This window comes from Lepisosteus platostomus, chromosome 6, assembly GCF_059453375.1.
Source record: "Lepisosteus platostomus isolate fLepPlt1 chromosome 6, fLepPlt1.hap1, whole genome shotgun sequence".
Lineage (NCBI taxonomy): Eukaryota > Metazoa > Chordata > Actinopteri > Semionotiformes > Lepisosteidae > Lepisosteus > Lepisosteus platostomus.
The window spans coordinates 33,163,157-33,650,743 of record NC_142616.1 but is presented as its reverse complement, the minus strand read 5'-3'; the positions used below and the strand labels follow the sequence as shown (position 1 = coordinate 33,650,743).

At 36.9% G+C, this 487,587-nt stretch overlaps 20 protein-coding genes, 6 long non-coding RNA genes and 3 other non-coding genes across 53 annotated transcripts; 19 read left to right on the top strand and 10 right to left on the bottom strand.

Moving 5' to 3' along the window:
* The first annotated feature begins 719 nt into the window (after positions 1–719).
* On the top strand, positions 720–39,631 carry tm9sf3 (transmembrane 9 superfamily member 3). Its single transcript, XM_088635511.1, has 15 exons — positions 720–990; positions 7,405–7,600; positions 9,837–9,959; positions 10,818–10,978; positions 11,135–11,212; positions 11,494–11,625; positions 13,053–13,219; positions 16,993–17,087; positions 22,501–22,631; positions 27,828–27,967; positions 28,686–28,754; positions 28,909–29,055; positions 32,409–32,492; positions 34,065–34,141; positions 37,662–39,631. The coding sequence occupies exons 1-15, from the start codon at positions 898–900 to the stop codon at positions 37,727–37,729; spliced, it is 1,761 nt and encodes a 586-aa protein (XP_088491637.1). The 5' UTR covers positions 720–897; the 3' UTR covers positions 37,730–39,631.
* Positions 39,632–44,503: 4,872 nt separating this feature from the next.
* On the top strand, positions 44,504–124,543 carry LOC148661587 (tolloid-like protein 2). The gene is made up of 21 exons (XM_088635510.1): positions 44,504–44,883; positions 84,085–84,195; positions 86,868–86,948; positions 92,932–93,102; positions 95,118–95,235; positions 95,799–95,977; positions 98,064–98,169; positions 100,526–100,650; positions 107,853–107,968; positions 108,291–108,393; positions 111,447–111,563; positions 113,154–113,299; positions 114,105–114,300; positions 114,485–114,610; positions 115,849–116,009; positions 116,258–116,438; positions 118,885–119,010; positions 119,466–119,593; positions 120,162–120,375; positions 120,709–120,959; positions 122,712–124,543. Exons 1-21 carry the CDS (start codon positions 44,694–44,696, stop codon positions 122,838–122,840), a joined length of 3,075 nt encoding a protein of 1,024 aa, XP_088491636.1. The 5' UTR covers positions 44,504–44,693; the 3' UTR covers positions 122,841–124,543.
* Positions 124,544–127,708: 3,165 nt separating this feature from the next.
* On the top strand, positions 127,709–139,246 carry LOC148661586 (uncharacterized). Of its 2 annotated transcripts, none has more exons than XM_088635509.1 (8): positions 127,709–127,844; positions 129,921–129,950; positions 131,954–131,995; positions 133,108–133,155; positions 134,337–134,450; positions 135,801–135,821; positions 136,957–137,016; positions 137,838–139,246. In XM_088635509.1, the coding sequence occupies exons 1-8, from the start codon at positions 127,788–127,790 to the stop codon at positions 137,997–137,999; spliced, it is 534 nt and encodes a 177-aa protein (XP_088491635.1). In that variant the 5' UTR covers positions 127,709–127,787; the 3' UTR covers positions 138,000–139,246. The 2 variants fall into 2 exon arrangements, with proteins under 2 accessions (XP_088491635.1, XP_088491633.1); XM_088635507.1 differs by having other exon boundaries at positions 135,801–135,848.
* Positions 139,247–140,638: 1,392 nt separating this feature from the next.
* On the bottom strand, positions 140,639–167,657 carry LOC148661584 (carboxypeptidase E-like). Its single transcript, XM_088635506.1, has 9 exons — positions 167,056–167,657; positions 146,449–146,645; positions 145,808–145,975; positions 144,847–144,964; positions 144,241–144,420; positions 143,764–143,903; positions 143,147–143,246; positions 142,360–142,478; positions 140,639–141,383 (listed from the first exon to the last, which is right to left on the bottom strand). The coding sequence occupies exons 1-9, from the start codon at positions 167,285–167,287 to the stop codon at positions 141,285–141,287; spliced, it is 1,353 nt and encodes a 450-aa protein (XP_088491632.1). The 5' UTR covers positions 167,288–167,657; the 3' UTR covers positions 140,639–141,284.
* On the top strand, positions 152,748–164,957 carry LOC148661585 (uncharacterized). 10 transcript variants are annotated; one of them, XR_015939573.1, is made up of 4 exons: positions 152,748–152,965; positions 161,908–162,004; positions 163,824–163,883; positions 163,973–164,957. XR_015939573.1 is itself a non-coding variant. In XM_088635502.1 (4 exons), exons 1-4 carry the CDS (start codon positions 161,093–161,095, stop codon positions 164,143–164,145), a joined length of 441 nt encoding a protein of 146 aa, XP_088491628.1. In that variant the 5' UTR covers positions 158,048–161,092; the 3' UTR covers positions 164,146–164,957. The 10 variants fall into 10 exon arrangements, 4 of the variants coding, with proteins under 4 accessions (XP_088491631.1, XP_088491628.1, XP_088491630.1 ...); XR_015939572.1 differs by having other exon boundaries at positions 152,749–152,965; positions 161,908–161,977; XR_015939568.1 differs by lacking the exon at positions 152,748–152,965 and adding an exon at positions 152,972–161,203 and having other exon boundaries at positions 161,908–161,977.
* A 701-nt stretch (positions 167,658–168,358) lies between the features above and the next one.
* On the bottom strand, positions 168,359–172,325 carry LOC148661583 (serine/threonine-protein kinase pim-1-like). 2 transcript variants are annotated; one of them, XM_088635500.1, is made up of 8 exons: positions 172,183–172,324; positions 171,050–171,358; positions 170,627–170,721; positions 170,461–170,508; positions 169,683–170,067; positions 169,313–169,489; positions 169,107–169,218; positions 168,359–168,638 (listed from the first exon to the last, which is right to left on the bottom strand). In XM_088635500.1, exons 1-7 carry the CDS (start codon positions 172,220–172,222, stop codon positions 169,127–169,129), a joined length of 1,146 nt encoding a protein of 381 aa, XP_088491626.1. In that variant the 5' UTR covers positions 172,223–172,324; the 3' UTR covers positions 168,359–168,638; positions 169,107–169,126. The 2 variants fall into 2 exon arrangements, with proteins under 2 accessions (XP_088491626.1, XP_088491627.1); XM_088635501.1 differs by lacking the exon at positions 170,461–170,508 and having other exon boundaries at positions 172,183–172,325.
* Positions 172,326–172,423: 98 nt separating this feature from the next.
* On the top strand, positions 172,424–173,279 carry LOC148661582 (uncharacterized). Its single transcript, XR_015939567.1, has 2 exons — positions 172,424–172,699; positions 172,858–173,279. It is a non-coding gene; the product is annotated as an uncharacterized LOC148661582 (long non-coding RNA).
* A 927-nt stretch (positions 173,280–174,206) lies between these two features.
* On the bottom strand, positions 174,207–178,173 carry LOC148661581 (serine/threonine-protein kinase pim-1-like). 2 transcript variants are annotated; one of them, XM_088635497.1, is made up of 8 exons: positions 178,031–178,172; positions 176,898–177,206; positions 176,475–176,569; positions 176,309–176,356; positions 175,531–175,915; positions 175,161–175,337; positions 174,955–175,066; positions 174,207–174,486 (listed from the first exon to the last, which is right to left on the bottom strand). In XM_088635497.1, exons 1-7 carry the CDS (start codon positions 178,068–178,070, stop codon positions 174,975–174,977), a joined length of 1,146 nt encoding a protein of 381 aa, XP_088491623.1. In that variant the 5' UTR covers positions 178,071–178,172; the 3' UTR covers positions 174,207–174,486; positions 174,955–174,974. The 2 variants fall into 2 exon arrangements, with proteins under 2 accessions (XP_088491623.1, XP_088491624.1); XM_088635498.1 differs by lacking the exon at positions 176,309–176,356 and having other exon boundaries at positions 178,031–178,173.
* A 98-nt stretch (positions 178,174–178,271) lies between these two features.
* On the top strand, positions 178,272–179,127 carry LOC148661580 (uncharacterized). The gene is made up of 2 exons (XR_015939566.1): positions 178,272–178,547; positions 178,706–179,127. It is a non-coding gene; the product is annotated as an uncharacterized LOC148661580 (long non-coding RNA).
* A 924-nt stretch (positions 179,128–180,051) lies between these two features.
* On the bottom strand, positions 180,052–183,915 carry LOC148661579 (serine/threonine-protein kinase pim-1-like). 2 transcript variants are annotated; one of them, XM_088635495.1, is made up of 8 exons: positions 183,876–183,915; positions 182,743–183,051; positions 182,320–182,414; positions 182,154–182,201; positions 181,376–181,760; positions 181,006–181,182; positions 180,800–180,911; positions 180,052–180,331 (listed from the first exon to the last, which is right to left on the bottom strand). In XM_088635495.1, exons 1-7 carry the CDS (start codon positions 183,913–183,915, stop codon positions 180,820–180,822), a joined length of 1,146 nt encoding a protein of 381 aa, XP_088491621.1. In that variant the 3' UTR covers positions 180,052–180,331; positions 180,800–180,819. The 2 variants fall into 2 exon arrangements, with proteins under 2 accessions (XP_088491621.1, XP_088491622.1); XM_088635496.1 differs by lacking the exons at positions 182,154–182,201; positions 183,876–183,915 and having other exon boundaries at positions 182,743–183,024.
* Positions 183,916–185,889: 1,974 nt separating this feature from the next.
* On the bottom strand, positions 185,890–189,753 carry LOC148661578 (serine/threonine-protein kinase pim-1-like). 2 transcript variants are annotated; one of them, XM_088635492.1, is made up of 8 exons: positions 189,714–189,753; positions 188,581–188,889; positions 188,158–188,252; positions 187,992–188,039; positions 187,214–187,598; positions 186,844–187,020; positions 186,638–186,749; positions 185,890–186,169 (listed from the first exon to the last, which is right to left on the bottom strand). In XM_088635492.1, exons 1-7 carry the CDS (start codon positions 189,751–189,753, stop codon positions 186,658–186,660), a joined length of 1,146 nt encoding a protein of 381 aa, XP_088491618.1. In that variant the 3' UTR covers positions 185,890–186,169; positions 186,638–186,657. The 2 variants fall into 2 exon arrangements, with proteins under 2 accessions (XP_088491618.1, XP_088491619.1); XM_088635493.1 differs by lacking the exons at positions 187,992–188,039; positions 189,714–189,753 and having other exon boundaries at positions 188,581–188,862.
* A 38-nt stretch (positions 189,754–189,791) lies between these two features.
* Positions 189,792–190,810, top strand: LOC148661577 (uncharacterized). The gene is made up of 2 exons (XR_015939822.1): positions 189,792–190,230; positions 190,389–190,810. It is a non-coding gene; the product is annotated as an uncharacterized LOC148661577 (long non-coding RNA).
* A 909-nt stretch (positions 190,811–191,719) lies between these two features.
* LOC148661576 (serine/threonine-protein kinase pim-1-like) lies at positions 191,720–195,583 on the bottom strand. Of its 2 annotated transcripts, XM_088635490.1 has the most exons (8): positions 195,544–195,583; positions 194,411–194,719; positions 193,988–194,082; positions 193,822–193,869; positions 193,044–193,428; positions 192,674–192,850; positions 192,468–192,579; positions 191,720–191,999 (listed from the first exon to the last, which is right to left on the bottom strand). In XM_088635490.1, the coding sequence occupies exons 1-7, from the start codon at positions 195,581–195,583 to the stop codon at positions 192,488–192,490; spliced, it is 1,146 nt and encodes a 381-aa protein (XP_088491616.1). In that variant the 3' UTR covers positions 191,720–191,999; positions 192,468–192,487. The 2 variants fall into 2 exon arrangements, with proteins under 2 accessions (XP_088491616.1, XP_088491617.1); XM_088635491.1 differs by lacking the exons at positions 193,822–193,869; positions 195,544–195,583 and having other exon boundaries at positions 194,411–194,692.
* Positions 195,584–195,621: 38 nt separating this feature from the next.
* Positions 195,622–196,640, top strand: LOC148661575 (uncharacterized). Its single transcript, XR_015939821.1, has 2 exons — positions 195,622–196,060; positions 196,219–196,640. It is a non-coding gene; the product is annotated as an uncharacterized LOC148661575 (long non-coding RNA).
* A 924-nt stretch (positions 196,641–197,564) lies between these two features.
* Positions 197,565–201,428, bottom strand: LOC148661574 (serine/threonine-protein kinase pim-1-like). Of its 2 annotated transcripts, XM_088635488.1 has the most exons (8): positions 201,389–201,428; positions 200,256–200,564; positions 199,833–199,927; positions 199,667–199,714; positions 198,889–199,273; positions 198,519–198,695; positions 198,313–198,424; positions 197,565–197,844 (listed from the first exon to the last, which is right to left on the bottom strand). In XM_088635488.1, the coding sequence occupies exons 1-7, from the start codon at positions 201,426–201,428 to the stop codon at positions 198,333–198,335; spliced, it is 1,146 nt and encodes a 381-aa protein (XP_088491614.1). In that variant the 3' UTR covers positions 197,565–197,844; positions 198,313–198,332. The 2 variants fall into 2 exon arrangements, with proteins under 2 accessions (XP_088491614.1, XP_088491615.1); XM_088635489.1 differs by lacking the exons at positions 199,667–199,714; positions 201,389–201,428 and having other exon boundaries at positions 200,256–200,537.
* Positions 201,429–201,466: 38 nt separating this feature from the next.
* LOC148661573 (uncharacterized) lies at positions 201,467–202,485 on the top strand. The gene is made up of 2 exons (XR_015939820.1): positions 201,467–201,905; positions 202,064–202,485. It is a non-coding gene; the product is annotated as an uncharacterized LOC148661573 (long non-coding RNA).
* Positions 202,486–203,400: 915 nt separating this feature from the next.
* On the bottom strand, positions 203,401–213,142 carry LOC148661572 (uncharacterized). Its single transcript, XM_088633778.1, has 16 exons — positions 213,045–213,142; positions 211,913–212,221; positions 211,508–211,602; positions 211,342–211,389; positions 210,554–210,938; positions 210,184–210,360; positions 210,002–210,089; positions 208,065–208,210; positions 207,235–207,303; positions 206,102–206,410; positions 205,679–205,773; positions 205,438–205,560; positions 204,725–205,109; positions 204,355–204,531; positions 204,149–204,260; positions 203,401–203,680 (listed from the first exon to the last, which is right to left on the bottom strand). The coding sequence occupies exons 1-15, from the start codon at positions 213,082–213,084 to the stop codon at positions 204,169–204,171; spliced, it is 2,538 nt and encodes an 845-aa protein (XP_088489904.1). The 5' UTR covers positions 213,085–213,142; the 3' UTR covers positions 203,401–203,680; positions 204,149–204,168.
* A 1,188-nt stretch (positions 213,143–214,330) lies between these two features.
* On the top strand, positions 214,331–220,023 carry prdx3 (peroxiredoxin 3). Its single transcript, XM_088635486.1, has 7 exons — positions 214,331–214,584; positions 215,036–215,156; positions 215,790–215,931; positions 217,011–217,146; positions 218,199–218,302; positions 219,062–219,227; positions 219,650–220,023. Exons 1-7 carry the CDS (start codon positions 214,549–214,551, stop codon positions 219,701–219,703), a joined length of 759 nt encoding a protein of 252 aa, XP_088491612.1. The 5' UTR covers positions 214,331–214,548; the 3' UTR covers positions 219,704–220,023.
* A 1,307-nt stretch (positions 220,024–221,330) lies between these two features.
* sfxn4 (sideroflexin 4) lies at positions 221,331–236,287 on the top strand. 2 transcript variants are annotated; one of them, XM_088635484.1, is made up of 15 exons: positions 221,331–221,609; positions 222,191–222,256; positions 222,622–222,684; positions 222,784–222,810; positions 224,203–224,257; positions 225,059–225,084; positions 225,644–225,697; positions 226,514–226,576; positions 227,429–227,497; positions 228,052–228,142; positions 229,045–229,160; positions 229,561–229,646; positions 229,937–230,054; positions 230,734–230,847; positions 234,660–236,287. In XM_088635484.1, the coding sequence occupies exons 1-14, from the start codon at positions 221,568–221,570 to the stop codon at positions 230,809–230,811; spliced, it is 954 nt and encodes a 317-aa protein (XP_088491610.1). In that variant the 5' UTR covers positions 221,331–221,567; the 3' UTR covers positions 230,812–230,847; positions 234,660–236,287. The 2 variants fall into 2 exon arrangements, with proteins under 2 accessions (XP_088491610.1, XP_088491609.1); XM_088635483.1 differs by lacking the exon at positions 234,660–236,287 and having other exon boundaries at positions 221,333–221,609; positions 230,734–231,654.
* On the bottom strand, positions 234,084–243,059 carry dennd10 (DENN domain containing 10). Its single transcript, XM_088635487.1, has 9 exons — positions 242,817–243,059; positions 240,375–240,571; positions 239,779–239,858; positions 239,055–239,203; positions 238,474–238,585; positions 237,319–237,419; positions 236,806–236,913; positions 235,398–235,492; positions 234,084–235,079 (listed from the first exon to the last, which is right to left on the bottom strand). The coding sequence occupies exons 1-9, from the start codon at positions 242,860–242,862 to the stop codon at positions 234,912–234,914; spliced, it is 1,056 nt and encodes a 351-aa protein (XP_088491613.1). The 5' UTR covers positions 242,863–243,059; the 3' UTR covers positions 234,084–234,911.
* Positions 243,060–243,960: 901 nt separating this feature from the next.
* eif3a (eukaryotic translation initiation factor 3 subunit A) lies at positions 243,961–265,542 on the top strand. Of its 3 annotated transcripts, none has more exons than XM_088635481.1 (23): positions 243,961–244,146; positions 246,096–246,286; positions 247,484–247,620; positions 248,581–248,744; positions 249,192–249,391; positions 250,275–250,483; positions 251,557–251,728; positions 253,324–253,428; positions 253,746–253,844; positions 254,646–254,762; positions 255,308–255,493; positions 257,358–257,705; positions 258,485–258,589; positions 259,156–259,269; positions 259,548–259,670; positions 259,807–259,960; positions 260,217–260,398; positions 260,579–260,673; positions 260,983–262,043; positions 263,362–263,415; positions 263,577–263,721; positions 263,935–264,113; positions 264,712–265,542. In XM_088635481.1, exons 1-23 carry the CDS (start codon positions 244,098–244,100, stop codon positions 264,912–264,914), a joined length of 4,392 nt encoding a protein of 1,463 aa, XP_088491607.1. In that variant the 5' UTR covers positions 243,961–244,097; the 3' UTR covers positions 264,915–265,542. The 3 variants fall into 3 exon arrangements, with proteins under 3 accessions (XP_088491607.1, XP_088491606.1, XP_088491608.1); XM_088635480.1 differs by having other exon boundaries at positions 260,980–262,043; XM_088635482.1 differs by lacking the exon at positions 263,362–263,415 and having other exon boundaries at positions 243,962–244,146; positions 260,980–262,043.
* LOC148661568 (small nucleolar RNA SNORA19) lies at positions 254,036–254,165 on the top strand. Its single transcript, XR_015939924.1, has one exon. It is a non-coding gene; the product is annotated as a small nucleolar RNA SNORA19 (small nucleolar RNA).
* LOC148661567 (small nucleolar RNA SNORA19) lies at positions 258,091–258,222 on the top strand. The gene has a single exon (XR_015939925.1). It is a non-coding gene; the product is annotated as a small nucleolar RNA SNORA19 (small nucleolar RNA).
* LOC148661566 (small nucleolar RNA SNORA19) lies at positions 258,842–258,968 on the top strand. Its single transcript, XR_015939926.1, has one exon. It is a non-coding gene; the product is annotated as a small nucleolar RNA SNORA19 (small nucleolar RNA).
* A 2,575-nt stretch (positions 265,543–268,117) lies between the features above and the next one.
* LOC148661564 (nanos homolog 1-like) lies at positions 268,118–268,621 on the bottom strand. The gene has a single exon (XM_088633777.1). It carries the CDS (start codon positions 268,619–268,621, stop codon positions 268,118–268,120), a length of 504 nt encoding a protein of 167 aa, XP_088489903.1.
* A 112-nt stretch (positions 268,622–268,733) lies between these two features.
* On the top strand, positions 268,734–284,707 carry LOC148661563 (uncharacterized). Of its 2 annotated transcripts, none has more exons than XR_015939565.1 (2): positions 268,734–269,013; positions 283,885–284,707. It is a non-coding gene; the product is annotated as an uncharacterized LOC148661563 (long non-coding RNA). The 2 variants fall into 2 exon arrangements; XR_015939564.1 differs by lacking the exon at positions 268,734–269,013 and adding an exon at positions 269,035–269,198.
* A 44,988-nt stretch (positions 284,708–329,695) lies between these two features.
* cacul1 (CDK2 associated cullin domain 1) lies at positions 329,696–394,812 on the top strand. Of its 5 annotated transcripts, XR_015939563.1 has the most exons (10): positions 329,696–330,159; positions 333,805–333,931; positions 335,366–335,468; positions 351,942–352,037; positions 360,972–361,074; positions 374,283–374,384; positions 384,156–384,294; positions 385,972–386,015; positions 386,946–391,408; positions 391,931–394,812. XR_015939563.1 is itself a non-coding variant. In XM_088635476.1 (9 exons), exons 1-9 carry the CDS (start codon positions 329,871–329,873, stop codon positions 386,987–386,989), a joined length of 1,035 nt encoding a protein of 344 aa, XP_088491602.1. In that variant the 5' UTR covers positions 329,696–329,870; the 3' UTR covers positions 386,990–394,812. The 5 variants fall into 5 exon arrangements, 4 of the variants coding, with proteins under 4 accessions (XP_088491602.1, XP_088491601.1, XP_088491604.1 ...); XM_088635476.1 differs by having other exon boundaries at positions 374,295–374,384; positions 386,946–394,812; XM_088635475.1 differs by having other exon boundaries at positions 386,946–394,812.
* Positions 394,813–447,911: 53,099 nt separating this feature from the next.
* LOC148661561 (prolactin-releasing peptide receptor-like) lies at positions 447,912–449,877 on the top strand. The gene is made up of 2 exons (XM_088638151.1): positions 447,912–448,256; positions 448,572–449,877. Exon 2 carries the CDS (start codon positions 448,580–448,582, stop codon positions 449,639–449,641), a length of 1,062 nt encoding a protein of 353 aa, XP_088494277.1. The 5' UTR covers positions 447,912–448,256; positions 448,572–448,579; the 3' UTR covers positions 449,642–449,877.
* Positions 449,878–453,006: 3,129 nt separating this feature from the next.
* LOC148661560 (prolactin-releasing peptide receptor-like) lies at positions 453,007–456,289 on the top strand. Its single transcript, XM_088635474.1, has 2 exons — positions 453,007–453,141; positions 453,310–456,289. The coding sequence occupies exon 2, from the start codon at positions 453,395–453,397 to the stop codon at positions 454,427–454,429; it is 1,035 nt and encodes a 344-aa protein (XP_088491600.1). The 5' UTR covers positions 453,007–453,141; positions 453,310–453,394; the 3' UTR covers positions 454,430–456,289.
* The last annotated feature ends 31,298 nt before the right edge of the window (positions 456,290–487,587 follow it).

Sequence of the window (487,587 nt, the reverse complement as noted above, 5' to 3'; positions counted from 1 at the left end):
TGCTCATCTTAAACCAGAGTCCTGAAGGTTGCTTAGCAAAATTTTGTCTTCTCAAATACTTCTCAAAGTGGGGGTATTTTTTCCTGTTTAATGTCAGGGTGTTAGTAATTTTTTTATTACAGCATGTGTGTATCCACACTATAGAATTAAAGTCTTTGGACTTAAATTCATACCGCATAGCTAATTAGTTTGGGGGGGGGGGGGGGGGGGGGGATTATCCAATCGTGATTAACATCACAAGGGCAAAGATCAATCTAACACTTAACCCGTGCAATACACGAAGAAGGACGTAGACTGCTGTAGGACTACCTACAGTAAATACAACCGATTGACTTTGGAAACGTGGGAAAAAGCGTAGAACCAAGACTTAAACTTTATTTTTGGCATTTAATATATTTATATATGTACTGAATATCGCACTGTCGTCTTTCACAAACTGGGTGGCTACGAGCCTTATCAGGAACTAGCAACTTTCTGAGAATGAATGGAGTTACAGTCAGTGCATTAAACCCGTAATATGAACCCCCACAACGGTGCTGCACCATTGACGAAAAAAAGTTTTTTTAAAAAGTCGATTAATTCCGTCTCTCCCGACACGTGTTGAGGCAGCGTACTGAACCCAAAGCCCGGTCTGCCCAGTATCCACTACCTCAGGAAGCTACCTGTGTAGCTGTGTGGCAGTTCCTGCATGCCGACTGCAGAAGGTGAGGCACTTCCGCTGAGTGACTTCGCAGCCGGATGACGTGGCTGAACACAGCAAAGGCAACGGCGACGGAGAGGGAGATTGAGCGCCTCCAAATCCGGCACTGACTCACAGCCAGGGAGAAGAGGTTGTGGGGGGAGAGCTTCGACCGGGCAGTACCCAAATTTCGTTCGCAAGGCTGTCCTCGACATAACATGGGTTCGCTTGGGTGGAAGATCGTGGTGGTGGTGTTCCTGTCCGCCGTGGAGATGTTGCTGCCGGCCCGGGCGGATGAACACGAACACACGGTAGGAGTTGGGGCCGATTAGGCATAGGAAGCCTAGTGTGTCGGGGGAGATCCAGGGATGGCAGTGAGCTATTTTTTTTTTCTTTGGGCAAATGCAGATCATAGGTCCAAACAAGAATGCGATGCACGAATAACTCGTGAAGGGATACGTAACGTACAAAGAATGGGAGTGTGACCAAGAAATGACAAAAATAAAAAAGAAAACAGTACTGCTATCAGCTGGAGCTATTCCCCGTCACCTATTCGATGTGAAGCATTTTATTATGCAAGGAAAAATCAGCAGGCCATTGATGAAACGTTTTTAAGGAACGTGTCTCGTGTTTCAATGCCAAGCCCTGTCAATTTTATTTTCAAACATTTCGAAGGTGGATAAATCTATTAGGGTTGCCCCTTGTGCTGCTGGTTTGACGGTACATCCGGTTGTACAGGCCTGGCTGGTGTAGGACACAGAACATGTCAAAAGCTTTCCTTGTTTTCATCGTGTCCAGGCGAGGGACGACATGAATCCAGACCGGAGAGGTGGTGGTGGTGGGGGGGAAGCAGAGCTGAACACTTCTTCTGTGTGCTTCTTATTTAAAGATGCCGTGCGGGAAGTGATTTTTGCAAACTGCAAATTGGAGCGAGTAAGTCATTAACGTAGCCATGAGAATCGGGTGAGCGGAGCAGCGGACCGGAGGGACGAGTTAGATGTTGTACTGGGCCTCTGGAGCAGAGAGACAACCGGAAAGGGCTGTGGAGTGTGAGCGAGGCTGGGGCGTTATATAGTTCGGAGTTGGCCTGGAAGTGTTCCTGGTAATAAAGTTTTCATGAGTACATCCGAGTTGTTGCATCTGAAAATACACATCTGCAGAAACAGGAGTTGCACTGGCTTTGGTCAAAGCGTAATTTCCTCCCCGAACAATTGATATATAATCATCGCACTTCATGATATTTTTTGTTACTTGACTTTTACCTTTATCCGTCTGACTTCTGAGATATTAGAAACTCTTGTCACCATTTCAGTTTTTGTTTCATTTTGAAACACTTACTGTAGTTTATTAGTCGGCAGTCCTCTTCTTAAAAGAGAAGAACAATTGCCAGTTTGCTACATTCTTAAAATGCACAACACTTATGTATTTCGTCCAAAGAACCATCATAAAGCTTAGCTTGAAATTGAGTCCAGTCTGTAACAGTGTTTACTGAACGTTTGTGAGAACTATTCACCAAGTTCAAATTCCTTTAACCTATCTTCTCTGTTTTTCATTGGTTGCATCTCTCATTTAGATGCTTTTATTTTTCAGTCAGTTACTGATATTTTTAAAATGTCCTGGTGTAAGTGAGCCTCTTTGTTCATTCTTTAATTCCTCTGAATATGAAAAATTCATCCTTTTATTTTACTAAGTGAACTTGAGGTGTAATGTTTCTGCAACTTGTGCCTTTGTGAGTATCACAAACTTTAGGCCTACTACTGTACTTTGACAGGAGACATTCTTTATTAATGTTTACATATTATTTCCCTTCTATGTTTTACCTTTGTTTAAAAATCTATACATGATATGCATACATTTACAAGTATCCTTGAAAACGTTTTCTGGCCTCCTGGGGACTGGAGACAGTGATTGAAAGGATGTTTTGTGTTCCCACATAAGAGATTTCAAAGTAGAGAAGGCCATTGGGCCCATCTAGCCCATTTGGTAATTAATTGATCCAAGAATCTCACCCAGCCGTTTCTGGAAACTGCAGCTGCAAAGTTTCCACTATTTTCTATACACGCAAGGGGTCACAAAATGTTTTGAGATTTGTGGTCCTTTGTAGGGGTAGCTCCAGATTGAAAAAAATAATAGGCTAATCAGCTCCAAACTTTATAGTTACCAACATGTTAAGTATATGTGCAATGAGGTTTCCTGTTAATACCACGATAGCCACAGGAGCACCCTATTATTGTTAAAACTCAGATTGCTTTCCTTTTTTTAGAACTACTATCTCAATTGAAATGGAGTTTGTAACAGTAATTCTGGAGGGACGACAACAGCCAAGTTTCAGCTGTCAGTACTTTGTAATCATTCCTGACATCATTTCCCCACATAAAAAAAAATAAAAATACTACAGGTACTTATAGTCTTCTCTTCCTCTGATGTATCTTTTGCATCCCTCCTCCACCCCATCTCCACCTCTGCAGCTGCCCCTGGGTCACTCTTTACCCATGAGGGTCCTAGTCTCCTTGTCTAGTGGCCAGGAGGTTAGCTTTCAGCCAAGTCGCATAAGCCAGATAAACTGACTAAAGTACTCAATAAACCATTCAATGCTCTTAATTCGTGGTTGTTGTTATTCTTGATGAATGACAGTTTGGCACATTTCATGAAAAACAAAATTGCTTCTAATCTGTGCCTCTCAAGTTCCTGTGACAACCTGGTGAACAAGAAAACTATCAGCCACAGACACAACATAACCTCTCAGACCAGCTGCCCATGTTTTAAAATCTGGTTAACCAGTTTGCTCTAGACCTGCCAGGTACCATTTTAGTGAAAATAGTTAACATATGGGATGTAGGGAGTTGTGTATAATCCACAATGTGCGACTGACTATTGTGTTTATGAAATTCAAATTACTATTGTATTACCTGCTAGGCTGATTGACCCCAAACTATGCAGGTTTCATCATGCCTAGACTTGTTTGAAAACAGAACCTCTGCAGGTTGAAATTATACTTTATATGCTCACAGCAGTTCAAAATGTGCTTGGTGATATGTGTCATGTAATGCTAGCTCCTCTTCAAGACCTGTTTTGTCAACTGACTCCATACTTGGTAGGTATTACAATGTAAAAGTGTTGCAAAAATGGGTTCGTGCATAAATCAGAATGATCATGCGATTGCAGTTGTACTTTTTTTGATGCATATCCCATGCCACAAAGTGTTCCTCGGCAAGAAAATTACTTTTCGAGCAATTCCAAACAGTGTAATTAACAATCAAAATCCCTCCTTAAATTACAGTGACTTTCTGGCCATTTTGTTCTCCACAACCTCAAACAGCAGCTGACCGATTGACCTGAAGCCTAACAGGTTTCATCACTCGAAAACCTGCTTTAGAAGTAAACCTCGCAGGCTGCAATTGCAGTTTCTATACCCTCAGTGAATCCTCACCTTCCTGGTGAAATTCTGCCCTCAGGGGGACCAGCCAGAAGGGGACTTTCTTCTCGAATCCTCTGTGGGGTGTTTAACTGGCACTGAGGTGCACTGGCTCTCTCCTTGTCTTTTCATGTCCAGGTTTCTCTTTTCCCTCTCATCCTCTTCTCCTGGCTCAGTGCATTTCAAGTTGTATTATTGGCATGACCATCAAAGGAGTTGTCAAAACTTATACTCTGAGAAATTTCTTCATCTCTCCCTTTCCTCTGCATTTTCTCCTTTCTCTCTCCCCCCTCCATCATTCTCTCTTCCTCTACCCTTTATTGCTTTTCCTTGGACTGTCTGTCTCTCTCTCTTGATGGACTGAAGACCCACCACTCCCCTTACTTCTTTAGCTAGGGGGATTGGCTGGTGGAATCTGGGCAGGAAAAGACTTTGTACAGGACCTGTGTGAAGGCCCATCTTCACTCTGTGCCTCTCGCACCCTGGGGAGAAGGGAGGCATAGGGCTAGCCAGGGGTCTGTGATGCTGTCCTTGACCCTTCACAACCTGCTAAATAACTGCCTCAAAACAGAGAAGGAAAAGTCTTATATTTATCTTTACCTGTTTTTAAACTACAGCAGAAACCTTTGGCTGAAGTTAAAATCTCTGCCAAGTTTCAGTTCAGCTTGTGCAGCAGTTTCTTAGAAGATGATGGTGACAGGGGTTTTGAATATGTGTGTCAGCCCATGATCTTGGCTGAAGAAGAAACCCAGTTTATGGTCTGAAAGTTTTGCTTAGGCTTACCTATCTGTTACAGCAGTCCTTCTTAGTATTGAGTCTGCTGTTCAAACATTGTTACTGCCACATCACTTCAGTATTTAATGACAATGGGACTTCCTAGTATGCTTTCAAAACTGTATGCATTTGGATTGTTGTTCTTATTTCTTTATATACTGTAATGCAAAACATTTTCTGCTCTTGATCTTGTTGCTGAAACAACATTTTGGTTTTTATCATCCATTGTAGAATATATATTTTCTAAAAAACACTGTAAATATTAACATTAGGTGTGGCCTGCTGTGTTGAACTTGTCACTGGTGTGATATGGTTTTTGCATTTTGATTAGCTCTTGAGTTGTGTGTTGGCAATCATAACTGTAGCATGGGGTGTTTTCCTTTTGTTTTTCCAGTGTTTTGGTGTTAGGCCTGTTCTTGCATAAGTGACGTGGCAGTTTGTAAATATTTAAGTCTTCCAATACAATGCAGCTTCTGTTTGTTCCTTTACAGGTTTCTTCCTTTAGCTCTGATTTACCACCATGTTCCCTGTGTTTTTCATACATCTTGTTTAAGCTGGTTATGTTATGCATGTTAACTGTGCATATTTCTAATTGTTGTCTCTAACCATTTATCTTAAGGTTGCATTTTTATTGTCATGACTTTCATTTATCAAATGAGCACGTTGTAGGTTTAGCTCTAGTCTTTCACCTGTTTCCCAGAGGTGTGGCACTGCAAGGTAGTGTGCTCCTTGGAGTAGATCAGACATCCTGAAAACAGTGGATAATACAATGCACAAAGTCTAATACCTTAGTCTTATCATTCAAACCTCAGACACTAACAATATTACTTTATTAATAAACTTAGAATTAGTTCAGGTGAATTCATGGTTTTCTTCTAAATAAGTCCTGAATGGTTTGGTTTATTTAATGTGATCTCTTTGAAAAGAAATTGAAATATTGTGAACATACAATGGAATGCCAGTAATAGTACAAATGTGGAAATCTGGCCAATTCATTTTTTAAGGATTTATCCAGGTTTTAAACCATTGATTCTAGTTAGGGCTGGGCGATATGGCCAAAAACATGATCACGATAAAAAATTTCATATCGGTTGATATCGATAATTATCACGATAAATGTCGAATCATTATTTCTTTCAAGTTTAAAGGCAGATTTTTTCTCCTGAGTGAAAGTTGAAGAAACCAGACAGTTAATTGGTAAATTAAACAACTCTTTATTTTAAGAACACAACAAACACTTGCCAAACAACAGAAACATTAAACAAATCTGAGGTAGAGAGTATTCTTTTTTTATGTCAAAATATGCATGAGTAAAATTTACAAAATAAATATCTTAATAGAAAAATTAAATACTGCAGTGTGATAAAACACACATAGAAGATGGCTCAGACAGACTGCAAAGTTTAAAGTGCTCTGTTTTATGTCTGATCGTAAAAAGCCAAAATATCTCCAAATTACCGAAGTTGAATGACTTTTCTGTCAATGATGTCATCGTCCTTCGAGCTGGTCGTTGGCAGCACTACATTTGCTTCAGTGTCGCTCATTTCTCCACTCTAACTACAGTCCTGTCAGCCACTACCGTGTGGGTAAACAACACCAAGTTAGCTGCCCGGTCTGCAACACGCACGTGCACTCGCGCAGTGTTTTGTGCGCATGTGCATATCATGCGCAAAGCATAAACATGTATATCGAACATTTATCGAACTTTTGTTAAAATTATATTGAGGAAAATTATATCGCGATAATTATCATTATCGAATTATCGCCCAGCACTTATTCTAGTGTGTATAAACTGGGTTCTGGCTCATGATGAATTCGGCTATTGTTCTTTTTTTTAGCTAGTCTCTGGGATTGTTATTAATTTTTAGTTCTCAAAACATTGTCCTTAGGTAACCTTAATGAGCTTTGATAAATTTAGAAGAACATACTGTTGCACACTAAAAATTAAATCTTAAAATGCAAGATTTAAATGTTTCATAACTGGTTGTGTTTTGAACACGCACAATTTGTTGAAATGTTAAAATCCATTTAGGATTATCACAGTGGTTAAAATTTTAACTCAAGCTCAGAAATTAGTTTTAAGAAGAGCATTAGTCATGTTTCCCTTCAGATATCTGCAGCCCATTTAAAAGGTTTGGGATTTTATACAAATTTAAAGGTGCTGGATTTCATTTTTTGCCAGTGTGGCCAAATTCATGGAAGACCTATACCTACAATTTGAAGATTATTAAATTTGATGGGCTTTGAAAATCCATTTGTCGTACAATAGTTTTGCTTACCTTGTACAGGACTCCAGGTTTAGCCTAAGAGTAAATAGGCATTCTGAATAAAGGCTCCTTGTTTTGCTTTTATATGGCATATCAACATAGAAATTGTAAGACTTTTTGCAATTTTTACAAGAGCAGTGATAATGGTTTTAAATAATCCATATTCCTGATTTCTGCATGTTCCTGAACAGTCTAATGTAACAACAATGTTGAATTTAGTGTTAAAATATCCATCTATGTAACCACCTTTACTTTTTTTTCTTTTATAGTATACAGATAAGGAGGAGGTTGTCTTGTGGATGAACACAGTGGGACCATACCACAACAGACAAGAAACATACAAGTACTTCTCCCTCCCCTTTTGTGCAGGATCGAAAAAGACCATTAGCCATTATCACGAGACTCTAGGAGAAGCTCTTCAAGGAGTGGAATTAGAGTTCAGTGGGTTGGACATAAAATTTAAAGGTAAGCACAGTGCAAGCTAAAATTTGCACAGCAGAAAATTCAGCTCAGGAAATCTACGCAAATACAGACTCATGTTAAACTTTTTTTAGGTTGTTAGGTTGAGTGTTGCCCTTAATTAAACCATTGCACATCTCGGCATTAGCAGCAAGAAACCATTACATTATAATAATAATAATATAATATCATAATATATGATCATAATAATAATAATAATAATAATAATAATAATAATAATAATTGCTTACATTTATATAGCATATAGCATATAAATATATTCTGAACACTCCACTCAAAGCGCTTTACAGGTAATGTGCAGCATCCACCTGGATGATGCGGCGGCAGCCGTAGTGCGCCAGAACGCTCAACACACATCGGCTATCAGTGGGGAGGAGAGCAGTTTAATGAAGCCAGTTCATAGAGGGGGATTATTAGGAGGCCATGATTGGTAAGGGCTAATGGGAATTTGGCCAGGATGCCGGGGTTACACCCCTACTCTTTTCGAGAAACACCCTGGGATTTTTAATGACCACAGAGAGTCAGGACCTCGGTTTTACGTCACATCCGAAGGACGGCGCCTGTTTACAGTATAGTGTCCCTGTCACTATACTGGGGCATTTGGACCCACATGGACCGCAGGGTGAGCGGCCCACTAACACCTCTTCCAGCAGCAACCTTAGTTTTTCCCAGGAGGTCTCCCATCCAGGTACTGACCAGGCTCACACCTGCTTAGCTTCAGTGGGTTGCCAGTTGTGAGTTGCCGAGTGATATGGCTGCTGGCTGATTATCTGGCTTTACATTACATAACATTCTAGCTTTACATTCTAGCTGCACTCATAATGCTAAGAGAAATCAATTTTATGTTTGCCCAAGAAGAATGGGCTTCTTCAGGTGTTTGTGCCATTGTGGAAAGTAATAAGGTGGCTAGAGCGCTTCTGTCAGCTCCATGTAGCAGGTGGGGGATAACCTGTACCATCAGCCTTGCACATCTCAGGTGGCCCTTTGGCAGATGTTCCAAGCAAATCAGTATGGCTTGGTGAAGTAGCATATCTAGCATATCCATGTCATCTTTATTAAATATGCTTTTTTGTAAAATGATATTTCTGGGGAACACATTAAGTTTGTGTACTTAGACACAATGTCTGAATATTTTTTGTGTGCTCCTTTTTTGAATGGATGAAATTAAATGAAAAAATGCCAGATGCAAGATTCTTATTTCTGTACATGGACGGTTAGTCACTCACTAGAATGAAATCGTATCTTACTTGTCACAGGTGGGTAGGTTGAGAAAAATGTGATTCTTTTTAGTCAGCGATGGACTTTATACAGAAGGAACTTCATTTAAAAATGTAAAAAAATATATTTTATGTTAATAAAAACACAGCAGTAGATAAAAGAAGTCAGCCCTTGAAAAACGCCAGGATAGTTGTATGGATTAGCCATTTGTCTGATCTAATCTGCGTAATGAGATATTATAAAAGACCAAGAGGATGAAAAATATTGAGTCTGAGTCAAGTGAGGTAACACTAAACCCTCATAATACTCTCCTACGTCTCTACTTAGCAAACAGTTTTATTTTCTTTACAACAGGACTAAATGGACATTGCTCATCTGGAAATAGTTTGATTTTGAGATATTGAGAGCTTTCCCATACAAATATGTGTTAAGAAAGTGCCCCAATGAAGCTAAATAGGTTTATTCAAAATCCTGTAAAACTTCCATGTTCTTTTTAACCTAACATTTTAACTAATATTGACATACTGGAGAGTACTCATAAATACAGAAGGGCATTCAACAGAGCAATTTGAGTAAAGTATCTTGTTTAAGGTACTCAGACATAGTATCAAGTCATGACCCAGTAGTCTGCAATCTAGATCCCTTAATACACAGCAGTCCAGGCGGAGGAAATTGCACATATCTGACAAATTCAAATTGAGTACATAAACGACAAAAAAAAGGAAACTAGTAGACACTTGTGAGCAGCAGAAGGCATTACTTTACACAAAGTCTTCATGGAGTATATATTTAGTTATTCCATTTTCCTGTCAGATAATGGTAATCTTCACTGGGATCGGTCTAGAGACTAGTGAGTGTTTTGGATTTATATGTGTTTATAAAGTTCCCCATAGTGGATAAGATGAGCTACTGCATGAGGTCTCCAAGTCTTGTATTCTTAGTATCCACTGTTATTTCCAAGTGCTAGGTTAGAATAATAAATTCTGTTTTCATATCCTTACAGAGGAGGTCATGCAGACAACATACTGTGAAATTGAGTTGGACAAAACAAAACGAGATGCCTTTGTTTATGCCATAAAGAACCACTACTGGTACCAGATGTATATTGATGACTTGCCAATATGGGGTAAGTGATCTCTGAAGTTCTATAGGTACAAATGTGATCTTGTTTACACTTATGGCCACTTATCCTGTTACTATTACCTCACTACATTTTGTACTTTCTGAACTGCCCTTTTTGCAGGAGACAAAATATAGATAAGCTTAGTGTCAGCTTAAGTAAAAAAAACACTTAAGGTTCCCGTTTCTCTTCCTTGCGACTCCAGCATCTGCTGTTAGGTGCTGAGCTCGTATATAACAAAGTCCTGAACCGAGCAGTTAATATAACATTTAAACATTTTAAGACGTTTCCTTTTGCAACTAACATTACAATCTGAAGTATTTCAAGGATGCGTACGTTTGGAAAAGAATGAGAACGTAGAATTTGCTCCCGAAAGGAGGCTATTTGGCCCTATTCATTAATTTCAATTAAGCAACTTATTTCTCTTGATGGTTCATCTAAGGAGCTGGGTTAGGCTGTAAACTTTTAAATGCAGTCTAAGCTTTTTTTGTCTTGTTTGTTGAAGTATTACTAAGAACTTGTATGCACTACTATCTCACGTAAAGTACATCACCACCTGCTTGGAGAATTGAACTGGTTTGATTTGCAGGTGCCTTTGGTACTTTATTGGTAAGCTGATGTTAATGTAGTGTAACAGTGGAGCAGTCAAGCTGTGCAACCCAGTGGTTTAAGTGAAGCATGAGCAGTAAGTATCATTCTTAATTGCATCCATTCATTTTCAGTAGCCATGTTGAAAAGACCAGTGAGTCTGTACAGGGAATCTCTATTTTTTATACTTGCATTTTATTAGCACCTGCTGGTGATGTCTCCAGGGCAGGATGTTACATCTTATCGCAGCTGTTAACACTTGTCTTTCCTTTTCAGGCATAGTTGGAGAAGCAGATGAGAATGGAGAAGATCACTACCTCTGGACATACAAGAAGTTGGAGATAGGCTACAATGGCAATAGAATTGTTGATGTGAATCTGACTAGTGAGGGGAAAGTCAAGCTCGTGCCGAATACAAGAATTGCAATGTCTTATTCTGTAAGTTTATTCATAAAGCTTAAAGTCACAAACATACTAGGATGCCTGTGGCATTTAAAAATATATACTGGGGAAAATTCTGACATTTTTCCATGGGGAGTGATCATTATGAAATTATGGAATGGTTTTTCACAGTTGAGAAATACTTTCTTTCAGGTCAAGTGGAAAAAGTCTGATGTGAAGTTTGAAGATCGATTTGATAAGTATCTAGATCCATCCTTCTTTCAGCACAGAGTAAGAAGACTTTTCAATAGTTTTAACTTATCTTACTATATTTTCTTTGTGTCCACTACCAAAACTAGTTCCTTCAACACAGCAGGCTTATTGGTGAAAATGTCTAGTGCACCTTCTACTATTAATGATATTTTTTTCAGTAAAGAATGAATTAATAAAAATTTCTTAAAGATTACAATTTAACAGTGGAGGTGCATTTATTACAAAATTAATTCATGGAGCCTCGTTCATGAGTCTATAATCCCTACTTGTACAGTTTATATTAATCTTGTCTTTTTTAGATTCACTGGTTTTCAATCTTTAATTCCTTCATGATGGTGATTTTCCTGGTGGGGCTGGTTTCGATGATTCTGATGAGGACATTGCGAAAAGACTATGCCAGATACAGCAAAGAGGAAGAGATGGATGACATGGTCAGTGTTCTGTGTATATTGTACAGGTTAAAGGATATTAGTCAGGGAAGTGAGTGCTTCCGTAGCATGTGAGCTCAAAATGGGTACAGACTGCGCTTAGCCAGCAGCCATATCACTCGGCAGCTTACAACTGGCAACCCACTGAAGCTCAGCAGGTGTGAGCCTGGTCAGTACCTGGATGGGAGACCTCCTGGGAAAAACTAAGGTTGCTGCTGGAAGAGGTGTCAGTGGGGCGCTCACTCTGCGGTCCCTGTGGGTCCTAATGCCCCAGTATAGTGACGGGGACACTATACTGTAAAGAGGCGCCGTCCTTCGGATGAGACGTAAAACCGAGGTCCTGACTCTCTGTGGTCATTAAAAAATCCCAGGGCGCTTCTCGAAAAGAGTAGGGGTGTAACCCCGGCGTCCTGGCCAGATTTCCCATTGGCCCTTACCATCTATGAATTGGCTTCATTACTCTGCTCTCCTCCCCACTGATAGCTGGTGTGTGGTGAGCGTTCTGGCGCACTATGGCTGCCATCGCATCATCCAGGTGGATGCTGCACATTGGTGGTGGTGGAGGGGAGTCCCCATTACTTGTAAAGCGCTTTGAGTGGAGTGTCCAGAAAAGCACTATATAAGTGTAAGCAATTATTATTATGGCATTTGTTTTCTTGGAATTTGTAATACCGTTTGAATTTTCTTTTTATAGTGTATTGCATGTTTTGTAAGTCATCCTGGATAAGGTATGTTCTTTGAAAATGAAAAATCATCAGCAGTGGTTATTGTAAGAACTATATAATAGTACAGAATGTCTATGTCTAATGTCTAATGTCAAGGAATACTTGGATCAGGTTCCTTCATAGTCTTCATTGCTCAAGACTAAAAAGGTTCAGTTCTTTTAGTGTAATGTTAGACATTCCTTTATGGCTGTTATGGTCCTTTATGAAAGTATATGGCTGTTCTTCTCTGGACTGATTTCAGAGAAGCAATACCTTTTTTATAATGTGAATTAATTGTCCACAGTTTTTTTTTGCATTGTTCAATTTTAGTATAATATTGTGCAGTTCTAGTTCTATATTCTTACATTGTTTCTTTTTGCCCAAAAATAAGTTTCTTGTGTTTGCCCAAGTTCTACAGTATTTTGTAAGTTTTGGTATTGTCTGCAGACTTGGGTAGTTTGCTAACTATTGTAGAACTTAAATCAATTTGCTACTGAGATTTGGTAGCTAGTTGTAGAGACCTCTTGAGAACAATCGTGAGACATCCACAAAGATGACAGTATGTAAAATATGGTTTTTAAAGCGGGGGGAAAAGAATAAATAATGTTAATTTAGCACATAGAACTGTCAGAGATTACAATTTACCTGACACTGTAGTCAAGCTTAGAAAAGTGCTTTTGGAAGATCCACATCCCTAACCTACTGTATCTGCATTGTCTGATGCAGGATCGAGATCTTGGTGATGAATATGGATGGAAGCAGGTTCATGGAGATGTGTTCAGGCCTTCCAGCCACCCCCTGATATTCTCATCACTGATTGGTTCTGGCTGCCAAATCTTCTCAGTCTCCCTCATTGTTATTATTGTAGCAATGATAGAAGATCTGTATACAGAGTAAGTACGAATGAAGCTTATCACTGTCTTCAAATTATGGTGTTTGTTTCGACAGCCACACATTCTTAACTTCAGTCCTAATGTCTCATCCATGCTATGAAATGTTTTTTTTCAGAGATATAAAAAAAAATCCCTTGCAAGGATTGTCTAAAATGATTTTGCTTTTTAACACATTGATGCATCTGTTATACACTCCTATAGATGTGTCCGATTCTTTTGAACCTGTGGCGTGGTCTGTTGGTTCTTTTAGTCTCTTTGTTGTGAGAATCAGTTTGTAGGGGGAGTGTCATTCTGTTATATTATTATACACATAGCCGTGATCTCCAGTGATATTAGCTTCCTCTTAGGACTGCCTATAAGAAACGATACATTTAAAACAAAAACTGCATTCTTTCCATGAAACGCTGCCCTTAAAATTTCGTCCTCATACTCCTGATAGCATTGTCTCTGACTGCTTTGTCGTACTGCTGTGTGAAATTAGTTTATTTAGTTTTTTAGCCCATTGAAAAGTCCCTCGTCATATCTGTGAAGCCATAGTTTAAAGATGGAAATTCGTTTTGCATCTACAGCTGACCAGTAGATGGCAGGATCTACTTACACACTGATCTATGTCCTGAGTGTTTCAAGGAAACTCATTTTCATTTTCAAGCTCAGTGTGTGTCAGCACTCCAAATGCAGGGGTTTCACGATTTTTTACAACTCTTGTAAAATCTTTTAATGGGTCTTGTTTTGGAATAGCAATACTTTCTTAATTTCTTAACTTTCTTAAGAGAGCTTCAGTCTAAATTGAAAAACCTTGGGGTGATATTCGATTCTGGCTTAACATTCGATCCACATGTGCAGCATATTGTCAGAACATCTTTTTTTCACCTCAGAAATATCGCTAGACTACGCCCTATGCTATTAATAACTGTGGCCGAAAAGCTGATCAGCACATTTGTGTTCTCTCGAATTGACTACTGTAATGCTCTACTCACTGGGATATCTAAATCTACTTTGAACAAACTGCAGTATGTCCAAAATTAAGCAGCCAGAATCCTGACCAGGTGTAGTGCAAGTGATCACATTACTCCTATCCTGGAGTCCTTGCACTGGCTTCCTGTCAAATTCAGTGTAGACTTTAAAATCCTCATGCTCACCTATAAGGCTCTGCATGGCTTGGCACCTCAGTACCTGTCTGAACTATTATCGCCCTACTCCCCACCTCACAACCTTTGCTCTTCTAATTCTGGTCTCCTAACTGTCCACCAAGCCCATCTAGATTCTATGGGTGACAGGGCCCTCTCCTGTTATGCCCCCAAGCTCTGGAACTCTCTCCCCAAGGATATCAGAGAGTCACCTTCTCTAAACTCCTTCAAATCCAGACTCAAAACCTTCTTTAGAAAAGCCTTTACTTAACTGGTTCCATTCTTCACCCCTCTGCTTTTCTTAGTAGCACCATCCATGGTCTCCTCTGTATATTGTAATTGTGTTTTATCTTGTGTATTCTTTTAATTTATTGTTGTTGTCATTCTGTAAAGTGCTTTGAGAAGCCAACTTTAAAGGTGATATATGAATTAAAGTTTATTATTTTTATTATTAATTATCTTTCTAAAGAGACCTTGATCCTGCTGCTAAACTCGTGCATTCTGACTGGAATGTTTTCTTCATACAAAAATAGCAAATATAGGAACCAGCTAACCAAAGACTTCATCTAATAGATACAGCAGATATCATTCTGAAGCCTGTGGTATTAAAACAAGCTTGTTTTCTGAATATATGGCATTATGTAATGACATTTTAAATTTTGGCTCAAATGCTTTCATTCAAAGGCCATACTGAACAGTTGAAGAAATAGCCCAACAAGCTTGATGTGTTTGTATCTTTTAACAGAATGCCTACATACTGTAACAAAATGTGCAAGAAATTATATATGCAAATCTCATTATGCAATAAAAAATAAACTTTTACATTCCTTCAATATAAAGGAGTGCTAATAGGTCAGCTCTTATTTGTTTCTGTGACAATATTAATACAAAATGTTCATGTTTACTGTATCTTATTTTTTAGTCCTGTATGTTTTTTTTTACTAAAATGTATTAAACAGGTCTCAAACAAATGTAAAAACATGTTCTCCTACTACTGACAGTGTAAATATTTTTTTAAAAGCTATCTTTAAGATGTGGACATATCCATTCATATGGATACTTAATGGGATGGACAAAAAATGTCATAGTTCTAATGTTAATTTAATGCTTTAGTTCTGGAAGAGGCTGCAGAAAATCTAGACGGTGTTAATTGTGTAGTAGGTGGCAATGTAACTGTTTTATTAATACTGGCTACTTTTAAGTGCTTCCCCCTTTAAACACTACTCCCTTTGAAAACAGCATGTTTCTCTGTGAATTGCACATGGAAAAATAAACTTTAACTTCAAGGTATATTTTATAGAAAGCACCACATTTCTTGTTGCTTTTTTTGTTCATTTAATAGAATTCAAGATCCAAGTTCATTTCTTGAAGAAAAAAAAGTGCTGATTTACTTTTAGTTTTTAGTCTTTCATGTTGAAAGCAAAGTGCAAGTTCTTCATAAAGAAAACAGGTGACTCATCACTTCAGGTGTTTGTACATAAACTGCAAAGTTCATGTTGGTGATACTTCACATATTGGACTAATTTATGTAACCCATCGGTGGGAAAGTTAGAATATAATTAGACCGAATAAGGTCAATTTAAGTGTTTGGATAGTGTGGCGTTATTGCCATAGTAGTTTCATGTGGAGAATTCTGAAAGTATAAAAAAAGTTGAGCATGCTTACCTTCGACACCTAGTGAAATCTGAAGCAACTGTGTTTGATGAACAAATGGCTTGATTGTAGTAAAACGTGCCTGTGAGGTTTTTGCAGGTGTTTTGCAGATGTTTGTTAATGGCAAGGGGGCCAGTGTGGGGAGTGGATTTGCTCGTGCAATTATTCTTTACTTTGTCATTTTCGACTTTCTTATTCCTGCACCATTTTCTGCCTATTCTGGAACATGACAGATGACATGCTTGGGAATCTGAAACTAATCTCAGTCCTTCCAAAGGAACGTGGTAACAAGGCCAAATGCTTCTATACTTAAACAGGATGCAAGAATTACTACCACTGTTCTGTATTTACCATCCGGTATTGAAATATTTAGTTTTTGAAGAAAGTGACTGTCACCATATTCCTTGACATCTGTCTGTGGAGTGATTATGGAAGACCACTATGGTTTTCAGGTGTACATGGAGATCTGGAGCCTGTGAGGTGATAAGTGCAGAATGACAGAAATCGGCTTCCAAATTCTCAACAGCCTGGCTACTCCTCAGTGGCTCAGTATTGAGGCCACAGTGGAGCTTCAGAGAGTTAAAGTGGATTTCATTTTGTGACCTGGTGAATTCCTTGTCCTGTTTTTCTGATGGGTTTTATGTAGGGTTCAGTTCTCATTTTAAATTTAGGTTGCTTATGTTGTTGTTGATCCTACTGTCATATAAGTCTCCAATAATTAGAAAGTTATTGGTGTCTTCACCAATATTGCTTAATAGTGAATATTTAGAATGTGTCTAGTCTTACTGAACAATGTGTAGGGTATTTAAATCTGAAAACGTCTGCTGAAAATTAAATACATTCCAAAAGCCCTTTTAAGGGAGAAGAAACATTTAGTGTTCAAAAGTGAAACCAGATTGAAAATGTATACTCTGTGAAAGTTGCTGGTCCGTTTTCAGAAAGAAAAAAACTTGGCTTAAGAATATTGACCACACATTTATTGCCTCTTCACAGGAGGGGATCCATGCTCAGTACTGCAATATTTGTCTATGCTGCGACATCACCAGTGAATGGCTATTTTGGTGGAAGCTTATATGCCAAACAAGGAGGTAAGTTTTTTTTTTTTACAAATTGAAGAAAATAACCACTATCGTAGGTTTTTTCTGTGTACTATTTAATAGTCCAGGTATAATGTGTTTTTTTGATAGTTGGGCAAGATCAAGTTTGCAGAAGGTATACAGTAACTCATGCCATCCACAAGTGTTTTTTTAGGTTTTTTTTTGTTTCGTTTTTTGGGGAAACTTTCACTAAACAGTCAACCTTACATATGATCCTTTTTTGGTTTCCTGTGCAGTAATGTGTTGTTTTAATAACATCAGCAATATCACTTTCGCAAGTTTTAATAAGCTCCAAAATATTTAAAAAATATATATTTTGTATTTTGTACATGCAATTTTTATTATTCTTGAGTGCCTCTGACAGGAAAATAACAGAACTTCAAATATTAGTTTCTATGTGGTAGAAACATGTCATTACAGCATAGTTGCTGTGTTTTGCAAAACAAGACTAATAAATTCAAAGGAATGCCAAACATCTGCTATTTTATTGCACACTTCCTAAACCTTATATTTTTAAAGCACTAGGAGATTGAAGATAAATCTTCAGGAATTATGGGGAGAAGAAAGCAGTATTTAAAAATATTCATTCTTAAGGATTCTTTAATTGTTTTGATATTCACTGATGAAACACGCTTTTTTATTTTGCAAGTATTTTTATACTAATATTGTTGTCCTTACGTACATGCATAATGTAAAAAAAGTTTATATTTACAGCGCTGTTCATTTAATTATTTACCCTTTTCACACCTAAATACAGTTCCAGTTAATACAAAATATAATTGAACCATATATCCTGTTTCATGAAAAAGAAAATTCAGCTTTGCTAATGTAATTCTGGAGGTTAGGAAGACATTCCACATCTGATCTCAAGCAGTGCAGTTGCTTTTTGTTGCAAGATGCAATTTGAATTAGTTGAGGAAATGAAGAAAACATTATCGTGCAAAGTTATCTTTCAAGTTAAGCTTGATTTTTAGCTTTTTTAAACTAGATAAGTTGGAAACAGAATATAAACAGTGGCATCTATAGCCCAGTTCTCCTTCTGGAGAAAATGAAAATAAGGTGTCATTGTGTTAACCGTAATCTTTTGAAATATTAAAGTGAGTAATTCTGGAGCTTAGGGAGAATTTCCACGTCTGATCTCAAGCAGTGCGTTGTCATTAAGAAATGCAGCAGGGTTTAAGGTATGTAGCTTCAGGCAGGCTCGGATCCTGCAGGTGTGATAATTACTGAACTGAGGCACCATGGTGGATCTGGACTTGCATAACCTGTTCAAATAGTTCATGGGGTGCAGTCATAAGCCTGTGAGGTGGCCAGGCTAGCACAGAGTATAAATGCTATCTGGAGGTTTAACTTCTGTTCTACTCTGTGTAATGGGTCACAGTCTCCTGACAGATTTTGAGTTACAATATGAATAGCAGTGGAGTACAATTTCCCTTTTAAGCAGCCAAGTTCATCATATAAGCTCTAGTACATCTAAGCAAGTACAAGAAATTGGAAAAATTTCTGTCTCCGTACTTTTCTAGTCAAATAATGTCCGACTATTATTAAATGGCTTTTGTAAGCTGTACGTTATATTATTCGGGAATACTTTTTTCTTTTCTTGTCTGTGAGTTCTGTGTGAAGGTGCTGGTTCTCGGGGAAGGAGAGAACTTCACATAGAGGATATAAGACAAAGGTGATATAGTTGCACAGGGATTTTCCCTCTATATTATCACTGTACATTTTCTATTAGAGAAGGGATTGCAGTAGATGATGAATGTCACTGTCGCAGCTTCTAGAGAAACCATCAGTTTTTCCACCAGTACCGTTGTAAAACAATGGTCTACAAAAGCTTTATTGATGTATTTTTGTTGGTGGAATTCGAATATTGACGGTAGGACTATCTTTGAATGAAACATAAGCAATAACGATAAACTGAATATATTATTTGTAAGGTCAGTCTCACAGGAACCTTTCAAAGCTATACAAAGAAGTTGACAGTTTGCACTGGTCTGTGCTGCAGTAGTGCGTGGCGTTACTGGAAGAAATGTGCAACAAAGTGTTTACACAACTGTTAATGAATCAACCAAGTCTTTGGTTTAAATCTGTCAAGTGATAGGATTAACTGCTGTTCTGAAAGAAGAGAAACTTGTAAGTTTCGGTCTCTTTTCCCCTTTTCTATTTACTCCTAGTTCACTCAAACTCTTAACATAAAGGCGTAATCTCCTAGCAACAGTTATCTTTCAGGCTTTCATCTGTTTGGGTACATTAGATTAATCAATAAGGACTTGTTTAATCTGTCAGAAAATCTATCATTTTTAATTGATTAAAAATGCTCATAGAAATAGAGGAATGTTTTATATAGCAATTGCTATTTATTTCTATGAATGTGCTCACTAATTTGGTTTGTAGTCAATAGTGGATGGAATTGGCTCCGGTTTCTCTGTTCTGCACAAAATAACAGTATATGACGGTAATATACACAGGCAAAATAAACAAAACATTACCTGTGTCAGGAGTACTTTTTGTGCTGACCTGTAGGACAGCGACGCAACACCACCATGCTACAGTGAATTTATAAATACCACCTTGTTTCAGTTTTCCTTCAGTTTTATTCTTACCACACACTGAGGCAAGTGGTGACAATAGAACCTTACGAATGATGCATATTACAATTTAAGAAGGTACGTGGTGATGTCATTACGCTTGTTCATATTGTGTATTGTCAGCAATTATTCCAGCATGGAGCCATGTGGTCTTTGCTCTATAGGGCAGTGGGTAACAGATTCCTGAATGTGGGCAACATGCAAAGCACAATATCTTAAGTGGTATAAGTGAACAAGGCCCTTTGTCTCCTGTTTTGCACAAGTTTGTCATGCAGGAGTACACATTTACTTCTGCTGTACATGGTCAAGCAAATATGAAACTAGAAGGTGTGATCTAAGGGGATCTAAGGCATTTATTGCCTACTTGATACCTTGGAACACATTAATATTCAAGAAAGTTTTCATTATGATTCATCATTATAGCTGTGTCATGAGGCAAATTATAAACAGAGATTGATTCGGAGCAGTGGCTTCCTACTCCGTTGGGCCCCTGAGCAAGGCCCTTAACCCCAACTGCTCCAGGGTTGCTGTATAAATGTCTGACCCTGCGCGCTGACCCCAAGCTTCTCTCCCTGTCTGTGTGTCTGTGTCTCATGGAGAGCAAGCTGGGGTATGCGAAAAGACGAATTCCTAATGCAAGAAATTGTATAGGGCTAATAAAGTGATGTTATTCAATGCATAATTTGAACATTGCTCTCATTAAGATTTACGTAGAATAAGCAGTCACGATAACACTAACTTCTGTCGCATGCTAGCGGCACAACCGTTACCAGTCAGCAAATGCACGCAGTATTTTGTGTGGACTCCTGATTTGTATGACATTTTATTTTCTTTGTTTTAAAATTTTTAATGTAATGTGTATTGGCCAAAAAGTTAGAAAATGTTATGTAATATGTTGCGTTTCCTTGAAAGGAGAATGAAGGGTTTATCAGTTAATTGTTTTTGTTGCAAGAATCAATTTGAATTAGTTCAAATGAAGAAAACATTATCCTGCAAAGTTATTTTTCAAGTTATGCTTAATTTTTAGCTTTTTAAAAAAACCTGTAGATAAGCTGAAAACGGAATATAAACAGTGGCATTTATACTCAAGTTCTCTTTCTGGAGAATATGAAAATAAGATGTGTTGTTATGCTAACCGTGATCTTTTGAAGTATTAAAGTGAGTAAAAATAGTCGCCCAGGAAACACCATGATGGAACACTGAATTATCACATTCCTTTAGAGCCCCTTGAACATGGGCGCAAGTATAGCTGATGAACATTGAGACTATCACTTTTCCTCCATTTTAATTGTCCTTAAACAACTGTGACATCAACAGATGTCTATAGTTTGCAGGACAGTTACCTCTAGCTCAATCTTTTCCTCATCCATTCAGTATCTAAATCCTTCTGTTTATATGACTTTGACAATGCACTTGATTAATAAAATATTAGCCTCAAACAATTAAAAGCCAGCTTGAAATTACTGTACGTTTATCTTCTGTGATAGTGTTCCTGCTATAAAATTTTCATTTATTGGAAATGTGTTGGAGATGGTTTTCTGAATGTACGTGTTTTCATGTTCATAGTTTGTCACAGAACCTCATATTGGGATTCTGAAATTAGAAATGTGTTCACAAGCTTGACTTTTGCAAGTAATGAAATGCAATCCTTGTATCTATTTAAAATATAGTATAAAGTTGTAGATTAGTTTGGGCATGCCTGTATAATTGCAATTAAACCATGTTATTTCTGTTCGTGGTGTTTTAGTTCAGTTATACAGTGTCTTTATTTGCCTTCTCATCCTTTTCATATTCGAATAATTTGATTATATGTGTCTGATTCCCTGCCAATCTGGAAAATTGCTGCTTGACAGCCACAATTATAATTACATCAGATCTGTTTGCATTAGTGTGTTGCCTATATCTTGCCTATATCTTGCTTCACTATAATTATTCTGTTGCAATTGGATTTTATCATTTGGGATTTATGATCATGATTTTAATTCAAGATGACACTCTAAACATGGTTATTCATGACATTAGATTATACTGATGCTTAATATAAATAAGGACACTGCACAAGAACAGTTTTAGACTGAAGCAGCTGCTGTCCATCATTTTGATGAGTGCAAAGGACCAAGTCAAGGTTAATTCAGTGCCGAAAAATAAAACGCTTCAGCTATTGAGCCTTCTTTGGGCGTCCTCATCAAATTCAGGTGTCATTTTTGATGAATGCTCGATTTGTCAGTTTTCCCACGGAAACATTTTTAACATTTATTTTAATTATGTCTTAAAACTGTGGACAATATCTAACTTTCTATAAATCTTTTGGTGAAATTCAATTGCATTTTTAATATTCCATCTATAAAACCTAACTCTTCATTACGTCTTCTAGAGCATATATTGAAGGCTAACCTTCATTTTATCACTGTCATTCTTCTCAAACACGGATGTCTGTTGTGCTTATTTGGTTAACAACTTCCAGAAAACATCAGATTTTGCCAGATTTGCTTGGTTATTGTGAGTTCAGTGTGACTGAGAAAACCTAAATTATGACGATCATCTCATGCTAATAATAAATTACCCTAAAAGTAATCCTATTGTTCTAACATTTTAATTTTGTTCCTTCCCTTCCTAACTAGTCTGGCAGTTATATGTATTCTTGGATGTTTTGCAATTGTTTAATCCTCCTATCCTGTGTTGTACAGTAGTGTTACATAGTGTTATTATGCAAGTGCAATCTGTATGTTTCTTTAAATAATACCCATTTTGAGAGCCTCTCAGCACGTGGAGAAAAGCACGAGAAATTAAAAGTGTTGCTGAAAACTTGTTTCACACAGGAAGAAGGTGGATCAAGCAGATGTTCATTGGAGCCTTCCTGATTCCCGCCATGGTGTGTGGAACTGCATTCTTCATAAACTTCATCGCCATCTATTACCACGCCTCAAGAGCCATACCTTTTGGCACAATGGTGAGTGAGGAAACGAACATCAAAGTACCTTCTAGTCAACATACTTTTATGCCACGTTTTGAGCTTTCTTTTAATACGATCTGGTCTTCAGGTTCCCTAATGTCTTAGTGTTGTTCATAAAAACAAGTTCTTGACAGATTGGTGTCGTAAGTGTTGATTCCTTTGACTAACTCGATCTTTTGAAAGAATGTTTGTAAAAAGTTATTGGGATTATATTTATCAGGGGATGAGTGCGTTGTATATTTTGATGAGATGTTAAATGTGGTACAGGTTAAATCTGCCAAAGAGAGAAGGAATCACTCCAACATCTATATATTAATACAGGCTGACTGGACCTCACTAATTTATAGCTGGACATACCAGTTCTTCAGATATTTTTCTCCTTTCAGTGTATTTCTAATTGCAGTGCTCCTAGAGAGTGTAGAACAAGATGCATTAAAGCCGTAAATATTTATAGTTTCATACTCTGTGCATGTACAGCCCTTTCACTGAAGGAAGGCAAAGTGCGGGAAATTCAATTGGAATTTACCGCAAATCACACCTATATTGAATTCAGATTTCTAAGTTCCTTAAAGCCCCAGCACAATGTAAACTAGATTGTAATTCTAACTGTTCTTTTTATAAGTACTTCTCGTAAGTGATGTTCTTTAGCTTTAGTAATCCTGGGATGATAGTAAGGTCAGATCTTACACATTTTGTGAAGTAAAGAAAATCCTCAAAAACAATCTTTGGCTTGATTTCCGTCATCGAGCTTTTAACCTTTTGTTGTGAATTCAGATTTTTTAATTTAGTCTACACAGCATAGCACTGCTGCTTCGTTAGGAAGTTTTTAAACTGAGGACGTAAAATTTGGTGATCTCTTCCTCTGAACGTCCTCTGAGGTGCTATAGTGCCAGCTGGTATTTTGGTCTTGTTTTGATTGAGGGATTTACTGTGGTTACAGAACAAGAGATTTTATTGGTTGACCAAGGTAATATGTGAAGTAGCACACATGACAGAGATGATATCTGGTGACCTAGTAGTACCCAAGTGTTAAGATGATGCTCTTATGATTTTTTGTAAAAACATTTAAGCAATAAACCTGGTTGATTTAATGTTACTTGTTGCTATAGCCCAAATATTTAGTAATTCATTCGCTGATAAGGAAACTAAACAGAAGTTAATTCCACACTAAAAAGTAAAAATGTTTCAGCTACGAGTCCCTTTTCAGGTGTCTTTTTACTTTTCAGCATGGAATTAACCTTTTTGCGCTGTTAAGCATATTTCACAGTGGGAGCATGTGTAACAATTTGATATTGCATTTGGACAAGATGTGCAAGTCCTTTTTCTGAGCTTTTTCTTACCATTTCTGAAAGCTTTTTGGACTCATCTGCTCTTAAATATGTGAGTGCATTTATTATACAGGTTGAAAATCCTTGCTCCGAAATTCCAAAATCCGAAAGTTTTTTTTAATGCTGACATGACACGCCACAGATGGAAAATTCCACAAAGTGCGGGATGGTTCCACCACGTACAGCTGTTGTGCACTGCTAGGAGTTTTCATTTTATTTACCTGTAATCATATTCAATGCTTTGTTTTTATACCTTACATAAAACTTAATACCTGTATAGTCAAAAATAAAATACAAATGGCGTACGTGTACTGTAACCTTTTAATCAAAACATGACATCATAGGTGGAGACTGATATCTTACCTTTCTGATGGTATTATGTTAAAAAATTATTAAAAATTTATATACAACTACATTCAGGGTATATGTATAAGCTATATTATGAAATGTAAATGGATAGAGTGTTTAGACTTGGGTTCCATCCCCAAGCTGTCCCATTTTATAGATGCAATCAATATAAAAATATTCCAAAATCCGAAACAATCCGAAATCCACATCACTTTCGGTCCCAGGTATTTCAGATAAGGGATTCTCAACCTGTAATGACATTTATCTGTAGCATTTATCTGCTACTTGGAAATTTAGTTTGTCCTGCTAGTACTGTTTGTATGTTGTTGATTTTTGTCATGCTGTCTTAAGCTGCTGATAGTTTAGTTATAAAACCTGTTCTTAATGCATTAAAATAACTTTTGTTTTATGTAAGTAGAAGTAAATATTCAAAACCAGTGAGTTTTCTTTCCTTTCCTGCAGTGTTAGGGCTAAGTCAAATGAAGCAGGAAGGTTAAGCATTGCTACCTTGTAGTGCTGGGGCCCTGTGTTCAGTTCCAGACCTGGGTTGCTATTTGTGTGGAGTTTGTACGTTCTTGCCACGTTTGTTTGGTTTTTTTACCGGATGGTGTCTGTGTGCGACCTGTCTGTGATGGACTGGCGTCTCATCCAGGTTGTATCCTGCCTTGTGTCTGTTGCTTTCCAGGATAGCCTCTGGCTACTCCTCATTATCCTGTATTGGATAAAGTGGATAGAAAATGGATCGATTTTTTAATATATGAGACACTGTCTTAGTGTAGCTGCAAGCTTTTTTTAACAGTCTGGTGTTTCCCATAAAAAAATGGTGTTGATAAAGGTGATGAAATCCACAACCCATCCCTGCTTCGAGCCCACTATTGTGAAATAATTAGGATTTTGTTTTAAAACAGTACATAATACAGAAGGTACCCATTTAGAATTAGAACGGAGAGGAATAAAAATTCTTTAAGTGCTAAAGTTAAAGCAATATTATATCTTTCTGAAATATTTATGCTTGTGCATTAATCCTGTTTAAGTACATGGGAATCTCCAAATTGTATAGTTAATTTTATAAACTATCAGAGTTATCTGGTGAAATGGAAGTATTTTCTTTACAGTTGTTCTCTTTACAGATGAGATTAGATTTTGTGTCTAGATCATCAATACTTTTTTTGGCTCTTTTTTTATGGCTAAAGTGGCAAAGCAGTCAGTTGCATAGGTTAGGACAATTTGAACTTTATAGTTAAATCCTAACAGAGGTGATAACCCCCCAGTTATACTTACTTAACAGGATTGTCAAACTTTGTACATAACACAAAATTATTGTTTCTTAATAACCCTTCTTCTGTCATAGATTGTTTGCAGCTTTTTACACGCTACTTGTTGAGATCTGACAGATCAAAGTTTAATGCTTTCACAAATCCAAATCTCTATACAAAGCCCTTTCATGAACCCTGGATTAAATTAAAACCCAATATGGACTATGGTGCTGGAACCTTTATATTAAAATTGCATTATAAGATATTTCACATTTGAGCTTGAAAGTTAAATGTGGAGTACACGGCCATAATTCTAAAGACAGCTTCGTTTCTAGTTTCTGATCATCTCACTTTGATACCTGATCCATTTTTGTTTTGTTTTGGTTGACATTTCATAGTTAATTCACAATCTTTTTTCACTGTATCACTGTATTATGACAAACTTTGAAACAAACTGATTTTGTTGCCAGATAAACCTCTAGTTGACTCAGCCCAGGGATAATTGCAATAATTTGTAACTCTGGTAAAGTAGTAAATTTTTATTTTGTCTCATTAAACATAAAAAAAAGCATGTTGATCAGTGAATGTGCAGAGATCCTCGTTGGCCTAATGTTACTTTACAACTCATCAGTGAAGAAATCTTTAAATAAATATCTGCAAAACCTTTTTAATTCAGTGACATATCAGCATTTATTGACCATTGTGTTTCATGCAATGAATTGATCCACCCTGTGTTAATGGAATACATGCATCTGCTGAGCAAGCATGTACGATATCACATTTCTGTGGGCTAATCTGATTTTCTGCAAACGAATGCTGATGCAAAGCAGTTCTTTGTATTTAGAGACCGACCATGCTTTTTGCATTTATGTGAGATTAAACCTCCACCTAAAAGAAAATATTGCCTTTTCAGAAAACCCTACCTTTTTGATCTTTATATGCATATTCTGTGGTGGTTTTAAATGTTTTTATTTTTTTATATTTTAATGTTCTGCCATTATTATGTTAATTACAATTGAAAACAGAAGGAATAGTGTGGTTTTAAAATGATAGTTATGCTTTATCTGATTGTCAGCTGTTACAATCAGTAGGGTTTTGCTAATGGACGCATTTCATGATTAATAAAAAGGAGACTCAGGAGGTTGAGACATGTCGCTAAGATGGCTCGGATCTTGTGAAAACCAGTTTCAGTCCTCACTTTTCCATCTTGTCTCCAGTAACCTGAGTCACCCAGCTTCCTGTGCTATTCAGAGCTAACAGTCATGTCTGTCAATGCATTTCATGCATTTGTATTAGCCTCTTTTGTCATTACTGTCACTGTGATCCAGAATTTCAACTTTAACGCCCAACACCCATCTGCTACCACTGTGAGGGGTATATCAACCATATCTTTATCTTTCAAGCTAAAGAACTCCATCTTAACATCCTGCGAAGCGATTGTCTGAAGCGAGAATGACCACACTTTTAATTTTCATACAAGAGCTCAAGATTCCTCGACTTGGAATCTTCCTTGACCCCCAGGAATGCATCTCATTTAAAACTGTAGTCCTCGGAGCTGATGGAACACCTCAGCTGAAGGAAGTCTTGTTAAACATTTATTTTTTCTTCTGCTGTATTGTCTTAGAAATCCGTTATGAGTTGGCCAAGCATTAAACCATATCTTCTGAGTTTTTGTATTTGGGGGAGTTTCTGAAGCTCAGGTTTTTGTGGAACTCGTACTGGGTGGAATACACATGCTTGTTTGTTACTTGTGGTATGTGTAAATGTATATTTGATGTTCACTGTCATTATTCTGAAGCTGCTTTATATCTGTTCACCCATCCTAGTCATGCAATAACATATATAATTATATGGGTTACTCATTTTCTTCAGATATACAGCAGTAAACATTACTTTTGGTTTTATTTAGTTTAGGTTTGCTCTTCAACCCACGTCATAGCGGTGCTAAAGATTTCATTAAAGATTGTCTTGTGTATTCACTTTATTTAAGAATTTCAACAGTTTTGTTATACTTATAACTTATAAATGGTAAAACATATTTTTAAATTAAATTTATTTTTAAAATAACATTTATTTAACTCTGCTCTATGTAGCCCCTTCTCACACCACCTGCCTTTTTACCTTAATCTTCATTATTTGTCCTTTTCCCTTAGGTGATATGTTTCAATATTATGAGGAGAAATGCCAAAACCAAGCAATCATTGTATTGTTAAAAGATTGTGGTTTAAAACTGCTCAGTGAATTTATTGCCTATTTTTTAGGTTGCCGTTTGCTGCATATGTTTCTTTGTTATTCTTCCCTTGAACCTGGTTGGCACAATTTTGGGCAGAAATTTGTCTGGGCAGCCCAATTTCCCTTGCCGTGTAAATGCTGTGCCACGTCCTATCCCAGAAAAGAAATGGTAAATATGAATTTACTGATTTTATATACATACTACTAGGAATATAAATATTCAATTTGAGAATATTCATACCGATAATATGGATATCTATTTTTCCTGATTTAAGTTTTCCTTTATCTGATTTAAGGTTTTTTTTTTACTTAAAGGATTGCTTCACATTATTCAAATTATTTTACAATTGCCATGATCTACTTGGAAATACGTAGATATTTTTTAAAGAACAGTTGTTCCTGTGTTCTGCATAGTAGATCTTTACAAACTGATGTGTATGGTTTAAAATCATTTATCAAAATAAGTTTAGTAAAGAACAAATGAATGATTTAATCCTGGAGAATATTAAGTCATGCAGTGCTTTGTTCATGTTTCATACAGAACTGTTGAAAGTCCTTTATAACTAATGTCTGAGCCTGCTTTACAATGTCTATATGCCTTTATTTTTGGAACTCGGCTAAATCAAAGATATGGTAGAGACTTCATTTAAAATCTGGGGGAAAAAGATCTCAAAACAATGATTCAGTTGTTTGTAGGTTTTTACCCAAGAGTACAGTTTAATACAATTTCTCATTCCCCATCGTTTGTATAGTATTTCACTTTGAGACATCTAAAAATAACATCATGCTCTTCTTGAGTTGTTGTCACTGAAGTGTTATGAGAAGTAGCCTTTTTATGAGGGGGCTGCATAGACTTCCTAAGCGTCTGAGTGTTCTTTTCATTTCAGGTTTATGGAACCGGCTGTTATCGTCTGTCTTGGTGGAATTCTGCCATTTGGCTCCATTTTTATTGAGATGTAAGTGTTTTTTTTATAAGTAACTCTGCAATTTCCATTGTTCAAAACTATGCATTCTTTCAAGCCAAATACTAAGTTAAAGATATTGGGAGGGTCGTGGGGACCACATGTGACTATAAGAACTAATTTCTTTTCAATGCCATTCTTTTTGCAGGTATTTCATCTTCACTTCCTTTTGGGCTTACAAGATCTATTACGTCTATGGTTTCATGATGTTGGTTCTAGTTATTCTGTGCATCGTGACAGTCTGTGTGACCATTGTGTGCACCTATTTCCTTCTTAATGCAGAAGACTATAGGTGGTGAGTACATAGAGAACAGGCCTCTCTGCCCATCTTTCATCAAGTATATTTTTGTCTTGAGTCTATTATGCATACTTTGTTGAAGAGATTTAGTACGGCTATATATAAACACATAGATCAGATCAAGATTCCACAAACATTCGCCGTTTCTGATGTTTTAGCCATTTCTGTACCTGCCAGGATTTGTGAATGATGTAGATTTCAGCATTAGTAGCACACTTTCTAAAATGGCTTAGGTCAAGTAGAATAACCTTTAAAAGCATTGAGTTTGTCAAATATATTCCATTGCTTCATAAATGTAAAGCTTAATGTAATACAGTGAAGTCTTCCTTTACCTTTAAAAAAAGATTCTTTTTTTGCTAATCAGTGTAATAGCACTGTACAAGGGCAGGGGGGAAGGGCACCAAAAATAATTCGATGTGATATTTTTGTTCATTCCTTTAGAATCAGCCTAACAGCAGGTGATTGTGCATAATATCTATGAACACTAATCAAAAGTTCTAATTTAAATATATCACGCTATGTTCCGTATAACAACAGAAGCTACTTTAATTCCAGCATAGTACCAGCATAGCAGTGACACATGAAGTGATCTGTGACTGATCAAGAAAGAACTACATTGGCTTTCTTAACTTGTTGGTTAAACTGAATTTTTTGCTCACTGTCAGAAATTAGAAAAAATGCTTCCTTGTTACATTTCATGTTCCTTGTGATTATCAAAATCACAGACTACTTTCAAAAGGATTCTGCTGTCAAACTGCACACTGAGGTGAAATGCTGGCTGTTGATTTTGATGAACTAAAATCATGTTGGAAAGACAGTTCCTGTGGATGAGTCTTGCAACATTGGTAATATTGCTCTGATTTCGATACTTGTTTGTGTTTTCAATTATATGACACTGGAATCTCTTGGTATAAAATCAAGAAATCAGCCTTGTGGTGAAGATTTGTTCAGCTAAGAAAGAAGAAGAAACAAGTAAAAGATTTATTCATTGCTGAAAAGAGAAGAAAGGAAACAACGTTTTTGCTGTCTTCGTGTTACTCTGGGTGGTGTCACAGTTTAAGGGAAAAGTAGCCCAGGGAGGAAGAGAAGGAATGATGAAGAGATCTGGAAAAAGATTTAGAGGAAGGCATAGTGGGTCGAAGCAGAAGTAGGCTTGAAGTAGTTCAAGTAGGTAGCTGCGTCAGCGTGTGTAGGCTGCAAGGGAACAAGATAAAGGTTTATTCCAAGCTGAAAAGAGAAGAAAGGAAACACAACGTTTATTCTTCTCTTTTCAGCATGGAATAAACCTTTTACTTGTTCCTTTGCAGCCTACGCATGCTAACTCAGCTACCTACTTGAACTAAGAAAGAAGCTGAGAATACCAATGAACGTTGATGGATTTCACCGTCTACTAATTTGGATTCTGCAGTGGTTGGTAAAGAAAACTTTGTACAGGAAGGAAAAGATGTTAGTCCAACACATAACCACCAATGCTGTCTCTACCGGGCAGTCCTCTCCTTTTTCCTCGGTGACGACTGAAACTGACCAAACCAACTTGACAACATTCAACTCTCCATGCAAAAGGCAATTCAAAGCTTTTCTGCAAGACATTGCAATGAATTCTATGTTCACCAGCTTCAGAACTGTGCAAGGGCACAGTGCTGCAATTAAGCAGTGTTTTGAAGGATTTGATTCTTTTATGATCATTTGTCTTTGTATTCAGAACAATTTTGGAATATTAGGAGAGATAAGCAGCCAATGAAAATGTTTTCCCTGTGGATATTTGTAGACTTTTGAGCACACTGAATTAAGCACTGCAAGGCAAAGAAAGAGTCAAACTCAATGTTTGTGTCAAGTAATTCAAGGAGAAGCTGGCTGTGTTTCCAGTCCGAAGAACTCTTTCATTTTGTGACTTTGAAGGAGGTTTTGGCACCATCTGCTGGAAGCAAACATGACAACCATTTTTCTCACATTTTTGAATAAGCTAGCCACGGAATTCAGCCAGTTGTTCTACTCAGAACAACTTTTCTTTTTGTCAAAACCCTGTTTCCTATTGTACCACGAGGACTGTGGACTGATGGGTAGGTGTAGGTTGTCTTCAAATGGAGCTGTACAATCTGTGTGCCAGAGGTAACAGAAAAGATTTGTTTTGGATTGAGTGCATTGATCTTGAGAAATCTTACAAATGGGAGAGACCTGACACTGACCATACGTGCATATGGGAATCTGTGAGGCATGCTTTTCAGAAGCAAACATAAAGTAGACACCCGAGTAGAATAACCAGTGAGCACCATGTGCAGGCTCAGTTTTGCTATATACTACATTTACTTCACAGTGTTTGGCTACAGATAAGAATTTTGCACTAATTTTTTTTTTTGAAAATCAAAAGGCAAATGACGTAAAAACATTTTTTATTCTTTTTTTGTGTGTGACTTTTTAACATTTGTTAACAGTTAAGATTGAAAGTATCTGTTTTGCTGTAACAGACTGGTTCCTGTCGAATGTGATTGGCAGTGTTTTTGATTTGTTACTGCACTTTAGAGGGAAGAGTCTGTTAAATGGACCTTTGCTGAATAATGTTAGAAACCCCCGGTCTATACTGAGTAGTTAGGCTTCCATCCAAATATACCTTGTGTTCTTCCTTATGAAGTCCAGGATTTTTCTTACCATTGAGATTACACTAGGTCTGTAGTATCCTCGGTCATAGAGATCATACTGGCACTATGTATCCATTTAGCTAAAAGCTTAGCAATTTACAACAATTACAATTATAATAATTCACATTTAATCCCTGATAAAGCTGACCTCATTTTTAACAAAATATCCACTGTTAATGTTACCTCTGAGTCACTCTATAAAATCAACCAGAGTGAACTGCAAGTCTGGGTTGAGGAAGAAGTTAGTTATGCTAGCCTTTGGAGCAATTCCACACTGACCGCTGTACCAGATAATGTTTCAGCACCAGCTAGATGCATACTACAGCAGCACAACAGTATTCGGACAATTGCCACACCTTTTCAGGCCCTCTACGTCCCATTGTCTGAGTAGTCCTAGATGTTGTCCTCTGTCCTTAATTCTAACTTAGCCAAAGTTTCTGCTGCTTTTCCAGCTAAAGAAGTACACGTCTGATGAAGGTTAAGTACCTAAAGATGTATTCATGGGCATCTTATTACAATTGGCCATATTGAAAGTTGGAGGAAATTAGACTTTTACAACATGAATCTAGTAAAGACTTCTGCTGCAACTGTGTTTTGTTTAGGTCTGGCCGTTAGAAATTACAAATAGAAATACAACTGTGGAATTATATCATTGAGACCTTAATCAGAACCTAACATTGTCATTTTAATTATTATTGTTCTGTTGTTTTTCAGGCAGTGGACAAGCTTTCTTTCTGCAGCATCTACTGCAGTTTATGTTTACATGTACTCCTTCTACTACTATTTCTTTAAAACTAAGTAAGTATCCTAAATCCCTTTCCAGGTCTCATACCTGTTTCAGTTGCTGAATATTAAGTTATAAGTAAAAACTGGGTTGCAAAAAAGTAATGATAGTAACTTAGTCTTGCAGTTGTAAGTGGTGCATTGTACACATGTTATGGCTGTCATGGTGCAATACTGCCTTAATTTAGTGTACAGCCAAAGCTATATCAGTCTTTCATTTTCAGAATATTTTTTTCTCTATACTAAATAGAAAGCAGGACATGCTTAAAACACCTGTTTTTTCACAAGTGATCAATTAGCTCCATCAGTGCCAAAACTTTCAAAGAACTGAATCCGCAACTAAGTGTCATTTTCCATTTTTATAGATGCCAACTTTTATATACAGCAATTCCCTTGTTTTACCAAACCTTTTGTTTAACGAGTCTGCTTCAGCTGCATTGAATAAAACATTAATGCATTGGCCAATGTGTAAATCTGTAGTTGGCTGCTCACTCCAGTTTGATGTGGCATTAAGAGCTAATTAGCTTGCAGGCATACTGTAAGATATCTCTGCTTCAGGTTTTTATAAGCTGCTGTATGCTGAAGTAGGTAAGATCATTATATTTAGGCACTAAATTGAAACCAAATGGAAAATAAATAGTTACACGTATAATAGGCCTATATATAATTACTTGCATTTCATATTCAGGGATTTTTATGCTGCCAGTTGTCTGTGCCCAATATTGGTGTTCACTGGACAATGCAATTTTCCTTTGGACTGTGGGCAGACAGCTTCTGTCCACGAATGCCATTTTCCTCATTTTTTCCTCCATTTACGGCATCTGCCTAAAACCTGGAAAACACAACTGATTTGACTTCTTATACCGCATAATTCAAAGCCATTAAGGTGCAAGATGGATTATAAACCAGAAAAAGACACAGCACTCCAGGACCAGGGTTGGCAATCACTGCTGGATAAAGATGCAAGCGGGATCAGGCATTATAGCGATACGTTTTTGAGAATCATCATACTCTTGCAGAAGTCTTGACGATTTTTGTTCCAAAATCATGAAATTGAGAAACAGCTTGCAGATTATAAACATTTCTGTAGCCTTTCCAATCGTAAATATTAACACTCAACTAGGAGAATCAGTGTGTGGTACTGAAAATAATTACTTGCAAAGCAATAACCTGTATTTAATGCAAGAAGAATAAGAAAAGCACTAGTAACGGAAAAAAAAAATTGGACAAACCTAAAGGTGTATCCCGTTGCATGATTACAGTATGTATCATGTCAAAAATGCTGTTAGCCCCATTTTGCCCTTTTCCCTAAAAAACATATCCTTTAAGAAAAACATATTTTGAGTTTGTCATTTATTTGAACAGTGATCTTTCAGGCCGATCATGCTACAGCCTGAAGAGTCTGAAAGTGTTGATTACATTCTGAAGCCTTTTTTTTGTACGAAACGTGACAACTCATAAAACAACTTTAAAATTAAAACAGTGCTGCAGATGCAAACATCACAGGCTGAATCTCTGAGTGTAATTTAATCTACAAATTAGTTTTTTTTTTTAAAAAAGTCTAATTGTCAATCATTTCCTGTCTAGGATGTATGGCTTGTTTCAAACATCATTTTACTTTGGATACATGGCCGTGTTCAGCACTGCTTTGGGTATAATGTGTGGTAAGTAGTCAACGCCTCCCCCACCACCCCCTTCCACAACTCCCTGCCTCCATCTGCACTTCAGAAGCTAATTACACTTCATGAGCTGGAGTCATGTGGAGAAAAAAGCTTTATACACCTTTAGGAAAGGATCATCAGGAAAAATACAAACAAAAGTGCTGATTTTAACAATCTGTAAAAGTGTTTTCAGTAATGTTTGGTTGCGAGAAAGTAAATCTTTGAAAAGTTGTATGTTTTCACCAGAAAATCTGTGCATATGGGAGTCGTGCAGGTCTACTGAAAACAATTTTTCTCAAAAACAGTTCTGTATTTTCTTATTTATTGAGTTATAGGTTACATCCAGCTAAAGGAAATTGGAAAACGTAGTGTGTCTTGGAGAGGTGACCTGCGGATAGCCTGGCTGTCCTTTTCTTTAACTCTCTTGACTAAAAATTGGAAGCTCACTTACAGCAGTGTTGTACCAGCAAAATTTGGCTTTGATTAGGCTGTTTAATATTACATGGTTTTGTGGACACCAGAAACAAACTCCTCTGCCAAGGTGTTTTGTGCTTGAATTGAATTATTTACTTCTAAATCAAAAACCTGTTAACCAGTTCTTATATTTGTTTATACCTCAACAAGTGAATTAGGTTGAAATAAGACAGGAATACTTGTTTCAGGAGTGTGAATAGTCTCTTAAGTTAATAGCATTTTTTTTAATCAGTCCTTTAAGACATAGCTTTATTTAGATGTTATTGCATCACATTCACTGATACCTGGTGACCATCAGTGATCACTGGATCCTGGAAAAATCACTCATTATCCTTTATTTTCACAACACAGCTAATAAAATTGAACACTTACTGCTTAAAATGGAGAATGCGATAGAAATTGTTAGGTTAAGTAGTATAAATGTCCTTGGAGCCATGTACTTTCTTAGGAATAAAGAATTATGAAAAAATAGAACAATGTTTTGAAAGGAGAAAGCACCAGTATGTAATAATAGAAGATGTGAATCACTGGAACAGGTTCTTAAACCCAGCTCCCATTTAAAGGGGAACAGCAGTCCTAATTTCTCAGACCAGTTATTAAATCTCAATAACAAAATAAATAATTGGCAGGATCACAAACTTTTACATGTTCCAAATTAAGCACTAATTATAAACTTTGGGAGAGAGTAAGAGTTTGTATGAATAGCAGCATGATGCAGCCCTTCCTGCTCACTAGTAACTATAATGACTAATGTAATATGATGTACAAGCTTGAAATGCTCACATTAATGGCAATTCTTTATAAACCCAAAATATAAAAAATAATGTTGTCATTCTCCTGTAACTGTAACTTCAAGCTGATGGAACAAGTCCAATAAAATGAGAACAACATAACTCCCCACACCATCGTAAGAAGTGCTTGTAACTATTTTATCAGATTGTTCTGCATTATCGGATTAGTCCGTTTATGGTTGCCAGGAGAATTCTGCACCATTATGAAATTGTATGTGGGGTGGATTTTAACTAAAAGACACGATGAAAGAAAGGTTGAATGAAAAATGGTATTCTGTTGAGATTAACATTCCCAGAAAATGGGTCTAATGTTAAATATGGCCTTTATTGGGCTGTATGGGTGTGTAGGTGTTTTCATTAGTCTTCTTCAGGCTACTCTTCTCAAGACTAGATTGCTCAGATCTACACCGTGGGAGTCTTTATTGACTTGTTAATTGAACAGATATTAATTCTGAAAGAATGAGAAAAGATGCAATGAGAGAGACAAAACTATCACGGATAGTTGATGCATTTACTCAGCACCAGGTTGTGAGCATCTGTTTTAAATGCCCATGTGGAAAATGGTGAGGTGCAGTTCTGGTCCCTGTAATTATGTACATTTAATATAAAAGAAATCCTAGTGTGTTCCCTAGGTGTCTAATGAAAGCTTTTGATCACTCAATAGGCCTGTGATGCTGCCACATCAGCAGTAGCAGGACCTGGTGTTAATTTAAGCGCCACTGGGCAGATGAAGTATTGCTTTACATTTTATGGGCAGGAAAATGTGCTTTAATCATACTGGCATTTAATTTTTGAACCGTTTAACATAAAAGGAAGCCAAATGCAGATGCAACCAGCTTAACAGGAGGTTTCTTTATAGAAGGTCTACAAAGGTATAACCATAGCTGGCCACAGTTTCAGGTCACAATCTACTGCTGTGCCAGGTAACAGAGGCGTACTTTATGATGTTTCAGTGGTACAAACTAGTAACAACAAATTCCTCATTTGCAGAAATTTTGAAAAAATGTTTAGACAGATTTTTTTACAATAGTCAGTGATGCTGTGTAAAAACAGGAATAGAAGATTTTATTCACAATTTGCATGTGGATTTCAGAATTAAATTCCGTTAAGATTTTATATACTGTTATAGATTACTAAACTGATTGTGAAGGCCGGGTTTTCCCATTGCAGTGCTATTGAAATTTCTGACAAAAAAAAACGGCAACAAATTTTTAAAATGACTTAAAAAACAGCTGTTTAACCCACTTAAAATGCACTATGCTTTATGAATAAAGCATGTTAAAAACAAATTAGCCATGCCATTTATAAATTAACCATATTCATAAAATAAATTAACCATGTAGCTTATAAATTAATCATGCCATCTATAAATTAACAACATAAAATAAATCAAGCATACTGTTTTTAAATTACCCATAGGGAAATGAATGAATCAGAAGGTTTATAAATAAATTAGCACTGTATATGATGAATGACATCTGGTGTTCCTAATTTTAAGGTTGTTATAGAAGACTTTAAATGCTTTAAGCTACTGTATTTTTTCTTGCTGTACGCAGCTCAACTCCAAAAATTGGAAACACAGAAAGGTGATAGAAATTAATTCAAAGACTTTTAATTTGCATTTCAAGTATCTGGGAGAAAGTTCCATACAGTACCTAATTTAATTTGAAGTCCAGTTTTTTGTTATAGGAAAATGTACAGATTTATAATTAGATGTTTTAGAAAGCATAACTGTATCATTGAAACTGAATCTGTACAATTAACAATTATGTATTGTGCTCTAGCATATCAAAAGAAATATGCACCAGTGTTTTTTCAGGCTGATTCATCTAGATGTTTTGTCAAAAAGGAAGCCATTATCAAAACTGATTGATGTGGCCAGTTTTAGCTTTCTTAGAATTCCCATTTTGTACAGTTAAGTCGAATAGACTGACACTACTATATAAGTATTATATAAATTTAGGAGAAACAACATCTCTACTAATAAAGTACTTAACCTTGGCATATTTTGTCTTATCATACAATATGTAAATTCTCTTATAGAAAGTAAAGTTTAACAGCATTTAATGTTTTATTGCTGCACACACCTGTAGGAAATGTACAACAGGTTTCACAATTATTAGTTTAAAATGTTAAGCTGTTTTGCTTGAAAGGTTTTAAAAAAAAACACATTTCAAAAATGTGAAAAATTTCAGTTTTACAGCAGTGCTCTTTTATGAACTAGAACCACTGATTTGTCCCATTTTTTTATTTTTCAGGAGCTGTTGGTTACATGGGAACAAGTGCCTTTGTTAGAAAGATCTACACAAATGTGAAAATTGACTAGACAAAATGACAGCACCGGGATCTGTGAAGAAGCTTTGGCTCATCTTACAGAAGCTTGCACAAGTCATTTTTGCAAGAAGTGATTGGGTTTATTACTTGGTACAATGTGGTTTTCCGTTTTCTGAGTGACTTACAAGAAACAAAAGAGGAAAAAAAAATACAAAAAAAAGGCAAAGGATAACGAAACATTTCCATTGATCCTAAGTTTTTATTGACTGCTATCACCAACTTTTCATGAGCAAACGCTTGGAGTATATGCAGTAGAACAACATTGTCCCCCCACCCCCATTACCCACCACGCAAAAAACGAGAAAGTAGCTCATTATTGATGAATAGTCTAGCTCTCTTCAGTGAAGAGGACAAACAGTTTATTGAAAGCAATTGTTCTATTATATAAGAAAGAGGGGAAGTTGGCTGCTTAAACCCATTGACCTGGGGTCTTTCTGGGCTTTTTTTGGTTTTCCATTTCACCCAGACTGCCATCATTATTCTAGTTTCTGTTTTTACTGTTTTCTTATTTATGCTCATTTGATTTTGCAGAAACATTGCATACACACCCAAGGCTGTAAAAATGAAAATGTGCATGTAATATATCGGCTTTAGTAACAGCTGGACCAATGCCATTTCCACTACTTATTTGTCATATTATTAATTCTCATATTACGCCTGAATTGGTTATTTAAGTCCATCCATCCAAAGAAAAGTAAAGCTTAGGTCAGAGGGTATTTTGTTCTGCACTTCTGTTTACTGTACAGTTAACAAACGGATGTATCGTAGAACTGGTGATCAGTTTTTATTAGACATTTTGAGGTCTAAGTGACAAATTGTTTTAATTGGATGTTTGATGTGGTCCTCTTTTTTTCTAGTTTAGTCTTACCATTTTTTATTGTTTTTTATGTTTGGGTGTGAATGAAGGCTTTACTTTAAGATAGACTATGGAGATGGGAAATTACATGTATATAACCTTAAAATAATGTAACTTTAGATGTAGAACCCAAATGTATTTGGATGTACAGATTTATTACAGAGTACTTTTTCTTAATGAAACATTCAGTATAAAAGTTTGATTTTGTTTGTTTGGGTTTTGGGAGCTGTAGCTTGGCTACATCTTGCTGCCATTGTATGACATTTTCATCTTTGTGTATGTACATCTCACTTAATTTTCTTTCTGCAGCTACCTTTTGTAAGATTTTTTTTGTTCTTCCCTGGACGGTCTGTGCATTTTGTAAGAGCACATTTCTTCAGAGTGCTAATTAAATGAATAAACTTATTTCTTGCTTATGAATTTCCGAATGTTTATAGGTTGCAAGTAGATTTTTATTCATTATTCACTGGCTTTCCATTTTGTGTTCAGTCATTTTCTGTTTTATTCTGCAACCAGAAAAAAATATGCCGAGTTTCTGCAAACATACTGTAAAAAAATAATCACACTAACTGGATGTTTTCATTGTAATGTTGCAGGTACCTTCAAAAACTCTTCCTCCGTGTGTTTTGAAAGATTTGTAAATACAGTGCATATGTCTAAGTAAACAATCTTAAAAGGGGTTTGCAGAAGCCTTTCCTAACAATTTAACACCCATGTTAATTTATGGTTATTCACATATATGATTTTGTCTGAAAATCGAGACATTTTAAAGAAAATGAAATTGCTGTAAAGACGAGGCAATGAGAAATAAACTATAAATATTTATCTACACCATTTACCTTGCCACATTTTATATATGAAGGTATGTAACACTCGAGCCCTATTTTGTTTGTCACATCGTGGAACAGGTTACCTGTCTTTTTGAAACTGTCATGTAAATATGAAGACTGACCTCAGTTTTCAATGTTCTTGCACTAGCTTGTTGGAGAACTTCCTGCACATTTTGGAGAAATAAACAAATCTGTTAAAAGACCATAACTGAAGATCTGTGGTGAAGCCCAATTAGTAACATCAAGCTTCTGGGTTGGAGGCATGCTATAATCTTTTTCTTCTTATTTCTTGACTAAATTGTTCCCCCTTTTTCCTACAAACTTCAGATTTTTAGCCGCTGCCTAGAAATGCCATTTCTGACAAATTGAAACTTTTTTTCTCCCAAACATTATATTAGGCATTATTATTCATTTATTTTCTGGATAATTATTTCTTTTTAATTCTTGGATAGCAGAATTATTCACACATAATGAAAATTAAATTCCTATATTGTTGGGTTATAACCTGTTTTTTGTGTTTTTCACACTGAAATTCAGTTATAATCTCATTAGCAATATGATTAATAAGATTAGCGTTTTTTAGTTTGAAATGGATTCTCCACCATAATGCTTGATAAATTGATCATTTGCAAAAAGAACTGTATATGTGTCTGAAGATGATTCTCATTCTAATAAACTTGTCCATAAAACCTGAATTTTGATAGATTTGTGTATTTAGATTGAGTTATTAAATACTGATGGCTACAGGTTACTGCTTTATTGTCCCTGGGTTTTCCAGGTTTTAAGCTTCAGTATTGAAAAGAATACTTTGAGTTACTCAGAATGATGAGTAAGAGATGTTTTTTTAAAATGCATAAAGATTTTGTCTATATAATTGTTCATATACAGATGTACTGTATCACAGTCCCATCTGATATAACTTGTGCACAAGCACTTGGCTTGTGTTCCTTTGTCAGTTTGTTGCACTCAAGTGCAGTACTGGTAGTATTATATACTTCCATTATAATAAATGTTTCTTGTTAAAAAATGATTAAGGCACTCTGTGCCTTTGGGAAGCAGACAACTTAGTTTATTGTCCAAAGTAAATAATGAGTTGGAAAAGATTTGGGAACTACCCACATATTCCAATAATTTTAAACTCAAAGCAGCATCCACATTTTGCATCCTACAGTAACTTTTTCATGGAACCACTTTTTCTCTTCATATTGGATTTGTACGTTCATGGGGCTTGACAAAAAACATGCAAGTGTTTTCTGTATTGCATTTTCCAACTCCCTTGAAAGATTTTACCTTAAGGAAGAGGTGGAGAATCCTAACACTAAAATATCTCATTATGGCTGTGAACATTGGTTCATTTTAGCACGCTTTATTTTAACCCTAGCCCCCAATCTGTTTTAATGGTAGTTATTTTTTTTTCTTTGTCACTTAACAAAAGCAGCTAAATTTTGGATCATGACATTACTTATTACCTGTCAATCGCTTTATGAAGAGCAGGTTACCTACATTTCTGCATGACCTTATTTTTCAGGGAAAATGGCTTTCAATTATCTCCCACAAAGGATTTTCTTAATTGTTTTAAACTCTTAAAAACTAACCTGAATTGACTAAATTAAATACTGTATTTACTGTATGCAATAAACTTGTGTAAAAACTACCTCTAATCCAATGTATGCTGTGTTAATTAAGTTTTATACAACTTGACATTCTTCATTTGCACTGTTGACTTGGTATGTGGATTAAACTATGTACCATATTATAGTTTTAGAAATATTTCAAATCCAAGGCAATGACATATCATACTATTTATGGTTGTATTTACTAATTGTCCTATTTAATGTTTCAGTAGGGCTTCACACTGTGAAAACTCACATTTGGGTAAATGGGATGGGTTGTGGATACTATATGAAATTGCAATCCAGGGGTGCATATACGCTGTTGACAAGACCTTAAGCTGTATATTCATTACAGCTGTTCTTGTAGTAGTCAGTTATTGGCAAAAGCCTGTAGAAATCGTCTTAATTTGCATTAAATATTTCTTGAAGTATCAGAATAGAAAGTGAGCTAATGTACTAAATGGCATCCTTTCTTCTTTTAACCTTTGTTTTATGCTTTTATTGTTTTAGTGGATCTATACATATACTGCCTAAACCTCTAAAGTATTTCTTATAATTTTCCTATATTTCTATAGCTTGGTTTCCTAAATGTCTTTGCGCATGTTAAAGTTTTTTAATGGTTTTGAACATTGAAACAGTTTTATTTTCTGTCTTATGTTGCAACTAAGTAACCGTTGTTCAACAATAGGTGCTTCAAGGAAATTACATTACATTCATTTACAAAAAATTACAAAACATAAAAAGGACATGATACAGTTTTACCACCAAGTAGTTTTTCCTGAAGCAACCAATTCTATCACAGCCACTCATTGCTGTATTTACAATCCTTTCATTATAATCATGATTTAGCTGATGTGGCTGCTATCTAACCCTTCCTTATACAACATTTACTACAATACTTTAATTATATGCCTGGTGTTTTTTTTTCTCCAGAATTACTGACCCTTTCCTTTAATATGCATTTTCTTGCTGCATCTGCAAACAAATACATCAATGCGTCTCCATATTAAACATAATTATATGTAAGAGTACATAGACCTATCCTCCCTAGATAATCTGGTAATGATCTCTGTAGGGCTTGGGTCATGTTCTTTATGAAATGGGCTATTCTGTTTCCTAATGAGGGTTCATGGTGTCAAAGTTCTGCTGTCACAGCAAAAAGAATTTTGTTACCATTCAAAATTCCCAGTAGAGTTTTTTCCAAAGTTCAAATATAATACGATCATTCTTATGGTTTGTTTTCATAATTATAAGTATACCCTATTTTTATATTATCTCGACAGCACTGGCAATATATGAACCCTTGTGACTAGAAAATATACTTCTGTAATTTGCAAGCTTATGCTGGGAGATGTACACTGCCCCAACAAAGATAGTCCCGTCATCTGTTGGACTATGTGTTGAAACTATTACCGATGCAAATGACAGTCAGTGAAGAGACATTCATTTTGAAAATGATGATGGATCCCCCCCCCCCCCCCCCCCCATAAGTATTCATATGCTTCCCTAAAATACTTATTTGCCTTTATTAATTTGGTCCTTCCAAAAAGGTGAGTTCTGGGGGGCTTTGTCCCAGACTGAACACAGTCCTGTCTGGAAGAGTACTTGGTAATCTGGGGGATTGCCTAGAAAAAAGGTGTCTGCCAGTGTATTGTCTGCTGCTCAAACGAGAAAAACCAATGATCATGTGGAATGCTGTACTTTTCACCAAATGGGAAATGCAGAAAAAATATTGTTGTGCTTTTAATAATTTTTGAAGAGCATTTCTTTTGGTTTCACAAAAAGCAATAATATAGGAATGTGTAAAGATTGTGAAACAAATCTAGAGAACTGAATACCAAATTAAATCTCGAAATACATCTCTCTCTGTGCATGTATGTTATTAGATAACATACATGGAATTGGATGTTGATTAAATGTTTTCGGTGTTATTTGGATTTAGTAATTGCCGTTCGTGACTGACTGCGATACACTTGAGTGACTCTGACTATTGCAGAAAACATCTGTGCAGCAGTTTATTTGAGAAAGTTGATTGACCATGAATAATAAGATGATTTAACTTGTTGAATGTCAAGCCTGTTGTAAATTTAGAATGAAAAACACAGGAATCAATATTCTCCGCTTATCAAGAGAACAAAGCCTGTCGTCAATATATTGGAGGCAGGAGTAGGTCCCTGCACTTTCACTGGCTGACTAGGGTGTTCACCCCCAACAACTTCTAGCCCGGTGACAGTCTGGCAATGATAGGCCAGGATCTGGGAGGCTGAATGACTACACCTCACCAAGATGGCCGAAAAGTTCCAAGTGTGATGATCTGGTGCGACTTCGATGAAAGCCTGCTCTTTTAGCTCTGTGTCCCCATTCCAGAAGGACACCACACATCCTCCTACTGTCTGTGTAGCACTGACATTCTTGCAAGATGAGAATGGAACTATGATACCTTGGATGCCTTCTCACTGTACTTGAGTCCCCATTGCACGTCTGTGGGATGAACTTGGAGAAGATGTGGCATCTAGGGCTCAGAGACCAGTGAACAAGCATATAATTATCCAGACGTTGCTAGAGTCATAGAGTTGCATCCCATTAGGAAGAATCTGTAAACTTGTGCAAAATACTCTTTGCAGATTTACAGCTTGTATTGCCGACCACGGTGGCCACACATGCTATTAACTTGCGATTTCACAGGGGACCCCTGTAGATGACAAATGTTTTTTAGTAATAGTGAAAATACCTGTCACGTCTGTTCAATATAAAAGGCCAGTGAACCTAGTGAAAAAATGGATATGGCCATTTTCATTACAACTTTGGAATTTGTTGGAGTTATAAATGGTGTACTTTGATGCTCGGTAAATGTAATTTCCTCTTGTGAAATGATCATTTGGATCAGAGAGTTTTCACAACAGAAAAATAACTGATTTAAATTTTTAATGTTGGCAAAGGTTGCCACTTCCAGTCTACCTTTTCTTTCCTGCTGCTTTTTATTGCAGTTCAAAGAGCTACATAAGAATGTGCACTTTAATTTGCTTTACCTTGGCTGTCACTGAGGTGAAATTGATTTAATCGTCTGGTTTAAGGTTTTTCTTTTGTACAGAAAGCATAATGATTATTCACGCGATTCTACTTCATCCATTTGTTGGCCAACGGGAACCTTATTGATGCTGTTGCCTTCCCTGTTGTTGTGGTGTTGTAGAAATCGGAACCTTCCAGCAAATTATTGACTAACGTCAAGGACCTCAAATCTCACGTTCGACATTACCTGCACTGTTATTACGTTCTATAACCCTATTTTCCGTGGAGACGCCGACTTCCAAGATACCTGTGCTCATCTTTGTTTTGAACGACATTATATTAGGTGCAATTGGGCCCGTGTGATAGGCCGGAGCTCTTGGCTGATTGACAGGGCACAGCAACGCCTCCGAGAATGAGAGAGCGAGTGAGAAAGAGGGTGCCTGTGCCGCAGATATAGCGTGCTCATTAATCACAGCAGCCGGGGGCACAACACAGGAGAACATCTCTCCCACACATCAAGCAGAACTCCTTTCACGTAGCAGGAGCTGCATGCTGTAGCTTATCAAAATTACCCTGAGTTCCAATTTATTTACTTTCCCTTTTTGTTTCCAAACAAGCTAAAGGGGTTGCGCTGCTTCTGTCCCAGCAATGTGCTGTTGTGGACCTTCTGTGAAGACTTTATGGACACTGACATTTGTAGAGATTGTGCTAGTTGTGATAGCTCGCTGGAGTGTTGCCTTGGATTACGATTACACCACTGCTCCTGCAAGTACTTTTGATTACTTGATGGATTCAGAAAACCCCGATGATATCAGCTACAAGGATCCTTGCAAAGCCGGTAAGTACTTAGAAAACCCCCCAGAAATGTTCATCAGTGACTAGCAGAGTTTTCAGTGCTTTTCTCTTTGCATTCAGTTACAAGCGCACTGGTCAACAATCAGTCACATCGCCCTGCGCGATATTTGTATTCAAATGCAAATGATCTACAAACGCATTGTGTTTTTCCCCTTACTGTTTAGTACTCTTTTTTTCTGAACCGATTTAAATAAACAGCAACTTGCATGCGTTTTGAGTGTGGTGCCCAAACTTTAGCAAATGTGAATTTTATCATACCAGTTTGAGTATTTCCCAGCTGTTACAAACGCGTTACAGTCTTGGTTGTTGTTATAGTCACGGGTTTGATATTACATTAATTTACAATAATAGAAAATATGCCTGATGCCCTACACATAGAAGGCGTTTTGCTTGTAGAGTGCGAACATTGGTTTTTAGCTGTGTTGATAGGATAAGGATTGACGAAGTAGACACGCAGTGCTTAAGAGGACTCCACATTTAAACAAATAGGAGCACTTGTTGCCTGTCACGCTCCAAATGTTTTTTCTTTGGGACTTCAAGAGGCACAGTGTTCCAGTAACCTCCTTTGCTTTATCCTGTAAGACAGTATGGAGCGCATAATCAATCGTACGTTACTCTCAAAAGATGTCTTGAATAAATGACATGCATGTTACTACTCAACAGCTGGTCAGTAGTGATTTCACATAAAGCACTTTTCCAGCGACGGTAAGGTTCCCATGAAGATGTAATAAAAGTTAATCTCCACCACAAACAGAAGTTTGGGGGACCGATTATATCTTGAAAACGTATGTCCAGGGAAGTGAAACACAAGGCTTCTGTTTTGGAGGACAAAAACAATGATAATTTAAATTAAATATTTTGTGCTGGCTGTGTCAGGACGCTGCCTCAAGGAAGTTTCTGAAATATTCACTATGATGGAATTCTAACTAGTCCACAAATCAGATCTCTGACTTTGGTCCTAGAAGGCGTCAGATAATGGACTCCAGGTCTCCATTTTCTAAATACTTGAAATAATTTTTATAGGCATTATTAAGCAGATGATCAGGTACTATATTTTTAATTGAACCTAAAGATCAGTATAGAGCAAAATCTTTGTACCCATCTGCCTTTAGTAGCCAAAGTTATCCTTGTGCAAAAGATTGTGTGCCTAGTTCAACAACAGCTTGTAGCTTTTCTCAGTCTGTAAAATCTGATCAACTCCAAGATTAATTGTTAATTGTATTGGTGCCCGTTGGACCAGGGTTGGAGATCCCTAGAATTGATGTTTAATTTTTCTAATCATTTAAGCACTAATTAGTCCAGACTGTGCTGGTTTCCTAAGAATTATGGAAAGGTGTTTGGTGATTTAGAAGTAAAGAGTTCAAACTTAATTGCTTAGGAATGTCTGGAGTGGAGACTGGCTTTTGGAAGTAGCATCACATGATGTTGATGTTAATAAAAAGTCCCTGTATTTATATAATGATTTTCATCCAGTAGGTTCCAAGACCACTACGCTTACAGGATACTGGGTTTAACTCCAGTACTCTTCTGAACCATGCCAAAGGATCTTTAATAACCAGTCAGGTCATCAGTTTGACATGTCATCCTTAGGACAGCACCACCTCCATCAACACCACTTAGATTTGCTAAGAACATAAAAAAGTTCCGAATGAGATGAGGCCATTTAGCCCCTCCAGCTTGTTTGATTGCTAGTAGCTAACTGAGTATCTTATCCAGTTGGATAGCTTGTTCCAAGGTCCTGCAGCCCTTTGTGTAAAAAACTGTCTGCTCTTCTTTGTTTAAAATATACTTCCTTTGAGTGTCCACTTGTGTCCTGCGGTTTCCATATTTCCCTGCAGATTCCGAAGAAGCAGGGCTGACCTTATCAGTGCAGTGACCTTCATGCAACTCAGTGTAGGACACTCCTTTAAGCCCAGAAACTTATTTGATTTTATGTTGAAGTTCAGCTATTAGTCCAAAGTCTTTTTAGTAATTTGCACTGACTTGTACACAGTATTCTATTCAAAACAGGTGAGTGTGGCGAGCTGTGGAGAATTGTCCTTTTGAAACCATGCCCTGTTCCCCACAGCAAAGATACCTGTGCTGGCTCCAGGAAGGAGGTCTCCCAAGGCACCAGGTGGCATTGAGCCATGTGGACATTAAATGAAAGAAGTCATTCATTGTCCTACACTTAAAGTACAAAGCAGGGCAAAGTTCACTTTTGCCCTTTACCAGATCTGTGGTCCACTAACATTTGCAGAAGACAGGTCACTTAGACTCTTTTGCTTTACCCCAGTTCTGTCTGCCATTGCACTGGGCTACCATTCACCACTTCTCTTCTGGACCACATTTTCCTTAAACAGTTGTAATGTCTGTCAGGAGGCTTGTAAAACTACAGTAGGATGTAGGTACAGGAATCTGGATCTTGCAGAGGGACACTGGATTTGTTACTGAACTTATGAACTTTGAGAATTCGCAACCTTTTGGTCATCACACTAGTGGTAACATCTATTTTATTCATTGACTTACTTCGTGAGACAGCCAACTGTGAAGTTTCTCTCAGAATGTGATAGCTCATGCATTTTAGGCGCATGCACTAAGTACTGAATAGTCGCTGTCAGCGGCACAGTACATCTGCCTTTATCAGCATAAAACATGCTGGGAAGCAAGCTTATGTATGATGGGGAATGAAAGAAAAAAAATGTCAGGAATATAGCTTTTGTGAGTCTCACAACGGCTATTGGAAACCATTATTTAATTGCTAATTCTTCCAATCTTTTTCATGCAGAATGTGCATATGGAAAAATAACACTTCTAAGTATTGGTGTTTCTTAAAAGTTACAAAATCCATACCTTCAGTAAATCTTTGCAACAGATTTGCCTCAGTGAGCTAATTTCTTAATTTAGAAACAAAGTACAATTGGAAAAATGTGTAAAGTAACTGATTTTCTCATATATTTGTTTTTCTGCTCCCTCCATATATTTTTTAAAGCTTTACTTCGCTTTGGAGAGAGAGAGTCTTTATTATCCCCAGGGGGCAATATGTTTTACAGCAGCAGATAAGAAACAAACATGTCCATAGGTATAAATAAGAACTTGAACCTGTTTGTTTTGAAATTGGGAGATCTGTATCTGCTGTTCTGAGGGGAGTAATTGGAATTCATTAAACAAAGGGTGTGAAGGGTCCTCTAGGATGGTATATGCTTTACACAACTGTACGTTGTTGGGTCAGATTCATTATTTGCCCTCTTTCATCTAATAACCGTAGTGTTTGGGAACTCTTAAAATTTGTGCTGTGATAGGAAAATAAATCTCTTCTGAGGAGTGAGAGTCTATCATTTTTGTTCCTTTTCAGTATCTTACTGTTTTTACTGTGCGAGGGGTTTCTTCACCAGCCCTTGTAATTTGTTGTACTGTATCAAAACTGCAGTCCCGCCTGACTGCTGGAGAGGATGTCAGAAGCAAAGGGATTGTCTGAACTGGTGGTGGTCGATCTCTTAGCCGTTTAATGTCAGACATTCTGTAAGTTTTCTAATAAGAACTTTATCAGTAACAGGGCTGTCTGCTGCCTGGGCTGGTTTCCACTAACAAAGGGGATGTGTCAGTGTCTGGCCCCGGCCCACTTCTCTATGGCACTCTTGAGACTCTTGCTTCCAGACGGAAAGATACTGACCCACTCTCGGATGCTGCTGTGACCTAGGCTTCAAGAAATGAGAGCAATGGATGTTTACAAATGCTCCTTCAAGGAATAGTTTATGTAAAAGCCTGGGCTTCTCAGGGAAAAGTTTTTTTAATTTTATGACCTTTCTGAATTCATGGGTGGTCATCTATGTGAAGTATATTGAGATTTTTTTCACAGAAAAAAAATATTCTGGGTGATGTTTTCTCAAGCTCAATATTCAAAGTATTAAATCTGAATAAAAAAAAACAGAAAGAAGTTCATTTTACATATTTATGAGATCAATGAAAAAGACACTCATGCATAGAGTTTGAGCTTAAAGAGTGTTTTTCCTAATGTAGCTGAAGTAAGTTAAGTAACTGTACCTCCTCTGGGCTGTTTATTGCAGGAATTGAATTTTTTTCTTTCTTTCTACATACTCTGGACTCCAGAATCCAATGTTTATGTGTGTGACCACATTTCTAGTTAAAAAAACAAACCAAGATGTTGAGAAGGAAGGACCATAACGCACCCCTCAAAGGTGGTGTTCTGCACCCCTTGCAGTTCAGGAACTTCACTGTATTGTCCCTTGTCTTAATGATTTCTTCCATGGAGCCTGGAGTTTCTTTTGTTTTTCAGGAATATGCCTTCTTCTCATTACTGTGCAGAGGGAGGGTGTGGGAGTCTGCACAGCAATTGTAAACACTGTTTTTAATCTCTTAGACAGCCTCTGTTTAATTTAGTGTCTTGTTTCCCTCCTCTGGTCGTAAATTACTCTGATAAGAGACATGGGGAGGTAGGTTAGAGCTTTAAAGGGGTCTTCACCAGAACCAAAAATTGGTTTTTATTCATGTTTTCATAAGATTTTGATTTTTTAAGAAAATGAAGATATTTTGAAGAAACTGGTAACGAATCACCATCGTAGGATGTACCCTTCGTCAAATTTACTGTTTTAACAGCATTTGCTCTAAGATATTCTTATGTGTGGAGTGATGTTCTGAGCACCACAGGTAGTGACCACTGGCATTATTGTTCATAATGCATTATTAATAGGTTTATTAACAATCCCTCACTGTTTTTTTAATCCTTTAGTGCAGTACACTACATAAGAGAACCCATAATGTTTCTAAAGTTGCAAATGAGGTTGTCACATTAGAAGGAAATGTATGCTGATTTGTTGTGACTGATTTACCTCTTAATGGACAGGAAAAAATAAACAATTGCTTTTGAGGTAGGCTATACACACAAATATTATAGAATAAAATCCACCATTTGCTGGCTGTTGGTTTTGAAAAAGAATCTGGCCATCTGTATTCCTTTGTCTTACATATTTCTGGCTTTGAAGTACATTTATAGTATTGTTGTGTATACGTTTTTACATTATGTGGGTTTTCGTAGGCTGATGTGGTATTTGATATTGAGAAAGACAGTTTCCATTGTAATTACCATTCCAAGTAATTAAGAGGATTTTTTACCAACTTAGTTCAACTTTGGGAACTGTCTTCCCAAAGTTGCATGTTGTATTTCACAATACAAGTAGAGTTAAGCTTACTGAAAGATTTGGGGAAATAACGATAATAACGATTATAATAACCATGGCAATATCATCATATTACCAAAAACATTTCAGCAATGAGTAGAACAATAGTGAGAGTTGGTATAAAGGTAAAAGCAATCCTATAATAAACTCTGCAGCAGAAGGAAAGTCCTTGCATTTGTATTGACTTCATCATTCTAGAAGACTGGAAAACTCTTTATTCACAGCAGACTCACGGGATCCACAACTAAAATGAAGCACCTACTATATTAGCAGTTCAGATGGGAAAAATGAAAAATTACTTCAGCAAATGAATTAAAAGGGAATTTTAGGTAGGCCAGGTTTTGTAATCCTATAGAGGAACTTTTACCAGTACATTGAGATTAACACCCCTACTCATAAATAGTGTCATGGGATTTTTGAGGACCATGTAGTCAGGACAATTTAATGTCTCCTCCAAAGGAAGGAACTTTATACAGCACAGTGCCCCAGTCTGCCACATGGAGTACTGCAAAACAGTTTGGATCCAGACCGGTAAAAATAATTGATAATTGAAAACACATAAAAGGCATATACCCCAGATTTCCTAGTAGTGATTCCAGGAATCGGATATTTTTTTCCAATCAGATCTTTTTCTTTTTAAGCATAGTGTTTTTTTATCTACCTGCAAGTGTTGTTGAAGCTTATGTATGATATAATACAATAAATACAGAGCCCAGAACCTAGGGACCTATTTTATAATTGTGCATCTCATCTAAATACAAGTTGGAAGGGAGAGAAATGTTGAAATGTGTCATTTGGCTTGTGAAGATAGGCATGTTCTGGTCTGGCCTCTAGATGCATAATTTCTGGCCACTGCTTTGAAACAGTACAGAGCAGCAAAGAAGCACTTCTGTTTTCGTCCACCAGAGCAGATCAGCACCTGACCACTGCACCCACAGAGAGAAGAGGGTCATGTGGCCTGTATGTTGGACAGAAAGGAAAAAAAGGTTTTCTTTCAGCTCCCTAATTGTGAGACTCCCCTGTGGTCTTAGTTTATATCAGCTTGATTTTCTTATTTCATTGTGTACTTGTTGCATTTCTTAATCTCATCCTGTGTGTGATTTTCCTGTTGTTGTTCTGTTCTCCTAGGATGTGTAGTTTTGTATGCTTGTGAAAAGACCTGTCAAAGCTAACTGCCAGAATTTCCCGAAGAGGGGTAAGATTAGAGTCGCAGAGCAGTGTGAATCCTGCAAGAGAATGATTGTGCACCGAAGCCTGTTGCCTAACCCTTTAGGATTCTATTCATAAGCCTTTTCTAGTAGGCTTTCCAACTAGAATGGATAATTTTAAGCAGGAGCAGCTCCAGAAAATAAGACACATAAATAAAAAGTAAGATTACCTTCTTTGAACAAGAAAGAGTATAATTGAAGTTCTATTTCAGTTCTCCATTTCTTAAAATATAAATTCTTTATTTCATTTCAGTTGGTTTGTTTTTGTAATTTAAAGTAAGATAATTATTTTGACCTGTATTACATCCTGTATTCCTGCTTAAAAGATCGTTGTAGGACTGAATTTATAATTCACGGTAATTCTTAAAATGAGAAGTATGTGTGATTTTCAACTAAATTCCCAGCTAGAACTTCAGTTTTTTTTTCTGTCTCTGTCTTCCAAAAGTGGTAACAGCACTACCCTGCTTCTCTCACTGTCATGAGCAGTAGGGTGTGTATATGTAGCCATTGTGTACACCCAAACTATAGGCCTGCATGATGGGTTTGGCTAGAATGTCACTGCTTGAAATAGAAAACATTGCATTGTAGGTGTAAATTAAGTTTTAAGTGGGAATATCCTGATTTGTGAAACCACTTACAGTGGCATCCATAGACTAGAAGTTTCCAAACATTGGGTATTTAATGTTGTGCACCTATACAGTTATTTAATTGCAGTGAATTAATTTTGGTGACAAAAATCCAGTGATTGCTTTAAGTTTAAAGAAAGCATAGAAACAACTCCACTTCACGAGTGGTTGTCACATCAAGATGATCAGAGCCTTGCAGTCCATCTAGCCACCGACAACTCAGACACATTCGCCGGCATCAATGTACTACTTATTCTCCCTGGACAGCCCATGCTGTGGTCCAACTGACAGAACCTTAACCTTATTCCATCTCGGAAATCACCTGGAGGTCCACAGGCAGCTGTTGTCCTGGCTGCTTAGGTCAGGACTGCTTAGGACTGTTCAGTGGCCTCTCTTTGGAAGTGAGTGCAGGCACTGTTTGGGCCTGAGCCTCTGCCACTCCTCAGTGAAGGTGCTTTTATTGGGACTGGTCGGAGGATGAGCACCTAGAAAGGAGGGTGGGGGGGCTGTGTCTGTTATCTCTGCTACGTCCCAGCCATGTCCCCTCACAGATGACCTCTTTGATGTATTGGAGTCCCTGTTGTTACAGACATTTGTACATTCTAAGCCAAGCGTTGAAGCTTTGCACACTGAGTTTGTGGGCAAGGTTTGTAAATTCTGGCAAACTCTAGCACTGGCTCCCATCTCAAGTGTTGTGGTTGAATCCCTGTCAGTGACTCCTCATACTAAGGTTCATGGCTTCATTTGCCACCTTCTGCAGAAGTCATCCTGGGCTTCATCTCAGATGCACTGCCTCACCAACACTCAAGCAAGGCAGTGCACTGTACCCGATTTAAGTCGTCATGCTGCATTGGTTTGCATGATTCACCCTTACCTAGGGCAAACTAGTAGACATTGCACCAGAGCCCAGTCTGCATCCTGGACTTTCTTTTTGGTGCATCTCACAGTGACATAAGCTTTACCCTCTACATTCAGTGGGTTTTACTGCCAGAGTATGATCTGCACGTCTGGAGCCAAGGTTCTTCAAGCTGTTTGTACACATAGACCTTCTAAGTGTTGCCTGATGTGCAGTCCTATTCTCCTGTCTTAAGGGCTTTAATATTTGTTTTCCTGTTGCAGGAATAAATGCTTTCACAACCCTGGTTCCCTGGGTTTGACCGATGAGGAAAAAGAAATGCGACATTTTCTGGAATGAGAATACTGTAGTTATAGCTTATGTACTTTAAGTGTGCAAAAGTTGTCAATTTGTTTTAAGCCCTCTGACCAGCAAAACATCTTGTGCAGTGAGGCATTGCAACTTGCCCATCACACAAAAGCTTGTTAGGTGCACTTTTACCCAACTAGATCCAGATGGAACAATGCCCGATCAGGTCACCTTTAAAAAGGCCTTCATTCAAAGCTCAGGTCACTGCAAGAAAAAGGCCACACTTAGTCAGTTTTCTGTGCATTCCATAATGCCGCCATTGCCACCAGAAGCAAGGGAGAGGGCCATTGGAATGCTGTAGGCAGGCATGTCATGTGCCAGCATTGCCAGACACTACGAAGCTGCTCCACTGTATCCAGACTGCAGAGAAGGTTTCAGCAGACTGGGAGGACAGGTGACCGTCCAATATCTGGTCGCCTTCGAGTGACCACACCAGAGCAAGACCGACATATCAGACTGGTCCATCTGAGAGATCGTTTCAGGTCTGCCACCCATACTGCTGCTGAATCTGCCAGCAGACACAATGCCCGCATCATTGACAGGACAGTGAGGCTCCATGCTGTTGGCCCTAGAGCAAGGTGACCTGTCAGAGGTCCTCTGCTCACACCTCCTAGACGTCAGACCCGACTGGCTTGGGCCAGACAGAGGCTGCGATGGACTCATCAGCAGTGCTATCAGGTCCTCTTCACGGATGAGTCACTCTTCAGCCTGTTCCACGCAGACAGGAGGGCCAGAGTGTGGAGGAAGAGGTGCTGAGTTTCTTTTTTCCATCAGTATATATTATTAGCTATAGGTATAATTGTACTTTGTTCGGAAGCAGTTCTCACCAGTTTATGAGTTGAAACAGCAATTAATCTCTGATTTTCCCAGTGTACAGTATGCACACTGAATATGTTATTGTTTATTGTGGACAGTATTCACACGCTAGTTTTTTCTATTTGTAAATTACCTTGTGCAGAGATGTAGCTTCAAGGACCTGTACTACTGGTTTTCAAATTGGATAATATAAAATAAAGAGTGCTTTAGGGCAGCATTGAGTTTTTGTTATTTTAAGACTTTTCAAATATGACACCTTTTGCTCTAGAAGAAGATGAAACTGCTATCCAAACTGTATATCAACAAGAATCTGATTATAGTGCAATTGCTAATTACTGCAGTTTGATCAAAAATTGTTCAGGGACTTATTTTACTTAATTAAAATAATTCCACAGTATTTCCTTAAATTATTTCCATAAAATGTGTACAAATGCTCTTAAAGTCAAGGTGAAAGGTCAGACAGCAAAATAAATATTTTTAACAAAAACCCAAGTTCTATACAAAAAAGATGAGCTAATCAATGTTGCAGATTTGTTTCATAGCATGAATTAACTTTAATATACAATTTCATATACACAAAATAATGTGTAAATACTACAGTAAAAGTAATAGTAATAATGTAATTAGCTGAACTTGGCAAAAAATGTAATTGCTGCAGGCTTTTAAAAATTAATATTTATCTGTGAGATAATTAGGCATAATACATAAATGAACAGTAATTTCTGTTTATGGATTTTGTTACATACCACATCAAATGCAATTCAATATAGGACTTCAGAAACTGCTTTCACATCATTACAAGAATGCCTTTTTCAAACAATCAGGCCAGGAAAAGTACTGCCTCTACTATCATCTTGATTGACAAGAAAACTAAAACTTGACAAAAGCACATTTCATGGTCTATATTTTTAACCATGTTCTTGGTTGAGTGAGTACATCCTGCAAGTCGCGGTGCTACCGAGTTAACCCTGTCAAAAGTGGAGACTGTTACTTTCAGGGAACTTGGACTCATTACAGTTTTACCTCATTTGCATTCTTCATAGAGTTCTGCACCTGATTGGCAATCTTTCCAAACACCCGCCAGAACACATAGCCTCTAAGAAAATGTTAGTGTTCAGTAAGTTCAAGTCTCTTACCTCCTTCCTCATACACCAGGTCTTGTTTGAAATGTGGCCATTTGTACCCCTGGCTGGGGATTAACAACTGATAGAGGTCACATCACTGCTGTCATTCTCACTACTGTTTAAACTTAGTAGTGTTGCTGAGAAGGGTGAGAAAACCCTAATTTTTTTAAAAAATCCAGAATATATTTTACAAGGATTTTGCTCAGCAGCCCAAATAGAAAATATTCCCATGACAGCCTTTATATCAAGGGCAAACCATTAATGCTTTCAGATATGTGTCATATCATTACATACTGAAGCTGAAATTTTCCAAAACTGTCATCCAGTGATTTAGTATTCAAAACATCTAAAAACCCTACTTTTTTAACTGAATGTTCTACTGTATGTATAAAAATGACTGCACTGTAAACACTTGGGGTCTAGACTGCAGGAAGTTCCGTTGTTCCTTATGCACCCTCTGCAATACTGGACATGTATAAACCTGTTGCTACCTGTCTCTGCTCAATCTCACCCTACAATTGGGACTAATTGCTTCCATCTTCATATTGGTGCATTCCAGCTTTGAACTAGGATCTTGGGTCCAGTTGATGAGAATAGATGGTCACATATTTAACACACTTGTCTTTCACCTGATCTTTGATGCTGGTTTAACCTAGAGGTGATGATCTCTACCTGTCTAACTTGACGTCTGGGTTCTGTCTGCAGCCGCAAGAATTCTATAGGAAGTGGCATTTAATGTATAGTTTCACTCTCTTACTCCCAGAGACCTTCTTCCCCAATCCCTAATTTTTTTTACTGGGAAGCTTATTACCAGTTGTGTACCGATGAAGAGGTCGCCAGTAGTTTTACACGTGCATCCTTATGTTTTGCCATTGTGGGACATGTTTAATAAATTCCATGCCCAATCCACTTCAGAACGTGAATGTTTCTGGAAGGGTTTACTAGTGTAGCAGAATAAAATAATACATTAAACAATGCCCCACTTAAGTGAAAAATTAAGAGAAAATTGTGCAAATCCTCCCTCAGTTGTCAATATCATAGCAGCCTGTCCTGTATCGTTCATTTCTCTGGGTGTCCATCAGTTCATTTGAGCATTTTCTGTTATTTTCTGACAGATAAAAATACTATTGAAGCCCGTCATCAATGTGACCACTTTTCAGGCTTGTATAAACCAATAACATTTTGTTTTTGCTTTCATTCCATTCTATTTCAGGTAAAGACGTACAAGTGACATTTATGTTTTCTAAGCGAGATCAAGGTTCTTTTGCAACTGCACAGATCTTTTTTTGTCTCGGAGCTGGTCTGCTTAGTGCCTCATTCAATTAATCTGTGATGAGAGGTTCTTGCCGGGCAGAGCTCAAGGTTAGATCTTAGGCAAAAGTGCTGACAGTTTGATCTAGTGACTCTGCAAAGAGTGTCGTTTTACGTGAGGCTGAGTGCCGGCTAGCCTTGTCTGCATGTTGGTTTGCTGATAAAAAAATACATGCCTTTTGTACTTGTGATGGAGAAGGCATTGATGACATTCTAATCAGCATTGAGGTCTGTCCATGTTTTAAACCATGAGGGCTCTGCATTAACCATTACTTTTTGATATTGTCCATATTTTGCATCCAGTCTATCCAAACTATTTCTTATACTATCTCTAATGTACAGTATCTTGCTCAATTACATAGATGATCCTCTCGGGACTTGGTGTACGGGATAAAGAGATCATTTGCTACCATGCTTGACAATCCCTTATAATTGTTGCCATCACATTTATAAACCCAAGATGAAATTAAAAAAAAAAATTACTAGTCCTTTCATTCATAAAAATGCTGAGATCTGCTCAACCCCCTCTCAGCTGGGATGTTTATTCCCAGCCATGTGCAATTGAATTTTATCTACAGCTGTACTCATCACCACATTTCCAGCTTTCTGTGGTTTGAAGTCTGAATACATCTGCTGTTGGCCAGTATGATCTGCTGCAGTGAATCCTCTTATGAGGTGGCAAGTAGTTTAATACTGTACCTGAATGGCTTCTCCATAGCTCTGGGCTGTGTGGTCTCTCCAATTTATCCTTTTTGAATTCATATCCTTGAGAAAAGCATTGTGCTCATTCTTGGCTCCATGTAGATTTCAGCTTGCTGTTGACCTAACCTGGTGCCTGACCTCACCAGAATTAATAAGTTAATCATGGCTGGGCACAGTTACTGCTTAAGACGTAAGACTTCAAGCAGAACCCAGATGTGGATGGAATTTGTTTTTGTTGAACCTGTATGTGTAACTTCGTTATACAATAATAGAAATAGGAAACAATGATATTTAAGAATCAAAGCTTCTCTTTAAGCACCTACATTTGGTTTAATGTATACTGCTCTTGACTGGTATTTTCTAAAAATATAAAGCAATAATCAAAATTCTGGTTTTAATATTTTATATTTGAAGCAGATCCATGTGTGGATATCCTTAATTTCTCAATTGTACTGTTCTGTAACATTTTCAGAAATTACAAGAGTCATCGGTCTTATGCTGATTCTACTGTATAGCACACAAAATGTTTCAATAGAGTAACATTTCAACCATAAATATAATAAATAAGATTATATTTGCATCTCACCAAGAATTAATGATAGTTTGTCCGTCTTAATGAAAGGTATATTACAAGGGTGATAAACACTGCCACAGATTATGCCAGATGGATAATGGTAGCTTATAGTTAAAGAAAAATGACTCAGACTGTCATTAAATTACTGATACCTATTATTACCAAACATAATTTAGTGCTGCTGTTTTTTCACTTGTGTTTCACGTGCAGAAAGAATCAGATTGTGCATATTTTGTCCCAGACTAATGTGCTTATTATCCCTGGTTACTAAATAAAAGAGCAGTTCAAAGCGATCTGAGTGATTACTCTTAATTCTAACACAGTAAACCACTTCCATCGAATGAGGGAAATATACAGTTGTAGAACCTTAAAAACTTGGATTAATTACATTTCTCAGTACCTAAATCAGTTCTTTGTTTATTTACTTGAGAATTAGCAAGAAAAAAACAAAACCAATAACCAAACAAAACACTAACCATCCTGTTCTGTTGTTTGACTGTGAATCAGATGTGGAACAGTTGAGCAGTTTGCTTTAATCATAGATATTTTAATGTGGTCTGCGCTGATTTTTGCTTCCTTATTTAATTTTTCATGATCACAGTGAAAACGCAGAACTTGATGGCTGCCAAAGGCAGATCCCTGTGGAATGTTTTAATGTAAATATCTTAAATACATAAACCAGTGTGTGAGGTTAGCAGAGTGTGCTCTCCTTTTTAATTTATTTATATTTTCTTGTGATTGAAAGGCAGTTGTTGATGAGTGTTTAGGGAGCACAGATCTGAGGATTTTGTTTTCTTCTGGCAGAGAGGTACTCAACAAGCTTTGTTTTCACAACATATATCACATAAAAATAGTTAAGTCTTTTTAACTATTTGATAGTTTAATTTTTTATTATGAAAAATTGAAAAACAGCAAGATTTTTTATTTTGTTTCACAGTACATAAATGTTTAGCTGTCTTAAAAGCCCTCAATATAGTTTTTCACTTATGCAATGTCAGTAATGTTACTTTCAGGATTATGAAATATAAACACAAAAAGTAAGTGTATATAAAATGGTTTATCTCAGGATAAAATGAAATTGTGTTTCCCTATCCAGTAGTGAATAGGTGTGCTATTTACAGTATGTGAATTTCTATTGTATTCTACATGGATTTAGTACTTTTAACAATGAATAGTGTCATATTAGAAACAACTTGATCTGCACATTAGGTGGGAAAGGAAAATATTCTGACAAAGGTAAGAAACATGTCTGTAATGACTAAATATTTTAATTTTATTTTATTTTGAGCAGAGAGCCTATTCAGTATCAAGTACTGTATGTATTTGATTTTCAGGTTTTCAGTGAAAGTTACTGTACCTACTGTGTATTCAATTATACTTTGCTGTTTACCTGCTGTTTAATTATTTTTCTCTGTATTTGTTAAATCATTTGTTAAAAACACACTTTTATATTAATGTAAATATAGTGAATTGTCTGTCACTTAAGTAATTTATGCAGATAATTTCGTAAAACATATTTCACGCATACATGCATGTCAGATTATTACCAAAGAGGTAATCTGACATGCATATATTTTACACATTGTAGGATAATTTTCAATTTTTTTAATGCATTACTTTTAAGCAATCGGACAATTTAAGATGTTAAACTGAATTGTTCATTTTGAAAGATTCCCAATTAAAATGAAAGCATTCTGTTGTTTAAAAAATACTTTTTTCCTCTGTTTTGTCAGTCTGGGGAAAGAAACTAAATACAATACTTGCCTGTATATTAATTCCAAACAAGAGAAGCCAATTTGTCAGAAAGTGAAGATCGGAAGTGCATGAGCGATTAAGTGTAGCCACGCATTGACTGGAGCAGCTGTCCCTAGGTCAACACATCATGAGCAGTAGAACATGTCTCCTGTTAGTTCAATTTCATAGCAGTCAAGGGAGATTAGATTGGGGTTATGTTTATTTGTAGCATCATTGTACTGGGGAAAAGGGAGCATGTGAATGCCAAATTGATATGTATTATTCAGAAAATCGTTGCAGTGGCTTAGAATCCAAATTAAAAACCAAATATTAGGATATACAGTATGTGTTGAGTTTATTTTAAACTGCTTTGATTTTGTAGTTAACCTAAGACCTGTTGTGCCAATATGTGTTTCAAGGATTAAATAGTATTTGCTGATAAGTTATGTGAAGGAGCTACACTGTGAGTTGAAATCACCAACTAAGGAGTACTTCTAAAGTTAGGTGGCCTATTCAAACAAAGGTATTGTGAAAACTAGCTACAGTACTCTGGAGCAATGAAACATGGTGCATAACAAATAGGACCATTCAGTATCAACTCACAGAATGACTTCCCGCAGATGAGTACCATGTTCTTCTTTAGACGTTAGCCATTGTGGACACAAATGGTGATTGTAATGAGCCAGTGTCGCCCCCTCCAGTATGAACTGTCCTTGTCAAACGGAATGTATTCCCATGGTTGCATTTGCATATGTACAAATGTCATTGCTCTGGAGTGCATTTCTTTCATTTTACAGTTGCATTAAAATAACCACCTAACCTCATGGACCCCCGTGTAGTTCAATTTATTGTGCAGTCAGAGCGAACCACAACATTTAGCAAAATATTCCACTATTCCTTAGACTAGACTAGTCAGTCGCTGAGGTCAGTCCCTATAAATTAAACTTATGATGCCTGTGCTAAAACAAACCCAAGTGACTTGCAGAGAGTTTGAAAAATACCAGAATTTCCATTCAGTTTACTACTTAGCCATTTCATCTTTTGACTCAATGAACGTCATAGATATTATAAGCTTTTACTTTCTATTACAGTAAAAAGCCTTAGACTTTTAGTGTTTTTTAACAAGTGAAAACACTTGGGGGATCTTACTGCTGATGTCATATCAAAGACCTTAAAGCTATTGATTTGGAACAAATCATATTCAGGTGCATCACCTCAGACTGTGATCTACTTTTTCATTGTGTGTAAATGTGAATGTTTTGGTTGAGTGCCTCGTTCAGCAATGCAAGCTTATGAAGTAAATTCCCCATTGGAGAGTTGCATAAATGATAATTGTAGCCATACAAGAGTTCTCGGATTTTGTGCTCAACAAACGTAATAGTCCTACTTGTAGTGCTTATTATATTCAAAAGAAATCTTGCTTACTAAACTGTAATTATTGCAATAGTAGAACTGAATAAATGTAATTTTAAGAATCTACAAACCAATACCAAAGTTTTAAAATGGATTTAAAATGCACATAAATTAAAAGTCAGTGGCCTTAGGAGGTGTCTATGTCTATATCATCTTTATTTTGTAAGCTGAGTCTCTCTTAAAAGAAGGGTGTATGTCCTGTCCTCTCTTAAATAAATCTGGTACTGTACCTGTTTCGTTTAGTTCAATTAATTTTACTGCTTTATTGTCATTAATGTCATCCACAATCAATTTTCCATCAGAGATAGGAAATGGACAATTTGGAATGTAATTATAGAAGACCTTTCCTTTCCTTCTAATGAGTGTAATGTGAGTATTTGGTGTCTGCTTCATATTAATCATGCCACTAGTCATGATCTGTTGAGGCTAAAGGAATTGTTAGTGGAAAAACTTTGGGAAGCAGAAAAAAACAGTCTCAGGATTTAAAATGTGAGCAGGTTTACAAAATACTTGTAACCAAAACGAACCTATCATACATTCCCAGAAAAAAAGATGCAATTTAGTGAGTTAAGAACATATGGGTGGCCTCCTCTCATCTTGCATCTTGGCCCTTCTTGCTCAAGCCATGGTGTTGGTTGTCCCGTACACCCAGAACCCATTGTATAAAAACATGCCCTCTGTTCACTGGTTTGTGTTTTGTTGCTAATTCTTAAGATGACCATTGGGTTTGTTTTTTTCCAATGCCTTTGAGGATCCTGAAAAAGTCCCCTCACCAATGAAAACTGCACTTGTGTTCATTAAATGATATCTGCCTGGTGTTTGTCTATGTTCACTGTTTGTTAACTCTACTGGAACCTAGATAATTGATATAAAATATGAATGCCTGTGTTGTTCTGATTATTAAATTACCTCAGTTTATGCATTGACTCTTACCTGCATTCTCTGATTTCTGTTTTCATTACAAAAACATTCTTTACCTTGAAAGCCTGCAACCTGTTATTTAAGAAGGTAACTTTAAAGGAAATTTATCAAATACTCCTGAAATTGTAAATATTCTACATACTATACTCTGTGTCTTTTCCTGCAGTTTTTTTGTTAAAACGGTTCAGCTTAGGAAGGCCAAATATTTCTAAATACATGTTAAGTATTTCTTGAGTATGTATTTTGTACAGTCTTAGTGCCATGATCCTCGGTTTTATTTGTACTTACTGTTTCCATATCCTTACAGTACATATAGTAGAAGTAAGTCTAATTGTTCTATACATGATTCAGGTTTTTTATGGCCTTTTCATGGGTGGGTCCTACATTAATAATTTTCCAGTCATTGGGTTTTATGCCTGTATAAAGTGACTTATAATGAAAAAAGGTTATCGTCTATGAATAGCATCACTCATTTCCTTAAGCACAATTACTTGAGTACCATCAAGCCCTAGAGATTAATTAATCTTAAGTGCCTGTAATACCTGTAACACTTATGCCTCTTCTGTGCTAATGCGGATTAATTCAGAACCTTGTCTTTACTCTGCCTGCCTGAGTTATGTTGTCTGTTTCTTCTTTGGTGGAGAACTGGGTGAAATATTAACTAGCCACTTCCCTGTTATTTATATTTATATGATCTCGGAGACACTTCATCATTTACTGTTCTTTTGTTGTCATACTGACAAAAACCTGTTTTAGCCTCCATTGTATATTTGTTTCTATCTCTGTCTTGCTCTAATATCATTTTTACTTGTGCTTTATTATTCATTTGTACTCTTATGTTTTGCTTTAATTCTTAAAACATTTAGGCCTTAAAACATTAAAACATTTAAACATTTACTTCAGCAATGAATCATTGAAACAGAATGTCTTCAAGCTGCCATTCATTCTCTACAGATTCTGTATCAATGCTGTCCCATTCTACTTCTCCCAGTCCTGCTCTTATTTCTTCATAGTCTGCTGTCCTGAAATTGTAAACCTTTGTTTTAGACTTTTAAAAAACAGATTAAGACATACTTCAAAACATACCGTATTACATATTCATGGTTCCCTCACATGAAACAGGACAGTGGGCAGTTTATATCAAATGCTGTTTGTCCTGACATTAACAGCGACAGCAACGATGCCTGTACCTACCTTCTGTTTTTTTGGACTCTGGGTCCTTGATTCACATCTCTCTTACAGTGTTTTTCAGAACAGGTTCGTAAGGTGGGTCTCTACAACATCCTCCACCACCTTTTTCCTTGTGTTCTGGTTAGTCCTAATGCAGAATCAAAGCTGTAAGTGGTGTCTAAACTTCAGTATCTGAATGGTGGCTTCCTGTCTTGTGAGCTTTCAGGAAATAATCAGGAAAAGTGGAGCAATCTCTTTAAATCAGTTTGACGATTTGATATTAAATGGTATAACTGCTGTGTTTTCCTTCTGATCAGCTCCACTTTGTTAGTGTCTCTGTTTATTTATAATGGTGGTTTGGGGTGCACCCAAATACCAGATTTGCCATTACTGATGACAAGATAATAATCTTTATCACATTTAATTCCTTTCATTGCACAACATCTCCAAGTGGATTAAAAAAAAGGCAAAAGCAAACATATGAGAAGTTCAGAAAGAATTAAAAACTGTTGTGTATAGTACATTTTAAGACGGGATTTATAAGTGCTGACTGATGTATCATCATACTTCTGTTTTTGGAGACGAGACACGTCACAGCTGTTCATATTCAATCGATTCGCATACCTACTTTTTACACTTAATTAGCTGAAGCTTTTAATATATCATCTCCAATTCTAAGTTGCATCTACTTCCAAATTTACCACTTTGACCTTTCAATCCTGTTTGCTTTAGATCATCATGCTTTTATCAGATTGGTCTGAGACACGAGTCAGGACCCCGGACTCACAGTAGTTGTGTTGGAATGGTCCAGGGCTACATGACAGGGTTTGTTCAAGTGAGGAATGGAGTGACCAGTGGTATGAAGACCTCTCAGTGCTCATATTTGCAGATTTATGCTTTTAGCCACTGCTTCTCTCCTCTCGCTTGTACCAATCAGTTAAATTAACGTGAATCTTTTTTGGGGGGGACCGCTCTTTCATGATTCATAATGACAATAAACACATGGTCAATGTGTCTTTAAACAGGTATTTATGTGAGCTGCAGAAGACTTTGAATGCTAGACTTCATTTTGAGAAGACCCACAGGCAACAGCATGAAGCATTTGAATCTTGAGGTTTGAATGCCTGTCATTGCTGTCTGGGGAGAAGCAATAAGAGCGCAGTTGTGTTCCTCTGTAATCTGGTTAAATTGTGGCATTGAGGTGCTAAGTGCTCTACAGAGACATTCACACACTTTTCCTTTCTAACTAATATAAGCTGTAGCTCATAGACCTCCTGTTAATTTTAGAGTGCCAGTACTTTTTTCTGATGAAGCTAAGAATGGTGAAGCCAGAGGATTGGGAATGATTTTAATCTATTATTAATTGTGATAGAATTACTCAAGTTATCCACTGGGGTATTATCTTCCTAGTACTGATATGAGTATTGATGCTGAGACAGTTCTCTAGTATTGTTAAAATCTTGATGGATCCAGTTTGGTTCTTTTAAATCATACTGTAGGATCCCTACCCCAAAAAATGTGAAATCATTTTTATTTACATGATTGTATTTTGTAACTTCACAAAATGCTTTTTGCACCTCCTGAGGGGCTGTGATCATCTCCAATAGCTTGAATTGGAATCTAATAAAATTCACTGTGGCCCCAGTTTGGTAGTGTGAATGCAGACTTATTCCTTTAATCCTACAGTACTCCTCCCTCTCCATGCCAAATGTGTTCCCTACCCATGACGGATTAACGGTGCTCTGAACGCAGCCATCAGGGATTTGACTCCCTGTGTGGTCAAGGCTACGACACTGGAAAAGTCAACATTTTTCTCCCTTTGTCAAATATCATTGCAACAGTGCTGTTCTAGAATGATATCGGGTTTGTTTCAGATTCTTTCCCATTGCCTCTAAAGACTATATGATATTAATCTTTCAAAAGGAGGTGCTGCTAAGGCATGACACATTACAAACCTGTATTGCTTCTTTTCCCAGAATATGGTATTTAGTCAGAAAAAGTCATTTGAAAGAGTCGTCTGATATTCCAGAGTTGCGCATCAGTTGGTTAAGTTAGGTACACACAACACCATTTAGGAACAAGTGAAAGGTTTATTCCATGCTGAAAAGAGAAGAAAGGAAACGCAATGTTTCGGCTGTCGAGCTTTCTCACATCCGAAGAAGGCTCTACAAAAAACCTTTAACTTGTTTCTTTGCAGCCTATGCATGCTGACGCAGCTAAATACTTGAACTACAATACCATTTAGCTGTAAAATGGTAAGCATACAGTATCCCTGCTTGGCAGAACAGAATAGCCTTCACTCTATGTACTGGAGGTGATTGCAGTGGTGTGCTGAATAGAATGTTCCAGGTTTGTAAATGGGGAAATGATGAAAAGAAGAAAAAATGATTTTTATGTGATTGGCATAAAAATGTTTAAATCATGATGCAATGATTAGTTTTTCAAACAACAAAGCTCTTATAGATTAAAAATTTCCACATTTAAATCCTGTATGTGACATATTTGTATCTTATAAATATGTCAGATGACTAACCCTTTATTTTGGTGGTGATTTTGTTTTGACACACTTTAGATTCTGGAATATTTCATGGAATTTGATGTATGTTTGGTTGTATGGTTAACCACAGTACATGAACTATGGATTTCCTAAGGAAAGATGTGATTCTTCCACACAGTTGATTATTGAAAGACCTGGACCTTACTTGGATATTGACTACTTTGCATAAAGTTGAAGTCTGTGAATTTTCTCCTACTCTTAGGCTTTATCTTTTACTGTATAGGGCCTTACTGTGCTATCAGTCCATTTTTTCTGCTCTTAATGTGACAGAGTATGAACAGTTATGTGCGAGCACAGCTGATTATATTATGCTATAAAAAATCTTATTATGAAAAGCTGATTATGAAGTTCTGCAAAGTGCTAATTTTTCAGTTATACAAGGCTATAAAAGAGGAGGTTGTTCAGTCCATTGAGCTCATTTTTGGGAGTGGTGATTATAAAGAAAATTCCAAAGAAAAATAACAAGTAGAGAAGTATGCATTTTTGCTTATAATTATTAGTTTTGACTGTGCCAGCTGGAAAATTGTTATCCTTTCATTTATGCTGGAATTCTCTAAACACAGGCTTAGACACAGGTTTTATGTCATGTGCTGGACATTACATCTCAAAACCTGATATTTTGCGCTTTTGGTTGGTCTTTTCTTTTGCACCAGTTACACTTGTAAACATAGCCGTCATTAATGACCAATTAACCCTTGACCTTTTTGTTATGAAATCTGTAAACTTGTTTTTTTTTTGTTCATTAAGAATGATGAATGTTGGCATTTGTTTGTTAGCTGCATATCTGTAGATTATAGTCAATGAACCCTTGACCTGCTGAATTTTTATGAGTTTCCCAGATGTTTACCAGGTGCTTATGAGATGATTTGTGCACTTACTGTACAGTGATCGTTAATGCGATTTTTATCACAGCCTGTCTGTGGCATAACCAAGTGTCTTCTACTCTCAAAAAGTGAGGAAGGTAAAATACTTGTGTGTGTGTGGTTTATATGCAGTATGTATGGATTTCCTAAAGAAAATTAAATACTGTAGGTCACTCTGTTTGGGCGGTATCTTTATTTTGTATTTATTACACAACTCTAAGACCACTTTCTAAGGCCACTTTTTTTCAAAGGTTGCTTAAAATAATAGTGTGCCAAGTTATAATAGGAGTCATTTTTCACATTTTGGAAACCTGAAAATGTTCTACACTTGTTTCAAAGTTGGAAGTGCATGGTGCCTGAATATGTTGTTGCCTCCACTTGATGGGTTATACCACATACAGTAGCTCTAGTAAAGTGCAGCGTTCTGTACACCCAACACCTAGTTGGTATTAACTTGAAAATGGTGAACATGTCTGGGCAAAGGATTTACAGGTAACCAGAGAAGGTGGTTGTAAAGAACAGATTATAAAAAGTCCATTCCTTCAAGGACATGCAAACTCTTGCTAGAATGGCAAGCCATTGCAACTATTAGATTGTCCTGAAAAGAGGCTTTGTGTTACAATGTGATTAGCAGTGTTTTTCATTGTTTCCAAAAAACTAACAATCAAATAGCTATTTAACTTCAACCATTATTATCTGACAACAGCAAAGAAATATTGATAAAACCCATTCATCTATCTATATCATAATATTTTATATGTGAATGATAGGTTTATTTCCTTATAGAATTCATGTCCTTTGCTGTTGGCATTATTGCCTTCTGGTGCACATTTTTTGATGATTAGGAAGTTAAAATGTTCTTTGCCTCAGGAAAGATACAGGTTTCAGGTTTACCCTTATCAGATTGCTGAGTTTCCTGAGTGATGCCACTCATAGCATACCATTGTAACCGCTAGTTATGTCCCTACCCCAAAACAGCTCAATTTTGAGGATCTTGGGGATCTTCAAATATATATGTGGATGCCCTAACGTGTACAAATACAAGAGTGTCCAAGGTAAAGGGAAGAAATAAACAATAATGACACAATGAAGAGTTTTTTATTTATATGGCAGCAAATTGTTGTTACAACAAATATTGAATCATATTCACCAAACCTAAAGATTTAACTCTCAAAATACACAAAGTGTCCAATGCTTTAAGAAGAGATTTCCTTATGATTCCTAAAAGGCAATAGATTTACAGTATGCTTTATGCTGATGTTTAAAGATTTATGCTGGAAAAGACTGGATGTGTAATCACACTTTGCTTTTATAGTAGTAAAGTATCAACATTACTGGACACGCAGCCAGGTTCATATTTGTACACCCTGGCTATTAAAACATTTATATGTGGCCTGTTCTTTTGAACTTTGTTTTTTATGAGTAGTTCAAAGGGCTTGTGAATCTGAGTCAGCTGAAGTGAGCTAAGGATTACTGCGAAGGAACAAGTAATAGGTTTATTCCATGCTGAAAAAAAGAAGAAAGAAAACACAACGTTTCGGCCGTGGGGCCTTCTTTGGCCCCACGGCCGAAACGTTGTGTTTTCTTTCTTCTTTTTTTCAGCATGGAATAAACCTACAGCATTACTTGTTCCTTTGCAGCCTACGCATGCTGACGCAGCTACCCACCATAAGGATTACTGTATGTGTTAATGCAAATGTTACCATAAAAAGGGTACATAAGTTAAGTTATTTTATAGCCAGCGTTTCAAAGTGTTGTGAATTTCATCTAGAAGATTTTCAGTTACATAAGAATTATGAAAGCAGATCCTACTCATAAAAGTCCTTCTATGTTAATCACAAGGTGGGAGGCTGATAGCAGAGAAAAAGCAATAAATGAATATGGCTAAGATTAGTGTTGAATGTAAAGATTTAGTAGAAAAAAATACTTGTATACACATATAGAGATGAAAAATGTCTAACTCAAGCTGCAGTTTAATTCTGAAATAGTCTGATGAATTACCTCTTGATTAGGCATTTCAGCTTGATTTACCAGAGTCGAGTTGTTTGCTGAGAGGAGTCTAACAGAACAGGATCTACCGAAAGACCTTCTGTGTCAGTGTTTCATCACAGTTCACTCTCTGTTGTGTTACTATTCTGTTTTGCAGAATGAAGACAATTACTCCTAGAATGACATCTTATTTTTCATACATCTGTTTGCACCTTACTGTATTTTTTTTCTCTCATTAGGTGGTGCCTTTCAATTTAACAGCCCCTTATGTGTCTTATCATCTTAGGTTATTCTAGTGCCTCCCCTTTCCGGATAACATTAAAGCCTCATTGTTAACTGAAACCTTTTCAGTGCAGCTTAGATGTGAAATTAAGCTTGATCTCAATACTACCCTATGCAAGAAGCCTTATCTGCAAACAGTTTAGGTTAATGAAACTCGACTCTTTCACTTTAAATATTTCCGGAGTTTCTGCACTCTTTTGTAAGAGCTCTTTCAGAAGAGGACATATAATAGCTAATAGAGATTTCAGTGTTGGCTAACTAGACCTGTGGAAGGTTTAATCCAGCAAAAAAAAACATATCCCCACCTACTTTGTAAGAATTACAAGTAAATTGTATGTACTGTACAGCCAGTCAATTTAATTAAAATGTTAATACCCTAGTACAGGTTTTAGAATTGTTGAGAACTGGATGATGAAACCAGAAGAGGCATGTTAATATGTGCATGCATTAGCACTCTTGGTAGTTTTTGCTAAAAGTGCAGGGCCAAAGTAGGAAATCCAGCCTTGAAAAGTTGAAGAGAAAATAATTGTGTCTTGGAAAAGGAAAGGATTAAATGCTGTGTCGCTACAACCTCTTAATAATGTCATAATGTTCACTCATGATGGAATTCCCCTTCAGAAACCTTTTCTTTCTGGTACTGGGATGGATTTCTGCACTCAGACAATGAAATTCAAATTATAAACCTAAAGACAAATGGTCTGAATGTTATATGAAAAACAGGTTTTATTGCCTTATGATAAAGTCATCATTGGAATCTTTTTTCTTCTTCCTTTCTCACTGGATGTTTATGCCAGCTGACAGAAATAATAGTCCAAGATCCACTGCAAGCATTGTGTTTGCTGGCTCCCCTTCCTTTGTTCAGTCGGCATAGTGCTGTAGTGTTTCCTCTGCTTCGGCACTATATAAACCACGCTGGCCTCCTTTTGGGCTGTTTAAGAAACTGCTCAAAGTCAAACTTCAGCAGTAATATCTTAAATTCTATGGCAGGTATTCTAGAAATAGTACTGGAGGCATAGAGGACGTACCAAAAAATAAGCTGGTAATTACGTACAGTACTTCAGTAAGGCTATAATAGCTGTTTGTGCCAAGTGGGCTCATTGCTGTTTTTTCCATAAGGGAAAGTACTGACACCATAGGTGCTCTGATATGTGACCTCGTCACGTGATACTGGATTAAATTTTGAATCCTGTAAACTAGAATTGCCCTTGAGTAGTGCCCAAATTATTCAGGTAGGACTTAATGCTTTATGCTTCTTACTCATTGAAATATTTCATAACACATAGCAAGGTATCCAAGAAAGAGCTCAAACATTCCAGATAACTTAGTCAGCTTTATGCTCTTGCAGTAGATTTTATGCATCTTTTTCATTTAACTTTAAGCTGGTTTCCTTTTACACAAAAATCCTTCAGACTGTTTATTTAAGAAAAATGTCTATTTTGCTTAGGATCCAATGTGTAGGGAGATTGCAAAGGACCCCAATACACAATGAAGACCATAATATTATGGTTTAAAGGTTCACGGTATTGCCAAAGAAACAAAACTTTATTGTTCCAACATGGTGCCACATGTCTTATCCAAAAAGATTCATGAATATTTATAATGCTAATTTACAACTTTGAAAACCAAGCCCAGATGCACAGTCTCGGATTTGAGGTTGTTATTCAAAAGCTAAAGTTTTTTTTTAAGTCACACGCTTCACATAATGTTCTCACAAATATACAAATAAATTGAATTAATTTTTGCTGAAAGTTGGCATTTTGGCTGCTATTTTGTTCTGTCATGTTTGCTGTTGACCATGTAGATAAAATGACTATCATAAGAAAGAACAATATTAAGTAATATATATTAATCAACATTTAAAAAGTGTTTTAGACTGTTAATACTATACTTTTTATGCCATTATTTTCTTATTACCATTATTGTATCTTCTCATCAGGAAAGCATTAAGCAAGAGTTTTTGCTAATCGATTAGGGGATTTTTCAGATTTGTAATCTGAAATCTCAGGTTTGCCTCCCTCGTAAGTTTGATAATGCTGTCTACAGCGTAAAATTCTCAGAGGAATTTTGTTTCCTTGCATATTCATTCATCAAAAATAGGAATAGCATTTGTTTTTGCCGGGAGCATAGTTAAACCCCCAAAACTGTAGAATGGGTTGTCTTCATTCCCTTCACCTGCGTGTGCCATTCAAGCATGTGAGAACATGATGCTGTAAAATAGGGAGCCTGACCAAATTGGAGTCAAGAGTATAAAATTAAATGTCTGGAATTCTTTTTTAACCACATTCCTGCTAGACAGTAAAGGAAATGACCAGGTTTGAGCCTTTGACATGCCACAGAATTAAAAACAGCTGGATTGCCCAAAAACCTCCAGGTGTAAAGGAATCTGAAGAAGTTGGCGCAATAATGAAATGATCTTAAGAAACTGATAAAAATACAGACTACGGCCGTCCTTTCCAGATTCTTCCTCCAAATTTGTTGTTGACCTAATCTGTCATTGTCAGTGCACTTTTTCAGTGAGCCTTACTGTGGATATACTTAGTTCTGTTTAGGTAACAATGATGTACTGAGATAAATTGTCCAAACTGTTTTCTCTACATGACTTCTATGTTCACTGAACAGCCAATGCAAATTCCAGTTATACGTATGGTGGTATTGTCCCACAGATGTGATCTTCTTTTTTTAATTTTTGTCTTTAAGGGACGTTACTTGGTGATCTAGAGGTATTAGCAAAACAAAACATATTTAACTTATTTTTGCATGCACACAGCTTACGTTACCTCTTCTTAGACCAGGTAATTTGTCCCATCACTATAATTAATAAATTCATAACTGTGATGGACAGCAAGGACCATGAAGGACTGAGCTTTACGTACTTGCTTTATATTATTTTTTAAGGCTTCTCCAGGGGTGAGACTCAGAAAGTCCGAGCTAGGGAAAGTTCAGCGAGCCATGTAATTGGAAGCTGTGTGCTCTGAATCCTGAACATGCCATGCTGCCTCACATCACTAGAGACTCGTGAGCGTTGTTGCACTGGTCATGGTAACCAAAGGGGGCCGGATGCCTTCTGAGCTCCGCCATGACATGTTTGGAGAAGATCTCAAATACTGAGATAAGCCAAACTGCCTTTTCAATACATTTTTACATTTTTAAAATGATGGTTAAACACAAGAAAGGGTAATGCCATACAGGAGTTATCTTGGCTGATGTACTGAATATAAGAAAAGGGCTGTTGCAGATTAAACATATCCATTGTGAAGCAGTCTGAGGGGCTTATTAAAGTCTTCGAAACCCCCCAGTTATGGGAGACAACTGGTCTTGATTAAAAGTGCCCTGTGACATGACAGGTACATTCTAGAATACTTAACATTGTATTTTGCAGTACATTTGAAAGCATTCTGTTTTCAAGTTGCATTTGTCAATAAAATGGAAATGATAGGCACCTGACATAGTGAAAACTGAAGCAATTCGAGTGAAATGAGTTGAGCACATGCTTTTCTGAAGTCTGAATCAGTTTTGCCTGCTGTTCTTGCCAGCTGGTGCTGGCTGTGAAAAAAGCTGGGGCATGTCATGCCAAAACAGACAAGTTATTTATAGGTGCTAACAGCTCATCAGCGTGAGCAATGTAGACAAGTAGGCTATCTTTGTGGGACAGTGCTTGACAATACATTTCAACCTCTTTTTGTATCCTAAGCTCTAGTCTTAAAAAAAAACTTTTCAAAATCATTGTAGTGGCATATGAACTGCAGGAGGAAACCAAGTGGAAGATCGCCCAACTTTTAATTTCAGCAGTGTTATTTCAGCTGTTCTAAAATAACAGGCATCTTTTCCATCTAGAGATGTCGATGAAGAGTTTGTGTTCTTCTTGTCATCTTGTTCACAACGGCAGTATGCAAGCATTTTCTAATAGATATTAAATTTGACATCTGTCTCCTCCAACTCAACAGGCTGACCAAAAGAGCAGCTAATTGGAATCAGAACTTAACTAAAGTGGGTCTGAAAACTAAGTGATGATGGTGCCTGTTTAATTTGGACTGTTGCATGATTTTCTTTGTACTTGTTCCATGTGTAGAGTTCTGTTTTGAAATAAAAACTATGTGAAATTGAATTATTAGTGAATTGCAATGTTTTTGAAAATAGCCAACATGTTTTGTTTTTTTTTGTATTGTACTGTGCACTCTGAGAAATTTATTTTACATACTGGGATGTCTGAAGTAAGGTAATTTGGTTTGCTGTGAAGTTCTGGTTGCACAAAGCTATTCATCTTAACATTTGATCTACTGGACAACAGTGGATCCATTAGACTGAATATAATTTGCAGTCCTCAAAATGATTCTGTGTTCAAAATGATTTGACGAAAAAACTGTTATGATAAGCTACCAGTCCCAAATAAAGTAAATTGCAAACTAAGCATGTCTGTGAAGTGCTTTTACTTGGACTTTGAAAGCATGCTCACACATAAAGTGGTTACAAATGGTTAATTTGTTATATGCAGTATCATAAAAATACAGACTATAGGTCTACACTCAAAACACTTAGGTGCTTTAGTTTCAATTGGTTTCTATGGAACTTTAAGCACCTACATACAGTATGTGAAATATAGGACCCTACCTTTTCTCCAAGCTTAATCAAAATACAGTATCTCTTGTGTCTACAAATACATTGATTCAAAGAAACTAACACTAGTTTAAAAACAATTTAACATTTTGATCAAATGCCAAACATGACTTCAAATCATTATGGAAAAACAGTTTTAGAAAAGCCAAAATGTTGTATGTTTTGTCATGGGGCTCTCTTCTCACTGCATTGACAAAACCAGCTTGAAACCAGTCTTAGTTCTCCTTCCCTCACTTGATTAGTCTTGATCTCCTTATTGTTTTGGGAACATATCACCTTATATGAACTTGTTAAGGGGTCTTAAAACAAGCTGAGGGTAAACTGAACTTACACACTATTTCTACTTGGCTGGCCTCATCATATATCGAACCTTTTTCAATGTCTTTATTTTGCCCTTAAGTCAGAGCAGGCTGTCATCTAATGGACGGGCTCTAAGGCAGTGTGATATACAACAGAAATCGTTGTTAGAATCTTCCTCTCCAGAAATGTTATAATTTTTAGGACTGATAGTTTGTTGAATGTAAGACTTGGCTAATTTGTATATATGTGAGCACTTATGGTAACCTCTTTTTTTTATTAGTTATGATGTGGTGTGCATATGATCATAAACCACGGGAATTAAAAATACTGGCAAAAAGCCTAAAGCAGTCAAATTGTTAAATTACACTGATATCTGAAATACAGTATGTGACACACAGTTAATATAAATTTGGAAGAGAAGAAGGGAGATGTGAGTCGCTCAGTTTCATTGTATTCAGTGCAGAGGTGATTTCCTTGTAACTGGTCCTTCTGGATGTCACTGGAGGCTGCGATAGTAACTCCTTTCTCAAAAGCCTGCCTGAGACTGGCATTTCAGGGAATTTTAGAAGAGATGCACCTCTGCCACACAAATTCAAGCTGCCCTTGAAACTGAAATTGAGAGGGATGATTTTATGCATTTAAAAGTTTGTCAGTATTTGAACAGTGAAATAGTAAAGGCACACTAATTAAACAATAGTTTCATACATGGTGATGTTCAATACTGTATTTTAAATCTTACTTGGTGCGATGACATTTTTTTATGGAGCTGTACTGTTTGACTTGAGCGAAATAATTTAAGAATTGAATATAATCATACATGACTGATTTGGTTTCATTATTGTTGTTGTCTAGGCAACAGGAAAAGAAAATGTGGACCCAAATTTGTAGGAAGGGTCAAGCAGAGATCACAGTATAATCTGAGCAGCTCGGAAGAGCAAATGGAGCTGGAACATTTTTTTCCACTTAATATGGACAATTAATCTTGAAAAGGAAACAATAATATTTCATTTTAAGCTGACGTGCGGCCTCTGTTGCAGAGTTCTCACCCCTCCCATCACAGTTTAGACATCAAAATCTTTGAAGCTTTACAATGTTTATTTAAGTGTTTTCAAATTTTCAGTCTCAGAAACACAACTAGAGACTTATGACAGTGCCGATAGGTTACTTTGCCCTCATTCGACTATGACTGAAAGTCTCGATCCACAATTTTTAAAGCCTGGTAGGACATGCTTGGGTCTGTGAGTATGACTGATGTGCATGAAACAGTGACTCCTGTGATGGGCCAGAGCTTGCAGCACTTTCAGTTGAAAGTTGCATTTATCATATATTTTAGATTTGTATAGTGTAGAACTCAATGTTAATGAAATATAAAGGACTAGCATGTGTTATCACAAGCACGTCTTACAGTGCCTGAACTGCACAAACTAAACAATCGTGAAAAAACAAAAGATCTGTCTTGGGATTTAAACACTTTCAAGAGCCCACAGAAGTGACGTTGGCATAAGTGGCTCATTCTGAAATTTGTAAAGGACACAGAACTCAGAAGAGTCTTTTTAAATATGCCAAACATTATATGAAAGTGGTCAGAAATAAGTAAAATAAAATAAACATCTGTACTGTTCTCAGTGTATAATTCCTTTTTTATTCTTAACCATGTTCCCACCATTGCCATTTTGACTTATTTTAATGCTCACTAACTTTAATTCTTAAAGTACTTGAGTAAATCCTTTTATTTCTAATACATAACTGTGGCAGCCAAAAGACCAAGATCTTTCCACCTCTCCATTCCAAGCTCTCCCAGCCCAGATATTGTATAGCCTTCTGTTTGGTTTGGGGTTACAGCTACATTTTTCTAATGGCAAACCTGTTGTTCCCATCAAAGTCTAGTTGAACTAAAAAAACCTCTATAAACAAATCTAAAAGATCAAGCTAGTGAACCTTTTTTTTGTTAATCTCCTGAATGTACCAGGATAAGATATAATGCCTGCCATCTCATACCATTTCATTCATGGTAAATGCTTAAAATTTACAACCCATATTTAGCAAGTGACAAATGGCTTTTGAGACCCACTTTAAATATCTGTCAGAAACTACCTGTTTCCTGAAACCTGACATTGGCACATATTAGCCAGATGCCTTCCAATTGACCTTGGACTCCTGAGTGGTTAACCTTTAGTCCTCCTCTATTGTAGCTATTAAGAAGCTCAAAAGGGGTCACTCAGTGACTAGCTGTGATTTTCCGAAAGATGCGCCTGAAAGATACCTCTGGCTATTTACATTATTAACCCTGCCTTTCGTTTGAGCTCCCTGCAACAGCACTTTCCTTAGCAGAAAGGTGGGAAAGGAAAAACAATAAAGCAAATCGTATCTAGGATACAGGAGGTGTGCAGTCAGCTTAAGCACTTGATGTTTAAACATGACTATATAGTGTATTTAAAAAGCTGAAATTGTTCATGTATCCCGTACTTTTCTGTTGTAGTTCCTTTTGGATTCTTGCTTTTAAAATGACATCAGAGGGCAAGTAGAGGATAAAGTCTGCAACACATTTTTCATGTTCAGAAGTCTCACCATGAGAGTGTCCAGACTTGTCAGCACCAGTGAACTTTGAGTCCACTTCACACCTGGAAGTGGGATGGAAGACTGGAAGAACCCTGACAGACGAGAGAATGGAACGTTTTTACTGTGTGACCTGAATATGACTGCAGTTCATACAGCGATAGTGATGGTGTTTACTTACTTCGGAGATCAAAGTTATTCAGCAATAATATTCAGAGTCTTAAGAGGATATCTCATTTCATTTAAAATGTAAATTAAAATAAAAGAGTACTTTTCTGAAGTGTAAGAAATAATTTCTCTACCAAAACATAATTAACTGAAAGCCGCCTGAGTGAATGTGTCTTAAACTTTCCTTGCCCCAAGAGTCATGGTGTGAATTGAAAATCTAACTCAGTTTCCACGTATACCGAGGTTAAACAGATGGGACTGTGTAAGAGCTGGCATATCTCTGTATGAGGTATTTGGCAAAGCTGTTACCTGCTTATGCTGGATGATTCAAGCATTGTTTTCCATGTTTGAGGTGTGACTGAATGCTAATTGATAGAGCTACTGTCTCTGTGTTTGATGAGCCCACTGTTACTGCACACGACTGTGTTTTGCTTGTCTATAGTTTTGCTTGGCTATATTTAAAACATTGTAAACCATATTTGCCTGCCCATCCTTGTTGTTTTCCAAAAGGTTTCCAAAATTTCTGGGTTATATTCAGTGGACTCTCCTTATGATGAATCTTTGCCTGTTAAATATGTGAGTGTGAACAGGTTACAGGCTCAGGCACCTAACATGGCTAAATATGGGGTACAAAATGATTTAGCAGTGAGCAATTATTTTTTCATTAGTACATTTATATAGTGATTCTGAAAAGGGCTTTAAACAATAGTGGACAAGTGATTTGAATAAAAAATCAAATGAAAAATACATGAAATGAATCAAGAACATACAGGACAAACTGTAAGACAGTCAGAATACTGTAGGCCCAAGTAAAAAGGTGAGTTTTACGTTTAGATTTTAAAAAAAGTCAAACAGTTTGTCTCTGGAAGAGTTGGAGGAAAGGGCTTTCCATAACAATGGAGCAGCACAGCCACCAAAAGTCTGAGATTTCATCCTAGATCCAGTGAGCAGAGGACCATCCTCAACTGACTGGAGACTGTGGGAGGCGGTGTAAACATGAAGGAGCTCAGAGGTAGTAATAAGATCTTATATTGAATATATTGAATAAATTTAAAGGCAGTGAATATATAGATTTAAGCCTAGGAGTGATATACTGGCATATGCTGTCTTGTGTGAGTTATACAGTAAGTCTAGCTGCACAGTTCTGGACATATTGCAACTTATTGAGGAGAATGTTAGGGAGCCCCAAAAGCATAGATTGCTGTTGCATACTATAAATATTCCATGCATGAATACAAAGAGATTAATCCTATAAATGATTTGTTTTTACCATAGTAATAACGTCTGTGCTTTTCTGCAATTTATAAATAGGGTTAAGTGGCATGATAGTTGTGATACCTTTTCAAGAAGCAATTCCTTTTGAAAACACTCGTTGTAATGAAATTAACAATCCTAGCAGGAAAATACTGTGTCGGTGTCTCACATGATAATTAATCTTAATTTGATGTATAAATGTGTTCCTACGCGAGCAAAGCTGTAGTGAAATCATGACACAGTTTTTATTTCTGGATAGGAGGTACAGATAATGTTGGCAGAGTTATGTCTGTTTTCAGAGGAAATTATTGTATCAAATCATTCAACTCAATTTTATACGTTTTTATTAACAAAACGTTTGTTTCTCCGTTTCTGATCATGTAAGATCAGAACACTCTGCAGAAAGAGTTAAACAACTTTAAATGTTTGTCAGCTGGACAGAGAAACAAAGATCAAAGCCTTGCGGAACTGTGCAGGTCCTGTGCTTGCAAAATTGCCCTACATTTCCTTGCTGTTGGATCATTACGGTAATGTGTGGGATTACATTCTGGGTTAAGCCTGCTCTCAGTGTTTATATAAGACTTAACATTTCCATTGCTTTCAATCGCTAGAATTTGCCACCATGGTCCATGGTTTTATATTTGCCTCTTCTCCACATTATTGATCAAATTCCTAAAATTCCCTATGAATTGAATTTGAGAATACCATCTTTGATTGTCTTTCATAGTGAATCTGAAATGTTTTTTTAATGCACATTTCTTCTTCTTTTTAGAATCTGTTACCTGTTTTCTTGCTGGTTCTAATATACTGTAGCTTCCATTTAGGTTACAGAGGGGTCTCTATACCCAATACCCCTAGTACATGTTATTTCATTTCAGGTTAGGTATACGTTCAGCTTTTATGTCTAACTCTCTGTTCATTTTTCTCTTAGTTTCTTTTTTCTGTTTCTCTTCTGAGAGATATTTGGTAATTTTCACAAATGTTATGGGTGTTATGGAAACAAACTACTCAGCTGAGGTTGTTGTTGATGAATTGGCTACTAGAAACCAGACAAGCTAGATGGGTTTGTTGTTTGTAGTCTCTCATTTGTAACCTATTTGTCTTCTTATTTAAATAATCAATATTAGGAGACAAATGATCATGTTTTTTTCACACGGCAGAAATTTCTGTCAGCGGTTATAATACATGCCAATCCTATTTACAGTAGTTAAGTTAGATCCTAATGAATGTGATAGAGGGACAGATATGTTAGAGGTTGTCTGGAGTAACTCTCCTAGCTGAGAGAACAGCACTCTCACTGTGAGGATGAGGCTGGCTGAACCCCCCTCACTTTCATGAGGAATGAGCCAGGGAGCTGCTTCGAGGGACCAGAGGGAGTGGCAGGAGGCAAAAGGAAGCACATAAGGCCAGATGTGTATATGTATAGGAGAGTGGAAGTAGGTGAGATTAGGGTCTAACCTTTCTCCCGGATTTCTGTTATAAACTTTATTTGCCAGGACACTGAAACAGTAGTTTAAATTAAGAGCATGTCTACTTCTATATTACCAAGAGATCATGATCAGGACAGACTGCTACACTACACTTGTTCTCACTCTTTTTATTACCATGTATGACCTAAAATGTGAAGATCATCACTAATTATAAGTTCCTACATTGAACTTGTTATATGGAGCCTTGATATCTATACCTGTTTCAATCACATTTTTCAAAGTGTGAAAATGCTCAGTTGTGACCATTTAAGTATTAATTTTGTCAAAACCATTTTATCTCTCTTATAGGCACTTTAAATAATTCAAACATTTTTAACAAAGTGCTCCGTTCGAGTAATAAGTTATTGAATGGAGAATTTCACTTTACTTTCTGTTAAGTGTTCTATGCATTTTCCTACTGTATGGCTCTTTGCATTTTTTTCTAGCATTTATATATAAATGGTTTTATTCACTTTTGCTGTCGTCATACTTGGACACTCATTAGCATGCAGACTTCTATTTGCCTCCTGTCACTTGACAGTAATTTTACATCATTTTAAAGTCCCTGTAGAATGCAACTGCCATGTTATTTCATCTCATAATGGTTTTATGAATGAGATAAAGAACACACCACAGTGTTGTAACAAGGGGTTATGGACATATTATCTACTTTTATGGATGCATTTATGAATTAATTTTATTTTATGAATAGTCCCCATATACTGTATTCATGAGTATGCTTAGTTTATAACACCTCATATATTCAAGCCAAAGCAGTTCCAAAGCATTTGCAATTGAGAATAAGTTTTTTTTTGTTCCTGTTGTTATCCATTTCCAAAAAATGCTTATGGATTTAACAGTGTTGGCGCTCCAAGAGAACATTATCCCAAGTGGGTTAAATTGTAGTTCAAGGAGCAAATTAAACTGTAGAGTATAATAAAATAAACACCAGACCTGCAGACAGGAAATTTCCAGCTTCCCGCCTAAAGTGGAATTGCTTTGCCAGACCTGGATTCCCATAAGAAAATTGCCAGAGGAAAGTTTAAAATCAGGCTGTGAATATTGCTCCCTAAGCTTGGAAAGGATGGACTGCTCTGTGGCTCAAAGACATAGAATTCATTGCATAGTCAACACAAAGTAATGAGCACCCAGTTAAGGAACAGGGATTGTATAAGAACTCAATAGGTTTGAAAAGCCAGGGCTCAGTCTTTCTTTGAGCTTAGCAGCAGCTTGTCCTATTTTGTCTTATGTCATAGTTTGAATATAAGGACAAACGGGAGAATGTGTCCTAAGTGTATACGAGTCTAGCTGACTTGAGTATTATTGGACTATCACAATTTAAAGTGCTAGGAAGGTGGGATGGTAAGGTGTTTCCTTGTCGGGCACCCACACTGTTATGCTCCCACTCGGAGGAGGAGAGATTACGGTGGCCTCTGCTGGAAAGACATGATGCTGCATCTTGATGAAGCAGCAGGATGAAGGCTCAAAATATTTGCTTCACATGAAGTTCTGGCCCTTTTGTGAAACAATGACTTGTTTTCCTGCATTGCTGGAGGCTGGCATTCCAATGATGATATGGCTGGTTCCTTGTGCCCTGAAAAACATGGACTTCTATTTCAATATCATTAGCGATTTAGCAAGAAAGTTGCCAAAATTAGCAGTTTATCTTCTTTTTGAAGCCTATTATTCTGCATGTGTGCTACATTAGACTTTGATGTCATTTCCTGTGATATTTTTTTCCAAGTAAAGTAAGTAAAATAAATTCCAAGGCATCTTTTCTGTGACTTTGAGCGAGGCGTCTATTTCCGATGTATGAGCCCTTCATTAAAGCATTTTGACTTGAGATTTGTGCTGTGCACCAGTCCACATTATTTCTTAACGTTTAGTTTGGAAAATTATTTTCACATTTTTTTTTTTTTGCCAGGTCAGTCTAGTTTACATTGCCAATAACAATCCAAGCAGAAAGAACAGCATTCCTGTAATAGGAAATGAGAGACAGGCATCAACACCTCCATTCCTGATTCATCATTATCTCTACATTTAGATATGGTTGTATAAAATGCTGGAATGTAGATTTGGGGAAAAAACTCCAAGTGGTCAGTTGATATACTGATTTTGATTCAAGAGTTTTTGCAAATATTTTCTGTAACTGCTTAGCTGCATTGAAAACCTGTATTTTCACAGGTTTGTTTTCTTTATGGAATGCATAATCTTGTACAGTCATTTTTGAAAGCCTTAATGAATTCCACAGGGTCCTGGGATAAAGTCCAGGCCAAATACATAGGTGCCATGAGAACACAAGACAGACCTGAGAGAGGGCAAACACAATTGTAGAGTATATCAATCTGATACTGTACATTCAGCAACTTAATTGTTACAGCAATTTCATTTTTAAAACCTGCTGTCCTCAATTTCTGTCCATCAGTCACATGATTTACAGAATTCAATAACATACAGTGAACATATTTTTCTTTGAAGTTTATCCTGTTCTGTCTTGTGTTTCACTAAAAAGAAGTGTTTAGATTTTGTCTTGTATATGAAGCTTCATAGCTTAGAATTTTGGATATTGTCTTTTTAATACCGACAGTAGCAGACCTAGTAATCTCTATACCTGCCACCCCTAGATTAAATCTATGGATTTTATACTCCTTGTGTGACATACTATAAATAATTATTGACATGTTGGTTCCTAAATTACCCATTTTTGTACATCCTTTTGTAAATGGCAGAGGTATTTTAATGAATGTAGTAAGACTAAGGGCCCAAGCATGTCCCGCAGTATTAATGCTTTTTAAGAACGAGTGCCCTGCAGTAATTATATTGAACCAATGGCCCATTAATGCTTCCTGGAGGATGGACAGGTCTCCCATCTGATCCTGGTCAGTAAAGGACTGCTGATGTGTAGAAAAATAAGCTCTCAACAAACCAATTGTAGCCATTTCAGTCTTGGTCCAAACTACATCTGAACTAACTATTACACGGACATAAGTTTTAACTTGTAACAAATGCTGTTGTCTCTTGTGCCTTGTGTCTTTGTTATCTTTGTGGAATATTGTAGTAAAGCAGATGGCTGATAATCACTCTACAGTATGTGAATGGACACCCTAGAAAGATTGAAACTCCCTTGGAGGGCCACTGGGGAAATTGTTATGGGCAATTTCAGAGAAGAGCTTTGAACCCAAACTTTCCTAATAACATTCACATTGGCAGAAAACAAAGTATTTCTGTAGACAGACTGAAATAAACTATAAATACTTGAACAATAGTTTTTTTATTTCAAATGTCTGTCTTCCATGCGTGTGAGCTCCTCTCTATCGTGTGTCTTCTGGGTCTGCCCTCATTCTGTTAAGTCCAGAGTCATACAATTCTGTCTGTTCTTCCCATGGTCTTAAATAGGGCAAGACCTCCCTCCCTGCATTAATATAGAACTAAACATGTCCTCCTGAAAAAGACCTCTTATTTCTGCATCGTTCCCAAGCTAGCAGCTTTTCTAAACTTTTCAGTATGAACGCACGAAACCACTGTTCACAAGTGCCTGAACAAAAGAATTGTCTGTTCTCTGTGCATTCAGTGCCCTCCTGAGTTCCTCCTTCACTTGTTTCTGACCCCTGAACTGAACTGTTAGAAGTCCACACAAGAAATCTAGGATACGACCAAGCACTTGTTCTACTTTTGAAATAACAATATGGATTTCATGTTTATAAAATGCATTTTTTTATAAGATTCCTGCCATACTGCCATTTGCTAATCTCATCTTCTAGTCACTGCAGACAGAAAATCAATTAATTTATTATTCAGTCAGTACCTCATTTCAGAGTTGTTTTTGTGCTGTTAGCATTGCGTCCTTCAGCAGTACAAAGCTCACAGCTTGGCTTGGTCAAAAAGTCCACTTGTAAAATATTATACTGTAGGTTAGACCTTGTCAGAGCTTTTAATGGAAATGTACCATTTCAGAAGGATAAGCCTCTGACTTGGCTGTGTTCGTTTTTCATATCATTAAGATATGTAGTAGTGACTTCATTTTTACTCCTTTTTACTTAATGTTCGGATCAAATAGATTAAAAAACATATCTCGGCTTAGTGATTTTTTAGGGGGTAGGTTATTTTGATGTTGAAAATGTCCTTAAAAATCTCCTGTTCAATTAAAATAAAATGATAGCCTCTGCCCTTGGGATAAATCATCTCCTGGAGTCTTGCCAAAATGTGCCCCTTACAGTGTTTGCTGCTGACTGCTTTACTTTTCAGAAGTAAATAATCCCTGGATAATATAAAAATAAAATATTTGGAAATGCCCTTGATCCGAAACAAAAGATCAGATATCCTGTTTGTGGCCCTGTTTATGTAACAGACTTTTACAGCAAAAGTTACCAGGGCACAGTAATGAGAATGAGCCGGAAGGTAGTGGTTTTCTGGTCTACCTTTGTCATCTTCTAATAAACATTGCATTTTGTATTATTAGTAGCTTACAAGAAGCCATTATCCAGAGCAATGAGAACATTTGCAAAATAATCTAAAAATCAACTTCTGAATTAAATGTCTAAGAGTCTTGGATTGACAGTGTGAATGTAGAAGTAATATTTAATTGGAGTTAATGAGATTCCCAATTACGCACGAGGGCAGTTGATTAAATTGATTTGCTGAGCATTGAGTCAGATAGGTAAAATACAGGCCAGGCAGTGAGCTCCAAACTTTGACAAAGCTATCCTCTTTCAAGTTTTTTTTTTTATTAGGAGGTTTCTATGTTAATATGCTTATATTATCTTGTGTTAATATTCTGGAAATGTGTCATGTCTTTTTTTTCTTGATGTCTTCTTAACATCCTTCATTTTGTTAATTCTACCATCATATTTAATTCTTTGTACATGCATGTGGCAGATTCTCCTTTGTAGCGTATGTATCTTTATCTTCTTTGTTCTTACACTAGTAAAACATGACATGGATGGAATGATATTGCACCTTGCCTCTGTGATAGGAATTTCACATCTGAGTGTGAGATTGTGTCATGACAATACAGCTGTGTATCAGACGTCCAACACAGGAATTCCTGTGTCACAGAAGTGGATTAACAGATGTAGTATGACCAAAGATTCACTACAGCTTGTAATTAATGATTGAGGCCCACTGTAATGGGAATTATGCTTTTTTTTAACAGTTGCCTTTTGGGGAGATATAGCTTTAGATGAAGAGGACATGAAGCTCTTTCGTGTTGACGAGGCCAGTCTCTCAGCTAAGCTCTCGGCCGGAACTAGAGGACACACTTCAGGTGAGCTGCAACAGTAAGTGAAGTGCGGAGGGAAGCTTGAATCCTAGCTATAAAAATAACTGACCATGACAGGGGTATCCCAAAGAGTAACACAAGGTTATCTGAGATCTGCCAATTCTGGGTGGTCACAGCACCTTCCCCTGCAGTATGCCATACAGTACATCTGTTAGTCAATAGTCTCTTTTTTACTGTAATAGAGACTGATTAAAAGCCGGCTATTCTAAATTAATGAGGAGAAGAAAAAGTTAAAGCAATTGATGACTGCAGATTTAAATAATGTATTACAGAAGAAAAGCAACTCAAGTGCTGTTAGACTATAGAGTATAGAGCAACACACCAAGAAACGTAGTGAAAGCTATTGAAAGTAAACTTATGAGTCATGTTTATGATATAAAGAAAGTGAATCAGTACTGCTGTTAAAATATACTGTATCCCCTGGACAGAGGTAGATAGTTGCTTCCTATACTGTAGATGGAGGTGTATAAAAAACAGGAAGAATTCTCTTCTCCCCTGAAACACAAAGATAGAAAAAAAACTGATAGTCATTTTATAACATAATGTAGCCATAGTGTAGCTTTCCATCACTGTCACTGAGGAGTGTATGCAGCTGCCAGAATCCTTATACTTCACCATATTGAGGAGAGCTATAAACCTGGGCTCACTTGCAGCACTTCTCACCAATAATCAATTGCCAAATCCCAACTTACCAGGAATACTGTAGCTTCAAACTTGTGGTGTTGTTTCCCTGTAAAACTCTTAGCACTTGTGCATTTTATTATAGTGTTTTAGTGGTGCCCTAAATTAATTTAGACACAAGAAAAAGAGGTTAGAAGAGGTTAGTTAGGTTGGGGGGAAAAACAGTTGGGGGATATTAATTTGTTGTCAGTGCATTAAGAATATCATTGTGTTTTTTAAGGTTAGACTCTTTTGGAGTTAAAAGAGCTGGAAAGATTTGTTAGAATGGACTGCCAAAGCCAATTTGCTGATAGGGACTGGAGGGAGGCATTACCATGAATTATATACTGGTAGAAACCATAAACACACACAGCTTGTTGCCAAATGTTTGGACCACTGAAAGAATGATCGTATATATAATAAATAATGAAGTGGCTACTTTAAGTAGAAGAGTGGAGTGACTTGTTTTTGAACCACTAAAAGACTCTTATCTGAAATCAAGTTTTTTAAACACAGAACATCTGAGTTTGCGTATTTGCACATTTTACAGTGTAATTTGTTACAATGTCATAAATTGTATATTTCTGAACATGATTCTATCCTTGTGTATTTTTCTCTACATTTTATATAAAAGTGTTATTCTATTTTCATTTTGCATAGCATCGCCTAAGAATTTGTCATGAGCAGATTTACCCCATTTTTATTTTTCATCAGAAGCTGGCGCTTCAGATAGACTTGGGATAGAATTACAAATGTAATCTCCACTCTGAGCAATGCGTCCCGAGATCCTGGGCACATTTCTGACTGAAACATGGCAGAGGTCAGCGTTTGAGTTGGGGACTCAAACCTGAATAACCCTCATTTTCATTCACACTTCACTCCCAGAGCCCAACTTGTTAGCTGCTCTTTCAAAAGCTGTTTGAACATCTTTCTCTTTGTTAAGCTTCTTGTTATTACAATTAACCTCCATGGAAAAGTGTTTGTGAGGCTGCTTGGCTCGGAGCTTATTGGAGCTGCTTTTCCTAAGAGTGTGAAGTCAAGACCGTGAGGTTTTCCATCACAACAAAGATAGATGTAGCAGACCTGTATCCCTCTGCACTTCATTTAACACTGTAGGCCAGACTTGCTAAGCTTTTAACCAAAAACAACTTTACAGAATATGCTGCATGTGGAAATATTTAAAACCTTATTGACTGCTTTCTGTATTTTGTTTTTGCAAAAAGCTTTTACAGTTTTTTTTTTATTCATTCTTAGCTTGTGAAACTTGGTATGGAGACATTCTGACTAAAGTCACATGTTGAGCACATATTCTATTGCATATGATAAAACATTGCAATTATTCTGCACAATTCAGCCAGACTAAAATATACTGTTTTTCTAATACTGTAGTTCACTTGTGCTCTTTTCAAGGTCATAGATGTTTTATATCAACAATATAAACCAATCTCCAAGCTTGTCACTGCTGTTATTGTTGTTATTGTCAGTAGCAGTGATGCTATCTATTTCTTCTTCATTTCCTTGGATGAAGTTCTTACGAATGCTGGTTTTGGGCTGCAAGATTAACTTCTGGTCCCTCAAGGCACTTGCTTACTAGCAAGATTCCATATTTAATGTGTCTTTTCAGTCCCTTCAAATCTTCAGGTATTGAAACACCCCCCCTAGACTATTTGCTCAGTAAGCTTTTGGGATTTGTGGATTTGAAGATTTTTGGAAATACAAAATGTCCAAATTATTTGAGAGGAATAATGCAAATATTACGCAATACTGTTTCAGAATTTGGAAATAAAGAAAGTGCAAAGGCGTGGATGGCCTGAGCATGATAAGCACTGTACCTGATCAATAGACGCATGCTTATGATCTGTATATTATTGGTGCTTTACCTGTAAATGTATGTGTTTTCATTTTCAGGAGTTGCTCTTGTCCGTGCTGAGGAATCTCTCACATTGTGTTTTTTTTTTTGTTTGTTTCTTTCTTGTTATCTTGATTTTTTCTTTCAGGTGGAGTTGGGGAGCAAAGCAGTCTTTCTAGCCAGAATTCCACTACACCTGCAAACCATAAAAGCAGAAAAGTTAAAAAGGGTAATGTGGTACCCCACCCAGAGCTTTGGGTATCTTTGATATTTTATTATTAAATGTTACCTGATGTTTGGCTGTTGCCGTGGTGTGTGTATGTGATCTGTGTTATTTACAGTGTCTAAACTACATCTATTAGGTGGTATCAGCAGTGGCCACAGGTAATAGTAAGTATTGATATTTTAGTATTAAGTATATTTTTAATACTTTTTATATTTTAAATAGTTTCCAGAGTAGAATACTAGTTGCATTATTACAACCTACTAGCCTGATCTTGTTAGGTCTCAGTATCTGAACAAGGCTAGGACTAATCAGTTGTGGGATGGAAGACCTTCAGGGCTACCTGTGTTGCTGTTGTGGGTCTTGCAAATCTATGCCTTCAGCATGGAGTCTGAGGATGCTATACTGTGTAGGAAGTGCCCACCTTTGGATGAAATGTTGAACCGAGGCCCTGTGTCACTAAGCAGAAGCATATACGTCTTAACTGTGGTATCCCTGTGAAACTTCACTGTAGGCTTTCACACTCAGGCTTTCCTAAAGTTACCCTCTCAATCCGATAGTTGAAGCTGTTTTCACTCCTCTTCTCATCTGCTGTGACATGGGGCTGTTGGCACGTTAACGGCAGCAGCGCGTCCCCCAGCTGTGAATGTAAAACTCTTCGGGTCCTCGGGATGAAGAGAGATATACTGTATACTGTACATGCAAGGAGCTGTAGTGACTGCAGTTAATAGTTTTGTTTTTGTTTGTTTTTAACTGAAGTGGAGATGTCAAAAGGTGATTCAATTATTTCTTAAACCGTTTTGTTTACACTGTAATAACTTTTTTAAAGGGATAGTGTGCCTTAAATCAGTGGTGTTCAAGCACAATCCAAAAAGACCTCTGTGATTGCTGTTTTTCATTCCAGCTGGGCACTTAGTCACCTGTACTTATTGATGCATGTAATTGATCTGCTTGCTTACACTTTGTTTGTGCTCCCAGTGCTTGGTTTCAAAACTGCACTGGAGAACATGTAACTATTTCAGCATACAGAATTTTATGCAGTCTGTCCTCATCTTGGTACTTAAAAGTAAAACAAATAGATAAAAGGGGGAAATAATACAGGCTAAATGGGTGATCAGTTTATGCCGAAATGACACAGCTGAAAATAACAGTGTATCAGACAATCGACGATGAGGTTTTTTTTCTTTCACTTTTGTCTGATTAGATACATTTCAGCTCACACCTGAATGATAGAAGTTTTAAAACTCAGAAATTGGCACACATTTGACCAGATCTCCCTACATAACAGTTTTGCAGAACTGCTTAACCCTTGTAAAATTCATTAGAGCCCAAACCAACAAAACTACTGCACAATGAGAAGTGACCTGTCAAACACAGAAATCAGTTATTTTTATCACCATAATCACGTCACAACTTAAAAATGGACATATGTCTGAACTGTTTGATGATTAGCATGCTTTTTGAACAGACCCTTCTTAATTAATTGTATAGATCTCATACATCAGAAAGACCACCGAAACTAAAAATTATTCTTCAGCTAGGATCACACATTCTACCTTCTCTTAACGACAGACTACTGTTCTTTTAAATGTTCTGGAAGTTTCATTTCACACCTCTCTGCACCCATTCTGACTTCACACCTCTTGATTGGCCTCTCTTTCAGTCCCCTGCTCCCACCTCTCACGCCTCCTCCCTCCCAACCTTTGTTCTCCCGCTACTTTACCTTTGCCTACTGCCCTGTCTCTCTCACACCTGAAGAAGGCTCCATGGCCGAAACGTTGTGTTCTCTTTCTTCTTTTTTTCAGCATGGAATAAACCTATTACTTGTTCCTTTGCAGCCTACGCATGCTGACGCAGCTACCCACCTGAATTGTATAGATAGGTCTGACATAATTGAAGAGCTTGTTGTGTCAAGAAGGAACTGTTGCTGCAGACAACAGTAGACTCATGTAGTTAAGTAGGGTTCTAAATTGATATTTTTTCTCTTCCTGTGTAACAGATGTGCAAAAAGAGGCCAGCTACACTTGTATCTTGAAATAATGTAGTATATATTTGACATCAGTCGTCACCAACTTTATATGATCCAAACCCTTTTCAAAATGTCTATAAAGAACTTATTTCATTAGCCCTGTAGTTTGAAGGCTTCAAACTAGCTGTTTTCTTTCCTAACACAGGCACACCTCTCTTCGTAAACATCTATGGAAACAAACTTCAGTGAACAATGTCTGTGCTTTCTGATATGCAAAAAAAACAGCGTTGTTTGTTAAGAAAGCAGGAGACATTAATCTACTGTTAACTTTGTTTTACTGAGTCTTCCTAACATTAAAAAGGTTGCCAGTCATTATTCACATTTACAGGTTTTTCCAAGAAGTTCTCAGCTAATGAGGCTGAATCGATCAGTGTTAACAAGTCAAGGGCAGCTTATTTGTTTGTATCTCCAATACATTGCTGTTATGTGGTCTGGAAGGAGGTAAAATCAATGTGATTAAGTACCAGTTGTTTTGCATTTAAAAGATTGATGGCACCTCTAACACTAACACTTTTTAATGCAGCAGCTAGGCTGTTCTTTCTGAGGGGGTTATATACTGAACCTTTAGCGGGTATCTAGGGGCTTTTATTTTTGGAGACCTGGTTGCAAACAATTAGAAGCACTACATCATCCTCTTAGGCCATCCATCATTGCTCCCACACAGTGATTAGACTTACACAGACTAAAATTGCAAGCAAGAAAGTATTTGTGAGGTCAGGTTCTTCCCATTTTCCAGATGAGTCCTGGGAGGAGAAACATGGGAACCAGTAAATAACCAACTGGTATCTTTGTGAAAGCAAAGCCACAAGGCAGAGAAGTTTAAATTTCCTTGACTGAAAAGAAACTGAGCTACAACAGGAAAGAATAAAGGATGCCAGGGGATCATATTCCATTCTTGTCGTTAAAGTACATTTAGTGTTTAAGTAAACATAACAGGGAAATTTTTGGACACCCTGATTTTAGTGATTGATGGGAATGGACAAGGGGTCTTACATGACTTCAGCAACACAAGGAGGATTTAAAAGAAATGAAAATGCCTCGTGTTGTAGCATGAATGACTATACCATTCTAAAACTGCCAATAAGAGATAGAAGTACAAGAGTTTTTCTATATGTGCTTTTTACGTTGCTCAGTGGCTTCATGGTTCTCACAAGCTGTGCGCATATATATTTTTCACTCTATTAGTGGATTAAAATGTTATGATCCCAAGGGACACGAGAATATTTGTAGGAAATGTTTTTTTGCAAAAGGGCTTATATTGGTTTGATTAAAGCTGAGCTACTGTAGATCTTCTGTTCAGTTCAGTTAAGCCTTCTCCACAGCTAAAATACTGTTCATGATTTAAAGACAGATAACTCATGATGACGTTCCTGTCATGTGCGTTTTATGGAAAACTGGAAAAAAAAATCCAGATGGTCATTTGGAATTGTTCTTCAAGGTTGGGCACAGTCTATAAATTATTAAAATCTTAAAGTTATAATTTTATACGTATAGTACATTGCGGTGTTTTTTCTTTTCATTATTTGTTATTATTTTCATTGTGTAGTGTTTTAAAAGAAGAGCACCCTGGGGGTGGGTGGGCAGTGTAGAGTAGAGTTTATAGCCCTGAAGTCATGAAGTGGGTTGTGGGTTTAAGTCCCCTTCGCAGATAATGCTGTGTGTGCCCCTGATCAAGGTGCTCTGGCCCCACTTGTTGCAGTCCACCAAGCTGTACGAGTAACATCATTGCTGCGTTCCAGCATTACTGGATATAAATTGGATATAAAGCTCTGCACCACATCACCACAAGCCCCTTTTGTACAAGGGGGCACCTGCTCTCTGTTCACTGCACGCCATTGGAACTGATAACCTGCAAGGATGTACACACCTGTCTTGCCCTATAGATTCTGGATAAAGACTGTGTGCCCTCTGGAGTGGGGCAAATCTTCGTAGGCAAATTGTGCTAATTGGGAAAGAGGAACCCCTGTGGATAGAAGCGTTTAGTCTCTGATGCACTGATAGCACAGACCTTTCCGGTACTATGCTTCTGTTAAATTCTGACAGGAAGGATTTGCTTGCTCATGTTTCAGCTGTGGAGATCAATGAAAAGAGCTCTGTCAGCAGCGGCTTGTAATCATCTCTGTCAGAGACCCCCTCGCGTGCAAAATGAAAGCCCAGAGTGCTTGGGCTCAAATCGCTTTAATGAATCCCAGGGCATCGTTTTCAGGCTTGCTCCTGGCACATAATGGTACCGTCCTTTTCTGTTCTTACACAAAACTAATTGGCTTCGAAAGCTATTTTTTTTTACCTTGTAAAGTAACTGGTTCAAGTTTACACGTACAATTGTGCAATTTTATCTTTCAGAGATTAAGTATTATAAGTGATAATGTGGTTTTCAATTAAGCACTAAAGCATGTACAGTTGGGTCTTACCTGTGTCATTGATAAACTGCTTTTAAAAAACAGAATACATACAGTATGATGGTAAAACATTTTGACACACACTCTTTAGACACAGTAGTTGTTGTTTTTTTTTGCAAATCTGAGAATTATTTGTAGTTGCAGATTCATTAATAAATTAGAAATCCGTTAAATTGTTTTGTGTTTTCTGGTCTCCATTAAAAGAAATCGTACAGGTTAACATACTGTATGGTTGTGTTTAGCAGTTTTCTTGAAATGAAGCATTTTCAGTGATTGTTGAAGAGGATTGCAGTGAATCTAAATTCCACATGTACAAATATTTGTGTTAGAAGACATTTCAGCATATATACAGAAGTGTTGTCTATGGTTTCTGGAAATGCTGGAAAATATTTAGGACCACATGTGACTTGGAAGGAAGTGGGATGTCCAGGATATGGAATACATGTCCAGGACAATTTAAAAATTTAACCCGAACTGTCAGAAGAACGTCCCTGGACATTGCTGGATTATTCCCAGTGCTATTTATCTGCAGTAAGGATGTAGTTCATTAACTAAATGTAGTTGAACTACATTCTTCAAGGTCAAATTTGAACTCCTATTGGGTCAATGATGCAATATGGTCATTGGTGCAATGATCAATGCACCTGGTATTCAAACTGACATCTTCACTTGACCTTGTCCAGGTGTTCAGAGAAGGATTTTATTTCTAAATGAAATATGAATGTGATTGTTATGGAAATGATTGCGATGTGGTTTTTGTTGAAAATAATTGTGGTGATCTGGCAGACCTTACGCAGCTGATACCACCAATTCTTTCACTAAAAAACAGATTTAATAATAATAATAATAATAATAATAATAATAATAATAATAATAATAATGGACATTTGGTGTAGCTTAGAACTTCAGAGTCCAAGTTGGAGCTTCACATTTTTCCACTGCCTACACAAGCTGAAGTGTTTAACTGCCCATATTAAGACAATGTGATTTTTAAGGAAATTGTGTTTCTCTGATCTGTAAATTAAGTTTTCTCAGACTGAAATAATGTTAAATCACTTTCATATTGCACTGCTCTCCCCAATACAATCTTTTATATTCCAAACAAAAAGTGAGCATTTTAAAATGAAGAATTGACTTTCTGTAAGAATTACACATTTTGGTAATGATGTACTTAATGTCTGATGCATTATTGTACATGTTTGGATTGCTGGATTGAAATATTTTCTTTTGGTAACAAAGAAGATGCTGTTATAAGCATAATACTGAACACTGAAGTCTATCAGTTGGCTCTATCCTCGAGACCCTTGAGTTTACATGGAGCTTTAAATGGAATTGCAGATTTCATCTCATTTGACAGCCTGTTTCCAGTGCATGACCTTTGCCATCTTTTTTTCCAAAGAAATCTACAGTGTAGTTTAATTGTATTGTGTGTGAATGCACTGTGATGTAAGTAGCAAAATATCCTCAGGATTCATGATTATTTGGTATTACTGTAAACAGTGTTTGGGAGGGACTGAAAATTCCATTGTGATTTAAACAGTATTTGTTTTTCATTTACTAGACCCAAAGCGGAGATACATTCAAGGCAGCAGACAAAAGAAGAGAAATCCAAAAAGCAGAGCTTCAGGAGCTGATGAGGCAGTGAGCAGGGTGCGCAGGGCAGCTACATCTCGCCAGGAGAGGATATGGCCTGGTGGTGTGATTCCCTATGTGATAGGAGGAAACTTCACCGGTTAGTAACACAAGGAAAATACTTCATCGTCCAATTTGCTCATAATTCACAAGTTTACATTTGTCTGTTTTTGTAATTCTCCAGCTGTTCACAGGATCACTGAAAATAATAAAAAAAAAACAATTCCCATGATTCAAAGATGTATGACAAAGGAACAGTTTAAAAACACTGTTAATCTTTAGTCTAGGAGAAGAAGAATGCATAAAGAGATTTAATTAAGATTTTCCTGATCCTATAAAGGTCAGACCAAGTCAATCACAGCTATTTTCCATCTTAGCACAGTACCAGAGTACACAGATGGGAATACAGTATCTGCTGCATCATTAGAGACACTTTTTTTTTTCACTTTACTGTAAGTAATCTATCAAACCACAAAACCATGCTGAGGAGGCTAATTCTGAACAATCCTTTGTGAAACGGTTCAACAGAGCTCTTTGATCAATATCCTGCTTTCACACAGAGTAAGACAGGTTTAATGTTATCTTCCTTAAATTGTTATATAAAATAAGAGATGCATTTTTAGGAACATTCAGTAGTATTATTTCTTACTATTTATTTATTAGCAGATACCCTTTTCCAGAGAAATTTACAATTCATACGTTATATGAAAGTTACTTTAGATAACAATTAGGCTAAAAACGTAAAACCATGTTCTATGTGGTCTGGTTCTTTAACCCAGTAAAGGGATGAAAAAATAATGGTTAAAAATATTTTGTAATTTTTAAGTCTGACAGATCTTGACTGTTAGTTTTTCATTGTTCCATTTTTCTGTTGGCAAGTGAAAACAACTCTTAAGCAATATTAAGAATATGCCATATCAAAGCATATTAAGGAGTGTACTATATTAATATGGGAAATATTAAGAAAACCTTTAACATTGCTTATCTTTTATATTAAAATTGAAGAGGTGAGTATCTTCAGTGATTTGTCTGAGCTGCATGCCTTGAGGTGTAATTTATCAATTTGTTCTTGCTTGATGTTCTGTTGTGGTTCCCCGTGTGTTTGCTTGTGGAGGCAATTTGAAGAGCTGGAGATCGTAGAGATAAGAGACCTTGAAGGTTGACTCGGAATTAAAGGGGGACAAGGTAACGAGAGGCTTTGTGTTGCGCACAAAACTACTTTTGTGGGTGGGCTGGGTTCATTGTTAGGCTCTGAAAAGAATGGGGTGGGGTATGAAAGTAGAATCTTAGAGCTGTCAAGATGGTATCACAGGGGATCATGTGCATTAGAGAGGATAAAAGCTGCTGGAGATCTGAGACTTTGTGTGCTCCAATGGGGGTGGTAAGGGAAGGTAATGGGATGGACACAGACCGGAGTGTGATGTTGCTTATCTTGATGGATGACAAAGTAATGAGATAGCGGATGAAGCACTGTGGAGAGAAGCTATGCTTGCTGTTTTGCAAAAAGTAAATATCTTACTTTAACCTTTAATCTTAAATGAAGGAATTAGACATGCAAGTTCTACGCCTTCAAAAGATTTTGCCACTGGGTAGGAGGAAATAGTCCTGCAAAAAGGTTCCTCTTCAGTCTTACACTATAAGACTAGTCATTGAGGTCCTTGTAAAGGAAGATGACAGTTCCTAGGTTAGACACCCAGTTTGTCTTTTTTTTTACCGCCCACAGAAGCCAACCAGAGCTTAAGTGTCATTCAGAACTTTGAAATCAGTGTTTCCATGCTTTGTGTAACAGATTGGTTTTTCATTTATGTGAGCTTGTGGTTTTTCCAATGACTGCATCACTCTGGTATTCTTTTATCTTTGCTTGTCTTCTGTTTTAGTGTTATTCTGCCAGCGTCACAGGGGTACATTATTGTTTGCTGAAATGTTAACCCTCTGTTTTTTTAATAGCTACATTGTGGAATGAAGCCACCCAAGGCTCTCGCCACAGAAAACATAGTTCTTATCTTACCTAAAAATTCTTTAAGAGATTTTATCTTTAAGTGTTTTCAAACATCACACCACACATTGAAAAACTTTACAGAACACTACATTTTCTTCATCTTCATGTTTCCTCAGGTTCTCAAAGAGCTATTTTTAAGCAGGCCATGAGACACTGGGAGAAATTCACCTGTGTCACCTTTATTGAAAGGACAGATGAAGAGAGTTTTATCGTCTTCACCTATAGGCCTTGTGGGTAAGTCAGCTACTGGCGACCTTGAGTAGTAGAGCCAGTAGTAGTAGAGTAGAGCGTCCATAAAGCTCATGTTTCTCAAGCAACAAAATAAAATATAAGAAAAGCATTAAATAGGAATGTTGTATATTCTCCAGAGCATTGTCTACAGTTCATTAAAAAAAAAATCCACCTGGTTTTCCTTGCACCATACAAACTGTGATCACCCGCAAATTTTATTGTTTAAAATAATTTGTTGTGTAGTACATGGGTACCTAAAACTGCCCTTTTAAAAGTGTGGAAAAGTAATAAGCAGAATGTTTTTCATGAAGAAAAAACATTCTTGAGTTTGCATTGAATTTAAAAATGCTATGCATTCGTTTTTTAGTTTGTTTGTTTGTTTGTTTGTTTGTTTGTTTGTTTGTTTGTTTGTTTGTTTGTTTGTTTGTTTCCTAAAGGGTTTGTTATTGTAAAGCAGACTTAGAAAGGTGTGGATATAGTTTTTAGTAAAGAACTCCTCAGGCAGTCTTTGGTGGTAGCAGGGTAGATGAGAAATCTAACCCTGCTAACTTGTCTGCTTCGTGTAGGTGCTGTTCCTATGTGGGCAGGCGTGGTGGAGGACCCCAAGCCATTTCCATTGGCAAGAACTGTGATAAGTTTGGCATTGTTGTCCATGAACTTGGTCATGTTGTGGGCTTCTGGCATGAACACACACGTCCGGACAGGGACCACCACGTCTCTATTATCAGGGAAAACATCCAGCCAGGTAAAACAGTGCTCTACTTCTGCATGGATACTATAGCATGGGACAAAATCCAGTTTTCCCAAATATTTTCTAACCGCTTCATCCAATTCAGGGTCATGGGGGAACCAGAACCTATCACAACAGGCAATGCACTCAAGGCGAGGTGCACCCGGGACAAGACACCAGTCCATCACATGTCACAAACACATACATGGAAACACACAGACATGCAGAACACACCAGGGCCAGTTTTCCCGGAAGCCAACTTCCCCCTAAGTCTTTGGACTGTGGGAGGAAACCAGAGGACCCAGAGGAAACCCACGTAAACATGGGGAGAGCATATATACTCAACGCAGGAAGCACCTTGGGTCCAGAATTGCGCCCAGGGCTCCAGAGCTGCGAGACAGCTATACTTACCACTGCACCACCGTGCCACTTTAAAACTTTAAAAATATGGATGAGCTACACAGCTTTGCCATATTAAAGATATCAAAATATGGAAACTAGTAGCAAATAATGCAGGAAACTGTTACATGTGTTAATGAACACAGCTATTTACTGTATACTGGAGGTGTAGAATTGCTTTTGAAAAAGTAGTCACTTCCTGGGTCTTTTGAGGTGGTTATTATAGCCTGGCAGAGTTTTTTTTTATTTGATTTAACTTTTATCTTGTTGTCTCAAGGCCTATAAATGAGCTTTACTGCCACTTTCCTTTGCTACCTTTGCAAAAATTATGTTTTGTTTCAGAACGTCACTGTGAAGTAACTGTTAGGAGTTGGGAATAGGAAGCAGTTCCTTTACAAGGAACAGTCTGGAATGTGCTGTTAACATTTAAAATCTTTTTGTGGTCTGTTTTTTTCAGCTTGATTCTCCAAGTCATATTTTGATTCCCAGTTCTAAATTTTTGACTAAAATATTCACAGTCTAGTTTAACTTCATACTAAAAACACTATTAAAAATAAATATACCATAAGAGTTGTTGGATTTCCATGCCTCTCAGTACATTAGTTAATCATTTAAAACAAGCAGCTGAGTACATAATTCTATATTATTTATTAATTTCTGTCCCTCAAGTGAAAAGAAAACATTTTATTCTCAATAAAATCTCAAATCTATCTGTGAGGAATTAAATGACCCAAATGTTTAAAACATAAAAAATAAACTTTCTAGAACAGAAGTATTCAAAAGGCTTGATAGTTTAGCACAAGTTTGTGAAGTTTTTGAGTAAAGTTTTTACCTGTAACAGTAATAATCAGAATGTGTTCCATGAGTGGAAAAAATCCCTCGAAATGAAAAAGGATTGAGTTTGCAGTGATTTAAAAAAGCAACAGTAAGAGTTTTATTAATGTGTTAACATTTATAGCCAAAGCTTTTTCTTGGTTGTGTTGGCTGAAATTGCAGAACTGGATGAATATATTCGGAAGACAGGTTTGTAATGGGCTTTGTGGAAAGTCAGTGCTTCAGCAGTGATGGCTTCTTGGCATAGAATGACCCCCTTGTACCCCTTGAGCAGAGAAAATCCTCTGCTCACAGTTTGACGGATATTGATTTTGCTTCGTTTCAAGGGCTAAATTTGATTACGCTTTCCCAAAATAAAACCAGCTCAATAATTCAAATTGGCGAGGAGAAGGAAAGTATATGTGGCGAGGTGGAATCTCGCCTGTAGCTTTGTGTCCTCCAGCAATTAGGCATGAGGCCAGGAGCTGCATTATTGCTTTTTTTCTTGATTCCTCGCCAAGCCCTCTGAAGGTCAAATTTCCCCATTTCTCATTTACCTCACTGGGGTGGCCATTCTGTGTTTAGTTTTTCCACTGGAACACAATGTTTCATAGTCTGTTTGCATTCTATGATTTTACTGATTAATCACAAGTACTGTATTCTAGGACAGAACTAATGCTATTCTCAAAGTAAAGTGCCTTTAAGCCTAGCTATAATTTTAAAGGTTTTTAAATTTACCTTTTGTTTTGGTGCATCCATCATAGCTAAGATTATATTATGTACAATCTTGTGCCATGCGCATTTGTAGCACAAGAAATAAAACTGACCAGCAAATGAATGTATACTTCTAACCTTTGAAGCTCTCCATTAACTAAGAATCACGTCACAGGACAGGAGTACAATTTCCTGAAGATGGAACCTGGCGAAGTGAATTCTCTGGGAGAGACCTATGACTATGACAGTATAATGCACTATGCCCGGAACACCTTCTCAAGGTTGGAGTCTAAGGTTATGTCTCTTTGTTTCTTTACAATGTCTTTAAATAGTAGCCATTCCCTCCTGTATTTCTCCTGTAATTGGTTGTATTATTAGACTGAAACAGATTTTAAAAATTGCTGAAAAACATTTCAAGTATTTATACTGATAAACAGCATAAGAATAACCTTGTAATAGTTTAGCTTCATATACATGTAGATAGGATGCACTTGCATGATGTTTATAGAGAAGGATACATATGCTTCTATTTTCCCTTTCCAGTAGGTATTGAAAATGTCACTGTTTTTTTTTTCAAACCTGAAAGGATATTGAGTCATGTTTTTTTCCACATAACTCATTAAAACAGATCAAGTTTTTTTTTAGCTCTGCCTAAGAGATATATGGGGTACTAAACTGATATTCTTAGACAGGAGCCTTAAAGCAATGGTTTGTATGATTATTGTGTTTTGAAATTAGAGTCTGTAAACTTATACTCAAACAAAGTTCTTCCTAAGCCTCTGTCAACTATATATATATAAAGAAATTGCACATTAAATATTCCAGTAAATATGTATTTAAAGTTAAAAAGCCTGAGATCCTCAGAAATATTTTTAAAAGCAGAGTGGGTAAATTGAAGTTAGTAGCAGACTTTAGTAGCTCCACCAAACATTTTTCATCTACCCAAAATAATTAATTTCAGTAGATGTACTGGAGAAACAAGTATGTGCTGCATCATACTGTCCTGCCCATTAGTAAAGCATTGCAGATTTGACCATTTCTGGAGCAAAACACTGATACACTCTGTAATGCTATTTCCTCACATATCTTTACATAAATTGGTTTTGAGAATCTGCATCTTAATTGGGACATTTCTGCCTAAGGTCATGTTCATTACAAATCCAAAATGAATGGAGCTGAAAATCACACACAACACACTTTAGGATATTCAGAACTTAGGAAAGCCCAAAACAGGAAATTACTTAAAATGGAAACCAGTTCTTAGCCTTTTTGCAATTTTACCACTCCAATAAAAATAAAGCACACAGTCTAACAACACATTCGGTCTCTTTGGCTGTATTCTTCTGATCTTATCATCTCTCTGCAACGTATACTTCTCTTTGCTTGTTCCTCAGTGACAACTGTTTTGCATTCACCTCACCCTTAAAACTCTGCCTGACCAGACAATTATTGCTCCTTGCCATCCAACAGAACGTCCATACAAAGTTAAACATACAGTAAACTGTTTTCGATCCTTACATCTCCGTTATTATGATTTTAAATACTAAATTTGACAAAATGAGGGAAAGATGTCTGATGTTCTTTTTTCAGTACAATGATGCAGTCATACTTTCATTTTTAGGCACTTGAAACTTCAAACATTTTACATTTGGCAGTTTTAACAGTGACATAACCATTGGCACTGCTTCATAAAGTGTTTTATAACACTGTAAAATTGATAGAGAGTGCCCAATGCATTCTTTTGCCAACCCTGGTTTTGAAGTTGAAATGTGAGCACATGGCTTGTAAGGGTTTTTTCCTAGCCATATTTTTCTTATTTCCCCTGTTTCTTTTTTTTTAATTTTAGAATCGCCAATTCCTTTTTTAATTCGATACCTACACATTTTACAACTGTCTCAGTTTATAGCTGCAGCTTTTTTATTGCATGGGGACACAGCCATTCATATGATTCAAGCTCTTCACATCGGTGTACAGGACGTTTAGTGCAAAGCAGTGTACAGCATCTGACAGCTCACTCATGTCACTGCAAGCTTGCAGGTGCTTGACAAGTCTGTTTCTCTGAAAGCCCAAACACCTGGCCCACTAACACCCATTCTAACCCAGCAGTGCCCTGCCAGTTGTCCACTGCCAGTCCGCTGTCAGCTAGTGACATTACCCAGGTGTGAACCAGCAACAACTGCGCCATTGTACTTTGTTTTCCATTTTTAGAGTTTCATGGTTTATGCTGACCTGCTGTTGATTCATATAGAAATGGATGCCACTGGTGGTATCATCTTTATTCAGGTCTCCATTACACATTGACTGACCTGTTTAGAATTAAAATATTAATTTTACAGTACCTCTTGCTAAAAACTCCTGCTTATAATTTTTTCTGCATTGCAGTTATCAATGATAAAACTTTACTTATCAAGGTATTTATGTGTTTTGCAACAACAGCAGCTGGTACAACATCAGTTGCAGTTACTTTGCCATCTGAAGGTGCTCATGCCTTGATGGCCTGTGTTTCAAATTCCTCAGTAATTTTACTGAGGCTAAAAAAGTTTCTTTTTGATGATTCTTCTGTGTTGCTCCAGGATTAGCCAGGATCTATGTTTGTATTGCCATGTTGATTGGTTACTGCTGCTGTCTGTTTTATAGGGGTGTGTTCCTGGATACCATCCTCCCACGCAGAGATGATAATGGTGTGAGACCTCCTATTGGGCAGAGGGTTCGCCTCAGCAAGGGCGACATTGCACAGGCACGCAAACTCTACAAGTGCCCAGGTAAGCAGGATGCTACAGGAATGCTTATTTTGTATACCCGCTGGATAAATGATTATGAACCCCTGTTCAACACTGTTCCTGTGGATGATATTTCATTTGCATTGGTTCATTGGTTAGGATCACACCGACGCTACAGTATCAACAGATCGTTAAAGTGTGCATGCACAACATTTGTTAGTCTCTGTCTTTCTGTAGTTTGTTCCACTCAACATTCATCATTATTTGCAGATGTTTTCTTAACTTGAAGAAATGCTGTACACACCTAAGAGACCAGGTGCTCCTTTCCTTCCATGGTCTTTGCTACTGATACCCCCACTAGTCAAGTCCCAACAATAATAACTGTCTTGAAGCCACTCTCTTATCCTGAAACTGTTCGGTCCCAGTTTTCTTTGTTCTCTGAATTCCTGACAAAATTGTCTGATTCAACATGATTACTGTGCCTTCAGAGAAGGTTAGGAAAATCTATTCTACTTGATGAGGAGGAGGATTCCTGACATTTTGACTAGTTATTGTAGGTTATTGTAGTTATTGTAGGTAGGTATTGTAGATCAGAGTTGTGCCGAGAACCTCCTTGGTATGGAAGTCGGTATGTCTTCCTGCTTTCATTAATCAGTCATCACCTTTTTAAGCAGCACTGTGATGGCATTTTCAAGGTTGTGTGTGTTGTGTGTCTACAAAAATGGCCTTAAGAGCTTCATTTTGCCTTATCCTTCCATTACATCAGTAAGTCTGCTTGATTTGCTCTGCTTTCTTATGAAAATAATGAAAAACTCAACAATAACATTAATTGTTCAAATGTTTAGGACTGGCAATGTCAATAATTAAATCATGCAGTTCTTCAAATACCAGGAAAAGTTCTTCCTCATTAAATAGTAACTTCCTTATTTTGATACATTGTTTGGTTGTTAAAAATCTAAATATGCTTTAATTACTTTGGAATCTTGTTTAATGTCATTGATGCAACGGGTTTTTATTTTTTGTAAGTCCTGTGATTTTCTTATTTGGATCCTCTTTGTGCAAAAGTGCGGCACAACTATCACTTTTTGTATAAAAGAAAAGTATATTTTAACATGGAGAAAGCAGAAGTGTTTTTCAGTACGATGTAATGCAATGCTGTGATTGATAAAAGAAACGTTATATCCATTTACATATACAGTATGGACCTGGTTTGGAAGCAGAAGCCTAAAAGCAGTGTGCAGGTGCTCTGTTGGATGATTCAATACACTGCTGGGATCCAGTTACTTATCTTGTTTGTCAGAAGTAGACAAGCATGCATTTAGTTTTTCAAATTAATTTAAAAGTAAGTAAGATTAAATAATGATACACAAAGAATTATGCTGTGCAATATGTTCAGGTTTGGCTCATTTCACAAGGTTATGGTCTTCTACAAACAAGCATTTTTGTTGGCAAAGGACCACAATTAAAACTACGCCAGCTTAAAATCTACGGAGCTTTTAAGACAGATCATATTGTTTGTAATTCTTAATATGTTATATTGGTATAAAATGTTCCTGGTAGAAGAAGCTTTACTTAACTTTACCAATAGGACATTTTGGTGTATTTTTTTCCCACAGTTCTCTGGTTAGACACAGTGGAGCCTGGTTTATCACAGACCATTATTTTTGGTTCAGAAGAGGCCTGTTGAATGTCCTCTATCTAGTGTTAGGCCACATTGATAGGGGGATGCTGTTTGTGTTACCATGCATTTGAACTCTTCACCCTGACTTGAACTCTAATGCGTCTCTCTCACAGCTGGTGATGTGCCACCAGAATGTGAATCATTGCACTGTCAAATGATTCAGGATTAGTATTTCTTTAGACCTCCCAAGATTTATTGTTTGAGATTACATATCCAAACAGAGCCTTCACATAAAACACTTTCCTAGAAGCAGCACATTATCTGTATGTTAAGAAAAAGTGTAAAAAATACAGCAGGTGTATCAAAGTAAAATCAAATATGTTGATAGATTTTTATTTCTTGCTTGACATCTTTTGTGATGTGAGCTTTTTATGTTAATAACTATCTTTATATAAAAGGAACTCACTTGACTGTTATCGAGAGTATTAAATATACTGTTTTGCTTTTACGTCTTACTTTTACTGACTTTCCTAGCTTGCGATCAGATGCTCTGGGTGCTGTGCCATTTCTCATTTTCAAACCCATCTCCACATTATTGAAATAATAATTTACTAAGGAACAAGCTAAGTGATCCAAAGCCGGTGTCATGTAATTAAACATTTGTAAAATTAGTATTTCTCCAAAATGCCTGTTGTATGATGCATAGGTTTGCTTTATAAAAATGCGTAACGTAGCTGGTAAGGATTCCAAAGCAAAAACAATCATGCAGAAGAGGGTGTAAGGCAGTTTTTTAAAAGTGTAAAACTCTAAACTGCTTTTCCACAGAGCACTGTTTTAAAGCCATTCCTCCCCTCCCCATGACACTGGGCATGATGTCACCAGCTATGCCAGGCAGTTTTTGAGCTACCCAGCACTCAGTTGACTTCCGAAAACCCCAGCTGACCATTCAAAAAGGAAACCAGTAGCTTTTTAAAGAATCTGCTCCAAGCAAGTGCCCTGAATTCTGGGGAAGAACACTGGGATTTGCATGACAAAAGAAGCCAGATGTTTGATTTAGTAAACCTTTTGAATGAGCTGTTGTGGAGGCAGATTCTGAGAAGGTTTCAAAGTGTCACCATGGAGACAATCTTTCAAATATTGGTTTGTGTACCTTCAGGGTTTTATAATGTTTTATGAAACCATAAAACTACATACACTATGTATTTCTAATTCAATACATGGATGACATACCTGAAATTCCAGCTTTTCCTTTTTAAATGCAGAACTGTACTTGAAAGGAAGCAGAGTGCATAGCTTCTACTGGGTACAAAGTTTAATTTCTCAGCCCAGCCAAATTTCCAGTTTCTCTACTTGATCCTTTGTGTAGTGATATACTCTGGGAGGTGCAGAATGGCTGTCACACTACCTACATTATATGATTGCTGCACTTCAGGGGATGAAATGGATCACTTTCTATATGTAAAACAATTTGGGATCTCTTTTTTATAAAACACTCCTTGCATTATAAATTGAGCTGTTATTATAGAAGCTAGATCATTTTAAAAAGTTAAATATAGTTCCAAGTTCAAGTTTATATGTACATTATAGGAAGACTTTATATGAACATAATTTATAAACATCATGTACAAAGAGGTTGGAAGAGAGAACAATATTGTGCTTTATTCTTCGTAGTAATCCCTCAATTCAGATAGGCTGCTGTGCAAAACTCTGAGACACATTCTGAAGTAACGGTACATGCTTGTTGTATGCATACAGAACAGTAGTATTTTGTACTATTTTTACAACTTTGGCATTGATACAGCTTAGTTAGGACTATTAATATAAGTTATTTACCTGTGGGTCTTTAATCTGGTTTTGATCAAGATTTTGTTTTAAAAGAGATGCTCTATGAATAAATTATCATCATGTGTAAAACAATTGATCATAAGTTGAAAAGTGCAGCTTTTTTGTCTTGAAGTTTTTCAAATCAAACAGCAACTAATACAATGTACCTAACACATTGTTGTGTGCATTAATAATAATAATAATAATAATAATAATAATAATAATAATAATAATAATAATAATAGAAAGCTACCAATGCTAAGCAACATTATTAAGTACCTTTTCACAAACTCGGTTCCATAGACTTCTGATGTGGCAGCTTAGGAATTTGATTTCCAGTTCAGCGCACTGACAGTAAATTGATTTATACATGTACAGTGCCTTGCGAAAGTATTCGGCCCCCTTGAACTTTTCAACCTTTTGCCACATTTCAGGCTTCAAACATAAAGATATAAATTTTTTATTTTATGTGAAGAATCACCAACAAGTGGGACACAATTGTGAAGTGGAACGAAATCTATTGGATTTTTGAAACTTTTTTAACTAATAAAAAAATGAAAAGTGGGGCGTGCAAAATTATTCGGCCCCTTTACTTTCAGTGCAGCAAACTCACTCCAGAAGTTCAGCGAGGATCTCTGAATGATCCAATGTTGTCCTAAATGACTGATGGTGATAAATAGAATCCACCTGTGTGTAATCAAGTCTCTGTATAAATGCACCTGCTCTGTGATAGTCTCAAGGTTCTGTTGAAAGCGCAGAGAGCATCATGAAGACCAAGGAACACACCAGGCAGGTCCGTAATACTGTTGTGGAGAAGTTTAAAGCCGGATTTGGATACAAAAAGATTTCCCAAGCTTCAAACATCCCAAGGAGCACTGTGCAAGCGATCATCTTGAAATGGAAGGAGTATCAGACCACTGCAAATCTACCAAGACCTGGCCGTCCCTCTAAACTTTCAGCTCAGACAAGGAGAAGACTGATCAGAGATGCAGCCAAGAGGCCCATGATCACTCTGGATGAACTGCAGAGAACTACAGCTGAGGTGGGAGAGTCTGTCCATAGGCCAACAATCAGTCTTACACTGCACAAATCTGGCCTTTATGGAAGAGTGGCAAGAAGAAAGCCATTTCTCAAAGATATCCATAAAAAGTCTCGTCTAAAGTTTGCCACAAGCCACCTGGGAGACACCCCAAACATGTGGAAGAAGGTGCTCTGGTCAGATGAAACCAAAATCGAACTTTTTGGCCATAATGCAAAACGATATGTTTGGCGTAAAAGCAACACAGCTCATCACCCTCAACACACCATCCCCACTGTCAAACATGGTGGTGGCAGCATCATGGTTTGGGCCTGCTTTTCTTCAGCAGGGACAGGGAAGATGGTTAAAATTGAGGGGAAGATGGATGCAGCCAAATACAGGACCATTCTGGATGAAAACCTGTTGGAGTCTGCAAAAGACCTGAAACTGGGACGGAGATTTATCTTCCAACAAGACAATGATCCCAAACATACAGCAAAATCTACAAAGGAATGGTTCACAAATAAACGTATCCAGGTGTTTGAATGGCCAAGTCAAAGTCCAGACCTGAATCCAATCGAGAATCTGTGGAAAGAGCTGAAAACTGCTGTTCACAAACGCTCTCCATCCAACCTCACTGAGCTCGAGCTGTTTTGCAAGGAAGAATGGGCAAGAATTTCAGTCTCTCGATGTGCAAAACTGATAGAGACATACCCCAAGCGACTTGCAGCTGTAATCGCAGCAAAAGGTGGCTCTACAAAGTATTAACGCAAGGGGGCCGAATAATTTTGCACGCCCCACTTTTCATTTTTTTATTAGTTAAAAAAGTTTCAAAAATCCAATAGATTTCGTTCCACCTCACAATTGTGTCCCACTTGTTGGTGATTCTTCACATAAAATAAAAAATTTATATCTTTATGTTTGAAGCCTGAAATGTGGCAAAAGGTTGAAAAGTTCAAGGGGGCCGAATACTTTCGCAAGGCACTGTACAGTACGTCATCACCTTCATCTTCAACCTCTGTACTGTAGTTTTAATTATTTGCTGCTCGTTGACCAGCGGTGTGTGTAAGCCTTCATCCAACTTGTGCTTGCAAACGAGTTCATCTCTCCACCTGACAGAAAGTCTGTTTGTGTTTGGCCTTTAGCCTTATGATCCACTGCACTATTTGTTTGTGAGGTGACTCATTCTATTTTGCCATATGTGTGACTCTTTAAAATGTGTCACACACTCTTGTATGATGTCATTACTCTTGCTTCTTTTCTGTGTCTTCTTGTTATTCAGGGCATACATTTTATCATGTTTCCTTGGGTCACATGTAGTTTCTTTATTATTTTTAGGTTAAAGATCCATAAAGACTTTTTTTAAAGGCGAGATTCTACAATGGAAACTTTCTACTCTTCCAAAAGTCATGCAGCCTGAGATTTTTGTGTTATTTTTATTATATTTTGACATCTGTTTTTCAGCTGACGTCATGAATTTACTCAAATACATAAAAATAGTTTGCTGGTAGATAGAATCCATTTACTTGCATTTTCTTAGGATATGCTCACTTTAGTGGACGTTCGTTTTTAGCTAGCTACTTATAAAATATACATTTATCTATAAATACATTTTAATACATTTTACTGTAGTATAGAGAAGCGAAAATGTTTATTTGGTAGCCTTTTATTTCTTATTAGGAATGGACTGCTGAAACATAAAAGCAAAATAAGTAAAGAGCAATGCAGAAGCTTTTTTTTCCTTTTTCCTGTGTACATTTTTTAGCATTATTGAACAAGTGAGCTGTAATTGTATTGGACTTATTTTTCTACAAGGCCAAGGTTGCACAGCGGAATCTTGGGTGGATAATGAAATCTTCTCCCAGTTATTAATATTTTGAAAGGTTTTGGTCATTTGTCACACTGTGTGAAAGAAGCAGTTCAAGTCCACAGCTTCCCTTTCAAAAAAGTCTAAGTTTAAAATCACAAGAATTTATTTGGAAGAAATATATAAAATAATATATCATAAATAGCTCAAGTAATCTGTTTCATTTGAAAGCAGAAAAACCTGTCAGAAATGGAATAACAATTGTTTATTAAATGTTCCCCTACACTTGTACAGCCTTCTGTGTTCTCACTAGGCTAGAATTTCTTTGAGGGACTTTAGGCCTCTAATTGCATTCAGATTGAGCTTACTCTCAGTCACGTAAGTTCTATTTCTAGAATATATACAGTATTTGTAAATGTATAGTAATGCCTGATGATTTTTTAAACATACCTGGTTACTTCCTGATAACTAACATAACATCAGATCAGCTGTGACCTGACCTCCCAGAATAAAACGCTTTAAACACTGAAAATCTCTGATTCTGCTAGATGTTTGAAATTAATGTTAAAATTCTGTTGTATTTAGCTTTGTGCAACCTGACTTTAGGAGAATCGGAGAAAGTATCTAGTGTAATCATCCTTTCCTCCCATCATCTGACAACATTTTGAATGTGCTTCATATTGGAATCTGAGATGAATAAACTTTAGCTTTTTTTCTCAATCATCAGCATTATACCTCGCAAAATCAAAAATACAGTACATGCAAACCAGGATCAAACTTTGTGATTAGGAAGTATCAGCTCGCATTTAGATTCTTCTTACAATTCTTCCTAGTGAGTGCATTGATTCTGGTATAGTGAAGTTTGTCTGAGCAAGATGTTCCACACCGTGGAGTGGTGGTGAGATGAAAGAGCCTGTTAAAGTGAAAGACTGTTCTATAAGCAAATCTGTAATAAATCCTTGCTTGATTCTCAGCTTGTGGAGAAACTCTGCAAGATTCATCAGGGAATTTCTCAGCACCGGGATTTCCAAATGGCTACCCCTCATATTCCCATTGTGTTTGGAGGGTGTCAGTGACTCCTGGGGAAAAGGTAAGGTCTGAGTTTATTGAAAGTTACGTGAATGAGTTCACAGGTAATTTAGTTCACAGTAATTAAGGTTGCATTTCAATGGCATTGAAAGACCCCAAACAGTTAGCAAAAGAAACAGCCCATAGTATCATCCAATTTATCTGCACATCAATGCTATAGTAGTGGAAGAACAAAACTTTTTATAAATTATATTTTCTAACAGAGATAATAATAATTTCCTTATGATCATTAAAATGAATACAGTACTATGTGAATATTATTAATGATGTCTTAGTGTGTGCCTAAATATCATGGAGATTGATATTCCCACCTTGTTTTTCAGATTATTCTCAATTTCACAACCATAGATCTGTTCAAGAGCCGTCTGTGCTGGTACGATTACGTGGAAGTGCGTGATGGCTACTGGAGAAAGGCTCCTTCTTTGGGTAAGAGTGCCTGTCAGCAACTTCGTCACACAGATAAGAAAGGACAGGACCTACCGTGTGGATACTGTAGCTGACGTCTGTCCTTGATTTATTTAAATTTCAAGGTTTTTGTTGAGACATACTGTACAGTATTCTTATGTTTGAGAAAGCTCTAAGCCAAATATTGCACAACATAAAGCATTTCTAACTTTTGTTGAAAACATACAATTATTAATCTAATAAAAAGTACATGCAGACCTAGGTGTGGTTTGCTATGTTAACTGAAATCTGAAATTTGAGCATTTTTACGTATTTCTCAGTAAATGGAGCAATTTGAGACCTCTGGCAATAAAGTCAAGAAACAGATCGTTATTTTTTTAAAGCAGGAGTAGCATTTCAGTGTTTCAAGTGTAAGTTGAAGGCACTTCTGAGTTCCAAAATCATTAATACTGGAGCTGACCCCTTTTGTTTGCTTTACATCTTAAAAATGTGTTTCCAAAATTGAGATGGAAGACATTTTTCGAAACTTTTTATCTAAGTGTTACTGTATTAAGCAGGGAACATGTAGGTTAAAAAAAACGGATAGAGGTTGTGTATGCCATTGGATTTAGCTTCCCATTAAGTTTTGAGTTAGATCATACACTTAAAAAAACACACTTATCAGTAGAAAAGGACAGTATAAAAAAATAGATGTGTAATTTTCATTCATTTTCAATCATTAGCAGTCTCAAAGGGTTTTATGTAATAGCCAGAGACAAGCAGGTGAAGGATTACTGGAACAGCTACATATACTGCTGTCACAAAAATGAAGATAAAAGAATTTGAATGTTGGCAAAGCTTCTGTGGGGTTACATTGGCTCTACTTTCTCAGAATTACAACATTCTGTTAAGAAACTTTCCCTGACCTGACAATGGACTACACCTACCTCCAGGGAGCACAAAAACTCATTCAGCTGACATTAGTGAATACAGGGGTTATAAATTGCTCTGAGCCATGGTTTGTTTTCCAAAATGTCTGGACATGCTGTGCTTCCTGAGACTGAGGATGTTACAGATAAATCAATTTGTCCCATTCACACTGTTCAGCTTCAAGAGTAATATTTCTGAAGGGCTGAACTTTTGATATTTCCATAATATTGACAAAAAGACACAGATTGCCACCTTCAATATCTATGCATTTACTAATAATTTCACTTACCTTTATAAGTGGTGGTGACAATTTTAAAAAAATTAAGTTACATAATATGCTTTTTTTTTCCTCCGATTTCTGTAGTACTGAAATAAGTCTCTCTCTCACCTATGGGTTGAGCAGGGAGTTGTAGATGAGTCTGTTGGTTGGTGGTTGAGAGCAAGTGTTTCCTCTGATGCTGGCTAGTGCTCTTGTCCTTGGCAGAGATGGAAGTCCTGCAGGTGTTTTGGTTGATGTGCACCAGACCTGAACATACGATGCCCTTTCACCACATCCGATGTTGCATAATGAACACTTCAGTACTGCCAGTGTTGACATCATTGAGTACATTGGCATTTGAGCGATAATCCTCCCACATTGTACCATGGGTTTTCTGGAGGTGACAGAAGTGGTTGTGCTCCAGTATTTTCAGATGGCTTTTTTAGATCAACCAGGCATAATAGTTATGTACAAGAGCGGTAATTGCCATACCCCAATATACTGTACGAGGAGCCTTTTTTGAGTACTGATTCAGTCTTGTAAAAACAGAGGTGGAACTGACAGACCATCTGGTATAGTACAGTCCAAATTCAGTTCGGAAGGAATAAGGATTCACACCCTGTGTCTTAAATGTGTTAATCATTTTGTAATATTGCCTACTCTATTTTAAGTAAATTATAAAGAGAGAGAAGTTTTTTCTATTTATCTTGATACTGTTGCACAATTACAAAACTACCTTCAACCTGATCTGCACCGTCTATTGCAGTCTTTGTAAAACCTTAAAATTGATTATTAGAAACTGATTTCTTACAAAAGATGAGCCGATATTCCTTTTTGGATTTATGATTTATTCCATAATAGTTACCCTCACATTAAGGACTAACAAGATATCTTATTACTTGGTATATGGTGCGTTTTTTTGCTATAAAGCACAATTCAATTCTGTGATTGTCATTGCAATATAGACATTAAGTGAAGACATACTGTACATTACTTTTCTCTTAAAAAATAAGACGTTTGACAATCAGGAGGGGTTTGTCCTATGTATTTTGGTTACAAGTAAGTAATTTGTTCACAAGAGTATCTTGAACATCACGTATTGACAAATTGATCCAAGTATATCATCCACACTTTTCTTCAAACAAGCTTGTTTCAGACCACTACCACTGTTTGTACTGTATATAGAGGTGCCATTGACTCTTAGTTTTAAGTGCACTTCAACATCATTTCAATTTATGTCCTCTGGTTCGCATTTCAATGTTGATTCTGAAGTCCTTTCTGAGCTTTCTGGTTCTGAACTTTGTCAACCAATGGTTTTGATTACCTTAATTAGGTCCCCTCATAGTCATTCTCTTCTCTGTTCAAGCCTAAAAACAGTTTCTTTTATCTGTCAGTATAAGACATTTCTTTAAGCACAGCCATGCATCTTCCCTGCAGCAATATCTTTAATTCAACTAGGTGACCAAACTTTTTCACAATACTCTAAATGAAGTCTTACTAGTACATTGTACAATTTTAACTTAATGTGTCTTACTTTCACAATTATGCTTTTTAATTATAATTCCCAATGTGTTTTTATTGCACACTGCCTAACAGGTGTAAGTGATGTGTAAACATAACCTTTTTCATGGATAGTTCCCTCATGCTCTGTTTCCCCTTTATGTATGTCAAGTTATTCTGTTACTTGCATGTAATACTCTCATGTTATCTACATGGAATGTTTCCCGGTCTTGATGAAAAATACCAAATTGGTAAGTTCACAACTGTTTCAATATCATTTATACTTTCATGTAAAATAGGCCTGTGTTTTATAAATTACTTTGTACTTTCAGTATAGGGCAAACAGCAACACAGAGGTCAATTGCATATACTTAAGAGATGATTTACAGTGTTCCTGTCTTTCTAGGCAGGTTCTGTGGAGACAAAGTTCCTGAACCAATCATTTCTACTGACAGCAAGCTCTGGATTGAGTTTCGCAGTGGCAGCAACATCCTTGGTAAAGGATTCTTTGCTGTATATGAAGGTAGGCTTATGAGCAGTACGGCTGTGCTCAGCCACAGTTCCAAATGCTTATATCATCAAACTTTCTTTTTAAATATTAATCAACAAAATTAATTCCAACAGTGGTAGACTGAATTGAGATCATGGTAATTACTTATCAGTATGGGAGTCTGTATCAGTGACAAAGTTGAACTCTAGAGGGCAGCTCATCAGAAAAATGTGCTACAAAGACAATTGACTATTTTATGAATATCTAACAATTGTGGAATTTTCTGGGTCTGTGTTGGGTTTTTTTTTTGTGGTGTTCCTGGTAATGTTTCTTTTCCAATTGTGACACCAAAGCCTAGGAGACTATGCACAAAAATAATAACATCCTGTATGAATCTGATTCTACTCACACATGATGGAATTGCACATGTGGATGTAGGAGGAAAGCATATAATTCATAACAGACATAAGCAATATTAACATACAGTACTGTATACATATTCTTACCCAGACAAATCCCCACCTAATGTTACGTCTTGTCACTATGGTAAAATTCTGATCAGGAATATGTGATTCTTGTGTTGCCAACATTATACACCTCTATTTCCATCAGGGTCAGATGAGCAAAACTTTGATTGTTTGTAGCACAACAAGTGGGAGGAACGTTGTGTTTAAATGTGTCTGCATCCTGTGTTGGGGGTAGTAGGAATAGATGAGGGAAAGAAGAGGTGTTCTTGGAGGGAGTGGAAGTTATCAGAATTGTTTTAGAGACAGTTGGGGAGTTGTAGAATGGTTTTTGTGCAGAATCACTGTTGTCTGTTTTGACATCCTGCCACATCATAAAATACGCTAGTTCATTTTCACAGTGTGTCAAACTTTGTGATGGAGCAATCTAAAAAAACACAATGCCACACCAGATTTCATATACTTAAAGATTCTAATTAATAATGGTATATTTCAAGGTGTAATAACTTAATAAATTATAGGAATGAGCATTAGGTTCTTGATCCAATACATTTCACTCCAGTAATCCAACAACATCTGATTCTTTATGGAGTATTGGCCTAATTTAACGGTCTGGCTCCAAGTATAGTTTACTTGTATCTGCTAACATTTCTTTGTTGCTTTCTTTTTGTTTTTTTATCCTAATGTGATACTTCATAATTGACCATTTTATATCTGATTAGTTCTTTTTTTGGTATTAATGTTAATAATGTTCCTTTTTTAAATTATTTTTTTAATTCACTGTGATACACTCATACTCATTACCTTAAAATAGAAATTTAAAGCTAATTGTGCTTAATAATAAAGACCCTACGCACCTCATTATCAATTCACAACACACATTTCCGATCTTTTTATTGCATGGAGAAATGAAATCATTCAGCTCGTATTATTGGCTCATTATTTTCATTACTGTATATCTTACCATTTTAGCTCGTGCATGTTTAAAGCATGAATATGTTACAAAGTCATGAGAAGTAACTTCCCGTGAAAGCTGTGTTTGTACAGAGATTCATGTCATCTTATTTATAGGTACTCTTTAAGGTGGCTTATTCAGGCGAGCTTCTGGTAAGCAAATACCTATCAGAGCCATTTTGCGACTTGCGTTTTTTTTTCTCAGCTATCTGCGGAGGGGAAATTAACAAGGATGCGGGACAAATTCAGTCGCCGAACTACCCAGACGACTACCGCCCCTCAAAAGAGTGCGTCTGGAAAGTCACAGTGACCGAGGGCTATCACGTGGGGCTTGCCTTTCAAGCCTTTGAGGTATTGCTCTTCATGGACCTGCATACATCCATCATGCTGCCAGACTTGTAAGATTATCTTTAAGGACTTACAAGATTTCATATCCTTATTTTTAGACAGTATTGTTTTTTGTTAAGTGGAATGTATAGTTTTCTGTGTATTCTTTATATTATTTTTTTCTTGTTGACTGAAATTTTCTGAAATTTTGCAAATATCTATTGTAGTACTTGTTAAATCTTTTCTGTAAAACACTAACACATTGATATGATATCTCACTTTCTATGAATGCTTGTAGTGTACTGTAGATATGAAGTAATACTAAATATACAGTAGAGTAAGAAGTCTTTCTTGCTTTTGTATTGCTCTCTGTTCCATAACACAGTAGAAGAATTATTTGTGAGCAGTGTCTTACTTGTATTCCAGGCTAATCTGTACTTCATTAAAAATTAAAAATGTATGTTCACAAAAATGTAAAGTATGTTCACTCAAATTATTTTAATTTGTTTTTCAAATTAAGAGCATACAATTGCAGGATATTTTTAGATTTTTACCACAACTTGCTTTGACCTTGCAGATATTGGGAAAAGTGGGCTTTGGAAAAAAGTGAAGTAGAATCCCGGTCTTCTGATTCTAGATAGAAAATGTGAATTCTTCCTACAAACTGTGTTCTGTAGCAATGATTACAGAAAATGTTATGACTGAAAATGTATTAAATTTTATGTATACATTTGTTTTTGTTGTGTATGTTAATTGGAAATAATTGAACACTTTGCTTGTTACTTTACCTGTGTCCTGAGAGCATTGTGTTGTTCATCTTATTTTTTAGATTGAAAGGCATGACAGTTGTGCTTACGACTACCTGGAAGTCCGCGATGGAGCTTCTGAAGACAGTCCTTTGATTGGGCACTACTGTGGCCATGAAAAACCAGACGATATAAAATCCACGTCTAACAGGCTGTGGATAAAGTTTGTTTCAGACAGCTCCATCAACAAAGCAGGATTTGCTGCCAACTTTTTCAAAGGTACTATCTTAATGTTTTTGTATAAATATTCTCACTTTTAAGAGCCCTGTGATCTGCCACAGTTCACAGCTGTTGAAGTTGTCAGGACTGTGAATACTTTTCCGTGTTACAAAGCAGTATCTTGTGCAAGCGTAGAATGAACTCTTCACCAGGTGCGAGTCAGGTGATGGTTTCTGTGTTGCAGAGGTTGACGAATGCTCCAGGCCTGATAACGGGGGCTGTGAGCAGCGCTGTGTGAACACACTCGGTAGCTACAAGTGTGCTTGTGACCCCGGGTACGAATTGGCACCAGACAAGAGGAGTTGTGAGGGTATGATGCTCTTTTTCTTTTTATTGTTTTGTTTATTATTTATGTCTGTGGATTGTTTGCTAAATAAAAGCATGCTTGCAAGTATGCAAGCATACCCCAGCAGTATAATGGAGGAAACAAAGATAAGATAAGATCACTTTATTAGCCATATACAATTTCTTGCATGAGTAATTTGTCTTTCCGCATACCCCAGCTTGCTCTCCATGAGACACACAGGCACACAGATGGGGAGAGAGAAGCTTGGGGTCAGAGCACAGGGTCAGTAATTTATACGGCACCCCTGGAACAGTTGGGGTTAAGGGCCTTGCTCAGGGGCCCAACAGAGTAGGATTTCTAATGATATTATTAGTAATAATATTACATTATAATTATAATTATATATAATATATTCTAATTATATTATTAGTAATATGAGTTCAGCCACTTTTACCAAATTAAGTTTATCCTCCATGTGTCGGCGAGGAAATTATGGTGATTTATGTTTTAATTCCTAACATAAGAAAAACTGAGGGGTTTGTGAGTCTCTTCAATTCTGCATTTCTTAACATGGCTTGATTTTTGTATAAAATACTCTGAACTCAAGAAGGACAGTGAATGATCTTGTTCAACTAGATTTAGTGCTAGTTTCCAACTTCCTAGATGGAAAAGATAGCTTAGCCAAACCTCCCCTAAAATTACATTGTGCAGTAAAAATAAATATACACAGGTGGCCCACTGTGAAATGTAGTACAGAACATTATTTTTAGAATTCTTTCTAATCAATGTGTTTATTTCAAGGCTTTAAGTGATATATTTATGTTAAAATGATATTAGGATTTGCATTGCATACCATTTTATTTAAATGTCATAACACAATCAACACAATCAAACACAATCAACATTTGAAGTCCATGAAGGTTATATTTACAAAGCTACTTCTACAATATGCTCCATGTAGTTTATTCTTCCCAGAAGTGTTCAACATCTGTATGTACCTATGCATAAATAAGTTATCACAGTTTCCTGTGGTTTTGTAGTGGAAGACTTTATATATTTTTACATGCTTTGTATTAGTGACAAATGCATCTATCTCACGGAGAGAAAAAACTCAAATAAAAAAATCTTGTCAAAAAACACCAAGATTATTTTCATGTTTTGTGGTATTGTAGAGGAACAGTTGGCCTTTTTACTAAATTCAAGTACAAATATAGTGACAAATGACTACAGTTCCGTAGGTGAAATTGTTCTTGTGTTTGCAGCTGCATGTGGTGGCTTTCTTACCAAGTTGAATGGCACCATCACCAGTCCTGGCTGGCCGAAGGAATACCCCACCAATAAGAACTGTGTGTGGCAAGTGGTGGCTCCTTCCCAGTACAGGATCTCTCTACAGTTTGAGGTTTTTGAACTAGAGGGCAATGACGTGAGTATTTTTTTATGGCTTCTCCTCCGATGTTCTTGCCAAATGTGATTGGTATTTTACCTTTCCCTTACCTACAGTCGCACCCTACATATTTAAAACAAAGAATTGTTCACAAGATGCCCACAACTGCCATGGTTTTCATTGGGAATGGCCCCAAAAAACATCAACACATTAACATTCTGATGTAAACTCTATTGTGTCTCTATAAGAAAAGCATGTCTGACCATCTTTCATTTCTTGTTTTCTAGGTTTGTAAATATGATTACGTAGAAGTGCGCAGTGGACTTTCCTCCGATTCCAGGCTGCATGGAAAATACTGTGGTTTGGAAAAGCCTGAAGTCATTACATCTCAGTATAACAACATGAGAGTGGAGTTCAAGTCAGATAATACTGTCTCCAAGAAAGGGTTCAAGGCCCATTTTTTCTCTGGTATGTAAATGTGGATTGAATAACTTTGGCATTTTCCCTACAACTTCTGCCTTTCTGTGCTGATTTATCCAAGAGGACTAATTAGAATGGACAAATTCTGTGATTGTTTCCAGGGACTCCAGTGCAATATTAAACTGATGAGGTGTGATTATTTCAGTATGTTGGCCACTTTCCTCCAAGAGATTTAGTAACATCTCAGATTGTGCAGGTGTTTCAAGCTACAATCTTTTGAAAGTGTGTATGTGAGATTTACAGATCGTGATGATGGACAGGTTTCTTGAGGTTATCCCTCTAACATTTTTCAGCCAGATTACTTTTCCAGAGCAGTAAAAATGAGAGGAATTCTATGTGTCTGTGACTGATGTTGTTTGCTCTTCCCTGTTTTAACTCCCACCCAATAAAATGTCCTGCATAAAACCCAGACTGCAGATCTGTGACATTGAATGTGAGCACTTTGACTGAGATGGTATCACCAGGCACTCCATTAACACCCTTCCTCTTGGACCAGTTCCTCAAACCAGAGCATTTAGCACATCATTCTGTCCTCTTGCATGTTTTTTTGAGTATCTTGGCTTCCAGGATTTTCATTTTTAAAATAAGTGAGACTTTTATTAAACTATCTTTGTCAGAGATGGTTTTAACCTTCATGAACCTTCGTAAAAAATAAATGAATGAATGGTTGATTTGAGATTAAACAAAATGGTATTTGTTATGATTAAGCATATTTAAAATAATTTCCTTCACATCATTTTTCAAAGGTAGTAGCATCGCCTAAATATGTTTTTTATTATTGCAAATTGGATACGTTTACTTTAAGTAATATCTAAACTTATGATTGCTCTTAGAAGAAAAGTCGTTTACCTGTCCTTTTGTATAATGTAGCAGCAGTTAAAAAGTGCTTTCTATGTGGTTTTATTAAAAGTCTATTTTAGCTACCCTCGTCTCTTTGAGTTTACTACAACTTCAGAAGTAAATATTTATTGTACCTTTGACCTTAATTATGCAATTGAATAATATTTTGAAGGAAGTCATGTCTTTTGTTTCTAGGATATTATTTGGTTGCCGACTGAAAAACTGTAAGACCTGCAGGATTGCTGCTCTTTCTAAAGAGAGTTGCCAGAAACTGCTTGTAACACATGTCATTATCATGCATATCAATTAGAATAAGCTTTTCACACATCATGATTTGTAAAGATAAATGTGGAATCATTAATCTTTTAGGAACCCCTGCATAAACATGGTAAATAGAACCCCATATACCCTTCACAGATTTGAGGGACTGATTGTGTTCCATAATGTCATATCCACATGTTCCCACTCTTTGGGATCACAGCAGTCATCTATATGACAGTTGACGTTATTGAATAAAGGAACGTTTGAAATGAAAAATCAAGGTTGTTTGTAACTGTAAGCACTGCATCCTGAAATGAAGCAGTACCATGTGGACATACTGCATTTGACCTCACAAATGTTGGGCTGTGCAAAGGAGGGCTTCTACGGAGGGCTTCCTTTCAATGTGAGCTGTGACAGGAGAAGAATCCACATCACAAAACCAAAGTGAATCAGGTGGGCGAGAGTAGATGTCAGTGGCTGCACTCTGGGTGTGGCTGGCAGTGGCTGCTGTGCTGCTTGGGGAAAGGAGGCGGGAGCCCAAGGGTTTTGCTTTATTATGAAACACACTTTATGAACAGTTCTGTAGAACCGGAGAAGCTCAGGCGAGCTCAGAAGCTGGGAACGGGTGCAGTGCTTCTATTTAAAGGAATGAGCTGCTTTTTGGGCTTGTATCAATAGTGTAGTTTTTGCATTTTGTTTTATTACAAACCTCTAGGCCTTGCTGTGGTGAATACAGATCTTGCTATACGCTGACACTCTGTTATCATTCTGTGGACTGTTTTTATGCAAGCATCTCTTAAGGTTATACTTAATCTGTCCTGAAAAACCTGCTTTTCTGCATCCCAATTAATGTCTACTTGAATCCATCAAGGATGTACATTATTTAGCCTGTTGTGACCTTCTTGTTTTTAAATGACAGGGAACTCTGTAGTACAGATTCCTTGTTCCCATCCTCAGCTGTGACTGAACTATACATTCAAAGTGCCCTTCATTACTTTGTTCAGTGTGCCATTGGTCCCATTTACAGTATGGATTTCATTTTCATTCAGCATACAAATGTTAGTATTAATTTTAATTGCACAGTAAAAATAGCATCGAATTTGAACATAGCCTGTTGATTACAGACATTGTGACATTGTGCTTTTCCTTGCCCACCGTACATAACCCTATGTCTCAGAATTATTTCCTCCTCAGTGCAGTGAGATATCCAGGTCACTTTCGGATGGATATGAACAATGTGAAATGAAACAGTGTTTGTACTATGTAAGCAGGTGGAAAGCGCAGGTAAAAGGGTCATGCCAGAATTGTTATTAATGATTCTCCTGCTCTGCAGATAAGGACGAATGCTCCAAGGACAATGGTGGCTGTCAGCAGAACTGTACCAACACATTTGGGAGCTACCAGTGTCAGTGTCGAGATGGGTTTGTTCTACATGAAAATGGTCACGACTGCAAAGAAGGTAACTAATCCCATTCACTGGTGAACTTTTATTTGCTGCAGAACTAGTCAGGGGCACATTTGCCGAGTGTCTGAAACTAAATATCGTGGGAACCACAGGTGCTACATTATATCTCAGTCCTGCCAGTGAGAAGAAAGAAATAATTTGAAGTTCTGTTCCTTGTTGTTCTTTATTAACTGCCCTCATTCCTTCAGCTATTCCCATTCAATTCTTAATCTGACAGGGCAAACCAGTGCTTTAATTCGTACCATGGTTTTCTCCTGCAAAATGAGTCTGGAGGCCTTGGAGGCTTAACTGTGGGTCACCTTGGGTCACGGCTGTTTTTGGCTTCAAAATATCCAGATCCAAACTTAAAATCATATCTTGTATTGATGTTTGTTCTGCTTGGGCTTAGTGGGGAAACGACACCTAGAGCTAGGCAAGTAAATTCAATGTCTTTTGTGTCTTTTAAACAGCGGGCTGTGAGTACAAGATAACCAGTGTGGAAGGAGTGATCCGCAGCCCCAACTGGCCTGAAAAGTACCCTAGCCGCAAAGAGTGCAAGTGGGAGATTTCCTCTACAGCTGGTCACCGTGTTAAGATTGTAAGGATCTTCCTTGTATATCCAGAAAGTCACATATATGAACATACAGTATTATTACCCTGTTTCATTCTACAGAAATGGGGCATTTTCTAGTGTGCATTTCATGTGTACCCTATAGGGATGGAGTTGAACATGAAGTTGGGCGCTAATTTACAATTCAATTTGTACTATACATGTACTATTTAATTAAAACTGTCTCCTGTGTCTTGTTCCACGTGCTGGCTGTACACTTGGACTTGACAACTTTTTGAAGCCCCCCTCAATCCTAAGAATATTAATGTAAATATTGTTTTTTTTCATGAAGCCAGGAAGTTTAAGACAGGTTTAAGACAACCACAGGAAACATACCTCTCTCCTTAATTCCTAGACCTGTATAAAAATGTCAAAACATCACACTGGTTATTTCTTGAGTTTTACCAGTGTCTCTGTACTGATGATTTACCAGACATGTCTTCTTTATTTACTGGGCCTTTTCTCTCTTACAAAATGTTTCTAGGAAGAAATGGAAATCTTGGTGGAAGTGCTGATCCCTTCACTGTATTCCTTTTTCTTTGCTTGTTTGGACCAGGTGTTCAATGAATTTGAAATAGAACAGCATCAGGAATGTGCCTACGACCACCTCGAGCTGTATGATGGCCCCAACAGCAAGTCGCCAATACTTGGCCGCTTCTGTGGCAGCAAAAAGCCAGAGCCAGTCATTTCCACCTCTAACAAGATGTTCCTGCGCTTTTACTCTGATGCCTCTGTTCAAAGGAAAGGATTTAATGCAAAGCACAGCACAGGTATGGGGTAGTCTTGCTCAACGGGTGAACATTATTTTAAATGTTGGCATATGTAGAATCTGGATTTGTATGTGCCTTATACACCGCCCCACTGTATGTTGATCCTCAGTGTAAAGTTATGCACTTATGCACTATGGAAACAAGGGCATCTAAAATTGTTCTTGTAAAGTTCACTGTCCTTGTCAGAATAAGCACTTTCTTTGCAGTTCGGCTCCTTTTTTCTGAGCTCGTTCAGTTAGAAATATAATGGTGAACATACTGTATAATATGCTATCCACATCTGTTGGAGAATTTAAAACTGATTTCGCTAGTGTATTGTATTTATGTTTCTAGAATGTGGAGGCCGCTTGAAAGCAGAGATCCGAACAAATGATCTCTACTCTCATGCCCAGTTTGGGGACAACAATTATCCAAGCCAAGCTGACTGTGATTGGGTGATCATGGCTGAAGATGGGTATGGAGTAGAGCTGATCTTCCAGACATTTGAGATTGAGGAAGAGTCAGACTGTGGCTATGATTATATGGAGATCTACGATGGTTATGACAGTACAGCACCAAGGCTCGGCAGATTCTGTGGCTCAGGTGTAAGTCTTTATTCCAAATTCTTTAGTTTACATTCCTCGTTTTACATGTCACAATGTCAATGTTGTGTGTATCTAAAATCGTAGAAACCTTAGAAATCAATATTTCTGCAAGAAGTGTCTAAGTGTGCTTTAAAACTGTCCTTGTGCACTTTTTACCTTTTAGGTCACTTTGGGATTGTTTGTACATATGAAACTACGTATGAACTGCTCTGAGTGAGAGGTGCAATCTGTGTTGCATTATCAGCTAATTTGCTGCACCAACAAGCCTTCTGTCTCTTTTAGAGCTTACCATGTTGAATGCTTACGCTTTTCGGTAATTTTACTGATTTCCATGAGGGGGCACACTCTCCCTTCTCAGTCATAAATCTATTTAATTTGTGATTGTTTCTCTCACTTCTGCCAGACCTAATTAGTCAATAAACTAGGATTTGATTTGAGAAGTAACAGGAGGTCTGATTTCACCAAGACCAAGTTCTGAAGATGCACTGTGAGCTAAAAGAATTGTGGGCTGTGTAAGCCATGTGATAGTGCCTCCACTCCCAGCAAACTCGGCAAAACAGACCATGACCGTAAACTGAGTAGATCCCCCAACAGTCCAGAAATGTAGGACTATGACAGAACCTTCAGAGCCCCAGCTCCTCAGAGCAAGAATTAATCATTCACGTTCACAAAGTACAGATGCGCCCTTAGACCTAGGGTTAAAAAAACCTCCTTTGATGATGTAAACGTTCACTACAGTATATTCATGTCCAGGATCCAAGGAGTACTTGTTTTACTGCTTAAGTTTCCAAACTAGTTTTACTAGTATTTATGTATGAGAGGCATACATATAAACTGCATTGTTTCATTTTCTCTGCAAGCTGAGGGTAGAAATGCACTAGGTATTACCTACTGGCTTGGCAATGTCATTTTGTCTGCAATGCTCATGACTGGGAGATCAGAGTTCCAGATTAGATCTCATCTCTGACAAGCTGCATGAAATCCTAACTGCAGAAAAAACCTTTTATTTTTGTGACACTGTTCAACCAGATGTGTAATTGAATGTGCTTCTGGGACTTTAAAATCTCTTTTCGTGCCTCAACACATCTGGCAGGGTGTTGCTGCGTAGGCCTGAGAAAGTTTCTGATCTCTTCCTTGCATGTTATGTGCTGCATAACATTGTGATATTTCTGGGAATAGAATATGATTTACCCATAACAGAATTTTTTTAAACATATATGCTCCAAAATAACAGTTGTGTTTATTCTGAAATGAGTCATTTCTTGTTCTTTGAGTACATGGAGTTGTTACTTAGTTGTTCCAAGTCACTGCTTGTTTGAATTTAATAATTTTTTAATAAAATTCAAACTCACTGCAACATTAAGTAACAATGTTGTATAACCTTGTACTTTGCGAATACTGATTTAATAGTCCATGTGAAATAAAACCAAAATGTCTTTTATATTATTTTGCTGGTTCCTCAAGAATGACTAGGAACTTGAATGAGTAGGAGAATGACTATTTAAAAACTCTGTTTTTGGCTCACAGCTAGAAAAAGAGAGAAATGAGAGAGAAAAGTGCTTTGGTATTATGTGTATTTTGTGAATGCCTTGAATGTGGGAATAATTAATAGAACTATTCCAGGTAAACTTATTTTATATGCATCTCCCAAAGTTCTGGGAAGTATATTTTTACACTAACCTTTGAAAGATTCCCTTGAAGTTGGTGTAAATGAAAGAGAAGATGTAACGTCCTGTCTTTTTTCTTTTCCAGCCTCCAGAAGAAATCTACTCAGCAGGAGATTCCATAATGATTCGCTTTCATTCGGATGACACCATTAACAAAAAAGGATTCCATGCTCGATACACCAGCACCAAATTTCAGGATGCACTGCACATGTGAAAAGCATGCCCTAGGACTTCTTCAACCTTTACAATAACAGATATACTAGGTTACTGTAAAAACATCAAAAAGATTATTTTACAGTAAAAATCAAGTCAAATTCAGGAGTCTCACTTAAGGGTATTTTTCTGTAAGATAATTATATTGAAATAGTGTATAAGATACCCTAAAAACATCTATATATATATATGTATATGCATATATACAGTATATAGGTTTTCAAGCATGCCAATTACCTGCTGATCAGGACCAAAAAATAGTTGTTTACCAAGCCATAGAGAAAAAAAAAATATGGTAATATATAAGGTTATAAGGTATGCTAAAGAAGAAAATGAAAGAAACTGCATATATCATCCTGTGTGAATTTTGGAGTTTTAAAATTCCATTTTCAGTATTTAGGCAGCATTCATGACTGCCCACATTTCAACAGTTACTGTATTTCTTATAGTCCAGTACAGCTGCCTGAAAGGCACCCTTTGGTTTACTAGATTTCTGTCTTTTTACACTATGACAATTAAGAATTGCATTCTTTGGTACATGTGACATATCTAATGGTTTGATTATCTGTGATTGTTTAAAATTGAGGTGTTGTTCAAAAACAGTAATTTATTTTGGTCAGAGATGGAAGGATTTCAGAAATTAGAAACTAGACTAGATTAATTCCTTTGCCCTGCATTTAGAAGGTAGTTTATCCTGAATTAAGGCATCTATTTGAAAGTGTATTTCTGTAGGGAATGACAAAGTCAGCCCTGTTACTGATTTTCAGAGGCAGTTTTGGGGATTAGGTGGGTGTAACCTCAGGACAGAAGACCAGAAGTATGTTTTTCGTACTTCACGTACCATTCTGATGAAGTCAAGGAGTTTTAATAAGGAATGATAAGAGCTTTTTTATTTGCTCCTGTTTCGACTTGGTTTGGAAAAGGACTGCACTTCTGCAAAGCAGCAGCAGTGTTCTCAGTAGGATTAAGAACTGATAGTGTTTTGTAGGACTTTTTCATACTGTGATTAAGTAGTCATATGTTTGTGTGAAACATCTGTGACAAAGACTGTTGATCAGAAGGATTTTCATGCTGAAAGACCTTCTCTCTAATACCACCATAACTAAACAGTAATATAGATAATACAGAAAAGTGTGGCCTGCTCCAATATTCCAGCTAGCCTCATGCTCAGGTAAAACTGCATTCCCAGCTCCCATGACCCTCCAGGCTGTTTTCAGTAGTTCTCATGGTGCAGCAGCCAGGCTGTGGCCCACAGCTCTAGCCACTGATGCTGCGGTGTTCCTCTGATGTACATGGAATCCTGAAAGGATAGAGCAAGATGTCTCCGAAATACAAGATACAGACAGGTTTAAAACTTACTTAATCCCTGTTTTTTGTTTCTTTAGAAAAATTGATTTACTGTAAGGTTTGTGTTAATGCGTACACAGCATCCTAGGCTATTTCACTACTCCAAACATTTGTTGAAAGCTCTTTAAGCACATTCTTTAAATTCATATTTAGCACTGAAATAATTGTCCGCTCAGTCTTTTTAGCGGTGAAGAATAAATGTGGTTTAAGCCTCGGCTCAAACGTTTCAAGGTGCGGGGTTCTCTATCACATTCCTTAGACTTGCAGTAATTACAATACAGGTATGTGATAAATTGCCAAATACTTATTGATTTGAATTTGGTGCCATCTTAGGTAAACACACCACAAAAAATACAGTTGTGAACCCAGGGACCACAAACATGAGGCAGTTCGAGGAAGACGAGGCAGATTCCACTGACCCACCCAGCTTTCAGTCACTCGTACTTTAACACATCATGGGCTCTGCCCAAAGATCAGCACCAATTGGAGAAGAGTCACTCCCTCACCAACAGCACTGCATGCCAACAACTCTACCAGGAGTCCTCTAGGCCCATTGAGAGCTGAGAGAATCCTGGCCGAAACAATCACACCCTACCCCTGGCAGTGCTCAGCCAGTAGTGCTCTGCCATTCAGGGAATCCAGTCACAGGCCCCTAGTTACTTAACTAGCATCAGACAAGAAGCCCAAACAGCACTTTTACTCATGGAGCCACTTATTTTTAATCTAAAATTAAGATACAGCCAACATGAGAAGACCAGCGTTTCTGTCACCAATTCACTCTCAGGGTGTTTACTTCATAGGTGTAAGAAAACTTATTGAAGGATCAGTTTAGCTTGGTGTGATAAATGTACAATTCATGTCCTCAACAACAGGTACTCGAGCTATAATTAGTCATTTGCCATAGTCCAAAATCTGAAACATTGTCAGATATGATATGCTGTTTAATAAGGATGCAATTAGTATCAAAGACACAGGATATAGATTTATATAATCAATAGCACAGAGATTGCTCTACTAGTTTCTGAGCGGTTTATTTCCAAAAATTAAGATATGTACAAAAAAGTACAATACTAAATACTGTATGAACAGCTGGTACCATGCCATTTGTATAAATACAGTAACATAAAAAACAATTTAATGCAGTTAGAACACATGACAAGAATGAGAACATCATTTTGAACTATTTTTTTATTATTCTCCATTGAGTCTGCAAATATATTTGTAACCCCTGCACACTGGAATGATTTTTTAGTATTTCTGATTTGAATTTCAACGATTTGATTTTTTTTTCTCTAGGTACTTTTTTACTATGCAAATTCACATCTTGAATTTGTAATTGTTTTAGGGTTGTCCTTGAACCACTTTTCAGTTATTTTCAAGAACCTTCCCATATTTCATTGTTGTGCTTAAAGTGCTCAAACATAAAATCTCATGAGTAAAGAAAATAAACCATGAAGATGTACATTCTTTCCCATACTTAATTGGAGCCTTCTTGAGAACTTAAAACCAGATCTACGGTTAGTCATTGTACTTTTTTATTCAGAAAATAAGTCAGCTCAATGTTCCATTAAACATTGTGTCATGAGCTAACCTGGTCTTCAAAATAGTCCTAAAATCTGCACAAATTCATAGGCTCATCTGTATTTTTAAATTAACTTCAAATATCTTTATAGCTATAAAAGATTCCCTGTATGTTTAACCACTTGTAAATCTAAAAATATGTCAAGGAAATGTACTGTATTCCCATCATAATAGTCTGCCTTAATTCAGATTCACACAACAGAAGTTATTATATTATCTTATATCCTCAAAAGTAAATACATTTACATTTTTTAAATGAATGACACATACTGAACTGTATGTCTATGACCTGTATGCAATACTGAGGAATTCCAATAAAGAGTTATTTTGAGAAGAGGGTGAATAGTAAAGGTTGCTCATACGCATGAACGTAAGCTGTTGCTGGCATTCTCCATACACATGACATTCAAACTGGAAAAAAACAAAGATGTCACCAGCTTTTATGATTTTAAAACAATAAGGTCCTTGACAACATTTGCTGTGAACCTTTGCTATTATTCTCGGATCAGTCCTCCACTGAGTCTTACTTGAACCTGCTTTCCATTGGGTAATTCATTTCATAAAAGGTGCTGCTGTTGTATGTTGTTTATTGTACTGTATATCAACCACTGTTTATTCATGGGAATGTGAAAACACAGACTACAACTAGGGCCCATAAAATGTTCATTAATACTAATGTGCAGTCCCGGAACAAAAGTGTTTTTTTTAAATCCAAACTATGGATCACAGATCACAAAGTGACAATTCCCAAACAATGAAGATAAAAAATCATAGAATCGTACATGCATGTCAGTATATACCTTTTTGTTCCTTTTAAAAAAAATCATACAGTATATATGCATGAAAAATCACAGGTGTATCAATTGTTAAAATTTAGAACAAGGACAATAGTTTTAAAAAATATTGATGAGAACATCAGAATTACAGTTTATGATATTCACCACCAGGGCTTTTATTAATTTTATTTGTTAATCTTTTTATGCTTATAACCAAGTTTCAGGTTGTTTGTTTTGTGTATTATTGTGTAGTGACTGCAAAAACTCAGACCTCATTCTTATCTTATACAGTACCACTCATTATGGACTGAGTAGATATTGTATTGTAAACTAAGAGAATTGGCTATTATATCCTTTTTGTCATTGCAATGCCTTGCAATGTGTTCTAGATAAAATATGCTACATAAGTTAGCATTAATATAGTTTTTTTCATTGTTACATATAAAACTATATATAGCACTAAATGTCTGCGTTGATTTAATGTATGTGTGTAGATGTCTGTTTTTGGTTTATTATGTATTGACTGGGATTATATTTAATGATCCTAAGTGCCTGAAAGGTACACACTTGGTATTAAAACAGGATTTTAAAATACCTGAAAGATTGTCCTTGTGTTATTTTTTATTCAAAGTTAAAAGAAACCGAAATCTTCTGTGTCGAGCCCTAGCAATCTGATGTTTTGTTTGTTAATCTCAGTAAGCAGACAACATTCACCTTGCTTAAAACCCAACACAAAAGTAATGATTAAATAATAGTGTCTCAGTAAATCAGTAAATCAATTCCTTATTACTCCAATACGGTTAATTACTATCTTAATGCACAATACAAAACACAACCCTCACACCCGAAGAAGGCTCCACGGCCGAAACGTTGTTTCCTTTCTTCTCTTTTCAGCATGGAATAAACCTATTACTTGTTCCTTCGCAGCCTACGCATGCTGATGCAGCTCCCTACTTGAAATACAAAAAACAATATCCAATAATTTAATTTTTACTATTTTGTTTAAAACTTTTTTACTGTAAAAGCCCACAACACACCTGGTTCATGAAGACTAACCCAGAGCACCTCTGCCTCTCCCAGAGTTAGTTGACACAATGTTAACTCCCCATTTCTTTAAAGAGATTATTCTCTTTTCAGTCCATGATAACTGCTATGTAGCCGAGGGGTCAGACTTTGATCACTAGACAGCAGTTTTGCTTCCTCTTCTTTTAAACTTTCGTAGCAGGCAGTACCAGTGACACCAGATGTGTGGCAGATCAAATCTCTTGTTTATCCCGTTAAGCTTCTACAACTTTAAAATGGTAAGGTCCATTAAATTGATATGTTTTTTGGTATTTGATTAAACAGTAAGTGTTCACACAAACAGAACTGAAAAAGAATGTAAAACATGACTACAGATTGAATAGGTGCTTACTGTATGTGTTTGTATAGCTACTCTGTGTGGAGTAATGTTTTTTTTTAAGTGAGAAAATGTCAGTTCAAGAACATGAAATTTAAAAGAACATGACTGTTCAAGTGCCTGTGAAACATAAATTCTAGACTTTTTTGTATGTGTACTGAAGGAGCTGTGGCAATAATTCTTGAAGTATTTGGAATTACATTTGTAAATTGCATTGAAACTTTGAAATTTGTTCAGTGCCATTTCCTTGATTGCGAAATATAATTTTAATTACGAGATATTTTAATTGCATTATCATGGATCAGGAAATGAGCCATATTAATTACACAAAAAATAAATCTGGGTCTCAAGCAAAGTGTCTGAATCAATAAGAAATTCTCATCCAGAATAATTTCTATAGTGTGGAATAGGTCACTTGCAGTTTGTTTCCCAACTGGTAGCACTCAACTGGTCAGCCACCTCTGGGTTTGGGTGTCTTAGATATACCACACAGTAACATTTCCGGTAGCATATACTGTGACAGGGACCGATGAGCTGTTAGTTTCATCTCCTACATCTCCATTCCAGTCACTCGTACCTCTGCTGTGGGACTGGGACTTGCAGTAGAACCCCCTGCAACTGGTACCATGCATACTGGTACAGAACAATCGATAATGACTGGTTAAAAGTAGGCAATTATGTGGTTTTAAAAAGCAAAATAATATGTTCAAAATTTGAAAAATTCTGCCACATCAGGTTGCATTTGTTTGCTTGCTTATCTATTTTCTGTGTTCTATTTCTGATTTATATTTGCATGTGCTGGGTAATATACAGTAACCTACTGTTTTCTAGGCCACCTTAATTGAGATTGAAAAAAAAACAAGTCTGATAAATTAAGGCTCTAGAAAGGCTTTTTTCAACAAGCATATGACAAATTCTGTAATACAATAAAGGATGAATAATGAAAGTGAAGAATGTTTTTCATACAGTGCCTATAAAATCCCCAAGATAAGATAAAAAATTGCAGAACTTACAGGTCAACGTTCAAAATTGTCATAATCTGGTTATTATGAAGTCGTGTTTTATCCATGTTTACAAGGAAAGGTTTTACCCCAGTAATGAAACAAATGACTTGCTTAGCTAGAAAAAAAAGCCTTAAATTACATTTAAGGTATAATTTGCAAACATCCAGTACATGATCTACAGTATAACTGCAGGAGTGGGTTCTCAGTAAAACATTAAGATGGTCGGTCTTATTGAACTGTTGTTGTATATGCATCAATTTACAGGAAATAAGTTATTTCTGTATTAACAGACATGCAATCCACAGGTATGATAAAACATAATCCAACTTTCGGCAGTTAATTAATAACAAAAAGTATGGATTAAAAGCCTTTAATTCCAAGTCTAATTCTAGTATAAGCAGTTTAAGGGGTCAACACATTCACCTCCATGTGACCTGCCCACACTCTTGAGGATAAAACTTCAGTAGTTTTTTGGGGGGTCTAACTAACAACTGAAGGTTTAAAAGAGAGCAAATGTGTGTTTCTATATTACGTAAAGCTGAAGGCAGCTTACCTTTAAAATCTGTTTTTCATCAAGAAATATGAAACACATGAATTTGGTCTGGGTCAACTACATTAAATATAGCAAAATGTTTTAGTCTCAAGTACATACACCCAGATGGTGGTGATGTTACTAAAAGAAGATAAGCTCTACTCAAAAACGGAACAGCTAATAAATATTTTTCTGTAAAATGCTCACACATAAGTTAATGATAGAAAGCTGATGATGTGATGAGAACTTTATTGTTAGCCAATCATTAATATTTTCACACTCAAATAATTAGTAAATTGCAGTTCTATGTAAAAATGGAATAGGACTATGGAAGATTGAATCACTGAATAATAATGTTATTCGGTTACAGAATTAAAATGTCAGATTTTTTAGGTCTAGATGGCAAACAGCATCTCTTAAAAAATATTTTTCCTTTTCACAGACCACACAAGATACTGTTGTGTTTTTATTGGTAAGTACTGCATATTTGTTGTCTTTTTAAATTTATATTCAATGTTTAATATGCTTTGTTATTGCTACGTCTTTCCTGTTTCCAATTCACTGATTTCTCACAAAAAGAATGAAATATGATAGTGTAGATATTTAATATATACCACTGTAAATAAAGGTGTGCATGCGTGGTTATTCCAGTAAATCCCAGGGTAGTTTCCTTATTGGCTGCAATAAGGCTGTTTACATGGTCAATCAGCGCAATAGCTCAGATTTCAGAAAAGCAATGTTTCCTATTGCACATGATCCAGTTCTGAAATAGGAGAGTTTAAAGAATAAACAACTGAAAACTGCTGCCTCTGTTATTTTAGTAAAAACACAATTGACCGGATTATAATTCATATAACTAAATTTTGCATTGGATTGAGCAATTTGAGGTGTCGCCAAACCATTCCCTGGCATATCAGTATTTTAAAAGCAAGCAACTGGAAACTATACTTAAGCTATACAGTACCCCTTGCTGGAAAAAGCTTACAATTGAGCACAATGCAGTGTTTTACAGGGTACTATATTGCTCAATATACTGAGAGGAATTAAAAGCACAAGAAAATCTATTGCTTTCCGCTCAATGGTTGAATTGTTAATATTTCTCAGTGTATGTTGCTACAGCATGTGTTGAGTACATCTTGAATGTCTGTATTGATTACTTTATTGTTTCTCAGCTGTCTGGGCATCAGTTTAATCAGAATTCCGACATAAAGGGGAATGAAAATATTGGTTTTTGCACAGCTCAGGTTTTTTCTGATACAATAAGCTAATTGATCAAACAGGGACCACCAGATGTTTGACAGCTTTCGAGGCAGGGACTTTCCGAAACTGTCCAGCCAGGTCATGTGACAAATGGTATACTCAAAATGTTGACTTAGGTGTCAGGGCAGGAGACAGATGGGATAGCAAGGACAGGAGTTCCCCCCACTTGGATCCTTCCTTGATGAATCAAATACATTCAGGTATTGGGTGCTGAAGGGATTCATTAAATTGAGGTGCAGAAACTGTATTTTTCACACTTATTTCCCTTTCTTTATATTTACAAGAATATACAAGGCAAAGATTGTCTCTCTTGCTAGTATTTAAATGCATTTTTGTAGAGGGGCCAGAGAATTATTTTAGTATCAATCTATAGTGCATTTTTATTTTTGGAGTATTATTTCCTTAATGAACAGTGGTCTATTTTTAAAAAATGAACATGTTTATATCTCTAAATGTAGGCATGGACGTCCCAGTGTGTAAGGGTTTGATGTGGTGTTTTGAGCTTTGGAACATATATTACATTAATAGTGCTTCGTAAATACTGATTTTGTGACTTGTGTGTTAGTTTAGGCAAAGAAATATTTGTCCCTTATGCTATTGCCACCAAAATCATGGACATAAAAGAAGCTATGTGCCTTTACTCTATATTCCATGACTAGCAGGGACATTTTATTATTTAACTTTCGGCATGTACTTATCCTCAATCTAGGGTAATTAATTAGCTTCTATGAACACCCCCCTTTTACATTATTTACAACTATTTGTATGTTTTTACTAAGTTTGATTACAAACTTGTTGAAACAAAGGAAAATACCCACTCCCATTTTGAACTTCAAGTTTGTTAAAATAAAAATATTTCTAGATAAACCCAAATATCAGAGCTATTAAACAGTATTGCAGTTTCAAGAAAATAATCAATTCTATAAAACACAGAAGCTACAAAGATTTGGAAGTGGGACTTGTTCTTGAGCCATGCAAGGTAATGCTGTAGGATCTTTCCAATCTGAGGGATTTCGATATGTTTTCCTTCAGTAGGCAATTTCTATTTTGATGAGTTAATGTCTTTCCTGTCTAGACTGAAAATTAAATAATTTGATTACATGAAAAGAGGGCAATAAGTTGTCATTCTGGTGCTGTTATAAAATTATATTAAATATGTACATTTGTTTATTCAGATTATGTCTGACTGCAGGATTTTCTTTTGTCCTTTTTTAGACAGGGAACACCACCTCTTCACCTAATGTAACATCAGAACTGGTGAGATTCAGTACTGTTCCTCTTAAAGAGATGTCTGTTCCTTGAATCAAAAAAGGAAATCCAAAAGCACACAGTGAGATTTCAAAACAATGGAGTTGCTCTAGTCCAGAATGTTTTTTTTCTTTTTGTAGCCCACATTCTGATTTAAACACTTTAGCCCAGATCATGTTGTTTTCAAAATTTCAGCTCTTCCTGTTTGAACCCAATTACTGTACATCTGTTACCACTAGCGACAGGTGCTTCCAATTCACTAAGGTCTCCTGCCATGTCAGCCAGGCAGCAGCCTTTGCAATAAAAGGCCTACACTAAATGGAGGTTAAGGTAATGAAGGTGAGGGAGGTTAACATACTGCACACTTGTAAGCTTTAAACCTGTATATGCTGACACAGTAACAGTACAATCAGCCCATGGTCATGTGAAGTGCTACTTCTCTATTATGTTTTCAAATTTGGCAGGAGAAACCTGTTTACTATTATTAATTGCAAAACCTAACAGAAAAATAGATAAAAGATATTCTAATATAATACACAATGTATTCAGTACTACAAAATACATTTGTATGTTTTTTTTTTAATGAAAACAATAAGACAGTCTTAAACTGAACAATTATGAACAAATTCTAGAGATGTCAGCTTTAGAAATGCAAATACGTACAAATATGACTCTGGTGCCATCTATTGGGAAACTCATTTTGCATCCTTCATAAAACAAAGACTATTGGAATCTGGATAAGTGTTTTATTCACTACTGGATAAGCCCTACTAATGTTTTAAATACACAGTTTAGCAATACAAAGTTAATGTTATGGGATCTTATATAATGTAATAAGACTATGTCATTTATAATATTATATACATGGATGTACCCTCAAAACTGTAGCACAGTCGATGAAAACCAACAACCACGTTCAGATAGTATTTATATGAGTCCTATACAACGAAGTCAAGATTAGATGTGTAAAGGATGAAATGGTCATCACTGGGGATTTACATTTTCTCACAGTGGTAGAGAAATCACTGAAACTGAAATGACAGACATGACTTTCTTTTTTAATTAATCATTCTAAAAGCAGCCCTGAGCCTTTGAATAACAATGTTTAATTGTATCCTTAGCCTTCAACTTCACCTACACCAACCATAGTCCTACTTCCACCAGAAAAGGTGAGACTCTTACAGCATACAACATGCCGTAAGGCAGGAGCAGCGTGTTTTATTATTTGTGAAAATCACTGAAAACTGAATTTTCCAATTTTTAATGACCATATACTGCAGGCCATTGCAAGTATTTATAGTACGTGTTATTCTGTTGTTCGTTCCTTCACTGGCATTGATCCTAAGTGTTATTAAGGATTTTGGTTTTTAATGTAAAACAAACATCTATATCTTGTATGAATGCCAGTAGGGGCCAAAGTGGTATAAAAGTATGTGGTACTTCCTGAAATTGAACAAGCTCATGTTGATGCAGTAGCACCCGGGAACCAAACAATGTTCAATATGAGGAAATGTACAGTATCACTTTTAAGATGTAGAAATCTGCTGATCACTTCACAAATTCGTAGTTGCCTACACTGCAACATGATGTGCCATAAATCAGACAATGTGGGGAAGCAATAAAAGAATAAAATTAAGCAAATAAAAAGTAAACAGAAACATACTGTAGGATTCGTCATAAAAAGTGAAGAATTGAAGGCAAAAATGTGTACAATGTACTTGTATGTTATCTCTTTTGTAATATTTCATACAATGTTGGTCAGTACATGCTAAAAAACGATAGTGCTGGTGAGTGATGCAGTGGTTAGCATTGCGTGGCTGAGGCCCTGCGTTCAATTCCAGACATGGGGTGCGGTCTGCATGGAGTCTGTATGGTCTCCTGCATTGAAGTGGTGCTCTGGTTTTCTCCCACTGTCCAAAAACAGATTTGTTGATCAATTTGCATCTGGAAAATATTGGCCCTGGTGTGTGGTTGCGTGTGTCGGTGTGTTTCTGTGTATGTGTCCTCGTGAGACTTATGATGGACCAGCGTCTTGTCCTGGGGTCTGCCCAGCTTTTCGCCCTCTGCTTGTTGTGATATACTCCAGCTCCCCCAACAACCCTGAATTGGAATATTGGAATGTTAGAAAATGGATCAACGGATATTGCTTCTCTGGAATCAGTCCAGAGACAAGCAACCAAAAATATTCCAAGACACCCAATAGATCGATGGACTTCCAAGCATGCTGCTCAACTCCTAACTTAAATATATGAAATAACAGAACTGGGAGCCAAATTTTTATTATATAAGTAATATAAATAAATGTGTGGCTTTACAGCATAGAAAAAAGACTAACATGCTTCTTTTCAAGGAAAACTGTAATTTGGCAATTGGTCTGGCTGCTGGATTCCCAAGCTTTGTGGCTCTCTGCCTCCTGGTGGCTTTGATTGCATTACTGGTCTTAAAGAAAAAAAGAAATGCACAGGTAAATGTACACTTCACACATTTTTTCTAAGTCTGGTAATTTAAAACAATTACAAAATTGTGCATGCAAAACCAAAACCAAAAGCTATCAAAAATCTTGTAAGGCTTGCTGGAATTTATTTAATCACGGGACAAAACGAAATAAAGTTTTGCTACATGTATCCACATATCATAGTTAGAAACGTAAAAAAAATCATAAATAAATCTAGTCAAAATAATATACCTTTTAAAAAGTCTGTCTTTATCTTTCTCAATATCAGTTTGTGTAGTTTCCTTTTAATTGTTTAAGAATATGTTGTGATAAAAGCAAAAGAACACAAAACAGAATACATACTGTAGAAAACGAATAAAGTCAGCACAAAGCACTCTTTTTATCACGAGAAGGAGAGTGTGTTAAGAAGGTTAGATGTTATCTTATAACAAAATCTTTTTTCCAGTCAGTGATAAAGTAACAGGAAGTACAATGAAGGTGTAGGTCTGGAGCTTAGGCAAGATTTCACAAAGAATAAGTGGTCTAATTTAATTTCCAGTGGTCATATATTACTCTGCTGGTCCTGGAACTCAGTGCTTTATCACTATGGTATATACATTCCGGTAACAAGCAGATCAAAGTGCAAGCTTTTCTTTGAGGAACAGTCTATTTTAGTCAACTGAAAGTACTTTATATAAATTGAATGAAGTTAACATAAAAGTATTACTTATGTTACTTGTGACTTGTGTTTTGTTTCATGAGATATATATTTTATCCATTTTTTTAACATTAATATATATTAGGGAATATATTTTACGCAAATAGTGAACCTTAAAATATTTTGAATAGATCAATCACACTAATAATCCCCAAAGTAGAACCAAAATAGATTTAGAGTACTGAACTCCTGTATATGTTTCCACAAAACATATTTCACCTAGGGCATAATAAAGCTTGAAATGAAGAATTTCTGTTCAAAATGTATAAATTACATACAGCTGTACTGATATTTAACTTAGTTAAATATTGCTTCTATGAAAAATAATGCTTAAACTACACTAGGATTCCATAAGATATCTATTACACAATTGCATTTGGAATCATATTTTAATCAAGTAGTGAGTTTATACCTTTACTGTTTGTATAAGTGTAAGCATGCATACACAGACCATTTGCTTATGCCACTAGTGAATTCAATTTAAATTCTTAATTTTATTTATGAAGGACCTTATCATTCCAAAATAACAAATGGCTTGATATGACGTTTGTTTTGTCTAACCTTCAACTACAGTGATTTTGGTTACTTCAGAATAAGTACTTTTTATAATGATGTGCTTAAACATTTTGTTTTGATCTGTGTTTGTTTTCCATTTCATGTAGGTACCTCAGCAGACATGTGTGGTAAGCCAGAAGTCATTTGAAGATCATGTATCTTTCTGTGTCTTTCTGCTTATATACTCAGCCACAGTCTGTTGATTTCATTTGTCTCATGAGTCTGGCTTTCCTGTACTAAATACTACAAAATAATCTACAGTACTGCCTTTCATCATTCCTACACATGCATACTTACACCCATCCATCCAGTTTCTAACCACTTCTTCTAATTCCGGGTCATGGCAGAACTGGAGTCTATCCCAGCAAGCAACGGATGCAAAGCAGGGTACATCCTGGGCGAAATGCCAATCCATCACAGGGCACACACAGACACAAACACACTCCCATGTGGGACAGTTTTTACGAAAAGCCAATTAACCTACCAGTATATTTATGAAGAGTGGGAGGCATCACTCAGAGGAAACCCACACAAATCTGGGGAGAACATACAAACTCCACACAGATAGCACCCCAGGTCTGAAATTGAACACATGGTCCCAGCAGTGCGAGGCGGCAATGCTAACCACTAGACCACTGTGCTGGCCCACAAACATACATGATTTATCTTATTTCCTTTCTAAAGAGGAAATGTGTTAGCATTGTAAGTATGATTAGGATTATTATCTATAAAGTGTCTTTTGTTCACATTTTCAAAAGGAACTCAAGGTGTTTCCGTGTTAACGTAAATAGTATGGTGCTGTGTTACCTGTGGTTGATACCAGGCTTTTCTAAGTGTTTAGTCTTACTGGCAAGCTCTTGAAAAGGGCTTTAAATGAGATAACCAGATTTTCTGAATTTATTGCTTTTTTCAAACAAGTCCTTATAAGCTAGAGAATAATACAAGCGATATAATTCAAGTGTTAAAAAAACACAGCCCAATATTCTATTTCCAAAAGTAATTTGAGAAATATTTTGTCCATTGTTATTTTTCACTCATGCATAAAGCTGTTTAATCAATGAGACATGTAGAAGCATTATTAATAAATAAGAAAGTTTTAGTGTGACAAAAAGGTTGTATATATTGATATATAAATGTAAATACTGTACAGTATGTTGCTAAAAACAATAAACCTGTTATTTCATTGGAAATTATTTGTTAAATAAAACAAATGTATTCGTTATTTTAATATTCACCATTACTCCTCTGAATTATTTCTATTAGGAGTCTACCAGAGAGGACAACCGTTATGAAACCTTACAGTTTGGTAAAAACCAGGACGAGGTAAAACAAGGCTAATGGTCAATATATATAGTTTAAAGATACGTATATAGATATAAAGGAAGACTTCAAATGATTTATATGCTGTAGCTTGGTAAGGAGGATCAGTTCGATCAAATCATTGTAGGTAGGTCATAAAACTGCAAAATTCAGGCTCTGGAGAAGTGCCAATCTTTGGAAATTTATCAGATTACCTAGAAGAATAATTCAAACAAATACTACTGAGACTTTGAATACACCTAAAGCATTTTATTTATTGATGTAAAATTGTAGACTGTCTTTTCAGACTTTGACGTTAAAAAGCTCTGAAAAAGATCGTTAAAGGAGGGTGTGGCGGGCTGGTCAAAGGAAAGACTGCAAGTGCAGGTGATCTGCCACTAGAGGCCGCCAAAGGGCCCTTATGTATTGTAAATAAACACACAAGGTGATAATTTTATAATTGATTAGATAATCTGTGAAAGGTTTTTGATGAACATACACATAATTCAGATTGTAATCAGATCGTGTTTGATATATAAAGGGTGGCCAAGGCACCAGTGGTGGTTGGGGATTTTGAGTACTTTGTTGGAAGTTCTAAAAAACACCTTGCTATAAAGCCTCCAACTCTGACTATGATGACTTTAAGGACAATACTTAGGCTTTTTCATATACATATAATACATATTATGCTATGTCCAATTAATATATACATTTAGATTGTATCTAAAAAATGATCAATTTCTAAACAGCAATTTAAAAATTAAAAACAGTTCAGTTTTTGTGTCTGGAGTCTAATGAATGTACACAGTGAATAACCTTGGTGCTGTTCTTTCTCATTTTCTCAGGTATACTACAATTTGACATGTACAAGTACGAACCGTTCCAGTTCAACCATACCACCCGCCCAGCGCCCCCTGCCGCGGCCCCCTGGCCAATCAGAAGGCTCCTATTCCATGCATTTACCTGGCACTTATTCCAATCACGCAGCAATTAAAAATTATAGATGACCTGGAAAAAAAGGAAAGGGCTGCCCAAATTTAAAAGTAACATCTTCCTACAGAGAAATTCTAAGGGACATATGACTGTAATTCCCGCAATCCCAGTAAATTCCTATACTCATTTTTGGATTATGTGATCTTCTAAATGTTACCTACAGTCTTTCATAGTAGAGCATAGGATTGGTGGACAAAATCTGTTGTGCATGAAGTTAAAATAATTAAAAGCAAAACTAAAAATGATTTTCTTTGGAAAAACATGCAGTGTCAGATTGCATACAGTTTAAAGATTTAGACAAGGGGAACATTTATTTATTCATTCATTTTTCATGAATATCCTTAATATTTCAGTGACAGTAACATCCACGTTTTTAAATTCAGTCATGACAGGTTTGTGTTAAAATTAGGTTATTGTATTTGACTCGATATAAGAATACAGTGCTGCTGTCTAAGGATGACAAAATGGATGATTAAAGCACCTTCTATAATGGTTTCTAGATCAGTTTTCAGAGGCATTTAGGAAAGAAATTATGCAGTTTGTAAAGTGTTACAGTGAGATTCAGCAAATATTTCAGAATCCTGTAGGTGAGGAAAAATACACCATTCTTCAAGATGAAATGAATAGCTTCATTTATTTGCTCCACAGACATTTGGCACAGGTAGAAACTACTACAACGATATCAGCTTCTATTTAAAAAAATAATTTTCTACATAGTTATGTAAACATTCTCTCTTATTTTGTGCAACCTGACTTCCACTATAACACTTGGAGTAATATAGATTCTCTTAAAGTCTGGAAAATATACATGAAATAAATAAACTTTGAGTTGGTATATAAATATTCACAAAAAATGGTTTTATCCAGAGTAGCCAATCAAATGTTTATAACCTGTAGAGCCCTGAAGCACATTACAAAGATTATCTGTCTCACTTGATAATATCAGAGAGATATCTTGTCTCACTGGACATGTGATTTACTCTAGTCAGTCTACGGGATCACTGAGGTTAGTGAGGTGATCGTTGCAGATGAAAAATTAAGCTTGGCTATAGTGTCACCAGCCAGTATCTGTCTGGTTGCTAGATACGTGCCACATGGGGCTTTGATAAAGTAAACCTAGACCAGGGTAAACTTGTACAGAAATTTAGGAAGGAGGTTGGAATAAATTTCAACACTTGCAATTAAATTACCTGCTTTGTGAACTCTAGTGAGTTTAATGGAGCTTGTAGACTTTATTAAAAAATCATTGGTATAATTATCATACTGCGTTGCTTATTTACTCACATTATCATTCAGTACTGCCATACATTAAATGTACAAAATTTTTAACATACTAGTTAATAGATTATTAGGTGTACATTATAAGGCATATTTTAGTTCTTGGTTACTGAAAAACAGCTTATTGCTAGTTTGTTAGGTATAAATGTCTAAATATGCCTTACCTTCTGATACTAATGAAGTGTATAACAGGTATTATTACTGTCAAAGGGCAATTATATGGTAAACCTTTGTACATTTACTATCCCTGGTATGATAATTGCTAGTATGTTGATAATAAAGTACCAATGATTGCCTTATACTATATACAAGAAATAAAGCATTATGGATTTATAATTATTCTTATGTTTAAAGTAATTTTAAAGTTACCATTATTATTTTCTAAATCCCTCCTACTGTACATACAGTATATAATGTGGTTATGTAAACACAAAAGTCGAATCATAATTTTCAGCCATTAAAAAAGGTTAAATGCAAGGGCGTTTCCAATTTAAACATGACAAATCTTTCACTGATGGATGTAACCTCCTTCCCACTGAAATTACCTATTGTATCTTTTTGTAACAGAATGATCCATTCTTATCATCTGAGCTTTGATTATTTTAGGCATATGGATTTGTTAGAATCCTGTTTTTATCACGGTTTGTAGCTCATAGTGGCAAACATAGCTTTGCCATTTTGACTCAGATGTTACCAGCACCAGTATATGTTGTACAATATGAGATACAATTAAAGCGCTTAAGGGAAATAATCAAAAAGTCTCTCAAAAAACTGACTTTATATTATTTTTTTGCTTAGAAGTACAAAGCATTATTTAATTCAAGAGGACTTAAGATGCTGAAAAACAATTTCTTAGTACAATAGATACCAGTGTTCTGCTTGTATTTATAAAATATATGTATATACAGTATACTCATGGAAAAAAGAAACTCAACACCTCCTCCTCCTCCCTCTGGTCCTCCCATCTGTGTGGAAGAGGCTGAAGAGTGACTCATCCGTGAAGAGGACCTGATGCCACTGATGAGTCCATCACAGCCTCTGTCTGGCCCAGGCCAGTCGGGTGTGACGTCTAGGAGGTGTGAGCAGAGGGCCTCTGACAGGTCGCCCTGCTCTAAGGCCAGCAGCATGGAGCCTCACTGTCCTGTCACTGATCCGGGCATTGTATCTGCCGGCAATTTCAGCAGCAGTATGGGTGGCAGACCTGAAACGATCTCTCAGATGAACCAGTCTGATATGTCGGTCCTGCTCTGCTGTGGTCACTTGAGGGCGACCGGATCTTGGATGGTCATCTGTCCTGCCGATCTGCTGAAACCTTCTCTGCAGTCGGGACACAGTGGAGCAGCCTACTCTGTAGTGTCTGGCAATGCTGGCATGCCAATAGTCCTCTCCCTTGCTTCTGGTGACATTCGAGGAATTATGGAATGCACAGAAAACTAAGTGTGGCCTTTTTTTGCAGTGACCTAGAGCTTTGAATTAAGGCCTTTTTAAAGGTGACCTGGTCGGGCATTGTTCCACCTGGACCTCGTTGGGTAAAAGTGCACCTAATGAGCTTTCATGTGATCGGCAACTTGCAATGCCTCACTGCACAATCTTTATTGCTGGTCAGAGGGCTTAAAACAAATCGACAACTTTTTGTGAAAGTACACCACCTATAACTATAGTATTCTCATTCCAGAAAATGTTGCGTTTCTTTTTTTTCATCAGTATACTTTTAACATCTTACAGCAAACATGAACAGCTGAATCTGTTTTCAGATTTTGTTTTTCAGTTTTACTTCCTGAAAACTATAAAAGAGAAACACTGTGTATTATAAGAATGGATAATTTGGGGAAACCAAACTTGAACATTTTTGCTTGGGTTTGTTTCATGGAGTCCGTGCATACCAAAGAAGAGAGAATCAGACTGAAATGTTTCATGAGAAAAAGCCAATGATTTACAAGAACAAAGATTCACCAGTACCCCCTTACTTGTCTGAAAAGAAGAAAGCAACAGATTAAAATGGCTGAAATAACCATGACTGTTCAGAAGTTCAATGTTTCTGACATCATTTTCCACCATCTCTCCAGTTCCTGCTGTTCTTCATTGTTCTTCTGCTGCAGTGCCTTCAATCTGAAGTCCACCTATTAAAAATCACAAACATACTTACAAATTACAGCTAATAGAAACAAGCTGACATTAAGAGAAGCGAGCAAAGGAATAGGTAAAGCCTTATTCCACACTGAAAAGAAAAGAAATGAAACACAATATTTCAGCTGTGTTGTGTTTGTTTTGAAATTGTGTAAATTCTTTTCTATTTATGGTTTTCAATATAACCTAATTTATAAATTGAATGAATGAATGATTGGGAAATGTGCTTGGCAGCAAATGTTTTCTTAAAATTATGTTAAAATGTTTAAATGCAACTGTGAGTAAGACAGGGACATGTTAATTTGTAAATAATTTTCTTTTTCTGATATATCATAGTTGAACACAATCTTTTAGCTTTTTTACTTGTTTTTTAGTTAGATGTGGGGAAAAATATCTATTAACTCAATATATTTTATTTAATTATTAAAACCATGTACAACACCTTGCAAAAGTATTCATCCCCATCCAATTTGTTAATTACAAATGATGTATACACTTTCTAGAAGTTAATATTTTTAATGAAACACTACTGCTGAAACTGGACACTTGTGAGTGAAAGTATGACAAACCTACATTAGTCGAGGTGGCCAAAATTTGGAGTCACAGAGTTATCGAATGGCCTCTGTGTGAAATAGTAGTGATTCACATGGTTATAGAAAAATTACAATTTTCTCTGCAAAGAATCAACTATGAAGCCCAAGGAGCTTTCAGAGCAAGTGAGGGATAAAGTTGTATAAAGGTACAGTATGTGTCAGGAGAAATGTATTAAAAATAGTGTCTCTTCAAACTTTGCTGCTGGACAAGGAGGAAACTGGTAAGAGATGCTACTGTGAAGTGTTTTGGGCAAAAATATTTGCAATATAAAATAATATTATTCAATCCCAGAATAGAAAGAAGAGAACTATGATTTTGTGTTGTTTTATAAACATTTAAAGCAAACATAAAAAGCATCCCTTGAATCCCTATTACCTTCTGTGCAGGATTATGTGGGACGATCACTTTCCTGGTGACACTTTCATAAGATGGAGAAGAAGCTGTGACTTGATACTCCCCTGGTACCAGAAGCCTCCAGTAGTCTCCATCCTCAGCTGGTGAAGAGTTGAAAAGGGTACGAGTTCATCTCAGTTCTTAGACACTCAGATATTGTACCAAGGCCATAAAGTCTACCATTTACTTTTGTTCCAGACAGGGAATTGAAATCAGTCTGTATCAAGAATCCATCTAGACATATCATAGGATACACAGGTGGATGCTGCACATTGGTGGTGGTGGAGGGGAGTCCCCATTACCTGTAAAGTGCTTTGAGTGGAGTGTCCAGAAATATATAAGTGTAAGCAATTATTATAATTATTATTACTCTGAGGTGATCATTCACACTATGCCCTGATGTTCTAATGGGAACAGATTAGAAATATTGGGACCAGATTTGGTTACATTATAAAAATAAATTGCAGTCCCCTAAGAACACTGCATTAGAACAGCAGGACTATGAAGGTAAGGACTCCAGACCTATTTAGGGAAGTGTACATCTCTACATTTTTGTAATTTCTTATTTTTGCATTTCTGTACGATTCCCTTTTCTTAGTTCTGAAGAGTCAAAGATTGGATAGTTGATTTACTGTAAGCTAGCTTTGTGAAATTTAGGACAACTTTTCTTCTTGGAGAAAAAAATTCTGCCAACTGCACTTCGGAGTGAAAAGTGCGAAGACACAGAACCGTTTCCAATTATTTTGTGGTTGAAAAGAAAGTGGCAAACCTGTAGTGATGTCGTGGTTGATGCCTTTGACTGAAATTGTTGCATTTGCTATTGGATTTCCCTCACTGTCAGTAACAAATCCTTTGATCCCTCGGTGAACCTGAAACATTAAACTCAAAGTAAACTCTCACACGGAAATATTATCACTTCTGACAGATTTCCAAGGAAAATGAAAAATAATTTTCCTTTTTATTTTTTTTTTCAGTAAGATTCATTCTGCTAGTTGACATGATGATTTTTTGAGGTTGTGAAGGCTTTAAGTATTGATACTCCACAGCCCTAAGTAAATATCACAAAATGTATGCAGCATTGGAGTCACGCTTGACCAGATAAGGATGAATGACCCACATTGTGCTACATAAACTGTAGCAAATTAAGCCTTTCAGGTTGCAAAAGGCTACCATACCATTACCAGGGTTTCGTGCATAGATATACCACCTACTGTTTGGTTAAATGGACCTATATCTCAAAGGATATCTCTGAATATCTAGAGGAATCAATGCAGCAATGTGTTGTAACTGTAATCACTTCTGGAGGTGAACCAGCATGGTATTAGAACAGTTCTCCGAATTCCTGTGTCAAACAATATGTATGACAAATGAGAATTTATTCATTACCTGCTGAATGTAGTTAATGAGTGAGGCCTTGTTATCAAGCCAGTACTTCCTTAAATGTGACGCAGGGGGGAACTTTTCACAGCTCAGCTCAACCGTTATCTCAAAGCAGTTAGTGCTGAGGTAGTTAAAATCCTGCATACCTGTGAGAGAACAAAATTGTGGAGAAGCTGCACATTTTGACTTTAAGGCTGATTTGTTGATGTCCATATCAAGATTTTGTGAGTTACGCACATTAGTTACGCAGTAATATTAAAATGAATCTTTGTCCCATGTAACCGCAACCTCAGGAAATTTCTGAAATACAGAAAATCCCCAAAATGATTGTAGATTTTAACAGTAATACAACTCAGCCCTGTAAAGATAAGCAAAGGGAGTTACTTTGAAAAGAGTAAATTGCCACCAGTTATATGCCACAGAAAGCTAGAGGAAGTCACTTCCTTTCATTTCAGCTAGTCTGCTGGCTTTCAGCAGCCATACCTCCAGGGACACTATACCAGGCTGCCCCGTTGGTCGTTCCGTTTATAAACCCATCATCTCCCTCCATGTCACAAGGGCGTCTGTGGGGGTTTGACATGACGGGGTTGTGTGAAGCATAGGCATGAGCCAGGCTTTTGAACATGGCATCGTCAGGACACGGGGTGTACTGCTTATCCACGCCTGCGTGTTTTGACAGAAAACAAGGTGTATCACAACCACAGAATGAATAAAAACAACTTATTTTGATGTTGAATCTCAGTCTACCTTGAAGGGCATGGTCCTTGAAAATTGAACTCACTCCACAATCGATTAGTTAATTCACATATTTTTTACATTTTCTTAAATGTGACATTTTTAAAATTCTGAGGCACACTTGTTAAGGCATGAAGGCATTGCACTGCAGCCCATCAGTTGGGAAACTCTTACCTTAAGCATGGTATAATCCATCGACAAAAAAATCAAGCCTTTAGAATATTGCTCATTAAGAAATATACTACACACGTTGTGCGTTTAAACTTTTATCAATACCTCTACATTTGGGCAAAACAGCTCTTCTGTCTTACAAAATCGTTGTATTGCATATATTTTAGCAACATTTACTGTTACCTGTTCTTGTCTCATCATAGGGATAGTTAGCAACAATGTCTCCACCATGGAGATTAGCTGACATAACAAATGGAATTTGCATTATCCACTTGATGACAGCCTTAGTCTCTGGGGCCAGCTGCAAATTGAGATGTAGACAGATTAATATTAACAAAGTATTTAGAGTTTAACACCTGCAGGATACAGTATTTGTATGCTTGCTTTCACTCCCTGTGTGCTGAAATACTGGAATGTCTCTCACAGTCATCTTCACAGTAGTCTGGCATAAATTGGCTTTACTGTTTGCATATGCTTCTGGGTAATCTCGATGGAATATTTTGGTTTTGTACTAACACACCACACACCATAAGGGGAATACAAAGCTGTAGTGAAAGCTGCCAGTTGTTAAAACACTTACAAGCCAGTGCTTGACTCATGTAAAGCATACTGCAGGAGTGGGTGGAGACTTTGATACTTCCCACTCAGCTCAAGCGTTGAAGAAGAGAGAGCAGAGATAGATGTAATTATACTGAAGAAAAAAAGCATGAAAAGCAAAAACATCAACATAAACATTGATGAGCTTTTCATTTTGTAATTGAGGTTCTTAAGTTTAAAAGTCTCCTATCAATAACATTTGCAAATTTCTTTCCTGTTGATGTCTGTGTTTGTGCCAGGAAGAGAAATACAAGTAAGCATTAGAAATTACCATCTTAAGTAAAGGCAGAACTGCTCAACCTGAGCAAAGAATGCAAACCAGTCTGGAAAGTTTACTGAACCGGGCCTAGTGGATCGCTTGTTTACTGATACAGTTAAGTCACATGGTTAGTCACAATTCCATTCAGATAAGTGTGAATTTAAGATGGAAAAAAATGCAGCAGAAAACTGCAATTGTTTTTTTTTTCCATAGAGAAAAATTAATTCAATTTGTATTACTAATTTGATGTACTATGCCAGTGACATGAAACAGCAAAATAGGAAGTACCTTGCTGTTCTCTTTCACACGGTTCTTGATGTCCTGGAGAAGATGGTGATTAGGGCCTCCTGAGCGCTCGTTCAGATAGGCTATCTTGTCCAGGTCAGGGAAATTACGGTTGAGGTCGATGCCCTGGCCATTGGCTCTTCCTAGAAGCCAGTCCTTCACACTGCCTCTCTATATACATGAAGGCATGAATTATTTGTTTACTTAAGCTGCAGTCTTAAAGTGTATAGCTGTGTTGCAAGGCTTTCTTTAAATTGAAATGTCTGTAACATAAAATCTGTCAAAGTTTCAATAGCTGTCAATTTCAGAGCTTTAACATTCATTTGACATGATTATGGTGGTTTTCCCTTGGATGCACTAGAGATTAACAAAAGGGGAAAAATCCAAAAAGCTTTTGTAGGCTAGCAGAGTTAAAAGACCTTGGTGCACAGGGAAAACAAGTATTTGAAGTGCAGAAGCCTTCAAGCATTATAACATAAAAAAATGAGAATTACATTATTGCTTTGCCATTAGATTTAGGTTTGGTTTTAAATGTAAAAAAATGTAGTCTGTATCACTTGTACCACAGATTTTGCTAACTAGTCAAAATGCATGTTTGGAAGATATGGAATGAACTACCTTAGTCAGAAGATCACAAGACTGACCTGAGAGGCTGCCAGCTCAAAGCCATCAGGGTTCATGGAAGGGAGAATGTGAATGCGTGTGCTCTGAATTAAGTTGAGGATGGTGTTGTTCCCTCGTTGGTACTCATCGCACAGGTATTGCGATAAATACACAAGCAGCTCCCGACCAACAGCTTCATTGCCGTGCATGTTGCCCACAAGTTTCATCTCTGGCTCTCCTAAAAAAAATGAGAGTAAAGAATTTGAGTGGTCATGCCTGGTTGGGGAAAGCTAGCAAATGAAATAAAATAATCAAGATTAGACTTAGGATAGAAAATAATACTATATCAGCCACCTAATATGGCATTAGCTTACCTTTGTGTGCTATCACCACAGATGGTTCAAGAGTAAAGAGGTGCATTGTTTCCAGACTTAGGTATTTCTGTGCTTACTGTAAATCAAGTGTGTATGTGGAATGGTATAGTTGAAATCATTCATACAGCAGCATTCAAATGGGCATTGATTTTCAGGCATTTGTGAACAATAACTCTTTCTGTACTCATGTTTTTAGTATAGTGAAGAAGTCTTATTTTCCTACAGAATTATTAAAGAAACACTTTAGTGTTCGGCTCTAAAACAAGCGAATTCTAAACACAAATATCCCAGGTATTAATAGCATTTATTTCCCCTCTCTCAACATCTTAGCCATGGACTTAATAAATGTGAGCAACAGTGTAGATAATACTGCGTTTGCATTCAATGCATTTATTAGGACTCTACTTAAACCTAATGACCCAGAAAATGGCCCATGTGTTATTTAAGATGCATATCCCAGAAATCAGCTCTTTATTTGAGCAGTGCAGAGAATCAATTATCTTCCATTTAAACAGAAAGCAAACATAAACACATACAACGGAGAAAACTCATGTTATTCATGACAAGAATAATAATCACCCAAAAATCTGGCATATGAAAAAAAAACAAGATAAAAAAACTACATATGAAAAGAGCAATCAATATAACATGTTTTTCTACTACAAGTTATCTTTTTTTGGCTCACGAGTTACAGTTTTTGGATGACACGCATGTTAATTATGTTAATTAAGCAGGAAAGCTGCTTAAATTAGGTTTCAAGGTTGAGAGTTGTGCAGCAGCAGTACCTAGAGCCACAGGTGCACATGTGTGCATTGAATCCATTAGGTCAGCAGTGATATTCTCTCCTGTGAGATCTCATTCTGCTTTAACACACCTTTTAGAGGCTACATTTAAATACCTTGTAAGGGCAAAGAGACATTCAGAATGTGATTATGATCTGCAGCACACAAGGAAGACAAAAAATGATAAATGTGAGTAATACAAGGTAGGTTAAAGATCTACTTTTAAAGCTTCAACAAAGTGGGATGAGTACAGAAAAAATACTGGCATCAAATTTGTTTCACCTGTTTACCATGTTTTATTTTTATTTGCCTTTCACATCATTCCTGTTTTGTCTTAATTGGAACAATTGATCCTATTTCCTTTTCCAAAGATGCATTCTCCTCCCCTGGAGAAGAAGCTAGAAAAACAGATTTTGACTGGAGGGACGTCATGAATCTTTATTACTATGGTAACAGCACTGATCTCATGGGCACAAAGGAGGACTCCCACTGTCAACACACTCCACAGTCCTTTCACAGGCTAAAAATAGACTTTGGATGCAGCAGGAGAAGAAAACCACTCTGCTCTTTCCATAGGTTACATGGATGATTGCTTTTACAGCTCAGGCAAACAAAAGAATCAGATCTTCTCCTGACAATGACTTCTTGTAAAGGGTACTGGATGAAACACATACTGTAAATGCAAAGATTTTGTCACACAAACAGGTAAAAAATGTGATATGATAACAGTAATCCACCCACCAATATAGTTACCTGTAACTCCATCCACCCACACTTCTTCCTACTTGTTCATATTCAGAAATCTGAATACTACAATTCCACTAAAACTTTACCAATTCCACTAAAACTAATTTACCAAATTCCAGCTTCATTTACCAAACAGCTGGATGGGAAGCAATATCAAATGAAGAACAAAACATATATTCCCCTATAGATTGTTACAGATGTACAGATGTAAAAATTAATTAACCATGAAGTATGAGTAGATCCTGTATACCAATAATATAATACAGTATTCTGTGACAATTTAAGTTTAGACAAGATTTAAATATTATTTATTTATTTATTTATTTATTTATTTATTTATTTATTATGTTTTCTAGAAATCCATCAGTTTAATATAACACAGTATTGCTAGATATGAAGAGCTTTGTGAGGAGCTGAATCAGTGTGTAAGCTACAAAGGAATTAATACAGGGTCATTTTTTACAGAAAAGTAAAAAAACAAAAAACCAGATTCTGGCTGCAAAGCCATCTCTTCATACACACCTGAGAGAGGTTTCATAACTGAATTTTGTTTAGCATGCAATTAACATCTGCTTGTTGTATATAGCTTGATGCTTTTGAAAAATTCTACAAGTTACAGTCAAATTTCTATGAATAAGGTTGAATTTTCAACATTATGGTATTCAAGGATCTGTACTAGAAAATTCATGAACTGAGTCCCTGAACCATCAATGATCAAACTAAGACATTTGCTGAATAAGGAGAGCCAACTAGCATATAGAAAACACTTGCTGTGTGATAATGTTGATAAGGTACATTGACTACTTGATCAATGTGAAGCTTTGTATGAACATAATATTTCATTAAAATATAAATGAAAACTTGCTATATGTATAGTGCAACAACTTTCCCCAATGGTAACATACTGTATAATGTCTAAAAAATAGAAACAAGAATGGAGCCCTATTGTACATGAGATCAACGTTGTTAAGCAGGCACAACACACGATTTGAACAAATTCTTTTCTTTGAGTTAGTTAAGATTAAAATCATGACAAACAGTGTCATAAATACCAAAAACCCTGTCTAATCTATTTATTTGGATGGATTGATGAACTGTATCACTAGAGGCACTTGAGCTTGACAGGAATGGAAACAAAACAGCAGTTAGCAGCCATTAGCAGTTTATTATTTATTTAGTATTTAATTTTATGAGTAATTGTAACAAGCTTTCTAGTACTATAATCTTGCCAAGTACTATGCATTGATCTGCAAACTGGATAATAAACTGGATAATAAAGCTCATTTACAGAAAAATGAGCTGCTAACTAAACAGTAACAGTCCATTTTAGAACTTTTGTCAAAGGTAAGTTGAATATTGATAAACACTGAGCAGTTAAGAGTCTATGTTCTGCTTTTTTTAAAGAGAGATAATACCTATAATTCTTAGGGATGAAGAAACGTAATTATTCATTGGTGATGTGCATGATAATGGGACAGACAATATACTCAATAGAAATTCAAATACTTTAAATGCACAATACTGGGAACAGTGATCTTTTCAGATAATTGCGGAGGACAGATTTGCCTTAAGCATGGGATAAAACATGAAGGAAAATGGCACTGTGCACTTGTAAGATCACATCATCATCACCACTTTTAATAACTGTTTACCAAATTCGAGGTCACGGTGGCTAAGAGCCTGGGTAGCCTGGGTGCAAGGCAGGATACACCCTGGAAGGGGCACCAGTACATCACAGGGCACACACTCACACAAGGGCCAGTTTTTACATAAGCCAATTGACCTACCAGCATGTCTTTAGAAGGAGCACCTGGAGAAAACCCGCATGAACAGGGAGAGAACATGCAAATTCCACACAGATAGAACCCCACCAATTCACCTCAGGGCCCCTGTGCTGGGAGGCAGCAATGCTGAGCACTGCACCTCCATGCCATCCCCACTTATAAGATATCATTTTAAATCTTGTATACTGTACGTTGGTCACCACATTAGAGAAAAGTGCTGCTCTGGAATCAGTCCAGAAAAGAGTGACCAGAAACACAGCTGGAATTATTAAAGGAATGTCCTACTTTGAATGTCCTACTTCTACTTAGCAGAAACGAAGTGCATTTAAACTATAGAACAGGAAGAGTCTGCTCAAAGGCCTGTGAGAGTCTGATAAAGAGATCCAGCCAAGTTGTTGAAGCCAGTACCCTGGTGTCTTTCAACAAAAGATTTAATTCGCTATTAGGAACCGAAACAGCTACAGTAGATCAGCTGAGAGGTTTACTCTTGCTTGTAAACTTTCTTGTGTTCTACTTGAAACAGATTAACATTTTTTTAAATAATTATATTCCTACGGATTTCTAAGACATTCTTCACAAATAGAAGCAAGCAGCTTGTACTTCAATGATGAACATTTAAATGGAAAGTCTTTTAAGCTTTATACTGTAGCTGTATAATTTTTACAACATTCAAAGGTAAGGCGGGAGGGAGGAAAACGTTCTTCAGAAGTTACAGTTTTTCTGTATGATCTGTTGCCTGTCATGATGACAGTGTGGGAGATAAGGGGAGGGGGAGTTGTCAAATACACTGAGCATCAAATGAAAGTTATCCCTCTTATAATGCACGTATACATAGAAAAATACAGTAGCACATACAGATTTATATGTTGATAAAATGTTTGTTTTTTTCATTGTCTTGATTATCTGGTCATTCGTGTGACCCTCAGTGTCAAGCATGGAAAAACATAAGGGAAATAAACACACAGAAAGTAACATAAATGACCGGGTTGTCTAAAGAAGTCTTCATGCCATGTACATCATGCATTGCTATTGTAACGCATACGGCCACCATTGCAGGTTGTGCGAGCTGGCTTACCAGCGCGGTGACGTCACCGCCCTTCCCTGTGAATAGCAGGGACCGCAGCTGTCGGGCTGAAGGGAGATTTCCCTTTATCTCAAATGGCTGCGTCCCTGTCGAGTGACGCCAGAGGCCTGGGTTCGAGTCCCCGATGGTGGGGGGCTGACCTGAGGCGGCAGCGGTTAGGGCGCATACCCACGTGAACCCGAGAGCGCTACATTGGTGTCAGAAGCGGGGTGGGATAGCCCTTCGCCGAGGACGGTGAATTAAGTGAGAGAGTGTAATGCTCTTTGGAGATGACTTCAGAGTTTGTGTAGACCACCCTATAGGTGTCAGTGAGCCAAATGACACACTAAGCGATGTTTATAACAGACCAATGAATAGGGAAGTTCTATGTGACGGTCTGGTCAGGATTAAAGAATTTCACTTGTGAGGGGGTGATTCATGACAGCCTGCCCTGCAATGATTAATCCCGGGACCCCACCTGGTCCTCTTCCTGTGGGCATATCCTGAAGTGATAACTGGACAATGGACAATGTCCAGCTAGATAATGAACAGTATGTTCTCATACTGCTCTTGTAACAATGGTTTTCTTGCCAGATGAAAATGTGACATTTATGCCTTGATTGCCATACCCGACAGACTGGGACTTGATAGGTTTTTGTGCAGGTTTTCTGACATGAGACTGAATCCCACAAGGCAGCATTTACAATCTGTATCACAGCTTGTCTAAGTGTAGCCACACATTCTCTCAGTTTCTGACTTTGACAGTAGCCCCCCTGTTGATCAGACATGTTGAAAACAAATGCTAAGAAACATAAGTAAATTAATCAGTCATATTTTCAAATTAGCGATAATGCACCTGCTGCAAAAAGTCATGTCCAAGTAACTTTGTGAATCTATTGCAAATGTAAGTAATCGGTTTCTTTTATGTCCAGTATACAGATTAAGAAAGAGCCCTGTGCTTGCGCTTGCAAAAAATTCGATTCAGGTGAAAATATTAAAATACAAAAAATATTAAAAATACCACAGAAAAACTAATTTGATTCATTTATACGAAAACAACTGGTGTTTTTCTCATAGACTAATATGTACATGTAAGACTCGTACTATTTTAATTTCTTGTTAAAGGATTTTATTTAATCGAAATCATCGTGATTCTCTAATTTTATTTTTATGAACAGAACAGTCGATTTTCTATGTGAATATGTAAACTGGAGTAAATATCGATCATCTGTCCTCAGTCCCCTTAGTGTTCCGCACATTTTTAAATACATTAAATATGAGTGGTTAATCACAGACACAAAGATTTTCCTTCCAGTAATAACTGTGGCATGCAACTGTAAAAGCTGAAGATAATATCTTAAATGCTAACAGCTAAACAATCCTCAATAAGCAATAGGTATTGCTTATTAAGCTTTTTTTTTTTCAGGCTCAAAGCGTGGCTCTGTTGTGCCTCATGATTTTCTCCGCAGTAGCAATTATGAACTATTCAGACCTTATCAAGACGAAATGTACAACAAAACCTCCAATCAGGAATGAGGAAAGCAGTCAAATGCTGGTGTTGATTGGTCTTGCTCACAGTAAAATCCTCGTTCTTTGCCTTTCCTGGCCATTCACGGTTCAGGGGAGATTGCGTGATGATGCTAGAGCTAGAGTCTTGTTTGTAAAGAAAAAATACACTTATAGCCTCTCCCGATTGCATTTGAAGGAGAAAGAAGACTGCACAGCCGTCGAAAGAGCAAAACACACAAAAAACAAGAGACTGCATCCCCCAAAAGACTAGGAAGGAGTAGGGGCCGAGGGAAAATCAGGTAAACAAACAACCATACCTGATAGTAAAAAAAGATCATTTTTATTAAGCAGTGGAGTGAACAGTTGTTATAAGTAGGCTTAACGGAGTACTATTGGGAAACAGATTGCCCATTAAAATGAAGTTGCATTTTGCTACAGGAAAATACGGTTTGCTTATTAGAATTGTCTGTTTGCTTTCATGAAGTATAGTATTTTTTACTCAAAATCTTAATGTAATTTACGGATTTTTCATTAACATGACATTTTGTAACGCACATTACCTTCTTGTCTAGTCGTAGCGATAGACAATGTGTAGTCTTTTGGATATTTTACTAAATGCGTAGTGAGAGTTCAGCGCTTTGAAAATAGGTGACAGTAAAGGAAGAATTAAATGGCATCTGTATAACAGTAGTTATTAAAGAGTTTTAAGAGATAACGTCAAGCAGACATGGAATACTTGCGAGGCACGTCATGATGTGTATTTTTGCATTATTTGCTTTGAAAGAATCTGCTTGTAAATGAAATGTCCAGAAAACTAACAGCTGTAGTTAAAACTTTTAAATTGCCATGTTCGGTTGTAATTTTAACATATTAGCTGTAAAATCACATCTTAACTATTTCGCACATGTAATGGTAAAGTAATGCATTAGAATGCTTTCACGTAGTATTCATTGTGAAAGACCTTCATGGATGCTTAGTGGTCATACTTTAAAATTGCCAATTGAAAAAAATATATATAGAGAGAGACAGGTCTGAAACTAGAAGCAAAAAGGGTTTAAGTAATTGTCAGCTTTCTCCCTGCTGTAAAACGTTTGAACTGTGACTGGAAGTTGGACAATTCCTGTATAGCATCCGAACAGATGGATCAAGGGAACAAATTTGTCCTCGAAAAAATGTCCATCTCAACTCCTGGGCCATATCAAAAGTGCAGCCCTACTCCTAATCACCAACAAAACCAGAGCTTGTGTTTTCTCCCAGTCCAAAAGATCATACCTTGCTCTTTCCCAGTAAAAATATACAATGCTGGTCCTGTCCAAGGACAGAACTATGGCTTGCTTCCTGTCCAAGGACAAATATACAGCTTGCAAACTGTGCAAGGACAGACATACAGCGTACAAAATGCTCAAAGTAAGACTGTTTTTGCTGTCCAGCAGCAAATGTATAGCATGCTTGCTGTGCAAGGACAGCAGCATGGAACACTGTCTGCCCAAGGTCAAAAGGGCTCCTGTCCTCCTGTTGTAAATATAAACAGTGTGTGTAAATCTCCAAGAGATATGGAGAGCGTACACCCCATCCCAAAAGAAGTGAAGAATCCAGATTTTTTACAGCAAAATAAAAGCATGTCTCCTGCCTGTGAAAAACAAAAAGATTCATACATTCTCTGTAAAAAAATAGGAGTAGAACTCAACATAAAATCAGGTGCAGCAGAAAGGCCAAAAGTGGACAAGCAGTTGCTCACCAATGGTGTTATGCTCGAAATTCATGAATTTGTCAGGAAATCAGGCATGCCAAAGAATATGTCTCTCTTTAATATTTTAGACTATAACTTTGATCTTGGCTTGGAAAGTGAGCAACAGAAAAACTATTTTTCATGTAGTGTTGCGAGCTGCGTTCAAACAATGATTATGAAGAAACACAACGTTTCTGCTTCAGAGAGACTGGAATTTATGGAGCAGGTCTTTTCTCTGCCTCTCCCACAAAAACCGCAGCTCGCGTCACCTGTGGAATCGATTGTCGTAGAAATTGAAAGCTGCAGTAGTGATGAAATGGAAGAAGAGCCAAGCAAGAGGGGGACTGAAGCCCTGAAGGCAGACATTGTAAAAAAACGGAAGATTATTGAGAAGCTGAAGGAAAAATGTGAGGCTTTAAAAGATCAAAAAGCCCAGTTGCTTGAACAAAGAAAAGAAAGACAGCTACTGCTGCACAAGGCCAAAATGGAACTCCAGGCGGTAACAAAGAAGTTTGCTAAAGCAAAGGCGAAGCTAACCAGGCTGTGTGTCCGAAATATTAACAAAAGGATAAAGCGACGCGATAACAAGATACAGGTGCTTGAAAAGAAATTAGAGAGGCTGACACAAGAATTTGAAGCTGAGAGAGATCAATTGGAGGAGGAAAGAAAAAGGCTGGAGCTCCAAAACGCCATTCTAGAAAAGAACGTGAAAAAGTACAGATATGAAAAGAAAAAAGAGACTATGCGAGCAAATTACAATAAGAAGGTGGCACAGGAGGTGAACAAGAGCCATCTGCGTTCCGCGACTGGAAAGAGAATCCAAAAGCTCAACGACGAGGTGTATTTTTGGCAGGCCAGATACACTGAAGTCAAGGATGAGTTGGAGGATTTAGTACAGAAAAAGATACCCACTTATGAAAAAGCGAAGTACAATGACACGGTGAGGGAAGTCTACATGGATTTAGTGGCAAACATGGGTGTCAGCTGCAGCAAAGTGTCTCAGGTTGTTAGGACAGTGTTGGAAAAACTAGCTGGCATGAAAGTAGATAGACTGCCTAAGGGAAGTATTTGTAAAACAATGGTATTAGAAGCAAGACATGTAGCATTGCAACATGTAAAAGAAACAATTTCTAAAGAAACTGATGTCACGCTTTGTACTGATAGCACAACAAAATTTGGACACAAGTACAGCACTGCAGGCATCTTTCTGAAAGACAGAACTCGTCTAAATATAGGCCTTAGAGAACAGGCTTCAGGTTCTGCAATGGACCTGTTCAACGTGGTCAAAGAAATGGTCCAAGACATTGTGAGAAGCCCAGGAGTAGATATTGATAAAACTGACCATTTAGAAAAGGAAGTGTTTGTCAAAATATCAAATCTTTTTGGAGATAGAGCAAACACAGAGAAGAAGTTCAATACAATTCTCTCCGACTACAGATCAAAAATTCTCCCCAACATAGTTGAAAGGTTTGTCAATTACAGTGAATCCGAAAAGGCAAAACTTTCTCTTGTGAATGAGCTTTTCTGTGGTTTGCATTTAATTGATGGGTTGGCGCATCAGGCAAATGTGACACTTGCACTGTGGGAGAAAATGATGTTTGGAGATGCTAATGTAGGTTCTCGCTGCTTGCCAGAAGTTAGCAAAAGCGACACTTCTGAATGTGGAACAGTCAGATTAATACGTACTGTGTGTAAAGCCGTCCAAGAAAAAGGCAGTGAAAAATATGGAAAGCCTGTTATTTTTAAAACATTTTTAGCCAGCAAAAATAAACAGGATTATGTGCCACTGTCTCCCTTCAGAGGTAATAGAATTAATATTGTGTTTCACAATGCAGCAGGGGTATACTTTTTATATCCTGATTTGGTGGGGTTCACTGCTGAATTTCAGCATGACAACAGCCTAGTGGCTGAAGTCCATGCAGATCTCAATGTTCCTCAATATGTGGCTGGGTGCAGGGCTCTAGGGCTTGTTGCCAAAATCATTACAGAACCCCTTTGGAGAGTCATGTCTAAGAAAGAACATGTTTTGGCAATGAATGACAGATACCAAACCTTAGTTTCAAAGCTTAAGGACTGGCAGAAGGATGGCACAAGACTTGTCAAAGGGCAGGTATGTTTATATGACGACATAGAAATACACAGGGGGGCTGTGTTTGATAGCCTTTGTGAGTGTTCAGACCCAGAGTTTGATGAGCTGACTGTTCAAGCTGTTGAACTAATTCTTGCTAGTTTTGTGAAGGTATGCTGTAAGATGCTAGCTGATCATTTGGAGCACGGCAGATATGATGAGGTGTCACCAGATGTGGCTGAGAAAATGCAGTCAGTTCCTAAAACTAACGAGAGCTGTGAGAGAGATTTTGGAGTGCTTGACACATTAATCAGGATCAAGACAAATGCCACAGGCATTGCTCTTGAAGGAATGATCATGTACAAAGAGAATCGCACCTGGGAGTGGCTCTCTAAGCTGGATTCCAGAAAGAAAGAGGAAGTGCTGGAAATTGCTAGACGTTCTGTCAAGGAACAAAGAGCTACATTCGGTAAGAGAATACAGAAGATTAAAGAAGTTAGGGTGAAGGCCTTATCAGAGAGGAAAAAAGTAAAAGTGAAAGATTCGAGTGAAGAAAATGAGATGACTCTCAAACAACAGCTGACAGCTGAGTTGGGCAGATATGGAGGCCTGTGGGAAACCGAAGAACAGATTGATGAACAAATACAACTTTTAGATGAATCTTCTAGGTATGCAGCAGTAATTTCTCAGCTCAAGTTTAGAAGATTTGTCCTGGGCATGAAAAACGAGCAAGGGATTTTTAACATTTCCAGAGCTGGGAGAAAACTTGGCTTTAATCATCTAGTGCGCAATTTGAAAAGTGCTGTAGTAAAGGTAGAGCAGGGTTTTCCAAAAAGGACCTGTAGTTCATCGGCAAAATCTAGATTAACGATCTCTCCAAGCAATGGGAGCAGTCCAGCAGTGAAGAAAATTAAGTTTACTCCCAATAAAGGCTTGGGTCTAGCAGGAGAGGCTCAGGCAGAAGTCACTCTAACAGAGATGATCCCAGCAAAGGTTAAGGTAAACCTTGAAGGTGAATACACCCCAGCAGTAGCTGAGCGTATAGCCCAAGAAAAGAAACGGTTTTTGGAAGAGGCTGTTTATCTGCAGGCCAAAGTCAGAGACAGTGGAAGAAAGAAGATGGGGTTGGGGGGGTTAAGAACCCCAAAGGTTAGCTGCCCTGAGCAGCTTCTAGGAAAGAGGGTTAGACATGCCACTGTGGAAAATGGAGAAAGAACCTGGTTCAAAGGTACTGTTATAGCAGTGAGGGAAGAACAGGGGGCGCAGACCTTTCAGATCGTTTATGATGAATGCCAGATGGTCTGGTGGTTTGACCTATGGAAGGACTTTCAAGAGAACAACCTGGAGCTGTTACCAGTAAGGACTGAAGACCTGCTAGGAAAGCAGGTAGAGCACCTGTTTATAAGTAGTGAAGATGGTGCCGAGACCTGGTGGCCAGGGAGGGTTTTGCATTGTAAAGGGGATGGAAACTCTTTTGTTATTGAATATGAGGATGAAGAAAGTGACTGTGAAAGAGTGTTTGAATATCCTCTGTTGGATGACTACGTAGCAAATGAATTGAGAATTTTATCATAGGACCAGTGAAAATAATCTGCTTTTGCAGACCTACATAAGTCATTTCTCGTTTCTTTTTATTGGTCAGAGGGCGGTCAGAGGTTAGTGGTGGATAGAGGACTGTGCTTTTTTGCTCTTGAAGCAAATAATGAAGGAAGAAAATTTAAAAAATATATTTTGGTTTATGATAAAATAATTGAGAAACTTAATGTCAGATTGAGCCGCCTAATTGATTAGTTGTACTAATTGTATCACATACATTTGATTTAGTTGTTGTTTGTAGTTTTATATGTAATTTTATAAGGCTAAAATAGGAAATCAAACACTATTTGATGGTCAGTGTTGTTCAAAATGGTCTTCAGTTTATTTCTTAATTTGTCAGAAGACAGTTGTTCTAGTAGTTATCAGAGTCTCTTTTAAAATCAATAGTTGAAGTACTTTAAAAACAAAACCTTATGGTGCTCCTCTGATCCAGATGTTTTCTGATCACCGAAATATCAAATTGGAACTGTTTTTCAGCAAAGTGGTTTTTGCTGTACAAAACCCAGCCTTAAGCTACGATATCTAGAATACTCTAGTGCATTAAATTACTTTAGTATTGAAATAATTGTATATAGGCATGTCCAAAGGCATGTTTGTTTGTGTAACACATTCTTTGCATAGAAGCTATCAGGTTGGAAAACCTTTCCTCTAAACCTTTGTTTAGTTGAATAAAAATACCTCAGTATGACATTCAATGCATTTCTTTATACAGTACATTTTTTGTGTTTTTTTTTTTAATTTAGGAGAATTTAAAAATCTTCTGAGATACTGTACACATGGCAATTTAAAAGTGTTACTTTGGAATATTTTTTTAAGCAAATTACTTTGTACTCTTGTTTGAGCAAGAAGTAGATCTGCCATTTTAGAGTGGGAAAAGTCCAAAATGGGTTGGGCACATCAATGTAGGAAGCAGAATTATTAACCAAATAATGTAAGTTAGATTTCACTTTGAAGTAGATTAGTAACTAAAGGAATTATCTTACAACTCCTCAGAAGACCACATGTAAATCCCTCGGTCCCCTTTTAAAAGTCCATAGAAATGTTTTTTTTTTAGAAAAAGTCTAAATAATAAAGACAAGCAAGTAAGATTACAAAGCTGGAAGCAACCTGAGAAAATAATTTTAACGCACAAATGAGAAGTGCTGTGCTTGATGACGCTGCAGAAGTGTTTATGTTGACACATTTGCATCTTCTACACAATATGGGGAAGCAACAAAGGGACAAAACATTAGGATTTATAGTCAACGTATATTATGTTAAAACACAACATAAATCATCACCTGTTATAAAAATCATTTAGAATATTTTGTACCATTTTGGTCACCACGTTACAGAAATGATAGTGTTGCTCTGGATTCAGTCCAGAAAAGACCAAGCATCCGTTTTTCAAATCTTTAAGGACGCAAGGCCAACGCAATGGGTTTGAGAATCAACAGTGAAACATGAACTGGAAGACACAAGCGGAAGCAATGTGGAAGTGCATTTAAAAGCCCTTACTGGAGGCACCTTAGAGAAAAGGCTGTGGGAGTCTGGAAGAAGCTATCCAGCCCGGTTGTTGAAGCTGATACCCTGGCTTCTTTCAAGAAATGGATGGATGAGATCTTTGGATCAATTAACTGCAAACTACCAAAAATGGCCTCCTGTTGTTTGTAATCTTTCTAATGTTCTGAAGACTGTCAATCAAAGCTGTTTTTAACTAACTGCTAAGTGTCTGAGTTTGTTTTGGAAGACTTGAGGAAGCAGCCCTCCGGTATTGTGTACAGCTTAATTGCATCTGTGGATGTGAGAAGAAGTGTTATCCTATTATAATAATATTTTTAACGATGTGATACATGGACTGCAACACTTTATGGTTATGCAGTGTTGGTGCTGGTCTTTCAAAAGACATTAATTTTTTCCAAAATGGAAAATGGGACTAATCCCTTACAGACTCTGAAGCTAATTTAAAAGAACTTCACGGGAAAACAGCACTGCCAGTTGCTTCATTTACAAATTTTAGGTTTTTTTTTTATTCCTGCTGCTATTTCATATACTGTATGTTATTCATGTACTGAATGAGCTGTGTTAGAACTGCTTTTTATCTTGTAACTTGCAATGGCTTACATTACATCTTGTGAGTCAGTATTATCATAGACCTATGTGAACTGTGCCACTTTAGCTAAGGTGATCCATAAGCAATTGTCAGCTGATATTTTGATAAATGAATTTCCAGGGTGTAGGTTTCATCAATGCAATCATGACAAAATTTAGCCTTTACATTTCTTGTTATTTAATGTCCACTGCAAGCGAAATGTCCACTCCATAGTAAATGAATTACAGTTGGTTGGCATTTTGCTTATCTGCAACATTAGATGTAACTTACATCCAGTTATCCACCACTATTATGCACATTTTCATTATCAATATAATCTACTCCATGCTCAGGACTGCACCGAAACTCAACTTTTTTATTTTGCAAAGATTATAACGTAGTGTTTATCATTTGGTTTAAGAAAATGCCATTTCTGTGACTGTATTATGTGTTGTATGTGTTGGTATGGTATGGGCAAAACAATAAGGTAATATCTTGTGTAACTGTAACTTTTAGCATGAAATCTTTTTAAAACACAATCTTGTTCTGTATGTATTCTGCCATATTATAAAGAAGGGTTGTCCAAGCCACTTATAACCATGTACCCACAATATTTACTTTCTGTTCAGAGCATAAAATGGATTAGACTAATTACGTTATTGGCAAAGTAGTCGTGGGTGGGGGGAATTATCTGGAATATGGCCTACAATAGAGTCGTGCAGATGTACTTCTAGAGTTTTACTGAATTATTGTAAAGAAGAACCAAACTGCTCCAGATGGGTCTTTTTTGAGCCAGAAAGATATTGATTTTGGTCGTCGACTATTTTGAAGCAAGACTTACGGCTGATACTATGAATACCTTCTGGATGAAGACTACCTCTCTCTTGGTGCTAAAACGGTGAAAGGAATATAAATCACAGACTGTCTAGCAGGGGTGGGAGGAATGGCTGGTGTTGAAGACCATGAAAGAAGATCCGTGTTCCAGTCTGATGAGAAGTTCATCTGCCGACTTGTCAAAGACCCTGTCCTCTGTGGCCAATTCTTTGCCAGAGAAACAAAAAAGAACCTTAACTGTAAGTCTGCAAAACGTTTAGAGATCTTGCTAACTTGTTTCTGATGCTTAGAAATGATTTCTTCTATCACTGACTTTGGGTAAAACTGCTCTGCCTCATAATACTTAACAGGCCTAGATACTTGAAAAGAGCTACCCATAAAGAAAAGCATGTGACTAAATTCAGTTTTCACTTGCCAGTAATTCCTTGCGGATCATTCGAAATGTGTTGTGAATGTCATGAGTGGCTGTGTGACAGAAAAGACCATTTAATTACTGTAGCCCATATGTAAAGTGTTCTTCAAAATGGCAGAAAAGCATATGGACAATTATAGTCCTTTTAATTAAAATACATGGCACAGTTCTCAGCATTGAATACTACAATTCAATGCTTCTAATTGCTTTTGTATGTCTACTTATTCGTTCATGATTCAGTATTATCCAAGGTTCCTCACCACGTTCTCTACAGTAATTCAAGCCTTCAGAGAAAGAAATGGGCAAACTATGAATTGAAGAAAGCCAACTTGCATTCCTTTTGCTGGCTGTTTCATACACGTGCAGGACTTCACAGTCAACTACAGGAATAGACGTGCTGTAGGATTACGAGTGATTCATATGGTTTTTGAATCCAATTCCTTTGGTAACTGAAACGGGTGAAGGATCTTCATATTCCGTACCATTTAGTTGCCGTTTTCCATATTCAGCAACCTGTTTGGTTTTTTTCAGAAATTTCCCATGGACTTTCCACAGCAGCAGCTGATGGGAGAAGACTTAGGTCCATACAGTTCTTCAAGGGGTAATTATATTCTGAAAAAAGCAACAGGTAGATTGTGTACAGCTGCACAATTAATATTAAGTATTTATTGTGCTTGTTTAGAATCTTCCAATTATATTATTTTTTATGGATCAAATTGTATGCATATTTTAGGTGCAGTAAAAGGTATAAATGTTTCTGCCTTTACAAGCCAGTAGTTCAAAATCTCTTGGTTTCTAAATAAATAAAGGAATTTAAGCTCAGTTTTGGATAATTTTATCAATTAGAGAATAATTTCAGTTGGGCTGAATTAGATGTTACTGTATGTTTCTGCTGAGCCAAAAAGGCATTTAGATGTTAGTCACTGCTCATTATTATACAAACTAGTTTCTTTCTGACACATAATTAATTATATGATTCCCCCTAGTGTGGTTTATTTTTATATTGGATTCACTTCACACTGTTTAATTTATGGAAATTTACTTTTGCACATAGCTCTTCTCTAACAGTGGCTTTAGAACACTGACCTAAACATGCCATCTGTTCTGTGATCTCATAGAGACAAACCAGGAAAAGGGGGATAATTTTCAAATAAACTGTTTTTATTTGTTGTATTATTTAATATTTTATATTAACTGCCATTATTCCCAAAGAGAGGCAAGCAGCAATTTTAGACACATACAATTTCAGTGAACCAGGAATTTAGTCTAACCTGTTTTTGACTGTTGAATTGCACCCAAAACCAGATTTCCCTTCTACCTTTACTTGTACTTACTTACACCTTTACTTGTTGGAGATACTGATATGATATTTTTGCGGCACAGATACTGTAGCAAGCAAAGGTGTGTGGTCGTAGTTCATCTACTAACACATCAATGACACAAAGTTCTCTTAATAAGCATATTGGGCATTCTTCTTTATTGATTTACACCAGGCATCACATTCAGCAGGTCACATTACCATGCCCTGTCTCTCACCAGTGAGGTAATTTAGTGCCTGTGCAACATTCAGAATCCATCTTGTATCGCCTTTAGTTATGAATGGTCAATTCATCAAAATTATCCCAAAACATGTAATGAATTTCCAGATGCTGTAGGAGTTAATTTTCTTCTGACATGCATTAATAGAGTGCTAAGATTCTTTTGATGCTCAGTATGACATTTTATCAAGAGTGCAGGTTCTGTTTGGGCTTTTGGGAGCTTCAATAAACTATCCCAATGCCGGAAATCTTTAATTATTTCATACAAAGTGATATTTCTTAGCATCTTATATACAAAATGCTGGGTTTGTTCATTTTTATATTTCTTTATTAAAGCAACATTGATTTCACTTTAGATTCAGATGGCTAATTTGTATAATTAAAAACAGTAAAACTATTTTTAGCATTGTTAGCATATGTTTTAGAACTCTGGAAGACATGTACATTTTCTTGAATGTAAATCACCTCAGATGAAGGAGCCAGCGTTCTAAATAATTAAAGTAACATTTTGGGTGCAGTGGCCTGAGAGCTTAATCTATATTAAAACTTAAGGTTTGTATTGTGCATCAGTGAAATTGAAACTCTCATCAGTTTTGCCCAGTTTTAATTCCTCATTCAACATTTTGAAGAAACCTTTGGAGCAAATGGCATTTAATTGCTCCACACAGTTGAGTCAGATGCTTTCAAGAGCCAATAAACGCATACAGTGCATGAGTAATATTGTTACGTTGGTACAGTTCAATGAGATTTCAGCTACTGAAAGAGGAGAAAGTCAAGTGCTACTACAGACTCTTGCCATTTAGAAAATGAGGGATGAGAATAATTTCTGCATCCCTCATTTTCTACATCTTATTGCTTTGCTTGTTATTGAAGTGTGTAAAAGCTTTTTAATTCTCCATTCCTTTCTAGTTTTTCCAGACCAAACGAAAACCGTTTTACCTCTTCCCTCCCGAAAGGACAATCAACAAGGTGCCTGTCCTGTTTACTCAGTGATTAGTCTGTGCTGATGACTACCACACTGACATTTACAAATGTGCTTTTGCCATTTTGTCTTGCAGGTGCTGCCCTTTTTGACTTCTCACAAGATGGGAACTCTCAGATGCAGAAGGCTACACTGGAACTGCACAAGGAAGTGTTGGCGCTTCAGAAAGAAAAGCTCATCCTAGAGAATGAGAAACTCCAACTGCAAATTGAAAAGATAAAACTCAGGAAAGCGAAAATATGCAGCTAATCCTCCGCCATTAAATCTGTGGGATACTGATGAAAACGGAGTGTACAAAATTTGACAATGTTATGTTTCAGTGTAGTCAAACCCCAATATATTTTAGCAGTTATGCAAAAGACAAATATAAATATTTAAACCACAGCATATTACTGTTATTAGTTGCCAGAAAATATCATTTTAGATCAGTCTTTTGGTGTCCTTTACTGGAACTTTTTTGTATATGAGGGTGCAATCAAAAGGATTCATAGTGCATTATTAACATAGTCATTCCTCTGTCTTTTTCACCAGGAGGGATAGAATTGCATCTCTTTCTGAATGTTTACAGTAAAACGGTACTGACGGCACTTCTGAAAGCCTGTCAGTATAGTGTCACGTTATCATTTAGAACATTTCTGCAAATGTTGTTAAAAAAGCTGCTCATGGCTGTTAAGGTTGGAGGCAAAGACTTGTGCCGTCTCAGCCAACATAAGAGGACGAGAAAGGATATCAAAATGCTCGTCGCTAGCAGTTGTATTCTCGTTTTTCAGCAGTTTGGTGATGGACTGCTTGATACAACATGAATATTTAGTTAGGGCTTGGTAATGAACTGGAAAACTGACATTTTTTCTGCTCAAATTGCGTGTCTAGCAGAAAATGGACATAAACTTTTATTGTGTTCTGCTACATTTACTACTTCATAGATCATAGGCCTAGATTCTTATTTCCCATTCTTCCAGGATAGGTTTGTGTTTTAGCCGTGTTCGACTCTTATGTACTTTCCAATGTTGTAAAACTTGAAGGAAAGGGATCAATAAATATACTTGATGTCGCTGAGAAAATCATTTTATTACTGTGGTCATTTTTGAACCCAAGAATTTCAAATTAGTCTTTCACTTAAGTGTGTTTTATTTGTTATGTGTGCATCTTAAAAAAAAATGTGGTTCCAAAATACAGAGGTCATGTTTTCTTATTTAAAGGATGACAAAATGTTGCCCAAGTCTGTAACCAAAACGTTGTTTAACGTTTACATTTAGGTGATATACTGTACAAATTCTAACTGCTACGAATTTACTGTAATTGAAAAAGGGAGATAATAATAATAATAATAATAATAATAATAATACACTTTATTTTATATAGCGCCTTTAAAGGTGGCTTCTCAAAGCGCTTTACAGGATGACAATAACAATAAATAAGAAGACTACAACAATAAATAAGAAAATTTCACAAGACCGAACACAATTTTAATTACAACAATACAACAATAACAATAGAGGAGACCGTGGAAGATGGTATTAAGAAGAGCAGAGGGGTGAAGAATGGAACCAGTTAAGTAAAGGCTTTTCTGAAGAAGAAGGTTTTGAGTCTGGATTTGAAGGAGTTTAGAGAAGTTGACTAATATCCTTGGGCAAAGAGTTCCAGAGCTTGGGGGCATAGCAGGAGAAGGCCCTGTCGCCCATACAATGTAGACGGGCTTGGGGGACAGTAAGGAGGGCAGAATTTGAAGAGCGGAGGTTGCGAGGTGGGGAGTAGGGCGATAAAAGTTCAGACAGGTATTGAGGTGCCAAGCCATGTAAAGCCTTGTAGGTGAGCATGAGGATTTTAAAGTCTACGCGGAATTTGACCGGAAGCCAGTGCAAGGACTCCAGGATAGGAGTAATGTGAACACTTGTACTAGACCTGGTCAGGATTCTGGCTGCTGAATTTTGGACATACTGCAGCTTGTTCAGAGTAGATTTAGATACACCAGGGAGCAGAGCATTGCAGTAGTCAATTCGAGAGAATACAAATATGTTGATCAGCTTTTCAGCCACAGTTAATGATAGCATAGGGCGTAGTCTTGCGATATTTCTAAGGTGAAAAAAAGATGTTTTGACAGTATGCTGTACATGTGGGTCGAATGTTAAGCCAGAATCGAATATAACCCCAAGGTTTTTCAATTTTGATTGAAGCTCAAGTACAGAGCCATCTACAGACAGGGTTACAGGACTGGCTTTACGAAGTTGATGGGGGGTACCAATAAGCATGACTTCAGTCTTGTCACAGTTAATATGAAGGAAGTTTTGAGTCATCCAAATTTTTATGTCAGAGATGCAATTAGATAGAATAGAGACAGCCACGTCAGTGTCGGGTTTGGTATGGATGTATATTTGAGTATCGTCAGCGTAAAAATGAAAGCTGAGGCCATGTGATCTTAAAAGCTGACCAAGTGGGAACATGTAAATGCTGAAGAGCAACGGGCCCAGTATTGAGCCCTGGGGGACACCAGACTTGACAAGACCGATTTCAGACCTGTACCCATTGAGAGAGACAAAGTGACAGCGATCAGTGAGGTAAGACTTAAACCATTTGAGGGCAGTGTCAGAGACTCCAAACACAGTCTCGAGACGAGAAAGCAAGATGTTATGGTCAACAGTGTCAAAGGCAGCACTGAGATCAAGAAGGATGAGTATGGAAAGAGAACCTGCATGAAAAAGAGATGCTGCATGAAATTGTACACCTAAATAGGTGAGCACCTTAGGGATTAGGCGAAGCAAATTAAATGTCAAGCGTTTGCTTAATTGTTTTTTCTTATGTGTTTAGATATATAGTATTAACTTTTCCAGTTCAGTGAATGTTTGAATGTGAGTCGCCTTGAATAAAGCTCCAGCTAAAATTATACGACAATAATACAAATATGTCTAACGAGTAGGTAAAAGGTTTTTGTGAATCTGCAAAGTAGAAATACAACGTACTGTAATACTGATTTAATACAAAATGTCACGGACATTACAGTAATAACTGATGCATGCTTAACCTTCCGCAAAGTTAAACTCGCTTAACAACAGTCAATTTGGGAAATGCCGAAATATTCGAAACTTACTTTACCTTTGCTCAAGCAGCATTCAAAATTAAAACATTTTCCGTTATCTTAATTATTCATAGATGTTTTCTTACCTGGTTCGTGTACTCCGGGCCGGTCGCTGATTTCGATGACTAGCAGCTGTTTGCCTTGGGAGCTCTTGCCAATGCTATAGAGCCGAGTGATCTGGGGGCACTGTAGCCAGACCCCAACGAGTGCTTGCCGCAGTTGCGGGTAGCGATGGTAGGTGAAAGAAAGAGCCTCTTTAGCCTCCAGAGACTCAAAACAAGGTATCAGAAGAATAAGACCGATAAAAGCCGCCTTCATTTTAGGTGTAGCGATTGGGAACACCTTCAGAGAAATAAAAGCGGTAATTGTGACTACCAAAACGCTAGATATACTGAGATAAAAGTGCCTTTACTAGGGATTCCTCTGCGTCTTCTCTTTGTTCTAAAATGATGAATGAAAGGCGCTTCCCTATTTTACTACTTCTTTGGTTTCCATGGCAGCACATCTGTATTGCCGGTATTGGTTTTTCAACACGTGATCGCATACGAACGCCAGCATGGTAGCTGATCCTTTTAAACAAGTGGGCGGTGATACTGCATCATAGCCAGAACAGATGTCACGCAGACACCGCAGGATGCATTAGGCGTCTGGATTGCAAGACATGGTTTAATACTCTCTGCATGTAGTACATACCTAGAAACTAAACAATTGGAGGGGCAGAGACGGTGAATATTAGACTTTAAACCGAAACGTTTCCCATTTGCCTGTAAAGGGCTGCTATTAAGATACGGAAATTATATTTAAAATGAGAAAAATACTCCACTTAATAATAATAATAATTACATATTTTGACTAATCTTAATCAGACTGCATCCTTAGGGAGTCTGAGAAAGCAGTGACTCTCAAGACTTGTCCATCTGTATCACAGAGCCTCTTGTATCTATTGCAGCACCCTGGAGTCTGTTCTGGAAGTATAGGGCTCAGGAAGGACTACACTAGTCCATCAAAGAGCTCACACACACTTGGACAATTTAGAGATCAATTAACCCAGCTAGTATGCCTAGAGGAGATCGTGCAAACACCACACAGAAAGTGCTTCAGTGTAGAAACAAACTCAGGACTCAACAGTTGTAAGGATGCTGCACAAACTGCTATTGTATTGTGCTGCTTACAGAGTCTAATTCAATTTTAGAATTACACAGGTCTGTATAGGTATATAGGGGATATTATACCAATTACATGTTTTATTTTGATATTGATATTAAAGGCCCATACTTCATGAAATAGATATTAAATGTCTGATTTCTGACTCATAGGTAAATAAATGTTACTTAGACAAGTACCTTAGTGTTTTTATATTAATGAAATCAAGAGTTGCCACACTGTCCATTACAGAGAAAAAATATTTATTGAAAATATTTTATTTTATGAAACGAGAAAAATATAAATGTATCAATTACTACATCTACTGTAACAATTTCAATCCAAGACATTTAGCAATCTGTACTCAATCCAAAGTTGTCGCACGTGAGTATTGGCAAGGCTTAATATCATCTTTCATTTTCACCTTCTTGTAAATACAAATCCTGTCCTCATTAATCCAAAGTCTCAGCAAAGAGAGGGTTACTCTGGAAGATACTCATCCATATATTATGGCTCTCAGACCAACCTAAAAATGAAATGGAACAAAAGAGAAAGAATAGCTAGGTCATGCACTAAAGAGCTATAGAAACCAGCCCCTGAAAGATGGTGTAGTAGTGGCAAAAGAATGAAAATTTGTTTCCTATTGAGTGGTTTAACCTGAAGTAAAACATTATGAAACACGAATTCATTATGACTTGCTTTCACACCACATAAAAGTTTCTTATTGAAAACCTAACAAATATGAATTTCTGGGCATGTACAATAGAGCTTTAATTTCCACAGCACAGATTTATCATTTTAAAGGATCTAATACTGTCAAGACAGTATTAAACATCATATGTTACTTACAATCTAAAATCTGAATCTGTCTGGCTTGTAAAACGTAAAGAAAGTGGATTATCACTGTATTTTTGTACCATTGAAAACAGCAATATTTGTAATAGTGCTGTCTATTACAAACGTCACTCGGAACCCACAATATAGTACAACATACCCTCTTCCAATCCGGTGAATTCACGCCATCCAGGGGTGGAGGAGAATCTGCTCGAGGGATGGGCGATTCTCAGGCCGCCTGGCCAGGCAGCAACGAATGAGATTCCGACATTCTGTGGGGTAAAAAATAAGGAGACAGTTGGTTTGGAATGTCCTTTGATTGGTTCCGAATCACATTGGTTGATCAAATTGTCTTTTCAAGCTCACCTTTAGAGATACCCCTTGGGAAGTGCAGCACTCCCTTTAGAATTTCCCCGTCTGTCTTAAAAGGCAGGTCTCCGCAGATCATGTCATAAAGTACAATTCCTAGGGACCAGACAGTCATTGGGACACCGTGGTACTTTCCATAACGAAGCCACTCAGGAGGTGTGTATTCAGCTGTTCCTGTAGATGCAAGAGACCAATTAACACTAACTGCAAAAATTACTCTCTTATTTGTATCTTCACTTTCAAATATCGCCTTTCACTTTGAAACTCATTTCTGAAAACAATCCTAATATCTACTATTTTCCCCAGTTTTCTTAACAGGAGGGTGTGTTTGGTTATGGTCAAATCTATTCAGCTCGCCTCCACTCACCTCGGAAATGTGTTTTGGCAGAGTCATTCAGAATACAGCCACAGCCAAAGTCCAGCAATTTCAGCCTCTTGGTGTCTATCTGAACAAGGATATTCTCTGCCTTGATGTCTCTGTGCAGGACTCCACGCTGGTGGCAGTGCTGCAGGGTGTTGACCAGCTGCTGCAGGAAGTTCTGGGCTTCGGCCTCCTCCAAGAAGCCACCCCGCTCCTCAGTGAAGGCGAAAAGGTCCTGGCAGGGCTCGGGCCGCTCCTGAACCAGCAAATACTCATCAGGTAGCTCAAACCAGTCCAGCAGTTTGATCACTCCAGGGTACACTGGGTCATCGCCAACTATCAACAGCAGGACCAGCTCCAGGGGGAAATGTGACACCTTATCCTCAAGTTTCTGTGTGGAAAAGTTCATATACAATTGCACCATATTAGGATCTGACCAAAAGGACCTGCACATTGGCACAAAAGATTAATTTACACAAACTATTTTGAACTGGTCATGAATGAGAAATGCTGCAATGAAACAGACCATATTATTCAAGGAAGCAGCAATTATGTATTTGTTATTGACTTTCAATCTCTTCCAATAAACCAAAAAGTGGTCCATACTTTTTCTTGAGTTTACAATGGAAATGTTTGTTCTGTTAGGCTGGGAAGCAGTTTTAAAAGCTTTGGTATTGTGATTTGCAATTGCAACATAAGGAACAATGAGGCCAGTTTCATGAGGGACAGTGAAAGCAAATTTCATTTTTTAAGAGATCTAGGGAAAAAAAAATACTATACTTACAACCTGAGTCCATTTCACTTTATTCATTGGAACGTGTTTTACTGCCACCTGCATAAAAATGAAAACAAAAAATATGATCTCTTCCAATTCTAAACCTCATGAGCACTATTGAAAACCTTGAGTTAAATGGACATCATGACCATTTTTAAGAAGTAAGGCTAATTACCGGAAGTCCATCTTCTTTTCTGAATCCAGCATAGACTGAGCCATATCCACCAGCTCCTAGCAAGTATGTTTCCATATAAAGTCGGTCAAAAGTTTCTGAAAATGAAATTGGACAAAGTGAAGGCTGATGCACTTTGCACAAAATAAACCAGCTGTCCCCTTAAAAAATCCTTCTGCAATATATTACCTAAAGCTTTAAAGGTTAAAGTTGGAGTTCAAAATATAATTATTAAATTAATGCAAGCTCTAGTTAAAAGTCCCATTATAACAATTAATAGTGTAAGAGAACTGTGAGACAATCACAGAGTGGCAGACTATTATTAATTAGTTTCAAAGTATTACAAAGTTTCAAAGTTTACAGAAGGCAAAATGCAGTTGTAATAGCCAATAATACTAAATACGACTATAAAGAGTCCTCACTAACCTCTACATTGTGGGTCTGGTGTTCTCTTAGGAGTGTCCTGGGCAGGAGGAGGTTCACTACCTGCCTCATGACTTTCGCTGACTAGACTCTGTGAGCCAGAAAGCGATATTGTCTCACATGCTGAAATGTGTCCTCCATGTGAATCCTTCTTCCTTTTACAACTGATATCTTGCTCCATGCTTTCACCCATCTTTCTTTTTGACCTGCCACACTTTTTTTCTGAGCTCCTGCTGCTCTTGGTTCTTCTTCCCTCCCTGCTCTCCTGTCTGCCATTCTCTCTCGGTATGGAAGAAGCTCCTGCCAAGGATCCTTGGACCCAAAAAGAAAACACAGTTGAACTACCTGTATGTCCTGTATGTATCCAGTCCTGTCTTTTGAAGGGTATCAACTCAGTCACGTACAAATGATTACTAAATTATTTCTGTATGGTCATAAGCAATCTGTTTCATTTAAATGCAGCTGTTGTTGTACAAACTAGCCTTGAATTTCTTTATTTAGGATTTCTTAATACACAAAATATAATAATAGACTGTTGAGGAGACTGAGACAATTTAAGGTTTTCTTCACATAAACAATACACAAGGGAATTGTAGTAAAAGTAAAAGAGTGAAGAGCACTTATTCACATTATACATAATGTAACGTATTTTAAACAATAATTAGGTTTCTTTAGAATACTTCATCTTTATTTGATCAAAGTTGTGTAGAATAGACATTAAGTATGGGATGAGTTACATGTTTCTACATCACAATTTAACACCTGCTACCTAGCCATAAACATTGTAGATAGTGAAAAAGAATAACAGTAAAATGAAATTAATAGAGAAACTATATTACTGAAAATAATGAGGTTTCTTGAAGAAAAATACTTCCTTCTTGTTTTCAGAAATCCCCTAATTACTAATCTCTAGAAAGAGTGACAGTACCCTGGAGTTTAAAGAAGCTTTGGGTACAAGGCAGGACTATACCCTGGATGGGACACCTATCTTTCACAAGGCAAAACATTATACTTAGATATTATATCACATGAAAATCAGCTACAGAAAAAAGATCAAAGTAATTTCTGATATATAATATAATCTCTCAATACTTGAAACCAGTTTGATACTAGAAAAAATGGTATTTATTTCTTACCGTCAGATGAATCTAATCTAAATAAAGAATTAGAATTCATTTTTAATGAGGTTCCCTTTCTGAATCCAGCTTAAAGTTTTGTAAGGTCAAAGTGTGATGAAAACACCTTATTTGCTTTATTTTTGTTGTTCTTTCTTAAATTCTTGATGCCATGACAACAGCATTGATGTCACAATAATGAAATGGCTTGTAGTGGTCCAGGATTATGATGTCATCAGACAGAAGTATACTGGTTCCCCATATGCTATAGTTTCCTCTCACAAAAGAGCAAGTTGCATCTTATGGTTGTTTAGCCATGTTTTAGAAAGTTTTGTTTATAAAGGAAGGATACTATTGTGGAAGTGTGAAACTCTTACAGTATATGTAGCTGAAGTGCTTATATGTTACACTCTTATATGAAACTCCAGATGTGTTGCTGAAGTTCATACATTTGTATCATTCAAGAAACTGCTAGATGAGAAGTTTGTCTTGGTTATGGCGACTAGCAACCACAGAAGCCAGATCTTATATATGTCATGTGATTGTCTAAATTCATTTTCTAAAACCATTTATCATGACAATATGTATAGCTGAAATGTTCTTTGCTGTAAAGAAAATGAACGGTATATTAAAAGCTATTATAAGTTCCAAAGTGATATTTATTAAGGTATCTTCTAATGCTATTTCTCACTGCAGCTAAACAGGTGTGAGCCTGGTCAGTACATGGATAGGAGACCTCCTGGGGAAAACCAAGCTTGCTGCTGGAAGAGGTGTTGGTGGGACCAGCAGGGGGCACTTACCCTGCGGTCTGTGTGGGTCCTAATGCCCCAGTATAATGATGGGGACACTACTGTCGCAACGCTCCATGGAAAGTGAAGGGCATGGCAAGGCTGCAATGCAAACAAGGAAGTCTCCAGTCGTGACGACTCCTCGTACCACTGGACTCAGGCTTCTGGGGTCGAGAGAGTGGGATTGCCCCAGTGCAATGGCTTTCCCACTTCAAAAAGGGGAAACTTCCAAACAGATGAGCTACACAAAGTACAACCATCATCGTTGGACACGACAGACCACAACCAACAATGCTATTTCCAGCATATGATAAATAAAAAAAAAAACAACTGAAAATGGGTTCTCGTGTCATCGATTTCTCTTTATATAGCATTGTGAAAAAGCGCTATACTGAGAGTAGTCCAACCTCTAAGTCTGAGACATTTAATTACTGCTGACTATGTGATTGTTTTTGGAATAACAGGCAGAGTCACTCCACAGTATTTTTAACATTGGAAACAACCTGGCGCAGACCTTTCCTCATATCTTGGCTGGATACCGCTGAGACATGATTTCCAAATGTTGTTAATTTTTTGTACATGCTGTACAAGACAGACAATATGTATATTGTCTTGTCATACTGTAGGCAGCAGGTTTATTATACCCCACTTAATAATAATAATAATAATAATAATAATAATAATAATAATAATAATAATAATAATAATTACACATTTAGACTAATCTTAATCAGACTGCATCCTTAGGGAGTCTGAGAAAGCAGTGAATCTCAAGACTTGTCCATCTGTATCACAGAGCCTCTTGTATCATTTGCAGCACCCTGGAGTCTGTTCTGGAAGTATAGGGCTCAGGAAGGACTACACTAGTCCATCAAAGAGCTCACACACACTTGGACAATTTAGAGATCAATTAACCCAGCTAGTATGCCTAGAGGAGATCGTGCAAACACCACACAGAAAGTGCTTCAGTGTAGAAACAAACTCAGGACTCAACAGTTGTAAGGATGCTGCACAAACTGCTATTGTATTGTGCTGCTTACAGAGTCTAATTCAATTTTAGAATTACACAGGTCTGTATAGGTATATAGGGGATATTATACCAATTACATGTTTTATTTTGATATTGATATTAAAGGCCCATACTTCATGAAATAGATATTAAATGTCTGATTTCTGACTCATAGGTAAATAAATGTTACTTAGACAAGTACCTTAGTGTTTTTATATTAATGAAATCAAGAGTTGCCACACTGTCCATTACAGAGAAAAAATATTTATTGAAAATATTTTATTTTATGAAACGAGAAAAATATAAATGTATCAATTACTACATCTACTGTAACAATTTCAATCCAAGACATTTAGCAATCTGTACTCAATCCAAAGTTGTCGCACGTGAGTATTGGCAAGGCTTAATATCATCTTTCATTTTCACCTTCTTGTAAATACAAATCCTGTCCTCATTAATCCAAAGTCTCAGCAAAGAGAGGGTTACTCTGGAAGATACTCATCCATATATTATGGCTCTCAGACCAACCTAAAAATGAAATGGAACAAAAGAGAAAGAATAGCTAGGTCATGCACTAAAGAGCTATAGAAACCAGCCCCTGAAAGATGGTGTAGTAGTGGCAAAAGAATGAAAATTTGTTTCCTATTGAGTGGTTTAACCTGAAGTAAAACATTATGAAACACGAATTCATTATGACTTGCTTTCACACCACATAAAAGTTTCTTATTGAAAACCTAACAAATATGAATTTCTGGGCATGTACAATAGAGCTTTAATTTCCACAGCACAGATTTATCATTTTAAAGGATCTAATACTGTCAAGACAGTATTAAACATCATATGTTACTTACAATCTAAAATCTGAATCTGTCTGGCTTGTAAAACGTAAAGAAAGTGGATTATCACTGTATTTTTGTACCATTGAAAACAGCAATATTTGTAATAGTGCTGTCTATTACAAACGTCACTCGGAACCCACAATATAGTACAACATACCCTCTTCCAATCCGGTGAATTCACGCCATCCAGGGGTGGAGGAGAATCTGCTCGAGGGATGGGCGATTCTCAGGCCGCCTGGCCAGGCAGCAACGAATGAGATTCCGACATTCTGTGGGGTAAAAAATAAGGAGACAGTTGGTTTGGAATGTCCTTTGATTGGTTCCGAATCACATTGGTTGATCAAATTGTCTTTTCAAGCTCACCTTTAGAGATACCCCTTGGGAAGTGCAGCACTCCCTTTAGAATTTCCCCGTCTGTCTTAAAAGGCAGGTCTCCGCAGATCATGTCATAAAGTACAATTCCTAGGGACCAGACAGTCATTGGGACACCGTGGTACTTTCCATAACGAAGCCACTCAGGAGGTGTGTATTCAGCTGTTCCTGTAGATGCAAGAGACCAATTAACACTAACTGCAAAAATTACTCTCTTATTTGTATCTTCACTTTCAAATATCGCCTTTCACTTTGAAACTCATTTCTGAAAACAATCCTAATATCTACTATTTTCCCCAGTTTTCTTAACAGGAGGGTGTGTTTGGTTATGGTCAAATCTATTCAGCTCGCCTCCACTCACCTCGGAAATGTGTTTTGGCAGAGTCATTCAGAATACAGCCACAGCCAAAGTCCAGCAATTTCAGCCTCTTGGTGTCTATCTGAACAAGGATATTCTCTGCCTTGATGTCTCTGTGCAGGACTCCACGCTGGTGGCAGTGCTGCAGGGTGTTGACCAGCTGCTGCAGGAAGTTCTGGGCTTCGGCCTCCTCCAAGAAGCCACCCCGCTCCTCAGTGAAGGCGAAAAGGTCCTGGCAGGGCTCGGGCCGCTCCTGAACCAGCAAATACTCATCAGGTAGCTCAAACCAGTCCAGCAGTTTGATCACTCCAGGGTACACTGGGTCATCGCCAACTATCAACAGCAGGACCAGCTCCAGGGGGAAATGTGACACCTTATCCTCAAGTTTCTGTGTGGAAAAGTTCATATACAATTGCACCATATTAGGATCTGACCAAAAGGACCTGCACATTGGCACAAAAGATTAATTTACACAAACTATTTTGAACTGGTCATGAATGAGAAATGCTGCAATGAAACAGACCATATTATTCAAGGAAGCAGCAATTATGTATTTGTTATTGACTTTCAATCTCTTCCAATAAACCAAAAAGTGGTCCATACTTTTTCTTGAGTTTACAATGGAAATGTTTGTTCTGTTAGGCTGGGAAGCAGTTTTAAAAGCTTTGGTATTGTGATTTGCAATTGCAACATAAGGAACAATGAGGCCAGTTTCATGAGGGACAGTGAAAGCAAATTTCATTTTTTAAGAGATCTAGGGAAAAAAAAATACTATACTTACAACCTGAGTCCATTTCACTTTATTCATTGGAACGTGTTTTACTGCCACCTGCATAAAAATGAAAACAAAAAATATGATCTCTTCCAATTCTAAACCTCATGAGCACTATTGAAAACCTTGAGTTAAATGGACATCATGACCATTTTTAAGAAGTAAGGCTAATTACCGGAAGTCCATCTTCTTTTCTGAATCCAGCATAGACTGAGCCATATCCACCAGCTCCTAGCAAGTATGTTTCCATATAAAGTCGGTCAAAAGTTTCTGAAAATGAAATTGGACAAAGTGAAGGCTGATGCACTTTGCACAAAATAAACCAGCTGTCCCCTTAAAAAATCCTTCTGCAATATATTACCTAAAGCTTTAAAGGTTAAAGTTGGAGTTCAAAATATAATTATTAAATTAATGCAAGCTCTAGTTAAAAGTCCCATTATAACAATTAATAGTGTAAGAGAACTGTGAGACAATCACAGAGTGGCAGACTATTATTAATTAGTTTCAAAGTATTACAAAGTTTCAAAGTTTACAGAAGGCAAAATGCAGTTGTAATAGCCAATAATACTAAATACGACTATAAAGAGTCCTCACTAACCTCTACATTGTGGGTCTGGTGTTCTCTTAGGAGTGTCCTGGGCAGGAGGAGGTTCACTACCTGCCTCATGACTTTCGCTGACTAGACTCTGTGAGCCAGAAAGCGATATTGTCTCACATGCTGAAATGTGTCCTCCATGTGAATCCTTCTTCCTTTTACAACTGATATCTTGCTCCATGCTTTCACCCATCTTTCTTTTTGACCTGCCACACTTTTTTTCTGAGCTCCTGCTGCTCTTGGTTCTTCTTCCCTCCCTGCTCTCCTGTCTGCCATTCTCTCTCGGTATGGAAGAAGCTCCTGCCAAGGATCCTTGGACCCAAAAAGAAAACACAGTTGAACTACCTGTATGTCCTGTATGTATCCAGTCCTGTCTTTTGAAGGGTATCAACTCAGTCACGTACAAATGATTACTAAATTATTTCTGTATGGTCATAAGCAATCTGTTTCATTTAAATGCAGCTGTTGTTGTACAAACTAGCCTTGAATTTCTTTATTTAGGATTTCTTAATACACAAAATATAATAATAGACTGTTGAGGAGACTGAGACAATTTAAGGTTTTCTTCACATAAACAATACACAAGGGAATTGTAGTAAAAGTAAAAGAGTGAAGAGCACTTATTCACATTATACATAATGTAACGTATTTTAAACAATAATTAGGTTTCTTTAGAATACTTCATCTTTATTTGATCAAAGTTGTGTAGAATAGACATTAAGTATGGGATGAGTTACATGTTTCTACATCACAATTTAACACCTGCTACCTAGCCATAAACATTGTAGATAGTGAAAAAGAATAACAGTAAAATGAAATTAATAGAGAAACTATATTACTGAAAATAATGAGGTTTCTTGAAGAAAAATACTTCCTTCTTGTTTTCAGAAATCCCCTAATTACTAATCTCTAGAAAGAGTGACAGTACCCTGGAGTTTAAAGAAGCTTTGGGTACAAGGCAGGACTATACCCTGGATGGGACACCTATCTTTCACAAGGCAAAACATTATACTTAGATATTATATCACATGAAAATCAGCTACAGAAAAAAGATCAAAGTAATTTCTGATATATAATATAATCTCTCAATACTTGAAACCAGTTTGATACTAGAAAAAATGGTATTTATTTCTTACCGTCAGATGAATCTAATCTAAATAAAGAATTAGAATTCATTTTTAATGAGGTTCCCTTTCTGAATCCAGCTTAAAGTTTTGTAAGGTCAAAGTGTGATGAAAACACCTTATTTGCTTTATTTTTGTTGTTCTTTCTTAAATTCTTGATGCCATGACAACAGCATTGATGTCACAATAATGAAATGGCTTGTAGTGGTCCAGGATTATGATGTCATCAGACAGAAGTATACTGGTTCCCCATATGCTATAGTTTCCTCTCACAAAAGAGCAAGTTGCATCTTATGGTTGTTTAGCCATGTTTTAGAAAGTTTTGTTTATAAAGGAAGGATACTATTGTGGAAGTGTGAAACTCTTACAGTATATGTAGCTGAAGTGCTTATATGTTACACTCTTATATGAAACTCCAGATGTGTTGCTGAAGTTCATACATTTGTATCATTCAAGAAACTGCTAGATGAGAAGTTTGTCTTGGTTATGGCGACTAGCAACCACAGAAGCCAGATCTTATATATGTCATGTGATTGTCTAAATTCATTTTCTAAAACCATTTATCATGACAATATGTATAGCTGAAATGTTCTTTGCTGTAAAGAAAATGAACGGTATATTAAAAGCTATTATAAGTTCCAAAGTGATATTTATTAAGGTATCTTCTAATGCTATTTCTCACTGCAGCTAAACAGGTGTGAGCCTGGTCAGTACATGGATAGGAGACCTCCTGGGGAAAACCAAGCTTGCTGCTGGAAGAGGTGTTGGTGGGACCAGCAGGGGGCACTTACCCTGCGGTCTGTGTGGGTCCTAATGCCCCAGTATAATGATGGGGACACTACTGTCGCAACGCTCCATGGAAAGTGAAGGGCATGGCAAGGCTGCAATGCAAACAAGGAAGTCTCCAGTCGTGACGACTCCTCGTACCACTGGACTCAGGCTTCTGGGGTCGAGAGAGTGGGATTGCCCCAGTGCAATGGCTTTCCCACTTCAAAAAGGGGAAACTTCCAAACAGATGAGCTACACAAAGTACAACCATCATCGTTGGACACGACAGACCACAACCAACAATGCTATTTCCAGCATATGATAAATAAAAAAAAAAACAACTGAAAATGGGTTCTCGTGTCATCGATTTCTCTTTATATAGCATTGTGAAAAAGCGCTATACTGAGAGTAGTCCAACCTCTAAGTCTGAGACATTTAATTACTGCTGACTATGTGATTGTTTTTGGAATAACAGGCAGAGTCACTCCACAGTATTTTTAACATTGGAAACAACCTGGCGCAGACCTTTCCTCATATCTTGGCTGGATACCGCTGAGACATGATTTCCAAATGTTGTTAATTTTTTGTACATGCTGTACAAGACAGACAATATGTATATTGTCTTGTCATACTGTAGGCAGCAGGTTTATTATACCCCACTTAATAATAATAATAATAATAATAATAATAATAATAATAATAATAATAATAATAATTACACATTTAGACTAATCTTAATCAGACTGCATCCTTAGGGAGTCTGAGAAAGCAGTGAATCTCAAGACTTGTCCATCTGTATCACAGAGCCTCTTGTATCATTTGCAGCACCCTGGAGTCTGTTCTGGAAGTATAGGGCTCAGGAAGGACTACACTAGTCCATCAAAGAGCTCACACACACTTGGACAATTTAGAGATCAATTAACCCAGCTAGTATGCCTAGAGGAGATCGTGCAAACACCACACAGAAAGTGCTTCAGTGTAGAAACAAACTCAGGACTCAACAGTTGTAAGGATGCTGCACAAACTGCTATTGTATTGTGCTGCTTACAGAGTCTAATTCAATTTTAGAATTACACAGGTCTGTATGGGTATATAGGGGATATTATACCAATTACATGTTTTATTTTGATATTGATATTAAAGGCCCATACTTCATGAAATAGATATTAAATGTCTGATTTCTGACTCATAGGTAAATAAATGTTACTTAGACAAGTACCTTAGTGTTTTTATATTAATGAAATCAAGAGTTGCCACACTGTCCATTACAGAGAAAAAATATTTATTGAAAATATTTTATTTTATGAAACGAGAAAAATATAAATGTATCAATTACTACATCTACTGTAACAATTTCAATCCAAGACATTTAGCAATCTGTACTCAATCCAAAGTTGTCGCACGTGAGTATTGGCAAGGCTTAATATCATCTTTCATTTTCACCTTCTTGTAAATACAAATCCTGTCCTCATTAATCCAAAGTCTCAGCAAAGAGAGGGTTACTCTGGAAGATACTCATCCATATATTATGGCTCTCAGACCAACCTAAAAATGAAATGGAACAAAAGAGAAAGAATAGCTAGGTCATGCACTAAAGAGCTATAGAAACCAGCCCCTGAAAGATGGTGTAGTAGTGGCAAAAGAATGAAAATTTGTTTCCTATTGAGTGGTTTAACCTGAAGTAAAACATTATGAAACACGAATTCATTATGACTTGCTTTCACACCACATAAAAGTTTCTTATTGAAAACCTAACAAATATGAATTTCTGGGCATGTACAATAGAGCTTTAATTTCCACAGCACAGATTTATCATTTTAAAGGATCTAATACTGTCAAGACAGTATTAAACATCATATGTTACTTACAATCTAAAATCTGAATCTGTCTGGCTTGTAAAACGTAAAGAAACTGGATTATCACTGTATTTTTGTACCATTGAAAACAGCAATATTTGTAATAGTGCTGTCTATTACAAACGTCACTCGGAACCCACAATATAGTACAACATACCCTCTTCCAATCCGGTGAATTCACGCCATCCAGGGGTGGAGCAGAATCTGCTCGAGGGATGGGCGATTCTCAGGCCGCCTGGCCAGGCAGCAACGAATGAGATTCCGACATTCTGTGGGGTAAAAAATAAGGAGACAGTTGGTTTGGAATGTCCTTTGATTGGTTCCGAATCACATTGGTTGATCAAATTGTCTTTTCAAGCTCACCTTTAGAGATACCCCTTGGGAAGTGCAGCACTCCCTTTAGAATTTCCCCGTCTGTCTTAAAAGGCAGGTCTCCGCAGATCATGTCATAAAGTACAATTCCTAGGGACCAGACAGTCATTGGGACACCGTGGTACTTTCCATAACGAAGCCACTCAGGAGGTGTGTATTCAGCTGTTCCTGTAGATGCAAGAGACCAATTAACACTAACTGCAAAAATTACTCTCTTATTTGTATCTTCACTTTCAAATATCGCCTTTCACTTTGAAACTCATTTCTGAAAACAATCCTAATATCTACTATTTTCCCCAGTTTTCTTAACAGGAGGGTGTGTTTGGTTATGGTCAAATCTATTCAGCTCTCCTCCACTCACCTCGGAAATGTGTTTTGGCAGAGTCATTCAGAATACAGCCACAGCCAAAGTCCAGCAATTTCAGCCTCTTGGTGTCTATCTGAACAAGGATATTCTCTGCCTTGATGTCTCTGTGCAGGACTCCACGCTGGTGGCAGTGCTGCAGGGTGTTGACCAGCTGCTGCAGGAAGTTCTGGGCTTCGGCCTCCTCCAAGAAGCCACCCCGCTCCTCAGTGAAGGCGAAAAGGTCCTGGCAGGGCTCGGGCCGCTCCTGAACCAGCAAATACTCATCAGGTAGCTCAAACCAGTCCAGCAGTTTGATCACTCCAGGGTACACTGGGTCATCGCCAACTATCAACAGCAGGACCAGCTCCAGGGGGAAATGTGACACCTTATCCTCAAGTTTCTGTGTGGAAAAGTTCATATACAATTGCACCATATTAGGATCTGACCAAAAGGACCTGCACATTGGCACAAAAGATTAATTTACACAAACTATTTTGAACTGGTCATGAATGAGAAATGCTGCAATGAAACAGACCATATTATTCAAGGAAGCAGCAATTATGTATTTGTTATTGACTTTCAATCTCTTCCAATAAACCAAAAAGTGGTCCATACTTTTTCTTGAGTTTACAATGGAAATGTTTGTTCTGTTAGGCTGGGAAGCAGTTTTAAAAGCTTTGGTATTGTGATTTGCAATTGCAACATAAGGAACAATGAGGCCAGTTTCATGAGGGACAGTGAAAGCAAATTTCATTTTTTAAGAGATCTAGGGAAAAAAAAATACTATACTTACAACCTGAGTCCATTTCACTTTATTCATTGGAACGTGTTTTACTGCCACCTGCATAAAAATGAAAACAAAAAATATGATCTCTTCCAATTCTAAACCTCATGAGCACTATTGAAAACCTTGAGTTAAATGGACATCATGACCATTTTTAAGAAGTAAGGCTAATTACCGGAAGTCCATCTTCTTTTCTGAATCCAGCATAGACTGAGCCATATCCACCAGCTCCTAGCAAGTATGTTTCCATATAAAGTCGGTCAAAAGTTTCTGAAAATGAAATTGGACAAAGTGAAGGCTGATGCACTTTGCACAAAATAAACCAGCTGTCCCCTTAAAAAATCCTTCTGCAATATATTACCTAAAGCTTTAAAGGTTAAAGTTGGAGTTCAAAATATAATTATTAAATTAATGCAAGCTCTAGTTAAAAGTCCCATTATAACAATTAATAGTGTAAGAGAACTGTGAGACAATCACAGAGTGGCAGACTATTATTAATTAGTTTCAAAGTATTACAAAGTTTCAAAGTTTACAGAAGGCAAAATGCAGTTGTAATAGCCAATAATACTAAATACGACTATAAAGAGTCCTCACTAACCTCTACATTGTGGGTCTGGTGTTCTCTTAGGAGTGTCCTGGGCAGAAGGAGGTTCACTACCTGCCTCATGACTTTCGCTGACTAGACTCTGTGAGCCAGAAAGCGATATTGTCTCACATGCTGAAATGTGTCCTCCATGTGAATCCTTCTTCCTTTTACAACTGATATCTTGCTCCATGCTTTCACCCATCTTTCTTTTTGACCTGCCACACTTTTTTTCTGAGCTCCTGCTGCTCTTGGTTCTTCTTCCCTCCCTGCTCTCCTGTCTGCCATTCTCTCTCGGTATGGAAGAAGCTCCTGCCAAGGATCCTTGGACCCAAAAAGAAAACACAGTTGAACTACCTGTATGTCCTGTATGTATCCAGTCCTGTCTTTTGAAGGGTATCAACTCAGTCACGTACAAATGATTGCTAAATTATTTCTGTATGGTCATAAGCAATCTGTTTCATTTAAATGCAGCTGTTGTTGTACAAACTAGCCTTGAATTTCTTTATTTAGGATTTCTTAATACACAAAATATAATAATAGACTGTTGAGGAGACTGAGACAATTTAAGGTTTTCTTCACATAAACAATACACAAGGGAATTGTAGTAAAAGTAAAAGAGTGAAGAGCACTTATTCACATTATACATAATGTAACGTATTTTAAACAATAATTAGGTTTCTTTAGAATACTTCATCTTTATTTGATCAAAGTTGTGTAGAATAGACATTAAGTATGGGATGAGTTACATGTTTCTACATCACAATTTAACACCTGCTACCTAGCCATAAACATTGTAGATAGTGAAAAAGAATAACAGTAAAATGAAATTAATAGAGAAACTATATTACTGAAAATAATGAGGTTTCTTGAAGAAAAATACTTCCTTCTTGTTTTCAGAAATCCCCTAATTACTAATCTCTAGAAAGAGTGACAGTACCCTGGAGTTTAAAGAAGCTTTGGGTACAAGGCAGGACTATACCCTGGATGGGACACCTATCTTTCACAAGGCAAAACATTATACTTAGATATTATATCACATGAAAATCAGCTACAGAAAAAAGATCAAAGTAATTTCTGATATATAATATAATCTCTCAATACTTGAAACCAGTTTGATACTAGAAAAAATGGTATTTATTTCTTACCGTCAGATGAATCTAATCTAAATAAAGACTTAGAATTCATTTTTAATGAGGTTCCCTTTCTGAATCCAGCTTAAAGTTTTGTAAGGTCAAAGTGTGATGAAAACACCTTATTTGCTTTATTTTTGTTGTTCTTTCTTAAATTCTTGATGCCATGACAACAGCATTGATGTCACAATAATGAAATGGCTTGTAGTGGTCCAGGATTATGATGTCATCAGACAGAAGTATACTGGTTCCCCATATGCTATAGTTTCCTCTCACAAAAGAGCAAGTTGCATCTTATGGTTGTTTAGCCATGTTTTAGAAAGTTTTGTTTATAAAGGAAGGATACTATTGTGGAAGTGTGAAACTCTTACAGTATATGTAGCTGAAGTGCTTATATGTTACACTCTTATATGAAACTCCAGATGTGTTGCTGAAGTTCATACATTTGTATCATTCAAGAAACTGCTAGATGAGAAGTTTGTCTTGGTTATGGCGACTAGCAACCACAGAAGCCAGATCTTATATATGTCATGTGATTGTCTAAATTCATTTTCTAAAACCATTTATCATGACAATATGTATAGCTGAAATGTTCTTTGCTGTAAAGAAAATGAACGGTATATTAAAAGCTATTATGAGTTCCAAAGTGATATTTATTAAGGTATCTTCTAATGCTATTTCTCACTGCAGCTAAACAGGTGTGAGCCTGGTCAGTACATGGATAGGAGACCTCCTGGGGAAAACCAAGCTTGCTGCTGGAAGAGGTGTTGGTGGGACCAGCAGGGGGCACTTACCCTGCGGTCTGTGTGGGTCCTAATGCCCCAGTATAATGATGGGGACACTACTGTCGCAACGCTCCATGGAAAGTGAAGGGCATGGCAAGGCTGCAATGCAAACAAGGAAGTCTCCAGTCGTGACGACTCCTCGTACCACTGGACTCAGGCTTCTGGGGTCGAGAGAGTGGGATTGCCCCAGTGCAATGGCTTTCCCACTTCAAAAAGGGGAAACTTCCAAACAGATGAGCTACACAAAGTACAACCATCATCGTTGGACACGACAGACCACAACCAACAATGCTATTTCCAGCATATGATAAATAAAAAAAAAACAACTGAAAATGGGTTCTCGTGTCATCGATTTCTCTTTATATAGCATTGTGAAAAAGCGCTATACTGAGAGTAGTCCAACCTCTAAGTCTGAGACATTTAATTACTGCTGACTATGTGATTGTTTTTGGAATAACAGGCAGAGTCACTCCACAGTATTTTTAACATTGGAAACAACCTGGCGCAGACCTTTCCTCATATCTTGGCTGGATACCGCTGAGACATGATTTCCAAATGTTGTTAATTTTTTGTACATGCTGTACAAGACAGACAATATGTATATTGTCTTGTCATACTGTAGGCAGCAGGTTTATTATACCCCACTTAATAATAATAATAATAATAATAATAATAATAATAATAATAATAATAATTACACATTTAGACTAATCTTAATCAGACTGCATCCTTAGGGAGTCTGAGAAAGCAGTGAATCTCAAGACTTGTCCATCTGTATCACAGAGCCTCTTGTATCATTTGCAGCACCCTGGAGTCTGTTCTGGAAGTATAGGGCTCAGGAAGGACTACACTAGTCCATCAAAGAGCTCACACACACTTGGACAATTTAGAGATCAATTAACCCAGCTAGTATGCCTAGAGGAGATCGTGCAAACACCACACAGAAAGTGCTTCAGTGTAGAAACAAACTCAGGACTCAACAGTTGTAAGGATGCTGCACAAACTGCTATTGTATTGTGCTGCTTACAGAGTCTAATTCAATTTTAGAATTACACAGGTCTGTATAGGTATATAGGGGATATTATACCAATTACATGTTTTATTTTGATATTGATATTAAAGGCCCATACTTCATGAAATAGATATTAAATGTCTGATTTCTGACTCATAGGTAAATAAATGTTACTTAGACAAGTACCTTAGTGTTTTTATATTAATGAAATCAAGAGTTGCCACACTGTCCATTACAGAGAAAAAATATTTATTGAAAATATTTTATTTTATGAAACGAGAAAAATATAAATGTATCAATTACTACATCTACTGTAACAATTTCAATCCAAGACATTTAGCAATCTGTACTCAATCCAAAGTTGTCGCACGTGAGTATTGGCAAGGCTTAATATCATCTTTCATTTTCACCTTCTTGTAAATACAAATCCTGTCCTCATTAATCCAAAGTCTCAGCAAAGAGAGGGTTACTCTGGAAGATACTCATCCATATATTATGGCTCTCAGACCAACCTAAAAATGAAATGGAACAAAAGAGAAAGAATAGCTAGGTCATGCACTAAAGAGCTATAGAAACCAGCCCCTGAAAGATGGTGTAGTAGTGGCAAAAGAATGAAAATTTGTTTCCTATTGAGTGGTTTAACCTGAAGTAAAACATTATGAAACACGAATTCATTATGACTTGCTTTCACACCACATAAAAGTTTCTTATTGAAAACCTAACAAATATGAATTTCTGGGCATGTACAATAGAGCTTTAATTTCCACAGCACAGATTTATCATTTTAAAGGATCTAATACTGTCAAGACAGTATTAAACATCATATGTTACTTACAATCTAAAATCTGAATCTGTCTGGCTTGTAAAACGTAAAGAAACTGGATTATCACTGTATTTTTGTACCATTGAAAACAGCAATATTTGTAATAGTGCTGTCTATTACAAACGTCACTCGGAACCCACAATATAGTACAACATACCCTCTTCCAATCCGGTGAATTCACGCCATCCAGGGGTGGAGCAGAATCTGCTCGAGGGATGGGCGATTCTCAGGCCGCCTGGCCAGGCAGCAACGAATGAGATTCCGACATTCTGTGGGGTAAAAAATAAGGAGACAGTTGGTTTGGAATGTCCTTTGATTGGTTCCGAATCACATTGGTTGATCAAATTGTCTTTTCAAGCTCACCTTTAGAGATACCCCTTGGGAAGTGCAGCACTCCCTTTAGAATTTCCCCGTCTGTCTTAAAAGGCAGGTCTCCGCAGATCATGTCATAAAGTACAATTCCTAGGGACCAGACAGTCATTGGGACACCGTGGTACTTTCCATAACGAAGCCACTCAGGAGGTGTGTATTCAGCTGTTCCTGTAGATGCAAGAGACCAATTAACACTAACTGCAAAAATTACTCTCTTATTTGTATCTTCACTTTCAAATATCGCCTTTCACTTTGAAACTCATTTCTGAAAACAATCCTAATATCTACTATTTTCCCCAGTTTTCTTAACAGGAGGGTGTGTTTGGTTATGGTCAAATCTATTCAGCTCGCCTCCACTCACCTCGGAAATGTGTTTTGGCAGAGTCATTCAGAATACAGCCACAGCCAAAGTCCAGCAATTTCAGCCTCTTGGTGTCTATCTGAACAAGGATATTCTCTGCCTTGATGTCTCTGTGCAGGACTCCACGCTGGTGGCAGTGCTGCAGGGTGTTGACCAGCTGCTGCAGGAAGTTCTGGGCTTCGGCCTCCTCCAAGAAGCCACCCCGCTCCTCAGTGAAGGCGAAAAGGTCCTGGCAGGGCTCGGGCCGCTCCTGAACCAGCAAATACTCATCAGGTAGCTCAAACCAGTCCAGCAGTTTGATCACTCCAGGGTACACTGGGTCATCGCCAACTATCAACAGCAGGACCAGCTCCAGGGGGAAATGTGACACCTTATCCTCAAGTTTCTGTGTGGAAAAGTTCATATACAATTGCACCATATTAGGATCTGACCAAAAGGACCTGCACATTGGCACAAAAGATTAATTTACACAAACTATTTTGAACTGGTCATGAATGAGAAATGCTGCAATGAAACAGACCATATTATTCAAGGAAGCAGCAATTATGTATTTGTTATTGACTTTCAATCTCTTCCAATAAACCAAAAAGTGGTCCATACTTTTTCTTGAGTTTACAATGGAAATGTTTGTTCTGTTAGGCTGGGAAGCAGTTTTAAAAGCTTTGGTATTGTGATTTGCAATTGCAACATAAGGAACAATGAGGCCAGTTTCATGAGGGACAGTGAAAGCAAATTTCATTTTTTAAGAGATCTAGGGAAAAAAAAATACTATACTTACAACCTGAGTCCATTTCACTTTATTCATTGGAACGTGTTTTACTGCCACCTGCATAAAAATGAAAACAAAAAATATGATCTCTTCCAATTCTAAACCTCATGAGCACTATTGAAAACCTTGAGTTAAATGGACATCATGACCATTTTTAAGAAGTAAGGCTAATTACCGGAAGTCCATCTTCTTTTCTGAATCCAGCATAGACTGAGCCATATCCACCAGCTCCTAGCAAGTATGTTTCCATATAAAGTCGGTCAAAAGTTTCTGAAAATGAAATTGGACAAAGTGAAGGCTGATGCACTTTGCACAAAATAAACCAGCTGTCCCCTTAAAAAATCCTTCTGCAATATATTACCTAAAGCTTTAAAGGTTAAAGTTGGAGTTCAAAATATAATTATTAAATTAATGCAAGCTCTAGTTAAAAGTCCCATTATAACAATTAATAGTGTAAGAGAACTGTGAGACAATCACAGAGTGGCAGACTATTATTAATTAGTTTCAAAGTATTACAAAGTTTCAAAGTTTACTGAAGGCAAAATGCAGTTGTAATAGCCAATAATACTAAATACGACTATAAAGAGTCCTCACTAACCTCTACATTGTGGGTCTGGTGTTCTCTTAGGAGTGTCCTGGGCAGGAGGAGGTTCACTACCTGCCTCATGACTTTCGCTGACTAGACTCTGTGAGCCAGAAAGCGATATTGTCTCACATGCTGAAATGTGTCCTCCATGTGAATCCTTCTTCCTTTTACAACTGATATCTTGCTCCATGCTTTCACCCATCTTTCTTTTTGACCTGCCACACTTTTTTTCTGAGCTCCTGCTGCTCTTGGTTCTTCTTCCCTCCCTGCTCTCCTGTCTGCCATTCTCTCTCGGTATGGAAGAAGCTCCTGCCAAGGATCCTTGGACCCAAAAAGAAAACACAGTTGAACTACCTGTATGTCCTGTATGTATCCAGTCCTGTCTTTTGAAGGGTATCAACTCAGTCACGTACAAATGATTACTAAATTATTTCTGTATGGTCATAAGCAATCTGTTTCATTTAAATGCAGCTGTTGTTGTACAAACTAGCCTTGAATTTCTTTATTTAGGATTTCTTAATACACAAAATATAATAATAGACTGTTGAGGAGACTGAGACAATTTAAGGTTTTCTTCACATAAACAATACACAAGGGAATTGTAGTAAAAGTAAAAGAGTGAAGAGCACTTATTCACATTATACATAATGTAACGTATTTTAAACAATAATTAGGTTTCTTTAGAATACTTCATCTTTATTTGATCAAAGTTGTGTAGAATAGACATTAAGTATGGGATGAGTTACATGTTTCTACATCACAATTTAACACCTGCTACCTAGCCATAAACATTGTAGATAGTGAAAAAGAATAACAGTAAAATGAAATTAATAGAGAAACTATATTACTGAAAATAATGAGGTTTCTTGAAGAAAAATACTTCCTTCTTGTTTTCAGAAATCCCCTAATTACTAATCTCTAGAAAGAGTGACAGTACCCTGGAGTTTAAAGAAGCTTTGGGTACAAGGCAGGACTATACCCTGGATGGGACACCTATCTTTCACAAGGCAAAACATTATACTTAGATATTATATCACATGAAAATCAGCTACAGAAAAAAGATCAAAGTAATTTCTGATATATAATATAATCTCTCAATACTTGAAACCAGTTTGATACTAGAAAAAATGGTATTTATTTCTTACCGTCAGATGAATCTAATCTAAATAAAGACTTAGAATTCATTTTTAATGAGGTTCCCTTTCTGAATCCAGCTTAAAGTTTTGTAAGGTCAAAGTGTGATGAAAACACCTTATTTGCTTTATTTTTGTTGTTCTTTCTTAAATTCTTGATGCCATGACAACAGCATTGATGTCACAATAATGAAATGGCTTGTAGTGGTCCAGGATTATGATGTCATCAGACAGAAGTATACTGGTTCCCCATATGCTATAGTTTCCTCTCACAAAAGAGCAAGTTGCATCTTATGGTTGTTTAGCCATGTTTTAGAAAGTTTTGTTTATAAAGGAAGGATACTATTGTGGAAGTGTGAAACTCTTACAGTATATGTAGCTGAAGTGCTTATATGTTACACTCTTATATGAAACTCCAGATGTGTTGCTGAAGTTCATACATTTGTATCATTCAAGAAACTGCTAGATGAGAAGTTTGTCTTGGTTATGGCGACTAGCAACCACAGAAGCCAGATCTTATATATGTCATGTGATTGTCTAAATTCATTTTCTAAAACCATTTATCATGACAATATGTATAGCTGAAATGTTCTTTGCTGTAAAGAAAATGAACGGTATATTAAAAGCTATTATAAGTTCCAAAGTGATATTTATTAAGGTATCTTCTAATGCTATTTCTCACTGCAGCTAAACAGGTGTGAGCCTGGTCAGTACATGGATAGGAGACCTCCTGGGGAAAACCAAGCTTGCTGCTGGAAGAGGTGTTGGTGGGACCAGCAGGGGGCACTTACCCTGCGGTCTGTGTGGGTCCTAATGCCCCAGTATAATGATGGGGACACTACTGTCGCAACGCTCCATGGAAAGTGAAGGGCATGGCAAGGCTGCAATGCAAACAAGGAAGTCTCCAGTCGTGACGACTCCTCGTACCACTGGACTCAGGCTTCTGGGGTCGAGAGAGTGGGATTGCCCCAGTGCAATGGCTTTCCCACTTCAAAAAGGGGAAACTTCCAAACAGATGAGCTACACAAAGTACAACCATCATCGTTGGACACGACAGACCACAACCAACAATGCTATTTCCAGCATATGATAAATAAAAAAAAAAACAACTGAAAATGGGTTCTCGTGTCATCGATTTCTCTTTATATAGCATTGTGAAAAAGCGCTATACTGAGAGTAGTCCAACCTCTAAGTCTGAGACATTTAATTACTGCTGACTATGTGATTGTTTTTGGAATAACAGGCAGAGTCACTCCACAGTATTTTTAACATTGGAAACAACCTGGCGCAGACCTTTCCTCATATCTTGGCTGGATACCGCTGAGACATGATTTCCAAATGTTGTTAATTTTTTGTACATGCTGTACAAGACAGACAATATGTATATTGTCTTGTCATACTGTAGGCAGCAGGTTTATTATACCCCACTTAATAATAATAATAATAATAATAATAATAATAATAATAATTACACATTTAGACTAATCTTAATCAGACTGCATCCTTAGGGAGTCTGAGAAAGCAGTGAATCTCAAGACTTGTCCATCTGTATCACAGAGCCTCTTGTATCATTTGCAGCACCCTGGAGTCTGTTCTGGAAGTATAGGGCTCAGGAAGGACTACACTAGTCCATCAAAGAGCTCACACACACTTGGACAATTTAGAGATCAATTAACCCAGCTAGTATGCCTAGAGGAGATCGTGCAAACACCACACAGAAAGTGCTTCAGTGTAGAAACAAACTCAGGACTCAACAGTTGTAAGGATGCTGCACAAACTGCTATTGTATTGTGCTGCTTACAGAGTCTAATTCAATTTTAGAATTACACAGGTCTGTATAGGTATATAGGGGATATTATACCAATTACATGTTTTATTTTGATATTGATATTAAAGGCCCATACTTCATGAAATAGATATTAAATGTCTGATTTCTGACTCATAGGTAAATAAATGTTACTTAGACAAGTACCTTAGTGTTTTTATATTAATGAAATCAAGAGTTGCCACACTGTCCATTACAGAGAAAAAATATTTATTGAAAATATTTTATTTTATGAAACGAGAAAAATATAAATGTATCAATTACTACATCTACTGTAACAATTTCAATCCAAGACATTTAGCAATCTGTACTCAATCCAAAGTTGTCGCACGTGAGTATTGGCAAGGCTTAATATCATCTTTCATTTTCACCTTCTTGTAAATACAAATCCTGTCCTCATTAATCCAAAGTCTCAGCAAAGAGAGGGTTACTCTGGAAGATACTCATCCATATATTATGGCTCTCAGACCAACCTAAAAATGAAATGGAACAAAAGAGAAAGAATAGCTAGGTCATGCACTAAAGAGCTATAGAAACCAGCCCCTGAAAGATGGTGTAGTAGTGGCAAAAGAATGAAAATTTGTTTCCTATTGAGTGGTTTAACCTGAAGTAAAACATTATGAAACACGAATTCATTATGACTTGCTTTCACACCACATAAAAGTTTCTTATTGAAAACCTAACAAATATGAATTTCTGGGCATGTACAATAGAGCTTTAATTTCCACAGCACAGATTTATCATTTTAAAGGATCTAATACTGTCAAGACAGTATTAAACATCATATGTTACTTACAATCTAAAATCTGAATCTGTCTGGCTTGTAAAACGTAAAGAAACTGGATTATCACTGTATTTTTGTACCATTGAAAACAGCAATATTTGTAATAGTGCTGTCTATTACAAACGTCACTCGGAACCCACAATATAGTACAACATACCCTCTTCCAATCCGGTGAATTCACGCCATCCAGGGGTGGAGCAGAATCTGCTCGAGGGATGGGCGATTCTCAGGCCGCCTGGCCAGGCAGCAACGAATGAGATTCCGACATTCTGTGGGGTAAAAAATAAGGAGACAGTTGGTTTGGAATGTCCTTTGATTGGTTCCGAATCACATTGGTTGATCAAATTGTCTTTTCAAGCTCACCTTTAGAGATACCCCTTGGGAAGTGCAGCACTCCCTTTAGAATTTCCCCGTCTGTCTTAAAAGGCAGGTCTCCGCAGATCATGTCATAAAGTACAATTCCTAGGGACCAGACAGTCATTGGGACACCGTGGTACTTTCCATAACGAAGCCACTCAGGAGGTGTGTATTCAGCTGTTCCTGTAGATGCAAGAGACCAATTAACACTAACTGCAAAAATTACTCTCTTATTTGTATCTTCACTTTCAAATATCGCCTTTCACTTTGAAACTCATTTCTGAAAACAATCCTAATATCTACTATTTTCCCCAGTTTTCTTAACAGGAGGGTGTGTTTGGTTATGGTCAAATCTATTCAGCTCGCCTCCACTCACCTCGGAAATGTGTTTTGGCAGAGTCATTCAGAATACAGCCACAGCCAAAGTCCAGCAATTTCAGCCTCTTGGTGTCTATCTGAACAAGGATATTCTCTGCCTTGATGTCTCTGTGCAGGACTCCACGCTGGTGGCAGTGCTGCAGGGTGTTGACCAGCTGCTGCAGGAAGTTCTGGGCTTCGGCCTCCTCCAAGAAGCCACCCCGCTCCTCAGTGAAGGCGAAAAGGTCCTGGCAGGGCTCGGGCCGCTCCTGAACCAGCAAATACTCATCAGGTAGCTCAAACCAGTCCAGCAGTTTGATCACTCCAGGGTACACTGGGTCATCGCCAACTATCAACAGCAGGACCAGCTCCAGGGGGAAATGTGACACCTTATCCTCAAGTTTCTGTGTGGAAAAGTTCATATAATATTGCACCATATTAGGATCTGACCAAAAGGACCTGCACATTGGCACAAAAGATTAATTTACACAAACTATTTTGAACTGGTCATGAATGAGAAATGCTGCAATGAAACAGACCATATTATTCAAGGAAGCAGCAATTATGTATTTGTTATTGACTTTCAATCTCTTCCAATAAACCAAAAAGTGGTCCATACTTTTTCTTGAGTTTACAATGGAAATGTTTGTTCTGTTAGGCTGGGAAGCAGTTTTAAAAGCTTTGGTATTGTGATTTGCAATTGCAACATAAGGAACAATGAGGCCAGTTTCATGAGGGACAGTGAAAGCAAATTTCATTTTTTAAGAGATCTAGGGAAAAAAAAATACTATACTTACAACCTGAGTCCATTTCACTTTATTCATTGGAACGTGTTTTACTGCCACCTGCATAAAAATGAAAACAAAAAATATGATCTCTTCCAATTCTAAACCTCATGAGCACTATTGAAAACCTTGAGTTAAATGGACATCATGACCATTTTTAAGAAGTAAGGCTAATTACCGGAAGTCCATCTTCTTTTCTGAATCCAGCATAGACTGAGCCATATCCACCAGCTCCTAGCAAGTATGTTTCCATATAAAGTCGGTCAAAAGTTTCTGAAAATGAAATTGGACAAAGTGAAGGCTGATGCACTTTGCACAAAATAAACCAGCTGTCCCCTTAAAAAATCCTTCTGCAATATATTACCTAAAGCTTTAAAGGTTAAAGTTGGAGTTCAAAATATAATTATTAAATTAATGCAAGCTCTAGTTAAAAGTCCCATTATAACAATTAATAGTGTAAGAGAACTGTGAGACAATCACAGAGTGGCAGACTATTATTAATTAGTTTCAAAGTATTACAAAGTTTCAAAGTTTACTGAAGGCAAAATGCAGTTGTAATAGCCAATAATACTAAATACGACTATAAAGAGTCCTCACTAACCTCTACATTGTGGGTCTGGTGTTCTCTTAGGAGTGTCCTGGGCAGGAGGAGGTTCACTACCTGCCTCATGACTTTCGCTGACTAGACTCTGTGAGCCAGAAAGCGATATTGTCTCACATGCTGAAATGTGTCCTCCATGTGAATCCTTCTTCCTTTTACAACTGATATCTTGCTCCATGCTTTCACCCATCTTTCTTTTTGACCTGCCACACTTTTTTTCTGAGCTCCTGCTGCTCTTGGTTCTTCTTCCCTCCCTGCTCTCCTGTCTGCCATTCTCTCTCGGTATGGAAGAAGCTCCTGCCAAGGATCCTTGGACCCAAAAAGAAAACACAGTTGAACTACCTGTATGTCCTGTATGTATCCAGTCCTGTCTTTTGAAGGGTATCAACTCAGTCACGTACAAATGATTACTAAATTATTTCTGTATGGTCATAAGCAATCTGTTTCATTTAAATGCAGCTGTTGTTGTACAAACTAGCCTTGAATTTCTTTATTTAGGATTTCTTAATACACAAAATATAATAATAGACTGTTGAGGAGACTGAGACAATTTAAGGTTTTCTTCACATAAACAATACACAAGGGAATTGTAGTAAAAGTAAAAGAGTGAAGAGCACTTATTCACATTATACATAATGTAACGTATTTTAAACAATAATTAGGTTTCTTTAGAATACTTCATCTTTATTTGATCAAAGTTGTGTAGAATAGACATTAAGTATGGGATGAGTTACATGTTTCTACATCACAATTTAACACCTGCTACCTAGCCATAAACATTGTAGATAGTGAAAAAGAATAACAGTAAAATGAAATTAATAGAGAAACTATATTACTGAAAATAATGAGGTTTCTTGAAGAAAAATACTTCCTTCTTGTTTTCAGAAATCCCCTAATTACTAATCTCTAGAAAGAGTGACAGTACCCTGGAGTTTAAAGAAGCTTTGGGTACAAGGCAGGACTATACCCTGGATGGGACACCTATCTTTCACAAGGCAAAACATTATACTTAGATATTATATCACATGAAAATCAGCTACAGAAAAAAGATCAAAGTAATTTCTGATATATAATATAATCTCTCAATACTTGAAACCAGTTTGATACTAGAAAAAATGGTATTTATTTCTTACCGTCAGATGAATCTAATCTAAATAAAGACTTAGAATTCATTTTTAATGAGGTTCCCTTTCTGAATCCAGCTTAAAGTTTTGTAAGGTCAAAGTGTGATGAAAACACCTTATTTGCTTTATTTTTGTTGTTCTTTCTTAAATTCTTGATGCCATGACAACAGCATTGATGTCACAATAATGAAATGGCTTGTAGTGGTCCAGGATTATGATGTCATCAGACAGAAGTATACTGGTTCCCCATATGCTATAGTTTCCTCTCACAAAAGAGCAAGTTGCATCTTATGGTTGTTTAGCCATGTTTTAGAAAGTTTTGTTTATAAAGGAAGGATACTATTGTGGAAGTGTGAAACTCTTACAGTATATGTAGCTGAAGTGCTTATATGTTACACTCTTATATGAAACTCCAGATGTGTTGCTGAAGTTCATACATTTGTATCATTCAAGAAACTGCTAGATGAGAAGTTTGTCTTGGTTATGGCGACTAGCAACCACAGAAGCCAGATCTTATATATGTCATGTGATTGTCTAAATTCATTTTCTAAAACCATTTATCATGACAATATGTATAGCTGAAATGTTCTTTGCTGTAAAGAAAATGAACGGTATATTAAAAGCTATTATAAGTTCCAAAGTGATATTTATTAAGGTATCTTCTAATGCTATTTCTCACTGCAGCTAAACAGGTGTGAGCCTGGTCAGTACATGGATAGGAGACCTCCTGGGGAAAACCAAGCTTGCTGCTGGAAGAGGTGTTGGTGGGACCAGCAGGGGGCACTTACCCTGCGGTCTGTGTGGGTCCTAATGCCCCAGTATAATGATGGGGACACTACTGTCGCAACGCTCCATGGAAAGTGAAGGGCATGGCAAGGCTGCAATGCAAACAAGGAAGTCTCCAGTCGTGACGACTCCTCGTACCACTGGACTCAGGCTTCTGGGGTCGAGAGAGTGGGATTGCCCCAGTGCAATGGCTTTCCCACTTCAAAAAGGGGAAACTTCCAAACAGATGAGCTACACAAAGTACAACCATCATCGTTGGACACGACAGACCACAACCAACAATGCTATTTCCAGCATATGATAAATAAAAAAAAAAACAACTGAAAATGGGTTCTCGTGTCATCGATTTCTCTTTATATAGCATTGTGAAAAAGCGCTATACTGAGAGTAGTCCAACCTCTAAGTCTGAGACATTTAATTACTGCTGACTATGTGATTGTTTTTGGAATAACAGGCAGAGTCACTCCACAGTATTTTTAACATTGGAAACAACCTGGCGCAGACCTTTCCTCATATCTTGGCTGGATACCGCTGAGACATGATTTCCAAATGTTGTTAATTTTTTGTACATGCTGTACAAGACAGACAATATGTATATTGTCTTGTCATACTGTAGGCAGCAGGTTTATTATACCCCACTTAATAATAATAATAATAATAATAATAATAATAATAATAATAATAATAATAATAATTACACATTTAGACTAATCTTAATCAGACTGCATCCTTAGGGAGTCTGAGAAAGCAGTGAATCTCAAGACTTGTCCATCTGTATCACAGAGCCTCTTGTATCATTTGCAGCACCCTGGAGTCTGTTCTGGAAGTATAGGGCTCAGGAAGGACTACACTAGTCCATCAAAGAGCTCACACACACTTGGACAATTTAGAGATCAATTAACCCAGCTAGTATGCCTAGAGGAGATCGTGCAAACACCACACAGAAAGTGCTTCAGTGTAGAAACAAACTCAGGACTCAACAGTTGTAAGGATGCTGCACAAACTGCTATTGTATTGTGCTGCTTACAGAGTCTAATTCAATTTTAGAATTACACAGGTCTGTATGGGTATATAGGGGATATTATACCAATTACATGTTTTATTTTGATATTGATATTAAAGGCCCATACTTCATGAAATAGATATTAAATGTCTGATTTCTGACTCATAGGTAAATAAATGTTACTTAGACAAGTACCTTAGTGTTTTTATATTAATGAAATCAAGAGTTGCCACACTGTCCATTACAGAGAAAAAATATTTATTGAAAATATTTTATTTTATGAAACGAGAAAAATATAAATGTATCAATTACTACATCTACTGTAACAATTTCAATCCAAGACATTTAGCAATCTGTACTCAATCCAAAGTTGTCGCACGTGAGTATTGGCAAGGCTTAATATCATCTTTCATTTTCACCTTCTTGTAAATACAAATCCTGTCCTCATTAATCCAAAGTCTCAGCAAAGAGAGGGTTACTCTGGAAGATACTCATCCATATATTATGGCTCTCAGACCAACCTAAAAATGAAATGGAACAAAAGAGAAAGAATAGCTAGGTCATGCACTAAAGAGCTATAGAAACCAGCCCCTGAAAGATGGTGTAGTAGTGGCAAAAGAATGAAAATTTGTTTCCTATTGAGTGGTTTAACCTGAAGTAAAACATTATGAAACACGAATTCATTATGACTTGCTTTCACACCACATAAAAGTTTCTTATTGAAAACCTAACAAATATGAATTTCTGGGCATGTACAATAGAGCTTTAATTTCCACAGCACAGATTTATCATTTTAAAGGATCTAATACTGTCAAGACAGTATTAAACATCATATGCTACTTACAATCTAAAATCTGAATCTGTCTGGCTTGTAAAACGTAAAGAAACTGGATTATCACTGTATTTTTGTACCATTGAAAACAGCAATATTTGTAATAGTGCTGTCTATTACAAACGTCACTCGGAACCCACAATATAGTACAACATACCCTCTTCCAATCCGGTGAATTCACGCCATCCAGGGGTGGAGCAGAATCTGCTCGAGGGATGGGCGATTCTCAGGCCGCCTGGCCAGGCAGCAACGAATGAGATTCCGACATTCTGTGGGGTAAAAAATAAGGAGACAGTTGGTTTGGAATGTCCTTTGATTGGTTCCGAATCACATTGGTTGATCAAATTGTCTTTTCAAGCTCACCTTTAGAGATACCCCTTGGGAAGTGCAGCACTCCCTTTAGAATTTCCCCGTCTGTCTTAAAAGGCAGGTCTCCGCAGATCATGTCATAAAGTACAATTCCTAGGGACCAGACAGTCATTGGGACACCGTGGTACTTTCCATAACGAAGCCACTCAGGAGGTGTGTATTCAGCTGTTCCTGTAGATGCAAGAGACCAATTAACACTAACTGCAAAAATTACTCTCTTATTTGTATCTTCACTTTCAAATATCGCCTTTCACTTTGAAACTCATTTCTGAAAACAATCCTAATATCTACTATTTTCCCCAGTTTTCTTAACAGGAGGGTGTGTTTGGTTATGGTCAAATCTATTCAGCTCGCCTCCACTCACCTCGGAAATGTGTTTTGGCAGAGTCATTCAGAATACAGCCACAGCCAAAGTCCAGCAATTTCAGCCTCTTGGTGTCTATCTGAACAAGGATATTCTCTGCCTTGATGTCTCTGTGCAGGACTCCACGCTGGTGGCAGTGCTGCAGGGTGTTGACCAGCTGCTGCAGGAAGTTCTGGGCTTCGGCCTCCTCCAAGAAGCCACCCCGCTCCTCAGTGAAGGCGAAAAGGTCCTGGCAGGGCTCGGGCCGCTCCTGAACCAGCAAATACTCATCAGGTAGCTCAAACCAGTCCAGCAGTTTGATCACTCCAGGGTACACTGGGTCATCGCCAACTATCAACAGCAGGACCAGCTCCAGGGGGAAATGTGACACCTTATCCTCAAGTTTCTGTGTGGAAAAGTTCATATACAATTGCACCATATTAGGATCTGACCAAAAGGACCTGCACATTGGCACAAAAGATTAATTTACACAAACTATTTTGAACTGGTCATGAATGAGAAATGCTGCAATGAAACAGACCATATTATTCAAGGAAGCAGCAATTATGTATTTGTTATTGACTTTCAATCTCTTCCAATAAACCAAAAAGTGGTCCATACTTTTTCTTGAGTTTACAATGGAAATGTTTGTTCTGTTAGGCTGGGAAGCAGTTTTAAAAGCTTTGGTATTGTGATTTGCAATTGCAACATAAGGAACAATGAGGCCAGTTTCATGAGGGACAGTGAAAGCAAATTTCATTTTTTAAGAGATCTAGGGAAAAAAAAATACTATACTTACAACCTGAGTCCATTTCACTTTATTCATTGGAACGTGTTTTACTGCCACCTGCATAAAAATGAAAACAAAAAATATGATCTCTTCCAATTCTAAACCTCATGAGCACTATTGAAAACCTTGAGTTAAATGGACATCATGACCATTTTTAAGAAGTAAGGCTAATTACCGGAAGTCCATCTTCTTTTCTGAATCCAGCATAGACTGAGCCATATCCACCAGCTCCTAGCAAGTATGTTTCCATATAAAGTCGGTCAAAAGTTTCTGAAAATGAAATTGGACAAAGTGAAGGCTGATGCACTTTGCACAAAATAAACCAGCTGTCCCCTTAAAAAATCCTTCTGCAATATATTACCTAAAGCTTTAAAGGTTAAAGTTGGAGTTCAAAATATAATTATTAAATTAATGCAAGCTCTAGTTAAAAATCCCATTATAACAATTAATAGTGTAAGAGAACTGTGAGACAATCACAGAGTGGCAGACTATTATTAATTAGTTTCAAAGTATTACAAAGTTTCAAAGTTTACTGAAGGCAAAATGCAGTTGTAATAGCCAATAATACTAAATACGACTATAAAGAGTCCTCACTAACCTCTACATTGTGGGTCTGGTGTTCTCTTAGGAGTGTCCTGGGCAGGAGGAGGTTCACTACCTGCCTCATGACTTTCGCTGACTAGACTCTGTGAGCCAGAAAGCGATATTGTCTCACATGCTGAAATGTGTCCTCCATGTGAATCCTTCTTCCTTTTACAACTGATATCTTGCTCCATGCTTTCACCCATCTTTCTTTTTGACCTGCCACACTTTTTTTCTGAGCTCCTGCTGCTCTTGGTTCTTCTTCCCTCCCTGCTCTCCTGTCTGCCATTCTCTCTCGGTATGGAAGAAGCTCCTGCCAAGGATCCTTGGACCCAAAAAGAAAACACAGTTGAACTACCTGTATGTCCTGTATGTATCCAGTCCTGTCTTTTGAAGGGTATCAACTCAGTCACGTACAAATGATTACTAAATTATTTCTGTATGGTCATAAGCAATCTGTTTCATTTAAATGCAGCTGTTGTTGTACAAACTAGCCTTGAATTTCTTTATTTAGGATTTCTTAATACACAAAATATAATAATAGACTGTTGAGGAGACTGAGACAATTTAAGGTTTTCTTCACATAAACAATACACAAGGGAATTGTAGTAAAAGTAAAAGAGTGAAGAGCACTTATTCACATTATACATAATGTAACGTATTTTAAACAATAATTAGGTTTCTTTAGAATACTTCATCTTTATTTGATCAAAGTTGTGTAGAATAGACATTAAGTATGGGATGAGTTACATGTTTCTACATCACAATTTAACACCTGCTACCTAGCCATAAACATTGTAGATAGTGAAAAAGAATAACAGTAAAATGAAATTAATAGAGAAACTATATTACTGAAAATAATGAGGTTTCTTGAAGAAAAATACTTCCTTCTTGTTTTCAGAAATCCCCTAATTACTAATCTCTAGAAAGAGTGACAGTACCCTGGAGTTTAAAGAAGCTTTGGGTACAAGGCAGGACTATACCCTGGATGGGACACCTATCTTTCACAAGGCAAAACATTATACTTAGATATTATATCACATGAAAATCAGCTACAGAAAAAAGATCAAAGTAATTTCTGATATATAATATAATCTCTCAATACTTGAAACCAGTTTGATACTAGAAAAAATGGTATTTATTTCTTACCGTCAGATGAATCTAATCTAAATAAAGACTTAGAATTCATTTTTAATGAGGTTCCCTTTCTGAATCCAGCTTAAAGTTTTGTAAGGTCAAAGTGTGATGAAAACACCTTATTTGCTTTATTTTTGTTGTTCTTTCTTAAATTCTTGATGCCATGACAACAGCATTGATGTCACAATAATGAAATGGCTTGTAGTGGTCCAGGATTATGATGTCATCAGACAGAAGTATACTGGTTCCCCATATGCTATAGTTTCCTCTCACAAAAGAGCAAGTTGCATCTTATGGTTGTTTAGCCATGTTTTAGAAAGTTTTGTTTATAAAGGAAGGATACTATTGTGGAAGTGTGAAACTCTTACAGTATATGTAGCTGAAGTGCTTATATGTTACACTCTTATATGAAACTCCAGATGTGTTGCTGAAGTTCATACATTTGTATCATTCAAGAAACTGCTAGATGAGAAGTTTGTCTTGGTTATGGCGACTAGCAACCACAGAAGCCAGATCTTATATATGTCATGTGATTGTCTAAATTCATTTTCTAAAACCATTTATCATGACAATATGTATAGCTGAAATGTTCTTTGCTGTAAAGAAAATGAACGGTATATTAAAAGCTATTATAAGTTCCAAAGTGATATTTATTAAGGTATCTTCTAATGCTATTTCTCACTGCAGCTAAACAGGTGTGAGCCTGGTCAGTACATGGATAGGAGACCTCCTGGGGAAAACCAAGCTTGCTGCTGGAAGAGGTGTTGGTGGGACCAGCAGGGGGCACTTACCCTGCGGTCTGTGTGGGTCCTAATGCCCCAGTATAATGATGGGGACACTACTGTCGCAACGCTCCATGGAAAGTGAAGGGCATGGCAAGGCTGCAATGCAAACAAGGAAGTCTCCAGTCGTGACGACTCCTCGTACCACTGGACTCAGGCTTCTGGGGTCGAGAGAGTGGGATTGCCCCAGTGCAATGGCTTTCCCACTTCAAAAAGGGGAAACTTCCAAACAGATGAGCTACACAAAGTACAACCATCATCGTTGGACACGACAGACCACAACCAACAATGCTATTTCCAGCATATGATAAATAAAAAAAAAAACAACTGAAAATGGGTTCTCGTGTCATCGATTTCTCTTTATATAGAAATGTGAAAAAGCGCTATACTGAGAGTAGTCCAACCTCTAAGTCTGAGACATTTAATTACTGCTGACTATGTGATTGTTTTTGGAATAACAGGCAGAGTCACTCCACAGTATTTTTAACATTGGAAACAACCTGGCGCAGACCTTTCCTCATATCTTGGCTGGATACCGCTGAGACATGATTTCCAAATGTTGTTAATTTTTTGTACATGCTGTACAAGACAGACAATATGTATATTGTCTTGTCATACTGTAGGCAGCAGGTTTATTATACCCCACTTAATAATAATAATAATAATAATAATAATAATAATAATAATAATAATTACACATTTAGACTAATCTTAATCAGACTGCATCCTTAGGGAGTCTGAGAAAGCAGTGAATCTCAAGACTTGTCCATCTGTATCACAGAGCCTCTTGTATCATTTGCAGCACCCTGGAGTCTGTTCTGGAAGTATAGGGCTCAGGAAGGACTACACTAGTCCATCAAAGAGCTCACACACACTTGGACAATTTAGAGATCAATTAACCCAGCTAGTATGCCTAGAGGAGATCGTGCAAACACCACACAGAAAGTGCTTCAGTGTAGAAACAAACTCAGGACTCAACAGTTGTAAGGATGCTGCACAAACTGCTATTGTATTGTGCTGCTTACAGAGTCTAATTCAATTTTAGAATTACACAGGTCTGTATGGGTATATAGGGGATATTATACCAATTACATGTTTTATTTTTATATTGATATTAAAGGCCCATACTTCATGAAATAGATATTAAATGTCTGATTTCTGACTCATAGGTAAATAAATGTTACTTAGACAAGTACCTTAGTGTTTTTATATTAATGAAATCAAGAGTTGCCACACTGTCCATTACAGAGAAAAAATATTTATTGAAAATATTTTATTTTATGAAACGAGAAAAATATAAATGTATCAATTACTACATCTACTGTAACAATTTCAATCCAAGACATTTAGCAATCTGTACTCAATCCAAAGTTGTCGCACGTGAGTATTGGCAAGGCTTAATATCATCTTTCATTTTCACCTTCTTGTAAATACAAATCCTGTCCTCATTAATCCAAAGTCTCAGCAAAGAGAGGGTTACTCTGGAAGATACTCATCCATATATTATGGCTCTCAGACCAACCTAAAAATGAAATGGAACAAAAGAGAAAGAATAGCTAGGTCATGCACTAAAGAGCTATAGAAACCAGCCCCTGAAAGATGGTGTAGTAGTGGCAAAAGAATGAAAATTTGTTTCCTATTGAGTGGTTTAACCTGAAGTAAAACATTATGAAACACGAATTCATTATGACTTGCTTTCACACCACATAAAAGTTTCTTATTGAAAACCTAACAAATATGAATTTCTGGGCATGTACAATAGAGCTTTAATTTCCACAGCACAGATTTATCATTTTAAAGGATCTAATACTGTCAAGACAGTATTAAACATCATATGTTACTTACAATCTAAAATCTGAATCTGTCTGGCTTGTAAAACGTAAAGAAACTTTATTATCACTGTATTTTTGTACCATTGAAAACAGCAATATTTGTAATAGTGCTGTCTATTACAAACGTCACTCGGAACCCACAATATAGTACAACATACCCTCTTCCAATCCGGTGAATTCACGCCATCCAGGGGTGGAGCAGAATCTGCTCGAGGGATGGGCGATTCTCAGGCCGCCTGGCCAGGCAGCAACGAATGAGATTCCGACATTCTGTGGGGTAAAAAATAAGGAGACAGTTGGTTTGGAATGTCCTTTGATTGGTTCCGAATCACATTGGTTGATCAAATTGTCTTTTCAAGCTCACCTTTAGAGATACCCCTTGGGAAGTGCAGCACTCCCTTTAGAATTTCCCTGTCTGTCTTAAAAGGCAGGTCTCTGCAGATCATGTCATAAAGTACAATTCCTAGGGACCAGACAGTCACTGGGACACCGTGGCACTTTCCATAACGAAGCCACTCAGGAGGTGTGTATTCAGCTGTTCCTGTAGATGCAAGAGACCAATTAACACTAACTGCAAAAATTACTCTCTTATTTGTATCTTCACTTTCAAATATCGCCTTTCACTTTGAAACTCATTTCTGAAAACAATCCTAATATCTACTATTTTCCCCAGTTTTCTCAACAGGAGGGTGTGTTTGGTTATGGTCAAACCTTTTCAGCTCGCCTCCACTCACCTCGGAAATGTGTTTTGGCAGAGTCATTCAGAATACAGCCACAGCCAAAGTCCAGCAATTTCAGCCTCTTGGTGTCTATCTGAACAAGGATATTCTCTGCCTTGATGTCTCTGTGCAGGACTCCACGCTGGTGGCAGTGCTGCAGGGTGTTGACCAGCTGCTGCAGGAAGTTCTGGGCTTCGGCCTCCTCCAAGAAGCCACCCCGCTCCTCAGTGAAGGCGAAAAGGTCCTGGCAGGGCTCGGGCCGCTCCTGAACCAGCAAATACTCATCAGGTAGCTCAAACCAGTCCAGCAGTTTGATCACTCCAGGGTACACTGGGTCATCGCCAACTATCAACAGCAGGACCAGCTCCAGGGGGAAATGTGCCACCTTATCCTTGAGTTTCTGTGTGGAAAAGTTCATATACAATTGCACCATATTAGAATGTGACCAAAAGGACCTGCACATTGGCACAAAAGATTAATCTACACAAATTATTTTGAACTGGTCATGAATGAGAAATGCTGCAATGAAACAGACCATATTATTCAAGGAAGCAGAAATTATGAATTTGTTATTCACTTTCAATCTCTTCCAATAAACCAAAAAGTGGTCCATACTTTTTCTTGAGTTTACAATGGAAATGTTTGTTCTGTTAGGCTGGGAAGGAGTTTTAAAGGCTTTGGTATTGTGATTTGCAATTGCAACATAAGGAACAATGAGGCTAGTTTCTTGAGGGACAGTGAAAGCAAATTTCATTTTTAAAGAGATCTAAGGAAAAAAAAACATCACAATATACTATACTTACAACCTGAGTCCATTTCACTTTATTCATTGGAACGTGTTTTACTGCCACCTGCATGAAAATGAAAACAAAAAATATGATCTCTTCCACTTCTAAACCTCATGAGCACTATTGAAAACCTTGAGTTAAATGGACATCATGACCATTTTTAAGAAGTAAGGCTAATTACCGGAAGTCCATCTTCTTTTCTGAATCCAGCATAGACTGAGCCATATCCACCAGCTCCTAGCAAGTATGTTTCCATATAAAGTCGGTCAAAAGTTTCTGAAAATGAAATTGGACAAAGTGAAGGCTGATGCACTTGGCACAAAATAAACCAGCTGTCCCCTTAAAAAATCCTTCTGTAATATATTACCTAAAGCTTTAAAGGTTAAAGTTGGAGTTCAAAATATAATTATAAAATTAATGCAAGCTCTAGTTAAAAGTCCCATTATAACAATTAATAGTGTAAGAGAACTGTGAGACAATCACAGAGTGGCAGACTATTATTAATTAGTTTCAAAGTATTACAAAGTTTCAAAGTTTACAGAAGGCAAAATGCAGTTGTAATAGCAAATAATACTAAATACGACTATAAAGAGTCCTCACTAACCTCTACATTGTGGGTCTGGTGTTCTCTTAGGAGTGTCCTGGGCAGGAGGAGGTTCACTACCTGCCTCATGACTTTCGCTGACTAGACTCTGTGAGCCAGAAAGCGATATTGTCTCACATGCTGAAATGTGTCCTCCATGTGAATCCTTCTTCCTTTTACAACTGATATCTTGCTCCATGCTTTCACCCATCTTTCTTTTTGACCTGCCACACTTTTTTTCTGAGCTCCTGCTGCTCTTGGTTCTTCTTCCCTCCCTGCTCTCCTGTCTGCCATTCTCTCTCGGTATGGAAGAAGCTCCTGCCAAGGATCCTTGGACCCAAAAAGAAAACACAGTTGAACTACCTGTATGTCCTGTATGTATCCAGTCCTGTCTTTTGAAGGGTATCAACTCAGTCACGTACAAATGATTGCTAAATTATTTCTGTATGGTCATAAGCAATCTGTTTCATTTAAATGCAGCTGTTGTTGTACAAACTAGCCTTGAATTTCTTTATTTAGGATTTCTTAATACACAAAATATAATAATAGACTGTTGAGGAGACTGAGACAATTTAAGGTTTTCTTCACATAAACAATACACAAGGGAATTGTAGTAAAAGTAAAAGAGTGAAGAGCACTTATTCACATTATACATAATGTAACGTATTTTAAACAATAATTAGGTTTCTTTAGAATACTTCATCTTTATTTGATCAAAGTTGTGTAGAATAGACATTAAGTATGGGATGAGTTACATGTTTCTACATCACAATTTAACACCTGCTACCTAGCCATAAACATTGTAGATAGTGAAAAAGAATAACAGTAAAATGAAATTAATAGAGAAACTATATTACTGAAAATAATGAGGTTTCTTGAAGAAAAATACTTCCTTCTTGTTTTCAGAAATCCCCTAATTACTAATCTCTAGAAAGAGTGACAGTACCCTGGAGTTTAAAGAAGCTTTGGGTACAAGGCAGGACTATACCCTGGATGGGACACCTATCTTTCACAAGGCAAAACATTATACTTAGATATTATATCACATGAAAATCAGCTACAGAAAAAAGATCAAAGTAATTTCTGATATATAATATAATCTCTCAATACTTGAAACCAGTTTGATACTAGAAAAAATGGTATTTATTTCTTACCGTCAGATGAATCTAATCTAAATAAAGAATTAGAATTCATTTTTAATGAGGTTCCCTTTCTGAATCCAGCTTAAAGTTTTGTAAGGTCAAAGTGTGATGAAAACACCTTATTTGCTTTATTTTTGTTGTTCTTTCTTAAATTCTTGATGCCATGACAACAGCATTGATGTCACAATAATGAAATGGCTTGTAGTGGTCCAGGATTATGATGTCATCAGACAGAAGTATACTGGTTCCCCATATGCTATAGTTTCCTCTCACAAAAGAGCAAGTTGCATCTTATGGTTGTTTAGCCATGTTTTAGAAAGTTTTGTTTATAAAGGAAGTATACTATTGTGGAAGTGTGAAACTCTTACAGTATATGTAGCTGAAGTGCTTATATGTTACACTCTTATATGAAACTCCAGATGTGTTGCTGAAGTTCATACATTTGTATCATTCAAGAAACTGCTAGATGAGAAGTTTGTCTTGGTTATGGCGACTAGCAACCACAGAAGCCAGATCTTATATATGTCATGTGATTGTCTAAATTCATTTTCTAAAACCATTTATCATGACAATATGTATAGCTGAAATGTTCTTTGCTGTAAAGAAAATGAACGGTATATTAAAAGCTATTATAAGTTCCAAAGTGATATTTATTAAGGTATCTTCTAATGCTATTTCTCACTGCAGCTAAACAGGTGTGAGCCTGGTCAGTACATGGATAGGAGACCTCCTGGGGAAAACCAAGCTTGCTGCTGGAAGAGGTGTTGGTGGGACCAGCAGGGGGCACTTACCCTGCGGTCTGTGTGGGTCCTAATGCCCCAGTATAATGATGGGGACACTACTGTCGCAACGCTCCATGGAAAGTGAAGGGCATGGCAAGGCTGCAATGCAAACAAGGAAGTCTCCAGTCGTGACGACTCCTCGTACCACTGGACTCAGGCTTCTGGGGTCGAGAGAGTGGGATTGCCCCAGTGCAATGGCTTTCCCACTTCAAAAAGGGGAAACTTCCAAACAGATGAGCTACACAAAGTACAACCATCATCGTCGGACACGACAGACCACAACCAACAATGCTATTTCCAGCATATGACAAATAAAAAAAAAACAACTGAAAATGGGTTCTCGTGTCATCGATTTCTCTTTATATAGCATTGTGAAAAAGCGCTATACTGAGAGTAGTCCAACCTCTAAGTCTGAGACATTTAATTACTGCTGACTATGTGATTGTTTTTGGAATAACAGGCAGAGTCACTCCACAGTATTTTTAACATTGGAAACAACCTGGCGCAGACCTTTCCTCATATCTTGGCTGGATACCGCTGAGACATGATTTCCAAATGTTAATTTTTTGTACATGCTGTACAAGACAGACAATATGTATATTGTCTTGTCATACTGTAGGCAGCAGGTTTATTATACTCCACTTAATAATAATAATAATAATAATAATAATAATAATAATTACACATTTAGACTAATCTTAATCAGACTGCATCCTTAGGGAGTCTGAGAAAGCAGTGAATCTCAAGACTTGTCCATCTGTATCACAGAGCCTTTTGTATCTATTGCAGCACCCTGGAGTCTGTTCTGGAAGTATAGGGCTCAGGAAGGACTACACTAGTCCATCAAAGAGCTCACACACACTTGGACAATTTAGAGATCAATTAACCCAGCTAGTATGCCTAGAGGAGATCGTGCAAACACCACACAGAAAGTGCTTCAGTGTAGAAACAAACTCAGGACTCAACAGTTGTAAGGATGCTGCACAAACTGCTATTGTATTGTGCTGCTTACAGAGTCTAATTCAATTTTAGAATTACACAGGTCTGTTTAGGTATATAAGGGATATTATACCAATTACATGTTTTATTTTTATATTGATATTAAAGGCCCATACTTCATGAAATAGATATTAAATGTCTGATTTCTGACTCATAGGTAAATAAATGTTACTTAGACAAGTACCTTAGTGTTTTTATATTAATGAAATCAAGAGTTGCCACACTGTCCATTTCAGAGAAAAAATATTTATTGAAAATATTTTATTTTATGAAACGAGAAAAATATAAATGTATCAATTACTACATCTACTGTAACAATTTCAATCCAAGACATTTAGCAATCTGTACTCAATCCAAAGTTGTCGCACGTGAGTATTGGCAAGGCTTAATATCATCTTTCATTTTCACCTTCTTGTAAATACAAATCCTGTCCTCATTAATCCAATGTCTCAGCAAAGAGAGGTTACTCTGGAAGATACTCATCCATATATTATGGCTCTCAGACCAACCTAAAAATGAAATGGAACAAAAGAGAAAGAATAGCTAGGTCATGCACTAAAGAGCTATAGAAACCAGCCCCTGAAAGATGGTGTAGTAGTGGCAAAAGAATGAAAATTTGTTTCCTATTGAGTGGTTTAACCTGAAGTAAAACATTATGAAACACGAATTCATTATGACTTGCTTTCACACCACATAAAAGTTTCTTATTGAAAACCTAACAAATATGAATTTCTGGGCATGTACAATAGAGCTTTAATTTCCACAGCACAGATTTATCATTTTAAAGGATCTAATACTGTCAAGACAGTATTAAACATCATATGTTACTAAACTAAAATCTGAATCTGTCTGGCTTGTAAAACGTAAAGAAACTTTATTATCACTGTATTTTTGTACCATTGAAAACAGCAATATTTGTAATAGTGCTGTCTATTACAAATGTCATTCGGAATCCACAATATAGTACAACATACCCTCTTCCAATCCGGTGAATTCACGCCATCCAGGGGTGGAGCAGAATCTGCTCGAGGGATGGGCGATTCTCAGGCCGCCTGGCCAGGCAGCATCGAATGAGATTCCGACATTCTGTGGTGTAAAACATAAGGAGACAGTTGGTTTGGAATGTCCTTTGATTGGTTCCGAATCACATTGTTTGATCAAATTGTCTTTTCAAGCTCACCTTTAGAGATACCCCTTGGGAAGTGCAGCACTCCCTTTAGAATTTCCCTGTCTGTCTTAAAAGGCAGGTCTCTGCAGATCATGTCATAAAGTACAATTCCTAGGGACCAGACAGTCACTGGGACACCGTGGCACTTTCCATAACGAAGCCACTCAGGAGGTGTGTATTCAGCTGTTCCTGTAGATGCAAGAGACCAATTAACACTAACTGCAAAAATTACTCTCTTATTTGTATCTTCACTTTCAAATATCGCCTTTCACTTTGAAACTCATTTCTGAAAACAATCCTAATATCTACTATTTTCCCCAGTTTTCTCAACAGGAGGGTGTGTTTGGTTATGGTCAAACCTTTTCAGCTCGCCTCCACTCACCTCGGAAATGTGTTTTGGCAGAGTCATTCAGAATACAGCCACAGCCAAAGTCCAGCAATTTCAGCCTCTTGGTGTCTATCTGAACAAGGATATTCTCTGCCTTGATGTCTCTGTGCAGGACTCCACGCTGGTGGCAGTGCTGCAGGGTGTTGACCAGCTGCTGCAGGAAGTTCTGGGCTTCGGCCTCCTCCAAGAAGCCACCCCGCTCCTCAGTGAAGGCGAAAAGGTCCTGGCAGGGCTCGGGCCGCTCCTGAACCAGCAAATACTCATCAGGTAGCTCAAACCAGTCCAGCAGTTTGATCACTCCAGGGTACACTGGGTCATCGCCAACTATCAACAGCAGGACCAGCTCCAGGGGGAAATGTGCCACCTTATCCTCGAGTTTCTGTGTGGAAAAGTTCATATACAATTGCACCATATTAGAATGTGACCAAAAGGACCTGCACATTGGCACAAAAGATTAATCTACACAAACTATTTTGAACTGGTCATGAATGAGAAATGCTGCAATGAAACAGACCATATTATTCAAGGAAGCAGAAATTATGAATTTGTTATTCACTTTCAATCTCTTCCAATAAACCAAAAAGTGGTCCATACTTTTTCTTGAGTTTACAATGGAAATGTTTGTTCTGTTAGGCTGGGAAGGAGTTTTAAAGGCTTTGGTATTGTGATTTGCAATTGCAACATAAGGAACAATGAGGCTAGTTTCTTGAGGGACAGTGAAAGCAAATTTCATTTTTAAAGAGATCTAAGGAAAAAAAAACATCACAATATACTATACTTACAACCTGAGTCCATTTCACTTTATTCATTGGAACGTGTTTTACTGCCACCTGCATGAAAATGAAAACAAAAAATATGATCTCTTCCACTTCTAAACCTCATGAGCACTATTGAAAACCTTGAGTTAAATGGACATCATGACCATTTTTAAGAAGTTAGGCTAATTACCGGAAGTCCATCTTCTTTTCTGAATCCAGCATAGACTGAGCCATATCCACCAGCTCCTAGCAAGTATGTTTCCATATAAAGTCGGTCAAAAGTTTCTGAAAATGAAATTGGACAAAGTGAAGGCTGATGCACTTGGCACAAAATAAACCAGCTGTCCCCTTAAAAAATCCTTCTGTAATATATTACCTAAAGCTTTAAAGGTTAAAGTTGGAGTTCAAAATATAATTATAAAATTAATGCAAGCTCTAGTTAAAAGTCCCATTATAACAAATAATAGTGTAAGAGAACTGTGAGACAATCACAGAGTGGCAGACTATTATTAATTCGTTTCAAAGTTTACAGAAGACAAAATGCAGTTGTAATAGCCAATAATACTAAATACGAATATAAAGAGTCCTCACTAACCTCTACATTGTGGGTCTGGTGTTCTCTTAGGAGTGTCCTGGGCAGGAGGAGGTTCACTACCTGCCTCATTACTTTCGCTGACTAGACTCTGTGAGGCAGAAAGCGATATTGTCTCACATGCTGAAATGTGTCCTCCATGTGAATCCTTCTTCCTTTTACAACTGATATCTTGCTCCATGCTTTCACACATCTTTCTTTTTGACCTGCCACACTTTTTTTCTGAGCTCCTGCTGCTCTTGGTTCTTCTTCCCTCCCTGCTCTCCTGTCTGCCATTCTCTCTCGGTATGGAAGAAGCTCCTGCCAAGGATCCTTGGACCCAAAAAGAAAACACAGTTGAACTACCTGTATGTCCTGTATGTATCCAGTCCTGTCTTTTGAAGGGTATCAACTCAGTCACGTACAAATGATTACTAAATTATTTCTGTATGGTCATAAGCAATCTGTTTCATTTAAATGCAGCTGTTGTTGTACAAACTAGCCTTGAATTTCTTTATTTAGGATTTCTTAATACACAAAATATAATAATAGACTGTTGAGGAGACTGAGACAATTTAAGGTTTTCTTCACATAAACAATACACAAGGGAATTGTAGTAAAAGTAAAAGAGTGAAGAGCACTTATTCACATTATACATAATGTAACATATTTTAAACAATAATTAGGTTTCTTTAGAATACTTCATCTTTATTTGATCAAAGTTGTGTAGAATAGACATTAAGTATGGGATGAGTTACATGTTTCTACATCACAATTTAACACCTGCTACCTAGCCATAAACATTGTAGATAGTGAAAAAGAATAACAGTAAAATGAAATTAATAGAGAAACTATATTACTGAAAATAACGAGGTTTCTTGAAGAAAAATACTTCCTTCTTGTTTTCAGAAATCCCCTAATTACTAATCTCTAGAAAGAGTGACAGTACCCTGGAGTTTAAAGAAGCTTTGGGTACAAGGCAGGACTATACCCTGGATGGGACACCTATCTTTCACAAGGCAAAACATTATACTTAGATATTATATCACATGAAAATCAGCTTCAGAAAAAGATCAAAGTAATTTCTGATATATAATATAATCTCTCAATACTTGAAACCAGTTTGATACTAGAAAAAATGGTATTTATTTCTTACCGTCAGATGAATCTAATCTAAATAAAGAATTAGAATTCATTTTTAATGAGGTTCCCTTTCTGAATCCAGCTTAAAGTTTTGTAAGGTCAAAGTGTGATGAAAACACCTTGGGAAACCAAGCTTGCTGCTGGAAGAGGTGTTGGTGGGACCAGCAGGGGGCGCTTACCCTGCGGTCTGTGTGGGTCCTAATGCCCCAGTATAATGATGGGGACACTACTGTCGCAACGCTCCATGGAAAGTGAAGGGCATGGCAAGGCTGCAATGCAACCAAGGAAGTCTCCAGTCGTGACGACTCCTCGTACCACTGGACTCAGGCTTCTGTGGTCGAGAGAGTGGGATTGCCCCAGTGCAATGGCTTTCCCACTTCAAAAAGGGGAAACTTCCAAACAGATGAGCTGCACAAAGTACAACCGTCATTGTCATACACAACAGACCACAACCAACAATGCTATTTCCAGCATATGATAAATAATAATAATATAACTGAAAATGGGTTCTCGTGTCATCGATTTCTCTTTATATATCATTGTGAAAAGGCGCTATACTGTGAGTAGTCCAACCTCTAAGTCTGAGACATTTAATTACTGCTGACTATGTGATTGTTTTTGGAATAACAGGTAGAGTCACTCCACAGTATTTTTAACATTGGAAACAACCTGGCGCAGACCTTTCCTCATATCTTGGCTGGATACCGCTGAGAGATGATTTCCAAATGTTGTTAATTTTTTGTACATGCTGTACAAGACAGACAATACGTATATTGTCTTGTCATACTGTAGGCAGCAGGTTTATTATACACTAGAAGGTAGCGGGGGTAGGAGCTTACAGTGGTTCACAACTGTTTGTATACACTATTTAATACACATAATTATCAGCTCATGTGATTATGCCGCTGAACAACAACACAATTATTCTTTTTAGTAATAGGCATTTTTGTTCTGAAAGGGACTTACAACTCTTTAGGGATAAACTGAAAAGAGAAACTGACAAATTGTAAAAGAACAAGTAAAGGTTTATTTCATTGCCTAAAAGAGAAGAAAAGAACACAGCGTCTCGGTTGTGGGGCCTTCTTCAGGCGTGTGGTTTCTATTTCTTTACTTATTTTATTATTACGCACGTGATTATTCCTCAATAATATAATTACGTCAGTATTTCATAGATCTATTCGACATAGCACGAAATCCACACGCACATTAATAGCATCATTGGCAGGTGGCGTTTCAGAGTCCTTGTCTAGATGGCGCTATAAAGCCGAATGAGAATTACATCAAGAGTCTAGCATTTTTCTTTTATCAGTCTCCGTGCCTCTGTTGTTTTGAAGTGGTGCTGCTCTTGCGCAGGACCCGCTGAGGACCTGCGCGGCTGGGCACACTCTTCAGATCGTGGATGCGTGACCTTGTACAGTTTTTCTCCAGCTGAGTTCACGCAGACGCAGAATCTGCACAGAATCCGCGCAGAGTTCGGCAACTCTACGGCCAAGAACGCAGCGTGTCAGAATTTCAAAATGGCAGCCACCTTAGGAAGAGTATTTAGAACTTCTGTAAGTATTTCAAGGAAATAATATTAAGAATTAATATTAAACTCTGCTTTTTCTGTTGCATAGTTCCGTCATCTGTTTGATTGGGTTATTTGATATTTTGCAATTGTTATTACAAAGATGTGACGGAATGGGATGTTTTCTAAGTATAACCTTTGGCATTCAGTTTATGTAACGACTTTACAGCTCCAGTGGACGGTCACATGCACATTGCTTTAGGATTTAATCCAAGGTAATAACAAATGGACACGCAGAAGTTTAAATACAGACGCCAAAGATCTAAACCATTTCCGATTTCATTCTTGCTTATCTTTACATGAAAAAAAACATTTGCATGCCATAATTACGCTACCATTATAGTATATCAGACAGGATAATCGGGTTTAGACTGTAAAGATGTTTCCATGTACAGTATTCGCTAACATGGCCCGCTGAACATATTTTTCTATATAAGATCTCTAGAGTTTCCTCCGTTGGGCTGAAGTCTGCTTCGTCCCCAGTTGGATCATTGCTATATAACTCTTCCAGAAGGATCCTCGCCTGCTCAGCCAACCAAAAACTTGCCTTCAGTACAGGTAAATTGCCGTTTTGCATCCGTGACCGTGGTGTGAGACGTTCTCTAATGCTGTAAAGAGAAAAGGTTATTTTGTTAAGGAGCTTGTTCTTTATTCACCCATGATTTTGTGATATGTAGTTTACTTTTTTTATGGATTTGTTGTATTATGCAACAGAGGTAAAGTTTAAAGCATTACAAAGTCTTTTTGTTTGACATGAGCAGACGTTTAGTAATGAGGTGGATTATTGTGTCAAAAAGTAGTTATGGAAGAAGTCAGTTTTCTCAGCCTAAGGCACTGATGTTAGGTCCGAAGACAAGGTTTATTATTCTAGTCTTGTGTTAGATTTGTATTGATTTTGTGCTTAGAGTGCTAATCCAGAAATTCCAAAAATGACCTAATAACCCTAATAGTTCAGGTGGGTAGCTGCGTCAGCATTCGTAGGCTGCAAAGGAACAAGTAATAGGTTTATTCCATGCTGAAAAAAAGAAGAAAGAGAACACAACGTTTCGGCCGTGGAGCCTTCTTCAGGTGTGGAGAAGACACCTGAAGAAGGCTCCACGGCCGAAACGTTGTGTTCTCTTTCTTCTTTTTTTCAGCATGGAATAAACCTGTTACTTGTTCCTTAATAACCCTAATATTCTCCTGTTCCAGGCTGTGTGAGGTTGGCTCCTGTTGTCACCCAGCATGCTCCATACTTCAAAGGCACTGCTGTTCACAATGGGGAGTTCAAGGAGATCAGCCTTGATGACTTCAAGGGCAAATATCTAGTTCTTTTCTTTTATCCTCTAGATTTGTAAGTGTACCTTGTCTTTGAGTGTCAGAGCTTTTCTTTCCCCAAACACTGTATTACAATCTTTTGTGTGGATAAATATTTTTAAATTGCATCCTTGTTATGGGGTACATTTTGTCTGCCTATGATGCTGTGATCTTTGAACAAGTAAAATGATTTTCTAGAAGGTTAACAAAAATGAGTTTTAACCTCCTGTCTTTTTACTTTAAAAGCCTTCACTTTGTGAGAATGGAAGTCTGTTTGTCACAGATAAAATACGTGACTGGGTAATAGTCTAGCACTTGGGTTAATAATCTGGAACTGCTTCACAGTTTCTTTGGAGACAAAAACCTTTATCTGAGCTAACGTAAATGTGTGTTGTTCTTTTATCAAACCTGCACAGTCAGACACTGTTCTCAAGGGTGGAGCAATTGCTGTAACAGCAAAGCCTGCTAATATAAGTGTTTAACTGTAGATAACTAGACACTAACTAAACAAAAGTAAAAAAAAAAATTCTGAAATTGTTGTAGTCAAATTTAACTGCTCACATTTACTCCTGTATAACACTTGTAAAAAGCGTCTTGCTTGAGTAGCATGGGAGTACAGGCCTTTTTGATGTTGGGAAGTGCAGACACTTCTTTACTCAAAGGGTTGTGGGAATAAGGAACATGCTGTGAAAGCCGATTCTTTCTTTCGTTTTAAGTAACGACTGGCTGAGATACTTGATTCAAATAATTGCGACCTACCAGTTGGTCTAGATGGGCTGAATGGGCTCCTCTGGTTTGTAATTTTTATGTTATGTTTATGTTAGGTGTAAGCCTTACGTTAATAAGGCATTATTGCAAGATAACTAAAACGGGAAGTAGCAAACTTTTATTTGATCTTTGTGTTGTCAAAGCCTCCCTTAAATTGCCTCCAAATTTAAATGCAGCCATTTCTACATGCCATTAATAGATGGAGATCATTCATTGCAGAGTGAAGCACCTGTTCCAAATTAAGATTTGAAATTCAGTCAGATTTAACATTGTCCAAACTACAGGTCCCTGTCCTACTTGTAATTTTGTTTTGCAAGCTAGCATGATTTTTTTTTTTCCTTTCTGCAGCACTTTCGTCTGTCCTACAGAGATCATTGCCTTCAGTGACAAAGCCAGTGAGTTCCATGATGTCAACTGCGAGGTTGTCGGGGTCTCTGTGGACTCTCACTTTACCCACCTGGCCTGGACCAACACTGCTCGAAAGGTGGGTTTATAGAAATGTGTCCTAGAATGTTTTCCCATGAAGTAATATTGTTCCTTGGTCACCCGTATTGAGTATTGATACCACTGTACAACCAAAAGTATATCTATGCAGTAATAAAAGCAGAAAATGTTACAACCTGAGCCCCTTTTGTGCTTCTTTTTGATGACAGACTTTGGGAGCACATCCAGTAAGAAATATGTGGACATCCATAATAAGAAATATAAGTATTGTAGATTTTAAACACATTTAGCAATAATGTTTCTGAAGTGACGGATGGAGGCTTCTTAAAATGTTTCTGGCAAGACCGTTGCAATGCTTGTCACTGGGTTAATTCAGGGTCAGTCCCTTCAGCTTCTCTAGACTTCCAGTAGTTTTAGTTGCTGACCGGTAATATCCATGATCCGTCCAGAAGCAGTCATTACTTGTCCTAATGACCTAACAGTTTGATTGTCAGATATGTCCATCAACATGAATGACAGCTCCATTTGTAATGGCAAAAGCAGATGTTTCCTGATGAGTCTGATTTTGTGCATCTTGTGGTGATGGCAAAGCCTGTGTTTTCAGGGGAAACCACTCAAGCTTTTCTGATGTCTTGCCTCCTATTGCCATCTTTAGGGCTTGGCCTATTGTCTCACAATGGTGAGCAAGTTTTAAAATGTTTAACATTGTTTTGTCTCCTCCTAAATCTCTTAATCTTGCTACATGATGCTTACCTCTAAGACAATCTGAGGTTGAACTATTGAAGAACACACCATGCTTTAGTTACATAGGAGAACCTATGTAGGAGAGCCTGATTATAATGCACCAAGTCACTTGTACCACACATTAGCGTTGAACTGCCACAAATGTCTTTTCAGATGTTGGTCTTCAATGAGGGGTTGTTTTAAACCATTTTCTGTATAGTATGAACTAATTAAGGAAATGCAGAAAAAAATACATGAGCAAGCCATTAAGGAAAAAAGGGAAACATGTGAGAGAAATGGTTCTGATCATTACAGAATGCTGATTTTTCCACATGGCTGTTCCATGCTCTTCCTGTCTGTTTTTTTCAGAGTGGCGGCCTGGGTCACGTAAACATCCCCCTGCTGTCTGATCTCAACAAGCAGGTGTCCAGGGATTATGGAGTGCTGCTGGAGGGGCCTGGCATTGCATTGAGGTAGCAGCCCCAAACTGCACTTGTCTACTCATAGAGATTATGGTCTTGAGACACGGGTTGAAAGTAATTTATTAAGAAGCATTTTGATATCTTCCTTCATCAGTACTAATGGTCTGTATTGGAATCAGGATGTATAAAATAGCAGTTATGTTTATACTTTTCAGTTCGTAGTTTTGAAACTGTCAGTTAAAATTGAGACTCTTAGCTATAGCTCTGTATTTCCTTGACTCTTGCAACGTCCACATTATAGGGTCCATCCTGCACTCTGAACAGTGTGTTTTACTAGAAGAGCCACAGAGGAAATGCTTGTTTAAAAGATACCTTTTTGGTGCCAAGTCTGGCTCTATTTGTAAGGGACTGGAGAATGATTGCTGCAGTGCTGCTAGTTTTGAAAATTGAGAAACACATTTTTAAAGTCCTCATGAAATGTGCTTTTTTTGTGAAATCCCGTCTGTTTTTGAAACTGTAATTTATTCTAAATGTACAGAAACATCTCCTGAGCTTATTGTCTGGAACTATGGAGGACCATACCATATTTATTTCTCTCCGTGGATCCCAAATGAAATGAATGTATCTCCCATCCATCTAAACATCATGTAAAAGTTTTCCATAATGTTGACCACAGTTGCAATCCAAGAATCATTATTCATGAGGCTAAGAAGGGAAGACAAAAGAACTGACCTTGTATCCAAACAGCACCCGAGCACCTTGTTTTTATTGTCTAAGACTCAAATGAGCCTGATGGCCTTTCTTCTGCAGAGGCCTGTTCCTGATTGACCCCAGTGGTGTTGTGAAACACATGAGCATCAACGACCTGCCGGTGGGTCGCTGTGTGGAGGAGACCCTGCGGCTGGTCAAGGCCTTCCAGTTTGTGGAGACCCATGGAGAGGTCTGCCCTGCCAGCTGGACCCCCGATACTCCCACGGTATGTTCTGGCACACACCAAGACAGCGGTACTAGAAGTCCTTTTTTAAAACACGTTTGTTCTAGCTGTAGCTTTTAGAGAAAACGTTGACTACTGCAAAACTAGTCCATTCCTCCATTTTCTATCTGCTTTATCCAATTTGTGGTCGTGGGGGAGCCAAAGTCTGTCTTGGCTAGGGGCAGGGTACACCCTGGACAGGATGCCAGGACATCACAGGGCACACACTGACACAGACACACTGCAAAACTAGTCACCCTGTTTAAAATTGGCCAGTTCCTTCTCCGCGGAAGTTAAATGGGAGATTGATATGGGAGCAGCCCGTACTGTGATTTTCAAAATATTTTGCTATTGTTTTTCTGATTCTTTTGCTCATGGCACTCTATGCTTCTGAATACAAATGCTTTTAAATTTTTGTTTTCCAGATCAAGCCAACCCCTGAAGGTTCGAAAGAATATTTTGAGAAGGTGAATGAGTAGGAGATCAGTAAGAGATAGAGAGTTACTGCAACCTGAGCACTACATTTATAAGCTCTTAGAAGTTAAAAGTGGGTGCAGTCCGAGTTAGCATGTTTGAAAAGCCAACTGCAACTGACACTTAAAAGTGACTGAAGATGGGGAAATTAAGAAACAAACTTTTCAAGAATAAAATGAGACTTAAAAATGAATGTACTTTGTATTATTCTGCTTTGTGCCAATGATAGCTACAATAGTACTTTGTTTAGTTGCCGGATTGTAAATATCCCACTTTAAAACTCTTGAAGATTTGTATGATTAAATATGTTTATGATTCAGCCACATTCAGGGTTTCTCAGCCAAATGAGTGTATTTTTTGTCATTCCAAGCACACATTTTGCTTCTTTAGTTTTGCCTCTAGTTTATCATTCAGCATCCAGGTTTTATATTTGTTACTAAAGGAAGCAATAACTTAATAAAGGCAGAACATACAGTATGGGATAAAGACCTTTCTTTTAAATTATAATGGCATTTTCTCTTTTTGGTCAGTATAAATCTTCAAGTGGGCAAGCATAGGAACACACCTGAAGAGTGCTACGCAGCCGAAACATTGTGTCTTTTCTTTTCCTTTTCAGCACGGAATAAAACATTACCTGTTCTTCTGCAAGCATAGGGACAGCCTCATGTTTCCACCATTTTTAAAGATTCCAAGCCAGAGCAGTAGTTGGTCCTGAAAAGGTTGTTTTGCTTTTCTTTCACCACCAACAACATTCTTTTTTTAAGCTTCAAACATTAGGATGGTTGTAGCTCTTATTCTCTAACTTCACAAATATGTTGATGGCAGCATGCTACTTAACACGGGGTGGTGGGGAATGATACAAGGCTGCCATTTTGAGTTATGTTTTTTTTTTCCCTTAAAATACATTTCCTCTGCCACGACTGAAGCTAAATTTTAGGTTTATTTTTTAACATGAGCACATTCAGGTAGCCCAAGAGTAACAGCTGGCAATTACTGCAGCCAACTAGCTGTTGCAAAGACACCAGGACCCTTCTCCTTGCTGGAGCAATTACCCCCGGATAAGCAGGTTTTCTTTTATTGTACTTGGTTTTTTATTACAGGCAGGTAAAAAGAAAAGTAGATATCCTGTGGTGTTTGCTTTTATTTAGCATTGTTGGAAGAATTATTTGCAGGTATACACGCTTAAAAAGCAATAAACAGGAAAAGGTTAGATTACATTTCACCATGAGATTGGGTTTCATTTAATTAGTCCGAATTTACTGTTGGTAACGGATAGCAGTTAACGTTTGGTAACGTTTAAAATGAGACATACACTGGTGGTGCTGAACCTGGGAATGGTTTTGGGATAGCAATGTACGGGTTTAATGTAGATTAGTAACCTATATAAAAGTAATACTAGGCATCACAACACGTAAGGGATAAACTGACTCTTAAACAGTGTAAATTCATTTACAATACATTTTATAAAGTTACTAATCTACATTAAACCCGTGCATTGCCAAAAGCACATTTGATTAAGTCTTTTTAACTTAAGTTGTCAGTATTTCCTGTATGTCCGTAGTAGGGAACTCGCGCACATTTATAGCGTCATTCATAGGCGTTTCAGACATCCTGACTAGGGGGCGCTAGCAGGTGGACATGAAGATTTCATTCGGTTTCCTGAATACTTTGTCAATCAGCGCTCCTCTGTTTTAAATTCACGCTGCTAAAACGCGGCTGGGCGCACTTTGTAGATCTTTTGGGAATGACCTTGTACTGTACCTACTGTCCGCATACCGAGTCCAAGCCGACGCCGACGCCAAACTTGTGCAGATGTGCTGCAGAATCTACTGTCGAGAACTCTGCTAGTGTGCCGGTGACACCGGTTAAATGGATCATCATAACTTACAGTACTGGAGAAAAGAAGGACAGGTAGAAGCTTAATATCTACATAACGTCTTCACAAATCACCTGTGGTAACAATATAGATTATGTGCTGAATCCACCTCTGTAAAATATGATTTTGGTACTAATTATAAAGTGCAAGTGTTTTATTTGCAGTTGTAACCTGTGCTTTGCAGTACCACGAGCAATCCGTGCATGTCGTGTTTTTCCAACGTATTTTGCATTCTTTACTTTATTAGGTTAGTTAAATATCTATATTAAACTAGCTATGCTAACAGTATATCTATAAATGGCATGCAGCACATTACACATTAATACGAATACTAAATATATTTCTTGTTATGACAAAAAGCAGTAGGACAGAAGTTACAAATCTTAAAAGTGTAATGTGTCGCATAATAGTTACACGCTTTGTTTTTCTTGTAGACATGCTTTACAGATGCGGTACTTCCGATGTAAAAATGTTTACACTTTGCTACTGATGGGTGATATTTAATTCATGAATTATCAGTAGAAGTGCATGTGGTGCATTTTAAAAATGTAGTATGCATCCTATCAGAGTGCTGCATTTATTTCGTTTTATGTTTCTCGCTTTTTTGTTTGGGAAGACCTTCATCGGGAGGATTTTGAATTGGGTTGATATTTTAGACCCAGTTTCTCTTCTTGCATCAGATGTAAGTATATTTCTTGCAATCCAGACACTGTGTGTTAAATACATTTATTATGAAAATTCATAAAAGTGGATTGGCTATCTGGTTAAATCTAAATAAGATACATAGAATAACGTATTTGTAAAAAAAATATCAAGGTCAATATCCATCTAGATGCTGTCAACTGAGGTTCTTTATTACTCATAATTTAATTCAAAAAGTTTATGCGAGATATGCCAGATTTGTTTAGAAGGTAAATCTTCATATCAAGGTATGATAACATTGTGAGAACCAAATTTGTGCATACTGCAGTAAAAGGTTGAGAACCACTGTGTTAAGCTATGAATAACAAACACATTTCATTTGTTCTGCAATTCCAATTTTTTCAGGGCGAAATTAAAAAAGCCTGCACTCTGTTGGAAAGCACAAAAGAGAGGTCTCTGGACAAAAAGGTAGCGTGAGTCCTAGTCTCTTCAGGCATTACGGTCTATCAACACTGTTCCTCTTACCCTGTCACTGAATCATAGTGTACTTCATTTTCCTGATTTCAGGATAGAGATGCCTGGAAGCTGAGTCTAGTAAGTAGTCCCTTCCTTTTGGTATGTTAATTGGTCTGAAGAAAGCATATTTAAATATTTACACAACACAGCGCCCCTTTTATTTTAATTGCAATGATAGGAATTAACACAGATTAATTTAATTTGAAACTTTGTTTCTGGCACACAGCATCAATACTCCAGGGTCAGGCAGTCTTGATAATTCCAGTTCCTCTCATTGTAGGAGACAGTGCTTCAATCAATTAACAGTTATTAATTTAACTGACATTGCTGGTGACTACAAACAGCTAAGGATTACCATGAACAATGGAGTGCATTAGACGTTATCGGATTGCCAACCTTGAACTTGAACTTGAACTTGAACTTTATTGCCATATGTAACCGGTACTGGTACAATGGAATTCTTACTTACAGAAAGTCTCTCGATTGTAAAACAAGTGTAAAAAACAAGACAAAGTGCAAACTGCATCGAGACAATGTACAAACAAACAATAGACAATGTGCAAGTAAACATGTAGACAGTTTGAATGTAAACAATACAGATGTGTAAACAATGACTGGAGATGTGCAATAGATAAGAAATCATAAAGAGGTAGATGGTGATGGTGTAGGTGTGGTCCGAGGGGGATGGCTAAATGTGTTCGCCAGTCTCACTGCTTGTGGATAGAAGCTATTGAAGATCCAGCTCTGTCCTCATAGAGCTGTTTAATCTCGGTGAGACCGCAGCCGATGATCTTCTGGGCCATATTGACCATTCTCTGCAGTGCCTTTCTTTCTCGCGAAGAGGTGTTGCCATACCACACGGTGATCCCGTTGGTGAGGACGCTCTCGATGGTGCAGCGGTAGAAGTTCACCAACACATGTATTGGCATCCCCCATCGCTTGAGGCACCTCAAGAAATAAAGGCGCTGCTGAGCCTTCTTCATGATAGAGTCAGTGTTCACAGTCCAGGTTAGATCTTTAGAGATGTGAATTCCCAGAAACCTAAAGCTGGTGACTGTTTCCACTTCCGTTCCATCAATACTGAGTGGGCTGTGAGTGTATGGCCTGTGTCTCCGAAAGTCCACTATTATCTCTTTCGTTTTCCTTATGTTCAAGTCCAGGTTATTGCTATGACACCACCTAAGCAGCTGTACAACTTCATCCATGTAAAGTTGCATTTCATGAACCTTTTATTGCATTTCATGAACATAGACATGTAGTTCCAATGTTTAGAATGGAAACAGCAGATAAAGGCTCTATGTCCTTGTCCCCAAAAAAGTCACGGGAATATTTTTTATTTATAAGCTATAATTGTTGCTGTAATTTTTCTGATTTTGTTTTAGTCTTTTTGTTTTGTTGAATTGGCATGGAGTCCTAAAAATGCAGGAATCGTTATGTAAAATAAAGTTTCATTTTTGGTTTTATTTATAGGCTTCTGTTCATTCCGACACTGGTAACGTGATTCCACTTGTATTCCGGCCTCCAGGTAAGAAAAGATTTAAAGATTTCGGGCAGCAGCAGCTTTGCCAAAGTATTCACCCCCTTCTAAACAAGTCCGTTTATACGGCTGGGCGTTCTACAGGGACAAGCTGGTTGAAGTACAGTGCAAGAGTAAGACAGCAATGGGAAACCCCAAACCTTCCAGCCCTAATCCAGAGCCCGACCCACTACTCCACACACACTACTCCTTACAATTAATTTCTTCCGTTTGAGCAAGAAAAGCCTTGAATTTATTTACAATGGCTTACAAAAGTATTCACCCCCTTATTTTGACGTTGAGTTACAAAGTATATATACACATTTTTTAAACAAATCACTTTGATTATAACTCGAATTAACTTGAACTTGAACTGGTACATGTACTGGTACAATGGAATTCTTACTTACAGAAAGTCTCTCAGTTGTTAAAACAAAGAGCACACAAGGGCTCGTCCGGGATTTGAACCCGGGACCTCTCCCACCCTAAGCGAGAATCATACCCCTGCTCAGACTTGACACTTTCATGGGTAAAAAGCGTTAAATATATGTAACTACTGCAAGGAAAAAAAAAATAAAAAAAAAACGTCTGTATAGCAAAAAACTGCACAATATTTTCATTGTTAAATATTTAAGGCTGAACATTTCATTTATATCTGACAAACAGTTGTCAGCTATGTACTTAAAACTATTGTAGAATCATGAAGGGAAATAATCAAAAGCTCAAGCCATATTCCATATGTCAATAATAAAAACTGCTGATGGCATATTTGATTATTTGGTAACACTGATCTTGTTTATTTCATTTCAGCTTTCCTACCAATTGCTGCACCTTTGGTGAGTAAGGTGCTTCTATGTTACAAAAGGTAAAAGTAAAAAAATATTAGATGTGTAGACCAGCGTGTATTTAAAGCCATTATCTTGTGTATTTTTCATTGTTCATTTTTAATTGTTGTAGTTTGTAGTTGTTGTTGTCATTCTGTAAAGTGCTTTGAGAAAGCACCTTTAAAGGTGCTATATAAAATAAAGTTTATATTATTATTATTATTATTATTATTATTATTATTATTAATAATAATATAGATTCTTTAGGAATTAATTGCAATATTTCACATACTTCTTTTTAATTAATGGAGCTACGATTTGATCTCATACATTAAACATTTTGAGAATAGTTTAGTTGGTGTTGGGATAGTTTTAGCAGAATTAATTTAAGGTCAGTGGAAAAAATACTGATGGATATCTATTTAAAATATATATACATATGTCACAGTCTCCATAAGTACAGTATTATATTACCTTCAACTGTTTAGGTATTGATATCTATTAAACCTGTTTTATCTTCCAATAGTAAAGTTGTATTTTTAATTACAGTATTTTTCTAACTTGCTCTCAGGTTATAGCCACCCTCATTCCTCACAGAGGAATGAAACCAGCTCTATTTTGGCAGGTAAATGTGCTGTAACAGAATGATGTCTTGACAATTCACCTGTCAAATTGATTTGTTGATTTATAGCCCTAATGCCCCTTATTTGCTGAAGATCAAGGGTTCCAAGTAAACTAAATGAAAAACTTGTTTACAGCAAGTATGTAGTCAAAATTCCATAAAGAATCAATCACACTCTTTTCAAATGTAATGTGTGGGTTCAGTTTTCATTTAAATTTGTTTCTCAAATGAATATTTCCTTGCATTGATTGGATTGCAACAATTTTGTAATCATCTGCAGCTGATTTGCAAATCACCCTTCACTTTTGCAAAACCAGGGGATAATCCTAATGAATAGATAAAAATAGTGAAACTTGAAGTGAAGTATTTTATTTCTCATTTCACATGTAATTTAGCTCAGTTGTCACTTACGACCTACTGCCTACAACCATATTAGGCCTACTTAGATAGCTGTTTCACTATTATGTTCTTAATTTATTTGACAGACATCAGAGACGATCCACAATTAAGACTGCAAAGGGACAAGTAATAGGTTTATTCCATTCGAAACGTTGTGTTTTCTTTCTTCTTTTTTTCAGCATGGAATAAACCGATTACTTGTTCCTTTGCAGCCAATGCATGCTGACGCAGCTACCCACCTGAACCACAATTAAGACTGTTGAATGGCATTAAATTCTCCTTATTGTAGTGAAATAAAAATTAAATTTCTTGCTCGACAGCTGTGAATGTTATGTAAATACATACCATTCAGTAAATAGAATGTGGTAATGATTTACTGTATGTTATGTACAGTAGCTGTGATAATATTCTTCTTTTCAGTTTTTATTTCACAGTTACAGTGCTGGTTTTAACTATGCCAACAGAAATACCACAGTCAGTCAGGTAAGATGGTTGCTCTGGCTTTCTTAATTTGTTTTATATGTCATTTATATATATATATTTATATAATAAATATATATGTTATATATGTCATGTTACTTAAACCATCATGCCACTGACTGCTTCAGTGGCGTGATGGTTTAAGTAACTGACTTATAAGCCAGAGGTCGGGTGTTCGAATCCAGCTATCGCCACAAGTTTCTGCAATTTTCCTCACGGGATCAATAAAGTATCTATCTATCTATTTCAGGTAATTAATTTGGACTAGGGAAAGTAGTTAATTATCCATTTACTTGTCTTTAAAGGGTGTGTTGAATTGCCAGCATATTGCAGTTCAGTCAGTCCCAAATCATTACTGTTGAATGATGTTCGCCAGGGGTGGACCTCTGTAGTCTTGGAGAATCATGTTGCCAACTCGTCTTGTAGGTCTCCCTTAATGATTAAAATGATCAGGACTTGGAATACATGAGTTTTGATTAGTATTTTATTAAAATAATCATGTTTAAATCAGGAGCAGCTAAAAGTCGTGCTTGTGATCTACAAAATGGCATTCTAGACGGGTTGCACAGTGGCTTTCAGGTTAGCACTGGTTGCACCCTGCTCTTGGTGGCTGGGTTTGATTTGGTCTGGGGCACCTTCTGTGTGGAGTTTGCATGGCCACATGGCTTTGGGTTGGTGCTGAAAAATAATTTCAGCTGATTTATGATTTGAGGATTGGCCACCTCTGGTGTATACTATACTTCTTTAATATTATGCAAAAAAGGACAAAAATATGTTTGGTGTGTCAGGCAGATCTATTGAACAAAATTAAGTGTAAAAATGATTGGAATTTTGTCTTTCTCTTGTTCCTGACAGGAAAACAAGATGTCATTAAAGCAAGTTCTTTTGATTGCTGGATCTGTTTCATTTGCGACATGTGCCGGGGTAGGTGTCTAGAGATTGCCCAGGTTTTGATATTTTGTACTCTGTGTGATGGTGTCTTTTTAGGCTTCTTCTTAGGTGCACAGTTACATGTATGTTTGAGGGATGATTTCTTTAAATAGGTGATGCAAGAGGAGTGTGTTTCAGTAGGAAGTAAATAAGAGAGGAATTATAAACTGAAGCGAAGATGCGGAAAAGTACAATTTTAATTTGATTCATATATCTGAGTGGCCAATATGCTCAAAGTGCAACAAACATACCTAAATGTAAAGAAATGTTTGGAATAATACAAGATATAGGACATGTCAGAACAACTTGGACTAGGTTTCTGTTATTTTTATGTTGCAAGTACACTCATCGGGAAAGCTCCCGGAGTGGAAAACGAGGGATCACTTAGCCACACAGCTAGAAAACATGCTAAGTGTGGGAATTGCAGGTCATTTTAAATTCAGATCTGTTGATTAGGGATTATGATTTGCTCAGAGATAGTGTGTTTCTTCTCTCCAGATTGTTGGTTGAGCAATCTACGAATTCAGTTTTCTGTTTTCCATCCATAGGCCATTCCTCAGTATATGATGAAGCACTATGGAATGAAAAGCCCAACAGTCCAGTTATTCTTCAGATCAGTCCTACCTGTTCCTCTTTTTGGTAGGTTCCAAAAGTTGTATTAAATAGGATGTTAACTGAGTCCTTTTCTGTCACAAGTGCCTTTAGATTTGACTTGGTTTGTACAAATTATTTCCACTTAAAACAAATATTGCCCTCTGACATTGTGCGTGCTGGTTGACCTCTTGGTTGTCTTTATCCCAAGAAGTCCTGCCAGTCAGCAGAGGAGGACTTTCTTGATCTGCTCCTGTGGACGCAGCACACCTGGAGTCAGCACAAAATGAATTCAGGATTATAACCAAAGTCTATAACGACACACGTCTACAATTTCTTGGATGAGTTACAGCTGATAATGTAGCCAGAATATTCTACTGTGGCTTATTCACAAAGTGCTCATTGTGGTACTTGTGTATCCTGCATTGTATTAAATGTTATTCTTTACGGGGAAGGTTTTTCTTTCATGCATTCAAGTAGGAGAATCAGCTGGGAATGTGACGAGTATTCCCTGTATACATGTATTGTTTCCTTCAACTGCTCTGTTTGTGTTTTGGTAATTTCATGCTGACTGAACTGATGGTAATGCACTTTATTGTTTTTTCAGACAGATTTTTTTTTCAAAATTTGCCAGCTTTCTGGTAGCAGTTTTGTAGGTACTTAGCTTTACTGAGTCACTGTTGGTCTGTAGCAAATGATTTTTGATTAAATGGCATTCTGAAAAAATGGCCCACTGCAAAGGCAGATCCGGCATCATATAAAAATTACTTTTGAAGTTTGCAGGTAAGTGGATCTTTTAAGGAATATGTTGTGTCTGTGATTAGGGCAAACCTCTCATCAGGTCAATCATCTCCAACTTATTACTTTGTATGACATGTATTGGTTGTTTCTTTTTTTACTTATTCTTAAAGTGGTTGTGTGATGTGAATGGTGTCTTTTATTTCTTTTAGCTCTTTTGAGCGCCTTCAGTTTGTTTGTTGTGAGATCTGAGGAGTTTGAAAATGGGATCCAGGTCTTCGATTCCAATGGGAATGCAGTGGGAATGTCACAGAAGGCTGGGCTGAAGGTAAAGGAAAAAGCCATTCACCTTCTTTAGGCATGTTCAATTGATTATCTAAAGAATATATCATCATTTTTAAGAGTTTTGAAAAGAACTATGTTTGATGCTTTCATTTAAGTTAAGCTCAAAACTATTTGGTATTTGGTGCACCTCATTTCAGACAGAATTTAAACAGGATTAACTCTCATTTCTCAAGATATAGCATCATATCCTTGTACTAAAAAAATGTAGCGTTTCGGTGCTGGTAACTTTTACAAAGGAAAACAATACCTGAAATGATGTAATGTAGATCTTCATTTCTTTGTCAGTCCTATATGGCTCCGTTTTCTGAAAAGTCCATTTGAATGAATGGAAGACGTCTTTTTTTAGCAACTCTTTAGATGACTGCTTTCTCCCTCTTTCTCAGGCGGTGACTGAAACTGCAGCATCCAGAGCTGTACTGATTGGTACAACGACAGTAGGGCCCAACCTGCTCATCAGTTTCCTGCGCAGGTGAAAGATTTGTTCCTGTAAATGATTTTCTGTGGTGTTAAAGCACTTTTCTTACCCCATTTCCAAGAACATGCTAATTTCATGGTTATTATTCCCACTGGAGTTACTTTGATTTCAGTGTACTGGCAAAGAGTTTTTGCCAAGTTTACATGGGACAGGTAAGGTTTTTCTTCTTCCTGGAAGAGGTATTCCTGGATAAAGGCTTTTTTCTCCAGGTTGAATGTAAGCATAGTTGTTATGGAAGGATAGAATGCGGTACATATTACTTATACGTTTTTTTTCTGTGTTAGAACTAAATTCATTCAGGGAAGACCTTTGCTTCTGGCACCACTTAGACACATAACTGCAGCTCTGGTGTTTGGATTAATGATCCCTGTGTCCTTCAGCTTGTTCCCACATGCTGCAAAGGTAAGACTCTGTGTGACTAAAATAGTATGAATACCGTGTTAAAAGTGCAAGAAAGTTTCCCTTTGGTATAAATAAGTTTTTCTAATAGTCTGTTTTGGTAATTAAGTTAGAAGAACTTTTAAGGTCCTTTTTGAGAGAGTTTACATACAGTGTATCCCTTGGTTGTTTTTATACTGCAGGTATTTATGCACCGTAAAGATTATTATTCAGTTTAGCTTCTTACAGAATGAAAATGCACTAAAAAACAAAATTGCAAAAGCAATGTAAGCTGCTCTAAAGGAGGGCTAAAGGCATACATTTTATTCATTAGAAATGGGAATTTATGTTATGATGTTTATGCCTAAACAATATGAGGCATGTAGCCAACAGAGAAACAAAGGCCACTCATTCATGTTAATGGGCCTGGAATTCTAAAGCAAGTACTGCAGCCTGCTTGGTAGTCAATGTGGTGAAGGTAAAGATCTATGAAGTCAGTCTACTGTGGCTGCAGTAGCTCAATTTCTTGTTTTCATTAGCAAGTCATGAGCCCCCTCTTTGTAAAACTCTCCTAAAATCCTGAAATGTTCCAAATATTTATTTCCTATGTTTCACTTATTCATTACCAAATATTGATCAATGGTTATATTTGTCAGCCAACCATTTACTGTATGTTCTTTCTATATTGTTTTTTTTTTTATAGGTGCAAAACAAGAACTTAGAAAAGGAGATCCAAGCACTGACAGCAGACACACATCTGTACTACCACAGGGGCCTCTGACTTTTCAGCGATGTTTTTCAGATACTGTAGAAGAGGGTAAGGAACTACTGAGAAACTTAACTGGAAAGATGGTACAGTAGTGTTAGTATAGAGCCGGAAGAGGCTGAGACTTCAAACAAAACCTTAATGGTCTACCTCCAGTATCTGGCTGGAAATTCAGAGCTCCTACATACTTTTCAGTTTAACATATTACTACAAGGTAACTGTTTCCATAGTACTGTTTGATTGTAATAGAAGGGTTTTCTATGGGTTTTGCCATCTACATCCCATATGGTTTAAAAATGATACTTTGATAAATAATATTGGATTTTGGTAGCATTCAGATATGAACAGATTCCACTCCAGAGCAGAAGATTAGTTGATCTGAGTGAAGCCCACCAGGTTCAGTAGTTCAGTACCTTCCTTTGCTAATATTCACACTCTGAAAACACTATCTGGCCAGGTGAAGATATCACAGACTATTTCTGATTAAACCACAGTGTGTTAAACTTGGAAAACAAAGACATGGTAAGACTGTGAATTTATTTGGCACGGTTATTGTATTGACTTGAATCTAAATGAACAGCAATACATTTATCCTTCAGATATATACAATCTATTAAGCCTAGGAACCACTTGTATTTTTAATATTTTTGTGAATCAGCTGCCATTGTCTTACATGCTTTACATAACATCAGCGTTATTTATTTCAATTCATTGTTTTAAAAATGCACATTTGTGAGCTACACATGTATATTGACAGAGAACATTCTAAACATGGTGGTGACATGACAAAAGATTTTGTTATTTTATTTTTTTGTTGAGGCTTCAGTATTACAATTCAAAATAAAATCCCTGTCACACTTCAACTTGTGATGATTAATTCTTGATGCAACAAAAATAAATCAGTTCTTGTTTATTATGTCTGATCATCTGGGACAGTTTTTAATTGAACTTGGGAACTTGGTTCACCATACTGCTGACTTTAACATAGTGGTACATAGACAATTACTCTGTATTCTTAAACTCACAGCTCGTCATCTAAAACAAAATAAAAAAATGTTTATTTACACTTTCTTGATCACACATCCAATTTTGCTGTGTTTTCTAACCCCTACACAGTTTCTTGATGAAGGGAGCTGCAAACTGTACAATATACTGTACATATTGTATATAACATAATACTAATATTAGTGACATAAGTATACAACATTAATGATGGATACACAGAAACATCATGTAGCATTCGTATTAGGCATATGTATTTAAATGAGCCTTTGGGTTACTGAAAAATATTGCAGTGTATTGGCACTGTGATTTAAATACCTCATCACTTCTAACTAATCAATTCAGAACAGTCATTTAGCATCATACTCATATTAACAAATCCTGTGCACAAAATCACTATCTCTGTCAGCTGTAGAAAGGGGAACAGTTTAGTTCAAAATTAGTGAAGCATGGTTTAAAAGTAAAGCTGTAAGTCTTCTTTTATAAATTAAATTAAACAATTTTAGATTGAGTATTTTTTAGCCCCCTGGTGAATTGTGACTTGCAAACCTAAAATACTACATTTGGCTTGTGAAGTTAGCCTATTTTTCTGTTCAAGACTGTTATTCTTGTTCTCATTAGCAGTTCAGTTACAAACCTGTAAATATATATGATCAGTGGAAAAGCTTAATTTCCCCTTATTAGTTCCATTGTCAAATGAATAATTGTTAACAATAATCCACATTAAATTGCCAAACTGAAATGTTATTTTTTAAATGATGATTTAGAGTGCAACAGGAGTTTGTTTGGTTTCATAAACCTTCTTTAAGGAAGGGTACTCCTCAAAACAATTTCAGATAGCAGTGCATTATAGATGTCATGTTAAACAAGACAAACTATTCATAGTACTGCATAGCATGCTGCAGTACTGGAAACTGGATGGGAAGAACCTGCAAAGTTTTGGAACTAAATAGAATAAGTGCTGAAAATTTTTTCAGAGAAACCATAGTACTTTATGAAAATGTACTTACTTATCAAGAAATGCATATACTTTCCCAAGATGTGTATGGCTTTTGTCAAAAAACGGGATATACTATTATACTTGCAGGATTAGTTTCTTATTTATTTCACTGGAATTTGTCAAGTGGAATCATGTTTCCGGTGAAAAGGAATTCAGATGCCTAAGAATAGTTCTTCAGTACATTTGTTCACTCAACATTTTTGGAATTACTGTACAGATCTCTTTTTGTATTCATTTTTATTTTCCTCTTGTTAATTTTCTTTGTGGCTTGTTTGTGCTGCTGCACATAGTTCATATCAGTATGCCTTTTTTAACCCCACTTTAAGTAACAAACATCTCATTCTTGTGTTTTAACACAGGAAAGAAATGTATTACATTTTGTATTTTTATTATAAGGCTAGTATTGACATCATTCATTAGGAAACATTCTTAAATTTGGCAGGTCAGAAACACTTCTAGTGGCATGAATTGCCATGAGTTTTGTTAAGATGTTTGACAAACTCATTTTAAAATTATCATAATGGTAATGATGATTATTAATATTCTTACAATTTATAGTGCTTTTTTATCCAAAAGGATCCCAAAGCACTTATCATATAAAAAAATAATGATTTTACAAAAACAAGATAGGTCCATCTAAATGTAACAAGGTACCGATTATATAAAAAATACAAAATCCTTTCTTCATAAATTAGTCTCTTATTTAAACACATAGCTAGCATTTAATAACTACCAATGTAGCCGAAGACTTTCACACTGACTACAATTGCCATGTAGTAATCTGTTTTATGCTAAAATAAACTGTACTTTGTGGGGGGGAAAAAAAAGTTGGCACTCAAGCTTTTTTGAACAACTTTAAATGAGATTTTGTTAATTGCAATTTCATCTGTAAATAACTATTACATTAATTGAAATCGCATTAGAAACTAGAATCCAGTTTTAAAGAAGAAAGGTAGTTTAATTTTCATTTTTGATACTTGTCAGATTAAATTGCTTCAAATGGCAGTCTAATTTCTAAATCAAGAATGGATGGTGGAGCTAAGGAAGACAGTATTTGTATTGAAACACGATATGTCTGAATTTGTATTGTCAACCGATGTTATTTTAATCAGGCACTAATAGGGGTTGAATACAAGGCATCAGTCCTATGGGGTTAATAGTTGACTTTGAGTAGTCAATGAGAAGGACTTGCAAAGCATGCTTACGATTACTTGTAATAAGAAGACAGAGTTCACTTAATTCAAAGTGTGGGACAAAAGGCAGAAGGCACACCTATCCAGGCATGTTTATCACTGGGATAAATGGTCTTTATTAGGAGCGTAAGTTGAGACACACTGACTGCAAAAAGCACTGTTTGCCACCTAGATACTTTCAAAATTGCCGATCTCCAAAGCTCTTCCTCATTTCCCCAACCCCAATCAAATAATTTTGTTTGTACTGTCGTTTTCGGTACAACAATTAAGTGTCAGATACTCAGACTATCAAACAATTGAAATAGTGTGTAGTTCATTTCTGTAAAAATCACTTCTGCTGTGAGTCACCCCAGAATTGTTCTTATGTAGACTTATGCACACACTTAAAGAGATCAATTGAAAAAAATCAGCTTATTATTTCATAATAATAATAAAAATCCCTTCGGCTTCAGGCTGCATTTTACTTCTTTGCTGCAAGGGGAGAAAAAGCTCTCATTTCTTTGTATTACAGCAAGTTAAAAAGAAGAGATTTAACTCCTAACAGTTCTTTTATTTTTGTGTCAGGAGAACGTGTCTCACGAAAATTAACGGCAGTCCAAGATTGAACAGGTCTTACTTGTCACTGGATCAATTCTGCTAAGCAAAGTATTTTCCGTTTTGTAAAACAGAAAAACAAGAGATGATGGAAATCGAAAGGAAGCCCCCCATCTGTCAATGGAGCAGAGAGGAATGCTCTGTAAAATGGAAATGCATCCATTAACAAACATTTAAACATTGGTGTTTAATGCTGAAGCTTTTGTTTCTTGAACCTTGCTTTCTAACTGAGGCTACATCATATAAAACGGTTTCAACTGCTTGACTGAATGGACCTGGGTCCCCTGGCGCCTGCCATATGCCTGTGGAAAAGCGAGATGAAAGTGTCAGATCTGCAGAAGCTGCTCGGCTGCTGCTAGGTGATACAGGAAATTCTCTGTTGCCGGGGGGAAGCGCCGCTGCCTCAAGGTCTCCAAGGTGATCTTGGAATTCTCGCTTTCTTCTGCCAGAGATGCCAAGTTGGTAAGAATCTCTCTGGTTTTGACTGCAATGTCCTGGAACAAAGAAGTGTGAAGTCAAATGCATCATTCGGCCGATTAGGCATAGAAATGATCAAAGCTGTTAAAAGAATTCTACATACTACTTATTATATTCTGTTTTGTTCTGTTAATTTTGCAGCTCTTGCAGTCACCTGCTGTTTACTTTCACCTCCCACATTTTCCGAAAGCATGAATTATTTTATTTTTTTAATGTCAAAACTGTTTAACATTTAACTCAAGCTAAATACTTGGATTACTAGTAAATACTAGTATTTATTTGTGCAGAAAAAAAAGGGTGGAAATCCTGGCAATCCTGGTTTAGCTCTGCCTCACCTTAATAACCTGACTGTCGGTTCTGTCAGCGTCCTCTGCAGCCTGAACGATGAGCTGCCCAATGTCTTTGTGGAGTTTTCCCATTGTCATCGCCTCTGAAACGGGAAGCAAAGCTGTGAGAGGAATAGGGTTCTGAAAGTGTTTCTCATGTAGGCCATAGCCATTCTTAACTTCAATATTCCAACTGTAGTCAAATCAATGGAGTTGATTAAAGTTTCATGTCATCAGAGGCTTATGAAAGTAAACCAATTTGCAAGTACATTAAAAAAGTTGGTATTGATGGTATGGATCTATTTTGATGTACTAAACTACATCATACTGAATATCCGATTAATACGCTAAATGTTCCTAATGCAGACTTTGGATTGTAGGCATATGATTCTGTTGTTCATATTGGTTCACCTGGCTTTACACTGTTGCAGCTGAAATGGACCAAATGAGAATAAGATACACAGGATTATACCAGAAGTTTCTCTGCTAGTATGTGTAAACTGCAAGAGGCCCCAGTAATGGTTGGAAAATAAGGCAAGAAATAATATCCTTAGTAATGAAGCATGTAATCTGCTAAAACATACACTTTGGTTTATTAAACATCTGTCTTAAGTATTTCTTACAGTGTTAGTGTTTTCAAAGAACAAAGCCTACAAAATAAGTCCTTCACAGAATTATTAGCTATTGTAAATGTTGAACTAATGTCATTAAGTACTTTACAGTCTTTTTACAGCTAACAGTCAGCATTCCTAGTGAAAATGGTCATTTTTAATTGTTGTGAATGTATTTAAAGACTTAAACAAACAATACTTTCTTTGGTTTCTTAATTGTAGTACGCTTTACAATGAGAGCTGTACATTATAATCAGAATAATAATCCCGCAGAAATTATGGCAAAAAGTGAATTCTGATCTGCGTTAGTCAGAGGATTTTGTTACATGAACAAACATTCCTGTTAATTAAGCATCTCCTAGCATTGTAACAGAAACACTGTAGCCTGAACAGTGAAACAAAGTCCAGTAAGGAAAACACAAGTAGTAATTGAAACTTAAGAGTAAATTGTGATATTCAGAAATTTGCTGTTTAATTTAACAGATACTCATGCAATTAACAAATTCTTGTATTCATGTTTTTAATTCAGTGACCAAGAACCAATATACTGTATGCAGCAATGTGTACTTTGTTTTTTTTCAGCTAAAAAATAACTAAACCTAATGCTATTTGACTCATTTCAATAAACTTGGTCCTCGGAACCTCAAATTATATATCTTTTTGACCAAGAGGGAGTTAGAACAATCCTTTGTGTATTAACTGACAATCTCCGAAACCCCATGGTAGAAAAACCGTAGAAAATGGTAGAAAAACAAGACAACAACAGTGTGACAGCTAACATTGACTAATGAATTCAAAGCACTAACCTTTTGCTTGCGGTGAAATTCTGATTTCACTATCAGGCAGATTAACATAAACATCATACAGGTCAGATCTATTGCTTACTTCTGGATCAATGAATCCTGCTACATAACCTGCAAGGACAGCAAACAAAACCAGCACTGCTTACATTAGCGTTACAATGCATTTTATCACTGTGGGAAGGACATCTGACATCTATAATGTTTTTTTTCTTAAAAAACATAACTTTAGGTAAAAGGCTCTCATGACCTTATGTTGGATATGTTAAAATTTGGCCATTTTAAATGTTGTCAGTTACATAAACAGAATTTGTATAAGTCTTTAGTCATGAAAACATTTATTGAAGACAGATCTGGGTTTATCCCATGACAGGCAGAGCCTACACACGTCTTAAACTGTTCTAAAAGAGATGTTCCACTTTCGAGTTGAATTTCAGAGCCCTTAAAGGTGGTTGTGAAAATGGTATACCAAATTGCAGACAATTCAGTTTAGAATGAAAGTAGTTTATTTGTTCATACCTGTGCACATTTGTAAGGCTTCCAGTTCATAATTGTTAAGGTCTACGTAAGGATGAAGGATGGACCAGTCCTTTCGATGCCATGTCAGTGCTGGGAGGGCCCTGAAATGCACACCAACATTTTTAATAAATCAGATCTGCATCTGACAAAAGGTGACAACCAGTAACGATGGCATGGCCTCTTTTTTTTTAGCCTCACAGGTTTAAAGAGGAACTGCAGTCCCAATTTCTCAGATCAGTTATAAAATTTTGGTAACAAAATAAATTCATTGATGTTATAGAAAAAAATCTACAAATTTCGAATCAAGCACAAAATCGTGAACTTTGTGGAAGTACTGTAAGTCGCCATATTATGGCAAAGTAGTTCAGGTGGGTAGCTGCGTCAGCATGCGTAGTCTGCAAAGGAACAAGTAATAGGTTTATTCTATGCTGAAAAGAGAAGAGCGAAAACAAAGTTTCGTCTGTGAAGGCTTCATGGAATAAACCTATTAATTGTTGCTTTGCATATTATGGCAAAGTCGCATTCGAATTCCCATGAATTGTGACATGATGCGGCCCTTCCTGCTCACTAGTCACTGTAATGACTAATGTAATTCAATGTGCGAGCAATTCATAACAGGCTGTGCAGCAGACATTTCACCCAATGTAATCTGCATGCAAAGTTAACAAGTAGTATTTGTCGGCAAAACTCTCTCAAAGTCAAGAGCAATATTTCTACTAGATTAAAAGAGATGTGTTCACAAGTCTGCTTCTTTACAATGTCATAGGGCCGCACACGTCATTGTAAGTTTTGTTGCCTTATTCTGAACTGCAGAACAGTGTACTGGAAATTTAATCTATTTTGTGATGTAAATTAGTTTTACAGGTTACTGTGTACATTTGACTTTTCTTGATGTTTGAAATGCACTCATCCATGCTGATTCTTTCTAACCCCAAAATATGAAAATATTTTCTAATATCTACCATTATGGGGGGAAAAAATCTCAAATATACAGTAGCTATAAAACAAGTAGAACACGTGAACTTGTTTGGCACAATATAATGGTATAGAATTCTACACAATTTAACATAACATACTACAGCAAAATCTTAAACTTCACACCAAAGTGAATTTGGAAAGGTATACAATTTTAGATACCCCCACCCCCCATATCACCTTGTGAACTCCTGGAGTGCTTCAATTCGAGGATGGTGGACCACAATCCTCTTTTTCAACATCAGAGCAGTGTAAAGGATAACGGTTTCCATTCCAAACTGAAATACCACATCTGAAAAGGGAAACCTTGTCAGTGCAGAACAGACAGTACAAAAAATCCTATACACTGCCCATGATTTTTATACCATCTAGTGCTGTTATATACTGTTACATGATTAATAATTGAATGGACCTGCATTACAAAAAACAATGGACAGGTAAGAGGCAAGTTAGGCTCTTCCTGTTCTGGCAGCACAATCTGGAAGCCCAGAAGCAATGGCAAGTTTGGAAATATTCTCTTAGATCTTAGTTCTACTAATTATATTAGTGTATAACTTAAAACATTCCTTTTTATCCCTCCACCTCTAAATAATCCTTAGTATATTTGGGTTTTGTGTATTATTCAATTCTGTTTTGCACATGACTGGCTGGTATTCTAAGGTATTCATGTTTTTATTAGAACACCTCATTACTTTTTTTCCTGGTAGATTTAGCTGTGAATTTTGGGCAACGTGGCTACAAAGAAAGTAAGACATTTTTACCTTTTATAGAACCTGCTAGGTAAGCCTTTCTGACATCATAGTCCTTAATGAGAAAAGAGCCATTCTCATCACTCTGACAGATGCCTTTGGTGAGTACAGCAATGTAGCCTTCCATCATCTTGACAGGACTGCTATATTTAATGTATATCCTAAAAACAGGAAAAGAAAAATCCATGCTTGTTACAATTTTGTTAATTTAATCTCTTCCTGCTTCATGATCTACCTTTGTATAGATTTTTCTGACTCTGACTGTGATACTTCTACTTCTCTACAGTTTAACGGAATTCAACAGTTGCATCATCCATTCCCCTGCAGATGACGCATGGTCTAGATCTGCACTAATGGGCATCGTCATATTCTGGAAAAGCCCCAGTACTCTACACTACTACTACACTACATAACTTGTTAAGTTTAGTGATCAAGTAGTCAAATGCTATGTACTCAAATGTATGTGACATTTGGTGCGTCTACAAATAGTACCATGTGGGAACGTGTTGTACAAGAGAACACATTTAATAAGCTGATGATTATTCCTGTCACATACTGTACTATCACCAAGGTGCTGCTTCAGTAGGTTCAATATGTTACAAAAGCTTGTGTGGACAGTTAAAGGAACTATTCATTAAAATGCCTGAATTCTCTTCATTATTTCATTGGTTAAACCCTTACTGTATTTTAACTGTTACTATCAAAACTCATTGTGTTAAGGATTAATAGCACGTACCTGCAGAGCACTCTGCTAAAGGCAGCATACTTCTCAGGGTTGAAGTCTTTTGCTGTAAGCACTATTGAAAAATGGGTGACCTAAATACAAAAGGGGATAAAGCTTTCTTTGAAACAGTACAAATTGCTTTTAAAAAGCGACTGTTTTTAAAACTGCTATTCAAAATTTGATCGTTGGACTTTATTGATTAATCAAAATTCAGATATTATCAGAATTTCTCAAGTCATGCGCCATACCTTAGCTAAACAGTTCCATAGCTAAATTCCTCTTTTGTGTGGATCGCATTTAATAGGAGTTGCAATTTTTCCTTTTTGGAATTTCAGTGGTCTTACGTTTTTTCCCCTGGAAATCAGCATCAGTGGTGATGCAAAAATAATGCTTTACAAATGCTTTACAAAAAAAAAAACGTACAATCAACTCGATAGATCTAGAAAGAAACCCTCGAAAGCCTGCTGTCTGATTCACGATGATTCAATTGCTTCCTCGTAAAGATGCATTTGTTTTTTTATTAATGGCAAAAAGAAATAAAAGAAAAGAAAGAACTTTGCTCTGTGGACATTTCGGCACGGACTGCGGGAAGCCGGCAGCACACTCGCCTTCTGCAGGCCCGTGGGCTCCTGCACCTCCGCGGTGGTGATGTAGTACCACGTCCTGCGGAACTGGCCGAAGACAAAGGTGTGGAGGGCGAGGCTCTCCCTGGTCAGGCAGCACTTCCCGAGCAGGAGCTCCCGCAGCTCGGGGCCGACCGAGGGGTAGCACCACACCCACAGGGCATCGCCGTTGGTGTCTCTCTCTGAGGCGGGAGAAGATACGCACCGTCAGAACGCACAGGAGCAGCATGGATGTGAAATGGCTTGAAGGCGTGCTTCTGGGCAGAAGCTTCTGTCTCTCTTGCCAGGGCACCGGTGACCGCGAGTGAGAATTATGTGAGGGAGAAGCCTTGGCCAGTTACAGAGAGCTCGTTTTATGAGATGGTCATTCTTAACACCGTTAAATACATGTGGAAACAGGGTGCTTACATGGGTTACCTGCGTGACCAATTCAAAACGGCTGCAGTATGAAATCTGTAGACCATGGGGTAGTGACATTTGGTGTGTCCACAAATAGTACCGTGTGGGAACATATTTCCAGCAGAGGGCGCCACATCAGCTCAATGTTAGAACCAGTTAAACCCATGAAGGCTTCCTGTGTGGAAGGACATGATACGAAGCTGATAACTTGAAGCTTGATAACTCGACTAGGTCAAATCACTTATAAGCACACTTGAGCTTTCTCAAATACTGTATCCATTTTTTTACTGCTGTTTTTTTTTTATCAGTGATACTCTCCACATCCCAGCTACAAGTCAGACCTCCTCATTATCCCTCATCAGAGGAGGACCGTAAGCTATTCTCGCTTGATACTGGTCCTCAGTGGGTGCTGGTTCAGTAGGGGTTGCAGTAGATGAGGAGAGCCAACATGAACTCCCTCAACCCACAGGAATGTAGTACTGAACATACATCTGTTCATGTAGACTCTGTCGCTATGGTGCCTCTAACCTGCAATAAATATCTTGTGTTACACCATGTAGTCTTGAGTCTTGTCTCACATCTTTCTACCTCATTGGGGTAAACAGTCTATTGTTATCCAAATCTCTCAGGAGCTCTAGTCTTTCTGCTTCTGTCCAGCCTGAGCCCTCAGTTGCAAGTTGCCTTGCCAAGCTTCTCCCTGCTCACATTTTTTTGCTAATCAAATTTAAACTTTGTTTTCAAACATTGAGGTTTTTAAATAATGCTTTCCACAGTAACCAAAAAAACTTTTGCTAATATCAAAATATAAATAGAGAAAGAAAATACAATAATACTGTGGAAGGTGTTGCTATTAGAAATAACAAAATAGCCAGAATGATTCAAAATTACAGTAGAGCCGGTTATTCAAATGAGACCAATACTGACTCAAATTTGATAAAGTTCATGAAAAACTCGGGTTTTTAAATTAACAGAACTAAAAAGAGTTTTATATGGCAACTCCTTCTGCACTACAATGTTCACGTACGTTTCTGTAGTAACAACTGCTATGTTGTGTAAAAAGCACTGACCCAAGCGATTCAGTACCCCTGTAAATTGCAGAAAGGCCTGTCTGAGTCTCAATAGCACGATTGGTGACGTCACGCTTGAACACGGAACGACCACTCAAAATGCGAGAATTACTGCGAGCTGTCTGCTAATATGACCTGTTTTCACACAATTAGCATTGTTTGTAAGTTATACTGCTACACGTCAAGTTACCTAACTCGTGGTAGGTCTAAAGTAAGGTCAGCTCTCACTTTTGAGACGAGTTCGTGGCAATTCAGTAGTTGGGAGGGTACGCAAAATACACCGAAACAATGTGTATGGCACAATCTGAGAGGTTAGGATGTGCAGACATAATAAAAATGAGCAACGGAGTCATTTTGAAAAATGAAAACATTCTGAAACAGACCTTTGAAAGCTTACATGCCGGTGTCTGTTTCTACACAAAAAACGACTTTGTTTATTTTGCATATTCATCGATAAGGAAACATCATTCATACGTGTCAACAGTCATAAAATAAATGCAATAAAACCAAGACCTTGCTTTACATTATCTTCTAATTTTAAATGAAAAAGCATAATACGAAATGACAACTTTACTATGAGCGATAGTGAAAACGAAATCATGTGACTTCTGAGGTGGGACGATGAAAATCGTATTAACATTACCAGGGCTGCATATTTAAATCTGAACATTTATCAAGGACTGGTGATCTAGACAAGTGGCATTTTAGTGAGTCATGGCAGAAACGATATTCGTTTTTTTAATATACTTTTCAACCACTGGATCACTGGCAATCGTCCTGTGCAACAATATTTCCCTATTTCCGCTAACACACTGCAGTTCTCTCTCTCTAAAAAAAAAACTCTCAGATGACACAGAAGCGGTATCGTCACCCCATCGTTAATGAACTTGCTGCCACGGACAAAAACTGTGAAATGTTTAATGAAAATTCCGTTTAAAATGAGAACTACCCCAATCCTTACCAATCAGTCCAACGCTTAACATCAGCTGAGTTTCAGCTGCAGCCATCTTTCGCCACCTCCCTCTGCGCTGGAAGATTTATAACAACTAAAACAATGAAAAAATACCGTAGTACGACATCTTTACGCAAAACTGCATGTCATCAATTAATATATACTTTTAAAATGTACATTCATTCCAGTAAATACGATTTCAACCGCGTATCGAGGAAAACATTTTCTTTGCATTTTTATCCATCGTTAAAGACATCATGTTGGACATCATTTTCAAAACTTGAAAATGTTGCTGGTCTCTACTATGTCCTTAGCAAGTCAAGCACAGCGTTTGCTCCGTATGAGGTGTTAGTAGCTAATCAATTTATATGATCGTATAAAGAGGTGACAACATTAATAGCAGGAACCAGTCATTAAAATAATTTCAACCTCTTTGTAAAGAGGTTCATACATGTGACAGTTATAGTGCTAAATCCACATTTCACCCTAATTATCTTTAGAGGCTCATATAATCATATACAATTGCTTAAACTTTTTTTTGCTGTGACACAATTTAGTCACATAATTTCTTCTCTTTGCATTAGACATTATAGGGATTTTTTCTGGAACAGCAAGTTTTTAGTTAATTGTGTTAAAATACAATAATACAGTTCTGAGAAATTATTGTAGCCTACTTCAAGGGTCATGTTTTGCAGAGTCGGCCGAAGTAATTTTGCTTTAAAGTCATGTTGTAGTGTCTTATTGTGAAAGAAAATATAGTTGCTTTCACCTTAACGCAATACAGGGTTTTGTCTTTTCCCTACAGACATGGCTAGCCGTTTCATATTCTTAAACAATGAGAGGTGTCTGTGCGGTATTTTTGCATGAAACCCGGTTATTTAAGGGGTGTCTCTTAATACCATTATAATTTCAGATATGTTACATTGTATTTACAATGCAAGGCGATCAATTACTGAATTATTTTTTTCTGGAGCATTATAGTCTTTTAGTCAAATGTGTTAGAAAAACGAACAGCTGAATGAATAGACGCACCCTACCAGTGTTGCATTGGTAAAGCAAAGCGCAACCTTTCTCGTCTATCGCCCCCTATTGGCCGTCAGAATACTGCACATACGGGAGCCGAGAGCGTCGTGGCTTGTGGGTGGGCCACGTGATCCCAGCAGTCCTTTCTGAGGAGCCTGACTGAGCGGGTCTGTAGCCGGACGGCGCGTATGGACGGGTTTAGAAGGGTTTTTATAAATGTTATACCCTTTTCGTCGTAAAATTCATTCCGTAACCAACTGAACAAACATGCCGGCGTATTTTCAGCGCCCCGAAAATGCCCTTAAGAGGGCGAATGGTGAGTTCGGGGAAGGGTCCAAGCCTGCAGGGTGGTGTGGGTAGCGGCGTGGGGGAAGCCATGTTGAAGATGAACTGCTCATTTAAAACAGGCCATCTGGGGTAACTGTAGGCCCATCGCAGTTTTAAGTTAAAAAGAGCAAACGTGAAGCATCTGCGTAACTTTTTTTAAATTAATTTCTTGAATGGTCCCACGAATAATCCTTGTTGTGGATTACCGATTATTATTAAACGTGGCATAAAATCGCTGCGGCAGAATATTTGGTTAACGGGCCGAGAGTCTTTAATTGTTGCGTGGTTAAGGAAATCCGGGCTTCGTTAGGTTTTTGATCGGCCGATTGCAAAATTATGATACACAGTGGGTCAGCATATGTTCAGCCAGCATATTACATCCTTGGCCCACGCCGACAAATGGAATAATTAATCTTTTAAAGTGAAACCGTTTAACAGGGGGCCTCCTCTTACTGTAGATGAGACGTTATTTATATTTTATAATCTAGCTTGCAGCCTGACTGCTGCGGTTTGTAAAGCCCCTTTCTAACGTGCCAAACAATAGAAAATGGAAGTAAGCAACGTGCTGGTGTTCAGTCGCAATCATGACACCACAGTTCACTCCTCGTTTCGCGTGTGTGTGTGACGTGAGTAGGCATATTCCGCCATCTGCTGATCATGGAGGCGGCTCTTCTCGCATGTTCGTGCAACATCATTTTAGTTGTGCAATCTTTTAGCCAGTTGCAACCCATAAGTCCACCATTGACAATTGAGTACTGCTCAATTGCCTGATATTGGCATTAGTTTTAACATAACATCACTTTATTAACCCTTTAAAATTCCTTGCATTAGGAATTATCTTTTCGCATACCCCAGCTTGCTCTCCATGAGACACACAGATACACAGATAGGGTCAGAGCGCAGGGTCAGCCATTGCACGGTGCCCCTGGAGCAGTTGGGGTTAAGGGCCTTGCTTAGGAGCCCAATGGAGTAGGATTCCTCTGCCGGCTGCGGGATTTGAACCGGCAACCTTCTAGCCACAGGCCCAGATCCTTGGCCACAGAGCCACCGCTCCGCCCCCCCCCCCCCCCCCCCCCAAAAAAAGCTTTTCTCCGTGGGTTTGAACCCAGGTCTGCACTGACTGCACATCAGTCTGGGGATTTGAACCCGGACATTCCCCGCCCGCAGCCCAGCACACTACACGACGAGCCACAAATTATTAACATGTGATTCTGTTATCCCCTGTTGGTCTTTTTATATCTGGTCCAAGTTGTCAGCTGCCACGCAATGCTTACTTCCAGTCGCTGTTTAATGCGCCTGTTTGTTGCCGTGATGAATTAAAAACATCACGCTGTAGTAAAGCAGACGTACATGGGTGCTCATTGTTTCTGATCCTATCAATTTATCTTCCGTGTAGTAGTAAAACAGGTGTAAAGTTTAACAAGCACTTTTTGCATGTGTTAGTTCTTGTACTTCCACGCCTACCTGATACTGCTAAACCAAACCTGTATTGTGGGTTTGCAGATCTGGGTCTTGTACGAATCAGGTTACTAAATTGCTCCTGAACATTTGGCTCATACATTTAGAGAAAATAGGCTTTAAATAGCCCCGTGTTGTCGGCTACATTTTATTTCTGTCAGCGAAATATGCGACCTGTTTCAGTAAAATATATCAGATGTATTTCCAGGGTTGATTTTGTAATAAAGAAATTAGATGTTTTCTTTTATTATTGTATCATTCTTTTATCTACAGTGTAGTTTGTGTGATAGAAAATAGGGATTATATTGTATAAATGTCGCTCTAAAATTTTGTTAGTGTAGTTCTTGCATTTAACAAACATGTTTATTTCCTCACTGCTGAATCATTTAGAAAAAGGTAGTTTTCATGGATTTACCTTCTAAGCTGAAGTAGTTCAAGTAGGTCGCTGTGTTTAATTTTTTAAAAATGTTTAATTTTTAGAGTTTCTTGAAGTGGGGAAGAAGCAGCCTGCTCTGGATGTTCTTTATGACGTGATCAAGAGCAAGAAACATCGAACATGGCAGAAGATCCACGAGCCCATCATGCTCAAGTACCTGGAGCTCTGTGTGGACCTCCGCAAGAGCCACCTGGCTAAAGAGGGCCTGTACCAGTACAAGAACATCTGCCAGCAGGTGCGCGTTTAGAGAGCGATTGTGTTGGATGTCAAATGTAGGACACACACACACACACATGTATATATATGTATGTATGTTTCTTCTACGTTTTATATAAATGTATTGTAAAATAGCATTTTATGCCAGTAGCTATATCACCCTGCAACTCACAACTGGCAGCCCATTGAAGCTCAGCAGGTGTGAGGCTGGTCAGTACCTGGATGGGTGACCTCCTGGGAAAGCTAAGGTTGCTGCTGGAAGAGGTGTTAGTGGGGCCAGTAGGGGGTGCTCACCCCCTTTGTGGGTCCTAATGCCTCAATATAGTGATGGGGACACTATACTGTAAAAAAAAGCCATCCTTTGGGTGAGATGTAAAAAACCAAGGCTCTCTTTGGTCATTTAAAAATCCCAGGGTGTTTCTCAAAAATAGTAGGGTTGTTACCCTGGTGTCTTGGCCAAATCTCCCCCTGGCTTTTACCAGTCATGGCCTCCTAATAATCTCCATCTATGAACTGGTTTCATCACTCTGTTCTCCTCCCCACTGACAGCTGATGTGTGTCATGGCTGCCGTGGCATCATCCAGATGGTGCTAAACATTGGTGGTGGAGGGGAGTCCCTATTACCTGTTAAGCACTTTAAGTGGAGTGTCCAGAAAATAGATGTATATTTGTAAGGATTCATATGTTTCTCTTTTATGATAACTGGTGTCATGTCAGTTGTCCAAATAAAAAAAAAGAGCATTTCTATTTTCCTGTTGTAGAAATGTGTAATGTGACATAGGAGTGGTAGGCTAGTGCAGTGTTTACCATTGCTGCCTCGCAGTGCTGGGGCCCTGGCTTCAGTTCCTGGGCTTCTGTCTGTGTGGAGCTTGCATGTTCTCCCCGTGGCTTTCTTCAAAGTGCTCCACTGTCCAAAGACATAAACAGATGTTAATTAAAATTGATTTACAAATTAGGGCTGGAATGTGTGTGTACACATTGTGTGCCCTGCGATCGACTGGTATCCCGTCTAGGGTGTATCCCTGCTTGCACACAGTGCTTGCCAGGATGGCCTGCCAGCTACTGTGACCCTGAACTGAATATGAGGTTATTTTGATGATGTGATGTACTGTGGTGTTAAGATTTTCAGACATGAAATACTGAGTTGTGAGCTTAGTCCTGGATATTTGTTGGTGACTGGGTTATGCTTTATGCTTATCTGGGGGCTTTGTTACAGGTGAACATCAAGTCCCTGGAGGATGTGGTCAGGGCTTACCTCAAGCTGGCTGAAGAGAAAACCGAAACTGCCAAGGAGGAGTCCCAGCAGATGGTGCTTGACATTGAGGACCTTGATAACATCCAGACTCCTGAGAGGTAAACTGCTCTGACCGTCCATGCAGAGACGGTAGCTCAGTATTCATAGCTTGGGTAGAAAAGTGAGAAGCAAAATCTAGATGTTTTTGGAATACATTTGGAATGTATGAGGGCAAGGGAGGTGAAGGATCAAATAAGAGAATAAATGCCTTTTGATTTTTGAGCATATTCAATATACTGTATGTGTTTGTCATGGTTTTTACGTACTATGATTTGAAGTTGTGTGTGTACATTAGATTGAGTATATCTTTCTGCAATTCTAATAATAATAATTGTTTACACTTATATAGCGCTTTTCTAGACACTCCACTCAAAGCGCTTTACAGGTAATGGGGACTACCCTCCCCTCCCCTGGCCATAGTGCACCAGAACGCTCACCACACATCAGCTATCAGTGGGGAGGAGAGCAGAGTAATGTAGCCAATTCATAGATGGGGCTTATTAGGAGGCCATGATTGGTAAGGGCCAGTGGGAAATTTGGCCAGGACGCCGGGGTTACACCCCTACTCTTTTTCGAGAAACGCCCTGGGATTTTTAATGACCATAGAGAGTCAGGACCTCGGTTTTATGTCTCATCTGAGGGACGGCGCCTGTTTACAGTATAGTGTCCCTGTCACTATACTGGGGCATTAGGACCCGCATGGACTGCAGGGTGAGCGCCCCCTGCTGGCCCCACTAACACCTCTTCCAGCAGCAACCTTAGTTTTTCCCAGGAGGTCTCTCATCCAGGTACTGACCAGGCTCACACCTGCTTAGCTTCAGTGGGTTGCCAGTTGTGAGTGGATTTTCTAGCACTGCCCTTCATTACAGAAACTCAGGTGTGTGGTTAAAACAATGAGATTTTAAAATTGCTTCAATTGCTGGAAAGTTTTTGGTATATAGTGTGTAGCTCTGAAAATTAAGTGTAAAACCTGCAATTTAACTGGTCCAGATCTAACTGGAGTGTGTTTCTTGTTGCAGTGTGCTGCTGAGTGCTGTCAGTGGAGAGGATACACAGGATCGTACAGACCGCCTATTGCTGACTCCCTGGGTGAAATTCCTCTGGGAGTCTTACAGGCAGTGTCTGGATCTTCTGCGCAACAATTCCAAGGTGGAGCGCTTGTACCATGACATTGCTCAACAAGGTGAAAAGCACTGTTTTTATTCACTCTACTCAACAGTCAAGAACAGACTTTTTTCTCCCCTCATTTCACTTTGATTTAATAAAATGACTGCTTGTTTTAGGATTTAGCATTGTCAGGTAGTTTCCTTTTTATGCCTTGATTGGGATAGGCAAGTTTAGCTCCATCTGATTGAAATGCCGCACTATCCTGTGACCTGTGGGCCACCTACATGTGTGCTCAGACTTGTGGGCCACCTTAACAAAACAACAAACTGTGGAATGTATTATCACATATTGTTTTTTCCCCTCTTTAAAAGAAAAATGAAAGCAAGTGTTAAGTGTTCACAAGTGCTTGATTTAATATGCTAAGATTGGACTTGTTTTAAATTAAGAGAAATTTAACTGCTGTGAAGATCTGCAAAACCTGATTATGGTATTTTTATGCATTTCTATATTGTGTTTTAAACAGCCTTCAAGTTCTGCTTGCAATACACCCGCAAAGCTGAGTTCCGGAAACTGTGTGACAACCTGCGAATGCATCTGGGACAGATCCAGCGTCACCACAACCAGAGCACAGCCATCAACCTCAACAATCCTGAGAGCCAGTCCATGCACCTGGAGACGAGGCTGGTGCAGCTGGACAGCGCCATTAGCATGGAGCTCTGGCAGGTCGGCCCAGTAAAGTACTAGTATTGCCAGGCGCCCTGTAGTCCTTTTGGTAACTCGTTCTAAGAATGATTTAGATATCTGAGTATCTTTTTTTGATTGAGGTTGTTTTGATTATTTTTTAGTTTTGCTTAATCACTAATAAAGTGCTGTAGATTTCCTAAATCCTCTGTAAATAAACATCAGGCAATTGTCAAAATTTGACATTTTCTCAATATGACTGAGAAAAACTGATAGTGAAATAGTATATTGCACCCTTTCTCTTTTTCAGTGGCATTTTCATTAAAGCACTACTTGCTGCTGATAAGCTGAACTGCATGGAAGATTTCATAAGCTTTGTATTTTTGGTTAGCTTCCACAGCTAATCGGATTTTTGGCTCGTTTTTAGCACATATATATGTTAACAAATATTCCCTATAAGTTTGCTAAGAATATAGTGAAATTATACTTATAGAATACGATAGTGCAGATTTATTTTCTTTCAAAATACTTTATTCTGTGGGCACTTAATCATACTTTTGATGATACTGCTAAAGGGTACTTAATTCTGTTTTTGTGCATCTTTGCTAACAATGCTTATAAAACATAAGTTTACATTTCGGTCTTCATTGTAGCTACTTTAAAACAGCTAACTTTTTTGATTATGCTGTATAGCTGAGTGTTTATACTAACAATTAGGACAGCAGTGCTAATGTAGGTCAAATTAATATTCATTTGTATAGTCAGTTACTTTAGTAAACGACTAGTACAATTCCTGATGCTTTTTTACTGCTTTCAGACTGAGCTGAGTATACATAAATTTAAACAAAGAAACTAGAGATTATTTTATGTAATGTGTTGGTTTAGTGTTTTTGAGGCCAAAGCTCATTTTATTTAATTTTTCTAGGAAGCATTCAAGGCAGTTGAAGACATTCATGGCCTGTTTGCACTGTCTAAGAAACCGCCCAAACCCCAGCTGATGGCCAACTATTATAATAAAGTTTCGACTGTGTTTTGGAAGTCTGGTAATGCCCTGTTCCATGCCTGTACACTGCACCGGCTGTACCATCTCTCCAGGGAAATGAGGAAGAACCTTACCCAGGAGGAAATGCAGAGGTCAGCACACAGAAATGTTTCTGCCTATGCTAAATATGATCCTGAAGGGAAGGTGGCACTAGTTCACGGTTATTTCTTGTTTGCCTTTTGTATTGAAAGCTTTGGTGAATGTTGCATTATATTGGGCATGAAAGTATCCTTAGCATCAAAAGAAAGTTCTCAGCTATAATCGCAACATATTCAGTTATCAGGAAAATCACAGTTCTTTGGTAGCAGGTGCACCAAATTTTATTGAACAGGCAAAAATTCATTAGTGATTAACACTTTTCAGCATTGTGATGTGAAAGTCACAGAAGCAGTACTAGCTGTGCCTTCTTTGCACTAGAATGCAGGTGCTTCTGTACAGTTCTGTGCCATGCCCTTCTTCTGTATGTTGGTTCACTGGTCTCTGTGGCTTGATGCCATATGTTGGTCCAATTTATTCCCTAAAAGTTCAATGGCGCTCAGGTATGACAAGTAGTTAATCGACTGAATAACCCACATTTACGTCTTACAAGAAAGCTGTTGAACAAATAGCAGGGAAAATGAAATCCAATTATTTATTCAGTATACCGCTGTGTAGTGAGATTTCATTCCATCACTGCAAGTGGGGTTCTGTAGCAATCAGACACTCCTTTGGAGACCACCATTTTAGATGAGATTTTGAGACTTGATCTCCAATCTCCTTGCTTATATTTGGCAGACTGGCTGTATTTTTGTTTTTCAAGTTGAAAATTGTTGTGCAGTAGTGCACAGTCCTAATCCAGCCTTCACCATACTGGACAACATGAAATTATGTATTGTTTTAGAAGCACAAAGCACTTCCTGGGATGGTAATTTGTTTTACTGTTGTATCAAAATATTAGGTTCAATATATATTGACATTAAAACACTATGAAGTAAATGTAGGGTTGTTGAGTTCTGAATAAACCTGTTTTTAAATGAGTGTGCTCGGACTGTATTAGACTGCTTATAAATAGAATAGTACATGATTATAATGTCATACTTTGGTAACAGTTTTGGATCTGATCAGCTTTTACGTTGTCAGAAAACTACAGCACATCTTTAACTTATTGTGTCTCATTGTTTAACAGGATGTCCACCCGGGTGCTTCTTGCAACTCTGTCTATTCCCATCACCCCAGAACGTACTGATATTGCTCGTCTTTTGGACATGGATGGCATTATTGTGGACAAACACAGGCGTCTGGCTACTCTTCTAGGCCTGCAGGCTCCACCTACTCGTCAAGGCCTCATCAATGACATGGTGAGTCCGAGGTCTCTTTCTAAGATACTACTTTATCATTCAAACTCGGTTTGTAAAAGCTTTGAATTAGTTAATGATTGACAATGAAGATAAAACACTAATTTATAGTAGAATTTACAGTGTTTTCATCCGTTTTGCTTTAAGTACAAAAGGAAGATAATAACCAGGAGAAAGTTAGGACCCAACACTAGTGCTTCAAACCTTTTTTTCCCCAAAAGGCTTGATTTGAGTTCATAGAATTACATTGACTGGTAAATTGCTGTAATTTCAAAGTTAGGAATAACAATGTTATTCCAAAGTACAGTACTTCAAAAATTGTATTACTTTAGCAGCCTTGGTGCTTTTAAAACATCTTAAAAATGTTCTTGTAGCATTATTTTTTCAGTTTAAGTAGTAGTCCTGTGTAGATGCAAGCAGTCCTACCCAAGGTGAAGGAGGAATAAAATGTCAATGTTATTTTTAAGATTTTAGGCATTTTGTTTCAAGATAATCTGATATCTGTATTTTGTGGTGCAAGGTAATCTTTCAGCTGTATGTGTGTGTAGGAACAAATGATGGTAAGGACAATACTGGACACAGGGTTGGATTGGTAAATGTGAAGGATAAGCTACTTTATATATAATACTATCTTCTTGAACCTTGAGTTTCTGAAGTTTCTTGTTCACATGAATTACGATTCACCCAAACTGTGTTCATAAAACTAATATAAATATTGAAAACACTAATGGAGGCTTTTGAGAAAACATTTTGTAGCTCTTGGTGAACAATAGATTTTTTGGACAATATAGACCGCTTTTGATATCTAATTTACTAAACATAGATCCTGTTGAGGAGGGACTGATAATTTTATCAGCGCTTCAAAGGGAATACAAATGTTAATGAATAATTGATAGGAATACATCTCTCATGACCTCAAATGTGGTCTCTTTCAATTACATCTAGAATGCACATGCTGAGCTGTCCTGCTCCCAGTGCCTTTGGGATCCGTGGTGTTCCTGATTGGCCAGATAAATAGCTCAGCTTGATTAGCACTGTTGCACTTGAGATCCATTGCTTGGAGTCACCTTCAAGCAGTTGTCTAATGGGGGTGACTTCTGTTTTTTTGGGAGCTATGTTCTTCCTTGCTTACATTCAATAATTTAACATTGAAAACATTATTGTATGTTTCTTTTCTCCCAAAAATAATTTTAAAAACCTTTCAGTACCATACTGTAAAGTATTTCTTGTATGTTTTGGGACAATTTCAAAGAGACTTTCAGGTTTTTAGGCAGAATGTTGTTTATTTATTCTTTTACAGTGTTGTGCATGTTGAATTCTTGTTTTTTGAGCTGTTAAATTCTGGTAATTATTTTCAAATTATTATGGTAAACAGTTTTATTGTTTTCATTTTTAAAAATGTAAAAAATGCTATGGATAGTCCATCTTTTAGGTATAGGGACCTTTTGAACTCCCATGTCTGAATTTAAATTTGACTTAAAGTGAATGTGACCCAAAACTATCGATGTGTGTACTTCATGCTATTCTTTTCCTTTGGTAGCTTCAGTGCCAGTTGAGTCGGTAGTATTTTGCATTACTTGTGCTAACTTTAATTTCAGGTGAGATTCAACCTGCTGCAGTATGTTGTACCAGATGTTAAGGAACTATATAATTGGCTGGAGGTGGATTTTCACCCTCTGAAACTCTGTGGCAGAGTAACCAAGGTAATTTTGAAATGGGTTGCATAATTTGCAACTTAAATCACTTCTCATTGTAATTAGTTGATTTTATGTAACTTCTAACTAAATACATCCCAAATCTACATCTCCAAGGGGTGACATCTTATAGACATAAGTATTGCCACCAAAATAGATGTTACAACAATGAAAGAGAAAGTTATTTGATGACTTTTATAAAGGATTAATATCTGGAATTGTCTCCAGTGGCAATATATTCATTTTTAATATAATGACAGTGTTCTGACTAATTGCTGTAGGCAAGTTACCTAAAATCCTTGTACCTTTTGTGTTTTGTTGGGCAGCTTTTGAACTGGGTGAGAGACCAAGCTGAGAAAGAGCCTGACCTCCAGCATTACGTTCCTCATTTGCAGAACAACACCATTCTCAGGCTGCTTCAGCAGGTCTCTTTTCTTTTTGGCTTTGATCTTTTCGAAGGCACTTCAGCAAATCAATGCAAGCAAGGACTAATTAAACATTAAGCATCTGTATATGTTTCTGTACCCTTTTGTAAATAAGTCTTTGCAACATAATTACATGCTTTAAATGCAGTCAGTCATTTCAAAGGACATTCAGGATCAGATTTTTTTTTCCATTGCACATTTCATTGTCCATCTTTTTTTTCTTTGAGAGGTGGGATATTTCTGATGTGCTATAGAAATTGTGGAGGCAAATTAGCAGTGTGGCTGCACAGTGCCAATGCTGCCAGTCTCCTTCAGACAGCTCCTCATTGGAAGGCGGGGTTGGTGTATAGTACAGGTGTAGTTAGCTTATGTGTTCTATAAAGATATGCTACCTGTGGTATTCTCTTTAAAAAACACATTATAAACGCTTAAAATGTGGACTACTTGGCATGTGTACTAGAGTTTCCAGTCTACTTCTTGACAGTGCTTTTTACCTTGAATCTTAATTAGCAGATTTATGCAAAGCCTGATTATTGTAGAATTCCCTAAAAGTGCTTTGGAAAGCTGCAGGTTGGGTTGACCTTTCTGTGAGGAATAATTTCATATATAAGTTTGATTTTTTGTATTTGTCATTCATTTTAATTTTACTTTTGTGATATCAAAGTTACCATTTCCTATATATACACTGTTTATACAGTCTTTTTACGAATCTTACTGTCCTGATAATAAGGAGGGCTACTTTCTTATGGAAATTTAGAATTTAAATATGCTTTCATATAACATAGCCTATTTTTTTTGTAGGTGGCCCAGATCTACCAGAGCATTGAGTTCAGCCGGCTGGCTTCACTTGTTCCCTTTGTGGATGCCTTTCAGTTGGAGCGCTCCATTGTTGATGCCGCCAGACATTGTGACCTGCAGGCAAGTAAACATCGTCAGAAATTCCTCAACTCCATGTACATGTGCAGAAAACTGCTTTACTGTCTAAATTTACCTAGGATTAAAACATTTTAAAAAGCTTAAGTCCTAGTTTGCTGTGTACTGCATTGAGACTGTGAATGCTGATTACTGAAACAGCTTTGACAAATGAAAATTACACAAAAAGATGGTAATAGTTCTGGGGGTGATGATGATTCTGAAAATTGAGTTTAGTCATGTTCCATTGACTCATACGACTAGTGTAACAGTCTTTTTTTTTAATTGGTGGCTTTCATGGTCTGCGTTTTGGATGTTCAGAAATTGGGAACTTCACCCCCAACAAAACTTAGAACGTCAAGTAGTTAAGTATTTTGATATGAAGCTGATTATTAACAAAATAGGTACTTAAAGGCAAGTATGTAAATTATAGGTTTGGGTGTAGAGAGACTGAGTATCTTTTCTTTTTTTGTCAGAACCATTGTTTTACTTCCTGAATATTAAGCAAAAGTTTAAGTTTCTGAAGTGTTGTGCTTTTTTTTTTTAAATAGGTGCGGATCGATCACACATCTCGTACCCTCAGCTTTGGGTCTGACTTGAACTACTCCACCAAGGAGGACTCTCCTGTGGGTCCTTTCTTGCAGAACATGCCCTCCGAGCAAATCAGAAACCAGCTTACAGCCATGTCCTCTGCCCTGGCCAAGGCCATTGATATCGTCAAGCCTCCATCCATTCTGGTAAATATAGGAGCTTGGATGTCATCAAATCAGTTTAGCATAGTTACTTTTTGTGTTGTAGTACCTGTGGTGCTCTGGTGAGAGACTTTCATTTCAAGCACTAATGCACAACATTACCTGACTGAACTGTTAAATGTGTTAATGATGCACATGGGCTAAAAAAACAAAGCTTAGACCATCTCTGTGAAATAGATATCTATTTGTCCTGATCACTAATGTGCCAGAAAATGCAGGCAGATAAATGAGGGTATGAAGTGTGCTGTGCACATCTGTTTGCAGTGTAGAAGGTTTGTGCAATTGGAATTACGTATTGTAAAGCCTGTTTATGAAAGCTACTTTTCTGACAAAAAAAGCAGAACTGAAATTGTGCCGTCTTGGAATCCAGCAGCTCTATGAATACAATTTAAAATTTGTATTGGAAGTGAAGTCAGGCATTCTAAAAGAACTCAGTGTGTGTATCTAAGGTCTCTTATTAACCTGTAAGAATCTGTCATTTCTTTAAAAGGTTTAAACCTTACTTATTTGTATCATGCCTTATGCAATGGAACTAGCATAATGCATTGGGGCAATTGACAAAAATAGGAAATGCCAAGGTAAAATCACTTAATAGGGCTTTAGGCCATCACATGTGGCCAGTATGGCTTTTATGCATAATGTACTAGTCATAGATTCTGCCAACATCTGCAGTTCTGCCGTAGGAATGTGGCACCATTTTTTTACGACAAAGTCAATCAATTCTCACTCAGTTGATGGGTGTAGGAAACAATCTCAGGCATTCATCAGACATTGTCATCCTGGGAGACACTGGCAGAAAAGAAATGGTGCAACATGGGTAGAAGATACCACTCAGTACCATTCGTTAGAGATTAACACTGACCTTGCATTCTCAGGGTATATGTTCACCCAAACCATGCCAGGAACAAGTGCCCACAACGTTATGGAACCACCAGATCCCTTCATTGTTGGGACCATGCTCTCGGGGAGATCTTTAGAGTTCTTTAGGTTGGTTCCACACATGTACCCTTCTGTTTGTCAATATGGTGAAGCAACATTCATCTTACCATAGAACATTACTCCACAACTTGGTAGATCCAGCACTTTGCATGGGCCCCAAGATAACATTTGCAGTCAGTTGGTGAAACTTGCCTATTTTGCTTTTTTGCCCTGCAGTTTGATTTAATGTATGGGTATGACAATCCGGGAGTATGTTGCTTTTGTCCACTGTTGCCCTTTGCTTGCTGCTGTTTTCTTTGGAGTTCGATATTGAGAACACCTTAGACCCCGTTATTCAAGAAACATCAATAAGTTGAGCTGTCTTAGTAACTGAAACCCCTGCTAAATGCACCCCAACAATTATCCCCCTTCTAAATTCACTGAAGTCTATACTTGAATTGATAATTATAGGCAGCCCGGTCTGTCCAGCATGCTGGGATGTTATTTGCTTAATTAACTTGTGAGCCACACCTGTGTAGAAGACTTTGCTTTCAGTAAGCATGGTATCCCTCAATTACCTTGGTGTTTCTATTTTTTGTCAGCTACGTGTATGCATGTCGTGAGGCCTATTGAAAGCTGAGGTATTTTTGTGAACATAGGACGGACTTCTTTAAATGTTAAGAGTATCAGATCCTTTTACCACCATCTTGTAGGATTTTAACCCAAAATTATGCGGTACAGGTTGTAGATGAAGATTTTCAGTGTAACATGAGAAGGATTATTTTGAGCTTTAGTTTCACAGTCACCTAAATCACAGTGGATCTCTTCTCATGACGTGTAGGTTGATCATTTAACATTTTCTCGTCTATGATGCTTTGGGGCGAGTGGTTTTTCGACCTCCCTTGTGCTGATTTGTTCTTCCCCACTGCAGCAAGAGCGGGAGGAGCAGAACCAGCAGGCGATCGCAGCTTACCTGAAGAACGCCCGCAAGGAGCACCAGCGCATTTTGGCCCGTCGGCAAACAATTGAGGAGCGCAAAGAGCGCCTCGAGAGCCTGAACATCCAGCGGGAGAAGGAGGAGCTGGAGCAGCGCGAGGCGGAGCTGCAGAAGGTGCGCAAGGCCGAGGAGGAGCGCCTTCGCCAAGAGGCCAAAGAGCGAGAGAAGGAACGGATCATGCAGGAGCACCAGGAAATCAAGATCAAGACTTTGAGGGAGCGCCTGGAGCAGATCAAGAAGACTGAGCTGGGGGCCAAAGCCTTTAAAGACATTGACATTGAGGTAAATGACAGAAGGGATGCAAGAAAAATCTAAGCTATGTTTTGTAATCAGAACTCAGATTTGCGAATGGCCGTATAAATATTGGTTGTGTGCTCTGTGGTAAATACATCTGTGACGAAAGATCACAGTTCAAGAATTTTTCTAAGAAAGCAGTTTTTTTAATTCCTGAGATTTTCCTAATTTTAAGCTATATTTGAATGTTTTATTTGATGTCAGCGATTTCAGACTCTAAATTTGAGTTTCCATCACGCTCCAGCACTTTTCTGCTACAGGATGAGTGATGGCATAAAATCATTTTACTTTGTACACTGTCTCTTTCAGAACATAATTAAAAACTAAGGCCTCAGTACATGTATGATGAGAGATGTCTGTTTTTCTTTGTGACAAGCACATTTCATTGTCCTGCTCTCTGACCTTGTGAGAGATGAGATATTTCTGATGTGCTAGATAAATCCTGGTGGTAAATTAGCAGGCTGGCTATGCTGTGCCAGAGCCTGCCAGTCCCCTTCAGACAGTTCACATTGCAGTCAAAAACAGACTTAAGGTGGTGATGATGTTCATAAATCTTAATTTAACTTATTTTAGGAGTTGTTTCAAGCTGTGTTCCTTTATATTCTCACACATGTGATATTTGTGTCATGACTGACATTTTCTAAATGTTATGCGGTAGCAAAATTCACTACCTAGTTTTCAGTAAGTAATTTTTTGGATCCGTCTCTAGATAAAGCAGTTAATTCCTGGAAGCATGGTTAGGTTAAAATGTCTTCCTTTGTGATCAGGACCTTGAGGAGCTGGACACAGACTTCATCATGGCCAAGCAAGTGGAGCAGCTGGAGAAGGAGAAGAAAGAGCTCCACGAGCGCCTGAAGAACCAGGAGAAGAAGGTGAAACCAGAACCACTTTTTTCTTATAGGTTATGACCTAAAGGAGTTGTCTGGATTCTTTTCTGAAAGTAAAGACTGATTTGTATGATGTTTAGTGCTTGGGTACTACGCTTGGGTAATACAGTTAAGTGTCTAAGGATTTTACAAAGAGTGTTCAAATGTATGGATCAATTTATTATCTGTAATAATGATACAAATGTTGATAAAATGTTGAAGATTAAATGTGAATTTAGCATTTATTGCAGTGGTATTAAGCACATTTCACTATCTTGCTCTTCATTTGAGAGTTGAGATATGTCTGATGTGCAAGATTAAGTCTGAAGGTAAATTAACAGCATGTCTGTCGAGTGTCACTGCTGTCAGTCCCCTTCAGACAATTTGTTTGTTTGCTGTTAATTGCTTAATTTCTTTTATCTTGGATTTTGTTATGAGGACCACAGATGAGTGAGACCTGTGTCGAATCTGTTTGACAGATTATGGATTGCATTCATTTAGAAAGTGCCTTTCAGGAACTGATATTTCAATACTTCAAAGTTGTGTAATTCTTACGTTTTTTTTTTAACTAGATTGACTACTTTGAAAGAGCCAAACGTCTGGAAGAAATTCCCCTGATTAAAAAGGCTTATGAAGAGCAGCGAATTAAAGACATGGAGCTGTGGGAACTACAGGAGGAAGAAAGAGTAAGAAAATATTCTTTAAAGTAGTTGATTACAAATGTTTTTCCTAAAGCTTCCAATTTTATGTAGTGTAAACAATAATAAATGTAGTAAGGAAGCTAGAAAATTTAGTTGAAGTCTTAGTCTGAAGCTGTATTCTTTGAGCATTTGTCATTAAGATTTACGTGCATTTGAATTTCCAGAATTTGAGTTTTGTTTTAGTATTCTGAGTTTTTAAAAGTTTCTCCCGTTTTTAGTATTTGTCTTCAAAAACAGAGCTAACTAAGGCCTGTTATTTGTAGATTAACAACATGAAAGTGGAGAGAGAAAAGGCATTAGAACACAAGCAGAGAATGTCCCGAATGATGGAAGACCAGGAGTACTTTGTCTCCAAGATCACTGCTGCGCGCCGTTCAGTGTATGAGGTATGCACGAAACTACACCTTGGCTAACCTTGAGAAGATTTTGGAGTAGCCGTTGAATTAAAATGTGTTTAGTGGTGCTTGGGTTTGAAAAACAACTGATGAGCATAAATGTAACAAATTCTAATCTTCATTTCAGGAAAAACTGAAACAGTTTCAGGAGCGACTGGTGGAAGAGAGGAAGAAGCGCCTGGAGGAGCGCAAAAAGCAACGTAAAGAGGACAGACGAAATACCTACTACCGGGAGAAGGAAGAGGAGGCCCAGCGCATCCATGAGGAGCAACTTAAAAAGGGTGAGACTTGGAGACGGAGAAAGTGCAAAGAAAGGGTAGGATGCGACGGACACGCCATTTTTGAGTAATGGATCTGAAGTGCAGATTTTCGCAGAGCAGTAGAACCCTATTTAACTTTGCGGTATGAAAGCGGTGAAGTTACGCAGCGAAAGGCCTGCATGGATGTGTTGTTGCATTCACTTTAAAGGCTGCTTGAGCAGCATAACTCAACATAGTGCAGCGGAGAACTGTCGGTGATCCTGCTGTTCCTGGGCAGAGCGTGAGGAACAAGAGCGGATCGAGAGGGAGCAACGAGAGGAGGAAGAGAGGGAGTACCAGGAGCGTCTGCGGAAACTGGAGGAGCAGGAGAGGAAGCAGCGCGCCAGGCAGCAGGAGATTGAGGAGCGCGAACGGCGTAAAGAGGAGGAGAGGAGAATGCCTGAGGAAAAAGGCATGAAGGTACTGACCGGGCACATTTAGGTCATTTGGGAATGAGAGCTTGCTTCATCAAATTTTTTGAAAAAAGCACACAGCAACATGCTAGCAAGAGTGGAAAGATTGAAACTTGCTAAAAGAAAAGAATTGTTAGGGTTACACAGATTTTCCCCCTAAATGTTGAGGTTGAATTTGTTCTATCAGGATTCTTCCCAGCGCTGGGCTGATAAAGAAGAAGGAGGATGGAGGAAACGCATTGAGGGTGGTGAATCCGATTGGCGACGCCCTGTTCCAGACCGGTGTGTAAAAACCTTAAATCATATCCGATAATGTGAGATGAAGTGTAGCATGTGCCTTTTCATTAGTTCAGTTTTAATTCAGGTTAACGTAATTGCAGTCCAGCCATCTTGAGATGTATCTCAGAAAGATTAAATTGGTCCTGATGGGTTGGTAATGAAGTCTCCATTCACTCAGACATCGTGTCCTTCCAGAACTGAAATTACAAAACATGTATTTATATGTGGTAATGTACTAGACTCTTTGGCAAGCATTTTATGGAAATGGTTCGTGTTCTAATGGTAATAAATAAGTGCTGTTTTCTACAGCAGTGATGATGATAAGCCTGCATTCCGTCGTGAGGAAGAGCGGGAACCACCTTTCAGAAGGGGAGGAGATGACAGAGGCCCACGCAGGGGTATATCTGACGACCGAGTGCCAAGGAGGGGCTTTGATGACGACTGGGCCCCGAAAAGAGGGGTGGATGACGACCGGGCCCCGAAAAGAGGGGTGGATGACGACTGGGGGCCAAAAAGAGGGGTGGATGAGGACCGGGTCCCGAAAAGAGGGGTGGATGAGGACCGGGTCCCGAAAAGAGGGGTGGATGACGACTGGGGGCCAAAGAGAGGGGTGGATGAGGACCGGGTCCCGAAAAGAGGGGTGGATGAGGACCGGGTCCCGAAAAGAGGGGTGGATGAGGACCGGGTCCCGAAAAGAGGGATGGATGAGGACCGGGTCCCGAAAAGAGGGATGGATGAGGACCGGGTCCCGAAAAGAGGGGTGGATGACGACTGGGGGCCAAAGAGAGGCGTGGATGAGGACCGGGTCCCGAAAAGAGGGGTGGATGAGGACCGGGTCCCGAAAAGAGGGGTGGATGAGGACCGGGTCCCAAAAAGAGAGGTGGATGAGGACCGGGTCCCGAAAAGAGGGGTGGATGACGACTGGGGCCCAAAGAGGGGGGTGGATGAGGACCGGGGCCCAAAGAGGGGGGTGGATGAGGACCGGGGCCCAAAGAGGGGGGTGGATGAGGACCGGGGCCCGAAAAGAGGGGTGGATGACGACTGGGGGCCAAAGAGAGGCGTGGATGAGGACCGGGGTCCGAAAAAAGGGTTGGATGAGGACCGGGGCCCGAAAAGAGGGGTGGATGATGACTGGGGCCCGAAAAGAGGCGTGGATGAGGACAGAGGGCCCCGAAGAGGGATGGATGATGACAGGGGACCCCGAAGAGGATTTGACGAAGACCGAGGCCCTAGACGGGGGTTGGATGAAGACAGGGGTCCCAGGAGAGGTGCTGATGAGGACTGGGCTCCCCGGCGAGGTGGTGACGATGAAAGAGGGCCCAGAAGAGGAATGGATGATGACCCTAAACCTTGGAAACCTCTGGGTAGACCAGGTATGGAAAGCATTTCTCTTACCTTCAGGATTACCTGGGGTGTAGAAAGCAGAAAAAAAGGCTTAATCAAAAATAGTTTAGCTTTTTACTTCCATGTGTAAATTCTATTTTGACTTTTCTCATTGCAGCTACAAGTTATTTTATGTACTAAAAACTGAAATGTCTGTGAACGTTTTGAGAGATGGGTTCGGTTTATATAATACCAAGATAGGCAGTTTTTTTCTCCCCCACAAGAAGTTCAGAATGATTTTGGTTAACTAGATGCACTCATACCCCGGTATAAGAACATTCGGTATTCAAATTGTTGCTAATTCTAACATGAAGAATTTGTACCTTGTAATTTGTTATAAGAATGAAATTTCACTTATCTGAATTTTGAAGTTCAAAAGTGACCAATTTTGGCTGCGAACCTTCTGTGAACATTTGAATTTAGCGCCACCACACCGCTTTGTTTCTGCGCGAGTGTAAGACATGGGGGTAAAGGACGCTATGTGGCTGCAGTCTTTTCTTTACGATCACACCGAAAGCTTGTGCTCTCATTTTCCGTGTTTTTTTGTGTTCTTAGAGTTGTAGTCAACAGTAGGCACATTGTTCTAGCTGATCGCTTGGATAGAAATCTATTAAGAAAGAATGAAAAATGTAGATATGATATTATTTCACTGCTATAGTTGGCTTATTTGAGTAGAACTGCGTTGTTCACTAAACTTGCTATAATCTGTCTGTATGGTATTGTATGTTTAGGGTGGAATTTTCCCCACAAGAAATAATGGAATCTTTATTTTTGATTTACAATCTTCCGCCTTCTAACAGAATTTCAGAAATACATTTTTCGGTTACGGTGGTATGAGTGTATATTGTCAAAACAATTTTTTTATATGTGGCGAAGTTTGAGGATCTACAGAGAAATTAATTTTGTTTCGAAAATTAGAACTAGTTTTATTTCAAAGACTTAAATGTATAGTAAAAAGCTTGAATATAGAGCACCTTCAGAAGTAAATACAAACCCAAGTGAATCTGACATTAAAGCTGGTAATTATATTGTACTTACACCTTTCAACTATATCAGATACCAAACGCTGTTAAATTTGTTTTCATTTTTTGTTGCAGTCGTATCTATTGACCCCAATATTTTTATAAAAATGAATGTTTGATAGATCCTTAACTAAAACTAGATTTTTCCATATTTGAATAGATTTATTAATAGATATAATAGCTATATTATTCATTTTTCAATCATTAAATTGACGATGGATACCTTAATCCTTATTTTCTATCAGACCTAATTTTTAATAGTGTATTTTGTATCATTTCTATGAAGATGCGCGAGAGAAGCAAGATCTGTGTCTTGCTGTTGGCGATGGACCGGCAGTGGGTAAATCCCCTTTTCTGTTCATCCGGTTCACTGCATATTAGAAATGTCCTGTTCTAGAGGTCTGAGTGAGTGGTTAAGGTTTGGTTTCATTTATATAGACTCCTCATTATTCAGTCAAATTCCAAAAGCTCGTTACATGATAAACTTTTGGTTTCACGCAGGTGGATGGAGGGAAAGAGAGAAGGCCCGGGAGGAAAGCTGGGGTCCCCCACGTGACATGGCGGGTTGTGACGATGGTGAAGAGCGCGACAGAGATGACAGGGATGATGCAGACAGCGAGCGCTTTAGAGATCGTCGTCCTCCAAGGTCTGCTGTAATGTACACGATTCTGTTGCATTTTCATTCCAGTTTAGAAATGAAAACAATGTGAGGAATGTTGGTAATGCTTATAATGCCCGTGGTCTGGCTGTTTTACACAGCTGGTGCTCCGCCACATGTTTGAAAGCCTGTCCTGAGACCTGTGATGGTGTAAAGCGTGATGCGTGGTTTCTCAAGCGAAGAACTGGGGCTGTGTTGCAGGGAGGAGAGCGGCTGGAGGCGGGGAGGTGGGGAGGAGCAGAGCTGGAGGGACTCAACTCGTCGGGACGACTGGGACCGCGGGGAGCGCGACAGACGCGATGATCGTGACCGCCGGGACTTGAGAGAGCGGAGGGATGACCGAGACCGTCGCGGCCCACCCAGAGGAGAGCGTGAAGAAGGCAAGGCTGTACCACTTTTTAACATAAGCCAAGCTCTGGGAGCACATGGAGGTGCTTAGAATTTAATCAGCCCGATTTATGATGCGTCACAAGCTTTAGCAGCAACATCGGAAGGGTTCCTGTTTATAATTCAAATAAAAAAACTTAAAATAAAATGAGGCAAAAAACTGAAATGAAAAAATGGGCAAGGTTTCATAATGAGAAGTCTGTTCTTGTACATTTAGATTCTGAAACATGAGGGGTGCAGCACTTTTTCCTGTGGGCCAGTTCCAGGCAAAATAACCAGACAAAGGGCCACAAATTGGTGAACAACCAGATTCCCTGACCTTTGCAGTCCCACATACAATCTGCAAAGGCTACAGCAATATAGGCATATATCAAAATGAGTGTTTTGTTACATGAATGCGTCTGTTGACTGCAAGGGGGAAAAAAAGTAAAAATAAAACATGTATTGTAACCAGCTGCTGGGTATTGGGCTCCAATGAGGTGGTGACACCTGACTTCTGCGTGCATTTTAACATCAGCCAGTACTCTTCTCAGGGTAACTTGTTCACCTACTTGTTGGGCACAAGTCTGAAGTCTGCGTTTTGCCCCACAGGGGGCAGCTGGCGTCGTGCCGGGGAAGAGAAGAGAGATGAGCGCCGTGAAGAGAGGGACGTTCCTCGCAGGGCCCCACCTAGGGAGAGAGAGCGGGACCGTGATGGGGACAGAGGCACCTGGCGCTCAGAAAAAGACAAGGAGGTCCCACGCCGCACCAAGAACGAGATCGATGATGATGGCTGGACCACTGTCCGCCGCTGATCGCTTTTCCTCAGCTTTAGTGTGTCAGTGGGGTCTGAATCTGTCCTGCTTAATATATAATCATACACAGTTGTTTCAGGTGGTGTGCTGTCATAATCTTTTTAAACACAGTAAGTGACCTCTCATGATTCATGAAGCTAGTGATGTGAAGAGAAATACCGATGCAGAATATAACTTAGATTATGCTTACCTTCACAGAGTATCAATTTTGCGTATCTTTCCAAAACTTTGTATCTTGAAAAGCAACTTCTTTAAAACAATTGATGAAAATTAAAGGACTTCCTGTGCTTATTTGAGTGTCCAAGGTAAGATTTCTTCATATGTTCCACTGGGAAGTGTGAGGTTGTTCTAGGTAGTTTTAACCATCCATTCTATTCTATGCCTGTTAGGCAAAGTGATGTTACAGAAAAAATTATGTGCATTTCAAATCTGGATTACTGATGAAATATCTTGTTCTGTTACTGCTACTAAATTTATTAAGTGGCTGTAACATCAGTAAATGTGCACATGGAAAATTAAAATTCACTGGGTTTGGCTTGTTGGCCTTTTTGAAATGTCACACCTGTCATTGTATACATCTTAAAAAGCCTTACTTGATGAGTCAAATATTAAAGAGTTGATAAACATTTTCCTATGTCAGTGTGGTGGTTTGGACTTCAAGTGTAGCATAGCTGCTCTGAAAAAAAATTGGTTGCATGCTTTTGATCAAATCTGCCATTTCCTATAAATAAAGGTGATCAAAATTTCACTACAGTCTTCTGTTTCCTCTAAATTGAGGTAATCTTGTTAATTTTTTCAGAGGAATTTTCTGTACAGTAAGTGCATCCAAATGAGCTGTTTGAACTAAATTCTCTTTCCTTATTTGTAATCTTTATGATCTTACCCATTAGGTATACAGTTTTGTATTTGAATATACAGTTCATTTAAATCACAAAATTAAGATTATGCTATCCTGTTCTTCAGATTTTACAGCTGTGTGTATGAAACGTCTGGATTTCATGCCACCGTTGCCTCCACAAGCTTAAGTGCTGATGTTTAAGAAAAAATAAATTTACATGTTTACAGTTCTAGTGCATCTAAGTAACCACCACTGGATTAAGTGAGAAAGAAAACATTGGTTAAACTCTTCTTAAACTTTTAACTTTTAAAGTTCATTATTGCCAACAGGAAGTACAAATTCTGATGTTTGAATGAAGCCTTAGAAGTTAACTTGCACCAAGACCATGGCTGGATATGATTCCCATCCATTTAGCTACCTGCAGTCAACCCCAGGCAAATAGCCTCCTTCCAACATGTTCATGTTAAAATGTGTTTCAATTTGTAAAACACCATGTCCGATGAAAAGGATTTCTGTGACGCAGAGGAAAGGTAAAAACCGTAAATTGATCCACGATGGTCTTGCAAAACTATGTACTGTCTCATTTTATTGTTAGCCTGGGCCTCGCATATATATGAAAATGACCTTTTTAGGTTTGTTTGCCTTCAGGTTGTGTTTGTAACCTAAAAGCAGTTACAGAAATTTGCCAGCCTGGGAAAGCTCCTTTAAACAGGTCACCAACAGAAATGGAAAAGGTGCCTAATGAACCATTATATAAAAGTCACTAACTTACAGAAAAAAAAAAACAAGACAACCTGCATTATATAGAATTAGCAGTGAAGTCAATGATGAAGGTAAATCAGAATAGCTTTAATGGAATCAAAACCAAAGAGCGCTTGAACAATAAGCTGAGCATACCCCCAAAACTGCCAGTTGTATCCCGTAGCCTGTGAACTATATAGGAAGGGTATTTATGACTTGACTATGAATAACCGCACTATGCTTAGTGATTAATTCCAATGCCATACAGAAGAAAGCTGTAGAAACTGCCGCATGAATTGGTCCTTAGACAAAGATAAGTTTGATTTCCTTACGTGGAATAATGGAACGTTTTAGTTTGATCATATTTACCTTTCATAACCCAATAGCTTGAATCTATAATGTATCTACAACAGTAATACATTTATATACAAACAGTACAAAGCCCGATTTTGGCAGATTTCTGATTGACCTGCAATAGTTGTATATTTGGCCAATTAAGAACACAAAAAAGGCTTGCTAGGTAAGACATTCGTATAATTACGTTCGTTATTTAATGAATGTCCCACATAGAGATGTACACTTCTACCTTTTGCGACGTCCGTGCCTCAACTGCGGTATTTATAACTCGCATATGCTAAGGCTGTCAACAATCGCACGAAATGGAAGGTTACAGGTCTGCCGGCAATAAATGAAGATGGTATGGTCATTTTTAAGGTTGCCTTTAACGGGGGTTACATCTGTTCAAAAACTCAATTTTCAGAGACCAATATTATATTTCAGTAACGTGCTCGAGATAGCAATGTAAACTAATTTGTCCTGAATGTCGTTAGTTCGAAATACCGCCATCACATGAAGAAAACCGAGAAGGTACGCCTATTAGTGTCGTTATACAAAGCTAATTTGACCATTGCCACTTTAATCAGGAAGGTGGCGGTAGTGAGCTAGGTTAATCACAAAAACTCAATAAGGAACTTTTTAATCAATAAAGAAATTTATTTCACACAGTACATTTAGTTTAAATCAGAAATCCAATGCTGATATATTAGCATCTAATAAGCAGATTTATTCTACACATTAATAGCAAATAACAGATTAATAAGTCAACAGTACACTTAAAAAGTTAAACCTATGGAAAGCCGGCATAAAAGGTAATGGTTTTTGACTAAGGATTAAAACCAACAGCTGAGGTAGATATTTGCACTTATCTAAGCCCATTCACTCCAAATACAATACATTCGTTATGTTGGCAAACCTTGGCAATTTGAAGTAGAAATGCAAAATGTCTACTTAAATACGTACTTTTAGTTCATTAGACCGTCCTGAATCGAGATGTTAGGAACTTGGGGAACTCGAACTTGCACAGTTTGAGAAAAAGAAGCTCATTTCAGAACTGTGAATAAATCAAATGCATGTTAATGGTTATTTGAGATACAATGATCCAAGGCGTCGATTAGTTGTACTAATAGTGCTTCATTCGGTTAATACTGAGTTCAGAGTTAAACTGACAACTTTAATCCTACTCATTGTAGAAAAAAATATACATTAGTATCTGTGCCAGTCTTGGTTTTCAAACGCAACATCAAATGTAGCTGCTACAAAACACAGTTAATAACTAAAGGGGGATTTAGCGAATCTTCTTTGCTGCCAGGCATCTTGGTTTCAGTTGTTTCGCGGAACTGGCTTGGAGTTTGGAGAGAGGGCAGTATTTTATGGTATGCGCATTATCTCCATTGGCACCGCACAGGGGACAAGTGTACCTCCGTAAAACGGGGCAAAGGACTCTCCCGTCGGGCCCTTTTAAAATGTGCGTGCTGTAGCGGGAAATGCTTTCTTTATTATTCCTGCAAAAGACGCAGACTTGCATGTCCATTTTAGCCCTTTGTTTCGGAACTGCTTGTGGGTTCTGATGCCTGTTATCCACGATGCCCCACTGAAGAGCCCTCTCACGGTCGACGTACTCCGGGGAACTGTTGAAGAGGGCTGGACTTGACCTACCAGAGAAAGGTCTGAACTCCGCATACCTGTCCGCCAGAACAAGATCCTCGTGTGAGCAAAACCCAAAGTCATTCAAATCCATGGATTTTTCGAAGTAAGACCCTTTTGAAGTGAAGTCCACCTCTGCGCTCATCCTCAAGTCGTTTTTAGTATTGCTGGTCACCGCTTTGGTGCAGGTTATAAGAGTGGTCAGTCCCAGATAGTCATTCCACGAGTTAAAGGCATTCTCGTACGCGTTGCTTACATACCTGGCGCCCTGCAAAAACTCCACCTGGGAATTTTCCAGCTTGTTTTCTACGGCTTGAAAAGTTTCCATCATGTTGTATACTGGGACTGAGATAATACGGATATTTTCCTGTGATTGTATTATAACGTAATTGTTATCCTATTAAATGCAACGTAAACCAAGTGGGCTTGAAAGGCAGAAATCTTCTATTAAAACATCAGCTTGCAAGCGATCCGCCTCCTCAGTAAAATGATTGGTGGACACCTGCTAACTTGATGTTGGAACGGAGCGTCATAGGGGTAAGAGTTGAGCTCTGTATACTTCTTTTGTTCGAGATTTAGATTTGCTGCAGCTTTCAGGTTATATTCATACTAATCAGTTGTGTTTTAGGTTAGAAATCTTGTTTAACAAGTGCATTTTCGCTATCTAAAGCAGTTGTCTGGGTAGTTATTTTTATTCATGGTTTTTCTGGTGAATTCTAAAGGTGAGCCAAACAACTAACTATATTGCAGGGTTTGTAAGACTGAACAAATTAGCAAATGGGATAAACTTACAAAATCCTGTACTTAACTAAATTAAAATAACAATTTATTGAACTATTTTAATTACACACGCTTGTAATTAAAATTAGTAAACTTATTTGTAACAAAGCATTATTTCATTATCGCCGAAGGAAAACATTTCAACTGGAAAATCGTAACATAACGGAAGGAGTGCATCCAGGTCGGCCGGTGTTTTTTTTCTAACATTTCATACACCGAATTTCAGAATGCTGCTATGCATTAGAAATACTACTGAAAGTACAATGCGTTCGTACACTTCTCAGTTGTACAGCTTCTGGTGGGGGAAAAAAAGAGAATTTGTTAATGTATGGTAATATCAACTTAATGACGTCTTACCTACATCGGACCTAATAGCTAGCTATTAAGGGAAAGGTAGATATTTTGAATGTTTATTAACTTGCTTGTTGATTGACTGTACGTTGTTGTTAATTTGGGCATATTAATTTTGAATTGTGCTATTTTAGCCTTGCGTTTAAATGACGGTATTTACGCTGAAAAACTGTCACTATGTATCACTTATAACCTGCTAATTTTAGTACAGTGTCATTTCAGCATGAAAAAAAGAAAAATAGGATTGAACTGGGGACTGCACAGTGGAGCAGTGTGGTTAGCATTGTTGCCCCTCAGTGCTGGGGCCCTAGGTTCAATGACTGGGGTGCTATCTGCATGGTGGTTGTATGTTCTCCCCATGTTCACATGTGTTTCCTCTGGGTGCTCCAGTTTCCACACACAGTCCAAAAACATAGTGGTAAGTTACTTGGCTTCTGGGGAAATTGGCCCTGGTGTGAGTGTGTCTCTGTGCTTGTGTCTGTGTCTGCCTGCAAGGGACTGGTGTCCTGTCCAGGGTGTATCCTGCCTGGCCAAGTCCCCCGTGTTCCTGTTGTGGATAAAAGCAGTTCGAAAATGGATGGATGAATGATTGAATTTGTCATTATTCCTGACGTCATTTCCTCACATTTAAACTATAATACAGGTAATCCCATTCTCTCCCTCTCATTTCTCTTTCATGTCCCCCCTGCACCCCATCTGCACCTTTGCAGCCTTGGTCACTCCTCACTCCACTCCTTGTCGTGTGGCCAGGAGGTCTGCACTCAGCCACGCAGATTGAGCCAAATTAACTGTGACTACCACACTCAATAAACCTTTCAATGTGCTTAATTCTAGGGTGTTCTTCATAGTGAAATGACGTTGGTAACAGACATGTAAGTTCTGTTTGTGGGGAAGTGTGTGTTAATGAAATGACTAAATGATACAGGCATGACCTACTGTGCCACTCCCATTTTGGTTCAGACTTCTCATTGCACACGGGTCCAGTTTCAACATTATACGGTCCGCAAGCATTTAGTGGTTGTCACTTAAAGCCATCTGGAATGTCAAGAGCCTCATTGAACAGTCACAAAAGTGTCACAACCTTCACAACGTCCCAATATGTACATCATTGAGTCCATATAGGGTTACATGGGTTACTCAAACAACTTGAATAAATTGTAGACTATTGGACATTTGGAAAATCATTCCTATTCACTGATCTATTGTGGAAGCATGAGAACAAGATGTTGGTCAACTTGGATGTTGACTGCAGCTGTTTCTGCTGATACAAATCTTTGATAACTAGAGGCTATCTTTATTCAGCAGTGGAGTATGATATCCCCAGATATTTTATTCTGATGATTGTTTGAAGTAATTTATGGACCTTTTTGCTGTCCTCATGTGCTGCTACCTTTTAACACCGGTCACTATTGATTGCAATTTGTCATTAATTTTGTAAACAGGCTTTTGTTAATTACATGTAATTATAGTCATTTGCAACACATTAGTGCAGATTCACTACCCTCAAAACCTGTGTATAGTTGTTGCCCTAAAATACATGTTCTTGTACTGTTTCTCAAAGACATGCTGCTTTGACAAGTGCAATATTTAGTGAGAATTGTATATAGTGAGAAATATACTTGTTCTTGAAAAATGATGTGCACCACCAAATTGGAGCTAGTACTGTATATTGGTACCACTTGTCCTGTTAAAAACATCAGAGAGGTTTTAATCCACACTGTGCATTCAGTGCTAAAAAGAGGCGAATTAATTTGGCATCAAATACTGTTCTTTGATAGATATCCCAAGAGGAATAGCTGACTTGACATTTGGTATGGACATGACAAATGTTTCCCCCTTTGTTCTGGTCTGTAATGTATGTAGGTAATTCCTCCTACAAATTGTGCTAGCTGTTTAGATTTGCTACAATGGGAGAAAATAGGTACTGCCAAGATTCAAGATTCTTATTCTTAAATCTACAAATATCTTCTTTCAGATAAGTATTACTATGCGACACCGTTATGTTCTACAGAAAACAAAACACGGGTTTATTTAATTGTATTATGAAAAAAAATGGTTCTATATTGGGGTCATGTGGTGATGACCTAGGGAGGTCTGCATGTTTGAAAATTCATATTTTAAGCCAACATAAAAAGTTTTTGCTTCATCTTATGCCCTTATGATGTTTTAAATTCAATTTAGTCATCTGTTGGATAGATCCCTGAAGGAATTTGCTGGGTATGATGTGATTCTGGGTGTGGATATGAAAGCTGACATGAATCATGTACTTGACAGGTCAAAGGAAACAAAAGCCTTCTCTCTGCATCTTCAGGATTGTGAAACTGGGTGTGGTAGTTGTATGATGTATGTTTAACCCCCCAGCCATTTCACACGAGTTGACTTTTTTTAGGCTGAGCATAAATTAGTTAAATTTATTATTTTTCTGCCTCTTAAGCTCCCTCTTTGCTATCAGTTCACTTCGCACATTTCTGCTCATCTGGTGTAAATGATAAGTGTTTATATTACCCCTATAGGTATGTTATTTCCATGCTGTGACAACAATTGGACAGTTTTAAGGTAAATGTGAGGAGTTTCTTCAACCATAATAGGTTGGTTGACGAACCTTTGCATTCTACTGAACTGGAAATCAATACATGATCACTATCTGTTGCTGTTGGATTGGAAAGCAACCTTGTTTGAAAATAAATTCAAGCTGTGGTAGAAATACAGTAGATTTGCAAAACCTTAAATTGTATTTCTACTCCTTTGAGATCGCTGTTTGGTTTATAATAATAATTGCTTACACTTATACAGTATAGCGCTTTTCTGGACACTCCACTCAAAGCGCTTTACAGGCAATGGGGACTCCCCTCCACCACCACCAATGTGCAGCATCCACCTGGATGATGCGACGGCAGCCATAGTGCGCCACAACGCTCACCACACATCAACTATTAAGCCAATTTATAGATGGGGATGACCACAGAGAGTCAGGACCTCAGTTTTACATCTCATCCGAAGGACGGATCTTGAAGGATTTAATCCTGACTTTCCTGTGTCTTAGTATCCACCTGATGGTTGGGTTTCTCCATACAGACTTTAATCATTTATACTGGTTTTCTCCTTAGACACATTGCTTTCTGGCCTCATAACTACTACCTAATTACATTCTGGCTTTTATTGGAAAGATGAACAAAATCCGAGAAGACATAGCATTCCCACACTTCTATTTTCCATAATGAGAAACGCCTTGCAGGCAATTCCCCTTTTTCTTCCCCACATATGAGAAACAAAAGAATTCACATTCTAGCAAAAAAATTAGAAATGAGGATGGTCTTGGCTCATTCCAGCACTTGTAATCTCAGTAAATGCTACCTGGCTTTTCTTTTTTCTTCTTCTTTCGTCTCCATTATGCATCATGTGTATGGCATTCCCTGGGGGTGATGGTTGTCTACACACCTGATGTACAATCTGCTAGATTTTCAGTACAAAAAGATTGGCTTCCTCTATTTATGTTTTTCTGCTAGGTGTTTCATATAAACTTTAAGCAGCTGTAACTCTTTGGGAAAACTGGTTTGGAGAGTACAATTGACGTACAATATTTTGGACAATAAAAAAATCAGCTTTCAAGTATATTGATTCACTTAAAGGTTCTTTATGAAGTGCACTTGATCCCTCGTCGATGCATGATCATATCATTCCCGACCATTGTGTACGTTCTGTCCATGGTGAAATATTGAGACCTTTTGTATGCATTCTTGGAGCGTCCGGATGTTGAGTTTTTGTCTTCCATTCAGCTATTTATTATATTGTCCATCTACCAACTGAGAGTGTTTTCATTTCTGGAGTTGTTTGGTGGGAAATTTGGAGAGAATCCCCACTGGGAGGGTGTAGAGGACTGGCAGGGGCATTTAATGAGATGGGAAAATGATGTTTCATTGTACTGTAATAAAATTGTTCACAACAAGAAGAGGTCTTGATTTAAAAAGATTATGAAATTACACAAGACTTAACTCTCACTAGGAGAAAGGTAAGATTGGTAGCTTTTCCAACAGCAATCTTAAAATTACCTTTTAAACTAACATTTAAGTTAGCTTGAAATGTAATTTTATTGCAAAGTCTAAATCTCAGATCACCATCTACGTTTTGCTGTCCTCCTTTGTTAATGTATGCAAAATAACTCACCGTGTTACCAGATTGTCCTAGTTTATGCTGGCAGACAAAATAGACTCTTCCAAATATAGTAGATAGCTACTATATTTACTGTGTTTATTCTGAAAGATTCTCAAAAGGGAGATGTATTTCTTACACTAAATAGGATTGGACCTTTGTTGTTTTTTACATCAAAACGTTTTTAAATGTATTAATTTCATTTCATTTTTTAATTTTTATTTTAACATCTTTTATAATGATGTCTTTGCAAAGTGTTAATTTCCTTTCCTTTTTTTATTATGGTATGCATTTCGGTGGGCTCCATTCCAATCAGCAGTTCTAAAAGGAATATTAGTTTAGGTTGTGAACTTGAGAACATGTTGTATTGTTCTATATGGCCTTATTCCTGACAAAAAGTGAGATCCTGTATGTCTTTTGTCTTGGATCTCAGCTTCAATGTACTGTTAAAGCCTGTCTTTGTTTTATAGAAATGTTCAAACTTGCTAGAGTAAGCAAGTTTGATTTTCTGTTTAATGATGCAAGAGAGCTTGTACTGGTTATCTAGAGTTTTGATGAGAGATGTGGCAGGAGGTCCTCACCTTCAACCAGTGTTAATTCCCTCAGAATTTGGTGATGTTTCTGTTTCATGGCCTATTTGTAGTATTTCTCATTGCTGAAGTGACAGACAGGTGGGGTCTGTTGCTGTGTTTGCACATCTCAGTAATATCTGCACCTGGAACCCCAGACTGAGTGGAGCAACTTCAGAAAGTGGAACTGACCAGACAAGGTCATATGCCCAATTCTCTACTTTGCGGTAGACTGTAAAGTTGCAAGGACATGAGTAGTCTGATATTGAAGTGAGAGGTTTCAGTCTTCACCACTTGGATCCTTCCTTGATGTACCAAACCCAAATCAGGTATTTGGAATTTAATGGAATAATTTTAAGTTAAGGAAAAGGAATTGTCATCTCAGATTTCAGGAAATACTTAAATACTTTTTCTCCTTAAATCCTGCAAAGTACTTGCTCTTGCTTGCATTTAGATACATTCTAGTATAGGGACCAATGATTGTCTCCTTTTAGTGCCAATTTAGAGTTTGAGACTGTGGAGAATACATGTTTTCATAAAATACATTTTCTTGGGTAAGGATATTAAGTGTATTAAGGTTCAGTGTTATTAATTGAGTGTTTCATGAAGATTGGATGCACTTTTTGGGGACATAGCATTCAGTTTTGCTATACATTGTAGTATGCAAATATTAGCTACTGTGTATTGACTCTTATTTGTTAGTTTAATAAATTCTTTCTAAATTCTAAATTCTAAATTTTTCTGTTGCCTATTAGCGATTCCGCTCATATTCCTCAGCCTAGTAAGGGTATTTTATTAAGTTTTCAGAATTTATGCATAATACTTTCATTACTATTATAGTCTGTTATATTCTTTATTATCTATCAGTGCCCCCTTTATATATGATTATATATATATATGTGTGTGTGTGTGTGTATGTGAACAAGTAGAGGCTAATTCCATACAGAAAAGTAGAAAGAAGTCATAAAATGTTTTGGCTTAGGAGCCTTATTTAGGTGTCGCATCTCGCTGCTCTTATATAAATTGCGTATAAAACGTGTAGTATTCTAGGTCAGTCAAGAAAAACTATAAAATAATCCTACATAATGAACCCTTGTTTGTCCCTGCAGACACTTTTGTGAGACGTCTTGGCATACTTTTGATATGGTGTGTTTCACCCCAAATAGGCAAACTTCTTGGAGATATTAATAATGCAATTCCACTTATGTCTTTGAAAATCCTCCCGGTACCCATTGTCTCCACTAGGGGCTAAAAATATTAACAGCTTATGGGAACTCTGTGCTGTTGGGAGTGCTGCACAAAGCAGCTGTAAATGATGGCTTTGATTCTGTGCCATAGTGCCATAGACTCTAACTACAGCTTTCCTTTCAGCTCTCATACCCTGGTGTTTGTACACTAATTGAATCTTCCTCAGGCTGAATTGAGGTGTTGACAAAAAGGATGTGTGTGTCAGGTCTTTTTAAAAAAAAAAAGCCACCTTGTAGCATCTTGGCTCATTAGCATACGCTCCAATTAAATCCCATTCTGTTCAGTGTCCACAGATAACTCCCTCCTCATTTCTACTCCAGCTAATGTTCAGATGTCAGTAATGGCTAAGGGGTTGAAGCAGCAGGACTGTTGTCTCTTGTGTCCAAATGCTAGCTGGGCCGGTCCCTCATGAAAAGTGTCCTTTCATAGATTGACTGGCCAACCGTGAGTATGAAGACCAACCACTGAGTGGCAGAGAGCCAGAGGCAAGACTGTTTTAAGTGCAGGAATATCACAGGCCCCCAAACAGCTGGGATGTGCCTGTGTGTTTTCATGATGGAAGCTGCATTTCTGCTGAAGGGCAGTCCTCCATCTGCTGATACCTTTGTAGATGCTGGCTGTGCATGCAAATTTCGCACTGGTAATACTTGGGCAGTGCTTCCTTGTGGTTGCTGAGGTATTAGGTAACGCAGAGAGTACAATGCTACCCTGAAGAAAAGGGAAGAAAAAAACTCGAAGAAATGGAATTTTTGAATTAAATACTTTTTCACATGGCCACCTTACTGGTCTTAAATTTGCGCCTAAATAGTTTTCTTGACACTCTATAGTGCACTGCAAATAGTTAGTGCAGGAAAAAGACAAGTGTAATGCGTTTACCCTCAAGTCACAATATATCATCCTGGCTTCGTGGCTGTGCTCTGCCAGGTGCGCAAAGTCATTTTTAAAACATATTGTAGCAGCATTGAAACATTAATTGCTTCTGAGGTCATGTGTAAATGTTTTTATGAGAATGGGTTAAGAAAATGGTAAATGCTTTACTTGAGGCAAAAAGACATCATCATAACTCCTTCATAAATACTACACAATATGTATAATACAGCACAACCATATGTGGAAACCATTAGGTAACGGCTCATACGGAGACATAGCTTCAGCCTAAAGCCTAAAGCAGAACTCCAGGTAGAGAAAAATCAGGCGAAAATGATGGAAGACCCCATTAAGTACTCGAGAGCCAACATTTACTTTCTGCAGATACAATGTTTATGTGAAAATGTATTTTTTCTATATGGATTTATGAGTGTTGGTTTATTGTGTTGTGTAGCTCGCTGTTGTTTTATAGTTTGTTTGTTCTACTTTTTGCAGCATGAAGAAACAGAGCAGTTATATACTGTTATGTATTTGTCTAGTAAAGTAGAGTGTATATTGAATTATTGAGTGGGGAGCTGTGTCAACGTGCATTGACAGAGGAACATTTAAAGGTTAATTCCATGCTGAAGAGAAGAATGAAGAAACCCAAGAAGCCTGTTGAGTTTCTTAAGATGTGATGTATTAATATAATCAATATACTGTATATTGAATTATTTTAAATCTTTGTATTATCACAAGATAATGCTGTTAAGTCTCTTAAAGAGTATGCTATGAATCCTGTTGTAGTAGAAGACTGTTAAAATAGTAAATATTACTGGTGCATAAATATGCAGTCAAGAAAACAACAATTCACAATTGCTAACAGAATATGCATAAATGACTACATCCAGAATGCAAGTTTCAACAGGTGGAAACGGAAAAGACCAACTCTGTATTCCAAATGGAGAAATACTGTGATCTGTTAGGCTAGGGTCTATATTCAGTTAGCCTTGTATCTTCAAGAGTACCCTTGTAGTGTGCGCAACATAACTGAACATAACAAGAATGGTTCATGGTGCTCATGAAAGGATTTTAACATCTTTACAGCTTTGCCACGACACTTAGAAGGGAAACTAGTCTTGGGTCTCTTGTACAGATAGAACATATTGTTGAATAAGCACATAATAACAAGTGATGTAAACCAAAATCCATTCAATAGTTTTTGAATGTCCAATTTTCCATATTAAACACAAAACATTCCACTTTCTCTTTCCCATGTTAAATAGCACCATAAAAAGCATCCTCCTCAAGATAATCGGAAAACAAGAATGATTGGTAATACAATAGAAACACATTTCTAAAAAGTATAAATGAATACAGCTAAGGCAGACAACATGTAGGGTTGCAAAGTTGACACTTAACAGAGTGGGTTCTCTCTAGCTCCCAGTGTAATTCCCGTTAGGACTGGAGTTCAGCTTCAGGAAATACCAGCATCTGTGTGTTGCTGTTCCAGCCAACTCTGTCTGGAAAAGTGCTTTAAAACACCTTTGGACATATATACTAGCCACTTTAATAATGAAAATCAGCCCCATTCTTTTCAGTTCTACTGAAGTCTCACAGTGCAAGTTTTATCTACCTGGATTTTGATCTTGGACTCGTGCTCCAAAATACTCCCTTTAAGCAACTCTCTGTGTCACTCTCTATTTCTCCTGCTCTCCTGCTGCATTCACACAAGGGAATCCACACACAATTATTTGCAGGATGCTCATTAAAACTGAAGGCGGAGGTATGCATATCTTTCCGTTTGCCACAAAATGTTTTGTTGTTGCTATGCACACAGTAACCATCTTCCATATATTGTCCTCTTTTGGTGATAAATTCTTTAAAAGTTGATGCTGATTAAGGAAGGTTGTGCAGTGTTTTAGCCTATATCTGTGTATACCTTGCTTTCACATTCAAAAGTGAACGCTTTTGTTCAGTACATCTGTGCCTCAATGAGGACGTCTGCCCCAGAATGTGAAATAAAAAAGCAAATAGTCCACTGATTATTGGTACAGAAAAGAATGGTTTCGTTCAACACGATAAAGATTCTGTTTTAAAGAATACAATTATATTATATTCTCTAAGGTCTGGAATTAAGTGGTTAAGTCAATAAATAAAATAAATATTCATAGCCCCTAACTTGTAAGTGGTTTCTAGCAATATACCCAAGCGGCTGGTATAATTAGAGGCGCGTGAATTCTTTCTCTGGGACAGCTTTGTTGAGAGGAGTAATAATCCAGGCACACGTGGTTAAACAAATATTTATTACAATGACAAAACACGAACTACACTACACACAACAAAACATCCAACACACACGATACTCTATGTACAGTATTTACAAAAAAGGGGTTTCAGGGGCCTTAAATTCTGATCACCCAGAAAACCCCAGACTGCTACCAAGCATTACTCTGTCAAGTGTCACAGACCTTATATAAAATCTTCTCAGAAAGCTGCAACAATAATATATAACATGACACCTCAGATCTTATGTTTTGCTCAAATTTGAATATTTTTCTATCAAGAAATATGCTTTTTTCAAGAGCTGTTGTTGAAGTATTAACATTCCAGTTTTATTGTTTATTGCCATTTTACCTTAATTTACATTAAATAAAACATAAACAACATAACCTTGGCTATAGAATGAAGGTAATTTCTGACTTTTATTTGTCGTATCATTTCATCACCCATAAAGTTCCTGACAAGTACATTTGAAACTCGTAATTTGTATCATTGAGTATAATCAAGACAGAAATTCCAGCATCCATACCAGTTTAGTCCACCTTTGTCTTTAGAGTGTGCAAACAGTATATAGATTGTTAAAAGCACTGCACACATTTTCCACATAATCTGTAATGCAGTTACCTGATCATTGATGATGACAATAATAATAATGGACACTCCACTCAAAGCATTTTACAGGTAATGGAGACTCTCCTCAACCACCACCACCACCACCACCAAGGTGCAGCACCACCTAGATGATGCAAATGCACTTGATGGGTGCCACTGCACTCAAAACACATCTGCTATCAGTGGGGAGGAGAACAGACTTGATGAAGCCAGTTCAGAGATTGGGATTATTAGGAGGCCATGATTGGTAAAGACCAGACGGAACTTTGGCTGGGATGCGAGGGTAACGCCCCCACTCTCTTTGATAGATGTCCTACAATTTTTATTGATGAAGGAGGGCCAGGACCTCTGTTTAAATTCTCATCCAAAGGACAGCACCTTTTTTATAGTATAGTGTCCCCATAACTATACCAGGGCATGAGGACCCACAAAGACTGCAGGGTGAGCACCCCCTGGCCCCACTTACATCTCTTCCAGCAGCAACCTTAGCTTTCCCAGGAGGTCTCCCATCCAGGTACTGACCTGGCTCAAACCTGCTGAGCTTCAGTGGGTTGACAGTTGTGAGTTGCAGGGTCATATTGATTTAGACAAAAGTCTTTCAGACATTGCTGATGCTGGAGTTGTATGAATTTGTAGCCTTTTGCAAAATTCAGGCATCTTTTTCCTTTCCCATGTACTCTTTCTCCTTTCTGTATTATTTTGAATGCCAAACAAGCAAAAGAACTTTCCAGAATGCATTTCTGGTTTAACTCACCAATGAAAACAATGAAGCGGTTTTACATCTGGATCATCTTATCAGTATTTGAACTATTTACCTCAACAACCATAAGAAAGAGCCAGTGTTTACTTTTATCTGTTGTTCTGCCTTCTCAAATGATCCTGCTTTTATGTAAATCTGTGAACAAGCAGATGGCTACATTCCTGTTTACCTCTGGAAACATTTTGGTCACTCCGAAATAAAGGAAATCGTCTGCTTCCTTTTGCCTCCTAGCAAAGGACAACATCAAAACCAGGGGAAGAATGTATTAATTTGATGACATGGTTCAGATTAAAACCATAAATATCTAAAAGTTGCAACATAAAACTGGATAGGTTCAGTATTATGATTGAATCCATGGCCTAGTGGTTAAACACAGTCCTTATGAATAGTCGGTGAACACTAACACAATTGTTTGTGATTAAAAACTGCTCACTTCAGCACATAGTTTACAATTGCCAACTTCTTTGAGTTTATCGGACACAGATCAACAAGTGTCGCTATAATGAAATTAAAGTTGAATGTGCAGCAGACATTAAAAATTAAGGGAAGTGCGCATTACTGTGCACTCACTGGAGCCCCTGGGGTTAAAATGCGAGTTAAAAGCCTTGGGCCACTTTCCAACTTGAGAAAGTCCAGTTAAGCCTTGTGCTGGATGAATAGTCCCTTACAGGTCCCAAGCCCTGAAATGAGAAAGCAAGGTCACTTGAAAATACACTACTAATTGAAAAACCAGAAAGCTCTTTTCACTGTAAGCTAAGCTTTTTTTTTCAACTTTAGCCATTTAGCTGTTTGCTAAATTCCTTACTACCAGTAATAGTGTTCATTTATAAAAACCATAGGTGAGTGGTCTTGTATTTTGAGATATTAAAAAAACTCTATGATGTTGAAAACATTCTGGTATTTTTGGCTACATTTAAAAAAATAATTTTGAAATGCCAGCCACCACACCATTTGGCACTGCTGACGCCCAGTTCTTGGTGCAAAAAAATGGAACAAGCCCAGGACCTATTTTCTTGGATTTTGCAAATTCTTCCTGTTTTTGAACATGTTTTTTTTTCCAGATGCTGTGGCTTCTTCCTATTATTTCTTCCTTGGTGTCATTCTACCTTGTGCCCTAGGCTCCAGAAAAAAGTAAATTTCTGATGGTGGATGGATCATGAGTAGATTGTCGACAATCAGTAATCATCACAAAGCAAAATTAGTGTCAAAAGAAGCAGGCCCTACTTTTATTTTTTTCAGTATATGCCTGTGATTATCAACAACAGGAAAATTTGATTCTGTATCTGACAGACATTTGAATGAACATTTGACAGGCTTTGATTTTTTTTAAATTGAAAAACAGATCTATGATCTGTAGATGTAGAGAGCGAATTTCTCCTTCACCCCCGTGTCCCCATCTCCGTTTTGTCACATCTTTTCTACGTGAGGCATGATAAAGCGTACAGCATTTGAAAAGTATACAGGAATGCTGGTGACTGGCTCATCTCCTGTTTTATCAGCACACGTGTGATGAGTTTATCACCGAGTCATTTGCTGTTGCTTTTAGAAGGAGCGCCGTGCGGTTCACGCTCTGGAGCACATGCTTGGCTGGTATTCTCTCGCTCCTTGAGAGCTTTCTCTCAGCATGAGAGCTGGGGAAAGGATTGGCTGACCTGCCCCTGTATGTAGCTCCTGCTGAGAGGCAGACACCTAATAGAGGAGCTACTTCATGCAGCTCCATCAACACCTACCATCCATTGTCAATGAGTCATTCGAGTGACTTGTTGTTCTAGCGGTGAGATTAACCTGAGTGAATTTAACTGTTACTGTATGAGCATAAACAGCTGGGTTAGGTTACGAGTTATGTGCTGCTAGTTACCTAGATTAACCAAAACTGTATAAAAGTTTTGTAATTTACAGGTAGAGTGGAATTTGATGTAAATTTTTAAAACCTTAACAACACTTGAAGCAGTTTAGAACACAAATGCACTGCTAAAGTGGTATAAATGTTATAGTTTCTCAGTGAAGGCCCTTGGAATCTAATTTTGAAGGAAATATACAAAACCATATTTCCTGTGAAAAATAAAGTCAATTTGAATAGCATAAAACCAACAAGAGATAAATGTGTTCTCTAGAAACAGTGGTTAATATCTTATCTACATTTTATGATGTTTTCAAACATTCAGAAGTATACATTTGTTTTCTTAAAGAAACTGCTGCTACAGATGGGGTGCTTTTCTGTGTTTCTTCCTTGGTGTAGTGGAAAATAGAATTATCATCTTTAACATCGAGGGTGGTTGTGAAATGGACTAATTTTAGAATTAAGCATGGAAAGAATGAAGTTCACTACTGCCTTTAATACACTGTAATACATTTAATACTGATTTAATACAGAGTAGAAGTTGATTTTACAAAAGGAGGTGCATTCAATAAAAGGCTGTGGGAATGATCTTTTCTATGTTATCAGAGCTAAAGATGGATCAATGAAATGTTGATTGTGGGGTGTGAATAAAACAACCACAATTTAGTAAATTCAGATTTAGATAAGATTTTGCAATACATGCTACTGATAGACTTACAATTCTTCAGGGTTTCATTTTATTATGCAACAGATACTGAAGGTACATTTGCATTTTGTTTTAACAAGCCTAACTTTCAGATACATTATATCTAGAGTTTGAATGCCTTTGGAGCTAACTACATATACTTCTGGAATCATTCCTCAAATTGGTGCAAATGCCAAATTAAAAATATTTCAAAAACAAGTCAAAAGAACACAATTTTAAAATTGATCGTCATCCTGAGATCTTAATCTTGAAAATGAACTAAAATTAAAATAAGTTAGCCTTCAGCTAAGACAATTTAAATTGTCTAGTATTTTTGGTGAAGATGTATTTTCTAGATGCAATTAAGGGAATTTAAAACCTTGGCATTCCTGTCAGTCACTAGTTATAGTTTTATATATTACTAGATTGTTATACATCTTTAATTTTATTTTACACTGTAACATTTCTGGCATCTCCAAAATGTCTCCTGTGTGAGTAAATGCAGGTATGTGCCCACTGACAGGTTGACTCCAGCTCACAGTGACCCTGTGTGTGAATAAGCAGTTATTGATGATGGGTTGATGTAGCATTTTCCTTAGTAAAAATAAAGAATCTGTTTAATTTTTTATGTCATTTCATTTTCTGTTTCAGCAAACCTTTTAAAATGAAGACCTTGTTTTTTTTTATAGTTTAAAAAAACTGCATTTTCTTTGGGACGTGAATCATGTACAGTATGGCCGTAAGTTAGCTGGACAATATCAACTTAAGATTGCTATTTGACACCACCAGACTGTGGTTTTTTTATCTTATTGTGAGCTAATTATGATGATGGACCTAAAAATGGCTTCTTCTGAAGTGCTTTTGTCATTGCTGTTTTAAACTACGTCTGCTGTTACACTGCAGGGCAGGGGGGTGGAGCAGGACAGACCACCACAGCTACTTAAGAAGTTAAAATGAGCTCATTTTATTATTGCACATCAATATGCATATTTTAAAGCCATAATATTATTTAATCAGATGCATTGCAAATATTGACAACAATCTAGATTAACCTCACTTCCTCATTACCATGTATTTATGTATGGATGCTCTCTATCAATTTATAGACTCATCTCTCTTAAACAGTCTAAAGAGTGACCCAGATAGTCTTTTGAAAAAAAAGCTCAGTTAAAATAACAGGTAACAGTGTCAAAATGAAATATACAGACCAAGACAATTGGGGGGGATGTGGAGGTAGACACTACAGGCCTCTAAATTAATTAACATTTGTTTGTCCTATTTTCAGGAAAACAAATGTGTTTCAAGAACATGGTTCCAACCAAGACCTCAGAGTCACACAGCTGTTGCCGTTTCTGTTTACTTCCTCCAGAGTGCTGCGGCGTGACTCAGATTTTCTCTCGGAATAAGGCCTCGGCAACCTTAAGAAAAACAGGACTACCACTTGGGTAGTCAAGCGGCCAGGCTGCTTGTGCTCAGGTGAGATTATAGCTGAATACCTGAACTCGGACAACCATAATTCACCTCGCCTCAGGGAGAAGATGACAGCCTCAAACTGCCACAATGCAAAACAAGCCAAAACCAATGTACTGGAAAGAATGTGAAACTGAATCCCCACTGCAGCTGAAGTGTACAGTATATATGGACATTTCAAGGGAAGTGGCACTTAGCATCTCTCCACTCATTGCACTGCAGGAAGCATTGAAGTTGTTAGCAATATGTTTCACATTTCAGGGAAAAAGCAGAGATGAGTTCAACTACCAGCTGGAAGATTCTGTTGGATCACACAACTGCTTTTGTCACCTCATTTCACACTATGCCACAACCAAAAGGGTCTGTGGACTCCAAACACAAACCATTGTACCACTGTGCTAGGCATGTGTAAATTAATTGTAAAATCAGAAAGGTTTTACTCCATATTTTTGTTATACACTTTGGTGAGTTGAATCTTGAGTTCATAGTTTGCCTTAACAGATTCTGAGTAGTTTTCATTTTTTTGAGTGTGTGTGTTTGGTTATTTCCTAAATAATTCTTGAAATGATTTGTATCTATATGTATGTTAAATTACTGAAACCTGTTTAAAGTAATAAAAGTAGCTGTGTCTTAACTCAGATCTGATATGGTTTTGTGGGTAGTTTGAGCCAGTCTTCCATTTCTAAACATAGTAACATCTCTAAATATTATAATAACCGTGAAGAGACTATATACAGTACAGATATCCTCCTTGTCTCAATGACTGTGAACTTCAGATTTCTTCTTTTTCTACTATGTTGTTCTGCATGCAGGTGTGAATATGATTTGATTCTCCCTTGATGGATGGATACAAGGACAGCATGTACTGTAGGTCTTTGTATCCAAACCATCATGCATTGATGCATATGGTCAATATTGTAATATTTACATTTTGTAGTGTAGCTATTTGCTTCTCCACAAAAGAAAATGTATTGATTCTGGTACTTGTAGATTGGTTACTTTTATATTAGGTTAGCAGGAACAATAAGACACAAAGCAGTATTTTAAAAAAGCTAACTTTCAACTAAGGAACACAAATAATTTTCTCCCTCTTTGTACCATAAGAATCATCTGTCTCCCTGTCTGTTATTTTTAAGTATAATGGTATTTCTGCCACAGGATCCAATTAAAAGAAGCCCTAAGCAACATTTGGCCTACTGATTCATTTAAATGTTAAATTTTGTTGATACTGTATGATCTTAGTGCTAACTGTGGCTTGGTTAAATCAGATACAATTATTTTGAGGACTCTGACTTAAAAAACAGCAATTTTATGTAGAAATAAAATGTATACAATTAATTACAACTGGCTATTGACTTTACACAGAAACACAGATTTTAACTCCATCCAAAGTGTTTGAATCGCGAGCATGCTGTCGATGCTCCTTGGTCGTCTCTATGTTCCGAAACATAACCTTGATCTAAAATTATGGCTGTAAAATGGTTATAAGTGTTAGCACAGTCTTGTGTTTGCCTTATGGGTATGTGTAACCCTGTGATTGACCTGTGGGTCAGAATTGATTTTTTTCCCCTGAGAAATAGTTTGTCTTTGCATACTTTGCTAGCTCATGAGTAAGAAATCTAGCTCAGAGCTGACTTAAAACTAATGTGAATTTAAATTTCTGACCAAGCCATTTCCATGAGTTTGTCATTAATAACCTCAATAACCTTGGGTTATATATGGATCCTTCTCTTTCCATCGTATTTTCAGATCAAAACCTACAATGAAGGCTGGCTGCCTCATCCTCTATGGAATATTCCCTAAGCACTATGTGATCTGCACAGAAAGGAGCGTAACTGGGTGATCGATCAGCACAAAATTGCTTGGAAATGTCCATGGGAACAGGATGATCAATCAGTCAATTTGCTTCCTAGAACAAACACCACGTTCCAAAGTCTTCCAGAAGATGACACTGAAATTCACTGAAGTCTTTGAGAGCACTAACACATCTTGTGTAATCCATGTTCCAATTAACAAACACGCCAAGTTTTAAATGTGGCCAGTTAATATACTGTATGTGTTCCTTTTTTAATTAGTGAAATCAGCATTTAACGAGTTTGATTCCTATGGTGTTTATAAATTCTAAAGTAGATTTCCTTATTGGTGCATAACAGTGATATTGGTGGTTTCAGGATTATTTGTAATTATTTTTTAAAAGGCAACTCTTGTCTTTTAAATGAAAAGTTGTGGTAAAATGCAGTCACCCCAGGTCTCAAGTTTCAACATTGTCAAACCAAAGCAACAAGTACAACATCTTATTTTAACTAATTTGTTTCAGTATTTTAATGCTCTGCTAGTTTTATTTTTGGAACTGGCCACAAATGCTTATTAGAATAAACCAACGACATAACTATAAAAATGACAGATTTAAATTGGAAGTTAGAGACTTCAAAATATCCTGTAATGGCCACAAATATGAAAAGAGTGCATTTTATTATTGCTTTACATAACACAAAAAAACTTGGCATTACACTGTTGTTAAACAAAATGCAAACAGTTCTGTTTCATTAAACTTGACAGAAGTAAAAAATATAAAATTGAAGAAAGTCTTTCACAAGTTGCACCCTTTAGTGAATAAAGAAGTTCCATGTACCCAAGTACACACATTCCACAAGTTCCTGCCTGTACTGTATTTTACAATATTACATACACAACTGTTTACGTACACACACTTCTGTTGATAAGAGCAACATGTGTGACTGACTGTGTGTCTGTTTGTGCATTCAAATTGAAAATACCAGCCAGGCCATTTTTCAAAAGGTCAAGAGCATGCTGTTTGTTGAGCTGCTACTTTTCACGTGTCATCAAAGATAATCTAGTCTATGGTATCATTTGTGTTACCATAGAAACTGAGCCCAAGGTCGCTGTCTTTGTTGTCTTTTCAGCATAATTATTCTTGCATTTATTTCACAGGAAAGAATTTAAGAACTAAAGTGGATTCGGAATAGAAATCGTACATAGCCTGGGGATAGCAGTTTAGCCAATGTTGTCAATGCACACAGTGTAATTAAGAGTATGAAGTTTATGATCCAGTTTCATTGCCAGAACATCCTAAATGTGACTATGGGGATGGAGAATATGAATATGTATGATCTTAATGAAGGAGTTTTTGACTTATGCCCAGCTGTGAACATCAGAGGACAGACATCCAATTACGTCAACAAGGCAGAACCAGTGAGCTACAGGCTGGCAGTCATAAAACATCTGAATTCATAGACCCACCCGTCTGCTTTTTTCTATTATGTTTTGCCTACCAACAGTTTAGCTTATTTCTGTATAGGAGACAGGAAAGATGAAGATCAATCAGTGGTTGATGAGTTTGTAATTTTCATGTCCTCTTTCCACTCAACACCGTGGATTGCTTTGGGAATCTCTGCTTGGCTAAAGTGGTTCTTTAAAGGAGACTATGTCATGGGAAGACAGTACAGAACGAGTTGATTTAATTATTTTACCCCCATTTTGTATACTGAGAGTATTGGAACAATATCATTTGTTGAATGACTCTCAGTCTTCTCAGATACAAATTTGTCTCTCGTCATGGCAAAACTTACAAATCACATAGTTTCCTCATATCGTGAGGGTGTATTGTTAAACCATAGAATGGAGACTTTATACTGAAATTGGTTTAACCATTTTCCGGTACAGAATGAGGACATACTTTCTCTTACTTTAAGTTTGCAAAATCTATCAGCATTTACAGGAATACATGGCTTCTCTGCAGTCTGTGACTTTTTCTTTGAAAATCATAAGACACTGTATAAACATATAAGCAGTAGTTTTATTAACTGCTTCTCTAATGTATTTTCCAAGTCATTTTAGTTATTTTAATTATATTTGTAGATTATATACAGAAATGTTTTTTGTTAGGCTGCATAAATTCTAGGGAGGCCTTAGAAATAAGGTAAGAATTTGTAAGTACATTAGTCAAAGCTTTATATTTTTAAGCATTTTCCTTTTCAGGTAATCTGTGAGTAATATTAAGAAACATCTAATTTCTGAACATGCCAGCCATCAAATACAATACTGCTGGAAATTACACCAGTCACCTTCGTCTATTGGATATTTATGTTCCACGTTACCAGGACAAATCGGAGTAGTTCGTCATTGAAACCACTGATAAATGTTCTTCTGTCAAACCTCATTAATGAATTGCCATTTTCCCCAGAGGAAACTTTGTCTGAGGCATTACCAAGGGATGCAATCAAAACTTTCAAAATGCATTTTAGTTTTCCTCCTGTAGAAGGTATTCATTATTGAATCAATCAACAGGATAAAGTAAAAATAAGGAGGGAAAGTTTCCCTCCACTAGATTTATGGAACTTTTAAAATTTTAATAATAATGGACATGGTCTACCGTTAAATATTTATTTTTGTTTACTTTAGATTGATCACTTTTGAAACATTGTATTAATGAATGTACACAGTATTGTGTGTGGTTTAGGCAGATGTTTACCATACAGAACATACATAGTCATGGAGGGGGCTTGAACTGTAGGATCCAGTCATAAAAAATAAGAATAAAAGTGCCTTGATTGACAAGTGCACATTCTCTGGAAAATTGAGGTCAAGAAAAGCACAGCCACTAACAGCAATGACAGAGATGAAGCTCTTCCAGCTGTAATTATCTTGCTGGTTATTAAAGCCTGTGGTTTTTATTGTGACCTTTCACAGACAGGATAGACAGGACAAGAATCCAGGCTGCTGTCTGTGTGCTGAGGAGGAGTTAAGGGAGGGAGGGGGGAACTTTTGTTATTACTGTTGCTTTTTTTCCAGATTTAGTCATTTACAACTCCAAATACCTTGGCACTGGCATCCATGCTGATAATGGAGTGGCCTCCTGCTGGAGTACTGGGAGTAAACAGAGCCCTTCCCCTAAGGTGAATCCTAACCAAACAAGACTCGGTCACTGGTTTCCTCTCTAAGCAATATAGTAAAACTCATCTCCATGACCTCCCCATTCCTAATGCACTTTGTGTGAGGAAATTACATTTTATTTTCTTTCATGCGTGTAAAAGGGGTTGAAGGGCTTGTTTAGTAAAGACCTCTGACCAAAATGTTGAAATCATATTTCTGAAAAATATTATTACACAGTAGGTTATTGGAAATAGTCCTAAATATACACAGCAGCTTGTTGTAAATATTTGTAAAACTATAATGTAAATCCTGAAAGCTTTCCATTGTGAAGGATAGCATGTTTATGGCATAATATAAAAATTCCTGCAGGCTCACACTTTGGGTATGGATTTCCACTTAGAAAGTTTGTTTGCTGTATGTAGCATTAGTGTATAGGGTCAGTTCTATGTTATTAAATCTGGTGGTAAGAAAAAAAGAAAAAAAAGTGAGATCTATCAGAATGTGGAATTCTGAGGTTCCAGAATATCAGTTAAATGTAGAAAGACAGACTTTGTACTTGTGAATTATAACCTTTATCATTTTGTGGTTTTATCCCTGGTATAGCCAAAGAAAAGATTAAAGACATAAGTTCTCACATCTCACATATGAGTAAAACATAATTGATCTGGAGTAGATTGATAGTCACCTAAGGCTAAACAGGGCTTGCATTTAAAAAAGGTCACAGTCTTTCTAAAATTAAGTGAAGCTGTACACACAGATATTGGATTGAATGACAATATTTCATTACTCTTTTCTGCCGAGCTTGACAAATAACAATACTGTTCAAGTGACAGGCATCGGTGTAGTAGAAAGTAGTTTCCAGGATTATTTTTCCTTACAAAAAACATGAAGGTGGGACTCATTCACCTAGTAAATTGGTCTTGAACAAAGGGCAGGCTGAAAAAGGTAACTCACTTCTCACATTCTATTTAATTTAATGAGATACCTGGACTCTGAAGTATAACCCTGAGTGCTGATTTTTTTAACCTCATCTTGATGTCCCACGTTGCTATTCTGTGAAGGGATACTGTAGTGCTGACAGTGAATTGGACATATAAATAAGGTTGGGTCAGGTTTAGGCCTGAAGTTAGTCTTAGATTTAGGTTTAAGGTTAAAGCTAGCATTAGGATTAGATTAAGACACACAGGCTGATGATTTTATTTCACATTGTAGTTCAGAGATATTCAGTCCTGGTTCTGGAGGGCTGGTATGTCCACATGGTTTTCTAGGGTTCAAAGCAAGTGTACCCAGCTGAATAGCTGGGAGAAGTTGCTAAACTGGTCTGATCAAGCCAATGATAAGTTGATATAGATCATTAAATAAGAGCTGAGCTGGACTGGAATGCCCTCTCTGCTGTAGCTGAACACACAAAATACAGTACAGCATTACTCAGGAAAAACTATTAAGAAGTTAAACAACAAAAGACTCTGATTCTTTGCAAAATTTGATTCTCAGAAACTTTCATTGAAATTGCATATGGAATTACTGTTGATCTGTAGTTCTGCACAACTCCAGTCCTGGAGGGCCTCAGTCTCTGTTCCATCTCTGCTCTTAAAGGTCTAATTGACCTCATCATTAAACTAACTGGATCACCTTAACTTTTCAAAGATCTTCAGCTGTTTGGGATTTCAAAAGACCCAGAAAGCCTGCTAGATTCTGGCTCTTGATTGGGAACCTATAATTTCCATCTCAAGTTTATTTATTCTATGTATTATAAAAAGGGGCCACAGAAATGTCTTTACTTTTATTTAACATGCATTTTATATATATAGTAAAAACTGCAACAAACCGTTTAACACATTCACTTGACATTATTATTGTTAAAGCAGAAATATGTTTTTCTTTTTTCTTTCTCTATGAAATACACATACTTTGAAATGGAAGCAGTTTTTTTTTAATTAATAACTTATAATTTAACCTATTTGCATAATGTAAAAAAAGCAGAAGACATAATATTTTGAAGTGGTGTTGTAAGTTATATACTCATTTAAAATTCAAAGTAAGAAAATGTACTTTGTTGCACTTCTGAAGACTTGTTAATCACCATGTCTATTCAATATTAGGTTATTCACTTAAAGTAGACTTTGTGAAGTGAAAAAGTCAATCCTGATCCATAGATCAATCAGCTTAATATCTGCAGGACTGATATTGCAGTTTCAGCATTCATGGTGTCAGTACCTGACATGCAAGGGAAACCAGTCATTATTTAAGAAAGCATTTAATGTACAATATGCAGTTACACCACTCATGAAGAAGATTCCTGAGAGGTTTAAAAAGTATCAGTACACTTGGGGACTTCTAAACCTAACAACTAAAATTCTCAATTTATTAGAATACTTACTATGTGTTTCAAATTATGTTTTTTTTTAATATATTTTTTACTTGTTGCAGTGGTTAGCACTGGATCCACAGTGTTGGGTGCCTGGGTTCAATTCCAGACCTGGACTGTTATCTGCGTGGAGCTTTTAAGTTTGCTTTCAAGTTTGCATGGGTTTCCCCCAGCTTCTCCGGTTCCCACAGTCCAAAGACATACTGGAAGGTTAATTGTCTTCTGGGAAAATTGTCCCTGGTTTGAGTGTGTGCCTGTGTGCATGTCTGTGTTTGTGTGTCTGTTGCCCTGTGATAGACTGGTGTACTGTCTTGTGCCAGTTGCTTCCCGGGAGAGGCTCCCCTGTACCCCTGAAATGGATGAAGCAGTTAGAAAGTGAAAGGATGGATGGACATATTTATTTACTTTATAATGTTTTTTTATAATGTAAAAATAATGTAAATTTTGTTTCACCATCATTCTTGAGCTCCGTCCCAGAAAACCTGCACTGTGGACACATTGAAAACCATTCTGTTCCCTTGGAAAGTCCCGTGCAGGAAAGGGTTATACTTCCAATTATTCCTCCTTAGTTTTGACAACATATACTAAATTGGGAAATACTCTACAAAAGCAACATCTTGGCAAAGAACATCTTTATATAAATTACAATATTTGTCCTCATACATTTATGTTGTGGACAAGAGGCTTTTAACTAAAAGTTATAGATGAACAGAACTTAAACAACTTAACAGAAATAATCCTACAGAACTTCTCATCAAGAATTAAAAAATACATTTTTAGCACAAAAGCACAGTATGGAATGACAATGAAGTTCAGGTTTTCTGAATCTTCTCTACATACTGTATTGATCTTGGACTGCCTACACGCAAATGGTCTCTTGAGTCAACCTCCTGTATTTGCTTACGGTAAAAATGAGCGCATGGAGTTCAAGAAGAAGGCCCAGTCCCTTGTGTGCATTGCGTTACATCACAAAAACAGGCATAATTCAGAAGGTCAGACAGTATGTGCAGCAGCTCTGCTTTATTGAATAAGCAATAAACCAGAATTACCCTCTAGCTCTGCTTAGGCCAGGGTTAAGTCACATTAGTAGAGCTGTGCTAAAAATCCACATATTTTAAATGCAAATATTGAACTTGCTGTCTGAACAGATAAAGGCTTTTATTTTTCTCTAGCTGCCAATCAATCCTCACCTAACTTATACAAGTAATTGAAAATGCTCCACACATAAAATTTGTCATGGTGTCAGTTTTCAGAATTCCATAGTACAGCTGACTCTACTAATTGGAAGTAAGTGAGGGCCACTGGATTATAAAAAGGTGCAGGGTTATATTTTATAAAGGTTCACATTTATGATATGTCTTGAAAACCGAATAATATATCCCTTTTTGTATTCATGGGGCATACTCTATCATGCTGCCCTCTTTTTTATTGTAAAGGTTTATCTCGCTAAGAGTGTACATGTTGGCAATTTTGAAGTACTGCTCACAGAACTCAATTATTTTTATTCTTGTTTTGAAGCTCCACGACAGGATCAACATAATAAGTATTATAACTTTCTCGAGCTCTAATGCTCTAATTTTATCTGCAGTGTTAACTCCCCATGTTCCACATGGGATTTCATAAGCTCTGTGTTAATGGTTTTCTTGAAACAATGTCCATTAGGATGCATGGTATTAAAATGAGCATCCTAGGAAATTAATACATAGAAGGAAAGGGAGGAACTGATTAGAAAACTGTTTGAACATCTTACATTGTTCCTCTGATTATGAGAGTATCGTGATAGCACAAGCGCTCTATATTCTAATGACAATCTCTGAGGACTGCGACAATGGGAAAATTACTAATCATTGCAACAAAGGATGTAACAAATATTTAAAAGTACAGCATTAAAGAATCCTTGGAGTGGTCCTGGTAAATATAATGTGAAAGGTTTTCAAAGACATCACCAGCTAAGGAATCTGAATGAAAACAAACCCCATCAGTGAACCGAAGTTTGCATTTCAGTGAATCTGAACATTGCCTCCATTTATTAACTACGTACTGTATGAACCTGCAGGAAATACAACTTAATCATGTAATCTGGACAGAAACTGGATGAAGAGATTTTATAATGGAATTAAGTTTTGTGTGATTTTCTCAAACATACTGTAGCTTGATGCACATTGGTTTGATAATACTCGTTGTCTCTGTCTTAGTTCACTCTTTATTGTGATCAGCTCCTAACTGCACTTTCCTCATGAGGAAAAAAAAAGGGCGATGAGGCTTCAGCTCCACTGTGAAAATTAATTTTACACAAGATTGCAGTTCAGTCTTGCAGAGGCATATGACCCAGTTTATCTGTATCCTTGTTCTGACCCGTTCCAAGCTTTCGAGAAGGAAAAACAACCATATACAGTATATTTGATATGAATATTTTGATATATATTTGATATGAATAACTAAAGGTAAAATTAATCTTTTTTATTTTATATATTTATAGTTTGTATAAAACTTCCTGCATGTATTTATTTTAGCTGTGAAAATGATCTCATGACAGCTATTCAGGGAATTTATGTTTTAAAGCTCACTTAGGTCTGACCTTGACAGCATGAGGGTCACTTGAAAACATCTCCCATAAGAATTATTTATAAAAATAAAGAACTTTACTGTTTAATGTCTAGCCTTCATTATTTAGTCCAGATCAGGGGTCAGCAACCTTTCAGAAGGGACGTGCCCAGAGAGCTCATGCACTGCTTTTTACAGATTTGTGTGTCATTGATACTTTTTTAATGTCAATAATGTCCTACCTACATTTTGTTAATAAAAATTTAATCATAAAATGTTATAATATATAAAACTGGTACATTAATATGCATGTCTTACCATTTAGTATCATCCTTGCTTTTTCTTTCCCTTGCTGAAACCTCTAATCTTAGGCTTGTAGCTCGTAGAGTTTGAAGCTGCCTGTGCGTCAAGGCAGATCGAGGCAGATAATGTAGTCATTACAGTATTAAGCTCAAAATTTTAAATCTTGGCACAAAGATTTGACTGATGAATAATATAATACAAATTTACTGTGGGGTGGCCAATGTGATCTGTAATGATCTTTTACGAATCCTTTCCGTTTTCCAGCCATAGCAGGGGCACCCTTTGCAGAAAATATTTTTTTCTGGTGTAATTTCCTCTTTCCTCAGAATGATTAATAAAAGTCTTAGCTACTGTATATCTTCCCCTGTGGTTGCACCATCCATGGGTTTTAGGCAACACAGCTCTTCTCAAATTCCATCTGGCATGTTTATATCCATGCAATTGGAGAACAAACAGCATGGTCTGTATCTGAAACAAATCCATATTCATCTCTCCAAAGGGCTGAAGTGAACGAACATCTGACTTTGCTTTTATAGGCAACCGCCCTTTTATCCAAAATGTTGGACTTTACACTTCAGTGTGAAAAATATTATCAGCAGCACAGATTACTAGCTTTCCTGTTGAAAACTATAAGCTAGGCCTGCTAAAAATAATGCAGTAAATAAACCAAGTAAATCGTTTATTTCTACACCAGTCATGCATAGTTTTTTATAATCTTTTTAACTTTAATTTCTTCGTGGCTTCTTAGACTTTTATTGCACGTCACTTTGTTTGTGAATGCCGTTAAACTACGGCTTTGACTGCCAATAATGGCACACGTGCCATAGGTTGCCAAGCCCCGGTCTAGACTTTACCCTTACTTTTATTGTTGGAGGTCCATCTGCTCAAATGTAGAAACCAGCATGTTTAGAGTAAGAATCTATACCATTGCTTTGCATCATGGCAGCCATCACAACAGTCCTCTGCCAGGCCTGACTGCTTACAAAAAGCAGTAGGATGTCAGATGTGCCTTGGCTGCCCCTTCACCTTTTCGGCCTACCCTTGAAGTTGCAGCTGGTGACCCTGACATAAACCGGAGGAGAGCTAATTAACTCTCAGGATTGAGGTCTGAACAACACACAGCTGCCCCTCCTCCCCTCTCCCAGGTGGGTTAACTGCCCTCTCTTTGAAGTGACAGGCTGTCCTTAGCTTCCGAATAATGCAGCTCCTTGGAAAAAAATAGTCAGGTTTTGTGATGTGCAGAAGGAATCCCTCCTTGCCTTCCTGACAGCAAAGACACTGGAAAATGAGCTGGAGATCGGGAAGAGATAATCAATGCCACAAGGGAGCCATTATTTCAGTTTAACCATCTTCTTACAGTGGATGTCGCTGCAATTTAACCATTGTCCAGAAGGATCAGGTATTATCTTAGATTGTTTCAAGGTGCCCAAAATGGTTGCTGATTTATGGATAATTAGAAAAGCCATCGTTCCCTAATATTTCATAGTTGGGCTTTTACAACTACATTCAACAATTTTCTCCTTTTATACTTCTGAAATATTAAATGAGGAAATAAGGTTTTGATAAGGCATTTAAGAAGAAAGAACACCAAGAACTCTAAGACCATTTTTAAAAAAATGTTTAATTTAACATCTGTGGGCTATTTCTTCAAATACCAAAATGAAAAATATATATGTATTTTTGGATTCTAATGCAATTTAGAAAGTACACATTCTAGCAGCAACTAGGTTTAAACTAGTTTCTGGGGATTATGCGGTGTCCTGTGTGGTGTTCGTAAAAAGTAAATGCTGATTCTCTTTCTGATGAAGAAGGTAGCGATCACTGTTCTGCCTTATCTTCTACATCCCTTAATAAGCTCAATATTTTACTTCGTTGACAACTAGGCTGCAAGCAGAAGACCATTATTACTTGGCTTGACAATTATCGATAGGCTCTCTGTTATATTGGACAACAAATAAATGTGAAAAATGTGCCCTAGAAATAAAAAGGAATAATAAAAACTACATCTGTCATTTGGTTTCTGGTACATTTCTTTATGCAGGCTGTTATACATCTTTTGAATTTCTTGGCATTGATTGAATAGATAAACTTCAGGTGCTTCTTTTGCTGAACATAAAAAAAACATTAAACTTTTCTTATTCTAATTCTAATTTGAGGAAGATATGGAGGGAAAGTGGATAGAACTTCTGCCTTGTACTGTAGCTTCTGGGTTCAAATCCACCTTGAGGTGCCTGCCTGTTTGGAGTTTGCCCTCTCACAAAGAAGTGAAAGTTGCATTGGCTACTCAAAACTGTCTCATTTGGAGGAATAAATAATGGGGGATTGTTCCTGTTACCAGTATTGGCTATGGGACTATAGAGAATTAGAACAAAATCAACTTGAAGAGCTGAATGACCTCCTCTAATTTGTGGTCTTTCTGATGTTATGAACCTATTTCCATCTGAGGTGAACAGTTTTTCACTGTCTTTATTGCTCTGTGTATTTTTAAAATCCATCTTCATCAGTAAACGTTTGAGAAAGAAAAATTCAGAGTTGGACCCCAATAACACGATTTCCTGAGATTCTTTAGTTTCTTTTACGAAACTATACTGATGGAAAAAAGAAACTCAACACTTCTTCCTCCACACTCTAGCCCTCTCGTCTGCGTGGAACAGGCTGAAGAGTGACTCATCCGTGAAGTGGACCTGATGTCACTGCTGACGAGTCCGTCACCTCTGTCTAGCCCCAAGCCAGTCAGGTGTGACGACTAGGAGGTGTGAGCAGAGGGCCTCTGACAGGTTGTCTTGCTCTAAGGCCAGCAGCATGGAGCCTCACTGTCCTGTCACTGATGTGGGCATTGTGTCTGCCGGCAATTTCAGCAGCAGTACGGGTGACAGACCTGAAACGATCTCTCAGATGGACCTGTCTGATATGTCGGTCTTGCTCTGGTGTGGTCACTTGAGGGCGAATGGATCTTGGACGGTCATCTGTCCTGCTGGTCTGCTGGTCTTCTCTGCAGTCAGGACACTTTACTTTGCCACTTGCACTCTGCTGCAAAGATAGTAAAAGACATCTATTCAAATTTAGTGAGATTTAACACAAATGAGTGCTCATTATTGGGAAAAGGATAATGAGGATGAAGGAGATCTCACTCCACAAAAAAAGCAAAGTGGGTCTTGATTTAGTGCCTTAGTGCCTTCCAGTCAGTGGTTTCAACAATAGATGTTTTCTCTGTTACATTGGAGGAGCTGCAGGTGCTGGAATGATGGAAAATGAATTTGTGGTTAATAAATATTGCTAGGAGAGAGATTGGTAAGGTTGCAATGAAGACCAGATGCTTGCAGAGGATGATAGTCATATGTCATTGTCTTAAAATGATCAAAAGATACCACCCATCCATGGTCATGAAGCTGCTTATGTCTATTGAAGGTCAAGGCAACCTGTGTCCTATCTCAGGAGCATATGGGGCAAAGCAGGACTATATTAACTATTCCTCATAGGGCACACACAGGGACATGTTTGAGAAAACCAACTAACCTAGCTAAAATGTCTTGGGGAGATGGATGGAAACCCAAGCATGCAGAGAAAATCTATATGAGCCCCTGAAAAACCATATAGACTCCAGAAGGATTCTAGCTGTGAGACAGCATTGCCACGCCAACATCTTACTCTTTCTCCAGACTGCATCTTCAATTATGTAAATTGTATTTGTTACAATAGTGAAAATAGCTCATTTTTAAGGTATGTGACGACGAAGAGGTCAGGATCCAATTCTCTTTAGCTCGAAAATTATCCTGTGAAATAGAAAGGTGACGTTTATTTGACCCATTTTTCTGCTTTCACTTCTCTACTTGCACTAGGTTCCGAAGAGTGCTTTTGAAAACGCATCTCTAAGGCGGAGAGCCAGAAATTTGATTTCTCTACGTTTTGTTACGCAAAGACAAAAACAATTATGATAAAGAATTACAATCTTCTACCACATATAAAACTAAATTATTTTCAAACCTCCTAAGTTTATTGCTTTCACATTTAATGGGTGTTTCTTGAATTCTGCTTTTTCTTCAGTTTTGTTCAAGGCTGATTTGATTTGCTGCTCAGTAAGTCATATGGCTAATCAATTCTTTTGCAATTGGTGTGTTCAGCACCATTAGTTTGTCTTTAACAACAGAAAAGCAAGGGTTTTCTCTTTAACTGGAATTAAAGTAAGACCATAAATACGTGGTGACCTGTGATCTCCTATATCAAACTCTGACAGCATTTGATTGTATTACAGTATTAAAAGTGCATTAGAGCTTGTAAAATTCAGACTGATTTAATACCAAAAGCTTTCCAAACCATAGAGGCTTCTGGTTGAATTAGCTGTGTTTTATTGGTCCATTAATCAGATCGCTATCCACCTTCTTTATGTGACAAATTGTTGTGGATGTGTCTTGGGCTAGAATGTCTCTTTCATTTTTAACTAAAATCTGTAAGACATCATCAACATCTTTGTGAACTGCTTACTACAAGTTGAGGCACGGGGCAATAACTGCTTTGACCATTATTTCTTAGACCTTTGAGTTAATCAGTCCTAAGGTAAAGATGAAAACACCTTAGTGTTACTCACTAACAATATTGTGCTTCTACAAATGTACAGATTTTATGGATAATGTTTCTGAACACACATGTGCTATGATGTGTGTGCATGATCATGTCATTCCAAAGCTCAACAATCAAGATCATAATAGTGTAATTCTACAGAGTGAAGCTGTGCAGTTAGCTGATGCATGACAGTTCATTGTTGTTCTGAGTATTCCCAAAGTCATTAGGACATTGCAGGATAAACAAAAAGGATGTTTCACACCATTCACACAACTGGCAAACCCCATTACTGATGCATATAATGTACTTAGATTACAGATAATGAATCAAGTTCTGTATTTTCTGCTTATTACGGTGGCATAATGAGTAATAAAATTGTAACTGTGACTACTAGTTTAATACCAGTCTGATGGTACCTTATTTTACCAGAACTGTGTTTAATTACACATTTTTGCTTTTAAAGACAAATTATTCCTAATTAATAGTTCCACTGAGTTGTGTTTGGTGACCACAAAGGCATATTAAATTTTATGAGAATTGCACAAGTGTGAATAAAATGCCAGTTCATTTAAGGGATAGTTACTGATGTCTGAAAAGGTGTCAGTTGTGTAAAGATAAAAATATTTTTTTCTTTTGTTTAGTGATATGACAAGAGTGATTAACTGAGCAACAGTGAGATTCAAGCAGGCGGGATATTGTTCTGTGTCGGTGTAATTGATTTATTAGCAAATCAATGAGTATGTATATGGCTCGGGATGTTGCAGCTGGAGCAGCACTGAAGTAATATATTACAGCTTATGAAACCTGGGGCTTGAGGGTACAAATTGGTGCCTGCATCTCTCCTTTTTTGCCCTCTCCCCAACAGAGACCCAGCCTTGTTAAACTGGCCCCTGCTAGGCTGGTTAGGCAAAACAGCACCTGCCCTTTCTTTCAATCACACCACGTTTCTTTTTATACACCGGCCCATGGTGGCAGATGGGATTGGCACATTTCACAGTGTCTAATGTGACTGAATGCTGCCATCTGTGAGTTTCCTTAGCTGTTTGTAACTGATAATCTTTTTTTTTTCCCGTATTAGATTTGCGTGAAGACTAACACTAACGGGACTCTGTGAATTGACTTTTCTCAGTTGTTTAGTACCTTCCTTTTTTAAATTGACTTTCACTTCAGAACCTACTGGCAACCCACTGTTAGTGCTCTAGAGAATACTAGGGAGTGCTGTTAATGAATGTGTATGTTTTTTTATAATCAACCTACTGTACCTACCCCATCTACCCTATCTACCCCATCCCAGTTTTCCACACATCAGTGTATGAATGCTAGTGCTTCTTTCTTGTCCATTTTGTGATGAAATAAACTATAATATTAAGAGTTTAAACTAACTTATTTTTCCCTTAAGGGATTTTTTTATTTTCTTTCACTTCCTCTCCTTTTACACCATGAAGGAATATTGATTTTATGACATATAACTGCAATGTTAATTGCACTGATTTACAGACCTAGATTTATGTTTTAGCACGGCAGGTGAAAGGCAACTGATGACTAAATGTACTGGCATGTTAATATGTACAATTAGAAGCAGAGAGACTGCAGATTTCCTATCACATAGTCCAAATGCTTTTTATCTGTTAACTTCCTAACATGCTTGCAAGGAATAAGTAGCACATATGTGAATCCCATTCCATAATACAAAACATGTGATACATATCTGTGTGGTATGCAGATGAAAAACAAGAAAATGTCTATATTTGGATATAGTGCCTTCTTAGTACTCTGTAGAGCTACTTGTGTGTAAAAAAACAAAGAACACATAATGTCAAACACACAGGAAGAGCCCCCCAAAGAAAAGTAGCTTTAATTATGAATGCTTAGTAGGATTGCTTTGTACTTTCCTAACATGGATGACAGGATTAGAATAATGTAAAATTTCTAAATCTGTCACTTCAGTATTATATTGTCTTACAGTTTTTTTAAACTCTAGTAAGTTTGATTTATCATAGACATATTTACTCTTTCACACTTTCAAATGTTGTAATGTTTGTTAGTATTGTTGCATGTCTTAAAAAGTGTCTCTATTGATTAGTACCCCTTAGGGAGCCCCCATATGTTTGGACCCCTTTTCTCACCTTGTCCTCTTTATTCACCCCTTTGCCTCATTCCCCCCACTCACCTAAATAAAGCCCCACAGTTAAAACATAGTTTTTTCTTCTTTCTTTCTAATTTTCTGAGTGGAATTAGCCTGTGCCTCTTCCTAAGTGTTTATTAAAAAGCTGACTCTTATTAAATGGAAACAACATCTAGAGTTTCCCCCAGTCTACCCAAAAATTGCCTTCTTTTGACTCGAACATCAGGTTAGAACCAGATTCACTTGTAGGGAACTATTTATTTTATAAGCACTGTCTTACTTTTCCTTGTAAAGATTAATGTTCTTTGATAATGAGTGTGTTACGGATCTGGTGAAGAAGGTTGAATAAGCTCATAAGGACATGAGAATGATTACAAATAAAGGGAGGCTAGTTAGCTCATCTTTCTCATTTAGTCGCTAGTAGCTAATTCAGCCAAGGACTCATACAGGTGTTTCTTGATAGAACCAAGGGAATCTGTTTCAACAAGAATATTGAATAGCTTATTTAACACTCCCACAATACTTTGTGTAAAAATGTGCTTCCAGTTCTCTGTTTTAAATGTAATTTCCCATAGAAACATAATATGCTGAGCTCTAGAACTCATTCCAATTGAAAGCATAATTTTGTAAATATTTGTTTTGCATCTTGTTTATAATTTAAGAAATACTTATTTTTAAAGCTTTTGGCATTTTCTTTCTCATCCACAACATTCTCAGAAAAAAAACCAAAGAAATCATGGGAAAAAAATGAATGGTTGGATTTGACAAACATTTAACTGCTATGAATTAACACCCACCTTTAATGTTACAATATGAAAATTTAATGGCCAAATATGTGATCTAAAAACTCATTGTGTAGAAAATAAGAAACCATCTAACAGTTTTAATTAGTAATGATAATGTAAGGTTGGGGACTGTTTACACTTAATTATTTCGTCATATAAAAATATTTACCTATGTCACTCATCCTGTTCCTAGCATTTTCCTGGTGCTTCCTGAAGTATCCTAGAGAATATACTGTACATCCAAAATGTAGTTTTGGCTAAATGAAGAGGTTTTATAGAGTATAAGATAAAGTAGAATTAAGTTTGATGGGTCTTCTCTTGTCCTGGGTTGTGTTTTCAGTTTGAAATAATGGTTTATGTTTCTCCCTTTTCAAAACACTTTTTGGCAAGGAGTTTGTTTGAAATGGTTTAGTTGCCAGTAAGTGGACCATATTATGATTGAGAAACTACAAATCAAATTCCTGGCTGAGCCATTCTGCATACTGTACATCCTTTTGAGAGTTAGCTCTTCATTAATGTACACATTACAAGATGTTCTGTTTACCACCAAGCTAAAGCGGAGGCCAAGCCATTCCATTATGACCATGGTGTCGCAATGTGTGTCAGGAATGTACAGTATAGTATATCATCCACCTTCTGGCCGTCATAACCTTATGTTATTAACATTCCAGAAATGTGTTTGACCTGCTGACGAGTTGTTTAAAAAATGTTGTGCTATCTAACATTAACATTGTTTATGATTAGTACTGTACATGAATTTGTGATGTTCTGATTTGTATGATCAAAGACACAGTTTCCTTTTTGCCTATAACCGATTTGTTTTTTTTTTTGTACAAGACAGTTTTAATTCTACCTGTGAATGTGCTTGCATATCCATTTCCAGAAAAGAAATATACACGTACAATTATGATTTTGTGAGCAACATAATAAATGAGTTCATGTAAATATTATATTAATAGTTCACATATTTAAAGCTTTTCAGTACCATTTTCACCTGACAGTGAGTTATAGTGACCTTTTGTGCTGTTGCGATGATGAAGAAATGAAAGGAGTCAAAATGTCATGGATTTCACAAGAGATACATACAAATGACCCAAGGTAATGAGAGTCAAACACGAGATATTTTTAGAAATCCAGCCAAGCCTGTAGCTGTTTAGATTTCTGTTCATTTTCAACTTTTCTTTTGGTTAAGATTAGAAGAAGATGATAATAATACCAAAAACAGTTTGAGGATATACTTTCTATCCATTCCAGATGTTAAACATTCCTTCCATGATCCGCAGCAAAACTTAAGTGGAAAAAAAATATTTTTACAGCAGCAATAAATAGAAAATTGTAAATCACTCCCTCATATTTTAAGCCCAAGGCAAAGCTACTTCTGCCACTCAGTATGAGGTTTGGCATGAGGATCCTTTTCATATTTTATTTATTATTTTGATGTCTTTTCTTTATGTCAAATATCTGTTGAAAAAAGTCCTCTTTCTACAACTACAATATATTTTATGATGAAAACAGAAGGATAGAAGAAAAATAGAATATATTTTGATGTTCTGTCAGTTCTTAAGATAATCATATTGCCAAACACAAAATATAATGTATAAAGCACTGGCAAAAACCAACAGCAATGATTAAAACATACCTTGAACATGCATATCTATTAAAAGGTCAACTACTGATAAAATTCGTTATGTAACCAACATATGTTTTCATTTTACCATTTAATTGTTTATTTTGGGAATTGTTTGCAAAACATTTAACATATGCAATGTATTATAGGATTATGAAACATTTGTCAGATCCATGTTAATCTAGAATAGCTGGTGTCCTATTATTCCTATAGAGTTTTAGATATCTCTGCAAATTATGCAGACAATCAGAAAAATAAAATACTAATATGAGTGAAATCTATTAATTATTGATGGCAATTGCAGAGCCCAAATTCTTAGACAGACAGCCTTCTTGAAAACTGAATGGTTAGCAAAGATTAAACCTCCATAGGTCCATACTTTTACTGGACATCTATATTCATACAGTATATTGTAACATGTAACATGTTTTGTTTTTCATTTTAATATTCTCATTGCAGATTTAGCTAATTGTCTTCTGGAGGTGGAGAATGTAATTATTAAATAAAATATTTATTTCTAACTTATTGCTTACATGATTAAATATAGCCCCAGGTTCACAATCTCCAAATCGCACTTAAATCTGAGGTATTAATTTAAAACATTTATGGATGATACTTTATTTTATACTTCATTTTAACAACATTCATCTTCCGCAATCGACCTTAAAATGGAGCTGGTATAGCAGAGCACTGTTGGCTTCAGCTCATTATTGATACAATACTTAAACTGCAACATACTCTATCAGAGTGGAGTGCAATCATAAGCAAAACTTATGGCATTAATAACCCAATGTTTCTAAACATTGCAGTACCTGAAATAACAGATTTAAATATGGTTAACATAACACTGAAATAGTTCACAGTAAAATCATAGGGTAGGAAATCAACAACATTATTTATTTAAATGCTTGAACTGTATAAATCTTTTTCATTCTTATTGATGGATTTATCAGTATACAAGAACAGCTGTGAAGCAACGTTTTCAGATAAAAGTAGCTTGTAATGTCTCATTACAAGTAGTGGCTCACATTACGACTGGCTTTTGACTTTGACTAAGTCATCATTGTGAAGGGTAGCAGTGGTAGAGGGAGGATGTTGGGAAGAGTAGCAGTGGCAAGCACACCCCTTGATCACTCTGCCTGGAAACAGCAGGGGATTGCTTGGCACAAGCCAGTTGATTGAGAATTGCAACAGGCTTGTTAAATAGATACACTGAAAAACAAAGATGAGCACTACAGTATATAACAAACTGTTGGTTGTCTGGGGTTGGTACCAGGTTGGCCTTTCCTGGATCCTTACTAGGAAAAAAAGCTTTCTGATAAAGGATGGATGGAAAAACAAGAGACTTCTAAGGGGCTGCTGTAAAAGTGCACAGTATTAAGCAATTTAAATTGTAACTGTCAGTAGACCGGTTGGGGCATGTTGTGAATATGCTAAGTCAATACAATGCTGAAGTGTTCGGTTATTGTTCACAGTGATGGAGCATACAGAATCGTTAACCTTGAAGCAATGGCAGAAGGAAAGTTTTCAAGAGCAAATGACATGGAGCACAGAGGAACGCTGAAGGGTTCCTCTTGGCAGCCAGCGTTTGCTTGTCTAGGGGCCGTGAATCCAGCATTTTGTATACACAATGGTAAAACACTCTAATTAATCATGTTAACGCAGAAAAGCCTACATTAGATCCCAATTAGCTATTGATACGTAATTATGCTCCCGATGTTAAGCCTCCTTTTCTCCTCCTCCACCTGCCTAACTGAGATAACCTTCTGAGGTTCCCCTGAGGTCTGTGGTTTCCTAATCCAGTACAACACAGTGAGACTTGAGGCGATGTGCTTTCTGTGGAAACGCTTCAGTCAGCCGCAGAATGACTTCCCTCTTGAGAATAGAACCCTTGTTTAACTGCATTAAAGACCATTTCCATATTTAAAAAAGGCACAACTAAGCTGCATTATTTCACTATGCTTTTCATTTGACAACAATATGTACAGTATTATGATAATCTACCTCATTACCTTAAGAAATGAGGTTTAACAACCCAGGCATCCTACCTGCCCAGTTTTGACCCTAATTCATTAAAATATCAGCTTTGGAAAAGCTGGGTTTTCACTTAGGCGTACAGGAAGGGGAGACAATGATGACATTCTGCTTCATGTTTCATCTTTTGCTGCTTATTAATGTTTATGTATAACGTCACCCATTCATCTTCCCTACTACGTTTCACAGCCTATATCACTGTTGAATTCCACACCTTTTGGTAAATGTCTGTTAATACTATAGTATACGTGTCCTGGGGAGTTTGAAAATCCCTCTTTTTACACAGTTTTCTTGTCGAGTTTCCTTTTCATCAAATTGTGTACTGCCTTGATATCATTAGACTGACATTTCCTGGTGTCTTATGGCTGATCTCCTGAAATTTCGTCTTCCCTCATTGAGAGAAAGTAAAATGCTGTTTTACTTCATTTGTTGTTTTTTTTGTTCTTTACAGCTTTTGAAGATGTATTACAGTATGTAATTTACATGTCTTTGGAGCTGACGATGCTTGCCTAGTCTCTACAGACATTCCAAAGGTATCTGTATGGTGCTGATTAAAACCACACTTTGTCCAGGTGTTTAGTTCAGCCTCTTTCCTCACCATTCAAGAGATATTGTGAGGCAGATGAATCTTACCAGCTTTGCATTTAAACAAAGCAATTTACATAATAATTGATAAATTGATACATTAGTTTGTTATATTCATATGGTAAAATCTCATCTGATTATGTCTGTTTGTCTGCCAGCTTATCTTCCTATTTGTTTTTACAGCAAGTCAGTTTAGACCTCAGATAATTAGATCTTTCAGTACTGTCAGTTGTGATGATATAAAGTTGCATCATTTTAAAGCACTGTATTAGTCTGGGACAGTAGTGTACAGGAGAATGGCACAATACATTAAAACAAGCATTTCCTAGTTTTGTCTTGTGATCAGTACTTAGATGCAGTACCAGACCAGCAGTTGCTTGGAACAGATTCCCAGAGGTCTATCCAAGATTGTGAAGTTAACATGGTTTATACATAATGACATTTACATTTTAATTGTGGCTAACATTTAACTTCAGTTGTCTCACATGAATTGAAAGAGTAAAAAATAGTGCTGCTATTTTTATCTGATGTAATCGGGAAGACAAGTTTGGTGTCAATGAGAGACGCTTACCCTGTAATCTTGTGTAGGACATTGATAGCCTGCTGTTTCATGATTTAAATCCTAAATTTCTTTTTAGCAAGTAGCACTTCCATAAAATAATCAATAGTTTTAAGTAGCCATTTATATAAACTTTTACTGACACAATTAAGTCTACTTTACTTACTGAGTCTGTGTTTGCTGTTGTGAAAGTTGCCTGACTGATGTGAAGTTTATACATGGCATACATGATATGCTGTAGGAACAAGTAAAGGTTTATTCCATGCTGAAAACAGAAGAAAAGAAACACAACATTTTGGCTGTGGAGCCTTCTTCGGGTGTGTGAATGGTGTGTACATGATATAGGTCATATGAGATGTACTGTATGTGCTTCTTGACTTTCACAATATTGATTATCACTGTACATGAAAATTGTAAATGCAATTTCTTTTTAATTTACACACAGGTTCTGCCCTCTCACCATGTTGAATCTGTAAATGTAATTCTATGTGTCCCATATTTATTGATATATTATGTTACATAAGGTAGGTGCAATAATTCAGAATTTAATTGTATACTGTAGCTTTTCAATGCTCAATAAAACAAACACACTGAAATCAGTATTCCAGTCCAATATCCTTGCCTGGAAAAGACAATCTTTTTTCATTTATGAGTATCAATCTTGCTTATTATGCCAGACTTGATGTGAGCTTTATTTAAATTGCAAATCTTCAACCAAGTGGAAATTAACTCCTGAGAAGGCTTTTCACAAGATGCGATTTTGAGAGGTTTTGTCTCATTAGCTGGATTTGCTCATATTCAGCATAACCCACATGATTTGACTTGCTCTGTGTAACTTACTGAACATCAAGGATTATGGGTGTGATTCTCCTCTATACTCATTGTAAACAGACTAAGTGCACCATTACTATGCAAGATTGCTCAGCCCACAAAGGGAATAATGGAAAATGCTAGAAGACTTTATTACTCCGTGACACTGTTGCAGAACCAGTGAATGAAATTTCCTGTATAATTTGGCGATACTATTTTACTGACCACTTCTGGGGGGGAGGGGGTTATCAAGCATGTTCTACGTGTTGAGAAGGCTGGTTGAGCTCCTCAGACCAATTAGCCACTAGCAGCCAAACGAGCTGGATGGAACGAATGGCCTGTGCTCATGTTGTAACATTCCTCATGCTCTGTGCGGGAAAAATGTGTGAGAACCTGGAACGAAATTATTTATAATAGCTAAATCATTAAACACTGCAGAGCTGAATTTGAAAGGCAGAGATCAAACATGATGACATACAATACCTAAATATTAACTTTCAAAGCAAAAATGTAGGTTTGGAATTTGCATAGGATGCTGAAACATAATAAAATAGTTAACAGCTCGGATAGCAAAGAAGCTTAATTGACTCTTTTGTTATTTTGATTGGATATTAATTTTGCCCTGATAAGATAATTCAGCTTCAGTCCTTTTGTATTGCTAACTGTAGTGCATACTTGTTATCTAGGTGTATTGTTTGAAAGAAAAGCCTCCTGCTATTCCATTAACGCACTCCCTAGTGTCTCTTTCACTTGACTGCACCTGCTGTCAGTTATGGTTCATTTTCACAGTTGCGATTGAATATGTAATACAAAAGCTGAGGTCTTCTTGCTTAATTACCCATAACTGAAAATAAAAAGCAAAGTAGCCATTTTAAATTAGATGTGTAAACATCAAATAAGGTTCTTACAAATCACCATTTGTTTTTTAATATTTGTTATAGTAACTACTTTTAGTTTTGTATATTACATATGTAGATGCTAATATTGTAGTACAGCAAAATACATTTTGTATCTGTGTATTTTCAACTGAATCACAATATTTCCCATCAGGAATGGGATGTAATTTGCTGACTGACCTGATCTGACCTGGATAGAGTAATCCTGAAATCTTGCTGTCAGACAGGTGTGCACATTTCTGAGTAAATTCCTAAAAATGGGATAAGAAGATTAATAATTTCATTATTGCTGATTTATTTAAATTTTTATTCAGTGATTTGGTAGTTGTATGTTGATATATTAGACAATATTTTTCTTTTTTTTAAGTTCTGTCTGTGGATGAGAATTTTTGCTTTTATAACAAGGAAACACAGAAGCATCATATGAAAACAAACTTGTTGGCTTTATTTTAATATGTATGACCATTTGTTCATGGTTTTAACCTTCCTGCCTTCAACAAATATGAATTTCTGCAGCTTTCTAAGTACAATGTTAGTGAAAGACACAAGCCAATTTAATAGGTTTACCTGGGAAGTCCTAACACGTTTTTTAAAGTTCCATCCATCCATTTTCACTCCGCTTTTCCTGGTGAGGGTCGTGGTTGCAGCAAGCCAAATAGATCAGCACAGACTTCCCTGTCCCCAGCAACAGATTCCAGCTCCTCCTGGGGGATCCCCAGGTGCTCGCAAGCCAGCTGAGAGATATAATCCCTCCAGCGTGTCCTGGGTCTGCCACGGGGTCTCCGCTCAGTGGGACGTGCCTGGAACAGCTCCAGTGGAAGCCGAATGAGCGGCATCCTTATAAGATGCCCAGACCACCTCAACCGGCTCCTCTCGATCTGGAGGAGCAGCGACTCTGCTCTGAGGCTCTCCCAGATTGCCGAGCTCCTCACCCTGTCATGGAGAGTCAGCCCAACAGCCCTGCGGAGAAACCTCACTGCTGCTGCTGGTTTCCGCGATCTTGTTCTTTCGGTCATTGCCCACAGCTCATGTCCACAGGTGAGGACAGGGACATACATCGACCGGTAAACTGAGAGCTTTGTCTTCAAACTCAGCTCCCGCATCACCACCACAGACCGGAACAGTGACTGCAGAACAGCTGACGTTGCCCCGATCTGCTTGTCGACCTCACGCTCCCCTCTTCCATCAGTCGTGAACAAGATCCCGAGATACCTAAACTCCTCCGCTAAGGGCAGCTATTCCCCTCCCCCTCACCTGGAGAGAGTAATCCACTCTTTTCCGGGAGAGAACCGTGACCTCGGCCTTCGGCAGCAAATCGCTCTAGTGCGCGCCGAAGGTCACAGTCAGATGATCCCAAAAAGACATCATAATCTGCAAATAGCAGAGATGCCACCCTTAGTCCCCCCAATCAGTCACCCTCACACCGTTTTTTAAAGTAATGATTATTAATAAAATATAATTTATTTGTTAAAAGTGTCAACTTTTCAGAACAATTCAACTCTTTTCAGTTGATGATTAGGGAATTCTGTGAAAAAAAATCATGTCATGATGTGTTTAGTTGCCTTATTTTCACTCATTAAGAAAAAAATGAAATATTATATTTCTGTGGATTTGGGCTATTTTAAGTAGTGAAGCCAAGCAGTCTGATGGAGGGGTCATACAGTATGCCTTAAATCTGTAAGATTCTCTTGATAGCTTTTGGCTATTCAGATGCCTATAAAAAGATATTTTTTAAACAAGTTTACTTTTAAAGATTTCACATAGGCTGTTTTTAAGAAGGTACTCTATCTTTACCATTGAATGATTGCCAGCATCCTTTTAACATCCTGTCTAATAAAATAAAAAAATCTCAGAAAATCCATCATAAAGGAGCACTATTGTCAGATGTTAATACGATTTCAGGGTGGTTATAAATCTTTATCAAACTGTTCACTCAATCAGTCTATTCTGGAGGGCTCTGGCCTGTACTTGAGAACAGCCTAACTCCACATTATCATGCAGTGTGGGAGGCCGGATTAGCTCAAGACAGTAAAGTGTTATCAAGCAAGTCTATAAGCAATTAGACAATGTTTATCTGGGAGATTTCTGAACAACAACATGCACTGCAGATTATGCAAAGTTGTTAAAACTGGAATGGCCTGTTGCCATTCTCATTTATAAGGGTAAAATAAAGCTTATTTGATTGAAAGGCTTTGGGAGAACTTAAATCCACCTAACAAATTCAGATTTTCAGGTACTGATCTGCAGAGTAAAAGAAGGATGAAAACCAGTTATGCCCAATTTTGTAAGGCCTATTTGTAGAGGAAAAACAGATCCTTAAGTTTGAGACTTTTGTTATGATCGAGGGTTAATCGAAAGGGAGCAGAGAGCACTTGTATGTCACTCCTGAAGTCTGAGCTGACCAAGCTGAACTTTTAGATACATTGTAACATTTAAATTAATTACTTACACATTGCAAAAACAGCTTTCCATCACTTTAATCTATTTGAATTTAAGGGTAGAAGGCACTCACTAACCTAATATGTAATGGGCTTAAAAAGAAATTAAAACTTTGCTTAAAGCAAACCTGTTACATTCAGAACAAATTAGCGGTATCTTCTAAAATGGAGTCTTTGTGATTGATAGCATGTCAGGATAATATTCTTAAAAAAAGTAAATTCAGTCCAGGCTTAGGATGTTTTTTTGGCAGGACTGTAATGCATGGTGACATTTTGCATCTCAGAAGCATTCTGCATTCTGCAGTGAGAAATGTAGTGTAATGCAATCTGCGTGGTCAGCTTTGAAAGGCAAGACTCAGTACAATTACCAGGGGGTAGGTCCCCAGTGGCAAGAGGTTTGATGGGCGTCACAGTAACAAGCCCCAGAAAACACGAGCATGTGCACGGTCTCAGGAATATAAACACCTCAGTAGCTCAGGCTGGCTCGTTAAGAACTGAATTATGGAATAGTAGGAATAGTACCAGCTACAGTATGTTCCAGAAGCAGTTCTAAGGAAAGTTAAGTATTTTAGGTAATATAATATTAGAATATTTTCTATTCAGTCTTAAAATTCATGTAAAACTTATTACAGCAGAATGTCTAATTGTTCTTATCAGTTGTATATCTGCTTGTAAATCATAATAATTATAACAATAGCATTTGAATAGCTGTTTTAGCCCCAAAGGAGGACTAAATCATGTATAGGAGAAGCCTTAACTAACATGTAACATGTAATGAAAGATTACTAGTGACTTTTAATTGCGTTACAAACTATATTGGAATGGTTTAAAATTAAAAACACATAGTTTTCCAGCTGCAACTGGGAAACACACATTGTCCTCCAAAAAGATGTACCCAGTGGGCGCTGATAAAAGGAAGCACAAAAAAGGATAAGCGATCTCAAAACAGTGGAATCAAGCCACTGTAATTAGGCATTTGCTTTTTATTTGGTTTTGAGTCTGTCAGATCCATGTAACTAGCCACATTTTCTAGCTAGAAACGTAGACTACTTCAGATGTTTAACTAGTAGTCAACAGATTCACATTTTATGTTATTACTGTCAATGTTAAAATACGTTATATTTGTAAAATGTGTGCTTCTTGTTCTTGTTTGTAACTTACTGTATTTATTATGTGTTCTTCAAAGCTGGTTAATAAAATTTTTCTAGTTATATAATTCATTTATTTAATTTTTCTAAATAAAGTAAAATAAGTTTGTGCTTGGAGCTGATAATAGTTTATGTGCAAATCGTGATCTGGAGGGGTCTCTTTCCAAGATTTTGCCTAGGGCCCCCGGAAAGCTGGGACTGGCGCTGATCTTGTGGGACCTGTAATGACCAAATTGCGAGAACCTCAGGTTAAAGTGTCATTTGGAAAGATGACATCTTCTACAGCACAGTGACCCCAGTCACCACACTGAGGATATTATTTTAATTTTTTTAGGTATAGAGATGTAATATGGCTCCACCAACACCACTTACTCTGTCAACTTGGTTTTCTTTAAAGGTCTCCCAACACAGTACTGAGCATGCTAATCCTAGTGTGTGACCTGGCTCTGTGTGTTGTGTCTCAAATAAAGATTTGGGTTAACTGTGCCCAACAGGACTATAAATATGCTAATGAAACATTTTTTCTTACTTAGTCTTCATTAAATGTGGAATATTTTTTCTTTTCAAATTCAAATTTCTGTGTCTATTTTTCAGTTCTATAAGTACTTTTGTAGAGTAAATCTGTGGAAGACTATTCTTTCTCAAGATGTGGTCAGTTTAAACATTTCTCACCACAGTTAAAGAAGAAATTATAAGAACAGTTAAAAATGAAAGAGACCTTTCAGTCCATCTAGCTCATTTGGTATTTAGTAGCTAATTACAGTGGACAAGAAAGCCGAAAGTCTTCTTCTGTGTAACATATATTCATTCATGTGTTGTGTTGAAAGACAATCATTTGAAATTATTCACCTGTGCTCAGTAATAGTAGGTTTCCTGAGAAAAACACCTGATTTGATCAGGTTTTTCAGTTTGTAGCCAAGGTGCTTGAATTTGGTACCAATGGAAAGTGTGTTATTTGTGCCAATGTGGACAAAAACAAATGAAGTCTTAATGAAGAGCTTGTCTAGTGGACAATATCAGTGACAAGTATTTTGTCACCATGCTATCTCATTTCATGTAGGTTTCTCAGAATAGAAACCTAGTTATAGAATATTTTAGTCCAAATGGAAAAATGTGAACTGTATACAGATTTCAACATTGTACATGGTACAAAGTCTGGACATAGTGTATATCACTCGAGACAAAGAGTGCATATGAACAATCACATTTGTTAGTCAAAAATGTATCCAGTGAAATAAAAGTAGATGCTGAATTGTGTTTTCACTTTGTATTAAAATTACAAAGTGGCTTTTAATGTTTTATTTTTGTAATGAGGCTTGCTCTGGAAAATTATTTTTCCTTGCTTGTGTAATTATATGCTCTGATTCACCTGTTGCTTGATGATTATGTTATATAATTGGATTCTGATTATTCTTTCAGATAGGGGGTTATTGTTTGTGGGACCTTCTTCTGCCATTTGTTGTTTATTATTGTCTCCACGAATAAGCTCCACAAACTTAAGTTTATTACAAAGAAAACACTCACCATGTGAATATTGTACCACACACAATTTGCTGATGGTAACGTACAGAATAAATCTTCATAAGGGGTCATTTTGGGTCATTTTCCACCATTCAAAGTTTACAATTCTTTCATGAAAATGTTCCAATCGTGCACAACCAAAAACAAATGTTTAAGCTGCCTCTAAGGACACTTAAATTAGTTTTCTGAAAATATTTTACTTAATTACTTAGTTGTGTTTTCCTATAAGGACGTTTTAGATTAATCTGGCCCAGTTTGTGCTGTTTTTCTTAGTTCTGGCATGGACATCCAAGAGACTGGCTTAATTAAGTTTTTGTTTTCAATTTGTACATCCTCTGAGCCGAGGAAGAAACTGTTTGCACAAGTGTCTGCCATTATATTCGAATAAGGGAGCCAAAAGCATGAAACTGGAGTTTTTATATGCCTCTTTAAACTATCACATGTTTGAAACTATGGAAAGATTATAATTGTGACCAATTTATTAAAATCTAATCATTAGGTATAATATTGGGAACCCTGATCAAATAATGTACCAGATTCCAGAGAGCAACAAGAGCTTGAAAAGGACGTAGCATGTATGCCACAGGGTTCTGAAACATTTGCAACCTGGTCCTATTCCATTCTTCTAATAGGATAGCCTTCAGCTCAGGATAAGGTTCAGACGAATGAACTGGCATGTGGATAGAACTGTACAATTCACTAGGTCTTCTAGTTTTCAATACAGAATTGTGATCTGAGGATGTTTGCGACCAGGGACAATTATGGAAACTTTTTCTAGACAATCACACAATGCCTGCCACTGAGAGGCATTTTTTATATTAAGGGATCTGAACAATATGACGAGTGACTGATAAAGTTAAAACTAAGGGCATTGTAACCCTTGAGAACTTGATTTTAGGAATCACAGTGATAGATCTTTGTGGTTTCGTCCCTGCCTTTGATACTGTGGAAGAAGATTTAACTTTAATTGATTTATAGCCAGCAGCTATATTACCCTGCAACTTACAACTGGCAGCCCATTGAAGCTTAGCAGGTGTGAGCCTGGTCAGTACCTTGATCGGAGACCTCCTGGAAAAAACAGATGTTGCCCTGCGGTCTGTGTGGGTTGTAATGCCCCTATATAATGATGGGGACACTATACTGTAAAAAAAGGTGCTGTCTTTGGATGAGATGTAAAACCAAGGTCCTGATACTCTGTGGTCATTACAAATCCCAGAGCATTTCTCAAAAAGAGTATGGGTGTAAGCCTAGTGTCCCAGCCAGATTTTCCCCCTGGCCTTTATCAATCATGGACTCCTAATAATCCCCATCGATAAACTAGTTTGATTATTGTTTTCTCCTATCCTAAGAGTATAGCTGATTTATGGTGAGAATTACTGGTGCACTATGGCTGCCATCGCATCATCCAGGTGGGTACTATACGTTAGTAGTGATGGAAGGGAGTCTCCATTATGTGTAAAGCGCTTTGACATGACTGTCCAGAAAAGTACTATATACGGTAAGTGTAAGGAATTCTTCTTCTTAACTCGGTATACATAAATATATATTTGCATATAAACAACATTCTGGCAATGAAAAAGACTAAATGCTTAAACTTAGAAGAAAAGTCCACCCTTCATCCATTTAGGAAGCCTATGATATTGTCTGCAGTAGTATAGGACAAATCCCACCAGTGCAGTTTCAGATGTTTCAATTTCCATGTCACCCTCATCACCAAGCGAGTTCCTGCAAATCTGCACAAACCAATTTCTGCATGAAGCTGTGGGTTGTTTAAACATCTAGCTGAATCTACAGATAAACCTCAACAGCACTGCTTGCACTCATATCGTACTGTAAATAAGATGTTAACTGAATATAATATGTTATGATGTTGGAAAATTTTAGTACCTAATGTTGCATTTCCAGATACATTACCAATTACATTTGTGACTGTTCAACACTGTGTTGCTGTGGCATATTTACAATCTGTAAAATATGTTCTGTGATGTTATATGGATGTCTTTTTATCACTCAGAGATTAGGATTTGCAGTATCATCTCTCTTAGTGACAGTATTTCAGTACATAGTTAATTGGATGAATGCTATTATACAGCTCCTTTTATGTTATGAGCATTATGGTCTCTGTTAATTGGTATGCACTAGAACAAATATAATAATTATTTTGTATATTTAAGGCCAAACCTTTAGTTTCTTTATTGTACTTTGGCCAGTGGTCAATCCAATATTAGATTTTCTAGATGTATTTTAACAATAGCCTTTATATCCGACTGAAAAAATGGAAGAATTCCCTTGATAGCAGGTAAGTCCACTTGCAGTGGCAACTACAGCATCAATTCTTAGAAAATGCACAAATATGTTTGGAGATATACTGTAGGAACACTCAGCTATAAACAGTTAATAATAATAATTAATAATTGCTTACACTTATATAGCGCTTTTCTGGACACTCCACTCAAAGCGCTTTACAGGTAATGGAGACTCCCCTCCACCACCACCAATGTGCAGCATCCACCTGGATGATGCGACGGCAGCCATAGTGCGCTAGAACGCTCACCACACATCAGCTATCAGTGGGGAGGAGACCAGAGTAATGTAGCCAGTTCATAGAGGGGTATTATTAGGAGGCCATGATTGGTAAGGGCCAATGGGAAATTTGGCCAGGACGCCAGGGATTTTTAATGACCACAGAGAGTCAGGACCTCGGTTTTACGTCTCATCCAAAGGACAGCGGCTGTTTTACAGTATAGTGTCCCCGTCACTATACTGGGGCATTAGGACCCACATGGACCACAGCACCCCCTGCTGGCTCCACTAACACCTCTTCCAGCAGCAACCTTAGTTTTTCCCAGGCCTCCCATCCAGGTACTGACCAGGCTCACACCTGCTTAGCTTCAGTGGGTTGCCAGTTGTGAGTTGCAGGATGATATGGCTGCTGGCGTAACAGCAACCATATAACAGATGATACAGTGCTGCATGAGATCTGGGTAGAAGTTGAGTAGCTTCATGTGCCAGTGCATTTTATGATCCACCACCACTGCATGTAAACCTTTGAATTTAATTGAAGTGCCTTATTAGCCTGGTCTGATGTTATCGATTTCTAGAGGCACATGAACCAAAAAATCTTTTTAATGTAGATTTTCATTTTCAAAACGCAATATTCACAGAAGAAACTTTGTCTAATCAATGGGAACTTATTCACACAAGCACAGACTCAAAAATTAAATGGAGCTACTTAAGTGCTATGCTAGAAATTAATATGTTTCTTTATTAATATGAAATAAGTTTCTGATTATGCTTTCATGGGTTTTGCATTGACAACAAACAACTAGCCGTACTCAGGAATTGTGGGACATTGCTGGACCATTCCCTGATTTTGCACAGGATGCATTACGGCCCACTGTGGTTTTTGACGTTCTCGACTATTTCAAATCTCTGAACAAGTGTTTCTGCTAAGTGTTTCATTGTTTCGCAAGTAACAAAGGAAAGGTTTAGATACAGCACCATGTTCTAGAAGAAAAAATGCCACAATTCAAAACACTAAGCTAAATAGAATTTAGCATTTCAGATTCTATAGATATAAAGAAATGATTGGTAGTGTAATTGTCACGCCCTCTGCAGCCAGAGGGCGCTCCTACTCTATCTTGTCCCTAGTTTCCTACGCTTTGTTGTCCTTCCGGTGTCTCTCTCTCTGGGGCTATATATTTCCGGGTTTCTGATTCACCTTCGCTGAGAATTGACGTTCAGATGTCCTGAGACCCGCCTAGCATCCAGGTCGCCCCACGTCCACTGTCTGAGGGTATTGGTTTCTATATGACTCCTGAACTGCTGAGCCCAGGCTAATCCCCCGTTCCGCTGCTACGCATATGGGTCTTTTTCCGCTCTCCTGCCTCTCCACGGTTCACCACTTTCGAAATCCATGACAGAATGCTGAGCCTCCTACTGACCCCGCGAGCTATGCTTTTTGTTTTTCCTCAGTTTTTTTTCTCTGGGCTTTTTTTTCTCTCAGCTCTCCTATTCATATTGGGGGGGATGCATTTTCTGACTCCTGTGCCTGTGAGCGGGCTGTGGCCTGGCTTTCCTCAGGTTGTCTTTCTGGCATCTGTGATTGAATGTTGAGCTGGCCCTCCTATCCTCATTGCTGGATATCACTCTGGTCATCCGTGTCTGTGAGCGGGTCTGGTGCCTGGCTTTCCTCGGGTTGTCCACTCCAATATCAGTGATAGGGTGGTGAGCCTTTTTTCCTCTCCCTTTCTAATTGCTGGATATCAGCTTCCTGACATCCGTGCCTGTGAGTGGGCTGCGGCCTGGCTTTCCTTGGGTTGTCAACTCCGATATCAGTGATAGAATGTGAATGTGCCTATTGCCCAGTTTGTGGTATTTTTCCCAGGTTATTGTTTTTATTTTTGTTTTTTTGCTTGGTGTTTTGATTTTTTCACTTCCTGGTTTCCCCTTCTCTATGGTCCCCCTGTCTTGTGTGTCTTGGAACTTTTGGTTCCTATCTGTTTTTTTGTGATTTGTTTCCCTGGTCTCCCTGGTTTATCTTTGTTGTGGTTTGTGCTTGTGTACTTGTCTTTTTTAGTTTTAAGTCTCCGGAGCTCTACCTGACCCCCCTTCCTCTACCCAATAAAGGTTTATACCCTGGAGGAGGGGGCAGCTCTCAGCCGTTGACTCCCGGAGGTTTCCTTTCAGTTAAATGAGGTTTTTCCTTCCACCAGTGCTATGCAGCTCACTTATTCCTACTCTGTCCTGTCCCTTGTTTCCTGTGCTTTGCTGTCCTTCTGGTGTTTCTCTCTCTTGGGCTATATATTTCCGGGTCTCTGATTCACCTTCGCTTAGCATTGACGTTCGGATGTCCTGAGACCCGCCTAGCATCCAGGTCGCCCCACGTCCTCTGCCTGAGGGCATTGGTTTCTATATGACTCCTGAACTGCTGAGCCCGGGCTAATCCACCGTTCTGCAGCTACGCACATGGATCTTTTTCCACTCTCCTGCCTCTCCACGGTTTGCCCCTTCGACATCTGTGACAGTAATGAAAGATTTGTGAAAATGCCACCATAATTATTAACATTTTACCAGAAAGAACACAGTCACCTGCATTAATTGTGATATGGCTTTTTATTTTAAATATTTTTTACACAATATATAGCATGTGCTCATGTTTTATTGGTATAGCATTTATTGGGCAAATCATTGTAAACCTCAATCCATTCAGTGTTACCTTAATAATAATGTACTTATGTTCTTTTCTTTCAGCTTGAATTTGCCTATGCTTGTAAAGATTTCCAGTTCATGCTTGATCAGCTTTCAAAAGAATTGTCCTTGTGTATTTTTTTTCGGGGAATGAAGATGCAGGTGCTGAAACAGATGCACAATTTCTACTGAATCCCATAGCATCCTGCATGGCGTTCACATTACTAACAAACAGCAACCTTTAATTTCATTAGTTCAAAATTAATTTGCTGGCAAGTGTTAAACATAATTACCATCTGATTAGAGATGCAAAACAAAATAGGCTCAATATATTTCATGGTCACTGCAAGGAGAAAATATTTGAATTAGCATTTAAATTTTGTCAGGTTATTATTTTGGTTCAATTGCTGGTTATGAAAAAAAGAAAAGGAAAAAGGCTTTGAGTTTCTCAATCTATTGTCTGTAATTGTATTAAGTCTAATGGATCACAGATTACAGAACTTAATTATCACAGAGTGCTGAAAGTGCAAAATGCAGAATAATGTCATCTAATAGATTTCCCTTGTGTGTTGCTTACAGTGCTCTTTACATTGCAGCTCATATTTTTGTTTCCTGTGCTCTCTCTAGAAACCATGAGGATCCTCAGTGCAGAATGTATCCAACAACATTTATCAGTGTTTGGCTTGAACTGGGGAAACTGAGAAATATCAATCAATCAAAGTTTACTTATCAAATGCACAACAATACAGCAGTAGTTGCTGGCGATGAAATGTCTTTTCTAAGAGTTCACCGTGGGGGGGAATAAAAATCACAAAATTAAGGTTACAAAATAAGGTTACATAATAATAGATGATAATAATGCAATAGAAATTGAATAAAATAAACTCAGACAAAACTCAATATACTGTAAATAGAGCTGCTATGTGTCCAGAGTGTATGCAATATATTATATCCAAAAAGTGCAGTATGCCGAATTCAATGAAAACTGTATGTCCATGTAGCCACTACGGGTGATTTGCTGAAGGAGCTGCAGGTTGGCTATTTAGCAGTCTTATTGCCTGGAGGTAGAAGCTGTTCCGTAATCTGTTGGACTTTGACCAAATGCTTTGGTACCATTTACTGGATGGTAGGGGAGAAAACAGTTTGTGACTGGGATGACTGGGATCCTTGAGAATGGACCTGGACTTCTTAAGACATCTAGCTGAGTAGATATCCTGGATGTTTGTTAGCTCACAGGCGCTAATGAGCTGCGCTGACTTCACCACTCTCTGCAATACTTTGCAATCCCGGGCGGAGCAGTTCCCATACCAGGCAGTGATGCAACCAGTCAGGATGCTCTCAATAGTGCACCTGTAGAAGCTGGCCTGGATGTGTAATGGCATGCTGAACTTCTTTAGCCTGTGGAGAAAGAATAGGCGCTGCCGTGTTGTTTTGACCACGATGTTGGTGTGGTGGGTCCTTCTTAAGTCCTATATGATGTTAACTCCCAGGAACAAAACTGCTGACCCTCTCCACTGCAGTCCCATTGATATAGATAGGTATGTGATCTCATCCCTGCTGTTTCCTATAATCCACAATCATCTCCTTAGTCTTACTGATGTTCAGAGAGAGGTTGTTCTCCTGGCACCATGCTGCCAGGGTTTCATCCTCCTCCCTTTAAGCAGACTCTTCACCATTTGTGATCAGGTCGATGACTGCTGTATCGTCCACAAACTTAATGATGGAATTTAAGTTATGTCTGGCGACCCAATCATGGGTAAATAAGAAGTAGAGGACAGGGCTAAGCACACAGTCTTGGGGGGCTCCAGTGTTTAGTCAGGGTAGACGATATGTTGGTGCCCACCCTCACCACCTGTGGACGTTCTGTCAAGAAGTCCAGGATCCAAATACAAAGGGAGGTGTTCAGTCCCAGGTGCTGGAGCTTGATGACAAGCTTTGAGGGCACTAATCAACAAACAGCATTCTCACATACTGTATGTAGTAGTTCAGGTGGGTAGCTGCGTCAGCATGCGTAGGCTGCAAAGGAACAAGTAATAGGTTTATTCCATGCTGAAAAAAAGAAGAAAGAGAACATAACGTTTCAGCCGTGGAGCCTTCTTCAGGTGTGAGAGAGACAGGGCAGTAGGCAAAGGTAATGTAGCGAGAGAACAAAGGTTGGGAGGGAGGAGGAGTGAGAGGCAGGAGCAGGGGACAGAAAGAGAGGCCAGTCAAGAGGTGTGAAGTCAGAATGGGTGCAGAGAGGTGTGAAATGAAACTTCCAATGAATGGAGAAAATTTAAAAGAACAGTAGTCTGTCGTTAAGGGAAGGGAGAATGTGTGATCCTAGCTGCAGACTAATTTTAGTTTCGGTTGTTTTTCTGATGTATGAGTTCAGAAAACCGTCTTTGAGAACACAGACGGAGAGATTAGAGTGGTTGTGGCCGTCAGAGGTGAAATGAGAAACAATGGGCTTGGAGAGATCTTTAATCTTCACAGCCCTGACATGTTCCCTGAAGCAGTCTCCGAGTCTCCTTCCTGTTTCTCCAATGTAGATGGCTGGGCATTTACTGCAAGAGATACAGTAAATAAGGTTGCTGGAGGTACAAGATGCTGTCTGGGTGATCCGGAATTGTCCTGAGGGGCCTTGAATGAGTGTGGTGGTGGCTGTGTACTTGCAGGTGATACAGCGAGCTCTGTTGCAAGGGAAAGTGCCTGGTGTGGATGGTTGTTGAGGGCGGTCAAGGGAGCTGTGAACAAGGAGGTTACGCAGATTAGGTGGTCGGCGATATGAGATGATAGGACGATCAGAAAAGAGGGCTCATTCTGTAGGATGGAAAAGTTGTGGTTAATGGTCCTAGTGTCATTCATACAGTATATTAGAATATATGCATTCTAATACAATTTCCAATGTCCTGGATGAACTATCTGAATACTTGTTACACATACTGTAGTTATGCCATATTACTAGTCATGGATAGTCTGGGATTAAGGGCTTTAGTTCATTGTAATGCAGCAAAAACGACATAAAATAAGTAACAAAAGACTGATACTGTTAACTCATCACTTCTAAAATGAAATATTTTGTATTAATAAAGCATGACGCCTGTCAATTGTCATTTGATCTTTATTACTTTTTTCTATTAAAGTTTCTAACTGAGAACTTCCTTTTTTTAAAGTGTAAATAGGCAAAACCTTGTGATTTAAGTCATGAAGTCATAAAATATAATTAAGATTATTTTGTTGACCTTGTTGCCCTTGCCAGTGTGATTTGTGAATATTTTTGGTTTTCTTTTTCAATGACCCCTCTACCAAATGTTTTGCATGATACATGATAACAGTATGAATATAACTGTTACAAAATGGTTACATCAATGAAGGACAGATACCAACCTACTGTACATAAACATAATGTACTATATAGGAATCCAATCAAAAGTAATGTTAAAATAATTTGGCTCCAGTATAAATAATCAATCCACTCAGTCAACTTCCTACAGTATGTACTGTACTGTACCTCCATCTTTAAAACTGGAATTTGCTGCTGAGAAGAAGAAACGATTGGCACTGAATGTCTAGCAGTCAGACACTGCACTTTACAAATTTTGTTTCAGTGTATGTATGGTCTAGAAGAAACACAGTTAAATTCAGGATGGTAGTAAGTATTAATGTGCAAATTATTATCCTAAGGCTCAATTTCCCAATTATTAGTCTTAGACAAATTGTGCAGTAATAAAAGATTTGAATAGATAAGACTTGTTTCATTTTAAATTCTATAAATGACAAAAATGCCATTGAGCTTGCTTGAAAATTTCAATTTTGACAGCACTGTTGCAAATAATGTTATGCTGTATGGTGTGCTTTTGAAGCTGCAAATTATCCTGTAGCCCTTTAAATATTTAGAAGCAAAAACTTGCTTAGAGTATGCTATTGATTTTTCCTGTATTGCATTGTAACTTACAGTATGACCTTTGTTCTTTAGGAGAGTTTGAAACCCATGCTTGTCTTATTCCGACTACTAATACTGCTGCATACTAATTACTAATACTAATTACTCTGTAACTACAAGCTTCTTCTCTGTAAGTATGGTGTTAGTAACAGGGGCCTGACACTGTATATTATACACAGTTTTTAGTGCCTCTTAAGTACATTGCCAGTAAACAAAGAAAGATCCTATGTGAGGTGCCAGCTAGAATCTCTGGGGGACTCTCTTCTCATGTCTGCACTTGCATTCTGATTGCTGTTTACAAACTTTTGCTTATTCTTCAAAATCACCATGGGTTTCTTTTTTCCAGTTTTTTTTCCTTCTTTCCCCCAATGCAGTGACATACTGGAGATAAAACCTAATGAGCTGAATTTAACAAAAATGCCATGTGGCCCTTCTTAAAGCGATACCCATCTGCTGCCTTGGAGCTGCAGTGCCAGACAGCTGTAGTTTCTTTCTTCTGTATCGAATGAAAATCACCATACCCCCTGACTACCCAAGAGCACCCCTCCCTCTCTTCCTCTCTCTCTAGAGTCAGGTATGATAAACAGGCCAGCAAATTGCCTTACATGGATATCATACAGCTCCTAATCTGCTGCCGTTTGAGAGCACTATGGCCAGATGGCTGGTAACAGTGGGTGAAAATCTCACCGTTAATTTCTGGCACTGAACACTGGGCACACGTTCCAGAAGTCTTCCACTCGCACACAAACACACAGAAACAATCTATTGAGACAGGACTGAGGTTAGAGGAAAAAAATACCCAGAAGCCACTGAGAGCAGATTTCCAGGGAGGAAAGAAAGTATTCACCCTTCAACAGGAGCTTAGGCGCGGTAGAATGAACAAACTGTGAAAAACACGTCTTTGTTACAAAAAGAAATTGCATCTGAACAGTAGGGTAGGTGGCTTAATTCCAAACATCCTGGCAGTAACCAGGGAGAAAGGAGAATAGTTAGCCACAGAGAGGGTGAATAACAATAAATATATAAAGAGGACAATATCAATTTTTCATGTGTAAACTAAGAACTTTGTTCCAGTTATTTGTTTAAGATCACAATGTACATGGTGTATTTAATCCTATACAAGCTGCATGATCATTTTTACTTTGAGCCCAGTTGCACATTCAATTAATGATGCTAAAATGCAAAATAAACAAAAAATCAGACTTACTGTAGAAGACTTGCTAAAATTAAAGTGCACTCAAAAGATTATTTAAATATAAAAATACAGTTTGTTTGAATACCCAGAAGACTCTCCGGGATAATGAATTTATCCATTTGTGAAATGGCAAAACAAATTTAATTAAAGATTTCTTTTCTCAAAAGGACAAAGAAGAGGATACAAACATGACAAGGATAAGGATACATGAGCTTTTCCTTCTACTGTAGTAATAGACCTTATGCTATTTTCATTTTAAAGATCATTGCCACTTCCTCTATGATATATCTAACCTCTGCCTAACATCTGTATTTCCTTTGAGTTATTGAATTGTACTATGAGAGTTATTGAGCTGTGATAGTCACTTTCTCCCAACAGGCTTGGGAATAGCATAAGTAAGGAAATGGCTCATATATTTTTTTCTAGGCTTATAAACTGCTGGAATATCTATTTGTGTTCTTAGTACATCAATAAATTGCTTTTATCACACATGCCATCATGAAACAATCACAATAAATCTGTAGGGTGTTTCACAGTTCAGTCATGAGAACTGAAATATTTTCATTCTGAAAATGTAATGTTTGGAGTGCTCACTGGCAGTTTGGCTTTTCTGAAGACATACAACATTCACCCTTTAGCACTTTAAAACAGAATGCTTAGCAGTTTCTTCTGTTTTCAGTTCTTCTTTAAGAACTGGGATGCTGCAAACAGTCAGCTAAACTACAGTATACCATGGTAGGAAATGTTAAAAAATGTAGGTAAAGACTGTCATGTAATATAGTGCATAGACCTCTACTGTAAATGTGTCAAGTGAGTTGGGCTGAGCAATAAGAAGTAAAAGCTACTAACAAACGTCCAGACTGTTTTCATAACCGAAGATCATGATGTGTCATTTGTGTCTTTGCCCTCCTGTTGCTTTCAAGTAATGTGATGTAGTGAATTTAATAGCTATTGCTTACTTGAACAAATATTAGCAGATCTAATGAAAACCTGAAAAACATAATGGCATACCAATGAAGGATAAATTGACATTTTCTGTGAAAACATTAAGAAACTTTAATCAGAGCATTGCATTGAAAATAACTACTAATTTTTGCCCAGTAAATTATTTTCAAAACTGTTTTATCCAGTAGAGGGTCATGAGATTTTGCTGATTTACTTGTTGAAAGAAACCTACGGAGACTACTGATTAATTATCAACGTTTGTTAAGTGGATAAGTCGCTAGTGAACTTAATACACCGACCAAAACATATGTTTTTTCCCCTAAAATAAATGTGAATTTTGTGTATTGTAGTGTTGAGGAGTTTCTATTTTCCTTCTGTTCTGACCAATTCCCAAGGTACCTGAGAAAGTGTTTGGCCAAAGTGTTTTTATATTGTTGTTGATAAAATCTGAATGAAATTAATCAATGGGTTTGTGTATGTGAAGCGATAAAGCCAAGATTCACAGCTACATGGTTCTGGACAACAAGAATGATAGGTTTGATTTCCAGCCACTAGAAATAAAGCAATTACATTTTCCTTGGCCAGGCCAGCTGCTCTGTAGATGTAGTTTTGGCTGCATGAAGCACAGAATGTGTTACAGGATCCTCTGGTTTATCAAAGTAACAACAGGCTGTTTATAACTATAACAAATAAAGAAGCTTGTTCAAAGGATACTCAAATCAACGGTTATATTTCATCAACATGGGACATACAGTCATCGGAATCCAGCACTATGCTCCGTTATTAGTACATTAATGCCGATCTGACATCCATCAGACTGCTACCCCATGTAAGATTAATTACTGCATTCTCATGGGCAGGACTGCTATGGAGTAGGCACAGATGCCAGGAAAGCTTTGTGATCCAGGTCTGTTTAAGTCTCCCTCCCCAGAGAAGACGGCAAGTAAAATTCACCTTCTGTTCTTATGGAAGAGTTTAATTTGCCGATATCTTTCTCTTTCACATTCCTATGCACAAGGGTATTTAGTGTTATTATGTCTTTCTGTTCACCAGATGATTGATTCCCAACGAAATGCATAATATAGTTGACAATCTGATTTTGCACTACATGAATATAGTACGGTGCATTTTAATAATGTAACAAATGAGCACATTATGCATGCCCATGTTTTTTCAACAGTCGTAGTCATTTAAGTCTTCCAATATTTAAATTATATAATACATTATGATTTATATGTGAAATAATAACATTTAAGAAGATTATATCTAGGAATTATGTTCTTGAAAAATGTGCTGATTAAGAGCATTACTAGAGACGATATATACCTTGGGCTAAATTTTAAATAGAATTTACATTTCTAAATACTGTATTCCACTGGAATTTTCACAATTTCTGTAATGGGGAATGAACACTCTGCGACTGTAGCATATGTGAAACCAAAAAGACACTGTCAAAAGACAGTGACAGCAGACTACTGTCCCATAATTACACTGCCAACCCAGGTAATATTCCTCGACGGAGCTCATCAGCAGAAGCACACCTGGCACTACCTAAGCTAAACTGCAAAACTGTGAATCTGAGTTGAGATGAAGCACATCATGCCTTGGTTATGCATACTTCTCTCCAGTATAGGAGAAGTTTATTACTCTTCTTTGATGTACCTGTTAAGCAACTCAGGATATCAAGCTGGACAAATAATTGTTGTCATGCTTAAACATGCTTATTGCATGTTTATATTTATGTTCAGTTGGACAGTTTTTGCACCGCAAATGTGAACATGGAGCACTGATATAATTTCATATCCTGTAATTACATAGCTTCAAATAATACTTTGTTTCAACCATTGATCCCAACCGGCAGATATTTGTTATATAGCTACAGTATAATCATCCATTCTGAACCTCATAGGCCAATAGTATCATAGGGGATCTTACAGCGTTAGTGGGTGATAATAATGATAACACTAAAAAAACTGTATCTCCCAGTCATTTGGTCAAGTGAACAACTGAGAGCAAAAAGACTTTACCATCAATTAATGTCCACTCTTTTCATAACTGGATATTGGTGTGTGAGCATTAAGTTAACATTCACTTAATGTGAGTTCAGCACAGTGCTGGATCTCCTGTTCACATTTTCACCTGTCAACTGCAAGTATGACTCTTGATTCTGGAACTGTAATTTTTTGCAATTTGAGCAATTCCACGGGAAAAATCACAAGCCTAAATACAGATGATAATGCAGACAATTTTATTTATATAAGTGAGGCTGAAAATGATAAATTTATAAAAGAGAAAAAAAACATTTGTGGAAAAGTTTGGGTGATGTTTCTATGAAGCATTCAACTCATGTTTTTTGTATTTTCATGACCAGATGTGGAATAGAAACATAGCCAGAAGGGAAACTGATCCTAAATGGAAATGCATAGCAGCCTACTGCAAAACTATAGGGAGCCATATTCCCTAACACATGCCTGATGCAGGCTTGCTTTTACTATGCCTTGTGCAATCCTGTAAACATTCCCACAAGTTTATGTTTCTAAGAAAAGCTCTGGTTTTACTGTGAGACAAACAGATTTGTATGGGTCTCAAAAAACAATGGGATGGGAGCTGTACAATGTTTGGCCAGCAAGGAGGTGAACATTTAAAGGTACATATTGTGTGAATAATGTTAGTGTTAAGGTGTCACACATTTGCAACATTCAGAGCCCTTTTGGTGTCAGCAGGTTTAGAGAAGAGTAGAGGCATTTATTGCCATATGTACATGTACATTGGAATTCTTATTCACGCTGATCTCTTGGGACATACACAGTACAACAAATGACACAATACTGTAGACAGTACATTACAAATATAATAAATAACAACAGGAATACTTAATATGTTGTGGGACAATAAATATGTAATAGTGAGGAAAAAAAAACATGGTACATGCAAAAAGTGCATAGTGCAGATGTGTATTGAATCTGAGGCTTTGCAGTTAGCTGTTGAGGATGTTCACTGCAGTACAGTAGAACCTGTTCTTAAGTCTAGAGGTCCTCCGTGCTTTAATAGTGCAGTACCACTTGCCAGAGTGCAGGGGGGAGAACAGTTTGTGGTTGGGATGGTTGGGATCTTGAATGATGGATTGGGCTTTATTGCAACAGCACCTGGTGTGACTCTCACCCATGTTAGTAACTCACTAGAATCTACAGAGCACAGAAAGTCTGTGGATATGAGCATGGTGCATCCCTTTGTACCTGGAGCTTTTTGTACTGGAACTGGATGATACAGTCTGTTTACTTATTTAGATCTGTGTTTCTTTAATAACTATAAATGTGGAGACTGAGATGAAGTGATGGGCCTAGACAGATCAGATGTATTGTAGCTTCACAACATTTTGAAGCTCACCACAACAAGCGGAGAGGTTTCGTGGACGATGTTTAATGGACATCACAATAATTTACCCTGGCTGGCAAATAAAATAGCTGTTTCAGACCACAAGACAACAACACATCCATGGCAACACAATCTGAAAACTTTAATAGAAGCCAAAAATGAAACTTGTAGGGCTCACTGGTGCTAGGTGTATGAATACTTCTCCCCATACAGTGCATGATATTAGTTTTATATTAAGGTTTATATAATGCACACATACATTTTTGTTACATTGTGGTATTTTTCTTGTTGTTCCTTTGTGTTTTGAAAGTTGGCTTACAACAACCACCTGCAAATGACTTACTCTGCTGAGATATGCACATAATTATGTATAATTTTAATTGGCTATTACTAATATCTATTAGCGTCTTCTCATCATAGTTACCTGTCACACTTTGAAATTATAGTTACATTTTACTTGCAATCAGAACGCCTAAAACCTCTTGAAATACTGAAATCAAAATAAATAAGGTGTTTGTGTAGATCTTACTGTGTGTCATTTTACAGTGTGATATAAAATGGAACGGGTCTATATTATAATGTGCCCTGAAGATTGTCTCTGTCTAGTGCGTAATAATCCTGACTAAAAATAACAAATAACGCCATGAGCTGCGATTTTTAATGCACCATCTATAATTTGCTTGCGTTTCAAATCAGTTACAGGCTAGAATTAAAACAATGCTAATAGGAATACAGCTGTATTGTATTGTACTCTAACTGTAAAGGTTGGAATGTCAGCGCAAATTCAGTATGTGCCACCAAGCCCTCTTTTTAAGGGTGCATGACTGGAGAGATTTTAAAGGCGGTAGTTTTATTGGATGCAGATATGATGAAAGATAATAACTCATGTTATTCTAATTGCAGGAGCAAGAGCTCCTCAAGGGGCACTTTTATTATAATTTCGTTTTTTAAAAAGAACTTAAAATCACTCGTTACGTTCCCACGTTAAGTTTGAAAAATAACACCATCTTGAATATGTATAAACACATTTCAACATGCCTAGAACACCCGTGCAAGATTTTTGCATTTTTATCTACCATAAACCAAGATTATTTTGTGCTGCAAGTACTGTAAGTGAATGAATGCACGGCTAAGACTACACTGGGCTGTTAAGGTCATATCTGTGCTTAATGTTTCAAACCAGATATCCATCGTATCATTATCTTTTATGGGAATACATCTGTCTAACAAAGCGACGTAAATCTGTAATCTTCATCGAAAAACATGAAGATTTTAGAATATTCTTTTAATCTGTATTGGCGGTGTTTATTGTATGACAAATGCCCCCCCTAGTGTTTTCTTCAAATATTGTTTTCTTGATCAATCTTGAAGGCTACCAAAGAAACACGAATTTATTTGGGTTTTTCAGAGAGTCCTTTAAAAGTTACGTAATTGTTGTGTTTTTTAGTAACTCGCTTTTGTTTTGTAATGATAACAAAAGCGTAGAAGCAAACGACATGAAAAGCATGCATGTGCATTACGTGACAAAAATGAGAAACGGGGAGAACACCCATGTAGGAACAGTATAGTAGACAGTTTGTATAGTTGTTTGATATAGCAAAGAGTTGTCCAGAGCTATAAAAAATGCTTCAATAACTACACGCATCACATAACATTTAAAACAACATGCTGTTATTTTTACTGAAATTACTACGCTCTATCCCTCCCTGCTTGAACACGAAAAACACTCTGCCGCTTTTCATGACTACAACTACATTTCCCAGAACGCAGTACGAAAACCACTGCTGCAAAAGTGTCGCAAAACTAGGGATAGCGGTGCGTGTGTGCAACTACCGTCAGTAAGAGTGGACGAGTCTGGAGAGGAAAACTTGCAAAATGTGAACCTTTACAAGCATAAAAAAGGAATGTAACTGGCATATTCATGCAGGGCTGCTGTGCACAGTTTTTAAATCGAACTACTTAACAAACGTCAAGAATGGAGGAAAGTATGGAAGAGGAGGAAGGTTTTGAGATGATGGACGATCACAACCATAACAACTGGGAGGCCAGTGCAAATGCATACACACTTCACCCCCAGAACCAACCCCAGCCTCCCGAACACCCAGCACAGACTCTGCCGGGCGAGGCCGAAGAACCCTGCCCGGTGGAAGCTACCATGTTCCCGACGTGTGGCAGCGCGGCCAGCGATGGGGACAGTCCTGCCTCCTCGACCGCTGTTACTGGAAAACTCACCCTCAACATTAACAGCTCAACTTCCAAGTTCTGTAAGTTTCTCTCTCTGTGTATTTATTACCGCTGTAGTGGCAGGGTCCCCAGCTTGTTGAAGAAGGGCTGGATTTCGGACGATGGTGAGTGTTGGGGACAGTGAAACTAAAGTCAGAAAGGGTAGTTGATGCAATTAGCTAAGCTTGGGGATGTTCAACTTTTCACTGTCAGTGTTAGCCATCTGGATGTGCTTGGTTGACACTTTAAAAGGATATTGCCGTGAATTCAGATAAACAGAAATAACGCAGCCTTATGGATTTTTAAGATGAACACCAACAGCTGAATTAAAAGTGTTTCTCTCTACTTTCATTTTAGTTTTTTTTTTTTTAATATTCCCGATTACCTGCGTTCATCTCTGGACTGAAACAGGAAGAGTGGAGATCAAATACAAATGTGGTTTGCAATACCTATCTTCATTTTAGAGTTTTCAACAGAATTGTTCTTAATGCTGATATTCCATACATTGCCTCTTATAATTATCGAGGGAGCTGGGATATTTATTGAATAAATCTATGGAGAACCAGAATAAAAGATTAATGAACATTTCTGATCTTTCTTGAAAACACTATAGTGTGTTTTATTGGCATCATATTGCAAATGTTCAGGTGGGTAGCTGCGTCAGCATTCGTGGCTGCAAAGGAACAAGTAATAAGTTTATCCCATGGAGACCTGAAGTCTCTACAGCCGAAACTTTGTGTTTTCTTTCTTCTCTTTTCAGCATGGAATAAATTTGCAATGTGAACAAGTGTTTCACATTGAAATCTTCTTTGTTGCAAAGAAGTGCAAGTATTGCTTTTTGTTTTTAAGAATTTAACTTAATCTCACAGAGTATATGTATAATGCTTGCAGGCATCTTTTCACTCTTCAGTCAAAAGATATCACTGAGGTTAGATAGATAGATAATACTTTATTAATCCCGTAGGGAAATTGAAGGTTGAGTGGTGTGGCCAGTCAGTGTATATTAAAATCTCCTGTTCTGCTGTCTTTCAGCCATGTAAGTTTTAACAGCTTTGTGTTTTGACTTATTTGGGTATTGAAAGCTGTTTGGTTTGCAAAGTTGCACATAAAAAGATGTGGAATTGTGTTGCATCTGAATACAAGTGAGTACATGCATACTGACGAATGTGTGCAAGATAGACATAAAGATTCATAGTTTATGTTTTTCTAATCTTGTAGGGCATTTTTTGTATAATTGTAAAAAGTTATAAAAAGAAGCAGTAACTGATACATTTAATCAATATATATACACACACAAATCATTTATGCTTTTAATGCTTGAACAGAAAGGACTCTACTACATTTCTACTACAAGTTACTGGAAGGAACAAAACCCTTAGTTTTAAGTCTTTTAAACTTTACCAAAACAACTTGTTTGAAAGTGTTGCTATTGATAGCACTAGGAATATGGATATGGTGTCTGTTGTGTGTTTAATCTTGATATGCTTGCATGCAAACTGTTGTCTTCAGGACATAATTTATAGCCATTCGACTAGTGACTTCTGCAGAAGCCTTCCAGAAAAAAAAACATCCTGATTGTCAGGCGTGATGGTGGGGAGTATCTTAGAGTTATATTAGAAGATTCTTCATGAAATCTTCAGATCTTTCATTCATCAGTTTAATCTGTGCTGGATGTGGGTCATGCAGCAGCAGAGTAATCCTAAACCTACAAGCAGATCTTCATTTGCCATTTTGCATTTTGGATTGGTCAAGTGAGACTTAAACTCCATTGACATGCTGTGGCAGAAAGTGAGCTGTTTACAAAAGGAAGCCTTAAGACGTCACACTCTTGAAGCCGTTCTGTAAGGCAGAATGGGCCAAAATTCCTAAGATCTGATGCAAATTGATAGGCAGCTAAAGCAAACGTCTAGTTGAAGTCGTTGCTGCTGAAGGACATGGTGCCAGGTACTGAATCTAGAATATGTATGTTCATTCACACAGTGATATTTACTGTTGGATCATTTTGTTAATGAATCAAAATAAATTGTATGTCTTTGTGTTATACAATTAATAAGGTTAGCTTAATCTTATACAGCTTTCATGATGATATAATTATGGGATTCACAAACATTTTCTTTGCACTGTAGCTGCCTTAAAACCAGTTACACTGCATAGCTCACAGAGTAAAATGTGGGCTTATGTAATATCCTTCTTTTCATTTCATATATAATTCTTTAGAGTGTGTACTTTGTATCTTAAGCATAACATGGGCAATGTACTGTAAGTATTCTGCCTAATGCCACAGTACATTCAATATCTCAGTGTGGTAAAAAGTTTTTTAGCACATGTATTGGAGAAAGCAGGTAGGTATGAATACTGTATATCAACCACTTTTTGGATTGCTTAGTATTATCACTGTAGTTGTGATTGGAATTGGGCTTTTTTGATTGAATGAAACAGTGAAACATGAGCTGGGGGACACATGGTAACTAAGTGAAATTTCTCATAAAACCATGAACAAGAGGCCATTGTACGGAGTATTTTGCTTTCCAGCTAGTTTTATGTACAAACTCAATTTGGAAACCCTGCAGCCACACAAGGGGGAATGAGGAAGTGCAGGAGGACTCTTTCAACCTGCTACTTATCTTGTAAGATGGTACAGGCTAAACTGTGCTGTACACTAGAACTTAGCACCGATTGGAGCAGACATAGGTCCCTCCCTGATAGGAAAGCTGCAGGGACTGCCGTGTTGCTTTGAGCTGAGAGAATCCTGGTCAACTATTCTCTTTGGCACCGCTCATTTGTGCATTGTTGCTTAGAGAGATGCAGTCAGCTAGTGACGTGACCCAGGTTCAGATTCACAGTACCTGCATCACAGAGCTCAGCCTGCACTTGGTTTCCCTGTGACTGACAATGCCTTTGAGGATTTAGAAAACTGGAATCTCTGTTGATGATTAAAGCCACCCTGTTTTTTTTTTTAGCTTGTCAACATTGGACATTCCTTTGAAATAGGTAGTGCTTATCTGGACTGATTCCAGAGCAGTCTAAACGCACGTTATTCTAAATGAGGTCTTGCTAATGCATTCTACAATTTCCGCATAACATCCTTCTGTTTAATTTGTTATCCGGCAAATTGTGAAGTCCAGAGTCTATGAAAAGCAAATTCAAGAAGAGGGTTTTCCAACTTGAGATGCTTTCATTATTCCTTGTTCCATTTTATACCATTGAAGTTTAGAACTTTGAAGATTTTTAGTGGTCCTAATGATTGTAATATGCACAGAAAGAATGGAACAAAAGGAAGACATAATTAATGATGACAACACTCTTGAATCAGGGAAGCGCAGAGGTTAGCATTGCTGGCCTTAGGTTCAATCTTGGACCTGGGATGCTATCTGTGAAACGTTTATATGTTCTTCCCATGTTCACGTGGTTTTCCAGATGCTCCGGTTTCCACCCACAGTCCAAATACATGCTGGTATGTTAATTGAGGTCTGGGAAAATTGGCCATGGTGTGTGTACATGTTGTGTGCCCTATGATGGACTGGCGTACCGTCCAGAGTGTATCCCACCTTGCACCCATTGCATCCTGCGATAGGCTCTGGCTCTCCCTTTAACCTTGTATTGGATAAAGCAGTCAGATAATGGATGGATGTAATACTCTTGGATAGTACATATCTATTTTTTTGTGTTTTATGTTTTTTTTCCAGTGATGAATGTTATAACTATGGAGGATTACAAAAGCACATACTGGCCCAAGTTGGAAAGAGCCATTGACCAGCTCCTCACACAGAGCCCGGAGGACTATATTCCCATTTCCTACGAGCAGATCTACAGGTAAGACTCACCTCATATGCTGCTGCCTTTGAGACAAGCATCCAGTCACTATATAGAAGGCTAATATCACTATCTTAATTCTGCATTTTTTTCTTTATCATGATGTAATCACACTATCACATTGAAGTCTGCCAAGGAAAAGCAGAGAAGCTGCTATGTTGGTTGTGTACAAAAGAAATTGCACTAAGGTAACTTATTTTTACTTAAAGGGGAACTGCAACACTATTTTCATATTTCAATGTTAGAAAGAATCAGCATTTATAAGTGCCATGAAACTACAATTAAAGTAAAATGTGCACAGTGACTTAGATGGAATTTGCAGGTATGTGCAGCGCCATGTTCTGAGATTCAGAAAGAGGTCACAAAACTTCCGCTGATGTGTTGTGGCCCTATTACATTGTAAACAAGCAGGCTTGTGAATACATCTCTTTTAATCCAGTAGAAACATTGCTCTCAATTTCGAGATGGTTTTGCCGACAAGCACTACTTACATGTTAACTCTGTACGCAGATCATGTTGGAATATTTCTGTGGTAAAATGTCTGCTGCACAACCTGTATTTATTCTCTTGTCCATCGCTTTACATTAGTCATTACAGAGACTAGTGAGCAGGAAAGGCTGCATCATGTTTTGATTCGTGGGAACTCAAATGTGAGTTTTTGACAACATAGCGAATTACAGTGCTTTCACAAAGTTCATAATTTTGTGCTTAATTCAGAATTTGCAATTTTATATGATGTCGATGAATTTATTTTGTTACTGGGATTTAATAACCGGTCTGAGAAACTAGGACTGCAGTTCCCCTTAAAAAGATTATACTTCCTAAACAAATAAGACCTATACCTAAGACCTAAACCTTTACGTATAGAATTTACCACAGCTGTATTTTTTGTATTTTTTTCATATTATATAAAATACTGAATAGTCAGACTACTGTCTGCTTCTTTGTTACATCTATTTTGATCTTTGTCATGACCTTTTTAAAACTATAGTTTTTCAAAATAAAGTATTGCAATAGGTTAAGTACTTGATCTTATTTGCTCACATTTCTAGTCAAGTATTTTTTCCATCTCAACTAACATAGCATTTACTTACTAGTGTTTTACTTCTGAAGCAGAAAAGATTCTTGAATTTCTAAAATTGTCCTCATTGTTTTAAATATAAAGTTTTCCCTCTTGAATCATAAACTGCTTTCAGCATTTAGAAAGAAAAATAATTGTTTACATTGCACATAATTAGGGGTGATTAATCAACACACCTGTTAGCTGGTGAATCCAGTCAGCACTGAATTCTGGGAAAGGGAATGAGTTCTTTTTTTCAGGTGTCTTTTAGGGTCTGAGAATGTCCTCCTCATTCTTGCCCTCCTCTAGACCTAGGGCTGAAATACATACAGTGCTGAGAATATATTAAGTATTTGTATTTTTTATTCCTTCAGCTGTGTCTATAAGTGTGTTTGCCAGCAACACTCAGAGCAGATGTACAATGACTTAATACAGAAGATAACTGGTCACTTGCAACGTGTCTCTGATGAATTACAGGTAAGGTCTTTCTGGGTCTAATGGCATAAAAAACAACACATTAGCTTAAATGGGATTAAAAATTATTTGTGTTGCGCTTTGAAAAAATTTGTCCCAGATAACTGGAATATTGTTGCTGAAATGAAGATCATTGATACAGTTTTTCTTATTTCATTTTTGTTTCACTGTGCTCGGGAACATGCAAAGGATAAGTATTGTGATAAAAGACCTGTATACAAGACCTGTGCACACTTGTTTCAGACCAGTGCCACTTATCATAGAGTGTGGATGGAACAGGGCTGTGGAGCTGTTGTGACCTTGGCTGTGAAGCTGCACAGTATTACTTAACAAGGAACAAGCAGTTTATTCCATGCTGAATACTGAAGGCTCTTCAGCCGAAATGTGTATTTTTAAACTTTTTTTTAAACTTGTTTTTACTTTCAGCATGGAATCAAGTACTGTACTTGCATATGGTACCAGGCTCTAAAGGACATTTAGTATAGTGTGTAATATTTATTTTAGCCAGGAGCTGGCAGGTTTTTCTATTTTGTATGCAGCTGCTTTTGACTGGGCAATCGGAATGCACTAACCGTGTTTAGCTAGGCAGTCGTAAATAAATTGATTGCTTATAGGGGTTAGAAAACATAAAAAAGTGACTCAGTCTTTATGTGGAAAATTTGTCATTCTGTTAGTTAAAAGTTCTGCTCTATGCATGCTCAGATCATGAAGAATACACATTTTCATGCACACAATGACTTCATCTTGCTTATTGGTTATTGTTGCATCACATGAACGCCAGCTGTTGTCTTCGTAACCTAAAAGCAGGCTACTAATGTTCCTCTCTGAACCCTAAACTACTCGTGCTATAAAAGTTTTAAGATTTTATGCAAAAATCTGCAAACATATCTTGGTTTGTTGATAAAGATCAAATCAGAGCTTTTAAAAGAAACCGTTTTAACAGGTTTTATTTAGCATGGTGTCCAAAGTAAATTGATTGTTTTAATTTAAACCTTTTTGATTTTTTTTAATCATTTTGAGTAGATGGGAAAACTGATGCTTAGCTGTAGTGCTGTCATTCCCCCACAAGATGGTAGTATGTGTTGGAAAATGTTTTATTTATTATTTATTAGAAATCATGTATCTTTTCCATGATTTTTATTTGAACCATCATACACAAAAGCACCAAATATTTGTCTTAATGAGTAGATAAAGTAGACAATGAGTAGGGACCTACTGCTTGTTTTTTAGTTGAATCTGCAAGGCTGCGTGATAATTTAAATTTAGAACTGCTATGTCATCATCATAGAAAAAATGTATAGAATTGATTACTGTAGTAGCTGTTATATAAATGTGCATATACGTCTGAGTTTTCTTTTCCTAATCGAGGATCATATCCCATCAAGTCGCAGTCAGGATAAAACAGTTTTGCATTTGCAAATGTTTTGACTGCTTGTTTTTTTCATTGATTAAGAGAACATGTCAAAAGAACAACTGTGTGCAAGCATGATTTGGTGATGTATAAATTCATTTCAAATTAAATTGATGATTGTGATGAAGGTAGTTAATCGACATACTGTGCAGTACAGAGCCACTTTTCTTTAACCTAGGTCCGGTCACTCATCTGTCAATATATTTAAGTCAGATCTGTTAAAACATTTGTAGCTGTAATTAATTTTTCACAAACCATTCATTTTGACAATTACCCTACAATAGTCTTTTTCTTTTGTGATTACTATACACTGCAGGAACTGAGTAGGGTTCTTTTGCTTCTGAAGGCGCATCTTCTGTTATTACAAGCTACACAGTGTTTGGTACTTTATGTTTAAAAGTTGTGCCTAAAATGATTCAAGGTGGACTTTGAATTAAGTGTCTCTCTGGATCAAGTGTCTCTCTGCTCCCTAGGTTTTTTTAGCACTTTGAAATCAAAAGTCAACAAGGTTTTAAGAACCTATTTTGCTTTCATTCTTATTCTGCTCTAGCCAGAACATAAAAAGGGTTGTGCTTATCTCAGAGCTGTAGATGAGTCATAAGGAACATAAAAGAAGGTCGTGTTTTGTAAATTCCTGTAATATCGAAAGCAAGGTCTTAAATTCATCTAAGTGTTTTGTACAGAGTTCCTCAGTTACAAGCCATGAAAGAGTTTACAAGGAGGGAGAAAACAGTCAGGCATGTGCGATATGATTCACTACAGGAAAAAAGTGGAATAAATAATTTTAATGTTGAGGTATAGCCTTGTTAATGGAGAAGACATGGGACAACAAGGGATGAGATTTAGGTTTTTCTTCTGTGTTTCATTGCATTTTTTTTGGAAAGTTGTTGGAAACATTGTTGTGTCTGTGCTGAAATTAGTCTCCATACTGATTTATTTAGTTGTGTCTGACTGAGCTTATTCTTCAGTTTTCTCCTAGCTGGAAATGTTCCCAGATTTACCTTACCACTGCAGGGAAGAAACAAGAATAACGAACAAACCTAAATAAAGAATCTGAACACTATGTACAATTACCTAGCCATTCTTTAAGTAATAAAGTAGAAATTTAAGAGAAGGCCTTGGTACTGTACATGGCTTCATGTAAAACCATTAAGCTTCTTTATTTGGATCACAGTAAGAGGCTTTTTGGGAGGGTGACTAGGAATAATGTACAATCTGAAGAAGCTACTTTTTGGCTTAATGGGACATTTTTGCTTGCAAACAACCACAGTATAAACCAACTGTGAAAGCACAAATATTATTACATCCTCATGTTCCTCAGTTCATATTTGTTATCCAAATAACAAGAGAATGTCAGTGTATTTGTTTATTTAATTGAGCTTTATTTTATTTACAGTGACTTAGGTTTTAATTATTCAATTTTGTAAGCAAAACAGTAGTTAAATTATACCTTACATTGCAACATTTGATGAAGCACTTCTTAAAAGGGCATACTGTGAAACCGTAATGTGATAGGAGTTATGCAGTGGAACTTTGTGACAGATATATAGTGACTATGACTGTTGGTAAGACTTAGTTTATTATGGCGGCATTGATTTGAGGAATAAAATAGTTCTGCTAATAGGATTACAGCAATCATTCTCAGTTTAAATATGCTGTGTTCCTGTGTTCCTGTATATTGCTTTCTTTATAAGGTTCTTTCCTTTGGCTCAGTTATTTACCCTGTGTTAATTAGTAACAACCTTCTTAATATTTAGAAGAGGCCTTTAAAATATTTGTGCACTGTAAAATTTTCAGTACAACTGCAGCTTTTGGTTCACGCAGTTTTGTGTCCCTTCCACTTTCAGCCCAAGTTATATTTATATTACTTTTCTTCAGTTGTTTCTACTCTTTCCCCCTGCCCACCTGTGTATTAATGTTGTTACTTAACAAAGAATCGTGCAATACCTAGACTTCTGTTCATTATTTCTCACTGAAACACATGCTTTCTTCTGTATTGTATTTTCTCTGTAGGATTCTTTTAACAATTCATATTTTTTATCAATATGGAACAAGTAGAGGTTCCATGTCACGCCTAAGTTTTATACATTGACTTTTCATTGGAGAAATTAAAGGTAACCGAGTGTGCATGGGCTGAAAAATAGTTTAGATTCACTTCCTTTAGATTGCAACCAAATGTCTTTGTGCTGTCTATACAGTGCTAAGAGGTTTTCATTGTGGCTTATTCAAGGCCACTGCAAGCATTCTTTTTGATTCTGTACCATGGTAACAGGCTTACGTGTGCCAAACTGGTGCATTTTTCTTAAATGTCTGTCGTGTGTATGGAGAGATGTCTTAGTTATTGAAAAGCCATTTTTATTAATTATTTTATGGATTATTTTATGAGAGCCCTGAAGCATGTCCAGATAGCCTCACACTCAAATCACAAATCACCTATCGCAAGTCACCACGTAGAATGAGTTATAGTATTAACAGCTGTTTAAACAGGACCTTTATCTTTCCTTTTCTTTCTTTTAAGCCATGTTTCAAAATGGTTATAACAGTTTTGTGAGTCACAATTCTGAGAAACAAATAATTTTTAAAAGCATAACAATTCTACTCAGTCTTTGTGAAGTTTTAATCAAGTGAATCAAGTCTGTGTTTCTAAAGTAGTTAAATATTATTTATATAAGGATGGTGTTGTGTGAATCTATATTGATGTATTTAACAAGATTCCACAAGTGTTTTACTGATGTAGAAGTGGGAAGTGATTGAACTGTAACTGTGAAACTGATTAGCATTTTATGTTTTTTTTAAACAATTCAAAGATATTTAGGAAGTCAAAATTATAATCTGAGGAGAAGAAATGTTAGGTGGAACCTGTGTTGTATGAAAGTTTTTCACTTGTTCAAGATGGTCTTCACTGTACTCAAAAGGAATAGTAACCTTCTCTTGATTTGTGCCTCTCGACCATTTTATCCCTAATTTATTTGAAAAATCTCCTTGGTCTTCATGGTTGATTTGTCCTAACATGAGTTTGCCTTGAAATTCGATATCTGAAGGTACCTTAATAAGACAGACACATTTACTCTGCAGTCAAGTTAAACTGCATTGATTGCACACGGGCCAAGAAAGTTCTCTTTCAAAAATATTTTTTTGCACCTGATTTATGGCTGTCATAGCAAAGGGGTTGAATTCTTGGTTAATTAAGAATCTTGTAATTTAACTGTATGTAAATCTTATTTATCAGCAGTTTTACCATCTTCAAGGGGATTATGCAGATTCAAAATGTAAAATTCTATTTGAAACTTGTTTGAATTTTGTCTGCGTATCCTGGGTTTATCACTTGAAGTTAGACAACTTATTTCTTACCGTACCTACAGGAAGGCTTTTGTGACCTAAACGTTTATGATTGGCAGATGTGTTTCATTAGTAAGAGCTCTGTTTTGGACTTGTGGATATAATAAGCAAGAACAGTATATTCACTATTAAAAAGGTAAGGCCAGCATCCGTCCTTCACAGCATATTTTTTTCTTTTTGCTGTGTGAACTGCAGCCTTTTGTCCTATTTTTTAGAAAGTGTTTACTACACCTCTGTGTTCTTCTTTTCTTTTTAGTTTTATTGAGACCAATGACTAAGCTTGTTTTTAATCATTCAGATAAGGTGTTCTTCGACATGGACTTTATTTTCTCTTTAGAATATAGTTCTAAAGCTCCAGCTAATATGACATTGTGTACTTTCTTCATTCGATTACCTACAGACTGGATGATGCACTTTCAGTTGCCAGGTGAAAATAACCTGAAGTAAAAGATGTTTATCACAACTTGAGAGGCAGCAGATTTTTTTTTCCCAAATGGATCTGTAAATTACACCAATTCCCTTTTCCCCTCAGATCTCTAACATCACTCTACTTCATTTCCATGCGTCCCAAATTCACCTGCAAGTGATGTGTCATGCATTTAGGACAGTTTGAAATTCAGTTGTTAGAGATCACACTTTTTTATGGTGAGCCAGAAGGAGAAGTACAAACGTTAAACCACATTTTACTGAAACAATCTGCTAAAGGGGAATTTTGTCTATATAGTCAAAAATCTGGTCTTTGCCTGCAATAACAAATTGATTAAATGGGTGATTTAGTGTTTCATATACTTCAGTGATTTTTATAATAAATAAATACGTTAAAATGCTAAGAATATTTAAAAAACAGCATAAAAATAAATACTGCATATGTTTAAAATTCAGGATATCGATGGAGCCTTATAGGGGTCAGTGTAGTGCTTACAATCTGTTTTGTTTTTGTGTGCGATCACAAATGTTATACATTATATTTATGACACATGCAATATCTTGTAAATTTAGCAGAAAAAGGCACAAGAACAGTTTTCATAAACTGTTGATTGGGATTGTTAAAAAATAATCAAAAGATCCAGAAACTTGCACATATAGTGTGGAAATATTTCAAAAATGATTGTATTTTTCTGGCTGCAAAATCATCATTGGTTATTTGACAGAAATTCGGAAATAGCAATACCCCTTCCCCCATATTGGTCTGTTACACTGGTTTACTGTATTTTTAATGTAAGGTGTTGTTAATAGGGGGTTAGGAAAATGGTGAAATATCAAAAATAAAGAGTGATATAATAGTTAAAATAAATAATCATAACCCCAAAATTGTAAAGATTGTGCCAAGAATACACCCGAGTGGTTGGCATAATTAGAGTCACTTGAGTTCTTTGTTCTCTGGCATGGCTTTGGTGAAAAGAGTAATAAATCAGGCACATTGGGTTAAACAAATATTTGTTTATAACACACATACTATACGACACACAATACAACATAAAACATACAGGTTACTCTATTCACAAACAAGGCATCCCAGAGACCTGTGTTGACCAATCGGAAAATTTCTATGATCAAGCCAACAAGAGACATAAACCTGTCTTTAAACAGTATTCTAAGCAGAATACAACCTACAGTTGAATTTTCTCTCTCAATAAATCTGGAAGTTACAAAGTGCATTCACTAAGAGGCCATTTTGAATCTAGGTATTCACTTCACAGAAAATCAGAGTTTCCTAAAAACAACACAATGGCAAGTTATCTTAACAAGGTTCCAATACTTAACTAAAATTTGGTCTTGAAGGATGATCTGCACAAGGACCTCACATTGAATTATTGAATCTTTGTGTCTTTCTGTTTCTTCCTGTATGCTTCCTCTCTCTCTCTGACCCTATCTGTCTTTTTATGCTGTTTTCCCAGACTGTTTACCCGTTTACCAAGCACTTAATTAACCAAGGTAAACCAGAGAATTTGATCAGTATGTCTCAGAGACCACCTACAACTCCACAAACAACACATTTTCCATACATTTTCTACTTGCTTTGAAACTCCCGGGAACTTCAAATGTTGATACTAGCTAGATGCTGACCATTGTCTCTAAATTCTTAAAAAGCTCAATAACCTCTTGCAATAGCTGTTACAGTGTGTAAAAAAAATGTTTTTTTTACTTTTTTTAATTTTAGTAGTAAGTCCCAAACTCTATGAACTATAATTAAGCTTTTTTGTTAAAATGAAAATAGTCAATTTGTTGCTACTCAACTGATTTGGAATACCCAGTTCTTTGCGTCTTGGCATTCAGCTAGGAACCCTGCAGCAGCACACCAGGGAGAATAAGGAAGTGTAGGCAGATCCATCTGATCTGCCCAGCTCTGAGCCACCTGTCTTTTAACAGATCACTGGCATCACCGTCCTGTATTGGAAGTTCAGGGCTGATTGCAGCAGAGGCACAACCATTGTCTGTCTCCAAAACACCGCATGGCTGCAAGCGACCAGCAGGCCCCAGTGGCGACCTCACTGCTGATCAGCCAATTGCAAGCTGTCACCTCTGTCTCAGCTGATTTAGTGCCTAGTTGATGCAAGCTCAAACCTGGGATCTTTGAGCTCAGGGAAAAAATATTTTGTAGGTTATACAAAAAACAGTCATTTTAATTTAGGCTGGGCTAAATTAAACTGCTGGAGAACTTAATTTAATAAGTGGATTTAAATCTTTGGAGCAAGTCGTTATCTAAATTGAAGCTTGTGAAATGGTTTTCATCTGAATCATTTGGAGATTTCAAGGATCCCCCTACATTTTTATACAAAACCAAAACTGAACTCTTCAGGAGATGAACTAACTAAAAAGACCAATTAAAGTAAATTATTAGTTAGGGTTTTAATTAAGCAACAGGGTGTTGAGTTGACAATTAAAAGGAGCTCAAGTATACCAGGGCCTCAACTATTAGAGTGTTGTCTGAATGAATCTGGGAAAGCATCACAGGCATTTTTTAGATCTACTGTATTTTTTAATAAATCTGTACATGTGGACATTTTAATATAGAATATTCATTTTAAACTGCTACTGCATCCTATAGCTAGTAATAATTGTAATAATATTGCAATACATTCTGTAGCTGGCATCTCAGTAAAACCTTTTTTATGCAAGCTGTGTACAAACACGTTGTATTGGTCTCAAATATTTACTCTAAAGAATTATGGAGGTAGAAAGCTGATATTTAGTTATATGCTGTAATTTAAGCAACCCGAAGATCACCTAATCAATCACAACAAGTTTTGATCACATACTGTAAACATTTATTTCACTATAGTGTGAATCATTGGAGTTTCTGTTTCTTTTCAGACTGTCAATTCTGGAGCTAAAGCTACCGGCTTTAATGCAAATTTAATGTGTCTTGTAATCTTTTATTCAGTCCACAGGTACAGTAACAAGACGTAGTACCCCATCACCATCAACAACTATGGTCTATATGTTTGTTCTAATTGTACATCCGATATCTTGCTTGAAATAAAGCCAATTAGATTAACACCCTGGGTTTTATTTGTGCTGCATATATTTCACTCTAGCAGACAAACTGTTAACCTGACACCATATAAATAAGAGGGAAAATAAGGAGATCTTAATGTTGCTGCTGATTTTCAGAAGACAACAGCACATGTGCCGAGAACATGACCATGACAGAATGACACTATAAAACCCAGTCAAATCAGTTGGTTCCAATCACATTCCTGAAAGCAGTGTTCTCCAGCTATAATGAACCTGTGGCTTGTAAATGGCTTCAATAATAAAAAATTGAGATATCTATTATGTAGTACTGATTTCACCCATATTATCATAATAGGCTTAGCATGAATTCATTCTTATGCTGTGAATGAGGTTCAATAATTGAATGGAATATTTGGTATGTGGAAGTAAAAAATTAAAAGTTCCAACCAAGTTATTAAGATTGGAGTCTGACCCCCCCACCCCACGGATGCTTCACAGGCTGTCAAACCTTTTTTACATTCTCATGTAAGATGTGGAATGTGAAATAGGTTTGGATTTCCTGTGTGTTACAACATTCTACATGTTTGAGGTTTAACCTATCATTTTCTGGCACCATGGTTTTGCTATGGATCTGATTTAACTCTCAAATACATGCGCTTTGCTGCTTCATGTGCCATATTTGAATACCGTATTTTGAATAGAATACCAAATTTGAATATGGTATAGAACATCATATTTGAGCTCTACATATTTTTACTTGCTTTACATGTCTTTTATGGACAGTTTCAGCCTTTTCATTTTATAACCTTGTTTCCTGACGCTCAAGTTGATCTAACATTAGTTCCAATTTTATATCAATGTGGAGGAGAATACCTTCACTCTGTAATCCTGGGTAATGGTCTTTTGTGCAGATAGACTCTAGCTAAATATACAGGATAGACTAAGTTTACATGACCTTTCATCCTCCCACATCTTGTCCCTGTATTCAGCAAAACAGTTAATATAAAAGGTAGGCCGGCAATTTATAAAACACACTTTTACAAAGCAAACATTTTACTTTGGGGAAAGTCTAATTGTTTTTTGACTTACTGTAATCATCTGTGGCTGATTTTGATTTGAACTTGAACTTGAACTTGAACTTTATTGCCATATGTAACCGGTACTGGTACAATGGAATTCTTACTTACAGAAAGTCTCTCGATTTGATTCCTTACTTGGTGGACATACACCTCAGGTTTATAGTAACCATTATTTTAGGGTAAAGGCATATGGCACACGGTTTATAGAGGTCAATGGGCTGACCTTTTGCAGAGTGAAATACTTTAGCATCTAATCAGAACCTATAGTGACATGATCTGTGTGAAAGACAGTGTGTAGAATATTGATTGCACTTCTTGGCCTGGGCAATCAGGAGTGTAAGTCTCTGCTGATTAACCTGGAGCAGTGGCTGTTTCAAAAGCAGTAGAGTCAGTGACTCATTTTGTAATGACTTTCTTTTTTGTATTTTTCCCTTCTGCCATATTATTGACTGTGAGGACCAGTTGAAATCCCATGTGAACAAAACGTGGATACATTTCTTGAGCTATCCTTGCATAATAATATTTGAAAGGCCACAGTTGAAATGAGGCCATTTGGCCCATCAAGCTTCACTTGTACAATTTCTCTGTAGTTCTATAGTCGGTACCAGTTGTACTGGGAGTCAATATCCCAAACATCATTTCAGGTGTAGCAGAAGGACACTGAAAACATTTGGCAAAAACCTGTTCTAATATGGGGAGAACATGTGTGCTGCACACAGACGGGTGCCCCAAGACCGAACTGAGCCCATGACTGTGGAAGCTGTAGGGCTAACCACTATGCCATTCATCACTGTGGGAAGAATTTTAAACAAAATATTTTTAAAATTGAGATTGTATAAGAATATTTAATAGAATAGCAAAGGTAACAAGCTGGCCCACTGGACCTTGATCAGAGAATGTCACCAAACCGCTTCTTGAAGTATACACAAAGCAATCTCTCATCTCTGAGAATCTGCTTACACTAAAAGTGCTTATATACACTTAAAACTCCTTGTGCAAGAAATGACTCTGATTCTGCATCTTAAATCTACTTCCAGTGTTCAGGTCTGAGGCAAGGACGGTACAAGTATGAAAATTAATGTTAGAGTTGCAAGGTCACTGTGGCAGTTCTGCTTTTATTATTAATTTATGCTGCATATTGCAATCATAATTCAGTTGCACAGAGATCTGTGCAACTGAATTCTGTAGGCAACACAATTATCTTTTACATTTCAAACTTCAAAATCTATTGAAACTTAAGATAATTGCATTTCATATGTCTGTAGGTTGCACTATAATGTTGGTAAAAAAGCGTCAGATGTACAAATGAATGCTAATATTACAAATCTTGCACCACCAATATTGAAAAATAGCCTACAAAAGACTTATTCACTGCTTTGTGGTATGTAAAAATTTCATGGTACTGTAGCGCTCCGGGGGTTCACGTGGGTATGCGCCCTTGCCGCTGCCACCTCAGGTCGGCCCCCCACCGTCAGGGAAAAAAGGGAAATCCCCCCTCTGCTGTGGTCCCTGCTATTCACAGGGAAGGGCGGTGCCGTCACCGTGCTGGTGAGCCGGCTCGAACAACCTGCAGTGGTGGTTGTATGCGTTACAGTAGCATGCACTGTGTAGGGAGTGGCACTTTGTCTGAAAGGTTAAAACTGGCTTTGAAAAACTAGAACTTGGGTGGGAGGACGCGAAAATGTTTCTGCTTCTGAAAGCATTGCATTTATGAATTTAAAATTCTTCACTAGACTTTTATTTTAGTTTTTGTCTATCTGTTTTATTATGATAATGGGGCAAGTCTGAGGGAACATCATATTATGAGCATAATGTAGCAGTAAAATTGGGCAGGTGACACTTTATCATCTGTGTGAACACATGCAAATAAAGTAATGTCATGAATAGAAATTATGGGGGGGGGGAGTTTTAAAACCCTATAATAAGAACAATAAAACAACAAATACGGGAGAGAGAGAGAGATGATTTGCAGGGCATGCCCCGCATGTACAGGTACAAAGCAGACTGAGCAGACTGAGGGCATGATGCAACTCTGGTGTTGACCTCATCTGGTGGTGGATCTCATTCAGCTTTCTTAACTCAAATTTTTCATTATGGGACTTGTCGACGATTTTTCCAAAAAGTGAATTTCGGTGGGTTTGTGCGGAACCTGGGTAGGTTAAGCTTTAAGTATTAAACTCAGCTTAATTATTAACAATACAAATAAAGGCTATTAATTAATTCAGTGTTCCTGTTATAGAATATCACTTTTGGTTAGGCCGTTGCTTACTTAATATGTATATACAGTATTAATTACCAAAATGTCCTAGGCACAAATAGGCATACAGAGACAAACAATTTGCATGATAGTGCATTTGCACACTTTACATATCGGAAACAGATCTGGCAGTGAAGCATGCTAAAGGCTAGGAGAGCTTTAGCATTTAACAGCTGACTTCTAGGGATTTTGTGAAGCTATTGCAGTCAGTCTCACATAGGACAGTGAGCATTGTCCATCTGTAAATGTCTTTGTAAATTTCTATCTATTCATCCTATTAAAACATCCTGTGTTGTCTATGGAACAAGCAAAAATTAATTCCGTACTGCAAATTTCAGCATAGAATTAACCTTTACTTGGTCCTTTGCAGGCAGCATATCCTAACCCAGCTCCCCATGTGAACATCATTGTAAAAGCTATGGAAATTGTTATAGACAGTAATGGAAACTAATGAGTAGCTAAAACAATGAACATATCACCCTTCTGAGTATAGAGGTCAGACAAATTGCAGAAAGTTACAAAGAGAAGTTAAGATTCAACATAAGCAATTACTCCAAGCGAGATGCACTGTGGTGGTACATTACGTTTTGACATTAAGCATGCAACAAAATGGAGCTCAACACAAATTGGATTTTTTTTAACTTTCTGGTTCCAGAAGGTTGGTGATGTGTTTTTAAGTTTTAAGTCAGAGAAATGCAGTAAAGAAGATCTGACATTGCTGTTGTCAGTCTGGGATGAGATGTAGATGTGTGAGATGTAGGCATTTGACCAACGTCAGATAGATGTCTTTCTGCCACTTCTGCCTGGTCCTATGATTTGTGCTGCTTTATAATGAACAGAACAAGACTATAGTGACATCGTGACATGCAAATACTGAGCTACACGTTTTTCAGGTTAATAGATATGGCCATATAGATGAAAGATAAAATTCATTATATCTCTGAATTAAATTTCAGTACTGTACTGATGTGAATTACCATATTAGGTTTCTCAGCTCTTAATCTTGGTAGAATAGAGCTGTGAGTGGGGTGCAGCCTCAGTTACAGAAGTATTTTCTGAATGTGAAGAAGTGAACTTCCACAATGTAAAGTGCTGCACATGCACTCTGGGAGGGCTACAATGGCTGTTGTGTCCTGCGTTTCTCATTAAAAAAAACACATTTAGACCTGCTTATGAAAATTATCAAATAAAAAGCTGAGCTACAACCTTTTTTTATATGCTATAATAATCAAAATCATCTTTGAATTTCGTAAGATGAAGGATTTTTCAAAAACATAATTTGTTCCATCCCAGTTTTCACGTTCTTCTTGGTTTATGTGTGTATGAACTTATACTGGTTGTGATTGAGAATGGTGGATGCTCATGCAGCTGAAATACATTTAATCAAAATAACAGCCTTGTTTCCATGGGAACAAAAACTCAGTGGACAAGATGTTTTTTTTTTATTGAAGTGCCATTATGCGTTAGCTATCTGGTGTTAATGTAACAAACACGGAATCAGCCTTAATCATATATATGGAGGTAGTCTGAAGAGGAATCCTTCAAATATTGCCATGAGATATTGTGTTATTTAATTATTTCAGACATTGTAATATGCGTCCTTTTTATTGTAAGATTGAGAGATGGGTGGTAACAAGGGGTCCAGTGTTACTGGAACTTCAGTATGTGTTAAACTGCAGAAATTCTCAACAGAGGGACATGCTTTAAGTTGCATATTAGTTCAATTATGTTCCGTCATGTCCACACCATTAGCGATGGTCAGCTTCCTGTAGTGTAACTTAAGAAGAGTGAAGACTGGTCATCTTCAAGCAAACATCACTTAATGCAGAATTGTTTCTATGAAAGAATATCTGTTTACATGAATCCCACTTTGGGTCCACAGTGAGGTGATAATGAAACATGACATGCGGATTGAAATTCCTCATCAGTTGTTTAAGATGTCGAGCCTTGAATCAGCTCTAGAGTAGGAGTGATAAAGAGTACACAAGATGATCTGCTTGACAGTTGATGCAACCACAGGCTACTGCAGCAGGGTAAAGGTGTATGTTGAGGTACTGTGTGACTTTATTTGTTTTAGCAAAACATTCCCACTCATTCTTGGCATTTTCTTCAAACCAAGATGTTCTGAACATAGAGCAGCATTAAAAGGTAATAACAGTTATTGTTTTTTTACAATGATGAAATATTTTAAAAACAGTTCTGTAATCCCTGTAATAGCTTCTAAGTTGTGGTGTATGAAGTTCATCTAAAAAAGAATTACAAATGAGTCATTCATCTCACCAAACTCTTTGTTTATTCATAGGTACAGTAATTCATCTGACGATTTCATCCAATAATTTTTATGAAGGGATCTGGGGAGTTTACTTATACAAAATAAGATGGATAGCATATTACAGACACACAACTCTTAGTGTCAAGAAGAGCCTCCTGAACAAGTACATTGTGTTGACATTGTCAGTGCCTTTGAATAATTGAAAAAGGTCCCCGTGGTAGTCTTCTTTGTTCAAGACTAAACGGATTTAGTTATTTTAGCCAGGCAGAGTAGGACATTCGTTTAAATGTCTGGTCGTTCAAATCAAGATCAAATTGTACACAGTATTTTAAATGAGTTTTTGCTAATGCAATGTACAATTTAAATATAACATCCCTAGATTAAGATTTGACACTTTTAGCATTGAATATTAACATTGTTTTCCTTTTTTAGTTTTACCCACACTGTATACAGGTAAACCATGTCAATATTGTACACCGTAAGAGTTTTTCATATGTAGTTTCTTTAAGTTCGGTGTATCCCATTTTATATTTCTAGTATGTTTCAGCTGCTTTTAATTTTTTGACTTGACGACCTGTACATTTCTTGTAGATTTTCTTTGGATCCCTATTCTTCCAGATCAGCCTAAATCAGTGGTTCTCAAACTTTTTGGACCAAGAACCACCCCTGATCAAACCAAAGCATCCAAGTACCCCCTACAAGTCATCTTCTCATAGGAACCCCAGTAAATCTCAATAACCAACAAGGTCACCCATGTGTGCACACACTCACATACACATATAATAAATATTATAATAAACTTTATTTGATATAGTGCCTTTAAAGGTGGCTTCTCAAAGCATTTTACAGGATGACAACGCGAACAACAACAACAATTAAATATAAATAATTAAAAGGCACCATTTCAGGGAGAGGGGTGAGCCTGTTTAGTCGAGCAAAGCAGATGTGAATTCATTGTTCGAGCCTTGATACAATTCTCAACAGAGTAACAGATTTTAAATCATCAGGCATTTTCTTGATGGCCAAGGCCACGTGGTGGATGCTGCAGTACGTCCACTTTATATCTAAAGCAACCTCTCTAATTCGTGCAACTACACCGCTGTCATCGCTCTAGCACCATCTATACAAACTCCAACGCATTTTATCCAGTCAATGCCATTCTCTTTGATAAATTCATCCAGAAGCTGAAATATGTGCTCTCCTGTAGTTCCTGTTGGTAGCGGTTATAAGACCTCATGGGACGCAGTGTACCCTCAAACTCAAATCTAATTTAAATGAGCATATTGGCCAAATCAACAACGTTTACAGACTCATCTAATTGCAGAAAAGCATCTGCTCATCTTAACCCGCTCTATCAGTGTACTTTTGATATCATCTGCCATATGAATAATTCTATGAGGGTCTGTGTCTTTCGGAAGGGACAGCAGGTCGAGCTGTTTAGCAGCCTTTTTTCCACACATAGTACTTGTCAACTCTTTTGCCAACGGTAAACGAAGTTTTTCAAAAATAGTATGGAGTTTACATGCTTTGGCAATGCGCAAACTTGCATTTATCCTCATTTCCATGTCAGCAGTCTCAGAAGTTAAAAGAAGGTTTTATTTCATGTGCATGGGAGTGAAACACAGAGACGCTCAGTGTATTTTTCTCAAATTAACCTAGAACAGTTCTTAAATATTTTTCTGTTATCTATCACGCTTTCCTGTGCTCACAAGATTGCCAGCGTTCGTAGCACGCATTTCTATGCTTTCCTGTGCTTACAACATTGGCATTGTTCCAAAATCACGCACATTCTCCTACCTCCCTATTTGGTGGAGATAACTTTTTTTAAATGCAATTGGTCACTTACGGTCATAGCACGCATTCCTATTGAATGGTATAGAATTACATAGTAGCTCTTGTGTCCACTCAAGTATTATCATAGTACATAGGCTGCGTATTCGACACATACTAATTTTATTAAAATAGAAAATATGAAAACCCGTCCCAATTTTCCAGTGGACACAACAAATTTCCAGGCTCTGCGCACCACTTGCGTACCATAGTTTGAGAACCACTGGCCTAAATGTTTTGCAGTGTTCTTTGCCCCACACTGACTAGTGCCTGTCTGGTTCAGATGTAATCCATCACATCTGTACTGATTTGTGTAACGCAAATGGTTTCCAGTGGCCGATAAAGCTGAAGACCTCTTCAGAACACCATGTTCTCAACATGTCGTGTTTAGCAGAAACAGTGTTAGCATTGGTCTAGACCTGTAAGATATGGTATGACAACAATTATAAACCCGAACAAAAGCCATTGCATGTACCTGAGATGTCATGAACTCAACACAACAGGCTGGTGTAAGCCGCCTGATTAGAACTCATCTATTTTACATGCTCCATCTATATTCTAATGAAAATGTCAAGATCCATAATGTATGAGATTTGTAGGGACATAGTGTCATTTTTTGTGCGGAATGTTCTCTTATAAATAGTAAGTGCCATACCTTGTCATGATAATCTTAGCAAGTAATGCTATAAAATTAATATACACTTTTAATCACAAAAATATCATTATTTCGAGGGTACTAAAACTATTTAGAAAATAATGCATAAAACATGCATGAGAGTTTGTATGGGCACGTTCTTTCTCTTTCTCACTCTTTCTCTTTTTTTTCCAGGTCAGTCCTCCTGAACAGTACATAGAGAAGTTCAACTCAGCTCTCACCCAGTACATGGGAGCCCTCCAAAGTATCGTGCCTCTATTCATTTATATGGTAAGATGACTGAAGCTATAGAGAAATCAACATATTGGAGATTATAATGACTTTGGACAAGCAAAGCTGAGGCAGTAGTTTTTAGGTTTTAACAATGAACAGACTTATAATCGGTACAATAATTTTGTTCGTTTTATCTTTTGCTTTTTTTTTCAAATTTGAATAAACTTATGACTGAAATGTTAAATTGCACCTACATTTCCAACCTGCCAACTGTGTTTAATATAAAGTTTAATTATTTTTATCGTGATTGTTGAAATACATTGTTTTGTGTGATGCCTGCAACAAAAAACAATGCACTTTAACATTTCATAAATGATTCAAATGAAAACATTCAACTTCACTTGTGTGGAAAAAGCACTTCAATCTAGAATGCTACAATACACAACAACAGTGGAACAAAAATCTTTGCAGCATAATAGTGTAATCAAGCCAGTGTATTTTAATTTACAGTAAATTGGTTATGATCATAATTGATGTGGATGTATTATAGAGAGTTTGTATTTCATGACAATACTTCTGTAATTTACATACAGTGATTCTTGCTCCTAATGGTAAATTAGTTCTAGAGAAAGGTCTTTAAACAAAAAAATCTTCATAGCTCTTAAATTTGTTACAATGAAAGGCTGCAAAATTGTTTGTTGGAGTATTCTAGAAATATACAAAGGTTATATTATTGTTAGATTAAATGTTGGAATTGCTACGTTTGTTATATAGTTCATGTATGTAAAAAATCAGAATCGTTGCACATATACAGTAGACAACTTTTAAAAATTAGTTCCGTAATGGTAAAATAAGTTTCCAGCACATTTGCTTTTTGAGAATAGTTTACCCTATTCCATATGAATTGATTTTTATTGGTCTACTTACTGTACAAGGTCAGCAACAAAAATATGCACACCTCCTAGTTTAATATAGTTTAGCCCCTGTGTACCTGTACTGTTAAATGTCAGCTAAGAGCATGGGCTCTGCATTTAGTGACGATCATAATTAGTCTGTTAGTGGGCGCAACTCTGCTTACATAGCTATTTTTGTATACAGTACATACTGTAAGCTTTTTACATTCTGAAAGCCTAGAAACAGACATCACTTGAATGTTAACTCCACAGGATACAGTCACACACTTATTGGAAAACCTCAGTCTGACAAAATAGATGCCCACTGAGTTTGTTTCAAGTTCAGTTCTAATACTTAGCTTAATTTAAAGGGAAGAACAATTACAAGTTAATTCCATTCTGAAAAGTAAAAAGAAGAAACAACATTTTGTCATGTTCAGAAGCCTTCTTCATTAATTTAAATTATTTTCTTTAATATAAACTCAGTTTACATGGTTGTTAGTCTTTGTAAACTATGAATTGTTTAACTGTTTCAAAAGGTTTAAATTGTCTCTCATTACCTGTGTAGTAGAAACAAAAGGGAATTAATGCACATTGGCTCAGCTGAACTATGACATACATTAATACAGTAAAAAAGATACAGAAGAAATATTTTGTTTTCATTTGTAGCTTGTTCCTTTTTAAACCAAGTCACAAGAATGTGCTCTGTCATCTGTGGCAATACAGCTTTCTCTTCTTTTGTTGGGTTAACCATTGGTGCCGTCTGCAGTCAGTATCAAAGTATTTTCCAGTTTATTTTTTCTTGACCCAGCCTGATTATTCCTTTGTTTTTGCAAGTTACTCTTCAGGAAGCAAGTCATAAGTATTAGAGGTATATTTCTGTCAGCTCTACTTTCATTGCTTCAGTAGTTTGTAATCCAGGTTTAGCGTTTTGTGTGGCCTTGTGTGCAGAATGGAACTATTTTTCTTTCTAAGTACATTGCCGTTGTAACTCTTTATTCTTTCAGCACGACCACTAACATGTTTCACATGCATAATTCTTTAGCTGTGAGAAAGATGTTTTTTAATGTAGGCAGTTATTAGATGCAGTTATAAAAAACAAGGTTAAAATCCTCAATGAACCCATGCAGTAAAATGTGTGTTTAGTCAAAAAGTTTCTAAAGCTTTGTAATGCATAGAAATATAGATGCATAGAAAGATCTTCCCTGAGGAAATCCGTTTTCCATAATCCAGTTTGCATGGAGTCCAGGGGAGAATATGAGCATTTTTTGCAGATGCCCTTATCCAGGATGACATATTTGCCTTGATTCAGTACAAGGGACTATTTTGTTTTTGTAGGTAAAATATAAAATAAACTGAATTAATAAAATGACCTGAAGGCTACCTAGCTATCTGACACTGAGGGGGAATGAGGGTAGAATGAAAGGGTTCTGGAAGTGGAGAGGGTTACAGAAAATGTGAAAAAAGAGGAGCAGAACAGATTTGGGGGCTAAAGGGGAGATAAGAGACTGAAGATAGGTGGGAGCAGGGTGGCTGAGACAACAAATATTAAGATTTTGAATCGTGTGCATGCCAAAATAGTGAGGGTGCCAGAGTAATGGAGTAGCATACAAAAAATATGGTAAAGAAAAGGCAAAGGCAGCTGCAGAGTCCTGGATGAGTTATAGCTCTCTAGAGTCTCTAGACAGATGGAGATCGGGCTCTGTGATCCGGGTGTCACAGGTTTAAGCCTCAGTCATGTCTTGTGCCAGCTTTTACTGGGATTCCCCAAGGGGTGGTACATATTTGGTACCAGTGTTGCCAAGGAGAGGGTGGGAATAGTTGGCCAGAGCACTTTGCAAGAGCAACAATGCCTCCAAGACTATGTGATGCTGTCAGAGAGTGTCTCCAGAGGTGGTGACCCTCCTTTACTTGTCTGTGATTCCGGTGTCATTTTTAAAGATGGGTAGCTGGAAGGTGAGTGAGGCAGAGGAGTCTGCTTACACTTCCTCCTTTTCTCCGGTGTGCGGTTACGGGGATCCTATCTGAGAGCCAAAACTCTGAAGCTTAAGAAACCTGCAATGCGTTGCACTGGCAATTGAATTAAAGCTCAAGAAAGTTGAAATCAAATTTACTCAGAACATTAAATTAACCATGACATTAAATAAAACATTTAAAGTATGTAGTAAACTTCTTCAATCAACTGGTTAGTAATAAAGAATTGCAACAGTGCAAGTATCCCAACTGTAAGAGATTCATACCTGGTGGTTGATGTGGAAGTGCCTTGATAATCTTAGAGACATTTCCTCTAGCAAGCTGACATTATTTTATTAATGATCCTGACATAGCTACAGTAAGTAGGTTGTAGATGTACAATATTGTTTTTGAGAAAGAAGAGAAATGTTTCTTATTAAAGCGCTGTGGGACATTGCACCCTGTAGTGAGTGTAGTGCCAGACTGAGGCAGGTTAATTGGACATCCTCTCTGACATTTCTCATCTGGCAGTTAATAAAGAGACAGAGGGACAGCTGAATCCTGGATTTCTAATTGGCACCAGCCAATTAGAAGCCTTGTCTACAGGACATTTGAGAACTGTCGGGAAATTGATGGAAATAGAGCAAATTGAGTCATTTCCTTTCACAAAAGAAGACTACAGCCCCGAGCAGTGAGGGTGCAAAGGAGTGTAAATATCAAAGCTCTTAACATGTCATAAGACTGATTAATAAAATGGACATATTCAGGTATCTCTCTCTTTGTGTCTTAATTTACAGTCATGGTTCTTATAAGGAGACATTTCACATGTTTGAAAGCTTCATAATGCAGCACTCCTTTGTAGTTATTTAATGTGGTTTCATTCTGTGGGTTAAGGTAATTATATGTGTTTTGTTTGCTGAATTTATCTTTTGTATTTTTATAGAAAAACCTTTAATATCATGGATGCGCTTATGCTCTGCTCTTAGTTCCAGCAGCACCTTTTAATGCCAGATTCTTTCTTGATAGACTTCAGTGAAATTTTCTACATGCCACCTTTTTATTACTGATGTTACTGTTGGTTAGTTATTCACAATGTGGTTGCCATTTTTTTTTTGCTGTTGATCTCATGTACAGTTATATGTAATCTCACAAGATTACATATAAATTGCAAATAAGTCTTGATTGTATTTTTCGAAGACATGAGGGTCTCAGAGTGTTTACAAGTCATCTGAAACTTTTGGTTGTGGGAGATCTCAGTCTATCGAATATATATTGTGTCTCAGCCCATGTGTGCAGGCCTTTTACATTAATGGTTCGAATAGACGTTAATAACACACTTACGAGGAAGACAAAACACAATGGAATGTTATCTTTTCTTTAGTTGTATTTCTTGGTGTGGAATTAAACCTCTTAGTGTTCCTTTTTAATCTGCATGTTGACACATCTCTCCACTCTAACCTCTTTTATATTAATACAGCTTTAATTCAATTAAATTACCTTGGGTATTGAGTATGAAAGCAAATTGTATTATTCTTAAACCAGATGGTGTCTTTTCCCGTTGCCTTATTTACACTTTTATCCTGTTTTATTATAAGCTGTTTTTCTTAGTTTTACACGTCAATGCTTCACAGTGTAATGCCATTTCAGTATTGGATTATTTTGCAAGATTTAGTGAGCAGGACTTTATTAAGAGGTCAGTGGGTGTTATAAAAATCTAGGAGGCCTTTTATAATTGCAGGCTTATGTTATGTAGGCTTTATATGATAATGCTAATTTGTTGTCTCCGTCATAAAATTGATATGAGGTTTGAAAAGTGCTTTCTGTACATCTCAGTGGCAGTGACCCAGTAATTGTTATACAGGGACATTAATTAATAAAAGCAAAAGAATAATCTGGGACTCTGATAAATGTGCAAGTTATGTTAAATTAACTTAGGCATTATGTCTTTCTGTTTTCTATTAATGGAGTTATTAGATTGGTTCGCAGCAGGCACTCTTTAAAATTCATCCCCACAATGCTAATTTATGACTTATATGAAATCTGAAAATGTCTTTATGAAAATATCATACTGTATAAATTTTCCAGGAAACTACCTCATATATATTTTACAGAAATATTTATATAAATATGATTTATGTTTTCAAAGGAGGTTATTATGAGAAAGTAACCTTCAAAAACTTTTTAACCTCATAATTGACCTTTATATTTACTTTAATACTCTCGTAATGCATATTAAGAGAGACTTTCTGGTTCACAGCCCTTTAGTTTCATTGTTAGATGCAGATATTGAACACTTCTGGAGTATTTCAGATTTTGCTGCATTTTTCTGGTGGTAGTGGTCGTGCTGTGATTGTTATGGGTTTACTTTCATGTGCTTTTGCTGAATTAGAGTAGCACACTGAATTTCCGTAGTGAACTAATTAATGACAGCATAATCAAAGTTTAATATGAATAGCAGTAGCTTTTTTGCACAAACAATATTCTAAGTGTGGATCACCATGGAAACAGTTCTCCCATACAAGAGAAAGACCAGACAAGGTGAGGATAAAGGATTACACAAACTCTGAATTTTCACCATTAATGTAAACTATTGATAATGGGCTGATTCTCAAATCTAGCATATGTTGTACCCAAAAGCATATGGTCTGAATGTTCATGATTCTTACTTAAATTAATAATAATAAAACATTATTTGTGTATGCTGTTTTACTTAATGCCCCGCTTGCCATGTTATTAACTGAATTTAACATACAATATGGGCATGTTGGAAAATTGTATATTTATCATTTTATTTGTGCAGTTTCATCTTTGACACTCTTGTCTTATGCAATTTGATGTCAGGTTTTATACATCGTCATATATATTATGTGAATTAGACTGCTGATAATGCTCTGCTATAATTCCTTGCAGCACAGTACTAGTTATCATCAAATACAACAGCAACTTAAGATTTTGAACTTTTTGTTGATGTTTTATGAGGAGATGAAGAATGTATGAGCCAGCAAGGAGAGATTTATTTTCTTTTTATATTTAGATAAGGTTTTGCAGAGATCTATATTTATGAAGAGTGAAGGTCAATAATAACACTTATCTTTTGAAATTAGCGTTATAAAAATTCAAAACGTGCTTCTTCTGAACAGCTCTCTCATACTGCGATAGTAGAGTTAGAATATTTTACCTTTGGGGAGTTAACCCAGAAATCCGTTAGCCCATAGGATTACCTTGTCTTCATGTATTATGTGGAGATATGTTGCAATATGGGGAAAACAAAGTTCAAAAATGCTTTCTTGCTTTTAATTATACCAATTTAAAAAGTATTACAGTATGATAAATCAGTTATTTGTTTAACCACATTTCAGATGTATCTATGTTGAATTATTACACCTCAAAATCAGCATGGCAAGCCAGAACAGAGTAATCCTGCATTTATGTCTTATGTAAGCAAACAAATTACAACTACTTAAAATACTTAAAAATGAATGGAAAAAGTTGGACCAGATTGATAAATCATTAAAGTGGTAGTGGATACATTAATTGAAGAATGCAAGTGCTGTATTCTAGTGGGTTTTAGTTTTTTCAAAGGTATGAACTGAGATATAATAGGTGCATTATCTTATATACTGTAGGTGACACTCCAGAAAGTTAACACACGGCATTTATTTTATACATACTAACTCACTGATTTATTGATGACTATCATCCCTGTTTAAATACAAAATAAGAGCAGTAAGTGCTGTTATTCACTTGAAATGAAGTAAGTTATTTTTTCATTAAATCTTTAAACCTAAGTACTCTTTAAGTCAAGCTTTAGGAAGATAACTTCCCTGATGTTTGAAATATGGCAAAACAGGGGTACCTTTCTTTGTATCCCCCATCTACTAAGATCTGTATTTTTCAATGAGTTCTCTTATTCTGTCCTGACATTTGCAGTTTTCTTATGCTAGGCCAGCTGCCAGCCTGCTGAACATCAGTTATACTGCATCACCAAAGTGAAACCTCAATGAGTAAGAATACACTGAGTAAATTGGTTAACTCCGAGGTGGAGCGGTGGCTCTGTGGCTAAGGATCTGCGCCTGTGGCTGGAAGGTTGCCGGTTTGTATCCCACGGCCGGCAGAGGAATCCTTCTCCGTTGGGCCCCTGAGCAAGGCCCTTAACCCCAGGGGCGCCGTATAAATGGCTGACCCTGCACTCTGACCCCAAGCTTCTCTCTCCCCATCTATGTGCCTGTGTGTCTCATGGAGAGCAAGCTGGGGTATGCAAAAAGTCAAATTACTAATGCAATCAATTGTATATGACTAATAAAGTGATCTTATCTTATCTTATTGATTCTAGGGACTGTCAGCATATACTTAAAGTAGTGCTGCACATTTGAAATGGATAGACAGAAATAAATCCGTAAGCAGCAATCATCAGTGGCCCATCCAACATATGCTGTTTTTGTTTAAGCATAGGTGTGTGTTTGACCTTTAAAAGAGATCATAGGTCACAAATAAGGATGTTTTGTGTATTGTGATAGATCATGTATGGTTTCCCCTGTGTTCCATAGTAACCTTGACCCTGTCTGCACTCACTTAGTTTGGTTTTGCATTTGACCTTTGAGAGGTAAAAGTCCAAGGACTTTTTTTTTGATTGAGCACATAAACATTCCTATGATCTTTCCATAATAACATAGTAATGAATCTTCAGTCATTTAAAGTCATAAATTAGTTTTTCATTTAATCAGGACAGGTCTTATAAGCCAGTTTATGCTGTGTATGCCCAAATCATGTGTCCAATTAGCTTTATTCAGCTGTAGACTATAATGACTTCTATTTCTCTGGTCATACACAAGCTTGATTTTGCTTAGGTTGATACGTTTTATAATACAGCAATTTGTTTCCTACAGTTTTGTTTTGGGAAAATCCTTTATTAGGTTTTCCATAAATACAACAAACCATATACATACAATGCCTATAGAAAGTCTACACCCCTCTTTGACTTTTTCACATTTTATTGTGTTACCATGATGTATTTAACTAAGAATTTTTGCCACTCATCATCACAAAGTACTCTGTAACGTCAAAGTGAAAGAAAATCCAGATATTTTATTAAATTAATTAAAAATAAAAACCAGAATATAATTGAATGCATGTGGGAAAAAATGTAAAAAGGTCAAAGGGGGTGTAGACTTTCTATAGACACTGTCTGTAATGTACACTGACATTATCTTTGCTACTATTAATCAAACAAAATAAATCTGTGAAAGAAAAAAAAAACTGATTATTTAAACATCAGGTCTTTCAAAGTCTCTATGTTTGAGGATTTTAAACTAATACTGTTTCACATTGTAAACACACCATAAGAATGGGGTCCAAGCTTTTTTTTCCACATATGAACTCTTACTTAACTTCACTAGGGGCTTAGATACGTTTCATACTGTATACTGTATGTATTGAGATACAGTAGCAGTAGAGTACGTTAGAGAGTCTTCTTGGTAATTTAAATGTTATAAATATGTTATATGTTAAATGTTTTCACCAAAGTCAGAGCTATGTTTAAAAATAATATGAGTGAAGCATGAGGGGCAATCTGTCGTAGTCTTCTGTCTAGAAACTTTATTCATCTCAGGGCCCCTCATGAGTTCTAGCATAGTCTGCACAAACATCCTTACACACTTAACTGCACAAATACATGTTTAATACTCACCTGTTTCCATTTCTTCATCTTATTGGTCTTCTCTGTCCTGTTACACAACTGCAATGTTTTTGCTTTCTGAGCACTATTTGGCGTTGAAAAGTTCCTTAATAAATGATTTAATTGCCTTTTTGAACACCTTTCTTATAAAAATCTTGTGACCTTAGTAACGTCCCTGAAACTACCACAGGCCTTGTTCACAGAAAATGTGACCTTGCTCAGTGCTCTAAGCCTGGTGGTGTGTGCATGGAGGGGTTATTTAACAGTCATAAATTGGTTGTACTTGCAATAGCCAAGACCTACTAATATTTGACTCTTATTTAACCTCTATAACTATGAACACCCCCTTTTAAATACTTCAAACTATTAAACTAACCAAGACTACTTGCAGGAGAAAAACAAAACTGCTCTGAGCACAAGGGAAAGTGCATTTATGCAGATTTCAAACACCATTTTCCTTTTGCTTTCCAGAACAAGTTTTACATTGAAACAAAACTGAACAGAGACCTGAAAGATGATCTCATCAAGCTGTTTACAGATCATGTTGCAGAAAAGCATGTGTGCACCTTAATGCGTAAGTACACTGAAGCAGTGGTTTATTTTGTAGAGGTAAGGCAATATAAAACTATGTATTAATTCATACAGATAGATTTCCACAACATTGCTGTGCTTTTCTTATATATTTTTATGAACACAATGACTAGGTTACCATTGAGGGAGTGTAGAAGTAGTAGCAGCAGCACAGAAATGGCGATCACGGACCTGTTTAAGAATGGAGTGGAGTCTTTTCTCAAAAAGAAAACATCTGTCCCCCCCTTCTTTCCTGTTAAAATATATTCTGTATGGTCATGAAAAGAAACTAATACCTTAGGAGGAACATAGACCCCCCCCCCCCCCCCCCTCCCCTCCTCAAAATGCATTTTGTTCTGAAGGGATGGGCTCAGAAATTGGATAGTGTGCTTCTTAAAGGTTCCCTGCATTGGATAGGGTGATATTGAAGGATGGCTCTTCAGTTATCATCCAGTGAATTATTGGTTAAAGTGTAGAATGGTACTTTGAAGGTCATCAGAGCTCTTAAAAATAAATTAAGAAATCACGAAAAAATCACTGAAGAAATTCAAAAGAGAAGTGATCAAAAAATGTTGGGATGGCAAGATCTTTGTTCCTGTAGTCTCTCAAAGTGCATCACGCTGTATGATATGCTGGCAGCTTTGAGGTCATAGTGTTGTTTTCCAGACAAAATATAGGCTTACCTATTTAAAGAACAGATCCAAGTACTATGTTCAGACAAACTTCTGAATGGTGTTCACACCAGTGGTAAATAATTTTCCAGATGAATGTTGTAGAACAGGTGGTACTTGGTTCTAAGTTATGTTTTTCTTATCTGAACCCCATACTCCTGTTAGACGAGAATTTTTCCTCATGTGGGCGTGGTTGTCAAAATAAGCAAATAATCAATATATCAGGCAACACTGATGCCTGTTTTTAATTAATTTTCAATATGAAAATAGAAAAACGTGCAAATGTTTCGGTTCAGTACAGCTTAGAAAGTTGTAAGAATCAATAACAAATACTACACACTAATTCTATAATGAGGACACTTCAAGTGTAAGTCTTCCAAAATGAGTGTACTGTAAAAACATTATTTCCTGTAGCAGTGTACTATATCTGTGAATACGTTTTAGTTGTTAAATCTAAGTACTATATGTAGTCCAATGAAATACAAGGTAATTCCTAGTAATTTGTAATAAAAATGGGTTCAAGTTCTGTGGATACAATGTACATATTTTATTCACAAATAAAGCTAATGATTAGTTTGCTTTTTAGACCCCAATCTGAAAATGCCAGGTTTAGCACAAGACAAAGGATTTGTTTTTTGCCAGCAGCCATATCACCCTGACACTCACAACTGGCATTCCACTGAAGCTAAGCAAGTGTGAGTCTGGCCAGTACCTGGATGGGAGACCTCCTGGGAAAAACTAAGGTTGCTGCTGGAAGCGGTGTTAGTGGGGCCAGCAGGGGGTGCTCACCCTGCGGTCCATGTGGGTCCTAATGCCCCAGTATAGTGACGGGGACACTATACTGTAAACAGGCACCGTCCTTCGGATGAGACATAAAACCGAGGTCCTGACTCTCTGTGGTCATTAAAAAATCTCAGGGCGTTTCTCGAAAAGATTAGGGGTTTAACCTGCAAATTTCCCATTGGCCCTTATCAATCGTGGTCTAATAATAATCCCCATCTATGAATTGGCTTCATTACTCTGCTCTCCTCTCCACTGATAGCTGATGTGTGGTGAGCGTTCTGGCGCACTATGGCTGCCATCGCATCATCCAGGTGGATGCTGCACATTGGTGGTGGTGGAGGGGATCCCCATTACCTGTAAAGCGCTTTGAATGGAGTGTCCAGGAAATAAAGTTTCTCTAAGAGAGGTACTTTCTTTGTTCAGGTGGGTAGCTGCGTCAGCATGCGTAGGCTGCAAAGGAACAAGTAATAGGTTTATTCCATGCTGAAAAAAAGAAGAAAGAGAACACAACAAACAAGGAATTTTCATACCTCTCTGCACCCATTCTGACTTCACACCTCTTGATTGGCCTCTCTTTCTGTCCCCTGCTCCCGCCTCTCACTCCTCCTCCCTCCCAACCTTTGTTCTCCCGCTACTTTACCTTTGCCTACTGCCCTGTTTCTCTCACACCTGAAGAAGGCTCCACGGCCAAAACGTTGTGTTCTCTTTCTTCTTTTTTTCAGCATGGAATAAACCTATTACTTGTTCCTTTACTTTCTTTGTTGCCCTGGTGATCCCACAGGCCCAAGCAGAGCTAAGACATCAAATGGTGATCCTGCTTCAGCTTTTGTTTGTTATGCTGTGGGTACACAGCTACACCACCATGTTTATATCATATACTACCTTTCATATCTCAATTATTTGAAAAGGGAAAAAAAATAGATTGCAACTTTAACAAATTACAGTGTATTTAAAATGGTCATTTACCTATAATTAGAAGGCAAAGCTAAATGCTATTAATACCTTTTATTAAGTAATAAGAATAAAGTACCAGACAACTCCTCTTCCCTGATAAGATTTGCAAGCGTGTTTAAAAACAGAGTATCTTAACAAACAGATCAGCTTCAAAATTTTAATGAAAGGGTATATTGTATAAGGGGAGAAGTAATTAAAAATTGTGCATTTTAAGGCTTAAAGGGGAACTGCAATCCCAGTTTCTCAGATCAGTTATTAAATCTCAGTTACAAAATCAATTCATTTACGTAAAACTTTTTAAACAAATTTTGAGTTAATCTTTGAGAAATCCCTGTAAATTGCCATGTTGTTGCAAGCTCCTATTAGAGTTCCCATGAATTGCGACGTGATGCAAGCGCTGTTAACAAGCAGCATTTGTCGGCAAGACCATCTTGAAATTGAGAGCAATATTTCTAGCGGATCAAAAGAGCCATTACATTGTAAAGAAGCTTGCGAATACAAGCCCGCCTCACGTCCCCTGAAGGTTTGGTGCCTCACATACCTGGAAATTTTGTCTATTTTTTATGTAAATGTGAGGTTTTTCCAAGTTTACATAAAACCTTTATTGCGGTTTGAAATGCACTCATTAATGCTAATTTTTTTAACCCCGAAATATACAAATAGCCTTGCAGTTCACCTTGAAGGATTGCCATTATGTATCAAGTCAAGGGACCCCTCCTGTGTTTGAACACATCCTGTTTTAACCAGTAATGCCTTCACCCCATGGGAGCTTCTTGTCAAAATTAGTGATCTCTGGAAGGAAGTCTTCGGTGGTCATGCCTTTCAGAATCCCCTTAATGCTCTTGTTTCTGCACATGGACATCCTCTAAAGTCAATGATGGTTTCATGCACATTCTAATATACCATTATTAACATTATGTAATGTACTGAGAGGCATTAAAAAGGCAACAAATATTAGAACTAATAATAATAATAATAATAATAATAATAATAATAATAATAATAATAATAATAGCATTTTTTTTATTTGTAATTTTTGGGTATATGTGTCTTAATTCAATTCCCAGTCTTTACATTGTTTTATACAGTATTTCTGACTTCTCTTTATATGTGCTGTTTTTTTGCTTTCTTTGCATTTAAAGCACAGATCAAGAATAGGTACAGAATTTTTCCATGCAAAAATGGAACGAGTAATAGTTCCTTTGCAGACTGATCTGACCTATTTATGCAGTAATTACTATTAGAAGTAACCTGCTGTTTATCTGAGGTTCATTTGTAACAAATGCTGCAGTTATTTCCATGTTAGTCCAAAAATTAGAAGGAAAAACTGTAGTATTTTATAAGGCACTTTGTACTCTTTTTTTTTCCTTTTTCTTTTTTATTGTTGATTCAGATTGATATACTGGTGCTCATTCATAAAGGATGATTATTGTTATGAGTCAATTAAATGAGTGGGTGTACTTTAGTTTTCATATGTTAAAGAAAGTGGGAATATTGCTTCTCCACTATTCTTTCACTGTTTCTTCTTTTTTCTTGCTTGTAGTATTGATCTTTGTCCAAATTGCTGTCTCTAAGCTCTTTAAGATATAGTTGCAAGAGAGAAATGTCAGGAGTTTTTATACTGCTTTTTAGGCCTCCCTTATTTGTTTCATGCAACAATACTGCCAGTGTCTTTTTAAAATCAGCTTTTGTCAGGAATGGAATTGTATTAAAATTCTACACCTTCTCATTTGTAACATGCTTGTGCACTTTTGATGAAAAAACAAACAGCATCTGAATTGCATTGTTCAGTTATTGTTTCAGGTAACAGTTCTTGTTTTCACACTGGCTAAGATGCTAGTGTTTAGGAAGAAATGGTAAAGGACAAGGTGTACAATTATTTGATGTCTAGTAGTTTTGTATTTGGGCGGAGTGGTGGCACAGAGGCAAAGGATCTACGCCTGTGGCTGGAAGGTTGCCGGTTCAAATCCCGCGGCCGGCAGAGGAATCTGACTCTATTGGGCCCCTGAGCAAGGCCCTTAATCCCAACTGCTCCAGGGGCTCCGTATAAATGGCTGACCCTGTGCTCTGACCCCAAGCTTCTCTCCCTGTCTGTGTGCTTGTGTGTCTCATGGTATGCGAAAAGACAAATTCCTAATGCAAGAAATTGTATATGGCTAATAAAGTGGTCTAATCTAATCTGTATTCCTTACGATTTGTTGTTTTCTGACATTTTACATAGGTCTGGGGTAAGGTATTTTAAGGTTGAGATACAGACCTACAGTAGAATCATGTTGCAAGACATTATATGTAAAATGTAGTTTAAAGCCTTTTAAATTTTAGGGTCATGGTCCTTCATGCAATATGGATAGCACTATTACAAAATACCAAAGATCTGTAGCTTTTACAGGATTTGGGATTAAAGGAATTGCCATTACTTTTGGACCAGTTCTGAAGAATAAAAAAACTGCCATTAAAAGAATTAGTACCTGATATTGGAATAATAAGCAATGTAACTTTCTTTTAATAGGCTCTTGATTTTAGGATATGTCACATGGGAATTCTTATACTGGGGTGAATTATATTTTCCTACAGTACATTTGTAGACTACTGCTTTTCTAAAAATGTGTAATGCTCTACTCTGGATGTTTTTTTTTATTCTTTCCTTCCATATTTTTAGGTAATTGTGCCTCTTTTGTAAAACGCATACAGCCCTGGCTAGATTTTATTAATGGTCTAATGGGAAACTTGGAGTGGGTGTGCATGAAGGAGGAAAGTACAATTCATTGCTTTTTATTAATGTCAAAAATAATGTATGATAGAGCAACACAATGTTCTGTTGCTTTAAGACCAGACATGAATCGTGAAGTGAATAACCAGTGCAGAGATCAGGATAAAAACACCCACTCGTAGACACTGGGACTGAATGTGTCTCTCATCAAGCTCACTGAACTCTTCATCAGACATCAGATTTTTGACACATAATACATCACAAAGCTTTTAATTTACAAGTTTTTAGTCTTGGGTTATTCAGTTGTATTAATTTAATGTTTGATGAAAAAAGCACATTTTAAAATGATGCTGTTCATATAACTATGCCACATCTCTCCTCTCCTGATCTTCAGTTTCCAAGTTGATAAAGCAGAGGTACGGGATCGACAACCTGACTTGACTACAGTATAATGCTAAAAGACCATTAACAAGGTTCACAGGAGTACTTAACAGGTTACTTTTTTTTTGTATTTTCTCCTTGGTGTTTATGCCAAGGTCCTCTTAGAAATGTACAAAAAAATGAGTGAAATTGTAGTTTTTGAAAGCTGAAAAACATTTTTTTATCCTTCTAACATTTATACCCCAGTGCACTGCACTTTTTGATTCCCTTTGATCCTGTGCCTTTCAAATCCGTGGATTCCACTACAACCATTGTCAATTAGAAAAGATCAAGTGTTGTTTTATTCACAAGTGCTGTGAGTTCCTCAGAAGGAGAAGAAGCTGTTGCTCAAGGAATAAACAGGGTTGCTAAGCCCACAAGGGGGAGTGACACTGTATTTATTGTAGGAGAAAATAAATACTGCTTAATGGCTATGGCTTGCCAACAGCTTGGATCCCTGACAAATATATACAAGAAATTGCTTGCCTGCTTCAAGCACTACCAAAACGGCTGACTCCAGGACAGGAGGACTTGCTGCCACTCTCAATCATACACTTGTAGTGCTGTCGCAAACACTGGGGGGAAAAAAGGTGGTGCTATTATTTCGAGGCATTGCATTAAACAATACTTTTCTAATACCATACTATCAGTCTCCGTCCCAGCAGTCTGTTTAACGTGCAAGCAGAGTTATCCAGGCTCCGTGCGCACTATTTATTAAAAAAAAAAACTTTGTTTCACCATGTAAGTCAATTGTGAACATCTCATAAACTAAGTGAATGCAGTGGGGTGTCATTTACATTGGTATCCTGGGGGGCACCCATTTATGCTGTAGGACATACAATGGAGTAAATTAACCTCCATCTGATCTAGAGTGTAGATGTACTGTATAATCACTACTCCACACCAGGGCCCTGAGTCAGAAAGCTCAGACTGTGACATATCTAAAAATTAAACAGTGGATGGTGAAGAAAAGGAAAGTAAAACATCTAAGAATTGCCAGTGCAAAGGAAGTTGGAAGCCCACTGTAATTGAACCAGACTATGAAGAACCTGTTGGTCAAATAGATGTAGACAGTGTGGAAAACCCAGTGATTTTTTTAATGAGGTGTTAGAGAATTTCAAAGCAATCTGTGTGCCTATCAAGCAATTTCAGCAAACAAAAAACAGAAATGCATAAAGCATTTCAATGCCATTGATGGTACTCGGTGGGAGTGAGATGACGTCCTTAAATATAATCATTTATGAGAATACTCAAGTCATGTCTAAAAGAATCAAACAAGACAGACAAGCCTTACAGGTTGAGAGATTTAATTGAAAAACGAAAAATAAATTGGCAAAACAGTTGTCAAAGTAAAGACTTCACTTAAGCAGTACATGCTTGAAACACAAGTGAAGTGAGGGTATAAAAACTGGACTTGAGCTTACATGAACAGTTATATCTGTGACTTTTAGATTATAATACTAGCACAAATGAAGTCATTCAATATAATCTAGGAAGGATAGGTAGTGACATCTTTGTATTTTCTGTGGGACAGTACAGATGTGGAATTGAGAAGGGTAATAGGAAAGGTTTTGCCAAAGTGGAATTGGAGAGAAATGAAAATGATTACTCAATTTAATTTGATAGAATCTTCTGTGTCAGATGACGAGGACAAGCATATTGTCATATTACTGTCAACCACTCGCTATCCTTCTGAAATTGTACAATGGGACAAGAAAAAACAGATAGGTCTGTTGTCTGGCTGGACTGTAACGAAATGATAGCTGATCCATCAAGGATGTAAAGATAAGACTGACATGTTGAAGACCTATGCTGTTGATATGAAAGGCAGGAAGTGGTGGCACAGACGCCTGAGGTATTTTCTTGAAGCAAAGTAATTTGATATCTTTCTGTTTTAGGTTCTTTAGGTTGAACAATGCACAACCAAGACTCAGCACACACCTGTACCTGTCACCTTGATGTATTGTAAGCAGTATAGTAAAGAGAAGCATATAGACCCATCTGATGTGAATGCGCTTTGGAGCTGTTCTTGATCTGTATCACTGCTTTCCCCCAACAGGAGAGGATTTTCTTGATTGACAATAATCATGTTACACTAGTTCATGTGTGAATCTGATAAATCTGAGACCCCATATTGCTTTTCAAGTGTTGTTTTATTCTTGGTTGGAATTTGATTTTTTTTAAAATCATTGTTAGAATACTGGTACCATGCCTCAGACAGTTAAATGATGTGCTAAAAAGAAATTGTGTTTTTATCTATACAACACTGAGTGAAATTAAGGAAAGCATGTTTTGTGTTTATTTTAAGGCACTCACCGGTAGAATAGGAGTAGTGGATATACAGACTACATTAAAAACAAAATGTCAATGGGCTCTGTTCTGAAAGGTTTTTCCATAAATTTGGATGTAAGCCTACTTGCAAGCCATTAAATTAATAAACAAGCACTTTAAAATACACAGAATCTTCAAACTGCAGAGATTATGCTGGTCCTTTTTATTTTTTAAATGTATAACTTATTTATAGCCCTGGCGTATGAATGTATTACATTGACGTAACACATATCCATACTTCACAAGGGATGTACAACGTTAAAATTTTTTTCTGAGTTCAGCAGCATTTTCACCTAAAATCTGAATACACAGACATCCAGTTACAAGTCCATATCCCTTACAGTTCCTGTTACCTTAGTAATAGTGTCTTAATCTCATATCTGTTATTCTGCTGTTATTAATTGTGGGGCTGTGGTAATAAAGATGTCCAGTTTGGTTCCATATTCACCTTTATTGATAAGTTGCACATTAATACTTCAGGGACTATTGTCCGAGCCAGATCTTTAACGTGAATAAGGTATTCATTCAGCAGATCTTATGAACGGTGGATGAGTATTAAATGGGAAATCAGAACAAACCAAAAATCAAACATGAACTACAGTTTATCAAACTAGCGATTCAAAATATTGGGGCACTGATAAGTACAAGTACCAGAATATCTCCATAATGCCACACAGCCAGTCTCAGTAATGCTCCTTGTCAGTGCAAGGTGCTTTCCTCAAGCGTTGAGACATCCACTGAGGGACTGAGCCATACAGTACCCGCTTCAGCATCTATGGATGCACCAGAAGGTCAGCGTACTTGTGTAGCCAAAGCATCCCATGAATCACTAGATGGCAGTATTTCACATTCATAAATTTGATCTCTGGTCCTCCATCCTTGATTCCTAATTACTGTACTAAGGATGCATTTGTACAGTATGTTAGTGTGTATTCTAACAACACGGCACAATTTGATTATTGTTAAGGACTCAGGAGTACACTAAAATGTGATCTCCTTATATGCATACAGTGCAGCAATATAGTGATTGTCTGGGCATGACCAAGATGTACTTGTGGTGAAAATGAGGTAATAGATTACCAGTGTCAAACAACATTATCCAAGTCTAACATGTAGTTTCCCTTTTTTATCTTTTTTTTCTACACCTAGTTTCAGCTCAAACCTCAAAGCTGTCTGACCAGAAGCAGGGGTCCCCCAAGGTAGATCTGAGCACCAGTTTTGTTGTATTGCTACTAGGGACTCCCAGTCATAGTTGGAAGTGTCATAGTTTGGATTTGAACCTGTAATCTCTGTACTGTACCACTGGCAAATCAAACGGTGGTTATTGCCTTATCCCCTTGGAAATGTCAAGTAATTTCGAAATGAAAGCTTTCATCTGTGTAGACAAATAAGTACAGTGTACTTGAGATATGCAATGCAGGGTTTGCATTAGATTAACACATTATTTAGAGCTGACAGTACATAACCTGCTGCTTTATCAGGAATTCACATCATTGAACTTCTAATGAGCCATCACATTGACAAAATGTTTAATGAAAAGTCAGACTTTTTGGAAGTAGAATGATTCACTCTTATTACAGGGGGTCAGAAATACTTTATATGATGCATCTTTGCCTTTAATGTGCTTAATGTTCTGTGAATTTAGCTTTGACACTTTTATATACACCAGTGAACATAAATAGTTGACAGCAAAAACGTCATTGCTTTGCTTAAAAGTTCTAGGAAGTGTACATCTGTTCTGAAAGCTTGATTAAGTACTTTGTTGTAGAACTGAATTTACTTGCAAATTAGATTTAAAACAGTTAAGTGGCCAACAATTTCATGTACTTAATAATGAGTAATTCTTAATTACTGGAAGTGTCCTTTTTATCATGAAGCCCTTTTGATTTCATTTTAAAGAAAAATCAAAAACAAGAAAAGTTTAAAAAGATTCTAAAATAATTTTGTAAAGTATGTTGAGTATTGTCTGCATTTTCAAAGCTTCATATTTTTCAAGTTGGATTTCTCTATTCTGTACTGCAGTGCAACATCTGCTTAATTATTCTAGGATAAATTGATTCTGAAAGACTTCTAAATCTTACAGTACATGAGAACAGGTGGATGCCAGCTTGAAAAATCTTTTTAATTGGTTCTCCCTGTATACTTTCTGACAGTAGGTTCTGAGGAGTACTGTATTTTAAGAAGTGGCCTATTTAATTTGCATATAAATATATACAAGAGGATGGTACAGTGGTCATCTTTGCTGCCTCACAGTGCTATTGCTATGGGGTGCTACAGAGGCTATAAAAATTATTCACCCCCCCCCCCCGGACTTCTTTTACATTGCATTGGTTTCTACTACCTTTGCACATTTGGACATAAGTCTTGTCTTTAACTGTGTCACTCTAGAATATGAACTTTCTCTTTTTAAACCACTCCAGTGTTGCTTTGGCTGTATGTTTTGGGTCATTATCCTACTGGAAGATGAATCTCCAGCCAGCTCCCAAGTCTTTCGCAGACTGTAACAAATTTCCTCCAGGTTTTCTCTGTACTTTTGCTGCAGCCATTTTTCCTTCTGTCTTCACAAGTCTTCCAGACCCTGATGCAGTGACGCTTCCCCAATCTGGGTCTTGCTAGACCATGGAATCTTCTTCAGCTTGGTCTCAGAGTCTATATGAGTTTTTTGAGATATGAGTTTTTTGACACTCTTCTTTGAAGCGTAAATTTGTGTAGCACCCAGGCATTTGTCATATGTAAAGTTTCTCCCATGGAAATCTATAATTCCCTTAGAGTTGTCACAGGCTCTTGTCGCCTGGAAACTCATCCTGTTCTTCACAGTTTCACAGCTGTATTCACATATTTTCTACATTTCTTTACAATGGACTTTACTGTAATTTGGGGGATATGTAATGCCTTGGAAATGTACTTATACCATTCCCCTGAATTAGTTACAACCCTCTTCTTGTCTCTTATTTTTGAATGCCTGTTATTGTTAAAAATTTAATTACAGGACATTGATATTTTATAACTGCACATGATATGTGATAGTATCATGTATTACAACCTAAAATGTGTATCTAAGCCATGCATTTTTTTTGTAAAGGGAGTTGTGTAGTCATGTTTCTTCATCAGTTCATTCTTTAAAAAATGCCTTTGATAGCAAAAATTTTAAATTAACCAAATATAACAGAGGAAACCATTAACTCTTTGGGGATTACAGTGGAAAAAAAAAATTACCTTTCCCAGTTAGTGCGTGCATGATTTCAAAAACATTTGAATGAGGTTGTATATGTAAATTTAACGTTGTTTTATCAAATAAAATTATTTGCCTGATAAGTCTAATATTCTATCCGTATTATGAGTGTCGCAAACAATTCTACCACTTTTGCATTTCCCTTGGTGGGGAAAAAATAAAAAGCAACAAAGCAGCAGTACTTCATCTTCTGACTCAAAAGTTAATTGAAATAAAAGGCAAATGAAAGTTGTAGCACCACAAGTCTACCTGATTTATAGTTTATAAGATGGATTACTGTTGTATTGTAGCTCATTGTCAGTTTGCTGCAATAAAGGAAATTGATTTTTTGATAATAAAAGAAATATGGGTATACCTTTGAAACTAGTTTTCTGCAGGAGTGTGCATAGTGTGTGTCCAAGCAGATTGTGTTGTGGGTATTTTCAATGGCTTCTATCACAGTTCTTCCTGCTTTCTGCTACTAGCAATGTCAAACCACATTTATATGATTACGCTGAAAAATATCAAGTATTACAATAAAAAATAAAAAGAAACCCAAGAAATGCCTGGTGCAATATATTTACAGTGGCTAGCAAAACGTTTCACGCCCTTGGACTTTTTCACATTTTATTGTTGCAATCATAATGTATTGGGATTTTTCTTTGCTTTTGATCGATACAAAACACTATAATCTGAAAGCGAATGCAAAATTCTATAGATTCTCAGAAATAAATGCTAAATATAAAACAGAAAAATAACAAATTGCATAATTATTCATGCTTACAGGAAAAAATCAACCCCATATATTTCATGTGTACTGTATGTTTTTAAGCTGATGATTTAAGGTGATACATATACACATGCTGAAACAAGCCTGGCATTTGTACAGAAGTCCCCTTTTATTTTGAGAGCAAATATAAGGAATTGTGCAAGCTGATGGCTTCTTCAGCTGTAAATCAGAAACACAAGTTTTCTCTAGGCATGTGGGATGAAATTAGAATTCCACACAGTAAATGGATACCGGAATAGCCTTAGTAGACACATTGCTCCAACTTCTTTAGGGTGACCTTAAGTAAGCGACAGAACCTTTTAACAATTGCAGAAAGTGCTGAGAGCAAAATATATTTAATCTGTAATTGTGGATTTGTTCATTTTCTTCTGTGGTTTTTGCAGTCAGTAATTCATCCCCCGGATTTTTATGTCTTATCTCTTAACAGCCAACGAATACGTGTGACAAAGTCTCTGTTCCAAATTGTGCTTTGGCTGTGTAAAGCCTTTCTTAGAGATTTTTACCACATTTAAGTACTCAACACTTCTGTGCTCTTATTTGTTTTGATTGGTTTATTCCATTTTAAAAGCTGTTTCAGCTTCCTGCATTTTCAAAAAGACACATGACTTCCATTTAAAATAATTGCAGTGAGTTTCTCCAGCTTGTAGCAACCTCCAATTAAAATGAAGACTTCCTGGATTAAAGAAATCTAAAAGACTGATAACAAAACTTAAACTGTTATAAATGTATTGAAATTAAAGCCATCCTGGGTAATGCCTGGCTGTTAATCACTCTGAGAAAATAGCTGCCTGATACGTTTTTATATGGGAGGCTTGGAATAATTGGATGTGCTGCATAGCACAAATGTGACTGTGAATAACATTACATGATTTTAGCTGTTATGTACAACAGCCTAGAGAGATTGTAGTGATTGGCTGCATTGGTGTTGATTTGACCGATAAGCCAATAATTACTGAAGCAATCAGATACTTCATCAAGGCAAACTGTGGGGTACTGAGCGTGATACGTTTTGAGCATTCTGCCTCATCTTATTGTAACTAACTTAATTTGTATGGGGAGTTTTAATCTATCTGTGCACTTTGAAGACTTTGAATTATTCACATCTTAATCGGGCACTTTTCTGGCTTAAAATACTCGGCAAGAGATCTAGAAAAGCAGAGCCAAAGTAAAGTTAGCATATTAATATGTCTGTGGGTTTCAGACTGTAAACTCCATCCAAATGTCCTGTCTCAAAACCAGTCTTGACCAAGTGTCTTCTAAATCAGGTATTGAATGCCATATATTGGTGGTGTGTTATATATGTTTGGAAAGTTTTTAGTTATAATAATGCTAATTATTTTAGTGTTTTCCACAGCTTTACTCTTAGAAGCCCATTCCACGCCTTTTCAGATCACACCATCAACGATGGCAAATATAGTGAAAGGCCTTTACACTCTCCGACCAGGTAAGGAACTCAACCTTATTCATAACGTATTGATCATGTATTTGGCACTGTTAATTCTGTTGGAGGGGTTTGGGCAGTTTGCACAGGGAGAAAAATGTTCATCTGTTGTCTTGTCTTATACTTGGAAGAGTTTAAATTTCTTCAGATGGCAGTACAGTTTATGTACTGATTAGATCCATGCACAAATCGTTGTGTTGATGCTTTAAGATCATTGCCCTCACGTTCAGAAAATGGTCATGGTATATTCCAGTGCAGCCAGACTGTAATTAAAAGTGGGATCCAGTACTTAAGAAGACAATGAGGCAGCGAGTGAAAGGAAGGCTTTTTTAGATCCCGAGTGGTAATAATTTGGCTCATGTATTAATGATCTTGATGCTTTTGGGGAGACGCAGCTGGAGGATGTGTTCTCATATTTCAGCTTCAAGAAATCACTCATTTGACCAACAGCTCAATATCCAACTGTAAGGCAATACCTATTTGATTTTTTTTCAAGAGCTGAAATTTAACCTTTTAACTTCTGATTTTTTTTTTACTTTATTCTTAGAATAATGCTAAATAGCATCCTTTTTTCATCTGAAATCCATGAATGCTAAGGCTTTGTGGTACTTTGATTGCAAGTAAAACAATAAGAAGAGATATATAGGTAGGCCTTCACATATACCATTGCTTACAGCTCCTTGCCTATAATAATGTATAATATTGGAAGAAAAAATATACACACAGGTTCATCCAGACACAACTGTTTCAAATGGATGTTTTTGCCTCTTCCATATTACTCTATCTTTGATTATGAACCAGAACATATTAAACAGCAACCCTAATAAATCTAGACTATAGATACAGATGCTATGAAGAGTAAAAGAAATAAATAGCCAAAAATGTGAAAAGCAGGTAATGAGATTTGAAGACCAGGCTTGAAAAATTACTTTAAAAATACTTTGAAATGATTAATATGAGAGAAACATAACTCTTACCTTAGTATGTTTGAATAAAACTAGAAAGGACAAACACATGAGGCACAATACTGTAAAAAAAGATTGATGCAAACATCACAGTTTTAGTTCAGGTTCAGCTTTATCTTTGGGTATGCTCTGCTGGAGGATTGTGTTATAATCTGTATGTATACAGTATACTGTACATTCGGTTTCATGGACTTTGGATTTTATGGACAAAATTTGCTCAAGGGGTATTATGTATGTGAAATCAGAAATATGAGTCTTTCCCAGCAATAATGATGAAATGCACAAACTATAAAACAACGCAAAATACTTCAATACTAAATTTTGAAATATTAATGGGGCGCTATAGTGGTAGGTTAATTGCTTAGAATGAGTGGTGTTTGTGTTTCCTATGCTTCAGTATTATTTATGACACATGAGAGAGAAGTGTCATACATTTGGTACATTTGGATTCTTTTTGGCACTGTTCTCTCAGGATGTATACAGTACAATAGACAACACCACACAATGTGCACAGTACATTACCAAACTGAATAAAAAAAATTACAATCATATAGTAGTACAGACAATAAACACACAGGACAAGGACACAAGTGATATCTGAGGCATTAAATGTGCAGTACCACTTGCCAGAGCATAAGAGAGAACAGTTTAATTGTAATCCTAACCTGTAAACAGCACAAATCTTACTTATTTTAAAAGCTAGTTCAGGTGCATGTTACAAAAAAAAGGCAGTACTGTCAAATTAAAACACATTCACTGCTAATACTTTTCAGATACTTTCTAACTGATACTTTATATGATTCTGACAAATTTGAAGTCATGCATGATGTACTGTACAGTACTTGATGATTTACAGGAGCCCAAGTAAGGGTTAGGGTTAGAGCTTGAGCAACACCTAGACATTTTATAATGCATTTGCTGTGCTTTATGATGTATTGGAAATTCAGGAAAAGTTTTGTTTTGTTGTTTCCTCGAAAAAAAAATGCCCCAAATTTGCAGCTTTTGCTACCGTGTCGTGCCTGTCAATCAAAAATGATTCAAAATCAAAAGTTAGAAAACGCACTTTCTACATGCTAAACTTTCTCATTTTTTTGCATTTAAAACCAAACAAAATTACAAGTTTAGCCAAACTTTAGTGTTAACTGTAATCGTAACCTTTAAACAACACAGATCTTGCTTCCTTTAAATGCCATTTCAGTTGCAGGTTACAAAAAAAGAAATACTGGAACATTAAAACAGATTCACAGCAGACACATTTAAAAAGCTTTATAACTGGAACTTTTTTATGATTCTGACTAATTAACAATAGTTTATAGCTCGGCCATTAACATAACTGGTCCTGCCAAGCTGGTGCCAAAGCTCAGGAATCTGGGTTTATGCAGCTCTATCTACAACTGGATGTAGGATTTCCTGACGGGCAGACCTCAGGTGGTGAAAATTGCAACAGTATCTCCTCTATGTGGATATTGATGTTAGCTCATTATGCCTTCCGGCATGTAGGCACATCCTGTTGCTGTTTGCATAACATTTGTTTTTCATGGGACAGGGTTGTTAGCCTTGTGCCCAACCTCTTAGATGGAAGACGTGGTGCCCGACGTGGGACATGAACCCATTATCCTGAGATTATGAGTATTGTGCTCTACCAACAGAGCTAGTTGGGGCAATATCTCCTCTATAGTGATCCTACATTCTGGAGCTTCCTCAAGGCTGCTAGCTCAATCCTTGGCTGTATTCCTTGTTCACCTATGACTGTACAGCAACCATATTAAGAATTTTGTTGATGACACCACAGTTATTGGGCTGATCAGCAACAGCAATGAAGTCTGCATATCAGGTGGAGCATCTAACAAGGTGGTTCCTTGATAACCTAGCCCTGGATGCCCGCAAGACAAAAAAAGTCATTGCAGATTTAAGGAAACCCAGAGGGAGTCGAGTCACGTCACAATCAGTATCAAGAGAAGAACAGTGGGAACTGTGAGCTGCTTCAGGTTCCACGGACTGTAGATCCCTGATGACTTGGCTTGACCTCATCACATGCAGGCCCGTCTGAATAAAGGCACAACAGCACCTCCACTTTCTGCATTGCATAAAGAAATGTGGTATAGGAAAGCAGCTACTCAGAAACTTTTACCACAGCACCATAGAAAGTGTCCTCACTAGTAGTAGCACTGTATTGTACTGCAAAGATGTTCTACAAAGGGTTGTGGCTACGGCACAGAGAATTAGAGAATCTCACTTATCAATTGATGAGATCCCCACCATCCACCATAACAATAAAGCCCAATCCATTATTCAGGATACCATATATCAAACATATATCAAAAACCTTGCCTTAAAAAACCGTGATCAAAAATGACTCCAAATTTGTCAGAATCATATAAAGCATATATAAAGTAAATCTTCTTAAATTTGACAGTATTGTTTTTTTGTAACTTGCACCTGAAATGGCGTGTGAAATAAGATTTGTTCTGTTTACAGGTTAGGATTACAATAACCACTAAAGTTCGGCTAAACTTGTCTTTTTGTTTGGTTTAAAGGGAAAAAAGTTAGAGAAATTAGCATGTAGAAAGTGTGTTTTCAATATTTTGATTTTTGATGATTTTTGACATAGTGTATGTGCGATTTAGGAAAAGTTACATATTTGGGCCAAATTTCTTTTTTGCGGATGCATTGCAAAAATTGTTGGTTGTTCAGACCCCAACCATAAGCTTACCTTTTGCACTTCTAGAGCATGCATTAGATTAACAACCTTGATTTAAAAAACTGTGTTCGAAAATGTTACTTACATTACTGCCCCTGTTTACATTTTCAAGGGCAGTATGTAGTGCCATACAGCAATACAGCAAGATACAGCAATAATATCTGACTCATTTGAGCAGGAAGCAAACTGAAGTGGGTCAAGGGAGTCTAGGATCATGCAGTTTTTTTGTCTCACTACTAGTCTTCCCAGACACTTCATCATCATAGAAGTGGGGTCCACTGGATGTTGAATGCACTCACATTACCTTGTTCACATGACTGATTGTAGACAGAGAGAAATTAAAAATGTCTTTATATACAACTTATAACTGAATGCCACAGGTTTTAAGTACACAAGGTCAAAAATGCCATCTGGGTTTGCTGCTTGTGGGTTTTTCACTCCTTTAAAGGCTCTACACACCTCTTGTTTTGAAAGCTGTGACAAAAGGTCTTCTGGTTCTCTGGTAGCTTTGATAGCAAGCTTAGTGTTCTGAATCTCAAAGTGGTTGTAGAAGATGATCAGCTCACCTGGCAGTGATGCAACATGAAATAAATAGCTAGTGTATTTATGATGGGGCAGCACAGTGGATAGCATTGCTGCTTTGTAATGTCAATAGATCCAGTTAGCATATATAATATTGTTACCAAAATTGGAGAAAATCAGGATTTGACCAAGCGGTTTAGTCAGTAGTAAAATTATTCATAACCCCCAAATTGTAAGTGATTTCTAGGAATATACCCGAGTAGCTGGTATAATTAGAGGTGCGTGAATTCTTTGTTCTCTGGCACAGCTTTGGAGAGAGGAGTAATAATCCAGGCACACTTGGTTAAACAATTATTTTTTACAATAACAAAACACAAACTACACTACACACCACATAACAACCCACAAGTTAATTTATGTACAGTATTTACAAATAAGGCGTTTCAAAGGCCTAACATTCTGAGAAAACCCCAGACTGCTACTAAGCATTAAACTCATAATGCCTACAGAGGCCCCATAAGAGATGAGCTGCCTTCTAACTAAATACAATGCAACCTGCAGTTAAATCTCTCTCTCTGCACCCCAGATGTCACAAAATAACTGGGAGCCTATATCCCTATCCATAAAAATGCACCCTAAGCAGGAAAGACGTTTCTAACTGAGGTATCTTTTACCCAGGAAACCCAAGTCTTCTTAAAAACACAGAAAAGCACACTTTCTCTAACAAGGTTCAAAGACTTAGCTCCAGACAGGTTTGGTTTGGATGATCAGGTAGAGGCTCTCGCCTGGCACAAGCTCCCACCTCCTCTGATCTCCTCTCTCTTCTCCTTGTTGCCTGCTTCTCTTTTCTTCCCCTCCTCTCTCTCTTCATGTGATCTTATATTGTGTGTGTCTGTATTGCTCCTTGCAAATCATTAACCCACAACTAACCTAGGTATACTAAGGTAAACTTTACAATTGTTTCTGCTCAAGGGACCCCCCAGACCTCAGACATCCTCTCTGCTTTGAAGTTAGAAGTGTTTACTTTTCCTAGTGTCACAAACTTTATCTAAAATCTAAGAGACACCTTTCAGTCAACTAAAACTGTAATAGTATATATATATATTGATTTCTCTTACAATAGTATGTTTTTGGACTTTAAAAATGTCATTTGTGACTTAACACCAATAATGGAAACCCCTTTCCCCCATTAATCCATAAAACTGAAAGGTTTTTTCTGTACTTTAATAATAAGGAGTAGACATACAGTATAGCCGGGTCTTAATTTCCTTAGATTTATCTAATCTTAGTTATGAACAGGGTCTGATGAGACCAGGCTTTGTGATGTATTCAAGATTTAGGTTGGATATAGGTGAACAGCACTGATAGAAAGTTTTTGTGTGTGTCTTCTTCATTGAGTTAAGGAATCTGTTATGAACCACAAGCTGTATAAAAGAGGATAAAAATAACATAAATGTATTGATGGTCTAAACAATTATTAAAGTCTGTGATCACAGAAATAATAACCAGGCTCAAAGTATTGAGAATAACACAGATATACCCAAATTCTGGAAAACTGCAAAATCTACCTCTAAAATAGGTTTTTAATTTTTTGAATTTTGAATAATCTTACATCAAAGGTTTTTGTGGAGTACTGTGATTTAGAACTCTGAAGGCCTGTGTTGTATATTATTGATTGGAAATGACTTTGATTTGTGTTTTTGGTGCTCTTTGTCATGCAGTGGGCTTATTATAGATTTGTATCCCAGGTCACTCCAATTTTAAAAAACACCATTCAGAGATATTTACTGGAGGGACAATGCTTTAATAAATTTGGAAAAATCCTTCAGTGGACTGGTTCCCTAGCTTCAGTCAGTGAAAATTATGATTAAAACATCCCCTTGTTCTAGATACTGAAGATACTTATTTAATTACTTTAATAAATAAAACTAATTATTTTAGCCATTGTTTTATCACCTATTCATTCCTAATCACTTTCCTCATCTCGGTAGTTGTTTGAGCTAAATGAAGCATTCCGTGAACTACAGATATAAAAGACAGGGAGAAGATTGACTGTGTAGTTTGCCACAGTAATTGATGTAGAGGAAGGGAGACAATTGACAGTGTGTGGAAAGGAGTGTATTGCTCCAGTACTTTTCATTGATTAGTCCATTAATAATTGTACCAATTTGTGCTAACTATTGCAGGGCTCTTATATTTTCTCCCCAGAAATGTTTTTCTGTTACATTTAGATTGAATGAATTATGTCAGGTTTAATTGAATTGTTTTATTATTATTGAATTTATTATCTTTTAATTTTAGGTTTGCAGATTGAGTGGTACAGCACCATTGTCCACACTGTCCAATTATAACACTTTTTTCCCAGATTGATTTAGCATACCATTCAGTTAAGCTCAAAGAATGAAAGGAAGGTTAAAAATGAGTGGAGGCCTTTCACCTTATCTTCTTATCTTAGCTTATTGATCTGTAAACCTGTAAAATTATCCCATTTGTAAAATTATTCCAGAAAATCAACAGTAGTATGGCTACTGTACAGCAGTTTCTATAAAGAAATGCCTCTTGTTTTTTAGTCCTGAAATAATTATCTTAATTTTCTCATGTCCTTGTTTTACAACTAATACTAAAATAGTCCTCTGAGTTGAAATTCGCTGGAAAGTTTCAGGAAGGCATCCAATATATTAACATCCTTCTAGCTGAGTGATAAAGTTGAAGTTTGTTGATGTTTGTTTTTCTCCTGGGTTGACTTATCTCTGTTCCAGATAAGACTAACATTAATTATTTCTCGTTGGTTTCAGCTACCTTATAGTAACACCCCACGCTCCTCTGCACAGAAATGTTTTACGGGTCATGAATTGTGTCTATATCTTTTGGAATTTCCTTCCATATTGGTATCATCTGTGAACTTTGCAAGTTAGCTAACTATACTAACAGTCTAAGTTAATAAAATCTACTGTATATAGAGTGGTAATCCTTGTACAAAATTTAGAAGCTTTTAAATTTAAAAGAAAAAAGATCTCAATATAGAATATTATATGCTTTCTTTGACCCAATTACTATTTGTGCTTGTTCAAGGAATTAAATAATTATTTGAGCATGCACAAATAATGTTTTTTTTCTAAATCCATTTTGGCTGTGCCAAATAATCCTATTGCCCTACAGGTGATCCTCTAGTTTAGCTAGAATTATAATTTTCATTAACGTACATCTAATTGAAGTGAAATATTGTTGGTCTACAATTAAATGGATGAGTTTTTTTCTATGGATGGTTGCTACATTAGCGATTTTCCAGTGAATGGTTATTACCCCTCTCCTGAGTACCAGTTTGCAGTGTTCTTCTAACAGTATATGAATAACTTCTCTGATGCTGGTTGAGTACCATCAGGAACTAGAGATTTGTTTGAGTGCTTCTAATACCTGCATGATGTCTTCCTTTTTCTGTTTTCAATACTGTATAGAAATTTCTTGCTAAACCTGTAACAATACCTGTGTCAGTTTCTTCCTTGGTAAACACCTGAGTAAAATATTAATATTTCCTGAGAGGCATTCAAAATACAACAAATGAATATACTGTGGGAACCAATATTTCTCTTTACCCTTACTTCACATGAAAAGGATGAACACACCTTCCCAAAATACTAGATTTTAGTCTTTATATTTCTAAGGTCTATTACTGTGGCAGATTAAAGAAAGGCCACGTGCTCTTACCATTCTTTTGTATTTCTCTTCAGATAAGACTGATTGAAAGATTACTTTTGATTTTTATTATGGCCGTGCAATTCAGGACATTATCAAGAGAGCTTTACCCATTATTTCAATATAATAATGTGTAAAGAAATTAACTTTTTTTTAGGAATTGATACATTTATATTTGATTGTATTAAACTATGCTTAAATACTACAACTGAACGGTAACCTGATGTCAGTACTATCAAATAGTATAAATATGTGAGTTTTTGCTTTGTCCCCTTTTTATGAGATAAAATTATTATACAAAGAGGTAGCTTTTATTAAGGAAAATGAAATCATTTTATAATGTAAGACAATGTCTAAATCATACATGAAACAATAAAATGTTAAATATGGAATAAATATACAGTATGTCTTTAATTTAATAGAACTGCTAACTTTAACTGCTAACTACCCAACAGTCAAGATGGAGCAAATAGCCTTATTTGTTTTTATGTTTTATGTTCTAAAACATAACAGAAATGTATTTGCCACTTACGTGTTTTTTTTCTGCATGTTCAATATGCTATTTTTATTGTCTCAGTTTCAAAGTTTTATAATAAATGCGCACTTCATAAGAGTACTTTGTATGAATTTTAACATAATGTGTTCTTAGTAACTAGAATTGTTCTGCCTAAATTAATAGTCACCGAAGACTAGATTTATCAACAGAGATTCAGGGTTTCTTAAGATGTTCTAGGGATATTTATTTCTCAAGATAGTAACACCCCTCGGGGAAAATAATTATTTCTGAGGAAAATACTGAAATTTGAATCCTAGATTAAGTGTCCATTTTCTTTCAGAATGTGATGGAACAAATAGCCCAGTAACGATTAAATTTTAAGTCCGTTGACAAATTTCAATGCCTCCATTTTAGCCCCCTGGCTCTGTTCTGAAAAAAGAATTGATACTTGGAGCCATTATTACGGTATTTTCCTTTACCAGCCTAGCAATTGCTCTGTCTGATAGAGCTTTATGGTGATTTCCTTCTCTTTCTCATTTCTCACAACTAGATATGAAACATTGTTTTCTATCTAGTTCTTATTTGGATATATTATTTGGAATATGATTGCAGAATTGTATTGTTAAACACTGAAAGGACCCACAATGATTCATACTTCACACTACTGCATTATTGAAATTCCAGTTCCTTTTTATCATGGGCCTAGAATAGGCATCTGCAACTCCAGTCTTGGAGAGCCATAGTCCCACAGGTTTTATCGGCAGCTCTAAGTGCTCAGTGACCAGCGATACGGAAAGCATATCAATTAAGCAACTGATTAATGCAATGATGTCATTCAGAGCTTGGATGGAATGTAAACTTGAAGTTTCTGTGTCTTTCCACGACTCGAGTAGCAGACCCTTGTCCTAGAATGTCCCGTGAACCAGCACATTGGTTCTTAATATACTGTATATGGTAGTATAATTATCTTGTCTTTAACCAGAAGTACAGTTTTTAATTATACATATGGAGGAGATTGTGATTTCTGATACAGTACTTTGATTTAGCTATTTAATCTTGAGGACAAACATTTATTAAAAGTAATAGGATGTGTCATTCTACTGCCGCAGAAATCACAGGTTTAGCAAAATACCTCCATCAGGCTCAGGAATATATCTTCTGATTAATGGGTAAAGGCTTAAATGGGAAAGAATTTGTGGTGCAAATGGAGTTATTTGGTCTTCAGCATGTTTAATCAAATTGCTAAAAATGAAATGCCTTAAGAATGCAGATTCACTTATACATGATTTGTAGTCAACAATTGCTGTTCATCTAAATTACTTTCTACTCCCTTTGTAGTTATATTCCCCTGTGCTCAACTATTTCTGTGCAATAAAACCTTTTTTTTTGTTTTCCAGACTGGGTACAACTGGCCCCAGTTCTTTTTTCCAGCTTTATTCCCAATATCCTCCCTCCAGCACTGGAGTCAGAACTGTCAGAGTATGCAGCACAGGACCAGAAGCTCCAAAGGGAACTTGTCCAGAATGGATTCACTAGGTAAGGGCTATAGCGCTTGCTTGCTGTCTCACTGGCAGCTTTGTAGATGAAATATCCTTCGGTCTATCCACTGTCAGGTACAGTAGCTGCTTATCCTGGCGGGTACTACTACAACAAGCAGGCACCTGCACTGGAAGGACAATATGACAGGTTAAAGAACTCAGGAAGAATGTGCACCCAGCATGCCTGAAGCCAGGATCTTGGAATTGTGAGGCTGTGGTGCTAACTGCCATGATGCCATGCACCCCTATAAATTGAATTATTTGCACCATAAAATTAAAAAAAAACATGTAAAGAGGGTTTTACTTAGATGAGTGCCAGAGCAGAACTGTACAAGATAAATGTCGTGGTATTGCTGTAATAATATAAAGCTTGTGAATTAAGCAGTAAAGAAGGTTATTTATTTTTTTTTAATTGCAGGAATAGTTTTGTAATTTATTGTGATTTCTGTGAAATTCTGAAGCTTACTTTTTAAATTAAACTTATATATTATACAATATATTTATATATTTATGCAAATAAGTATACTTACACTATTTTATATACTCCAGCTCATATAATGAATTCACATTATTGCAAGTTTACACATGCATATACACTGCCTGTATATTTTATTAGTGTATATATTAACAGGAATCAGAACATTTGGATTTATTTTTATGATGCAATTAATTTGCAGTTCACTGAAGGTTTTAATTAGGCATTAAATTATAGAGCACCTTTGGATGTCCCCATTAAAATTATATAAAATTATTATATAATATAGTTTATATCTGATTATTTTAGTTATATGACTGATAACAGATCAGAGGGACATTTGGCACCCTCTAGAAAAAATATTAAGACCCAGTGAGGCTGACAACATCAAAGCAGTTTAAACAAGAAAAAATGTCCCCCCACACAGGGGGGGGACAGAAGCAGTGAGCCCTGAGCCTGTGTTGCAATGTTCTCTGTACAAAACTTTTCTCATTTGACAAAATTGTTCTCTTGTATTACTCTCAACTTGATGCAACTTTGCTAGAGAAAATAACAGTAATAAGACAGTTACAGTAGCTTTTTTTAAATCGTTTCCGTCTTTGTTATGCAAACCTCTGTAATAAGCTTAACAAGTCCACTGGAGTCATTTACATGTACTGTATGTACCTTTCCTGTCAGAAAAGCAAGTGTAATGTACAACTGTGATTTAGTCACTTCTATGGCCCTAATCAGCTATAATTTGGCACCACTCATTTTTCTTTCATTATCCTTCCTTTTTCATGGTTTGAAAAGCTATTGCCAATTGTAGGAAGACTGGGTAATATGGTTTTAGCTTAGCCCTGGATTTCCGCACCATATAAAATCATTTTTATTTCTTTCTTGCATTGTCCTGTTGGCAACAGAAATGCAATCACAGAGTAACAAGAAAAGTATTCTTATGTGTTTTGGATTCTGAATTAAATTATTACTATGCATGTCGAAACAATCTCTGGTGGCACGTCTCAGAGCTGACGATAAAATCTAGTGTGTTTTATTATTATTAATAGTAAAAAACTGGAATACAGAGCACTTCCAGGAACATTTTTTCACTGGTTACCCACAGTATCATCACGGTTCTCTGTTGCTTCTTGTCTTTACTTTTAGCAGAGTTACTTGTAAATGTGTAAATTCATGCAGTGCCTTGTTCTGTGTGTTTTGAAGGGGTGATCAGTCTCGGAAGAGGGCTGGTGAAGAACTGTCCTACAGTAAGTTACATAATGTATCTTCTCTCTGCCTTTGTAAGTGTTCTCCTTCCAAAATGAGGAGCAGGGGGACACCCGAGATGGACTGTTTTCCTGACCTACTTAAACATAGTGCCTTTTGTAATACAACGACACTTATGACCTGTAGAAAGAGATTGTCAGGATTCAGGAAATAACAAAATGTAGGTTTGTTATGCTCGTTATTATAGCAGTGTTTTAGCTGTTAAAGTTTTATCTGTTAATGCTTCAAGTGCCAGCAGCCATATCACCCTGCAACTCAAAACTGGTAACCCACTGAAGCTAAGCAAGTGTGAGTCTGGTCAGTACCTGGATGGGAGACCTCCTGGTAAAAACTAAGGTTGCTGCTGGAAGAGGTGTTAGTGGGGCCAGCAGGGGGCGCTCACCCTGCCGTCCATGTGGGTCCTAATGCCCCAGTATAGTGACTATACTGTAAAATATAGTCTTTGGATGAGACGTAAAACCGAGGTTCTGACTCTCTGTGGTCTTGAAAAATCCCAGGCAGTTTCTCGAAAAGAGTAGGGGTGTAACCCCAGCGTCCTGGCCAAATTTCCCATTGGCCCTTACCAATCATGGCCTCCTAATAATCCTCCTCTATGAACTGGCTTCATTACTCTGCTCTCCTCCCCACTGATAGCTGATGTGTGGTGAGCGTTCTGGATGCTGCACATTGGTGGTGGTGGAGGGGAGTCCCCATTACCTGTAAAGCGCTTTGAGTGGAGTGTCCAGAAAAATACTATATAAGTGTAAGCAATTATTATTATTAAGTGCACATTTTATAATTAGATTTTTTTGACAGTGAAATTGAAGAAATTGAAAAGAAATTGAAATGAGAAATACAAAAATGATGGTGAAGGATAAGGGTATTTAAGATCAGATTATACGTTATGTGGTGCCTTTTTGCTTCCTTTCCAGATGGGTCGTCATCTTCGTGTACCAGCTCCAGAAGCTACAGATAGTGGGGATTTGCCAAGCCAGAGTTCTGCTGTGCTGCGCAGTACATACAGAGAGGAGAAAGGGGCACTATGGAAAGAGCCAGAATGTGGATGGGAGAGACAGAGACTCCTTTCATACACAATACCTGAAACAAACCAGAAACTGTGAGAGAGCTTGAAAGACTAATAGACACATTGCTCCTTTCTTTTGTTTCCTAACAACTACGCTGCTGACGGACTGGATAAAGTCTTCTGAACTGGAATGGATTTCAACCAGTATTTTACAACTGATGCCAGTAATCCCCTGAGTTTAGGATTTCTTAAAATGTGAAGAGAAGCTGTCAGAAAAGGTTTAATAAAAAAACAGCAGTCATGCACATGTTTTTTGTTTTAATTGTATCTTAAAAATCCACAATTTCTCTATCTTAACTTCTCAGAAGATATTTCCCAAAACACAGATTTTGTTTTGTAGTTTTAAGGTAAAATGGTCCTTTATGAGGGACTTAATTCCTCTGAAGTGAGCTGAACTTTTCATCAATGTATAATGTAGTTTTCAACGTTAAAAAAGCAAGTTGTTCACAAGGAAGAAACTATTTTTTTCCAAATATTGTAATTTGATGCCCATGAAAATGATGGGATTGTTGAGATTTGGCTCTCTGGGGATTAAGTGTCAATCACTTGACTGTTGCTAATGTACTGAGTTTTATGATCTGAAAAGAATGCTATTAGTGTTTTTTTATTTCACTTCTTAGGTTAAGATTTTCCCCCTCCATTGTCTGAAAACCTTGACTGAAGTGTTTCACCCTCCTGAGAAACAAGTGATGCCTGTCAATGCTGGTTTCAGTTTTTTGCACACAGTCATCCATTTGACAGAAAGAAGTGTGCAAATTTTTAGCACTTCTTTTTCCCTTGAGGTGCTGATGTGAATAAACCCAAAAGTTCTGCTGCATGCATTTTGACAGTGGCTTAGCCTTTCCAGCAGTTAATATGGTATATGACTTGTCACAAAGTGGTGTGTGGATTCAATTTGCTGATTTTGAAATTAGATTTTTGGTTGAATGTGATATTATTTCAGCATTAACTCTTCAAAAGAGACAGCCCCCATCACCCTTTTTGAATTGATGAGGGATTTTTACAATTGTTGGTTTTGATATTGACTTTATTTTGATACCTGTTTAAACTGAAAGCATAACTCATGTCTAGATATAAAATTACAGTTGAAAACACTTGTCAAAGATTAAAAAACATGTATCTCTCAGATACGTTGTGTTGATGTGTTGGGAAAATAACTCTTTTTTGAAAGCAAAAAAAAAAGTGCTGTTTACTGGTGGTGAAAAGGTTTTTATATTTTCATCTGCTTTGCTGAACAACTTTGTAGATGATATTTCCAGCAATTTACCAATGCCTTTTAGGCCTATGTCAAAGTTTGTCAAGTCACGATGGTCCTAGAAAGCCAGGAGTCAACAGGTCTAATACAGTAGTATTTGTAAAGACTTGGAACACATGGACTTTGTTTAAGACTTTTGATTCAGTTAAGTTAGAAATATCCTTGTTCTTGAGAGCCAGAGTTTTAGTATTTTTATTATTTTCATTTCAAATAATTCTTAAACTAGTATAATTGTACAAATCTCTTGCTTAGCTGTTGAAAACTAAAGTGTGCCAAGTGTTTACAAACTGATGATTGAAGACCTTCTGGATTGTGGCTCTCCAGGACAAGGGCTACTCCTGGCATACTGTAGGTAGTAGTAACGAAGTGATGTCCTTCAAAAGTATCTGAATCTTGCATCTTGGGGTACTTTTTGCAGTGCAGTGCATTGCACAGAAAATGACATAATCCTACTTTTATGATGTTTGTGGTAAAAGACATTGGTAATGGGCTTTTTATTGAAAGCTTATAACTTTGTTGGAAATAAAGGAGCCCAAACCAATGATGAACATCTTTTGTTTCTTTCAATCTAACCGATTGTACCTAAGATTTTTTTTAATTAAGGCTCTGTGGCGTTCATGTCAATTTACCCTTGATTGTTTTTCAGATTTTTGTGAAGCAAAAGATTCAATAATTCATGTTATGTCGTCTTAAACACTAGTCTTGATGTCTTAGTGTGCCATTTATACAATACTGTTTTTGCTAACAATATGATAACATATAACAGAGCTCACTGAGCTGATTCGAGAAGTGACCCCACCCTTTCTTCTCTGAAATCTAGACAATGTAAAACTCTGCACATGCAGTGGATCTGGTGTTGGAGTTGGCACTAGGAAGTTGTCGTGTGTGTGTTGTAACCTGCAAGCGACCAGAATCAATTCTGGCAGGGGCAGGGAGAGCAGTACAAAAGACAACACCACACAATGTGCACAGTACATTACCCAACTGAATAAAAAATAATTACAGTCATATATTGTAGTAGTACAAAACAATAAACACGCAGGACGTTAGATAAGTGATATCTGATTCATGGATGGTGCAGAGCATAAGAGAGAACAGTTTGTGGCCTAGAGGGCTGGTATCCTGAATAATGGATTGGGCTGTATTGTGATAGTGGATGGTGTGGATCTCATCAATTGATGATAAGTGAGATTCAGTAATCCTCTGTGTTTTAGCCACAACCCTTTGTAGAATATCTTTGCAGTACAATACAGTGCTACTACTAGTGAGGGCACTTTCTATGGTGCTGTGGTAAAAGTTTCTGAGTAGCTGCTTTCCTATACCACATTTCTTTATGCAATGCAGAAAGTGGAGGTGCTGTTATGCCTATTTTCAGACTGGCCTGCATGTGGTGAGTTCAACCCAAATCGTCAGGGATCTACAGTCCGTGGAACCTGAAGCAACTTACAGTTCCCACTGTTTTTCCCTTGATACTGATTGTGACGTGACTCGACTCCCTCTGGGTTTCCTGAAATCTGCAATGACTTTTTTTGTCTTGTGGGCATTCAAGGCCAGGTTTTCAAGGAACCACCTTGTTAGATGCTCCACCTCACTCCAATATGCAGACTTCATTGGTGTTGCTGATCAGTCCAATAACTGGTGGTGTCAAAAACAAAATAGCAGCCTTGAGGAAACTCCAGAATTTAGGATAACTATAGAGAAGATATTGTCAGTTTTCACCACCTGAAGTCTGGCCATCAGGAAATCCAACAGTTGTAGATAAAGCTGCATAAACCCAGATACCTAAGATTTGACACCAGCCTGGCAGGACCAGTTATATTAATGGCTGAGCTATAAGCTATTGTTAATTAGTCAGAATCATAAAAATTCCAGTTATAAAGCTTTTTAAGCGTATCTGCTGTGAATCTGTTTTAGTGTTTCAGTATTTCTTTTCTTGTTAACTTGAACTGAAATGGCATTTGAAGGAAGCAAGATATGTTTACGTGTTAGAATTACAGTTCTCACTAATGTTGGCTAAATGTAATTTTATTAGGTTTGAAATGGAAAAATTAGACAATTCAGCATGTAGAAAGTGTGTTTTCAAACATTTGATTTTATGATTTTTGATTGACAGGCGTGGCGGTGTAGCAAAAAATGCAACTTTGAGTCAAATTTCTTTTTCAAACAAAAAAACAACACTTTTCCTGTATTTCAAATACATCGTAAAGCACAGCAAATGTATTATAAAATGTCTAAGTGTTGTTCAAGCCCTAACCCTAACCCTAGCTCGGGCACTTGTAGAACATACTGTGCAGTACATCAAATGTCTTGCCTTAAGAACTGTGTTCAAAAACGTTTCCCACATGACTCCAAATTCGTTAGAATCCTATAATAAGTCAGTTATAATGTATTTAAAATGCAATAACAGTGAATCTGTTTTAATTTGACAGTACTGCCTTTTTTGTAACATTCTCCTGAAGTGGCTTTTAAAATCAGCAAGATTTGTGCTGTTTACAGGTTAGGATTACAATTAACATGAAAGTTTGGCAGCACTTGTCTTTTTGTTTAGTTACAAATGCAAGAAACGAGAGAGCTCAGCATGTAGAAAGTGTGTTTTCAAACTTTTGATTTTAGATGATATTTGATTAACAGGCATGGCGGTGTTGCAAAAAATTCAATTTTGGGCCCAATTTATTTTTTGAGCAAACAACAAAACAACACTTTTCCTGCATTTCATATACATAGTAAAGGACAGCAAATATATTATAAAATATCTCAGTGTTGTTGAATCCCTAACCCTAACCCTAGCTGGGGCACTTGTAGAGCATTCTGTGCAGTACATCAAATGTCTTGCCTTAAGAACTGTGCTCAAAAACTTTTCCCACATGACTCCAAATTTGTCAGAATCATATAATGTGTCAGTCATAATATATTTAAAATGCATTAACAGTGAATCTGTTTTAATTTGACAGCACTGCCTTTGTTGTAACGTGTACCTGAAGTGGCTTTTAAAATCAGCAGGATTTGTGCTGTTTAAAGGTTAGGATTACCATTACCAAGAAAGTTTGGCAGCACTTGTCTTTTTGTGTGGTTAAACATGCAAGAAATTAGAGAGTTCAGCATATAGAAAGTGTGTTTTCAAACTTTTGATTTTTGATGATATTTGTTTGACAGGCATGGCGATGTTGCAAAAAATGCAATTTTGGGCCCAATTCATTTTTCGAGCAAAAAACAACACAACACTTTTCCTGCATTTCAAATACATCATAAAGCACAGCAAATGCATTATAAAATGTCTAGGTGTTGTTCAAGCTCTAACCCTAACCCTAACTTGGGCTCCTGTAAATCATCAAGTACTGTACAGTACATCAAAAGTCTTGCCTTAAGAACTGTGCTCAAAAACGTTTCCCACATGACTCCAAATTTGTCAGAATCCTATAATGTATCAGTTATAATGTATTAGAAATCTATTAACAGTGAATCTGTTTTAATTTGACAGTACTGCCTTTTTTGTAATGTGCTCCTGAATTGGCTTTTAAAATCAGCAAGATTTGTGCTGTTTAAAGGTTAGGATTACCATTATCAAGAAAGTTTGGAAGCACTTGTCTTTTTGTTTGGTTAAAAATGCAAGAAACGAGAGAGTTCAGCATGTAGAAAGTGTGTTTTCAAACTTTTGATTTTGGATGATATTTGATTGACAGGCATGGCGGTGTTGCAAAAAATGCAACTTTGGGCCAGATTTATTTTTCGAGTAAAGAAATAAAGAACACTTTTCCTGCATTTCAAATACATCATAAAGCACAGCAAATGCATTATAAAATGTCTAGGTGTTGTTCAAGCCCTAACCCTAACCCTGGCTCGGGCACTTGTAGAAAATACTGTGCAGTACATCAAATATCTTGCCTTAAGAACTGTGCTCAAAAACCTTTCCCACATGACTCCAAATTTGTCAGAATCCTATAATGTATCAGTTATAATGTATTAGAAATGTATTAACAGTGAATCTGTTTTAATTTGACAGTACTGCCTTTTTTGTAACGTTCTCCTGAAGTGGCCTTTAAAATCACCAAGATTTGTGCTGTTTACAGGTTAGAATTACAATTACCATGAAAGTTTGGCAGCACTTGTCTTTTTGTTTAGTTACAAATGCAAGAAATGAGAGAGTTCAGCATGTAGAAAGTGTGTTTTCAAACTTTTGATTTTAGATGATATTTGATTAACAGGCATGGAGGTGTTGCAAAAAATGCAATTTTGGGCCCAATTTCTTTTTCGAGAAAACAACAAGACATCACTTTTCCTGCATTTCAAATACATCATAAAGCACAGCAGATATATTATAAAATGTCTAAGTGTTGTTGAATCCCTAACCCTACCCCTAGCTCGGGCACTTGTAGAAAATACTGTGCAGTACATCAAATTTCTTGCCTTAAGAACTGTGCTCAAAAACTTTTTCCACATGACTCCAAATGCGTTAGAATTCTATAATGTGTTAGTAAAAATGTATTAGAAATGTATTAACAGTGAATCTGTTTTAATTTGACAGTACTTCCTTTTTTGTAACGTGCACCTGAAGTGGCTTGTAAAATCAGCAGGATTTGTGCTGTTTAAAGGTTAGGATTACCATTACCAAGAAAGTTTGGCAGCACTTGTCTTTTTGTTCGGTTAGAAATGCAAGAAAAGAGAGAGTTCAGCATGTAGAAAGTGTGTTTTCAAACTTTTGATTTTAGATGATATTTGATTGACAGGCATGGCGGTGTAGCAAAAAATGCAATTTTGGGCCCAATTTATTTTTTGAGCAAACAACAAAACAACACTTTTCCTGCATTTCAAATACATCATGAAGCACAGCAGATATATTATAAAATGTCTCAGTGTTGTTGAATCCCTAACCCTAACCCTAGCTGGGGCACTTGTAGAACATACTGTGCAGTACATCAAAAGTCTTGCCTTAAAACTGTGTTAAAAATGTTTTCCCACATGACTCCAAATTTTTAGAATCCTATAATGTGTCAGTTATAATGTTTTTGAAATGTATGAACAGGGAATCTGTTTTAAATTGACAGTAATGCCTTTTTTGTAAAGTGCACCTGAAGTGGCTTCTAAAATGAACAAGATTTGTGCTGTTTAAAGGTTAGGATTACAATTACCAAGAAAGTTTGGCAGCACCTCTCTTTTTCCTTGGTAAAAAATGCAAGAAATGAGAGAGTTCATCATGTAGAAAGTGTGTTTTCAAATTTTGATTTTTGATGCCTGTTTGATTGACAGGCATGGCGGTGTTGCAAAAAATGGATCTTTGGGCCAAATTTGTTTTTTAGGCAAACAAAAAAACAACACTTTTCCTGTTTTTCAAATACATCATAAAGCACAGCAAATGCATTATAAAATGTTCATGTGTTGTTCAAGCCCTAACCCTAACCACAGCTCGGGCACTTGTAGAACATACTGTTCATATATTGTAGAGTACATCAGAAGTCTTGTCTTACGAACTGTGCTCAAAAGCTTTTCCCACATGACTCCAAATTTGTCAAAATCCTGCCTATTTTGTAACGTGTACCTGAAGTCCCGTTTTAAAATCACCAAGATTTGTGCTGTTTACAGGTTAGGATTACAATTACCATGAAAGTTTGGCTACACTTGTCTTTTTGTTTGGTTTGAAACGTAAAAAATGAGAGCATTCCATATGTAGAAAATGTGTTTTCAAACTTTTGATTTTTGATTATTTTTGATTGAGAGGCACGGTGGCATAGTAAAAAAATGCCACTTTGGCCAAATTTCTTTTTCGAGCAAACAACAAAAGAACACTTTTCCTGCATTTCAAATACATCTTAAATCACAGAAAACTGTATTCTAAATTGACTAAGTGTCGTTCAAGCCCTAACCCTAACCCTTGCTTGGCACTTTTAGAACATGCTGTACAGTACATCAAAAGTCTTGCCTAAAGAACTGTGTTCAAAAACTTTTCCCACATGAGTCCAAATTTGTCAGATAATCATAGAACATATCAGTTCTACTATTTTTAAAATGTATTAACAGTGAATCTGTTTGAATTTGACAGTACTTACTTTTTTGTGACATGCACTTAAAATGGCTTTTTAAAAAAAAAAAGATCTGTGTTGATTACAGGTTAGGATTACATTTACTGTATCACTATATGCTGTCTACAGTGGGTGGAGCGGTGGCTTTGTGGCTAAGGATCTGTGCCTGTGATTGGAAGGTTGCTGTTTCAAATCCTGCAGCCGGCAGAGGAATCCTACTCCGTTGGGCCCCTGAGCAAGGCCCTTAACCCCAACTGCTCCAGAGGCGCTGTACAATGGCTGACTCTCCGCTCTGACCCTAAGCTTCTCTCCCTGTCTGTGTCTCATGGAGAGCAAGCTGGGGTATGCGAAAAGATGAATTCCTAATGCAAGAAATTGTATAGGGCTAATAAAGCAATATTATTATTATTATCAGTGAAATAAAATGGTGCCTTTGCATCCAAAAAGGAGCTTAGTCTTGTTTATTTCCCCCATGAACCACTGCTACAATATACTGTATATAGTCATCTTTAATTTCATATAACTACTAACTTTAACTGCTAACTACCAAACATTCTAGATGGACCAAATAGCCTTCTAAAACAACTTAACAGACATGTATTTTTCTACTAACTTGTTTTATTCTATATGTTAAATACTTTCTTCCTGTTGTCTCAATTTCTAAGTTTTATAATAAATGCACACCTCGGTACTTTGTATTTATTATAACATGATGTATTCTTAGTAACTAGAATTATTCTGCTTAAATTAATACCAAAGACTAGATTTATTACTAGATTTAGACCACAGGTTTCATCGGCAACTCTAAATGCTCAGTGACCAGTGATATGGAAAGCATATCAATTAAGCAACTGATTAATGCAATGATGTCATTCAGAGCTTGGATGGAATGTAAACTTGAAGTCTCTGTGTCTTTCCACGACTCGAGTAGCAGACCCTTGTCCTAGAATGTCCCGTGAACCAGCACATTGGTTCTTAATTTACTGTATATGGTAGTATAATTATCTTGTCTTTAACCAGAAGTACAGTTTTTAATTATACTGTACATATGGAGGAGATTGTGATTTCTGATACAGTACTTTGATTTAGCTATTTAATCTTGAGGACAAACATTTATTAAAAGTAATAGGATGTGTCATTCTACTGCCGCAGAAATCACAGGTTTAGCAAAATACCTCCATCAGGCTCAGGAATATATCTTCTGATTAATGGGTAAAGGCTTAAATGGGAAAGAATTTGTGGTACAAATGGAGTTATTTGGTCTTCAGCATGTTTAATCAAATTGATAAAAATGAAATGCCTTAAGAATGCAGATTCACTTATACATGATTTGTAGTCAACAATTGCTGTTCATCTAAATTACTTTCTACTCCCTTTGTAGTTATATTCCCCTGTGCTCAACTATTTCTGTGCAATAAAACCTTTTTTTTTGTTTTCCAGACTGGGTACAACTGGCCCCAGTTCTTTTTTCCAGCTTTATTCCCAATATCCTCCCTCCAGCACTGGAGTCAGAACTGTCAGAGTATGCAGCACAGGACCAGAAGCTCCAAAGGGAACTTGTCCAGAATGGATTCACTAGGTAAGGGCTATAGCGCTTGCTTGCTGTCTCACTGGCAGCTTTGTAGATGAAATATCCTTCGGTCTATCCACTGTCAGGTACAGTAGCTGCTTATCCTGGCGGGTACTACTACAACAAGCAGGCACCTGCACTGGAAGGACAATATGACAGGTTAAAGAACTCAGGAAGAATGTGCACCCAGCATGCCTGAAGCCAGGATCTTGGAATTGTGAGGCTGTGGTGCTAACTGCCATGATGCCATGCACCCCTATAAATTGAATTATTTGCACCATAAAATAAAAAAAAAACATGTAAAGAGGATTTTACTTGTGCCAGAGCAGAACTGTACAAGATAAATGTCATGGTATTGCTGTAATAATATAAAGCTTGTGAATTAAGCAGTAAAGAAGGTTATTTAATTTTTTTTAATTGCAGGAATAGTTTTGTAATTTATTGTGATTTCTGTGAAATTTTGAAGCTTACTTTTTAAATTAAACTTATATATTATACAATATATTTATATATTTATGCTAATAAGTATACTTACACTATTTTATATACTCCAGCTCATATAATGAATTCACATTATTGCAAGTTTACACATGCATATACACTGCCTGTATATTTTTTATTAGTGTATATATTAACAGGAATCAGAACATTTGGAGTTATTTTTATGATGCAATTAATTTGCAGTTCACTGAAGTTTTTAAGTATACAGCACCTTTGGATGTCCCCATTTAAATTATATAAAATTATTATATAATATAGTTTATATCTGATTATTTTGGTTATACTGTATGACTGATAACAGATCAGAGGGACATTTGGCACTCTCTAAAAAAATATTAAGACCCAGTGAGGTTGAAAACATCAAAGCAGTTTTAACAAGAAAAAATGTCCTCCCACACACAGAAGCAGTGAGCCCTGAGCCTGTGTTGCAATGTTCTCTGTACAAAACTTTTCTCATTTGACAAAATTGTTCTCTTGTATTACTCTCAACTTGATGCAACTTTGCTAGAGAAAATAACAGTAATAAGACAGGTAGCTATTTAAAAATCTTTTCCGTCTTTGTTATGAAAACCTCTATAATAAGCTTAACAAGTCCACTGGAGTCATTTACATGTACTGTGTGTACCTTTCCTGTCAGAAGAGCAAGTGTAATGTACAACTATGATTTAGTCACTTCTATGGCCCTAATCAGCTATAATTTGGCACCACTCATTTTTCTTTCATTATCCTTCCTTTTTCATTTGTTTGAAAAGCTATTGCCAATTGTAGGAAGACTGGGTAATATGGTTTTAGCTTAGCCCTGCATTTCCGCATCATATAAAATAATTTTTATTTCTTGGCAACAGAAATGCAATCACAAAGTAACAAGAAAAGTATCCGTATGTGTTTTGGATTCTGAATTGAATTGTTGCTATGCATGTCGAAACAATCTCTGGTGGCACGTCTCAGAGCTGATGATAAAATCTAGTGTGTTTTTTTATTATTACCCCTGATTCTAACAGTAAAAAACTGGAATACAGGGCACTTCCAGGAACATTTTTTCATTGGTTACCCACAGTATCATTACGGTTCTCTGTTACTTCTTGTCTTTACTTTTAGCAAAGTTACTTGTAAATGTGTAAATTCATGCAGTGCCTTGTAGTTTTCGTGTGTGATCAGTCTCGGAAGATGGCTGGTGAAGAGTCAGTTAATTTGGAAATATCCTTGTTCTTGAGAGCCAGAGTTTTAGTATTTTTATTATTTTCATTTCAAATAATTCTTTTGAAATTGTACAAATCTCTTGCTTAGCTGTCGAAAACTAAAGTGTGCCAAGTGTTTAGAAACTGATGATTGAAGACCTTCTGGATTGTGGCTCTCCAGGACAAGGGCTACTCCTGGCATACTGTAGGTAGTAGTAACGAAGTGATGTCCTTCAAAAGTATCTGAATCTTGCATCTTGGGGTACTGTTTGTAGTGCAGTACATTGCACAGAAAATGACGTAATCCTGCTTTTATGATGTTTGTGGTAAAAGACATTGGTAATGGGCTTTTTATTGAAAGCTTATAGCTTTGTTACGAATAAAGGAGCCCACACCAATGATGAACATCTTTTGTTTCTTTCAATCTAACCGATAGTAACTAAGAATTTTTTATTAAGGTTTTGTGGCATTCATGTCAATTTACCCTTGATTGTTTTTCAGATTTTTGTGAAACAAAAGATTCACTAATTAATGTTATGTGGTCTTAAACACTAGTCTTGATGTCTTAGTGTGCCATTTATACAATACTGTTTTTTCAAACAATATGATAACATATAACAGAGCTCACTGAGCTGATTCGAGAAGTGACCCCACCCCTTCTTCTCTGAAATCTAGACAATGTAAAACTCTGCACATGCAGTGGATCTGGTGGTGGAGTTGGCACTAGGAAGTGGTCGTGTGTGTGTTGTATCCCGCAAGCGACCAGGATCAATTCTGGCAGGGGCAGGGAGAGCTGCACTGGGCACAAACGTATGGTCAGTGTCCTAAATCTCTCATATCATTGTTCTCTTCCCTTTCAATTGAAGTTTAAACAAGTGCTGTTGCTGCCTCTACTCAATTAGTGTGGGTATCATTAACTGACAATGTCTTCCACTTCACCATTCCTGCAAGTCTCATTTGCATGGTGGCCAGGTTGTTTATGCAAAATACTCTTTCATTTTACAGCTGCTTGAAATGCTTGTTTAATTATTTAAATTTGACATAGTAGGAGGAACTGTCAGACTATACCAATTATGTAATCAAGTAAAAATTACAGTTTTAATTGAAAACAATTTTGAGGTTGATTAGGACCAATAAAAAAGAAACAAAACTGTATGTTTTGTATGTTGCCTTTCTTGCCAGGTGAAGTAGGCTTTTTTTTTTCATTTCGCAAAGAACTGGTTAATCATTCAAAAGTCTTACAGCTGTTCTTCTATTATAAGTGTCATCACCTCAGTGTGATTCTAAACCCTGAAAAAAGCCACATATAAAAGATTTGAACAATCCTTTTGTGCAACTTTACTTGTTTTGTGTTGACAGATGTTCTTTAAATTTTTGGATACATACTGTACTCAGTTCTGAGCATTAAAAGAAACTTATTACTTATAATTCAACAAATTCACAAGATTATATGGAATACAATTATTTTTTGTATTATGGGCACTGACATTTTGACATTGAATAGACATGACTTTTGCTTAACATTCATCATCACCAGAATTGATCAGTAGGGGTTATACTGTGAGTCAGAGACTAGAAGCATACTGTATGTGGCCACCAATACAAGCTATACTTCTATGACTCATGCTTTGCTGTAGGTTGTTAATTTCATACACTGTAGAACCTGGATAAGCATATTTCTGTTCACCGGTCTCTGAGCGCAAAAGGCTACACATTGATCCAGCTCGTCCTTCAAATGCCCAGTGGAGCTCCACTCTGGCCAATTCAGCATCCATGACTTACAGTAACTGGCACATTCTCATCTTGCAAGAAAGTCATTGTTATGCAAGAAGAATGATGATCTGATATGCTGTTAGAATGTTGTTATGTTAAGATACTGTAAGCCTACAGGAAGGTCAGTAAGTGAGATTCAAGGACTTGGTGAATGTTGTCAGAGAGTCGGGCCGCCATCAACTGCTACAAGTGTTAGTACTGTAGCACCTACAGTATACTGGCACAGTTGGAACTCTCAAATAAGAGTGTTTTTTTTCTTATGCCTTGATATACCCTATAACTAGGTTATACTGGTTACTTACCGTGTCTTGATTTATACCAGGCTTGACATTCCACAAGTTAAATCATCTGTGCTCAATCTTACCGATGAGCTGATTTTTTGCTTTGGCAAGTTCATCACAGACAGTCAAGAATGACCATTTAACCAAAATTAAACACTATATCCAAAACCCATGCATAAAAAGTGATGTTTCTTTTGATGATTAGTGTATTTAAATTCCTAATTTAGAGATGTTTAGTCCTGTAATCTGGAGATTTGTCACTTATTGAATTTCCAAGATATGCAGTAGAACATTTTGACAATGATGAATGGCACATGTTCTGTGCTTCTGCAGTACTTGGTACAGTATGTACTGTAAGAATGTAGTAGATGACTTTAAACTTTTCAAGAAATGATAATAACTACAGTTGTCTACAAATCTAAATCACAGTAACATTTAAGTAGCAGCAGTTTGATGTTGAAATGAGTCAAAGGGGGAAGACTAGAGTGGACTACAAATGGAGTGGAAGTCAGTGTAATGGCCTATTTGTGTGTTAGTCAGGTTGTATGGTATTGGTTATTAACTGTAATGACAGTAATTGTTAGCAATTAGCTTGGCTTCACAATAACACACTGACTTAATGCGTTTTCTAACCTAGATTTTCCTAAGTGCTTTCTCAATTGCTGCCGTGTTGCTATTTTAATTTGTAAAGTTATTTTTCTATGGATTTGATCAATTTGTTCTAAAGCGAGACTAACCCATCTTGGCTGCTGATGTTTGCCAAAATATATGGTTTGCTGCCATAGAATTCATACTGTACATTTCTCCAGAGTTTGCCCAGTCATCAAATTCCTTCTTGCGACTAAATTATTTCTTAGTTTAAGTGAAGGAGAAGAAAAAATAAAAATGCGTTAGTTGTCAAACTATGTTAAGCGCACATTTAGCCTGATACATTTACTCCAGATGTCATGCTCACATCCATTTTGAGAAGCTTGTCAGTCATTGTGTAGAAATGAGACTGCTTCTCCTTCTGCATAAGCTTCTCCATTTAATATAATGCAATATTATTGCACAAGAGCTTGGGAAAAATCAGCAGCATTTATTTGCCTTGACTATAGTGAAGATACTGTAAAATGTATGCAGATCACAGTTTTAAGACATCAGATGCCGTTTCATCTTTCTATGACAAAAATCTTTTTTTAATCAGTGACACTTTTTTTAAAGATATGTAAAGAAAAAGTAAAGGACTGTATTCAACAAATCACAACAAAAGCTTAAAATACTAAATTGATGTCAAACCTGGAGTTTGATGCCACTAATGCACGTTGCAGTTGACACCATTTTAAGAAAAATGCTTCACAGCCTTTTTGATACTTTTTCTTCACAGCTGATTATTTAATCAACATTTACTTACTGTATGTTTCCCATTGGCCTTAACTGACTGACAATACAGAGTAATACATTGTTTTTCCTGTATACTGCTAATTTGATAATTGGGAGATTGTGGCACTTCATTTTTAAAACAGATTTGTTTTAAGAATCAATAAGAATCAATAATTTTGTTTATAAGTTAACTAAGATACTTGTCAACTGAGAAACATTATTTTCTCAATTGGATTGCAGTACTGCAAAACATTTAGGACTCTGATGCAATATTTTCTGAGACTTACATTACAGTGGAGAATAATCTTTTTTAATGATATAGGAAGCTAATAGGACATGTGAACAAAGTTTTATGATTATGCAAGTTAAATATGTTGGTGATTCCTGGTGGACTGTGCTACTCTTGTAAGGCTTAAATAAAAATTTCTACGACTATCGAAAATATTATGCTTGATATGGCAATTTTCTATCATCCAAATAGAGTAGATGCAATAAGATTGTACTGTGTGACATACAGCATTCATTTTTGCTTAAATGTAAAACAGAAATTTGGACAGGGCAAAGATCTAAACTGTATTGTTGCCTCCTAGCTTAAACTTTTTAAAGGTTATTGTAATGAGTGTTTGCAAACTGTTTGCTAGTACTTGCTATTTCAAGCCTTTGACGGGTAAATATACTGTACAATTTTATTCAAACAAAATTTGAGCATTTCAGAAAAAAAACCCTAGTGAATCCTAGTGAATCCAAGGAGGAAAGGAGAAACATACAAATTACAAGACTTGAAAATAAGTGCTGGAGACATTAATAAATAGTATAAAGATGTTTTAAACAATATACTTTTCTTTACTGCTAAAGCAAGTAATTAAGAAGCAGAAATGGTTCTGTGCTACTACAAATTCTAGAAATGATCAATAGCAGTAGGAACAACAGTATTTTTTTTATCAATTTCATAGAAGTTAATGTAGGAGTTAGTAACCTTAAAACCCAAAATTTGATTTCTTTATGGAAGACTGTGAGCAAAATTAATAATGGTCTTTGAGGTGATACTGAAACCTTTCTCTGACATAGTAGCTCACTGTAAAAGACAACATTAGACATTTATCTTTTACAAGCACACATTTCTAAAATGACAGGAGAAATCATGTATGTTTGCTATTACAGCATGTGGAAATGTACTGTACTGAAACTGGTACTGCCAGTGCCATTTGTGACTTGGTATAAGATGCTGAATTAACATGTGTGTTGTTATTACCCACTTTCCTTTGCTGACAGCATAAATGTGTTTTAACTTTTTTGTTTCACAGACTTTATTAGTGTATAAACATGCAGTTTAGTGTTTTCTTCTTCTTTGTCACAGTGGTGGAGGCTACTAATAATTCTAATACGCCCTTATGAGAACTAAAGTAAGATTGTATCCCCATGGCTGTAGTTTCCTGTGTGAGCACTATAAACATGCCTCTAAATGATAAAATTGGTAACTCTTTACAGTTTTCTCACTGTTGTCAATGGGTTTCAGATCATCTGGCTACATTATGATGCCAAAAAAGGGGATGCCACCATGTTTTATTAATTTAATGCAATATAAATGACTTAAACCATCTAATAGTTTCTCAGAAGTCTACATACAGTATACTAAGCAAGTACTAAATGAAAGTTCATGAAGTTGGATCCCCTACAAACAGCACAAACAATGAAACCCACTGTTTTTGTTTGTTTTCCATTTGTGGTGGTTTGTGTCATTGAAAGTAGGGTCTGAGGTGTTTTCGTTCCCAAGATACAACTCCTTTTTCGGGATGGAACATCACTTACTCTCCCTACAAACCCCACAATAGTCAAAGGCACAAACCAGCACAAACAAATGAGAATGGTTTAGTTCTTCTGCACTGTTCTAGAGGAAAATATTACATCCCCCAAAAAAGAAGGCACTATATTTTGGGAGCAAAAGCAGCACAAATACTACTTTCAACAGCACAAACAAATGTGGTGGGTTCCATTCTGTTGTGCTGTGTAGGGGGGTTAACTTTAGAGGCCCCCAATTCCTCAACTTGATCAAGATGGAGCTCTAAAAAAATTATAATTGATTACTCAATATCACGTTAATCCAAATCTGGACTGTACGTCACTGAATTCGTACCATCTCACTGCTTTGCTGGAGAAGGACTCTTGAATAAATACTGTAGCTGAAGTTTTCCTTGCTCAGAGTATTGATCACACTTAATCACAGATAAAACCCCCTTCAATACAAGTTCATAAATAATTAGAAGCTCAGGTGGTTAGGCAGCATTGATTCAAAGACCATCTCATCAAAGGCAAATGATACGCATTGTAGAAAGACCATGCTTTAAAGCTGTCTGGATAGTTACCTACAGGATGAATTGATTGGGAAGAAGGAGCTAAGAGTGTTCTCAACATTTCAGTAGCAATATTGCTGCATCTGGTCAGCTTGTACATCAAGCATTGTTTTGGCAAATAGTGTACCCTGATAACGTTAGTGTTGATTAAAAGGGATTTGGGTAGAAAGGAAAATGTCTTGTCCTTTCATGCTGCACAATTTCTGCGAAAATGCAACGAACAGTTCTAGGAAGGATGGAATCACCTTCTTTAAATAAGCCATCATTGATGTATACACAGGACTGTGCATGGTAATGGACCACAGGTATAATAATTCTTTGTTACTGAGAAGGTGAATTAGTACAGTACATTATGTATCTTGATGAATGAAAAAAATCAATAAATATCAACACAAGGTATGTTATGTGGTACTGCATATTTACTGTCAGTCTCTGCTTTTACTTTTTTCAAGAACATTAAAAGGTGCAACTCAACTGTGCACGTTGTCATATAATAGTCCACACATTCAATGAGAGTCTGGGACACTTACATAACACTACAACAAACCATTATTACCAAATGAAATATGAAAGCCACTCACTCCATTGGAGTTCAGACATTCAGACATTAGAGATTCTGGTGTATTCTTAACCTTTTAAGTACTTGAATCATATTTAAGTTATTAACATCTTGATACATGTTCTGCATACTTTTATTTTTGAAGTCTTTAAAGTAATTTTGCGGGTCATGGATTAAATTGTGGGGTTTCTATAATATTTGCAAATATCATGTTTTCTATTGCCTTAAATTCAGCTTAATGTGTCATAATTGGATTCAATTCAGCACTTTGGAATTCAAAACAAAAATTCCTAGCTTTTACTCAAAAATGACTTGGAAAACATAGAGGATTGTTAGCACAATGAGACAAAATGCTAACAGATAAATCCTATCACCCCAACACAAATACTAATGTATGAAGACATATCCAATTGTGCCTTTCAAGTAGGCTCCTCCCCTGATCCATAAATGTAACAAGCTAAACCTGCCCTTAATCAAGGCCCAGTCTGTCCCATTCATTAGGAACGCCCCAAACACAAAGAAATCTCAAATAGTAAGTAAAAATTCCATGCAAATATACATACAGTTAGCCATTTTTAGAAATTCCTACAAAATAATTTAGACCTGTGAAGTAGTTTGAACTGATAAAGAGCATGAAATATTTTGAGACTTTGAGACTAAGTCTTTAATAATCCATGCCTATTGTATTTGTACATTCAGCTCTTAATACCTGAATATTCTAAATACTCAGATAAATTTACCAGCATACTGTATCTGAGGTGAGGTTTTAGTTTCAGTACTTGACTTGAGGTCAAACACAGGATTAAAGCTTGGTTAATTGTGAATTGATTTTAAAGTTGTGTACCTGTTTCAGATATTAGATTTACTGCACAATGAATGTAAGATAACTGTCATGAATTTTCCAATTTAGAAAATCAATATCTCAGTTTTTAAAAAAGTTACTTCCAATGGTTAGTCACTTAGTAGTAAATAAATGCAGCCATTGGTGATATGTTTCATTATAAACATTTTCAATGAAATATTGCATGCTTGTTCAGGTTATTTCCAGCTTCATGGTTCCCATTTTTCTTTTTAAAGTAGACATTTACAGTAGCTGCTCTCATGACCTGACAATCACTCTCCAAAAGGTAAGAATATTTTTTGGAACATATTGAATAATGGTGATTTTGAAACACTGTGAGAGAGAATATAGAGGTTTTACATTTGGTTTACAGAGGGCATGTTGTAAAAGGTTTTTATTTATAAGTTCTCTAGATACTATTAAATTGCTGATGCTTTCCTTTCTTATCTCTGGTTGGCAGCTTAAGTTATGCCTTACGAACAGCATTCTGTTCACTGTTGAATGTAGACTTTTGTGCTCTGTAGGGAGACTTGCATGGCCTTTCTTTGGATACCAGTTTACTAGCTTCTGTTAAGACTGAAGGGGCCCACAGTTGATTGATATAATCCAGTCTTGCTCCGGGTGATAGTGGAACTGACATTTAAAGCTGTTGCAGGTGTTTTTATTCATGCCTCTTTGTCTTTTATTTTTCTGGTTACATACCTATAGAGAAACAGTTCTCGTGGGTAGTCGATGAGAGTTGAGCAGATTTATTGTGGGTGAAATCTGGCCTTGTCAGGAGGTTAAAAATAAACTTGACATAATGTACTATAGTACCTGTTCATTCCTTGATTTTCTGACTGGGTTAATTTCTGGTCTGGGGTGCCTTCTGTGTGGAGTTTGCATGCTGTCTATGGAGGATTTTTGCAGTTGTCTTTAGTAACTAAAGATGGCTACTCTAGTCTCAAACAAACACATTTTATGATCATTAGTGATTCCTAGTGTGAGTTTGTCAAAGTCATTTTCCATAAAGCCATCATTAATGGGTTTATCTTGGGAATGAGAATCATTACCATTGTTATCATTAACTTTTTAGTCACATTGGTCCACAGTAATGACTAATAACATTAACGCTGGGATCTTGGATGGTTAATTCTTCTGTGCAGTTGCCAGTTGAAATGGACTAGGTCCTATGTGTCCATCATTATGGAAAAATGCATCTTGCAGCTTGACCTGAAGATTTAAATATCCAAGATAGTTTGAATATTTAAATCTCATTTAAACATATTTTTGTTTTTTGGGGCTTAAAACCTGGCATGGTGCTACTTCGGTTTTCCTAAAATTGTGTATCAAGAACAAGAACCTTATTTTCACTAGGCTGCCTAAAAGGGAAACAAACTATTGTGTTTTTATTGAATATTTTTTATGTATAGTCTTCTAAAAAGATGCCTTAGATATCTGTAATTCTCCGTGCCAATTCACCACAGCGCATCTAGTCAGGAGGGCCAGCAATGGTACCACAGCTGTCAATAAGGCTGTCCATACTTAGACCTAGATAGAGTTAATGCTGTATTTTCACAATCAGCATTAAAAAGCCCTTTTGCTTTTTTGAATGGATTTTCCATTTTGTTTTAGTCAGCACATTGAGGTCATACCTCCTGTCAAGCTATCCATTTAGCTGAATCTTGTACCAGTATTTTTTATATGTGGGCGTAATAAATGAAAATCTCACATGTTTTCCGAAGCATATTGAAATTTTAGTATTTTGCACAGTTTATAGTTATGTTATAGTGATAGGAAAAAAAGTATTTAAATGGAGAACCATGGGTTTTAAATAGCAGGCCCATGGAAACTTGGTTTACTAGCCTTGACATATCTCAAGTATTTTCTAAAGACAGAAAAGTTTTAAAGGGGTGGAACATATGAATATGAATTTAATTTTAGAAAACTAATCTAGTGTATTGGTGAAATATCTTATGCTCATTACATCAAAGTACAAATGGATAGTTATGCTTCAATAAAATAAATTCTAGTTCCATTTGTCCCACAGTAAATTCATCTTTTGTTGATACAAAATTGACTAGAAAAATGCACTTCTAATTCAGAGATACCCATCAGTACCATAAGTGTATCTGCTCTTACTGGGCTAAGAAAACATTGTATTTATAGAATATACAACATGGAAAGTAAACAAAACTAAATTCTATAAATGGCTTGTACACAATTAATACTTAATCAATTAAATATTAGAAACATTATTCCAGGATAAGCAATCAGATTGCTATTCTGAACTGAATGTTGAACTTTATGGGGGATTGTTGTTGCATGGGCTGTAACTCCAATTTACAAGAAAAAGAATAAACATTAAACACTTTCACAAAGTGAATTCTGTATTTTATATACCCTGCTGACGCACTTCCCACACAGCTAATCTGGCCAGGTTTTCTTTTTTACTGGGGGATGCACTCACAATCGAATTGTGTAATTGTGAAATCTATCTGTATCCTTGTTGGACCAGAAAACAATATTCATTTAATAAATCTGTCTTTAAATCTCCAGCAGCCTGAGTAGACTGTACTGATTGATGTCTATTTGGCACACTGGCAGTCTCTGTCTTAAAACACAATTCATATACAATGAATACATGTAGCGAGGTATCAAACAGTATGCTTTAATTTTAGTATACTCAACTGTGTAGCCTGGTTGCATTGAATTAGAACCTCATCCCTTTTCCCAGACATGTAATAAGAACCCCACATTTCAGGGTTAGATTTAATGTGGGAGAATAATGAAACAAAAAGAAAACAAAAGACCATCATTATATAGTCTGTCTAATTTGCTTGTAGTGCATGGCTCAAGTTTTGATTTTATCTGGTTGCCTTGGTTATGTTTATCTTTATTTTTAAAATTGCTGCCCTATGTGTAGCCAATTCATTGTGGGATAATTTAATTTAGCCTCAGACACCTATTGAAAATAGTCCTTTCTCATTTTCTGTGGGATGATTTGAGATACATTTGATTCAGATGAATCAGACAGCTTTCATTGTGAAGACAAAGGCTTTGCTGCAGAATGGAACTAAAAAGATTTAGAGCTAAAGTATTGTTGGTGAATACAGATCATTCTCTCCAGCTGTAAATTTTGAGATCGTACTGATGCACTTGAAGATAATTCTTATTCTTATTGCAGAATAGTTTTTCAGTTCCGGTGTATGTACTGTATACCAGTAGGTCACTTTTCATCTGAGCTCCATTCATCTCCCTCAATTTCTTAATTTTTACTTTAAATATTGTTGACAAAAAAACATGTATTTTTAGTTTTTTTTTCCTGCAGTTTATTTTAACCATCAATGGGAAAACGTCTTCAATTAGTTTAGGCTGAATACTTGAATACCTACAAAACAAATACGGAGCAAGAAATATACCATGTACAGTATGAGTACAAGTTATCCTCATAACTAACTTATAGCCTTTAATTTTTGGAGTTTTAGGAGTTAAGTTGATATATATTCAAATAGTAGCTTTAACTAGTCAATTTTCTAGAATATTCTGTATTTCTTCAGTAGAAAAAAAACAAATATTGGGAAATTTTCAAATTAAAGAAGAGTCTGATAAATCTTGACAGAATATGAAAATGTTAAATCACAATAGAATTACAAGTTAGCTCAATTTTATATTTAGAGCTAAAATGAAAAGGTTAATGTTGGGATACTTCACATTAGCTTAAATAAGGCATGTAAAGAATTTCTGATTCAGTCTGGTTTGGTCAGCACTCTGCCCAACTATAAATTGGGGAACATTAATTTGTTTCTATTCCAAGGCTCTCAATTGATATTCACATGCAGCTAGAATAAATGAGGTTTTTGATTTATTAAGTGATTGTAAAATCTTTCATTACTTGAGAAGATTACTTTCAGAACTCTCTTTGTCCTCTCTAAGAATTAATATGGAAATACTGAAATGTGCGAATCACTAGAGATTTTGAAGTCAATGTGTATTCTGATTAAATTTCATTTGTTAAAAAAAGGTGAAGGTCATTAAGTTACAACAGCTAAAGTACAATGGACAAAGTGTAAAGAATATGTTAGATATTCATTGATAGCAGATCTTTCCACTAAACATGTTTAACATTTTGGTACCATGTAATTTTAGATGTCAAAATAACATTACCTTATACAGTACCTTTATTGACATTTGAATGCCTTTTTTAAAGTTGCTGTTATTTTTTAAAATGTAAGAGGAGTCCAAATTTGCTACAGTATGTAGCTATTTTTCAATTCATTTAGGTCAAATTAAGTTGTTTTTGCATCCCTCTAACTGTCCAGACAGTGCTGTGCAGAAATTTTCAATACCTTCATAAATACAGTATTTTGCAGTTGCATTATACCTAGAGAAAGTTTGTGAAACCCCTGTATAAATATGAGAATTACAATTTCTTACTATGATACTTGAACTTGGTATGATGAACCTGGTATGATAGATTAGACTAAATTGATTTACTGTATAGTTATCACATTCAATGATTTTTTAGAGAAAATGACAGAGAAAAATGAATAATTAAGCATCTGTGTTTGTGAAATAATAAAATGAAAGTCTAGCTTGCATAAATAATTGGATAACAAGCAAACAAGAACTGAGTTTGGGCAGCTCTATCCTATATAATGGACATTAGGCCATTATTATTTTTAGGCCATACTGTATATTGATCTAATATGTTTTGAAGCATATTTCAATGAAACTGGTTGATTATCCATCAAAAGTTTACAATTTCAGGAAAGCGCACCTTAAAATAATAAGACTGAGCTTAACAGTTGAAACAGATTCTGTGTGAAGCACAGAAAAGACGTTTCCCAAGAGTAAGTAAATCAAAAGCAAAAGGATTAGGAAAGGCCAAGAGAGACATAGGAAAATACATTTCCATAGAAATAATAAAAAGGTAGTTTAATTTCTACAACAGCTAAAGAGCCATAAAGGATGAAGAAAACTGGCATATTGTGAGTTTCAGAAGGATTTTGAGCAAGCCACATAAGATTAAATCGCCAATTATAGGTATTAGAGTAAGGGGAAATGTGTATGATTGGACTGATATAAGGGGATACAGAATGCAAATAAAATAAAGTCATTTAGTAAGTGGCGTACCACAGGGAGTTGTACTAAGACCGATGTTTTATTAATTTGTGTCAATGACCTAGATTCTGATATCATGGAAGTCTTGGTATCCTCTGCAAACTAGTCAAGTTCGCAGAGGATACCAAAATAGTGGGAGTAGCAAACACTGTAGAAGCTGCATAATGGCTCGCAAAATTCAAGACTGGGCACAGACAGATGATGGTGACAAGTATACATTACTACTGTACAATAGATCGCTAAAACAATCTTTAAGTACCTGGATGGGAGACCTCCTGGGAAAAACTAAGGTTGCTGCTGGAAGAGGTGTTAGTGGGGCCAGCGGGGGGCGCTCACCCTGCGGTCCATGTGGGTCCTAATGCCCCAGTATAGTGACGGGGACACTATACTGTAAACAGGCGCCGTCCTTCGGATGAGACGTAAAACCGAGGTCCTGACTCTCTGTGGTCATTAAAAATCCCAGGGCGCTTCTCGAAAAGAGTAGGGGTGTAACCCCGGTGTCCTGGCCAAATTTCCAATTGGCCCTTACTAATCATGGCCTCCTAATAATCCCCCTCTATGAATTGGCTACATTACTCTGCTCTCCTCCCCACTGATAGCTGATGTGTGGTGAGCGTTCTGGCGCACTATGGCTGCCGTCGCATCATCCAGGTGGATGCTGCACATTGGTGGTGGTGGAGGGGAGTCCCCATTACCTGTAAAGCGCTTTGAGTGGAGTGTCCAGAAAAAGCGCTATATAAGTGTAAGCAATTATTATTATTATTATTATTTAAATACAAAATGTGAAATGCTTTATGTTGACCCATCGTTTCCATTTCAACTTCTAGACTTAAAATAGCTTCTTCTAGGAAACTTCTAGATCATTAACTAGGAAGCAATAAAATGGGCAATCAATATTAGATTTGACATTTAAAAGTCAAGATTTAGATTTGACATTTAAAAGATATCGTACCCTTCAAGCATGAGTTTGTGTATATCTCTGGAAAAACCAGTACACCACTAAGTGATACTACTTGTGGTCCATGTAGAATGTAGTTGAAATTTAGGCTTAGACTGTTTACATCTGTTTTGTCTGATTCAAAATGTTACTAGCTGATTAACATGATCAAGACAGGGCATGCATACCATTAAGAAAACAAAAATCAACCTTTTCTGCTAAGTAGAAATTCTGAATCATTTGAAGTGCCCTCTGTAGCAGTTAATTATTTTTAAAAAATCAACATCTTGCTTGATAAACCTTTATGGTGTGGTATTAATAATTTAAAGGTCATTCATTGAGGAAATATGTAAATGAAATTTACATGAGTTTAAAACTCATCAGGCAGCACAACAATTAGCTATCTCCTTTTAGGAATTGATGAACATGGCAGAGGACTGTTTTGCATCATAAAGTATGTTGAATGGCTAATAAAGTCAGATCTTAGAAAAGTAAGTTAGCTGAACACAGCCCGTTAGTCAGAACCTTAGATTTTTACCTTGCTAAGGAAATCTCTGAAGCTTTTGGTAGAAAATGATTTATTTAAGTCAGTTCTTATTTTATAATCTAAGCCCATACTTTAGGTTTTGTGAGATAATTGCAGGGGGGACAGTGAGAGAAGTACTGTGTGGAGGAAGAGCTCTACATGTAAGGATTTAATTACGTTGATAGTAGTCCGTATATCTGAGCAGCAGCGATCTGCATACAAATGATGTCAACATAAAACAGGATCCAATGACTCCAGGGAGGGTCCAAGATTGGAACTATCATTTTGAAACAGTAGCAAGAGATATTGCAAAAGTATACCCTTACACATTTTTCTTTTTGTTGCTTTATGTCAATGTACTATATTCAGATAATTATAATTAATAATATAATATTTTTATATTCTGTTCCACACATCCAAATAAAAAAAATAATTAACAGGAAAGAAATGGAGAAGTCATGATTGCAAAAGTTTTCAAATCCTTTCCTGTGGTCAACCTAAATTTAGATGCACAAAACTACCACAAGCCTTACAATTAGTTAAACAGCCTCTTTGTGTGCAATATAGTAGTCTGCATCTTTATTTTTCAAATGTCATTGGACTTTCCTAGGATCTGGAAAGAATTGGTTATGTTCCCGGTGGCAAAGTTCACATCTCCTAGTTCACTCTATGATTATAGACCAGTTACCCTAACCTCACTGGCTATGAAAACATTTGAACCCATGGTGAAAAACAAGATTGTGGAAAAGGTATGGGGTCAGTTGTGGATGATGCTACAATATCCTTTCTTAACCTTATACTCCAGCAACTTGAGGAAAATAAGACTCATGCTAGGTTGCTGTCTATGGATTACTCTTCTGCATTTAATTGTATTGAACAGTAGTTACTGGCAACTAAGGTGTTGTCTAATTTTGGTCCCGATCTTAATCTTATCAGTGGCGTTACTGATTTGCCTAAAGCCAGAGCTATAGAGGGTAACAGTCAACAAAGCTGTATTCTTCCACTGGTTCTCCCATGGTTGAGTATTGTTTCCCTTACCCTTTATTACACATGACTGTAAGAATTATCGCCACTCAGATCACATAATTGAACCACTGGAGAAAAACATAAGTATTTGGGGACTGAATTGGACTGCAGGTTAACTTCCAAAGCAAACGTTGATCCAATAAAAGGGCAACAGCATGTCTTTTTCTTAAGGAGGTTTAAACATTCTAAGGTTGATAATTCATTGTTGATCATGTCTTTTATTGACTTTGCTCTAGCTTTTGCTCTGATTTCCTGGTTTGGGAATCTGAATCTGAAGAGTAAGAATGAAGTGGGGAGTCTTGTCAAACTATGCTAAAAAGTCACTGGTGCTGATCTTTCAGCCCTATCCTACAGTATGTCTATTCTCATTAATTGACCCAGAACACAGATACAAATGTGCCAATTTAAAAATAAAGAGGTTCAAGTTCTCATTTAAATCCAAGGCTATAACCTTGACCAACAAATTATTCTCATGTGCGTTTGTTTGTTTGTTTCCTCATGTTGTCTGCAGAAATAAAACCCTTGAGGATAATAAAGACTCTCTCTCTGTTGTGGGAAATTCTTCAAAATATGAGCAGGAGACAGTCTCGTGCAGATTCAGTCTCAGTCTCCCAGAAAATAGGGTCTCCTCCCTGACTCCCGCAAGTGATCCATAATTTCCTGGAAATCGCCCCCCCCCCCCCACCTTCTAAATTTTCTGTTGACCACACCCTTGGTCCGAAAAATCAACAGCGAATTATGTAATTATATAATGTGACCTTGAGCCATCTCAGAATCTCCTTAAATCTGCTAAACAAAGCCACAACTCTGTACAACGAAAGTTTGCAAAGAAAGTGAGATTATTCAGCTGGACTGGTGAGCTATAGTACCTATAGTGTATTGTAAATATATATATATTATAGTATTTATCAACAAATTATTTAATTACATAGCTGTGATTTATTTTTTTCAAGGGGGACCTTTGTCCGCACATTTTCATGGGAGGGACGATCCCACCCCCTCCCTAAAATCAATTTTTCAAAGTTGGGATGTCTGCAGTCTTTGACAGACAAACTGTCAAAGTCTTGTAATCCTTTTTATACTGTATAGTATAAGCTGGATTTGGGGACAGTTGTGTTTGTTTCATGGCCAAATGGTTTATGTCTTGTTCTTTGAAGTTGATCACCCTTTCTGTTGATATTTTTGTTAGGAGCTGTCATTTACTATTTCTTTTATAATTTCAGTTCTTATACTTGAACAGATCTTGAGGTAGTTTGTAAGCTGTATACAGTTAATGTTCCATTGGTATTAAATGCATTATAACTTTAAATATGCACTGTACTGATATTATGTTTCCCACTTCATGCTTTCTCTCTCTACATGATTTCAAAATAAATACACCTGGTCTCTAATATGAGGTGCCATTATTCAAACTTAACCTCTCATACACACACAAAAAGCTCTCGCATTCACTAGTCTTACCTCACACATATACATAAGACACTCCTTCACAATGTGAACGTGAGAGGAAAAACGAGTGAATGTGAGTGCATTTTACAGTATGTCTATGAGATGTAAAACTAATGAATGTGAGAGCGTTTTATGTATGAATGTGAGAGGTAAAATGGAAAGTGTGAGAGAATTTGATTTGTATGTGAGAGGTGAATTATGGCCCAATGTAAGATAAGATAAGATCACTTTATTAGCCATATACAATTTCTTGCATTAGGAATTTGTCTTTTTGCATACCCCTGCTTGCTCTCCATAAGACACAGACACACAGACAGGGAGAGAAGCTTGGGGTCAGAGCGCAGGGTCAGCCATTGTACAGCTCCCCTGGTGCAGCTGGGGTTAAGGGCCTTGCTCTTGAGCCCAACGGAATAGGATTCCTCTGCTGGCTGCGGGATTTGAACAGGCAACCTTCCAGCCACTGGCACAGATCCACCGCTCCGCCCTGCAGGCGGTCCGTCTAGATGGCACAATGTGATTGGCTGAGAAAAGTTATCAACAAGCTTTCTCATTTTCTGCTGCGCTCCAGGATGAAGGAAAGAAGTTAACCTCAACCGTGTGGTCTCACATACACATAAAATGCTCTCACACTCTCCATTTTTCCTCTCGCATATACAGTACACATGCCAAAGACTCTCACATTCATTAGTTTTTCATCTCACACACACATAAAATGCATTCACATTCACTAGTTTTGTTTCTCATGTTCACATTGTGAAGGAGTGTTTTACTTATATTTGCGAGGTAAAACTAGTGCATGTGAGCGTTTTGTGTGTACAGTACGTGCGAGGTAAAACTAGTTCATGTGAGAGCATTTTGTGTGTATGTGAGAGGTAAAATGGAGAGTGTGAGAGCATTCTGTGAGTATGTGAGAGCAATTTGTGTGTGTATGAGAGGTGAAGTTTGAATAATGGCCGAAATGGCACCTCATACTCTAAGCTCCCAGATTCAGATACTGTATTTCAAGCAAAGATTCAACCATTGCAAGAAGATGTCAAAACAAAAAAGTTGAACAAGAAGGCACAGATAAGGAAAAGGGTAAAAGAAATAGTTGAAAGACCATTAATGTCTCTTTGAGCATGGTGACATTGATCAGAGAAACAGAAGGATGCGACAGAGAGGCCAATTGTGACTTTGAAGGAGCTACAGTTTTCAATGGCTGAAATGGGAAAAAATGGGTCAACAATATCCCGGTCACTCCACAAAAGGGGCTTGTGTAGAATGAAATGAACTTTTACAGTTCCACGTGGGGCTTGTGAGAAAACACCTACTGTATGTGAAACGGCAAACATGTGGAAAAAGGGCCTGTGGTCAGACAACAGAATTTTTTTTATCTAAATGCAAAACATTACATCTGATGCAAACCTAGCTTGGTGGTGACAACATTGTGGTACAGTTGTGCTTCTCGTTAGCAGGGACATGGAAGCTTGTCAGGCTTATTCAGACGATATTGTTTAGTTTTTCTCTTTAGTTATTCTGACATTTAGTGTAACCTATCTTATTCTTAGAATGCTTCTGCATATGTATCATTTTTTTAATTTCACAAAATACCAAAACAGTTTTTGTCAGGCACTGTAATTACTAAGAAAAGACTAATCCTGCCCGTCATCATTGCAGGAAGTAATTCTTTGTGCTACACAACCAACAGTAATGCTTGTATAATTACAGGTGCAAAAAATAACTTAGGAAAATGAAATGAGCAGAGAATCAGATCCTAATTTGAAGAGGGAGAGCACTCCCATTCATTGTGTTCTGTTGTGAAAGCATCTGATTCTTCCTACATTTCTAGCTGCCTATTTAGTCTTGTCCTTTGAGCTGAACTTTGCTTGAAAAATGAACAATTAGTGCTTTCACTCACTATTCCCAATTAGCTCAGCAACCTGCCAAAGGTCTTGCTCACTCTACAAGTTTTTTTTCCATTCAAAAATGAATTAGCAGGATTTAGTAAATAAACAAAATTGTTCTATTTCTAATTACCATATCCTTGAGCGTCTGCCGCGTCAATTAGCAGAAATTGCAAAGTATTTCACTTAAAGCAATATTTTATGAAATGGAAAATATGACTTTAATTTGACAGTCTACACAATATATTTGCAACTGAAGCAGTAAGTAGTCTGTGAGTCTTCTAAAGCTTTTTATTTTATAAAAAAGTCTGTTTTTTCATTTTATGTATACAGATACTGTATGCAAGGTTTAAAGGTACCAACTAGAGATTAACTGAAATTCTTTCTCTCCTTTAAATGTACTTTTTAAATACTATCCAAAGTTTAAACAATAAATGTACTGGAGAAAATGGCTTTACAATTAATTTTCTTAGCATTTAGTTTTTTTGTATCTTCACCCAGACTTGACCTAAGAACAGAACTTTGGTATTGGCATAAATAGTGTTGTCACCTGGTGTAACATGCACTAGGAAAATCAAAAATCTTTTAAAACAATATTATTGTTTATCATTTGATAGTGTGCATTACACATGAATTCACCTCAGTTTTCAAAAGTATTTCTATTTTTAATAATTTAGGTGTGGTTCAAATGCTATCAGTGTACATTTTGTTACCAAAGAGTTTAAATGGAGTTTCATGGCTTTTTTCAAACCATAATATCAAGGTGATACATTTTTACTTACCAATTTGCTTATTTGTCCATAAACTGGATTTTGGTGAATTATTTCAAATTATTCCATATACATTAATAATGTAAGACAGAAGAGCTTCAGTTCAAAATTCAGTGCAATATTATACAGTATGTGGTTTAATAGTAGTCACAATAGAAGAATTAAATTTCAAATTGAAGCCTCTTGAAGTTATACCACTCTTATAAAGTCATATCTCAGTAGGTGTTGTTGCCTGAAAATCCAGAGATCTAATGGAATAATGTTTTGCAGGATCATTCTTGATGTACGTGGAATTGTTCCTTAGATTCCCCTAAAACCTTCTCTAAGCTAGGGAACCTAGTTCAGAAAACTTTGTGTATCTCCAATACAATAGCCTCTACAATAGCATATTTCTGTGAGATAGATGCTCAAAAGAAGTGAAATATTGTGTAGTTTTCAACTGCATAACAGAGCAGTAGACTGATATAGTCATTTGAAAACTTCCAGGAAATAGCCAAGGAAACTACTAAATACTGTACTAAAGAAACCTGACATTTCTAATGCTGATCAATAGAGCAAATAACTAATTTCTTTGCAGAAGAAAGAACATAGCTTGCAATTCAATTCACAACATGTCTGTTTTCATGAGGTGTAACACATTTATTATATGTTGGAGACCACAACTGAAAAATTCCTTAGATGCTGATGTGATATGATGAAACCAGAAAAAAAATTGTAAAATGCAATCTGTTGTCATACTTATGGATTGTGGGCTGTGATTTGCGTCAGTGTAGTCCAATTCAGATACGAAATTCAAACACTGAAGCATCCGTATACTGTACACTTCACAATTTAAAAACTTCTTTTGGTTTCAAAATATTTTACTGAGATTCAGTTAGGTGCAAAAAGAGATAACAAATAACAACAGAAAAAAAAACAGAAAAATTGATTTTCATAGTGTTATTCCCTGCTCTTCAAGGAAGTATTCAGAAATGGTATTTAATATGGCGTTGATGATGCGTACACCGTGCAAACACCTGAGGCCATATTCATAAAAAGTTTATGACTGTGCTGTTTACATATTATTGCTTTTTAAGAAGAAAAGAGCACCATGTAAAGATACAAAGTTTAAAATATTTTTTTCAGGATGGTAATTTAAGAGGCCCTACAGACAATTTATATGCATTTTTTATCTTTGTAACATTGGAGCAATTTTTTTTTCAAAAAAGCACAATTAACTTTTTAGTGCGATTGAGAATTTGTGTGAAAATGGCTCTTGGCCTTCTGAATATCTGACTTTAAATATCTGACTTAGTAAATCAGGATTCATGCTTGCTTGGGGTATTGTTATTCTGTGAGAATCTCCCCTGCCTCTTAATTCCACCTCAACCCTACAGTCTTCTTCAAGAAGCAGAGCTCTCTCCACATAGAGCTCAAGAGACTTGCATAACCGCACCAGCTATTAAAATTGAGGCCAATCCATCTTTGTGAAAATCGTCTTGTTTTGCTACAGCGATTTGTTTGGGGTTTTTTTATACTCTGGTAGCTGATTAAATACAGAGCAATTTTTTTTCACTAGCTTCTGATCAAAAGTGGTTGTAATAAGACTTTAAATATCCATTAGCAGCTTGCGGCAGAAGCATTAAAGAAAGGCCAAACGGTTACATTAACGAGTCGAGAGTCGCATAGACAATGTCTCCATTGAGAAGTAAAGAAAGGTTGGGCTACAGTCCTGACTCTTAAAAATGCATGCTAAGTTTGGTTTCCCATTAGAAATGAGATAAGATTGAAATGGATGAAAATTAGAATCATTTTAAAGTCTGCATTGGCAAGCAATTCCATCAAAAATGAACGTCATCATCAAGTTCATTGTAGGAGTCATTGGTTGAGAACCTATCTAGGATGTTGATTAAGTTTCAGGAATTGGTTATTGTTATTTGAAGATTTTTTAATGTGTTTTTTGTGCTCTTTACATGATCAAAAAAGTGTTTCTTTACACCACTCAGTCCCAACAAAAATGAATAAATTCAGTGTTAACTCCCTGACCCTCATATCATAAAGTGAGAGTTAAATTTGGTCATCTGTCACTGATAACAGCTTGTTGGTGGCCAGAAATCCATTCCACAAGGCTAGTTGTTGTTGTTGAGGGAATCCCAGACAAACTTATGTGTTATGTGTAAGGCTCTACCTGGAAGGAACATTAACTGTACTTATTGACAGTCTTTAGAGCATCCTCTTTATTTTTAAGGACTATATACAGTACCTTATAATAAAACAAAATTCAAACTACTAAAGCACCAGTTGCAAAATCATAGGCTGTTATTTTGCATAGTGTTGGGTGCCATAGACATAGCTTTGCAAATTATTAATTGCATACAGTTTAGGAGCTGCAAATGTGGTGATAAAAATCACTGAGCATTGCCCCGTTAAGCATTTACTTCACTGCCCAGACCTGATGTGAATGGACCAGTAAAACATTGCAAAAGAGTTAGAAAAGATACAGATGACAGAGGAAGCTAAGTAAAAACATAAAGATGAGAACGGACAAAATGAAGTCTTCATTTGCTGAGAATTCTGATAGACGACATATTGTAACTCAACAGGAAAGAGAAATCTTCAGAGATGCCTCTGCCAACACAAGTTTAGCTGCCAAAGGCAACCTATGTAATGAAGAAAGCCTATGCTGTTGGTATTGCCAGGAGGACACAGATAATTAAAAGGCAACACTGCACAGGAACAGGAGGGGGGCAACAGCAACCCCACTGGAGAGACATGTAGAGAATGTGATCACAGCAGCTGATGGGGGGGTGCAAGGTGGCCTGGATTTTGGAGCTGCCATCACTTGCAAAGGCAGAACCAGGGATGTTTCTTTCCCGAGGCATGTTCTTTGCATCAGTGGCAGAGAAATAATTTATCAAGGTCTCAGCCTTGGTTTTACAATATACAGTATGAAACAAATCTGCCTTTTCAAGAACTGTATAATGAAATTACAGCAGTGACCACTGTGGTGAATGACAACTCTATGAAGGTGACTGTTTTTATAGAGCTCTCATCTCTCTATTTCACAACTGTTTTAAGAGGAATTGTAAAGTATGTGTGTGGTTTTGCACCTGCCCAAGTAAAAGGCAACATAATCTTATTTTCAGGTTTGAGCTTAAGTTTCAAAATCCCTGCCCACACCCAACTTTTTGACTTCATTTTTTGTACATTCCAATGCAATTTGCCTAGTTTGACATTGACAGATTGCTAATTAGATTGCAGGCATAGAAAGACATGCTAACACTATTCTTGATGCATGGCAGCCTGTAGTGCAAAATGGCAGCAAGGCAATTGCATTTCACTTTGCACCTCCCCTGGCATCATCTCCCAGTGTCTTTTTTTGCATGGGATGTTTTAATCTCAATAACATGAAAGATTTTGGTTGAAGACAATGGTCACCTGAGCTCCGTTTAATTCCTTTGCCAGAAGGAAGGAAGCAAAGATCTGGGCAGAAGGGACAGGGTGGTCTGAACTGTTATCTCAGGACCATCTCCAACCATCCAACCCACAGCAAGTACTGTATGACATCCACTAGACTAAGACCTCAGATCACAGTGCCAGGGGATTTGTAAGCTCTTGAGAGCTCAGGCGAGTGATATCATGGTAAGGTTCTCTTCTGCAATTCTTATTCCTATCATGTAATTCTCTGCATTCACATGTTCTTTTTAGTCTTTACCAAAACTTTAACCCGATAACGTGAACCTGAATTTGCCTTCACAAAACAGAGTTTACCCAAACTGTTATCTAGTTAGTTTTATCTGGATTACTTGAGAAAATCCTGAATTGGTTAAACCTGCTTCATGAAACTGTCACGATTGTAGTCCCTCCTCCTTAAGGGTGCTCCGGCTCTTTCACTTCGGACCTAATTTTGTGCACCTGCCCCTTGTTCCAGCCTCCTTCACGTCCCCCTTAAAAGCCAGACACCCACTCAGTTCGGGCTCTGCATCTGATTCCCATATCATGCGAGGCCGGGCCCTGTATTCGCCTGGCTCCGTCGTGTTTTTAAGTTTCTGTTCCCGTTTCCGTTTCCCCCGGCCGGTTCCAACCCGGTTCCTGTTTTTAACCCGTCTGTCTCATATGGATCACCTGGCGTTTGGACTTTTGCCCTGTCTTTTGGATTTTCCGTTCGTCTCATTCTTGGATTGTTTGCCCCAAACTCACCCCCCTGGACACCTGCACACTTTGGACACCCACCCCCCCCCCCGTATTCATTCCAGAATCCTGCATGACTTTTTCCTAGTGTTATCTCACTCCACCCCGGATTGTGTCGTCCGCATAGGGTCTGGAAAGAACTGTTCCATTACAGAAACAATGTGTTAGTCACCCTTAGACGTTTTTTCACATCTTGGTTTATCAGAAACAAACGTGAATTTTTACATATTCACATAATTTTTACATATTCAGCCAGAGCAGCAACAGAACGCATCACTAGAGAGAAGAGAGAATTCTGGCTTGCATTTGAATGTGCCGATTGAAAAAAACAATGTTGTGTTGCACATTAAGGGGGCACCCTGGTGGCTTCGGGGCCCTAGGGTACTTGCCAAGTTTGCTTATGACCAGAGCAGTTATTATTCCTGATATAGGATTCTCAGCCTTCACATGTTCTCTTTAGCCTTTACAGAAACTAAACGGAATCCATTTTTTTCTAAATTATCCACTTTTAACTGCATTATGTACTGTGTCGGTCAGTCAGTCATAATGAGAGTGTCTTTAATTTTGGTGTGGGCGTTATTGTTGCAAATCGATGGCCTGAAGAAAAACAGGAATGCTGCTTCATAACATAGCCTAAAATTATTTAAAGCCAAGGAACTTCAAGCATAAATGTATCAATAGAAAATATGTGATGTCAATGTCAAGCAAACTATTTGTCATTAAGCAAATTATAACTGCCAAGCATGCCAATCCAGCACAGAATTTGTGCTGTTATTATATTGTTTAATCTGTTTACACCATCTTATGGCAAACAAATGTTTTGAAGTCATTCTTTGTTCAAAAGCTCTAATTCGAAGCTTTATTTTTCTCCTTTTCTGAAATAAATTGATTGCTTTACCCTCCTCCCATTTCAATTTTGCCAAACGGAAATACATTTTAATGTTTATAATTTTCATCTTCCATGATCTTCATGATGTTATTGTCTTATGTTGAAAGAGAGCAACATACAGTGATTAGCACGCCAGGCTAAAATGGAAACATACCTTATTTGGTTGCATAAGACCGAGAAAGACAGATTACTGCACAATCTGATGCACAGTATTTTTCAGCAGATGGCTTAGTCTAACCCATGCACAGAAAGTCCTCAGCACCATCAACTTGTCAGGGTAGTTTTGGAAGTTTGTTTTGCTTCAGAACTGACTGTGCTTTCTTTTTTGAGGAACAAATCGGTGAATCTGTGAAGGGAGAACACAGGTATAACAAAGAAATAAAATTATCAATCATTTGAGCTTGGCTGGGTTATGTGGAGATCGAATAAGAGGCAACAAATTCTTGTCCTTAACTTTTAGAGACTTGCCAGCTGTCCAAGAGAGTTAACTGTAAATGAACTTGGCCAGACAATTTCAGGCAGCAATGATGAGGTGTGAAGCTGTGACTGATTTCCACTAGTTCCTTGCTGAAAAGTCAGATGGTATTAGGGCTTTTCATTTTTAGCTTGATTTTCTGCATCTTCTAGATGTTTCTTTCTTTATTTACAGTATTTGACATGTACTGTATAGTACAATATTTATTTTATTTTTTCTTCATATTGCAGTTTTCGTTTATTTCGTTAAGAGGCTGACTTATTTCTTTACCCTTCTGAATGGTTATTTGTAAGTCATTGATAGCTTTTCTAGGTAAATTAAGAATCTTCTTTAGGCCCATTTGGTGATTAAGTAAAATCTGTATTGTGCTGAGTGCTGGTTTATACTCAATATTGTTTAGACAGTCTATGAACATCTTTATGCAGTTTCTTGTGCAGTCTTAAGAGTGATTAAACTTCTATTTAAACTTCATTTTGTTATCCATTAGTAAATTGCAGTGGTCCAACAGTTTATTACAGTGTGAATATCCACAATGTATGTCTTCTTAATTTCTAATGATATCTGCATTTTTAGGTTCTGTTGTACAGATTAATTTAAAAATGCTTCTGAAAAATGTATTTCATGCCTGTAAATGTTGTCTACTGAAGTCTTTTGTTGAGGCTTTCTGTTTTTGATTAAATTAAGGTGTGAAGTAGTAATTTAAAAGTTATTTCTCATTTCTTAGAAATAATATTCTGAATGAACAGCTCCTTTTATATCCCAGGATGTATTCATTTTATTTTTTTTAATATATATACTTAATACTTCCTGTAATTACGTGTGTCTTCTGAAATATTTGTTGCTTTGGTGTACTTTCTGTCTTTTAAAATCCTGACCTTGTACATCTCTAGATACAGTATGTGTCAATTATGTTTAGCTCATAGAAATCTGTCACATAATAAATTGGGCACTCAGCTTTTATCAGAGTGGTTGTGACAGCTGTCAAGAAATCAGCTCTGTTCACACAATTACCATCTGGTGTCCACAGATCTGATATGGACTGATACCCCATCCTGTTGCATAAGATGATACAGATTTACAAAACTGTAAGTAATTTCAGACGGATGGTGCTGTAATATTTTTTTGAAAACTCAGCTCTGCTTTATTTTGTTGTCATTGTAGCTCAGATCTAAATGAGGGGAAAAATCTTAGAACATGATTTAAAGAGAATCCATATTTTTTTCTTTCCAATAATACAATGTACTGTATATATACTGTAGGAAATTGTGATAAATTAATGTGGCCAGTTAGCTTTCCTCCTGAGAAAGCCAAGGTCACTGATGGAGAGGTGTAATTGAGGCCAGTAGAGAGCGCTCACCCTGCAGTCTGTGTGGTCCTATTGCTACAGTATAGTGATGGAGACACTGTATTGTAAAAACGGCACCATCCTTTGGATAAGACGTCCTGTAGAACCAAGGTCCTGATGTACTGTAACATACTGTAAAACTGGTATCCCAGCCAAAATTCACCAGTCCTGGCTTCTTCATAATTTTCATCTATGAACTGGCTTCATTACTTCCTCCCCACTGATACAGTAGCTGATGTGTGGTGAGCATTCTGGAGCACAATAGATGCCGTTGCATCATCCAGGTGGGGCTGCACATTGGTGGTGGTGGAGGGGAGTGAAGAAAAGCACTATACAGTATAAGTGAAGGAATTATTAATTGTTTATTAATAGAGTTATTTTCTTAGTATTAGTATTTTATACTCTTACCAAGTTTAATTTTCTGTATAAAATGTATTTATGGTGCAGTGGAATTATTGTAATAAACTATTTTTATGGCACCTTTTAAAAGTAGCATCTCAAAGCACTTTACAGTAGGTTTAAAAAATAAGGAAAGCAATTTACAAAGTATATATAAGTAAAACAAGTGGTTAAAACTGCAGCAGAAGTGGAGCAAAAAATGGAGCAGACATTTCTGAACAGAAAACATTTCTGTTTGCACGTGCCTCTCTGATATCCATGAGGATGGAATTCCAGAGCTTTGGGCTGTAGCAAGAGAAGACCCTGTCACCCTGTTACCTGTAGATTGTAAATAAACCTGAGGGACATCTAGAACACGAGAGTCAGACGAATGAAGGCTGAAAGGTGGGTACTAGTCAGATAGGTATTGAGGTGCTAAGCCATATAAATCTTTATATTGCATAATACATTATATCAACCACGTACTGTACAAATTTATCTAGTAGAAATACTGCTGTCTTTGTAACTTACCGTCTTGTGACTATCACCATGCACTGTAAAATACTGTAACTATTATAACACATTAGAATGGAAGACTGAAGACTTTGTGTCTAGACATTAGTTGGCTTTTTTGTAGAACAAAATGACCACAGGGTATTACCAAACTTTTGTGTCTTGGTTTCTCAAAGTCCAGTGTGATCATAGTGTGCATACAACAGAAAAAGAAGCTGAAGAAGACATTTCGTTTTTAAACTACCAAGTAGTACATTTTCTCCGATTCCAGCATTTTTCCCTCTGGCAGGAATTTGGTTTGTACACCTCTTTTCCCTGGCATACTCTTGCCATTTCTGCTCTCATCGCTGTCTGCTCTGTTTGGGTCCTGGCCTCACTTCTCTCATGCTCCTTCACTTTTAGTGCTTCACTGGTTACCTGTCCATGCTTGCATTCAGTGCCCTCTTACTGTTTTCACCACTCTTGTTTCCCCCTCTACTGTTTTTTAAAGAAAGATGAAGGATAATATACCTACAGTAATATACCTACAATTGGTCCAGTGAATGGACTATACAATGTAGATGGATTTAAAATATTGTTGTGATGTTTGTAATGGTGTTAAAGCACCTCAAAACATCAGTTAGTTTTGTTGTACTCACAAGCACTGTTAAAAGCCACATCACACATCTAATTTGTCATCATTCTATTCCAGAACAGATCAAATGTATGAAGGGAAGAAATTATGTAAATGAGCTGCAATGAGACTAGAGGAGCTCATGAAAAGCAATTTGAGAGAAAAGATCTCAAGTACATTGAAGTCTTTGATAGTTTTTTTACCAATAAAACCCAATTATTTACATTTCTTACTTAATAATGGTGGCTTACCATATTATCTCTCCCCCGTAAGTATTTATTCATTCAAGCTGAAGGAAATATCTGACTCTTTTATTTGGTCTCTTTGTTTTAGTTGTCAAGGTGAGCTATTCAATCTCAACTTCCTACAGTATATAAAAAATGAAAAGGAGCAGAAAGTATGTGTCAATACAAAATTAATTACAGGAGGAAATCTTCCTGCAAATAAGCAATTTGTCATTTATGAATTTTAAAAAGCAATAAAACTTTTTTCACAACTCTAAACATATTGATGGTTAAAGGTTTGTGTCTCTATATCTGACGCACCCCCCAACAGATTAATTTAGTGCAAAACAATTAAGTCTTCAGGCAGCTGCAAATGAATAAATGCAAAGTTTAAAAAGTAATTCTGAATGTATAAATCATTAGAGAAATGAACTTAGTCCTTAGGTGATAATGGGAGTGTTTTGATTAAATACATGGTCTTGTCATTAATTTGCATTGCACTTCAACAAGTATAGAGTGTGTGACAAGTAAAGTAGGTTTGATCACATCGTCTGAATTTATGATTTTTCCACATTTTGTATTGGGAAAAGCCACTGGACCTGTGTCTTATGTATAAATGAGTATTCTGAAGAAGTGGAACCTGATGTTCAAGCAGAAAAGACATATTTCTGTTAGGGGGGCAGCTGAGAGAGTCTCACACTGTGGATCAGAAAGTCTTATTTGCTTATCAGACACAGACTGTGTTTTGGCAACATTAGCTGGCTCATGTGAGTATCTTGCTGGTTAACTAAAAGCATGTTTTAATCCCAGAAACAAAATCAGGAAACATTGTGATTTCACAACCTGTTAGGTAAACATACTGTAACACTTTTATCACAATCATATACAGTAGATACTATATAGGTGTAGGCCTTTTTGAGGGCATACAGTATCTGCATATTTTTGCCTTTTTCTGGTCTCTCTTTTACTTATCTGCTACATTGTCAGTTGCAAACATAATTAATTAGCCACACATGGATAAATTGGATGTTAATCTAGAAATAAAAAACTGAAGTGGCTTTATATACTGTAGTGAATGACAGAGTTATCAATTTTTTTATCTTCCTTTTTCAAGTTTGTTTTGGTTAAAAATGTTCTGATTCTCTCATTATTGCAGTAAATTTGTTTGTTAAAATGCAGTAAGTGGAACAATCATGAGTTTAGATCTCAAAATAAGTTATTAATTGTAATCCTGTTTTTTTATTTTCAGAAATAGAGAAGAATATCAAAACGCACACATAACAGAATGATAGAGAAGAGGCCAAGATTAGAAATCTTCAGTAACAAAAGTAGTAGATGAGATTGGGGGATATTTTTATTCTCTTACAGTGAACAAAGAAGAAACCTATTTCTGAACCTACTGTAAGTATATTTTGGAAACTACCAAAGCATATGTAACAAAGTCTATAACATTAAATGGACAGAACTTACAGAGGACACTAGTAATTAGTTATCGGCTGCAAAGGAACAAGTAAAGTTTAATTCCGTGTTGAAAAGAGAAGAAACACAACGTTGTGGCTGTGGAGCCTTCTTCAGGTGTGGCTCCAAATGGCTCCTGAAGTGACACCTGAAGAAGGCTCCACAGCCACAACGTTGTGTTTCTTCTCTTTTCAGCATGGAATAAAACTTTACTTGTTCCTTTGCAGCCTACGCATGCTGACGCAGCTCCCTACTTCAATTAGTTTTCGGCTTCAAGGGGTTAATAGGTATACACTGTGAGGGTCATGGGTCATTCAGTGATTGGGATTCTTATCATTTCTATAAGCAATAGGGCTAAATTGTGCCATATACAGTGTGTATAGATATAGTACCCTACATATTGTCCTAGGAAATACCTTTATCTGTAACTTTCAAGAAAATAAGCTTTAATTTTAATGTTGTTTCAGACGTCTTAGTTAGCAATCCATCACTTCACTCTGACCACATGCGTCACAGCTGAATTAGACAAGCAGCTGTTTCATGATGATAACACTTAACATTAAAATATTAATTACTTGAGGGGGGAATTAACTGCTTTCCCTGTCATGGCTTCCACCTTAAAGAACATAGAACTACTCAACAAATTATCATTTCCACCTAATGACCCTATCAGCTGCAGTATCGGGAGACCAATAGTTTTCTTGTTTAGAATTCTGAGAATAAATTTGTGATGGCTAAATTAATGTTTCTTGCTGACAATGCCTTGGAACTTATTTATGTGAAAGAATTAGTAAAAATCTGTTTCTACGTAATACTTGTACATGGTCAATACAAATCCTTCTTAAAGGTGTCTACTGCTGGATATTCCCAAATGACTTGTTTTGAAAAACATGAGAAAATTAAAGTACTCTAAGTGCTTATATATAGGTTTATAAGAATGCAGTGATGGAGTTGTTTTCTTAGATTCCTTTTGCTAAAAGCCCAGTGCTATCTCCACAGGTCTGCTTTAGAGCAACTGAAGTGTACAAGAAAAAGTCTATTCCAGCCTTTTCTAGATGTGGTTGCATTATATGGAAACTAAAACACAGCATAAACACATTATTGCTAAATGATCCATATTCTGGACTGCTGATCAGTCCCTTGATGTTCTTAGCATACTCTTAAGCCACTAGAGTTTCCAGTGTAGACAGACATTCGGCCGGTAGCTGAAGCCATCAACAGTCTAATGAAGTCCCAGAACCAAGTCTCTTTATGATATGCTGAACACCTAGCTTATCTTTATTTTTTTCCTTTATAAACATGAGTTATAAAAGACAGATATCTTACATCTATAATACATCCATCCATTTTCTAATCGCTACTTCCAATTCAGGATAGTGAAGCAGCAGGCACATGACAGGGTATAGACTGGATGGGATACTTGCCCATTGCAGGGTAGATACTGTATACTGTACAGTCACAGACACACACTCACACTAGGGCCAATCTTGCCAGGAGTGAATTAACCTACCAGTGTGTTTTTGGACTGTGAAAGGAAACCTGAGCACCTGGAGGAAACTCACATGAACACAGGAGAACATGCAAACACCACTCAGATAGTAGCCCAAGTCTGGATTTGAAGCCAGGACTCCAGTGCTGCCAGGCAGCAGTGCTTGACCACCTTAGCACTGCACTGTCCTCGTACTGTATTTCCATCTTTGAGATGTCAATACCGATTTTAATGTTTACACGTTATTACACCACAAGATAGTGTTTGCCTGAATGATATTTCATTAGAAAATGCTTATTTTGAGGAATAAATATCCAGGAAGATGTTACATTTATGAACCATAATCTTAAAAGAGTTGATTAACTTGTTTATATCTTTGACTGTGAGCTGCACATTACATATTAGAATGTACAGTATGCATGCACTGTATTTAGTACTATTTCAAATAATTAAACACTCAGGAAAGGCAAAAACAATATTTTTTATATAAATTAATAATACAACCTAGATAAAAGGCAATGGTGCACCAAAGGAAATGGTGCACTTATTTACAATTAAGGTGAGGATTCACAATACATTTAAGGGAAATACATGCATTACCAGCATAGGGCTTCAGAATGTGCAAAAAGCCTAAAATATTCTGTCATTTGAAGGGATGTTTTCTGAGTGATTTTAATTGAATACTACACAGGCGCTTTGATCATGTTCTCAGGAGTGTTGTCTTCACATACATTTGCTCAGGAGGATCATCAATAAAAACCCACATGAGAGACAGAATTAATGACATGATTTTTTTTTTACGAAATACTGCATGACGTGCAGGAAAGATATCGGGTTTCTGTGACAGGCATTATTGATACTGTGATATGAAAGAGCTGCATGTATGTTGCTTCTGACATGAGGATTGTTTTATGTTTGTATCAAATGTATACTCGTACAACAAATCTCAGGGTCTGTTAATAGAGAAGGACATCTTGGAAACATCTGTATGTGCTATCATGTTTATACACCTTAGTAGATGTGCAAACACCAGCATGAAAGCTCTGGTGTAATGCCGTTTTTCACACGGCTTTATAACATAGTTTTATAGCCAACTTAATTTCAGGAGCCTTTAGCTCTGCTTTATTAGAACACATTGTGCATTGTGCATTCTGCCCACCCCCAGTAATCAGTATATTTTATTTCCTGTTATCTTTTCAACAACAGAGTTGCCACAAAGTCATTGGCAAAATGATAGGTCTTGCCTTTCAGCTGTAAAAAGAAGGGAGTAGTGAAATTATGATCAATCTAACCTTTCTCTAAACATTTTGGGTTTGGGCTTATTTTTCAATTCTGTATGCTTTTCTCTTCATTTGCCATGCATTATTATCTAGCAATTAGTGTTCTCTGTTTTTTCATGTGACATAAAACCTGAGATAAAACAAAAAAAAGATGTCCTGATGTGCTTAATTTACCTTAAATATTGTTTTGGTTCCGAGGTGTATTCAGTCTCTCTAGCTACTTTATATGCAAAATATTCGGTTTTGTTCCACAGATTTGTGCTAAACCAATAATCCAATGAAACTCCACATAAATACCAAAGTGTTAGGTTATAGCCATAATTCCAGATAAAAAGCTTCATATACCCTTTGCTTTAAAGATTATTTCAGAACTTTCTGTGTGCAACCATATAGTGCTACACTAATTGAAGCATTTATGTCTCCAAAGAGATGATTTATAGCACAAGGAAAAGAAATGAATACCTTGCTCACCAGAATATAATCTTGAACTGTCTGTCACAAAGGAGAAAACTGAAATACATCACACTGAATGCACTCCAGGAAAGCTTCATCCTTAAAGCACAGGTTTGAAGTACTGTAAACGCAGCTTGACATGACTATATTGCCTTGCAAACAGCGACAGGAAAAATATCCTGTCAGTATGAAAAAGTCAGTGTGGAGTGAGATTTGCTCCAGTAATGCTGATAGTGCTGAGTCCTGTAAGAAAGAGGTGATTTATTATCTTAAAGGTAGCTGTGGTTTTTAATTCTCACTCTACTTATGGAACATCAGGATTTAGCAGTGTGTGTTGTCACCTTCATGGGTTTGTAATATCCTTCTCTGCCAGGGTTTAGGTAAATTGTTGCAGTCAGATAAAGTAAAACCACCCTACTGTACATGTTGAGTAAATTTGACTCCTCAATTTCAATATCCAATGAATTTCTGTAACACTTGCTTACAATGTAAATTATACACAGTAAATTCAATTTATATTATACAGAAGCTTCTCTTAATGTTCCTGTTGTCAATCCCCAAATTTAATTTGAACAGTGCTACAGTAGGTATTAATACTATGATAAGCTTTGAGTGTGATGTAACTTTTATTATCCGTCTCTTATCTTTTTGGGCTTCACACAGACATGCTCACTTGACCGGGCTTTTTTGTGTAGATTATCACAGCTATTTAAAAAAAAAGTTGGACAACTTTTTAGTATGTCTCCACATGCAAAAACATAACCTGGTCATGATTAATTGATTGTGACTGTCTGGCCCTAAACCACATTATTTACTCTTAGTTTATTTTTCAAAAAGAACATCAGAACATTAGTGAAAGAGAATACATCCAGATAGAAATAAAACCTTTAGCCCCTTCAGCATCTAGCATCTTAAGTCAGATTTGTTTTTAAAATGCTTATAGTGAGGACAGTGGAATTAGCTCTTCAATCTTTTGATTGATTATTGGCAGGTTCGGTATAACTATTGAGGTACAGTACTGGTTGCAATAAAGCAATACAGTGCAGTGAAAAAGGAAGCGTTCCCCTCCAGCATCAATGCCTCTTACCCATGCACATTATTCTAAAATGTGTTTTTTAGGTTTTTGGAGCACCAGTGTATCCACTGGTCAATTCCAGTGATGATAAAATCAATGCAGAAGCTGATATGATGCGCAGGAGTAAAGAGTAAGCACTATCAAACTGTAGGTGGTAAAACCATTTCTCAGACGTAATCAACAGGAGTTGAAGAAAGAAAAGAATTCAGAGAATAGTGCCCCCACCATCATTCCAACTCTCACCCAATTCCAGATGTTGAGAATTTAGGTGAAGAAAATAAGATGGTTACTGCTGCAGTTTTCCTCCACTAATTTGGGGAGCATGAAACATTGGTCAAAATGCCAACAGTCCATATAAACTTAACTACAGTATCCATCCATTTTCTAACTGCTTCTTCTATTTCTGGGTCACAGAGGAGCTGGATCCTATCCCAGCAAGCGACGGGTACAAAATAGGGTACTGGACAGAATACCAGTCCATTGTACTGCAGATACACAGAACACAGAACAAATATGCAGTTTGGGCCAATTTTCCCTGAAGCTAGTTAGCCCACCAGTATGTGTTTGGACTGTTGGAGGAAAGTGGAGCACGTGGAGGAAACCCACGAGGGAAGAACATATACTGTATACTCCACGCTGACAGGACCCCAGGTCTAGAATTGATCCCAGGGCCCCTGCACTGCAAGGAGGCAATGCTAACCAGTGCGTAACTGTGTAATACTGTAATTGTCTAGTCTTGTTTGAATAAACAAGAAAGTGAATTACCTTTTGTAATATGACAAATCCAAAAAAAAACAGTCATTTGGCCTAGAGTTTCCCTGAAGTAGTGGCTAAAGTGGAATTTTCTCTCGTATACTGTTGAATATAATGTTACATACTGTATGTGATAACTTTAAGTTTATATTGCTGTAAAAGTGCTCTGAAATGTAGCCTTCATGTCCCTTGCATCTTGAGGTTGAAGAATGCCATTAGCATCTGAGAAACATTATTCACGTGTAGTTGATATTGCTGGAACCATTTGTGTCCATGAATGTGAAATGTATTGTAAAATGAATAAATAAGACAATTATGTCAGTCTTTACTGTTAAAAAATTAATAATAATGACAATAGAAACACTATTAAATCCTTAAGGAAATACTTTATTTATAAATAAAAACACTGCACAATTAATAATACTTCCAATATATCAGTTGTTTTCTAATGCATTCAAATTAAGGTTTTGGCTTTTTATTCATGTAGAACCCTGCCTTTGTATTTTCACAACGCCTTGACTTTTAATTTTACAATAGATGTTAGACTTAACATCTAATCAGAGATTCGGAAATGGGCTAGTAGCCTACTTTATTTGCAATGATACCTCCAGTATGTTTACAGGTGGATTCAAATTCTAAATCCTCCATGTGATGTTGCTATGACAACTATTTCCAGAGTCATAGCCTTGTTGGCAGTCGACTTTGATCCACTGTATTGAGCATTATGCTTCAGTTTTCTATAAAACTGCCTTTTTAATTAGCTGCACAGAGAATTCACCAGTCTTATTCAATCCACCAAAGCATGTTGCCTGGCAAGGTAAACTTTTAATTAGATGGTCAGGTATTTTCCATGAACAGTTTGCCTAAATTAAGATGAGAAATGTAATACAGATATGAAAATAATGTAAAAATTCCGAAATAGTCACGTAATTAACAACTGACCACCTGCTTCTCAATGTAAGACGTACTGTTTGTAATTAATCATAATATAACTACTATAGATTTGTCGGCATTCATGCAATATAATTGCTTTGATCTTCATGAAGTTTGAGAAACTGAAAACAAAAGAAACATTTTTCTGACATTTACAGATGTTACCTACTGTAGATCAAGTAAAATTTCGGATATGCATTTTTGCAATGTGTACATTTTCCTATTGCAATTCTTTAAAAAAATAACCTGACCTGAAAGCAGACTGAGAAAAAGCACCTCCCTGCTAGAACACTTTATCAAAAGAAAAGGCAATGTTTTTTAATTCTTCTCCACTTCTTTCATTCTTCCTTTTCTTATTTCTTCTCTCTCCTTTGCTTCAAATTTTTCTGCTTCTCTTCCTTGATATTCTAGAAAGTAAAACATTTTACCAGAAAGTTTAAAAAACACAATAAGATACAAATGTCAATATAAAAAATGTACATTTTAATTTGTTTCAATGAGAACTAATGATCTACCTGAAAATAAGCAGACTACCAAATGGCATGAAACTGCACATTATCAGGAGAAAAGTCAATTGTAAATACATTCAGCTCAAAGACAAATACAGTGCCTTGCGAAAGTATTCGGCCCCCTTGAACTTTTCAACCTTTTGCCACATTTCAGGCTTCAAACATAAAGATATAATTTTTTTATTTTATGTGAAGAATCACCAACAAGTGGGACACAATTGTGAAGTGGAACGAAATCTATTGGATTTTTGAAACTTTTTTAACGAATAAAAAATGAAAAGTGGGGCGTGCAAAATTATTCGGCCCCTTTACTTTCAGTGCAGCAAACTCACTCCAGAAGTTCAGCGAGGATCTCTGAATGATCCAATGTTGTCCTAAATGACTGATGGTGATAAATAGAATCCACCTGTGTGTAATCAAGTCTCTGTATAAATGCACCTGCTCTGTGATAGTCTCAAGGTTCTGTTGAAAGCGCAGAGAGCATCATGAAGACCAAGGAACACACCAGGCAGGTCCGTAATACTGTTGTGGAGAAGTTTAAAGCCGGATTTGGATACAAAAAGATTTCCCAAGCTTCAAACATCCCAAGGAGCACTGTGCAAGCGATCATCTTGAAATGGAAGGAGTATCAGACCACTGCAAATCTACCAAGACCTGGCCGTCCCTCTAAACTTTCAGCTCAGACAAGGAGAAGACTGATCAGAGATGCAGCCAAGAGGCCCATGATCACTCTGGATGAACTGCAGAGAACTACAGCTGAGGTGGGAGAGTCTGTCCATAGGACAACAATCAGTCTTACACTGCACAAATCTGGCCTTTATGGAAGAGTGGCAAGAAGAAAGCCATTTCTCAAAGATATCCATAAAAAGTCTCGTCTAAAGTTTGCCACAAGCCACCTGGGAGACACCCCAAACATGTGGAAGAAGGTGCTCTGGTCAGATGAAACCAAAATCGAACTTTTTGGCCACAATGCAAAACGATATGTTTGGCGTAAAAGCAACACAGCTCATCACCCTCAACACACCATCCCCACTGTCAAACATGGTGGTGGCAGCATCATGGTTTGGGCCTGCTTTTCTTCAGCAGGGACAGGGAAGATGGTTAAAATTGAGGGGAAGATGGATGCAGCCAAATACAGGACCATTCTGGATGAAAACCTGTTGGAGTCTGCAAAAGACCTGAAACTGGGACGGAGATTTATCTTCCAACAAGACAATGATCCCAAACATACAGCAAAATCTACAAAGGAATGGTTCACAAATAAACGTATCCAGGTGTTTGAATGGCCAAGTCAAAGTCCAGACCTGAATCCAATCGAGAATCTGTGGAAAGAGCTGAAAACTGCTGTTCACAAACGCTCTCCATCCAACCTCACTGAGCTCGAGCTGTTTTGCAAGGAAGAATGGGCAAGAATTTCAGTCTCTCGATGTGCAAAACTGATAGAGACATACCCCAAGCGACTTGCAGCTGTAATCGCAGCAAAAGGTGGCTCTACAAAGTATTAACGCAAGGGGGCCGAATAATTTTGCACGCCCCACTTTTCATTTTTTTATTAGTTAAAAAAGTTTCAAAAATCCAATAGATTTCGTTCCACTTCACAATTGTGTCCCACTTGTTGGTGATTCTTCACATAAAATAAAAAATTTATATCTTTATGTTTGAAGCCTGAAATGTGGCAAAAGGTTGAAAAGTTCAAGGGGGCCGAATACTTTCGCAAGGCACTGTATCTCTCATCTTATTCTCAATTTTGCTTTTGAGCTCTAATCCAATTATACAGTAGCTAATACTTTAAGACAGTGATAGAAGTACTGTAGTAAACCACTTTGATCAGGCCAGATGCATGCCATAAAGGAGTATATTATTTCTACTTTCTTGTTTCCTTATCAATTACAATGTTCACCATGAGTAACAATTTAGGAAAATATTGGCAGCCAATCTACGTCTTTTCTGATAATGGTTTACGTGAATTTCACCCTCAAGTTGAATTAGTCTATGTTATACTGTATGTGTTTACTTGCCCAGAGGGTGCTGCACTTCAGTGGGGGATGAAGTGAGTCACTTCTTACCTCTAAAGCTCTGTGGGACCTTTGGGATGAAAAGTGCAGAATAAATTGAGATTTTCTCTTCTTTGAAATGTTGCAAAAGGTAGAAAAGTGCTTTATGGTATTTTGTAAAAGGATTGTATTCAAAGCTTTTCTCCTTCAAAAGTAAACCTAGACAGCAAAGCTTCAAACTGCCTAATGCAAAATTTTGTTTCCACACATTTGCTTCTGTGGCTTTTCCATTTCTTTATTTTACAGAAAGACTGGAAGTTATTGAGGACAAGGCAAAATATGTAAATGCTATACAGTACAAATGGTTTACATACAGTGGCTAGCAAGAGCATTAACCTCCTTGGACATTGCCACATTTTATTGTGTTACCAAATGGATATACAGTATAATGTATATAAATGGGATTTTTAGCCATTGATCAACACAAAATGCTCTACAATGTCAGAATGAAAACAAAATTCGAAATTGTTGCACAGTGAATTGTACGTGGACTGCAGGAAAATGACCGAAAAAATTGCAATTTTTGGCACATAAACGCCATGTGAAGACCTATCAATGAACCTCTCTCTTGGGAAGTGACGAGCACAAACTGAGAGGCAAGAAAATCACGTATGATCTATTAGTAGGCTTTGAACAAAAGACAGTGTACTTTTATTGAGCTGTCTGAATTTGAATTGTTAAAATACATTAGATTAATTTAGAATTAAATAGGGTCTTTTTGCTAGACTGATTATCTCATTTATGAATGGAGAAGATGACTGTTTAAAGGTAAATGGCAATGTCACTGCGTAGAAAATCTGATTAACAGCTCTTCATTGAGAAGTAGCTTTCTTTTGGATGGGTATGAAAAAATAAATGTGCTAAATCATTTGCACAGGGTTGGGGGACGTTCTGAGAGGCTTTGTGCGAATGTAGGGGTGTCCCTGGCTACAGTAGTGTAGGATGCAAGTCAGTCTGAGCCCGGATATAACAGGGTCCCCTCTCAACAGGCGGTCTTCAGACAGCTCCCAAGGATGTGTCGGGTACCAGCTCTGGAAAGCCCGGATCAGATGAGGGCCATTAAGTTGCTGGGCTGGGACCCTGGTCCATACTTCAGGCTCTCTCCTTCGCCAGTGCACCAGACATTGCAAACGAGACTGAACACGGTGTGAATCCAGAATGTGCGGAGGGATTAGCTCTTCAGTATTTTTCACAGTGGTTGGTGGAACATTAGTGGTTGTCAGTGCTGGTTTCAGTAAGGAGACGAGGAATGCTGGTGATACTCATTGCCCTAAGGAGTGAGGCGGGGCAAGTTGATAGGTAATGGCGTTCACATGCTCCGAGACTTCATATGGGCTGATGTAGCATGGAGCCAGTTTTTGGGAACCACAGTCAGATGGAGGTGCCATGTTGAGAGCTACACTTGTTGCCCTGGTCATAACAGAGGGACATCTCATTGGTGATGGTTGGCTGTCCCTTGTTGATATTGAACTGCCATCAGGAGGTTAGTCTGTATTGCTCAAAAAAAAACCTCAAGATCTTGGGCTTCTCTTTTAGCAGCGGGCACATTAGTAGACTCTGTTGAAAGCCTTTGAAGAGAAGATTGGAATCCATGTTGGCATTCGATGGGGATTTGCCTGTGGAAGTGTTCATCAAGATGTTTCGTGAGAGCTCAACCCATGGTAGTGAAGGTGCCCAGTCATCCTGAAATGCAGTCACAGCAACACAGGAGGGTCTCAAGCTGCAGAGTGTGGTGACATCCGGGCCAGCGGGGCTCTCTGGATGAATGATCCCACTGGAGAACTTCCTGTCAGACTTGAGCAGGTATGAACCGGTTAGGTGACGGTGTTTGAGCTGGTTCAGTTTGAGGTTGTGGTTTGAGATGCGGTGACTTTCTCTTCTGCTTCTAGCAGTGTGACCCTGATGATCCAGTAAGGGGGAATTATGGTGGTGGGCTCTGCAGGGGCTTTATTGGAGGTGTAGATCCTCGACAGTGCCTTTATATTCTTGGGGCCATGTTTATATGAAATGGTGAAATTGAACCGGGAAAAGAATAAAGACAACCGTGCCTACTAAGGATTCAGGCATTTGACTGTTCAAAGGTATTTGAGGTTTTTTACACGAGAGAGGGGAAGCAGGCAGGCTGAATAATGTAGGAGAGGGCTGTGTGAAATAAAGGGATGAAGTCCAGCAGGAAAAAAAGCTGTCTGACTTGCAGCAGTGGAAAAGTTGGAACTGAGGATCCTCTGGAAAAAAAAAGCGAAACAAGCTAGAGAAAAAAAAGGAAGAAATCAGCAGATTGAGTCTTCAGGAGCCTGGTAATTGTTAGCCTGGATGAAGGTGAGTGTCAGTTTTGGATCAGTACTCTAAGAAGTATGAAAAAAAGGCTTTTAGTTTTGGATAGATAAAGCTGGTAAGTTGTTTTGGTACACTAGCTGTCACGTCGGAGCACTGATCAGCGGAGAAAGACGCCTTACATAGGCAGCCTAAAGAGCTGATTGAGAACAAGATTAACCGCCTAATTGGAAGGCAGCTGGTTTAATAGAGAGGCATCCTGATCTTGTTGGCAAGAGGTTGGAGGAAAACGTAGAGCTTGTGCAAGTGTTTGGGTTGCCCCTGGCAACAGTAGGATTTGAGACAGTCTGGCCCTGGCACAACATCCCTTAAGTAATACCGAAGTAAGATGAAAAAACTGGAGTGGCAGAAAATGAGGACCAAATACAGGTGGTGACTATACTGGTTAACAATTGTTAACTGGCCTCGTTAACATTTATTTAGGCCTCCTTAAATGTTTTGCTCGTTATTAATATCTTTATGTAATCATTATTCGAAAAGTCATATGTGAATGATCATGAAGCAATCACCGTTCTTGATAGAATCAGTCAATGTTCAAATCATGATTGAAAAAAACACGTCAAATGGTACAGTATACTTGAGTTATTTGTATACATTATATGCTGTAAGAGGGCACATGGACATACAGTAGGTTATAATAAACTGTAAGTTGATTCAATAACAATTGTCAGGTGTGAATGGATCCACTGTAAATTTTCATGGCTTACCTCTGCCGTACAAAGAATGGAAATACATTAGTCTGTAAATTTTCAATTTTAAAAAAAATAAACATGATATGTGAGAGGAAATGTGATTTCCTCTTATTTTTTTAGTTGGCACGATAATTTGCAACTAACCAGAGTCACTTTGTGAGACTGGTCTTTGGCTTCCAGAGTATGCTCTCCCCAGCCTGCCAGAGCTTCTGAATTCAGTGAATTGATGTTTAAGAGGAACTGGACTGTATTGCTTAATTGTTAAAATTATGGTTTAGTGTGGTTTAAATACAGAATTTTTTATCGCTGGATAAAATCATGACTATACTATGTATGGTAAGCCTTTAGCTGAGATCTGAAAATACAAGTAAGCGTCTAATCATCAGTTGGTGAAAGTTACAATTTTATTTTTGGAATAATGTTTTGATTTACAATCAAAGCTAAAACACATTTTTCCACGAAGTCTAGCTTAGGTGTATTTTATATGTGGACTTTTGGCAGAGTTGTCCGAACATCTCTGTTGGCAGTACTGAATCACACAGGTGCGTGATGTGAAGGGCCCCTGTATTAATAAATTTAAATGATTTTTTACATTGGAAACAAATACTCAATTGATAATTGATTTAGAAGGCACCTTAATCCAAATAAGTACAGCATTTAATATTTCAAAAGCCATAGGGAAAGTAATTTCAACTATCATAATTTATTTTATTAAAATCCATAGCAATTTTATAATAAATTAATTATTTTCTTGTTCAACTTCTCTCTAAGCATTTGTTGGAAAAATGTGTTGGAAACAATTTCTGAAATAGCATGTTTCTGGAAGTAAAAATGCAAATTAAACATGCATCTCTACAGTATATTACTACTGTAGATCACAAATAATCGCTGCAATAAGACTACTAATCTGTACCCTTTCAAAACGTGAAAAGATTAGTATGCACTGGAAATTGCATAGAAGATATGGAGTGCCCTAGTTTTAAGTAAAATAGTCTTTCTTTATTTCGTATACATTTTGTCTCTGTTTTTGTCCTCTTTTTCAAAGCATTATTCACAATTACTGTGGGGTAGAAAGACAATTTCCTTTCAATAACATGAAGCTGACCCACAGGCTATCTAAACTGTTAAACTTTCTTTGTTTATGTAACTCCAAGAAAATGCTTCTGTCTTCAGTCAGGTTTGTCTGTAAATGTCAGCTGAGGAGGCAGGGACTTATTACAGTACATGTTCTCACATTTGTTAGTCTTAACCAAAACAACTGCAGTATACAGTACTTTAACATGACTTCTGTATCACACTACAGAGATCCTAGATGGAAAGGTGTTGTTCATTTCAGTCATTGTTCCAGAAAAACTCTCAAGGTGTATCCTAGAGAATAACTTTCTTTTATATGCAATCATCTTTGGCGTTAAATTGACACTTCTGACAGAATCTTGCATATATAATTCAAAATATATTAGAATGGTGCCCACCAATAGCTTTTTAGGGATAAACAGTATTCAGGATGACCTAGTGTGTCTGCATACTTGGTTTGGAAGATATAAATACCAAAGGTTAATAGGTGCCCTAACATTATTGTTACCTTGAATAATGTACAGTATATTGTATACTGTATATTTGAAATTTCATCTTAGTGTGGATTCATTGTTTCAAATCTTCTCATACATCTCCTGAGATACTACCGGCACATTAATGATTAATATGGCCAGGTTAATGTACTGTATGTATTAGGTATTCTAGGTTTATAAAGGAAAGTTACTAATACTGTCACATTCTGTTTTGAAACAGTCATTTTTTGGAAAGCTCAGTTTTGCATATTTAAAAAGGTTACAGCTAATTATGCTGTGAGGTTTTGATCTTCAAGGTCTTGAGCCATTTCTTCAAAGCCAATATCTCATTTCCATGATAAAAACAATACACTATCTTTGTGTTATGTAACAAGATATTCTAACCACTATGTTCTTTACTCTGTAGAAAACTAGATGGAAATTTAATGGGGCAAATTCTATTGGGGTTTTTTTTACACACAAGTTGTTTAACAGTGCTAAGGTTTTAATAAAACCTTTTTTTATTATCTACTTTAATGATTTTAGTCCATTCTTGGAGCTGAACATTTTTAATAGGGCTTTTCTAAAATGGTAAGGAAGTGTTAGGCAAACAGTAAAGCTTTACCGCACCGCAGTGATAAAACAAATTATCCTGATATTTTTTAGCTACTGCAGATACAGATTACAATAGTATAAGGGCTTGCATTAACATGATGAATTCAGTGAAAAGCACACACTGCAGATGAACAGGGACTCCAACTAATCTCTGTACAGTACCTCCTGTTTATAGAGAACTTTTACCATGGCATGAATAAGTAAAACGATACAGTTAAAATCATGGAGACAATATGTATAAAAAGAGCAAATATGCAGTACAAAAATAAGGTACTGTATACGGTCCATAGAATGTACTCACTGTTAACGTCTATCTTTTTGGCATTGATTTAAAATTCTCTGACAGTCAGTATCATGAATTCATACCCACCTCTTCACTTCAATAACACTATAACGTGGTCATATTTAAATACAATATTTTAATTAAGTGAATATGAAAGACAATGGGAAGACGAACAGAACAAAAGGCTGTTTAATCTCTTAATGCACTTCTGTAAAAATATGCTGATTGAATTATGTCTGAAACGCTATCTAAGTGTCAGCCAGAGCCTACATGCATTAAAGGCTTCATTAAAACACTCCCTCTCAACAAATTATTTAATTAAATTCTATAACAAGTCCTTTTCTAATGAGACAGCAAATAAATCCAATAATGTCCCTGCCAAATTCCGTCAATCACTTGAACTGTGCAAGTTTGAATAGTTTCTGCAATAGTTTCTGTTTTATTAACCTTATTAACCATTTCCTTTGGCTGTGGGATTGCATATGACGTTCAATAAATAAATATATTCATAGTGACAATTTATTTATGAGTCACAACCATGAATTTTCATGCTTTTCAATGCATTATAAACTATATAATAAGATTTTTCAAGATTTTTTGCTTGATTATGCAGTATATAGTTTCATTTGTTATAGTTATGAACCATATCTGTAGTTGATTATTTAATAAAATGTAATTTCCCCTTTAGTACTAAAACAAGAATATATAAAAAGTACAATGATATACGAGTTTCATCTATGGACTCACAACCCTTTGTAGAGAATTTTCTTTTTCTGTCCTACATTTACCTGTCAATTTAATAATAAAAAATAATTCCCATTAGTTTACATAGTGTTTTCGTGGTACACAATCTCAAAGCTCTGAAGCCAGCAAATCAGTAGAAATTTGCTTTGCCTGAATACAGCATACAGTTTGCAGTTGAGTTTCTGCTTTGGGAACTTAAACGAACTTTATAACGTCAAAAGTGTAATCAAATCAAAATTGCAAAGATGTAATAAAATAATGTGTGAGATATCCAGAATTGTCAGCTCACTGAAGTCGAACCTGAATTTCAGACGTGTCCTTGCATTACACACGTATAATTTTTTAGCTTTAGAGTCCACCAGATACAGATGGAGGTGAATTTCTGCTTTGAGGAATAAGAAATGGATCAGTTCAGATCTCAAACATGACATCCATTATTCTAGGAACAATGAACAAGACGATCGCCTTATTCATGTGCTTCAGAGATTAATGCCGAAAGAGGATGAATATACAGTAGTTTTCAAATTGTGCGCTTTACAGTACAGTATCTACGTAATCTGAAACTTACAACAGCTAGTAATATGTAATCGAGCTCTGGAAGGTTAATTGAGAACAACTGGCTATGATCTCAGCTGAGGTGTGAAGATAATAGAAAACAACACTGCACAGAAAAAAATTACAGGGGTTATACTGAACATTTCTCACTAAAGGACATCATAAATTATTAATCTCCTACAGTAAATTTGGTTTCAACATTTTTTTACAAGCTAATGCCCTGATTGTAAAGCAGTAATTTCTATTAAAAAGGTGTTTTTACATGACGAGATCAAGAATGCTCACTGAAGAACTACAGCACAAACTGTTGCATTAGCATGAAGCATGTATTTGTATTATGGTTATCAAACCTAAGTAAACCCAAAGCAAGGAAGGTAAAACTCCACTAGTTATTATACAGGTAGGCTTTCTGTAGGTTATAAATAGACTTGAAAAGTGGGTTTAAAATGTTCAAATCTCTTGAGGGGTTGCAGCAAGTTGAATTCCTGTTATTTGGTAGTGCTGTTCCCGAGTTAGCTATCCCAACTTTAGTCGAGGCTAATTGAGGTGCTCTGAGTATCTGGACCTCTCACATCTGAGAGGACAATAAGGATACTTAATCTTTCTCACAGCACAACTATTTTCTGTTATTGTTTATCTTGCATATTTGTTGAAGTTTTATGTACACATTATTGAAGGTCAATTTACAAGTTAATTGATGATTAAACAATTGCACCGAACTGGAAATGTAGTTGTAGGATTAACATGATTTATACATTATGCTAAAACACCCTTAATCCTATATTTTTTGTAATATGTATGATTTGTACTGACACAAACCTGCTGCTAGAAGTTTCAAACCAAAACATAATAGAATCAAATAGCTGTGTTTTAATTCAATTTAATTTTACAATTTAATTCAATTGAAATTTAATTTTAAAGTGATTCAACTTGATTGTCAATCTGAACACTTTTGCCATGTCAGGGCATTCTGCCATCAGGCCAGAATGAGGCCATTGAAAAAATTGTGTGACTTTTCAAAGTCGTTTTGTGCATCTGAACTAATTTAGATTTGCCAAAACAAAAAGGAGTGAATACTCATGCAACATCAACACATCGTGGTTGTTGACTTGTAGTCTTTGTTGAGATTTAACTTCCACCCAATGTACAGTTTGAGCTTTCAAGTTTTCATTAAAAAAATAACTTCAACATCATCTGTAACTCGGGGATATGAGACATCAATGGAGGGGTGAATACTTTTGCAGGGCACTGCACATTCAGAAATGGGTTATTGATGTACATGATTGATCATGTGTTTATTGGTATTGACAACCACAGCCTGAAATTTATACAGCAAAACTATTTTGTGGAAGGAAGATGAAATCTCCTTGAATACCTATTCCATTTAGGTTAAGAATATTTTCAATTCACTGGTAAAGAAAAGTGGTAAAATTATTGACCACAGGCCTTTCAATTTGAGCACATATCTGTGAAAGATAGACTTGGATAGAATTACTTGAATTTTAATCTGAGTCATATCACCACCCAAATCACTTCCTAGTAACTGCAAACAGTAATATTTGTATCTTCCATGGACAATACACATCATATACACTAGAGAATGTCCTCAATTGTTTGTGAATGCCCTCTTGTTGAACATTCCCTTGAAATCATGTCCAAGAGATGAAAATATCAACCACTGACTTAATGTCGTTGTTACTATGGTAACTATCATGCTCATACAACTTGCCCATAACACAACAAGGACATAAAAGCAATGTTTGTTACCTGTATGTCTATTCTCGAATGCAAAAATTTAGATAGAATTCAAAGTAAGAAGCACTATGACAAAAGCATCATAGATTGATGGGCTAATCGATTATTTTCATTTTTTGATGAGAAACTGAAAAATATATATTTTTTCATAGAGTATAACTTTCCTTGAAGGTGAAGTAGATTTGGAAATACTTTCACATTTTTGTTTTTTGTGAGTAGTTATTATCCGTGGCTTGTAATTTGGTGAATTCTTTAATTGTGGTTTGAATCATTCCATTGTTTGACATTCTAGCGCTCTGTCTCAACTGTATGTTTAAATATGCAATTAGACGCAACAGTGTATGGTTATCGTAACATAACCCAATATAAGGAAGTATGTTCTTCTAAAATTCTCCCTTAAACTAATGTGACTAATTATACCTGGTGTTCTACTCTGTTAATATTCTGTCTTTACTTCGTCTGGGATTCTCATCATTTCTCTTTTTACAGTATTTTTGGATATAGATTTTTAAAAGAATTTTCTATTTTTTTAAAGAAACTGGTACACATGGTGATGTGGATTGGGGTACTAAATTGGATTGAGTTTAAGACCAAAGCAGAGAGCATCTTACAAATGCGAGAATTACAGATGAATGGATATTTTTAAAATGACAAGCATTTGTAATTAAATCGTTAAGCTGTCACAAACAGCACAGCAAAGGGAAGGTTTAGGTTTTTCACATTTACATTATTATATATTAACAATTTACCATGAAACATTGAAACCATGCAAAAAGACTATGACCCCCTTTACCAAGTATGGTGACTTCAAGCAAGAAAATGTATAGTCTTATATTTCAGATACATTACAGTATGTACTTTAATTTCCTTTCCTAATGTCTTGTGATGATACATTTTCAAATTGACTTTGATTTTAGGTTGTTTTGTCTAATTGCAATGCATTACAGTTTTTAATGCCTCTGTTATTTATGACCTGGCGTACATTAATCTTACAAGCGTTTTCTTCACATATCTGTATATCTTTCTGTACAAGTACTGCATTATCTTATATCTTTATTTGTAAGTATAGTAGATACACATACTGTACAGTACTGTATACACAGTATATACAAAACTGAATGCAACAGAAAATTGGGTATGAAATTCAAATATCAGAATATAGAATCCTATCTTTTATAAAATCAAATTCACGATAGTACAGTTCTGTTCATACAATATATTACTTTAACTCTCCAATTATAGTTGGAGAACCTGTTGTAGTGTACAGAGTGAATGTACAGTAGAGTGCTATAGACTGTAGGAAAGTAAAATCTCCTGACAAGCACATAGAAATCAAAAACAAAGCTGCTGAAGCTTGCTCCATGTGGTAGATTATAGTTAGACTCCATGGTTTCAGCTGGCGCTACAGGCACGACTCTGATGAGAGTGCACAAAATTGGAACTGCTCTTAATCGATGCGGTTGAAGCAGGAAATTCAGACTCACCAGAAGTGATTCTAAAATGTGTGCTGTGTGTGATAGATGGTGATCCTACAGATATCTTGCTCAGTAAATGAGTAGGTTACTTCTAGTTATGAACTATATTAATGTACTGTATATATTGAACTATATAATGTATCTCATTTTTACTTCCCACCTTATATAATAAAGAGCTTGTAATTTGTATCAAGTTGCACCTGATGTGTACTGTATAAGACGTGCTCCTGGAGCCCACCCTGTGGTCATAACTGGAAATTGCTAATAACATCTTAAGAGAGTAAATACATACTCCTTAATTTTCAAAATTGAGAGCATTTCAGATATTATGGCAAAATAATAGTAAAAAGGATAAAATAATATGTAAGATGTCATTATCATTTTTGCTCACTGCCAAAAACATATCAGTCTATTTTGATCTGTGGAAATTGTCTGGGTAATGTTTTTTTTTTTCCTGCAAGGTGTCTGGATTAACAGAACAGAAGAAATATGTACAGAATGTATCAAAATTCTGATGTTACCAGTACCAGTTTCAAAAAGTAGATTTGTACAGTATGAAACAAGGTTTTCACTTCATCCCATCATTGAATGGAAAATATTTTAATTCATACACACACAAAATACATAAAAATATTTTCTTACGTGTATAAACATCCTTCTCAGCACTCTGTTTTCACCTGTTGTGTAACATACTTGAACATAAAGCTAAAAAATGTTTGCTTTGTAAACACATTACGAAAACATTTAATAGTCTTACTTAATTTCAGTTTTACAGATATAAGCCAGAAAATAATAAAAAGAAATGTCATAGCTGCAATAGGCTAAATTATTTCCATTTCAGATTATTATTTATATTTGGATGTGTTACACAGACTTTTACTTCAAATGAAAACTCCATATTACGATTAGAATTTTCCATATGTGGCACTATTATTATATTGTTGTTTTTACTATTTGTCTGGCAGGTACCAATTTCCTGTATGACTAAGTGTTTACACAGTTTGACATTAAGACTAGATAAAATGAAAACCTTCCATTAGAAGTAACTACAGTAACAAAACCAAAAAATAAATTTGTGATGATCTGAGAACACAAATGTTAGGATAACATATGTATAGACTGTTTTAGGGAATGGAACAGATTAAAACCACCACTAAAGAAGAAGTGTACATCTGACATCCTTCATAAAATATTGTAATGGGAATTGTGCCATTCAAATGTGTTCTGTTGAATGGGATTCTTAATTATTTTGTTTTTGAGTGAAATACATTAATTTTGTTGTCAGTGATGAAGAACCCGTGCTGAATTCAGACACTATAAAGAGAACACTTAATATGAATGCACATACTGACTTGGACAATGTGCTATTTTGAACATCTGATTTCAAGCTTGCTTCTTTGGTAGTGATGCATGACAATGGATGAGTCACAGGAGTCACATAGGAGATCACAGTTCTTTCACTTTTCTCTAAGCAGTTAGAAAAAGCAGCTGCAGTATAAACATTACTATGCTTCCCTTCTGTGTTGTGACTAAGCCACCTTTCCCCCACAGTTCAAGAGCACAGGTCACCTTGCAACTATCAAACACCACTTAACTGCCTTCAGTTATATTTCACAGTGTGTTTACTGTCAGGGCAGGGCCATGAAGGGCTTACTTAGCTTTCAATATTTATTTGACATATACAGTAGTGACATGCAAGTCACCTTCTTCTTTTTAATCTTTTGGGAATGGATTTATAAGGGAACAAATGGTGATTGAGCAAATTAGAACTAAAAAAATCTGAATTGATTAGGAAAATCTAGTTTGTGGCTTGCTTGCTCTATAGGTAGAAAACAAAATATGTCTACGTGATTGGTTTGTGGTTAATGTTCTATTTTAGAATAATTTTATAAACAATCTTTGTAGTGTCCCGCCTTGTATATGTCCATAATATTTTTTTTATTTTGCATTTTAATTCTGTGCCTCAGTTTAATGTTTCTTTTACAACATCATTGTTTCCAGTCACAATTTTCAAATCTTCTGGAAAAATAGGTAACAACAATAACATCCTTATTTGTTACATAGTATACAACTATACAGTATGCAACAGGGCAAAGAAACACTTGTGTTGAAGTGTAATTCTAAAAAGACGATTTTTCTATTTTAAGCGAAAGTGTCAGTAAGCGTTTGAAACAGTTCATTGGGAAGCAACGATATGCTTGTATAAAAAATTGCTCTGTAAATGTAAGAAATTTGAATTTTCCAAACTTTAAAATAAGTTTTCCAAATATTTCGTGAACTTTCTAACGTTAGTGTGCATGCTGTTTGTTTTTCTTAACCGGGGTTTTTTTTCTTCTTAGAAAAGCTTCTTATTTTTCCCTAGAAAGCATAACAAATGTAAGCCCTTTGCTTAGCAATAGTATTTTGACGGATAGCTTCCATCTGGCAAGCTCATTTCCTTTGTAGAATTTGTCTAAGGATGCTGTCCAAGGTGTTGAACTTGGGCAGAAGAAGACTTAGTAAACAAAAATTATTCGGCCAGATGCATTCGATTATATCTCTTGAAACTTTCGAACGATTCTTTCCTAAATTATATCTAACACTCATATCATATTCATTCGATTGTATTTTTTAAGTATGTAAATAAACAATGATATGTAGCAAAAAAATCATTATACAAAAATTATACTTTTCCATGCCAGTGGTACTGTATAAAAAGCTTATTTTGTCCCCGAACAGACTTGACATAAAACCATGTTTTTTCTCCAAGAAATGTGATCCTTTCATTACTCTTACTGATACTGAGCTTGGGAGGAAATGAAAGGGAGGGGCCTATGATATGTACTCTATTTTTTTTCTTAACTTTAACAGTACTCTCATGCACATCATCTCAGATACATCTGGATCTGTGATGTTCCTACCAGTCATGTAAACCTGCTCGGTTTAAAAATGTTGGTGGTTTATAGCTGTAAATGAGATAATGCTGCTGGCAGGTTATCAGACTACAGAACAACGTTGCTTTTCTGAAAGGACTCTCGAATGAAGACTCTCGCGTGAAACAATGCTTAACCAGTTTGTGTGGCGACACGCTCATGGATAGCATAAAAGTGCATCCCACCATTGCATTTCCTGTTATTTCTTACTTAAAACTCACACGATGGGATTTGCAGCTAGACACCAATAGACAGAGGTAAGTTCAGTTCGGTTTTCAAGATTAAGTATAGTTCAGCCAAGAGTTTTGCCTCTTGGGCTAGTCAGCACCTACTGTACAGCATGATGCTGGTAATAAAAATGATGCGCTTCTCAGAAGAACACGGCTTGACGTTTTTTGAATACAACACTTCATTTGTCCATCAATCCATTGGTACTTTAAGCCTCTATTGAGCGATAAGAGATTTATATGTTAAATATTGGTGTTTCAATGTTTACTGTGTATGTTAGGTTGCGAACAGTGGTCAGAATGTCATTTAAATACAGTAACTGTTCTGTTCTTTTTTTCCTTTAGGAAGCAAAATGACTAATCATTCTTCTGAATTTGGGTGGGGGCTGCAACTTTTCGATAATAAAACGGAAAAGACACTGGTCAAAGTGCCAAACGAGACTTTTGCAGCATTTCAAGGTTTGCAGTTGATTCAGCAACTTAAGGCTGTAATAATCCCACTATATGCCGCTGTCGTCATCATCGGAATTATTGGTAACTTTCTTTTGGTGTCGGTAATAATGAGAGTAAAGAAACTGCACAATGTGACTAATTTCCTCATAGGAAATCTCGCTACTTCAGATGTTCTAATGTGCACAACCTGCATTCCTCTCACCTTAGCCTACGTGTACGAACCCAAAGGTTGGCTCTTCGGCAATTCAATGTGCTATTTCGTGCTTTTTATGCAGCCGGTGACAGTCTATGTTTCTATTTTCACTCTGACCGCAATTGCTGTGGACCGCTACATTGTGATCGTCCACCCGTTGCGCCGCAGAATTTCTCTGAAACTAAGCGCTTACCTGATGCTCTTCATTTGGATAATCGCGTGTTGTCTTGCTGTTCCTGCCATGGCTAACACCTACTATGTAGAATTAAAGGATCAGGGAATCACCATCTGCGAAGAGTTCTGGGAAACCAAAGAAAGTCAAAGACAAGCCTATGCTTTCTGCCTGCTGTTTATTTCATTTTTGTTGCCGCTGTTGGTGATTCTGATATCATACGTGAGAATTTCTGTAAAATTGAAGAACAGGGTTATGCCCGGCAGTGTAACACAAAGCCAAGCAGACTGGGACAAAGCCAGGAAGAAAAGGACGTTCTGTTTGTTGGTCATAGTTGTAGTCGTGTTCGGCATCTGCTGGCTGCCTTTGCACATGTTTAACATCATTCGCGATATTAACATTAACATTATCAGTAAATATTACTTCAACCTGATGCAGCTCTCCTGCCACTGGTTCGCCATGAGTTCAGTCTGCTATAATCCATTCATCTACGCATGGCTGCACGACAGTTTCAGAAAGGAGCTAAAGAAACTGTTTATTTGGCGAAGAAAGATAGCTCCTTACGGACACAGCGTAACAGTGAGTGTAGTTTTGTAATAAAGAACTTATTCATGAGCAAACCATTGTAATTTAACCAAAAGTTTTGTATCTATTTTATTATGATTTAACACACATATTGAAGAATGTATTGCCATAAACGTAATGTCTTTAAAATGTATTTTGTAAATCCCGCCTTTACATAAGAACAATAGATTTTCTGTGAATAAACGTAAAATGTACGTACAGGTACTGTGTGTTCACGATTAAAACGAATAAAGCAACTGTATACAAAATTATACTTGTTCAAGAAACCTTCACTTCAGATCAAAAAGGTTAATCTGACACAGACAATTCCTGATCCACATTCAACAGAGAGGTACTTTTTGTCTTGAGGAAACAAAAATGAAGGAGAAAAATAAAGTTAGGAACGCAATACAGATTACAATTCTGAAAGAAACCTCTATGTACAGGATGTACAAAGTAAAGAGCGCCTCATTTTCTGCCCAGTCCCCTTGCTTATTAAAATCCTCAGCTGAATAGATACCATCTCCTCTTTAGAAGTCATCCACAGAAAATGTATTAGGATGCTGTCTCACACCTACAATAACAGTACAGCATGTCCCCTTTTATATGACAGCTTTACTGCAGATTATGACATTTGTATTTTTAATGAAATTCAGATAGTGTTTTGACAGAAAAGACTAGGTAGATGAATAAGATCAGTGTTAAGGCAAACCAAGCTACCGCCTATCATAATGCTAGATGAGAAAAACTGTATTTGTGATTTTGTGCTTGTACTGTATATTTTTGACAGATGGTAAGGGTACTATGTACTGTATGAAATATTTTTAAAAGCAGTCTAGGGGGTGTAAAAATACTGTGGATAATGTCCAGGGATGTGTAAATTTGTCTCTTAATTAAACAATGTATTTGGTACAGAAATATAATTCTTACTCATATTGCAAGTTTACGACTAAAGAACTTAGCTGATAAATGTTTAAAAATACTTTAAAAACAAATATTTTCCTAGGATTGCATAAAGTGATCTTAATAATATAAATATAACCTCACCATACTCCTTTCAGAGCGCTATCATTGAGTAGTGAGTGACTTTCTGTTCCTTAGATTAGTGACCATGGTAAATGCAGCCATTCAGGAAAGAGTGATGGACAGATGTGCTAATAAATGGAAAATCCCTGACTAAACAGTTGGGTTGTCATATCACCTATATGAAAGATTCAAGCCACCATAAAAGGTACAAGCTGATGTTATGGTCTCTTCAAGACAGAAAGAGGTGGCTGTGGTATTGTTCTCGGACAACAGAAAATGAAGAAAAGCTACAGAATGATTCTGAACTCTTTGTATGGGATAAGCAGTCTTTTTTAGGCATTTCTATCTGCTCCAGAAAACCAGAACTCCTCTACAACTTCCATTGTAGCCCCAAGGTTAATGTCTCTCTGGAAACCTATTTAAATCTGACATAGCCGCTATATTCCGAGGCTAATAAGAGTGCAAAATGCAGGTCAATTTTGGGAAGGGAGAAAAATACTGACACTTTGTGCTATAAAGCTTTTAGTGGAAGGAGGCTCATTCTTTTAATTTTAATCTTCTTAAATAAAATGCTCCAATTTATGATTGTCGGGCAATCATTTCCACTTTTATTCATATCAAGATTGAATATGATTATACTGCGGTAGTTGAATCTACACTTTGATTGCGGGTGCACGTTTTACCCCTTTCAGCTGTGGCTATGAAAGCCATGGACTTCAATCAGCATCTACAATAAAACATACATTATTGGGCATTCACAGCCAGGTCACATGGAGGCTACAAAAAAGCTATAACATTATGACTAATGTACCCTTTCATTGAAGATGAGTCCCTTCAGCAGAATTCTTTATTTTTTAAGAAAGGAATGTTCAGTCCAATTTTATGTACATTAGTCTCTTAAGCATATGTCCATTTCTTAGTGGACATGTTGAAAACAACAAAACATGCATGCATAATATTTTTACAACTGCTATATGTCTGTTGACCACTATGACTGATACAGTATATGAAATGTACGTGGATATCTGTAAACGAGAGAATGCACAGTGATTGATTACGTGCATGCCCTTTGGAAAACTTCCTATTATACTGAAGTCACCACATCTATCTGAACAAAGGCTTTACAGCCAAAACATTTCCTTTTAATTTTCAGTACGGTATTAACCTTCACTTGCACCTTTGCACACAGATGCATCTCTATGATCTAATATCTATATCACATCTATTAGGCCATTCAAGTTACACATTTAATCATACAACAGTATAAAGCATACAATATCATGAGAATATAATTTATTTTCAAATTCTTTAGAATGTTGATAAGGGATATATGTATACAGTATATGATGTTTTAAATATTCTAACTGCAGAACTGACCTCATAAAATCTTTCAATCCCCCCCTCAACTGCAGATGACAAACTGTGTATTAAGTGGCAGCTTTCTTTAGGGCAGATAAAAGAAGCCTTCAGCAAACACAAAGTCACAGGTATACAGTCTGTTACAGATGGGCGGGTGAAAGTTTTGATTTGATTTGGTTCTAAATTAACCTCAAGTAGGTTTTAAAGAACACGAGTAGCCAATTAACATTAATGCATAAACTTACCGTAGACTACTTTTATTAAAGCGTTATTAATGTCAACCCATTAATGCAGTCAATTGCCGTCAATGTAAAGTCTGAAGCTGCAGATGTCCTAAGATGTGATATTATAGAGGTTGCTGACATACAGTAGGTGATGTACTTAGGTCTCCCTCTGCTGGCAACAGGGTTATATTACTTCGCATACTGTAGAAGTTTTTGGCAATTAAGTTAGGCATGGAGTCAAATGACTGCTGATCACGAAAGCACTAGACAAACTGTAAAGGAATTAATTTTGTCATATTATTCCCGCGATTAAAATGACTTTTCTGTATATTAATCCTTTACGTTTATTAACATTGGTGCGTTGTAAAAAACAACGATACAGAAACCAAAAATAAAAAAAAAATCATAACCTTGGAGAGTAAAAAACTGAAAGATTAAAAATAACGAAATGTTAGTTCGTGATTGCTGGTAAAATAAACAATCCACATACGCACTGAACGTGTAAAAAAAACATGCTCGTTTTGTTCCTTAGAGAAACTTATATACAGTACATTCATCCCAATTATCATATTGTATTTGCTCCTTTTTGCTCGTTTCAATTGATGAAATATACATAGATTAAATGAAAGGCAGAGACTTATTGACAAGACACGTTAACCTGCAACTTGTCTACTACACTTGATGACAGTCAGATCATACTGTTCCATCTGAGACGTAGGTAGCAACGTACAATGCTATACAACCAACCACTTTCCCTCTTTGTAGAATGCTGTGACATCGCTAGAGGATTCGTGCCTTTCGAAAAAAAAAACACTGCCCACTTGTAGAATATTTCAACAGTTCTTGAATACGAGGAACACAATGTTTTATCTTATTAGGTTGCACGTTTAACCATGCGAGTCAAGGAACTAGCCCAGCAGCATCGTAAGTATAATGTACAATGCCGATAAACTAGTTTATTATTATTTTTCCAACAATATTGATACAGTATGTGATTTATCGTATCAGTATTTTAATCTTGGTGTTGTTTTTATTTGTACAGTTTTATTTTCGTGAAATGCTACACAGATTTTATTTTCTCGAATCTTTTAGGTTTAGTTAGAGGCACTCGGGCAGAGGGGGGGCAAGAGGACTTAAAAGTCTGTCCACGCGCTGCCACCTCCGACTGTACCTCAAGATGAACACTGAGAACCCGACTTCCTCGCAGAGACTGCTGGCTGAACTGAACAACATAACGTGGAACCAATTCACAGGGCTCCAACTGTTGCAGTCCTTTAAACCTCTGATAATTCCCTGCTATTCCTTCGTCGTTTTCATCGGCATATTCGGAAACTATCTGCTCATCTATGTAATATGCAAGACCAAAAAGATGCACAACGTAACGAATTTCTTAATCGGTAACCTAGCATTTTCTGATATGCTTATGTGTGCCACCTGCGTGCCCCTTACTTTGGCTTACGCTTTTGAGCCACGGGGATGGATTTATGGAATATTTATGTGCTATTTTGTGTTTCTTATGCAGCCCGTAACAGTTTTCGTATCCGTTTTCACATTGACCGTAATTGCTGTAGAGAGGTACCATGCTACTGTTTACCCATTGAAGCGACGTCTCACCATACCCACCTGCGCGTACATCCTGGCCGCTATATGGCTGCTTTCATCTTTGTTGGCGGCTCCAGCCTTGGCTCACACTTACCACGTCGATTTCCCAGAACTTGACTTCTCTATTTGCGAAGAGTTTTGGGTAGGAATGGAAAAGGAGCGCCTGGCTTATGCTTATAGCACGCTTATCCTTACGTACGCCCTTCCTTTAACTGTGATCTCCTTATCTTACTTGAGAATCTCTGTCAAACTAAAAAACCGAGTTGTGCCAGGCAACATTACGCAGAGCCAGGTGGAGTGGGACCGAGCTAGAAGAAGAAAAACTTTCCGTTTGTTGGTGTTGGTCGTGGCTGCTTTTGGTACCTGCTGGCTGCCGCTGCACATTTTCAACATGATGAAGGACATGGATATCAACTTAATTGACAAGCAGTACTTCAATTTGATTCAGCTTCTTTGCCACTGGTTCGCCATGATGTCAGCGTGTACCAATGCTATTCTTTATGCTTGGCTTCATGATAATTTCCGAGGGAAATTGAAGAAGATGTTTGCCTGGCCAAAGAAGAAGGTAGCACCAGTTAACAACTGTGTGATGACAAGTGTCGTTCTTTAGACTCTTCTATACAAAGATTGCAGGGGACTTGTATCAAATTGCATAATTAATTAAAAGTCTGTAATCCTTTCTGGGTGCATTATTAGTTCTAAGAAGGTTCTAAATCATACGTGGAGTTAATTGTCAGATATTCACATTAAAATATGCTTTGTGAAAACTTTATTACTTAGCTTTATCTTCATTGTTCCTTATTCATAAGTTTAGAAATGTATTGATGTACAAATCTAGAGGTTAACGTTGTTTTAGACATTTTGTGATCCAGGTGTGTATAAATAACAATGAAATAACTATTAGAAGGCTTTCCGGTTTTCGGTAACGTGCATTTCACCAGATGTAAACAAAATACGCAGATGCAATGTGATTAATTTGCAGTCTGTCACAAGCGTTGTATTTTTTATTGTTCCTTATGACACAAAGATGCCATGTACTAATTTATAATCCATCAGTTATTAGCTTCCATATCATTGGTAAGTAATAACTTATTGTTGAATTTCGGAAAGGTCTCCTGCTCCACCGTGAAAAGACATGTTTATCATATATGGATAATGTATTCGGTTTTGGTCAGTTGTACTTCTGCGGTACTACCATTGAAATCAACTCGAATTCAGCACATTGGACAGCTCCTTCACAAAGAAATTACATTATCTTTAGCACAATAAGAATGCTTTTCATCGAACTAGTAGGCTTCCATAAGTTACATGAAACATCACGTCCCCTTTCCCCTTCATTACTAAACAATAATTAGACAAATCGCGTCTATGATGATAAAACTTGCTTCTTCTATTTCGCGTTCAAAGTTAAGATATTGACATATCGCTCAGGCTAATTTTGCATATTGCTTCGAAAAATTAAACAGGTTAGCGTTAAAGGCTGTATTCTCTTGGAGGTCGATAGGTTTATTTTTAAACACGTATGTTTATTAAATAGTTTAATCTTATGTCTACGACGTAATGGGGAATGCATTGCCTTTATACTGTGCAAAGAAACTACAAGTTAAAGAAATTACCACAGAGTGTAAAAGGTTTTATATATTAGTACTTTTATGAATATATTGTGTATCACAACACAGTGATAACAGCAGCTTATTAAGGTATAAAAATGCAAGACACCAACATATAATAAGTGTGTATCTTAGTACAGTTTGTAAAATACTGAAATGTGGCCTTCCTAAAAGTATTACACGCAGAGGCTAATAAAATAAACTCACAAAATAAAGTCTCTGTATATTTGTGGGTTAATCTTGTTTAAGTCATGCCCTCTGTTAAAATCTCAAATGAGGAAGGTTATCTCCTTTAAATAGAAAATGAGCACAATGGAAGTTTGGATATGTGACTAACATTCCTGAGTGCTCTGTTTTAGTGGTGGCACTGAAGGATATACTGTAAAGTATTACCAACACTTATTGATTAGATAAGATATTAAATGTTTTAGGGGACTGTATATCTAACTTGTAATGGGTGCCAATAAATGAATATGAAACCAAAAATAAAATAGTTAAAATAGGGATGGAGAAGAAGTTCAATGAAACAAAGTACATTGAAAGTACTGGTGAAGGAAGCAAATTTTACTTACTCTTCAACCTAATCCCTATTTCATATCTTAACAGCCTGACAATATACTGTACAGTATGCAATCATAAATGTAAGTTTGACATGTTTCTTGTTTTTAATAGTAGAAGAATACACCTGGTGAGAATTGTCATATACTGTAAGTCACATTAGTGCACTTTCAAGATAAATGTTGAATTTTGTGTATAGATTTTTGCCTTATGTCACTAGCTTTTGTACTATATGTCAAAAGGTCAATTTCTTTTTCATGTCCTCTAATCTTTGTATCGCTTTTGATTAAACACACAAACGGTGAAAACCTAAATAATGTCATTTGCTCTGTTCTCAGTTAAAATGTGTACGTTATACAGTCTAACTCAGATACTCAGATTTATGAAAGCAATCAATGCATGTATGTACAGTAGCTGGTATTTCTTTTACATTTTTTAAATCAGCCCATAATTTCCTGGACTTCGGCATGCTATAGGACATATTTTCCTTATTCGGAAAAACAATGGTACTGTTACTAATTTCTGTGGATATACAACTGCTTGACTGTGTGGAAGAGTCTGTACAATAAATGGGGCCTGACCTACCTGTTTTTTTCCATTGAAAATAACATATTTACCTTTTATCTCCATCATCTTTACTTTCCATAAGTCTTTGCCAGTTGGAAAAGGATAGTATCAAGTATTTTATACACCATTCTTGAATGAGATTTGGCTGAGAGAGGCTCAGGTAAGCTTAATCAGGTGATCCTCTTGTTCAGCTTGCAAATGAATTAAAACTTCTTCAGCTTACAGTATGTGGCTGATTGGAGCAAAACAGGAATACAGAATGGCATGCAAGATCCTAGAAAAGTCAGTTATTAGGAAATTTACTTTGCAGTCAGTGGAAACTGCAGAGATCTCTAAATACTGCACATGTGCATAAATGCGCTAAGAGAAAATGTGCAAATGAGTCATGGTTTTATCTGAATTATTAGCAACTCAAATGGAAAAACCCAAAGGGGGTTCTTCTGAAAATATGTATATCCACAAGTGAACATGCTGTTCACATTACAGTAGATATGTGAAATGCTTCAAGCATAATTCAAAAAGAGACATAAATAAGACTTCAGGATCTCAAGTGGCTTATACAGTATAGAGCTCTTACAGTAATATCTATAAATTCAAACATTTAATATTTTTAAGTAGCAAAATTACACCACCAAAAACAGGTTCTATTCTAATATTCTTAGCAAAGGATTTTGCACAAATGAAAATTACTCATGCACACACTATGTTGTATAGCTGTATATAAATAACTGCATAATCTGCTATGAAAACTTGAGCTCTCATGGCCTGCTGGGTTTTATAATTTCATTCCACTCAAATCTCAACTCCTGATCTGGACTAATTAAGTCATAATTCTGATACACATCGTTCTTTATTTTCTTCTTGTAGTGGTTCAGACATATCATCTATGTTCTAAATATTATTTATAAAGAAATAATAACTATTTCCTTTAAAAGATCATTATGAAGGAAATGCTATTTTTCCATAATATGCTCCATGATGTTAGGACCAATTTGGCTAATATTGTCCCAACAATTAACAAAATGCAGTATGATTGTGTGTGATCTGGACTGTTGGACGGTATTGCAACAGTTCAAGATCTTCAATCTAATGCCCTCTAGCCTTTGCAGTAAAAAAAAAACCTAAATGAACAACATTCAGTGAGAGCAAACAGGATTTAATTTGATTTGTAACAGATTACAAATACTAATTTAACTGTCCTTTTAATTGTAAACAGGGGATTCAAGAGGGATAAAAGTTATGCTAAGGAGAATTACCCATACTGTAGTTGGCTCAATTGCAGCTCACCAAATTTAACCACTGTACAATTAAATCCATTTATTACCATTGTTGGCTAAATGCTTGCTAGTTATCTTTGAAAATACCTGAAGGTAAAAAATGGCAATTGTGGTAAAAATCTACTTAATATTAATATTTAATATTAGAGGATGAGTAGTTTATGGTTCCCAGGCATAGATTTACTGCTGTTCTGTTGTAAGGCAGAACATACTGTATTCATACATATTAAAATCCTTGATGGACTAGTTTGTGTTCCTGCTTTGTGAGTCTTTTTTCCAATGATTTGTTTTTATTTTAATTGATTCAAGAGGAGATTAAAATCATCCGCTTGGGAAAGATACTCCTATAACATGAAAATGTAAACTTATTAGGTTAATGATAGGACAGATCAAGGGAAATTGCTAGTGAAAAGGGCAGAGGAACAACAGACTGGATTTGAAAAAGAAATATTTTTTCTTTATTGTAAATCACCATACAACTATTCTGATGTTAAATATAACTTTTAAATAATTTGGCATAACATCTTTAACTCCTGATTGTTGCTACTACTGAGTGTATGCATTTGATAGTTCACAAGGTGTCTTGGAGGCAGTGAATCTGGTATTTTAATTATACATAATTCAGTTTCTAGCCTTTTGTTTCTTATAAAACGATTAAGTAATGAATGTGTAGCGGCAATGCTTGTTAATAAGACAGAATTAAGCGTTGGTATGCTCCTAAAGGAGGCCCCATCTCACCCTCCATCTCTGTGGTGCAGCCACAGAGAAAGAATTCATGCAAGCTGATTTAAGATGTTTTCTTTTGATAAGAAACAAGCTCCCAGACGGGGATGCAATTAGCTAAGCCTGGCTATCATGATCAATGGTCATCCATTGGCGCCTATCAGTCTAGGGAGTGCCGAATGGACATCTGGACTGCATTCCTAAGTGTCAAGAGTAAGTCACTTATATCTCACCTTGACCAACCAGTCAGGGACTGGCAGGGCGTGGTAGTACCACGTGGGTCTCCAATGCCCGCCAAACTCTCAACCAATCAGCACACATCTGGGTCTTGATCAAAAAGGGAGCGCAAGCTCAGATCGGGGCTCTCCTTGGCCATTTTCGCGCATCCTCAGAGACAATCACGTGACAACTGCTGTTGTCTGCAAAAGGACTTGGACTTTGTTCTAAGCGCGAGGCCGAGGATCCCGTACGTACTCAGAATTCTACTAACGTGAATGCTCCGCTTGATCAACGGCAGCCTACAGTTGGACCCTCGTCGACAACCTGAATAGCTTATTCAGAAGCAGCGCTGGACCGGGAATGAACCAGCTTCTTCCCAGGCAAAAGAGTGACTTGTGAGGACTCGCGGTCACACTCTGTGCATAGAGACTTTCTACTAGCCAGCCGGACTGCTGGTAGATCCCCTCGGAGCAATGACTGCCCTTCGCGCCGCAGTTAGATTCCTCCGCCCGTCCTACTCCAAGCTGCACCTTGACTGGTTGGCCGTTAGCCAGAGGACGCCGACACAACGCCCATTGGACAACCGCTGGAACAGAGCCTGTCAGCTGGTTTGGTGTTCGTGCCGGGAAATTCCAAATCCAAACACAGTGGATAAGTAAAACCCATGTTCTACATTGCGTCTCGAGAATTAAATTGTACCTCAACACAAGTTGTTATCAATTTAATTCATGAGTAATGTATTTACTTCCGAGTTAGAGTAACAGTGGGTAATAACACTGATTAGCGATTTGGTAACCGAACGATATATATTGACATACTGTATATTCTCTGTTGTGTATCTCTTTGTGTTTGCATCTCTTCGAGATTATATACCTTGTATATTGATAACCCTCACAGTAAGGTCTGCCGCTCGTATCCAGGCAGACTAGTATATGTTTGGTGCACAGTTTATATTAATAAATGTATCCCGTGTATTGAACCCGTGTGTGTGCGTTGTTAGTTGTTCTGACGATTGATTTTCTAAAAGCCCCAACGAACAACCTCGTGATTACTGCTACAATTAATAATTGTCTCAGTAAACCCATCAAACCACTACAAATGACATAGGTTGTAATAATCAATAATGGTGCTAATATAGGCTATCATTTGCTATTTACTATGCCATAATTTAAAGTAGTCAAAAGCAGTTGTAAACGTATTTTGGGGGTTTGGATATGAAATTAACCTTTTTTGAATTCACTTGACAGAGTGTGGAGAATTGATGATTTTATCATTTCAATTCTGAAGATAGCATGCTCAGGTTTCACTTACTATGTTTCATATTTTCCCATAAATCTATGCAAAGACATAGCTTCATACAAGTGGTGGTGGGAACTAAAATGTGAATAAACACACACACACAATAACCTTAAGGTGAATTAATATTAAGAATATTGCACCACAGACTTACAAACTCTATGCTTGTGAGAACAGTGCGATTACAATCTTTATAAAAACTTACAGTGAATGACCTACCAATGCCACTTTCAAGGTTTAAGTTTTAAGTTGGAGGCATAATAATACATTGAATTTTACTTTTAAAACTTATTATTTATATATATTCTCCTTCCAAACAAAAATACACCTGTGTTCTTGGTATTACTACTTAGAACTAATATTTACTTGCATTAAACAATACAAGATTTTTAGAACAGAAGAGAAGATAAAGTTATGCCCTGCAATCAGTCTATTCTATTAATGAGTGGAGTACCACCAACTACCAACATTGGCAAATTACAGTTTCCATATCTGACAAAACACTAGAATCATTAGTCTCCAAGAGTCTTTAGCTTGTCAAATGTTGAGAGAGCCAAATTTATACTTTCACTGGCTTTTGAGTTCAGGTATTATTGCAGGATTATCACAAAGCATTGTGTACAGTATGTCTATTGCTTTCTTAGCTCATTAGAAAAGCATGCAGTAACAATGAGGGAAATAATACTATATAAATTTGTCTTTATGTTTTTACCAGGGTTCTGCAGGCTGTCTGAGGATTTCAAATGGAAATTGCTAAACTCTTGCAGGCGGTTTAGAATCTCTTACATTTCATTAAGTGGCATTTAAATGTACCAGCACTGCTTCAACTATAAAAACTTCATCTGGCAGCTGGTAAAATGCTCAGATGGAAAGCTATTGTTTGTGAGTCATGTTCCTTTTTTTGCAGATTACACTATTTTCTATAAAAAGTAATTAATCCCAGTGAAATACAGAAATTGCTTTTTTTTTGTAGAGCTGAAAGAGTATTTAGGGAATAAAGAGTACAAAGAGAAGTACTGTAATTATTTTCCTATATCACTTTATTATAATACAATTTCTATGTTATTCATTTTCTTCAGAAAACAATTAAATATCATGTAATGGTTTCCATTCTTAAAAGTGAATATAGCCAAACAATATAATGAGCTGTATTTATAGTATATATGGTATGTGATAAAGAAAACAAATTAACATCTATAATATTATACTTGCTATAAGTTCAGTGATTTAGATCCCCCAAATGATTGTCTCTACAATGTCATGATGGAAAAGCCAATTATTCAAAATATTTATCTTAATTTAAGATTTAATCTTAATTTAGATTTGGCTGTGGCTGTTATGTGGTATGTCCTTTGAAATTTGGTTTCAGCCATTAAAATGACTGAGAAAGCAGTATCAAAAACTTCATTCTCGTAAACATTGTCATACAATACATTAAGTTGTGCTTGGGACTTAGTGTGCCAGAGACTATTGTTGTTACCCTTTGAACCCTACTCATGTGAATGACTTATTTTGCCAAGACTAGGTAGTATTATATTGTGAAGATGGGTCAGCCTGTTTGAAATGACAATGAGTTGAGTGAATTGTTTTCTGTATGTGCTGTTGTTGTTTTACCTGAAAAACACAAGGCAATACAATTGCCCTAGGACTGTGTAAGGGAGTACAAATAAGTTTGCCCTTGCATAGATTTTTAACAGAATGGATAACACTCATCTCTTTTCCTGTTGTTTTGATCCCTGATGATACAGTAGGTGTAAATAAAGTCATTACTGTGTGTTTTTATGAGCAGAAAACTAGTCTCTTGCCTAGTGTCTTTTTGTATTGTCTCTGGTAAACCAGAAACATACTTCAGCATCTTGGTGAGCATGCCTTAATAGGGGTTATTTATAAACCTTACCATGTTTTACCATAGTAGTAAAGACTGTTACCTTTCTTGTTGTGTTTTTTTTTCCAATTCAATTTAATAAACTGAGTTTATTAAAACGAGTCTCATTACCATGACAGAGGGCAATATAATCAAATGACTCTTTTTCTTAATTTGCAAGCACTGAAAGAGAAGCCTACAATCGCTGAATGTAAATGGCCTTTACTGGCTTGGAAGACACCAGTTACTTATGTCTTCTGGTGGAGACACTATAGGTTTGTCAATACAAAAGTTAAAGTTGCTTTATTTCAATTTCACTTGATGTTTGTGAAATTATCACACATTATCAGACATTATGACCTGTCAATATTAATTTAATGTATATGTTAAGTGTTGATATGCATGAAAACATTGTTGATAACAATGAACTGTAATGAACTCTGGGTACTTTTCATTTTAGACAGCAGTTTAGGCACAAATCAAATAACATCAAACTACAACTGAAATCAAATCATTTAACTCTTTTTCATACCTTTAAATTATAAAATACTGTAAACATTTATTTGCTTCTGTGTTGCTGATCATGCCCCGAAGATTACAGCACAACATACAAAAAAACCTTAAATTTTTATCGGGTGCTGGACAGAAGAACAAAGAGTGAAATCTTGCAAAATTGCCCTACATGTTCTTGCTACTGGATTTTTACATACTTTATGCTGTACCTCTCAGATTACATTCTGAAATTAGTCTTTTGTCAATGCTTATATTAGACTGGGGTGGAGTATGAAAGGCTGCTTGCAAGATACCAAATTATAAAACTGGTGACTCAATTCCTGATGTTCTCCTAGTCAATGCAGCTGCAAGAAAAGCTATCACAAAAACCCTTTTAAATGTCCTTTATCCAAACGATTAGGCACTCAGACATGGATCTTCAAACTGAACGATGAATGTCTCCCAAGATGAAGCTGCCTGTGGGAGATCATGACGATAAATTCAGTCAATATTCCTGTGCACCAGGAATCCCATGTGGGGAGTGAAGAGCCTGCAGGCTGCTATAAAAGAGATCATTCTTTACAACGTAAAGTACAGCCAGGCAAACTACCGAAGGATTAAATATCCACCTAGAAATAGCTGCCATCCACTGGACAACAAGGCACCTGCATGCGTACTAATGGCTACAAGCATTCTAATGACAAGAAAATTGCTTATGTTAATGATCTGGTACTAATGACATAGAGATTTTCAAAGAGCAAAAGGTCACGCCAACATATAACCTCAACCAACCACAATGCATGTTTACTTACTAGTGTCACCTTCTACCAGGAAAATGTACAACATGACCCAAAACCAATCTCTGATCAAAAGGCTGCAATGATCAAGGCTCATGTGAAGATAGTTACTTTGTAATAAGCTGGGCAGTTCTCTATACAGATTAAATGGTTACATTGCAAAGATCCACTCTATCATCTCAAAAACATTATACCACCTGTAACTTTGTTCTAATTCAGATAATTCCCACAGCCTCTTTTAATACAATGACAAAAATTTGTTACAAATGTATATTCCTATTTTTGAGGAAACTGAAACAATAGTGTAACTAAAAAGCACATTGGCTTCTGTATAATGAATTAATTCACTGCATTATTGTAATGTATTGATAAGTTCTTGTGAGTTTTAACTAACACACTTTTTTACCTGTCTAGCTCATAAAAAATATGAAGATAACAAGAATTTCCGAAATGTCCCTACAATGAATGAGGATTGTTCCTTATTATTAATTAATAACAATATTCATTTTATTCACACGTTTTTCGAGTCTGGTGAAAATATATGAATCGAACGAATGTGTTTTTGGTCTTTCACAGATGCTTCACATAATTTTACAAGCTCCCCACAGGAGTGAAATCTAAAATTTTTGACAAACCATACTGTACATTTTTTCAGAAAATCCCTTTAGACTGTTGGCACAGTTGTTTATGTTCCTGAACACTTTATAATGATCTTTCATCACAATTAATTATTAATATAAGTATCTTAATAGTCAATTTTAACTATTTGCATATTTATCAGAAGCAACAAAAAATGACAGTATGTGAAAGTCCTACAGTATATCTGTTACCCCCAACTAGTGCTCTGTAAAACATCTATTTAATCTATGGAGAGAAACTCAGACACAAAAGCACCTAAATTTAAATGAAATTTGTAGGTTTGAATCTTCATGTGAAAATCCACTTTTACTGATTTTATGTTGACAGAATGTGGAATTTTGTGGGTGTAATTTTAGAGAGTCAATTAACTACCTGCTGGATTACTTACTGTATGTATGTTTTTAAGAACAATGAATATGTTCTATTTTTAGTTATAATTAGAATATACTGTTGTTCAATTTTTTTTTCAAATGTAATCCAGAGCTACAGTATAATTTCATCGTGATCAACAAAACTGGTAATGCATGGATTATTAAAGATTGAATATTAGAACTAACCAGCCAGCCTGAGAGATTGCTTCATATACAATGCCCTCCACGTGTACTGGTACAAATTTACTGGAAGTGAATTACATTCCATCTTTAATTCAACAAATTGAACCACTTTATTTTGAAGGAGCAAAGGTATTTGGTGAAATGGCTAATGGGTGTTTGTTGTTGGGTAAATAGGTTCTTGTAAAAGAGCTGTGAGAAGTCTCTTAAAGACTTCAAGTCCATACGGAAAGTCAAGTTGTACACCAAAGTATTTTCTTTTAAAGAAAAGGACACAAAGTTTAAGCTGTAAGAACAGAAAAAATCAGAATAATAGCAAAGAAATCAGGCATGCCAAATTCAACAATTTGAAATGTGATGCAGAAGAAATCACAGGTACGGTGTAATTACCAATCAAACATTTGAAAAGAACAAGTAATAGGTTTATTCCATGCTGAAAAAAAGAAGAAAGAGAACACAATGTTTCGGCCATGGAGCCTTCTTCAGGTGTGAACCTGAACTATTTGAAAAGAATGCATACCCAAATATCACAAAGATTATGTCCAAATGAAAAGCAATGTAAAAAATAGGGTCAATTTGACACAAACCGTATATACTCCAAAATACAGTGTATTATTTAATATAATTTATTATTATGTTATAATATAATATTATTTCACATAAGAGGGAACCATAATTGATCATATAACTTACAATTAAGATTCAACAAAGTGCAAGCCTGATCAAAAATTGAAGTAAAAATAAGTTTACATACTGTAACATTTTGCATAGATTTTAAACCTCTTTTTATTTTTTATAAACGGAAGTTGATTGATAAAGGAAATTACCAATCACCAAAGATGGGTGAGCCAACAAAAACATCTGCAGCTGATGACAGAAATATTATCAGAGCTGTCATAACAGAGACAGCAGAAAATTGGCTCACTTGTCTTTATTGATGATGTAGCTGATGATAACTACTTTTGGAGGACACTGTATCTTATAACTATATTATGCAGTCACGATGCACAAAAAACTATCAAAAGAAAAACATGGCTAACCGGTTACAGATGTACAGGAGAGTAAAGTAAATGGTTGTCTATGTAAATGGTTACTCTTTCCACAGATTTATTCTGTTCCTTTCAGAAATTGCTAATTGTTTTCATTGTTATGGCATTGTCATGCTACAGTACAGTTCAAGGTTGATATACTCAGGTCATCCGTGATAACATTTTTACATGTTTAAAGCTGTTTCAATCGGCAAGAAATTAAAACCAGGGATACATTTATGTGATCTGATTCATGTATCCATGTAATGAGCCCCTGTGGACTAGAGTTAAAATCCCAAGCAAAGTAATCAATAAGGAACTCATTTGCGAGAACCACAATGCAATTTATTTCAAGACTTCAAAACCACGGAGGAGCATGTAAGCTAATATTTCCATGCAGCATGTGGAATTCCAATGAACTGACTACATCTCTGAAAACTGCAACAAAGTCCCATTCCCCGTTCGAATCCGAGTGCACTAGTGATAAAGCTATGAAAACCTAGAGGGTATCAGGAGTTCTACTGTAGAAGCTAGCAAACCCCACATTCATCACATTGTCAGAGCTGCAACATTGAAAGGCTGACAGGGAGCAGCTGGTCTCATTTGGTCAAAGGAAATAAAACAGAGCAGCCTTTCATGCCAACCCCACTAAACATCATATTATCAAAGAAGTTTGCTCTGCACCAGGACTTGTAAACAAAAAATCAGGACTCTGTATTAATATTCCTAATTCATATAAATGATTTACTGTATATTCTGGTATAATTAATATAATTGGTTTGCAGATTATACCAAAAAAGAAGGATTACCAAGCACTGTTTGAAGCTGCAAAACAAATTCCAAAGTGTCAAGTGTTTTGTACAAGCAGAAGAAACTATAAATATGAAATGGGACAAACACTCCATGAAATCTGAGAAAATGACTCACGTTGATACTTTATATTAATCTTCCACGCAATGTGGGAACGCAGTAAATAATGCAGACAATGAATCGATACATAGATAAAAGTAATACATTTAAATACAGGTAAAGGAGTGATTTGTTTAAACTAGAAGAAAATTAGTGTATCATGCGCTAGTAAATCCTGGTTTATTATACAGTACAGTGTTCAATTTTAGTCACCACTGTACAAAGTAATTCATTCTAGAAAAAAGCAACCAGGTAAAGTTTGGTCTGGGACAGTCTAAAATTGACAAGTCAACCCTATAGACCTCAGAATCGCCAAGGTTTCCACAAAAGGTTATGGGAGTCTGAGACAAGGAACGGGCCATGCTGTTAAAACCCTGGTTTCTTTCTAAATAATACTGTTGTAGGATACGATCCTTGTATCATTTAGCTACTAATACCTAAAATGAGCAAGATAAACTGAATAGCCCCTTGCAAACTGTCCCATCAAATAATTTATGATAAGGGTAAAGAAATGATTCATCTAAAGTAGATGTACATTGATGTTTTTAAAGCTGTTCTTTATAGATTTGCTGACCACAATTTTTGTGGTATGAAGTAACCACACATAACTTGTTGGCTGAAGAGGATAATTGAGATTACCTCACTTGTACATTATGAACCAGAGTCTGAAATGCACTCATTTCAGGTTACCTAGATTTACAATTTCTCTTGTTTTTTATTAACCCTTTCACTCCCCACAGAAGCAAGAAGATTAAATGTTTTGAGTGGTTATATGAAATTAGTTTGTTCTTTTTTCAGCAAAATGTGATGAAGCTTTAATCAAAGCAGCCCTCAGCAATTGATGACCCCACACTGATTACAGCCTCATGCTGTTGTATTTCTAATGGGATAATGTTACAATCTCCTTAAGGGGAAAGGAGATGATTAAAACATAACATTTTAGAACCAGCTGAATTCTTTTGTGAGCTACTTCACTGTACATGAGAAGGAAAAACACTTGATGTTCTTAAACAACAACAGTCCTGATCAATTGAAATGGCAGCTGAAGTGTGTTCAGTTCTATGAAACGTAATTTTAAAAGGCTGATTTGTAAAAGTTATAGTTCATGAGTAGTGTAGATATACACATCTATTATTTCTGATATCATTTGTCAAAGCAGTGGAAAGTCAAGAGCTGTGACTCCAAGCTGAGACAGTAGGTCAGCAGTGTTAATCCTGGAACTATAAAGTTAGGTTTGACTAGCATTTTAGGCTGACAAATGTATCTGTGGGAGAAAGACAGGAAATGAAGCCCATATCTGAAATGTATGGGAAAAAGCCATACATTTTTAAGTCGTATTTTTCAATTAACCTTTAAGCTTACAATTTCTCACGTGTTTAAAATTTTAATGTCAAATATCAGAATGTCCCATCCCATGTAATTAAATTCCTGAACCAGAATTTTTCAGTTATCTGTCAGTCTGCTGCCTACAATGATAACTGTAAAATGATTGAAAAGGATTTTGTTTCGTCACCTGCACGTCACCTAAATATATTAATGAATTGAGTGATTTGAATGTTAATTTAATATAAAGCATATATTTTTATATAGATGTAACAACTGCATCTTTGATAATTCTGCTTGAAATCACTGTAATACACAAAGTAGTTTCTGCATATTATTGCTTGTCTAAAACCTGTGTATGTAGAAGTTAAAGATTATATCCATTGGCATTTATATATAAATTTCAGGAAGTGATTCATGCTTGAATATGTAAACAATTGCAGACCTTAAGCTTGCTAGGTATAGACCTGCACAGAATTTCACTGCATGTGGTTGTGCTTAAAATTGCAAAACATCCCTCCCTGCCTGGAAAAAGTCTGCACAGTTTAAGAGATAATTCACAATGTTTATTTTCTATGTAAAGAGGAATGCAAAATAGCTTATCCAATCTTGTTTTCAAATGCACATATCATTCTGATAGAAGGTTTGTTTTATTAAAAATGTCCACATAAGCTGAAATGAAACTACAGTATATCTCTTTATTTTACTGTACCTACAAGGTTTGAATTTCCGGGCGGCATGGTGGCACAATGGTTAACATTGCTGCCTCACAGGGTTTAATTCCTCACCTGGGGTGCTATCTGTGTGGAGTTTGTATGTTCTACCTACAGTTTGTGGTTTCCTTCCACGGTCCACAGACATACTGGTACAGTAGGTTAATGAGTTACTGGGAAAACCGGCCCTGGTGTGAGTGCGTGCGTGTGTGTCTGTGTGTGCCGTGTGAAGGACTGGCGTCCTCTCCAGGGAGCCTTGTGCTCCTTGCTTGCTCCGGCTCCCCAGCAGCCTTACATTGGCTAAAGCGATTGGAAAAAACACGGATGGTATAAACTTTATTCTATTGAAAATACTTTCCCTGAAATCTCTTGCATGGTCAGAGAAAGGAAGCCTTGGAAAGTTCAGTTCAATGCTGTACGTTTCATCATTCAGCAGTCAGCTCTCCTAGTACATTTACTGGTCTTTTTGTAGCATCCAATTGCATCAGGACACACTCTGGCTTTTCCGTATATGATACAACTGTTATTTTAAATTACATGTATCTCAGAATACTCTAGTTACAACTATTATCTTTCACAAGACCCAATCTATTGAAGCCTATTATTGCATGTACAGCTTACTGTACTGAAAAGACCCTTGGCTTACAGTAGGTGAGTGTCAAATTGGAGAGCACCTCCAAGTGTCCCATTCTTTCCAAGGTGTCCAAGTCAGTACTGGAGTCTTAAAAGTTCCCAGGAATTTCAGATTATGTGAATATGTAATAAAAATGCTGATTCCAAAATAAAAACAGAAGAAAAAACACCAATGGTTGAAGTTGTGAAAATTGTAATTTGACATCTTTTTGAAATTATAATGAACCAAAAGGAATGGAGTTGGTCTGTACCACCATTGCAGAACACTTAATGCTGTAAATACTAACTAATTTGACAAATAATTGACTCATTCTTTAACCTATGGAAAACTAATAGAGTCGGATATGACTGTTGCTGTAACATTGTCTAAATCTGCTAGATTTAATTACACTTCATACCGGTACGTTTCCTGGGTTATTGATGCATTTATTACCCAAAAAGATGCTAGATCAAAGCTTTGGATGTTTCTGCTGTATTTATTGTTCCTGTATCCTTGCTGAGTGCATTTCTTTAATGGTTGTTCTCACTGCTGCACGAAGATACTAAACGTAATAATTATAACAGTATGAAGCACAATCCAGAGTGGTGCGTGGGCCTATTGCTCGGTAAAATGCTGTGAATGAGTGCTCCTTGATTTATACACCTAATATAACTCGACAATAGCTCAGAAAGACTCCCTCAATTCATTCAGAGCACTCCTGGGGCAGGGGATAAGGGTATTTTAAACTGTAGGCACTTTATATAGTGGATGTTGACGTTGATATACTATAGCATTGCTTATCACCAGTGATTCCTTGGCTCTCCAGGAACCTGTTCTCCCTACCAAGTACACATTTCTTTTTTTTACATATTTATTTTCTCACCGTCACATGTCATGAGACAAAAAACAAGTTAGTTTCAGCTGTTTGCATGTAATTGAAAATAAATTGGCACTCAGTTTTGTGGCTTCCTGTACAAAATAATTATACCCTATTGGCAAACCTGCCTTATCTGCCTGGTTCAGCAAACAGACATAAGATTAAACATTTTACAGTATATAGGTTAGCCAATACTATATGTGTGTCTGCCCCATTATTTTAGGAACCACACATGCCAAGTTCTAAAACTCACAAACAGAAATGACAGAAATACTTGAAAAGGAAATGGGCTGTCTCTGGTGTGGCACAGCCATGAACTATTCTGAGATTAAGTCTATGCAAATCAAGTCTCCATTATGAAAGCCTTTAATTAATTATTTATATAGGACCCCCAGAGAGCTTGACAAGGGAAGCCTATTATACTCAAGAAAAAGCTAAATATCTAGAATATGCTACTGTATGTATGCTACTCATTAATGCTTTTACTAATTGATGCCTTTAAATGATCCACTTGAATGTTTAGACTTTTAGTTTTACTGATTTCTACACCCAGTTAAAATTATCCGACAATGTATTTTCTGTCCAACAACTCTCCTCAGGTTTCATACTCTTCTATTTGACTAAACTATTCTTAATAGGAAGTGGTTTATGATGAACAGACACAGGCAGGACCGACAATGTTTCAAATATTCCTTCAATATTCATTTTCTGTAAAATTATATGTTTTTAAAAATACCCCTGAGCAAATTTACATTTCACGCAACACACTGAGGGGAGTTCCAAAATACAGAAATTTGTATAGGGCTGATATCAGTTATAAGTCCCTTTCTCAGAACTGAAAATATATTTTTTAAACGTTTCAAATATAAAACCAGAACCAATTAGCCTGTAACTAAGAACTCAGTTTGAGCAAAACGCAGAAGAGACAGGTCAAGAAGGACCAAGGTTGGGACCCCCCGCACAATGTGAAATACATTTTCTTATTCCAGAATTGAGAATCCTTATTTTTGTTTTGGCATGTAAATAATGAATCATGTTAATTTTTATACATTAATTTAACCTTCCAGATAAACTTCAGGAACACGAACTCAAAGGAGCTGCTAAGTCATCTGGCCTGAATAGTCACATTGCCACCTAGTGGTTATAACATTAACTATTGTAATTCTGTCCTGTTAAAGGAGAAGTGCGTATGATTTTCTTACTTGTTACCTCACTTCTTCATTTCCTGTTTGCCATTTTAGCGTTCTGAGTTTTCTACTCTTGTTTTTCTTTATGTTATCTTTTGGCCTGCAAGCCGAAAAATAATGTAATGAGCTACATGAACATTAGAAAGGTTATAAATAAGAGAGGCCCATCTAGCACCTACTGTAGTAGTTTGGAAGTTGGTAGCTAATTGATCCAAGATGTGTGTGTGTCTATAAAAACAACAAAATGGAAAAGAAACAGCAATTGAGACAAAAAAAATGTCAGAAAATGTTACTTGTTGATAAAGTTAACAGTATGTATAATCTGGAATGTCAGCAAGTCAAAGTAAGCATCTGATTGTTATTGTTCACATCACACTACTAGGATGCATCCTTCATCTATCTGTAACCAGAACTGCGCTGAACCAGAGCTTGGACTGGCAGGCACAGTGTGGGAGTACATTTTCAACGCTACACCAGTCTATTATAGTGCACCCCTTGACATACTGTAATTGGAATATTTAATTTCAGAGATGAAACACTTAAACTGGATATTTGTTTTTGTTTTTACATTAATGTGAAGCCGCACAGAACATAACCTCTCTCTGGATGCTATTTTATTTTATAAAGGCTAAATCAGCACACAGCAAAACACTTCTGAAAAATGAAGCACACCAACATCTTCCTTTTACGTGGTAAAGGCTTCTGTAGCAAAATAAGATAATGGAGATTTTTAATGGGTTAATGTTGCCAGAAAATACCTGAAGCTGACATAGTAATTTCATAAAAATGGTAAGTATCTTCAACATATAATACAGGAATATTTAAAGAAAGGAACTCAATTCTGCTTTCTCCTTGATTCAGCTGTTTTCACTTAATAGCTGGTGTCTTGTTTGTAGGGTGGATCACAGGTTAAAAACCACTGCTTTAGGATCTGAGAGATAATGGCTAAAGGACCACAGTATGGTGATAATTAATATTAATTAAATATACAGTACTTTGTTCAGATTTATCTTAACTAAAACACATACTGTATGTCCTATGTTTATTTCATGCTGAAAAGAGAAGAAAGAAAACACAATGTTTCGGCCGTGGAGCCTTCTTCAGGTGAACTTTGACAACTGAAGAAGGCTCCACAGTCAAAACGTTGTGTTTTCTTTCTTCTCTTTTCAGCATGGAATAAACCTGCAGTAGTATTTGTTCCTTTGCAGCCTATGCATGCTGATGCAGCTACCCACCTGTGTGTCCTATTATGTCTTTTTAATGATTTTAGCACGAGCATTACCATTGGATGTCTTATTACTTGTTAAAATTGTCACCACTTGTATTTATACTGAAAATGATTTTTATGGCTACACTAGGGAAAAGGTTGTTATTTTTAAAAACCCAAAGAGGTTTTGCAATTGCAAAGTGAGATGTGCTATAGGGAATGTAGAGATCACAGAATTCCATGGTTTTTCATGTAGTATAAGAGCTTGAGCAGTAGGTGTCACTAACAGATGAGTAGTACAGCTTGTTTCAGGTTGTCTCCTTTTAAAAATGTTGACATTCTACATGGTTTCTGGAGATGTATGAGTTTCTATTTAGTATCAGATGATGGAACATATTGTTACCTTTTGTCTGTGTTACGGTGCAATCCTGAGTAGAAACCTTTGAAATAATGAGAACAGCCCCTTATAGGACAAAAGTAAAAGGGTTTAAAACCAAGTGCAACACCCTCCAAGGCTTGCTTTTTTTTTGCCAGGGAGAGATTTACTTTTTCTATTTTCCTGGAAAAGATCTCTCTCCTAGGAAGAAATGAATGAGCGAGGGTTATGGATTTTTTCCTGACAAATTCTTAGTGCAACGGGCCAAGAATGACTCACATACAAGGCATTTTAAGTACTGATTTGTATGCACTGTGTGCGCTAAAAACAGCTTGTTCCCTATGCATTTTGGGTTAAGTAGCCAGAAAAAAATCACAGTACTTATTGATAGAAAACATTACAAATGCATATACAGCTGAATAGATTCCTCCCATAGTGGAAATTGTAGTGTGTCTGTTCGGGGATACACTAAAAAAAAACAAACAAAGCCCACACACATAGTTTTTCTTCTTCTCAGTTGATTTCAAGTTGATACACAGTTGCCAATGTTCATTGCATGTGGATCTTCTTTCTTGCTGTCTTTGAAAACCAAAGTGGATTAAGGAAACAAAGAACTTCTAAGAAAGTTTTGCAGTCTTCAGAAGCCTTTCTTGTTGCACATAAGTCTTGTAAATATATCTGTTCAGGTTGGACAAAGACATCCACAGGCAACAAAAGGAAAAAAAAGCTGATGAATGTAATAAAAAGTTAAACAAGAATTAAGCCAGCTAACTAAACAAGGCCTATATTCAATGTGTTTCTTGATGTCTGCATTCCTTTTGAGTTAAGAAGATTCAAGCCTTCTCTTTAATCAGAGCTGTGATTTTGGTAATGTTGTCCTTCAGAAAAGGAAAGTCTTATTTAAACCATGAATTAAAACTGTCTGCTGAATTACAAATAAGGGATATTCTCATATATCAAGTCCTAAATTAATCACAAGGATTTTCTGTCATTTGGGCATGGGCATGAGGATACATTAAGTTTTATGTGACAGTTAATATTGCAATTTTCATTTTATTAGTGATTCATTCAAGGCTAATGAAAGCAAAAAGAACTACCACGGATTTTGTAATGCTCTGTTTTGATTGTCTTTTCAGAAATTCATCTATGTCAAATTTCAACAATCTGAACCAGGGTTCAATTTGTAGTAGACTTTCCACTCCATTCTAGTACAGATCGTGCAGTATTAGATTAATTATCAGTTAATTAAACAATTAATGAGCTAGGATTGCCAAATTGTAGCAATAGAATGAATGGTTTTATACAATGTTAAGCAGCAGCCAACAGAATTGAAACAGAAGGCTTTTTATTTTCAAAAACTGGAAATAATTAAAATATACAACAATAGACTTATATTTAATATACAGTACATCTGTATCTCAACACTTTCACAGATAAAGTGTTTGGTATTGATATGTTTTTAAAAAAAAAGAGTATCTGCACCTTATTTTAAACGAAGCGTAAAATGCTAAAATGAACTTGGAAGTGAGGGTTTTAAATGTGTATATATTTTTTTCTATTAGACATATCTCTTTCTTAATGAATGCAATGCTTTCCATAAATATAGAGAATCACCTATTTGCAAATACATTTAGATGTAAGATTAATTGTAGTCATCTCACAAATACATTCATTTCCCAAATGGGCTCCTTTTTTTTTGCAAAGCTGTGGAGCTAAAGAAGGCTAGTGTTTCCTGATACTGTAAATTCAGTTTTGGAAAGAAAATAGTTCTGAAGAGATACTGAAGAGTTTTTTTTGCTTCCTGAATGCACGGGGTACTTGCCTGAAGTGTTAAATACTCAACTACAAAACTGTCTAGACCACAAATTGCAGAATTTAAAAGCTGTAATAAAGATTTCATAAAAAAATGTCGATTTTGATTAAAGTGAGTAGAGGGTAATGACTAGTTGTGTGAAGTCTGCACTTGCCATCCTTTTCTGTCTGTATTTTTAGTGTTTCTGGCTTAGCACCTTCGGCTAAAATACTGAAATACTGTCTGCTCCCTCAGCAAATGTATGATTTCAATTTTAAAAGGTTGAATTATGTTTTCAGAGTTATAATTAAATTGGGTTTTTTTCCTCTCTTAAAATTATTCTGCACCTTCCATTCTGCTTCAGCTGTTTTTTAACTTTTTTTTTTCTCTGATGTGTGGACATAGGTTAAGAGACGATAGCAGATCTTTCAAAGACATCAATTTAATTTCCTTCTGCAAGTCACTGGTACTCCTACATTTCACAAGAGCTGTTACTTTGATGATTTTTTTAGAAAAAAAAAACAATCCATAATGTTAATTACTGCTTAGACGGGACTGGAAATTAAAACATGTTTATATCACAGTGAGGTTCTGCCAGTATAATAGGTGTAAATATATCCTGACATTACTAAATGCCCTTCTCTTAAAAGTCTGCGATTTTCTGCTGCTGAGAATGCATTCAAGACAAAAGACTGACAAAGAACCTCCTTAAAACAGATGATGGGATGTCGGAGAGAAAATGCCTCACACTGAAATATTTATCTTCACTTAGTGGCATTTCACAAGAACTCGCATTTCTTCTAACAATTTAAAAGTGCAATTAGGTCTGGGGAGATGGCCCGGGTTAGCCTTAATAACTTAAAAGGACCTATACTTCCGTAAGCTGAATCACTACTTTTTCATTCTTTTGGGAAAAGTCCCGTAAAGAGCAGATGTTTTCTTGCTGAGCTTGGTGCTGTATGCTTGCCAGTGACATCTTACGAAAGCCAAAATAGGAGAAGCGTGCTATGGAGAGCAGAGAGGCTTAAATCCCAGACCAGCCATTGACACACCGCATGACCTTGACCAAAGCACTTGACCTCCTGTGCCTCCGCAGTCCACAGCTGTAAAAATAAAACCTGGCTGAGTTGAAAGGCTTCTGGAAATAAGATACTGACTCTCCTGGGGAATATCAGACAACCCCAGCATTGTTTAAACAGTGCTGTCCCTCTAAAGCTTCTTGAGCCATTTATAGCTCCTTACGTTCTGAAGCACGGCACTCACCTTGAATTTTGTCAACCCTATTTAAGGGTTTACAGATTTTGCCATTTAGTTATATACTGTAGCCTGTGTGAAAATATCTCAACACATCCAAACACATAAGAAATTTGTGAGCTTTGCCACAAGTGTGTTGAATCATTGAGGTAAGAATGTGAATATGCAAACTAATTGTAACTCGAACATGGTTCATTCAGCTCTTAGACAGATATGAACGAATATCACATTTATCTTTTTAAAAATAAAAAATAGCTGAAGTGGCATTTTTTCCTGTGAGTATAATGCAATACATTAATCCAGAGGAATACAAAAAATGTGGGCTCTCCTCTGGGTTTCTTAGTGTGAGTTTCCTATTCTTCCATGTAGTACAAAATTATCAAAAATGTTTATTTGAACAGAAAAAAAACATGTGTTTATTTTTAAGAGGTTAAAAGTTGTTCAATTATTCACAATGAGTTATGCATTTATAATGTGTTATTAAAATTATCTACATTTTTCAAAATACTACATATACAGTAGCAACATTATTACACAGTATAGTTTTTAATGTTTTTCAGTGTTCAAACTTATTAAGCACAACAGTAGATGGCAGCATAACATTAAATATATTCAACAGCCTATTTCTAAAATTAATTCTGTTGATTTATCTTATGTGTAAATGTTATTTTCTATTAGACATCTCTCTGTCTTTTTGGGTTCAATACAGTAGATGATACATACTGTATATATTATATATTATACTGTTCTTAAAACTGAGATGCATTAAAAATGCAATGCTATTCTATTGTTGAATTTTAAATGCCTCCCAGCATATATGATACAACGTTGGCTTTGTGAAATTATCAGAAACTCAAGTGAAAGTGTGTTTCAGTTTTTGCATGCAAAGGGCGCTGTATTGACTGCAATCTCCAGCTCATGAAAGTGTACAGGCCCCATGCCATGTCACAAAAACAAGTGTGAGTTAATACATTTGATAATGGAAAAACAGATATTTAAGATGAGCAGAGATATGCTGCATGTCCAAGCACCTCCTTCACGGATGAAAATGTTTGTCACATCGAAAGCGTGAGTAAAGTACTACACATGAAGCTTTCATTGCAAATTAACTTAACATTTCTCTGGGGACTCTGTAATGAGTCATCCCAAGCAGCTGGGATACTACAAAAATGTTCACCCAATTAGTTGACTAGGGAAGCAACTCACAGATGTTTACAAATGTACCTGGATGGGGTTATCTTTATTGTACTTGAAACAGTAACGTGTAAAAGTAGTACATCTCATTATAGCATTTTGTGAGAGAGGAACAGAACAGGACAACCTGTCTCAAAGTTAAGTAATACACTGACCTGGCATTCAGTGATTCGTCAGCAGTCCATCAAAGAGGTACCCCCTTTAAGCACATGATTTATTTCCATTGCCAAAGAACAGCAGTGCTACAGTATATTGTGAAAATTCTTGCCTTAATAGGTTTGGTTTTCATGTGGAAATGAGATGTTGTAACATTGTCATGCTTTTGACCATACCTATATACTGTGAGTATACAGTATAATGTAAAAATGAACATATAGAAATTTCTAATTACTCAGTGGTAAAAGAAACCAGACGTCCCTGCTCCAGGCACTGCTGTTGTACCTTGAGTATAATACAGGACTGAACCTCAGTTGCACCAGTTTACCAACTATATAAGTGGGGTAATGTGGGGTTATGTCCTATTCTGGGGGGGAGTCACATTCTGTCGAGTCCACTAAACACTAACGACACTGGGGTGAACTCAGGCCCTGTATGGACTTTACCCTTTTGCCCTCTGCCCAAATCGATGAATTCTGCCTACATCTCATTCATACTACTGGACTGAAATACTGTGATCTTTAAACCATACAAAATATGCATAAGTAAAATGAGTTTAGCATTGATTGAAGACATCCTAAATTCTAAAAGCATATGACGAAAAACAAATATGTTTGATACACTGCAACATTTTTCATACAAACTACATAAAATGGACAGGATGTAACCAAGATGTTGAAACAATTTGGTGAGTGATGTTCTGTACTGTAAATGTGAACAGAAATAATACCGAACTAACAAAAGGCAGAAATAAATTTAGGTGTGAACTGGGGAAGACACAACAAAGTTTCTTCTCTTATTTCTGCAATGTTCTCCTACACAGATATGCCGTAACAAAACATGCACTTACTCTCATTCATAGCAAAATACTCTGTTACTTACAAATCAATTACTTGTCATTATATAGTATTATTAAAACGTACGTTTTTACGCTACATTTTGGTTGATACCAGACAGGTTCAAAATCTGTATCATCTGTATCATCAAAGTAAACTCACAACATCTTTACTTGGATGTGTCTTATATTTATCTTATACAGCATCTTATATATCTTATTTACATGTAATAAGTTCAATAGGAGTTCAACTCGGCTCTTTTAATTACACAAAGTGCAATTACTTTAAAATTCAGTGGCATGGTGTCTCTTATATATTGCTTAGGATCTGATCGATTTATCAAGATGAGACCAAACAAAAACACAGGAGGGAAGTGAAAGAAGGAATTCCTGAATTTCCCAATGATTATTAGTTAATTAATACTTATCAGTTACTGAGTGCAGAAAGTGATGTGGATTCAAATATTCATAAATTTTAAAACTTTTAATATTCTTTTCTTTTTCCTGGCTGAAGCTTATGAAAAGTGAAGGAAATGTCAGAGGCACTTCAGTGTCTGCAATTTGAGTTTTTCTGGACCTCCCCAAACACAGCTTAAATCTGACCTAAATACATCCACCACCTTGCTCCAGAGGTCTTGATCGAGTTATGTGAAAATATGCACTCTAGCAGAGTAAACGGGGGTCAAACAACTTAGAGCAGCTAAGACTGTGACCACAATACTAATTTCGCCCTCATTAATTCTGAAATGATAATAAATTAATTTTATACCCTCAAGTCTGTATTCATAAAGATATTTTTTAGGTTATTATTTGGTTTAATCATTTCTTGTTGCCTGTTAGCTAAATAAATCACCTCTACATCGCAGGTTGCACATTTAAAGAGTAAGCGAGTCAAACCTCAATGAATTCATCCCACTGGCGCAAGTGTGAAATCCGTTTCATATTGTTTTTCAATTTTGCGCCCAAAGTATTGCAATATGAGTCACCAACTGAAACATCGTTTACATTTTTAGTAATCAGTTGCAGCAGGTAAAATCCCTGTAGGGATGTCATTGCTTTTTTCAGCATAACTCGAGCCGACATATATCATCATGAATGTATGGTTCCCATTTGTTACATTTCGTGTTTCATAAAAATGAAACAAAAAAGCCCTTGTTTACAGCATCACTTCAAAACAACCTGCGCATTTCAAGTTCTTGCCTGCGGTGGCTTTGTCTCAGGTGGTGAAATTACAAGCAGCTGTCACTGTGTTGTTTTAATCAAGTCATTGTACTGTACCTTAAAGGCGTGCTATTGAACACCTGCACTTTCTTGTTGCTGCCTATAGAATTTCTGTCTTAGCTCATTTCGGAGATATTCTACTTTGTATTAGTATGCTACTTTTTATTCTCTTTCACTGCGTCTGCTTTAGTTTATATTTGCCATACTCATTATTCCAAGGGAGGTAAATTAAAGAAAGACGCCTATGGGCGAGGACAGGAAATGTACAAGTGCTTAACTACATAATAATTTAGGTAGGGGACCCAGAGCTCTGAAAGATACTAACACCTTTCTGTTTTTTTGTAGTCAGATTTAAAGAGTGTCTTGAAATTCATATTTCATGGAATACGGGTATTTATCATGTCAAATAGAACATGTTAATATAAATAAAAACAATGAGACATGCAATAAAAGGGGAAAACGCAAGGAGCAGAAGTTATACATTTTGCATACACTACAGTAGTTGTACAGTATGTTTTTCTGGCACATGTGCATTGTGTATCTCACAGGATCTATAAAATGTACCAGATTGTATAATGGTATGATGCCACAATGGATTTAAGAACCCAAAGAGCCTTGCAGAGTGGAGATGTGCATTATCAACCCTTTAAGAGAGACATTATTTTAGATGATGGCTTTTGGTGTATTACCTTTTGTTTACATGAATAAGTATTATTTTAATTTCATAAAAAAATTGGCCAACAATACAGTGGCTAGATTTTAGTTTTTTCTCTTGATTAAACCCATGGGTCAAGCTGTATAAAATGCATTTTCATGCATTAGTTTTGTTAGATGTCCGTCTTAAGGTAGCCTGCCAGAGATGCTGTCATATGTTGACAACTGTGTGCTGCAAAAAGAATGTCTTTGCAGATGGCAGGCTACCACATGACCCCTCTTATCTCTTAAAGACTTAATGATAATATAATTTCCTGTGATAAAATCCTTTAATTTCCTTCAAATCTACCATTAGCCAGCTGTGCAGAAACTATTTCTTGTTGTGACTGATCCCTGTAGGAGGCCACTTTTACAAACATATTTTAGACTTAAAAATATTGTTCATATTATTTATACACAAGTTTGACCACAAGATGACCTGTTCCTTGAGCTTTTCCAAAACCACCAAGTCTATTAAATAATGAAATCTATAAAATCCTTAATATCTGTGTTCATTAAATGCATTGCACTGGTGTTTTAACCTTGTTATCCAATATCCTGCCTTATTTGTTCCTCAGCTTTTTTTGCAATGCCTTGTATTTTGCCAGAAGAAAGACTAGTTTTGCTTATTAGTACTTTCCCATTGTTCTACATTACAACTAGAGATCACAGCCTTTTTAACCTTGGTGTTACTAAATGCAAAGCTAGACGTGTATGAAAATGCCCAGGAAACTCTGGAGTAACCACAAACACACAACTCTAAGGTAGTTTCAAATGTATGTTTAATCTGCTAGTTCATCTGATTTTTGTCATTCCTAATGAACGAAAAGAAACGCAATGTTTAGGTTGTGGATGTGCCACACCCGAAGGAGGCTTCACAGCTGAAACGCTGTATCGTCAGCATCATTGGTTAAAAAGGACATTTTGAAAAACTCTGGATAAGTGTTATTGAGACAACGTAAATTGCTCTGATAATCTTTCAGAGCTGACTACATCAGGTTCCCATGCCTTACCCCTTTCTTGAGAAACCAGTCACAATCAGAAGGTCACTTCTGTATGTATGAAAACCCTTGGCCCCTTATCATAACACTGTAAACAGGGATCTCAAACCATCTAAATTTACTATACCTTTAGTGTCATTTTGAAAGAATGTGTGCTATAGAAATGATGAAAGCCCCACAAATTTAACAGAAATCGGCAAACAACAGAAACATACAAGCAAAAGCTTAATGTTACTGTATTGTACAATACCTCTCATTTTTCTTCTGATTCCAATCTAGAAGACTACTTCCTAGAAAAATGTGTTATCTTTCTCTTCATGTCATGAAAACAGCCATATGGAGAGTATAAGGTAGTGACAAAGAAAAAAAAAACTTCTTAAGGTTTGCACAGAGCAGCATGGTAATTTAATAACCATCTGAAGCAAATTCCACAGAGATTATCACACAGATGCCACACATACTGTACCAAGCCAATGTAACCGTATTAAACAAAGTGACATGTGAACACAACAGGCAATACAGTGTAAACACTGGGGATCACAATATACTTCAGGAGCATAAGAGACATGTCAAATGTGTTAGGAACAGATAATATTTAAAAACGGGCTCTTCTGTACATCCTTTCTGTTAAACTGTTTAATTGGTTTTGCAATGCTGTTCTTGACTGCTTACCCCTGAATCGCTAGAGAAAATTTAGATTGACAAAAATATTCATGCTTAAGTATTTTAGAAACTTGCACTTAGAAACATTTGTACTGGTAGCATTTGAATCATTTGTACAAGATAATACTAAGTTATGTCTTCTATAACATTTTGTGACTACTGAGTTACGTAAGTGAGATGAGGTGTTGTTATATTAATTATATTAGTTATATTTACCTTGCTCATCATGGAAGGAGCCGAGGGTTCAGGTGTTGGGCGTGTCTGATTCATTTAAGGAGATTGTTGCCGAATCCAACCTTATCTTAAAACTGAAGTTATGTTTTTCTGTAATTGTACTTAGCATTAGGAATTATCTTTTCGCATACCCCAGCTTGCACTCCATGAGACACGCAGAGAGCCTGGGGCCAGAGCCCCTGGAGCAGTTGGGTTAAGTGCCTTGCTCAATAGCCCAACGGAGTAGGATTCCTCTGCCGGCTGCGGGATTTGAACTGCCAACCTTCTAGCCACAGGCGCATTTCATTTGTATCAAAGAACTAAAAATATTTCCTGGACAGAAATGTTAAACTGAGTTTGTCTACACCCATAGGAAAGTAAAAATAGACTGAAATTAACACCTGATTTTACAACCACTAGACATTTACTCATAATCTCATCAAGTTATCTGATATGATGAAGAAGAATTTTAAGATTGCTTCTTGTGGTTTGTCTCATAAGGATCTTTGAATATTTTGAAATCAAGGACAACAATATAATAATATTAGTTGATCTTAACTTCCCCTACTCTCTAATTTTATGTTACCTGACAAAGAATTCAGTTGACTGTATTTTCCTGGACCAAATTATATGGCACGACTACCACAAAAAAGTAAACCTGTTCATTCCAGACTTAGAACTTAAGAAAATAATTAAGTGACATATATTTTTATGTATGAAAATGTACAGATTTAATTTTAAAGTAGTCAAATCTCTGAGGTGTGGTTTCCATTTAATTTCAAACCAAAGAGCAGTTTTCTATCTGTTACACTTTTTCTGTAGCTTAACATACTGTACTCTGCATCTGTTTTATGTACAGTACAGTACTATACAATGCTTCTAATTCCCCAAGGAAAAATGTGCTCTACAAATGTGCAGGATCCTTATACTCCAAGTACACACAACACAATCTGGTTTGTTTGCATTTCTTGCCATAATTCTGCAACAGATTTGGAAATGTAATTTCTGGAGTTTTGATCACATTGCAACTGGTGCAGAATTGCTTTCACAAGTGACCCATGTTTATATATGGAGTATGAAATGAAAAACAGTTGAAGTAATAATGAGCTTGTCGACTGTTCTTTTACAATTGCTTATGTACTTAAATGTGTCTTTTGAGGGCCCATAAACTATTGCCTGCAGTTCTCAGGAAAAGCAGATAAACACAGGAATAAAAGAATAAACTTCAATGCGTTTTTTATATCTAGTCCATCACTGAATGTAACTTACAAATTGTTTGCTTTTTTCTCCTTAGAGATGGGAACAGTTTTAAGTTTTTAAGAGTAAAAGAACAGTTTTACCATTCATCTTTGCTGTCCTGTTTATTTTATTTAAATGAGACCTCAAGATATAATTTTTTCCCCAATCTGCCAGAACCAAGTGATAGATCTTTATTAAATACTGTGTATCTTACAAGGTACTCAATGGATATCCATGGAAACTAATGTTCTTGACCTGTCAGCAGAGCAGGTTAGACTTAGGCTACAGTAAGTTCTTTTTTCCATACCCTAATGATTCTGTTCTGCAGGGATCAGCTTTGGAAAGTGTAGGAAGTTAGTTGACACCTATTTAAAAAAGGTTTACTCATATCCATCCTAGAACTGCTCTTTAAACAATATTGTTTTTGTATTGTTTTATTGGCTTTTTTTATTTTAATTGCAATGAGAGAATCCTACTGTATGTCTCTTATTTGGTATTGTTTATACAGCAAAGAAAATACTGTAGCTGAAGGGTTTTTTTTTAAGTGGTTCACAAAAGCAATTACACGTTGACTGTCAAGCATGAGTAATGAAAATTATCACATTCAGAGTGATTCCCAAAATAAAAAAGCATGAACGTGCTTGTGAAGCCTGTTCAATTTACACCAGAAGGTTTTGGTCACTTTATTAGCAGCACAGATCCTTGGGAGCCCACTTTAATAATAATAATAAAAAACTTACGAAGAGCTGTTTGTAGAATCTGAGTTACTAATGCCCATCGAGAGTATTTTGAAGTACTGTGCAAACCTGCCAGTACTTGAAGTAAAGTTTTGCGTAAATTCTGTATTAACCCTTTAGACATGCATTTATCAGGTATTTGTAGATGATGATTTCCAGGGAATGTAGAAATCTCAAAGTCAAATAAAAAAAAAATACCTGCAGAAAATACAGTTCAGAGCATGTTAGAGCTTACTAATATTGAAGATTCAGCTGTTTTCCATTTCCAAGCACAGGTGGCTAGTTTGCATTTATCAGTATCTAAGACGGCTGTCAGTAGACTGAAGACTGCAAGGCCACTCTGACATCAATGGATGTTATTCTCAAGACTTGAAATGCTATCTTGAAATAGAAAACTTAAATGGGAAGGCCTACAAAGTCATTTTTGATGACACCCTGAAAATAGCTCAGTGGCTAGTTTTCTCATTGTGAACAAGAACTGGGATCCATTGTGATAAAGAAGTCTCAGGTTACGTGATCTGGAATAATGCAGACCAATTACCACTCTATTGCACTTCATTACACCACTGTAATAGACATGGGGTCAATGTTTGAGTTACAGCAGCTTGAGAAAATTGAGTCGTCATTGATTATATGATAAAAGTGATATAGAGAGGCTCTCATACAAATTATTGAAATTAGCATTTAGTCAAAGAGTTGGGAAACACTATACCTAATTTAGGTGGGGACACCTGGCATTTGTGTGGACCTGTCTTTTGAAACACAATGGGGAGATTATAGGAGGAAAATGAAAACCATTATAGTATACTGAACTCCAAAATGTTTGCAAAAGATCACCCAACTTTGCAAAGATTGAAAAATATTTTCACTGCTGAATCTATGTCTAATATTGCGCAATGTATCCTAGAGATGTGCACATTGACACGACTTTAGATTTTTTTTTGCTCTAGTGCACTTCAGCTACATTTTGCCTCCTTTTACAATCTGGCAGTAAGATCCCAATTATGTTCAATTGATCCACACTTTACTCTTTAGAATTTAATTTGTATACTTTCAGAAAATTAAGACTAGGTTTTGTACAACGAAAATGTACATTCAAAATCACTTAAATAACATTTCCAGAATGTTACTGTAAATGTCCTGTTATCAATACTGAACTTCCTGTTTTCCTGAAGTTTGAGTTTGAGGACTTTTGAGGTGCACAAAGACAAGCTTTTAGAAAATAGTTGTATCAATCCATTATACTTAATATGCTTACTGATGTGGTGCTTAAGTAGACATCTCTTTGCTCAAAATGTGTTGCAGCTGATCTGTACTCCATTCGTTATTCAAGGTAGTTAATTCAGTATACTGACTTTAAAGATTATTTCATTTGCTCTGCTCACAGAATTTCCTTCCAGGCAGAATGCATTATGTAAATATTTACAGATTAATATTTTTTTAATGATTTTTTTTTTATATGATAAAGTTCCATTGTAGGTTTGTTTTTGCTAATTGAAATCAGAATAAATAAGTTATGCATTGTATTGTATAGTAACATCTTTAAATCCAGAATTTATTTATATTTACCTTTGCAAACAGATACTCCTAACTGAAAATATAATAATATAAATTATTATATATTTGGTAAAGATTAAATGCAGAAGTTCTCAGTCCATAATTTGTGAGCATGACAGGCCAGCAAAAACTTTTTTATCCACAGTAAAACAATTATCCACAACTCAACACAGGCAATGAAAAAAATAAAAAAATTCTAATCTGCCGGACTACGTGATTATTGTAGTTCAATGCTGACATCCAAATTGAGTGCCTTATCGTTTCCTAGTGACTTCAGCAGAGCAGGGACTGTAGATGAAAGCAAAATGATCTTTAAATAGTGGTTTAAGATTGCTTGCTGATAAATCCTGCCACAACAGTTTTGATCAATGAAGCATGCATTCAATATATTGCCTATTTAGATACACAAGATTAAGTTAACTGGGCCTTTTAATGCTTCTTAAATTATATCTTTACCAACGTGTGACCTTTTATGACTTCATTACTATTAACATAGCTGACTCAGGTAAAAGGTCCTACTCTATATTTCCCCAAAATGCTGTGTCCTAACAGCACAAAAAATAATGTACTTCTTGTTGCTACACGGTGAAAGACAACAGTTCTGTACAATGAAATGCTGGGTTGTAAAAAAATTACATAACTGGATCATTATGGAAACAATATTACACAGTTCTAGTCAAAGCTTTTAAAGTAGATTTTAAACTTTGGTTATCTGCCAGCAAGTACATGATAACTATTTGTATAAATATAGTGTATATTTATATTTCCACTGATTTTCTGTCATGAAGAGCCTTTAGTCAAGACATAAGTTCACTGTAGCTCAAGTAACATAACTAAATAGCATAGTGGTGCATGATATTAATTACTATAAGGCAGACTGACAACACAAAGTACTATCCATATACAGTACTATGCATATATTGAATTGGTTACAGATTGATTTAGATACTGAATTGGGAAGGTTGCCTCTTATGTTGGGTTTTCTCAGCACTAATTTGTTTTCTAAAAAGAGGAAAACACCATAAGGAACATGTTCATTGTCCACTTGTAAAATTGTCTATACCCTGTTCAGTGTAGGCTGGTGTTGCCTAGTTAGTGAAAATTCAGCCTCTTCCCCCGACCTTAAAGCAAGTCAATGAATTACAGAAAATAAAATAAAAAATGCATTTCATGCATTATATGCAGTGTCATTGATCCTGAACATCAGGTCATTCCCTGTATGTCAGTTAAAATTGCTTGATTAATATGCTGGCCTGGATCTTACTTTGTTCCCCATTTCATACAGTCTCTGTTTCCAGTGAGGCAGGGCTATCATCACCTGTTAAATTAAGAAATTATGAAAAAGGAAGCTGTGGCACTGCTTTATTTCTCCTTGGCTTGTGCAACTGAAAGGCATGATATTGTATCTCTGAAACCATTTCCGTTCAAGTACATAAATAAAGAGCTTCTCCTAACCCATGAAATGTCTCACCTAATTTGATTATCCGTGTATTTCATAAAAAAATTAATAATAATCCTACTGAAGTATTTGTTGAGTGAGATTGTGGAAGTCTTACAAAAGTAAACTGTCTGTGGTGTTTTTTTTCTAACTGGGAAATAATGCCACCATCACATTTCATCAGAGATGTTTAAGTTCATTTACATTTTACATTGCTGCCTTGATCCATTCTCCCTCCTTTTATGATTCACTTTCTGTTTTTGTATCTCTTTTTATTTCAGGAAAACTATGTAATACCGCGTTTCCAACATATTCTAAATGTTTTTTTCTCACATCAGGCTTTTTAAAAGGTCAGAATACATGAACTGTATAAGAACAACAACAAAAAAAATAGGGAAGTTCATGTTAGCTTACAAAGTGCTTTTGTGAGAATGCCATCGAATTGACTATTTGTTGAAATGGCGGTCAGGTGTTGCAAGAGGTGTAAATGTTGTCAGACATCGTTTGAAGCAGCCATGAGAAACTCAAGTCCTAGAGGCCAGATTCCCACAGCTTTTACAGCTACTTTTCTATTAGTAACTAAGTCCTACAAATCAGTTGATTTCACTTTTTTATCCAAATAACTAGTTAAATTAATTAACTGAGATTAGTGTGGAATAAAAGCTATAGGATCTTGTGGCTCTTGACGACTGCTGTTACCGATTCTTGCTTTAGAGGATTAATTGAGATATTAAATTTAAATTGCAGACATGCCTTAATAGTCACTGAAAAGCATCTTATCTGTTCTTCCTATTTTTATACCATGGTCTATGCTATAGCCTCCACAAAATTAACCAATCATTATCTTTATCATCAATAAGAATGCATTGGACCAAATGGATTTATGGGCTCAATAAGCTAATGCTACTGGACTAGATTTCATAAACATTTGAAAAAATTTAAAAGTAAA

Bases quoted from the DNA above. Each gene is read 5' to 3' on its own strand.
- tm9sf3 (XM_088635511.1), top strand. From the start codon at position 898: ATGGGTTCGCTTGGGTGGAAGATCGTGGTGGTGGTGTTCCTGTCCGCC. The intron at 7,601-9,836 runs GTAAGCACAGTG...ATATCCTTACAG, and splicing joins GTTGGACATAAAATTTAAAG to AGGAGGTCATGCAGACAACA. The intron at 11,626-13,052 runs GTCAGTGTTCTG...TGTCTGATGCAG, and splicing joins AGGAAGAGATGGATGACATG to GATCGAGATCTTGGTGATGA.
- LOC148661587 (XM_088635510.1), top strand. From the start codon at position 44,694: ATGTGCTGTTGTGGACCTTCTGTGAAGACTTTATGGACACTGACATTT. The intron at 95,236-95,798 runs GTAAGTCAGCTA...TGCTTCGTGTAG, and splicing joins TTCACCTATAGGCCTTGTGG to GTGCTGTTCCTATGTGGGCA. The intron at 113,300-114,104 runs GTATTGCTCTTC...CTTATTTTTTAG, and splicing joins TTGCCTTTCAAGCCTTTGAG to ATTGAAAGGCATGACAGTTG.
- LOC148661586 (XM_088635507.1), top strand. From the start codon at position 127,788: ATGTGTGGCAGATCAAATCTCTTGTTTATCCCGTTAAGCTTCTACAAC. The intron at 133,156-134,336 runs GTGAGACTCTTA...CTTCTTTTCAAG, and splicing joins TCCTACTTCCACCAGAAAAG to GAAAACTGTAATTTGGCAAT. The intron at 134,451-135,800 runs GTAAATGTACAC...CATTTCATGTAG, and splicing joins AGAAAAAAAGAAATGCACAG to GTACCTCAGCAGACATGTGT.
- LOC148661585 (XM_088635502.1), top strand. From the start codon at position 161,093: ATGAAAGAAGATCCGTGTTCCAGTCTGATGAGAAGTTCATCTGCCGAC. The intron at 161,204-161,907 runs GTAAGTCTGCAA...GGTTTTTTTCAG, and splicing joins AACAAAAAAGAACCTTAACT to AAATTTCCCATGGACTTTCC. The intron at 162,005-163,823 runs GTAGATTGTGTA...ATTCCTTTCTAG, and splicing joins TATTCTGAAAAAAGCAACAG to TTTTTCCAGACCAAACGAAA.
- LOC148661584 (XM_088635506.1), bottom strand. From the start codon at position 167,287: ATGAAGGCGGCTTTTATCGGTCTTATTCTTCTGATACCTTGTTTTGAG. The intron at 145,976-146,448 runs GTCAGTCTTGTG...TCATGTATATAG, and splicing joins TTGAGCTGGCAGCCTCTCAG to AGAGGCAGTGTGAAGGACTG. The intron at 141,384-142,359 runs GTAATAGGGATT...GATTTTTAATAG, and splicing joins CACATAATCCTGCACAGAAG to GTGGACTTCAGATTGAAGGC.
- LOC148661583 (XM_088635500.1), bottom strand. From the start codon at position 172,222: ATGAATTCTAATTCTTTATTTAGATTAGATTCATCTGACG. The intron at 170,509-170,626 runs GTAATTAGCCTT...ATTTTTATGCAG, and splicing joins GAAAAGAAGATGGACTTCCG to GTGGCAGTAAAACACGTTCC. The intron at 169,219-169,312 runs GTGAGCTTGAAA...TTTACCCCACAG, and splicing joins CCCAAGGGGTATCTCTAAAG to AATGTCGGAATCTCATTCGT.
- LOC148661581 (XM_088635497.1), bottom strand. From the start codon at position 178,070: ATGAATTCTAATTCTTTATTTAGATTAGATTCATCTGACG. The intron at 177,207-178,030 runs GTAAGAAATAAA...TTTGGGTCCAAG, and splicing joins TAGATTAGATTCATCTGACG to GATCCTTGGCAGGAGCTTCT. The intron at 175,916-176,308 runs GTAAGTATAGTA...TTTTCCACACAG, and splicing joins AAGTGAAATGGACTCAGGTT to AAACTTGAGGATAAGGTGTC.
- LOC148661579 (XM_088635495.1), bottom strand. From the start codon at position 183,915: ATGAATTCTAAGTCTTTATTTAGATTAGATTCATCTGACG. The intron at 182,202-182,319 runs GTAATTAGCCTT...ATTTTTATGCAG, and splicing joins GAAAAGAAGATGGACTTCCG to GTGGCAGTAAAACACGTTCC. The intron at 181,183-181,375 runs GTGAGTGGAGGA...TTGCATCTACAG, and splicing joins TGCCAAAACACATTTCCGAG to GAACAGCTGAATACACACCT.
- LOC148661578 (XM_088635492.1), bottom strand. From the start codon at position 189,753: ATGAATTCTAAGTCTTTATTTAGATTAGATTCATCTGACG. The intron at 188,890-189,713 runs GTAAGAAATAAA...TTTGGGTCCAAG, and splicing joins TAGATTAGATTCATCTGACG to GATCCTTGGCAGGAGCTTCT. The intron at 187,021-187,213 runs GTGAGTGGAGGC...TTGCATCTACAG, and splicing joins TGCCAAAACACATTTCCGAG to GAACAGCTGAATACACACCT.
- LOC148661576 (XM_088635490.1), bottom strand. From the start codon at position 195,583: ATGAATTCTAAGTCTTTATTTAGATTAGATTCATCTGACG. The intron at 193,870-193,987 runs GTAATTAGCCTT...ATTTTTATGCAG, and splicing joins GAAAAGAAGATGGACTTCCG to GTGGCAGTAAAACACGTTCC. The intron at 193,429-193,821 runs GTAAGTATAGTA...TTTTCCACACAG, and splicing joins AAGTGAAATGGACTCAGGTT to AAACTTGAGGATAAGGTGTC.
- LOC148661574 (XM_088635488.1), bottom strand. From the start codon at position 201,428: ATGAATTCTAAGTCTTTATTTAGATTAGATTCATCTGACG. The intron at 199,928-200,255 runs GTTAGTGAGGAC...TTTCATTTTCAG, and splicing joins ACCAGACCCACAATGTAGAG to AAACTTTTGACCGACTTTAT. The intron at 199,274-199,666 runs GTAAGTATAGTA...TTTTCCACACAG, and splicing joins AAGTGAAATGGACTCAGGTT to AAACTTGAGGATAAGGTGTC.
- LOC148661572 (XM_088633778.1), bottom strand. From the start codon at position 213,084: ATGAATTCTAATTCTTTATTTAGATTAGATTCATCTGACG. The intron at 206,411-207,234 runs GTAAGAAATAAA...TTTGGGTCCAAG, and splicing joins TAGATTAGATTCATCTGACG to GATCCTTGGCAGGAGCTTCT. The intron at 204,261-204,354 runs GTGAGCTTGAAA...TTTACCCCACAG, and splicing joins CCCAAGGGGTATCTCTAAAG to AATGTCGGAATCTCATTCGT.
- prdx3 (XM_088635486.1), top strand. From the start codon at position 214,549: ATGGCAGCCACCTTAGGAAGAGTATTTAGAACTTCT. The intron at 215,157-215,789 runs GTAAATTGCCGT...CTCCTGTTCCAG, and splicing joins AAAACTTGCCTTCAGTACAG to GCTGTGTGAGGTTGGCTCCT. The intron at 215,932-217,010 runs GTAAGTGTACCT...TCCTTTCTGCAG, and splicing joins TTCTTTTATCCTCTAGATTT to CACTTTCGTCTGTCCTACAG.
- sfxn4 (XM_088635484.1), top strand. From the start codon at position 221,568: ATGGATCATCATAACTTACAGTACTGGAGAAAAGAAGGACAG. The intron at 222,257-222,621 runs GTAAGTATATTT...CAATTTTTTCAG, and splicing joins TTTCTCTTCTTGCATCAGAT to GGCGAAATTAAAAAAGCCTG. The intron at 222,685-222,783 runs GTAGCGTGAGTC...TCCTGATTTCAG, and splicing joins AGAGGTCTCTGGACAAAAAG to GATAGAGATGCCTGGAAGCT.
- dennd10 (XM_088635487.1), bottom strand. From the start codon at position 242,862: ATGGCTGCAGCTGAAACTCAGCTGATGTTAAGCGTTGGACTGATTG. The intron at 240,572-242,816 runs GTAAGGATTGGG...CTCCCGCCTCAG, and splicing joins GTTAAGCGTTGGACTGATTG to AGAGAGACACCAACGGCGAT. The intron at 235,493-236,805 runs GTTAGTGCTTTG...TTCCCGTTTCAG, and splicing joins AATTTCACCGCAAGCAAAAG to AGGCGATGACAATGGGAAAA.
- eif3a (XM_088635480.1), top strand. From the start codon at position 244,098: ATGCCGGCGTATTTTCAGCGCCCCGAAAATGCCCTTAAGAGGGCGAAT. The intron at 249,392-250,274 runs GTCGGCCCAGTA...TAATTTTTCTAG, and splicing joins TTAGCATGGAGCTCTGGCAG to GAAGCATTCAAGGCAGTTGA. The intron at 260,399-260,578 runs GTACTGACCGGG...TTGTTCTATCAG, and splicing joins CTGAGGAAAAAGGCATGAAG to GATTCTTCCCAGCGCTGGGC.
- LOC148661564 (XM_088633777.1), bottom strand. From the start codon at position 268,621: ATGAGCGCAGAGGTGGACTTCACTTCAAAAGGGTCTTACTTCGAAAAA.
- cacul1 (XM_088635475.1), top strand. From the start codon at position 329,871: ATGGAGGAAAGTATGGAAGAGGAGGAAGGTTTTGAGATGATGGACGAT. The intron at 335,469-351,941 runs GTAAGGTCTTTC...TTTTTTTTCCAG, and splicing joins GTGTCTCTGATGAATTACAG to GTCAGTCCTCCTGAACAGTA. The intron at 361,075-374,282 runs GTAAGTACACTG...TAATTATTTTAG, and splicing joins GCATGTGTGCACCTTAATGC to TGTTTTCCACAGCTTTACTC.
- LOC148661561 (XM_088638151.1), top strand. From the start codon at position 448,580: ATGACTAATCATTCTTCTGAATTTGGGTGGGGGCTGCAACTTTTCGAT.
- LOC148661560 (XM_088635474.1), top strand. From the start codon at position 453,395: ATGAACACTGAGAACCCGACTTCCTCGCAGAGACTGCTGGCTGAACTG.